The 576,716-nt window shown below is 38.1% G+C and overlaps 1 protein-coding gene, 2 long non-coding RNA genes and 1 other non-coding gene across 8 annotated transcripts; 2 read left to right on the forward strand and 2 right to left on the reverse strand.

Annotated features, from left to right (window-relative positions):
• Positions 1-487: 487 nt before the first annotated feature.
• Positions 488-373,545, reverse strand: NFIA (nuclear factor I A). 4 transcript variants are annotated; one of them, XM_077149470.1, is made up of 11 exons: positions 373,176-373,545; positions 362,173-362,704; positions 177,701-177,766; positions 128,600-128,674; positions 109,648-109,765; positions 103,753-103,880; positions 75,870-75,998; positions 60,981-61,159; positions 58,560-58,725; positions 34,775-34,866; positions 488-6,414 (listed from the first exon to the last, which is right to left on the reverse strand). In XM_077149470.1, the coding sequence occupies exons 1-11, from the start codon at positions 373,176-373,178 to the stop codon at positions 6,397-6,399; spliced, it is 1,506 nt and encodes a 501-aa protein (XP_077005585.1). In that variant the 5' UTR covers positions 373,179-373,545; the 3' UTR covers positions 488-6,396. The 4 variants fall into 4 exon arrangements, 3 of the variants coding, with proteins under 3 accessions (XP_077005585.1, XP_077005584.1, XP_077005586.1); XM_077149469.1 differs by lacking the exon at positions 373,176-373,545 and adding an exon at positions 368,057-368,430; XM_077149471.1 differs by lacking the exons at positions 34,775-34,866; positions 373,176-373,545 and adding an exon at positions 368,057-368,430.
• LOC143674144 (uncharacterized) lies at positions 34,311-74,284 on the forward strand. Its single transcript, XR_013170883.1, has 3 exons — positions 34,311-34,478; positions 70,015-70,125; positions 73,963-74,284. It is a non-coding gene; the product is annotated as an uncharacterized LOC143674144 (long non-coding RNA).
• LOC143675221 (U6 spliceosomal RNA) lies at positions 127,887-127,992 on the reverse strand. The gene has a single exon (XR_013171463.1). It is a non-coding gene; the product is annotated as a U6 spliceosomal RNA (small nuclear RNA).
• A 164,731-nt stretch (positions 373,546-538,276) lies between the features above and the next one.
• LOC143662858 (uncharacterized) lies at positions 538,277-566,073 on the forward strand. Of its 2 annotated transcripts, none has more exons than XR_013165630.1 (4): positions 538,277-538,363; positions 552,669-552,881; positions 553,749-554,023; positions 565,946-566,073. It is a non-coding gene; the product is annotated as an uncharacterized LOC143662858 (long non-coding RNA). The 2 variants fall into 2 exon arrangements; XR_013165635.1 differs by lacking the exon at positions 538,277-538,363 and adding an exon at positions 551,245-551,338.
• Positions 566,074-576,716: the final 10,643 nt, after the last annotated feature.

The following is a 576,716-nucleotide window of genomic DNA, read 5'->3' on the forward strand; positions in this document are numbered from 1 at the left end:
AGGTAGCACTTCTACCATACACTCTCATGGTACAGACACATATTGGAAATTTTTGTTTTTTTTTATTTTTTAATCAAATAGCATAATGAATCCACATGTGAAAAACTCACGGGATGCCCTGGCACACAGGCGAGGCCCTGCCCCCACATGCTGTCTCCCATCCCGATGCCAAGCTGTGGGTGGTCTCCCTTATCTTTCTGGGCATTTCTGGTATCTGCTCCCCATTTCCCCTTCCGTCTAATCTGGGTAATGCAACCCTTTGGGATACAAAAGGCATATGGGTGCTGGCTTAAGGGGAAAAAAATTGTAATAACACTTGTTTAATTTGGGAAGCAAGTAGTTGCAAATTTAGACCCAAAAAAGTATATTAAAAAATCCCGTGTTAATAGCAAACACCTTTTTTCTTATGAATCAGGCCCAAAGTTTGTACAGAGTTTTACTTTTGAAGAAAATATTGTAACTGTGCATGAAACTAAATAGCCACGTGATTTCTTAAAGTTTTTTTTTTTTCTTTTTTTTTCTTTTACTATGAGGAAGTCTGGTGTGAAGACGGATCAAGCATGGGTACCTAGCTGAACATCGTCCATTAAGAAACCGCCTCCGTATCAGCATAGCTTCCGTGGAGGGTCAGAGAAAATGTCCCTCATTTTGAAATGTTCTTAGACTGTCTTCGTGGCAGACTTCATGAAATTCAAATGGTAGTTTTGAGACAAAAATCTCGCCAGGCACTGATTTCTGAAATCAAGCACCCATGCTTGTCCCCTAGGAAAAAAGAAAACAAAAACAAAAACAAAAACAAAACACAAGTAATACTGAATTTAAGTAAATGTATACCTCCAAAATACTGAAAACTGCTGAAATCAAGAAAAGACAGAATTTGCGTTCTCAGTGAAATACCTTTAAACCTAGCTGACAAGAACCAAGTCAGAAAAAAAGACTAACGTAACTTTGAGTAATATTCATACAGCTCACTAAGCATTATGGAATAGCATGCATTAATATTGTACGGTTATTTTACATCACCTATACCAGAAGGTCCTGACTGACAGACAGCGAAGGCTACCGGTGTAGAAAAATCTTACTTCAGAAGAGCAATATAATACAGATTTCACAGGCACTACATTTTAATATATCAGGTATTATGCTGGTTTTCTTATAATTCTTTCTGTCCTAAAGCTGGCATTATAACAATGACCAAAAAGGCAAGGATTGAAGTAAACGGAAAGTAGATACCAAAGTTGATATAGTTTTTCTTCAGATAGATTAGTGCATAGTTCTCATGCAGATAAACACTGCTATGCATTTACACTGTTGGAAAGCAGAATGAATTGAGCCCAAGTTGTCACATTTGTGTAAATCATTTTGTCAGCCTGTAATAGCACCATGTAATGGATTTGCATTAAACATTAAATTGATTTCAGAACTGGTGACACAGGATTCACTACAGTTAAGTGCTATGGAATAGCTTCAATGTTACCTGCTATATATCAAAGCTATTTTCATCCCACTGCTTTTTTTATTGGAAAAAATAAAAGGAAAACATACACGACACTAATTAGACAAATGCACAGCCTTGGATGTGGAGAAGGCAGAGCGGGTTTACTGTCAAACAGTAAATACATGCATTGACTTCAAGACAAAATTGGCCTTGGGAGCTAGTTTGAATGAAAGCCCCGCCCAGGAGGCAGTGCAGCTTTGTGAGACTGTCTTATCACAGGTCCCTGGAGGGTGGGTTGAGAGGTGCCACTGAAGCTCTCCTTACGTGACCATGCCAGTGGTGTTCTAAATTTGTTCTATGGAGGCTTCTACCAAATGAACAAACAAAAAAGAAAACAAAGAAAAATGAGAGAAACAAATAAAAACAGAGAAAGAGACCACCACCACTACTGACAAAAAGTTACTTCCAGAGACATGATGCAAAGGTATATTAAACGACATTCTTAGAAACCCCTCCCCCCACAGAAAAAAACCCAAATCACAAGGAAAACAATTGCTTTTCTTTGTCCAGATTTTGCAAATACTTTATGACACTGTAATCACAAAATTCAAAGCACATAGGGATGGATGGGGGGTTGACAAAGTGAAAGACTAACTTTGTGAGATGGGTTTTGCATATTCCTGTGGGCTGACTGAACACCGTGACTCTCGAATGTTTGGGTTCCTTTACATTTCAACTGTTAGAAAGCGAGTAACAAGCTTCGGGAAGTGTACCTTGCCTGCCGGCTGACAGCCCACACCTGACCGTGGGAATGGGGGTGGGGTGAGTGGACAATAACTGTCATGCCTGGGTGTGAAGAAACAAAAAGTTAATTCCAATCTCAAAGGAAGGAAACTGGCTCTGGGATGAAGCGAGTGGCATTACTAGAGAGAGGGCCTCGGCCTGCGGATGAGCGGAAAGGAACGTTTTGGTGGCCGGGAGAAGAGCCAGAAGAAAAAGTTCTATAGAAAAATGATAAAAGTTAGTGTTTGTGCCTCAGACTTTAGTTCCCAGACAAAGAAAGAATACAGAGAGTTATTTGAAGGACTTATCTTTGTTAATATTGTTAATGCCATTTGACAGGAAAGAAGAAATTCAAATATGTCTCAAAATCTAGGGCTGGGCCTTCAAATGCTGATAGCTCTTAATCTCTGTCTGCACCCCCAGGTAGCAAAGTCTTCCTCAAACATCTCTGCTTGGCTTTTAAGCTAAAAAATAAAATACGCTCGTTTGGTGGTGTTTCTTTTTTCCTGCTTGATCACAACTGAACTATAGTTTCCTGCTGCTTTCTGGACTATGAAACATGAACAAAAATGTAACTTAGTGTATTTAATACTTAACCCCTGTTTGTTATCACCCTAGACTGCCTCCCTAATGTTTTAAAGCCTTTAAAACATTTTTCTTTTCCTGCAAATCTGTTCAGAGTTCCCTAATTTTAGCTTCATCAAACTTAATACAACAAAATACCTTCAAAAATACAGCATACCTGTAACGTCCATTTACAATGGTTTTTCAGTAGACCTATACTTCTCAAGCATAGGAATATGCTATACCATTGAGAGAAAAAAAATAACTGTATTTAAATACTTACAAAAAAAAAAAAAGGAAACAGGAAAGTTTTAAACTTAAATCCAGTTCCCAGAGGGGGTAAAAGAAGAAAAGCAATTCTATGAATGCTGCCTTTATAATGAACAATCAGAAATTTCACTAGGCTAAATTGACAGAAATTTTTCCTCATTTAAACAACATTACAAAAGTCCTGCATTATAAAATAGGGTAGAATAAATCAGTGTAATCAATAAAACTATACAACATACAAATTACATATCTTCTGAGTGGGCAGTTTATTCTCTCTCTTTGCAGTCATGACTACAACATGCTCACTAAAAACAACTAAAACTGCCCAAACTATTGCTTAGTTTGTTTTGTTTAAAAAAAGGGTGCAATTTTATTGTATGTACAACCAATTTACTGGTAATACCTTGGCTTATCGCAAGGTTCTGACAAAATGTTTGTCTAGGCTTTTTTCCCTTCACTGTGAAGCACTGAAAGCTGCTATTTTTCTTTTTTTTTTTCTTTTTTTCTTTTTTTTAGTGCACATATGTCATAATAAAGTAATGCCCAGCTAAGTGCTATAGGGGAAGGCAAAGTATGCTGGCTGGCTATAAGAAGTGACACCATACACTGACAATCACACCATACAACAGCGCCAAACGACTATTCAACCACTTATCAGACACATATGAAAATCCAAAATGTTTTATTTTATTTTTTTTTCCTTAAATAGAGATAACCAGTAAACAATTTTCAGAACTTGGAAGTTTAAAAACGTGCATATAAAAATGGGCATTATATACTTTTTATTGAATGTGGATTGACTGCAGTCTGCTAAGAAAAATGGGGTGTGGGAGCTGAAGAAAAAGGAAGTTGTCTTTTTTTTTTTTAAGGCTTGCTTGTGAAAGGAACAGTTGTAAAAACAAAATTGCTTGAAGCAGGGTCAGCTTAGTGCTTCACAGTTTGACTGCTTCTCTAAGAGGAGCCCTTCCTGCGCACGTGCATTCAAAAAGCACAAAAAAAGTACAAAGACAAACACCGAAAACACACTGCGTCAAGTGCAGCACCGACTTTGGTCAAATAAAAAAAACAAAAGAAAAATTAATAATCACTAAGCTTTTCTACATGATATAAGCAGGTATTGCATATTTTCATATATCTGGGGGTGGGGGGGATAAAGGAAGACTCCAAATAAATTGTAAAATGCAGCAACATCCAAAATACTGATATTCTAAGCATCTACAGATCTCAGAATAGCACTGCCACTGACCATACAGGACAATAAAGACTACTCCTATCTGCGGAACAACTAAGTTTCTAATTAGTTCTAGATGTCGAAACTGACAATGGCTGACATAAAAGTCACATTTACAAAAAGTGTCTCCAAATGCTTGACTAGGGAAAAACCCCTTTCAATAGAGGAGCATGTGCAACAATTCCACAAATAATCGCTATCCAGGGCAAGGCACATTGATATGGAATTTTTGTTTTCGTGCAAATTAAGGAAAAAAAACAAAACAAAACAACATTGTCTGGGGTGGGGAAAGATGAGGAGCAAAGTGTCTTCCCAAGAATTTCAGTTACTTGATTGTATAGGACAGTAGTAGAACCCTTCTGAAGGGCTGAAAAACATAGTTTAAAGGCAAGTGCCTAGAGTAGGGATTACAATATTGTGTCTTAATGCACTCTACTTTATCCTACATTAACTATATAAAAATTAGTTACTAACACTAGAACATGCAGAGACTTTCTCTGATCAGCGGGGCTTGCCAACCAGAACGTATATATATGTATAGCATAGGAAACCTTCTTGAAGTTGCATGGGAAGCAAAGGGGTGCTTCGCTGTCTGGTAGAAAAATCACTTGCACTTTTTTTTTTTTTTTTTTTTTTTTTTTTTTTTTTTTTTTTACTTAAGATACAGGACATTTGGGGGTGCAAACTTTTTTCTTCCCCGAACAAGTACCCTTGATCTGAACGGGCACCAGCATTTGTGTCAGTATTGGTTTCATTATTATTATTTTTTCCCATAGCCCAGTTCAGGGACGCAAAGATCTTTAAAATTTCTGGACAATCTCTGGAACAATGAGGTGTCTGATAACTGATAAATCCTATGTTGCTGGAAACATGTAAAAATTTTCAGAATTGGCATAATCCGTTATAGTGACTTCTAGTTTATAAAATTAACAGATACCATGATTTCATTTTAGTTATGTGCTTTGATAACAGAAAATAATTAATTAGCATTTAATGTAGTTAACATATTGTGGTAAAAGCACCATTAGATTTGTTTTTTTTTTTGTTTTTTTTTTTAATTTTCCTTCAGTTTTTAAAGGGATACAAGTTTAACAATAAAAAACATAAAAAGCAAAAATAGCTCCCCTTTTTCTTGCAAGGCTGTTTTTTACCCCAATAATTTAGAGTCCTGGGGTGGAAGGACTTGAAAAACAAAAATAGAATTTTCAACAATCTCTATCTTACAAAGATATTTAGCTATCCAATGAAATTGCACTTTACTCAATTCAAAATTCGATTGTTTTGATTGATTCCTGTCAGTTTCTGTCAAAACAGACCATCTTCCCCATTTCCGTGTGAATTTTGTGTCATTGTTGAAATTGTTGAAAAAAATGTTTTTTTTTTAATGTAAGTGCAGCATTTCAAAACTTTTAAAAAACTGAATAGTAGTAGTAGTAGTTTGCCATTTTCAGAATTGTTCTGCAACATGAGCGGATTCCTTGTCCTGCGGGCCAAGTTATGTACTTAACTGCTGACTGCTGAACCAAACCAAACTAAAAGGAAAAACTTAGAAAAAGGACTATAACTGCATTTTCTTTTTCCAATATGTTACAGAAAAAACATTGCCCTTTGACTGTCCCATAAGTTATATATTGCAGATCTCAGCTACTACAAAAGATTTAGTTCTCCATGCACCTCCTGATTGCTCAAGGAGGAGCACACCTGTGTGGGTAAATTCATGAAATACTGTGAAACAGCCAGGCTCAGTAAGGGAAGTGTGTTACAACGGGGAGTCAGTGAGCAAAGGGTAGACCTCCTCTAGCCACATCACCTAATGCTCACGCTACCACGTAAACACTTCAAATGTTACAAAGCCCAACCATTTCCAGCACCATATGAGAAAATTACAACAGTTCCTAAAGTATTAAAAAAAAAAAATCCCGAAAGGTTATGGCCTTTGCTGTTTGACCATAATGCTTGCTGTTTCCATGTACAAGTTGATTCAAATCGGTTTTTCTCCCCTTCCACTGACAGTGAAGTTGTAACCGCGCTGGGTTGAGGTTGCGTCCATGTTACAGAGTTGAGAAGGGGTCAGGTGGTCTGTCTGCTGGATGGTGGGATGCTGCGACTTTTATCCCAGGTACCAGGACTGGAAGACAGAAAAAAAAGTACAATTAGTAGTGCAGTTTGTAAAATAACATATTTTAGACGTTGTCCTTCCAACAATGAAATCAGTATCTACATGAGGGATGAAGGGGAAATTTACTGGGAAAAGTAAAGGAATGACAAACAATAGTAATACTTGAGACACTGAAATTTATCTCACTTCTCTGAAATTAAACGTAGGTGTCTCCTTTGGGGCTTGTCAACATTCGGAGTGTCTTAGGCAATAAAATATTTATAGCCACTTGAAAGACAAATACAGGTTTCATAGTTTCACAGGGGGCAGCTATAGCAGGGCAGGGAACGCCACCATTTTGTTTATCATCACCCCATATAGCACACAGAAGGTTCTTAATGTAGAAGAGTTAAATGAATGAAGAATGAGTTAGGGGAGAGTTTTCAAGTGGTGATGAATGGCTACCCTGATAATTTTCACATCTCCTTTCAAATGAGATGCAAGCACTGAAGACGTTATTGAGACATTCTCTTAACCGGCACAGATGGTTGACAACGGTAAAAGGAGTGGAGGTAAAGTGGAAAAAGCGCCAAGCCTGGAGTCCTGGGTGATCTTGTACAAGTCACAGCACTTCTCTTGGCCTTGATTTCCTTATATGTGCATGAGATAGATTTTGTGATGTAAAATGCTCCTTTCAGCTCCGTATTTCTAAAATAATATTTTAATGACATAATAACCAAATGGAATAAAAATTTCACCCTATTAGCTGCCACAATGTCTGAAGGGAAAATGAGGCCATTTGTTGCATAGCTTTTGTTCATCTAGCATTTTTTTTTAGAGCCTACCCTATGCCTGCCAGGATCAGTTGCCAGTTAACTTTTCCTTTCATAAAAATTCTTAGGTGACTGTCTTTTGAGCAATAATCTAGCGATAGGACACTTCATCCGCTGCCATTCCTTTCTCTGTTAACTAAACAAAGTGACCAATTATTAACCAATACCAGAGTTAGTTTAAAAGTATATGGCTTCTTTTTGCCAGAGACCCGGGTTCGATTCCTGGTGCTTGCCCATGCAAAAAAAAAAAAAAGAGTATGGCTTTTTGACAGCTTTTCTCTACAGATACCCTGCCAACTTTACTACATTTATGTTTCTTCACATAACATAAAGTTCTAGCAAAAGTGAATGCTTCTGAATTCTCTGAGTTGATACTATCAGAAAGGGTCATATTTGGTTAATTTAGTCAGTGAAGGCTCATCCTTGTTCAAGAGATACAATTAGGTAAACTAAGGACTCATTGGTCCCAGAGACAAATGGCTAAATGATAGCTACGTGGAGGTTGGTATAAGATTTCCTGGTCACACAAGCAACCTTTGATTTCCATGGGCGTTTTAAAAACCTAAGCCCAAACTGGAAAACTACTCATCCTGTATACTTCTAGATGTTATTCTTTGGCCACATACTTTAAGGAACACAATAAAGTCCCTTGTGTCCTGAAAGGAAATCATCCTGGCAAATAAAAATGGCCTAAATCTAAAACTGGACAAAAGAAATAAGAGGAGGACACATAGGAGATGGGAGGCAAACTCCAAGTTGTATTTTTGGTAGTCTTCTCCTAACAGTGGACTCTGAGCCGCTTCAGATTAGTGCTCTCTCTTTAATAATAAAGTCTCAAACTTTGGGTGTGACTAATAATGCTTAAAATTTCTGTTCACACGCTTTCTAAGTCAGTTGTGAAATCCCTGACTTCAGTCTGACACTTCGTGGTAGTTACTGAAGCAAACATTTGGGACCCAGTGAGTCAGCAGGGGGAGCAGTTTTCCATACCACAGTTTCTGGACGCGACCTCAATGCACTACAAAAATCTGCAGTGCCTCTGCACTCCTCTTAAAAAGCAAAGAAAAAAAAAAGTTTCTTCACACATCTTACTATTCAGTATGTGCCTTGCAGACAAGGTTACCCCAGAGCAGCTCTGTAATCCTTCACTGAAATAGGCTTTATTGATTGCTCTGGTCTATTGTTCTCTTTTCAAGTCCCCCAAGTTCAAGTTCATCCTGGTGTTACATCATGTCTGGTTGCTAAGAGCAACCAGACAGACCCAGACGTGACTATCATTAGCAAGAAACCCTCCGCTCTCCTCCCACCAACCTTCCAGTGGTTCTGACGTAGCAGGCCCACTGCAAACACATTGAAGTATTTATTCTGCCTAATTTATGACCTACACAGCAAGCAAGACCCCCACTCCAAAAACCAACACTGTTGTATATTTAATTAATCTGTCTTTCTCTGGCACTTGGGAAAGTTAGACAAAGGACTAATTATTGTGTTTCACTCTCCACACTTTTCTTTTGGGGGGTGAATATTTGCATGGGAAAGAAAACTACAAGGCCTGGCATCAGCCCCCCCCCCCCCCTTTTTCTTTCTGCCCTATTGACATTTCATGAAATACTTTAGCTGCTTAAGGGAATTAGAAAAAAAAAATGCAATGTGAATGTTACTCCTTCTGAGTTGGTATTCAGTAACACAAATCAACTCATGACATGTTTAAATTTAAATGCTAACCACACACTCTCAGAGTTACTTTAAAGGTTAGTTTTTAATCAATAGAAGTTGCTGACTCCGGGTTTTTGAGCTGCGCACTGCAGCTCTTGGGCTTTTGTCTAACGTTAAAGCTTTCAAACTTTTTTTTCCTTGAGATGATTTTAGCAATGATTTGCAGACAGAGAAGGCTATTGTGCTCTGACCAGAAACATGTCAATAGAGGAGCTGAGTTGCCCTGTGGTGGGGTGTCAATATGACTCCTGAAGGCATGGGTTGGGGGTCTTTAATAACCCGTGAAAAAACTTAATTAACCCTTTCAGGACCAAACCAAAACCTATTCTTAAACTTTTTTCACTCCTGTAATTTGACTATTAGTACTTATTTCAACATCACACTAATCTTCATGACAATTAACCTGGCTACTTGACCAAGGGTTTCCAAACTGAAAGTTGGTTAAGGGAACCAACCACACAGGGATCTTTTTATTTTTTTTGAATGAGGACCCTGCTTAAATAATTTATTTGCGGAGATGGCAGGTGAACAGTTATAGTAATAATAAAAAAACATATTTCATGAGTTGTCTCATGATTCGTTTATAGCTGAAGACACTCATATTACCACTGTAATCAGGATTTACTATTGTGATCAGGATGATATTCACACATGTGTAAGGCTCTCGATTTCTATAAACTTCCATGAACTATTCACAACATCAAAAGGACAAGCTAAAGTTTGGAAATTCTCACTTTTCTCTAGCAATATTTTCTTATAATGTCTATTATGCAAGATGTGCACATTTTAAAACATTAATTGAAGAACGATTCTAAGTATTTTCTTCTTGGGCCCCACAAGAAAAATATTAAAGAAACTTGAGACTGTTAAGTTGCTGGGGTTAGATAGCAAATCACTCTGGAAAATGTTGACACATTATACAAAATTCATTTACGGAGAGTTAAAACATTGTTTTCATTTACTGATATAAGCTTACATTTCATATAGTTTCTGCCTTCATACTTTACAGCCCCTTCATCTAAGGAAGGTATCCAGATGGACTACAAAGGAATCTCTGTCCCTTATCTACAGTGAGTACCGATATTACAATACAATGTAAGATGATGTTATCTTGATATATTTACATTAAGGAAGTAAACACAAAGCTTTGATCTATTTTTTCCTCAGGAACTTTCAGCTATAGATGTTTCCTTGGAGTTCCATAAATCCACACTCCCACAAAGGCTTTAGTTAAGTAAAATTACTCGTTAATTCACAATTTCTACAGTTTGGGCTGTGCTGGGGGAGACAGACAGGGGGTGGTGGTGATTGTCCTCTTTCAGTGTTCAAGGTGAAACATCAAAAGAAATCTGCAGCCAGGACAAGAGCTCAGCTTTCCTTTTCTCCAGTCAAATGAAGAAGTAATCTCATCAGGTTGGAAAGTGCTGAGTAAGGATTTAATAAAGTGCCTGCAGATGTGGCGTCTCTAAGGTATTCAACTCATGTAATGCAAAACAGCTCCACACTGAATGTGCTTATAAAATTTCATTTAACCATTGCAGTGCGATCCCCCACCCCGCCCTGCACCGTTCTCTAAGGAGTTTTATCACACTTCCCGCCCCTTAATTTATAGCTCCATGAAAGTTCGAATCCCATTCTACCAGGACTCTGGAATACTCACAGTAGTCAGGTTTTATGAACCATAAACAATATCTATCCGACTGCATCCTACAGAGGAAGGCTGAAATAGTAGCTACCTCTGACGGCATCAAGTCTGTACATTTCTTATGCTACAAGGAGCAATTAGAAATCTAAGGCCATTTTCCAAAAGAGGTCATGAGGCTGCTGAAGACAGGTTTCTGAAGGCAAAGGACTCAACTCCTTAGTTAATAACGAACAGACCAGTGTGCATAATGACTTCTTAAAAGGGAGGGCAGGATGTATATTTTAGAAACAAAAAGAAATATGAATCTGTTCAGGATAGTTATATCTTTACTTTAACTAACAAAAGGGTGGGGGCGGGGCGGAGGGACAGGGAGGGCAGAACAGACTGTGACGCAGCAGAATCTGTTTTTCAAATTAAAAAGTTCAACAAAAGGCCTCAAGGGCAAAGTTTAACACTGCGGAAGGAGGCTGTTAATGTGGAATCCAGAACTGGGTGTGACACTTGGCTTTCTTCTCTGGGCAAGGTGGGTTATTTAAGGACATTCACACACACAAAATGGAAACATGCATATACAGGGGGGCCTCCCCTCTGAACAGGCAGGACTTCCTATCACCCCTCAAAAAAGGACAACTCCAACTCCATGAGTTGCTGTCACCAATTTTGACTTCTACCTTGAGGACATGTTACCTGGGTTGGGTCACACTAATCCAGTTAGTCATGTTTGGCTTCATCTTCTCATTTTAATGAGCTAGAGCCCACTCTTAACCCCAAATGATCTGCTAAGAGCCTGATAGAGACACACACACACACACACACACACACACACACACACCCCGGAAATAGACAGGACCTCTGAGTGTACGCCTGGTTTCTCACATTAGAATAAACCACTTGGGAAAAATTGACTCATTCAACAAGTATTAAATGCCTATTCTGTATGCTAGGCTCTGGAGATACAATGACAAATAATAAAATATGATTTCCCTTAAGTGGAAAGAAGGGGTTGGATTTTAGACTTCTATGCCCTTCCAGATACCAGGAACCTTGCTTTTCTCACAGAAGTGTCTCTATAAACCAATGCTTATTGATGAGGCTGAATATTCAGTGTCCAAAGAACCCAGGATTTTGTTTCACTTTTGCCATTTATTAGTCGTGCACCTTTTAATAAGTTAGTACCTGTCCTCGGGGCTTCAGAGGATGGTAGTGAGAATTAGTCTGTATTTCAGGAGAGGAACACCATGATTTCCTTACATTGGTTGCTTTTGAGAAGGGTGACATACTATTCACAGGTGTTAGTTATTGGTCTTGCCAGCCTCAAGCTTTGATCTCTGCACTCATTTTTCTTGTCTGATTTTGTTAATTAAAGAAAGGCTGTTTTCAATAAGGCTAAACTAAGACTTGTTTATTGTACAGGAAACTATTAAAACATTAATGGGTCGTGACTGACCCTGCTTACCTTTGTGGCCTCATCTTTTCACCACTTGTATTTCAGCACTTCTACTGTACTGAACTTCTTCCAGATCCCCCAACGCCAATTTCCTTCTCCCTGCTGGGCCCTGGCAGAGGTTGTTGTACCCCTCTCCTTGGCTTTGCTAACACTTCCTAGTGCTTAAGTTCTTAGATTAGACGACCTTTCTTCCCAGGAGTCTTTCTTGGGTTGTTAGCCCCTGACTTCACCTCTGTCACTATCTCTAAACTATAACTAGCTGTGTTCTCCCCAAGGAAATTTCTGGAGTGGCATCTCCAGTGTCTTGCACAGAGTAGGCACTTCTGAATGAAGTACTTCTGAATGAAGGAAAGAAGAAACACCTGTATCTAAAGTTTCCAAAGCCGGATATTAGTTACCCCAGAGGAAGACAAAGCAAGGCATTTAGATGGATGACTACTTCCACATCCAAAGGATGTGGCTGTGCCACATCCACCCTGATGCCACCTGTCCACGTCTCCCCAAATGACAGGCACCTTCCCTAGAGAGAAACAAGTCTCCACAAGCAGCCCCAGGCAATTCCAACTGAAGAGCTGTTGCAACAGGGCCAAACGTGGCCAAGTGCGTCAGTAGCATGTGCAATAGTTTTGTAACATGGACTGCTGCCTACTTACTACAAGCACAGAGGAGTTGTCCAAACCACCGTTCCCTGGAGAGTGACCGTGCTGCTCCCGGCCAAGACCTCCGTTTTGGTTCAAACCTCAAGACGGGAAAACACTAATCTTTTTACCCAATGAGCCATCCAGCACCTCCAATCCTTGAGAGCACAAAGTTATCCAATTATTCCGATTGTTGTTCCAAAGCTGGAATCTTTTACCACATTCCAACTTGCCCTAGTGTCTCCCTCCTCACCATCAAGTATTTTTTTTTTTGTCTCTCTTTACATTTTCATCAAGTAATCTTTCACCTCATGAAACCTCAGACTTGTGGATTAAAGACTGCACTCTGGCCCACTTACATTTGCTCTGAAGAAGTCCTGGGGGTGAGGGAGGCATATGGGAGGAGGGGTGGCAGCTAGTGCTCTGGAATTGGAATTAAAGGAATCCTGGCACCATTATTTCCTAGATGGATGACTTTAGGCAAATTTGTTAGCACCTCTGAGACTCTATTTTAGACTCCATGAAATGGGGATAACTTTATCAGCTTTTATGAGGATTAAATGAGATAACACCCGGAAAGGGGCAAGTACTAAAAACCAGAAAGTCAGGGTAGCTCGGTTCTCTACCTATAAGATGTGTATGAGATTTAAAGGTCCATGTGAGAGCTAAAGAGGACCAGTTCCCTTGGAAAGTAATAGCTCAACAAGGCAGCTTTCTCTTATTTAATGATATAATTTTTGAGTTAAAAGTAGCAGCTGTGTTGTTTCCATTTTCCCAGTTGTGAGAGAAAGTTCTTGAGAAAATAAAAATCTGCCTTTAATTGCTGTATTAAAATCAGAGCAGTGAAACCAACCACACAAAGGGAATTGGCTCAAGTCTGTGAAAGGCATTTGGGCCTTTGCCTTGCCAGGCTAAACTGCACGGCTTGGAGGTTGGGAGTGAGGGGGACAGAGGAGGGAGGGAGGGAGTAGTCAGGCAACCAAGTGGGACAGAAACAATCCTATTTTGGTTTTTGTTAGCGAATGGCATACTACATAGATCAGAGACTTCTTATAAAATACAAACCCCCACTGTACACAAAGCACAGGAAAATGTGAGGAAAAAAGGGAAAAACTAAAAGCAGCTTAGGGTGTGTTAACGCTGCTATTCTGTCAGCTTAAAGAGTATTTTATGCTTGATCAACAGCTCTTTTTTATTGTGCTTTTCTTTCATTCATTCAAGACATCAAAGCCCGGCGCCACCAGTGTACCTGCCCTTCTGGAGAAGCTTGTGAGGAGGTTCTAATGAAGCAGGACTCTGGGAGCCGGAGACCCCCGTGGACACGGCAGTTCAAAGGGAATATTTCAACAATGATTACATTTTGTAAATCTTTTTATGAAAGAGACAGCTTATTTCCTGCTTTTTCATGAAAAATAGATTCAATCCATTGCCACGGAAGCTGCTTGAGATCTGAGGTGCAGTGTGGAGATTAAGGGGATGATGACCTGATGAAATCGTCCAGAGTTCCTATCTGTTTGGCCATGATGGCACTGCCGGATTTTCTGGGTGGAGCCCAGACAGTGTGCTGGGTGACTCTGCTGTGGTAAATACAGGGACATGGTGTTTAATGTTAATTTTTCAAGTTGGGCCCTGTGTGTATTAACCATTACTTTTTATTTTTTATTCTGCAAAGTCCAACCAAGTATCAGAATGCATCAGGCAAGATTAAAGTGAGATTAAAGATTTTTGTTACAGATTCATTAAATGCTGTATTTTAATGCCCTGAAATGGGACAAACCCTTTCCCATATGGGAAGTTAGCCATAAAAAGCTGGCTCTGGTCTGAAGACACAATACAAGGCTTTATTATTGCTGATGTCTGCCTCAAAGGCAAAAAATAAAGAAGGCAGCCTAGTGCTTTGTAATTTTTAATTTTCAACATTAAAATAATCTTCCCTGTGGCCTTTTTTTTTTTTTTTTCTGGGTGGGGGAGAATTGAGGGAGTTGGGAGGGAAGGGGATATGATTTCCCGGGGAGCTATGAAATGAAAAAAAATGTATGTTTTCTACACATCAGATCCCAATTTTAATTAAATGCCTGTTGTCTAACAAGTGCAGACAGTCACACTTGGGGTTGGCCCAATGGTGGCCCAGGGAGGTAACCTTTCTTGTTTAAAAAGAGAGGCGTGGGAGTGCAGGTCAGAGCTCAGCAGAGCGTGGCCACATTATTATAATCATTCAGCCGCCTGCTTCCCCACGCCTTCTCTTTCCCAAAGCTGAAAATCTCGTCCCAAACATGACTCAGGCTCACAATGAACCTACCAGGTAGATTTTACTGTTCTGATTGTGTGGTAGATTAATGAAAAAATAACATTGAAGTGGAGAATCCAAAGTTATTTAAAAAACTCTCCCAGAGATATCTTGCAATGGAATATCAGAAGATTTAGTATTTGGTCACAAACTAATTTCCAAGTGAATATTTTCAGCCAAGGGGTCCTTCAGGCCTTAAATGGCATCAGCCACCTCTCCAGTTTTCCACTCATTAGTGCCTCCAGCATTGCCCTGCCCATGGGTCTTTGCTTCTCACCCCTTTAATCCTCCTCTGTTCACTGTCTCCAGTCCTTACTCCTTTCCTTTCCAGTCCCTTTTCCTGCCTGCTCTCATTCTGCAAGCCGTCTCTCCCTCCTTAACCACCTGTGTTTGAACACCCCATAGGAATTAAGGTAGACACCTATAAAAACCAACCTACATTCCTTTCTACTCTACTCAGTGGATTAAGAAAGGAAGTGAAGAAGAGCACTGAAGTGCAACCACTACAACCTGGCTTAGTAGTGAGAAAGGCTTCTGTAGGAAGCCAAAGAAACAAGGTTTATGCAGACTTTGGACAGAATGAGGAGGAGGTTCTAGCATCTCAGTTTTAACGTTTAATAAAGGGTGAGAACATAGTGAGGTGCAAATAAGCAATGGATTGCAAGTCAGGGGCCCTGGTCCAAGTCCCAGGGCAGTCACTGGCATGCTGTGGGAGAGTCTAGGCACTAGACAAAACCTCTCAGTTTATACTGCAGAAATTGCCTTCCTATTACATTTTTTTTTTTTTTTACCTTCTGGGAACACCTACTTTTAGATTTTACTAGTCCCCAGAAGTCATCTTTACCTTGTCCACAGTACAGATGGGATAGTGGCAGGAGTGAAACTGTTCATGTATCTCACTGAGGTTAAAGATTAAGCTTGACCATGAAAACAGTCAGCTCATGGCATGAGAGACCCAAATTCACATCCCTAAAGGTATGTGTGACTTCAAGGGCCCAAGTAAACTTATCTGCAAAACAACCCTCAGTATGCCAGTTATCACAGCATTTTGGGGTGGAAGTAGCACACATGATAACATAGAATGACTGAAATACTGGCAGCCTCATTATGAAAGGCAACGATGTCATACAGATGATGGCCAGGGTTTAATTGGAGCCAATGACCCTAGATTAAAATGGAAAGTTTTCCCCCAGCCCAAAGCTCTCTGTACATCCCGGAAAGCACAAAAACAGGGACCGTTGAACAGTACTTTCCTTCTGAAAATGTAGTAAGGTTTAGGGCTTTGTGGTGACAAAACTTGTCTTTGTTAAGACGTGACTTGCAAAACAAACCCACATGGAGGAGTTTGCAGTTTCAAATGACAGTATTTTTTAAAATGCTGAGCCAGCAAATGTTTTCTACATTAAGATTTATTTCCCTCTAAATTTGTAGATTAAATTGATAACTAAGCAATATACTGTGAAAAAATTAGATTCTTTTGAATCTTTTGGGGAGAGGTGAAAGGAAAGCTCCTTGATGAGAATGGGGGTGGGAAGTTGTGACAAAGTGAAGATCGCCTACTAGTAACAGCTTATGTGGAGGGCCTTATCAACAATTTGGACATATAAGTAACATAAATGATTGGTTTCCCTGTCAGGGATCTATGCTTCTTTGAGAGAGGTAATGTCATTCTAACACAGAAAATTTCATTTGTTTTTACCTTTATAGTATTGACTTTAGCGATGGAATAAATCTCATAAGCAAAGACTGTTGAAGACAGTTTCAAGGAATGTGCTTTATAAAATCACGCATGCAAACAGAATCTCTCTCACTTTGTTTTCAGATAAATCCCACTTGGTTATACTCTCCCAGTAACTGAGATTTAGGAACAAAGTGGGACAGTTCCCCACTTCTACTATCACTTTATTATATTTCAATAAAACCAATTGCAGATTGGATGATTACTATATGTTTACTGGCTCTTTAAATATCCCTTTCTCTTGTTAAACCACCATATGGGAATGAGATCCCATTGCTTATTTTGCAAGAATCATAGTAAGTTCAAATGATGTATATTGACTTTCATTCTGATTCTACAGTAACAGAAACTTTGCAGACATGCCACTTTGTGCTATCCTAAAAGACAGTTCAATTCAATTTTTAAAATACTTTAAGATTCTTTTTCTTTTAAAGATGTGAATTGTTTGAGCTATAATATGGCTTCCTCTTCTACTGTATCATGCCTCTCTGTGTTGTTTTCCATGAACATGTTTACAAGTTCCAGTTCAGGTTTAAACTAAATAAAACACTTCTCAGGAGTTTATAACTGAGCCTCATTTACATGTGCTCCCTCTGAACTCTGCTGGCATCAGTATGCTAGTTTCCAAGGCTTAGTGAAAGAATGTTTTACAGTTGGAATATATACTGCTTTCTCAGGCATTTTAGACTCAGAGGCTGGGCAGCACCAAGCTTTACTTAGTATTAAAAGTTTCCTCAGATCTACTATGGAGACAAGGGAAGAGAGAGCAAAAAGATAGGGCAGGGAATGAGAGAACTGTATCATCTTAATTTTCCCTGAAGGGGAAATTAACATTACAGTTTAAAGGAGAGTAATGGATTCTAGATGTACATTCTAGAATTCCGCAGCCATGACTTTGAATTTCTCTGCAATCCTTTTCAGCTCAGTGGAAATGGTCAATGTACATTTGTTCTCTTCAAATATAAAAACCAGGCTTTGCTTAAACAGTTTTTCTGCCTTGGAAATGTGGCTAAAACATATTATGAAGAAAAATATCCACAACCCAGAAAGGATCCTGTATTATGTTTACAAAACACCTAAGGGACTTTTGAGTTTAAAAGATCTCAGACATTTGACAATAAGGTGCACCAGAAAGGAATAAATGGCTATTTTTTAAGATTGAGAACGAGGCAGAAGTGAAGTAGGGCTTCTGAGATGCTCACAGGAAACCAATATCCAATCCAGAGAAAGTGGATTTCCTAGATCATTGATATTGACTCAATCTCATTGAAGTAAGGGTCCAGGAGCTCAGAGAAAGCAGCCATGATCCTAATGGACCAAAATGGAAAGGGATTCAGAGACGCAGTTACTGGGACTATGCCAATCCTCTCTGAATATGACTTTATCTAGCATTAAAGTGGGCACAGCATACCAAAGATGCTAGCAGTAAATGTCACTTCAAGGCAAGGTCTAAGAGTTACATTACAGCATCTCTTTACACTGGAGCAGCTCTTTCTAGATAATTACTGTTAATATGCCTGGTAAATTTCCAGCTTTGTGGTATTCTCAGCGTCCAGGTTCAGCAGTGGCATTCCTTCAGAGTGACATGCTGCATGGGTTCCAAGTGAAAACTATATGGCTAAGGAGATATGGATGTGGGAGCTGGACAGAGCAGATGGCAAATCTGGGTCCCAGTTTGCACTCCTGTTAAAAAGAGATCGAGACCACCTTCCTAGTATGGTGGTTATGAATATGAAATCAAATAATACAAGAGGTGCATATAAACATGAAAATATCTACCACATAAGTTATATCTTCTAACTGGACTATTAAGTTTCAAGATGGCACACCTGATTATCTCTTTTCTCTCTCTCTCTCTTTTTGGTATTCCTCACACCAAGTAGTAGATGCCCAAGACGTCTGTGCAAATTCCACACTTGGGGAGGACAGAAATCTCATCTTTGTATCCTAGCTCACGGTCTTTTCTTGGCCTAGTGCATAATAGGCAATAGTTACTTTGCTTGAATAAGTACAATATCAGCACAAGTATGCTGGCTATACGTTGTGCTTTATTCTTTTTTTCTCAATCACTTGAATTCAGCGTGGCCCAAATGTTGAAAAACTTCAAGGGTTCTCTAAAATCAAATTAAATGAGTACATGCCATTTGCTATGAAAATAGGAAGTATCTTTTATTGGATAAGGACATGAATAAAATAAATAATGTTCTGTAGAACTGAATGGCAAACTTTTTTTCATGGGCAGCAGTTTACTTATGGCAATTGGGGGGAATCAGAGTTTATAATCCTATGAGTTTCTCGCTCTTTATCTAGGACTGATTAATTAATTCGCTGAAAGACATTAGTTTCCATATGAGATATAACAGAAAGTTGATAATTTGCATATGAGATAAACTCCACACTGGCCAGTTAACCCCTAATTACTGAGACCCTTGTGTTCTTTCTTTTTTCTGGTCCTTTTGTTTCTATTCTTTATTTTCATAAATATCTATTTAATCTTGGCTTCTTTTCTACTGTTCTTTAGACTCCTGCCTTAGGGTTGCTAGAGAACCAAATTAAACATAATTGCCCGTGTACTTTTTTTTAAAGCAACTCTGGCAAGATGGTGGTTGGGAGGAATTTGAAGCTCAAAGAGGCCTGCAGATATCCCTGAGATCTGACTCATCCATATCGATATGGTCATCCATATGGTGACAAGGGTAGACAGTTCAAAAAGTTTTACTTTGGTGATGTGTGGGTAGGTACATTCAGATCTAATTTAACTTATGCTGAATGTTACAGTAAAATCTCACGCTTCTACATCTTTCTTTAAGAAACAGACGTCACTGAATTTGTTAACACGCAAGGAACAGGACACAGAAGACAGTTATTTCCTAAAAACAAATTAGGCACATGGAGGAGTTACCATTTCTCTCTTATACCCTTAAGAGTATTCAGTGGTTGGAATCCCTCATTGAATTGTGGAGCTTGATTGTACCTGGTTCCTGCCCAAAGCAAGCAGTCAAGAGGAAGAGCAAGGGGACAGCCCAAATTCGACAGGACTGACCCCAGGGCTCAGGAGCATTAGTGAATTCCATAGGAGTTTCATTCAGCAGTTCCTGGTTTACAAAGGTCACTGTGATGCAAGGCCCAGGGGAAGAGCCAAACAAATGGCCTTCCTGGAAGATGGCAGGGGTAGGGGAAAGGGGAATAATGTTATTAGAAGGGTGGTGTGAAGAGATTTTGGTACATCTTTAGATTTTGACAGGAAAAAAATATTTGGGAAAAGGCCAGCTAAGATGTACAGTATGGCCCTAGCTGGATGGTAATGATGTAACAAAGAGCAACACTCAGTGCTATCCAGACACCAGAGAAAACAATTGGCAAATATTAAAATCATTATAAGATGTAAAATTATACCTCTCAGCTTCATTATCACTCTATTTCATAATATTTGTCTATAAAGGCACACAAAACCTATCAAGTTAAATTAATCCTAATGACCAATTTTAGCTTTATTCTAATTAAACAACTTAAATTTAATTAATGCAAGCATAGAAATTAGTCAAAATTACAAATGTAAATGTTGAACTTTAAATTAAAGGTCCTCCCTATTCCCTGCCTCATGCAGAAATACTTAAAAGTGTTTGCCTGTGGAGGTGGATGGGAATTTTAACCTTTGTCTGCACTGTGAAGGATAGAAGTTAGAAAAATATGCAACAAAAAGCAACCCACGAGCACACTCAGAAGCACAAGTTTAACACACACACACACACACACAACATCATAGCAATCTATTAACATAAATTCTGCAAGGTGAAATTTTGAATTACATGCTTTTGTTCCTCAGGATTCCAATGCACCTGGGTCAACTGTACAGATATTAGCTTTTACAAAACACTTTTGTGAAGCAGAAACCATGCACCCATTTCCTAAGCCACACATTAAACCACCAGTCTCTGTTCTCCTTGGGCTCCATCTCTGTCCTGTTCTGCGTCTGATTAGCTTCATAGCCTCTCAAGTTGTTCTACCTCCCTGGGCTTTGACTCTCTTATTTGCAGGCACTGCTTAATTCCAAAATGCACTTAAAGTGATATCTGAAGAGGGGCCTGGAGTAGTTAGTCTTCAAGGAAATTATCAACTTTGGTATTTCTATTTTCCTCTAGCTCCAAAAAATACTAGCATCTTAAAATGGATTTGAAAATGGTATGGGGTACATGTGTCTGAGTCATTCAATAAGGATATTTCAGTAACCTTTTTTCTCTCTTAATAAAAATCCAAAGTAGCTGAGATCAGAGCTCCGAATATTGAAGGAAGAAAAAACTGACAAAATTGATTTTTTTTCTGAAAAGAGAGTGAGAGAAAAAAAGAGGGGCAAGGGGCTGAAAGAGAAAAACCCACAATAAAGGGAATACATGTTCATTATTTTTTTTTTTTTTTTGTATTTAAAAAACTAGTCCTGGTGAATCACACTTAATAAAGGGCCTACAGTGCCACAAATTCTTAGTCTTTAAAGAACGTAATATGTGGTATAAGGCCCTAGGTTAACATGCTTATCCATAAAATAGTCACAAGTTTTTTCCCATAAGAAGGCCTTCATCCATGAGCTTCCATCTTGACTTGTTCTCAACCATATGATGAGAATTATTTGATAGCAATCAATTCACTATTACTGTTTGGGGATATTGTAGGAGGACAGCAGAGTAATTTAATAATGCAGTTGATTAGTATAATAATCATCATTAAATTTAGTAATGATAGCGGGATTTCCTTACCTTGGTTAATGATCATGGACAATTCATTTCTTGCCTGCCAGTGGTAGAAATGGGTTTTGAAATATTAACTTCTACCCCATGGGAATGACACTTAGCCCATCACATTTAATTTTTGACCTTCATTGAACAGCATGATCCTAATCCCTTGATTTTATAATCTTAACTAGGAAACATTAAAATATGGATTGACTCCAGTTGGCAGGAATCTTTATGTTCTTCTCACTAAAAAAGCTATAAATCCAGTGGTTGACCTTTTATTTCCAGGTCACAAATGACACCCATTCAGTTTTGTCCGTATGCATAGGATTTATGTTAGGGTCTACAGGTATAAGCCATGAAAGTTGAACTTTAATGAAATGTCTTTCAAAGATGTGCACTTAACCAAAAATTTCCCACAAAAAATTATCAGATGGCCTTTTAAAATCAGCTATTATATCCTTAGGTTCATTGCTGGCTTCAACTAAATCTATTTTTCACTTTTAATAAGTTTCTTTCTTTCTTTCATTTTTCTTTTTGGTAAAAATTCTCCTTGTGTTTGGGATGATAACACCTTAGTTTCCAATTTAGAATTCTATACTGAGATTTCTGAAATGTTCTCTTTGCCATTATCATAATTCATCTCTCTCCAGCTGAAAAATATTCCTTGTCCTTTTTCACAAAATCAATTGTATTGATGGGAGGTGTTCCGTGTTGTCAATCAGGGAAATGTGATTTGATGTTATTCCAAATCAGGGAGATAAGGGAAGGAATACCAAACCTGCCCAGGTCCACACCTTCTGAGTGAGATCAATGTTTCCCATAATACTCTTGCTATCATGTAGCACCCTGTCACAATTAATAACGTAGAAGGAGCTGATTAACTTAAGTAAAGTGCTCTCTGCTGTGTAAACATATAAAGATCTATGAAGCAAAAAAAAAAAATGTGGGGAGGGCAGAAAAGAACAAAGTGTCATTTTTATTTTTCACGTGGACTCGTTCTCACTTTTCATTCTTCTCTTGTAACAATTACTATACCAGCCACTCTGACAGAGTCAATATATTGATCTGGATCTTGACACAGCAGCAAAGCAGACTAATCCGATATACCATTATCTGCAATGGAGAGTGTTTGGGATGTGGGGGTGCAATCGGGTGGCAGAGGGCAAGAGGAAGAAATCAGTAAAGGCAAGTCAGCATTGCTCTAGATAGGTAATTAGGGCTGTACGTGGAGCTTCTGGAATAGACAGATGAATATGGGGTATCTGTGTGTGTATATATTGAGGCAGAGAAAAAGAAGCCTTCAACTTGGCTAAAGGATGCAGCCTAAGTAATACTGTATGCACCAGTTATTTAAGTCCCTGTGGAATTTCAGTCACTCACACCAATCTGCAATTCAATGAGGATCACCACCCCATTAGAACTAATCATGTCAGCTGTGTATCTGACAAAATAAACATTCAGAAACTGTGCTCCTAGGTTCATAACTTGGTTGTGCACTAGGATTTTTCTCCTTTCCCTTACCCAGTATAAAGTTTAATAGTTTTTTTAATATGAAATTATAACATACAGTGAGACTCTGCATGCATTCCTCAACATATTTTTTTCCTTACAACCAGAAACTGCAGCTGCTAGTTGAGCTTTAACTTGCTCTTTGGGAGTATGTTAGCTCTGTTTTTAATAAATATATATCATTCTACTAGCTAATGAGAGAATTAATGGCACAGCTTACGGAAAACGGATGTGGGAGGATGGGGTGAGAGGAAACTCAGCTCAGGGGGAAAATTACCAGATTACCTTTGGGTTTTTTTGCTGTATTAACATTTTCTATGTTTCTACTGCAATCACAGGTTTTACTGGTCCTAAAGATAAACAAGAAGCATCCCTGGTTATCTCTGGTACTAAAAGAGGCTCAATTCTAAGGGCTGAAAAAGTGGTAGGATTAGCTTTCTATGTGCGAGGTGCTGGGGCTTTTTAACCATATTGAACCTTTCTGAACTCTATGTGGACTTCAGGAATTAATTTAAAATTTAATAAATGTGACACATGAGGGTCAAAATTAGATATATCTGGCTCTGAAGCTTATGTCTTCCCACTATATTGTACTGACGGGTGTAGGAGGGCACCTATTGATATACTCCTCAATGCTACTACAATCTGTAAAACTCTGCGCCTAATGAGTATTAAACCAAGAATAACTGAAGGCTTCTTTCACGTACAGAGATTACATTGTTCCCTTCACCAGATTTCTATCTCACACACTATAAAATCCAAGTGTCTTGCCATTGTACAAAGGCATATATTTATTCATAACTGGACTCTAACTTCCCAGCCTCATTACTCACCATTCTCTGCCATTTACTTTATATACTTGCAGCCACACCAAACAGAAAATTCTCCAAATACACAAAACTATTTGACATTGCTGTTCCTTTGCATGTACTGTTCCCCCTCCTGGAATGGACTTCTCTATGCACTGTATGTGTCTGTCCCCTCCTTTAAAACTAGTTCATGTGTCACCTTCTCTAGGATATCTTCTATGACTCCCCCCAGTTCTCCCAACAGTTTATTATGTACTCTTCGGTACTGTCTGCAGATTGTACATATTTCAATTATTTCATTTATCACACACTTTTTATTTATTTACTTATCTCCTTAGAAGTCTGTGAACTATGTATTGTAGGGATTGCGTATCATTTATCTGTCTCTCTCATTCCAGCCTAGTGTGTTGCCAGGCATATGGTAGTTATTTATTAAATTCTGGTCCCCTTCTACTCCCTAAAATAAAATGACATTAGCTGGTAAGTGGGAGAAATGAACTAGGAATTCATGTATTCTGGCTTCTAGTCCAGTGTTCCTTTAACTCTACCAAAGTTCCTATTATAAACAGTTTCATTTTTTGGAACTTTCTATCGTATTGTACTATTCCTTCCCTAAATACCCAATCACATGACCAAGGATTCATTGAAGGGGGATTGTGCTTGATAAGGGTAGAAGGTGTGTGTCATGAGGCTGGTCTTAAATTTCCCTCCACTACTCCAGGCAACAGGAGACAGCATGATTCCTGCCTTGGAAGGAAGCAATGGACACTTCCCACATCATTAAGACAGCATGGCAGGTCCTGAGCTTGCCCTGTGGTGAGAAAGTCTATGCCTGGGTTGCAGTTGTTACCCTGATACATTCAGACTCTGGGGAGGAAGGGTGTAAGGGTAAGGAACACAAGGCCAGGACAGCTAGTCTTCACCCAGTGTCCCAGCTCCAATACAAGGGATCCAGCTTATCATAAACTCATGTGATTCATTAGTTAATGTGTAAACATTTGGAAAGTGAAAAGCCAATTAGAAGTGCTAACTTGTTTCATCTCTGCTGTAGAGGAAGCAATGTGAGGCCTTAGTTAAAAAACTCTCATGCAAATAATTTGGGGCAGTGTGTGCTGTGGAAAGTAATGCAATGAATAGACTCCATTGAAAAGATGTATCGCTAGTAGAGAGGCCACAGATAAAAGAATGTGCCTTCATCCTCAATAAACAGAGAGGAAGGTAAACAGGTGGGTGTGAGAAAACTGGACAGGAAAAATCGTTGAGAAATCACATGAGATTCAATGAAACTCACTTTATACAATGGGCTCTGTATTTGAAACTCTGTGTCAGTGGAAACTTCAAGGTCTTAAACGCGTAAGAAGCCCTGGGAAAGCCTATGTCCAAAAGGATTCCTAATGCTGAGTCCTTTCTTAAAGTGAACAGTCATTATTTAGAGTGCAAAAACATTTGGTAAAGCAAATTTCTTGGTTTGGGATTTTCACACACAGGGGCTTTGTGGAAAGTGAGAACACCACCTGTATTGCGTTCTCTCCTGGAGTTCATGTAGCAAGTCCAATCAACTCATTTTCCTGTTCTCTGAACTCTGTTGACTCAAGCTCAGCAAAACCAAGCTCTTTTCTTTTGCAAAGGAAGCATCTGGTTCCAAGTCATAAAAGAGAAAACCAGAACCTTTTGCTGACTGCTTGATAAGCACCTGGGGGGTGGGGGTGTACATGGAGGGCACAGTTTCACAGAGTTCCTCTGCAATCACAAAGGCACATGTCCTCCAACTCAGCCTTTTCAGAATCCATGTTTACCCAGAGAAGATTTACCCGGCTCAGAGGTAACTGGTCTGTACAAAACTCCAGCACTTCTGCCCAAATCCTGGGGCCCAAACAGATGACTGAAATGATATGATTAGTATACACACACACACACACACACACACACACACACAGCATGTATGTCTCCCTAAAAAACACAGAGAGTATCAGGAGGAAAGGCACTGTAAAAAGACAATCACTAAGAGAGTAAAGAGAGTCAGGTGCAATTATAGGAATTGAAATGTGCATGAAAACTACCGGAAATGGGAAACAGGAGTATGGCAGATACTGTTAATAGCCTACCCACTGTCTAATTTCCCTTCTTCCTTGCAAAAGGAATCCCAGTTTTGTTTAGGGAGGACAACGTGACCAGTCCTGGGTAATGCATCATGATCAAACCAATCAAGACAGCCCTATGCTAGCCTTTGCAGTGAAAGACGGTAATGTGATCCAGTTCTAGCTAATGAGACTAAACAGGAATTTGCTAGCAGGAAATGGGGAAGGATGTGCAAAGCCTTTGATTTCTTGATTTAAGAAGAATAATGGGGTATGATATGGGTATGATGTCTGGAGCTGCAGCAGCTGTCTTATAACCAGAGGTGCCAAGAATGGGAGGTTGGAAAGTCAACACGCTAAGGATGGGCAAAGCAGAATGTTAGAAAGAGCCTGGGTCCCTGCTGGCATTGTGGAGTAGAAGAAACTGCCAACAACTACTCATCTTCAGGTTTGTTGTGTGAGAAAAATGATTCTGACTGGCTCAAGCCCCACTTAATCATGTTTTCTGTTCCCTACAACTGAATAACTTCCAACTAATACATGAAGCAAACAATTTCTGAACTCTTAGCATATACTAAATATTATACATTCATTATCTCATTCAGTCCACACAGCTATTGTAGGAAATGCATCACCTTCATTTTATAGAAGAGGAAACTTAAATTTTAAGGGGAACACACCCAAGACCACTCACCTAAATGGCACAGGCAAGATTTGAATACAGGTCTAGACTTTTCCTCAGTATGAGACTTTTATCTCCTCCCCTCAAAGTTATGAGTATCAAACACATTTCTCTTAGTATCCTGGAGCTTCCACTGATCAGATGTATCACTGTCAAGACTATTCTGTAGGCTGTAAATCTTGATGGCAATTCTGCAGCTAATACTACGGTTTTCTGAATTCACTACAAAGTTATCATCAAACTCAGATCTAATGCCTCCCAGCTCTCTACCCTGGTTTCCTCCACTTATGGCTTCTTTTTTTCAGTCTTTTTCCCCACTTCATTTTCTGCCCCCTTTCTCTACAATCCCTAGGGCTAATTTAATGGACAACAGATTTTAATCCTTCCCCTTTCTCCAAGAAATCCCAATTTCCTGTAAAGTCTCCTTATATTTCCCTTACTCATTGCTACTGATCTTATTGTAGTAATGGAAAAGAAGGAAGCAAGAAATGAACCAATATTTACTGGGTTCCTACTATGTGCCAGATCCCACAATAGACACCTCAATTCTTTCAATTAACAATTTACTTCAACTAAGAAGTTTCCCCAATTTCCTTCGGCACAACGCATTTGGTGCAAATGAACAAATAAAAACGTAAAAGCTAAACCAAAACATATGCTTAAAGATGATAGGGTAATGAAAGTATAAGAACTGAAGGAAAAAAAAGAGACCAATACCTCGGTACTGATGGCTTAAAATGTCCAGAAGTGAGGTTCGATGCTGAGAACGTCTAAAACATGTTGCCAAATTAAAACTTGAAAGACAAAGGTTTTGTTTATTGGAAAATATATTTTAAGAGTGTCTCATAGCCTGTCAGTGAGTCAGCTGCCAGTGTATGTAAAGAAAATGTGTCAAGAACTTACAGGTTGGTGTGGGAGATGGGAAGCTGGGAGGATTCACTCCTACCCACAGTTGTATGGAGGGAGGGGAAGCAGATTGCATGAGTAACTCATCTTTCAGAGGTGTTGCTTACTATTCCACACCTAACTCCTAGAGCTGAGAACATAAGAAAAAAATGACCAGGCACCGTCTCAATTTAGGCTTCCTCCTTTCCTTTTAGATTCTGGGGAGTATATTCCCTTCCTGCAGTCTTATTGGAGATACATCTCCCCTCGGGAAGTCTCTTCTTCATTTGGACACAATTGAGTTTAAGGGAAGAAATGTTGTACTCAGGTTGCTGGCTGTACAGGGGAAGAATAGATGTGTACAATTTAATTGTGCTTTTGGGGCACCTTTGGGGAGCAGATGCTGAATAGAAAATACACAAGGTTATGATCTTGGAGTAGAGGAGGTTGCCCTAATTTGCTAGATAGTTGCTTTTAGATCCATGGTTTGGCAGCTACGTTTTGTGCATAATCACAGAACCTGAGGATGTGCTGAAAGACCTAAACTAGTTCTTATATAGAGGCATGCTGAAGGCAGGGTGGGCTTTGCAATTAGAAGTGGATTCGTATCCCGGCTCTATTGAATCATGGCTATGTGGTCCTAGGGATAGCACTTCCCCTCTCTAAACCTCAGTTTTCCTGTCTGTATAATGAAAATAACATTAATATCAGTTCTTCCTACTACAAAAGGTTGCTCTTAAGAGCAAATGAGAAAATACTTCATAATCCAGAAAATGCTGCTCAAACATAGGAGTTGAGTTAGCAATTAAATGATAAAAGCTATAATCTGTTGAGTGTTTAATATGTGTCAAGCACTTACTTTTTCTATGCTAACTGCCTTTAAGCCTCAAAACAACCCTAGGAGGTATACATAGGTATCACCATTTTACAGCTATGAAACAAGGCTAGAGAAATCGAGTTACCAAAACAAACAAAAAACAAAAAGGCACACACTCTGCTTCAAAGCAATGCAGCAAAGCTTCAATTCAGATTGGACAATAAGGTCCAGGATCCACTATATGGTTTCTTGCAGACTAGCTGTGCTCACAGATACAGACTGGACTGAGAGCATTGGTAAAGGTCTTTTTCTAAGGCAGAATAAGAGAATTGAACTTAGTCTTTATTTTAGAGACATATAAACTAATCAGAAAACTAATCAGAAGAATCAAGTGTAGAATCAGTCCTACCCCACTGAACCCAGAAATCTAACTGGGCCTAATTTCTAGGTTTCTGATTTCTTGATGTCAGAAGGATAAGTCAATCTTAGACCATCTTCAAGAGAAAATAGACAGCAACCTTTCACTGTAAACAATTAGGGATGCAGGTGGTGTCTGGGAAAGAGCAAACATTTTGGAGACAGATTGATTCAACTCACAGCAACCTCACTCACCATGGAACAAGTTTACACTGTCTTCTGAACTTCAGTTTCCTCATTAGTCAAATGGGGATAAAAACATCAACCTTAGAGAAGGTCTTGCGAGTCTTCTAGGCATGCAGCAAAGTCTGGCACACATGGGTGCTTAATACAGAGAACCAGTTTGATCAATAAGACTCTTCTCTCAAAGCCAGGAGCAAATGGGATTTTGCCTGACATTCCTCTGTAATCTTGGGAGTTTTCATTTGGGTGGGCTTGTAACTGAAATGCTCAAATTCAATTCTAACTCGAAAGGGGAGGGTACTTTTCTTCTCTAAGGAAATACGAGTTTCTTGCCTTTGGAGTTCTCCAGTTGCTCCTTCAACTTCTGTGTGGTACATAAACTCCAACAGGGAGGCAGTTCAGGTCAGGGTGGGGAGGAGGCCAGGAATGGCTTCAGCTAATTGAAGCACAATGTCATGTGAACTTGGGGCAGTGGATGAGGACATTAAACCAGGAGGGGACATTTCTTGGAAATGAGGGGTGAAGGGGCTACTGACTGATCTGCCTGCAACAGGAAAGGATTCTAATTTTATCTGCTTGATCTAGAGAAGACAAAATTGAACATATCCCTCTTAGGATGGGATAAAGCCTTATCTACCAGTTTATGGACTGATGGGTGAAAATTAAAAGGAGGGGGGGAAAAAGGTATAATGTGCCAGAACCATAGCATCAGACCAAAGTTAAACAAGGAAAGAAAAACTCTAAAGCCTTTTCTGCTCCTTCCACTTTTTGCAAAGTGATTATACTCTGGTTTCATACCCTTTTAGGCAAATTCTTACTATAACAGGTATCAGGCTCCATTATTAATATTTTTGTTGCCATTACTATTTTTTCTTTACATGTCTGTTTCCTCTACTAAACTCTGAACAACTCGACATGGGTTATTGTCCCCTGCATTTAGCAGGTTTGGAAATATAGTAAGAGATTAAGTAAATGTTAAGCCATTACAGAAAGGTACTTAGAAAGAGTTTTGCAGATTGACTAAACTTTGGTTTCTTAGGCAAGCTTCAGGAATATGACATACACAATGACAACAGATGGAAATGTTTTAACATATTCTGTACCTTACCATGCTCTTTGTGCATACCCACTCCAAAAGCAGACAATGGATGCTGTGGCCATAACTTAACTAGGCAGAGACCTCTCCAGATCAGATGATTTCCAACACAGCGGTATGTATGGCTTCTGCATACATTTGTAAATTTCACGAGGCAAATGCAGTCACAGGGCTTGAAAGTCAGACAGCTAAATGATTTATTAAGCAAAGGTTACAGCACCTGTGCCTTTTTGTCAACAAATCAGGCCTATGCCATGCCAAACCATTCGTCTAATAGCCCAAATGGTAATTTGGTTTTAAACAGCATTTCTGATGTCACATTTTTGTTGATGCAGAACAGTGATAGATTTGGGTGGTAGGGAGGAAATGCCTACTTTTAATATTGTTTTTTCTCATTTTTCATTTTAAAAAATTAATCCTCACTGGATTGTGCAGGTTAAGCATTTTATTTAACATTCTGATTAAACTAGAACCTGAATCAAAATGATTCCTTTGCTTAGTCCTCCTATGTGAGAATTGGTATTTCTATTTATTATCTGATGATGAAATATGAACTTTTTCCCTCAAAATAAATGCCTTCTCTTAATGGTTCTTGTTTTCAGGAATCAGATTAAATTATGGGATGCAATTTAAGTGGCCACTGGCTTTCTGTTATTTAAGGGTAGGCACATTCTCTATTATCAAATTATATCATTCAGTGTGTGTGCAGGGGACATTAATAGTGTTCAAAGTGAAGTAAATACTTTATTCCAATGTTAATATCAACTGTAGTGGGACAATATTGAAAAAGAAGAGATTAAGAGTAGGCAAGAGTGGTCATGGTTTCTCAGGATAGATGGGTGTTTTAAAGGTTGCTGAGAGGTGGACACCCCTCATGTTAATGATAAGTTATAATACAGAGTAGGAGGAGGAAAATGAGAGGCAAATAATGATAGTACTAGAGGTAGCAGAAAGGTGAGGCAGAAGAATTTAAACTTGGTAGGAATGTTTGAACAGAGCCAAATGCCGGGGAGGGATATATGCTGCAATAGGAAGCAGTTTGAAAGAAAACTAGCTAAAAGCAAGGCTAAAGAGAAGGTAATTCTGTTTCAGTGAAGGGTGGAATTCTCGGGAGAAAAAAAAAGGAATAGAAGGGAAAGGGGAGGAAGAATGGCTTTCAATTATCCATGTTATCTTACCCTACCAATCATTACAGATGATGAATAGGTGCAATAAAAGCCAATATTCAATTTTTCCAATTTACATGGAAAGAAGGTCATAAAATATTGTTAAGAGGAAGAAACAGCAAGTTACAAATAGTGTATAGAAGATGATCTCATTTTTGCAGTATATTTGTATTCACAGGAACAGTCTGGATGGATTTATACACAATGTTAACAGTAGGACTACAAGTGATTTTCATTATTTTTCTCAACTGTATTTTCCACAATTAACATGTATCATGACTGTAATAAGAAAAAGTAATTATTTTTAAACTTCCTTATGAATCATTTGGATTTAACCAATATATGCTGAATACCCACTATGTGCCAGGCATGAGAATTTGTGCTTTTTGAGGTGGCTTACAGTGGATTTTATTGAAAAAACAACAACAACAACAACAAAAAACAGTCCACTTTCCCTGGCTCTTTCACAGTATTTGAGACCCTTATTAGGTAAAAGAGCCTTTAGATTTTAATGCAATCTCAGGTATAAAAGCAGGGAAAATACTCCAGTAAGCATTCCTGAGAGTTGAACATCAGTCTCTGTTTGAATATCTCCAGCGAAAAGTGTTCCCCAGCTCATGAGGCAGTATGCACAGTATTTAGAGACCACGAGCCTGGGAGTCAGTCCTGGATGTAAATTCTTGCTCCACTCCTTATTGCTGTAGCCTTGGAAAAATGATCCCCTTAGGTCTCATCTTCCACATCTGTAAAGTGGAGATAATTATATCCCCATTGGGTGGTTATAAAGATTAGTTGGATAATGCACCTAAAAAGTACTCAGTACATAGAAAATGCCTAATAAGTGGAGAACATATATATATATATACATACATATATATATATAAATCAAATAACATTTTTTTTTTCTAAAGAAAGGTCTTTTGTAAGCTGAAATCCACCTTCTTATAATGTCTAGCATTAGTTCAAGATCTACCCTCTGGAAAAAAACAGGGATTATATCTAATCTGAAGTCTACAGAATGACATTTTAGGGCATTTTAAGAAATTTTCTTTGGGGACTTGTCATTGGGAGAATGGAGGCCATTTTATTTTATATTTGTTTAAGGATTTATGTGCAGGGTATCTCTTTTGCATTTAGAAAGCTCAAGTAGCTGTCTTGGGTGACTCTTTTAATTTTTACTTCTACAGAAACAGGAAGCAAAATTTTGTTTCCCCAGGAAACATTTATCGTGATTCAATTAATACAAATGTCATGCCTTTTAACAAACATATCAATATAGAAAAATGCATGTTTGCCTAGGAAATTACTGGTCCGCAGGCCATGTTCAAACTATGTCTTTAAAAGTTCCCATTTTTAAGAAATCCCTCTTCTGAACTAATGTCTTTTCAAATGGATTTTTTAATGTATATTATTATTTTTATCATCTCTCTATATATTAAATACTTTAAACAGTTCCAGAATTTAGTACTTTTAAAAAAAGGAGTTAGTATATACACCTTAAATTCCAAAATATTTAGACTATAATTTTTTTTTACATGGGCAGGCACTGGGAATTGAACCCAGGTCTTCGGCATGGCAGGCAAGAACTCTGCCTGCTGAGCCACTGTGGCCCACCCTAGACTATATAATTTTTAATTCTCAGGATATATACAGTTTTAGGGGGGACAAAAATGACAAATTCATTAGCATAGTTTCTCATAAGACAATTGGGGATGGCTTTCTTTAGCCAAATGTGGCAGGTGTCACTGTGATAAGAAACATTTAAGCTGTTGTTCCCATGAAGCCAAACATCTAATGGAAACCAAAAAAATTCAGTTCCAGATGCCCATATTGGGTCTATATGACATCATTCACTCAGATGCGTGGAAAATCTGGATTTTAAAGAATTGAATTTTTGTGGTTAACCTCATGAAGACTCAATTTCTGGGTTAAACAAGGCATTTGTGAAACAAAGTCCTATTGGAATATAACACCTTTCAATTATAGAGAGATATATTGAATGAAATACAGGGTCCAATTCCAGTGCTTCACAGCTTATGTAAAAAACACTATGTAAAATACAAACAGGACATTTCAAAGCTGCATTCAAGAGATTCTTAATGAAGTAACCTGAGCACATCAGTACTTTGAAAAAAGCAACCATTCAACATAGAGCCCTGTCCCCAGGAATCCCCATCTCATTGAGATCGAAGATGTAAGCCAAAAAAATACAAAATGAAATTATGTTATTCTATTTTAATGCTTTCGTGGTGATTATTCAGCTTCAAATTGATGAGAATAGTATTTGAATGTATGGGAAAATAAGCAATAAGCTTAAAGAATTTTATGGGAAGTACTGAATAGGAGATTTTAATCCTCGATGCTATGTGCAAGCTGGTCCAAGAAGTAATAACAGAAGTGGGAAAATCAAGAGTTAACCTTCCCCCTCCCGTGTTCCCTCCCCCTCTCCTCCCAGCTGCCTCCTCTGATGCTGTACTTTCTGTGACCCTGCTTCACTATAAGGAAGGCTTCAGATGCAATGCAGTTTAACCTGTGGTGTCGACATAGTAATAAACTAAAAAGCCCTTTACAGAGAGAGCAAATGGACCCAGGGAGGCAAATCTAACCCATTCATAAGCACCTGGTCATAGTTTTACAAACAAAGATGAATAGTTATAAATTAGGCATCTGAAGATTACACACCCAGGCATATGCACAAAATATCTCCGAGAATTTTTTCAAACACCGTGCTGAGACCCTCACAGGGAAAATACATTCCTTAAGTCAATTATTATAATATATGGTCACATTCTAATTATGAAACTAGAGCACAGTCTTTAAAAATGAATCTAATTCTATTTCACAAACCTTCAAATACCTTTACATATACTACCTTTGAACTCAAAAAATCCTTCATTGTTCTCAATTCACAGTCATTTCAAAGCTTAAAAAAAATATTTCTTCTCCTGGACCTTTACTAGCACAAAGCACAATAGTCTGTTGAAAAACAAAAGTTCCTCCTGGTATACTCTTTTCTCAGTCACCTACCTCAAAATCTGACCTTACATTCACATCTGCTTTCCCTTCTCACTGCACCTTGCCCCTGGTGGCCAGCAGTAGCCACAAACACCTCCTATTTCTGGGCCAACAACAGGAACTTAATAGGGATCAGACACCCCTTTGCTTTCCTTTAAAAAGCTTGCCCAGGTTCCTGGGGATCTGACAAGGAATACAGAAGAATGACCAGTCTCCCCCATTCCCAGCATGCACTCTGGTGCTCATTCCCAGCATGCAATCTGGTGCTCATTCCCAGCATGCACTCTGGAGCGCATTCCCAGCAGGCACTTTGATGTCACGGCAACCAGATCTTATTTTCCTGCTTCTGTAGGGGCCCACCTCTGTCTGCTTGCCCACAGGGAGCCATGAATTCCTAAAAAAGGTAATGCACACTATCTAGCACTGGGGAACTATTCTTGGCATAGCAAAAGCAGTTCTGCCACAGAAGTCCTTCTGTTTTCCTTCCATGATACAAAAAGCAAAATCACAGGCAACGTTCTCCACAATTTCTGAGAACACGTAGGAAGACGGCTGAAGGGCCAGGACGGGTGGGGTCAGGAGGAAAAGACAGGGACTGGGAAATGGGAAATGCAGCCTGTTGTGTTGAACATCAAGTTACAATGCGCCTGATAAATAAAACAAGCTGCACCACATACAGAAAAGATGAGAGTGGCCCACCTGTGTCTGTTGAGGGATATTTACAAAGCTTGGATCCCGTGGTCCAACACTGACGAATCGGTTTGCGGGGGAGGTGCTGGGTGTCGAGTAGGCTGTGAAGGGAAGGGACACATGCGTTCAGGAAGCAGCACGAGATTGCACACACAAACAACACCAAAACACACAGTCTCTGAGCCTACGCAGCTGATTAACAAGGAACTGTGCAAACACTGTAGCTAGCGAAGGGATCTGGCTCGCAAGGGCATTTTAGACAGTCAAAGGGGGCAGGAGAGATTGGTTTCCGAAGACTGTTGGGATAAAACTATATCAAATTGGTGCTCAGATGAGCTATTTTCTCCTTCTACCATACGAATTAGAACATGCAAGACAATTGCAAAGTATACTTGCTGAATTCAACATGAGCTCTAGGATCAGAAAGAGATATCCTAGTGCTTAGAGCACAGGGAGAAAGAAATTAGGAAGGAAGGGCAGGAAAGCAGTTCACTTTACAACCTTGCTTTTCACACTGTTAGACTCCTTAAAATCATGAAGCATTCATGTGCTCTACCGCTAGAGATCGAAGAGATCTTTATATAAGGAATTAATGGGTTCTCCCGGAAGGAGGAGGAAAACCATTTATAACAAACTGTCTTTATAGGCCTGGTAGAGTGTCTAGAATCTTCATGATGCAAAAAATGTGCTTAAAATATTAGCATTTGTAGACTTCCCATCTTAGAACCTTTCTGTTCAGGCACAAACTATCAACCCTCTGTAAACCAAAATATGCTGGAGCCTCAACTGCAACTATCGGTTTACTGTCCTTTTTACAGTACATGGAAGTTTTGTTGTTGGTTTTCATATTTACATTTAAGGCCTTCACTTCACATTAGAGGAAAAAAATTCAATGGCTTTTATGTTTCATTTTACTGTTCTCACTGGCACAAAAATCCAGAGCATTTTCTGTGGTTAGGTATCCTGCAATCCACTTCTTTACCATAAACTCCAAGGACTTATTCACATTCTTTTTTTATTTTTATCTTAGATGCTTTAGATTATTGCTTAAAATAATTTCAGATTTCTTTACAATAATTGTAAAAAGGTCTTAAGTTTTTTTTTGTTTTTTTAGCTTATTCTTGATGCACACCATCCAAAAGATTAAAAGGATTTGCAGGTATAAAAAACCAGATAATTGAGGGAATTTCAAAATCTTTGCCAGAATTTTTTTCCTTATTGACATCATTGTTTCTCTTTGGTTTTCGGTTTTACAAAAACTGCTCATGCATACTTCACTTGTTAGACACACCTACAGATGAAATGTTCACCCATCTGGCCTGTTAGTTGTCTTTGGTAAGGGCTAAGTCACCCAAACAGATCTGTGATGAACACATGGATGTGGCTGTGTTAAAGCAGCCCTGAACAGAGGATGAATATGAGTGTCCTCTGAAGTACATTAATAAAATACTTTTCATTGTTATGATATAGGATTTGTACAGTAATAAGTTTATCTTAAATGATTTAAACATATGATGCGTTGCACTGCCTAGCAATATGAATCAATTGATTTCTCCATGGCCCCTCTCATGTCAGACTAACTTGAACAGAAACACTTCCACATTTATGCATTCTGCATGTACCTCTCACTCATTTTTGGTATGGGGGAAATTTAATTCTTTAAAATCTTAGAAAAATGCTCTCTATTACTTGTTTCATTCAGCCTATCACTCTACTTTGATATGCTTTAAGAAATTGCAACAGAAAGTTATCCACTGAAAAATGATGGCCAATAAATACCTGGTAGTGTATTCACCTGTTCTAGGGCACAAGGTGGGTGTGGGAGTGATAAGGAGGAATCTGGTAGATGAAATAACCTGTTAAATCTGTTAGTGGTTAGAAAAATAAAAGTTGTTCTTTCACACATGAATAGGTAGGTAGTTTGAGAAGGAAAAATAAAGAATGAAGGGTATGTTAAGGTATGAGTTCTGTTTCAAAGTAAGACTAAGTGATTGATGACAGATGCCGAAACATGAGTCCTTGGCTAGGTGGTCCTACTAGAACAAGGTGCACTTGCCTGCTGTTCTTCTCAGATACGTGGCAGGACTTCGCATGAGATTTTTACCATACTGGTGATATTATAAACAAGCATGGTTACTGATCCCAGGATATGCAGCATTTTTTGTGCTTTGTGTGTGTGTTGTATGTGTGCATGTGTGTGAAGGTAGTTTTCCATCAACCACAGCAAGCTTACTAAAGCTGGGTAGGCTTGTATTACACCCCATTCTCCATTCTTGCCTAAATTTCACCATATGAAAGAAGGCTTAGCATGAAAATAATTTAGCCACACAAAATTACTTTGTGGCTAAAACTCATATGTTTTCTTTTCTTCAATAACAGGACAAGTCTTGTGGCCTTGGTTTCAGAACATCCCTGAAGGACTTTAATGCCCATAAGGGCTGCTAAAACTGCTCCAAGGCTTATTCAGGCTTTTAAAAAATATAGTGCAATGGTTACAGAGGTGGTGGCATGCTTGCATTAAAACTATATACATATGTCTACAGCTACACAAAGTCTGGGAATCTCAGATTACTAAAGCAATAGAAAAGGACAGGTAATGCTCAGGGAAATTTATTCTATCGAAAGCCAGCTTCTGGGAAAAATCAAGGACACAGGAAAAACAAGGGAAGGAAGAAAGAAATTCTGACTCATCTTCCATTATTTTAGCTTCAACAGGCAGGGAGACCACCTATAACAGGATGTAGTTCCAGAAATGATGTGACATAAGTTGAATCTGATTTTCCCAAAGCAACAGTGGAATAGGGGAGTTACACTCCTGAACAAAAACCTCAATTGAAACTTTTTATTAAAACAACAATATATACCATTGTGAATCAATTATACATGCACAGTTAAGAGCTTTCAACATGAATATAAACTCCAGTGAAGAGGCAATGCAGTAATTAATTATATTCAACTGTTTACAGTATATTATGTCACATATCTTTCTTTAAAATTTTTGCCTTATTTGTAACAAAAATAATCAAATGCTGAGGGAATAGCTTTGGGAAATTATGAAATGAAAAAAATAAATTTTATGGGGAGATTATTTTTGAGGATTCTAGAGGGGAAATTCAGAGGTACTTGATGACTTTTTGATAAAGTCAGTAGGGAAATAAATTTGGTTACATAATCTCATTGCAAAACTCCTCACGGCAAATATGAATATTAGAAATCAAATTATTGATTATTTGGCTGCCTCTGAAATAGAACTTGTTTGCTACTTTTTTTTTAGCAGCTGTTTTGCCTACATTAGCAATATCACTTTGGATCGTTTTCCTAACATTATGGAAGAACATTCCTATAAGAAGCTTTCATCAGTTCTCATTTACCCTAATCTGACCATATGTTTTCTCTCACTAATATCTTTCTTCACATTATGTAAGAATCTTAGTTTGGGCTTAAATACAGTTGTACGTATCAAAATCCCAAGCCAGAATTTGATCCCACATCCAGAAGATCACATTCCTCTGTTAACCATGTATCATACACATTGCTAGTTCTATAATTCTTCACTTTGGGAATTCAAGTCCTGCCTCGGTATGACCAGTTGTGGGAACAATTCAAGAAAAGTTCTCCCTTTATAAGCAAAAGAGTTTTATAGGTAGGGCCTCTGTGGATGCTGAAATCAATCTCTACAGGGATTGTGGGGGCAGGGCATGGACGAGCTGGGAGAGAGAGTGGTGGGGATCACCCATCGGCTAGGCTCTTTACAACTGTGTAGGTGCTCCTTGGGAGGATTAAGCAGCCTCTATGTCCTCAGAAATAGATGAGGCTGACTGCCTCCTGGCCAGAGTGTCAGTTTTTGTTTTTCCCAGGGTGTCAGTTTTGTTTTTTTCCTTTAGGAATAAGATGTACCTGGGTAAAGGAATCATGACAGCTTCGTGATGAGCTGGTTTTGAGTCTGTAATAGCCTTCACCCAATAAACTGGAACATGGTGTAAGAACAAGGTGAAGTTTTTTTGAATAAAGATGTCTGGAGCTTTCCTACCATTGGAAAAAGTATGACTGGTGAAAAAAATATTAAGAGACTAAAATATTTGTACCAAAGTCAGCTAGTGTTTCTTTAAGATAAACATTAACAATAAAATCCCCCCAAATCTGACCAACTAGAAAATCTAAGTCTGTATCTCTTGTCTTGAAAGAAGGGAAACAGACTCAAGTTCTAGTTACAATTTGGCAATCACTGGGATATATGTTATCACTGAAAGGCTGAAAAGAGAAAAAATTTAGAATTCGGTGGGGAGGATGATTCTGCAAGTACAGCTGCCTTTTGGGTGAATGCCCCTCTGCAGTCCCACATAGTGCTCACAGAGAGACTGAGGGGCTGGTTTCACCTGGAGGTGACATTGCCTGAGGAGAGTCATGGCCAGCTCCCCTTGCCATGCCTACAGGTGAGCTACCTCAGGGAAAAACAACATTTAAGAGCACAGGATAATTCTGAGGTTCTGGACTGACTTCCAGACACAGGAAGAACTGAAGTCCCACAATCCTTGGCAGCCTGACTTGCGAACTGACAAGTATGAAGAAAGATATGGGTTTTGTTTTATCAGAGACTCTGACTATATGAAAAGAGGTGAACATTCATTCACCCTCCTGTTCAACTGTTTAAACCCTACCAAATCTAAACTCGGGAGTGCATCAAAAGAGATAGACTCAATTTCACATCCTCTCTCTCTCTCTCTCTCACTCTCTTTCTTCAAAAGATAGTTATTTGTTGTTAAAATAAATTGAGTTGATTGAAATACTAGTGAACAATGAAAGGGAGTGGTAAGGGGTATAGAAAAAAATAGGGGGAACAAAGGTTAAAATATATTGAGCAGATGGAAAAACTAGTGGTAAATGAGAGGGAGGGGTAAGGGGGATGGTATGTATGAGTTTTTCTTTTTATCTCTTTTTCTGGAGTGATGCAAATGTTCTAAAAAATGATCATGGTGATGAATATAACTACTATGTGATGATATTGTGAGCCATTAATTGTACACCATGTACAGAATGTTTCTATGTTAACAATGTTCACATTTATTACTGATTATATATGTAGAATGGAATGATCAAAATAGGAATGTTTGCGTTTGTTTGGTGTTTTTTGGTATTTAAAAAAATGTTCACATTTGTATGTTGTTTTGGTTTAATAAAAACTAAATTAAAAAAAAAAGATAGTTATTTGAGCACTTGCTATGTGCCAGGCTCTCTGCTGAGCCCTATGGGGGATACAAAGGTAAGACACAATTGCTTTCCTCAGAAAGTAGAGTCTTATGGGGAGAGATAATTACAGAAGGTGAAAATATGAGTGCCTATCAGTAACATATATACAAATCTGTGATGTGTTAAAGGGTAGAAAAGTGACACTGGTCTAGAGGAACAGGAAAAAGCTTCAGGGAGGAGATGGCCTTTGAATTAGGCTGTAATAGATGTATTGGTTAACAAGTTCATGTGGACTAGCTGGTCACAGAGGAAACAGTGCAAGCAAGGAATAAAGGCAGGAAATGGAGGTATCAACGGACGAAGGAAAGGAGAAATGACAGGACATTACAAATCAGATTTTGCCATACAGGGACAAGGGAAGGTAAACTTTTAAGGATTATAGACCTGAGTCTTTGAAAACAGAGAAGAAAGCTGTTGAATTTATCTTTCTTATAAAAAGAAGAAATAATAAAATAAAAATACCAAATTTCCATTCCAAATACCGTTAGAATAACTGGACATCACACTATAACTCTTTCCCTTAGTATCTCAAATTTAATATCTACTTCACACATTTCCTGGTTTTCAGAAACTTGGATTTATTCACATGTGGGAGTTTCCCATAAAATATCTAGTCAAAATTTTAATTTCATTCAAAATGGACTCACTGAGATACTACTACCTGCCCAGGAATGTATTCTTTATTACATACAAGTAATAATAATTTCAAGAATGGAGACCTGAACAGAATCCTGTATATTCAAAGGGCAATTTAATTAAATGGTTATCAGCCACACCTGTCACTGAAGGAAAAGTACATGAAAAGGCATTCAGTTGCAAACCGAAACAAAAGTGACTACATACATAATTGCAATAGTTTCCCATATCTTTTCTTACTATACTGTAACTGCAAGTTATTAAAAAAAAACTTAAGAAAATTCTCATTGTAAAAGAATGCAGAAATTTGATAGAAAATATAGTGACTATTTTCTAAATGAAATCTATTGCAATTGAACTCATTAACAAACTTGAACAGTACTTTTGCTTGCAAGGTCACAAAAGATGCTGAAGAATATTGGAATGTTTCTTCTTCTTCAAACAGATCTACTGGTATATGCAAGTTTACTGGGTCTAGGTTAGCATATTAAAAATCATTATATGGGTTAGCAAACACATACAGGCTTTGCTTACACTAGACAAGTATTCAGGGATTTAGAAATTCCCATGTGACTGAATGAACATTGCAGTTTTCATACAGATGTTTGGAATCTAGAAGATAACCACACTGAGTTTCCATCATTTTGATCACATCTGTGCAGTCAGTTTCTTCCTTCTGTTATCTCTACAAATCTTTTGTATTTACAAACAAGTTACCAAAGGGGGGGAAAGACACAACCTTCAGGGCATGAAATTAAAGCCTACTTATCACTAGTAAATTATTACAGAATGACATACCATAAACTTCTTTCTTGAAAAGCTAATGAATTCTAACTTTAATGTATTAGCATTACTTAACATGTATGGGAACAATTTGCATGACATGTGTAATGTGCCAATAGTTCACAAAAATCACAAAAAGAATCAGTTTAGCTGGATGGCTGTGCTTTGTTGGTATTTCTAACTTGTATTAGGGATTCTTATAGGAAGGTAGGAGCGCAAGCTGTATCATGACTTAGGCTAAATTGTGCAGAGTTAAGTGTAAAATATTATGGTGGGTACATACAAATATGGGGATCAGAGTAAATTTTAAATTGGGGATACTTTGACCTTATGTTATGAAAATCTATGCAATAAGGAGACCCTTTTTAATGAGTGTTTCCTATACAGAGTCTATTTAAACTGCCTACAACTTTCTTTTCCATAATATTTTAAAAGGATAATAATACAGCCTTGTTTCAGTTCATTAAATTTACCTCTGATGGTTAATCCCAATTCTCTGTCTCTTATTTTTATGTGTATGCTGTGTGTAGTTCAATTGATAAAACCTATTTATAGATCAGAAGCAACATACATGGGTAGGCACAGATAAAAGTTACATTAAACAGCCACAGGGAATAAAACCTGGATTCGGTTGGGATTTGCTACAAAAAGAAATTTAGATCAATATATTAGATCACATTGAAGGGCTTCTATGGCCTCTCAAAAGGCAGTGCAACTCTGGAAACCTACTTCTGGGACTTTATCGTCAACAAATACTTCAAAATATAGATTAAAAATTTATGCTCCAAGATGTTCGCTACAGCATTACTTATAAGAGCAACAAATTGGAAACTTATAAGTTAATATTTCATCCATATGTTGGAATATTTTGCAGCCATTAAAATTGTTTTAAAATAATGGTATCACATGTTTATAATATAAAATGAAAAAAAATCGTTTATAAAAACTGTGCATATGTATAAATATGGACATATAAATCATGATCAATTATGTTTAAAGTATGTACAGAAAATGACTGGACAACAGGCACAGAAGTGGAGTCTCTGAAGAGTGGGATTATGGCATGTAGTTAATAGAAGATGGATTTTAGAACCAAAAAATCTTGCTGGATTGAATACATTGGATATTTTACTAGGAATGTGACTCATAGCCCATTAACTAAGGCTTCACTGCTATGTGGACTTCTAAGGGGCTGCCCACTTCACAGGAACAGTCCAGAGAGAGTGATCTGTTTGGAGAGATTTAGCCACCTAGATAGGAAATCTCTAAAATCCTACTGTGCTCTATATTAAAATAATGGAATAAAATGCTAAAATCATCCAATCAGGGACTACTGATCTCAAAATCCAATTAATGATAATATACCTCAAGTCTGCTATCCAACAATTAAAAAAAAAATAAACATATATCTCAAGGGTTAATAGTCAGGCTCATATGTCATTTGTGAGTCTCTATAGAATCTGAAAAGCAATTTAGTACTGTGATCAAGAGGACTGTTGGCACTACTGGTACTAGTAATTCTAATTCTAGGAATCTAGCCTAAAGATACTATTAAAGCAGGGACAAAAATCTACGGCCCAGGGTGGGGGTGGCTCAGCAGGCGAAGTTCTCGCCTGCCATGCTAGAGATCTGGGTTCGATTCCCGGTGGCTGCCCAAGGGGAAAAAAAAATCTATGTCCCAGGACATGCTGGAGCAAATGTATAGGTCGGGACAAAATTTAATGTCCAAAAGTAGAGAAATAGGTAAACTTTTCAAGCTAGCACATTCCCTAACTTTTAAATGAAATAATAGAGTATATAAAATGCTAATTAAGAAAGTAGCACATAAAGTATTATATTCAGTGTGATCACAGTAATCTAATATGCATGTGTGTACATACACACACACATATCAACAGGCATTAAAATAAAAGATGCGTGAAAACAAGACTAAACTGTTAATAGTTGATTATAGGAAAACATATCTTTTCTTACACTTTTTTGTATTTTCCAGGTTTCCTACAATGTCATATATTACCTTTATAAAGAAAGTCTTAAAATTAATCTGTCATTTCTATCATCTGAAATAGTAAAAAATTGAGCTAATACAACAGTTGGATGGGTTGTGATAACCCCAGTGAATGTAATTACACATTGTTAGGTTCTCTTTTGAAATTCCTTCTTTGCAATGTTTCTCTCTCAGTCTTTTTTTCCCTGTTATTATTCCATTGCTTTTCATTCAATTTAATGTACCCAGTTTGCTAGTTATTCTTGAAATAAAATAAAAGTTCTTTATGGAATATGTTGGGATTTGCAACAAAAAGATGTAACTATTATGCCTTGAAAACAGTATGTATACTAGCAGAATAGAAAAAACACTGAGCTATGAAGTTCATCAGTCTTGGGTTCAAATATTGGCTTGGCCTCAGTTTCCTCTTCTTTAAAATAAGGGTAGCAATTGCAATTTTGCAGAATTATAGTAACTATTAAATGCAACTAAGATAATGCATATGAAAATACCTATTACAATACCTGGTTTTCATAATTAGTTGTATTTTCCCTTTGTAAATTTAAACATTAAAAACTGAGTATGCAAAATAGAAGTACCATATAAAATTTTTTAAAATTATGATTTAAGAAATATGTATATACTTATAGTCAATGTTTTCTAAAGTAGAACCTATGACCACATAATGATTTCTGAGAATGAAAATGCCAACTTTTCACTGAATTCCATGCCATCTGTGAGGGAAAAAGAATATCAGTCTTAACCAGAAAAAGCACAAGTTTTTGCTATTACATTCAAAGTTTAGGTCAGTACAGCTAAAAGCTGGAGTATACAGACTCCCAAGGATTTTATGGATTCCCTCCCTCCCCCAAGTTTGCATGTACCTTTGGTCATTGAAGTGATTGAGGTATAGTCAAGGTTTTTAGATATATTGGACAAATATTCTAAAAATAAATACCTAAATTTGATATAAAAAGGATTTAAAACTCAGTATCTTTCATTCTCACTGGGGAAAAAAATCTATGCAGTAAAAATTAAATCTCTGCCTAACTCATGTCCCTCAGAAACCTTGTTCACCGTTCTAGAGTCAACCACTATCACAGTTTCTCTTCTTCCTCGTACAATCAAATGTGTATGTATGTCCCCACCCCCACCTATGGTAGCATTCTATACATACTTCTTAGAACTTTCTTCTGGTGACTTAATATAACTCAAAGAATATTTAATGAATTCACATATACCTATTTATATAACACCTATATTGGTGGATATTTAGGTTATTGCTAATTCCAAAGCAATGTTGCAATGAATATTTTATGTACCTTTTTGATCTCATGTCCAACTATGTATACGTATGACTTGAATTAAAAAATATACATATATAAACTGTCCTCTGAAGGAGGTGAATCAATTTATAGTCCTCTCATAATATAGGGAGTGCCAGTTTCCCATACACTTACCAATATCATGCTAAGATACCCTCTGATCTTTGCTAATCTGATCAGGAAGAATATCAAGTTTTAATTTGCATTGTTTTGATGTTACAGGAATAAGACCTCTTTCAAATGTTTTCCTTTTCTCTTTGTTTACATTCTTTGTCTTTCTATTGGATTGTTGATCTATTACTGACTTTTAAAAGATTTATATATTAGATAATTTAGTCCCTTGGCATATGTGTTGCAACTATTTTTCTCCACTTTATCTTTCATCTTTTGATTTTGACTTTGTTTATGGTTTTTTTTTTTCATGGAGGAATTTTTGATACTAATAGATTTGAATTTATCAATCTTTCCTTTATAGGTTCTGGATTTTTGGTATTAATTAGGAAGACCACTCTCACTCCAATATTATTTTTAAAAATTACACTACATTTTCTTGTAGCATTTTATGGCTTACCATTTTTATGTTAATTTTTTTCCAGCTGTAATTTATTTTGGTGTAAGGAATTTTATTTTTTTTCCAGATTGCTACTCAGTTGTCTCAGCACTCTTAATTGAACAATCCCTTTCCCCCTCTAATATGAAATGCCATTATAATTAAAGATGAAAATGCTAAATTAGCACTATACCCTAATTTAGAAGAATCTGAAAAATCAAAATATAATATGGGGAAAGCCAGAGCACTGGTAGAGGAATTAAAATCAATGTAGAAAGAGATATTGAAGTAAAATAAGTTCCCTGGAAGTAGGTGAAAATGATGAAGCAGTTCTTTGGAATTGCCTTGTATCCTATCTGTGGTGGTGGTTACAAGAATCTGTGATGTGTAAAAACTCATCAGAGATCTGTACACCAAAGAGTGAATTTTATAGAATATAAATTTTAAAAGTTAAAAAAAATAATGGAATAGGCCAGGCATCAGTAATGAAAAAGTGTTTTGTTAAAGAAAGCTACTAGCTCATATTTCATTCTTTACTGTAATTATCCACTGTTCTTCTCTGAAATAGGAAACACAGTCCTTATGCCATCTAAAAATTGAATAAATATGACATATCATTCACTGACTCACTATAAATTCAATTACCGATTAAAATGTGTTGTACATGTTAAAAGAATGAAAGCTGGTAAAAATTAGATCTACCATTATTTGGATGACAAGTCAGAGTAGTTCTTCTAGGCATTCATTACTGGTTCTGGCTCTGGAGAGGCCTAGGGGTACAGAGGGAACCTGCCTTTAGCAACATCTTTATTTATTCATTTTGCCTTCTGCTGTTGTTGTAACCCCCTCCAAATCTTCTTTTTGCTCTCTTTTTCCAGGCTAGTGAGTTCTATTCTCAGTAACAAAAACTGAGCCATATAAAAGCATAAATGACTACTAATATCTTCCTCTGTATTTTCCCCATAAAGGTTTTACTGCAAAGATATGAAAGCTTTCATTAAAGCAAAGACATTCATAGGATGCTATGGCCAAGAGAATGAACTCCAGGTTCAAGGTACCTGGGTGTGAATCATGACTTCATGTCACTTGGCTGAGTGACTTCAACAAAGATACCTAATTTTTCTAGGTTTTGCTTTTCTAATGGGTAAAATTAGGATAACCAAAGTATTTCCTACATAGGGTATTGTGAAAACTGAATGAGATAAAAATAAATTGAAGAACAGTTGTAAAAGCCACTGGCACATTAACAAAAGCTCTATACATATTAATTGTATTATTAATTGTGGCTCCAAGTAACTAGAAATCATGGCACACTGCTAATTTGTTCAGTTACAATATAAGGTAGTAGAAAGAGTAGGGGAAGGTCCGTATTTAAGTCCCTACTAAGCCACTACAGGACTGTCATCTTGGGAAAGTAACCCCTACTTTCTAATCTCAGTTTCCTCATCTGTAAAATCCTACCCTCAGAGGAGTTTTAGGAAGATGAACAAGATAATATATATGTATGAAGAGTATGGTGAACAAAAAACATTAAACATATGTTAATATTATAATAGAACATTTCCATCCCAGTCACAGATTATGGTTATGTTTTTGCTTAACAGGTTCATATTCATTCATATATTCATTCTGATATAATTAATATACACGATTCATCTGAGATATAAAAATAAAGGAAAACGTTATTGCATGCTTCTTTTTAATAGAATTCTAGTATTAAATATCTATAGTTCATTGTTAAGATAGTAGGGAGAAAGATGGTTATGAGTCTTTTATGCATTTTTAAATTTTTTGTGTGTTCCTAATTAATCAGAAAGGAAAATATGCACATTTTATCTTCCATCATAATTCAAAAATGGTTTCTTTCCATTATAATTCTAGGCTATGATGCCAATTTTCTTTTTTTTTTCTGGGAAAGTCAATTTTTATAGTATGGTGTTGATTCCAATCTACTATGTAAAAACTGGATTTTACAGTACAATTAACAGAATGAATTGGATATTTTGAATGATCATACCACATATAGATTCAAACATAATGAGAGAGCTCAGGACTCTTACGAATATTCATTCATTGTATTATATATTTGAAAAGGTGTCCCTTCCAAATTAGATGCACATGGGAAAGCTCTGTAAACTACACAGAGCTACAACAGGCAGGATGTTATTATGAGTAGTTCCAGCAGTAAGACGCCCAATAAGCATCTCAAATGGAACTTGGTCAAACCAAACTTTTGCTTTCCACCTATCAACAGAATTGCTCCTCCTGTGGTCCTTCCATTTCAGTTTATGGCAACCCTGTCCTTCTAGTTATTCAGGTCAAAAACCTAGGTGTCATTGTTGATTTCTCTTATTTTTTTCTCCACCTCATATTTAATCTGTCTGCAAATCCTGTCAGCTCCATCTTTCAAATATATCTGGAATTTGGATACTTTTTTTTTTTAATTAGAGAAGTTGTAGGTTTACAGAAAAATCATGCAGAAAATATAGAGTTCCAATATATCCCACCTCACACGTGCAGTTTTCCTTTTATTAACACTTTACATTAGTGTGGTAACTTGGCCGCAAATGATGAAAGAATGTTATAATTTTATTATAGTTTACATTAGGTCTCACTGCTTAGTACAATCCCATGGTTTTTTAAAACTTTTATTCTAGTAAATATATACAAACTGAAATTTCCCCCTTTTAATTATATTCAAGTAAGTAATTCAGTGTTGTTAAAACACATTCACAATGTTGTGCTACCATCACTACTATGCATTACCAAAACATTTCCAGTCACTTGAACCAGAAACTCTATACCAATTAAGCATTAAACCCCCATTCCCTACCTCCACCTCAGTCCCTGGCAATCTGTATTATATTTCCTGACTCTGAATTTTCTTATTCTAATAATGCAATATCAGTGAGATCATTTATACTTTTGTGTCTGCCTTATTACACTCAACTGATGTCTTCAAGGTTCATCTATGTTGTAGCATTTATCAGAACTCCATTCCTTTTTACGGCTGAGCAATAATCCATTGTATGTGTATACCACAGTTTATCTATTCATCTGCTGAAGGACACTTGAGCTGCTTCCATCTTTTGGTCACTGTGAGTAAGCTGCTTATGGATACTGGTGTGCAAATAACTGTTCTAGTTGCTGATTTCAATTCTTTTGGATATATACCTAGAAGTGAAATTGCTGAGTCATATGGTAAGTCTATACTTAACTTTCCGAGGAACTGTCAGACTGTTTTCCAAGTGGAAGTCTCTTACATCCTTGGTTAAATTTATTATCAGATATTTTATTATTTTAGTTGCGTTTGTAAATGGCATTTTTTCTTGATTTCCTCTTCAGATTGTTTATTTCTAATACATAGAAACACTACATATTTATGTGTTGATCTTGTACTCCACTACTTTGCTGAATTCATTTATTAGCTCTAGTAGTTTTGTTGTCAATTTCTTTCAGGATCTTTTACATATAGGATCATGTATTCTGTAAATAGGAAAAGCTTTAATTCTTCTGCTCCAGTGTGGATGTGTTTTACTTATTTTTCTTGCCTAATTGCTCTGGCTAGAATGCCCAATACCATGTTGAATAACAGTGCTGTCAGTGAGCATCCTTGTCTTGTTCCTCCTGATCTTAGGAGGATAGCTTTCCATCTTTCACTATTGAGAATCATGTTAGCTGTGGGGTTTTTGTACATGCACTTTATCATATTGAGGAAGTTTCCTTCTATTCCTTTTTTTCTAAGTATTTTTATCAAGAAACAGTGCTGGGTTTTGTCAAATGCCTTTTCTGTATCAATCAAGATGATCATGAGGTTTTCCCCCTTCATTCTATCAATGTGATGCATTACATTGCTTTTCTTATGTTGAATCACCTTTGCATACCGGGACAAATCCCACTTTATCATGGTGAATAATTCTTTCAATGTACCCTTTGCTTAAGTTTGCTAGTATTTTGAGGATTTCTGCATGTATATTCATAAGGGATATTGGTCTGGAATTTTCTTTTCTTGTGGTATCTTTATCTGGCTTTGGTATTAGGGTGATATTGGCCCCACAGAATGGCTTAGAGAGTGTTCCCTCCTCTTCAAGTTTTTGGAAGAGTTTGAGCAGGCTTAGAGTAAATTCTTCTTGGTAAAATCCACCAGGGACAACATCTGGCCCTGGGTTTTTCTTTGGGAAGTTTTTTGATTACTGATTCAATCCCATTACTTTGTTATTAGTCTGTTGAGATTTTCTCTCTCGCGCGCGCGCGCGCTTTTTTTTTTTTTTTTTTGTCAGATAGGTAGTTTGTATGTTTCTAAGAATTTTTGCATTTCATTTAGGGTATTAAATTTGTTGGTATAGAGCTGTTCATAGTATCCTCTTATAATCCTTTTTATTTCTGTGGGATTGGTAGTTTTTTTCATTGCTATTGAAAATGAACTTTTTCTTGATTCCCTCTTCAGACTGTTCATTTCTAATATGTAGCCCCCCCACCCCCACCTTTCATTTCTGATTTTAGTTATTTGCACTCTCTTTACTTATTTCTTTGTCAGTCTGGCTAAGGGTTTGTTGATTTTATTGATCTTTTCCAAGAATCAACTTTTGGTTTTGTTGATTCTCTATCGTTTTTAAATCTCCGTTTATCTCTGCAGTAATCTTTATTTCCATCCTTTTGCTTGCTTTGCTTTTCTTTTTCTAGATCTGCCAGTTGTGAGGTTATATCTCTGATAGGAGATCTTTCTTCTTTTTTAATGTAAGCATACAGAGCTATAAATTTCCCTCTCAGCATTGCCTTTGCTGCTTCACTTAAGTTTTGAGATATTGTATTTTTGTTTTCATTCATCTCAAGATATTTCCCAATTTCATTTGTGATTTCTTCTTTGACACTTTGGTTGTTTAAGAGTTAACTTGTTTAATTTGAACCTATTTGTGAATTTTCTAGTTCTCACTTTTTATTGATTAGCTTCATTCCATTGTGGTTGGAAAAGATACATTGTATGATCTTAATATTTTGAATGTACTGATTCTTGTTTTGTGACCTAACCAATCATCCATCTAGGAGAATGAGCCTGTGTACTAGAGAAGAATGTGTGTTTCTGGTGCTGTTGGATGAAGTATTCCATAAGCTTGTTAGGTCTCATTACTTTATGGTATCATTTAAATGTTCAGTTTCCTTATCTGTCTAGATAGTATATCCATCATTGAATGTGGTCTATTGAAGTCTCCTACTATTAATGTAACACCATCTATTTCTCCCTTCAAATCTATCAATATTTGCTTCATATATTTTGGGACTCTGCATTTACATGCATATGTATTTAAAATTGTTCTGTTTTCTTATTGAATTGTTCTGTTTTCTTATACCATTTATCAGTATATGGTGACCTTCTCTATCCTTTGTAATAATTTTTGACTCAAAGTCTATATACTTTTTTTTTAATTTAACATGGGCAGGTACCAGGAATTGAACCCAGGTCTCTGGCATGGCAGGTGAGAATTCTGCCACTGAGCCACTGCCACACCGCCCTCAAAGTCTATTAATCTGCTCTTTTTGTTACTATTTGTATGCAATATTTGTTCACATACTCTCCCTTTCAACCTAGTTGTATCCTTGAATTTAAGGTGAATCTCCCATGTACAACATACAGCTTGGTCATGCTATTTAACCACTCTGCCAATACATATACCTTTTGACTGGAGAGTTTAATCCATTTAATTAAAAAATAACTACTGATAATGCAGAACTTTCTTTTGGCATTTTGATGTTTGGTTTTTGTAAGAATTACACCTTTTTTTGTCCCCCAATTGTATCATTAATGTTTACTTTCATATTTATTTCATTTTTTGAATTATTTCATTTTGAGCTCTTCTCATTCCCTTCTGTATATATTTTTCGTTTATTTTCTTTGTGGTTTCAATGGGGCTAAAATTTAATGTCCTTAATCTATAAAAAATCACATTTGATTTGATACCAACTTAACTTCAACAGCTTACACATACACTATCATTATACCATTTTATCCTCCCACTTTTTTGTTGTACTTATAACAAATTATATTTTTATACATAGAATAAAATGTATACATACATTGATTATCATTACTCCTTATGTATTTGTATTCTAGAACGTGTAAGAAGGAAAATATAGCATTACACATAAAAAAAATACAAACAGTACTGACTTTTGTCAGTACTGATTATAAACACCCATATAATTACATTTACTAGAGGTCTATATTTCTTTATGCTGCTTTAATTCTCTGTCTGGTATCTTCTTTCAGTGTGAAGAACTCACTTTAATAAAGCCTGTAGGGCTCATTAGTATTGTCGAGCTCCCTCAGCTTTGTTTTATCTGGGTGTGTCTTAATCTCCCCCTCATTTTCCAAAGACAGTCTCACAGTAGAAAATTCATGGTTGGCAACTATTTTCTTTCAACAGTTTAAATATTTTGTCCCACTGCCTTCTTGCCTCCATGGTTTCTGATGAGACATCAATTAATGTGATTGGGATTCCTTTGTACATAACCCACTGCTTTTTTTCTTGCCACTTTCAGAACTTTCTGCTTGTCTTTGGCATTACACAGCTTGATTATTATCTGTCTCGGCATGGTTCTCTTAGAGTTCATCCTACTTGGAGTTTGTTGGTTTTCTTGGATATGCATATTCATATTTTTTGTTAAGTATGGGAAGTTTTCTGCCAATTTTTCACTATTCCTGCTGTGCCTTTTTCTTTTCCTTCTTCTGGGAATCTCATAATGGATGATGGTGTCTCACAGGTGTCTTAGGCTCTGTTCACTTTTTAAAGTTCTTTTTTTCTTTCTGTTCCTCAGCCTGAATAATTTCAACTGGCTTGTCTCTGAGTTCACTGAGTCTTTCCTTTGCCAACTCCTACTGGCTATTGAAGCCCTTCAGGGAATTTTCCATTTCAGTTACTGTGGTCTTCAACACAGTATAACTGTTTAGTTTCTTTGTAAAATTTCTATCTCTTTACTGAAATTCTTATATTGTAGCTTCATTGTTTTCCTGGTATCTTTTAGTCTTTTCTCCGTTTTCTTTTATCTCTTTGAGCCTATTAAGGATCATTTTTCAAAAAGTCTTTGTCTAGCATGTCCAAAGTCTAGTCTTCTTTGTTGATGGTTTCTAGATTTATTTTCTTCTTCCTTTGGATGGGCCATAATTTCTTGTTTTTTCATTTGTCTTATAATTTTTTGTTGCATGCTGTACATTTTAATATATTAAAGTGTTGGCTCGAACTTAATTTCTGAACAGTTTGTTCCTTAAGTTTATATCTAACTAGTGAGAGAAAAGTGATTTCCTTGAATGCCAGGAGATAACATAAACAAACATACCAAAGCAAAAACAACCTTTCACAGTCTTTGCAAGTTAGCTCTGCATGGCTGGTACACTCCTTCAGGGTTTAGCCCTCCTAATCAAGAAGATCAGCCTAAGGTGAATGTGAGGTGAAGTACATGGTCATCTCCTTTTTCTCTGAATCTTATCTTATCCTGGACTTGTGCTTTCTGATGGCCTTAGAAATCCTTATTTAGGGAAATTTGAATTCCCTCTCTACTCCCTATGAAACAGACTTTCTTCTTCTCCAGGGTGCTCCACTGTAAGACTTAAAGCAGGTAATTCTTTGACCCAGTCTGCTTTGCCTTAACTGTTTCTTACACTGCTTTAGCTGCCTGTAAGCTGCTTCTGCCTGCAGGGCAAGTCCTGGGAGTAAAGCCAGAGATGAGTTTCCTGGTTCAGTCTTTTAGGTAGCCACCTGATACTGGCACTGACATACAGTTACCCCAGTATGCGTATAGGGGTTACTCTGCTCCTTAAGGAACAGGCCCAGAGACTCACAATGGGAGCACAAGCTGGCTCCACATCATATTGGGGAGAGGTAAGAGGCACTACCCAGGGTACCATGGGCTTTTCTTACCATTTTTAAAGCTTCATTTTCTTGATTCTGCACTATCCCAGTTACTGCAACCCTTTCATTCTTTTCTGGAGTTTTGAGAAAGATGGCTTTGCCAGCTTTTGCTAGTTATTCAAAGATTTTGTGGGAGAATGACACCCTGGAGAATATTATACCACCATCTTGGGCATTCAGAAACTGAAATCCAATTACTTTCAACACCTCTACTATACCCATTTTGGTGCATTTTTGCAATAGCTGCCCTTCTCTGTTTTAGTTTTCTCAAGTTCTCCATGGTTGTTCTAATTTATCAATTCATTTATATTTGCTTTATTATCTATCTCCTCCCAGTAAAATGCAAGCTCCATGACAGCAGGGGATTTTGTCTGTTTTGTTTACTTTTGTATCTCTTGTGCCTAGAACAGTGGCTGGCACATAGAAGATACTAATTATATTTATATTTTAAAATAGCCTCTCAACTGGTCTCCATACTTTAATTCTCACTCCCCTAACATGCATTTTCAACACACTTTGCCAAATGTTTCTGTACCAGCCTGGGTGGTGTCACTCCTCTAATCCTTTCTCATTCACAGTCAATGCCAAAGTCCTTACAATGGCCTGTAAGAATATATATAATTTGTCCCATAAATCCCCAAACTCATCCTCATTACTTCTCTGACCTCACCTCTACCTACTTTCACTTACCCACTCTGTTCTGACCATACTGGCTTTTGGGATGTTCCTCAAACATGCCTTTGAACTGGCTTTTCCTTCTTCCCTATATGGTGTCAGGGCTCACGCCACTTTACCTCCTTTAGGTCTTTGCTCAAATTTTCTCTTTTCAGACAGGCCTTCCCTGACTACCCTATTATAGTTGTATTCTACCCCCACTACTCTCAACCCCTTACATCCTACTTCTCATACTCATTATTTTGTTTACCATCTGTCTCTCATCTCTAGAATAAAAGCTCTATAAGGTCAGGGGTTTTTTCTCTTCCGTTCTCCACTGAATCTGAATACCTAGAAGAATGTCTGGCTCATGGCTGATGTTCAAAAAATATTTACTGAGTGAATGAATGCAGTTGTATTCCTTTTCTGGGCTAAAGCTGAGGGTAGTTCATCGGTGGGAATGGAATACATTTATAGGCAGTTCCTTCTACCTGCTACAGTATCTTAAAGAGCCCTGGCATGAGCCCTGGAATGATATATTCTTTCTCCAAACAAACCAACAGCATAAACCTTCTCAAGAGAGAATACAACTGTTATCTACCCCCATCTCACTATTTTCTAGGGCACTGGTAAGGGTTTTTCCCATTAAAATGCATTCATTTCATAGGAAAATTGTCCCCCAGATCTATCTTTCTTCTGTTGCTGGCCACAGCTGCAAAGTTTAGTATTGGTGCCCGAGGCAACTGATTAGTTAAAAAAAAATACATACTCTACTTTAGGCTGGCATCCATTTGTATTTCATTATAAGAGGGTATTAGAAATAATGCCTTGGATTTTAACAGTCTATAGCACATCTGTCACCCCAGTTTGTCTTGACAATCTGCCTATGAGAGTTGGTAGAGTAGTTAGTGTTATTCCCACTAACAATAAGGGAATTGAGGGCCATAAATGTTGGTAATATAGGAGACTATTGGCATGATTTTCTATTTTTATGTTTAAATTCTTATTTTATTACAGGTCATCTCAAACTTAACTAGAAAAGACTGTCCTAGGTTACAAAACTGGTGCTTTTGAAAAAAGCCTCAAGTTTGGACACACTGTTGAGATGCTGAACATCTGTACTTAATACCCTGTGGTGATATTTCTCCTTCCTACAGTTGAGCTCTAATAAACTTACAAAGATAAACAGGATCCAACCATCCTGTGGTTTTAATTTCTAAGACGGCACATGATTTATGAAACTATAATTTTGCTCTAAATTTTTATCCAGTGATAATCCAATTTTAGAACTCTCAGCGGGTTTCTCAAGAAAAGTTCTACCTTCTCTCTGACTTAAAATACCAGAATGTTATCCATATTAAATTGCTTAGAAGTCATCTCTTTCAGAAAATCACTTGAAGGCCCAAGCCTGAACCACAGTCCCTCACATGTACTCCAAAGTCCTCTGTTTGCCTTTGTCCCAGTGTGGTCCCACGTAAACTGCCTGTGTATCAGCTGTCTCCCTCAATGAATCCCACCTTTCCTTAGCGTGGGGATTGTAATTTAATTACCTCTGTATCCCAAGCAGCTAACACAGTGCTTGGCACTTAACAGCTTCAATATGTGATGTCTGAATAAATGAATAACAAAAGGTTGTCATCAGAGATGAATGTTAAGAGAGGGAGGAGGCAACTACACCCTTGATATTTGTTCCTTTCCAAATGCTGATGGCATCTCTTCATTCCCTCACCTATCCCATTTTAGACTGAAGAGTTTGGAAGAGGACCTGGATATGACTAGTCTGGCCCTTTCCTTGCTTCTTTTTCTTAGGGAGACAGGTTTGCCAGTAGGAAGCCTGCAGCCATCTGTACCTCCATGCCATCAGTTTTCCCCGGGTGGACAGGCCTCACATAGGAAGGCTTGAAGTGGTCCAGAACTGCCAGAGATTGGGTAGATATAAGTCTGTGTAATTGGGTAGGTATGTCTGGAATTCAGTATTAGGAAGCACAGTTGCAAACAGTTCTCTAATAGTAAAGGTGATATTTTGGTCTCCCATCTGATTTTCTCCTATGTTTTATTTATCAATTGGTTCAGAAATCAGGGCATGGAAGGGGACTTTTTTTGTGAAGGCCTCCCAATGATGCCCAATGGGCTTTCAGATTTTTAACTTGACAGGTTTCTTCTATGTTATAAATTATAGCTCTTCCAGCCTATCATTGCCTTATTAATAAAGCAAAGTAAGGGAAGGCAATATATTGCTGTGAAACAACATATTACTGTGAATTCAATACATGCCAGAAAAAAACAATAATGAGGGCATTTTATGATGATAATAAAAACTTTCTATGCCATCAGTAGAACATTTTGTTTTGTCTACTTTCTTATGATTAAAAAATAAGTGTCACGTTACTAACATCAAACTTTGGGCCTCTCTATTCTGATATCTCCTCCTTCCCAACACTTTTAAGCATTGTTCTAACTGACATACAACTATCTGCCAAAATCCACTTCCTCCTACCTTTTCTTTCCATGATGCTGGAAGATAGGTATCTCCTCATATGAGGCATTTATTCAGTCCATGGATTAGAGCCCAAAACTGTGAACCCAAAGGAATCAGCCTGATTTTGGGGTTGAATGGCTTCTATGTATCCTACAGACATAATTTATTATATGTAAGCCTGAGGCCTTCAACTAGATAAGAGTCTCATGTGTAATTTCACACAACTCTGCTAGGTAGGTAGCATGACCCACATTTTGCAGATGAGGAAACTAATTTAAGGAGAAACTAAACAAATAATTGCAAAGGTGAGTATTTGAGCCCATATTCTTCAGACTTCAATAGGTACACATGCTATTTCCACCCTTCCAGAGCATCTGAGCAGAACCCCATCCCATTACTGGAAACCCCACTATGAACATATATGACCTTAACAGTGGAAGTAAGGATATGTTTCCAAAGAATGGGCAGCATATGACTAGAACGCTTTTAAAGGACTGTGGCAATGTGTCCTCTACAGACAGGGAGAAGAAGAGGAATAGAAAAGTGGGATACAGAGTAATGTGCAGGGCATAATAAGCATGTGACTGTCAATCTCTTAACTACCATTCCACTTAGTCATAGAGTTTGGCATCAATTATTTCTCTGACTTGTTCAAAAACATTACATGAAAACACAATAAGGGCATTTCTATAAGCCCTTGTGTCTCAACACCTTTTTAAAATCTCAGCTTCCAAGGTCCACAGACCAAGCCCTGCTTGCTTCCTATATCATTGAAAACTCAAGGGTTTTCTCCTTTGTTGACAAGTGTTGAACCACCTTTTAGCAGATCCTCCCAAACTGCCATCAGATCCTCAATATTTTTGCTATAGATACAGAATCCATGTACAATGCTATTCACTTCCTTCTGCATGTACTTTCAAAATGAATAAATACTATAAAACCCAAAGCTCAGATATGTGTCCATGAGGAACTCTATACATTTTGGATTCAGGACCTCCAGAATCAATATGGTAGAGATAGAGAGGCTTATCTTTCCTCTTTGGCCATTTCCTCCTGTTGCTAATACCATTATGTCCCCAACACTGAAAGTAAGGAGAGTGAGAGGCCCAGAATCTTCTTTCACTGTACTTCTCTAAATCACTGCCTAATTCCAATGCTTATGCATTGCTCCCCATTTTCCCCTCCATTCAACTATATTGCTGGTGAAGTTCTTGATCCTAACACTTCTTTCCTAGTCTAATTTAATCTTTTCCTTAGTAGATTCCTGCCTTCAGTCTCACCCTCCTTTGAAGGCCCCCTTGAAGCCTCTTTTTAGAATCACTGCCACATTGTTTTCCTTCCCTCCATTCGGATTCTTCTCTAAAGCTTTAGGGAAGGTGCTCATCACACCATTTATCAAGTGTAGGCAGTCCATCCATCATCTGGGAACTCTGCCTCTAGTCATCACTCTTTTTGTCATTGTTCCAGGTACTATAAAAGCCACATTTATGTGTTCAAGCTATTTCTGCCCCCTCATCATCACTAAAACATCAGGAAATATCCGGAGAATCGTTGTCCCTTAAGTTCATCACATAATTATTCTCATCATCTAAAAACATTTTGAAATCCATCCTATGCTCTGATCAAATGTTCCCAGACAACTCAGAGAACCAAGAGTTCTTTTCTCTTGCTATACAATTCTATGTTCTATTTCCATCCCCAGCCACACTTATCCATACAACTGCCATGGGTACTGGCTCTGATCTTGGTGAATATTCAGTGTATATGCCTTGAATTGATACTCTGATCTAAACTTTTTTCTGATTTGATATATGAGGCGTATAATCTGTACATATCATTAAGTGCATTTCTCTTGGACTGTAAACTTCTGGAAAGCAGGGCTAGATAGAAGAGGAACATTTTTTTTAACAAGATTCCATGCAATTAAATGCCATTTGATGGTCATGAGGATAACTTTCTCACCCACTCAATAATATACAAATTTAATAGTTCGTATTTGGGCATACAGTGACACCATTTTATACACCCAAACTCACATTCATGTCTGCATTTGGTGTAGTGGATAGTATCCTCAGCTTGGTGTTCCCTTTGATCCTGGTCTCAGTTCTGCAAATTCAAGCTACCGCCATTGCTGAGGGCCGGTGCCTGTAATAGTAGGGCCTGTATGGTACAGGGCAAAGCTAAGGTGTGGACTGAAGTGACCGGAGTCCTTGTCGCAGCCATACTTACTTGGTGAGGTGGGGGAGGCTGCACCTCCTTCTGTTGACGTTGTTGGTGGCTTTGTGTCTGGCACCGGCAGAGGCACAGGCCTGGCCATCGGTGGGGGCGGCGGCGGTGGCAACATTGGGGTGGGAAGGAATGGGTTGTGCACCTTGCCTTGGCTGCTGCCATTGGGCTGTGAGGGTGGGGAAAAACAACACACACATACAAGAAAAAGAAACAGACATCAACCATTAGCTGCTTCTAACAACAAAAGATTCATCCAGTGCCTTCTATGTAAAATTCAAGTATTCTAGCTGGTTGAATTCTTCCATACGACCATTCAGAGGGAGAACTGTTAGGTTCTGTTCTCAGTGCATTCCACAAAAGTACACTCTTAGGCACAAATGCTCAATGTTTTCTAGACTTATCTCTGGAGCTACATAGTCATTCTTTTCATCTGATTCCGTGAAATGGCCTGCCAGTAATCACTCTGGGTTTGTCATCTAAGTAACTAACTTTCACTTGGAATGCTTCACTTTTATGTTAACTGCAACACTCACCACTATCAGTCTGATTATTAAATATTTATTAAAGGTATATGGGTTTTATAGACTGTGATATTATTCCCCATGTCATTTACACAAAAAGTTTACTAAATCTTCATTTGAGATAAAATAATATTTTGTTATCATTTTTCAAAGTTGACATTATATAACAATTTAATGAATTCATTAAATGAATATATATTTTTTAATATATTATAAAACAGGCTCAGAAACTTTAAAATTTGGTTAGGAGAAAACTATCACTTCTAATTTTGATTTAAATTATAGACACATATGCTATAAGAGTCATATTTATTTGGTTGCCTGATGTAAGAACAATCAAATAACAGCTCTCTAACAAAAGAAAGCTTTCCTCTGAAGATAGCAATAAAATCCCTTCTCTTTCAAGTTTTTCAAAAGAGTCCCATGAAGAGACCTGACTTAAGCCCTATAAAATGCTGATCAAAATATAAAAGTGGGCATTTGACATTTATACAGGATGATGTCAGGACTAGCAAAAATAAAAAAGGAAGAAATTTCTAAGTCAGATGCTTCATGGAGGGGATCGGCTGAGTTTTTTCATTGTTTCTCAAGTGTATTTTCTGACTATATTTCTAGATGCCAATGACACTTTGGCCAAGCTGATCTTAAGCTTGTAGTTCCAGATCAAAATGCAGATGAAGGAGATTCTGTTGCTCTAGGCTTTAATGTTTAAAGCTTAATAATTCTGCAGAAGCAGTCTCACTTCTCCATCAACATTCACTTATATATTTTAGTATTGTTCCTCAAAGCCTATCTTGTCTATCAGAATGCATACTTTCTTGCCAGCAAACTTGCCTCTGTGTTATTTCTGAGTGGGCTAAAGGTCCGTGAGTGAACATTTTAGAATAAGCCAAGCAAATGAACACACAAGCAAAACAGGAAAAAGGCACCATATTGATTTGTTGTCTAGACAGAAATGTATCTGCTAACACATCACCAGACATTAGTCAAAGCTGCCTGTTCTGGTTCACATATGCAGAATCAGGTATTTCTGCAAGGAAAGAAAATCAGTGTAGGACAGTGTGACATAGTATTCTATATCAGAAGATAATAATTATGGCTAATCTGTGGTTTCAGAAGATATTATTAGGAGAAAAAGAAAACAAAAATTGGCTTTTATGCCAATAATTATTATTGTTGCTGTTATTGATGGTAGTCTTCGGATACAGTTATTTATTGTGAATATTTAGTTTTATATTTGAAATAAAATTTGTGATTTTTCAAAATCACTTTTACATTTGGAATGTTATTTCAAATAGTTATTTTTTGGTTTACTTGAGAAAAAATGAAAACATTCATTTAAGCTATTGAATACTGTTTAACTTTATATAAAGATAAGTGGGAAAGATAACTACTTACAGAAATAACAAACCATAATAAACTGTACTTCTAGCATCTTGAGTTCAAGTACTGGTCAACTTGATCTAAAGTGTTAGAAGACCGTATTTTTAAAAAATATCAGCTTAGTTGATCTAAAACATCTGTCCCCCTATCTCCCATTATTTAAAATTATTTGCATCTTTCTATTTGGTTAACTGTACAAGGCCTAGGGTTAGAATGCATGAGGTGGAATTGTCAGCCTGCAGACCTTAGAAGGTTATGTAGTTCACCCTTGAGATGATTTATATTCATAAGCTTGACAGTTGCAAACTTAACACAAACACTGTTTTTAAACCCTGGCCAATCACTCTTAGAGCAAGTTAACTTTCCCACAATCTAGAATAAATATGACATTTGCCTGCAGTCAGTCAGCACAACATCAGAGCACAATGTCATGTGGGCATAAGGTCTCTCCCTGTTATTTTTACATTCCGTTAATGTTTCTAAAGAATTAGGGGGGAAAAAAAAGAGATTTCCTTACATTGAGGAACCCCACCTGTCCAGCTTGCTGACCAGCATCAGGGCAGACAAGTTGGACAAACTCTTTCAGCGTCTCCTGAGGGTGGTAGCGGATGGCTGGGTGTGAGAAGTAAGGCCCAGGCTGCTGGATAATGGGTGATGTCGGAAAATGAAGAGTTGATGGTGTTGCATGTGGACTTGCTGTAGGAAAAGAAAACATCGGAGTTATGAAGAGAAAGATGTGCTTTGCCATAGCTTCTAAACCTGATTTGACTTCCTTTTTCATTTCTTCTCCTCATCCAATTCATAATATTGCTCAAGCGACTACATTTGATGGAATAGGTTTGATAGATTTTCTTCCTTAAGACTCTAAGACAAACATAGAGGTTAGATTAGGATAGAGTTTCAAGCTGTCTTTCTATTTTCAGTGGACATGAGTTATAAAGTCATTAATAATCCTTGGTGAAGCTGAAGATATTTCATTACCTTAAGAGCCTTTTTAATGAAGCAAGCAATAAAAAATGTATTTGGTAGATTAGACCTGATTTAACTGACATTACATATGACAAATTCTAGTTTGCACATATGGATCCCCTTTCATGCTGAGCTATCCATAGATAATAATTCATTGTTAAAGCTCTTATACCCCTTTCAAGGAAATTTCTAGGGAGTAATTTGGTATGAAATTTTTTTGAAGTATGTAGTAAATGATCACTTAATGAACCTGTGCAATTTGGGGCCTCACTTTACATGGGAGGCTTGTATTGCCATTTATTTATTTATTTATAATTTTTTGCCATTTCAAAGCCAAACCCAGAAATGCATAAATGTTAGAGCAGAGGCACCCAGAGAATGAGTTGGCAGTGACCCCTGCTAAGATGTTGGCCTTCTGCCCATAAAAACTGATAAAAGACTTAGATAACTATTACTCCCTTAATTTGAACTCTTCTAAATTCCATTTGTACAAGAGGTTTCATTAAATTAAAAAACTCATATGAGGTGCTAAATAATTTTTCCAACAGAACTCTTGTCCTTGAATTGGAAGGGCAATTGCTAAAACAGACTGCAGAATAAAAGCAGCACATGTTTAGGGTTAAAGATACTGAAACCAAGTAATCCAAGACAGCAGCTCTCACTTCTCAATGAGGGCCAGAGAAGCATCTCCCCAAAAAGAGCATATGAGAATATTTCTCTTTTGTTACTTCTTGCAGTTTAATTCTTTAAATTCAAGGAGTCCCTGTGGAGAGAAAACATAGAGATGCCCCAATTTTTTGACTCATAATACTAGAGAGAAACCAAAGCAAGACAGGCCACCCTTTCTGTTATTATCCCACTGGCATGGGATAAGGACTGTAAAAAGAATGCTAGACATGGCTTCTTAATTCCCTACTGGTACCTTCTTACGATTGGCCATTTTCTGACTACTAATTGGAATGTCTAGAATGGTGTGGTTCAGAGGAGGTATCTGTAGTTTTTAAAAAATGGAAACGGGGGGTTTGGAGTAGAAGCAATAGTCCAGTCCATGTTTTGCATATGACTTCATGGAACCTTTTCATTCACACAACCTTTAATCTATCCAAAAAGTATTCATGGACTTCTACTATGGACTCTGGACATAATGTTGAACCAAAAAGGACAAAGTTTTGCCCTCAAGCATACAATTAACTGAGGCAGCTCGAACTTAAGCTATGCAAACCAGAATTCGTGTCACCTTTCCCCCTTGAACTTGCTCTTCTATCTTCCCATTTTAGTAAATATCTTTTTCCATTTAATTGTTCAATGTCATTATTCCTAGAACAGTGTCTGGCACTCAATAAATTTTTGTTGAATGAAGGATGGAGGATTGAATAAATCAGTAGTAGTACCTACATTAATAAAATAACCATGCAAATAAATAGAGAATAATAAAAACTTCTATTTCTCTACCTGGCAAAGAGCCAGGAAGTTTGTAGAAAAGTTGGTAAAACTTAACTCTTCTTGTAATGAATGATGAATTTTGGAATCCATTATTATCTCTGAGTTAAAACCTACAAGTTAAAAAGTTAAATGGCTCTGGTCATTTTCTTTTACTCTGGAAAGTATGCTATTGGCTTTAGAGAATCAAAGAAATTTTCTTATCTAATATGTTACGTCCAATACTCCTAGCTGGCAGCAAGAAACCTTGACCCAATACCCTGCATTTGAATGAATATTTCCTAGTTAGAGATGGAATGTGGTATTGCCTAACTAGATTGGGAATGAACTGAATATCATAAAACGTTACGCTCAACTTTGTCAGCATGGTAAACACAGAGGTGGCAATTCCACAGTGAGAGCGCTGGGAAGCAGACCTTGATGATAAAGTACATTGCCTCAGGAACTCAATGGAAAAGTGATGAGTAATTGGTATGTTATGAAATCGTGGTGACTAACAGAGGATACTGCCCAAGGTGGGGGAAAATCACTTGAGCAAAGATTGAGCAGATAAAAGAAACTGATGCTACAGAAAAGTGATAGAGGAAATAATCCAACAGGACCACGGGGTCACCCTTTTAGTTGTTAATAAAAACATTCTTGCCCTTTTTTACATTTTTAGGTAAATACTTAAAAAAATCATTAACAACTTAAATTTAGAACATAGTTTTTAAATCATAGTTTAATAAAAGCAAATTTGTTCACCTTTTCATTGTGGCACAAAGTTTATTTTACCATAGACCTAAGAACACATGGTCACAATTACTGAATTAATTCCACAATGACTGATTTGTGAGGATCAATTAATTCTTAATTAATACCAGGAAATAATTTGACCTCTAGTTTCAAATTAGAAATGTGCTGAGTCTGCATTTCAGAGGGTCCTTCTTTACAACTTCTGTTTTCTCATCCCTAAGACCCTGGGGTTTAGCCATCAGTTAATTGCGGAGCCATTAGTTAACTGTGGACGTAGATACAGGTTATTCAAAATTCTGATCTTCAATCTTTTTCAAACTGAAAATAGTTCTTTTACAGGCATGGCAATGGTCTGTTAAATATTATTAAATATATGCTATTTCTCTGGATAACCTATTATATTCCTGTTTTACCAGACAATGAGACTCATTAGGCTTCTTCTTTGCTTTGGAAACTCATACTTAAGATTTCAGTAATGTCAAAATATTTTTCTTCTTTTTTCTCTGTTTCTTCTTTTCTTTCCCTTGTCCTGTGTTAGATGTTTTTAGTATACCTATATTTTTGTTTAAATTGTCTCAATTCATTTTAGGGAGTTTCATTGCATGCAAATCAGTCAATGAGTAAAATTCATGAAATGTGCTTTGAGATCATCAGATCAGGTCTTATAGAAGAAAAACTATCCTTATGAATCTAGCATGATACTTAGCACATGATGGAATGCACAAAGAATGGTATGAGTCCAAATTTTTGACAGAGAAAACATCTCTTATGGATGTGTGTATGAGTAGTTGATATAATTAAAAATTATAGCACATTATGTAAATGCATATTTAGGTCCTTTAAAATGTGCATTATTTACTTGAGAGTCAATAAAGGCTTTTCTCAAGTGGTTACGGTTTATTGCAGTGCATCCATCTGTATCCACATTGATGTTAATACAGTTTTGTGCATTAAAAGGCACTACAAAATCGGCTGCTTCTGGGGTCTAATATTCTTAGTACCCTAGGCCAGGAGCAGCAAAAAGTGTCAAAAACACTCCACTGTGGATGAATCTCACTACTGTTTAACCTTTTAACAAGTGGCCAGACTCCTTTAAACAACTGCTTGGGCTTCTCACAAAGAATACAAACAAGATGGGAAGGAAGGAAATCTGATCAGGTTTCTTTGGCTATAATGGCACTGCCTACACATTCTGAACAAAGAAGCCACAATTAAAGAAACAGAACCAGAACTCTGAGACAGGGTGTGGTTCTCAGTTATTTATTACATAATGATCATATTATTGGGTGCCGAGTAACAAGAAAGTAGATCAGGAGGGCTGGTTTACTTGTTTGTGCTCTCCTTTCCCAATTCTTTAAATATTCTCATGGTTTAACATTGAAGGAGAAAAACACAACACAACTGAACATATAAATCTTAAACATGCTTCTTCCTTTAAAGCAGAATTGATTAAGACTGAGGAAGAGGGAAGGTCATGATCATTACTATTGATTATTAATAATAATTATTAATGATAAGATTATTATTATGCATTTTGACAAGTTTATACATCCAACTAGTTGCTCTGGGTCTGAGAATCCACTTTAAGGAGGTGGTCTTGTAGATATTAGCAGAGTGCTAAGAACGGTAGCTACAACACTTAGAACATCTAGGGGTAAACCACATAATGGAAGACCATCCCAGGGAGTTGTGACCAGAAAGGCTTGGAACGTGATATTTCATGCGTTCATAAATCTTAGGAAAGAAAAAGAGAAGAAGGCAATCTCTTCTTACCATTTCCAGCAGTTTTTCCTAAGCTTAACCTCTAAGAAGATCAATAACCTTCTCACATTTTTCTTGCAACCCAAAATTCATGGGTTGAAATATGTTCATCTGTATAACCTTGACATTCACTTAACTGCTTTATTTGTTGTCCATGAACCATTGCACACTCTCCCAGATTGGACAGAGACTTGGATTCTTTTCATGTTAGCTCTTGCATTCTGGCACCAGACCCTATATTCTAGTCTCTCTTCCATGGGAATTTCCAAAGAAAAGCTGTCAAGAAAACGGCATAAAAATCTAATCCTCCTTCAGGTGCAATGTGGTCTTAGGACAGCATCACATACAGGCTTCTTCCCTCACCAGTATAAATGATCACTCACAAGCCCTAGCATTTGCAAAACTTCACTCTTACCATTAATCAATGTAAGACAGTGGCAGCAAGTGAGATTCAAAACGGTTTCTGTTAACACTGTTTCAAGAAAAAGTGATTCATCCATTTTCAGCAATAAGATGTTCTTTAGACAAAAATAACCATTTCTATAGAGTGAAAGGTGGTATTAAGAATTCCTGAACACTCATATTTAGAAGTAAAGCTTTTTAACAAGGCAAAGCTCTAACAGGAGAAGAAAATGGAAGAAAAAATCCTACTTAAAAAACAAAAAGCCTCCTAAAAGGGCAAATGGAACATGAATTGTTTGAGTGGTCAAGTACTACGCATCTTTTTTTTCCCCGAAATTCAAAACCACACCATACAACACCATTATAGCCTATTTAAACCTGAGAAATTTACTTTAATGGTCCATAAGTATAGTTTATACATCATGCAAGAATTAAACCTGCCATTTATGAAAGCCTAGAAGTTTAGAGTTATGGTATTTATTTAATAGGGACTCAAGAAAAGAATAATTGGTGATGGTTTTCAAAACTTCAGAAGGTGGAACATTTTCTAAATAACAAATCTTTTGACTCAGGGTAAGTCACAGTTTTCAAACTTATAGCACATTTCTCTAACATCACTGACATGCCTGTGAAAGGAGCCAGATACATCAATTGAGAGAAATAGATGACATTACATGATGGTTTGCAAAACACCAATATGTTTATATTATTGTTACCAGACAAAGTGACTATGCTACAGCAGTTTCCAAGATGCTTGTTCTATTCTGTTCTGTTAGAATTAAGGGAATTGTCTGGGGGTGAATATCAAATTCCAATGTCTTTTGGAAAAAGAGACAAAGGGGTAAGTGGTGCCAGGGTCTTTTAAAATTTTTATTTTGACCGATTTTAGCTACTAAAGATCCTTCCTGCTCAAAAGCCCTGGCTTATAGTCTAGACCAGGACTGAGTAAACATGTTCTGTAAAGGCCAGATAGTTAGGCTTTGCAGGCCATGTGGCCTTGTTGCAATTACTATAGCACAAAAGCAGTCACAGACCATATATCCACAAATGAGTGTGACTGTGTTCCAATAAAACTTTATTTAAAAAAATTAGGCAGGAGGCTGGATTTGGCCGGTGGGACATAGTTTGCCAACCCCTGGTCTAGATTCATATATTTCTGTTCATTCTCCAAATACCTGTCACACTCCTTCAGTTAACGAACTGACAATTACTGCTCTTTCCTTTCTGAAGCCTTTACAAAGGAACATGCTTCCCTTTCATACCTCCACTAACTCTCCACCACAGTTCTCTGATGGTCCCTCTTCACCATTATTCAACATGCCTCGGTCTGTGCTAACTCATGTCCTTGCCCATAGCTGTGTATCATTCCAAGTTATATGTAGGAGTCCGAAAGGCAATGTAGTATAACATAAGGACCACAGGCTTTACCCATACACATGGGTTTACATTCCAGCTCTACCATGTACCAGCCATACTTCAAGTTTCTGGGCTTCTCTACAACTCAGGTTTTGTCTTCTCTATAACCATGATTTATGGTTCTGTCAATTGGGGAGGTTGAAAACCCTACACTGAAGCTTAAATGTGAGCTTCATATTTAAAGCAGCCATCGTGTGCCTTTGGGTGTGTACGTGTGTCTGATAGAAGAAAACATTCACATGAAGAGGAAATAGAAGTTCAATCTTGAATTTTATTCCACTCTTTGAAAAGAAAAATAAATAATGAATCTAAACATGGAATCAACATTAAATTATGGAAGAGCTGCTAGGGACTTATCTGATTGTGTGATTTACAATACAATGATACTCGGAAATCTTATTGATAAAGAAATTTCTAAGAAATCTTGCTCAGAACCACTGCCTTCACTACGCATCCATATGTGGGTTTATGTGTTGTGTGTACGTGTCAGAGAGAGAGAGAGAGAGAGAGAGAGAGAGAGAGAGAGAGAATGAATGTGAATGTGGCCAGGAATTTCAAGGGAGATGTGCTGTTTGTTAAGATGGGTTTAAATCTACATCCACTTGGTTAATCACCAGAGTCTTCTCTTTGGAGCTCACCCTGGGGCATTTTGCTTCTTTGAGAGATTAAGGAGCTAAGTGGTCTTCCTGCTCTACCCTGTCCTCCCTGGAACAACATATTAACATGATTCCACTGCAGAAGAGCTCTCTTTAGAAGTTTGCTGCAGGGATGACAAATTAACCCAGCAGGGTGTCCCACACATCTATCTCAGTACAAATTATTAGTGTAATAGAGCTTTTAGTTATGCATTTATCTAGTAATTATTGAACGGTTACACAAAACCAAGCTGAGCAGCCACGGCCCTTTATGAGGTTCGCTTGGTGGGTGGCCTTACAGTTAATTTAGGATAGTTCTTCACTAAGCAGTTCACTTGCAGACAAATTAGCTAAACAGCCTTCTCCTTTAAATATTTTCCATGTCACAGTGAAACTCTTTACAATACAATAAAGGTACAGTTTTAATTACACGCTTCCTGACTTTTGTTTAGTCGTAGTTTTAAAACATTTGCTGGCACTCTTTTTTCCTTTGGTTGGGCAGTAATAGCTGGTTGTAAGTATCTGGCTAATGAATTTAATAATTTCCTGAGCTGGGTCTTAAAGAGCCTTTGCAAAGAAGATGCTTTTCCTCTTTACTCTCCAGTTACTTCAAATCTCATCGGCCAAATTTCCCATTAGGCTGGGCCCTGACCCTTGAGCTAATCTTGACCCATGTTCTCAAGTCCTCTTGCCTCTCTTCTGAATGTGCCTAAAAGTGGTACTTGTTAGGTCTATGATGCCTGCATTTGAAAATCAATTCTGGCAATTCTTATCGTGGAAAGACAGTGTAATGTTTTCTCAAATGGCATACGCAGTAACAAACATACACCTTGTGTCTGTTGGCAGATTACTTCAGGCCCTTGTTAGCAACAGGTACTCAACTGCTTCTCATTTTCCTCAGATGATTCAATTGCACTAAGCCAGGAGAGACAAATTAGATTCATCACCACCAAAAGGGGTACCAGCAACTTCTACAGCTAAGTTAAGAGCTTTCCTAAGAGGTACAAAGAAGTTTGCAGATACAAGAAAGCTGAGCACATCTACACTTACCACTTTTCCTATGCCAGGGGAGGGGTGCTATGTTTACAGTAATGGTGAAACATCATGAACATTCCTTCTTCAGAAGAGGGTCCTCAGTTTGGACAGAAAACTTTACAATATTTACAAATACATAGAATACAACATATGATACAATACATGCAATGCACAGAGTATTACAGATAGTCTATCAAAAGTGGACCAGACCACTTTGAGCTCACTATTTCTCTTAATGACTATGAAGGTAGAAGCTCTGAGTTAAAACCAAACAAATATATATTGAGCACCTAACTATACTCTGTACCCTGCTAAGTGCTACCCAATGCATATGCCTTCTGTACTTCATTATATTATTATTACACATAGGAATGGAAAGAACTCACTATTATTCTTAAACTTTCTCTCCATTTGCCTTCCACTAAATCTGTGAATCTTTCACATATTCAACAAACATTTTTGGGTGGTATTTTCCATATGCCAGGTTCTAGGCCGAGGGATTTAGGGTTGTACAATAAGGATATGTTCCTTGCCCTAACAGGCCATGGCATCTAGTGATGTCTGCTGGCTTCGTATTTTACCTCCCCTTCCTTATTCCTCTGTCACTGCCTAAGAATATTATGAATCTACACTCCTCCATCCTTTCCTGGAGACCTCAACTTCTTGGAAGGTAATCTTAATTCACACTATTTTCTGCAGTATATTTTTCTTGGCCAAATTGGGAGATCCTGTTAACTTCAGACCCTCAGATGTTTCATCACTAAAAGCAGGATCCCTGTTTGGGCTTTGACAATCATGGACTTACAGAAGTTTTATAGAGCATATAAACTTCTGACTACCTCTCCACATAGAAAACGGCAGGATTCTTTGAAAGCTATGCAGTAAATCTTTGGTTTATATGGTTACTGTTTCAGTATCTCATGCATATTTTCAGAATCAGGGCAATTTTCCTTCTATATTCCTTTCACATACATTTTTTGGGACTCATAAAGAACTGGAGGTTTAGCCTCATGTTCACAATTTACATCTTAATCCCTCAGGACTTGGTTTTCTGATGGTATGATTTGTTTGCTATTGCTGTGTTTTGCGTGCTTACAATTAGAAGGTGCACTGTTTGAGACTGGGGGTTAAGTGTTATGCTTGTTTGCACTCCCACAGTGCCAAATGCCACAACAGATGTCTATCAGGACGGCTTTCCTCTTGCCCCCTGCATCTCCTGTCTCACAGTGTTACAACTGCTGGTTTTCTTGTTGTAACATCCACTAGCAGGTAAGTGTCCTGAGGACAGAATCCATATTTCTCTTTCTCAGCAACTAGTAGAACACCTTGTAGCTTGTCAGTGGTTGATAAATATTTATGGAAAAATGAATGAGTCCTTTGGGGCTAAAAGGAGTCAGCTTGCTGATTTCAATATTTTAAAAAGCCAAACATGGTCTCAAAAATACTTTGTGAAGTGACTGGTACCCAGCTGAAACCTTGCATCAGCAGTAGCAAGTGGGCTAAAGGTCAAGTGGTTTGTTTATGACCGTATTAAAAACAAAAACAAAAGCAGTGTGGTAAGAATGGTTATGTCATGCTTATCAAAAGATCTAAATGGCTACCTTATGTCTTTGACTAATAAAAAATGTGAAAACAAACTAGTTTAAATAAATGCAGTTTATTTCTCTGTGGTGGAGACCAAGGTGAAATCTACTGATTTGATAGAAAGGTTTGATTTCTAGTCTTGAAATCTGGGCTGCTCAGATTTCTCATCCATAAAATTAATGTGGAAAATGTTGCTCATTGCTAACTAGTATATTTCTTCCCTATTTGCCTAGTTATGTTATTTGTCCTGATTTTATACAAAGTAAGAACATGCCCAGCTAAAAAAAAATCTATATTTTTCAGCCTCCCTTGCAGCTAGACATGACTATGTGTCATAGTTCTGACCAATGAGATATAAACAGAAGTTGCCAGGTGACAGTCTATAACACATGCAGACTGAACCAGCAGGAGCTTTGCTCTTGACCTTTCACCTTTCCCTGCTTGGAATGCAGATGGAAGATAGGAGCGTGGTGGCCATATTGTGATCATGAAGCCACAATGTGAGGATGAGAATGATCTACTAAGCACGGCTAGGAGGAGAAATCTGAGAAACCATGGAGCCACATTAACAGTCATGAATCACATATTCGTTCTTATGTGAGAAAAACGTGACTCCTACTTTTCTTAGTCAGATAGTCTGTTACTTGCAGCCCAAATCACCCTCGGCTGATGTAGGGAACAAATTAGATCAGAAGATCCCCAGAGGGTCTTACAATTCAAATGAAGCTCAATAAGCGCTTATTTGCCAATTACTTTCAACTTCTGCTTCTCAATGTGTACCGTGCTGTCTCCACATAGCTACTTATTGCATAACATTTAAATGAAATATCATTCATTATCTTGTGTTTTTCAAAGACTTTAGGCAGAAATGTAAGCTTTAAGACAAATTTTCAAGAAAATAAAAAATATCACTGATGATTACTTCAAATAATTCTTGAAAGGCATTAGAGCCTTAAAATCATCAGGGAAACTTAAAACTGTAAAAGGATAGAAGGAAAAACAAAGTCTTTTTTTTTTAATTATCATGAATAATATCAATTGTCATGATTAAATACTTCATGGTGGTTGAAATTTTAATTACTGATAAAAGAAAGTCTTTGAAAGCTCAATCTTTTAGCTTAAAGTGCATAGCAATTGTGGTAATATATAATGATATACACACTACTTTACTGAAATTTAATTTCTTTTTTGCCTGGGGACTTTCCAAAGTCCTATATACACTTTACCTAATTCTAACTGCAGAGAAATCAGTGGTAAAGCATTAGCCCCATGATAGAGATGGCCAAGCTGAGGCCACAAATTTATTACCAAAGCCACAAAGAAACCAGTATTTCTTTACCTTTAGGATATAAATAGAGAAGTGGTTAGAATGGCAATAAACTAAGAAAATAGCTTTTAGTAACAAAGTTTGCTTAGATAATCTACAAAATTTTCCTTTGGATGAAAGGCCAAAGGACATTCTTCTGCCTTTCCCATCTAGGACATTCTGTAGAAAGAAGTACTATGCGAACTATTATATATGTATCACCCTTGATTTTTCTGAAGCAATGAGAACCCATGGGTTTTGGGGAGGGGAGGCATGTCTTTGCATATGTTCATGTGTAATATGAGTTCTTTTTATTTATTCACCCAATATTTCAGCATACAACCCACATGGGAGGCACAATAAAGATACCAAAAAATAAATTGCAGATCCTGCCTTTTGGACATTTCAGTCTAGGAGGACAATGAGATGGGCATTAATTTACAAAGCAAGTCAAAGAGCATCAAGTAAAAGTGTAGACATTAAGGGCACAGGAGCGTAAAGAGTGTGAGATGATGGCAGGCTGGGTGGATCTGAGGAGGTTTCAAATAGACAGTAGTGTTTTAGCTGGGTCTTCAGGATGGATAAAATGTTAATAGGAGAAGGCAATAGGGGCAGCTCAAGATTTTCAAAGCTCAAGGTGAAAATGGGTTTAATTTAATTGTTTGCATGCTCTGAGTAGATACTCTTTTCTAGGCACTGTGACTAATGACTACACAATCCCATTTACTCCTCACATATTAAAATTCTCATGAGGTAGAGATTCTGACCTCCAATTTATAGGTGAAGAACCTATGAGTCAGGGAAGTAATATAACGTGCCAGATTCACACAGTTGTTAAAAATGGTGGACACTGTATTCAAACATAGGTCCATGGAACCCCCAAGTATTTGTACTTAACCCCTGTAGTATCTTGCCTCCCCTCAAGGCCCTATTTTTCTGCCTTTGCTTTGTGATCTTCAAAGAGAGGTTCCATTGCAAAAGGTGGCCACCAAGTTTCCAAATATAGCTTTTGTTGCAGTAAAAAAATAGGACCATTGTTTTTTCAGTAAGGTGAACTCACTTGGCGGTAGCTCTACTGAATATGACTTCTGGCCTGGGCATTGAGATATTTTTGCACTGCTGCTTGTCAACTCAAGGTAGTCCCATGAGAAATTTCAGGGAAGGCAGCTGAAGTCTTGCAGCCTGGGTTCTGACCAAAGGTGACTATGCCATGTGACCCTGAGCAAGAGTACAGGAAACAGCTTCACCCCTTCCCCAGAAACTGGTAAAGGACGAACTTTTCTCTGAGGCCTTTTTAAAGACTGTCAGTCTGTCTTCTCACATGATTTACCTGTTGGAGTTGTGGCAACTCTACATAATCAAAGGCACATCAGAGGCTAAATTCTCCTTTACAAACATATCTCATGTTTACTCCACACTGACTCCTTAGTCAGACTCGCTCTCTTCAAATTTGGGCTCATCTTCCTAAAAGATACCAATTTTTTGATCCAGGATGTGATGTCATTCCAAGCATCAGCTTTCTGACTGGTTCAGAGAAGACTAGAAGGGAATACAGTAGGGCCTATAGCAAATACTTCTAAAGAATGAAAAGCTGAATAACAATCTTTTAAAAATGTCTTAGCCAAAAATATCTTATTTTAGCCTATCTCAACTCTATGATTCTTACCACAAAGATGCAACGGAAGAGTTTCATGCCAACTATTCCAATTCCCTTCACCAGACCACTAAGGGGGGCAGGTTACGATAAGGATGGGTACCTGAGTAGACTTTCCAGAAAGGAGACCCGAAGATGCTGGGAATCATCTTGAATTCTGGTGAAGACAAAGAATCTTTGATATTCCATAATTCTTTAACTAGGCAGCTTTCTCTTTTCCTCATGAACAATTTTATAAGTACGAATATGAACAGGAGACTAAAACACATTGTGCTGTAATTTATAGAGGTTCACTCTGGCTCAGCCCAGGGTGGATGATTTTAGCAAATGTGCTTGGCTGTCTAGCATGCAGATGCTCCCAATCACAGTACCGAAGAATAAGTGCTAGAATGGTCATAATAATTTCTACAGTTTCTATTTTTCTAATTTAACCCTTTTACTAGAGAAAATTTTCTATTTTTGCAATAGAAAACTTGAAGTTTTAGGGCAAGACACAAAGTAGATACTCTTAATATTTATTGAATAATTAATATATGCACATTGCTTTGTGTTTTTTTTGCAGAGTCTCCATATGTATTGTCTTACTGTAGTTTTTGTACAAGAATGTGATATCGGAAGGAAAGGTTAATTCAACAGCAGCATTGTCCCCCCAAACCCAGGAAGTAAGTGGAATGGCAAAGAGGCAACTTGCCAGCTCTGCTGATTCCTAGCATATTGTTCTTTCCATCCCTTATTACCTTGCTACACATGAATCTTTCCTTTGCTTGGAATGTCCTCCATTCATCTAAATAATTTTTAAGATTTGACTTCAGCGCTAACAGCACATTCTGCATCACCTTCTGACTGCTTAGTTTCTTGTGTATCTCTCTCCTGCATTAAACTCTATGCCCTATGAGGACAGGAGTTGCTGAATCCCTGGTGTCTATTTTGTGACAAGCACTTAGTAAATCTTTGCTTAAGGAATGAATGAACCTTTATGACCCCTCAGAGCTCCTGCAGGAGCTTTTGCTTTTAACATTCATTTGGCATTTAAAACATGCTAAATTGACCATAAAAAGATGAGAAACAACAGATGCTTTAACTCTGGGATCATGAATCTTTTAACTGAAAGAGTTTCATATCTCTGATTTCTCACTACATTTTAGATGCTCCTGAGTGTCAACTGTGAATATAACAGCATAATACTGGCCCATTTAAAGAGAGTTAATCCGATTCAGATGTAGGTTTTCAAGTAAAAAATATGTATATGTATAGGTATATATATATACATACATACATATATATATATATACACACACACACACACAATGGAAGATATGTATGTATGCATGTGTATGTGTATATAATAAGCCTTTCTGATTATACCATACACACAAACACAAGTAAAATATAAGAGAATTTTGAGAATGTTCCACCAATGAGCTTAAGAAGTTTATAAAATGGAGAAAGTAAATTTGTTTAACTGCTGATAGAGAAATCATTCCACACAATAGTCAGAACGTTTATTTTTTAAATGTGATTTCTCCATGTGTACATGGGACAGCCCTATAAACTGCCATATTTCCCTGAGATGCATGGAGTATTCATAAAAGGACTCAGATTCGTTGGGCTAATATTGAGATTAGTGCAAGAAATATCCACTTCCCTAGATGTAAATCAAAGTAGACAAGTGATTATAACTTTCTAGGAAATTTTATGATACCAGCTGGTAGACCACAGACCTACCTAAACGAAACTCTGATGGAAGAAAGCAAGCGTGGTTACAACTATTCATATCCCTACTGTGGGAGCTCCATAAACAAACTAATAAATATTTTTATCTTGCAATAAGACCAAGTTAAGTGATTTGCTGTCATTCTCTTGAAATTTAAAGCTTGTCTTTAATATGAAATACAAATCATATTTCCTGTGGACACATTTTAATAATAAACTGGAAAGCATATGAGACAAAAATAATGAAAACTTTGCAATGAAAACCAGACAATCTACCACTTCAAAAAGAGTGAATGAAGACTACTCGTCAACACCCTGAGATAAACAACCTCAACACAAATGCCATATATTGAAATCAGGTTTCATGGCAAGAGAATCAGCAGGGATGAGAGACTAATAAAAAGCTAATACTTGAAAACAGGTCATTGACCCATATGAAAACATACTCACCTAACACATACACATACTCCATGTAATATGTGGGATGATTTGATTTTGGTTCAATCTAAATCACCTCCCACCTCTTTGCAAAATCCCATTGACAAAGAAACAGGCTTGATCCCTTTTTGTCCTAGAGGAGGATCAAGGATTTGATGCTAAATCTCTTTGGTCCCTAAAATTTCAAGGCTGTCTCCAGAGATAAGAAACTGGAACACTCAATGACTTCACAAGGGGTCGTCGTTGTCTCTAACTTTGCTACTTTGGTCCCAAAGACATGATTTATGCATAATTGAGGATCCTCAGGAAGCGGCTTACCTCTGGGACCTGTAATGACAGGTCGGTGATGTTGTGTGAATGCCGTTCCCAGGGAAGAGGTCTGTGAAGGTGAGGGGCTGCTGAAACCAGACTTCTCCGACTTCTTCAGTGCGGTTGGAGATGGCATTCCTGGCAGGAAGGATTGATTGATAAGTATACTTTAAATCATGGAACAACAGCTTATATACCTAAATAAAGATAGAACTTAAAGAATTGGGAAAAAAAAAAAAAAGGAATCCACCTGTGACTTGGAAGATTTGCTTTTAAAATTGCTTTGTATTTGTCCCTAGAACAAATAGGGGACAGAATGGTTCCTGATAAGCCAGTCTATTGAATTGAATTGATTTCAATTTATTCTAGTAAACCACTAACCATTGGGGGTTACTGTTATCTTCCATTACATACAGTCCAACTTTTCCAGTGTTCCTGAAAGTTGTTGTACATGCCTATGACATGTGCAGCCCTTTGAAAAAGTAGCTACATAAGCACATGAAGACCTCAGATGCAATCATTTTCTCCTGCCAATTAGACAGGTCTAGTACGAAGGCATTTTCTCCATATTTTAAATATTTACCCACTTTTAACATTTTTAAAACCAACAATGGTAACTCAGTTGTTCATTCAATGCATTATTTAAAAAATATTTTTATTGATAAAACTTAACATACAAACATATATTCTTAACACACAAACATTCCACACACGGTGCACAATCATGGCTCACAACATCATCACACAGCTACGCACTTATCACCACGGTCATTTCTCAGAACATTTGCAAAGTGAAAAGAAACAAAAAAGAAAAAACTCACACCTACCACATTTCCTCCCCCTCTCCCTCTCATTTACTACCAGCATCTCCATCCACCCAAATCATCCCAATCTTTGTCCCCCTATTATCTATCCATCTTCCATCTGTATGTTTTACTCATCTGCCCACACTAGACAAAAGGAGCATCTAACACAAGGTTTTCACCATACAGTCACACTGCACAAACCTTATCATCATACAGTCATCTTCAAGAAACAAGTCAATGCATTATTTTTAATAGACAAAAAAAAGACAAGAGGAAAAAAAATCTTAAATGACCCCAAACTGGAGATTGGTTTAAAAAATATGGTATCATCAATGAAAACAATACTGTAGATGAATAATGACATGGAAAGATACAGAACAATTACAAAATAAATGTTACACTATGACACCCTTTAAAAACATATTTCTATACACAGAAAATGAACGGGAAGGAAATACATATAAACTATTAACAGTAGTAGTCCCCTCTGTGTGTTAGGTTTTGGGTGATTTTCATTGTCTTCTTGTTGCTTACTTGTATTTTCTATGATGAACATACACTACTTTTCTGTTACAATAAAATGGCAAGTGCTGGTTTTAAAAAATAATATTTTTACTATAGTATCTAAGGTTTTCAGCACATTTCCAGCATAGGAAATGCTTTGGGAAGAAAATAATGAGAAAATAGTTGGTTGTAATTAAAGGATTTGTAATGCTCTCAGCAACCATGCTGACATACACAACTGGAGGCACCTAACTGTTTGGTATGGTGCCAATTAAAAACAACGACAATTTGGGTATAAAAATAAAGGAAATGACTTTTAGCCTCCATATCACAGGAAAAATTTGGGTTCTCTAGTTCGCAGTAAAAATTGGTCTGTACTGATGTCAAAAGAACCGAATTTCATTTACTTGTGATGTTTACTTATGTTGTGTTCTTCCTATGGCTGGAGAATTATTTGGGTGAACAGGAAAATAAGTAATAAAAATAATAATGGTTTTAGCATGTAACTGTTATTGGGCAGTTGCTAACACATTGTACCATGTACTGTGCCCAAAACTTTATAGGTATAGATCTGTCCAGAAATACAGGTAGTTTTGGCCTATGTCTAAACATGTCATTATTTCTGATCACAGATTTCCTAAAGAAATTCTAACAGCCTGAACTTGGAGTATTAGTACTGAGTCTATAAGCTCAGTGACAATGTGTGATTTGTTCCTCAACCCTTCTATTTGCAGCAAGTGTCCCCAAAAGATATTTAAATTATTTCCATAAGTCTCAGCTTTATCTGTGGCTTTACAAATGGATGCTTGGATACAGCAACCTAGCAGGTTTTGATACCAAGAAAGAAAAAGATTGAAAATCGATAAGTACATTTGCACAGTCAAATGTAAGTACAATATGAAGTGGGGTGTGCTTTCATACTAACTCAACAAATTTGTATCAAATCCATTCTAGATCATTACCCATATGATTTGAGTTAAAAAGCAAAGAAAACAATCTAGTAACTTGAACTATGATTGTTTGTTGAATCAGTAACCAAAGTCACACTATAGCACAATTGTGCCCAGTGAGTTTGGCAAAAATAATTACCTGACCTAAGGTAGTCTCATTTAACTATATTAAGAAGGAGATTTCAAATAAAAAAATTAAAGGAAAGCAACCAAGATGTAAACAAATCTCCCAGTTTGTTCAAATCTTTATTGTGCAAACCAATTTTTAGGCTATTAATCAGTCTGCTGATTTAAATTCAGTCAAATGTCTGAATTATGTGTCATGAAACAAAAATAGAATAGAAAATGAAAAAATCAAAACTTTTAATGTGGTGGAATTATTTTCAGAAAAATGAATCACTCATGAAATCCAGTATTGAATTAACCTTGTTAAAAGAAGTGAATCAGGTTGTACTCAAGAAAAAGTTATCCCTTAGAAAAAGTTCATGTTTTCTAGCCCATGACATTATAAATACTGCAGAAACGATGACATGATTTAAATTCACCATAAACCTTTTAAAGGAGAAGGGAATTAAAAGTACAATTTAAGCACTGACAAGTATCAAGAATGATCAGTTTGCTAACTGGGTTCAAAAGTGGCAAAATTCACTCCTCTTTGAAAGAGTTAAAAAGGGAAGAAACACTGTGCATGCAAGAAGAACAAGCCAAACTATGTATAATCTTCTAAATTTATCCCAGTCAAGTAATATGAACCCCAAGTCTATCATGAAACTCAAAATTACTTTGTGCTTTCAATTTTTAAAGACTTGTATTGAACACATTTCCTTATTATACTTTTGTATTTTCACTATATGCATAATGTATGTTTTGGTTAATTTGCTTTGTATACTTAATTGACCAGATGAAATTTCAAAATGTTAGTGGACTGCTCTTTGTTAAAAGCTAGAGAACATTAATCTCGGTTTTTATTTTTGAAATCAAATTTTGTTTCTGTACATTACTTTAAAAATAAACTCCTTGTTAAATTTTTTACCAATTAGCTATGCACAACTGTTACACAGTTACTGTGCAGATGAATGATTGACTGGATTTCTCCTAATGGCTCAAAACTTTAATTTCAGTGTTTTAAAGAAATAACTGTTCTTTAAAAAAAGATAAAAGATAAGGAATGCCACCCATTTTTTTTCCTGGTGCAAACAGGAAATACTACTTCAAAATAAAAATAAATAAGAAATTTTACAGACAATAAGCAGAAGTCTAATATAATGTTTTGTTGATTTCATCCTTTTGATTCTCATAAAAAAAATATGCACCAATGGTCTTAAACAGAATTGGAGGTGGATTTCAAGAAGAATTTTTGCTTGTCAATTGTTTTCTAAACATCCAGAACTTCTGAATTTCCCTCCACTTTGCAATTTTTTCTAAGCTACCCGAGTTATTTCAAATTGTGTTTAGTGGATGTTATGGCTTGAACTGTGGGGCAAAGAGATATATGTTCAAGTCCTAACTTCTGGCCTTGTGAAATGTGATCCTATTGGAAAAAGGTTCTTTGAAGATGTTGTTAGTTAAGATGAGGCCAAACTGGATTAAGGTTGAGCCCAAATCGAATATGACTGATGTTCTCAAAAGGAGAGAAAATATGGGCACAGAAAGACAGAAGACACCCAAGTAACATGGAGTTAAAATAGTCATATATGAATATTTAATTCCTTTTCCATTGGGCATAACAAATGACCACAAAATCAACAACTTACAACAGCATATATTTATTATCTCACAGTTTTTGTGGGTCATGATTCTGGGCATGGCTTACCCTCTGCTCAGGGTTTCACAAGGATGCAGTCAAAGTTGCAGCTATGCTCTGTTTCTGAGACTGAGTTTGCTTCAAGCCAAAGAATTCCATGGATTACCGACAAGCCACTGCCAGAACCCTACAGATTTCAGAGGACGCATAGATCCTACAGACATCTTGATTCAGACTTCTAGTCTCCAGAACTATAAGATAATATATTTCCATTATTTTAAGCCACCCAATTAAGGCAAACATAGATGAAATTCTAGTCCTTCGGTGAATCTGACCCCTGGAGGCACTTATGACTGTGCAGCCCAACAGGAAAACCTTGAAAGTAACAGCCAAATGTAGTATTGACAAAGATTCGTTTAGATCCATCATTAACATCTGTGATAGTCAGATATCTAAGACAGCCTCCAAGATTCTCGGCTCCTGGTGTGCATGCCTTGTATAATACCTTCTGCTTGAAGGTAAGTGGCAACTGTGGATATGATGGATGACATGCCTGTGATAAGGCTATGTTATATTGCAAATGTGAAGTGATTTTTGCAGATGTAATTAAGATCCCTAAATGAGATGACTTTGAGTTAAGCAAAAGGGAGATTATCTTGGGTGGGCCTGATCTAATCAGGTGAGCCCTTTAAAAGACAGTCTGGAAGTCAGAGAGGTTCACCTGTTACTTGCGAAGAAGTAACCTGCAATGTTGTGAGAGGACCATATGGCAACGAACTCCTGAGCACAGCCCTTGGCTGGCAGCCAGTAAGAAAATGGGGAACTTAGTCCTAAGGAACTGAATTCTTCCAACAATCATACAAGCTTGGAAGAGGATCCTGAGCTCCAGAAACAGAGCATAGCTGCAACTTTGACTGCAGCCTTGTGAAACCCTGAGCAGAGAGTAAGCCATGCCCAGAATCATGACCCACAAAAACTGTGAGATAATAAATATATGTTGTTTTAAGTTGTTGATTTTGTGGTCATTTGCTATGCCCAATGGAAAAGGAATTAAATATTCATATATGACTATTAAAAATTATAGGAAATGTGTACTTCAGATACCTACTGCACACTAATTGCTTTTAAAATTCAGAAGTTTCTGTTATTTTTACCTAGAATATCCTAAATTGTGAAGTTTTCCACTAGCCTACACTCCTCCAAGAAAATGGGAAGACATCTTCTCAGGAAAGGTTTTCATTAAGTGGTTATTTTAGAGGATCTTAAACACTTTTGAAAATGTCTATTTTCTCATGATTCTTTTAAGAAACATCAATAACAAAAATAATATTGAATGATGTGAAAAAATCCAAAAGTATTTTCTCAGGGTCTCCAATAACAAATCAAGGTTTGGTTTAGGTAACCCAATGTTACAGAAAGCGAACCCAATAAATACCACAAAAAGTAAACAGAAAAAAAAATGTAATTAATTTCAACTCCCTCCCCCAATTTAGAAAATTTATCAAACACTTTGACCAAGAATTCTACAGAGACAATTCTAAAGGATATTCTATGGTAAAGGAGAAGAAAGTACATGCTGTTCCTTGCTTGGGGAAGTTTCTTAGAGGGGATATTTTTAGGAGTCAAATACACTATTAATGGGAGGGGAGAAAGGGAAGAACCAAAATAAAATATGATTATTCCATTGACAATGAAACAACATGATTAATTTTTAAAAAGGAAATCTTCAACAAGTCGGTGTTAGAGTCTACTTTGTTAGATTTATTTAAAAATGTATTCCTTTATGAAAATTACCCCTGGTAATGCTGTTCAGGATCACAGAAACTTATCTAGTCTGTTGAAGGAGTTTGGGTGATGTAATTCAAGTTGTCAGAGAAGATTTAACTGGTATATGTTTCCTTCTTCAAAGTGTCAGAGACAAGAACAGAAAAGTTTAGTTTCAATAATGTTTATTTATAGTCACAATCTGTTTGGGAAAAATTTTTACAACATGCAACCTCTGCACATTGTTTTTGAAACCCAATATATAAGCAGATTATAGAGGACCACAAAATACTCTAACTTTGGTTGCTCTTGTTTGACTTTGGACATTCTCCTGTTGTCATCATTTAATTTTCCATGACTTATCTGTTCTACTATTATTACCAGAATAACTACTATATCAATGCTAAAGTCTCCTGGAAGCCATCATTCATCTAGTGTCCTCAAGAGGAAGCTAAAGATATCATCATCAAATCTGTGCATAGTGATCCTTTCTAGAAAACGGACCAAAAATATTAACAGCTGCAAATTATGGAGTACCTACTATGTGTAATGCATTTCCAAATACCTCAAGTCCTCATATTTTATATCTCAGATAGAAGGTATAAAACAGCACACTCCTTCCTGTAGTTTTCCATAGTACACAATAAAAAAACCATACCCTATTTAAGTCAATAAAGTATATTTATAGCTGAAGTTTCTAATTTGGTTATCCAAAGAAAATAATTTTAAAAAGGAATATCAGCTGCAAAAGAACATGCAAAAAATGAAAGCAACTCTGATGTATACAAAGAATCATCTTGTTTTTTATACTAAAGACTTTCCTTGGCCTTAGTAGGGATCATACTGAATGCATTATCAGAGATTCCAACATAGAACTTCCAAGAAATAAACTTCAAGACAAAGGAAAAGATAAGGATTCAAGATGTCAAATTTTAAACTAGTATATACATCTTTAATATTTACGATAGGCCTCACGCTTATCCAATAAACTGCTTCTTCTACAAAGCCTCCTGAAAATTACATTATATCTCTATTGACAACCATAAAGGATAAAAATTCTCCTTTTCAGGCTCACTGATATATTCCAAGCCTACAGTATATGATAATGCAGTGACACTTTCCTTAACCAAAGGTTGAACTCCAGCACATAATTAAGAGTTCAACTGAATTCTTGAAATCAAGACCTCTAAGCTACGAAACTCCATTTCAAATAGTTATTCAACTAACTTGAAGCATTTAACTCACAGGAAAGTGTGGTTTTACAGAAAATGAGAAAATAATGTTTTATGGAGAAGGTTGTGATGGATGAAGCTGAATGCTACTGAGAGGTCAAGACTGACGAGGACAGGAAAGGGTCCACTGGATTTGGCAACATGGATGTTTTTGGTAGTTTTGAAAAAGGAGCTCTAGGAGAGTAAGATATATGGAGGATTTGCTAGAATGGTTTACAAAGTCAATGGGAAGTGAACAAGAGAGAAAATGCATGTGATCAATTCTTTCATGAAGAGAAGACTAGTAGAGGGGAACAGAAAAATGGAGTGGTAGCTGTAGGCAGATGGAGGGAAGCAAGGGAGAGATTTTTCAAGATGAGAGAGAGTCAAACATGCTTGTATGTTAATAGAATGGTTCAACAGATGGGAAGAAAAGTAATGACTCAGATGAGAAAGGATAATTGAAGGAAAAAATTATTTAAAAAGGTGAGAGGATACACAACTAATAACTGTAGAAGCTAGGATTTGAACTCAGCAAGGCAAAGCCTTTGTTGCTTCCACTGTACCAAACCACCAAGATGCCTATTTCTGACAAAAAAGTACCAATTGAAGCTGGTCGTATTGATGCAAACCAATCTTGAGCTGGTTTAAAAACAAGTTTATTAATGATACTTAAACACTTTTCTTCCTCCAAACCTCTTGTTCATTTCTCATTGACTAAATAACCTGCTAAGTGCTACTATGACTATTCTCTTCATATCTGGGCATTCTGATTCGACTACGTCTCCAGGTCTAAGTATGGGGAATAGATATTTCCATCTTATCTGTCAGACTAATGGTGTCGGCATAAATTTTAGTGCCCTCCTCCAGCACAGGATGGAGGTTGAACACTAGTACCATATTTTTGCAAGTCATTCACCAACAGCAGATTTATGTTTAAGCTCATCTCTCCCAGACGCAGAGTTATGCTGCATTCTCTAACAGGGCCCCGCAGGCCAGAACAGTTTCTAGGACCATTTCAGGTATGCCTTGTGATTAGGTCACCTCTAACCAGGATGCTAATAAAGGTTGTGACTGGATGGATTACTACAAAGGTCCATTCTGTTCCTGTGGGATACTGAGAAGGTAGCTGAAGATCCAGCTCACATCTTAGATTTGTGTCCTAATAATAAAATCCATTAGGGTTCATTCTAATATAATTTATTATGACTAACATGCTCAACAATAAAAAGGTAAAGCATTTAGACTATTTTGCCTTTTAACCTTTTTCAGTGAATAAAAATGTTTTAAATAATTTTTATGATGGAGAGAATAAAGTGAAGGTTAATACAGCTTCTGAGGTTTATTCTCCTTACTCTATATGCAACCATTTAAAATGAGCTAAAAAGAAACACACACTCCACCCCACCCCACCCCCAAATAATTATAACATCAAAAAAACACTTCAGGTAATTTAAAAGCCTTGGTGGCACGAAATGATTTCTTCAACTTTAAAAAAAATGGGAGTTGGAGTAAAAATTATATGGGTTATTCAGGAGGAAAGAAATAATGAGTTCTCTAATGTATTCCAAAAGACCATTTGTGAACAAAAATTTACAACCAGAGAGACAGTGAAGATAGAAGAAAAATGTCACACAAAAATCCTGTTTCTGTACCAAAAATAGACTCTTCAGGGGATCTCCTTTTCAAGGTAAACATAAATATCCCAGTGTTAGGACTAAAATTAAAAAAAAACAAAACAAAACTGCATTTCGTGCTCCAGATACTTACAAGGGATTAGAGATTCCCTACCCATTTCATTTGTCCTCTACCCATCTCAATCTATTAAAGGAAGGATTGGTTTAAGCTCAATATAGCAATCACTCACATTCATGGAAGGACTGAGGATAAAGAGGAAATTACTGACAAAATCAAATAATTGTCTTTGTGTGATAAATAAATGTAGTATAATATAGCCTAATGCTCTATTCATTCTGCCTAGAATCTAGCTGAAAAGGAAAAATCTCAGTCATACATATGCTTGGTTTATATCTGCTTTGTCCAATATGGTAGCCACTAATCACATGTAGCTGCTTCAATTTAAATGAATTAAAATTAAATAAATTTAAAAATTTAACTGTGCTCAGAGGCCACAGGGACAGCACAAATACAGAACATTCCATCATTGCTTAAAGTTCTGTTGGGCAGCTCTCATCTAAATGATACCAAAAACAGGACTGAAAGCTTGGAGGGTAAGAGTGTTACAGGTAAGATATAATTTAAAAGAGATGCGTAGTCTGTGATATTCCACATTTGGGAGGCACCCTCTCTGAGGGAGGAGCACTAGGGTGCTATTAATTCCAATGTTCCTCGGCTATAAGCCAAGCACCTATCACTTTGTTTGAAGTAAAATTTGAAACTGATTGAAACATTTCATGGGGAAACAAGAAATATAATCTTAGGCCTCCTTGAATAGCTTCAACTGTGAAATCAAGTAATGAATACTAGAAAAGGTTCTGTCAGCTAGAATCTAAGCTTAGTGGAGTCAGCATTTTCTTGCTAAACCTTATTATGGCAAAGCATTTGATTTTTCATCTCTGCACTCTGTTCATCCCCACAAATAAACTACTTTGACCTCCACCTGTTACTTAGTGAAATCTGTCTACCATCCTTCAATAACCCTATTCTTTTCCTTCAAAGGCCTTTGAGTTACTGAAAAAGTGGGAAGATAGAGTTGTGCAATGAACTGAGCTGATACCACTTTATAACTATTCAATAGTTCATAGTTCAAGCTAGAAGATACATAGCAAACAAAGATGGATTCTCTTTTTTTAAAGCAATGCCTTTAGATGTTGGCAGGGGACAATATATTTCATCATTTTAATATGAAATTTTTCACAGAAAGAGGTTCTCTCTTGAGTTCTTATTTAATGCAAAAAACTTCTGTCCCATTCCTTATAAGAAAACCTCTTTAAAAGAGTTACACTGCATTTCAGATAAATGAGCTATAAGGTCACTTCAAAACTTAAAATTACTTCAAAACAAAATGAACCACTAACCTCAAATGCAGCTCTGTGTATGTAAAGAGACCATACTATCAACAAACACTATTAAGACAAACAATCAAAAAAACAATAAAAAGGGAAATAACAACACATACTTCTGTACATACAACTTCATGAGTCATTTTCTGAAGCACAATATCTGACAAAATGGGTAATTTTTTTTTAACAATGACATCTCAGAAAAGACATTCTGTGTAAAGTTGGACTTTAGATTAATGCTACATTCAACCAATGAGATAGTGTCTATCTAATTATGTTAAATCCTTATCTGAGGGGGGTTAGCAGGGTGTTCTGCTCAGTGGCACTCTTTGTGACAATGTAATGATAGATTCATCACTTATAAAAACCACGCTGTTTTCTTAACTGTCTTCATCTCTTGGAAATATTTCATTAAAATAACTTATCTGACTCTAAGGGCAAATGCTTGGCAGAGTTTTTCATATCAATTAAGTAAACAAGTTAGTTCTATACAGTCACAATCTTTCTTGTCTGTCTCATTCAACTCTGATGAAACTTGGTCACCATAACACTTTTAGATAGGAACGAATGATTCACCTTTTTTTCTCCTTGTCTTATTTGTCCAAATCCTAAAGCATGGTTTTCACTTAAACTAAAAACTGCTCATGGCCGACATTTTCTCTGGAGTTATGATTTAGCACTTCTCTTTCACATTCACACCTCTTTTGGAACCCAACAGAAGGATCCAATTTTATACAGACAACTAACTACCCATGGGCCAATCAGAATGGGTTGCTAGCTATATACCATCTTTTGCAACTTCTTATATTTGTAATGAGCTTTATCCAGAGCCTGTGAAGAAAAGGTCTTCATACAAGATAAAGAAAAGACAAACTATGCTGGGTACTGCAATAGGTCAGCCACTCCCAAAGGTACTGTTTCAAGATGTGTCTGACTAGACAAAACCAGGATCCTCTCTGCTTCTTCCCTTTACTTACTAACCCTCAAATGACAACTGCCCCCAAGCCTGTCCTTGAATATGAAAGACAATGAAATATGGGTATTGAATGTAAGTTACTTACCGGACCACTCCCAAAAGAGAGAGTTCATTTCTCTGGCTTTAGTTAAGTTAGACAACTATCAAGTAGGGTAAGTGGCAGATAATGACATTCATAGTTAATTGTATCTCGGCAAAAGTCACAAAATGTTTGGTTAGCTCACAGTTTATGTAACCTGATAACGGTGACTATGAGTTACCAAAAAAAATTTTTTTTAACTATTGGTACGTTAGGACTTCAATGCTGATGGAAAACCTCAAGAAGAGAGAAATTACTAGTTAAGTTTTTTGAGGATAAGATTTCTTTTTTGAAGAAAAATATCATCCACTGGGAGAAAGAACTCTTAAAATTAGAAGCAGGTGCTACCACCACGAATTGATAAATTTCAAAGAATAGCTGGCCCTGAAAAGCGTTCTTAGGCATCCCTTACTACTTTTGATCTTTACATGTGTATTTTGACATTAGAACATGAATGTGCTATTGGATAAGCCTGTAAAGTATGTTAAAACTTGAGAGATATTACACAGCCATTTTGATAAATCCTCTCCAGTCAGGTTCATGAGATGGCTAAAAGGCAGATGGCAAATTCTGACTGGCATTAAGTCATAAGTAATCATGATAGCCTAAAATTCATTAATCTTGGGAGCTAATCACAGTTAAGTGATTTCTGGATTGGGTTAGCTAACACAGCAGTATAATTTGGTACTATAGAGGACACTGCATATTAGAAATGGATATTGGGTTGCCAATTTTTGAATTTTTAATAACTTGAGAATATTTCTAACTATGCAAATGAAAATTTTACCTCTCATTACATAAAAAGTGGGAGAGTCCTAGAGATTGGAATGTTTCATAAAAATGAAGAATGATAAACTATATGGACCATGACTCGAACACAGAAGTGGTGGAAGTGTTATCTGAATGAGTACTTGACATTCACAGTTTCCTGTAATGCCAATCCTCCCAGAGCTGAACGCACTAGACCACCAGCACAGAGTTTCTCACTCCAAACAGATGAGAGAACTAAGAACAAAAGTAGCCCAGTATTTAGAAATCCAAAAATTTCAGGTTTTTTAAAATTAAGAAATGGAGGTCACTGGTGGTTTGCTCTGAAGAGGCAAGCCAATGGACTCGACTGGGCTCAGACATTTTTTTCCCTCAATTTTTCATCATGTTGAAGAGATACTTGGAAATAAAATGACTTTCATTCCTGAGGTTTTCTCCCATTTGAGAGACATATTTTCTCCAGGATTCAGCTGCTGGAGAGTACCTCTCTATTTTAGTACTCGGTCACTGTTCAGGAATCCATCGGGAAACAGTCCCGGGTTTACTACGTGGATGCGAGCAGTTCTCATTATGTGCTAAGGATGTAATTCACCCATCATCTCGAAATGGGTTACTTGTCTTTGATTAATTGATGAGTTTATGATGTGTTTGAAAATCTTGGATGGACAGAGCTGGATAAATACGCATTGCTGTAATCCTCTGCTGAGCAGGAGAGCATGGGGGGTGCACAGCCCCACCAGAAACTGCCACACAGTGCCTGCCAGAAGCTCCTGACGTCTGGGATCTGCCTGGGCCTGGGGCGTCCTTCTCCCCTCTCTCCTCCATTCTCCACGTAAAAGCTTCTTATTCTGGAGTATGAATAACTGCTTTATTAAAAGCGTTGATGGCCTAAAGACAGACATTTGCTCCCATAGAAACTGGTAGCCTTCTTTTTGAATATTTAACACTTAATTGGAATCATCAGTGTGTAATAAAAATATCAAACCTTATGAGAGGGAAAAAAAGTTTGAAAATAGTATTATTCGTGATCTACATAATTTTCTTACAAATCAAACGAATATATATATGTACATACAGATATGTATATAGCATAGAACATTGTACAACCCACAAGTACTCAATGAACATTAGCTATAACTATTGCTTATAAAACCCTTACGTACTTAAAATTTCAGCATCATTCCAGTGACAAAATACAAGCAAATTTATCTTTTATTGTTAATCAAATTAACTTGTTATTTACTTGAGTCTAGGAAATATCTAAACTGTAGCAACTGCTTTATGGAATGGAGCAGAGAGAGTAAGTATACTATTTAAAGAAGTGTATTTTCTCTTTATGTCAGAGGCTAAAACTACTTTCTGTTTGAGTTCTACAAATATTTAATAATATTTATTAGATAAAGGAAAAACAACACAACAAGCCATGCTTTCTGGTTATTTTTTCCTTTGGTGTATTTAATCTCAATTCAGAAGCATCTCACTTTGTCTAAGTCAAATATTTGCTTAGCTTCTTGTCCAATTTTATTACCCACAAATTAGAAAACTGTCTGTTGCAGGCAGGGGAGATTTGGGTCTATGGGTGCAGAATGATATATGTATTACAGGAGGCATTGTTTCACCCATTTCCTGAGGGCTTCCAAGCATGTTGACTCTCTACATGCTTCTTAGAGATGAGGAAAGACAAGACTCTGATATTATGAAAGGAAGGAAATAGGGACAAGCATTCCGTGATGCTTTCAAACAGTTACAGGGGAGGATATCTGTGGTCTAAGCCATTGAATAAACTCCTAACTTGTATGACTCTGGTAAGTACTCTACACCTTGCACTATAGCCATTGTCTTGTTTAACTCCTCTTTCCTTCACTGGGCAGTAAGTTCTCTGAAGGCTAGTTCTGTCTTTATTTTTACATGCCCCCTATCTTTTTTTTTCACAAGGGCAGGCACCGGGAATTGAATCTGGGTCTCCGGCATGGCAGGCAAGAACTCTGTCACTGCGCCACCATCGTCTGCCCTGCCCCCTATCATTTTGCATAGTGCTTCGCATATAATACACACATATAATATGTTTTTAATTTAATTTTATATCTTAAAGTCATATAGCACTTTAGAGTTTTCAAGCAGTTTACCTAAAAATGATATTTGTATAAAACCGCCTGGCTTATTAAGTATACTCACATTGAATACTCTAAGTGCCATGTACAGTACCTTCCACACAGCTAGAGCTAATGAATGGTAACACCTATTTTTAATTATAATCTCATTTGATCTTTTCAAAACTATGAGTTAGGAAGGCAGGGTTGTTTTACTGAACCCAATGTTTACAGATGAGGAAATGAAATTCAGAGTAGTCTGCAAAAATCACAATCCTTTTCCTGGGAGAATACTAGAATCATACTTTTGAGTGAGTACCAGTTTGTACTTTTTCATCTTTATAATATATTTGATGTCTCTCTTATTTTTTCCCTCTTTAGCAAGCCTATGAAAACTTTTCTGGTAGGAATGGAACTTGCTTTAAAGCTCCTTATTACTGTATGCTTTAAGATACGGGTGACACGATGAGCCAGCATCGTGCTACTTACACCATTGGGGCTGTGCTGAAGATGGTGATTCAAACAGGGTGGTGGGGAATATAGATTTCCCATATATACCTGAGGCATAAGCTACACTTCTTTCTTACTTTCCTTCTTGAATATTTCACAGCTTCATTTTCAAACACAAAATTAAAAATTGGTGGATTTGGGTAATTTATTTACTCCAACAAGACCAGCTGAAGCACAGTATCTGTTTTCCAGGGAGTTTCTGTATTCATAGTATTGCGCATTTGGGTTCTCTGGTGCAAGTGGAACTACACTCATTCCACAAACGTATGCAGCACTTGGCTTCCCTAGCACTTTGCCTTACTCACAGGACGAGATAAGACATATGTGATCTCCATCTTATTACTTATTTATTCATTCAACAAATATTGACTGAATGCCTATCATGTGCCAGGTACTATAAGAGGCTTCAGGAAGAAAACAATAATTTTTTGAACATGCTTTACTATATATATGTATATGAAAAGTATATGAGAAGAATATTTCCTTTCTTCAAATAGGTAAACTTTTAGACTCCAGTTACAAATGTTGTTTTAGCCCCTTTATGGCATGGGGAAAAAACAGCTTTGATAAATACAGTAAGGGCATTTCTGAAGACTGGTTAGAGGGCTCATTTTGTTCTACAGCTTTCCTGTTAATGCTCTTATTTGGATTAAATTTCTCTGGTAAAGAAAGGTCACTAAAGAACAAGCCCCTTGTTAGGGTACCAGAGCTCCCCTGGGCACCAGTCTCTAATGAGCAAGTGCCAATACTAAAGAGGTAATGGAAGACAATGTTGTCACAGAGTGATGCTTTCCCACCGCTCCATAAACGCAGAAGAAAAAAAGCCAAGACATTGATTCTGTGGCAGTTCTGTAATAGGGATAATTCTTTTTACAGCAGGCGACTGTGGGAGATTTAATAATTTTACTTAAAAATGCCAGTGCAGCACAGTGTCCGTGATCAATGTACTATAGTTACCAGTCTGCCTTTTTCTTGGCATCAGTAACAGGTCACCTATAAGTTCATGTAAACGTACAAGTTAGTAAATATCCCCTACTCTTAAACTGATGAATGATTGTTGGCAGTCAAATTAGGGACAGCAGAACTGCCAATCCAACCGATCCTAACATGTGATAGCTAAAATTACAACAAGCCAGCATAGGTGCAAAATCCAACTGTGCGCCTAACAGCTGTGACACTGAACTCCAGTTCTAGATGCCTTGGGCTTCTGGGGGGCTAAACATTTACCCCAACGTTCCTTTATGAATGCTTTTAAGCAATAAAAAATAAGTAACCTTGATCTTTAACTTCAAAACTATGATATGCATGCTATTACAGTGTTTAATGTTGGCTTTCAAAAACTGGGACTATTTAGTCTTTGGGGAAAAAACGTATCTCTGAAAGATTTTAAGAAAATAACTACAACTAAATTTACTACTCATCAAAACTTTTCACTGAACTGTTTGGAACTTACAATATCTTAGCTAATGTAACTGTGTTTGTTAATAAAGTTTTTTTTATTAATTAAAGAAAAAAAAAGAAATTAATCCAACATTTAGAAATCATTCCATTCTACATATGCAATCAGTAATTCTTAATATCATCACAAAGATGCATGATCATCATTTCTTAGTACATTTGCATCGATTTAGAAGAACTAGCAAAACAACAGAAAAAGATATAGAATGTTAATATAGAGAAAAAATAAAAATAATAATAATAGTACAAAAAAAAAAGACAAACAGACAGACAAAAAAAAAAACCTATAGCTCAGATGCAGCTTCATTCAGTGGTTTAACATGATTACTTTACAATTAGGTATTATTGTGCTGTCCATTTTTCAGTTTTTGTATCTAGTCCTGTTGCACAGTCTGTATCCCTTCAGCTCCAATCACCCATTATCTTACCCTGTTTCTAATTCCTGCTGGACTCTGTTACCAATGACATATTCCAAGTTTATTCTCTAATGTCGGTTCACATCAGTGGGACCATACAGTATTTGTCCTTTAGTTTTTGGCTAGACTCACTCAGCATAATGTTCTCTAGGTCCATCCATGTTATTACATGCTTCATAAGTTTATTCTGTCTTAAAGCTGCATAATATTCCATCGTATGTATATACCACAGTTTGTTTAGCCACCCGTCTGTTGATGGACATTTTGGCTGTTTCCATCTCTTTGCAATTCTAAATAACGCTGCTATAAACATTGGTGTGCAAATGTCCGTTTGTGTCTTTGCCCTTAAGTTCTTTGAGTAGATACCCAGCAATGGTATTGCTGGGTCATATGGCAATTCTATATTCAGCTTTTTGAGGAACCGCCAAACTGCCTTCCACAGTGGTTGCATCATTTGACATTCCCACCAACAGTGGATAAGTGTGCCTCTTTCTCCGCATCCTCTCCAGCACTTGTCATTTTCTGTTTTGTTGATAATGGCCATTCTGGTGGGTGTGAGGTGATACCTCATTGTGGTTTTGATTTGCATTTCTCTAATGGCCAGGGACATTGAGCATCTCTTCATGTGCCTTTTGGCCATTTGTATTTCCTCTTCTGATAGGTGTCTGTTCAAGTCTTTTTCCCATTTTGTAATTGGGTTGGCTGTCTTTTTGTTGTTGATTTGGACAATCTCTTTATAAATTCTGGATACTAGACCTTTATCTGATATGTCATTTCCAAATATTGTCTCCCATTGTGTAGGCTGTCTTTCTACTTTCTTGATGAAGTTCTTTGATGCACAGAAGTGTTTAATTTTGAGGAGCTCCCATTTATTTATTTCCTTCTTCAGTGCTCTTGCTTTAGGTTTAAGGTCCATAAAACCGCCTCCAATTGTAAGTTTCATAAGACATCTCCCTACATTTTCCTCTAACTGTTTTATGGTCTTAGACCTAATGTTTAGATCTTTGATCCACTTTGAGTTAACTTTTGTATAGGGTGTGAGATACGGGTCTTCTTTCATTCTTTTGCATATGGATATCCAGTTCTCTAGGCACCATTTATTGAAGAGACTGTTCTGTCCCAGGTGACTTGGCTTGACTGCCTTATCAAAGATCAAATTTCCATAGATGAGAGGGTCTATATCTGAGCACTCTATTTGATTCCAATGGTCGATATATCTATCTTTATGCCAATACCATGCTGTTTTGACCACTGTGGCTTCATAATATGCCTTAAAGTCCAGCAGCGCGAGACCTCCAGTTTCGTTTTTTTTCCTCAAGATGTTTTTAGCAATTTGGGGCACCCTGCCCTTCCAGATAAATTTGCTTATTGGTTTTTCTATTTCTGAAAAATAAGTTGTTGGGATTTTGATTGGTATTGCATTGAATCTGTAGATCAATTTAGGTAGGATTGACATCTTAACAATATTTAGTCTTCCAATCCATGAACACGGTTTGCCCTTCCATCTATTTAGGTCTTCTGTGATTTCTTTTAGCAGTTTTTTGTAGTTTTCTTTATATAGGTTTTTTGTCTCTTTAGTTAAATTTATTCCTAGGTATTTTATTCTTTTAGTTGCAATTGTAAATGGAATTCGTTTCTTGATTTCCCCCTCAGCTTGTTCATTACTAGTGTATAGAAATGATACAGATTTTTGAATGTTGATCTTGTAACCTGCTACATTGCTGTACTCATTTATTAGCTCTAGTAGTTTTGTTGTGGAGTTTTCCGGGTTTTCGACGTATAGTATCATATCGTCTGCAAACAGTGATAGTTTTACTTCTTCCTTTCCAATTTTGATGCCTTGTATTTCTTTTTCTTGTCTAATTGCTCTGGCTAGAACCTCCAACACAATGTTGAATAATAGTGGTGATAGTGGACATCCTTGTCTTGTTCCTGATCTTAGGGGGAAAGTTTTCAATTTTTCCCCATTGAGGATGATATTAGCTGTGTGTTTTTCATATATTCCCTCTATCATTTTAAGGAAGTTCCCTTGTATTCCTATCCTTTGAAGTGTTTTCAACAGGAAAGGATGTTGGATCTTGTCAAATGCCTTCTCTGCATCAATTGAGATGATCGTGTGATTTTTCTGCTTTGATTTGTTGATATGGTGTATTACATTAATTGATTTTCTTATGCTGAACCATCCTTGCATACCTGGGATGAATCCTACTTGGTCATGATGTATAATTCTTTTAATGTGTTGTTGGATACGATTTGCTAGAATTTTATTGAGGATTTTTGCATCTATGTTCATTAGAGAGATTGGTCTGTAGTTTTCTTTTTTTGTAATATCTTTGCCTGGTTTTGGTATGAGGGTGATGTTGGCTTCATAGAATGAATTAGGTAGTTTTCCCTCCACTTCGATTTTTTTGAAGTGTTTGAGGAGAGTTGGTACTAATTCTCTCTGGAATGTTTGATAGAATTCACATGTGAAGCCGTCTGGTCCTGGACTTTTCTTTTTAGGAAGCTTTTGAATGACTGATTCAATTTCTTTACTTGTGATTGGTTTGTTGAGGTCATCTATTTCTTCTTGAGTCAAAGTTGGTTGTTCATGTCTTTCCAGGAACCCGTCCATTTCATCTAAATTGTTGCATTTATTAGCGTAAAGTTGTTCATAGTATCCTGTTATTACCTCCTATATTTCTGTGAGGTCAGTAGTTATGTCTCCTCTTCCATTTCTGATCTTATTTATTTGCATCCTCTCTCTTCTTCTTTTTGTCAATCTTGCTAAGAGCCCATCAATCTTATTGATTTTCTCATAGAACCAACTTCTGGTCTTATTGATTTTCTCTATTGTTTTCAATTTCATTTATTTCTGCTCTAATCTTTGTTATTTCTTTCCTTTTGCTTGCTTTGGGATTAGTTTGCTGTTCTTTCTTCAGTTCTTCCAAGTGGACAGTTAATTCCTGCATTTTTGCCTTTTCTTCTTTTCTGATATAGGCATTTAGGGCAATAAATTTCCCTCTTAGCACTGCCTTTGCTGCGTCCCATAAGTTTTGATATGTTGTGTTTTCGTTTTCATTCACCTCGAGGTACTTACTAATTTCTATTGCAATTTCTTCTTTGACCCACTCGTTGTTTAAGGGTGTGTTGTTGAGCCTCCACGTATTTGTGAATTTTCTGGCACTCCGCCTATTATTGATTTCCAACTTCATTCTTTAAGATCTGAGAAAGTGTTGTGTATGATTTCAATCTTTTTAAATTTGTTAAGACTTGCTTTGTGACCCAGCATATGGTCTATCTTTGAGAATGATCCATGAGCACTTGAGGAAAAGGTGTATCCTGCTGTTGTGGGATGTAATGTCCTATAAATGTCTGTTAAGTGTAGCTCATTTATAGTAATATTCAGATTCTCTATTTCTTTATTGATCCTCTGTCTAGATGTTCTGTCCATTGATGAGAGTGGGGAATTGAAGTCTCCAACTATTATGGTATATGTGTCTATTTCCCTTTTCAGTGTTTGCAGTGTATTCCTCAGGTATTTAGGGGCATTCCAGTTCAGTGCATAAATATTTATGATTGTTATGTCTTCTTGTTTAATTGTTCCTTTTATTAGTAGATAGTGTCCTTCTTTGTCTCTTTTAACTGTTTTACATTTGAAGTCTAACTTGTTGGATATTAGTATAGCTACTCCTGCTCTTTTCTGGTTGTTATTTGCATGAAATATCTTTTCCCAACCTTTCACTTTCAATCTTTGTTTATCTTTGGGTCTAAGATGTGTTTCCTGTAGACAGCATATAGAAGGATCCTGTCTTTTAATCCATTCTGCCAGTCTATGTCTTTTGATGGGGGAATTCAGTCCATTAACATTTAGTGTTATTACTGTTTGGATAATATTTTCCTCTACCATTTTGCCTTTTGTATTATATATATCATATCTGACTTTCCTTCTTTCTACACTCTTCTCCATTCCTCTCTCTTCTGTCTTTTCGTATCTGACTCTAGTGCTCCCTTTAGTATTTCTTGTAGAGCTGGTCTCTTGGTCACAAATTCTCTCAGTGACTTTTTGTCTGAGAATGTTTTAATTTCTCCCTCATTTTTGAAGGACAATTTTGCTGGATATAGGAGTCTTGGTTGGCAGTTTTTCTCTTTTAGTAATTTAAATATATCATCCCACTGTCTTCTAGCTTCCATGGTTTCTGCTGAGAAATCTACACATAGTCTTATTGAGTTTCCCTTGTATGTGATGGATTGTTTTTCTCTTGCTGCTTTCAAGATCCTCTCTTTCTCTTTGACCTCTGACATTCTAACTAGTAAGTGTCTTGGAGAACGCTTATTTGGGTCTATTCTCTTTGGGGTCTGCTGCACTTCTTGGATCTATAAATTTAGGTCTTTCATAAGAGTTGGGAAATTTTCAGTGATAATTTCTTCCATTAGTTTTTCTCCTCCTTTTCCCTTCTCTTCTCCTTCTGGGACACCCACAACACGAAATTTGTGCGCTCCATATTGTCCTTCAGTTCCCTGATCCCCTGTTCAAATTTTTCCATTCTTTTTCCTATAGTTTTTGTTTCTTTTTCAAATTCAGATGTTCCATCCTCCAAATCACTAATTCTATCTTCTGTCTCTTTAAATCTATCATTGTATGTATCCATTGTTTTTTCCATCTTTTCTATTTTATCCTTCACTTCCATAAGTTCTGTGATTTGTTTTTTCAGTTTTTCTATTTCTTCTTTTTGTTCAGCCCATGTCTTCTTCATGTCCTCCCTCAATTTATCGATTTCATTTTTGAAGAGGTTTTCCATTTCTGTTCCTATATTCAGCGCTAGTTGTCTCAGCTCCTGTATCTCATTTGAACTATTGGTTTGTTCTTTTGACTGGGCCATATTTTCAATTTTCTGAGCATAATCCGTTATCTTCTGCTGGCGTCTGGGAATTTGGTCAGATTTCCCTGGGTGTTGGACCCAACAGGTTGAAAGATTTTTCTGTGAAATCTCTGGGTTCTGTTTTTCTTATCCTGCCCAGTAGGTGGCGCTCGTGGCACACGTTTGTCTGCGGGTCCCACCAGTAAAAGTTGCTGTGGGTCCTTTAACTTTGGAAAACTCTCGCCCTGGGGGAGGTTCGCCAGCCGAAGCGGCTTGGAAGGGTGCCAGCTGGCCCGGGGATCAGAACGCGGGGAGGCTCACTGGCCGCCGCAGCCCGGGAGAGCGCCCGTCCGAATCTCCTAGTCGGCCTGGGGCGCCAGGCATGGCGGGAAGGCGCCAGCCACCGCGGCCCGGGAGAGTGCACCATTCCCAGCCGGACCAGGAAGTCATGTGTTTGGAAGGGACCCCGGTCACCGTTCTCCGCGGCCTGGGGATCTCCAATCCAATTCTCCCAGTTGGTCCACGGGGCCACGCGTGGGGGGGGACGCCAGCCGCCGTGGCTTGAGGGGGCCGCTTGTCCAATTGTCCCAGCTGGCCCGGGAAGGAGGAAGGAATGGACTCTGGCCGCTTGCCGCCCGCGCCCCTCGGCAATCTCTCCGGAGCGGGTTCTCTCAGCCAGTCAGCCGTTCCAGGATGGGGTACGCTGTCTTTTTGATCTCTGTCGTGGCTCCAGGAGCTGTTCTGTATCGTTTCTACTCCCCTAGTAGCTGTTCTGGAGGAGGAACTAAGATCCGCGCGTCTTACTAAGCCACCATCTTCTCCGGAAAGCAACAAAGTTTTATAAGCACAGTGTAACTGAATTCTTTCTTCAGGAAAGAATTTAAGTAGACTTAATTTATGCCTTAAAAGAACTATGCTTTCTTATTTTTTCACAATAAAAATTAACTTTACTTCAGTTCTATTGAAATTGACCAATCTATGCGGCTGCAAATGCTGGAAGTGGTGCAACCCAGTAATTTGTGAAGCTGCTAGACCCTTAGTATAGTTGCCAATTTTGAAGACACAGAGAACCTGCAAAAGGGTTCAGAGGACTACCATAGAGTTTCTTTGCAATTTAGGAAGAAAGATACATGAAGAAAATGTAAATTTATCTATCCTAATGATTAAAAGGCTAAGGGAGTTCCATTCTCACTTTCGACTAGTGGACATTTCTCATTTGGGATGCTCCACCCTCTGTTCCCTCCAACTGAAACCCAGTTTCATCGTTGCCTTCTGAGGAAAGTGTCTAATTCTTTAGGCAGATTTAACAGCTCTCTTCTCGTCATTCCTCCAGCACTTAACCATGACTGACTCTAACAGGAGTCAGCTGAGTAAGGTCTGCCCTCCTCAATAATATAATGATGAATAAAGAACACTGCCTATTAAAAAAGATTTTGGTGTTCATTGCCTCATTTCATTGTCATAATTTTGTGACATAGATGGGGTAGAAAATTGGTTCCCATCTTACATGGAATACATTATAGTGACTTATAATTAAGGAAATTAAGAAGTCTGCCCTTAAAGACAGGAACTTGGATTTAGTTTAGTGTCTAATCTAGTAGTGCACACAGGTGGCATGTAACAAAGATTCGATGACTTGGCTTGACTTGAACTGTAACGATAAGATGACCAGACGTTCTTCGCGTAGCAGACACTTAAACTGGAGGAAGGTAGGTTTGAGTAAGATAGGAGAAAACTTTCTTTCTTATAGTGAGGTATCTAAATGCTGTGTGACTCACCAAGAGGACAATCTTCTCCGATCTGTTTGAAAATAGGGCAGATTTTTCTCATTCTATAAGAGTTTTAAAGACGTTCCTAAAATAGGGAGGATGGGTGTGGAGCAAAACATTTAACATTAAGTTTACTTTTCTGACAAGGATTTAGTGGTCAGAGCCACCAAAAAAGAACAAAGTTAGCCTCAAGCTACACCTTTTAAAGCCTAAAGTGCATTAGAATCACCAGGAGGTGTGGTTAAAATTCAGGCTGGGTAGGCCCTGAGATTCAGCATTTCTAATAAACTCTCAGGTGATGCAACGTTTCTGGTCCTGGGACCACACTGAATGGCAAGGGTCTAAACTCCCTTACATGAGTTTAAGTGAATATTTTATATGGAAATCTGAAAAATTATAGACAGAGAAATGAGGGAGGTTATCTATACTACAAAAAAAAACTCTATAAAAGATTCACTACTGGGTTTATTGATGTAAGAGCTTTTAAAAAAGAATTTTCTTAAAAAAAAAAGTTTGACTCATATAAAGGAACACCCTTTATGGTGAGAGATACTTGTAATAAATTCCTGATGCACTTGTAAGCTGGACCCTTGGCTGAGTCTTAGCATTTTTTAAATTAATATTTGTTCATAATTGGGTTTGACTGAATAACAGCCTGCAGACTGAACATATAATAAATATCAATTTTGAAAGCATTACTGGTAGCAAATTCTGCTTTCAGGTTTATCGTGATCATCTAAAATTCTCTGCTTTTATTGCTTCATTCATCCATTTAATCAGTCAATATTAGTTGGGTATCTATTATATGACAGACACTGTTATACCTGTAACAGTGGAAAGACAACAGTGCAAAAGTCAGACTAAGTCCCAGCGCTCGTGGAGCTTATATACTAGAGTGAGAGGACAGACAATAAACAGTAGACAGCGGTGTGGAGAAAGTAAAGAAGAATTATGGATTGTAGGATGATGGAGGTAGAGTTGGCAGATATTTTAGATTGGTCATTACTGGAATTCTCTCTGATGAAGTATTATTTGAACAAAAACCTGAATGCTAACCATTACTTAATTTTATGGGCAAAAAAAGATAGACTTTTCATTTTGTTAATAGTTTATGCTATTTGTTACATATCGTGTCCTATGTGTATTTAATAAACCAAATTCCTACTCCGGATTAGGAGGTTGCTAAAGTGTTACAAGGGATTGGGATGGGAAAACTGAGGAATTTCCCAGGTCTCTCTGATGAGTTCTTTTTTATTTTTATTTTTTAATATTCTTTTTAACATTTAAATATAAGCCCAGGATTTAAGACCTTAAAATGCAAGTGTAAGCATTTGAAGCAAAAAGGCTAATAAACACAGAAGACAAAATTTAAACTCTACAATCAGATTTGGGTTGAAATTTGGATTCAGAGCCATTAATTTTACTATCTGTACGATATGTATGACTTGAGCAAGTCATACAACATTTCTGTCTCAAATTCATCTCTACAAAGGCAGGATCATTTTATATTGCATGTTTTAAATGAGGATAATAAAAATCTCCTTGTACCGTAAACAACTGTAGTTATAATTTTTGCCATATATATTAAAGCACCATACAGTGTCTGACTGAATGTGGGTACTTGCCTGTCAATTTCCTTCCTATTTATTTCCATTATCAGTTTCTCTGCAGTTCTTCATTTGTACAGATAAACAAGAGTTGGTGGTATGTGCATTTTTGCTTGATAGAATTTCATAGGTCTCATTTCATCAGAGCCCGATTAGCTTCAAAGCTTCAAATCTAACTCAGTTTTGAGATAACTAGAAAACGAAACTAAGTGGAGGGAACAAATGGAGCATTGTAAGAATCAAAAGTCAGTTTGAGGTTGTCTGATTTTTTTTTTTTTTAAAACTAACATCATCTTTAATCAACTATGCCCTTCTTCCCAGATAATAAGTGCTGTGCACTGAAAGTACTGAGATAAACTAATGGGGAACAGGATACTACAGAAGACATTTGAAAGAGCCCATGTAATTTACTGCATGTCTGGTTTGTTTTACTTTCCAAAGTCTTCCTGTTGCTCAAGGAAATTTGTCTCTTCTGGCAACCTTCGGCCGTCTTTTGGCTGGGGAGTCCTGAAAAAGCATCTGAGGGCAGGTAAACAGATGCAAGGCTCTGTGAGTGAAGAGTAAGTACAGGCCTTGCTTCCTGTGTCACATCTGAGGGATAAACAAAGTATCCTTTAGTACTTGAGAAAATTATCCCAAATGTAGGCAACCCAGAGGCTGCCTGTGCATTCAGATACACATAACTCCAAACATATTTCTGAAGGTAATTTACATGAGTGAACCACTAAAAGCCTCCTGCTCAATTAACTGTACCCCTGGGGAAAAGCTATGCAGGCCCGGATAAGTGTGGGAACAACATAAAGGTGTTCTCTGTGCCAAAAAGGGGATTGGGCTTGATGGAAAATCCCCAAAAAGGACCATCTGGCAGCATAAATTATCCATTTAAAATGGCTGGTGTGAGTCAATGACACCAAAGTTACCATGGACATGTGCAACATCCTTCAGTCGGGTTTTAATGTCCCCTTAGGCCCTATTTCAATTATGACTTTCTATGCTGAATATAGCCAAATGTAAATTTATCCTCTGCCCTCCCACTCTCTTCACACACATATACCATGAAACTGCATTTTTCTCTAATAAAATAGGGATCGACAATGGACAATCTAGGAATATAACTATAGAAGACTATATAGATATGTATCTATATCTATCTAAATCATCTCTTCTCCCCCAAAATACAGTCATGAAACTTGAGCTATTTAAGGACAGCAAAGAATATAGGCATTTAGATGTTAACATTTATGATCATTTGAATCATAATGTCTGGATAGGAATATGAAGATTTTATTCTGAATAAAAGAGTCACTAGGCCAAAGTACTTTACTTCAACCAAACCCTACCTCTGCAAACACACTCAAAACTCTACTCAAGGGCCCAGAAAAACAGTGTAGGGTTAGAGAAGCTTCATTTCCATCAACATAATAAAGCAACTTCAATATGCATAATAATCCACCAGTATGAGACTCACAGACAAATGTACCAAACCTATATATTTTCATTTTGATTTCACCAAAGCAGGTAAACTGGCCAGGACTCTAATAAGCATTCTGAAAAGGGTTCAAAGAAGTTTTATATCTTTTAATTTCTTAATAGCACATAAACTTTTCACTGGTACTATAATGAGGTTATGCTGATGATGCAGTTAGTGACAAAGAGTAGTCAGCATTTTCATCTAGGTTCAAGTTTATTTCTTAACCACTTTCAGCTACCTGGCATGCATGTAAATGTTGAGTGAAGCTGATGGGTGACTTTGTTAGAAGAACCTTGGGCTGTGCTGATATTGGCAATAATTAGGAAAAACGGTGCTAGAGCCTAATATTGCCATTTCTGCACTTCCCGTACAGTGATCTGTATCCCACACATGACTGTGAGCTCTTTGAAATCAATGGTCATCACCTTCCTATTTACCTTTGCATTCCAAGAACCTAGCAAAGGGCCTCAAACAGAGAAAGTGCCCAATGGAGACTGTGGATGAATGAATGATTTGGATAAGATAAGTGATGGGATTAGGTAGAAGCAATAGAAAGAGAAATTTTTGCATTTTGGTGAAGGGAACAAGACAAAGGAACCAGTCAACGGAGCTTGAGATTTTGTTGTTGTTATTTGATTACTATATAGTACAACTGACAGTTTTTATAGTGGGGGATGCACACTTCTCTGAATTTTAACATTTCGTATCGGTTCGTGTAACTACCACCGCAATCAGGATACAGAACAATTCCATCAATTCAAAAAACTCCCTTGCGCTGTTCCTTTATATTCCCACTCTTTGAGGGGTGCCTCTGATACGCTAGGGAGGAAAAGAGGGAGCTAAGATGTGAAGATGAAGGGATTAGTTCAGAGATTTTCTTGGTGCTTATCCATTCTTGTAGGGAATTACTCAAAGATGTGACTGGGAAAGGAAAGTTAGAAAACATTTTTTTCTCATATTTACTCTGTGTTAGGTGTAATTCTTTGATGCGTTATGCATGCTACCTCAGTTAATCCTCAAGAATATTTAAGTAGCTATTATTATCATCAGATTATAAATATGGGAACACTTAGGCCCAGAGAGGTTAGGTAAATTGTGTACAATCACATGGGCAGTGGGAGCTGCAGCCAAGATTCCACTCTGTCCATCTGATTCCAAAACTCACCTCTATCCTCCTTACCCCCTTGACTTTCCTTGTTGGGGAAGACACTGGAAAAGATTCCACCTCACCCTGGGGAACTTATGCATTGATAAAGATTTTTTAAAAAAATTTCTGCCACCAGAATTATTCACATTAGCCTCAAAACTCCAGACCCAAGACTAGATTATCCCAGGAAGTTAGAATAGCAGTCATCATTTGCTTAGTTCAGTAAAGATAAATGAAGATAGTTGTTCCATTAAAAAAGGGGAAAAAAATCATGACAGTGTCCAGTAACAGGAAAATAGATTGCAAGGCATGTTCATTTTATAAAAATCCAGGCATAAGCTATAGCACAGGGAGCCCATTCTTCTCTTTTCTCACACTGTCAATCCAGTTGAACAATTTGATATATTTTTATGGTGATTATTAAAAGATAATTCAAACACCAAACTAAAAGCCAGGTAGTATAAAACAAAATAAATAAATAAAAGCAAAAGCAATGCTGCTTTGTAGCATAGGTGAAAATACACAGAAGTAGAAAATCATACACCATTCCTACCAGTATTTCATCTCAGTTGACCTGCTACTTTGCACTGCCGCCTTTTTATAAAGGCGGCCTCCAGACTACAATACAAACAAGTGTTCAGGAAGAGAACGTAAACTACCTCCAGCAAGCTGTCTTAGTTTTTATGCACCACATGGGAGCCCATTCCCATTTTTGACTGGACAACGTCAGCCACGTGGCCATTCACTGCCCTGCTTACCTGGCTCCACTTCATGCCATCCGCTTGACTGACTGCCGCTTCCTGGGGACCGCCCTTGGCCTGTGTAAAATGGCTCTTCACCAGGACTGTCCATTTCATCCTCCACAGACTTGAGGCGCTTCGTGGAGCTGGAATAACAAACGAGTACGTGTTTAAAAGCAATCCAAGGCACCTTTCTCTCGGACGTTGCACCTCTGGCTGAATGAAAGCCAAGGGAGGAAGCAATTGGCCTGCTCAGTGTGGTTCCAGGACTCTTTTGGGCTCTTGCTCAGGTTAGTGAATCACTGGATGTGGAACAAAGTCTTGGGTATATGTTGCTCCAAGTGTCTGGGTTTGACTTTTATTGTCACTCCAGCTGCCGTTGCTACTGCCACAACCTGTTGTTCCCTTTTCCTCTGAGAAACTGGTGTCTGGCCCCTGTTCCAGCCTCCACCTGGAAGTGCCAGTAGTAAGCCCACATTTCCTATGGCCTCAGGCAGTGGCTGGAACCTGGCCATCAGCCTTGTACCCAGACACCAATTCAATCCCTGCTGGCAACCCAGAAAGAATAGAAACCAGGGCTCATGAGACTTAAAGAAGAGCTTGGAATCTTTTTTTTTTTTGGCCACATCTTTTACTTGGATTTGTTCATTCAACAAGTATTTACTGCACAACTGCAATAGGCCAGTATTGCTATAGCCAGAAGAGATAAAACTATGAATAGTTTTTAGATGAAAATAGAAGGAAGGAGTGCTTTGCCCTGTGCGAAGTAGGGACATTGAAATAGACTGGCCCAATGATTTGTGTGCCCTTTTCCTACCCAGAAACTACTAAATGAAGTCTATTCTATTGAGCACAGATCTTTGTTTTTTGGAGAGGTATGGCTGAGAAAATTCCAGAACATTTCTTCCTATTGACTGACTCAATTTTCTAGTTTTGAGACTTTAGAAATGAAAAGGTAAAGAAATGTTGCATGTTTTCATTCTTGTTCTAGCTTTCTTAACTGATAGTATCACCAACATACTATCAGAATGGGTAGAGTTATCTAGTGCAAATGCTTGTTGAAAACTCTCCTCATGCCAGGGTTTGGAATTTTTAATACATTTTCATTCAATGAACACTAACTGTGTACAATCTACATGCCAGGTGCTGTGCTAAGTGCTGAGATAGGAGATGACTCAGAAATGGCCCCCACTACATGGAATTCACAGTTAGCAGATGGAGATAGAGAGGTAAACAAAATTGTACAAAAGAGATAGAGGTATTACTAAGGAGCCATACAGAAGATATAATGGGTCATGCAATGGAAGAAGGAAACAATGATATACCTGGGAGGTAAGGAAAGGCTTCCTAGGAGATGGATGGTTCCTGCACTGGGTCTTTAGATGGAGTGTCAGAGAAAAGGAAAGAAAGAGGGAAAGGACAGAGACTGGACTCTCCTTGTTCAGGTTATTCAGCTGATGCATCGCTCAGGCAGCCATTTTGGTTTTTAAAATATTGAAATACTTCTTTATCAATTGGCAAAACTCTACTGTCAAAAGTCCCCTAAGTTTTACCCCAGCTTTGCCAGCCAACTTTGTCCCAGGACATTCTCATGGGCAGATGCCTGGCACATCTGGGGGCCTTCCAGAACCTTGCCAAGCAGGGCAGCATCTGCTGACTGGTACTGCCCATGTCATGCAGGTTATCAGCTATTCTGAACATCAGGAAAGAGGGACATTTTAGGCAAAGGCAACATCAATGATTAATGTGTGATATATTCAAGGAACTGCCTGGTGTTTAGTACAGCTGAAGTTGAAGGAGGGATGCAGCGAAAGATGAGGGTGGAAGTAACAGAAAGATATTGTATGCCTGGACTTCATTCTACAAGCAACGGGGAGTCCCTAAAACACTCTAAAGAGCGGAGTGACATCAGAGTTATAGTTTAGAAATGTCACTCTAGTTTTGGGAAGAAAATAGGGAAAATCTAAAGGCAAGGAGACAGTTAAGTGGCTATTGTAGTAACCAAATAAAAAATACAGAGGGCTCGATTTAAGGCAATGTATTCTGATGATTAACATTGGTATTCCGGTATACTTAGTCATTAGTTTGATTCTCATTAAAGCTGGACCATAGGAAAGGCCACATATCTGGAGCACACTAGCTTAGCACCCAAAATAAATGCCTTTAACGGCCTACTTTATGTTCTTTCTTGGGCTTTTCTTGAAGTTCAATTAAAAATAACCACTTGAAGAACTTTTCTATGTATTTTATAAGCCTGCATCTAAAGGAAGTCCTTTATAAAAAAGGTACACACACACACACAAATGCTTCTAAAAAATAGAACCAGATGGCCTCTTTGAATGAATTTCTATTGTGTCTACTTATTAGAAAACGCAAATTTTAGAGCCTATTGTTTCTTCCCTTTTTGCTTTAGTAACCAGGAAGCTCAGGGTTAAATTTAAAGCATAATTTTGTTCAGGTGCCACACAGAACAATATATTCCACCTTTCCATGTGGTTTCTGTTTCTCTCTATATTTAACATTACCTGTTTTGTTTTAAAATTAAAAGCCACTTAAAATCATTGTGGAAGAAGGAAGAAACCAAATTGGAAAAAAAAAAAAAAAGCATTTCCCTTAAGTACATGGCAAATGAAAACAAGACCATGCTCTGACTGAACTGTGAAATCTGCACTGGAGGGAGCTGGTTTAGGTTTTTGTTTTGTTTTGTTTTTATCTCTAGTACCCCTACTGCAGGCTTTGACTCCTAACAGGTGCTCAAAACTGCTAAATTGGGCTACTAAGAAACAGTCACATGAGTATGTGACGAGGATTCATCCAAGTTCCATGATTCAAGGACATGCCAGTGAGAGGCCCACTCCATGTCCATAATTCTCCCGTTATTATTTTTCTGAGTTTTTAAAGTTTTTTATTTTCTTGGTGTTTTCTAATAAAATGCAAATACTCTTGCAGATATTAAATCTTAAAGGTGACGGCTTAGCATGAATGCAAGGACTTTCAGGGCTTGGCATAGGATAAGTGTCTGGAGGGAAGGTGCAGGACGGAGGAGGGAAAAAAGTCCAGGACTGAAGAAAGGTTGCCAAGAAGGTCAGGTGGAGAGTTTCCAAGACATAGTTTACTGACTTCACAAATCTGAAAGGTGGTTTATCCTGATGAAGTTTTGGGGGACAAAAAAAATTGTATTTTATCCCAATCTTTATACTATCCTTTCTGTGATTTTGGAGATGTTCATCCTGACGGAATTCAAAACCTACAGTTAATACCTATCAATGTTCTTTATTTTTAGAAAGGAATCAGTTATTGATTTTTAGTTTCTTATTCTTGATTTCCCAACACACTGAGGAAAACAGGAAAGTATCAGTAAAAGCCATACTTAAAAGGGAGGAGAAATAGTCTTCTAAGGAGTGATGTACCATGTCTCTTTCCTGCGTGTAGAATTTCACCTTGTGTTCCTAGCAATTCCACCTAAAAATTAAGCTAAGATTATTATCCAAATTGCAAATGTCTGTTAATCCCTTCTGTGTGCAACACCTAGATGCCTTACCTTGCATCCATAAGACTATAAAATGCCTCTTCCTTGAGAGTTCATAATACCCTTCCTTGAACTGAGATTTCCATTTACTCATCAGTCTGTAACACCAGACTGTAAAGCTCCTCTTATTTGACTTTATATCTACAGTACCTAGGACAAAATCCTCAGTGCTTAATAAATGTCTGCTGCTGAACTGGGAGAGTGAGACACTGTCCTTCAAGGGACTTAGCCCAGATGGGGAGATAGGCACAGGTAAGTACCTCAAAGGTGGTAACAATAATTCAAGACAGCAAATGCTAAGTATCAAGGAAAAGTAGAGAGCCTAGATAGTCCTTCTCTAAGACTTAATATTCTATTGTTCCTTACTGAGTCAGCCCCATGTGTAAGAAGACGATTTAGTGTGGAAACAATACTTTTTTTTACCTTTCAAAAGACCTGAGTGTGACCTTGGGCAAATTACTTAACTTCACCGAGCTCGGGATTTCTTCAACTGTGAGCTGTCTATGTTGCAAAACTATCGTGTGTGCTAAATAAGATCATGTATGTAAGCCCACAGAGCAGGTGACCAGTTAATATTGGCATAGCATAAACAATTCTTGATTAATCAATTGATGGACTTTTCTATGTTAATCTGGGATGTTCTTCTCAGCACATTTTTTAATCTGTACACAAATGATTCTGCTGAGTCTGTGTATTTAAAGAATATATATTTTAAAAAATCAACTTCGGAAGGGTCTAATGAGAGAAAAACAAACATATTACTAAGTTATTAACGACTGATGCTGTTTATAATTAGCTCCTTATCAGGGTTAGTTATTTGCAGACTACTAGAACGACACTAGCTTTTTAAATGACATTAATAACTGGCTTTCTGCTCAGGCAGTCACAACAAAAGACAACAAAACATAGCTGGAGAAGTGTGCGAAAGGGTGTGGGTGAGAAGCACTTGTTAGGGATGTGTGTGGCACATGTGCAGCACACATATGAAAAACAAACAGCATATCAACTTTTAAATTTATCACTGCCCACAAGGATTTGCAAAGCTTTTCATATTGACTGAGCGCAGTTACACAAAATGTCCTTTCTATCTGCAAACATGAAATCCTCAAAATTTATTAATACCCAAACGTGTTCACAATCTCACTGTTATATTATAAATGTACTTTGGATTTGAGATTTTTTTTCCTGAGGAGCTGGTACTATCGTAAAGTAAAAGAAACATTTAAACAACATGAAAGATGATGGTAGGATTTGGTTTTTATATTTAGGGAATGATACTGCTTTCTAGGTCATTCATTTTCAAGTGAATGACTTAGAAATAGCTAAGCTGTTTTTTTTTTTAAGTTACGGCAGTTAAAGTATTTAAAGACAAGGTAAGAATGAGGAAAATCTCTATAATCTGGCAATTGTTTTTAAACATAAAACTTCGGTACTTGTTTTAGAAGGACTATATCTTCGTCAAACGTTTTCCCACAAAGTACACAAACATTAAAGATCGTTCTGCACCATTCTTTCTTTGTTGTCACAGTCCAATGCTAAAGCCAATTTGTAGAAGAATACTGTTGTTTTAATACCTAATCCCTTTCCCTTTGGTACAGGTTATCTAGAGACAACAGGATCATGCAAAATGCCTTGTTTTTTTTATTTTGGCTTCATGACCTCACAGGGATCAGGAACCCTGGAATCATTATCAGGTTGTGCTTTTCCAGTTTTATTTTTTTTAAGGTCTCCAATAAATGGAGTTTATGATCTGGCCCCACCCTGCTATCAGACTACATTCATTTTATAACCTTACACCAGAATATCAAATAGGTTTTATCTCTTTGACCAACTCCAATTGACTGAATTTTAAGACCTCTGGGGACTTAGTAGGAAAAGAGCTAGGACTGATCTACTTTGTCTGCTGTGGGCATGGGGACTGGGCTGGGTGTCACCAGTGCCAAGTTTTTGCCAAACAAGTCAAAATACACGCCCTCTTCCCTAGTCAAGCTTTGTCCTTACTTTTCTAAGATCATACTATGTTTATTATCCATCTTTTCTTCATGCCCTCATTCATGTTTTCACCCCCATTCTTTTTCCTTTCCACTTTATTAACCCTAACCAACATTTACAGCCAAGCACAATTCACTCTTTCATGACAAAGCCTTCTGGAATGATTTTTAGCTGATATCACGTAAATGAGTTTTTTTTTTTTTATTGGCTGGTATGTATATATTTTTCTACTTCATATGCATTTGCCTTTTCTCCCCAGTGAGGCAAAGTCTTTTGGGCCTAAACTCACTTCTTTGGTATCTTCCACTACTATGGGCACATTACTACATGCCTAGTAGTCCCAGAGTTAAAATCAAAGTAGGTAAACTTTAGGGAACCAATAATCAAATTACCTGGTAGAGGACGTGCTGGGTAAAGACCTCCTCATTGCTCCTGGACTCATGCTGTAGTAAGAAGAACTTTCCAAATCTGAGAGAGAAAAATTTGGGCCGGTTCCTGCAGCTATTGGTGCTAGAATTAAAAAAAATAAACATTTCAGTTATAAATAAATATGTTGACTAGAAGACCAATGAGAGCATATTTCCAGGTTGCATTTAATACATTTTTACTTTGCATTTGCTGTTAAGCTTATCTAAAATAACCAGTATTGAACTCTGACCTCAGAAGAACATTGACTATAAAAATAGTCAATATCAGAAAGACATAGTTTTTCTCTAATATACCTTTCATTTTTTCCCTTTTTGTAACAGTAAATTGTTAGCAAGGTTACAACATATCTAGATGTTTTAAACAAAAATATCTTCATGTTTTGTTCTTAAACTTTTTATGAATGAACAACCAAAACATTTCCTAGGCTCTTCTAAGTTTTGTCTGATCTTGATAGCTTTCACTCATCTGCATTTTTGAATTTTGTTCTGAATACTCGTGAGAACAAATTCAGTTTTCTAGGGTACGCATCCTCAAATCTTTGCAATAAGAAATGTATGATTTCTCCATACACTGAATCATTCTAGCATCCTGCATACACCTTTGCTTTAATATTTGTCCTACCTTATAACTTTGCCCTCAAGCCAAAGTTTTTGTAAATAAAGTTTCATTGGAACACAGATACATCATTTACATATTGTTGATGACCACTTTCATACCACAATAGCAGAGACGAGTAGCTGCAACAGAAACCACAGGGCTCATAGAGCTAAAAATATTTACTATCTGGCCCTGTACAGAAAAAGTTTGAAGACCTTTGATTTAAGGGATTATCAAAGGTATTCTGAGTATGTGTGATTTTCAGAGATGACCTTTATAAAGTGAGATGAGGTGCCTTGTATTTTTTATGTCCTGGAACCTCTAGATGCCCTTTTTTGAGAGTTGCTTAATAAACATTTTTGAATGAATAAATACCATATATCAACCTCACAAAGTGAACCGTATTAAAATTAGTGGTACAATTATATTAATGCAAATATTCTTTGAAAAATTATGCAACAGTAGGAATAATAGATGCATCTGTTATATTGAGACACTGTTTTGAGAGTTAAACCCACATAAGTAGATACAAAAATAAATAAATAAAATAAATCTATTTCAAGATTAATTAACAATATCCTGAACCAGGGGCTTTATTCATTCAACAAATGATTACTCAAAGTTTATTACTTCCAAGAACCGTGCTGAGTGAAGGAGGCACTTGGACATGGCCCCTGGCCTTAAACAGCTCACAGTCCAGAGGGGAAGGCCAGAAGGCTGACCAGTCAACCTCACCAGGTCCAAATTTGACTGAGTTATTCCTAAATTGTTATGGCTGCACAGAAGTGGGGAATCTAACGCAATTTGGGGATGAGAGGTTCAAGGGAGTAAAGGGCCCTCAGACAATGTGATGCCTGGTAAGAATGTTAAAAGACAAGCAAATTACCCTGCTGAGAGCTACGGAGGCATGTATGCAGGTAAAAGAACATAAAATGTTTACTGAATTTTTGACAGCTTGGTATGATATAGAGTACAACACATGGGGAAAAGAGGGAAAAGGTAAGGTCAGTTAATGGAGGGCCAGGTAGGTTTCCTTAAAGAACATGAATTTAAATTCAGCAGGTTCACAAGTTTGTAAGCTATTAAAGCACTTGTCAAAACTCCACTGTAACCGGGAACTGCTGGGGTTCTATCACCAGCATCTAACATAATCCCTGACACCAGGAGGCAGTCACTAAGCATTAGTAAAATGGAACTGATTGTTGCATTGAGTTTTATTTGCTGGTTAAAGGAGAAACAACAAAGTATGGGAATGCCAGGATCAGATGTGTATTTACAGCTCAGAAAGCTCACTGTCTTTAGAGTATGCCTGGGGAGTGGTAGTTGATGAATATAATCCATAAAAGCAGAGAGGCCACTGAGTCATTGGGATGGGATAGGATGGGAGTGGGGTCCAAACTTAAGCGATGGAAAGGAGGAGCCTGGTGTAATTTATTTAGGGGTTAGAATCAAGAAAATGTGTTGACTGCTTGAATGTGGTATAAGGGAGGAAGGGGATCTAAGATGACTTCCAGGCCTATTGCTTTGGAAACTGGATGAAGTTTGGTGCTATAATAAAACTACAGAATCAAAGAAGGCATGAAGGGATGCAACAACTTGCTAAGAATACTTGATTGTTTGATTAATAACAATGGTTATACCTTAATCCTAACTGTCATTGTGCAAAAACAGTCACCGCTCAGAAAACCTGAAACTCACATATGCTTTTTAAAATTCAATCAAGTCTCTCAATGACAGGCACAAATAGAGGGAGGACCTTTAGCTCAAAAGCAAATGGTTAGGCTTAACAAGTTTAAGTAGGGTTCTAATTAATAATTTTGAAAGTCAATCCTTAATTTTCTTTTTATATTAAATTTATTTACCTAATTTCCTCTTTTTTCCCAAGACCATGGAGGAGGGGGGAAGATGAGATTACTCAAACATGGGGCTTGATCACCCATCATCAGCTGCAGCAGGCTAAAATGATTTCACTGGCCCCTCTGGCATGTAAAAGGTATTTATTAATGCTTTGTGTGTTAATGGAGCTTCAATTTCACATTTCTCATTAACTAAAGAAGAGTGAGAAGGCTGGTCAGCATCAAAGGTCTGGATTTAGATTTTCTTTTGAAGTTCAAAATGGGGTTGAGGTTTCAGCTGGACCCAGTAGCTGCCTCATTCCTGAGCACCAAGAAACATCATAAACCTCATCCTCCCACTCTAGGAAGGACAGAGAGATAGAGGAAGGTGTGTGTAAGAGGGACTTCCTCTTGACTGGGAAAAATTCTGAAGCACGTCACACCTCCTTCTACCCAGTGGTGAGCATCCAGTTGCACTTGTGTTTAACATTTTATCTGTCCTGGAAAAAATGTTGTGTGTGTGTGTGTGTGTGTGTGTGTGTGTGTGTGTGTGTGTTTAAAATTTAAAAAAATAATAATTTGAATGCTTTATAAAGTTTTAAAAAGAGAGAGAAAGACCTAAAAAGAGGAGCTTGGGGAAAAAATAGGTATAAAACATCTGTCTTAACTTTCTTAAATGTCAAGGGAGGCAAAATATGTGAAGGAAGAAAAATACATGCATAAATGTGGTATGCCATCGCTTAAGTTCAAAAAATTATTAAGCCTATGCAAAGTCCCTTGAAGAATGGGAAAAAAATATATGGAACTATTAAACTTTACCATGGAGGAAATCCCTGGTACTGCCTCAAACATTAGGGACTTCCAAGTCAATAGGCCAAGCCCTTGATCTTGAGGCTTGCTCTTGTGAAATTTATTTATGAAGCGGAGAAGCTAAGCCTACCTAGAGTTATGCCTAAGAGTTACTTCCAGAGGACCTCTTTTGTTGCTCAGATGTGGCCTTTCTTTCTCTCTAAGGCCAACTCTGCAAGTAAAATCATTGCCCTTCCCTGTACATGGGGTATGATATCCAGGGGTGAAGATATCCCTGGCATTGTGGGATATGACTCCTAGGGAGGAGCCTGGCCTTGTCACTGTTGGATCAACAATGCCTTCCTGACCAAAAAAGGGAGGAAAGAGTTGTGGCAAAATGAGTATCAGTGGCTGAGAGAGTTCAAACAGAGTCAAAAGGCTATTCAGGAGGCTACAAGCTTCAGCTAGTTTCAGCTAGATATTGCCAGATATTGCTATTTACCATGGTTTGCCAAATCCCAATAAAGCCATTCCTGCTAACCCTAAAGAACACCTAGGGCTCTATCTAACATTCTACAAAGGTTCCATGCACTAATACTACTTTCCAGAAACCTACAATCTCCAGATGGGTTCCTAGGCCAGATGAGTCCCAAAACCCAGAGGGGCCAACCTCTCCAGAACATCAACTAGTTCCATTCTCCTACCCCACATTATTAACAGCCCTTTCCATGGAAAAGTTAGAATGGGTATGGCCCAAATACCTGTAAAGATTGGGAGAAAGATCAAAGGAGAAGGTAGAGTTAAAGAAGATAGGATTTAACAAACATGTATGACTACTGTATTATTATATTGATATTTCTTTCAATCTCCTGTGTCTTGGAGCAACTAGAAGGAAAAACCTAAAATTGTGGAACTGTAACCCATACCAAACTCTGAAATCTGTTCTATAACTAATTGTTCAAGTGTGCTTTGAAATTTATTGCTTTTTTGGATATGTTATTTTTCACAGTAAAAAAGTGATAATTAGCCTATGGTAATATTTCTTAATTTGCCCATATTTACTTTCTGTTAATCACTTAGCACACTGTCGTCATGATCTACCTAATGGCCCCAAGCGGCCAGGCAGCACTGTGCTACCACCCCAATTATCTATGGACTTCTGGTGAGAAACTTTAGGATCTGAAAAGCTGGTTATGTGTGTCCTGAATTTTAAAGCACCACTAAATTTTTGAAATGAGAATAACCTTCACAACCTGAGTTATAGAATCCTAATAATGCACAGACCCAAACTCTACCTCCATAATAACAGTCTTGTAAGGAAACCTCCCACTGCTACAGTCTATGTATATCTATTACATGGAGGATCTGCTTATTGGAATGGATTCTAATTCAGTGATGCTGTTATGGCCAAATAAAGCTTCATACCAGAGGATTTGGTTCATTGTCAAAATGTCCCTGCAATGAGTTTGGCATTTTTAGGGTCTGTAGTCTGGAGAACAGGAAGGTACATTGATAAGGAACTAAGAAGTCAGGAGGTGAGACTTTAGGCAATGTGTCTTAATAAGCACTTTATTTATTGTACTTAATGTAATCCTCAAAAAACACCTTCTCAGGAAAGTACATTTTTTAGATGAGAACTTTGCACTGGAATGAGGCTAAATAACTTGACTTGGATTACAGAAAGGCAAGAAAGAGGCAGAGCTGGGATTAAAATTCAAGGAAGTTTGATCCTGAGACCTGTGCCTTTTCTACTGTACCACACGGACTTCCATGTACAGTGTTTGCCTAACTTAAGATATTATTAAAAAGTACAGGGCGGGCCGCGGTGGCTCAGCGGGCAAGGTGCTTGCCTGCTATGCCGGAGGACCTCGGTTCGATTCCCGGCCCCAGCCCATGTAACAAGAACGGAAAAACAAAATACAATAAAACAAGAAAATGTTTAAAGATGTTTCCCTTTCTTCCTTCCTTCCTTCCTTCTATCCTTCCTTCCTTCTCTCTGTCTTTAAAAAAAAAAAAAAAAAAAAAAAAAAAAAAGTACATAGTGTCTTTGTCTCCAAAAGGTTTACAACCTACTGGAATGAGAAAAAAATATATCTGAATACTATATCTAATGCAATATTTAATGTATTAGGAAAATAAAATAATGAGTTAAGAGGAAAAATGAAAATAATGTATTAGGAAAGTTCAAAGGAATAACAGATCACATTGGCTTGAGGAATCTGAAAAAGGTTTGATGCCAACAAGAGTTAGCACTTAAGCTGAGCCCTTAAGGATGGTTAGCATTAAAGAGGCAGAAAAGGAAATAAAAGAAGGTTTCTAGGCAACAAGGCATATACAAAAGTTTGGAGGTAGGAAGTAAAGTGATGGATCTGCTGGAACTATGACAGTTTTGGAGTAGAGAAGTGATATAATTGTTCAATTTGAAAACATTAATATGGCAACAGTAAACAAAATGCACTAAAGGGGGCAAGGACCCTGGAGGTGGGAAGATCAGTTGGAAGGCTGATGTAGGAGTCTAGGCCGGAGGAGATGGAAGCCTGAATGATACAGTAAGAAAGAATATAGAATTTTTACAATGGATAATCTGTCAACTCTTTCCAGATAGTAAACAGGGGTACTACTAAGAAAGGGCATAAAATGGGAAAATTATCATATCCTTCTAACAGATAAAATAAAAACAGATAAAAGATGTATATATCACAATGTCCTTCTTCATTAATAATGGTATTAAGCCCTTTTTTGCACATTAGGGGACTAAAAGTTGGCAAGAATTAAATGACTTGTTCAATGTCATGTAAGTTCTGGTCTTCCCAGCATGTCATGTTGGGCTTCTGAGTCTAAAGACCAGCCTTCTGGTGTATTGCAGAGATGATGTTGCCTCTGCTAATCAAACATGGGGATGTTAAGGAAGAACTGGACTAACCATAACCCCTCCTGTCTTCCATATATACAGAAATCTGACTTCAATCCACTTGTACTTCACCATTGGCTTTATCATTCGTTAACTGTTTTACAGGTAGTAAAACACCTGTAAGTCCTGCACAAGGACTGAAAAGATAGACACCATGGGGGATAGAAAAGTCCTGATCTGGGACTAGGAGAGACTGTTTGGAATCCCAGCCCTGCCACTAATCCTGGTTAAGTCATTTAAACTCTTTGGACCTCATAATTCTAGTAAAAATTATGATAATAAATGTGATAAGGGTTTAATTTCCAGAATAAATAAAGAACTCCTACAACTCAATAACAAAAAGACAATGAAATTTAAAAATGGGCAAAGGACTTGAATAAATATTTCTCCGAAGATATAAAATGGCAAATAAACACATGAAAAGATGTTCAACATCATTATTCATTAGGGAAGGGATAACCAAAACCACAGTCAGATATCTCTTCATTCCCACTAGGACGGCTATTAAAAAAAAAGTAACAAGTGTTGACAAGAATGTGTAGAAGTGTGAATGCTTGCACATCACTGGTAAGAATGTAAAATGGCGCATTGCTGTAAAAAACAGCTTGTGGTTCCTTAGAAAGTAAAGTATAGAATTACCATATGACATAGCAATTCCACTTCCAGATATATTATCTAGATAATAACTGAAAACAGTAGCACAAATTGGTATTTGTACACTAATGTTCATAGCAGCATGATTCACAATAGCCAAAAGGTGGGACCAATTCAAGCGTCCATCAACAGATGAAATGAATAAGTAAAATGTGTCGTAGACATACTATGGAATATTACTCAGCTATAAAAAGGAATAGCACCATCCATGCTGCAACCTGGTTGAACCCTAAAGATACCATGTTAAGTGAAGTAAACCACACATAAAAGGACAAATACTGTATGATTTCACTAATATGAAATACCTAGAATAAGCAAATTCACAGAATTACAGTAGATAACAGGTTTCTAGGGGATGGGGTGGGAAGTGGATAAGGAGGTACTGACTAATGGCTACAAAGGTTCTGTTGAGGATGATGAGAAAGTTTTGATAATGAATAGTGGTGATGGTAGCACAATATTGTGAATGTAATTATGTCACTGGATTGCACACATGAAAGTGGTTAAAATAGGGAATTTTGTGTTGTATATACACTAAAATTTATTTTAAAAACACTAACATTGCCACGACCATCCACCAGTGCTGCCAACACCACAATTACCCTCACCCTCACAATAGCAAGGACGATCATTTATTAAGCATTGTTCATGGGACACTTTGGGCTCAGTGCTTTAAGCACAACATCCCATTCAAGCCTCACAAACCCACAAGGAGGGAACTGAAGCACAAAGAGGTTAAGTAACTGTCCCAGGTCATGGAGTCAGAGGATTAATCCAGAAAACCTTTCATCCCACCAAGCCTAGACTTCGTATGTGCTCTTAAATAGCTCTACCACCATTTTAGGTACACAGATGATGACTCAGTAAATGTTTTGAATTAAGGTGTGTAAATAATTACCCTTCCCATTTGCCCACTAAACTTTAAGCAATGGAAATAATAATATTTAGAAATTTGGTATTATATGCATAAGTAGAGAGAACAGGCTCCTCAACTTTCTTCAGCAATATTGGAATTACAGTTAGTGTCTGAAGTATATGTAGATTTTTGTTCCACCCAGGAGTTTTTCTCAAAAGGTTAACTTTTGGAAATTGTCTCTTCAGATGTTATTTCTAAGTCATTCATGGCCCACCCCCTTCTTTCCTGAGATGAGTAGAATGTAGTCTTTGTGTCATCTCTTAATAAATGGTTTGCTATTAAGGAATCATTATAGTAGTGCGGGCTACTGGAAGAAAGAGGTTACTTTAGTAGCCAACCCTCTTAATGACCTGCTCTTCTGTACACATTAGTAGTTGGATAAGATTGTGGTTATTGAACTTCTGCCATCCACCAGAGACAATCTGCTAAGGCGTACTTTATTGGAAAGAGAGATGATGGAAAAAAAAGTTTATCCAAATTTTCAAGCTATCTTTCCTTGGAGATTACCACGCACTGAGTTTACAATGTGTTCTAAATCAGTGGGGAGTATTAATTAAATGACAAGTGTGTTCAACCTATTGCTAATTCTGAGAGGCTGTATTCAATGGAATTCAAATATTTATTGAGCATGTTCAATGTGCCAGGCACTGTTCTAGATCTCTGAGCTATATAAGTGGACAAGATAGACAAAATCCCTGCCTTTGTGAGGTTTCTGTTATAGAAATTAACCATCATAGCTGTTCCTTCCTCAAATTTACTTGGTAACTAAAGAATATGGAATAATGGCCAATATATCCCCTCCAAAAGGCTACCAGGGTTTAGCACTTAATTTCCAACACATAACTATAGAAAAAAGACAGGTATCTATGGAAAAAAAGAGAGGAATATTTCTCTCCAGATTAAATGATCTAGTACATTAAGCCTCCGGGCACTTGTACTTTAAGGCGGGCAATGGGGGTGGGGCCGGGGAGCCAACAACACACACAGTTCCAAGGGCCCAGTACAATTTAGTGTTGTTTTGCATTCTAGTGGCAAAGTTCTTGTAAGAAAGTCCATGTCACTGGCACAAAAGGAACGAACATGGGAAAATACTTGTTCTTCTTTCTATCAAAGGCACAGTTGTAAAACGTACAATGCTATGAAAACTCAAGCAAATCTGGAATCATCGTTAAAGGAAATTAACTTGGAAAGTAATTTATGGCAAGAAAATTCTACTCTTTTGTTATCTTCCTTTTACCGTAATATGCTTCCTGAACACTGCCTATGAGAGAGGGCTTTTAGACAGAAAAAATAAGTACAGTAAAATTAACTCATTTTATCAATTTGTGCTCTCTGCCAGAGTTTCCTGACTGTGGCTATGAGGGGCTGTAAAACTGATGAATTTGCATGGAAAAAGAAACCAGTGTAAGTAATTTGTGTAAAAGGTAACACGGACATAGACCGCTATAATTCAGACACCCTGCAGAGAGCAGACTGCTGCAGTGTGAGCAGTTATGGGTTAGAAAAATGACCACGCTGCAGTCAGTCTGACTTGAATGGAAATCAATCATAAAGGTACTTTCTCTGCAGCTTCTATGCCACTGTCTTCAGCAACTCCTTTGCCAAGCAGATTTCTGGTCTGCAAACCCTATGCTGATCTCCTTTTTCTACGCTTCACTCTAAAAGGTCTAACTAAAGGCATGCTAAGAGGATGGCTTTCCCAACAGGAACACAGAAGAAAGGCACTGAACTCAAACGAGGATTTCCCCTATAGGAAAATGAACTTCCCTGCTATTAAAAGATTTAAGCAATGCTTTTTATGAAATTACCTATTAGGTGTCAAAAACCAGTAGAATGTTTTTAACTCCATCTAAGGCATTTGCTAACATAGAAAGAGTCCCGTTTTCATATATCCACATTTAGTGGATACAGGTTAAGGAATATGTGTGTTTGTTGTGGTAAAAGTAATAGAGGAGGCAAATAAAGGAATTTTTATTTCCGAAAAAAATATTTCCCTTTTATTAAAATAGGAAGAATTCATTGATACCCTCATCCACCCCACTCTAAATCATGACACTAGATTATTTTGGACAGATAATCATTGTGAGCTAAATTTGTAAATTAAGTGTATTCATAACTTTTACTACCTTATAAAGAAAGCCTCGGATCTCAAGAAACTTAGATAGACACTGCTATATAGGAAGGAATTGTTTCCTGTTTATTTTTGTATTCCTCTCAGTACACAGTACAGGACCCTTCATATATTACTACATGCAATAAGTGTTACTGAAATTAACTGAAACTGTAAGAGCATGTTAATGAAAAATAGCTAAGAACTAATATTTATTGAGCAATTATTATGAGCCAAGCCATGCACTAGGTTTTATTTGAATTATCTCACTTAATCCTCACAGTATCCCTATGAAATATGTACTTGTATCACACACTTACAAATGAGAAAACTTAAAACACTTTAAGATTACACAACATGATTGAGCTAAATAAATGACAGGGCAGGGCTTGAACCTAGATATTTCTAGAAATCTACCCAAAGAAACAGAATTAAAACCCTTATTTCTATACACACTGTCTTTCCTCCGTACCATTCTCTGCCCCAAGAGATGTCCCTCATTAATGGGGAGGAGAATTCAGCAAGACTTTAAATAGAAAAATAACTATTGCCTACACCCTAACTGGCAAACTTCTATCTCATTGTTCCTCTTCTCACTTCTCTGTTTTTACAGGTCTTTAGTGTTAAGAGTGTGGGCAGGTATTTCATTGGCTGCAAGGCCCTGACACTTGGTCTAACAGCAGTCCGTGGAGGGGTTAGCAATGCAGACAGATCTCCTGCATTAGTGGCTTCTGCCTTTGGGACTGAAATTGATTTTCTGCATTTTACAGTATCATCTTGTCTTAGCTTTTGGTTGAGGTCAAATGTGGTACCCGTTTAGTATCTGAAACAGCCTTAGCCATGGGATTAAGTCTTCCCTGATAGAGGATGATTTGACGGCCTCAGAGATCTTTTCAACATGATGATCTATAAACCTGAGAAGGGTTTCTAAACATAAGCCCCTTAACCAAGAGTGCACATGGACTATCTGACCATTAGCTTTTAGGAAACCAACCTACATCAACATAGTCCCATCCCAGCAACCTGCTAATCCATAGCTGTCTATAACAATAGTTCTCAATATTTTCACTTAAAACTGTTTAATTTCCCCCCTCCATCTATTGCGAAATCCCTGATTCCAGTAATCGACCTAATGTGTGGCTTTGCTGCATGCCAACTCCATCAATTTCATCCTAGACATGCTTATAGAGTCACTGACAATCCTTCCATTCATCAAGAGTTAGCTATCATTACCACAACAGATAATATAAAATATATTCCAGCCAAAATCTCAATAATATTGTGGCATCATCGTAGGGGTAATACAGGGGTTCTCTCAGGACTTGGGAAATCCCCAAATGTCCTTTCTCCATCCATTGGGTGTGAATATCTTCTCTAAAAACATGAGGCTTATGAGTGTATAACTTAAGGTTTACAAAAAGCCACCTTGTCACCAATAGCCCCAGCATGCTGCTGTTACTTGCAGGGAGTTTTTTATCATAATATAAGTGAGAGGGAATTTTTCAAATAGTATATAAATAAGTACTCTTTTCAAAAACTCTGTTATAAATAGCCCAGGCGTGTCTGGTCACTTAAAAAGTTGTTAGTTTGCCAGTGTTAGATTGAGAACTTTAGAACATCCTGTTATCCATAAGATAACTTAGGATAGCAATTTCCAGAATAAAACAGAAACACAGGCTTTGCCTGAAAACTTGAGGAACAAGAATTTTCTGGCTTCCCAAAGTGGATGAATTTGATCTATTATTGGCATGCTTCTAATTTCATTAGTATTATTAGCTCTGAAGGGGTCACTGGATTTGCTCTCTTAATAAACTGAATTTCAGAACATAAATTCTAAAATTGGTCCTTATTTAATCTCTCTCTATATATAAATGTATCTATGTATGCATATAAAATAAGCTTTGTTAGTATGGTCAGCTCAAGGGTCAGCTCTGAGGATGCAGTTAAAGATCAGGGACAGAGGCTTTGTTCAATAATAAGGTTGGTAGCTATCATTATTGAGCATCAACTCTACATTAGCACTTGATATTCTCTAACTTAATCTTCATAACACTCCTTAGAGATACGATTATTCCCAGCATTTTGGACTTAGGTCCAGCACACAGTTGTTACTAAATAAATATTTTTTGAGTGAATAAATGATTGTTACCTATGAAGAAAACACAGCTGAGAGGGGTTAAATATTGCTTAAAATCATATAGGTAATAAGTAGCAAAGTCTGACCCCCTCCCCCAACTCTATATCCTGGACTACTTTATGAAACCATGCTGCCATCTAGAATATAGATTTTATGTAATATATTATAAATAGGAAGCATAACAAACGAGTTTATCTAGAAAATACTAGAAACAGGCAAGCATACGAATAGAAATCAAGAACTTAGCATGTACATCAAGGTATTATATGTTCTGGGTATAATAATTTTTATTATAAGAGTGTTCATAGGTTGGTAAATGTAGCAGGCACTTCAGCTGCAATTGGAGAACAAAAGGTACCCAAGTCCTGCAGTGTAACAGAAAGGACCAAACCATCATACAGAGTATTGACTGATAGATCTGTTGATGTCATAAGCTTGCTCTTGCCATATTTCTATATCAACCAACAAGGTGATCCACGACACAACCATCAGGGCACACCTCAAACTCAAAGTACACGTACATCTCAATTTATAAGGCTGAGTCAGCTAAGGCCCGAGTTAGCCAGAGGGTGGGGACACCTTTTACCTTATGCAGCTCACCGGGTAAGGTGGTGGGTAGGATAGGAAGAGTCATGTTTGGCAACCCATACGGTGACCTTGGATTCAGAAGAAAGCACAGTTTGAAGAAAATTTCTATTACTTTCCACTTGCTGCCAGCTTTACTGTCCAAATATTCCCCAAATATGTCAGGAAAATTAAAAGAAAAAATTATACAACAAAATATCCCTTGGAACTAATTCAATTTCAATATTTATTTTGAAAATTTACTGAATTATAGTAAAGGAAATTCACTAAATTAAGCAAGCCAGACTGATATTCTTCTTACGTATGGCAATACTTATAATTTTATCTTTCTAAGGGGGATTGATTAAAACTAGAAAGTGAAATATTTGCAATGGTAGGATGTATTAAAAATAAGGTAGATGTAGAATGGCATGATATCTTAAATGTTTTGTTTGTTGTTTTTTATTAATAAAAAAATAAGGTAGATTTGACAGGCAAAATGAAAAAATAAACAGGGCCAATCAACATTTTCTATTTCATAACTTAGATTTTCTTTAACCACTGCATTTTGGAGATAGATACTATTTTTTTTTTTTTAAAAGGATTCCCATTCTTTTGTCTGCTACATACCATACCCTAACTCTAGAAGAGGTTCCATTGACTTCTACAGATATAAAATGTGTGATGTTCATTTTAAAATTACTAGTAGGGCCTGCTATTGACCATCTAATTATGCCGAGTTCCATTTATAAACATAGCTAACCACTAAGTTTATGGAGACTTTTTGTGCTGCTTTAATAGGATATTGATCGAGAGCATAGTTTGAGTGGACTGCCATTGAATTGTGTAATGGCAAACAAAAGGCAAGGTCACACCAACTGTTCATGCTAGGACTGCAGTCTATTTTTTATTATAATCTTTTTGTTTCTTAATGATCAAGCCCAAATGGTTTCTTTCAAAAGAAGGGCCTGCTTAAGAATATAACCTATTTTTTAAAATTAATTTCCATGCAATAATTGTAGCAGAAGTGTTTCTTAACAGATGAGAACCAAGTGGTCGTTTGTTCAGAAAACAAAGTTTCAAACCCAAATATTCATCCCAAATATACTTTAATAAAGTTCTAAATTCCTGTAAATACTTAAATGGCACCCCCCAAAACCTAAACATTTGGAATCTCTTATCCTATACCAATTTTCTCTTTAGTTCTTCTTTGTAAGAATATTTTGTATATTTAAGTTTCCGCTTATTCCTCTAAAGGAGCTTCATTTTCCTATTTGTACCATGTAGCTGAGTTAATTTTGTAACTACTAAAGTTCCATCAGATCAGTTTAGAATACTGTCAATAGTTCTTACTAAATTGCTGGCTAGAAAATACAACTGTATGAATATGGGTGCTCAAGTATACACAAAAGGCCTAAAGACAAAAAAAAAAGTTTGAACATGAACTGCTATTTGGCTTTTAATGACAATTCCTGTGTGAGAATATAGAAGTGCACATTTCTAAGGCAGCAAACAACCACTAGGGTGCCACCTCATGCCAGGCTGAGGCAGAAGCCAGGCTCATTCACTTCCACTCTCCATTGACAAACAGCTCGGGAATCCTGTAGCCAACCCAGCAGCCCAGCTTTGTGGCAGAGCCAGGACAATTCAGCTGCTGGATTTTAATAGATTCTGCAGCAGTGCAACAGGAACCAAAATCAGTCTGGGTAACTGAGAGTGGTTTTCACACCCAAAGACTCTAAGGCTGGCCACAGTATACTGAGAACCCTGGCTTTTCAAAATTCCAGGGTCATGAAGTCATTCCTAGCCACTAAGTTTACTTAACCCTTGCAGTCGGCTGGGGTGTACAAACCACCAGTAGAAAATTAGAACCCACCAGGCCAGAGTCACAATGGTTTGTGTATATTTGTGGTTTTCCTCTTTCCCAGTTAAGTATTTAAGGTTTCAGAGTCACTCCACCAACTTCAAGTAAAATAGAGTCAGCACTTTAGAAGGAAATGGGCAGAAGTAGAGGATTTTTAGGGAGAACTTTCTGGGTTCCTACCAGGAAGTATATTTGACAGCCTCAAAGCACACACTTTGAGGAAAATACTGAGCAAAATAAACAAAGGAGTGGGTGTCGACAGCAAGAGCTATCTAGGCAGCATTTTTTAGCAGCCAGTAGAGTGGGTTCTCTTTGTAGCAACTTCATGGGAAGGAGACCAATCTGAAAATGCCTCTAGAAGTCTTTGTTTGAAAATGTAGCATCATGTAAGAGCCATTTCAACAGATGGTGGCTGTCTCTTTCCTCATAGTATTATGCAAAAACAACTTTAGTGATTCTGAACCACATTGTTAGCACTACTAAACTCTCTCCCTCAAAGCAGAGAATACTTCTCTCTTTTGAAATCTCTCCAGTGTCTTGTGTCTGTGTTCACCTTCCCCTGCAACAAAGTAACAAATAAGTAGATCTACCTTCAGAGGGTCCTCTATGTCAGGAGAGGTGGGAAGAGAACAAATACATACTTTTTTTTTTTTTAACTACAGTATCTCCCTGCTGCTGAAACAGTATCTTCTTTCTTGAACTTTAGATGATAATGCAAAATACAAAAGGGTGGGTGAGAGGGGAAACAGTGGGAGACTGCGGGTTCAGTCAGCCAGCAACAGCTCCTGATTCCAACTGCTCCGTGATTCAGATCAGTATAATTTTAATCTCAAGCAACCTTGTCGCCTGATCCCTTCACCTCTGTATTTGTGAAGCTAAGCCAGCAGCTTTCTCTTGAGTTTCTCTGCCATTGTCACCTTTTTCTCTGGAGGGAAAATTGAAATAGCACTCTCCCTCCCCGACTAAATTTAGAAAGAGAAAAGCTAAAACAGAGACTACTCGAACCAGGGTAAAGCAAATCTTTATATTAGCAAATTTAAAAATTGAATACTAAAGATCCAGAAAGAGGGAACAATTTCAAGTAAGGTCACCATTAGTGTAAAATTTCCAGGCCATATATATGATTAATTAGGTATGACTGGGGGACCAGATAGGACTGGGTTAAATAAGGTGAAGTTAAGGAGGCATCTGCAATACAGTGGAAGATTTTCTAAGAAACCAAGACTATTAAAAATACTCAGGAGGGCGGGCCACGGTGGCTCAGCAGGTAAGAGTGCTTGCCTGCCATGCCCGAGGACCCGGGTTCGATTTCTGGTACCTGCCCATATTAAAAAAAAAAAAAATACTCAGGAAAAAAATTTAATGAAGTATTTTTACTTGTTTTGTTTACATGAACATATTTTTAATTATTAAAATATTTTAAATTATTTTTTAAAAGCCCAAATAAATAAGCCATAATTTTATCAACTTTAACAAGAAATGATTAGTCATTAAAAGCACAGAATCCTTGGGTGCTATTTAATTCTGTAATGGAGATAAAGGAGAGGTCCTGAAATGAATGTCTGCAGCCAGAGGCTGCAGGTAAAGGAAGCTTAACCTCTTTGAGCCACATAGTCTCCTTCAAACTGTAAAAACAGACAATAACACCAACCATGAGAGGATTAAATGAGACAATGTTTAAAAAGTACCTAGCATAATGTCTGGTACATGGTATATGCTTAATAAATGCTAGATGTTATCATTTTTCATATTATTATTGCATCATATTACTAACAGGGCTAAACATCATGAGCATAATCAACTTATATGCCAGTTAGCTTATTTCTATTTCAAGGATGCAGAATGTACCCCAGCACCACTCAAGAATAGAGAGTTCCTACTGCAACTCTAAAATGCGCTCTTAGCTCTTCCAACACAGGGAAGGTGGCAGCATTCTCAGAAGGGGTTAAGGATTTCAACTCCATTGTGTCGCTTCTCTAAATGTTAAGTCTCTCAGAGAGGCGTGTGGGTGAGGAAACCTGAGCTGGATGGATCTTTATCCCAGTGGCCAAAACAATCCTGTGAAATATACCCTGACAAACCTTTAAGATTAAAGATCTCCAAGAGAGGGGTTACTTTGGACCGTGGTGGACCAGTCTGGCCTGGGGCCATGATTTCACTGACCCAGTCCAGTCCCACTCTTGCCAAATGGTTTCAGTCAGCATGAAGTGCGTGGGAGGGAGTCCTAGAGCGATTACACAGCAGTGCACAGAATCAACGAGCATTCAAGAGCCGAAGGGCGCTTACGAGATGCCCAGGCGTCGGGGACAGGAAACAAAACCAGGTCCCTCTGCAATTAATTCCTGGTCCAGCCATACCCTCTGGCAGTCTTGAAGGCGGGTTTAGAATTCACTTTGCAGCCATGCTGTCTTAGACTGAATGGAGAGCTAATCAAGCTTGGGGTTGGTAAATCCCAGGACACAAGACCTTAAAGGGAAGTACAGGAAGTGGGAGAAGGGACGTGACATGCCGGATGGGGATGGTTCTGACCGGTGTGGGCCATTTCATCCAGCCCCCCGACCCTGGAGACGCTGTGGTGATGAGGACCAAATGTGAGCATTACCACAGCCAGGGTAGAATAAAATGGTCTAGTACTTCAATCTTAGAAATAAAAGGATTTCTTTTTTTCACTTTTCACTCTTTAAGGATATGCCTAGATTGCAGTAAGAGCTCAATAGTAATGGTGCTATGGCAGGTATATGGTGGTATTTATTCTCTCTGTTATTATTACAATTACAAGAAAAATGTGGGATAGTGGCCACTTTCAAAAATCTTAAAAAGCAAAATACACACACAACTCACAGATATAAACTGTTATTTGTCTGTGGCAAATAACTGGCCAGCTGGCTGTGCTATAACAAGGACAGCATATATCCTCCAGGATAACAAGGCAACCCAACCTTTACTTAACTGGGTGCCCCTTTAAGCATACTTCAGTGTTACGGCAGTGATTTCTCCATTCTGAGTCACCACCTAATGCCTCATTCCTTAGAGTGCCAAGTACCCCACACTGGAACAACCCAGCATCAACCAAGGGTCACCAACTCCCAGAACTTTACCACTCGCAGTTACCTGCTAGCTATTTTCCCTAAAACACTGGTAGTTTCGAGTTCCCTCCAGCCAGTCTAAAGTATGGATTCTAGCATTACACAGACGCTAGTGCAACCATTTACCCACTGTTTGACTTCAGGTGACCAACTTAAATAAAGTCTCATTTTAACTCATCTGTAAAATGGGTGTAATTTGTTAACTGACTTGTTTATTGTAAGGATTAACTTATGTGACACACACAAAATCCTAGCACAGTGCCTGGCAGATGGTAAATGCTCAAAAGTCATTAGATTCTCTTTCTATCTACCACACTACCCCCAGATTCCCTGCCCCCACCTTCTATCCCACTTTCTAGACTCCTGAGAGTCTTACAGCCTAAGAATGACTGTAATAAGAACAGAGAGGATGAGAGGCTGTGGATCAGGGATGGTGTGGCTTGCTTGACCCAACATCTTGACCTATGACTGACTAGCTTATGTGTCAGGCTCACAAGACCATAATACAATGAATGGTGGGTATGAACTTGAAATGAAAAAAATTATTTTTTACTCCACCTCATTCTGCAAGAGATTTGATGCAGTTTGAAACCAACTCTGACAATGTAAACTTTATCTACAAGTGGTTTCTGAAGGAGGTAGAGGGGTAAAAACTAAAATTTTAATAATTAGCATCTATTTTTCTTCTTTTTATTGGGACATAAAATATCATAGCCACTGTAGATATACTTTTTTTTTTTTAAATATGGAACACTTCACGAATTTGCATGTCATCTTGCACAGGGACCATGCTAATCTTCTCTGTATCGCTCCAATTTTAGTATATGTGCTGCCGAAGTGAGCACAGTAAGTATACTTTTAAATAAAAACAAAGAGATGTACTTTTAGGGAAGACAAGATGTGTGTGTGTGTGTGTGTGTGAGAGAGAGAGAGAGAGAGAGAGAGAGTCCTATACTTTCTCCTTGGACTGTCTGGATTATGTCATAGCAAAATATAATCAATGACCCTTTGATCAATGGAACAGGATGGTGACAGGTACTCTTAATTCACTGTTGCCAGTGAGTATTGACAAGCTGGTAAGAATCATGCTGTACTGTGTCACTTATGCTGAAGGCATTAGCATTTTTTAAAGGTCAAAAGCAAATTCTTTAAAAATGCAGAACTTCTTAGAATCAGGGAAACCTCCAAATTTTTTTTAACCGAGTTCACACTGTAAACTAGGGAATCTGTGAGATGTTCAGGATTTCAGTTCTTTCCCCATGCCTCCTATGAAAATGATATTTAATTTTTCCTGATTTAAATTCTTGGCTGTCAAACTTCATGGCAAAATTCTTCCAATGGGTGAATGAAAAGGGAATTCTGAAAGCTATTTATGTCTCTAAAAAGCATAAGAAGAAAGTAAGCACAAACCCAAGGCAAATCTGTACTAAATCAAAGCAACATTATACTTACTCTGTGACACTCTTACTAGCTCAGTCACACTAAAAACACCTGATGTGACAAAACTGTCCTGGAAGCCCAAATGTCCTGGGGAAACAAAAACAAAAGAAAACAAAGTGTCATAAATAGTAGACATTTGACAACAGAATTCTAAATATTCATTTCATTATGATTAAAAAAGTGATGCCTAATTTCATACTCAGCTCTAGGCAGAGTTTATGTGGGAGGACACAGTCATTTAGTTATGTATGGGTTTTTGGTTTGAATCTGGAGGTTATGAAAAGCAATAACACAACCCCTGGGTGATTTTCGAAATGGTTAAAAAAAAATCAACAGGAAATCTGAAACAAAAGACGACTGAAAATAAATGGTTACCTTGAGTGACCTCTGAGATCCTAACAATTGGGATGAAAACAGTATACTTAGTAATCAGCCAGGCTAGCTAAATTCCATAATAGTTTTTAAACATTATGCTCTAAAGAAACATCTGATCAGGATTAACTATCCATTTATTCAAATAAACAAGATTTAAACACGTTCCCTTCATTTCTAGATGCACCACAGGGGAAATCTTAAAAAAGCCAGTATAGAAAACGCAAGCTTGAACCTTCGAAACATGAAAATGAGTTCTTTGAACATAAATAAAAATTCAGATCTGTTTAGAAAACAAGAGCTTTTTTTGGGTGTTGGTTTAATTTTTTTTTTTTTTTTTTGAGAAAAGAGAATATATAAATGGTTCAAAAAACTGCTTAAGCTTTGAATTTTGTATCTGTTTCATTTCTACTGGATATAGTTAATTTCGTTTAAGGTAGCCAATATTACATTTACCACCAATTGCTCATTTTATTTTATGGTATATTCAGAACATAAGACTTATAAATGGCAAGGAATATATAATTACAGATGTATAGCTTCCCAGTCTGCCTCTAAATCTTTCTGATTTTATGAGTCTCACGTAGGTAGACTCTGGTTAAGAGATCTGTCTTTAGGGTCAGCTTAATTGCCTGCTTTCAAATTAGGGTTACAAGAGAAGCTGTTGGCTGAAAGGATTCTTAAAATAACTGTTTTTTTTTTTTTTAATTGTTCTTTGAAATGCCCTTAAGAAATACAACATAAGAAAACAGGCCAATTTGAATATATAACAATCCAGAAATAAAATTTATGTTATTGATAAGATAGCAGTAGATTTTATCCACTATTAGGGTGAAGAAAGTTTACTTATGGCACAGTATATGCACTAATAAACTTGTTAAATGTCATGCACATAAACACATGCACATGTGGCCATTTTTTAGAGCATTATATATAGGCTTACAAAAATTAATTATTCTTTTACTTTTCATTATATTGGACTTTCTCATCAGAAATATTTTCACTGAAATTTAACAGGAAAAAACTTAACTTTTACATCAGACACATCGAGCTATGATATTTTAGAATAAACAGCTCTAATTTTTTAATATATGCAATAATTAAGAATTGTTTTTAAAAATAAAATGGCAAAATTTCATTGGAAGAAGTGCTTAAGAAATTTCACCTCTCAACCCAAACCCACACCCAGGTATTTATCTAACTTTTATAAGTGCCTGAGGTGTCTTTCTCTGGGTAGAACTGAAAAATAAAAAAAACAAAGTAAAATAAAACTCTCTAATGAGGTCTTGGCAAAACAGACATGGCATCTCCTTCCCTTGTGACACCACTAACATTACATTTATCCATACTAAAGGAAATGCAACCACAATGTACATTAAGTTTGACTTAAAACAAAAATACAACAATATAAAGGAAATTCACAATTGAATAAGAAAATCTGGGTTGATCTCCAGCTTTGCTCCACCTCTCTCTTGCTTGCAGGCTGATACTTGTTTCAGTTCCAATCTTTGAAATTCCTTATTTTAAGGACGATCTAACATGTATTTATGTACAGAGTGAATGACAATACAAACACTTTAATCCTGCCACAAGAAAAGCAAACAATATATTTTTAAAACTAAGTTTAGTTTGGCCCAAGGATTTCAAGGGGAAATTTTTCCATTCAAACTACCATCCCCTCCTGGTTGCTCCTTTTCTTTCTTTTAGATGTTGGTGTTCTCTGTGGTCTGTGCTCTCTCTCTCATTCCAATTTTATTTCATCTATTTTTTACAACATCAGCTACCATTTTAGACTCTGATATTTGTGAAAGTGAGAATAATGTTTGGTTTGCTCACCACTGTATCCTCAAAGCCTTGGACAAAGCACATGGGAAGTGATTATCTGCTGAATGAGTGAATGAATGACTCTATAGGCCAATGTGAGGAGAGGCTGCCATGTGTCTTGCCAAGTGACAAGCTAAGGACTAAGAATCCCAGCAGCAAGCCCCAGAATGCCACAGTTTTCAGGAAGAAAGCATTGACTTGATGACACATTGCTTTGGACTTTTTCCCAGCCTCAAACCATGGAGCAAATAAATTCCCATTGTTTAACTCAACCCATTTCATGGTATTTGCTAAGGAAACAAAACAACCTCTTTCCTGGGTTCCAAACCCAGGAATCTAAACACTTATTGGATAATAACTACCCAGATAGTCCAGGGGTACCTCACGTTCAATATGACCAAAGCTGAACTCATCTTCTTCTCTTCCCCCAAACCTTCTGTTACTCTGTTACGCTTTTGAACCATCCATCGATCATCCAATCTTCCACGTTTTTTGGTGTCACCGATTTCTGTTCTTAGAAGCACACACAACAAACTAATCCCCACTGATTCCATTTTCTTACTATGTCCTGACCCTCTGTATATTTGGCCTTCTGCCATTTTCCACCAAGCATGATGGGACAGCCTCCTAACCATGTTCTCCATCATCTGCCTTGGCCCACCCTCCAATGTACTCCCCACTTTGCCTTTGCACTAATAGGCAAATATGGTGATTCATTCATTTATTTAAAAAGTATTTATTGCGCACCACCATGAGCCAAGCATTGTATTAGGAGCTCAAGATGCAGTCCTTGCCTTCAGGGAGTTTACAGTCTATGATTAGAGACAGCTAAAAATGTGTAAAACAAATTACTTTAAAAGTCATAAATGGGACAAGTGATCTGAAGGCAACAAATAGCATTGTATGGAAGAGAATCACAGGGAAGGTTTCTCTTAAGAGCTGATACCTAAAAGATACTAAAGAGCCAGCCAGGAAAAAAAGGGGGTCAAGTTTTTTGGCATGTGCAAAGGCTCTGAGGTAGGAAAGAACAAGGTGTTGGGGAAATTGAAATAAATCCAATGTGTCCTGAGCCCACTGCCTTGTCAGTCTTATGAGAGAGAGCTCCACAGGGCTTTCAGGGTACAGAATAGTGTCTTTAGCATGGTATATGATGCCTTCCACTTTTCTCTTCAAGCTCATTTCTAATGCTTGTCTTCTGCTTTCCACCCACCCCTTGGCCTAAAGGGCATGCTTCTCCTTGGCCCTGGCTTATCACCACCCCTCCCCCATTCTGTTCCTTCTTCCTGAACTGCCTGTCCTTTCTACTTTTTGCCTCAGCAACTCCTACAAGTCCTTCAGGACTCAGCTGCTGTCTGTCACCTCTATCAAAAGCCTCTCCCGATTGCCCCCACTGCTAGGAAAGACTCCTTATCTCAGTATTGACCTGGTGTACCATATAATGCTCTATCCATGGACTTAGCAAACTGAACTGTATTTTGTCTTTTCCTCATATTATACTGTAAACCCTTTGATAGCAGAGATACTATCTTCTATGTCTCTGGCCCTCCAGATCTTGACACAGTGCCCAGCACACAATAAGTACTCCAGAGATGTTCCTGAATGAAGAAAGCTCAAACTGAGGTCAAGGATGTTTGTTTTCCTTTTATAAAAACTCTGACAGACTCTCTGCACCTCATTTCTAGCAATTTAGCTTGAAACAAATTTGAGTTGATTTGTATTTGAAAACTATCGAAATGAGCTGTCCAAATAGTCCCTCCAAACTAAGCGATACCCAGGATAGGGTGGGCAATCCATTTTAGATTAAGCCTCCAGACAAGAAGGTACCGTCGAGGTCTCTAACAAGAAATGTCTGGGGATCATCCTGTTATGGTTAGGGCTCATATTTTGAGAGACCAAGTAAAAACAGAGTCAAGTGCAGCATTATTTAATGGATATAATAGCCAAAACAAAACAAAACAAAAAAAGATCTCACCCCAAGCTCAAATTAGGATCTCATGTGACTCTGAGAAAGTCACTGGAAAAATAACAATTTGATCCTCCTTCTTCCACCAGCAACCTGCTTCTTATGTTTTTTCTTAGTGGAATGTAATTTAGAAGTTAAAATATAAGTGAATGTACAATAATCAGATCAGAAAAATAAAAATAAAGAGTATAATTATTTCACGAGTCCTCCACAACCCTCTCTTCACTGTATTATCAAATAGCCTTTGTTAGTTTATGTTTATGATGTGACCCTAAGGAAAGTTCTGTGTAAACACTCCATGTAACTTTAAATGGCTATGAAACTGGGTTTGTCCCTCCACCAATTATTTGGAAACCCGCTGATGAACTCTATAAGAAAATAGCAATGAGAAATGAAACCTAAGAAATGATGGAAAAAGTGATATGGCTAACGCAATTACTACGCGAATCGGAGTAGATTGCTATTTCATTCTCACTAACAAAAACCAAATCATAAAAATGACTTTCAGGGAAATTACACTAATCTGGTTGTTCCACTTTATTGCAGAATGAGAGAAAAATGAAAAAGAAAATAGAAAGATACTTTTAAGCAATTTTGAATTCAGATGTTAGCATTAAAAGATCCTCAGTTGGAAAGCTGATTAAACATTCCCAAAAGGTCTCAAGATTTACATTTTGAATAGGGCTTCTCAGAAATGAGTGCAAAACATATACTTTTTGTTAAGTATGTCTTAGGTGAAAAGCCAGATTGCTCAATGATATGGCTATCTCTCCAATTCTGAACCATTGTTCAGGAGCAATTGTATAGGAGATTGAAATGAGGATCAGATCCTTTTTCATTTTATATAAAATGGCTAAAAAAGTTCATTCACTGAAGTCTTGTTCAATGAATTCCCAATTAGAGTACAAATTTCAATACCTTGGAGTCAGTCATACTCACAGTGGGGACAGATTAGACCTTCTGGGAGAGGTAGGAATATAAAAAACTAAATACTTTTATGGGTGGTTAGGAAAAGCAGCTCTTTACCTTGATGATATCAGCAGTTATTATGGAAAATGCCATTATATGGGAACCAAATCTCATTTCACGAAGGAACTGAACATCTACCTTTTAACAGGCAGAACAGGAAAAAAAGTTAGATTTGCAGGGAGACAGGTAACCTTGCAGAACTGTTCAAAGGTCAGAGGAAGAAACCGTGTGAAACAAAGCATTCGGAGAACTGGCCTTTAAAGACAAGTTGAATATCCCAAAAGAAATTTAATTTCATATTTGAGGAAGAACGTTTATATATACCACAAGATGGTATATATTTTTTCCCCAGTTGGTATGTCAAGGGGCTAAATTATCAAATCTCCTTTAGCTAATGGAAGCCAGAAAAGTGCAATATACAGCTAAATTCATCAAAAAGAACACTCCATTCTCATGTCCTCATGGTCAATAAGGTTCCATCATTCAAAAACAGGACTGAGCCTTTCCATGTTGGTGTGCTGGTGTCACTCAAAGGGAAAAGAGCTCCCTCCTTCTCACTTCATTTATATGCAGCAAACATTTATAGATCGCCTGTGCTGTCCGGGACCTGTGCTGGACCCTGAGCCCACTGCTCTCACAGAACTCACATTCTAGTCCTTCTAAAGAAAGCCTTACCTCACTCACGCCCTCTCTGGAAATTTAAATTCTCCTGAGAACTCCCCACTTTCCTTAGGCGGCTCCTTGCTCCTTCCCCTTCCCCGTGCCTTAGTATATTTTAGGGGTACAACAATAAATACTGTTAAATTGAGTAGAACTTCTGCTCTACTTGTTTCACGTCTCTAGCTTCTTTCTCCCTTATTTGACAGACACTTGCTTAACATGTCTTATCTCTGCTCTCCTACAGCAAACTGGGGAAGGGCAGGGCTGTGTTTTACTATCTTACGTTGACCACAGAGCCCAGCACAATCTCATGTCCTTAGTAGGTGTGTGATAAATATTTATTCAGGGATTAAGATGAGAGACTTGAGACAGCCTTGTTTGTAACCCTCTAAAGCACAATGTAAGTTACTATTAACTTACAAACAGTGATTTGTTACTTCTGTACTCTGAATTTGGTATATTTTAGAAAACAGGTATTTTGGGGGGGGCATGGGGTGGGGTGGGGTATGTTCCTGCTAATCCATCAAGACCAAACGCTAAAATTTTGGACTGGTTGGTGACTATGCATTGGCTATTGTTTTTTTTTTTTTTAACATGGGCAGGCACCAGGAATCGAACCCAGGTCTCCAGCATGGCAGGTGAGAATTCTGCCACTGAGCCATCACTGCTGTGCCCATATATTGACTATTTAAATTATTCTACCACTCACTGGTGACATTTGAGATTTTTAAAAAATTTTTTGAATAACTCCTTACACTGAATCAAAAGCAAAAAATTTGGTTATCCACTAAAAAGAACATATTAGCAATAAAAACTATATACAGTCTGTTTGTGTGATTAATCTTTATCATAGTGGGGAAAAAATCATTTGGTAGTCTGCTTACAGTAGACTTTAAAAGATTGACATATGGTGTTGTATTGATAATAAAACTGACATACTTCTATATCTAGAAAGTTGTGCCTGAGAATTTGTAAAGCAAGAAAATGATACTTGTCAACTGATAATATGGATGAAGTGTTTGGAGATTCTCAGATTAAAGGAATGGTTATAAATGCATTTGTAATATGACTATGATTGTCATTCTGGTATATCATAATACATGAAGAAATTGTCACAAGTATGGGGAAAAAATGGAGTTTTAACTGAAAATAAGATGAGGCAAAAAGATGTTTTAGAATACGTGTACTGGGACCTGTACACTGTTGATTTGTTTTTGTACATCCTCCAAATTTACCTCCCCTGCTCATTCACTCACTGTTATTCAAAAAAGACACCTAATCTGCCATCTTTTTTTTTTTTTTGCCACTGTTGTTCATACAAAGATTTCCACATTGATAGAATCCATATTTCGGTTTATTGTTTTCATTCAGCAGGTATTTATTAAGCCTGTTACTAGCAAGCACTTAAACTCTGAGGATACAGCAGGAAATAGCACAAGTCCTTACTCTTGGGGGGGCTTGCATTCTCAGTCAAGGCAGATATTTGCAAGATTTCCAGTAATGTATTTACCTAAAATTGGGTCCTTTTATAAGAACTTTTCTAGGAAAAGTTAAGAACTAGCAAAAACTATTGTACTATCCTCCTGTTGTCGATTCAGTTGGGTGCCCGCTTGTATCCCGGGCTGACAGCTAGAGACTGTCTTACAGTTAGGAACGACCACTAACTGCAAAGTGAATGGAAGTGATACAAGCCACTTTTACGCTCACACCCACCCTTAGAGAATAACAAAGCACGTTTACATGTTAAAGCTTCTGAGAATTTCTGCAATAAGCTTTGTAATTATTATTTATCTCACTCTATCCCAAATAATTTGACAAGGCCATCTTTTTTTTTTGGCAAATATTCTGCAGACATTCTTTATGTTGTTCCCTTTCCACTCTTCCCATTTAAATTAAGCAGCAAATGTGCGGAGCATAACCTGGAATCTGAGCCCTTTGATCTAATTAACACTTTTAAAGTAAGGCCCAAGGGGACATCTTCAATTGCAATCACTTTAACCTATCTACATTAGGAAAATGGATCAAACCAAGTGACAGATATCATAAAGTTAGGCTACCTATCTGAAAAATTTTTCCCTAGAACCTCAATAGGTAGTATTAATTATCATAAAATTATACCTTTCAATTATCCAGTATTTACTATGTGTTTGGCACTCTTGCTAAGCACTTCAGCTTTATTACCTCAAATCTCCAAAGCAACTCTGTGAGATTGGCAATATTATTCCAATTTTACAAAGCAGGAAGCTTAAACTCAGAGAGATTAAGTGATTTGACTAAAGTCACACAGTTAGTGGCAGAATTAGACTGGAACATAGGTTTGTTTCCTTTTCCTTATATAACAAGTTCTAGTCCATCTTAAATCTATCATATATAACAACAGAGACTTGATTATACAGCTTAATCCAAAGGCCTAGTCACATCATTGCACCAAGAGTGAAATTTTATTAAATTAAATTTGACAACTCAATGGCTTCACAAAGAGGGTTTATGAGTCATAAATGATTGAGCAATAAAGGACTATGTATACTAGATATCAAAATATACAAATTGTGAAAAATAGTTTTTCTTATTTATATTTTGCAGATATTGGATACATATCATCATGGAAGGTTTTGGAACTGGAAGGGACCTTAAAGATCACCTAGTAATGGAGTAATCATCATTGTGTTGTAACAAAATATTTGCTACTAATAAAATAACATGAGGGTTTTCTTTTCTTAATAATTCATTGAATATGTCTGCCTTCCTATTACTTCTCCTTATTTACCACAAATTTGCCCTCTTGAGTAAGTAGAATAAATTTACTCTCTCTTCCATGTTGCTAACTGTCAAATATTTTAAGACAGCCTCTCAATCCCTAATTTTCTCTCCTCCAGGCTAAATATCTTTTCTTTCATTGTTTTATAATGTCAACAAATTGATTTCCCCATTTCCTCTAAACATTTAGAATTGTGCATATATTAGGCCTTTAAACGGAAACCATTCTTTTGCAAGTGGGCCCAAATACAAATTAGTCCTGTACAAAAATAGAGGAACAACTGCTTTAGGGAATTTTTTTTTTTATATACAATAATACAAAAAACAGAGAAAAGTTTGTATTGTGTTAGAAAAGGTAATTTCCAGTATAATTCACATCAGATTAGTATTTTAAAATTAAGTTTTTGATGCACAATAAATTTAAAATTATTTTTTAATCCACCTGGCTTTGAATAAAAAGGGATTTTTAAGAAACTTGTTTTTATGTTCTGAAAAAGATTTTTTTTCTAAACTTGGACAGGAAACAACTGACAATCTGTAAATGGATCAAACTATCTGTAAAAATTTCAGTCTCTGCTTATGAAACCTTACATATACAAGAGAAAAAACAAGGAAATTTATTCCCTGAATACATCAGAAACTGATTATCTTAAATGAAGCAGACATGAAACTGGATCACCTGAGGGCTACCCTGATTTCTGGATGTAAAACAGCCTGAAACCTTAATGCCCATCGCCCAGCCCCTCCTCTTCAGGCTTCACACACAGGGCTGTGAAACCACTCACTGAGAGCCATGCTTGCTAAAACACCTCAGGACACAGGCAATGACAACAAAAGGACCAGGGCCGTGTTGCTAATTTAATGAGACTCAACACGGACTTGGGTTCACTGGCTTTGGAAAGAAAATAATTGATTAACTGAAGCAACAGAGTTGAAAAACATCCTACAGTTACTTTTCCAAGTCTACATAAGAGAAAATATATACATAGAGGTTCAGATGATTTTCCAAATATATAATAAAATCAGTTAATGTTTAGAACCATAAATATGTGCTTTCATCTTTGTTACAATCATTCACTTTGTGACATTCTTGCTCATTTACCCAGCAATTATATAGTTACTGCTGTCATCATGTACAGTGTTTATTACATTTAGAATCTACATGATACATGTCTTCAGATACCTTGGTATGCCACAAATCACATGGGTTGCTATACTTTGAAGTTTGCTGCCTGGTACAAACACAGAGTATTTTAAAAGTACCAGAAAATTCTTCGTAAAATGTAACAGAATGAATTAGACTGCCCTGGCTATGTCATGTTAACACAATGGAGGAAGACTTTTAAGACTTTAAAGTCATGTAATACAATTGTAGGCTGGATTTTTCTTGTTAAAAATAAGTAGAATGGGAATGATTGGAAGAGAAGAGGGCCAATATTTGACAACAGAAATCAGCATAACCTTTTAACTGCAGCAGCCATGGGTGACTGCCCTTTGACCTTGGAAGATTATATGGGACTTCAATGACAACAGCTGGAAGTGAGCGTGCCTGAATAGAGAACACAGATCCGAGGCCTGGTACAAAAGATTGCACAATCTCTGCCCAGATCAGAGTGCTGATTAGAAATTGTTTCCTGGTCCTGGCTTAATAGAGTGTAATAATGAACTTTTTTTTTTTTAATTCATCCCCTAAGAAATCATTGGTGGATTCTTTCCAAACTTATTCTCCCCTCAGCCCTTTGAATCTTCTATTTTCACTATGTATTTTCATAAATATCAGGTTCATCTTTCTTAAGCTCTATGGTTAGGAAGAAAATTTTGTTTGCATGCTATTTTTCATAGACAGAATTTCTTTAAGTTTTTAACTCCCTCCTCTGTGTTTTAAAATAACCCTTACTGTGGCATTTCACATAGGAAGTATCATTACTTTCTGTTTGAGGCTCTGCCACATACATTCAAAGACCCCAGTAGCTAGAATAAGCGCTCAATGAAAATGGAAACCATCTCTCTCACATCTTTCTAGCCCTGCCATTTGTACCATGTCTAACACATGATAGCTCTTGATACATGTATGGTGAATGAATACAGAAATGAAACATCTACTCTTATCCATTCATTCATTTTATTTTTCTTGAAATATAAAGATAGATCCTTTCTTTGGTTCCCTTCTACCACAAAAACATTCAGTAATTTCAACTTTTTCTTCTATCCATTTCATATGTACATTAACAATTTTTAGAGTAACCAAAACAGGAACATATGAAAAAGATGAGTAATTACTTCCTTTCAAAGATAAGGCACCTTACCGTAGTAGATAGAGATTTGACTACTTGGTAAATGTGGTCATTTCAATCCATAAAACCCTCAATGAATTACATTCACTGAGCTGAAACACACATACATTGATTGACGCAGGTAGACTCAGATTCCTCTGTAGGACTCCCATACTTGCTGACATGGCTCCGAAACCACAAGCATGACACCACATGATTACTGAAAGGACGTCAGGTTATGACTCATTTATGTTGCTTTGGTTTTACCATACACTCTATCTCACCTCCCATTGCTCTGGATTTTGCTAACTACTCTTTGGATTTTGCTAACTACTCTAGTTTCTATATCAAATTAGCAGCTCCTTCACCTCAGTAGAAGGTGACCTTTCTTCATATGCAAATAATACCCTGAGTTGGGCAAAAACCAACCTGACTATGTGGTATGGGACAAGTAGTGGCTGGTACAAATGCCTTCCAAATCAGACATAGGTCATCTTCCTACGTTCTTCTATAGCAATTCTAGATGCTATTTCAAGTTAGCCATGGCACAGACTGTTTTTCAGGACAGACCTTAACCCATTGGCTGTTTCAAAATTCTATAAACAGAATTCAATTCCCAGAGCAACTGTAAGGGCGCTGGCTTTGGTTTAAAGGAAGCTTTGGTTAAGCTTGTATTTTTTTAGAGCTACTGGTTTAGAGTATCCTTTGCAGATCAGAGCAGGAGGACCATCACCTATGCACGCAGTTCTTGAAGGACCAGGGCTTGCTGGTGACAGGTACACATGATAAATGCTCCAGAAGGCTGACCTAATTTCTCTTGAAGTGAATGTTTTGCTAAGAATGTCCCCTCAAAGTGTCAGCTTGCAACCAAAGAGTCAAACCTGCCAGTGTCCATTCTCCTTAGTGAGTTATTATTATTGTTTATGAAAGTTCACCTAAAATGAAGTTAATTCTGTCTCATTTATCAAACTTCTCCAGACTTATTTTTTAACTTAAGTTATATAACCACTTTAAAATATGTACTTAGCAAACAATTTATGTTTCACAGTTTTCAGCTGCTTGTGATCAGAAGATACAAACTAAATATAAATATTTAATTATATTTAGTATATATTTAAATATAAATCAAGGTGACTCTGCAATGTGTTATTTCTCTTGCAAAGGAAATAATATGGCAATAAGTTCTTTCATTTTTCCCTTCAAAAATTGTACATGTAAGGTATTATTTACATATAATATAGTAGATGGAGCAGTATTTTCATAAGCCTTAGTTATCCATCTGTAAAATGACATACATGTTAGTATATTGCTGAGAATCATGACACAATGCATTTAAAGTGCTTAGTAGGGAACACAATGTGTTCAAAATATGACAGTTATCATTATAAATAACAAATATATTTTTTACACTGTTGATCTGGGGTTAAATTGAGAAATTTTTAATGGAAGAAACATATAGAAATAATATTCATTCTTTCAACCTGGAATGGTAAATAATATAGGTATTCCTAGAAAAGCTACATATAAAAACCAAAGTGTTGACAATATAATTTTGAGTAAATCTTGGGTAAAATAAAAATTATTTCCTAAAGCAAGTAACACAAAACTTATCATTAAACAAACCCTCTAGTCTTTGTCACGTTTTTCTAAAGTGAGATATAACAGTACTTACTCCTCTAAATTGTTTTAAATAAAATGGATGAAAATTTTAGGAATCTAATTACTAAATATAATATTGTTTATTTATAAATAGCAACTTATAAATACTTACAAAAACATAATTATTTACAACTCCTTAAATAATTTTAAATATCTTACCTATTCACTAAATGCATATTGACCATCTATGTAGGTCAAGCATCATCCTAGATATGGGGAAACAAACTTTGGCCTTATATTTTTGGGTGGTAACCACTATACTCAATCTAGAAATGGGCCAGAGATAAATTTTTCTTGCAGCAGATCAAGTTTTACCTACTTCGGCAATAAACAACGTAGAGGAATATTTAGAGAAATCGTATAAAAAGGCTTTTGGTTGCCAGTTACACTTTATTTTTTTTAAGAATTTAGTTTGTTGAAAATTCCTGCTTTAGAAAGCAGGTATTTACAAATTCAGTTTTGTTTTTTCAGATAAAAGCTATTTAATTTGTTTCAATGTGAGGATACTTCAACTGGTATAAAAGGGCATACAAAATAAGCAATTGATGTTAACATTAAGCATATTTACTTATTTATTTATACAGTCATGAAATGAACTATTCTCTACTCCAGAGCCTTCACACCTTAGTCCCTTCCTCCAGTTAAACAGAAAGCCATCAGAAGGCAGCATTAAAGGAAGGGTCTTGATTCCTTACAGCTTTAAATCAATGCTAAAAGACTTTGGCCTTTCAGGCAAGAGAATGAGCGACATGTTTCACTTTACTGACTTTGATCAGTGAAGCCCTTTGTGGTGCAGGCCGGTTCCCTGGTTTCAGAGGACAGAAGCTTTGACTTACAGAAACAGACCCAGTCCGCCTCAGACTCAGCTCTAAAGGAGAGCGCTCTTGTTCTTGAATTACTGCAGAGTTTCTCACCAGGGCTATTATCAACGTTTTGAGGGGGACTGTTTCTGATATTCAGAACTATCCTGTACTGCAGACACTTAATATGACCCCTACCCACTACAGGCCAGCAACACCTCCTTCCTTGTGACAACCCAGAATGGCCTTATACGTTTTTTTGTTTGTTTGGTACACTGTATGGTAGGGGTCACACTTCATTCTTTGTCTATGTGACTATTCCATTATTGTAGCACCGTTTGTTGAAATTTTTCTTTGGGGTGGGGCATGCATGGGCTGGGAATCGAACACAGGTCTCCTGCATGGCAGGCAGGAATTCTGCCACTGAACTACCCTTGCTCCCCATCTTATACATTTTCTTTATACCCTCACAGGAGGCCATATTTTTCTTTGGTGAAAAACACTCTCTCTATATAAACAGGGGTTTATCGATCTCATTAGGTATTTAATACTGTATTATCTTGCCCAATTGCAGAACTGTTTGACTTACTGTCTCTATAATCAGAATGAAAACTCTTGGAAGCCAGGAACCGAGTCTTATAGTTCTTTTGAAATTCCCCCTCCTCCTCAGCCATACCCTTTCATCCATCATCACGAAGTATCTAGTTAGAATTTTATTTAAAAACAACAACGTAACACCCATGTTGATTATATTTGAATTACAATGTGGTTTTGGGGGGAGGGTGCTCAGATATACAGCCCATAAATGTAAAGCGTTTGGATCTTCTGGGAGAGTCCTGATTTCAGATACTGGCTCATTGGGCTGTACATGTACCTGGACAAGCCTCTCTGGTCTCCACGTGTTGTTGCTGAGAAGCTATGTTCACTGTACCAGTAAGCTTCCAGGAATCACACTGATAGCACTCTGCTTGTTCAAGATAGCACATTGTACCGCAAAGGCTACAAACTTTACAAAATATAAAATAACATGTAAAAACTGAAAATAAGCGTGCATTCTATTCTCAATGCAAGGATGGAGGGGAATTAAAAGGAGACATGGAGCCAAAATAATGATCCACAACCCTATTGTTAAAAAAGACCACTGACAGCATCCTGAAAATAGGCAGAAAACAAAACCTAATGACAGGTTACATATTTTCAACCAACCAATATTCTGAAGAGTACCTTTGTCTCACTGCTTATTCAAAACAGGGCAACTCCTCTAGTTTTCTTTGATTTTTTTTTCTCTAATCTTCTGGATACTTTATTGAATACTTTCCATTTTTCCAAAAGTAGGAGCCAAGGGCAGCCACCTTTGCCAGGTTGCATGGAAAGCCTTCTACTTCCTAATCACCAAAGGATGCTTCCTTGGTTTAGTTTTCATCTCTAACACCAGGAAATCCATGAAATCTCCTGAGATTGTAGGATAGTTACAGACCAGGCCGGAAGATCTGTGTTCATGCCTTCATATATGTACATATATAGTTGTGTATTTAATTTAGTTTGGTCCCTCAAAAATCCATACACAGAAAAGCATTTTCTCATCAGGTATAAACTTGAAATAAAATATTTTTCACAACCATAGGCATTTCTGAACTGCAGTGTCATTATTGGCAACAATGCCAAAAAGCACACAATTGCTAATTTGAACATGGAGCCCTCCTGGCTGCAGCTGGTGAAGCCAACAGCATTCTGCTCTTATATAAAAGTTGTTTGAACTAAGAGTCAATAGGGTCAGTGGTTAACTTCTGAGGTTTCAAATACAATAAAAGTCTTAGGGAGACGCTAAATGCAGGTTTTTCTTTTTTAAAAAAGGTACTTCCATTGTAAACTTAAAAGTATCTCTACAGCCTGATTCATTCACTCCATAAACATCTATGGATACCAATCTATGAGCCAAGTACAGATGAGGAGCTTGTAACAAATCTCAACATATTCTCTGGGTCAAGGGCTCATCCTTCAGTGAGAAGACCTTATTCACCTGTGCAAGATCAGGTTCAAATGTTACCATCCTAATGTTATATTTGTATCTTTTGAGTGTGATAGGCCTCTACATTGTTGCCTCAATAAATACTGATGACTTCCTGAAAGAAGAAGGGGAAAGTGCTAAATTAAATTTATAGGAAGCAACAAGGATAACCCTATGGATAGGGAGTTAAATGTGTGTGTTGATGGGGAGAGGGGCAAACAGAGCACCGTTGCTATAAGGTTGGAAAGGTTAACAGAGCCAACATTTAGAAGGTTTCAAGTAATCTGAACAGTATTCTATAAAAAATAATCAGATGTGAAACATTATTTAGAGCATTTATAGTATTATTATTTTCAAGAGAATATTTTCTATCATTATAAAGTATTTATATTTATAAGTCAGACATGGTCTCACTTAATTACTAGCTTTCTGACTTTGAGTAAGCTAACTGGACTTTCATTAATTCATCCAAAAACATTTATCGAATACCTATTTTGTGGCAGATACTATGGTGGGAATTGGGGTGCATGGTTTTGCTCTTTGTGTACTCCCAGCATAGTTGGGAAAGCAGGAAAATAGAGGGATGTTACAATACAACATGATGAGGGCTCTGGTGGACATAATGGAAGCAGGTGCTGAATGCACAAAGGAGGGCACCAAACTAGTCTGAAAGGGTTAGGGAAAGCTTCATGGAAATTTCTATACGGTCCCCAAAGACCAAAAGAATTAGCAATGTGAACTGGAAGAAAGTGGCAGTTTCTTGGTGGGTATAAGAAAAATAATAAAATGAGGATAGCTATGTTTTCTGAGGGCTCACTCCATGCTAGATATGTTCTTCAGTCTTGGCATGCATTATTTCATTTAATCATCAAAGTTATATGAGGTTGGTACTATTATATCCTCATTTTACAGATGAGACAACCAAGACACAAGTCTAAGCAAATTTGGTCAAGGCCACACAGATAGTAACTGGCAGAGTTGGAATTTCAACTCAGGCTATCTAACGCAAGAAGCCATGTTCTTCACTATGGCACTTTCTCCAATTTCATAGACAAGAATTCCTACTATAGAGGTCCTGGTGTTTTAGGGGGCTCACTAGATAGCGATATGATTATAACGACCATTATTGTCAGTGTGAACATAGAAATCCTTGATCTGCAGATCTGACTACACTAGATTTTTCCCACCAGATGGTAGACTCAATGGATTCTACCCAAACTTGTTCTCCAGGCTTAAAGTCAAAGGAAAGCATCCCTCACCAGACGATCCCATGGAGAAGTTATCTTCTACTGCAACACCACTAAAACCATGCTCTCTCAAAACAGTTTGTATCCTTTAACACCACTTCCCTCCTACTTATTCCCTCATATATGTTTTTTTTCCTTCCTTGTCTAATACTTAGTTTACTGTATGTGTCTATATGTGCAAGCTTAAAGCTATTCTATCTTAATAGTGGAAACTTGGAGAGTACTCTTAGAGGACAGAATTACTTAAAGTTTTGTGGGGCTTTTGGGGTGTGTATCAAATGAGACTCTTAATAGACAGATCCTTGTTGTAAAGAAGTCCTAATCTGAATTCTTTTCAAGTCAAAATATCAGGAAGGATTCAGCAGTAAATTATAGAATGCCACTAAGAACCATGATTTGGGAGCTCATCCAGCTTCACCCATAGAAGTTAGGCAATAAGAATCCTCATACAAAACAATACTGAAGCATTGGTCACACCTATGGTTTCCTCTACAGGCCCATTTCACAGAGGTCTTGAGTAAACAATGGAGGGAGATTATAAATCTCTTGCTTAGCCATGGTTCACCTCCATGAACTCTGCATCTCAAAACCCAAAACACAGGCCAATTGTTCTGCCATTGTGTACCCGAAAGTCTAAGTAGTCAGCCTTATTCTTATCAGATATTTACTAGGTTCCCAGTAATATGAAGAGTGCAGGTGTTACTCCACAGATTAGGTAACATATGACTGGCTGCTCACACACTGATGGCTGCCAAACTCTAGGCAGAAGTGGGCAACCTTTATTCCCCACTAGGGCAAAGGATTCATCTGAGTGGCAAGCAGCATAGGACAGAATCTAGGCTTTGCTGCCAAGCAGAAATGCACTCAGATCTCAGTTTTTTTTTCCACTTGTGCAAGCTATGTAATCACATTGGGCCTCAATTTCCTATCCTATTGCTTCAGTGAGGATTAAGTGAAATAACACACAGACCACAGTGCAGTACCTAACAAAGATTAAAGTTGTAGACACGGGAGACCAATGAAGTGGGCACCATTTGCTAATATTCTGATGCCATTTTTAGGCACCTAGGACTTCAATGGTGATTCCCAAGGGCTTCTCAACATGTGTGGAGATACTTCAGCATCAGAGAGGTGGCTGGATAACTTTATAAATCTGAAATTCTGCTGGTAGAAAGAACTTGTATCATACTCAAGCATTAACCATTAAGAATGCATAGACCAATAATTTGAAGAAAGCTCTAAACATGTAAGTGTTCACTAAATGTAGAAATTAACTATTGATTCTGTGCCATGAATGCACCTTGCTTATTAAATGGTATTCAACCCATGTTAGTTCTTCCTTTACCTTAATTCAGCAGTTCTCATTCAGGGACAATTGTGTTCCCAGGGGATATTTGGCAATATCTGGAGACATTTTTGGTTGTCACAACTAGTGGGGACTTGCTCCTGGCATCTAGTGTTTAGAAGCCAGGAATGCTTCTAAACACCCTGCAATGCATAGGACAGCCCCCCAAAGCAAAGAAGTACCCTGCCCAAACGGTCAATAGCGCTGAGGTTACGAAACACTGCCTTAATATTTACTCAACTCCAGCATGGTATATATATATATTTCCTTTCAGAATGCAGTACAATACCAGTTTAACACCTACTATTCATTAATTTATTCCACTAAAACTTACTAAGAACCTACAATTTGGCAGGATTATGTTAAGTACTGGGAATACAGAGATGGGCAGGACTGGGCACTTGCCCTCCCCGAGGTTATATAGATGGATAACAATGAACTATCATGCAGACAGACAGCCACCATGATGGACAAAGGGTAATTGGAGCATGGAGCAAGTGGCACCTAAGAGTACACAGGGAGTCGGGAAGGCTCACAGAGGCAGAGACACCTGGTATGTCTTTTGAAGGAGGTACAGGAGAATCGGAAAGAAAAAGGAAGGGAGGCAGAGACGGCAGGAGGGAAGGAAGCAGGAGGGAGGAAGAAAGAGAGAAAAGGAGAAACAGAGAGCAGGTGACATATTGGTTTGTGATGGCTGAAGTTGGAACTTCTGGGAACGCTGATGAGTGTGAACAGTCTGGCAGACCCTTTCTTAAGAGAGACTATTGGCAGTTGAGGCGGGACAATCTAAAACATTATAAGATATTAAGGGAAATGTCTCTACTAATTTCTAAATACCCTATAAGCACTACCTCCTCCATTTGTTATTGAAGAGTTCTTGCATAGTATTAAGCTCGCAGAAATGTGAACAGATAGAAGGCAAAATGGCAGACTTAACTGGAAAGAGGGTTGATGACACTGCCCCCCTGCCCCACGCATCTATGCTTTCCAGTGTTTTTTCCTCCTGCTGCAACACTATGACCTTATCTTTGCTGGGATAGACTTGTTAAAGTCTGATACCACCTCTATGCTACCAGAAAATGTGGCCACCAGCCCAGCACACTAAAGAGATTTCCAAAACACAAAGGAACTCTGAATTGATTAACATGTCACCTGAGATACATCTTGACTGAGAAACTCCAACTGGGTTGTACTCGTAAAACATCTCTGTCACAGTAAGACTCTCTATGTATTCTTCTGTATTCAAAGAAAATGATTTCAAAAGGAGACTTCTACATTTCTTTCCACATTTTTAAAAATAAAAAAGAAATTACTTCTATTTCAAGCAATCATTCTATAAAAAAGAAAATTTAAGGAAGAAGAAAACATTCACCTAATTTCTACGCTTTGTGAGTTTTTGTTTTCACTCCTGAACGGATGAGAACTTGTAACTTCTGTGTGAATATGCCTGCCTCTCTCTCTCACATTTAAGAGTAAGGGAAAAAAAAATGGACAAGAAAAGGAGAGAGAACATAATCAGAAACATGAAAAGATTTAAGTAAGGAAGAATCATGTACATAATTGTGGGCCTGGAGGGGAGAAGGGAGACTCATATCTTGCACCAAATTAAAGGTAATAGGTATTGATATTGAAGGACACCAAGATTCCGAGATGCACAGGTGTAGCATTTAGGTCCCAGAGTTAGCAGTCCCTTTATATTCAACTCTGACAAGACCCCGCTACAGAAACTGGCTCTGGGAGCTACATAATTAACATGTTGTACAGAGAGAGCATCAGAGCTCAGATGAAAGAAGTAAAGGCTTTGTAAGGGAAAGTTACAGGAAAGAAGAAGAGGATGGGGGAAACACTATAGGGAGTATTCACGAAGATAAACTGAACGGTTGGTCTCTATCTCTTCTAATGATGGTGCAAATGAAAACTATTTGAGAGTTTGGCCCCTGCAGTGTAGGCTACTAAACAATGGAATGGGTTTCTTCCAGCTCCTGTAGAAATGCTGTGTTTGAGGAACTTCAGATCAACATTGACCCTCCATCACTAGAAACAAGTAGACATGATCCTGCTTGGAATACAGCACAGGGTATCACCCCCAGGGCTCCCGAATCAAGGCAGTACAATGGTAGTAAAACAGCAGGAAACACATAGGATGATCATGTACAAGACTTACGAGGTACTTGAGGTATATAAAAACATTCACCACAGGGTGTGGATTTCTTTGCTTCCTAACTGAGATAACTAAAGCAGAAGGTTTAAGTGATTTGTTTGAGGCTACACTTAATTAATAAAAGACAAAGCCAGGATATAAGCATAAATTTCTCTTGATTCCAAACCCATCTTCTTTCCATGGGGACATCTACTCATTAACACCACAGCTTGCTTCTATCCAAAACTACAATGTACATACCCCAAACAATTCACTAACAGAAAAAAACTCGTTCCATTTTACATACAGCCTTTAAAGCATGAGTTCAATACACATACCTAGGAGGAAAGTCTTAAACCATTCATTTGAAAACTAAGTCTTTGCTCTTTCTAATAATATAACATTCAATGATCTCAAGTATTTTTGTTATTAACAGTGATGATGTTGATGTCCTATGGATTTTTTCCACCTATTAATTTTTTATTGATATATTCACATACCATGTATTCATCCACAGTGTACGATCAATGGTTCAAAATATTACCATATAGCTCTGCATTTATCATCAAAATTGACTTGTTTTCTTTTTTTGTGAAAAATAACATATTAATATTTTCTGTGGTTTTTGTTTTTTTTTTCTGGGTCTCCAGCATGGCAGGTGAGAATTATGCCACTGAGCCGCTATCACACCACCCGAAAAATAACATAAAAAAATAAATAAATAAATAAAATTCAAAGCACATCGCAACAATTAGGTATAGAACAAATTTCAAAGTTTGGTATGGATTACAGTTCTACAATTTTACGTTTTTCTTTTAGCTGCTCTAAGATACTGGAGACTAAAAGAAATATCAATGTAATGATTTAGCACTCAGACTCTTGTTAAACCCGAACTTATTTGTATAACTCCACCATCACCTTTGACCTTTCTCCCACTCTTTAGAGGTATTTGGGCTACGCTCATTCTAGGTTTTTCATGTTAGAAGGGGTTGTTGATAATATAGGATAGGGGGATGGAAATAGCTGATGATCTGGAGAGGTTGGCCCCTCTGCATTTCAGGACTTACCTGGTCCAGGGACACATCTGGAGGGTTTCTAGAAAGTAACCCTAGTGCATGGAACATTTATAGAATCTTATATATTGCCCTAGGTGCTCTTTAGGATCGGCAGGAGTGGTTTTGGTTGGCACTTGGCAAGCTATAATAGGTAGCAATGTCTAACTGAAGCTTGTGTAAGAGTGATCTCCAGAGTAGCCTCTCAAATCTATTTGAACTCTCTTAGCCTCTAATACCTTATTTGTTACACTTCTTTTCCCCTTTTGGTGAGGATGGCATTGTTGATCCAACAGTGCTAGGGCCAGGCTCATCCCTGGGAGTCATCTTTCACATCACAAGGAGACATTTACCCCTGGATGTCATGTCCCATGTATCAGGAAGGGCAATGATTTCACTTGCAGAGTTGGGCTTAGGGAGAGTGAAGCCACATCTGAGCAACAAAAGAGGTCCTCTGGAAGTACTCTTAGGCATATCTACAGGTAGGCTAAGTTTCTCTGCTACATACATAACCTTCACAAGAGCAAGCATCAAATTCAAAGGCTTGGCTTATTCATCTGGGTGTTCCTAATGATTGGCAAAGTATCAGGTGGTACTTTTTATCCCTGGTGGTAAAGTTTAGTAGTTTCATATTTTTTCTCCATCCCTCAAGGGATTTTGCCAATACTTTTTTATTATCTGTCTAATATACTCTGGGATGTATCCAAGCATAACATTAAGCTATACAGGATTAATTCTTATTCTGGACTCCTGCGTTTGGATTGTTTAAATGATCTATCCAGACAGGTTGAGTTAGATTATGTGCTATAGAAAATCTAGGTTCTGGACAAAATAAACTTTTCTTCCTTTGGTCTCAAAGCGTAGATGAAGTTCTAAAACACAGACGTCTTCCTCACCCCTGTGTTCTGAATTACCTTAATCCTGACCTGACTGGCTTCGTTCCTATCTCTAAATACCAGGTTGTACCTATATAAAACAGCCTCTCAAAACCCAAAAATATCAATTACTGCTCCAGACTAAATATGACTGTTATTAAGAGCTTACAATCTAGGCCCCTATTTTCTTATAAGTATTTTCTAAATGAGACCATACAGTATTTTTCTTTTGCTTCTGACTTATTTTGCCTTTTCAAATGTCCCATAGATTCATTTGCAACACTGCATGCATCAGAACTTCATTCCTTTTTTGTAGTAGCACAGTATTTGATCATATGCATATGCCATCATTCACCAATCTACTCCTCAGTCAGTGCATCCTTCAGCCATCTCCGTTCACTGGGCACCATGCATGATGTCCAAAGTCAACAATCCATCAAAACTCTCTATTTCAGATCATTTCATTGTTCCCAACAGAAAGATAACCAATAAACACACCCTCACCAAACAGAAATTTCAAACCTCGCCTTAACTCTTTTCCTTCCCCTATTATTTACCCGTGGTGGTGGTGTTGATGTTTTCCTCTTAAACATAGTCCATAGCATGCAGTAGCAATTTTCCCTCTATACCCCGAATTTATACCCTCTTTGCACAAGACTCATACCTTTTCAGTAGGTTATGCAAGAACTTATTTATATTTGTAGTATTAATCTGTGGGACACATGGCTCTATATAACCCCTTTCAATCATGTTCACCTTCAATATGGTAATATTACTTATAAACCCAGCAGTGAACTGCCTTCACTTTTATCTATTTCCTTGCATTTAAGTTCAACCTCGTTAGCTAACCATTCACCCATCTCTAGTTTCCATGTATCTCTAGGTCCCCTATATTCTGTATTATAAGCCTCTGATTTTACCTTTACCATGGTCATAAAACTGGAGTCATATAGTATCTATCCTTTTGTGTCTGGCTTATTTTACTCTGCATTATATCCTCAAGGCTCATCCATCTTGTCATGTGCTTCAGGACATCATTTTGCCTTATGACTGCATAATATTCCATTGTATGTATATACCACATTTTGTTAATCCACTTGTCTGTTGATGAGCACTTGCATTGTTCCCATCTTTTGGCGATTGTGAATAATGCTGCTATGAACATCGATCGGGTGTGCAAATGTTTGCTTATGTCACTGCTTTCAGCTCTCCTGGATATATATTGAGTAGTGGAATTGCCGGGTCATAGGGTAACTCAACATTTAGCTTTCTGATGAACTGCCAGAATGTCTTCTGTAGCAGCTGTGCCATTACACATTTCCACCAGCAGTGCATAAGTGTCCAATTTCTCCATATCATCTTCAACTTTTACAGTTTCCTGTTTGTTTAATAGCAGCCATTCTTAGAGGTGTGAGCTGATATTTCATTGTAGTCTTGATCTGCATTTCCCTTATAGCTGATGAAAATGAGCATCTCTTCATGTGCTTTTTAGCCATCTGTATTTGCTCTACAGAAAAATGTCTATTCATAACTTTAGCCCATTTTATAATTGGTTTGTTTGTTCTTTTGTTGTTGATTGTATGATTTCTTTACGTATACAGGATATCAAACCTTTATCTGATGTGTGATTTCCAAATATTTTCTCCCGTTGAGTTGGCTGCTTCTTCACTTTCTGACAGTCTTTTGAGGCACAAAAGCATTTGATTTTGAGGAGTTTCCATTTATCTATTTTGTCTTTTGTTGCTTGTGCTTTGGGTATAAAGTTTAGGAAGCTACCTCCTATTACTAGGTCTTGAAGATGTTTCCCTAACTTTTTCTAGGAGCTTTATGGTACTGGTTCTTATATTTAGGCGTTGGAGCTTTTTCCATTTATTTTAATCCTTTGACTTGAGCACTAAAATGGCGAAGCACATACTGCATTCACTGTTTTGCTAAACTGTTACTATCACCTGCTTTCTACCATTACCAGAAAGAAACTGTGACTTCCTTCATCTTTGTCCCCCTCCTCAACATTCATATACAGATAACCCGGCTGCTATTGTAGCTTTCCACTTAAAACATTTAAAGTGAATAAATCCCAAGTACCACTAGTTTATTCTGCTAGACTTGTCCTTCATCTAGTTCAGCTACAGAAGGGGACAATGACTCATCATAAAGGTAAATTCACTACCACAAGATAATATCGTCCTACTCCCACTGCCCATTTTCACAGCGAGGTGCACTCTGTCTGTGATGTTCTCCTGGGAGCGGTTTATAGCTGACATAATAATAATAACAACTTACATTTATAGGGAAGAGAAGACGGCTTGTATTTCCTACCTCTTGACAAAGCATAGCTCCCAGCTCTACTCTACAGATGCATCAGTTATCATGGCAAAAGACTCAGGAAAATGTGAAGTCTTTAAATGGTGCCTGGAAATGGATCTGCTAAAGGCTTATAAAAGTTTAGCTATCAAAAAAATTAAATTTTAGCCATCACAAGTAGGTGACTCAATTGCCAACCTCATTGTGCTGAGGAAATACGCCCAGTGGTGTTACTCCAGAGAAACTTAATGAAAAAACAAAAAAGGAACACACAGTCGTATTTGGGTACTGGAAATGATTCTTTATGGATTGCTGGCTGATTCACTTGATCACTCAACACACTTATCCACATGACTGATTCTCATGGCTTAAAAATTTTTTTTCAAAAAAAATTTTTTTTCAGTGTTGGGTTCACACTTGTTTATTGTAGAAAGCATAAATTTTTCCAGGCTTATTCCACTCACCAGTTTTTTCTAAAGACACTGTATTAATCTAAAATGGGTAACTTATGCTCTATTAATGGATCCAATACTTTCTAAACTACTCCTGTGTTCACAGTACTGTGTTAGATGTGGTAGACAAAGGCAAGATGAATGAGAAAAGGATGGCCCTCAGAAAGACATAAACTTTGTCTTCAACTTTAGCATAAGAGTTTCATATAACTTGATGAAGCAGCACAGGCAATGCTTGGCTGTGCATGGTTTCGCTGACCTTTTGGAATAACTGCTCCAGGATTCCCTGCAGCAGTTGTACTGATGAAGAGACTTCTAAAGGTACAACTTTGTTTTGCAGAGAACCAAATACCAATGGCAACTGGTTGAGAAGAGGTAGGTGAGAGAGACTGAAAGCATTTCAGGAACAACCGAGGAGGGAAAAAGTATACTAAATCCTACAGTTACCACCCAAGAACAAAATAGATATGTTTGAAAGTAATAGGTTAAATGGCCAGAAAGCAGGCAGACAGAGCTAGAGAACTGAGAGAAGCAAACGGCTGAATATCAATCCCTGAAAACAATCAGAAGACAGTTTCTTTCTAATGGAAAAACAATACTTTGAGCCAGGCTCCAGATTTGAATTCCAGCCCTAGCCTTTTACTGAGCCTCAAGAGTCTTCCATCTGTTCAATGGGACTCGTACTATCCAACTGAGGATTAACTAAGGGGGAAGGCACTGAATAGATGATTGTTTTCCTTTCTGTTTCTATCACATTGGAGGGGTAGGTCATATAGGGTTTGACCCCAGGTTGTGCACAGAAGAATCCTAGTCCATAAAGTCTTACACGGGGAAGGGAAAAAGCTGTCTGGGCTCTCAGACAGATTATCTGCCTAAAAGGCCTGCATGAATATCAGATTTCACAAGTTCACAGTTCACAGATACCTTTACAGGCCTGTAAAGGCTCTGAAGTCTCACTTGCAACCTCTCTGATACATCAGTTGTTGTTGTTTTCTGCAGCTTCTCAGAAATACAAAGATTCTGGAGGGTCAGCCAATGGCATCTTGTGTTTCATAGATGCTCAGTGAGGTTTACCTGGCCTCATGCAGTTTGGGGCATTGGTTATACCCTAAACTTATGGTTAACCTCTGCCCTGCTAAGTCGATTCCAAGGACTTCTGCCACTCCTTCTCACCCCACCCCAAAATCCCTTTTCTGTGTTGCCTTATTATGTGAATAGCTCTCCTTCTCCTCCTTTATTATATCTCAGTTTTCAACCTGCCTTCTTTCACTCCTCTCTCCTTCAAAGGGGTTAGTCATCCTCATACATCCCCAGGCATTTTAACTTCCACAGTGTTTATACTCTTTCTCGTTTTGCCACTACACCTTACTTTGCACTAAAATTTTTGTGTACAGGGAAATTCTTGGAGGGAAACATCAAGGGTCAGTCATGAAAAGCCATTAAAAATCAACTCAAATTTCATTGTGATTATGACAGTCACAACTAACATTTGATTAGTATACCCACTTGACCCCTGCTTTAAGACAAGCACTACTATTATTCCCACTTTCAGATCAAATTAAGAGACTTGGGCAAGGTTACACTGTTATTAATTGAAGACTTATAACTCCAAGTTCAACTTTTTCCCCCCTTTCACTGTTTCCCTGTTTTTGCTTATCAAGAAAAAGGTGAAGGAGGTACCACATTACAGTCTCTCCTTTCTTATTTATTCCTCACAGTCTTGCATGTCTCAGGGAGCATTTATATACACTACAATCAATATTTCTTGAAACTTGGGAGCATTTACCTCTCCAGTCTTACCCAGGACCAAATCTTAGATCAAATGTCAGGACACTGAAGGTCAACTTTGGGTTCTGTCCAAATGACCATCTCAGTTCCTCCTCAACACCTGCCCAAGGATCGCTCCAGAAACGCTCCATTCTTATACAGATCCTGGGCAGCCAAACTGGAGAAGTATCCCAACTCTGAATTCCCCATATTTTCCAGCCTTCTCTCAAACTTGTAGAGAAGAAGCTCTCTGAAAGGGAAATAATATATTTACTCAAGCTAAAGATTTAAACAAAGAAATTTTAGATTAAACATGACTAATACTTAGTATGTTTTTGCTTTAGAGGACCATCTTAAATAACTCGGAGATAATGTATCTTAATGAGACCAATAGCATCTCTTATCTAGATTACTATAGCAGTGTCCTCATTAGTTTCCCCTCCTCTGCTTTGTCTCTTGTAGTCTGTTCTCAATAGTGCATCAGAGATTACATCCTGCCCATGGCTTCCATGCTGTTCGAGTGAAGCCAAAGTCGTATAAAGGCTTCAGTGTTTCTCAAAGTGTGGTCTCTTGTCCAGCAGCTTCAGTATCACCTGGGTACTTGTTAGAAATGCAAATTTTTGAATCAGAAACTCTGGAGATGGTGCTGAACCATCTGTTGTTTTAACAAGTCTTCCAAGTGATTCGTGATGATGCTAAAGTTTGTGACCACAATTCTGCATGAACTGCCCCTCATCTCCACAGCACCAGCCTCTTTACCCAAGTTCCTCTCCTACTATTCTCCCTTTTTCTTACTTCACTCCATCCACACTGTTCTTCCACTAGATATCTGCATGCCCCACTCCCTCAACTACTTCAGGGTCTTTGTTCAAATGTCAGCTTCCCAGTAATGTCTCTTTGACCATCTTCTTTAAAACCAAAACTCTCAAATTCCTATTCTTTTCATAATTTTTCTCCATAACACTTAACACCACCTGGCATACTATACATTTTTCATTTATTTTTAAATTCTCTTTCTATCTATTCACATGTTTGAGATACTTTGTTCTCTGATACGTCCTGTCCAACTATAACTACTACAGTGCCTGGTACCCAGTAGGTGCTCAACAAATATTTGTTGAATGTTGACGGTATGAATAAATGCGTTCTACCATTTAGAAGCCACGTGACTTGTGGAAGGCAATTGACCTGTCTGAGCCTCAGCTTCCTCATCAATAAAAAGGATTAAGTAGGATGAAAAGTAGACACAGGGCTCAGTTCATTTTATAGTCACTCGATTAGCAGTAGCCATTGAGGTCATCAGAGTAGACATTGTGATTGTCATTTCAATATCATTATAACCAAAGAGAAATGCTTTGAACTTTTAAAAATATTTTTAAACTTGGAGAAAAAAAGATTTTTTTTTTTTGCATAGGAACAGGTTGATGGACAAAGGAATACTCCTCCTATGCTAAAATTATTTTTCCCAAAACAGCATTTTGATGAATCAAGAACAAAGGAATAATAAACATACAATTCAATTACCCTTTAAAAACAAAATTCAGTAGAATAGGAAACACATTGAAAACTTAAGTTTATTTGTGGATGTTCTGTCCAAAATACCGAAATAAAATGTTTGGGAACATCTAATAAAACTAATATGCAGCTGGATTTTACTGCCTTAAAAGTAATTAGTGCTGATTACAAGATAGGTCACGGGGTCTGCATGCTTTATTTTTGATGCATTCAATTTAATTGTTACTATGGATGAAGACTAAACACAAAAAATAAAACATCCTGTTGGGGAATGATCTACTCAACACACACCACATGTTTTCTCTTCTATCATTAGTCTAAAGGGGATTTCCACACACAAAAAAGATTCTTAAAAAATAAGCTTTCACTCATCTTTGCTGCATATTCCTACTTAGTCACTGTCCTGGGACCTCCCTGTTGCTCTATGATGAAATAAATCTGAAATTCTACACTAAGAAAATAACGCAGCTAGGAATTAGGTATTTGGAAAACAAACGCTCTCTTCCTACTGTTACGCTTAACAGCATAATATCAGGATAAACAGCTTGACAATTTGTTAACATTACCACAATCCATAAGGTTTCTTCTACGAAACTAGAACTCCTCTTGTGAGCGTATCAATGCGGACACAGGTACCAGCGCGCACACTCTACCATGAACTAACAAAGTCAGAAGAGAAACTCTGATCACTGATCACTGGATAGGGAAAATGGCAGTTGTCAAAACATATACCTTCACACCTACTACTTTCTCTCATGTGTAAATGACCCTTTTGGTCCTGAACAATAGTAGTGTTGTGTCTAAGTAATATTACAAATGGGAAAGTTCTCACTCAGAGGAGCGCTGCAGATGAAACTCAAAGGGAAGATCACCAGGTCAGGAGTAGTTGAGTGCTGCCAACAAGCACCTTAGGAAACAGCACTGCTCGCTTTTGTAGGTGGCCTGGCTGGCCCACAACCTACTCCTTCACTCCCCTCGAAGAACCCAAAGTTCTTTCCACTAAGACAAACTGCTTTTAAACAAGAATCTGATTTCAATAATTTATATTTGGAGAATTAAATCAGCATGTTCTCAAACTCTCTCACAAGGCTCTGCATTCTAAATCTCACTTCTTTTTAGGGACGATATACATTATCCACTGTTAAAGGGACTGTCAAGCAATTGAGAAGATAGACTGGTGAGGCCAAGTCTGCTTGCTTACTCTGTAAAGCATATGAATCCAATCCTTAAGCAAATATCAGTTCTTTAAAAGCATCAGTAGGAACTGTCTGTGGCCCAGCATTAATAAAAAGATTGGCTGTGAGAAATATTTAAAATCATGCAAAGACTATGAAATCTACCTACTTCTCTAGATTTTGTAAATTTCATAATATAAATTTCTCTAGATTGTATACATTTCCTGATGTAGTATAAGCAAGTTACTTTTATTGATCACCCAGAATTATTTTCATTGAGTTATATATTTCCATTAGGTTTTCAGCTCGTAGTCAGGGGATCCTAAAAGAAGCTATCTCACCACATCTTCTATGGCATTTACTTCAATAACATTAAATGCCACCCTATCCTTTAGTGTCTCCTGTTGAAGTGCTACATGAGAAATTAATATCAGAGTTAAGTTCCAGGAAGTGCTTTTTTTGCCTTGAGGAATTAATACGCTCTTCTCATGGGTAATAAGAATCATATAACTCATCATGTATGTTTTCCATTTTCCTTTGGCTGTCAGGAAATTTAGAACCAACTTACGTCTCAATGCTATTAACTATGTAGAACCATATGTTCAAATATGTTCAAATTTCTCCTCTGATTTTGCCTTTCTTTTTTATATATTTCTCAATCCTCATTTCCTCATTTATTCATTTGTTTATATGTTCCATTATACTTACCATTTCTTGTAAGACACACAATTTTTATAAAAATGGGTTTATACACACACACACACACACATACACACAAACATGCACATATATACACCTGCATATAAGCTTGGTAATTCAAGTGATTACAATTCTAGTAGTATATTGTCATGGTAAAGAACTGTTACATAAACCAGAAATAAAATTGATTGTACTAGATTCTTCATTGTAGAGAATTATTTTAATGAGTTCAATAAAATCCCTGTGGGCTACTACTGATATAAATAGCCTTGTTATGCGATACTCTAAAAGCATTTGCTATACTATTATTTTATTTAATACAAATGAGCATTTAGAGTTCATAGGCTCTAGTTCTTAAATGGCCTTGTTCTAAAATATTTTAGACAGTGCAATTTTTAAAAAAACATTCAGTATGCCTATTAATAATTTTCCAGTAAAGTGAGATATAGATCTGCTTGAATATCAAGTCGTTTTACTTAGAAGTAGATTTGTAAGGTTCCCTATGAGATAAATCACAGGGGAGTGTTTTGTAAAACTCCAGAGAATAATACAAACGTTAGCTATTATTGCTATCACCTATAGCATATAAAATAGGACCATCAGAGATGAACTGTATTTTACCAGCAAGCCAGCTAATAACTGGGGAAATGGCTTTAAAAAGTAGAAAAAAAAAATTGTAAATGTCATCCTTAGTTCATTTGCTCTTTTGAGAGGCCTGGGACTGCTTATGGAGCTAAGTTTTCTGTGTGTTCCAGAGACCTCTTTCTGTGAATACACTCAAGAACACTCAGATATTTAAAAACTCTTTGATTCCTTGAGCACGGGACTCAACATCCACTTTTTAAATATTCTTCAGAGGAGACTGAAGTAAAAACTTAAGAGATGAGAAATATTCTTAGTGATTTTTCAGTTTGTTCCTTTCTTTCTGGTTATTAAATACAACTGAGCTATTCACTAATAATCCAGGAAGCACAGAACTGAGACATTAACCAGCTTGTGTTCCAAATTAAATGGAGGTTAAAAACACAGCATTGTAATACAAACACAGCTTATAAGTACGGAGTGTGTACCTACTGTTCTGCCATTTAAACTTTGAGTAGCTGTACAAACAAATCTATCTTGAGGAAACAGACTGGGTATTTTTCCATTTGGGCTGTTTGAGATTTCACCAAGGGCTTCAAACTTGCAGAAGTTTGTACTGCCAGACATTTTCCTCAAATTCGTTATCGACAGTTCTTCCCATTAAGATTTCCTTTTAACAAAAATGTTTTTCTTAAAGGTTGCACTTTAAGTGAAAACTTTTTTTCTACAGAGATCAAATTAAAAAGAAAAAGGAGGTAGTCGTTTCATTTTTGAAAGGTAAGTGAAAACCTCCTCTCTATAACTTAGACCCAAATCAAGCTTTGTGTCTTTTCAAAGTTCAGAGAAGAGTTCAAAAGATCAAAAAGGAATGAAAAAATACTAATCAATGAAAAGATCAAGACGCAAAACTGCTGTAACTGCAGCAAATGCAAATAGTGATTTGAGGGATCTTTAGAGCCTTTTGATACAGGATGGGAAGCTGTAACGGAAGGAAAAATTGAACACTTAGAATTTAACTAGAGAACAAACTTTCTTAGCTTCCATAAAGTTTCTAGAGCAGCAACAGAAAAGAACCCTATTATACAATTATTTTAAATATGCATGAAAGTACAGTTTCACAAGTTTCACAACCCCAAATTTTCAAAGTAGCTGTACAACAAACACAAGTAAATACTATTTTAGAGTGATTTTTATTGGGAAGAAATAAAACCAGGATCTTAGTTCCAAATTAATGCAACCTTTGAGCTGAGGGATTTTTTTCCCTGTATGTTATACAATCTATTAATAATTAGAATGTCATCTGAAATCAGTAGTTTCCCTTTTATTTTTTTTTTTGAGCACTAGCTATATACTGTGCTGAACATTTTCATGCATTATTTCACTTAAAACCCTCAACAACCACTTGGGAGGTATTATCATGTCCATTTTATAGAAAAGATAATCAAGGATCAGAGAGGAACAGTCACTTATCCAGGATCACAGTCAGCTAATGAGCCAGGAATGGAACCTGCATCTTTGGGTTCCTAATTCAATGTCTTTTCCATCAAAATACTGATTGGATGAATGATAGGGTGGGTTTAAAATTAAAACTTTGATGACGGAGCCCATAGCCATGAGTGAACTGGTAGTATCTTTGATTTACACTGCAAGGAGTCTCTAAAAGGGAAAATGAAAAACCTGAAAGCCATACTTGAATACACTGTCCTCCTGTCATCCCCTCATTTTACCTTGCAAGTAGTCACCCCACACTACTTGGCTATTTTCTAAGCTCACCATAATCTTTCAGACCACGCTGCGCCTTTGGTGCTATTATTTCATTATTCGGAACATGCTTCTCCCTCTGCCCTCCTCACCCGTTTTCATTGTTGTCTGAAATCTAACTTACCATCTCCTCTTTCCATTCCCTGTCATTAAAGTTCTGAATTAAAGTGTACCCTAGTCTGTGTTCTCAGAGCACGTTGTCTATTTTACTCTTACGACATTTAACGTTTGCCCTGTATTATTAGACACATACATGTTCATCACCTGCAAAAAAAATATGCATCTTAAAGGACGACACCTGAATCATCTTTGTAACACCCCCGTGTCTTAACACACACAGCATGCGCTCAATTGATGTTCCACGTACACTTAAAATGGGAAACCCAAGAATTACTGCTACAATATTTATTTCAAAGAAAAGGCATTCTCAAAGGAACTAGTGAGTACTTTTGCTCACTCTCTTCTTTTTGAAAGGATTTTTCAGACAGCCTATTGCCATTCCAAGGAATGGGGCAATTTTTCTGTTTAGGAACCAGTGGTTTAAGTAATATAAGCTACGGATCAGTGATTTGCAACGATGGGGCTGATCGAAAGACAATCACACTAAGCACTGCTAAGGTTAATGGCACTGCCTCTTATAGAGGAAATATAAAAGTGGAAGATAGGGAAGAAACCAATAAAAACATTTACACATACTTTTAGTGGTATGCAGAGTATAACCCACTTAAGTGAATCCCAACTAATGAAAACATCTTGAAAAGAGAGTGATTTTTAGAGAAACCTTTTATCTACAGGTCCTATATTTATAAAGCAAACCTTTTAAATGATTACAGGGTAAAAAAAAGAATTAAACTGGGTAACCGGTGTGATTCACTGTGGTTCATATAACTTTCATCAGGCCAATGAAATGAACGAACCATTTAACAAAAGGAGGCTTCTCTCCACCAATTTAAGTCATGTACATCAGATTATTAAAGACTCCTTGATAGGTACCATAGAGAAAAAAAAAAACCTTGGCTTGAAAATGACCGAGTCATGGCCATTTTGTTGCACGTCTTGGCAGGCGCAGTAGAAGTCTTTTTTGAGAATGGGAGGGAAAAGAATTCTGCTCAACCAGAAAAATTCATGGAAAGGCAAGTGTACCATCAGCCTCACAACACAGAGCACCCCTCCCTCCTTCCCTTCCTCCCTTTCTTCCTTCATTTCCTTCCTTCCTCTTCTCTCTCTCATGAGATTAATGTCTTAAAGAGCAGATATCTAGTGGACAGGGACTAGGGTGAGGTGTACAACTGGAGGCCAAAAGCAGAGGTGAATAGGAACCAGAAGGTCCTCACATCCTCTTTCTAAAATCCTAGAATTCATCAAGGATTTAAATTCTATGCCTGTCCTATCTTTCAGACCAGCGACTGAAGAAAGAGGATACTAATATATCCCTTTAACCATCAAATACAACCAGAAACTACTAGAGACAATTATACTCCTATAACCCTCACATCTAATGAACAAACAAACATGGGTAGTTTGAGCTCATTTGTCTCTGGGCTGATCTTTCCAGAAAAAGAAGGGTTAAGTAAAAGCCAATTGAATGTGGGTCTATATGCCACTGGGGTAAGTGTACTTAATGCAAAGAAAATGACTGGAGATTCAAGGAATTTAAGAATGAATAAGTCTGAGTTAGTCTGAAATCAAAGACTGATATTCTGATATATTGTAAAAATTCTTTAAATATATTCTGGATCAACTGGAATATTATTAGATATTGTGCACTTTATTTAACTGTTTGTTTTGGATATTCGAGGTTATTTGATGCCTACATTAAAAAATTATCTTCAAAAAATTAAAAATACCTGATTAATTTTGGAGAGAGAGAGTTAAAGTGGTGCAAGGGTAAAGGCAAAAAGAATGCTTTTCAGCATCCTTTAGCCTTTGTAGGCATGGGGTGAAACTGCTTGAAAACAATAAAATATGTTGTTGACCTTAAGAAAAATGATTTATTTTCCATGCAACAGTTTTGTATCTACATTCAGTCTGAAATTGAGTACAAGTGGATCAAAAGAAAAAAAAATGTTGAGTAGACTTATTCACCTTCTACTGATTTTGAGGAACCAGGGATAGAAGTCAAGGAATTCCTGAAGACCAGAAATTATTACAATAGCTCATGAACTATTTCCAAGCTAAGAGAATGATGTTAATCATTTTGAGGCCTTGAGCAACTTTTCAATGTCAATTTGTTTTTTCAGGAGGAACAGCAAGTCTAAGAAAGGCAGAGTAATAATGCGGTAAAAAGAACACTGGACAGGGGAGCAGATGTCAAGGGCCTCGGTTCTACTACTAATCCCTTGTGTTATTTAAGGCATATCACTTTACTTCTCTGGGCTTCATCAGCCCGGTAACTAATGCCTGGAAAAGTGTCTGCATAAATAAATACCGGTTGAATGAATGAATATAAAATGTTAAGATTTAGTGTGAAGAATTCTGTACGTCACTGTAAACATCAAGAAACTGGAAATGAAAACAGTCAAGTAACAAAGATACAAGTAATGTGCTCATAACCCATAAAGAAAGTAAATAAGTGATACTAGTAAATTAGTGTCAAAGTGACCTAGAGGTCAGCAGGAAAATGTGGGACACTGGCTTCTTGTAATACCTTTTCTTTGCATCCCTCAGGCTTGAATTTTATGATAATTACAATCTCAACAAATGGACTTTTTCTGACCCTGACCCAAAAGGCTAGTCCCTTGGCTATCAAATTCACTGGTGCAATGCTGAGCCTTCCCTTCAATATTTTCAGAATAAAAGGCAATTTTTGTTTTAGCTTTGAGCACATCAGATTTTGACAGATTGGAAATGTCATTCTCAGAGCAAGGACTTTCCCCCGCTCCCCCCACCGCACAGAATTCTGGCTCTAACTATTCTATAAATGCAAATGCAAATATCCTTGACCAGAAAACCTTGAGCATCATGTTCTAAGAATGTTAGTGAGATTACATGAAGTTCTTTTTAACTGTATTAGTTTCCATCCAACATCTACTAAATTGAATTAAAGTGGGGAAGGCCTAGGTTCGAAAGGTGGATGCCAAAGAAGTCACATTTTAATTTCATTTCTGTCTCACATTTATGGATGCTTTCTATCTGTCAGCCAGTCAGTCAGCAAGCTTCACTCGGAGTGAAACACACTGGAGGACTGGCCATCTAAGAATTAAATACGATAAAACTGGTATATTAGCAACTATTCAGAAATGCTATGCCTTAATCAAACCAAGCTATTTGTTATATACTATATACGCTAGATCCTTTCTTCCCCTGCACCTCTACTTATGATCCTTATACTTAACAAGGACCTCACACCTTCCCTTTCCCACACAGAGAAACTGCAAATTCCATTTATTATTTTAACAAGAGCACCAGAATACACTGATGAGGAAAATTCTTATTAATAACAGCAAAAAAGAGATCCCCCAAGAAGATAAGCTGCAAAACTCGGGAAGTAAGAAAGAACCAAACTCCTCTGCATTTAGAAGTGAGAGTGAACAGGGAGAGTTTAAGAGAAGGGAGGAAAAGAGAAGAGAAGACGTGGCCAACTGTCCTCATTGCCTTTAAGACCAGGATTGTCTGAAATCAATGTGAAGTGGCTGCTGTGTTCTAAGACACAACTTAGTATGGCCTCCTCAACCCCATTTCTCACAGTTTCATTAAGGTCTGCTACTTACATCATTTCTGGGTGGGCATGGTATAGAAATATAGAGAAGGGGCTGAACCCAACAAATGGGACACAAGACATGAAACACAGCATTGTATAGCTTGGGAGAAGTTCTCTAACATCAACTGACCGAGCGGGTCCAGGAGTGACAAATCAGCAGATAATCTCAACCTAAAAGAATTTCCAGGAATATGCAGAAATTCTGTGGTGGACATTAGATTTCCTCATGGTACAGAACAGTGGTTTTGAGCTAATTCTAAGGGCCAAGGAGGCCCTAGGTAATGTTTAGAAACAACACTTACTTCAATATTCACATCAAATATCTAATAAAGCTATTCTATGAACACTTATAACTTAACTATTGTTGCCTCTTTCACAACTTTTTATCCTTGTATCTACCACAACCCTGTGTCCCAAATACTTCAAATACCTTCAGAAGATCACAATCACATTTTATGGCAAATATAAAAATCTGTCTCCCTCACTAGAATAAGTACTCAATGAGCATTAGGTCTACACTTATCTGTATATCTATATATATATAGGTATATGTATATGTAATATACCTATATATGTATATGTATGATTACGGAAGGATGAACTAGAAGGAGGGAGAATAACTTATGATTGTGCATTATTTTCCCTCTAAAAAACTATAAACCCTTGACAATAAGGTTCACTCATTCACTCATTTACTCACTCATGCATTCACTCTAAAAATAAATATCTGCCGAGTGTGACACTGTATTTGGAATATAACAACAAACAACAGTCTCTTCTTTTAAGGAGAGTACAGTGGTCTCCTCAAACATACGTTAGGGATGCCCAAAGAAAACATAAAGACTTCTATTGATAATTATTCAGTATCTTCTAAAAAATTATAATGAATTAAGTATGAATAATGCTGTCGTCCTCATTTGGAACCTATGTCGGTGGTTCACACATCACTCACAGTATACGAGGAATCTCAAGGGAAATGTGGAATTCTGAAGATCTAGGGACTGAAAGAGGCAACCTCTCTTATTTGTTCCACTTTCAACATATTGTGACAAATTGCTATTTTCATTTGCTCATGTCCAATTAGAAGGACTGATGGATTATCTAGTTCTAACTAATTCAGCACCACCACTATCACCATGATAATTACCGTTACCATTGCCAATCTCAGACCTCAAGTTTAAAATTTCTCTGGAGAAGGGGGGCACGATATATAGAAAATACATTGAAAACCTCATAATAAAGACAGATTATTTGAGATTATTACAGTTATCGAGTATAAAAATATAAAAACATTTCAAACACTTCACTATCCATCAGCTCTGTTTAGTCTTAGGACTCGCCCAAAGGGGTTGAAGCAGTATTTATTCCACCACTTAATTCACTGTTGACCATGGAGCTGTGCCTCAATGTCCCTGAGCCTCATTTTCTTCATCTTCTACCTCAAAGAATTTTTATGCCAAATTAAGATAACATACTCAAACTTTATAAATTTCTAATATATGGTATTATTCAACCATGGTCAATTTTCTTGTCTCTCCTATTAATGTACAGAAAAAAATCCATAGAGAAAGAGACGTGAGCCCAGAATGCAAATATTTTGCACAACTACGTGTGATTAACCTACCAAGCTTTATTAAAACCTTCTGTTCCAAAATATGTTCCCTGATCTATTTATGGGGAGAACTGCTGCCTTAATCCCCTACTTTGAGCTGTTTTCCACATTGACCCTCACTATGAATTCTACTCAGAATTGAATTCAACAGTATCTGTGGAAAGAATGAATGGAAGGGATACTAGGTTAGGGAAATGATGGGGAGCCCTTGCACACAACCAGTCTTTATTTGCTCTGATTGGCACCTGCTTTTCTCTTCCTTCCTATTCCTAAGAGACAGTTAAAGGTTATTAACTACTGGTTCACAACAGAGGCTTCCACAATTCTTCACCATTAAGAATCTCTTGGAATACTTTTACTGTTCTCAAACTATTTGATTTACCAAACTGTCTCTATTAAATAATGTATAATTCATTTCTCCCTCACCTTTCATTAAATGCATCCAAAATGTAGCTAACTGCCAAACAGAGCCTCTGTAAGTATAAGATAGCCAGTGAGTTCCAGGTATACAGTCAAAAGTAAAAATTTTGATTAATTTCAGCTTGTGCAGGTTTATCCAGGGGTAAAAAATATATGCTGTCTTTAATATTTTCCCTTTGGCTCCCTTCAAGAATCACAAGTTGGCAGCCAATGGTCAAGGCTGTATCTCAGAGTGTACTAAGTTTACTTATATGCATTTCATGACATTGGTTTGCATATCCAGTAGAACTCAAAGGGCAGTCATGTTCTATGTAGTTTGACCTTTAGAAATATGTAATGCTCTGACATCAAGGTACCTTATTTTCCCTTCCCTACAGTTAAGGATTTTACTTGTAGTTCAAAGAATGCATTGGATTGAAGAAACTTCAGTTTGGATGGCATTTGCAATTTTAAAATAAATAAATCTCTCTATGGACTTAACATGATCTTTGAAAGTGGAGCATGCTAGGAATCATATATTCTAATGAACTTCGTCTTGCTCACTTGGAATGGAAAATTAATTCTTCTAAATAATTCAGAAATTTAAAATGAAGAGGATGAGGTACAAACTTCTACTGTACTGCAACAAAAAAAAACAGCAGAGGAATGGGTAGAAATAAACATTTTATATTTTTCGATTGAATTACATTCTTACAACTTTAACAATGTGAAATACTTTCAAATGTACTGGCAATCATAAGTGTTTTATGTCACCCAACGAACATAATGGCATGTGATATAAATACAACTAAATTCATTTTATATTCCCCACCTCCTACATAAAAATCAAATGAAAATTTAGCTAATCGTTAAAAGATACTCATTAAAGAATCATATATTCACAATACTTGAGATGTAGAAAAGAGTAAAGAACATTTAAAAGAAAAATTGTATTTCGTATTTGGAAAAATGTAATATATGGTTCCAAATTATAAAACCAAAAAAATTAAAAACAAAAAATTGACATGCTCTAGATTGTTCTCTAGCAAATGGATCATGCTAATAAGGCAATGCGGTAGATGAGAGAGAAGATGGCTACACTTTACTGTCTTCTACAGACTGTGCAAGTACTGGGAACTTTATCCATACATCCATACATCCATCTATCCATCCATCCATCCACCCACCCACCCATCCATCCATACTACATACATATAACTGCCACAGAACTAGTCCCATTAGTTCTGAGGAAATACTTAAGCCAGCAGGTGCTCTACACAAGGTTGAGGCAGAAACCTAGGGAGGACAGGATTTGAATAAAGGAAGAGATGACAATCGTAGTTGAGAGAAAAACACTGAGCTCAAAACAAAGCAAAACCACCATAAAAACACATTTTCTGTGAAGATGAGGACATCCCACCTTATAAATGAGGAAACACAAGCCAAGAGTTTACAAAATTTGCTCAAGTTTATGTAATCAATAAATCAGAGAACCAGAATTCAAATTCCATTCTTTCTATAATGCAATGTCATGATTACACAATTAAGGCTCTGCAGTTAGATTAAGTTTGAATCCTCTTCTGCCTGCTTGACCTTAGGCAAGCTACTTAAATTTTTTTTTCAGTTTCTTCATCTATATAATGGGCACACTAACAGTGCCTATCTCCATAGGGTTGATTTTAGGACTAAATAAAATCATGACTATAGAGCTCTTAGTATAGTGCCTGGCTCAGACCTCCTTCTGCAAGGAGCCTTGCTGACCGACAGCCCCAGCTGCCACCCCTCCGGGTCAACCACATTTGTTCAAAGGTCCTCCAGACTGCTCCCAGCCCAAGACAATGGGAGGATGCCAACACTGGCCCATTCCTTTGAAACACAAAATTCTTTCAGCAGGCAAGTTTGGCTCAAGGTCTCTCCATGTGCCTTGGTGAAACTTTTCAAGAACCTTGCTGCAATCTGGGGCTCTTCAACCCAATCTTCCCTTCTCTGCCCCTCTTTTCACAGGTGTCAGACCTGCATCACTACCTGAAGGATTTCCCTGACCTTCCTGACTTCTGTTTACCCCATGTTGCCCCAATTAATCTCTTGCATGTGTAATCCTGTCCTGGTATACGTTTTTTGGAGGACCCAAATTAAGTCCTCAGTTACAGAAGAAAATCATATATATATATATAATTATAATACATATATATCTTCCCATATAGTACATGAAAAATGTAGCACCTTCTACTTTCAAGTTTTAATGGAAATGTCTTAATATGTAGAATGTCCTGGTGTTCTATTATTTGAATGATTTTCTATTTTTACCTTGTTTCATAGCAAAATAGGACACTAGTAACTAAACCTTGTGACTTCTTGCTTTGAAGAAGTAACTCACCTATTGTCCCAATGCTTATTTGATTAATATCCCCACTAATTAGTATTATTTCCTTACTTGCATAGGTTGAGTGACTCTCAACTACTGCATTGTATCTATTGACTGCTGCTTACAAGTGATTCATTGTTCCAAAATAACGGCTGGACTAGGTATCAGCAAATGCAGAAGGGATGGAATTTAAGCAGTGAATCATTAGAACTTTGTGGTACCCTTCCCCTGTTTCATTTTGAGTGGGTTAAATTCCAGTGGTTTCACATCTGTCATCAGTGAAATCATCACAGACTAATCAAATCTTTTCATATGCTGCTGTCACTATTGCCCATTTAATCTCCATGGAGAGTGTGTGAATGGGGACTGATCGTCAGACAAAATACAGGACATTGTTTAGGTATGCAATATATTTTTGTGTGTGTGTAAGTATATACCACGCAATACTAAAAACTTATTGTTTATCTGAAATACATCATTTAACTTGGCATCTTGCATCTTCGTTAAAACTGGCAACTATTATGGCACAAAATCAACCTTCACGGTAAATGTACGTGAGATCTGTGGACTTAAAATCCAGTGGAGTCGAAGATAATGGGTTAAGCTTACACCTCACATAAAATTTAGGCCTCCTTTATATGAATAAGAATAGCTTGCAAGAGTGAGAGGCTATGTGAAGCCAAATATTCCATTCAAGCTCCTAGTAATATAGGAATAAGGAAACCTTTTGAGATAATAAAAGCTATGGCCTCAGCAGATGAGAAAGTCTCATTCCTTGAGAATGCTATGAATTGGGCCTTTGTCTATGATTCCACATGAAGCGCAATGCCTGCTATGCTCACCAGTGAACACTCAGTATCTAGAGCAGTGACTAGATTGTGGGGGCTCAGGAAAGATACACTATACAAATGAAGGGGTTTTCTGGGCACATTCCTCTTTAGAGCCTAACATGGCCAACAGTAATCGTTTACCAAGGCCCTACCTCCACCTACAAGTTTCCATGTGATTTTTGGTTTCCTGCTACACCCATTATTTCTTATTGCTCTCTCCCTCACTCCTACCCCTCAAGCTAAAGGAGCCCTTTACTGCTATTCCAACATACCTCAGGGCCTTTACACTTACTGTTCCATCCTCCCAGAACAAAATTCTCTTATATTCATATAGCTTTCTTCTTCACCTTCTTCAGATCTCTGTTCAAATGTCAACAGATCAGAAAGGCCACTTCCTACATAACATAGCACTCCCACCTGCCACTGTTTATCCCATTATCTTGCTTTACTTTTCTTCATAACATCTGAATACCACTTGGCATATTACATATATTTTAGTTACATAATAGTCCAGTTCCTCCCACCAGAAGATAAGCTCCATAAGAACAGAGATTTCATCTGTTTTATTCAGTGCAGTGCCTAGAACAATGACTGGTTCTTACAATGCACTTGATAAATATTTGTTGAATGAATGAGTGGCTCATGCCTTTACTAGGCTATCAGGTCCTCCAAAGCAGGATGTCTGATCCATCTCTGTATTCCCTCAACACCTCCAGTACCCTGTCCAAATGTACCCAGCAGATTCTTAATAACTGTCTGCTGGATTACTTCTGAGAAAACTGAGGTACATATCTTTAAATGACTTAGACAAACAATTTTTTCTTAACAGATGCTCAGTGTCAGGCTTTAAATGGCAACTCTCCTTTGCTAATTTGACCTATTTGGAAGCTGTGATTTGGCTTCTCCTTGTTCTTCATCTCTTAGTTTACAAGTGCTGCTTGCTGAGAAGCTCTCTGGTTGCAAACTACCTACAGAGATCTAAGAAAACACTGATTTTCCTTCATGGAGAGATTGTTGGAAGGCTATTCCCATTTTGCTGGGCCTTGCCACAACATCTTTTACACTTCTCATTTTGGATACTTGCCATATGATGCCTGCGGATAAGGCATATGAGACTTCCTCATTCCCTTTGGGTTAAAGTAAACCAAGTATAGAAATTAACAACTGAGATGGTGGGCAAAATAATCTGCAGTAAATACTACCCCTCCTCCCCACTCTATTTGAGATATCCTAGTGGATTTCCTTAATGACAAGTTAATGCCAGGGGAACAGAGTTGCCTGGAGCTGAGTAAAACCTAAAGAAGAGAAAAAGAATGAGGAAGCTGTAGGGAGAAAAGGTGCCAAAAATCCTTGTGGCCACATGAATTTTTCTAGCAGACACCTAATCAATCTGGATTAGTGACTCTAAATCCCCAAATAAATTATTTATATTACATTCGGTTTACTAATATTATCCACAAACAGCTAATTCCTTTCAAAAAATAATAGCCTTGAAAACAACACATTCATGCACAAGTGTAAAATCAGAAATGACCCTATTATTTTGGCAAAGAAGGCTCACACACTATTCTTGACCTAAACTAGCCTCTTGCATTTCATGATACCGAGTTTTATTTGATGGGGAGGTATGTGAAAGTGACCCTTAGAAATACACTGCATCCTTCTAAGGATAGCTCCGACCTACTAGTTCTTGGCATATCTCAGGGAAAATGAAACAGTAGCAAAACGAGCTGCAGCCGGAGACAATACACAGCATGTACCTACCATACTACGATGTGATAATGGTTCCTCATTTGCTTTCTTTTCTGAGCCCAATTTAAATACTACATGAAATGTATTGCATCACATTTTAAAAATAGAGACTAATAGGTATATTTACACAGTCCTACATAAATTACAAATGAACACTTCAAAATCCCTTTCTACTTCAAATGTTTCTTCCTGTGGGCACCCAAGGAGTTGGCTCTCCTGGGACAAGAGAAGTTGTCCCAGGCACAACTGAAGTGGAGGACCAGAAAGAAATCTCTTTTTCCTTCTTTTCTCTCAAACTATTTGCGTGGGAAGGGGTGGGAAGGAGGGGAATGGGGAGCATCTTGAATAGACCACCCACCCTGCCCATGTTAGAATTTGGAAATCGGGAGAATGAGGGGTCTAAAACATTCTTTTTGGCTACTAGCCAACCACCCAAAGTCTGTTCAGTTAGTTCATCTTCTGTTTTGTAGGACCATAATGTGAGGTAAAACTAAGTCTTTAAAGTTACTACAAATTTCCTCCTTAATTTTCAATTGAAAAGACCCCTTAACTATATCAGATCCTTCGAGTTAAACTCAGCACATCCTAAATGTAAGATGTACATGGGGAAGGCTCCAGCCTCATCTGGTACCTCATCTTTTACAAGGCAAGACACAAGAATTTTCTTTGTCTGGAGGTATTTTGAAAGAGTCTCTGCAAACAACGATGGGTCACATCTGCTAACAATATTTCAAAAAGCCAAATTCACCTGGTCTCAGGCTGAAATTTTAGAGCAAACCAAACTCTAGTTCCCTGGTCTTTTAAAACAAGAAAAACTACCTCCATTTCTGAAAATTCATCAGTCAAAACTTAATTATACAGAGCTGGAAACCAGAAGGCATTTAGGTTTTAATGTCTCCCTGAATTGGGATCTTTACATATTTTAGAATATTGATCATCACTGTTATTGATGCTGTTTGGAGGTCACTCTACTGTGTCTTTCCCTGCAGGGTTTTTTTTTAAAGAACACCACAGAGAATATTCCTAGGTAATTGTAAAAGAAAATCACTCAAATTATGAAATATTGATAAATTGTATTTACAAGTCAATGGCACTAGAATGAGCCTGCTTTCTCAATAAAATGCAATCTGCAAGGCTGCTTTGCTTCCAAAATTCCTAAAATGACCCAATGAAACTGAAACATTAATCAAAACAATTCCTAAAACAAGCAGTCCATCTAAAAGTGACAATTCTTAAGGCCTGGAATTATCCATTCTGGCTTGCCTTTCCACTGTTTATTATTATAATATATTAATCTACTATATTTGAGGAAGTAGTGAAAAAAATTAAAATATTAAGCAAAGGGGCTGCAATTTAAAATATATATATTTATCAATAAAATAAATAAAAATTTATTTTCCCTTACTCCAAAACTGCAAAGTGAATCTTACATATAAATCCTAAGCAGGATGCCTTGGAAATTATTCATATACATTAAAATAGTCAGAACACAAAAATGATTTAAATAATAACCAACAAACTAATGAGAATTTTGATTCAAGGCTATTATATTTCTCATTCATCTAACAACATTTACCAACGATACCTAGTTTAGCAACACCAAATAGGAATTACGTAAATGAAGAAGGTACACAACAAGGCTATATCCAACTAATACTCCAGGGTGATTTTCAAATTGGCAGGTAGAGCTGGAAATTTTCAAAATCTGGGGAGAGGATCATGATTAATTGCCTTCCACTGATTCCAAAGGCCTCATCTGAATGTTGATGCTACCAACATATGTGCTTCTACCAAATAAATGAGGAAGAACAAATATGATTAAACCTAAAGAAAATAATCTAAAAACCAACTTTCATTTCTTATTATAAATATCACAGTTTTAAAACCACTAACATGGGGTTATTATTAGCAGGCTGGATAGGTAATGGGAGATAGCAAATTTTAAAAATGTGAACACAGCTTTTTCTCTTTCTGGCAAGGGAACCCTACGTTTCCTTTTTAGTTAAGGGTGCTTTCACTGATAACAGTGAGTCCCAGCAGGGAGTGTGTTTTCAAAGTGCCAATGTTGGACTATACTGTTGCCTCAGACACTGAGTCAATGTGGCCCTACTGAAACGTGCCTTGAATGAAGCAGGAGGGTTATCACATGAGCTTTTCCCTCATTAATGACTGATCCCATGCAGCAAAGAATGCAAGCTTTGGAGGGCTGTTCATAGACCCTGTAAATATCGAGAAGACTCTTCAGATGTTCTGTTCCATAAAAAATTTTAACAATAACCAGAGTACATCACGGGAACACACAAAGGTGGTCGAATAGAAGTTTTAAGTAAAAGCCCAACAAATAAAATTTTCAGAACTCTTAAAAGGCCAACCAGACGGTTGCAGCATACGCAAACAGAGTAAATGAACGACAGAGCTGAGAACTTTAGCTGGATAGCATTCTTTAAAGAAATCAAGCATAAATGAGCATGATGGGTATTTTGTACCTTTATTGGGGAAAATAAATACAAACAAAACCCTTGAGCTACTAAGGCAAATAATACCTCGCCTCTAGCTGTGGATTACTAGCCTGATGAGCCATATCAATACATTTAAGTCCTTTTGTCTGTAAACAACCCTCATACCCGCCCCAACCAAATTAGACTTTTAGCTTTTTCAAGTTTTTTTCCCCCTTAAGAAGGTCTTGTTCAGCAGTGAGCAGACATTTAAGAACATTTGAGAATAATGACAAAATATTCTTCTATTTATTAATATTGTTAATTAAACAAATACATACCTGCTACCTATGAAGTTCAAGGCACAGATATATTTTTAAAGGAATGTGTCATATATCCTTAATCAAATGATAACTTTTAATAAGTCAGGCTCCATTTGGTTTGTGCCTAGGAAGCTCAGCTAAGATGAAAGATGTCTAGGAGGAGTGCCTTCTTATTATTTAAAAATTTTTTTTCTGATATCCATGTTTAAGAAACCCACATAATAGAAGATTTTTTTATTTGGAAGGGACTAAAGAATCCATTCGATAAATAAATTCATTCAATTTCAACCTCTCAAAAAAGTACACTTATTATAGATTTAACTACAGAAGGTAGTAATAGTCACCTTTCTTTGAGTCCTTGCTATGAATCAGGCATTATAATATTTTACATGCATATCTCATTTCAATACTCATGAAATAGGCACTTTTTATATTCCTGTTTTACGGATGAAATTGAGATTATGGACAACAGCTTATTCAAAGTCACCCAGCTATCACTCAGTTTGAATCCAGGTCTGTTTGACAATAAAGGCAGAGTTTTAAACCATTATATTATAGCAACTTTGAGTTTTGAAGATTCCAATAATTTATGTCTGGCCTTTATATAATTCTTTCAAAATCCCCATCTAATGCTCTAACTGCACAATGATTTGTTTTCTTTTAAAGTCGAATATTAAGGGAATAGGAGAAAAGAAAACAAAAATTCCACAGGAAAATAGACTTGTTGGACAGGGGGAAGAATCAGCTACATCCACTTTAGGTAAAGTTATACAGTATAGTTTATGGGTTTTGGATGAAACAGCATGTTACCATTTGTCTATTCATTCTCCATGGTTTACTAGGGAAATACCACTAATTTCCCGTTACCTCTCTCCTCAAGAAGTGGGATAAAAAGAATGCTTCCTCTCCCATACATATAAAGAAGGAGTAATATGTTCCCACTTGATCTAAAGACCAAAGTCTATCACTTCTTCACCCATCAAGTTTCCAAAAGTTCTTTGCATTTTTGATAGGTCTATGAAACTTCTCGCCTTAAACCAAAACCAAAACCCAAACCAAAAACCTTTCAGGAACTCATCTTCATTATCTGGGATAATGAAAATGAGAGAATAATCACTTGATCAAAGTAATGCCAGAAAGTGGAAAGTTGTCTAATGCATACATACCAAGTCCTAAAATCTTCAATTATTTCCCTTTAGGGATTATATGCTTTTAGAGAAGGGATACAATCATTTCCTCCCCAATAGCTTAATCTGAGATTGACAAAAGGCAGGTAGAAGAAACTGAGCAAGCTTATGAGACTCTAGTCCGATCTTTAACTGGGGTTGTCTAAGATAAAGTAGGCTCTACTTCTTTTTCTTTGAAATAAATGGAAATTTGAAATGGAGGAATTTATAACTTTCTCTCCTAGATAGTAATAATTCTTTCTTGGAACTTGTGTGTCCCTCCAAAATGCTACTGAGAGCCCTTAAGGAAGCACCAAGTAAAACTAAATTTGGCTAGTATCTTCGTGCCTTCAGCTGAAAAATCCAAGCTCAATGCCGATTGCTTTTAGAAATGGGAAACACACAATATCAGTACCACAGGCAGCTCCAGAAAGCAAGCCAGGCCTCTCTTGCTCTCAATTTATATTTGCATGTGAACAGCTTGTCGGCCATTTTATGAAGACAGATGAATCGCAAGCCTGCTAGAGTGGCAGGAGACCTAAGGACGTGAACTACATACCTCTATAGCCCACACATTTTTAGAAATGAAAATAAAATGAATACCTCGGGACAGATCTTCAGGGAGATTATATAAATATATGAGAAAACAAAACATCATCTATACAGGCCCGGTGGAAAATAAAGAATGAAACTGGTGTATAAAAATATCAGTGTGTCTTTAAAAATGCCAGCCAAAAGTAAGATGTGGCTGCTTATGTCACTATAAGCAAAACCTTCAGAGGTCGGTTCTTTTTCGTAATGACTCCCTTAAAAAGACAACTTTGATAAAGAAAATATCACCAAAATTCCAGTATGAAGAGAGGAATAGCCAGACAGTTCATATTTGATGCTAGAGCCGAAAAATGTAATAAAGAAGTTCCTGGGGTAGGGAAATGAGACAAATTCTAAAACATTAGTAATAGAATATTTAATATTCTACTAAATTCTATTAAGGTATGCCCCAACCTCCCATCTCACAATACTGACACAACTGACTTATCGATGGGTTCCAAAAGGTCAGATGAAGACCAAAATGGAAAAAAATCCAAAACAATAAAAGGAAAAGACACCTGAGGAAGGAGATCTTTCAAAGGAGTTGAAAACCAAGTCCAGTAGGATTACACTGACAAGAAAAACAATAGGAGTAATATTAAACAACAGCCAACAATATATTTTTGTGTAAGTGATATGAAAGATATTATGGTAAACACATTGTATAGTTTATCTCATTTAATTCTCCAACTGGTAGGTAATATTAGTACTCCATTTTTAAGATGAATAATAAATCAATGCCCCGAAAGGTTAAATAGCCTATCTAATATCACACAGGTAAGAAGTAGTAGAAGCAGAATTTGAAAGCTCTCCGACACCACAGCCTGAGCTTTTAACTATAATGCCATATTCCCCTCGCAAGCACCTCAAGGTCAAGAATTTCCATTAGAGCATTCAGTTATATCGCCAAAGAAGAGTATACCGGAATTTTAAGAGATGGTATCTGTGAAAGTATCGAACACAATGTTAAGCATATGACAGGTACTGCTAGTTCCCTTTCTAATTTAATTGAAACTAATGATTTTATTCAATTTAAAAATTCTATGACAAGCTTTTCCTACTTGATGTGCCTACCACAAAATGAATATCTTACCAGATACTATTATATTCATATATAAAATATGCATTCTATTTTAATAGAATTTCTGTAAGAAAGTTTATATATATTTATGCAATTGAGAAATATCACCATGTGCCCTCACTTTTATTTTAGACCATTGAAAGTAGGCAGAAATGGTTTTCTTAAAGCAATCAGCACAGGGGTGAGTTCCTAAAAGGCCTCAAAAATACTTGTTAGTGAATGAACTTAAATTATCTGTGAAGAAGACTACGGGGCATTTGCCATTTTAAAAGGGACTAAAAAGAAATGAAAAATGCCATGGCTCCTCACTTATGTTGTAAAAGATTCGATTTGGTAAATCAACCCGACCTCTCACAGTTTTAAGTACATAATCAACTTTCTAGGGAGCTAAGGGCTCTCATAAGTACCCTGATGTTACTGGGATAGGGATAGGGGATACTATTGAAGATAGGGGTTGGGAAGAACTTGGAGCTTCTGGAATGATACAGAAAATGGACAGTTTGCCCTCAAAAAAGAAATCTACTTGAGTTTTCTCCTGGAGTCTTCAAATGTTGTTCCTAGTCGGCGGTCCATAGGACAGACTCCAAACCCTGGTACAGGGTTGGCTGCTGGCTGCTGTGTGCGCTAAATGAAATTGCTCGAGTCCCAGGCTAAACTTACCATTTTCTGGCTGGTCCTTAATGTCAGCATCACTTGGCTGGCTGGGACTTTCAGATTGACTTGAATCTGAAAAACATAAAAATACAGCCAAAAATTACAGGGTCTGTGAACGAAAGTGGATCAGAGGTGCCAAACTTTCGAAAAGATTCAACAACTAGGAATGAGAATGTTACCAAAAATGACATGATCAACGAAAAAAGAAAAGATGGAAAGAGAAAAGAAAGGGGAGAGGAAAAAGAAACAGCAGCAGCCAATGCCCTTAAAGAGTACGTTTGATTTTGTTTACACCTCCAGCAGCAGTTGGTTTGTGCCAGGTCATAACGAGAAACCCTTTAGAAACCATTCTTTTATAAAAAGACCATTCCAAACTGCTCTTCTCCATTATTTATATACTAGAGTCTGATAAAGACTTCATCCTTCATTACACACATCTGAGGCTTGATTCAGAACATAATAAAGTGTCAAAACATATTTTGAAGCTGGTATATAAAAGCAACCCAAACAACAGTAACAAGTTCTGTTGATATTTAGCTATGCATTCCAGCAACAGACTCTGCAAACTAACACCATTAAATACTAGAGTTCTAATATCCTATTGCATTTGGTTGAAATAAAGGGATAACTTATAGAAGAAGACTTTCTAAAGGTACAAGTTTCTCCCACCCTATAAGTACTATTTTCTCTTTGACTGATGCATTGGGGAGTTCTGAAAGGAGTTTGTTAGCAAAACAGCAGCAGTGTACCCTATAGAATTTAAATCTTTTTCATTTTGAAAAATCAGATATTCAAGCTAAACCATTAATTTAATTTCTAAATGCAATAATTTAGAATTAAGTAACATTTAATTTTAAAATTAGAAAAAATTAAATTAGATAAAAAGAAATGTCAGAGCTAGAAGCAAGCATATTTATGATACATTATTTGGGAGAGAAGAGAAAAATCAGGCAAAATATTTCAAAGAGATAATTTCTGACATAAACATTTTCTGAGATTTGAAACCATTTACAACATTATTTAAATACAAACGAAAACCAACAAAAGAAGTACGGGATGGGTGGGGGAACTCTATATCTGTTGAAAGCCTGGACCCTGACTTTACCTTGACTTTCCAGGGTTAGAATTAGCTGTCTGAAATTTGACCACATTTCAGCAAGAAGTTCACTGCAAGATCAGAAGGTCATGACACTTAACTGTGATTAAATTGAAAATATTACTTCAATTGCAACAGAGTTATAACATTACCATTCTCCCTCTTGGAGATACTGCAGAAAGAAGTAGCACTACTAGTGACCTTAGGTCTAGAAATGCTAATTTATTACTTTAGGGAGGCTCCATGCTTTTAAGCAAATGAAGATTTTAATTATGGGGAAGTACTTTTAAGCAAATGCCTGCTTCTAAATATTCAGATAATCCTAGCCTGGTGACTATAGCAAAAATTCTATGTGAAGTGAAAGGTTCAAATAACAAAAGACGCGAAAAAGGTGAATTTTTATTTAAGTCTGGCAAAGAGATAGCTTTTATCATCTTGTCACAATTGCCATAACTAAGACATAAACACGAAGCACTGTATATCAAAAACCTTTAAGGAAATCTTTCAGAATGGGACCATAACATTAAATACAAAGCCTGCATTAAAAATTGAAAATGCAAATAAATTTATATTGGATACTATTTGAAATTTTAACTCCATATACTATTACTTTTATAGCAAACAATTTTTAAAATAACATGACTAACTTCTCCTTTTCTAAGGAAAGAACCTGTAATTTTGCCACTAAAAATCATAAATACTCTGAGAAGTAATTCAACATGTTTTAGAAGGGCACAGCTCCTTTATTGTTGTTCTTGAAATTTTTAAAACTTCAGTTTCTACATCTAAAATTAAAGCAATATATGATCTAATTTTGTTTTAGGAAAAGTCAAAATTCTTTCTGATGAAGTCCCAAAACAGATACATAAAATCTTGCCAAGAGAACATTTTATTTGGAATAATACTAGCAAACCTAAATTTCTACATGATTACTTAGCCACTGTTCTACTTCTTCTAGGTGTGCTATCTTTACAAATAATCACCTTTCCACAAATAAATGGAAACACAGGTTTTTTACCTCACTTAATTTAGATACACAATGGCCAATTATTTTTTCTGATATTTAATCATTAAGGCAAAAAAGGATAATGAGAGATCCAAATATATACATATATATATATTTTAGAATATGAGAATGGACTTTGTTAGTCTTTTTACTCTTCTTTAACATTTGCTTCGCCACCCTACCTTTACATAAATATAAAATGATTATGGAAAATATGAAGGGCTACAAAAGACAGCTATCTTCAAAGAAAATTTAAAATGTCAAGTTAGAAAGAAATACACAAAAAGCAAACAACAGAATGGCAGAAAAATGCTCAGAGTTGGTATGCCAGGGGGGTGTGGCCCTCTTGTGAAAGCTCAAACACAAACACTGGAGGAGGCATCTAGCCAAACTGAAAATGGAATTAATTTCTCTAGTTTTATTCAAGAGCTTGAGACATTGTTCTCCATCAGAGGACTGAATACTAAAATACACCATTCTGGCAAAGGACAGGCAAAGCCAAAGATCTCAAGAAAATTTAAATGATATAAAAAGTTGAATGATTATTTACTATCCTGGATCATTTAATACTGCCTCCTTTTTGGAACCAGAAGGAACATAACTACCCAGTTCCAGCACTATTCCATGCTGAGAATTCATGGACACTTTCTCTGGTATTGCAAAAAAGGTCATCAATGCTGTTAAGTATGGAGTCAAGTGACCAGAATTACAAATTAATTTCTACCCATACATAATTGATATAAATGAAGGATCTCTTAAGCATTTGCATTAATACACTACCACAAAGGTTAACAATTCATTTACTTTTCTCTCTTATATATCTTGACAGAAACTTTTCAAATCAAAAGGTAACTTTATGTTTTAATTTTGTAAAATTATCACCTTGTCAGTTGATTCCTACCACCTGAAATAATGACAGGGTCCAAAAAATAAATCCAACCGAATAAAATTGGGAGAGATTCTTGCATCTGAGCCCCGAAAGCAATGTGTTTTCCTGGTTCCCTAGTGGAGAGTCAGAAGATTTTACATTAATACAAAGAGTAAGTGTAAGTAAATAAAAATTTACTTATAGTAAATTTAAATGATGGAGTTGGAAATGCAATTGTAAGGAAGTATATTAGAGTTATCTTTTTTTTTTTCCTATCTGAGAATCTTCTTTTTTGTTTTAACGAACCTTACACTTCAACCTGGAGAAACAATGTTTCCTTCTGTTTTTAAAAAATTTATGAGCAGAAACTTAAACCTAAAATAGAGAGGGTTTGCATATGGGAGGCTGGGTTAAGGCCTCTTAATTGAACTGGTAGCCATCTATCTATGCATTTTTATGGCGCCTACAGTTATGTCACTGAAGTACTCAGACAAAGATATTTTACTATCAGTATAATCACTGGGGAAAGGAATAAAATACATTCTAATGCCTATATATTAGTCTTTACTTCCATAAGCTCGCACAATGTTGGAAGAGAAACCATGCACAGGATTTGCTACTTATACACATATTCAGTCTCCTCAACCTCAATTCTGTTCTCCTGCAGAGTGGAAACTCAAAGAACACCCTTTTTTGAAATAGAAGGAATGAGAAAAACAAGTCAATATGGTAAATCTGATCAGGAAAAAATATAGACATTGCCTCCAAGTGTTGTATGTTCTTAAGTCACAAAGCAGAGACGGAATATTGCTAAGTCTTCCCTGCCCTCAATCTAAGGTTAAATACTTTCTCTTACCCGGTCCTTCCCTTACTGTATATCCATTCCTTATGGTGTGATTAACATTATGTTGTACTAAATTACTTTAAATGATCTCTGAGAATTTGAGCTCCTGAAATAAAGAGTTTCTGTTTTACTCGTTCTTCTCTTATCCCTAGTACCTTCCACAGGGTACCTTGTCCTGCCAAAGAGCTCAATAACCGCTGAGCTGAAAAGGGGAATTTTCATGTGTAGTTTAGCTTTCTAAAACTGAAAAAGACTGACAGTGATTGAAAAGTACAGTAAACCCACATCTTAAAGGGTAATAGGACTTTAATAAAATGAAAAAGGAGGGCATAAAAGTCCATTATCTCTGTTTGATGTCTCTGTTTTGGGCGTCTGGCAAAAGAAAATGAGGAACACCCCTCTGGTTTCTGGGTAGGAAATCTTCCTCAGTGCTTAGAAGACACAATTGTCCACTCTGAGCCACTGGTCCACACACCACATAAGAATCCTCAGGATAGCAAAAGATGAGGGTGGAGTCCGACACTTTGGAAGCCCTCCCAAAATATGTGCATGCTAAAATAATGAATGACACAGGAATATTTTCCATATTTAAAAAAATACCAAGATAAAAATTCACAACCGTCCTCTGATGTCTGCAGAGTACCTCAAGACCCTACAACTACTGTGGAAAGCTGATGAAGGAAGAGCAGACCTGTAGCTTGGAAGAAGACTTTCCACCTCAAACAAACCAATGGAATTCCCATTCAGTCAACATGATAAGCCACAAAAGTTTATGGTGCATCAAAGTACAAGTTCTGGCTCCAATAGAAAAATAGTTTAGCCTAAGTTTCAACCTTGCTTGATGCATAATTAATTTGTTAGAATTTATGTCCAGTTTCAAATCTCCTAAATTAAAAGGGAATATGAAGAAGCCAGAATACATTCAGAAACAAAAAAGGAGTAAGTCAAGTAAAAGAAATAAAATGAAAGTCCACCCAAAAGATTTGAAGCTGTTCATAGTATGAAAAAAAAAAAAGGCAGAGACAGCAATGAATACTTCCCATCAGATAAATGAAGGGTTAGGCACATACCTGAGGTAAAAGAAAATAAGGAACAACAGTGATTATACTTTGAATATAACAAACATTTACTCTCTGCAATGGTAGCCCTCAAAGATCTTCAAATTGTGTTTCTCATGGTTTGAGAAAATGAGTACTTTGTAAAAGTGTTAGGTCAAAAAGTGACAAGATTCGATTTTCTGCTTTGATGATATTATAACAGAAAAATAATTCTATTTCTGATTGACTTTTAGAATTACTCATTTCGATCATCAGTATCCCAGTATGTTAACATATTCCTGTAGCAAGGAAATCCAGAGTATCAAATGACTATAGTAGTCATTTTATTGTGACTACTATAGTAGTAGTGATCTTATTGTGATTTTATAGTAGTCACATTTTGCTCATTCGTCTCACAACTACAGTTGAAAAGAAATGCCATGGTACTTTATAATATTTAGGAATATCGTCTAATTTTTTCCAACATCACAGTGAAATGCGAAGAAATATTTGAAAAACCTCTATTCGAGAACATAGAATATCAGAGTACAGATATACTGATATATGTACATATTTGTGGCTTCAGTGTAAACATTGATGAATGTACTACCCTCCACTAAATATAACATCATCCATTATAATCTGGCAAAGGACAAACAGGAATTTTTAATACTATCACTAAATCTGGACCACTAAAAATATGCAATTATTATTAGCATTTTCAGAGAATGGGTAAAATCCTTTAGGCTCAGTGAATAACCAAACCCTCTTCATACCTTCTCCAAAAGATTTAACAGTAATTAATGTGCACAACTGGGGCTTGCTTAGTGAGAAATTAACATATAATAATCTAATTTTTAAAAAAATAAATAATGAGAAGAATCACACCATAAAAGTTTGTTGGCTTTAACAATGGAAGCACTCCACGGGGTCATTAAATAGGAACCCTTGTCTTTAGGGTTTTTATAGTACAAGATGTAGCTGTGTAACATTCCCAGTAAAGGAGAACTAAGTGTTTATATGAATGTGTGTGCATGATGACTCGCTTGCTATGCACGGCAAGTCCTTCCTTAGGGGAAGGGAGCTGGGAGATTTAGCAAAGAGAAAGCCCTAGCTTCAAAAGGACCAAGCTAGTTTGTACATGTTGGTCAAGCCTCCACTAGTCTTAATTTGGAGGGAGAGGGATGGCTGTGTTCACACAGCAGTGACCCAGAGGGGCTCTACCAGACCACCCCAGGACTGCCGGCTGCTCGAGAGAGCCACCCCTTAGCCACTCCCGAAGGAACATGGTTATAGAATCCCTGTTACTACCATTTTCTTTCTCAAAACTTTAAACACACAAACACACACACACACACACAAAAAAAAACTTTCTGAACAAGAATTTGTGAAATATTAAATTTGCAGGAATAAGATTTCTCCATTTTTTTCTTCTTCTTTTTTTGGCATTAATGCTGATATTCAAGACCCATCTGTTTAGTCGGGATTATGTATGATGATAAGACTGTTTAGGTTGAAGAGTGATTCAAATGTCTTATCACCTACTCATAAATGTGTTATTTTTCTATGTGCACAAGGAGGTTGCGGAATGATACACAGTTTTAACACGTTGAGGGGAAAAAATGGCTTAACTATTGTTGTGTTATGACAGTGAGCGGGAATCATTTCTAAGCTTTAAAAATGACAAATTCAGTCACTCTGAAAGTAATAACAAAATGACTCAATCTTTAAATGTTCAATCTTTGCCTAAGACTGATTTTAAGTAATGATCAGCTTTTTCAGTGAAGTGATAAATGAAGTCAGTGGTAAGAAGTTGTGATTTTAAAAGATATATACACATGATACTTCCAAATATATAATTTTTCTCATTTTTTTGACAAGGTTTTAAGATTAAAATAAATTAAAGCATTTAGGTAAGCATTTTGAATTTTGTTTTTTCCACAGCAGGAGTTGTGTCAACATGTGATGGGACCTGTTGATAATTCAGAACTCAGGTCACTGAGGCAACCTGGTCACATATTCAGACCTGCGTAACTAAAGACATACTTAAAAAGCTATCACGGTCGCACAACACTGTAAATGTAAAATTATGCCACTGAATTGCATACATAAAAATGGCTATAATGACACATTTTATGTTACCTATATATGGTAACAATGAAAAACAAAGCTAGCACTACAAAATTATTGAATATAAGAATTATGCTCAATTTCCCCCTTTTTAGTCACTTTTTCACAATAAAATTATGCTATTTATAAGCCAGGTTCTTGGAATTTTTAAAAAGAATAATATATACAATTATCCATACATTTACACAATTTAAAGTAGAAAATTTTCCTGTATACTTGTATTTCCTGTATACTTGTAAAATTTTCCTGTATATATAAAAAATACGAGTCAGAATGAAAATAATGCATAACTGAGTTGTACTGACTATCATGTATCTGTATATTGATAAAGAACCATACTAAAATAAGAAAAAGCCCCTATTGAGTGTCACCATACTACTTCTGCTCAGGGGGCATCCTACATATTAACTTCCATTGCATTCATATTTTATTATTGAGAGATGCATGGAATGGCTATAAATTGGTATTCTAAGAATTTCAGATATATAATTTAATTTCTCTGAATATGAGCTTCTTCATCTGTAAAACAGGGATACTAATGACTTTTGCCAGCTTAACAGGATTGTTGCATGGATCAAATAAAATAATGCAAAAAAACCTGGTTTTGAAACTATAAAGTATCAAATAGATGTACGTTTACCTCTGCCATACAAATCTTCCCATCCAGACAAGTTTTTTGTTTCCTTTTAAAAATCTATACCAACCCATACATCATGTGATTCTGGTATAAAACATCAATTTGACAGACCTGGTGTTAAAGAAAAGATTCGTAATTCCCATATACTGGGAAAGAGATTATCTCTGATAATGGAAATGGAAATCTCAGCTTGCCTTGTTTATTCCAGACAGACATTTGTGTGTTAAGTCTGTTTATCAGGCAACACTTTGTCTAAGCCAGGAAGTAGTCAGTCTTTGTAACAAGATGTATGCAAATGAATCTCCCATGAGTCTCTGCAACAAATTGTAGCAGAAAAAAAAAATTCCTTGTTACTTTACCAGCAAGAAGCTACCTCAAATTAGACTAGAGACAGAGAACTATGAGCTAGACTATGCTGATGAGTTTATATGAGTCCTAAACATGTGCCCACAGTCTGTTGCTCTTTATTCTAAGCAGACTTTGTGCATTACATCTGTTTATCAGACAACACTGTCTGGGTCTTCAGTCTTTGTAACCTGTGTGAAAATGAGCAGTGACCATAATCCCATGGAATAACCTGACACCCAACTCCAAACTTCCTGCTGCTGTATGAATCCACACCAACAGAGGCCTCCACGAAACTGTGGAAACTTAAAAAAATATATACATCAAGCTCGAACTTGTGTCTACCATCTATCTTAAATCATTTCTTTTTTACATTCATTGGATTCCCTAATGGTGTCATAGATTCATGACAGAATGGTTACTTTTATCATGTAAAATGGACTGATACAGTATTTGCTAAAAGCATCTGATCTAATTATCAAAAACATGGAATTTTTTTAAAGAAAATACTATCATAATATAAAATTATTTATTCTTTAATTCCATTATTAAAGTATCCATTCTACAATCCTCACTTTCTTCTCACACTGATATAACTCTTTAAAAAAATTTATACATGAAAAGTTGATCATGTATTTCTTTTCTTTTCTTTCTATAAGGTTTGAAAATCTTAGCAAAGGAATCAAATTGGTTTAGCCTGTCTTCTTAGACAAAATAAACACTTTAGGACTCTACTTGTTTGTATTCTCCTCAGTGGCGCTGTATGCATCAGCAGCTAAAAACAAAGAAACTTTTTAGCTGCTCAGACAAAATGCAGAAGCTTCCCAAACAACGAGGCAAGGGAGGGGGGCATGAGATGAGGGAGGGTGGAGGGGGTAGGGGAGGAGTGTTCAGAAAGTCTGACAGTCCATTCAATATAGGGATGATGGCTATAATGCATCCAGGGTCCCCTTGCTAATTAAATATGCATTGGCACTGTTTTGATCGATGCAAGCCATGGATCAGATGACACACCTGCAAAATCTTGAGCCCAGAGCTCCCAGGAAAAGGGAAAATACAGTCTTGTCTCCTTATCTTTGCTTTCAAAGGTTCTCAATTTCTGTGCTTAGATATCTAATTTAATTCTCTCACCCCTCAGCAAACTGGATTAGGGAAGTCAATACTGCCTTTGTGCATCGACAGGAAAACATAGCTTTCCTTTTATTCAATTTAGCTATGACCTTTAGACAAAGATAATGACAACTGTCTAAAATTGAGGTTAAGGCCTCAAGAAGGAGACCCCCAGAGCTAAGGCTCCCCTAGGAATTTTGGGTGACAAGGTGGTGGGGTTTACTGTGACATTTTCCTGCCCGGTAAGGAAAAAAGGAGGAAAGGGAAATAAGAATTGATGGTAGCAGTGGTATAGGGATGGAACATCATGGAAGACATTTAAAACCACCAAACTCTCAAAAATCATCAGGGCCCTATCATATCACATAACCAGAAAATAATTCTGTGAAAGAACAGGAATGAGAATGGCACGGTAACAAGTGCTTAAAAAATGCAGCTGCCTTAATGTGAAGGTTGGAGATTCTGTAAATGGATAAATCAGGAGGTATCTTCTTTTTTCTTTTTCAGAGGATTTTGAGAAAACAAGACTGCTGGTGTGTTCATGAGTTACACCACTGGCAAAAGATATGACAACTTGAGATTTTAGATAAGTCTTGGGTTCTGCAATGTCAGTCATGTTGACACCACTACTCTTAACTAAGGAGGGTGGGGGAAGGAATGATACTGGGGCATTCTCTTAACACAGCACTGGTCCCTTTTTAACTTCCATGTTGTTGGGCCTTTTCATTTCATTTATTAGTGGAAAATGAGAGAAGACAAGGTCATTGTCTTCAAATAGTTCTCAATCAGAATACTGATCATAAAATCAAGATTTTATGACATTCCCTTCTTGATGAAATTTTGTCTCTTGGTGAAATTAAGGTAGAGTGACACGTTATTGCATACATTTGTAATTGCTTTTGGTCTTTTACAATTAGCAGCAATCGGTAATACCAAGTGTAGCCTTATAACCGATTCTATAGTAGCCTGGATAATAACTGTTAGTGGAAATGGTTGGGGTAAACATTTCTACTAAGCTATAGGAAGTTTAGGCTGACCTTTCCAGTAAGATACGGAGATAGCACCACATTGGTGCTGCTGGAAATGGCATTAAAAAATCAAAACAACTTTTAAAAATCAGATTTTACGCCTAGAAACAATGTCATAGTACTGAACTGTTTTTTTAGTCAGGCTGGTGCCTTCCCCTTTAACAGAAATGACATTTCTAACAGAGGTAACTGTGAGACAGTGACAAAGGGAAAGGATCTGGTATTAGAAAACTTAAGTATGAGTACCTTCTTGATCATTTATTTATATTAACTGTGTGGAATCGAGCAAGCCCCTTTCCTCTCTGAGCCTATTTTAGTCATCTTCCAAATATTTCAACTTGATGAGGACTGAATGGCATAATTTAAAGTCCTTTGTAAATTAGGACGCATTATAATTCTCTAACTGTACCCTGCATGGAAACAGGTTTTCTAAAATATATAAACTGGTTAAATCATCACATTCATTATTTACTTCAATTTCCTGCCTCATTTTTACTTTCCAATAGCACAATATCTAGAATATTCAGATACTAATGCTTGATACTCAATTAAAATCAGAAGGTAAAAAAATAGCTCTTCCAGGCCATGAAATACAACAGGGCCTGTCTTAGGAGATATCAAGAGTTGTCTTTTGGTAGATTTTTCTGGCTTTGGGGAGTCTGTTTGCCTGGAAGGTGGTATATTCCACGTGGTGAGGACAGACCCTACAAGAGTGAGGAGGTCTGCTTTTTCTGGTCCTGAATCATCCATTTTTCCTTGTGTACATAAATTCTTACTTTTACATGCCATACAAGCTATGAATATGAAGGAGGAATGTAAGTGTCCTGCAAAGTTTCTTTTCGGCCCTAGGGTCCTACATCTGAAACAGATCCTTAGCCCGTCGAGTACTGGTCTTCTGGCTGCAGGTCAGACTGAGAACTCCATGGGACTGGGTGATATTTTACTGTTGACTGTAAGTACAATTACAAATAACATGGGTGTCATAATAATTATAAGCCCAACAATCTCTTCTTTACCTTATAAATGACTGTGAAGAACTCATTAAGAGTTGTATATGTTTTCTTTAGCAACTTTGCCAACTGACCACAGAAGTCATAAACAGTGTTCTCTTGATCTACAATGTCATCAAGAAAACAAGAGAACTTTGTTTTACAGGAACAAGTGAATAAGGTGCCCTCAAATAATTTAGTCTTGGTCCTAGGTTCTAGATTTTAGAAAAATACTTTTTAAAATATTTCAGATACATCTTCTCCAGCACATGTCTTTAAAATAATGTGCTTTCAATTTTGACACTGACAATAATTTTCCTCCAATAACTTGATTTCCAAACCTATAACAAATGTATAAGACTATAGGAAGCTAATATTCATTAGGTCAACCAAAAATGGTCCTCACACTTCCCATTATAAAGTTCAAGTATTCATATTATAACTTATTCTTTCCTAATTCACTCATGCCTTTGCAAATGGAAATAGTCATGTACTTTTTTTGCTTCTATGTCTTCATGTTATATAGAATCATCTACTGAATCATTTCACTTTTAAGAATTTCTGTTTGAATTTTATCATGGCTTTCGTCCTGACATATGCAGTGCTAAGTTATTTAAAATTAATTGCAGTACAATATTTTTAAATTTCTTCACATGGTGCTAATCTCAAGTGCTTTGGATGTTTGAACCACATTTGGAAGCCATCAAGTATCTTTATACTATGGAGCAGTTGAACATGCTAAAAAGATTAGTCAGTGATTCGCCAGTGAACTTTAATCTATAACCAAAGCTATATTGGATTATAAAACTTCAAAAATGTGCGAGTTGATACAAATGAGAAAACTGAAAAGATCCTTTGAAATGCTTTTAGAAATCTACCACAGACCATGGGGTCCTGACCCTCTCAAATCCATTTCAGTACCAGTTGAGCTTATGCATTCTCACCTTCATATAAAGTTCATTTTACAAGTCATTTTTGTTTTCAGTTGAAGAAGGAACCTCCATTCTTTTCTATGGTTATGCAGGGGGGAGATAATTATCTTCCATCTCAGTAACTCAGTATGGGATGAGTAATTTGCTTTGTAATAATGCTAAAATTAAATTGTCTTCCGTACAATGCCTAGTAATAGTTTGTGAAGGATTGATAAGCCAAACGAAGTGCTTTTCAAAAAAAAAAAGAAAAGAAAAAGCTTCTTAGTCATCATCTGCATTTATTTTTAGTTAAAAAGCCATATTTGCTGGAAGGTCTCTTGGTAATGTAGGTGCTATTTCAAGAGCTTCTCCTCATCAAAAAAAATCTAAACAGGTGATCAGAATTGTACTCACTTTTCAAAAATCAATACAGATCCTTTACTCCATGAATGGCTAATAAATAACTTTTTTTCAAGAGGAGGAAGTTTTCTCAGTCCTTCAAACATTTATTAATCTCATACTGTGTGCAAAGCATTGTGAGATTGTATTCAGTCCCAAGGCAGCTTATAATGTTTACTTACAATTCTACCTATTTACCTCTATAACCCTTACAAAATTATACATGATTTGTTTTCTAGGAGTAGTTACTTATCCCCATCTCTACTGGGGGTAGTAACATGGACCTTCTCTAGGTTTGAACTCTTTCCAAAATCTACCAGAGGAGAAAGAAAGTAGATATTTCTTCAAATAAGAAGTGGCTTATCTGTTTGTTTTATATTCAACACAAATGAGAATGTTTTTCAAACATTTTGGTCATGGTGGAACCCATGTGTGCCAGCAGAAGCTTGCAGGGAAACCGCGTAAAACAAAAGTAAGCAGTTCTACCTGCCAATCACACCTGCATTTTCACACACCCTCACCCCCATGCCCTACTCCTGTTGTGCTCCATGGAACAGTGTTGAAGCCACTGCTCCTGCCTCTGCAGCATCCATCACTTCGGTCAAAGCACTAACGTAGGGTTCTGAGTGATCTGAATATCCTCTCTGTCTTTCCAGATTTACAATCTTAACTATTTTAGCTATCTCAGTTAGCTAATTATCAAAGACTAAACAGTCACTCAGTCATTTTGGCTGAAATATATGAACATCTTTCTTGAACTCTGTCCAGCTCTATATTCTTTTTCAGTCACTTTAAAAGAAGATAAAAAATTATGAGTGGGAAAAACAAAGTCAAAGGAGAAACAGTAAAAACAAAACAAAGCAAAGGTAATAACAAAAGAAGTGCTATCTCTTGGATGGGGGATAGAAATAGCAACTTTTCAAATGAGATGAGAAATTTTATTTCAGACAGACATGGGAAAAATTATAAGTAAAAAAATCAGAATTTATTCAGAGATTAAAGGTGAGTGATACCCTGCACGGTATCTCTGAACGCAGCAGGTTAGTGTTTGGGGGTGGAGGGGGGGCAACAATAGCAGCTCAACATGCAACGCTGTGAAGGAAAACTATGAAGGTCCTTCTTTCATTTCCTTTGACGCTGGTTACCATCTCCAAATACAGTACATAATTCCATATGGAAACTTTTCTATTTATTTACTTTGGGACAATTCTTTCTTGCTACTTCTATGCAAACAGTTTCCAAAAATATATTGAGTTGGTTTTCATTTCCCATTTTTCTTTCTTTCTTTTTTAAATTTTATTATTATTATTTTTCATGGGCAGGCACCAGGAAATGAACCCGGGTCTCTGGCATGGCAGACAAGAACTCTGCCTGCTGAGCCACTGTGGCCCACCCTCCATTTTTATTTTATACTTTAACACCTCATCTAATTATTTCATGATTTCTGTTTCTGTTCTATATGAAAATCCTATAGAAAAGGAAAAAAATTCTAAAGACTTAGCCAACAAAGCCGTAAGTCTTTACCATGCCAAACAGTCTCATCTACACCACTGCAGACACTTAACCTCCCAAATAGGCTTAAAATCAGAATGCATTCTGTTTTAATATCGCCATGCTGGTTACCGTACAGACATGCTTGGACCTAAAAGGAAAAGACTCTGAACAAACATATTTGTATAAAACTTCATTAAAAACATGAGCCAAAAAGAAGCTTTTAAATTAGCAGAAAGAGCAGTAATATCTCACCAGTAGTAGGTATAGGAATAAACTATTTAAACTGTACACAAACACTGACTTCATCGTGAATAGAGGTATGCTCCTAGGAACCTTATGGAGAAAAGCTGGTGTTCACAGAGTAATTGGAGGCAAAACAAAACAAAAAGATTTCCATATGAGGAAATTATTATTGCACTGCTTTTCATAAACCAATCAAAACTTTTCAGAAACTCGTCAAGGCACTCTTAAGGCATAAACTTGATTTTGATAAACAAAGATGGTAGAGAACATTAAAAAAATAAAAGTTCCAAGACTCTTAGAGAAGAAATTTATGCATAACATCAAATGTTACTCAACATTTTTCAAGTAACCATGATATGTCATACAGACCACATGATGCAAGTGCATTTAAATATAAATTTCTATTTCTGTTTTAAAATAAAAAAGATCAGAAATCTGAATCTGGAAAAGCAAAATCTCTTGCAGGTTTAGAAAGCATATACAAAACCTGGCAAAAGAAAACACTGTTCACTGCCACCATCTGCTTTCTGGCACAATGAGGAAACTTTTACTAACAGCAACATTTTCTTACATTAGAAAATCCACTAATTAGTTTTGTTGTAATAAGAAAAATAACCTTTGCATGGAAGGCAGATGGCCAACTTTCTTTTTTTGTTGGCTGTACCTTACAGGAGGCCTGTAACATTTCCACATAAAGTTAACCTCTGAATTCTCCTCTACTAAAGTACTTTGTTATTCTCTGTTTAGGCTTAAGAAAGTATTCAGAAATTAGAGATCAAAACTGAGTGCATTCGGTTCCCGGTGCCTGCCCATGCTAAAAAAAAAAAAAAAAAAAAAAAAAAAAGTGAGTGCAACCAAGAGAAAAAGTTTTAAAGGTATTTGGGTTTAGTTTCCAGTAACGAACATCAGAATCAGGAAATCTGGGATCCAGTATCAACTGTTAGAAGCTGCGTAAACTTGCATATTGCTTACCTCATCTCTAAGGCGATTAAACTAAATGAGCTCTAGATTTCCCTTAAAATTCTTAAATTCTTTGAGTCTTAAATCATGTTTTGCTAAAAACTACATGTCCCAAGAAAGACATGGGACTACTGATTGCGAAAGAGTTCTTGGAGTTTTAGATATTGTTGACAAACCTGAAATTTGGCGTAGATATACTGATTAAGATATACAAATAATTTAACAATCAAGGAAATAAAAATTCAACTAAAATTCCTTGGTAATGGCGGGCCGCGGTGGCTCAGCGGGCAAGAGTGCTTGCCTGCCATGCCGGAGGACCCCGGTTCGATTCCCGGCCCCAGCCCATGTAAAAAACAAACAAACAAACAAAATATAATAAAACAAGAAAATGTTTAAAGATGTTTCCCTTTCTTCCTCCCTTCCTTCCTTCCATCCTTCCTTCCTTCTCTCTGTCTTTCCTTCCCTTCCTCCCTCTCTCTTTAAAAAAAAAAGAAAAAAAAAAAATTCCTTGGTAATATACTCTATTAATCAATTAGTCATCATATCACTCAACAAATAAAATCAACAAATATTTAATGAGCATCGACTACGTGCCAAGCACTGGAGGAAGAGCCATGAACAAAAAGCTTGCAAAACTTTACTCTTACAACATCAACACGGCATAAGCTCCCAATCTAAGGAACTGACGTTCATCCTCCAAAGAATTCACCAACTGCAAATCACCTTGCTGCGCAGAACGGGATAGTTCTTGGTGCTCACCAAATTTAAAAATCTGCTTGAAAGTTCCTCGACAAAATAAAATAAATAGGTCTAAATTTTTTTTTCTGAAAAATTACGTGGAAGATAGATATCAAGTCCCTAGAAGCTAAGCAAAGAACAGTGAGGTGATTGCTGTGAAAGTTCAGACGTATATCTCCTCTTGAAGATGTTGTAGGTCTAAATTATTCAAACTGGCCCTGTGCCTTGACTGAACAAATTCACTAGTTCAAAATCTCACCTCTTCCATTCTTGGGATTTTTTTCTATTGGCACAAAGTTAGCTAAATTTTAAAACAAAATGACAACACAGGATGACCTACTGGGAACTTAAAAGTCCCTTTGCTTAAAGAATGAATGATGAGCTATTGCAAAGTTTAATTAACCCACTGGTATTGCACAAGCCCATACTACTGGTCTCATACTCTCAACTGCACAGCAACAACCCTGCAGCTATATTCACTCACTGCTAGGACAAAATGCCCATTGACCTTATTAACCCTAAATTCTCATTAAAATACATTAATTAAAATGTTACTCAATGCTTTCTGTCAAATATTTGAAAATATTTTGGTCAATCTGTACAGCTCTGGCTTTGCTTTTACCCTCTGTTTATGCCAACGCCCTTCCTAGGCACAAAAAGTAATTACATTCTTCCCAGGTCCCTATCTGTCACATTTTAACAGCACAGAATCCTATCCTGAATTTAGGTTGTCCAGTGTAGAAAAGGATGAAGACAGAATCATTTCCTTTCCTCTTGGTAGAATTAATCACTCCTTCCTCTGGGCTCCCTACAGCCTGAGAACCGAGCACAGGTCTTAATTCATTTCTCCATGTATATAACTCCTATCTGCCTTCTCAACAAATTATAGGTCCTTAATGGGCACCAGTCTCCTATCTGCACATAGTAAATGCTCAGTAAGTGAGCCTTGAATGAAGGAACAGAGAGGGGAGATGCCTGTTCTGGGCAAGATTTTTAAGCAAGGACCATTCCAGACATGGTTTACAAATTTTTCTATCTCCTAGTGGAAACAAAACCCAGTTCAAAAAAACAGCTGGATTTCTCAATTAGGGCTCAAATTCCTAAAACTGCTACACATAAGAGAGGAACTTTCATCTGGCTATTAAAGATGGGCAAATGTCTTTAGTCCTTACAACCCCTATGATTAATGTAATATTTGAAACAAATAAACAAATAGAATCTAAAACACAAGTGGGTTACTCAAATGATAAGACAATTCTAACGATTCTTTATAAATTTGGGAGTCTAGAGTCTTTAAGAACATTTCCTGTTATCTATATCAGAAAGAATAAGATTAAGATCAGAGAAGGAAAGTTTTGCAGTTAAATTTTACTTAATGTAAATCATTTTTTGTCCTCAATACAGAAAATCACAACAGGATTGTGATTTCTCATTTCATAATTTCTGTAGTTCCATTGCATTTATCAGAGGGCAAGAACACTTTACTAAGTATGCAGAGGAGTGACACAGCCAAACTGTGTTTGGACAAGTGTATAAACAAGGCTGTTCTCACAAGAAAAGAATAACAACAAAAATAAAGATATCAGAGGTTAATATTAGATCACTGAAGATATGATATGAAATATTCCCTTTTGGTTGTCATTCTAGCATGCATTCAAGAAGACGGCTATCAAAACTGTGTTGAAAATGTTGTCAGACCAATCCGACATGTAGCCTGTATGCCACACCCTATTTCACTCAACTGAATAGCTTTTATTTTTGGCTTTATATAGGCACAATCTCAGAAACTCTTAAACACTTTTTTTATAAGCCTAACCTAAGGTTGAGAATGTCCTTTCCAAAATTAGCCAACAGTTTTGAAGATAGCTTATTTTTTATTTATATATTAAATATATTTTTATATTTTATGTATTATATATATTTGTATATATTTATATAGCCACATTTTATTAGATGCCATTTATTAGCAAACTATATTTAGAGTATCTATGAAGTGATACTTCACATATGATAAAATGATATAATACATATTTACAAGGCAAGTAAATACATAGGATACAGGATGATGAACTAAGAATAAAGATTACAGAAATGTATTCAGATAACATAAGAGAAAGAGAAAAAACTGAGAGCTAAGTAAAAGATGGAAAATCCGTGATCTGGGACAATTTTCTACTGCTGAACTCGTTACTTACACTGTTAAAGAAACTGATGAATAGTTACCAACCTTATGCAGCACAGACAGACAAATTTCATCAGTCATGTCCCTCTATCCTATTATTCCCTCCCTATTCCAGTAAGGATACTAGTTTCCCTCTAGTTGAGTAAAGGAACTGACCTTGTAAAGCATAAATAATAAAAATAAAATAATTATTTGCACATTTTCTAAAATAGCTATACTATAATAAAAACCACTAGTTGTCCTTAAATCATGACATCTGAATGCAGCTGCAAAGTTGGATGGTTTTAATTTATTTACCAAATTAATAAAAAAAAAAAAAGGCACTTCTTTCACTCAAGTCATAGAATTCTCTTCCCAGGCTTGCACAGATAAACACACAAACATACAAATTGCAACTGTTAACTCTCCTTTCGGTATTTCCCTCTTGACCAAAAAAAAACGTGGAGTCCATGGGATCAGAGAATTTTTACTTTCTGATTTAAATCTAAATGCATATGAACTACAAGGTATGCTAGTGATATGTGGGGCTTGAAAGACCTCCTTTTGGGATTGCATTTGGCTCCCTCATCAGTTGATGTAGGAAGTTTGAGTCCCAAGTTCAAAATCAGCTACTGAAAGATATGTATTATCAAAAGAAAGCTGTAAAGTTCCAAAGTTTCCATTTCTCTAACAGAAACTCCATGACAGTAAGAAGCCTACAGTCTAATGTGAGATAGGAAAAAAAATGAATAACATCAATTCAATCCAGCAACTAACTGCCAGTCGGTTCCCAGGATCAATTATACACCAAACCTTCTAACTAAACCAAAACCTTAGCGTCTATTCTCACCACACATATAATAAAAACCTACTCCTGAAAGGTTTTGAAAATCCTAAGTGGCATAGTTTTAATATGACCACATTTCAAATGGTTTATTCAATTAGAATCAGATTTGAAATCCTTGGTCTATTTCCTTTATTACTTATGTGGTTTTATCTTTCTAAATTCAGACCTCTACTACATTTTAGAAGGTGAAGAGAACGTAATACATAACACAAAAGCATTTAAAGCAAATCATATGATATCTGTACTCGATAATTTCTCATGGTCTTATACTAAAGGAATTACTGCATGTTGAAGAATAAACATTTTTAAAATGCTAGAACACTGAGCCTTCCCTTTCAAACAATCCAAAGCAAAGGGCATACTGCTGACACGGCAACACTGCGGTCTCCGGGAAACTGTGGGAAATGTTAAATTTATGGTTCTGGGGGTGATTGGTGGATGGTTTTGTGGTATGTATGGTGTTTTGTTTTGTTTTGTGTGTGCTTTTTCTTTTCTCTTATGAGCCTCTGACAGAAACAGAGCTCTGCAAACTTTCTGGCGACCTCCCAGGAAAACAGAAGGAAGCTGTATACTGTACTTCCCCTGGGATCCAGTGAAATATACAGCCTCTGGGCTTCTTTCAATTTGGACTTTCAGATTACCAAGCCAGTGAAAAGGGGATCCTAGCTGTCACAAACGTCACATGCTCGGGGTCACCTGCTGCTTGGGGGTTCTCATGCCAGTTGTTGACATAATAAGCACCCCTTACACTTTAATTACAATTCACAGTGTGCAAACTATGCAATCTGCTTTAAGGCAGACTGCCTCTTAAACCAGCACTAAAATTCTATTACTAATATGGCAATGAAATGTAGCAGGGAAGGGTGTGTCCAGATCACTAACTATACACGGATATTTGCCTTTTGGGGGAGATATGGGCAACATTTGCCAAAAGATAAAATGGCACTGCTGTCTTTAATTCTGGAAAATGGGATTTTAACTCGGCTCTGAGTCTTCTAAACACTGTTTCACAAAAATAAAATACCATACACTACACATGTTATATATGTGTAACTACTATGCATTTTTTTTTCACATGGAGCCTTAGTTATTCTATGTACTACCTTACCTACCCAGTGAAACTGTTTAAGTGTTAAAGGGCAGGTAATTTCTGTTTCCCCCACTCTTTCCTGCTAAACCAAGGGCAGTGGTAGAGACGTTTAACAAATGCTTTCAGAGCTGCACTGACACTCTTATCATTTACTGTACCCTTGTATTTTGCTAATTACAGACCTGTGTAGGCTATATTCTTGCAATCAAAACATGAAAGGTCATTCTAAAACAGTGCCCATTTAAAATAATATGACAATGAAGGGAGTTGTTTTAAAAGTGCTAATGCAAAATTATAATCTACACTTTTGTCTAAAAGAATCTATGGAAATTAGTTAAGACTATCACATGACAGAGAACTATTATAAACGTTGGTGGGCTAACCTTTGAATGAACTATCCCAATACCCTGGGAGCTGCGCTCTCACTTTCAGTGCTGAGGTGCATAAGATGAAATACATGACATAAACTTATACACCTAAGTTGAGCTACAGGTATGATCCACTTTAAAATACCACCAATGCTGCCATCAGTAAAAACAAAATAAACGAACAGAAGAAATCCAAATTTATGAAAACAGTAAATAGATACATTTAAAAAAAAATAACAACATCTATACTTTCTTTAACTTAGGATATGCCTAAATTTCAAATGCCAGCAAGACCGGTCAACCTAGTCCATAATTATTCAGTTCTTTTTTTTGGTGCCAGGCACAGTGGTTGATGCCAGGACAAAAACAACAACAACAATAAAGACGAAAAGTTTATCTTTTTTATCTTATTTAGAAACAGGTTCTCTAAAAAGGGGAGCAGATACATCTTCTACAGTTCTTTGAAAAAGAGCAGTTTCTTTGTCAAAACTCCGAGTCCTCTGGCTAATGGGCTCTCTTTTCATGAAGATCCTGAGCAGCTTTCCTCCCTTCCTTCCTTAAGCAGTCAGTCCTCACTGGCTCTCTGCCATCCCAGCTAAATCACTTGACCTCCTATTGCATAACAGTCCCATTCTCTGAGCTTCCCATCATCAGACAGGAGGGGCCATGACAAGCTCAAGTTCACAGTGGGCCACAGCATTAGGTCATCCCCCAGTCTTTGACCGCATCCTCCAAGCTTGCTTGTAGTGATTTGTGCCATTTCTCCAACAGATAAACTCCATTCTAAGTGCTAACTCTTGTACCTGTGTGGTTGGTGAACTACCCTGGCTCATCTGCAACTGGAGACGCTGGCTTGGTCTTCCCTAGGGGCCTCCTATGACCTGGAATCCTTTCACTGAACCCACCTTGGCACTGGGAGACCTGCTACCTGCTGACAGAACTCCATGATGTTAACAACCCCTGGATTACTTTCAGCTTCCCATACACCACTCTGTTTCTTAGGTCTGTTCAACTTTCAGGGCATTGACCTTCTGCCTGTTGGACCTCTAGGTTGTCCACTGCTCCAAGTGGACAATTAGACCATTTAGACTCTCTTCTGGGCAGACTGAACTTCTTAATGGAACAAAATACTAGATCAACTTCAGAATATCAACCCCCACATAATAATTTCAAGTTTGGGTCTTTTAGAATTCTCACTTCCTAAGATATGAACCCTGCCTGCCAACTCTAACTCCTTTCCCTTGGTAAGAAAAAAACAGAATATCTCTAAAACTCTGTAAAGAATATGAATAAGAGATTAAATGGAAGCTCTCATATCCAATACCATTGAGGCTAGAAGTTGATTGGTTAATTTTAAAAATTGGATAAAGAAGAGAATTTTTTTTACATGGGACACATATACCTTAAACATTTTAACTTTAAACACATACATGTATATTTCCTGGACAACCTTTTTATTTAGAGGCAAGGTCTTAATTTTAATTATGGTCTGTTAATTAGAGTTATGGTAGCACCTTTCTTAAATTCTGCATCAGGTAAGAGATCCAGTCATTTTTTTTAAAGTAAGGGAGAATTAAAGATACCTTTGAAGTAATCTGAGCAGCTAGTCTTTTAGATTTTGATAAAAATCCCCAATCTCTTACTGTTGTCTTTCCTACACTTAACTTGAACTCATCTTTACTGAGTCTTCCCAAAACTTTGGCTTAATTTCATAGAAAGAACACTCCCTTTTTCATTTTGAACTTGTATGTCATCAGTTGACATTTATTTAATTAAACCACATAATCACAATAAAATAAGACTGTTATTAACAGGTCTGAGAATAACTGACTTGATAAGCACACAAATGGAAACAACAAAAGTTCTAGGATATATTAATAGATACTTGTAGGCCATGAGCATTCAGCATGCTATAGGTACAAGTTAGCATGTTACTGAAAAAAAAAAAGAAGAAGAATGTAGTTAATTTTGCAAGTTGGTTTATATGGAACTTCTACTTTGAGAATAAGTCTTCTCAAAGAAAACATAATTAACCAAAGGAATAATCACTTGGTGGACATAATAAGCAGGCACTGATGCTTGATGCTTGGATGCTGGGAAACAATATTGAAAAAGATCTTACTCAACTTTCTGGGATAGTTCTAATAATATCAAGAAATAGAAGTGCTTCTGATTGGAGTTACTGTATTTAAAATGGCAGCTGAATTGATAACTCTATCCATTTGCCACAAAATATTTAAACTAATTCAAATGTATTTAAAGAGAAAGAAGAATAATTGGACTGCTTAGCTCCTAATAATGCATTTTTAAATTCTAAACTATATGTATATTTTGCTATTTTGTACCACTATCAGAAAATTATAACTATTATTTTTGTTTAAATTTGTGATTGGGGAAACATTTTTAAAAATTAGTGATACTGCTAATGGAAAATTAATCCTATTTTAATATCAGTTGGTTTGACAACTAAAAACAGTCATAAAGAAAATCATTTTTTAAATATTTTATGATTTTCAGATTGATTATAACTTTTTCACATGATCGTACTTAAAATCAATCTTTTAGCAATGGAAAGCCTAATTTCAATCTTGTTTATTATCAGTTAACTTATTATCAGCTTCAAAATAAATACATCACATAATTATGTACATATATGATGATAACAATGGCAAGATAGCAACTTTTGCAAAGTATATATTATTATCCTTTTTCAGGTTGAGAAAAATGAGACAGCAAGAAGAGGAAAATCTCGAATTCAAAAGCAGATTGACTCCAAACTTAGGTTCTCCCACTTCAAGAAGTTCTGCATATACATATATATATTTAAAATAAGCGAGAGCTCACAGACTTTCCTTTCCAGTGAAATTTTTATTTGTACAGATGTATGTGCACGTAGACACACACACAAACATACACTTTAGTTAAATCAATTTCACATGCAAAGGAAAAGTGAGCCAGCGCTAAGTTATTAAAAGAAGCCTTTGAAGCAAGGAGCGATGATGTGTGAAAGACATACCACAAGAGTTTATTTAGACAAAGAACAAGCACAGAGGGATGGAACAAAAGTGAAAATAGGGGAAATGAAACGATCTCCATCCTTTCCATCTTTTCCCTGTGTGTGTGGGTTTCTCATAAATAGAAAAGACTGAAAAAGAGGTCTGGAATTTATGGATATCCAAATGTAAAATGAGTTAAATCAAGCTAGAGTTCAGGAGAACCAAATCCACATTGATTTTCATCAAGTTTTCCTATGTTACACACAACTATATTGTCCTATAGTATAGCCCTTAATTTCAACTATAATTCCTTACTTTCAAGAAAACAAAAACCTCAAACTAAGATTTTTTAAAATACTGCTATAGTATCTATTTCAATGGCATGCTATGAAGGCAAAATTTTTTACTTGGCTTCAGAAAAGAGATAAAGAGAGCTTATTCACTTATAATGCTCTGCAGAACACTTCAATATTCTAATGTTTGTTTCAAAAGGCATTTAAGTGGCCCGTGGTTTTCTTACAATTTAAATTTTGCCAGACCATGTACAACACTCCAAAAGTTTAAATTCAAATCATAAAAAGAAACATTATGTGGAGTAGGGCATTTAATTTCAAAACCTGCTTCATGTAATTCACCTATTCATACAGATCCCGGAACTTCATATTTCAGCTATTAAATCCATATTATCAGTGGTGCTATAAAAGTAACATAATAACATCTAAGTTATCTCTCAACAGAAACATCCTCAAGTTTTAGGCTACAGCAGACATCTTAATACAAAGTGAAAATTCAGCCAATCATATAGAAATAATATTTATGACACACACCATCCATTTATATGGAACCGACATAATACTTTTAAATTGTACTTGAGAGCAGAATCAGAAAGAGGCGCCAAAAAGTTGCAAAGGAGAAATATGGCATTGGTTCTTTAATCTAAAGTTAAAAATAAGTTTTGTCTGCTTGCATTTAAATAGGCAATATTATAAAAGTCTTATAGAGACTTTATGCTTACAGAAGGCATTATTGCTTTTGCATGTAAATGGAAGCACATTTCTAGCACTTAAATTATAACAAATATTGAAAATGGCCTCCAGAAGCTTTTAGCAATGTAATCTTTGTCTTACTTCCAAAGAAGCAATCCAATTAAAACGATCATTTTCAGCACAGACGAACAGGACAAGGAACTGTACTTTGTACACAGCATCTCACAAACACTATGAGAAGAAAATCTATGGAAAACGGATAAAAAATTTCTATATGCTTCCTGTGTACTAGTACTATCCAACCATAATTTACAAATATTTTCCTAGAAAAGAAATTGTATGTTTGTTTTTTTTTCCCATATCTTCCAGGAAGTATTCATCCATGATGACTCCATATACTGCACTAGCCTCCTGGAATTCACTTTTTCTCTAGTGTACCTTGTATATTGAAACTTTTCAAAAGGAATGTAATAATGAATACTATTCATTTTGAGACATTGCCTCACCTTTTCCATTCTACAGCAAATACTACAGAGTCAGGAATACAGAAGACACTTTTAAAATGTCCTGGCTAAGTTAATTTTCTTACAATGGGATTATTTCATTGTTTATCCTAATTAAACCATTTGGTTAGTAAATCTTTCAGTTATAGAAATTTTTATTTCTAAAAAGAAATTATTAGTTTATTTCTTATGTTCTCATGTTCTAAATTAATTTTCTTCGTTTAGTTTCATAAATTTAATTCTAGCAGCCATTCTTTCAATCAATAAATATTTATTGAGCATTAGGTAAATTATATACTTCTAAATGGTTTGTACTTATAAACAATAATTAAAGTGTAAAATAAAAGGCATTATTTGATATCTTTCAGAATGTAAGTAACAAAAGATAGATGGCTCTGTTTTCAGATATTTGAATGGATCACCAAACGATTACCTATTTATTTCTTACTACTAAGATAAATAATTAAAAGGAGATATGCACATTGGTTGCATACCCTAGTCAGAATCAATTAAAACAAATTTGTATGCATACTACTCCAATAATACATCACTTCAGGGACCATGAAACTCTTCTGTTACTTTTGTAAAATCACTACGGTCAGTTTAGAGCAATAATACTATTTCTCTACAAGCATTCTGAAGTGAGTATGTACAGAGGGACATGGAATTTCTGGGGGATTTAATTACCAAGTTTTTAGTTACTAATATATTTATAATTAAGTGGTTTGAAAGTTTTTGTAATCCCAGAAATGATTATTGAGTATTCATTGAGCATGCCTAAAGTGGGAGTTTCTTTTTTTTTAATATATATTTTATTATCAAACCAAAACACACAAACATGAACATTCTTAACATACATACATTCCATGCATGGTGTGCAATCAACGGCTCACAATATCATCACATAGTAGTACACTCATCACCATGATCATTTGTTTAGAACATTTGCATCACTCCAGAAAAAGAGGTAAAAAGAAAAAAGAAAAAACACATACATCCCATACTCCTTACCTCCGTCTCATTGACCACTAGTATTTCCATCTACTCAATATATTTCAACTTTTGTTCCCCCTATTTTTTTTATATACCCCTTACCACTCCCTCTCATTGTTCACTAGTATTACAATCTACTCAATTTATTTTAACATTTGTTCCCCTATTATTTATTTTTAATCCATATTTTTTACTCATCTATCAGTATCATAGATAAAAGGAGCACCAGGCACAAGATTTTCACACTCTCATAGTCACATTGTGAAAACTATATCATTATACATTCATCATCAAGAAACATGGCTACTGGAAGGCAGCTCTGCAGTTTCAGGCACTTCCTTCTAGCCTCTCCAATACATCTTATACTAAAAAGGGGATATCTATAAAATGCGTAAGAATAACTTCCAGGGCTACCTCTTGACCTTGTTTGAAATCCCTTAGCCATTGACATCTTATTTTGTCTCATTTCTCTCTTTCTCCTTTCAGTTGAGAAGGTTTTCTCAATCCCTTGATACTGAGTCCCAGCTCATTCTAGGATTTCTGTCCCACATTGTCAGGGAAGTTTACACCCCTGGGAGTCATGTCCCATGGAGAGAGGGGAAGAGCAGTGAGTTTGTTTGCTGTCTTGGCTGAGAGAGAAAAGCCACATCTGAGCAACAAAAGAGGTTCTCTGGGGGTGACTCTTAGGCTAATTTTAAGTAGGCTAACTATCCTTTGCAGGGGTAAGTTTCATATGAACAAACCCCAAGACTGAGGGCTTGGCCTATAGATGTGACTGTCACCAGTGCTTGTGAGAATATCAGGAATTCTCCAAATGGGGGCATTGAATTTTCCCCATTTCTCGCGTTTCTCCAAGAGGATTCTGCAAACACCTTCTTATTCACTGTTCAAATCAATCGTCTAACTTTCCTTCTGGTTTCATTTGTGCCCCAGCCCTCCTCCCTCTATACTTCTCACATTCAGCTTCATTCAGTGTACTTACATTATTGTGCTACAATCGGGTAGTATTCTGCTATCCATTTCTGAATTTTTACAATCAGTCCTGTTGCACAGTCTGTATGCCTGCAGCTCAAATTACCCAAAATCTACCCTATTTCTACCTCCTGAAGGCCTCTATTCTTAAGAAAATTCTCTAAGTTCATTCACTAATGTTAGTTCACATCACTGAGACCATACAGTACTTGTCCTTTTGTTTCTGGCTAATCTCACTCAGCATAATGTCTTCAAGATCCATCGATGTTTGACATGCATCATGACTTTATTCTGTCTTACAGCTGTGTAATTTTCCATCATATGTATATACCACAGCTTGTTTAGCTACTCGTCATTGATGGACATTTGGGCTGTTTCCATCTCCTGGCAATTGTAAATAATTTTGCTATAATGCTGTTCTTGGTGTGCAAATGTCAGTTTGTATTCTTGCCCTCATGTTCTCTGAATAGATACCTAGCAATGGTATTGCCGGATCTTATGGCAATTCTTTACTTAGCTTCCTGAAGAATGGCTAAACTGCTTTCCACAGCGGTTGTACCACTTTACATTCCCACCAACAGTGGATAAGTGTGCCTCTTTCTCCAGATCCTCTCCAGCACTTGTGATTTTCTGTTTTATTGATAATGGCCATTCTGGTGGGTGTCAGATATCTCATTGTGGTTTTGATTTGCATTTCTCTAATAGCCAGGGAAGTTGAGCATCTTTTCATGTGCCTCTGAGCCACTTGTATTTCCTCTTCTGAGAAGTGTCTCTTCATGTCTTTTGCCCATTTTGTAATTGGATCGTTTGTCTTTTTGTTGTTTAGCTGAACAACCTCTTTATATTTTCTGGACACTAGACCCTTATCTGATATATCATTTCCAAATACTGTCTCCAATTGTGTAGGCTGTCTTCTTACTTTCTTGACAAAATTCTTTGATGCACAGAAGTGTTTAATTATGTGGAGTTCCCATTTATCTATTTCTTTCTTCAATGCTCACACTTTGGGTGTAAGATTTAGGAAACCATCTCCTACTATAAGATTTATATGTCCCTACATTTTCTACTGAAAGTTTTATGGTCCTAGACCTAATGCTTAGGTTTTTGATTCATTTTGAATTAATATTTGTATAGGGGGTGATATATGGGTCCTCTTTCATTCTTTTGCAAGTGGATATCCAGTTCTCCATGCCCCATTTATTGAAGAGCCTGTGCTGTCCCCGGTGAGTTGGCATGACTGTCTTATCAAAGATCAATTGTCCATAGATGAGAGCAGCTATATCTGAACACTCTATTTGATTCCATTGGTCAGTATATCTATCTTTATGCCAGTACCATGCTGTTTGACCACTGTAGCTTCATACTATGCCTTATAGTCAGGTAGTGTGAGACTTACAACTTCATTTTTCTCTCTCAGGATATTTTTACCTATTCAGGGCACCCTGCTCTTCCAGATAAATTTGATTATTGATTTTACTATTTCTGAAAAGTAAGTTTTTGGGATTTTAATTGGTATTGCATTCAATCTATAAATGAATTTAGGTTGAATACACATCTTAACTGTAGTTTTCCAATCCATGAATACAGTATGTCCTTCCATTTTATTTAGGTCTACTGTGATTTCTTTTAGCAATTTCTCATAGTTTTCTTTGTATAGGTCTTTTGTATGCTTAGTTAAATTTATTCCTAAATATTTTATTCTTCTAGTTGCAATTGTAAACGGAAGTTTTTTCTTGATTTCCCCCTCAGATCGCTCATTACTAGTGTATAGAAACACTACAGATTTTTGAGTGTTGATCTTGTAACCAGCCACTTTGCTATACTCATCTATTAGCTCTAGTAGCTTTGCTGTGGATTTTTCGGGGTGTTTGACATATAGAATCATATCATCTGTGAACAGTGAGACTTTTACTTCTACCTTTCCAATTTGGAAGCCTTGTATTTCTTTTTCTTATCTAATTGTTCTGGCTAGAACTTCCAACACAATGTTGAATAACAATGGTGATAGTGGACATCCTTGTCTTGTTCCTGATCTTAGGGGGAAAGTTTTCAGTTTTTCCCCATTGAGGATGATGCTAGCTGTGGGTTTTTCTATATATTCCCTTTATTATGTTGATGAAGTTCCCGTCTATTCTTATTCTTTGAAGTGTTTTCAGCAAGAAAGGAAGTTGAATTTTGTCAAATGCCTTTCCTGCATCAATCAAGATGATCATGTGGTTTTTCTGTATTGATCTGTTGGTATGTTGAATCACATTAATTGATTTTCTTATGTTGAAACATCCTTGCATACCTGGGATGAATCCCACTTGGTCATGCTGTATAATTCTTCTAATGTGCTGCCAGATTTGATTTGCAAGAATCTTGTTGAGGAGTTTTGCATCTATAAGCATTAGAAAGATTGGTCTGTAATTTTTTTTTCTTGTAATATCTTTGTTTGACTTTCATATGAGGGTGATGTTGGCTTCACAGAATGAGTTAGGTAGCCCTTATCTTCATTTTTTTTTTGAAGAGTTTGAGCAGGATTGGTACTTATTCTTTCTTGAATGTTTGATAGAATTCACATGTGAAGCCATCTGGTCCTGGACTTTTCTTTTTGGGGAGCTTTTTAATGATTAATTCAATTTCTTTACTTAAGATTGGTTTGTTGAGGTCGTCTATTTCTTCTCGAGTCAATGTTGGTTGTTCATGTCTTTCTAGGAATTTGTCCATTTCATCTACGCTGCCTAGTTTATCAGCATAAAATTGTTCACAGTATCCTCTCATTACTTCCTTTATTTCTGTAGGGTCAGTGGTTATGTCTCTTTTTCCATTTCTGATTTTATGTATTTGCATCCTCTCTCTTCTTATTTTTGTCAACCTTGCTAAGGGTCCATCAATCTTATTGATCTTCTCATAACCAACTTCTGGTTTTGTTGATTTTCTTGCTTGTTTTCATGTTCTCAATTTCATTTATCTAATTTTCGTTGTTTCTTTCCTTTTCCTTGCTCTGGGGTTAGTTTGCTGTTCTTTCTCTAGTTCTTTAAGTGAATAGTTAATTCCTCAATTTTTGCTCTTTCTTCTTTTTTGATAGACATTTAAGGCAATAAATTTCCCCTTTGGCACTGCCTTTGCTATATCCCATAAATTTTGATATGCAGTGTTTTCATTTTCATTTGCCTCGAGATATTTACTGATTTTTCTTGTGATTTCTTCTTTGACCCATTGGTTGTTTAAGAGTGTGTTATTGAGCCTCCACATATTTGTGAATTTTCTGGCACTCTGCCTAGTATTGATTTCCAACTTCATTCCTTTATGATCTGAGAAAGTGTTTAAATTTATTGAGACTTGCTTTGTGACCCAGCATATGGTCTATCCTTGATAATGATCCATGAGAACTTGAGAAAAAGGTGTATCCTGCTGTTGTGGGGTGTAATGTTCTATAAATGTCTGTTAAGTCTAGTTTGTTTATTTTATTATCCAAATTCTCTGTTTCTTTACTGATCCTCTGTCTAGCTGTTCTGTCCATTGATGAAAGCGGGAAATTTAAGTCTCCAATTATTATGGTAGATGCACCTATTTCTCTTTTCAGTGTTTGTCTCATGTACTTTGGAGCACTCTGGTTTGGTGTATAAATATTTATGATTGTTATGTCTTGTTGAATTGTTCCTTTTATCAATACATAGTGTCCTTCTTTGTCTCTTTTGTTTTACATATGAAGCCTAATTTGTTGGATATTAGTATAGCTACTCCTGTACTTTTCTGATTGTTGTTTCCATGAAATATCTCTTCCCAACTTTTCATTTTCAACTTATGTTTGTCCTTGGGTCTAAAATGCATCTCCTATAGACAACATAGACATGGGTCCTGTTTATTAATCCATTCTGCCAATCTATGTCTTCTGATTGGGGAGTTTAATCCATTAACATTTACTGTTATTACTATAAGGGCAGTACTTTCTTCTGCCATTTTGCCTTTTGGATTTTATATGTCATAACTAATTTTTCTTCTTTTTACCTTTACTGATAGTCTTCATTTCTATACTCTTCTCAAGACCTCTCTCTCCTGACTTTCCCTATCTGTCTCTAGCGCTCCCTTTAGTATTTCTTGCAGAGCTGGTCTCTTGGTCACAAATTCTCTCAGCGATTTTTTGTCTGAAAATGTTTTAATTTCCCCCTCTTGTTTTTTCTTTTGGGGGGGGGGGGTGTTATACATGATCCAGGAATCAAACCCGGGTCTCCTGCATGAAAGATGATTTCCCCCTCATTTTTGAAAGATACAGAATTTTGCTGGATATAGAATTCTTGATTGGCTGTTTTTCTTTTTCAGTATCTTAAATATATCATACCACTGTCTTCTCACCTCCACGGTTTCTGCTGAGAAATCTACACATTGTCTTATCAGGCTTCCCTTGAATGTGATGGATTGCTTTTCTCTTGCTGCTTTCAAAATTCTCTCTTTCTCTTTGACATCTGACATTCTGATTAGTAAGTATCTTGGAGTACATCTATTTGGATCTATTCTGTTTTGGGTATGCCACACTTCTTGGATCTCTAATTTTAAGTCTTTCATAAGAGTTGGGAAATATTTGCAATAATTTCCACCATTAGGAAATTGGTTTTTCTCCTCCTTTTCCTTTCTCTTCTCCTTCTGGGACACCCATAACATGTATATTCATGCGCCTCATGTTGTCATTCCATTCCCTGAGTCCCTTCTCATATTTTTCCATTCATTTTCCTATATTTTCTTTTGCTTGTCAGAATTCAGATGTCTCATGCTCCAGTTCACTAATCCTATCTTCTGCCTCTTGAAATCTGACATTGTAGGTTTCCATTGTTTTTTTCATCTCTTCTACTGTGCCTTTTATTCCCATAAGTTCTATAATTTGTTCTTCAGATATCTTCTTTTTGTTCATTCCTTGCCATCTTTATATCGTCCCTCAATTCATTGATTTGATTTTTGATGAGGTTTTCCATGTCTGTTCAAACACTGTGAATTAATTGTTTCAACTCCTGTATCTCATTTGAATTGTTGGTTTGTTCCTTTGACTGGGTCATATCTTCAATTTTCCTAGTATGATTTGTTATTTTTGCTGGTGTCTAGACATTTAATTTCCTTAATTAATCTATTCTGGAGATTGCTTTTACTTTTTTACCTAGGATTTTCTTGCTGGATGACTTTGTTGTCTATCTGTTCTTTGACATTCAGTTCAGCTTATTCTAGACCTCTAGCTTAGGTTTTGTTTAACAGATCAGAATTTTTCAGTTCTTGTTTTCTTGTTTCTTGCACTGCCTGTATGGTGCCTTTTTTTTTTCTCCCCTTCAGAAGGTCTAATTAGGTATTATAGACCCCAGACAGATTCTCCCAGACCAGACTGGCCTCCTCTCAGGAGGAGTCACCTGTACCAGTTTTCCCTGAGGGTGAGACCCAACAGGTTGAAAGATTTTCCTATGAAGCCTCAAGACTCTGTTTTTTCTTATCCTGCCCAGTATGTGGGCTTGTTTGCCTGCAGGTCCCACCAGCACAAGGTGATGTGGTACCTTTAACTTCAACAGACTCTCCCTGCTGGGGGTGTGGCTGTGACAGAGGAGAAGTTGTAGGCTGATTTTAATCGCTTCAGTTTTCCAGACCCGGGGGTCTGAATTCCTTGAGGGACGAATTCCACCTGAGCTGGGGAAGGCACAGCCTCCAGGCAATCACTTCCTTTCACCTGACCAGCCTCTCTGCCTCTCAGAGAAGCTTAATTCAGCTCTTGCCTTGGTCAGTTGGAGCCAGAGAAGCCTGGCAGCTGTATCCAAAGAGCAGTCAAGCCATAGAAACACATCCACAAAAAAGAAATGGAAAAAAAATCCTTTTCAGAGCAGGACCCCTTTTCGTTGGGTTTGCTAATCAAGAGCTTAAGTTGGTACACTGCTCTGTGTATCTCCAGCTTCTCTGTGCCCCCCTCCTTTTCTTCAAGGCCCAGATCCTTTCAAGTATTTTGTGCTGTCCAATCCCAAAAAATCTGTTTTCTTTTTCCATCAGCCCTGCCCCCTCTGCACAGTGGCAAAAAACAGCAACTTCAGCTTTAAACTCAGGGTTCATCTGAGCTGGGGGTCTATTTTTAGTAGTCAGAATTTGCTAATTAATTCCACAATTGGAGGTTGGTTGAGCTCAGCCTTTTGCTGTTAGTAAAGTCTCTTTCCTTTCCCCTCTGGGAACCAGTCTGTGGGAGAGGGGTGTCAGCCTCTGGGACTTGGGGGACTCACGGTTCTGGGTAGGATCACAGCTGATTGAACTTGTCCAGACCGATGTACGCTGTGTGTCCAGTCACTGGTGTGGTCCCAGCAGTTGTTCTGTACTGTTCCTGGCTATTTTAGTAGCTGCTCTGCAGGACCAACTAAATTCCACACCTCACTAAGCTGCCATCTTGGACCCTCGGAAGTTTCTTATTTAAGGTAGTTTTTAGGTTAAGACTGTAATATGGGCATCTTACACAAAAACTTCCTGAATGGTTTTAAATAACTCTTTAAATCCCTTTCATTAATTATCTCAGAACTTGCTTATGCAATTCAATATCATGCAAAAGCTCTGCTGCAACCAAAAGAGCACCGAGTCTTCGGAAGGTACCACTGTTGGAGAAACAAAAGATCCTAAGGAGAGGTAGGTGTTTTTATTTTAGTTCTGTGGGCAAATTCAAATGTGGGGATTCCAGACAGCCTGAAACCCTCTCTCTGTGCTTTAACCTTAGGAAACTGTCTGAGTTGTGCATCAAAAAGTTTTGTGCATGGAGTTTTATAACTCGCCCAAGCCTTTTAGCTTAAAGCGCTAACTGTGCACCCAGATCATAATTGGGCTCACATTTTGCTTCTTTCTCACATAAATAACAGTTTGTCAGTGGATTTGTCTCTCCAGTTAGAGTGAGGGGTAGTTAAGGTCAAGACTTTATTTTCTCTGCACTTATTTCAGTGGCTGAATCAAATAAGATATTTCAGAACTTCCTTAGACCAATGTTTGCTTATCACCCTAAATATGTGTAAAAATATTTAAAACTCTGAAAGAGGAAATTTAGTCCTTTAAGGTTCAGAAATAATGATAAAAGATAACTTTGTCACTAAGGAACAAAAAGTTCAAACCAGGAAACCCCTAATAAAAGAGGTCATGTGGATACTTATTCTATCATTTAATAAAACAAGAAAGTTCTCAAGGTCATGTTGGCAAGAAATGTTTCTGGCCCTGAGATGAATGTTCCTTCTCCAAGTTAAAACCATTGCCCAGCTGTGAAATAATTATAGCTGCAAGGAATCCAATGGCGGCAGCAAACTCAGCTCAAAGGCCCAATATTTTAAGGCACCAAATCCATTTAGCAAAGCAGCAGAGGTGCCCAGATGTCTGTAATGACCTGAGGCCATTCCTTTTGCCCCACCCCCCCATCCATGATGCCATTTTCCTCCCCCACTCTTTAAAGGTGTCATCAAGTGCAATGCCAATGTGCCCCCAACAGACTGTGTCAGGCTGGCACCTGTCATACGCCTGTATGACATTAACAAGGACCTGCAGAAGAGCTGTAACGAGCTAATTCTACAACAGATAATATCTAGTGTGGTGTTTTGTATATAGTAATTGCTCGAAATTGAATTCAACAACTATTTACTTTAACACCTAGAACTGGACTAAACATGCAGAAAAGCTCAGCTCTTCAGAGCACCACCTCTTATCTGAGAGTGAAACATGAAAGTGCGTGAAGAACACACTTTATTTAGGGTCATCTTTTTTTGTCTATCTGAAAAATGCTATTTAAGTGATGACTTTATTATGTATTTAGAAGACAAACTTAAAGTGGGTTTTGGCACTCTTGCATGATGTGCTTGTAACTTTAGGAGTTGTAAGTTCCTTGAAGACAAGTGTTTCTTACTCATCTAGTTCTCCCCAGTGCCCAAAAAACTATTATACCCAGCGGATGGGGAGATAGATAGATGGATGGATGGATAGACAGATGATGGACGGACGGATGGACAAATGGATGGATGATAGATGGGCAGATAGACTTACAAATGGAAATCACTTAATCCTATAAACTGTATCATGACACAAAGAGGCAAAAGCAAGACGATTAAGAGATTGAAAGATAAGCCACATTTTGGTTAACTTTCAACAGTGACAGGAAGGGGAATGATTTCAGAGTTCTTGACCATTCCAGGGCACTGGCCTATAAAAATAATCATGCAATATGCTTACACAACTTAATAAAATAGTTTAAGACACTAAGACCTAAGAAACTAAGGCTACTGAAGAACAACAGAAGAACCAGTAAGCTTATTTATGTAAAAAGTCCACCACACTATGTTTAAGACAGAGTAAGCACTCATTAAGTGGTAACTGTGATTATACTTGGTGATTAATAAGGGAAGTTAAGTTTGTGATTTATATATATTTTCAATGGGTCAGTCACTCCATCTTCCAAAGGAATAAAATGAACACTGGCACAAAGACTGTTGCTTCTGGTTCTGGAAATGGCTTTCTAAACCTATAGCAAAATGTTTCCAGATATTTATTATAGAGTTGGATAGAATCTTAGAAGTCATTTTAGTCCATCGCCCTCAATTTTCAGAAAAGGAGGCTAAAGCTGCAAAAGATTAATATAGCAGTATCTGAAGTCATGCAACTAGTTAGAAGCCAAGTGATTTGTAACTCTGTTTCTCTTTTTGCATAAAGGGAAAAAATAAGCTTCTCTCAACTCATACTGTCTTAGTAAATGATATAGAAAATGTATTATTTTAAACATTTGGCATAAAGTTTCAGTATAAACACTAGACAACATTATCATTTCAAAATAATGTTGATAAAGGTATTCACTATTAATACCACCATTAAAACAGCAAGCATTACTACTACTATATTTACGTCTTACCTACCTTCCAAGAGATCCTAGGAATATTAATACTTGTAAAGAGGTCCCAGTTCTTCTAAACAACATTATTATTAGATCTTCACAACAGGATAACTATATTTAAATACTAAGTAGCTTATGATTCATGCCTTCCAAAATAAAACAGCTCAGTTCCAAATGCAAAGTTTGTCTTCAAATTTTGGATACACAAAGCAGCCACTAGAAAATGGTGGTTTTAATTAAATGTATCAGGTTAAGTTATTTTGATTCTTTGGGGGTTCACACAGGGTTTACAGTATTTCCGTTCAGTTTATAAGATTCAGACTGGGCTCAAATTGAACTTCACCTGGAACTTTTCACATGGTTTAAGCATTAACCAGGGATTGAGTGGTTTATAGATCATTCAAAAGAATTTCTGACTTGGAAACTTGCCGTGAATTCTAAGTAACTAAATTCCAAATTAATTTATATATATGTCATACAGTGACCACAGACTTTTAGTAACTGTTTCTGTTTTCTTATTTTTGCTATTTTAAATGAAAACTATAGAATAGATACATGGAGAAGAAAGTTTGATAATAGGAAGTCTAAGATAATAAAAAGGAAATCAAAACAAACTTGTTGATATATGATATTTTACTATTTACAAAGGACTTTCATATACACTAACTTATTTGGGTGCTAATGACTGACAGTTTTAGGCAAACGATCCAGAACAGTAATTATTCTAATATTATCTGACTCTTCACCTATGTGATTATATATATATTTTTTTTTTTTTTTTTTTTTTTTTAAAGGAAAGACAGAGAGAAGGAAGGAAGGATAGAAGGAAGGAAGGAAGGAAGAAAGGGAAACATCTTTAAACATTTTCTTGTTTTATTGTATTTTGTTTTTCCGTTTTTTGTTACATGGGCTGGGGCCGGGAATCGAACCGAGGTCCTCCGGCATAGCAGGCAAGCACTTTGCCCGCTGAGCCACCGCGGCCCGCCCTGATTATATATTTTTAACTGAAATACTTGTAAATAATAATAAATCATTAATAGTATTCATTTTATAAATAAAGTATTAATTAACATAATTTTTATACTTTTTCCCCAAGGAGCAAAAGCTTGGACCATAATACATGGAAAATATTTGGTGCCTACAGTTAAGACTTTCAACACTGAAAATTGTACTTTACATTTATGGAAATGTTTTCAGAGGATGTTATAAAGATATTTTACCGTGAATATCATGTTTAAAGACTTAACACAATAAACAGGTACTTAAAAACAAATATATCCCTCAATTTAGTTCGACCTACATATTTCATTAGATTTTAGGATGGTATAATAACTTTAGTCAATACAAAACCATCTGATTTTCTGGGTTAGAAATCATCAAACTAACTAAGTTCTTCTCATATTAATATACACCATGCCATTCTTGCTTACATTTTAAAGAGTCAATTTTTGTCCCAATCATCTTTTTATTCATAGTATATTTCTGATACAGAAAAAATTACAAGAGGTTGTTTAATCTTCTTTATATCAGTATATTGAAAGTATTTAATGAAGAAGAAAGTTTTTAAATCTCTAATATAATCTAGACAATAAACTAGCAATTTATATCCCTACGTCCACTTAAGGGTGACATTTTAAAGCTAGACAGGTAGAAATAAAATCTAGGATTACTTCTTGAAGTCTATTAACAGTGTGTAGAAAATACATTTATGTGAAGCAAAATACTTGGCCACTTAAAAGGAAGGGGATGGTACTCTTTTGTTTGAGAGAAAATTCAAGATTTGGGCCTATAGCCAGAGCTCATGAATAATCTAGGGTTTTGAAACAATTATGCAAACCACCAAAATACTGTCACATTATTTGAATGCCATTTAAAAATAAAAAATAACTCTTCTGAGAATTTCTTAGCCAAATCCAGGTGACTAGATTAGGTGATCTAAGTTCATTAATTTACTTACCATTCATAACTGTATAATTAAACTCACATGTCTATTCAAGGTACACAACAACAGCTAAACTCCTAGCCCTTCAGTTCCACTGCAAACTGGCACTTTAGTAAAGGGTAGCCAGCTTCCCTCACCTATCCTGGCAGACCCAGGCTTCTGGCTGTGAAGAAACCACAATGTGGGGAGGAAAGCCTACAAAAGAATGAAAACAGAAAGTGTCTAAGGCCTTGGCAGAAGGACACTAAATAAAATAGAGAGTGGTGACTCATTTTGGCAGTGAATCCACCTCAACCCCTTCAAAGCCTTTGGCAAGAGTCCTCAGAGGAGACCCCAGCCTTTTGCCAAGCCACAAAACACCACAATTATTATCGCAGCAGTCATCAACAAAACAGATTTTGTAAACTGACTTGTTGGCACATAGATTAAAGAAGCTATAAAAAGGAATAACAGCTGTTTGGGTTGCCCTATGCAGAAAGCTACTATATAGAATGTAAAATTTATATCTCTATACCCACTTGGATAGACACAAGCATACACATATACCCCATGCACTAATTATACATGTATACTATGCAGAAAAGGACAAAATACCAAACACGCCGCTATATAAGTTTAAAACACAAACAACTTTTTAAAATTAAAATATTAAAATTTTTTCAAAGAAAAGATTTTGTCATTCATTTCTTTAAAATTTGAAATAACTATACAATGGCAAAATGAAAAGAATTTTTCTTAAATTACTACTAAAAATACTGTGCTTCTTATATAAGCAAGAATGCTGATGAATTATTTGAGAATTTGGAAAAAAAAATCCTTACTCTACTGACCTAAAAATTGCCCAACCATTGATGTTTTATATTATAAAATTTAGAATTATCTCAAGCTCTAGGTAATTTATAAAAAACGTATACATGGGCATAATCCATTATAAAAAAGGTAAAAATTACATGTTCTTAAATGACATAATTTTACCTTTGCTGCAATATTATTCACCTATACAAAACACTTATTAATACATAACAGAAAAAATAACACAGGTAATAACAGTACTGCATACACATTTCTAATCTGATGATTAAAAATGTACCAGGATTTACTATGAAGAGACATAGACTCCTGACTTTTAATTAAAATAAAAAAGCTTTTATTCTGATTCTCTATAAATAACTTACAGTATGATATATAAGAATTAACAAAAATGAGTTTTAACGAAACTATTTTAGCTCTACTTTTTTTTTTTTTTTTTTTGCATGGGCAGACTCAGGAATCGAACCTGGGTCTCCAGCATGGCAGGTGAGAATTCTGCCACTGAGCCACCATTGCACCACCCTAATGAAGCTATTTTAAATCTGTAATATCATATAGCATTACAAATGCACTCTGCAAATATGTACTATGGGATCTACTAGGCAACTTTTACATAAGTTTGCCCAACTAATCCCTAAATGCCTCTATAGCTGTATGTCGAAATGTCCAGAGCCGAAATATCCTAATTGGGCATTGATCTTTTATAATGAAGGATGAAAGTTTAAATCTCAGCACTGCCATTAACATTTGGTTTCACCTACTGGATGACGTGATTAACAATTGCCTACTATCAGAGAGAAGACTGGAAAAGATACAACAGGCTTTAGATGGCTATAAATATTGCTGACTAAACAGAAAGAGAAAATCTGTTAAAAAAAATGACTGAAAAGTCACCTCTTTTAGCAACTTCTTGAAATAAAGGATACACAAAGTATATACCTTATCTAAGGGTTCCATGAGTGAACAAATCACAAAGCTGTAAAATTTCCAAAATCTCAAATTATTTAAATTATGTTACCATAATATTATGACTAGCTAACTCCACTTCTGACATTAAAAAAATAATAACACTACCACATTCACAACAACCAGCTTTTTTTGAATAGTTATTTAAGTATTAAATAAAGTGCTATATCAATTTTCAGTTATGTTTAGGAATTCAAGTCTCGATCAGAATATAAAACCTAGTCTCGAAGACCAACTTAAGGAATTCAATGACTAACTGTTCAGAGAAATTAATTCATCTGTATATTTTTAAAAGTTCCACACAGAGAACATTTTAACAAGCTGTAGAAATATATTTGCTATGAGATCATTCTTCAAAACACCACACATCCTACAGTTAGTTCTTCAACTTAGTTTAATGCTAGTTATTTATATCATTAACCAAAACTCAGTAAAAACTGCACAAGGTTTAAGTAAAATCTTTTTTTCCCAGTTTTTTTTTTCTTTTTGAAGTTTACAACTACTGTTTGCTTCTATCATTTCCCCAGCTTCTTCTATCTACCTTGGAACTCAAGCACATTATACAGCCAGCACAATGCACTAATATGCCAGCAAAAGTAGTAATGCTCCACCTACCCAAGGATTTTAAAAGCATCCAAGTACATACACACTGTCTCCTGTGTAGCCGGGAGATCCCTATTGAGCTTATGCCAAGTGTCTGAAAAGTTGGACCCTGCATCCGGTATTTACACTAAGCTAAAATTCTAATCAGCACTAACAGCAGTATGTTTTAATTCACCCTTATGATTTTATTTCAATCTGCTAAGTAGCACAACTGCCAGAAAGCAATTGCTATAAACTTAAGTAAACAAATGCAAAACTAAAATAAATCTTAAACCTGTTGTGTATAAAGTTTGTGCCACTTTAGGCAAGCAGTACAAAAAAGGCGCAGGCTGAAGTCTTGGTGAACGCTCTTCGAGCTCATGTAGTGAGCCCTTTTGAAAGTACTGCCTTGTTTAGTCTTTTTTTTTTCTTTCCCTTCTAAAGAAGTATTTGGTGCCTACTAGATAAGGTAAAGAAAACGGCCACGTTATTTTACAGTGTTGGTTGTTTTGTTTTTTCTTTTTTCACTTCACGTATATTCTCCTGAATCATCTTCTGCCAAGCTTGTGAGACACGTAGTCCACGGTAACTCCTTGAATGTCTGGATGACACTATATCCAACCGTGCCAAGGAGTTGGTGCCAAGTCTTCTATCTTCGGGTCCCCCCCCCCTTCCTTTTTGGGTAGTAGTTGCAGGAGGGAGGTGGCGGTGGGGGGCTCTACCCCACCAAGCCTGGAAGTTGCGCCCCATTTTGAACCTGCCCGGTGCGCGCAGCCTTGGCAGCCATCTTACAGCTTTTGGCAACCATTTTGCGCATTTGTCTGGCAAGCTCTCAGAATTCGTTGACACTGTTTAAATAGAATGCTGGTTTAAAATAGTCCACGTTAAACAATACAGTGTGGTATCAGGTAAAATAACCCTCAATAAATCTTGCCAACAAAACAATTTAAAACATCTTCACTGAGGTAATGACAACCCAATTTCCTTAACTGAAGCACATTGCGCTAAAGCAGCTGAAACTCTGACTCCTTTAACCCTTTAGCAGACACAGGCTCTGAAAGGAAACAGTGCTGGAGGGGCAGGGCTGTGCAGGTCGGAAAGTGAAGCTACAAAGAAAGGAGGGAAGAGCCAAAACATACCAGCACAATTGCATTAAGACATTTTCCAAGCCCATTCGACTTCAAGTTGTAAAATAAAAGAGAGCAGTGCTGTCATCAAACGCCACTGGGTGTAATTCAGGAAAAGATGAGGTACCACCTTAATGTACTATGAGCTCATAGAAACTAACTCAAAGGGCCATAGAAGAAAGCACAAAACTCTTCCCTAGGTAAAGAAATTATAAGCCAAAAAGACAATCTTAAGAACTAGTTTAAAAAGAAAACAAAAAGGGAAAACCTGTATAAAGTTGATTTCTTTCCCAAACCAAAAGCAACGTGTTTCCTCCCTAAACTGTTATATACAACCTCATTCTTTCTCCTTAAATTTCATTCAGTATTTCGAACACAACCAAGGTAAATTCTGGCCTTAAATGTATCCTCACGGTCTACGAGGTCATTTGGAATTTGAAAGATAATTTTGCATTGGTGTGACTCTGGCATTATTATCAGACCTGTATAATGTTGTCGAAAGTTTCATTAATTAAAATGACACTGGATGATTTTACCACTCTATGAAAAATAATTTGAAAAAATTTTTTTCCATACTGAAATAACTAATACTTTGATGTGGAATCTGGTATCTTCTTTCCAATATTATGAATACACAACAGCATATCAGTTGGGGGGGTAGTTAATGGTAAAAATATCATATTGCATATGGTTTTATGAAAAAAATCTAAATGAACTAATCATTCTTGGAGTCTGCTATTTTATTTAAGTAGTAAATATGGTGGTAAAACAAAAAACTACTGAATTTTGTGATGTTAAAGAAGCAAAATTTTGGAGTCATTAAATAATATCCCCAGCCAAATATTTGTTAGTTGAATTTTAATGTTTCTTTGGGCATGATAGATATCTGGCCTGCATTCTGGTTCCAGTTCTTATATAATTTATAATGGCACAGAAAAAGTGTTAAGTTCATGTACTAGTAACTCTTTTTACTATTTTGCAGGGCTCTTTTAAACCTGAAGACTGAATTTAAAAGTTTTTACTGAAATTCAATATTTCAGTAAAGCTGAAGGTAATATTTTTACTTCACATGACTTCGTATGTGGTGAAACAATTCAAAATTATGACATTCCATAGGAAAGTGTTATGCTGAAATGGATCAGTCTAAAATCTTGTTATTATTAGATGCCTCTTTATTGTATGACAGTATCTGCAGTAGCATGACGTAAACAGTACTAGAATAGTTCGGAATGCATTGATAAATTGCTCTATTGATTCCATTCTGCTTCACTTCCCATAATTATAGCACAGTAATGGAAGACATGAATGATAAATTTTTTACTAGGGAGGAAAGCCCAGAGTTTGCCTGTTTCTTTATGAGATTATATCAAAACCTTACAATTACTACAGCATGACTGTTATCTAACACTGTCTGACGCTAAGAGCCTGATTCTTGTGTACTTACTTAAATATTATTGCTCAAATATTTAATAATTATTTCAAGTAAATGTATTCAGGGTTTTAAAGATTGCTATTCTGCAAGATGCTGCTTAAACACCATTTTACAAAACCTTTTCAATCCATATAGTAATCTCTTTTGAAACATAAAGACATCTTACAAACACTTCTCTATCATCTTTGTATTCAATGAACATATTAGTGGTTACTCCTAAAGTTTTCCAAGGGTAATTCTTAAAAGAGTTACAGTGTTGAAGAAGATTAAGTATTACAATGAAAGATAAAATAGGTAAACAATTTAAAATATTTTTGAAGGGAAAATTAATGATTTACTAATCAAGGCAGCAAGGGATTTAATAAAAAAAGAGTTAAATGAAAATTAAAAATTTTAATAGGCATCATTTATTATTATTATTCATTACCCATAATGATTGAATATCCATAAAAACAACCATATAGTTTCAAAGAAACCAAATTCTGCATTAAAACCACACAACCATTATAGCTGACATCGTGCCGCTCTCTTTCCTCATTTTACCGTTCCAGATTATTACTAAGAAAGGACTCCAGGTTTTCCCAAATTCATACATTCAAAATTAAAAGTATCATTCCTATTCATGTGAAAGGAATTCGAAAAATTCTAAACAGGATACAACCATGTCTTAATGATTTAGAGCATGGCTTGAACTGCTTTTTATTTAAAAATATTCTTTAATGAAGAGGGCTCATTTTATTAGTCTTTGCTGTTTAGAAGAAAATACATAAATAATGGCAGAATTTTAAAAGAACAATCAATTCCTGGAAAAAAATTTCCCCCAACAACCTAAATGGCGTAAAAATTGATCTGTACTTCTCCTCTCACATTACAAGGGCTGTCGTTGGGAATAAAAGGTAACCTAGGATGGCCGTGGCAGCTATCAAACCTTCCCTGACACATTATAACATCTGAAGCCCAGACACCAAAGGTTTACATCAGAAAAACTCCAGCACGTAGTGAACAACTCAAAACCAACTATCGACCACACTATTGATTTTTAGTGGGGAAACCAAGAAGGGAAAAGCACCAGAAAAGATAGAATTTCCCCTTTCTTTTCTCATCTTCAACTTAGTGGGCTGCCAAACTTAAGTCTCCTCAGGCTTGAGCCTTGCGAGTTCTGCGTTGTAGCTAGCCAGGATGTCTGCCTGAGATAATTCAAGCAGAAGGCAGATGAGCTGCAGTGGGAGCTGAGTCTCCATTGACTTGTAACATAACCTAACTTGCACCTAAAAGCAGTTTCTCAGCGGAAGAGTACAAGAGCAGATATGGAAACAACTGGAAGAATAATATACATGGCTGTATTTGCAGATGCCATTTGAAGATATCTGACTTCCAGCATTCATAAATTCTGCTTGACGCTTCAAATGATAGGAAGCTAAACCAATTATATTTGGAATGGACAAAGTGTCACAGCCAGATTAATTTGGAAATAAGATAGTGACCCACTCACCCTCAAATGCCACATAAATTAGCACAAAAAAGGGTTATTTAAGAAGCTGGAAGGTAACAAAGCAAAGTGCTTGCTTTAGCTCCTTGGGGTCTTAATCACATAATTTTGAATTGGTTGAGGATCATTTGCTAGGATCATTATAATCATATTCTACAAGTATTCTGCCATTTAATTTGTGAAATGCATGACCACAGATGATGTACATGGAAAGAATTATTAGAGACATTCATTTTACTACTAAATCCAGAGATGCCGCTGGGCCATTTAAAAATAATAACAATAATAATAATAATGATTAATAACAATGCACTTCCATTCTGACTCACAGAATTATCTCAAGGGGGTTTACAGATGTTCACTAATTAAGTCTCATACTCCCCTTGCTAGGTAGATGAATATTGTTATGCCAATTTTACACGTGGGAAAGCTGAGGCACAGCAAGGTGGAAAGGATAAATCAAGCACAGCAGACACAAGAATGAAAAGAAAGTGGAAAGCTTGATCCTTTTTTCACATACAGAATATTCCGCCTTTTGAAATTCCTATCTGAAAATAGCGCTAGGAAAGAAATCTGGCTTATCTCCTGGTAATTTTATTTAAAAAAAAAAATCAAACAATGGGTCTTATTTGTCTGCTTGTGTGTTATCTGTTCTGTCCGTGGGGGTGGTGGGGGGTGGTAGCTAATTTGTGAATTTTCTGAATTTCAGTTCTAATTTACTTAAGCACAGTATTTTGCCCACAACAGAGACAAATACTTTTGTATCAGTTAATTGTCAAAATAGTTAATTCCTCTATTAATAATGTAGTCCAACAAGTTGAGGTTCTCATCTTTGGCTTAATAAAACTACTTGAAAACTGAAATTACAAGTATATATTTTGCAGTGGTGTGGGAATGCTTTTACTTAAAATATGACTATGTAAACCTGAGGTTCTCAAGAATATGAATTAGAAATTACCATATTATTAACTATTTTATGATTAAGGAATGCTTCAAACATATTCATTCATTCACATTGGGATGGGGAAGAGAGTCATATCTACCAAGTTCCATGCAGTATTTTCAGTGGTAGGGATATAGCAGTGAATAAAAGACAAAAATCCCTGTCCTCCCAAACTTACATTTAGTACAGCTGCAAAGAAAAATTCTAGATACATATTAATTCACTCATTCAACAATGACTAAACACTTTAGACACAAGAATAAAAACATGAAAAAAATCACTGGCCAAGGCTTCAAGAGTTTATTTGTTTTGTATTTCCAAAGTTTAATTTTCATAAAGTTTTCTCCCTGATGACAAGCAAAAAGAGTGATTACCATAGCTTTTTGGGCTGGCCATAATTAAAGAAATGGAGCATTTCTGCCTGTGGACTAAAACACAACATACACACACACACACAGGGGATTATGCTCTTCCCAGATTAATATAACCACCGAATACTCTGAGCCATTTTAAACTAAATGACATCAGGAAAGAGTAAAAATACACACAAATAAAGTAATTGAAAGATCAAAAACAAGAAAGAGGCCCCATAATTAGGTTAAAAAGTAAAAGAAAAATCCTTTCTAATAGCAGTTAAAAATGTATCCAAGTAATTAGGTTAAAAAGTAAAAGAAAAATCCTTTCTAATAACAGTTAAAAATGTATCCAAGTAAGATTTTGCATGTTATTTTGTTCAAGGATATCTCCCGCCATATGTTTTGGGACCCTAAAACATCTTGTGTTCTCAAGACACATCCCTCACATCACAGGCATTTAGCTAAAGAGCTCTCTCAAACGACTCTTTTGTTAGGCCCCAATAACTCTTTTTTTTTTTATCAGTTCCCAATATAATAGCCATTCCCATGTTGACACAGACCTAGAGAAAGTTACTTTTCCTTGCCTGCCTTTCCACCTTTTTTCTAAGCAAAAAAGAAATTTTCTAAAATTATAAATATACTCTAAATTAGATGCAGCTTAACTACCCAATTTCAGGCTGTTTTTAATGTGTTCGCATCATCTACCATAAGAGGCAGCTCCAAAGTTCTATCACAAGGTGGGTGACAAGGGCAAGGAAGGGAAGGGAAGCTCAGGAAAAATAGGAATAAGGGTACATCAATCTCTACTGATCTCTAATCCACATTGTCAAAAAATAATGAGTTTATATAACAACAAAGCAAACTTCTACTGAACGGGTGGAAACTCAATCTTCTTACTTTCTTACAAATGAAATAATGAGCTAATAAGACTATTTTCCCCCCTACTTCTGTCTGGACTGCTTGTGATGGAATAGTTTCATTCTGTTATTCACTCAACAAACATTCCTACCATGCACTCTCTCACAAGTTGCCACTTCCTTTTTTTCTTTTTGGAGTGCATGGTCCGGGAATTGAACCTGGGTCTCCCGCATGGAACATGGGCATTCTAACCACTGAGCTACCTGTGCAACTGCCACCTCCTTTTGTATGAGTAAATTCTTTATTGAGAGTGTTCTAGCAGTAGCATAAAGGCTTCAACAGGATGAGGAAAGAAACTACCAAAGGGCAGGAAAGTGCTAAACAGGAAGCCAAGGGTACCAAAGCAGATGTCATAGCCTTCACAAGTTTGTAGCTACTGTTGTATTTCAGGAAATGACCCAGTGTAGCCATCTTTAAATCAAAGAAAGTAAAAACAATGTTACCAAAATTGTGCTTCTTTCTTGCCTTTAATAAAAGTCCCATTCAGTAATTCTTAGAAGTCAAAATTTACATTCAGCCTTCAGCTCTCAGACTGTTAAAGCATCACTACTGGAAAGGAAACCAGAATTAGGCTCATTTGCCTAATGTGGTTAGATATTACATCTGTTGCCAGAGGTCTCTTAAGGGATTTTTTTCCTTTTATTTTCCAGTATTTATAGAGGGATTATAAAGGATAAAGTAGCATGGTACATGGGTAGAAACAAGTAAGAGAGCAGACATCCCAGCTCACAGAAGATTTGGGAATGAGAAGAGAAGAGGCAGACACGTACCTGCATAATACAAGGATGGGTCACCACTGAGGGCTCAAATTTGCAAAACCTGGGCTACAATCTTTACAACTACACATGACACCCCTGTGAAGCAGGTCCTTGGAAAGGCTGGGAATGGGAGGCCAATTCTTCTTCTCATCTCTTCAGATTGTTTAAAACAAGAAATATTAAGATTTCAAAAGTTACTTCACAGCCTGCTATACATCTACCTAAAGATTATTGGGAGAAGAGCATACATTACTCCAATCAACTACTGAAACCAATTTAATGGAACTACCACTGATGGTATTACTGACCCACGGCCACACTCCCAAGTACACACCACAGTAGGCATAAGGAAAGGCATAAAGGAAAAAGTGTATTTATCAATTGAGTACTTTTGTGTGTTAGCACTGTGCTTTCTTTACATCCATGAATTTCATTTTCAAAAGACCACTTCAGTTCAATTCTAAAGTTAAACATTCATTCTTTTATTCACCAAGCAGGTATTAAGCCCCAACTATGAAACTGCTCATATTTCTGCAATTTCAGCAGGTGATCTTCCACTGGATTCCTTGAACACCTGACCATGTTGTGAACATATGTCATTTTAAATAGCATTGCATCATGATGATCTGCTCATAGAACTTTCTCTTCTTGCCTACCTAACAAACTGGAGTTTGAATCTCAAGGTATGGTCAAGTAGGATCCCTGTATCTCAAGTACCCTATGTTTAGAAATACAGATCTTTGGTTTCCAACCCAGAATCTCTGAGTGGAAGGCCTAGGAATATACTTCTTAACAATTTTCCCAAGGCAATTTTATGCACACAAAAGTTCAGAGAATCATTTCTAATAAATCCTTTTTAGGCAGCCTTTCAACCCTATTATCTCCAATGCATATTTAGACAAAATCAGCATTGGAGGCACCCAATCACTGTCTGTGGAAGGACAGAAGGAAGGGGAGAAATAAAAAAAAGAAAGTAAGTAAAAAAAAAAAAAAAAAAAGCAGTCAGAAACCAAGGGCAATTTTAAGGCACTGAATACACTCTCTAGAAGCTTAGAATTTATTTGGTAAAAACAATGTCATCAATTAAAAGTTTAGTAATGACCAATTTTAAATAAAAGTTGAATACTATACCAGCCCTAAAAGAGCTAAATAAAAATAAATTTTAAAAAATACTCTGCCAAATGAATTAATGGGCAACAAGTGAAAGAAAGAATATGGAAAAATGAGGTCTAGCTTGGAATGTCCAAAGTACCCATGAACAGCTTCCTGGAGGCTTCTTTTTTTTTTGCATGGGCAGGCACTGGGAATTGAACCTGGGTCTCTGGCATGGCAGGTGAGAAGTCTACCATTGAGCCACCCTACTCTGCCCTGAAGATGGTTTTCAAAAAGGAAAAAGGATTTATATAAAAAGGGAAGAGAGAAGAAAGTATTTATAACTAGATCAGGAAAATCTAAAAAAAAAGTTGAAAGAAACGTCTTTTAAGAAAAGACTCGGTCACAAGTAGGTTTTTTTTTCTTTCTTTTTAATCTCTGTGCATTAGTTTTTACCACGATTAATGGAACTAATGTTTACAGGCCAGCAAGTTTGAAATATACTGCCAATAAAAACTTTTACAACTCTGGAAATTTCTAAAATTGGTTCTCTGTAAATTTGTAGCATAGGCACAATACTGGATGATGTGATACAGTAAAAACATTTTATTGGCATTTAGTTGAGATGACCTGCTTAATTCACTTGTGGCTTTACCACTTATGTCATACCAAATTTGTGGCAATAAAAATTTTATGTAATATTGCTCTACTATGCTTTACATAAATATGTACATGTATAATATATATGGTTTAATTTTCCTCTTGAGTTAAAATGGGTCTGAGGAATATTTGTGGGCTTAAATTAATTAGTGTTTGTGGAATGTCTACAAAATATAAGAGCCACCCAAAGTCATGCTTTATTATTCAGATATAACCTACTCAATATTTGCTTCCATAAATGTGTAAGTCAAGTAGGAGGAAACAATTAGAAAAATCATGAACCACAGTTCTTTTTCTTGATCTTTGTGGACTTCATATTTTCCCAACTTCATTAAATCCTTTTAGCACATTAAACTTTGTTCTGAACCCTTGATCAGGAACAGAAGATCTAGGTTCCAGCCTCAATCACACCATTAAGAGCTGGGTAATCCAATAAAGTCACTGAATTTCTTTGGAAGTCAGCTTCTTTATCTATAAAATGGGTATGACTATACATACCTTCTCAGGTTGCCATACTGTTGTTTTTAATCTTGGTCTGCCTATTACGTAAGCAAGTTTTATCTTCCTTACAATCACACTAAAGTTTGAGGTGTTTTTATACCTTTCTGAAATGCCACAGAACCAAGTTCCATCTTAAACACATAAAAGAACTGAATAAATACTTGTTGAATGATCTGAATTTTATGTCTTTGATTTACCATTATTTATCAGTTGAAATAAGACATTGTCATGTGACTGCAGATGTCAGCAAATAAGCTAATGACCTTAACCAATGCATGCTATCTAATAAAAAAATGATTAGTACTGATAACATGAACAAAAATTATAGCCTAACTCATAAAATTTTATTATTATTTATTCCTGAAAAAGCATTAAATGTTTGTCAAACTTCAGCTGTGACATAAAATATGTGCTTACTTATGCTTTATGTCCAGTCATTGTTTAGTTACAATATGCCAAAATAAACTAAGAAAAATTTAAATGATTATCTCACAAAACAGCTATATAACTGCATAGACCTTGATGAATTTCAAATGCCTTTCCTTATTAAAAGGGAAAAGTTTCTGATATTCATTTCAACAATTATGGAACACCTACTATATTCCAGGCACTGCCTTAGATGCTATGGATACTTCATCATCTCAAGGGGGTTACTAATGGCTATAGCATTGTGCAGAAGGGCTACGGCAGAAGTATATAAAGGGTACTATAAGAACAAAGAAAGTAAGTTCCTAATTTTGCAAAGTGTCTGGAATGGTTTTCTAGAAATACAAGTTTCCATGTTACATGATGTGTTAGAGTTTCTCAATATAGTAGATTTGTAGCCATTTGGATGACGAGCATCCTAAGTAGAGGAACTAGATAGAATGTGTAATGGCACCACACAGATGTTGCAGTACTGCAAGCATTTCAACAGAGGTGGATCAGTGACCTGGAGCATGTATGCTGTGCCCAGTGCGAGAGATGGGATGGGTGGGTCATGATGCCAGAGGAGTGAGGAGGGCCTAAATCATAAAGAACCTGGTAAAGAATGCTGAGGAATGTGGACTTTACCCAGCAGATGATGAGTAGCCATTGAAGGGATATCAACAAAGGAGTGATAATTCCTTTTTTTTTGGGGGGGGGGGGGGGGGATGTATGTGCCAGTCATGTAAAGAATGGATGGAAGGAATGGATAACAGGAAAAGAATGAGAGCAAAGACAATTAGGAGGCTAGAGAGAGATTGTCCAGGCTAGAAATAAAGGTCTAAAACCATGGTATCAAAATGGAAAATTGATTTGCTCAGTAATAAGAATGGATACTTAGCAGAACTTTGCATAAGTTCTGGTGGGTGATTGGATGTTAAGTATCAAAGAGGAGTAAGAGATAACTTCCAGGTTGCAGCTTGAGAGAAATGGAGAAGGGGTGATGCTAATAGACCCATTCTTTTCTATTCCTATTCCTCTCATAACTCAGAACATCATTTCACAGTAGCCTTTTCATCAAATTATTATCAGATTATTTTAAGGTTTAATATTTTGTGGTTTTTGCTGTTTTCCTGAACAAGATCTTTTTCCCACTGTAGCTTCTTATTAGATACAGAACTTTATTGCTTTGGGGTATGTATCTTTCATATTTTTCTTATTAATATCAATTGTTGCTGGTTGAATCATTTGAGTCTGTCTTAGTAGATGATCCTGTCATTTGCAAATAGTGATAATTTTGTCTCCTCCTTTCTAACAGCTGTAATGCTTATTTCTGATTCATGTATTATTACATTGGCCAAAATTTCTAGAACACTAAGTAATAATGGTAATGACAGCCATCTATGGTTTGTTCCTCATTTAAATGGGGATGACTCCAATATTATATTCATAATTCAGGATGATTCTTTCTGTTGATATAATTATCTCATCATGTTAAGGATAGTGTTCTCCTTTGCTATGTGTTTTACAAAAAGCATTTAAAAGTTTGGAATCAGTATTGAATTCGATCAAATCTTTCCCAAAAGAGATTTTTGACAAGTTTTTCATAACCATATCCTGTATTTTAGAAGAAAATCCAACACTGAAGCATTCTCTCAGGAAATTGTATTGAAAAGCTAATATTAATAAATGAATGTTGGGAAGAAAGGAAAGACACGTGGCTCCCGACTCAATCAAATTTCGGTTGTTTGTTTGTTTGTTTTGTGGGGGAGTGCACGGTCCAGGAATTGAACCTTCTCCTGCATGGAAGGTGGCTGAACCAACCACCCGTGCACCTTCAATCAAAGTCAATCAGACTTTGTCCTCTGTAGGCAAAGATGTGGTTTTAGCATCTAAAATAGTCGACTCTGAATAAATGATTTCTCATTGAGATAACATCTGGATTGGAGCTCCATTTTTTTTTTTTTGCTTGATAAGCTCATCTAGCTTAGTGAAATCAAATAAAGGAAATTTAAAAAACAAAAATGAAAAAACACATTTCCCAAGGATCTTGCCTAGGGCAGCAATGCTGCTTTAGGGCATCTGTGTACAGAAAAATATTTAAGAGATGGAATAAGGATTTCACTGTATTGTAAATACAACACAATTTTCAAGTAGAAATACAAAAGATTTCTTTTCTTAATATATGGTTGGGTAATTGGTTTGGGAATTGTAATGGGGAAAATGACAGACTAATTTTTTGTTCCAAGAATTTATTTTAAGCAATATGCATTTCAGTTCATCAGTGATCAAGCTGATTTGTACAGAGGAATTATGAAATTTAGGATCCAATAAAGGAGAGAATCTTGTTGGGGGTTTTTGCTTTTGTTTTTGCTTTACTTTTACACCATTATTGACTTATTTAGGATAATTCAAAAGAATTGTGTTCATTTCTTCACCTATCTTTTTAAAAAAAGGATAATTTTTGTATTATTTTGGGGAATGTATGTATTCTTGGTAATTAATGGGTTTTTAAAAGGTACAAACAATTAATAGCTTTTTCTGAAGGCTACAGAAACATTGAGCTTATTGTTTAACACAAATGTTTTCAAAAGAAAAATGTACACCCCAAAATGAAAGAGGAGATAATAGATGCTCAGGAACAAAGATAGATCAGACGGCTACCTTATGTAGAAAGCCTAACTTCACAGGATAAAAACATGAGTCAGAGAAGACACTATTAATATGGTCTTCAGGATTCTTTTAGATTTAACATTATGCTGAAAATCTTCATGTACATGTGAAAAAAATAAACTGAAAGCTTAGTATTTCCTTCCAGCAGGATCCAGAAAAATAAGCAAGGACGTGACTACAGCAGAAATTTTAGGATTTTTAGGCATGGCAAAAGGCTAAAACTTATGGTTTGTGAACAAAATATTTTTTTCTTGTCAAATGTCAGCCCAGTAATGTTTCTGGCCATGATTATTTAACCATGTCATCCATTTCTTTTGAACATCTTTCTTCAGGATAACTGTTCAATACCAAAGCCCAGTCCAAGCCAGGATGCACAGATGGGTGGGCACAGCTGCAGCTCCTCTGACAGACTGCAAAAACCCGCTGGGACACTTCCCCCAGCTCTGTCTATCCATCTTGTGATTGTGCAACTCCACCTTGCTCAGGGCTTTGTTGAGTGTGTCACAGGACTTTGGCCAAAATGTTACCATCCGAACGAGTCCTATTAATGGAATGAAAAATGGGCTCCCAAAATACACACACAAAGGTCACGTGTTTTTCATGAAATGACTGACAATTCTGGCCTAAAAGAACATTGTAATAGTGTTTTTTTAACACTCAGAAATAGTGTATTCAGACTCTCTTCAGCAGGATGAATGAGTCAAGTTACTCAATAGGATCCATTCAGACTGATTAAATTGAAACCAAGCCATAACAGATCTTCAAGATCCAAGAGATAATGGTCATTGAGCTAGGAAGAGGAAAACAGATCTCCAAGATCTGAGAGATAATGGTCATTGAGCTAGGAAGAGGAAAACAACATAAAGTAAGAACGTACAGACCATTTTACTGGAGGGATATAATAAACTGGCCAGACAAAATACTAGCACAGAAATATATAATAATGAAAGCTCTATGTCTAATTCACCACAGCTTCCCTAATCTAAAACATGGGATAATTAATCTGAGACACCTGTGTAATATACCAGAAAAATCCATTTAAAGACTTTAATTAGGACAAAAGTTTCAACTCTGAAGTTTTATTTATTTACCAGTTAACCTGCCTGCTTTCCAAAAAGTGGTTTTATATGGCTCACAGACATATATTAAACACACACATACACATGCAAATACACATGCAAATATAAGGTCATAAAAGAATAAAAATAGGAACAAAAACTGCAGGGATTTTTTTTTTTTTTTTTTTTTTGCAGTGGTGGAGCTAAAACCCTAGGTCGATATATTTACTGAAGATACGAATGAAATTTAACTCTGAGTTTCTTAGGAACCATGGCAAAAAGGGAAATAAGACATTATCTATTTCTTGTGATCTGATAAAAAAAAAGAATACAACTTGCAAAAGTAAAATATCATCTTTTGTGACTTTTTAAAAGAACAAGTCGGTCTTCAGGGTCACATCAACAATTTTAAGGTTGCCTGTTCCACACTATTCCTGACCTAGATTGCCAAAGATTATGTAATCAGGCTTGATAAATAAATTATGAAACAGTACAACCAATTTCTTAACTAAACAAAAAGGAAAACTAAATGAACAAACGTTTTCAAACATTTAAAAGTTAGAACCACCCAAAATAAAAATTTAAACCAGCAGCAAATAAAGCCAACGCAAATCTCAGCAAACCAGAATCACAAAACCCTGTCGCTGCAGGCTTGGGAATAAAAGTCTGCTTGTCAGTCAAAGTGTCTGTCTACAGCATATGGGTAAAGGTTTCAGTCTGCTATCTCCAGACTCATCTTATGGCCCTAGTTCAACACCACTGAATAGTGCTTTAAACAAAAGGAGCGCTCATTCAAAATGGGTGTTTGTGAGTTACCGGTCAGGGTAGCTGTACAGTTTGTCTGACAGAGTGAAAACTATTGGCATGGGAGAAATGATGTGCAGCTCCCAGGCCTTTGGAGTTTCCTAAGCACTGAAAAGCAAACGGGAGGTTAAAGCTGGCTGGTCGGAATGGCATACTTGGCTGAATGCACAGCCAGGTGGCTTGGGCATATTGGCAAACAACTGGCAACCTGCCCAATACATATGGCTTAGATTTCTTTGCTCTTCCCATGAAGCCTTCTTAGACTCTTGAGCAAGCTTTCGTTTTAGAACAAAATGCATCTGAATGTTAAATAAAATATTTTAATAAAATCTGTCGAATGTAAAATCCATTTTTACCAAAAACAAAAACAAAGGTGGGGGTGGGGTGTTGTCAAATCTACAAACTAAAGGATTTTTTTATTTGGGAGACTTTGCAGATACCTTCTCAACTTTCTTCGGACTTAATTATTTGAACCTTTCAGTTTCACAAAAGTTGAAATGACCCCTGCAAACCCTGGAAAGCAGAGTTAATGTGAAGTTTAGGGAAGGCTGCCAAGAGGTCAGGTGACCATGAATTCTTAATGAATACATAAAAATACAAAATAAGTTGAGTAACTTAATGGAAATGAACTACCAGATACATTTTTCAAGGAACATTATTAAAGCTTGATTGACAGATAACACTAAAAGGTGTTAGTATGGTCTATCATGTAAATACATATCTGGAGACTTGTTAAAACACATTCTTTAAGCGCTAACTGTTGAGGCACATGTTATTTCCCAGGCTTTACCAAACAAGCGACTGACTAACGTCAATGGCATGAGGCAAAACTTTAGGTTTAATAATCTAGCTGGTCACTAATCTCTTGTATGCTACTACAGTACCAGATTAAATATTCCATAAATACTATTTTCCTGTTAGAACCAGATTTTCTTCTGGTATACTTGTTTGCTGGGTATCCAACATTTCATTTTTGTTTACTGGGAATTTTTAAAGCATTAACAGCTGATACATTAGCTAATTAGAGTTTATGAATTATTGTCAGGATCCTATTTCACTTATAATAATTTAAAAATATATGTTTATGACCTCTTGAAATTGCAAGCCATTTATCTAATAAACTGTGTTAAATCCTCCAGAATTACTATAGTCTACTTGGTAGGAAGATTATAGAACTGATGTATTATATGGACCTATTTTGATGTCTAATTATTTTTAAAGATTTTTAGTTTGAGAACAGCTCAAACACTGAAATAATTAATTTCTCATACTAAGGAGGGCTTCATATACTAACAGGCCTAAAATCTCTTGCATAGATGCAAAAACATATATATTATGATATAAAAACCATTTGTGCTTACTCAGAAGCACAATAAGCAAATTTCCTTTGGGTGACAAAAAAGTAAAATATCCTGCTACAGTTGCTCTGTCTTCCCCCCACAAAAAGATACTAAATATATAAACATTCATGTAATTATTTTACATTGAGATATTTATTGAGTTTTAAGTTGAAACCTTCAATCCTGGTGGATTTTTTTGGGGGGGTGCATGGTCCGGGAATTGAAACCGGATCTTCCGCATGGAAGGCAAGCATTCTACCACTGAACCACCTATGCACCCCAATGGATATTTTTTAATAGAAGCGATAAAAATAATTTAATGAAGAATGAGGCAAACAAAGCAGAAGTCTTCAATAGATTCCTATGTCATGAATCTTGAAAATAATCTTTTTTAAAAAGTCTGTTTCTTGGTAGAGATTACAGAATTTAAAAAGTATCATTTACAAATTTTTCTAATACTCAAAATTATGGAATGAAACAAAAGACTCTTTTTAAAAATGGAATTTAGAGCCATTTGAGATGACCTTTGCAGCATCACATTTTCACCACCCTTATCGTCTCCTCTTCATCGGCTAGTAGTACCACTTAGAGCTTTATTAGAACATTCCTTTGCCAACTTGGAATAGCTCCAGGCAACTCTGTCTTCCAAGGACACAGTTTGAAGTACTTTGAGTAAATTGCAATGGACTGGATGGATGAGTAGAGGAGGTGAGACAACTAAATCAAGTAGCATGGCTTCTGAGACAAAGCATCCCACCAGTGGGCACTTGGTACCCAAACAGGGACTTGGAACACATTAATTTTTAAGGGCTCCAGCTGAGCAGAAGGGTCAACAGGAGGACAATTTTTACACTAAAAGGGAATGAAACAAAATAAGATCCGTAAATGTGGAAAAAAGACTGACTAAGGGCATAATTTCTCAAAGCATGTTTTGGAAGGTTAATGGGGGTTACAAGTTTTTAAAAAAAGCGTTCCATTGACAAAAAAAAAAAAAACTTGGAAACTGTTGAGTTAAAAAAAGTTCTCATACCCTTTAATATACTGTACATTATATCTCTCCAAGAGGGATAACAGTATGCATATATTTAAATTTATTTCAACAACAACAGAAAATCTTTTTTCCACTGAGCATATTATAAAATGCATGTTTTGAGAAACATATTTTGGGTAGTATTAATTTGGGGCTTTAAGTAAACTTTTTCAAAATTAAATTAAAAAGCTGAGTTCAAGACAGTAAACTAATTTAAACATCTTGAAAAAAATAATCGAAACTCTTTGTCATTTACCTATTTTAAACACGCTGACCTCAATAAGTAAAATGCTTCTCTATCGTCATTAAGTCTTTCTCCATATCCCAGAAATCCCTAATTCAAACTTTTCTCTTTACATACTAGGGAATAACCATCTGGTAATTTGTAAGTGGAGAGGCCAGTTTTCAAATAAGCTGATTTCTGAATATGAGCTTTAAATTATTTAACACAAAATTTAAGATTAATGATGACACTTTAGTTGATATACCCAGAAAACCCCAAAGTATTTATAGTATAGCATCCTTATTTCTCTTGATTTTGGTCACAGATTGCCTGAGTAGAAAATGTGAATTTGAATAGTAGAAATATATGGGGCAGGGAACAATAACTACCATTCAAAATAAAATTACTGCTTACCATCAAATGAGAAATCCCACACAGACAAAAAAAAAATCGGAACAAACTTGAAATTATGTGGACTCTTTAAAAGTGATACAAGAGTGTACTTGGATCATGGTACATTTTCCTGATAAACATTTGTTCTGTTTTATTTTTGCTTCTGGACTCTGCCTCTTTCCTGCCCAAGCCCAATCTCACCTAATGGTAATAAAGGCTTTATTTCTTGGTTCAAACTCTTGAGGAAAATGTCCTTTAAATAGTGTAATTTTATTTAACTTAATTTAAAAAAACGGCTGTTAAAAAATTCCAATTGAAAAGAAAAATTAAACAGTTCTAAAAATAAACAATATTTGGTTAAACAAATACACAGATTTAAAGCATATGGGTAAAAATGAATGTTAGTGTAAACATACTGCAACTTTTTTTCCCTTCAAAAATCTTCTCAAAAGCAGAAAGCAAAGAAAAAAAGTTATTTTGCTTTAAATTGTGAAACCATTTTTAATAAGTAATCATTTTTTATTCAAGGAAAAAAGCATATGTATAGTCTCATAAATCTGTTTCATTTCAGTTTTTAAGTAAAAGTGTACCTGAAAAGTATGTTTATAAAAGAAATATCAGACTTGGAATTATTTATGTCATTGAAATGTATACATAATAAATGAGAGCTCAATGGATATATATATATATATACATAAAGAGATTAAAGATATTAAAAAGAAAGGTTAAATTCTGTCCTAAAACCCATTCTAAAATGGTTTCTTTTCTAATTGAATCACATTTTAAAGTTTAAAAAGCATTATTTTACAAAACTGTGTGTTACTTATACTTTGGCAAAAAAAAGATCTGGCTTTTCACCAGGTGTGCTACTGAATGCAAATACCCAATATTAAAGTTAATAAGTTTGAAAAATACTGTTGTTGGCTCAGTATTCAGTTCTCATCTCTTTTTAAGCTAAACGAAGGCTACAAGGACTCAAACCTTAAGCTCCTGGTTACATTCACTGCAAAATTGGAAACCATAGCTGTCTAAATCTACATTTAATAGATGTTGTAAGAACGAAAACAGATTGAAAACATACTTAAGAGTATAAAAGACAAGGTACATAGAATCCCAGCTGCAAGACTCTTTGCAATGTAACAGAAACCTTAGAAACAAAATGCAAATTACTTCACTTTCTTTGCAATCTGACACTCTCAGTTTTATATTAAATATTTTACATGATTGCTATGAGAATGTTCTTTGAAGGTATTGCTTCTGCCAACTAAATTAAAAAGACATACTAGAAGAAACACTTGAAACTTAAAAATTTTTCCCAACAAAAAAAGAACCCACACTACCAATTTCTAGAGTAAAAATTAAATAGGCAGATCATTTTAAAACTTCTTATAGTGATGAAGCTTGACATAACTTTCAAAAAGGAATCTTGTTTTAGGAAAAAATTTTGAATAAAAATGGTGCGCTGAGTTCAGAGTGGTTTTGAAGCCAAAAGACCAACTACTCAGTTTTAACAAACCAACAATGTCTGTTCATTTTGCCCAAATCTTTTCAGCTTAAATATTCACAATGTGCCATTATTACCGAATCATTATCTGCCTTTAGCTCTGACAACAGCATCATATGCGTTATGAAAGGCTCCTTTCTTTTCATTAGTCCCTAAAACATTTCCTCATCTTACAATGCTTGTCAACTTCCCAGAATGCATTGCTCAATTACAGTGCTGAAATGAACTGTATGCCACTCTTATTTATTGAGAAAAGAATAATCAAGTACTCCAAATCATGTCATGGATTGCCCACAATTTTATATCAAATTTCAAGTAATAAAAATATTAACCCTTTCAGGATGCCAATTTTTTTTTAATCTACCATTTCTTTATCTTGACTTTCAGGGTTGCATATTGCAAAAATTTAACATTTGAATTTTGATGTTCTTTATAATGTACAGTTTTAAAAAATGAATTCTAAGTGTCTGTGGAAATTCTATTTATTCTTAAAATAAAGACCCATATGACATTAAAAAGCAAATTTTTATTAAAGCCCTTTTTAAACTTAAATTCCTTCTTTCTTTTTAGAAATGTACAATTTCCTTCCATTTTTATAAATACACAGTGTGGAACTGCTGCAAATTATCTTTCTGAAAGCAGGAAACAGAAGTGAAAACCCTGAGACTAAAGTACAGAAATTTTCAATTCCACAGTAATTTTGTTTATACCACTAGATAGCACCTCTTCCTCAGTAATAATAGCAATCATATTAAATTAAAAATGTGGGTAATTTTTGTTACATTTATTCCAGATAAGTGTGATTCTTGTAGATATTATTTGACTTCAACATTATAAATTAAATTTGCCAATCTTCAAATATTATCAAATTGATTCTTTCTCTATTTTGGGAGAAGTTGTATTCAAAGTACTTAGTGAATTGAAAAATGAGTGACATATCAAACATTACAGTTGGAATATATTTAAAGAATATGTTTTGGTTAAACGACAGAAAAAAGGCACAGAAAACAATGAATTAACGCTATGATTTTACTTACACTGCAAAACACTTGTATGAAAATGGATGGAAATATTTAACACTATGTGGACTTGTATTTACTTATGTCGTATCTTCAGCCAACAGAAGAATGTAAATAAAAACACTTTTTAAACCTCAAAGATACTTACTAACTAACCCATGCATACATTAATCATTCATACTGCATGATTATTGTTCAGTATTTTCTGCAATAACAAATTGGAGGGTGTGGGGGTTATTGTGGGTTTCAGCAAACCACATTCTATTTAGGCAAAGCCAAGTATTAAAGAAAGGCCTAACTTGCCAAACCAAGATAAATACATGCCATTATTATGATTACATAAAAGCCACTGTTCTCCATCGTTACAATTTCTCTTATAATTGGCACTATTATAATTAAATGGATTCATATGTTTACAATTCTTCTTTGAATTGTAAAGTGATTTAGCAATGATAGTGTCTCTAATTTCTTTTAACTATACTGACAGACTTCACTTAATCAGTGGTCTAAATACCGCATTGCCACATTAAATTAGGTAAATACCCAGTAAGGACTGAATTGCTATTGAGTTGAAGTATGTTATAATAAGGTAGCAAGTTCCTTCTCCAAAGCCTGTTGCTGGACTAGCCCGCAAACCCACAAATTGGAGGGAACAGAGTAAAGAATTTAAGATATTCTGTGATAGATACAGAAACACTATGTCCAGAGAAAAATACACACGTGCTCATGCACACACACACACACACACACACACACACACACACACACACGGACACACACAGAGGTAGGACCCCATGGGTTTTGAAAACAAACAGTGACAGAATATTAAAGAAAATATAAAGACTGGTGGTGTGGATTTTATTCTCTTTTTTCCTCCTTCAGACTCAAGGGATCCTTCTCTTCTCATCCTCATGGAGATAATGGCATAAAACATGGCCCCATATTATATAGGTGGAAAATGCCAATAGAACATGCCCAAGTCATCTGCCACCCTAAAAGGAAGCCAATATAATCTGCTCTCTTATTTACAATAATGTGAGAAAGTTGGTATTTCCTTCAATATAAGATAGCTATAAGCTTAATAAAAAGACTACTCGTGCAACATATAAAAACTGTATAACTACTAAATGCTAAATATTACTTTAAAATACGTTAAATCAGTAGTTATAAAAATAATTCTTTTATAGAGTTTGCAAATAATAAGAACAGATACAAAGGAGAGGTCTTGACCAATTCTACTTCACTTAGTCTTGTTTTAAAATTACAACTTAAATTAAAAAAAAAGATCTGCAAAGGCAGTCATAGTTGTACTATATAGATATTGTCACATAAATTATAATAGTAAAAAACCTGCAAACAAACTCAATATACAACACAGAATTGATTTTACAAATAATGATCTATCCATATTATAAAATACAATGCAATCATTAAAATGATTCTGTAGAAGAATATGTGACAAAAAAAGAATATATGGCACGAAAAGGTACTTATTAATTTTTTAAAAGGATTTCAAAGACATATACAGGCATTTGGAAAGCTTAACACCAACATAAAATTTTAAAGATTATTCTCCATGAGTGATTTTTCTTTTCTTCTCATTACTAGGATATATTTTGCAAATTTTTATGATTATGAGGAGGACAGAAATTGTTATAATAAACAGAGGTGACTTTTTATTGTTTTAAAAAAAGATATTATAACACAAGATACTTACACTCTAGGTATTTAGATCGTGGCTATGAAATTTAAATCTACTTGGAAATACATTTTAGAAAAATTAGCAAGGTTTTTGTTACTGCCAATCATCACTTACTAAATTCCTAATTATTACAAGGAAGAGAAGTTCAGAAACACATTGAATACACACTATAATATTACTACCACTAATATAATAATAATGACCATTGAATTCTCTTAGGGAAAAACAAAGTAAAAAAAGACTTAAAATTTTAAAACTGTCAAAAAGTACAATGAGAGCTAGAGGATTAGTACGGCTAAAAAATATAATTATGGGACTGGAGTTTGTTCTTTCCTCAACGATTTTCTAAGTAACTTATTTGTAACAGAGTTCATAGGAAGCAAGTAAAATCAGTCTTAGCGGTAGAAATTTAAAACCAACAAAGTATTGAATATTCAGAATTAGAGTAGAACTAACTTTTCATTTTTATGTTCTTTGACATACTAAATGATGAATGAGAACCCAAAGCTGTCTGGTTTAGTTTCCAAGCTTCAATGGAGGCACCAAATTTTCAGCCAAAATGAAACAAAGTCCTTCTAAATTCTAAAAATTAAAAATCGTTCTGAAAATTTAAAGATAGCGTTAGGTAAACAGAAGATCTATTACAGACACTTTACAATGCATGTTACATGTAAAACTGTGGGGGATCATGTGGTCTAGATAAACAAACCCCAGACTTTTGCATATGTATTTGCTATTAACCATCTTTGATACCTGAACACTGACAAAATTGCTGAATTTCCTTTTTCTCTTTCATCCATTTTTCTGGATAAAGCACAGCTAATAATTATTTTTAAATGTCCAGATGTGCAACTCTTAAAAGCAATGAAATAATAATTGCACATAATAGTTGTTCAATACTTATAAAATAAATGAAGTAAATGAATGAAGTTTGACAGCATCTCTACAGAAAACATCAGAACTGCGCATAATAGATGCAAAAATTCTACTGGGTATCTGATTTGCATTCAGAACAAAAGTGACCATCTGGCTGAGGTGGCAAACACCACTAAAACTGGCTTTTCAGTGGTGCTGTGACTGTGTTATTAGCAATGTTTAAAGCGTAATAGACATGAACATGCCCAAGGTATAAAAGGGATATTCCAGGAGACATTTATTAAAGAAAAACACCTCTCCAGTGGGGCTGGACAACAACTGTAATTAAGGTAAATCCTATTCTACCCCCATGCACAAGGTTTGGTCATTTCAAGCTACATGCCATGATGGGTCAATTCAACAACAAACTAAGAGTTTGCTGGGACCTCACATTTAAGATTTCCTCAAACTGACTAGTGCCCAGATATTTGGCAATGTGTGTTTTCCTAATTGTCCCAGGTGTAACTGGGACACTTTAAAGTAAAAGGCTACCTACTGTGGGTTTTACGATCAATCTGAATATTCCATGGAAAACAGAATCCCTCCCCACAGAGCAAATGAAGAACAGGTAGAGCTAATCTTTCTGACAATGGTAGAGTCTTTGTGCCCATTAAAAAAATAAATAAAATAAAAACCCTGAAGTTATGGTATAAAGTATATTCCACACGCTATGTTTCATGAAATGATTATTTTTAACACCCTTTTTATGCTTTAAAAAAATCCCCATACTACCTTTTATACGTGGTAATTGCTGACAGGTAATTATTTAGTTCATAATATTCACATATTTTAGGAGTTAAGGGTAAAGTGAAAAGCAGAATTAATTTTCCATCATTAGTTTTGGTCTTTTATGGTGTTAAAGGTATCCATTTATCCACTGGAATAAAACATAATGAACTTGGCAAAACATATAGTAAATGTTCAAAGGGGGAAGCATCAATGGCAACATTTATATTCTTGGACAAAAAAAAAAAAAACCCACCACAAATAGAAGTATAACTTTGGGATTAATATTAAGCTTGTGGGGTGCCCTATCCTTTTGGAAATTACACAAGTTATATCCCCTCTCCCCAAGAAGATACATATGCTAAGAAACGTACACCATTTTGGGTGTCAATTCAGGAGATTCTCAATACTCCTGGAGTCAATAAATGAACACCAGTTGAAGTACTCCCATTTCTACAAGAAGACTCTCCTGATGAGCTGACAGCCACATTTTACAATGGTAGTTTTTGAAGATACAGTGGCCAAGTGAGAAGCAGCAATGCATTCCAAAAAAAATAGTACCTCAATCACAAAATATCTCTTGGCATATTTAGATATGTGTTCTTCTGTTTTAATGATTTAACAACAATGTGGTAAATACGCTTGGCAAATGCTAATGAAATACATAAACACTCCCCACATGCTTTCCGCCTTAAGTCTTTGCTCAGCAAGATGGAAACCAACATTATTAAGCATCTTCTACATGCTAATGGATGACACTTTCAGACATTAACTTATTTTGCCTTTAATAATTATAGATAGGTATCATAATTATCATTTTTTAAGTGGAGGAAACTGAGACCAATAAGCAACAGGCCTGACATAAAGTTCTTAAGTGGCAGAGTTCAGACTGAACACAACGTCTGATCTTTGGCCTATCTTCTTGGCACTACACTGTTTCCACTACATTTAAGAGTTTATAAACCACTGAAGTGAGCTTTATTCTAATTGTGAAGTACGATTGTGAAAAGCCTTTCCCCTCCAAAATAAAGGTTAAATATGTATGGGGCTGTGGGGCAAATATTTCATAGCCTCTGTTGACCTGTGCCTGCCAAAGTCCCATTTCCCAATCTTGAACTTTTCCCAATAAGATCCAACTCAGATCCTGTGGGACATTCCCCTCCTGACTTGAGCTCTGTTGCAGATTATTAACCAAAACCTGTACTCCTGACTAGCTCTTACAACACAGTTAAAGGAAAGCTAAAATATATATATATATATACATATATATATATCACCTATTCTAGCCGTAAGTTCTATAATTACTTGTAGTTCTCTTCCAGGTATAATTATGTCCATTAATAGAGTTCATACAAAAGATGCAAACTATTTCAAAGTTAATCAACCCCATTCCTAGAGAATATATACACAGATAGTTAAACAGAAAAGGACAATAAAGATTACTGATGCACACTGACACCAGGGACAGAACATGAATAAGTATTCTAAACACTTGCCTCTGAGGCAATTAATTTTGTTGAATCGATCAGTTTTTTTTTAAAACTACACTGACTTTTCGATTCAGCTGAAACAACGAAACTTATTCAAGTAAAGACCCAACTGGGCAAACTTCTGTGTTCCACCATAAAACTCACCCAAGACAAGAAAAAGCAGATGCCTTTTTCTGAAAGGCCTATATTCATTGCATATTCTCCATATATATATATATATTTTATTTATAGTTTTGTGGGATTGGGAGGCAAAAACTGGAACCTACAATACTGAATTGGGCATCCCATGTAATGAAAATCTACTGAAGCAAAGCAGATGCATCTTCCAGGAGATTATATGATGACAGCACCAGATTATTACACAAACCTCACAGCCCTTCTAGAAATGTGGGTAATATACATGTCATTACACACTGCACACAGTGGTGCTCAATAAAGGTCCAAACCATCTGATGCAGTGAATAGATAAATGAACTAAAAAGTCCCTATAACAAGTTTTATTGTGCCAAGGTACCACTCTGAGGATGCATTAGCACCATGTGAAGTACATAACCACTCAGAAACATCAGTAATTGGGGGAATTATCGAGTTCTTTGGCAAATAAGCCATCAAGCATATCAAAGTTATTCAACCAAAGCATGAGTACTGACCACAGGTACCAAAGTTTGTGTCTCCATGCCCTCTTGTTCAGTTTACCTATGTAGGTCAGAATGACCTCAGCTGAGCACAGGGCAGAATCTGACGCCAAATCACGTGGAAAAGGGATGAACAAGTCTTGAAATACTGCTGACCATCATGCTACTGAAATAAATTAATAAGCAGCTAAAAAAGTTTAAGAATATTAGTTACCTGATTTGCACAGGCAATACAAGAAAGAAGCAATAGAGAGTTTAAATGTTATAATCCTTGTATAATGATAGCTTGATAGGTAAGAAGTTGATTTATCTTACCTACTTGAATAAATTACACTTCTACAAAGATGGTAAGGTTTACTTGAAAAGTTTTTTATATTCAGCAGTCCTCGGTGGAAAGAACCTATGGTAATCAGCTATAAAGGACCTGAATTTTTATCAGTAGGGTTAATGTTCTGATTTTTTATCTTCTGAATTTTTAATCTAGCTCTAAACATATCTAATGGTGATTCCAAATAAAGTTATGGTGTTTTGTCATCAACAGTGGGTGACTTGAATGCTTTTGTTTTCAGAACAGGAAAACCTGGAACACGCTTATCAAAAATTTAGAGCATTACACAATCAGTAATTGCGTGGACACAGCACAGCATTAGAATTTTCCAGCTGCACTGCATATCACAGAAAAATTCCTCTAAGTGGTATAAAAGATTTTATAGCTCAAATAACAGTATAATCATTTTTAGCAGTTTGGCAATGTTTAAGAATCCATTGAATACATTTTTTAAATCTCTTCATTAAAAACACATTGTAAAGTAATGCTAAAAATTTTGATTAGATATCCTTATTTTCAGTTTTAAAAGATACATATGTACTGAGAAACATCTGCATTTTAATAAATATTTCACTGTAGACAATTTCTTCTGTTGAAAAATTCAGATATTATAGTACTGTCTTGTATCAGGGAAAGGGGGAAAAGTATCTTGATCTTTGCAGTGTGTTGCAAACTTTATTACTATAGTTCAGGAGCGAAGTTTCAGCGTAACCCAGAGCTGAAGGCTATTGCACAAATGGTGCAAATTTTAGCAAGCAAAGTATATAACTTCAATGCCATTTGCTACAGTGGTTATTGAGCTGTTAAACAAAATATGCATTCATAAAATATCTTCAGTTCTGCCAGAAAGCCAAATATGAAATAAAACAAGACAGGGAAGTCCTTAGAAAGCTAGGCTTAGCTACAATATACTAAAGAGATGAAAGCACAGGATTTGGGAATAGAGATCTTGTTCTATACCCAGATTCAGAAATCACAGTTTAATAATTTTGGAAAATATCTTAAATTCTCAGAGTCTCAATTTTCTCATCTATAAAATGGAAGGTGATAATAATAATAATAGCAATATCAGACATTGTTCCTCACATGAGCAATTACAAAATTCAAGATAAAATATGTGAGACACTATGCAAGCTATTAACTGCTATGAAAATACAATATATTATTAGCTAAACTTTTATCTTCCATAAGCCACACACCCCTTTCCTGCTTCTATTCCCAATTCCCATTATTGATACCCTAACACAAAGATATCAGCAAAACTTTGCTTTTCATGATTTTCTTTTTTAACCAAAACCAGCAAAGGATAGGCTGCAACTCCATTTAAATTAAGTAGTTCAACCCAACCTGGAAAAGCAACTTCCAGTAGGAAATATTCTGATGAACTCTTAGTAGAACACACAAATCAGCCCCCTGCTGATCACTCTCCCTCCACAAATTTACATGTTTTGATCAACTGTCTGCTCAGACCTAGGTGCAGTCATGAATGGTGGGTGGCCTCTACACACCTGTAAGAAGAAAGCACTTTAGCCATGCCTGACCCCTGAAGGCTTGAGCTGGATTGGGGGGGGGGGGGGGCCTTTCCAAACTTCCATATTACCATGAAATTCAATGAAGCTTTTTAAGTCATGCAGGTCAGTAGTTTGGTTTCTCACTTTCTTGGCACACATCCTTCTCTGCTGGAGTCATGAAAGGTACAACCAAGTCTCTACACATGCCTGGTGCATCAGCAAGGTATACACTGATTGGAAGGTGGGGGGACATCTTATTTGCATGCAATGTGACTGTGCAGAAGCAGCCAGAAGAAGTTGAGTAACATGCACTCTGACCATTATTTGAAGTCACCAGGAACTGCAAGGTTGTTGGAAAATGCTAAAAGGAAAAGTGGATTTACTAATGCTTTATGAACCCCTACGTTCCTTGCAAAGAACCATGCTAAAGTAATAATAAATATTCAACATACAAGGACATTTTAACCAGTAAAAACAGTAAACTATAGAATTGAGGCTCTTCTAACTGAGAAGAATTAAACCTCAATCCAAACTGAGGTTTAATTTGGATCAGAAACCACAAGAGTGCAAATTTAAAAGACATATCACCAACGTGAGATGAAAAGAGAAAAAGAAAAGGACACAGTCCCCATCATAAACCAGATTGGATAGAGTAAATCATCCTTAGAGATTTAAATCTGCACCCTGTGTCACGTACATATGTATCTTCACAGCCTTGCTGCTTGCTGCCATTTGAACACGTGCATATGACATATATCGGGTATACCACACTACTAACCTAAATGGTAGTCAAGTCTGGAACATCAAGGCTGACACATTAGGAAACTCAGACACCAACTGCCCACCAGAATTTTTAAGGGTCTGCATCAAAATATATGAACACACTGAAGTCACAGCATTTCAAATGCTGTGAATACCTACATATAGGCAAACAGGTCATTTTTTATTTAAACTATCATTATGTCTATCCTTAGGGTTATACTTTCTCAACTTTTCTTTTTTTTTCCTTTCTATGCATTCACTGCAATTGATCCAACTCCCTGATACTGGAGAACATGGCCAAGGCAGGGAAAATACTGGAACAGGCAAAGGAACATTCAAAGGAGAGCAATGGTGAGCCTCCTCTGATGTCTGTGCCAGACCACGAATGGGTCAGCAAGCCACAGTGTGAAGACAACATGAGTAGAACCAAGGAAAACTGCACACTTGAGGAGAAAGCTAATGCAGCTGCCAAATTGAAAATAAGTATGGTCTACTTTCGATTATCCACAAGTGGTTTAACCACATGGCTTCCTCTTGACTACTGCTCAACCTCAATCTGGGCTACAACCCAGAAACTGAACACTGAGCAGGGTGGGGGTCTCCAAGTCTGAATGCAGTGTCTGTGACTGAAGGTGTGGTCCCAACTATCATGGGAAAGCCAAATATAAAAGATATTTGAATTGTAAATTTTCTTTCATGACCAAGCCACAAAGTTCTCTTTCACCAATACAGATACTTGCACTAAATATGAATGGTCATCACTAGAGTTATGCTGCATTCTCTTTTCAGTGTTATAGAATGAACCTTTTAAAATTCACAGATATTTAGTAGCTGAAGAAGAAAACTTCATAAATTTTATTCATTCATTCCTTCCCTCATTCATTTATTCAAGAAACTTTATTGAGTTTTTACCATATTAACTGCTGGACACTGTCCCAGGCACTCTGAATATGATTATGAAGATAATACAGTATTAACTTCATCCAATCTACCCTGGGTAACAAACACTTAGAATTAAAAGGCATATTTTCTAAAACCAAAAATATCCTAGTAGCTTTATACTGTACTGTCCTCAAAGTACGTGCAATTTATTTGCTCACTCTATACAAGGTTTTCAGTGTCCATCCCAAAGGTGACTATAAGAAAATTGTCAATGGAGTAAAAGGTGAAATTTAAGCAATAAGTAGAATCTGTCTTTGATGTTCTACCCATATCCTTGAGTGCTGAAAGCCAACTTGCTTGCTTGTCTTCCTTTAAAAAGCAGAGTTCCATGTCAAAAATCATCCCTCCTTTAAATACACAGCTCTATTTTCCTACACAAACAACTCCATTTTACTACAACTGCAAATCCAACAACCCATTTGCTCAATTCACACCATAAGTACATAGAGCTAATGAGGACTAAAACTTCAAAGAGGAATTTCTCATTCTCTAAAAACCAGGTCCTTTCCCCACAAATTTCTAATTGATGGAATACAAAGGAAAAAATATCTTTAGTTAGAAGGAAGCCCTCCTGATATCCTTATTTAGTCTAGGCTATCTGTGATCTACATTCTAAAGTAGGGCATTTAAACCCTCAAAAACTGAGTTTCTTAATTTATAAAATGGGAATAATGATATAAAACTTAAAAGGCTGCAAGAGAATTAAATGAGAAAATGCATGTAAAGCATTCAGCTTAGTACATACCTTTTAAAATTAAACTGTTACTATTGATCATCATTTAATTATTATTTTTATTAAATAATTGGTAATTTGGCAATTCATTTCTGAATTGTGGCCAACTACTATACAAAGTGAGGCAAACACGGAAAAATTTTTATCAGTATTATAAATTCTTTATAAGCTCCTCAATATTGTGAAATATAACCTCATTGTGTCATTGTAATTTTCCCATCAAAAAATGGATAATGTTTGTTTTTTAGGTTAATGTATACAGTTCATCACAAAGCCCCTAGAATGTAGTAGCAAAGGAGACAACAGTCATTAGAGGGTACCTACCAGCTCTTAGAATAATCATGTATATGTTGGAGGGGAAGGGATAGTTAAAATGAAGAATGTTAGAAATAACCAAATGATGGAAATTCTGGGAGAGCAATTTAGAAAGTGCAAAAACCTATCCTTTCACTGGTCAAGCACATGTACAACAACCAGAAAGACCTTCAGCTTATCCGTTTCAGTTTACTCAACAAGAGAAGTAAGTAGAAGTTTATACTAAAATACCCATAAGCCACTAAAGTGTATAAACTACCTTCCTAATACAGCATACTCCTTGCAGTCTATTTCCTTGCTTGAAATTTATTGCTATAAATACAGAGCATGAAAAATGTGAAATGATGCTAGTTCAGCCATCACTTTGGCCCTGATCCTTTGCTAAATTTATGCACTTCTCTAGCCTGTTCAAATGCCAAAGATCTACACAAACTAGACTAATATTATGGTCTTCTCTTCTGTAAAGAAGCCCACCTGAGCAGACCATACAGATGGAGACAAGGGCATCAAGGGAAAAGGGATAAAAATGCTCAATATGCAGATGAGAATAACAGGTCTTAGAGGTCCAATCAGGAAGGGCTATAATTAAGTCATTTCTCTATACAACTGATCTTTGGATCTTGTACATTTCTCAATGCCATATCTAGTCTTCCAATCTTTGTCCAATAATGGATAAATATAACAAAACAAGACATGACTCAGCATGAGAAAAGTCAGAGATGCATGAGCCATACTAGAAGGAATCTATAAATAAAGATGTAACTCAACAGAAATAGTCTTTCAGGATTCAGGATTGCGATACATGATGTAAAAATTTGTTCATGCTTAAAAATCCTCAATCCTCTCCTCTCATGTTTATATCTCCCTGTCCATATGTCAAGTTTAGTGATAATAATAAGCCCTAATGAGAAATATTCAGGAAAAAAAGTAACATTCAAAAGGCTTGGACCTGTTACTGAATTGTATTCTTGGGAGTGGTTGAAATGGGAACTTTTAGGCTGTATGTATGTTACCACAATTAAAAGAGAGAGAAAGAGTAAAGAGACAATGGCATTTAAATGCAATACATTATTCTGGTCTTAACATAATGGAGGGGAAAAGGCCCAAAAGGACATTATTTGAGACAACTGAAAAGAACTGGAATATAGACGTATGCTTTACATCAAAGTTAATTTCTTGAACTTGATAACTGTACTTAATGTGGTTACATAAATGAAAATCCTTGTTCTTAGGAAATATACACAAAAGTACTAAGAGCTAAAGGAATGATGAATGCAGGTGGCTGAAGGATGCACTGACAGAGAAGTAGATTGGCGAACAATGGTGTATACTTATGAACGAAGATTGTGCTGCTACAAAAAGAACAATGTCGTGAGGCATGCAATGATGTGAATGAACATGTGGGACATTTGGTGAGACAAAATAAGCCAGAAACAAAAAAAAAACAATGGTATGGTCACCTTTAGAAAATGCTTATAAGAAAACAGGGGTCTAGATTGTAAGCTTTTAGAGCAGGCACGTTAAGTCCGGAGTGGTGATTACTATTTCTGGATTTTGAGAGGTTGTTTTATATATATAAACTGACATTTAAAGATAAGAATGAAGCCAAACAGGTTGGGGTTAAAGTAATTCACAACATAGGGGTAAGGGAGACAGTGCCTATGTTTTAGAACCACACGTACTCTTTGAGACCACTGGAAGAAAGGTTTATTTGGTCTGGAATTGAATTTTCCTGTACTGCATAATCTAATTCAACCTATCTGTATAGCTCATTTGAACAATTAAAACACAGGAAGCACAGAATAAGAAAGAGGTCCTTTAATCCTGTATAGATTACTGTAATGCCTGGAAACATCCTAGAGTATAGTAAGCAGATAATCAAAAAGTATAGGCAGGGCAGGCCACAGTGGCTCAGCAGGCAAGAATGCTTGCCTGCCATGCCCAAGGACCTGGGTTCGATTCCCGGTGCCTGCCCATGTTAAAAAAAAAAAAAGTATTGGCAAAGTCCTCTGAGGGAGGGGAGAAAGACTATGGAACTACTAACCCTTATCATCAGGGAATCCCCTGATACTGTGTCAAACTTTAGGGACACCCAAATCAATAGGCCATGACCTTGATCATGAATCTTACTCTTGTGAAGCGTATGTAGGTAGAGGAGAAGCTTAGACTACCAATGGGCATGCCTAAAAGTTACTTCTGGAGGACCTCTGTTGTTGCTCAGATGTGGCCTCAGTCTCTCTAAGTCCAACTCTGCAAGTGAAATCATTGCCTTCCCCCCTACGTGGGACATGACATCCAGGGGTGAAAGTCTCCCTGACAATGTGGGAGATGACACCCAGGGATGAATCCAGACCTGGCACCATAGGATCAACAATTCCATCCTGATCAAAAGGGGGGAAAGAAGTGTAATTAATAAAGTATCAGTGGCAGAGAGAGTTCAAATAGAGTCGAGAGGCTACTCTGGAGGTTGCTCTTACACAAGCTTCAGGTAGACCCTGCTACCTATCATAACCTGTCAACCCCCAACGGACCATTCCAGCCAATCCTAAAGAACACCTAGGGCAATATATAAGAGTCCACAAGGGTTTCATGCACTAGAGTAACTTTCCAGAAACCTACAACCTCCTGATGGGTCCCTGGTCCAGATAAGTCCTGAAACCTAGCCCAGCCTCTCCAGAACATGAGATAGTTCCATCTCCCTACCCCATATTAGTAACAGACCCTTCCATTAGCAAAAATTGAGAATTTCCATAGCCCAAACAACCCTATAGAGAGGTATGGAAAGATCAAAGGTGATGGTGGAGTTAAACATAGAAGATAGGATTTAACAAATGAATATGAATGCTGAATCATTAAATATCTTTTGGTCTCTGGTATTTTAGAGCAGCTAGAAGTTAAAACCTAAAATTGTGAAATTGTAACCCCTGTCAAACTCTGAAATATGTTCTCCAACTAATTGTGGTGCTGTGCTTTGAAATTTATAGCTTTTTGTATATGTTATTTTTCACACACAAAAAAGAAGGGAACAAGTAGATTGTGATAAAAAATATTGAAGCCCTATAGCCTCCTATATTCTGGAGCAGCTAGAAGGAAAAATACGAGAAGATCCTATGGTAGGCCATGACAAACTCTGGGATCTGTCCTGTAACCACTTGTTGAAGAGTGCTTTGAAACTATTGCTTTTTAATTTCTTTGCTTTGTAAATATATTATACTATACAATAAAAAAAGTTGGTAAATCTGGATATCTGGGTGGGGGGCATAATGGAGTTCTCTGTATTGTTTTTGTATCATTTTATAACTACCTGTAAGCCTGAAATCATTTTAAAATTAAAAAGTATTTTTTAAAAAGGAAACAAAAAAAAGGGTTGGGCTTGTTGAAATGGATGATTTTGTACTGAAAACAGGAGGCCTGCCACAGGACAACAAAACTGGGTAATTTTATTGCCCTTGGTACCTACCATAGGGGCAACGTGAAGAGTTCTTTTGAGCTACCTCCCCTTTACAACCTTATTCCACTTGAAGAACATTGTGCTTCCCAGGGCAGAAATGAGAGAGCACTGGGCTGAGGAGCCCACAGGCATTCTCTCCTCCGTCATCCTGCCACCCTTAGTGTCCCTGTACTTTGCAGGCCTGCCATGTCTCCATCATCTGCCTGCAGCACGAGAAGACCTGAGGCTGACACAGTCATTCATATTTAGTGTTAGTAATGGAAAAAGCCTGAAAGGAAATACACCACCATGTTAATGTTAATTATTTGGGGATGTGGAAGTGTGAATGACTTCTTTCTACTTTTCAGAGTTTTCCAAATGATCTATAATGACCTAGTATTACATTTTATATTAAAAAAAAAAGTCTTTGAAATATGTATTTCTTTTGAGCCTCTATGCATACTGTGATGTGTACCTTGAGGGCAATAGGATCCTTTGCCTGGAAAGAGATTATGTTGGAAAATGAAAGGAAAAGAAAAAACAAATAAAATAAACTATATACAAAAAAAAGGTTGAGGGAAGAGAAAACCATTTGACACTGGATGGTCAACGCTGGCTTCCAGAAATCACATCCGTACATTAATCACTGCTTTTACAGAATGAACAGGTTTTGGTTTCCTTCAAGTGAAATATGTACAAACAATGCAACTTTCAAATATTTCTTTTCCTCTGAAAAACCAACTTCTAATTATTATCAGTGGAATGCAATAGACCAATCTTACAGAAAAAAAAATTACATTATTTAGTTTTCAAGCTCCCTTAATTCAGCAATTCTTTGGGGTCACTTCCCCAGGATTACTTTGATGCTGCAGGAAATTCATGTCCCTCCCAGGCAGCACCGGAAGGACTGCTCTGTCAAGTCACCTAATTAAAGGGGTGTTACCATTATGAGCTCCATTCAGTACTTTCTCCTAAACACGTCAGAAAATAAGTATCTTCAGCTGCCCGCTAGTTAATCACCAAGAAACCAATCATGCCAAAGCTCTTTTTTAAAGTCTTAAATCTGAGACCTCCAGCATGTTTATTAAAAATTTTAAACCATGTTCAATATTGAAGCCTAATACATACTTTATGAAAACTAAAAACAGGAAGGACTATTGGGAAAGGCTCATTATACAAGGATAAATCAAGTCACCTGTTATGTACAAAGCCCTGTGCTATCTAGACAACTTCTTATTTAATCCTTATAACAACCCTATGACATACTATTATTATTCCTAATTTATAAACAGCAAACTGAAGTCTGGAAAGATTAATTTGCTTTCACAGTCACAGAGCACATATTCGAACTCAGATCTTTGTGACTCCCAAGACTATATGCTTCTTCTACTACATCAAACTGCTTCCCTCTGAATAAAAAAATCAGAGTTTGTGTCTTTTCAAAACTAAATAATAAACCCAAAGACAGAAAAACCACCAGACCAATCTTTTCGTCTTTATGCTTTTAAACCTATATGTTTCTCCTTCCTCTGCTGAGCTCACTCTGGGTTGGGTATGAACCATAGTTTTCAGAGCTAGATGGAATATGGCAGAAAGAACGATAAATTATTCAGAACTTATATCCAGTAAAATTTTTAGAGGCAAGATCTTACTGGTACATAAGGATAAGAATTTGATTATAATGTTGTGAGCTGGGCCGGGGGGTGGGGGGGGGAATGATCATTTAAAGGCAGGGGTCCAGAGGAACTAAGTGGTCTCGCTCGGCTAAATATTAAAGAAAGAATGCACTTGAACTGTTTCTTCGGTCTACTGGAAGTTCTCACTTTTTAGAAACTGCTTCACACACTGCAGAAAGCACCTTAACTTCACCACTTGTAGAAAAGCTGAATCCAAAAAAAAGGACAAGAAAGAAAAATTCAGTTCATTAAAAAGGCGTACCATCAATCCTTGCTGAGTGAGATTCTGTTCAACTGCTCTTTTTCCTCTGCAAAACCCCACAAACACCAAAGCAAAATGTGCACTAAATGATAACACATAGGATGTTATTAACATGGAACTATATCCTAATATTTTTTAAAAAGTGTGTCTGAATAAATAAAGGCCTTGGCCTAACAAAAGCAAAGGGAGGCAGAGGCAGTGAATGCAATGGCAACTCCAGAGAAGGCTTTTCATTCATGAATTGCTTTGCTGTTAGTGCCACAAAAGTCCCACTTCACAGAAGAGAGATTCACAGGAATTCCATCTGGGCACATCTGAACAGTGCCTCTGTAGTCAAAGATGAGTGCTCACAGCTACATATTTTCCTGGACTTCTCTCACACTTCCGAACTATCGACTGAACTCTAGATGTTCTAAGAGCACCCAGGTTTGTTTTTAAGGGCAGCTACAAAGATGGGGGAGGGAGAGACAACAATGTAAGTGGAATTAGTAAACTTTCTGGGATAAAGCCAGCAGGTTCAAAACAGAAAAGAAAGATAATCATATGCTTCTCAGTTTCTGGTTAAAAAGTTTAAAGTTGCCTTGTGGTCTTATTTTTAAATTTAAAAAACATGGGGGTGGGATGGAGAGAACAAACATGGATATATATGAAATAGGCCTATTATTACTCATGAATAATTTCCCAGTAACTGTCTATTTACATCTGAATAAATTAAATGATCAAATAAAACTATCAGTTCTTCCCCAAACAATTCGCCCAAATTGTTTCAAAATCAGAAAAAGTGAACAAAATTTTAAAGCTCTTATCCAATTTTTCAACCCTCCCTGATACAAAACCTCTGAACAACTGCAGAACCACTTTCTCCCAGATGTGGAATACCCAGTGTCTTCACAAGTCCAATCAGTCCATTGTTGGCCTTCATCAATTATTACGGTGGCCTGTAACTCCCACCTATTACTCCTAAATATATACCTGAAAATATGGAGAGTTCATTTACTCATTCTCTGAGTTTTCAGAACAGGAATGTGAGTCCTACCAAGTGCTCTTGTTTTCAAACTACTTCTCAGTGCAAAAGTTTGCAACCTACATTAAGATGGTGTGTGTGTGTGTGTGTGTGCGCACACGTGTGTGTGTGTGGCGAGGGAAAGTAATGGTTGATAGAAAATAAGTTCTGAAAGACACAAAGGAAAAGAATGGCTCTGTGATTATCTTTGGTTCTCATCCAAAGCCAATACCTTATGAATTTACATTTACATTATGGCATACCTTGCATTTTAAAAATATTTTTTAGTAACATTCAAAGTAGGATAGATTTCATCTGGTCAGAGTATAATGAAAAGGAGAAAAATGTGTGTCTCTGAGGTCACTTTGAAAGAATCATCAGGGCAAAAGTTCTTCAGATTGACCTCCAATCATGCTTATTTGACTGCAAGATGGATAATGATCCAGTTCGTAGATTCTGTTTAAAACCCTTAGAAGGTCAACCAGTTTTTGTCCTGGTCAACACAAAGAAATTGATCTGATATAAAGCCTTGCTAGCTGCCAAGGCAGTATCTGTAGTTTTTCTTCCTAGCAATAGTGTTACCAAAGCTTGAAAGCGTCTCAGCAAGAAAACACTGTATTTAGTCTAAGATTCAGTGTGTTGGCAAAAAAGAATGGTTTCAAATGGTAGAAAATACAGAAAAACTAAAACACTTTCACCTATGAAAAGGCTTATATAAATGAATTTTGTGTTTAAAAACTTGCTGCAAAACACAGAGTAAACTCTCATTGTAGAATAACTGTTGAATATTGTAAAATTGTGAATCTATGTAAAATATTATGACCTATGCCAAAATGAAACACTGGAATAAACACCAGACCACTGATACTCTCCTCAGCTCAATTCAACAAATCTCTTGCCGCTGCCTCTTTTGCTAACCAATTGTTTGGACTCTGCCCAGTCTCACTATTTTCTGATCTTTTTTCACATTTTTTAAATGAAGACAATGAATCCAGTGACTAGGTCATCTCCAGAGGCTCTACATTTGTATGATTCTAAACTTTTATATAGTTTGATATCATCACTACAATACCTATGAGAAAATCTCAACTCTGAGAGCTAACTCTTAAAATAAGTGCTAAGACAATTGCATATTACAATGAAAGATCTCTTGAACCAAGAAAACCTGTTAAATGAGCCTCCAGAGAAACTGAAATGCTATGCATCGGTTAGGCCAAGCATTGCTAAAATTCTTAGGCAACTTAGTTAAGAGACAGACTCAGGAGTTCTGACTACCTGGGTTTAAATCCCAGTTCTACAACTAAACGAGGAGCATGACCTTGGGTAAATTATTTCACTTCTTTGTGCTTCAGGTTCCTCACCTGTAAAATGGGGATAATTATAGTATTACCTCATAGGGTAGTCATTAAGAACCTAACAGAATGGGCAGCAAAATAAGTTTATAATTAGCAATGGATTTTAAATCAATCAATGATTCTTATAATTTGCCTGGCATCATGCTAAGCTTTTTCAAAAAGAAAGTATGTTTAGGCCCCCACCCCCCCCCAAAAATACTGAGGTAGCTTGAAGGATGGACAGGGTTTCAAAAGGCAGAGGAACTGGGCAACCCAGGCAGAACAAGGCATAGACAAAGGGAAAGGGGCCATGTCATGCACAAAAGACACCTCTGTTTTATAAGGAGTCCCATGTAACTGTGCTTCAATTCTGACATGTACACTTCAGCACTTGAAGCGTTAGCATTTATACTTTTTTCCAATTCATAATGTTATTGATATGTAGAACATATCTTTGAACTTATTCCAGTATAAAATTTACCCGCCTGCAAGGTCTTTTCCACTGCTTGACTCCTTCATTTAGACAGGACAGGCTTTAACATGTGGCACATGGGGAAAAGTGAAACCATAGACAAAACGGAACTCAGGATGAAAAACACATTTTGAAATAAAAGAGAGGTTAAGCTCTCATACCAATAGACCTTGCTTGATCAGCAAAAATGTAGGTGTTAACAGGAAATCACTATATTGTGTAACCCCCATTTCGTCCTCCACAAAATTGCACTATAATTCAAAGTAAGTGAAGCAACAATTGGATGGATGACCAGTTTTTGCTGTTTACATAGTTTAATGCACAAATGTGCAGTTTCCATGACTTTCAGAAATGACGTGATTTACATGAGGCTTTAACAATAAATAAACTTGAAGTGCTGTATATAGTTAGCATATGGTGAAATTTTTAAGCAAAGCTCTTTCTTCTACTCCCTCCAAGACATGAAAAATACTCTTTACTATTGGGGTTTTTAGTTTTTATTTTACATCCAACTAATTCCCCTCCTGTGAAAATATAAAATTGTTTTGTAAATAAAACCTTAGGATAGAAAATAAAACAAAACAAAAAAACATAGTCTTTACACATTAATACCACAATATCGGTAACAACTGCACACAGACTCCATGGATATTTATAACTCGGCCATTTTGAAAGCTAGTCATGGATACTATAAATACTTATATTGCTGTGTAATAATTTATGGCATTTCCATAAACCTGGTATGTGTCATCCTTTTTCAGCCACCTGGCAAGTCAGAATATCTAGGAAACGTAACAGAATTATTTGCAATAAACCCTAAATACATACCTTCTGAGGAACACACACAAAGAAATCTTTAAACAACACAATAGCCTCATCAAAAATTTCAAAACCCTTCCATGCAAATCATTTATATATAAGATTTCCTGCTGTCTTAGGGGATGTATTTAGACCAGGGTTAAGGTCAGGCATTTATTGCACCTTCTTTGCCCAGGTTTCAGGAGAGTATTTTCCTTCCCTTTCCCCTATTTGTATTATATTTAAAAGAACACTGATAAAACTTATGACCACAATTACACTCAGGAAGATAACAACCTAATACCCTCTGATAAGAAGTAGGAAACAAATAATAAAGGCCAACTTTAGGATTAAGGTCAACCTTGGCTCCTATCCTTCTAGAATATCAGAGCAATTGATGAGTTTGCAATGCTTCATCAGGTGTGATCCAACACCTGCTCAAGACAGGTGTCAACTGAGGAGAGGACTACAATTCGATTTTTACTGAAAAACTAAAGAACACACTGGAATTTGACTAAAAATCCAGAATCAGAAAAAAAAAAAAGATAATCTTACATTTGACAGTTGTTCATTTAAAAAATCATTGTTAAGAAATACCAATATCCAGGAATTTTACTGAATCCTCTTAACCAGCAGAAATTGCCCCTCAAGCCTCTTGACAGTTTTTGTTTTGAGCTACATTTCTATTCACACCTGCTACAAATCTTTTACCTGAAATACCTTGTGTGGAAACTCATTAAAATGCTCTTGTGAAAGGAGAGCACAACACCCACTGCCTTCCCTTTGTCTAATGGCACAAGACCTCTCTCTCATAAATTCATTCTAATTAAATTATGCTTCTCAAGGTGCTCCCTCTCATGCAATCCTTATGTAATTGTACCTAATATTTTCTCCACAATTGATGTTACATTAAACAGGCTTTTACTACCTGCTGCCCTCCTAATGGCCCTCACCCCTTTTCTTATTTTTTTTCTCAGCTCAAAGGAGACAGAAGTCTTCCCGGACAAACATTATTTTAAGAGTTTGACTTAAGCTTTCATAAAGTTTTAAAAATTTTTTTCCTTAATAAAATGATACATAATACAAAGAACCAGACTAATTTATCTATTTGAGCACCAGAAACAGCATTACATTTTAAAGTCCAATGAGAAGAAGAACACAGGTCGATTAATGGGTCATCAGTCACTTTTATATCAAGGCAGTGATGCTATAGAGTAGAGGATATGTTGATTAAAATTAGCACAATGAAGCTTAACATAATTATTAACAATTACTGTATGTTCCACAAGTATAGTAAGGGACTCTGATTCTTCAAGCTATTGGGACATCTTTTCATATGATACTTGGGGTAAAGAAAAAACAAAGCCAAATCTGAGAAAGTATGTGAAATCTTAATACATATCTTGGCTGGTGTTGCAGATTCTCATCAGAATTTTCTATTTTTAAATAAAATGCAGAGGGAATAGTTGTTTTTTGTTTCACACTTTTCTGTGTTTCAGCAACCCTAAAGAATAAATGGGAATTTTACAGGAAATGAATAGTTTGTGGATAAAGATTATCGATGACAGAATTTCATAATTTTGCTAAGTATATAAGTAACTTGTTGATAGTCATAAGAGAAGTCATTCAAACATGTTCTCTGGCTTTCACTACTATTGCTATCATTGCTAGCAATATTACTATTAACATTACATAAATTAGTAAAATTTCTTGGGACTTCTTTGGTTGGGTTAGCTTTTTTTCATTCTTTCTGCCATTGCTTGGAGTTGAGTATACATTTAACAATGTGGCTGTCACAATTCACTGTACTGAATATGTAAATACTCAAGAGCACTTACAGGGGTAAGTGGATATGTTTTGTCTACCCAATATGACTGCTATCTCTTGACACAGGTTATTTTGTTTTGTTTGGCGATTTCTTATACCATTTCACAGTAGAAGCTCCATCAATGATTGTTGATTGACAGATCAAATAAAGAAGGTGACCCGTTTTATTTAGTCACATGCTTAGACAGGGTCAATGTATTAATATCTGTATTTACTCTGAATTTTCTGCAGAGTAAATTAATTAATCTTCCTGAAAAGTAACTTCCTTTTCTGCATGAAGTGTTAAATTCATGACAGTAAATTTTAGCTACCATTTATTGAATGTGCCCCATGTTCCAGGAAGAACCTAAGTGTTTTACATGAATTAGCTCATAATATTACTATTCCTCTTATACAAATCAGGAAACTGAGGCAAGGAGACATCAAGTGGCTTGCTCAAGAACACAATGCTAACAAAAGGCAGTCCTGGGATCTGACTTGGCAAATTGGACTCCAGAGTCCACATTACTAAGCATCATACTGCCTGCCCTAGCTAATCACCAGTCTCCTTGGTAGTGAAATGAAAACCACATGTACTTCTATTCCTCTAGATGAGTGGCCTAGTCATTAACCATAAGATAATAAGTCGATACATACATTTCTACGGCATGTAGTAGATCAGCCACAAAAGCCTGAGCAATGACATCTTTAGCAATAATATACTCAGAACTCAGTGCCAGAGTTCACTGGAGATTGAAAAATAAACCGTAAGTATTATTTCACCATAAGACTGTATACTCCGAACCCGCTGTAGTTGAAAATTCCTCTACTTGTTACCACTGCAAATGATAACTAGAGGTCAATACAAAATGAAGTGCATTATTCCAGCTTAACTTTTGAATACCTCACCAAAACTTACTAAGAGTATGTACAAAAGTATTTACTTGGAGGTACACGTATCAAATACCTAGAAAGCTAACATTAGAATGAATCAGGAAAAAAAAAAACAAACTTGAATTGTCTTCAGAGAGAGAAAGCAGTATAATATTCATGGCCTCTAGTCAAATATACTTGGGTTCATATGTCATTTCGATTACATACTGGATATGTTTCCTTGGAAAATTAAGCCACAATACATTCATTTCTGAACTAGATATGCAAACAGTTGCTATATAATAGGAATGGTACAAAAATTAAACGAGGTGTCACGTATAAACCAATTAACATTTTCCTTAGCATGTTGTAAATGATCAATATGGTAGCTAAAATTGATATGTCTTCCTTGCTTTAGATAGAGGCACCTAATTCTATAGAATTTTGTTACTGTTTTCTAGGAGGGCTTGGTCTAATCCATTTTCAAATTTCAAATGTAAACACATAAAGAACTATACTTATGCACAAAAGAGAAGACAACACAAAGGAAGTAGATATTATTTATTAATACAACCTTACATTGTCCATATCCTAGTATGAATACTTTTCTTAATAAATGAGCTTCATTAAAAAAATCTTATACTATGTTTATGGAATATTCTAATATTTACTTTTTTTCAATTGAGAAAAGAGAGGTATAGACTGAAAAGTAATCTGTATAAGTCACTAGTAAAACAGAGATCACATTCTTGGTCTTTAGAATTCTAGTCAAGAGCACCAACCATGCTTTCTAACACCACTCCTTCTCCCTTTAAAATAGAGATAATTCTTACTTCAAAGAAAGAGAGAATTAGAGAGTGATGGTTTTTTAGTGGGGAAAGGTCGTTTTCCAACCCATTCCTGAGGATGGCAAACATAATACTTCCGAGTGATGATGGAGGGGGGTGCAAGCTGGGGTGGTGAGGTCTCTGCCTTTTAAGTAAGCCAGCCAGCAAACACAAATGCATGCAATTTGAAATTTTAATTAGGGTGCCATGTGCTGGTGACATATGGCAACACACTGACAGCTGGGCGTCCCAGGTTCAGGAACAGACCTGGGTTCTGAAGTCACAGTTGGCAGAAGCAAAGTTCTCCGCTTGTGCGCTAGGTGCTAGCATGCCTGGAAAGTGCTCTGCCAACATTACCCTACTCTACAGCACTGTCTTGGGACCACTTATAGATGCTGCTGGCCAGAGGACCACTACTGCAAACCAGAGAGAAAGTGAAGAACAAGTGAAAAGAAATTTTAAAATAAAATAAAATAAGATTAAAACTCCCAGACCCTCTGAGCAGAAAATATTCTAAACAGCATAGCCCTTGGTTTTTTGTGACTTCTCAGTGTAAGACCCTAAGACTTTTACGCTACATCTTCTTTGCAGGGGGCACTCTTCCTTCTGTTGCATAGGACACACATCAGGGCATTGTGGATCAAGAACTCAGAATTACTTGCTCTAAAGTCCATAAGAATTAAGCCCTTACAAAAAAAAAAAAAAAAACAAATGAGATTTAAAAGTCACATTTACATAGATAAGAAGATGAATCATGTTAGCAAAGTATCAAGATTGAATAAAAACATTTTTAGACAACTTGTTAAGCATTAAAGGTCAAGTCGGCTAGCTTTTTCCTTCTACCAGAATTTTTTTCCATGATGAATTAAATGTTGGTCAGTTTGACCTTTGAAGCTTAACAAGTTGCCTGAACATGTCTTAAAATGGGTTAATGAATTGTCTTGTGGCTTCTTCATCTCCTTTTCCTTGCCTTACTCTGCCTATTTATTTTATTTGAAGTGGGAATAGTCTAAGTCTGCTGCTGCTGGGCAAGTCCAAGACCCCAAATAAACAGAATAATAAAGAGGTTTCTTGACTAAATCATGCAACATTAAGAGAACCATTCTTTGGAATCTTCTCTACCTACTTTCTCTTTCTAAGATATAAATCTTTCACTGCAAAGAACTAGAGTAGTAAGTGAACAGGACAAATTGCACCCTCTACAACTCTGTGGGAAATCTGAGTTTCTGGCCAATAAGCAATCAAATCTCCTGGGATTTTATAAATACCAGGTCCAAATCCTTATCTCTTCCTTGCATTCTAAGCACTGCTATCAAATCAGCTATGTGAATTCAAGATATAACTATCATGGTGTTGGAAATTCAAAATGAATTAATTTGATTAAAAGCCAGCAATTTACTGTTTCCCCTGCTTAACCGGATACGCAACACACATACACACACGTTCACAGAGCTTTAAAGTTTTTACATACCGTGACATGTAAGAAATTTCACTTTGTTTTCCTAGCATTGATATTGCTACCGTTATGGAGAGGAATAGATTTACATCACTTTTTTTTTCTACTTCCAGCTAATTTTTGGAAAGCAGCAAAAGAGCTGAAGATTAACATCAGCCGTTCCAGGCCTCAGACAACACTGCTGCAAGCTGGAGAATATAGATACTAGAATTTACACTCTCCAGTTGTAAGCCCATTAACAAGTCTGGACAGCAAATATGCATTCTGCACACAGCTACCCTTAAAAAATACAGCATGCTGATAAAATTAAAAAATGCTATAGTCTACCAAATACAATAGCATGAGCTCTTTAAAATAAAATACCACTGGACAGTCCTATATCGCCTGCAAAATTTGCTCTATACTAAGAAATATACTAAAATGTATCTTTAGGGCAAACAGAAAATCTAGAAAATAGAGAATATAATTCTAGATATTTTCCAAATTTATCTTAAACCAGCTTATTGGTTCAAGTGAAGATTTATTTAGCTTCCACAAGGGCCTCTATAGCCATGACCTGGGTGTTTACAGAGTAGTACTAAAAACTGCCTTCGGGAAAGCAAATTTTCTGTACTGCTTAAACCCTTTATAAAGTTAATACAAATTTCTTACCCAAATTGTCATATTTTAATTCCCAATCCTAGTTTTTCAATCACACACAATATTTATCTTTCTCAAAAGTTATCACTAAATTCTATTTTAAACTATACACAAAATAAGAACAAGCAAACCTAACAAAGCAATGTATTTTTAAATTTCTTTATAAAAGTTAAAACTTACAAATACGTTACAGAGTTTGAAATACACTTTGCATCAATATTAGCAGAATCTGAATGCATTGTGAGGATACACTGCAAATTCTAACCAAATTGATCGAGTCTCTGTTACAGAAAAATTCAGTTACCCCCTGAGAAAAAAAGGCTCACTCTTAAATACAGTATTTTATTCTGCTTTATTTATATATGAATTTTTTTCTGATGCCACAATTAGGCTAATAAAAACTGAAATTGAATTTCTAGTCTCTGAAATAATATAAAGAAGCAGCATTTAAGAGAGATATTTCTTGTGCTTCTAAAAAAAAATCAACTGTTAATTAAAAGTTTTCACTGAGTATTTCAGAGAATGGCATATTTATTACAAAACATTTACAAAAATTAACAAACATTTTTTTTTTTTTTTTTAAAGGAAAGACAGAGAGAAGGAAGGAAGGATAGAAGGAAGGAAGGAAGGAAGAAAGGGAAACATTTTTAAACATTTTCTTGTTTTATTGTATTCTGTTTCTCCGTTTTTGTTACATGGGCTGGGGCCGGGAATCGAACCGAGGTCCTCCGGCATAGCAGGCAAGCACTTTGCCCGCTGAGCCACCGCGGCCCGCCAAACAAACATTTTTGATGGGCTAAAACTGTCAGACGATAAAAGAATTCATAAATCTAATAAATGCTAAAATAAGTGTTTCAATATAATTTCCACACAGATAGAATGACTATCTAAAATTATATATAAAATTCTTTAATATTTACTAACACAATATAACAAAAAATCAGAAAAAGGCTGATGTACAGAGCAAGGTACAGAAGAAAGGTTGGGAAAACAACATTGTTTATGGGAGTAAATTACAGACTAGACCCTAAAATACAAAAGATTAAGGAAATTAAGGTTTACGTGAAAGACCCATGGCCCTTGAGGTTGTATTTCATACACAAGTTACATGTACTGGATGTTTTCTTATGTAATTAAGATAATATAACTAACAGCATATATTTATGATTGCATAAGACCCTGTGATCAGAGCAGTTTTGACAAAGAAATATCAGCTGAGCAAAATTAACATTCCATAAAATAGACTGTGAAAGGAAAATTTGTAAATGCGCACCTATCAATCCTGCAAATGTCCATACTGCAGAATAAGTAAGAACTAATTGAAAATATTTCAGTATGGATTCCTGGTTATCATTATTTAAAATGTGGCAGCTAAAGTCATAGGGACATATGCGATGAGAGGTGGTGATAGAAAGCAGCAGAGAGAGGTTGACAGAATTGATTTCTCAGAGGCCTACAGAAAAAAGAGCCAAGATTTTCAAAGAGGAAATAGATAGCTACTTGTAATGGATTCTGTGCTTTACTTACTTAGATATCTTTGAGACTGAATGGAGCTTTATATAGTCAGAGTACCTGGATTAAATCCAGATACATTCATTAAACAGTTTTGAGAACCCCAGAAATTAAGAGCTATAAGTAATATGTCAATAAGAGGCCAGGAACAGGGAATTTTTAATGAAAAAGAAAAGTGATCGGTATGGTTAGTGGAAAGAGTTCTGAACTGGAAAAGCAGATCTGAGTTCAGATCTATTTTACCAGCTTTGCAGTGACTACTCAGAGAACTTTGAACATAGTCACCATCTCTGCAGACCTGTGATTCCTCCCCTGTAAAACCAATGAGGCGGAGTCAAGGCTACCACATATACTTGCAGCACTAAAATTCTTTATCTCTATGACAAAATAGCTACCTTGCCTACCTCACAATGTTTCTGTGAAAATTAAATAAGATAAGCTCATGCGGTAATTACAAAGTGTTATTTCTTAAAATAGAGGAATTATCATTGTAACCTAAGGTTGATGTGACTATGGGAAGGAGGAATGCCTCGTTTGCAAAAAGTGGACAACATATAGAGACAATATGATGCTTGAACTACTGAAATCTTCAGAAAGAGAAGTTACAACTCAGAAATCAGCAATCTGAGACATGTGTCTATCAGAGGACACATACTTTAAAATCTTACAACATAAAAGTTACTTTCAAGCATGACTATGGGCCAAGCCATGTTCCAAGCCTTTTATATGACTTATTGAAACAATTCTCTCAGCAGTCTTCGGAGGTAGGTGCTATCATACCATTTTAATGAATGGAAAAAAGAGAGCAAGAGAGATAAAGAGTTTAATGCCAAAGTCACCATCTAGAAAGGATTTGAACCTAGGTCTCAGTCTGACGCTAAATTATTTCGTTAATAAAATAATCAAATTAATCTTATTAATCTTAACTACCACATTACACTAATGCTCTTCCTCCCTGCATGAGATTTTCCACTATTTTAATTAAATTCATCAAGCCAATCAGTTAATTGGGTCAAAAAGTTAAGGTGACTTTCGGCATATGTAGACAAACCCCCAATAAAAATATAAGCATAAGGGGATACACTCTTTAAGAATCCGCACCAGAATCATCCATCTTATTAAAGTATGATGTCCGTCTTTTGAAATTTCTAATAAAGTCAAGGAAGAATTAATGGGGAAAATTTATAGGGAAAAACAGGCAGATTATAAAATAAATGCATTAACCAAAAGACTATCTTTCTGGGATATAGTGGGTTTGCTGTTTGTCAGTAAATATATCATGTCTGTGTATCATTCTTGGTAGAAGCAAAACATGAGTTAATGTAGATAACAATTCCTCATCTCTTTTCTACTTCAACTAACAAACAAAATATTTGCAGAATAAAGTTGAAAACATCCATCTGCATTTTGCCAAAAGAGAAATTATTATTTATCTTGACTATATATTAGAAACCACTTGTTTCAGTAACACCTAATTCAGGAGATACTCTTTTTTTCTTGAGTGGGAGGAGAGTAGAGCACAGAGGAGATAAAGAACACCAGAGTTAAGTTCTAGTTATAACTAATTATAATTTCACCTAAGAAACCTCTATAAATGGAAAAGCTGGAAATGAGAAAGGCCTTTCTCACAGAACTCATTTGTTTAAAGAGAAACACTGGAAGTCACAGAAAAGCCTCAATTTTATACTCAACTGTTTTGAATAGCAGAGATACATATCTTCTGAATATCACCTGAATATTTTATAAATTCGTCCAAACCAAACCATGGCTATCTGCTCATACTGGTAGGTTTGGGAGGCATATTCAGCAGTAATAGCCAGGTTTTTTCCCCCATATCAAAGGAATCTACAAGGCCTGCCGATTTGAACTCTTTACTAGGTTAATACGAAAAATATTTAACAGACGATTTTAAGAACCTGTGTATAAAAGTCTTCAAGAGTTGGGCGGGCCGCGGTGGCTCAGCGGGCAAAGTGCTTGCCTGCTATGCCGGAGGACCTCGGTTCGATTCCCGGCCCCAGCCCATGTAACAAAAAACGGAAAAACAAAATACAATAAAACAAGAAAATGTTTAAAAGATGTTTCCCTTTCTTCCTTCCTTCTATCCTTCCTTCCTTCTCTCTGTCTTTCCTTTAAAAAAAAAAAAAAAAAAAAGTCTTCAAGAGTGGGAAACAGAGATGTTCAAATTTAAAAATCCATGTTAGGGCCAGCTATGGAGCTAAAGGCCAAGATTCATGATGAAAATGGCTGATGCCTTCTTGGAATACCAAATGAGACTTAATACCATGGGTGATTTATGGAATTTCCTCTTTTGATCAGAAATGCCTCTGAAATTACCTCCCGCATGGTACTTCAGCACTTACAGTAAATGAAGTCAAAAGTGAAAATATACTCAAATCCCTTCTTATTTTGACATTTCAAACCTCAATAGAGGCTCAGTTGCACATGGTGGCCTAAAATTAGACAAAGTTTGGTAGACTAAAGAAAGAGAAGGAAGTTTTTTTTGTTAGGTTATTTTTAATATGCTTCAAAGCTTATTCAGACTTTTTTTTTGTAAAATTTGAGACCCAGTTAGAAAAAGAAAACAGGTTTTTGGAGGGTCAACGTGAACTACAAACACACATGCTCAGAACATTGCCATTATTAGCATCCAGAAGAAAATTTATGATTGCCTAGTGATTTACCAATTTTTGTGATCAAGGGCAATCGCCCCCATTTTGTACGACTGATAGGGTTGGGGGGGAACTAAATCGAGGGCGAATGTCTCATGAGGTTGAGAACAGAACAGAACCCAGAAAGACGTCACAACGCCCTCATAAAGGTTTTCAAAACAGAGCTGATGTCTACACACCAGAAGCTGATGGGAACAAAAACCTTTAGCACTATCTACTGCCTAATTGAACTGGTGCGTGTAATGGGAGGAAGCTGTTTCTCAGTACCAAAATAAGTGGTGCTGGGAAAAGTAGGAGGCCAGAGACAAAGAGAACTGGTGGAACAGGCATCCAGATTCTCAAGAAAGCAAATCCTGTTTAGCACTTATCCACCCAGGTCACAGTGAAGTCTGTATCACAGCAACTTGCGATTTTGAACACTACTATTCATTTAGTCATTGGTTTCTCTTAGTTCCTTTCACTAACTCATATTTTTGATAGCCAAATTCTTCAAAGAAAACAAAGACGATGAGATTGTCAAATTTCAATAACTCTCAAGGGAAAAAATTTGCCCATCTCTTGACGGTTTGGTCTAACATTCTTTCTGGAGTTACCCAGTAACAGATTAATGTAGCTAAGCATTGTAACACTAGGCTGAAATACTGAGAAAACATGCCTGAATTTTACGAGGAGGCCCCATTGCTTGTTGAAAAAAAATGAATAAAAATAAAATTTCCCTCATTTTCTCTGCCATGTTTCTTATTTATTTATCTTTAATTTACAGTAGTGTCAAAATCCATGTCTGGTGGGGGAAAATTCTGGCACAAAGTTAGCTTTTTGTAGTACCAGACCATTAAAATGATAAAACCACTATTTAAAAACTGCCAGGAGAGTTTTGTGCTTATACTGAAACCTATATAAAGCCTATGATGGAGAAGAGAAGAAAAAGAGTTGCAAGTGCACAAAATCCAAGTCTAATCAATGTCACTAAAATTCTTAACGCTAAGGCAATAAATACAGTCTACATTTCAGCTATGCCATTCAACTCATATTCCTGGGTCATGCTTTCCCACATATTCTGATTCCAAATTTTGTAACTCTCTAAAAGGTCAGATAATGTTATTCATTTCAGTTAATGCCTCAAATTGGTACAAACCAGTTAAATCATAAGATCTGTAACTGATAAAATCTGCAACAAACATTGAGAAATTAGCTACCACTCTGCCCTACTTGTATCTGATTAAATGTAAATCCTTCTTGTAATGTAACCAATAACATGGGATAAGGTATGCATGTCTATTTTATAAGACCTTGGAACTTTAAAATCCCAATTCTGGCCACAGCCCTACTCAGGAAAACGACCTGACCTTTCGGGGCTATTAGTCCACATTTCCAATCCATATCTAGAACTCTATTAGTAGGCTGTGGCCTCTGGAGTCACCTATCTGGAGCCAATTTCCTCCTCAGAATTAAGGGAATAGGAATACCTGACTTGGATAGGTATTGTGAGGATTAAATGATCAGATAATGGATGTAGAGGCTTAGAACACTGACTGCCACACACTAGCATTCAATAAATTCTAAACTATTAACTAAATAACATTATCATCGGAAATAGCAACCTTATCCAAAAGCTATGACTGTGAAGAGAGTTCCCCAAAGCCAAGATGTCATCTTCCCTCAATCAATCCACCAGCAAGTATTTAATGATTCAACATTCCTAGCATTCCTGTTGGCCAGTCTTTCCATATATGTAAGAAAACAAGGAAGCTTTTTCAAGACATACAAATAAAGTCTGTTTTAAAAAACATTAACAGTGAACTTAATGTTTCATTGCTCTATTTACTTGAAAACTGGGGAAGTGACCTACATCATAACTTTTAACCACATTTTAGAACCTTCTCCCCATACCTGTCCTCCAGGTTCTGAAGTCTGTAGCTACCCAGGCAGAAAGAAGGCAAGGAAGAAGGACAAGAGCTGATGCCCTAAGATCAGGCCCAAACACCACACACTCACCTTCGGGATTCTTGGTCCTTGCCTATCTTGGCTTCTGAAACTGCCTGCCTTCATCTTGTCACCCCTAACCTATTAAGACCATGGTCTGCTCTCTGCCACAGAAGTCAGTGGCATGCTTGACCCTCTCACCTTGCCTGCATATCTTGATTCCCAGATTTTGACTTGAAAACAGATATCCCTTTGGCCCTTGACTATCCTGACAGCCTCACCAAGCATGATGCTCCCAAATTTTAAAAAGGCAATAAACTGGCCATTTCTTACATACCTCATGTGTCATCTTCACAATTAACCTGTTAAGTAGGTATTACTGTCCTTATTTTACAGATAAAGAAATTAAATTCCAAAGTCACCTACTATACCTGTGTTGAGTAACTGGCCCTGGATGGAATCAGACACACACACTGGGGCTGTGAATACCAGCTCAGGCACCAGTTATGACCTTAAGCAAGTTATTTAACTAGGAGAAAACACAAATTAGGTATGGCCTGATAGTGCCACATTTTACTATTAACTAGTAAAATAATCACTAAAAGTGGTCCTAACTGTTGAAGAAAGGAATTGTCAGGCAGACTGAAATGATTTACTAACTTAGATGAACAGATCTCTTTCTAACATGCCCTAGAGGATTAATATACAAAATTCATTAAAATAATAATATATAACAAAAGCACAGAGAGTTAAAGAGTCTACCTAAAATCTAACAGCAGCCAAGAGGCAGTGCTAAGATTTGAACCCAGATTATTAAATTATCCTCTTTAAAGACCCAAGAGTGAATGTGTGACACATATGGGATGACAAAATTTTCAAGTAAAATAGAAAAGAGAAAGAACTCCCCAGTATCTTGTTCTTAGTTTCCAGTACATATCTTGCTTTGCTGTACACCACACAATAGAGGCTTTTGTTCAGCTCAGCAGAGCTATTTATATGTTTTAACTCTGAGTGCCTTGGGGGAGTGTCTTCTTCCTTCTCTGATATTTACAGACGTTCATGTAAGAAAACTTCAACGATAAACTAATTCTGCTTCAATTCAACAACTGGCCAAACCAGGCTCACCACCTCTGGGAATACAGAACCCATCTCCACCGGGACAGCTGCCCTGCCTCCCCACTGCAGGTCTGACTTTTCCCAATCACACAGAAAAGACAGGGCACAGCCCATTCTCTCAGAGATCTACTTTAACCAAAGAAAAATGGAAATCAGCCTACAATGAGTCCTTCCTGGTTTTTAGCAGGCACAGGACAGGAGCTCTCTAAAACATGGGCCTCCATTCAGCACTGAAAACAGGAGATGTATTTAAATATTTCTGCATCAAAGGAACAAGGATCAGACGCAAATTGTGGGAAATCAATACTCCTCTACTCTTACAGATAGGCAAAGTCACAGAGGATAGGCCAGTCTGTGGTACTGAATCTGTAAAGGGAAGGAACAGATCTTTCTGAGACTGTTCTCTGACACTGCGGAGGGAGTGGGTGGCAATATTGAGTCTAAACGGAGCACGTCTCTGTACCAGCACCATAACTCCTTACACTTCCCCAGGAAAACAAACTGCCTCACAGATGCATCGATCTCTAAGTTGAAATATAAAATAGAAAGAGTAATTTTTAAATTATGAAGGTAGTTATGGCAGTTGGAGAGGCAGCTGAGGGATAATGCTAGCAGCCTGGGTAGAATGCCATTTCAACTGCCAGGAACTCACTCTCTTTGGAAGTGGATATCCCAATACGGAGCTCACATAAGAAGGCAAGGTCTGGATGGATCACAATACTTTACCTTAATTTTCCCTTTTAAGCCTCACAATCACCCAATAAGGTCTGTGGATACTAATTACAGTTAACATTTCACCAACGAGACGATAAGGGCTAACAGGGTGAAACTGACTTTTTACAGAATCCTTTTAGGGCTTCCATATATTATGAAAGCAAAGTGAGCATCATTGGAATGCCAATGTGACTGAGCAGAGGGAGCACATGTTATAACCACAACAACATCTGAGACCCAGCACTGTCATTTAACATCCATGTGGACTTGGACATGCCTCTTACCCTCATTTTGTCTCAGTTTCCTCCTCTGTAAAATGGGAATGATCCTAGTACTGACTTCATAAGGTTGCTGTGAGAATTAAATAAATATGTAAAATGCTTACAGTCTGGTGCATTTATAAAATAATTACATAAGCATTAGCTGCTATTACTTTATCATTATGTCCAAGGAACATATTTTACCTAGAAGACAATTTCATCTGGCTAAAATACAACTTTCCCTAAGGAGTCCACTTTTGCTCTCTACTAAGAGAAGTAGTACTCCCTCTTCTGTGTCCTTTAATACTTTGCTCATACCATTGTTAGAGCTCTTGGTACAATACGTTGTAAGTAATTCAACTACTTACGTATGTCTCTTCCACTGACTGAACTATTTAATGGAAAGGACTGTTTCTTACCAAAGTTGCACTCCCAAAGCCTAATACAGAGACTGTCGCACTGCTATTAAATAATGAATAGCAGTGGAAACAACAATAATAGCCATAGTTGACATCTTTGTTCTAAGAACTTCACATATGCCATCACATTTAATCCTCACTTCACATTTAATCATCCAATGATGAAGGAACTATTTTTAATTCCCACTTTATAGATGGGGAACCTGAGTTTCAGAGTGGCTGAATCAACTGATTAATAATTTCACAAGTCTATAAAACGGCACAGCCAAGATTCATGTACCAACAGACTGACAGTCCTGAGCTTTGTCCTCTCTGAACCAATGGGCTCTACTGACTCACTCAGTGGAGAACTGAAATCATTAGTCTAACAAAACATTTTCTAATAAAAATTCCTGAAGATCAGTAATAGAATATGGAATTCTTCCATGAAATACAAGGTAAATGAAGTATGTATTCTAATTTGTCCAACATTTAATTCCCAATGTACAGTACAGGAAGCAGAATACAGGATGGTAAAACATGATTCCAATCCTCCTGCAGCTGACATTATAGTGGAAAAGAGGTAGTAAATGAATAATAAAATAAATCAAGTGCTTTTCAGATTCCTATAAGTGCTATGAAAGATATAAACAGGGAAGCCAATTTTAGATAGAATGCTCCTCTACCAAGACATCATATGGGCTGAGAGCTGAAGGGTGAGAACAAGCCAGCCACAGGAGCTGGGAAAAATGTATTCTAAGAAGACAAGTAGCAAAGGAGTTGGCAGTTTCTGAAAATCAAAAGGAGACCAGTAAGGCTGGAGCATCTAAGGAGTCAATGATACAAAGTTAGGATGGAGAAATAGATGCAGAAGCCAGATCATGCAGTGCCTTTATAGGCAGGCCATGGCAACAAGCTGGATTTTAGTCTAACTTCATGGGAAGCCAGTGAAAGTATTTAAACAGAGAAGAGATATAAACTAATTTACTTTGAAAAATCACCAGGGCAGCTGTGGGAAGAAGCGAGAATGGAAGGGAAACACAAGGATTACTGAAGTAGTTTGAGTAAGGATGATGGGAGCTTTAACTAGGGTATTCATTTTTCCCCTTTTTAGATATCAAATCTCCATTCAAAAACTGGAAGTAGGCTTTATACTTATTCCAGTTGTTTATACAAATTCGATTACTCGTGTCTTTAGAGCTCAGAGGAATTTTATCTACATTAATCCCTTTGTGGTAAATATGTGGAAACTGAGGTTTAAAGAGCTTGTACGATTTGTTATGTCACAGAAGTAATCAATAGCAGACTTCAATCACTCAGCTATAGGTCAGATGCTACGGGGCAACAGCACAAAATATGCAATTAACAAAGTTTTCTGTTATTCCTAAAAGAATATCTAAATGTCCTATTTAGAATTTGTAGCTATCCTTAGATTTAAAAACCCCTTTGAAGTGTTTAAGTCTCACATTAATTCTTGTTTTAATATGTAGTCCAGCACTCAGCTCAGACGCATGGATGGAGCTTATAGGGTTAAAAGAATATAAGTTAAAACATGACGGAACAGCGTGCCATGTCTGGGAAAAGTTCAGAAAAGCCATGTAAAACAGAAACTTTGTTTCTTACTTCGTGTTTATGTGCAAATTATACCTTACTTTTCAGACTGTATTTTGCCATTTTCCTCCCGTTTTCCTAAGAAAGCTCTCCAAAGTGAAAAAGCTTTTTAAAAAGGGCCAGTATGAAGTTCCTCTGAGTTCTTGCTCTCTTCGAGAACAGCTCCTATCACACAATAATGTGTTATTTTGTTGAATTTTGGCATCCATCTAGCTTGTTTGGTCAGAAGCCAAAAAATTAGAGTGTGTCGGTCCACCAGTTTCTTAGCAGAGGAGCTCTCTTCTCACCCAGCGAGTGTGCTGTACCTTTGGCCTCTGGCCAAGAGGGGAAATCCATTTTACATAAAGAATGCACAAAGCTCAAGTGCTCAGAGACTTTTTACCTACTAAAATAACTTCATGGACAAATGCCAGTCTGCTAGACACATTCTGCAGGAACATTTGGCATGCAAAACAAGGTAAAGTACTCTGGAGGTAGCAAGTTTTTTTAGAAACAAGGAAATGGCTGTGCGTGCCCTCGTGGCACGTCACGTGGCCTGGCACGGCCAGCGTGATTGGCTGCGGCCGAGTAAATACAGCCGCCATGTAAGGAGCGGAACGCAGCCCCTCGCTGGCTCCTTAAAATGGCGGATGAGGCCGCACCAGGAGAAGCGAGCCGAGTCCCATTCTAATTACCCCCCCCGAAGTTTTCTGGTTTTGTTTTTGTTTTTTGGGTTTTTTTTTTTCCTTTTTCTTTTTTTAATAAACCTTACGGATTTGAGTAGAAACAGATTTCTCACAACTTGCTTCTCCGGCTCAATTTCACAGTTCGGCATATACTCAGGCTCTGTCAAAAGCTTGACAGCATTCCAGGGAAAATATTAACTGTAGACTTTCCAAGAGGAATTAAAGGAGCAGGCAGAAATGTCAGGACTGCCTCCCTTTGGAAAGCACGTCCCGAGTTTGCTCATGTATACGTTTTGGAAGGAAGCACGTGCAGCCCCAGCCCAGGTGACCTCCAATATGGTCCGACTTCATCATGTCTCGGTGCGAAGTTAAAAAAAAAAAAAAAAAAGACACATCCTTTCTGGCTAAAAGGCATGGAGGTCTCTCACTCTCTCTCCCAGGCCTGACCAGTTGAACACTGCACACTCTGATGTATAAATATTTGCCTCTGGCTAAAGTTCAAGCAGCCCTGTGTGGCTGCCAGACACAACAGAAAACCAACATCCAAGGGAAAGTGTTTACTGCAGTGGTGGCCAAAGGAGCAACTGCCAGCAAAAGATCACATCTGATTGGCCAGACCTGCCTCTGGTGTTATCATAAAGCATCTGGCCACTTGCCACTGGCCACTGGGTGTTCCCACCCTTTTAGAAATGGTTAAGTTCTTTAAAGCACAGCCTTGCCATGGTTAATACAAAACCAGTAGGCATGCTGATGGTTTCACATGTGTTCCTCCAGAGCAAGGGGCCTGAAGGAGCCAAGCCACACTGTGTAACTGTTACCACTACTGCAAAATAATTGTTTGCTGATTGAAACAACCTACTAGGATCTGTGATCTTCTGCATAGTCTCACCTCACTGCACTACTGGCCCTTCCTCAGGTTCAGGGTCTCCTGCACACCTCCCAAATCTATACCTGTGGACTCTAAAATTGCTCAACAATCATCATTTCATGAAGCTAAGCATCTTTAAAATATCTGCAAGAAAATAAATTATGAGAGATCTCTGATAGATGGCTGCAACAAAATACTTAAAGTAGCATATTTTCAAAATCTCTGTCCAAAAGACAAAATATACATTGTGTGATTGTACCAGTGCTATAGTGCTGAAAACAGGTAGAAATAAGAGAAGCTGCCCATCAAAAGATTAAGATCTCTAGTTGAAATAAAGAAACTTAATTTGAAAAAGATCTTGAAGAAAATATTTTTCAGAAAAGTTGTGAATCTGTAGTGAATGCTAAGCATGAAGCTAGAAGGGCACCCACCCCCTCTTCCACGATATTCAGTACTCAGGGCAAAATTTGAATACAATCAAGATAAATCATAATATTTTTTAATCATTGTCATCCAGATAACATTTCTATGTTTATAAACAATAATGCACAGAGAAAACTTTTCCTTAATGCTGTCACATATTCCGGTTCAGCAGAACTGAAAAGTTACAGAAAATGCAACAAGAAAAATTAAGGAATATGGAGATAAGAATTTCTTTTAAGTAAATTTTTTAATATTATGGAACAACTTAAGTAAAGCAAGCCCAGCTGCTATGATTTCATACACTTCAAATAAAATACACATTTTGCTTAATTGAAACATTTGTTGTTTGTTGAAATTAGAGAAGTTTTTAGAGTTCTAACATTGAAAATTATTCAAAGTCCTGAATCTTGAATATTCTTAGGCTTAACGAAATTTCTGGAATTGAATTTGTTGCAAAATTAATGTATTCAATAATCCCATTTTCAATTATTCGTGAAACTTAACCCCACTGGTCTTGTCTAATCTAATTCTTAACCAAATGTGTCACTAAGGTTGATCTGTATTCGACCTCGGAAGTCCAGGACTTAAAGTATCAAGTCCAGCTTCCAGGAGATCTCGGTGAATCATGTGCAAGCGGATCACAGAGGAATGTTCTGTTCCCAGCTGTGAACAAGAGAGAATTAACTCTGAGACGCTTCCTTCTGCTGCCCTGGTGGACAGAAAGGTCAAGATGGTTAGGTCTTGTAGTCTCAGTACCAACCGTCAAAACAATATGCATGTTAAAAATAGATTGTCTGTAGGCAACCAAAATACAAATACAGAAAGTATCTGAAGTAAACATAGTTTTAATATATTTAAATTTCACCTTCAAAGTGAAATTTAAAGTGAGTACTTTCAAAGACTGTAACATGAAACCAATGAGAAAAAGTACAGAAGGATGATGTTCCCAAGTGCATTAACTTAACAAACTTTTAAATCTTAACATTTTAAAAACAACCATTCTGACCCAGGGATGACACTTTTCTTAGGAAATTCCTTGGATCCACAAGTAATTCATTGGGAATTAAAGCACAAGAGGCAAATTTACCACTCTGTTTGTTTATACTTTGATAAGTGCATTTTTCTCAGCCCAATTTCTGTGGAAATAAAAATACAGTTTACTGTCAGAGAAATTTTCTTTATGTATCAGTTGGGAATAGAAGGAAATATTATGAGTTTTTTTTTTAATGCAATGAGATAATCAAGACATTCCAAGGTGTTATGATACATCAATTCTCTATCACCACCATGTAGAAAACCAGGGGCAACTGCTGTTTTATATATACGTAGATACTTATGACTTATCACCAAGCAGCATGTTTAGCAAAGTTGGTGGCATCTGTATGATAAAATGTTAAAACAGTAATAAAACTAAACTGGTGATAAAAGCAATTCCAACTTATATAGACTTTCACACTGAACAAAACCATACATTCTAAATAAAAATAATGTTAAAATGTAAATATTCCTTTTAAAGCTGCTGAATGCATCACTTTACTAGGAAAGGCTTAGCTATGTTATCTGCAATTCCCTCATTGCACAACAATGTACATTACCGTCTGTAAGCTCTAATTTGGCATGGCGCATCATTAATGACCTGAGTGGTGGCTGTTTCACACATACATATTTAATTACAACAGCTGAACAAATTACATATTTATGCTTTATAAAGGGGATTGCCAGTCTAATTCATTTGCTATGCATGCAGGTACAGGACTCCATCTGCAACAGCATCTGCACAACAAGAGCTAACAATTATCCATTGTACAGCGAGTAAGCATATCTGGTGAAACCTGTAAGGGAGGCAGCCATATTAACCATCTCACTGCCTCAGGCCCTGTATTTTTTCCATGGGTCAAAATCTTTTAAAACCTTGAGCAGTGACTCATTTAATAATAAAAACTGTAGCGCTTATATACCAACCCAGAGATTTAATAGGATCCACCACCCCCCCTGATCTTCAATCAATAATGCCAACTTCCAACAGATTTTGCTATGATAGCAAGGAAAAAAGATTGGAATCTTATATTACAATGACATTGTACTTCACATGGCTTCTTATAGTAAGGAGGATTTTTTATATATATATAAGAATGAGTTGGTTTTGCAGAACCAGAACTCAAGCATTAGTTCTTAATCATATGCCTAATAAAAAATAACAGTCTTGCCAAGATGTCAATGGGGCTTTCCTCATCCAGATTAGAAGTATTTGTTACCATAACACACACACACACACACACACACACACACACACACACACACACCACACCACCACGACCATACCGTATACCTGAGTGTTTTATAGAGGACAGGCCTGAAGAACTTTCTTAAAGGAAAGCACACTCTGAGCCCCTTTTGAGACTCCTAAGACCTCTGCTGAGCCATGCATATCACCATTATACTTTCCAGCTAAGCCACAACTAAAAGCTACTATCTATCTCTTGGTAATAAAGTCCTATTCACCAGAGCTGCAATTTCATCTTAAATGGCTGCAGGACTTTCATATGTTTAATTTAATATATCCAATGAGTAATATAAATATTCTGGACCATCACTTCTATTTCAAAACCCAAAGAGGAAGAATTAAGAGTCAGCCAATCAATAATGAGGTTTCCCATTATCATTTAAGGCTCTTGCTAGGCAATAAAGAGGCTCCATGGTGATGGCCCCTAAAAGCTCCTTACTGCATCTTTGCCTCTTTAAGCCACAAAATCAAAGCATGAGTCAGAGGTGTGGGTTTTTTTAATGTTCCCTCTTGAGCGTTGGAGTTCAAGCCAGGGGCTAACTGGGGTGGGCCGGGTGAAGTAAGAGCAGTTCTGGCCATGGCTCTGGATGTCAGGAGATACAATCCGTCAGGGGCAACTACCCTCCATGAAATGCAACTCCTCCGAAGGGGTCAAGAAGTACTAAAGAGGGGACACCAAAAAAACCCTCCTAGTTATTCATGCAGTTCTTGGCTGCATTTAGACCGAATTACTTGTAAAGCCCTGATTCACCTGATATCAGCCACCTGTGGAAGAACTGTCCTTTGGCCAGGGACCAAACTGAGAGTAGAGTGATGAATGCCTCCAAGATATCTTCTAAAGGCTGCTGGGCTTGTGTCTAAGGACCAGTGCATGATTTATGGGATGGACTGCAAGTCCAAATCAACTCTCGCCAGAAAAATTCTGCACAATACAGGGACCTACCAGAAATATGATCTCACTTTGGAGCAGGAACAGGGTTACCAACTCTCAGTAGGCCAGAAACCAGACTGAGATGGAGGTGCCTAGATAAGGTTTGAATTCTCTTACCCTTGACTTCCAAAGTGTGAGGATATTTGAGAATATGCTTCCTGAGGTGTTAAAATAGCACTCTTCCGCACCTCACATAAAACCAACAGCTGTTCTCAAAGTTCTAACAGCACCTAGGACCCCCACCAGATGCTCCAATGTGAATGACACAAAGGCTGCATATTGTTTTATAATTTACAAAAGTAATATGCACATGGTTGCATTTGAACCTTATGAGGCAGTTATGCCCATTTTATAAAGAGAGAAAACTGAGGCTGCGAGAAATTTAAAAACTTGCCCAAGGTCACACTTAGGTAACAAGCAGAACTGAGACCAAAGCCCCAGATTGCCTGACTACAAATCCTGTGTTCCTTTCTTAAGACTAGCCCTCACTTTACCTACTCCCCTGCTGCCTTACTTTGCCTACACAAGGTTGTCAATCCTCAAAACAAGTCATCATTCTAGATGAACCCTGATTTATCAGCACTGGAGCTGGCTTCAAAAGCACATGTAACCCATGGACTATAGTTAATAGTAGGATTATGAAGATGTGCTTTCATCTATTGTAACAAATGTTTCACACCTTTGAAAGGTGTTAATAATAGTGTAGTATGCGGGAATCCTGTACTTTATACATGATTGCTCTGTAAACACAAAACTTCTCTGATAAAGAAGAAAACAAGCAGATGTATGAGAAAATACTGATGCCATTCCTACATATTGCTCATCCCATGATGGAGATCACCTGCAGCTTCAGTGGACATGCCATCCAATCTTACCCTCAAACACCCCAGTCTCTCTGCCTCAGGGCAGAGAGCGGCAGGCTGGAAGTAAGGGAAAGAGAGGATATCCCCAGGAGCAAACCTCAACCAATGAACGATAAAACTGCCCTTTGATAAAACAATTATATGACGTAAGTTTTACAACATCTCGGTGGGGTAACCAGAGGGACTGAGTCCCACATTCTCACAATGAGAACCTGCTCGTCAAGGCATTCTTTACTGGGCTTATTCCCTCACATGCTTCTGAGATCTCTCCTAAATAAACACTTGTACCCAAGCTTTTGTCTCAAGGTCTGCTTGTGAGGAAACCCAAATGATGACAAGGAGAGTTGGCTCTTCTGGTAATATAAGCCTGGCATCAGGGTCCACTGGTAACTATTACCTCAAACATGTAACATCAAACTATGATTCTGCCTCAAATAATTTGTTACCGGAATTTTATATAAATAGTTTGCATTATCCTTCTAAACAAGTGGATGAGTCCAATAAAGCTGCAACCCTGCCAGAAGATGGTCACAAAGGCAAATGTTGGAAGAGACCAGGATTTGAATCCTGATTGCTGCCACTTCTAGTTTGGGAAGTTATGCAACCTCAGTGTTAATCAGTTCCTTATATGTGAAATGAGGAACATGGTAGATAATAAGAAAAAAATAGGGCATGTGTAAAAAGCACCTAGCATAGCCTGGGTACTTAGAAGATCATGATTAACACTAATAGAGGGTTAATTATAAAGTCAAATGATGTCAATATGATTTGGACAAACATTAAAGAGGAAAAATTCTCTTAATAGCAGGATACAAGTAAGGAACTTCTTCTACTGTTTTGTCTACTTTTAGTCACTCTTAATTAACCAAGAGTAATTCAAATGCTTTAGCAAACTAGCTCCTTTGCCGGTGTGAGTGATATCACCTAAATGTTGTGGTTGATACTCAGTACCAATCCTCTGTAAGCTGATGCCACAGCCACCTCAGCTGACCTTGGCAACTCCAAAAGCACAAAGCTATACTCTACTGCACTTCAGCCTGATCTCTGGTGATCTAGGGGAAGTGGGCAGAGGAAATAACGAGGGTCCCACGTAAGGTAAATGAGCTCTTGTAAGGTGCCACATACCAATCCACGTGCTTGAAAAAGTAGATGAATGGTGACTTGACAGAGCTGATTTACTGTCTGAGGATAAAGTCTCCCATAGATCTTCATTAAGAATGCTAACTTCCCAAGGTTGATTTGCAAGAGTGGCTACTATGTGGGATGAAATACAAAAAATAAAGTTTGAAAATGTCAAGGTCTTATAGAACCAGTAACAGAGATGGTTTACTAAAATTCCTGTTTATACAGGATGGCTGCAAATTGAGGAGAGTTATGGAAAGGGGGTTTGGTATAGCTGAAAATTAAAAGAAACTTATTTTATATATATATATATATATATATATATATATATATATATATATAGAGAGAGAGAGAGAGAGAGAGAGAGAGAGAGAGAGAGAGAGAGCATAGTTTTCCAAAACACATTCATACACACAGAACAGAAAATATTCTTACTACAAGCATTAGACTAAATATAACTTTTTTTTATAATATAACTTTTTGTGGTCAGAATAGACTTCAAGATTTTAAGCACACCTTGGGTGAATTTGTCCATGCTTCAATTTTCTTTCCTTTACAATAGGGAAAACAATAGCAAGTTGTAAAATTGACATGATGTCTGTAAGATCAGCAGCTAAAAATGTGTAAGATCACCAGGTAAATGATAAAATGTTATATAAATATTACTTTTTATCAGGATTATCATTATGAATCTCATCATAAATTCACTAAATAGTATTTACATTGTATGTAAAGATTGGAATAACTTGACTATAACATATTTTTTTAACTAACTCATGATAAGATTCTTATGAATTTTTTTCACAAATAGAACTAAGTGTGGGGAGAAGAAGATAAATACAGTTATTTCTACTTTCCTTTTTCTGGTATTCCCAATAATATTCAGAGTTCCCTATACAGGATTTAAAAAGTCTGATAAGCAAATGAATGAACATAAAGCATGGAAACAGCATAACTATTTTTTCTTGAATAAATGGATTTTTAAAATCAGTATATGGCAGTATGATCCTATATTTTTTTAAAAATGTATATATGCATAGAAAAAAAAGGAAGGGAAAAAAGAAGAATATACACCTGCAATTTTATTGTAGTGCTTTGAGGAGTACAATCAGGGTTAATATTCATATTCATCTACATGGTTTTTTTTTTTCTTTGTCCAACTTTTCTATATTGGAGATACCACCTTTCTACAATAAGAAAGCAACTATTTTTAATATTAATATAGTTTACTTGAAATAAATTTTAAGTGGAAGCACATAGAGGGGAGAAAATCTACTCAGTTGATTAGTTTATCTTTTCTAAAAATCAGACTTTACATCATAAAAAATATCCACTGAAATGAAAGGAGGAACCTGACACAACTTACTTTTTAGGAGATTAAAAAGACATTTACCATTCATTAATTCATGCCTGCCCTCATCCTACAAAGTTTACAACCCAATTTAAAACACTAACATTTGCAATGAAAACAATGACAAAAGAAAAAAAAATAATAGCACCTGAGAAAATGTAAGTTATGGTCCTTCTAGCAACCCTGCCCAGCTGCCATGTAATTTTGCACTCTTGGTGTCACAGAAGTTAGCTGCAGGCCTTAAAGAGGTGTATAAGACTTTTATAAGTGGACTCTTGCCTTCTTCTCCAGTCTCAAGATGAACTAGGCACAGCTGCTGGAACATACCCTGTTCTCCCCAACCACTGTTTGTCTTTACATGTATTTCTACTTCTGTTTTCTCCCTGCCCCAACCCCATTGCCTTTAATTCCTCCTCATCCTCTAAAATTCAGCTTAGATGAAACGCCTTCCAGGACAATAACCACGAATGCCCTGCATTTAATTCCATCACAAATCAAGCTTTATTACATTTGCTTTTCTGTCTCTCCGTTGGACTGTGCACTCCTTGATGAAAACAGAGTGCCTAAGACAGTACATGGCACACAGATGTCATTAAATTGTTGAATGAGCAAGTGAATAAATGACTGAATGTATAACTGTAACACAAGAAGGAAACAGGGACATCTGACAAAAGACAATCATCTGAAGAAGTAATTAACAATGAAATAATTGTCTTGCATAGAATGATAGGTAACAATAAATAAAAGTCAAAATCCTCTGCATAAATTCAGAGTCAGAAACTAGAATACAGGTTACTAGGGGCTAGAGTAGGGGTAAGGAATGGGAAGTAAATGCTTAATGGGTACAGAGTTTCTGTGGTGGTGATGAAAAACTTTCAGTAATAGGTGGTGGTGATGGTAGTACAACACTGTGACTGTAACTAACAACCTAAATTGTGTATTTTTGAGAGCAGTTAAAATTGGAAATTTTAGGTTGTATGTATATACATTTTACCAGAATAAATTTCTTTTTAAAGTTATAAAAACCGATGAAAAAGAAACCCTCTGCATAAATGATGACCTGCTAGAATTAGGCTTTCTATGGTGTAGGCACATTTTAAATACTGCCTTTTTTGGGAGGAGACTTAGGTGTCACATGGATTTAGAAAAACTATGAATAAACACTATCTGGTGCTCTCCCCTAACAGTTATATGTTAGAATAAAGATTCAATAAGAATTTTTTCCATCTGTATTTTATACAACATTTCTCACAATCTTGAAATAACAACAAACAATACAGAAAGGCTTACTTTAAAAGTCGAATGAATAATGTTTGGTAACTAGTCTGCTAATGCCCACTAAATGTCAAGGCTTGAGATATATTTTTGAATATTGGCATTGGTTAGGAGGCCAAGCTTTCAAGAATACAAAAATTTAAACAGGTTCTAGCTAAAGAGGGTGCTCTTCACTGCATGTTTTGGGTGCTCCCCAAAAGAACAAGTCCACTCTTATTGATGCCCTGTCAAAGGTTCAAATAAAAAAAAATCCTACCTTCATTTCAAAGTGTGACTTAAGCCCCAGGAACTCGGTTCAAACTAACCTTCTCAAAGACGAGAGCTACATCTTCCCCTCCTCATACCTTGGTACCTCTCACAGCACCTGACATACCATAGATGCTCAAAGTTTACCAAATGGAACCAAACTAATGTGCCCTTCCATGTGGGCTTGAGGATTCAGAGACAGGAAATACGGTCCTTTCTTTCTTCCCAGCTTTCAGTGCAAATGGGAGAAGACTGGCAACTCACCAGTTGGGACCATGGTTTAGCAAATCCATTCACCCTCCCCCACTCACTCACCTCCCCACCGTACTGCCATTTGAAACCAGGAGGGTTCTGTGGTATACCTTTTCTTTGCCTTTGCCCCAGATTCATAATTGAGTGTGGAATTCCCCAATCTATTCCATTAAAAGTTCACTTCATTTTTAGACCACATGGGAAGCAAAAGAAACCATCTGTTTTGTGAAGTGTGTGTAGGCATGCACTTAGCTTTCAGGGCAGGTAATGCTGCTTAAGAAAAGCCTCCACAACAGCTCTGAAAAGTAGCCTGGCTTCTTGAGAGTGCTTGTGTTTCAAAATTGAGGAAAGCTGGGAACAGACTCAGGTCAGGACTTCTGTAACTACATTTACCCATGGATGGCTCCATCTGCATAATCTCCTTCACCTCCCAGGTGGTATTTTCTTTTAAAACCCCTCATATCTGAGAGGGGAAAAAAGATGAGAGACAAAATGAATTTTTTAGAAAACTAAAAAAAATTTAAATGGTGCTTGAAGTAGAGAAAAAAATCCAAACCCCAAAGCCGATCTTTTCTTCTATTTTTCTCATCAACTTTGCCCTTATCATCTCTCTGTAGTTAGCTTTTCCCTAACATGGAATAATATTTGTTGAGAGATAACTGAGAACCTGTCACTATGCTAAGGACGTCAAATCCATCATCTCACTTAATCCCCTTAGGTATCACCCTTATCCCTGCTCTACAGAATAGAAACTAAGATTTAGGGAGGTTAAGTTACTTGCCCAAAGTCACACAGCTAGAAAGTGGCAGGACTGGGCCCTTACACGCAAGTCTCTCTGACTATATAGCCAATGCTGTTTCCTTGCCACATCCTCATTCTCTTAGGAAATGCTCAGGAATCTCTTCACAGATCTGTCCAGAGAGGTGAGAGAAAAAATATAAAAAGGAACTGGGAAAAATAAGAGATTGACTGGGAGCAAGTCAAGCATGAAAGGATAGATTTAAGCCCTTTATAAAGAGAAGATAATTGCTTTTGCAACTCACGCTCCAAACTAAAATACTAAAACCATACACAGTAATATACTTTCATTTGTATAATGTTTATCTTCCAAAGAACTTTCACATAAATTACTTCTCTTTCATCTTCACCATAGCTCTGTGAGACAGCTAGGGTATAGACGAGATGATCAACCTTGGAGAAATCTAAGGAACAGAGATGTTAAATGACTTGTCCATGATCACACAGAGAATGAGCAACGGAACCAGAGCAGGAGGCCAGGTCCCTTGATCCCCTTGATCTTTTCTCACTTTATTGACTAGCCAATGTAATTCTTTAAGAGCTGACTCTCTCCCAGCAGACTTTCATGTTCCTCAGCAAGAGCTGACAATTTTTCTCTCCTAGATGAGTCATCAATCTTCCAAGGGTATCAAAACCAAAGGATGGGTAAAGCACTGGCTTTTGAGCCGGAATAAAATGTAGGGGGCTCAAGTCCCTGTCACTTACTGGTTTGAAGATTTGGGCAATGGTTCATAAGCACTTACATTCTGGGTTCCCTGTCTACAATACAGAGGTAACAATACCTGCCTTCTCTACTCACGGAGCTGTCAGAAAACTCAAAGGAGAAAATGGATATGAAGAGTTCTTTATAAAACTGCAAATACTGTTCACATATAAAGGATTATTATTTTTGGATTCAATAGACTCTCAATTGAACGAAGCTGGATGGTCAAGTTATGTTATAAATAACCAAGGAAAATGTTCTGGTTCTCGAAATAATTTTACCAGCCTGCTCTCTCCCATGAAAGGACACTGGTTGTAAAATGAATTAAATCAGCACTCTTTGCTATCTTCAGGACATAAATTGTTACTAGTTGAGGAGAGGTAGGTGAACAGCTATTTTCAAAGGCATACAGACCTCTGGCTATAAGAAGTCGACCTTCCTTAGTCTAGAATACAGGGCATGGGGAAAGATAGAAAAACAAAGGGTCACCTGCTGAGTTGTTTTTTTTTTTTAATTTTAATGCAACGTTATTGATATATATCATATATTCACATACTAGTTTTATGAGAAGAATTACCCAACATGAGCTACCTTATCTCCAACAATGTTTGAAAGAGCTCATATGCTAAACTCAGCTTCTTGTTAAATATTTCAAGGATGCTAATGGAAACCAAAAGATCAGCTCTGTTATGCATCAACAGGCTGGCTTTACCCTAAAACCAATTATAAATAAATGCCCAAATGCAGCCTCGTTTAAATATGCATTTAAAATATATATCCAACCTTCATGCCATCCGTCACCAGCACATCTCTGACTCACATAAAACCTACTTTCTCCAGAGATTCATTCCTGTACCTCTGTGCCCATTCGCTTTCAGAATTAGGGCTACTGCAGCATTATTTCTAATAACTTCTAAAGGTTCCTTTTTCTTTAGGAAGCAGAAATTCACTGCCCAACACACTGCTTCCATTCACAAGATTATTTATGGCACTGATAATTGAATTCTGGTCACATGACTAAGGAAGACTGAGTTCAGAGGGAAAAGAACCCAACCATAATTTCTAGAGAGATCTATAAATTACTCTCCCCTGGAGGATGAAGTCCTTGAAGCTCTATGGATTCTTCCCTATCGTTCATTCTAAGTCTGGACGCACAGAAATTCCTCTCTCTGTACTAAGTGTCAAAGCTCCTAAGGTAAACCCTTTGCAATTACCCTTTACAACAGCCACTGAAAACCCCTAAGAGTTGCATAGGAAAATCCCCCTTTTTACAAGGACCAAATGTTGCTATCCCCATGACAAGACACAGTTCCTCAAGTTATAGCAGCTCAGAAGTCAGGTATAACCCAATTCTAGAGCTCTCTTTCCCCCCAAAACAGCATGCACAGTCATATCCACACCACACAACCAGAGTACCATAGGCATGGTATCACAAGGAAGGGTTCCTTTTATTCCTTCTCAAATTAGAGCAGCAGGGCATTTCTTTCATTTAAGGTAGACCTACCAGAAACCTTTCCTAAATGAGGAACTCCTTCCCCACCCTACTGCACCCCTCCTACATTCAATATTTCAACAAAGATGGGGCTTTGATGATTCAACGCAGCCTGCATTACGGATAACGTTTATTTCTTATTATCCCTTGGTTCAACCAGAGAAATGTCACCACAGCTACTTGGTTACTTTCAAAATATTTCCTAATTATGCTTAAAATAAAAACACAGTGATAATGTTAGTCTAGTAGGAACATCAAACATTTTTTTTTCCTCCAAGAAATGCCTTCTTAAATATACCATATTTCCATTTGCTTGGTCTCTTCTTTCAAGTAGATGGGTTAAATATCATCACCTTACTATAATACATTTTAGCCTGGAATAATTTTAGCATTTAAAATTTTTCCATAGTCCCTTTTACTTAATGGTTTCATAACTGTTAAATAATAAGTATTATTTGATAAAAGAATAAGCACAAAAGAAACAGAGAGAGTAAATAAATCTTCCAAGGTTACACAGGAAATCTGGTATCCATTCTAAGGCCTTACATTAAATATGAACATAAGAAGCAGTCATGGATGCACGCCTGACACACAAACATAAACACACACACTAGAACAGTGCCAAACACTGCCATAGCAACTTGGGTATTATTTTCTATAAACTTTTTGTCCTTTCTATTAGGAAAGAAAATCTCTCTCTCTCTCTCTCTCTCTCTCTCTCTCTCTCTCTCTCTCTCTCTCTCTAATGAAACTGAAACAGAGTCCAGTAGCTCTTTAAAAAATAAAAGAAAAAGAACATAAAGTCTGCCTCTTCAGAAGCTTATCAAAACCAAACACCTTTGCGGGTATGCCATCACTGATGTCAGCACAGCTTTGTGATAAGTGTCCAGCCGTTAAAAAGTCAGTGACACCAATTTTTGCTCAGCTAAGACTGTCTTCTAAAGTTTCAAAGTAAAGAAATAACTTCCTACTCCACTCCATAAAGAACAGTTCCGCAGGACAAAATGTTACTGATAGTTATCCTTGTCATTTAGATGGCAAAAAACAGGTTGGGGCAGCACACACCCAGCCAAGAGTTCAAGTTTAGTTACAGTCCTAAACACCCAGAAACCCTGCAAGGGCTAGAGGACAGGGAAACCACCGGACGTTATGATCAGGCCATTTACCGACCCTCAGGCCTGTTTACCTGGAGGCTCGGCCCCTGGCCTAACTTATGAGTGTAATTCAGTCTAGGACAGCCAAGGCTTCTTGAAGGTCTGCTCGAGTTTTCTCTACATCTGCATTCAGAGGCATTCTTCTTCTATCACTGAAGTAAAAGGAAGTTGTGGATCAGAGGAGCAGTAAACCATGTCCAAATGCCACCAACATTTTAGAAATCCTTTTGCGAATCAAGCTCAACTGACCCACTCACTTATCCTTGCTTGGGTCATGGATGCCTCTGGAAACTTGATGAAAGCTTCAGTTTACAGTGTCCAGAGGTTGCAGACAGTTGTCTGTGTATGAGGATACCCAGCACAGCTCTATGGGGCCAGACAAGGAGACTAACACACAGAACCTATTGGTATTTAATACAAATCCTGATTGCCTGACATATGCTAATTGTTATGATGCCTTCATAGACAAGAAAAACAAATACCCAGAGTATCTGTCAGGGTAGTTGGAAATTTTCCCCTTATATATCACATAAAATCCCATGGATAAATAAGACTATATTTATTTAAACCCCAAAGAAGCAAGCCAATCTTTGCTGTTCAAATTCAATTAAAGAAAATTGGTTTAGACAAACTAATTTAACTCAATGAACATTTATTGAACATCTACTATATGCATGAAGCCAGGCTTTGCAGAGGATATCAAAGAATCCTGAGACTGTGTCTATCCTTTGGGAATTCAGGCAAGCGGGGCAGGGAAAAGAACAACAAAAGAATGCACATCACGGGCCACGTTTAAACCTTTTGGGTTTCTCCACTAAGTAATACAGCCTCTGGCACAAAACACATTCAGTAAATGTCTGTTTATCACTGAACACTATTAAGTACACAAATAACTAAAACACAAGGCAGAATAAGAATAATACAGAGCACAAACCACAAATTAGGTAAGGTAATTACATTGAAAGGAGTGAACCTCTTCCCAAAATGATCATATTTGAAGAGTCAATAAGACTTAAGAAAGAGCTGGCATCTGAAATGCAGACTGAAGGACAGATAGGATTTCCGTGGACAGAGATGTGGCGGTAGAAAGAGGGTCATTTCTGAGGAACAGACTGAGAAAGCAGTGAGAAGTGTCCTGGAAACAAACAGCAAGCAATCAAGCTCGACTGGAACACAGAGTAGTGGGGAGGTGGATGGGAAAGAGAAGTAAATATTTAGAATCCTCTGTTCTGTGCTTGTTACACAGCTGGAAAAACCAGGCTTCAGACCTTCTCTGCTGCTTTTTAAGCTTACAGAAGCAAGGGGGGAAAAAAACGGGTGGACTTATCTGAAGGCTTTCAAAATTCACTAAAATTATTTTTTTTTATTTATATTTTTTTGCTTCAGGGAGGAATTCACTCAGTTTTGTAAATAAAAGATCCTCTCAGAGTCTGGACTAAGTTTAACAAGTTGCTGTTTGATTCATTTAGGCTTCCCACAAACAGAAGCCTGATATGAAGAGCAAAAGTTTCACAGGTTTGTTCTTTGTTTTATGTAGCTGCATCTTCTCCCTAACAAAATTATGATAAGACCAACTTAAACATAATTTTGTTTTCTAAATAAACTTGGAGCCTTCCATAAACAAAGGAAGCAAGTCTTGCTGCAGAAAATAAATTCCTGATAAGTGGGTAAAAGAGAAATACTTAACAATCATTCATAAATTAAGCTTTAAAATATATATGATGAAAACTATGGGCTTTAGAAAACACTTTAAAATTGCTATAGCCATGGCTTAGTTTTTCAACCCCTAGTAAAGAGATACATAATCTCCATCTCAGAGAAATGAGAACAGTCCTAGGGTATCTGAAATACAATGTAATTTTTAAGAAATATTATAGGAGAACTTTTCCTTGAACATCTTCAATAACCACAGCTGCAAGAATATATATGGGTGTACATAATCTCCATATAGCTCCAGTTTAGAAAACTAAAACCATTCCTTAAAGGGATCTCAAAAAAAAAAAAAAAAAAGGCTCAAAAAGCTGAATACCCGGTTTGAGTTAACAGTATAAATAATGCCCTTTTATTTTACTTCGTCTTTCCCCATTATAAAAATAAGAGGCCAACTTAACCACGGCATTTTTCATGTCAAAAACTGTTACCTTTTCAACTATATCTCTCAGCTGCTATTTTTCAACCAATCTAAATATGCTTGCGCACACAGAGACCACATAAGCAGAAGTAGAAGTACCTGAAATCAGTTGTTTCAGAAAAATAACTTATATATAATCAATGTTAACACTTCCACAAAAGTACTAGTTGTTAAAGGTCCTATAATTAGTATTTGTACTATTGGTTGTAGACTTTCCTTTTCTCTATCAATATATACTACTTCCACAAGCTTGTATTACTGTTAGTGCCCCAATATCTAACATGAATGTAGCTTTCAAACTTCGCTTTAAAATATCATAAAGTAACACGGAAGTCGTTTACTAAAAAGCCCAATATTCCCCACTACCTGCAATCAAAGCTCAGACCCATTAGCCCTCTGATTGGCCTTTATCTGGTCCATCATGTAAATGCAAGGTATCAATTGGCATAAAATCTTTGTAACCTTATTACATTTACATCAAAATCCATATATGTGGAGAGCATCCAATACTGGAATTTTAGGGTTTGAGCCATGGGGTTTACGAAGCACATCCAGAAATCTAAGAGAGAAAAGGATAAGCTGTGACATGCTTTCAAAATCTTGTAGATAGACAAAATGAAATTTAAAGAAAACTAAAGGGGCCATAACACCTAAAATTTGCAAACGCTTTCATGGGAAATAACACCATTTCAGTTCAAAGAAATAACAAGAGGACTAATAACCGCAAATACGTTGCTTTTCAAAGTATTTCAAATGAATATGTGAGGAGCCGATTTTTAAACCCACATAAATTCTTCCAATGCAGACTAACAATTAGAATCAATAAAATCTACAGACATTGATATGACCCAGCAGAAACACAGCTACCAAAAACTACAGCATAAAAATCAGTGCATGGCTGCCTTTGTACACAACACTGATATGACCTTAATAAATATTTCATTCATTTCATTCCTAACTAAGCATCAAGAGAGCAAATTTTTTTTTTTTTTTGAAAGACAGAGAGAAGGAAGGAAGGATAGAAGGAAGGAAAGGAGGAAGAAAGGGAAACATCTTTAAACATTTTCTTGTTTTATTGTATTTTGTTTGTTTGTTTGTTGTTTACATGGGCTGGGGCCGGGAATCGAACCGAGGTCCTCCCGCATGGCAGGCAAGCACTTTGCCCGCTGAGCCACCGCGGCCCAAGAGAGCAAATTTTAATAGCTAGGAAATAATATCATAATGACTCTACTAAGAAAGTGCCTCCTTTAGAGAAAAGTAAACTTACTCTAAACTTTAAATTCTAGTCTTCATTTCCAAAATATACTCAGTACAAAATCCTAAATAAGGACTTATCTATCCCTTCCATATACAGATTGATTTATCACATAATGAGGTTTTCCCAAGAACTCTTCTCACTACAGCAACGTCAGAAAAGTCATATGGGAAAAGATAGAAGGTCTTCAAGTACAAGACCACTATCTTTCCATCCCCACACAACGAAAGAGCTCAATAAATATTCTTGGTCTTCATTGGATAGTCAAGAGTCAGGTCCAGGGGACAGACCATATAGCAACTCCTAGGTTTCTTTCACAAGCAGTAATTAAAAGTTAAGAGTCCATATCCTATAAGCAGTTTGGACTTTTGCTTCACTAAGTACAATACCTTAATTTTACCCACACTGAAGTCCATCTCATATTTTTCTTCTGACTTGTCCAATCTGGGTGGATCTTCTGGGGCAGAGGAAAGAAAATGAATATGAAACAGAGACAGACCTGAGTTGAAAACTCAGCTCCAAATGTAATGACTGTGAACCTTAGGGAAGTCACTTGGCTGACCTACAGCCTTGGTGTCATCATCAGTGAAATAGGCTAATAATATCTACTTTATAGGATTATTTTAGGGATTACAGGCAATAATTTTAATATATCTGGCACAGTAGCCCTTGCAGTACAAATTACACTAAATGGAAACACACTATATTTTCCCATACAAACAAGGCCCTATTCCTTTTTCCTTGTCTCTAAAACAATTCCCTATAAAAAAATAATAATAATAATCATTACAACCCCATTATTAAGTAGATTTTGATACAGAATCTGGGCAATATTTTTTATTTTTAATCCTGAATAAATTATTTAGAGTAGTAGACTGATTTATAGATCTACTTACCCACTCAAGTAATTCTAATAGATTCTCTAAGTACAGTTTCCCTTACAAAAATTTTGCCTTTATCTTATAGCTATTGTTACTTAAATCTTTAATTAAACTCATATAATATGAGAGTTTTCACTAGCTTGCAGTGTCAGAGAAAGATATTATATACTGAAAATATATGAACACTGAAAATGTTTCCATGTTCCTAACTAACAGATCCTAAACTCTCAAGTACTCTTCTGTATTGAGGATTGACCTTTCAGATTTTCTGGTAGTATTTTTGTTTGTTTTATTCTTTTTAACACCTAGATCAAGAAAATCCGAATTTATAACCCTAAAAAGAAATGATCAGGATCAAATTGACAAATATTTCCTCTCAATTTATCTACAAATGGTGGCTTGCTGAATTTGTCAAAGGCATTAAAGAATAGAGCTAACTCAGCAAAGGTTGTAAGCAAAAATATTACAGATGAGTCTATTTGCTAGAGTTGAATAGATATGGTTTTCCTTTAATGCATGCTTAGCTGTGATTAAGAGTACCTTAAACTTCCATAAGTTGTGAATTTCATTAACTAAATATGTACCTGGTTTGGTAGCAGTGCAAGTACATACATACATACAAAACATACTTTTAATCAGTTTAAAATGTTTGCTTTTGTAAAGTATTTTGGAAACGTTTTTCAGTATTTGAGTTAAAAATTCAAATAAATAAAAAGATGGGAAATATTTCTTTCCAATAAATTTATCAAAATCAGATGAGAATGATTTACAAAAAATAAATTTTAGAACAAAAATAACTAAAGGAAAATATAGTTTATACATGAATCAAAGAAAACGTACAGGACAATTTAGATACTTAATTATAATAAATGTTTATTGTATGTATTTACTGTATATAAATAATATTAAGGATAGTTTCTTTTCACACTTGTCCTCTAAAATTTTAAACGCTTCCAAAAACTAAATAAATTCATATAATACCCTCTCAACATTTGTTCACTGTTGGCAATGACCTATATAATGCAAAAACCATTCAATCTGAAATTAAGCACTGCTCTCTCCAAAAATAATATTTTTTACTCTGTAATGTTCAAATTGGGAGATTACTGCTATGTATCAGAGGTCCCAGGGTGTTCAGTCCCTGTACTGTTTTCTATATTGAAATTAGTCACTAGGCAAGCACTGTTCATGGCAAACACAATAGCCATTTACAACCTCCTCTGCCAGAGACTGGGAAGCTGGGAACTCATTTTCCTAAACTTCCTCGCAGCCAGAGAGATTCAGTTTTTAACTAGTGAATCATAAGGTAAAGTCTCCCCTGTAGTTCTGAGAAAGTTTTTTACTTTCCTGATCAATGGGACAAAAAGGCTAGTACAACCCATCTCACCCATCATCCTGCCTTGAACATAAATATAGCAACCACAACATAATGAGCATTCAAAAAAAAAGTCAACCTATAAAGTATGGTAGGTTTGAATAATGGAAAGACCCTGGGTCCTTGTTGATCTTTGTGAGCAAAAAAACCAACACTATTACATCCCTCTGGACTTCTCATTACGTAAGAAAAACAAATTTCTATTTATTTAAGAGACTGTCAGGTTTTTGTTTCTTGCAGCCATAAGTATACCCAAAATACGGTTGCTATTATTTAAAACATACTATGATTTATACAAAAATCTGAACTTGCAAAGTCTCAAAAAAAAAAAAAAGGCACTGGGATCACTGGGTTCCATACAAGTGGCTTAAGCCAATACCCTTCAATGGGACATGGATTCTCCATTTCCACAGCCTACCTCACTCCTTTAGTTGTCCCTCTGGCTCCTTCAGGTACTTGAATGTGAGACGCCTGGTATTCAAAAACACGTACTATGTACAATAATCAACAGTGCCATCCTGACCAAAACAGGGAAAAGTGTATCAAATAAGATATCAGTGGCTGAGAGAGTTCAAAGAGTTGAGAGGCTAATCTGGAGGTCACTCTTATGCAAGCTTCAGTTAGACATTGCTACCTCTCATAGCCTGCCAAACGCCAACCCAAACCATTTCTACCATCCTAAAGAACACCGAGGGCATCATATAAGATTCTACAAAGGGTCCATGCACTGGGGTAACTTTCCAGAAACCTACAACCTCCAGATGGGTCCCTGGACCAGATAAGTTCTGAAAGACAGAGGGGTCAGCCTCTCCAGAACATCAGCTAGTTCCATCTCCCTATCCTATATCACTGACAGCCTCTTCCAATATGAAAAAAGCTAGAATGGGATAGCCCAAATATCCCTAAAGGGTGGGAGAAGATCAAAGGGGCTGGTGGAATTATATAGAAAAGACAGGGTTTAACAAACGAGTATGATTGCTGAATCATTATACTGATATTTCCTTCCGTCTCCAGTATCTTAGAGCAGCTCAAAGTAAAAACCTAAAATTGTGGAATTGTAACCCATACCAAACTCTGAAATCTGTTCTACAAGTAATTGCTGTGATACGCTTTGAAATTTATTGCTTTTTTGTATATATGTTATTTTTCACAAAAAAAAGAAGAAAAAATCCTGTTGTGATAAAAAAAAACACTAGAAAAAAAAACCCAAAAAATTTATAACGAAAAAATATACATATATATAATAAAAACAAAGTATCATTATAACCAACAAAAATACTTTTTTTTCTGCTGCTTAATATCCAGACATCTGGTACAGATAGTCATGGTCTCATTTACGAAAACATATTTTCTTTCTCTGAATACTAACTTTTTCAAAGGGCACATCAATTTTGGTTTGGCTTTCATAGCACATGTATACAGAGAGAACGAAGATAACGTCACCAAAGAACAATATAATAGCAGTTTACGCTGAAGATGATATGACGATGATGATGGTGGTAGAGGCAGTGGTAGTAATATCTACTATTTACTAAGACTTTATGAAATGTTAGGCAGTGTGCTAAGTGCTTTACAAATTACACCACTTTAGCCTTAGAAAAACCAACAATTTAGGTAATTACTATTACCTATATTTTAAAACTGAAGAAAGTGAGCCTCAGAGAAAGCAAGTGCTTCAAAAATCACATAGTTTAGTAAGCAGTGGCAGAAAATTTGAATCAAAGGCTTTCTGACTTTGATTCAAATTCAAGACACATACTCAACCCCAGGCCATACTGCTTTACAAAGAGACCAAAAATATCTTTTTTTTTTTGAGAACGATCAGGTAGTATTTCATAGATCCTACATTTTTTTCCTATGTAACTACGTTCGAACACAAACGTTAAGTCCAATATTTGATTGTTAATACCCATTAGTACTGATTCCGGTATAGGATTTTATCAAAAGGCACTTCCTTCTTAAGTATAACTGACCTGGTACAGTAAATTCTCAAGGTTTGAAAGTGACTCATTTCCAAAGCTCCACACATTAGCAGCTGGTATTATTCAATCTGAGATTTAAATTTATAATGTACTCTTGATAATGTACTCCCAATACATTTTTCACTTCTCTATCTCTTGAATGACACAAGATAAAAGATCTTTAAGGTATAAATATTTTATATAAACTTTCACTCTGTTTTTCCTCAGCCATTTTCCATTTGCAAACAGTAGACATCATGCAAAAAAAAAAAAAAAAGTTGAAAGAGTTTTATGGATTATGGGGGGGGGGTGGCAGGCGGAGGCTGAAAACTGCTTATCCATTCTGCTGTGGCAGCAGGCACCACAGCTACTGGCCTAACGGCCCTTGCTAACTAATCAGAATGTTCCACCCTAAATGGGGTCTGATTCAAAGTACTGTTCTTCCCTGTGCCACATAGAAAATGATGCAAGAGAACTAACCCCCAACCTCATCCATCATGATTAACTTTGTGCAGGGCACTTCGTGGCCATGGATCCCTGGTACTGGGACAGCTTGTTCAGCTCGAATGGAAAGGACACAGCCATCCTACCCAGCTCTGGTTTAAAAGAACAAAGACTTACTAGGAATCAGGGGTCGGTAACTAGACATGTGACTTTTGGAAAGTCATTTTAATCCTCTGAGTTTTTCTCTTCACATTTACAAAATAAAGAGGTTGACCATAGGTTTTCAAACTAGGGTACACAGCTGTCCCAGAACCTTGCTACTCGAAATGTGGTCAGCTCCTGTTGAACACCTCAGGCAGTTTATTACAAATGCAGAGTCTAGGCTCTGAATCAGAGAACTGGAGTCTGCAGGTAACAAGATTTCCACGTGATTCTTTGCCCGAGGGGTCGAGTCCAACTGGAGCTGCTTCGGGGAGACAGACCTGGAGCACCAAAGCTCACAAGTATCTAGTACCTCCATATTTCTTCAACTTTAAAATTTTGTATATCTATTCAGCTTCTCCATAAATTTGGTTCTGAAGAAAGATTTCTGTTTAAAGAAAATTTGAGACCACTGGATAAAATGACCTATAACACCCTTTAAAACCGCAGATGTCCATGATTCTATAGTTTGCAAAACTGCATCCATTTATCACTTTAAGGGCTACTTATTTTCTACGTTAACTCATCTTGCAGAAAAATCTTCTATAATTTGTTACTAATATCCTTATACTGGAAACATAATTTAACACTTTCCGGAAGATAATATTACAAATTACTGTAAAGTACACCAAATAAGTGAACACCCAAAGAACTACTAAAGAATATAAAAATATAGGAGATAGGTGTGTGCATATATAAAAATAGATAAATTTTATACATGGGTGTGTGCATGCACGCACGTGTGTAGGATTCTCAAACTACTATACATCTCCACCTTGCATCTGCTTTACTTCTGACAGTTTCTAGATGTCTTCCCTCGCTGTTCAGCTGCCAGCTAACACCTCTTATTTGTTTCCAGTTTCTAAACTCAAGCAGCTGTCCGCTCTGAATTTATTTGCTGCTATGAAATGAAAAATGAGACAACCAATGGTTAGGCTTGTGTCTAGAATAGACATTGGTAGGTCTCCCTGAGGGGTTCCTCTGGGTGTAAAGATCATGAGCTTTAAGAGCTTTGAACCTGACAAAAATCTAATTTGGACAACTGGAGGCTGCTGGTACTTTTCATAGTTTTCAGATATATTCCCAGATGTAAAAACAAAAAAACAAAACTACAGGTTCACGATGTTTTACTGTAAATGACCTTAAGAAAACACTTTCACTTTCTCAGTTCTCCTCATTTCACACTAATCTACCCTATGTGAACAGATTGTGATTCAATTTTGTAAAAGCAATTGAAAGTTTGAAAAATGTTAGTTGGTACTGTATCATGATGACACCCATTAGAGGAACAGAAGGAGAGTAAAGAGACGAAAAGAAGAGCCTCTCTACAGTATACATTCTCTGCTCTGCCTTAATCAGGTTTAGTGGATCACTATTGCAGTTCCAAAGCTGGGATAAGCTGGAAACAAGCAGATCAGGGCAGCTATAATCTGTTTGGAGTCCCAGAAACGTGAGGCTTAAACCTCCAGGTGTGCAGTTCACCTTACCGTGTACTCAGTGACACACCATCAAGAGAATGCTCAACACCCAGTTCTCCTCTCCTGATGAGAGAGGGGAGCCTCTCTCTAGATCGCACAAATAGGTATTCCCATGCTAAATAAACCTATAAGCAAAATGCTTAAATATCCAATTTCACTTCAGAGTGGTTCTCAAAATTTAGCATGCATCAGAATCACTTGGAGGGCTTATTAAAAAATGGACTGCTGGGCCCACCTCCAAAATTTCTGATTCACTAGATCTAGGTTGGGACCACAAATCTGCATCTCTAACAAGTTTCTCCGTGATGCTGATGCTGCTGGTCCTGTGACCACACTTTGTGAACCTCTGATCTAGGTCAAGCCCTTATTTTAAAGTTGAGACAATGAAGGACCAGAAGGGTGAAGTGATTTGGCCAAAGGCAAAAAGCATATTCTAAGGAAGCAGGGATTATAACCCCTTCTCCTGCCTCAGAGTTCATGGTGCGTCCCATCACAGAGCAGCTCACACTGATGGGATGAAAGGTATTCAAAGAATGTCTTTATCTACAAACAAAGATCCTTGGTGTTTTATACTTACATAGTATTTAAAAATTTCATCTCCATAATCTCATTTGATTCTCATAACAACCTGATGAGGTAGGCAAAGATTGGCATTCCTATTTTAAAAATTAGAAAACTGAAATACAAGGTTGTTAAATAGTATATCCAAAGCTACCAAATTAGGAAGTAGACCCTTACGTTCCAGGGTGAGGTCCCAGGACCTTCATCCTCTGGAAGCCTGTGAGAAATGCGGAATCTCAGGCCCACCCTGGCACTATTGAATCAGAATGCTGAGTTTAATAAGCTCCCTAGGTTGATTCATATGTACATTAAAATTTGAAAAGCATTGGTATTGACAGGCCTAGAAAACAGATGATCTGATTCCAAGATCAATGCTTTTTCTCCTGTTCTATACTCTTCCTCTTTGAAACTACTGGTTAGCATTAAATTTTGATTTGTTTTCCAACTTGGCCTAATTAAGAAGTTAACTCTCAAAAAATAAAGAACACTTACAGTGTTTTGCCCTTAAAAAAATATTAAACTAGGTTAAATTACCTTTATTACCAGTCTTGGCAATTCCACTGTAGCCATTTTCCTGACTGAGGTATAGACCCCTATTGAAATGAAACCTCCAAGAAGACGGAAAAAAAAAAAAAAAGAAAAGAAAGACAGTGATCAATGGATTCAATTAGTTACAGTATAATTCCACCAAGATGAAAAAAGATCAAGATGCAATGCAACTACTCCAGGGTGGCTAAAATACTTTACCCAGAAAGTTCACCATTTCTTTCCCACATTCTTCAACTACTAAGTTCAGGAAAGCACAAAACAGCTGCTCCTAAGACACCTGGGAAAATAACCACAATAAATGCAAGGCTCCTCACAACTGGAAGTATTTAAATACTGTTTTAATGGTCTAGGCAAGATGACAACTACATTTCTTCACATACAGGAAGTGTTATACAGACCAATTTTTCTAATGACGGCAAATAAACCCCTCTCCCGACATGCAGTCGACCAAGAATTAACTCTGTGGTTACTGTGAGACCACAGTATGCAGGTTTTTTCCTTCAACTTATCAAATCAATTCTGTCAGTGGAGATTCTTCGTAGAACAGAAACCAGAATGCTAAAACAGTGCACCTGTGACAAGCTATTTACTTCGGCATGGTAAAATGTAAATTCAAACGATTTCTTTTAAAATATATTAATCCTAGGAGTTAGAATGAGTAAATATAAATACAAAGACATAGGTTTTTTGTTGTTGTTCTTTCTTTTTCTGCTTTTGCCTTTTGTTTTGTTTTTGGTAATTTCAGAGTTGCATTCTGCAAGCACATGATTAGTTAGTTAGGTTAGCAAAATTCTGATCATTAAAATTAATACTCAGGACACAGAAACAACTATACCAAAGTAGAACAGTCAGTGAGTATACTAAATTAAGTCCTCTATAATGCAGATATTATTATTTAAGATAGATGCACACCTATTGAAAGAAGTGTTTTTTCCTAGTTTTAAAAGAGTACAGTGAATTAATCAAGCTGATCGAGTGATTAATAGAATCTCTAATCTTACTCTTATTATTTTTCAAAGATGAAAAGGCTTTTCTGCCAAGAGCCAATTGTCTCTATTTGCTTAAGAACAATAAAATCTGATTGACTATCATCTACCTACTTATTGTGAGATAATTTGGCATAGGCATACCTTTAATTCTCCTTTATCAAGATACACAAAGCTGTTAGTGGTTTATCCCTCTGAAACCTGGGGATTCATGTAAATAACTTTTAACAGTGGGATCGCACATAACAATTTACAGAGCACTGTGGCATAATGCAATTCTAAGTTGTGCTTGATTTAAAATGTTTAAAGTCCAACCACAGTGTCAGTCTGCCCAGAGAAATCTCTTATAAAAGTTTTCACACTCTGTTGGGTTAAGAGACAGTGGGTATTAATCCTATGGCTTCTACGCCAAGCTTCCTTTTTGTGGTCAGCAGAGAAGCTATGTGGTTGGTCTGAAGGAGTCCAAAGTCATTTTTCTGTGTTAAAACAAGGGAAAGTGGGCCGGTTACAGAGTAAAAGAAAAACCACAGCCAGTTCACTCCGTTGTAGCTTTTCCCTTAAATGTGGCCTAGAGCTATTCTGCTTTCCAAAAAAAGGTTTAATTTAAACCATACACAGTGCTACAGGCTGCCACGTTTCCAAACTCAACATTCCTTTCTAATCTGTGCACTTCAGAACCAACAGGCTCTGTTTCCAATGGTACTCAGACTAGCTTTAATAAATAAAATATCACTGCCCATCCATTACTTAATTTGATAATAATACGCCCTTTTTTTCCCTTCCTCTATTGACATTATTCTAAGTGCTTATTCGAGTGTGTTGAGCTGTTGTAAACATCACCTCTAAAAAGTCAGTTCTGTTCTCTTTTGGGAAGTGGAGAGAAGGAACGAGGGAGCGACAACATGAGGAATCTATGAACCTTACCCAGTGGTCCAGAGCCCAAAAAAAACACCACTTCGTGAAGAAGTTAAATGTGTCGAAAACAGCTTATTATCTTTACTTAAAAAAACAAACTGCTAATTCCTTGAATATGATACCAGAATCTAAGCTGTAATTCAAAATTGTTATTCAAAATGTCACCAGGAGAGACAATCACCATAACACACGGCGACACAACGGCCGCGGCACCGACACGAGTTTCTCTGGCCATCAGCGTGACGCTGATCGCCAACCCCACTGGCCAGAGTGAACAGAATGAATACTCCACAGCTGGGGCGCTTTAATTTTTTTGCCTCAGTGTATTCACGTGTATGTTCATTAAGAACTCCAACCCCAGCGGGAAGTCCAACGTGAGGTTTTCTACACGAGCTGCCGTGCTCTATTATACATGGCACTTGTCAATTAAGGGGGAAACGCTTTTAAAAGCAAACGGAAGTTAAGCTGGTACTTTCTTCAACATCTGATTTACCGCTGCTGTTAGCGTCCAAAAGGAAGTTTGTTGGAGAACAATGATAGCACTAGTAATCCTCCTATTTCAGCAGTGAGGGATGTAAGCACATTCAGGGCACTGGGGACCAGTCAAACAGTTTCTTTCAACAGAACTATGTATTTTCAGTTTTAAAAGGAAGGTCATACTGATGGGATAACTGCCAAGTTGGAAAAATTTTCAGCCTAACAGTTCAGAGAAGATCATTTTAAAACTATCTGGTATAACACAAATGTGGCAAAATAGATCAATGCAATGAATTCTCTATAGTCGGTAAAACGCTCTACCAAATAATGGAACCCATTAATAATGATTACTGCCCTCATGCTTTTGCCACAAAAAGTAATGCCCAGTGATGTATCTCAAGGGTCTCTAATAAATACATACAATTAGAACACAGTCATGCCAAATGAATACAGATTCTAGCAAGATACAAATTAAAAAGCCATTATAGAGAGGATTGTATACGAGCCCATGACAAACTCTGGGATCTGTCCTGTAACCACTTGTTGAAGAGTGCTTTGAAAACTACTGCTTTTGTATTTCTTTGCCTTGCATATATGTTATACTATACAACAAAAAAAGTTTTAAAAAAAAAGCCACTATAAAGCCAATCTGGCTGGGAATAAGGTAAATCAGAATACAGGGTAAGCATGATAGTATACCTATTTCAGACCATCACCTGCTGTATGAGACCAAAGGCAGAGAGGTTTATTATGTCTAGTTTCTGTAACACACACACTATATCAACCTGTCTGGAGCTCATTTAAACAACCCAAACTCCTGGAGTCCAGAATTGAACAAGTCCTTGTAATTCTGTACAGCTTAATGTAATACCCAGATACATCTCAGACTATGGCTGGCTGATAATTAACAGTTACTGGTAGAGTCCCTTTAGGGTCTGAAGGAAAAAAAAATATGGAACTATTAAACTCTTCCATCTGGGAAACCTCAGGTACCCTCTCAATGACTGGAGACTCCCAGGAAAATAGGCAAACCACTGATGTTGAGGTTTGTGCTTATGAAACTTAGCTCTGTAGTGTAGAAGCTAAGACTACCTGTAAGGAGGCCTAAGAGCTGGTTCCAAGAAACGTCTTTTATTGCTCAGATGTGGCCTCTCTCTCTCTCTAAACCCAACTCTGCAAGGAAAATCATTATTCTCCTCATACACGGGACACGACATCCAGGGGTGAAAGTCTCTCTGACAATATGGGACATGACTCCCACGAATGAGTCTGGCCCTGGTACAATAGGATCAACAACGCCTTCCTGACCAAAAGGGAGAAAAGAAGTATAAAAAAATAAGAGATTAGTGGCTAAGAGAGACCAAACAGGGTCAAGACTATTCTGAAGGTTACTCTTACATAAGCTTCAGTTAGATGGTGATAATTGTCATGATTTGCTAAACCCCAACCAAGATTCACTCCTGTTAACTCTTAAGAATACTGAGGGCACTAAGTTTGCTTTCCTGGAATCTACAGTTTCCAAAGGTCTCCTAGACCAGAAAAATCCTGAAACCCAGAGGGACCAGCATCTCCAAGATTATTAACTAATTACATCCCCCTACCTGTCCTTTAGTGTTAAGACCCAATTTCATCATTGGGAGAGGGCTCTAGGAGGAGGAGAAGTTGTAACAGAGAAAATAGGATTTAACAAATGAGTATGCCTGCTGAATCACTGAGCTGATATTTCTTTTACCCTCCAGTGTTTTGGAGCAGCTAGAAGGAAAACTCTGAAACAGTGAAATGGTAACTCATAACAAACTCTGAAATCTGTTCTGTAACTACTTGTTGTTGTATACTTTGAAAATTACTGATTTTTCTTTTTTTCTTTGTATATATGCTATATTTTACAATTAAAAAAATTTTTTAAAAAGACATTATATAGGATAGTGACTGTTCAAATTTATTTTACGTTGTCAAATACATTTGCCTTATCTGTAAAATGGGGCTAAAAGAAGGTGCTCTCATAAGGCCCACCCTGCTGAAGGAGTCCATGAATGTTTAAAATTTCCCAACGGTTTTAAATGCTTAATGAACTCACTTGAGGACTTGTAGCATTACCCCAAAATAATTAATGTTATAAAAGTCCAAGAGACCTTTGCAATGAAACTTTAATTTCCACCTGGAGGTGGAAAAAAACAGCGTAAGAGAGATTTCAACTATGGAAATCTATGGAATTTTAAAGTTGGACATTATTTCCTAAAAAACTGAAGGCAGTACATCTGAACTGCTGATATGCACAATTTCCTAGATATGCAGGTGTTTAACCTAGCATGTAGGAACACTCTTTTAAAGGTATGCATTTAAACTCTTCTTTAAAAAAAACTCAACTTAGAAATATATTTCAATTACATTCTAATAATAATAATTAACATCAATTGCTTATTCTATGACCAACATGATAAAAAATCCTCTCCCTGAATTACTCTCCTTGACTCATTGCAACAAGCTATGATTATCCCCATTTTACAATCTTACAAAGGAGGAAAGTGGAGCATATAGAGATTAAATAATCTCGCTAAGGTGATAGAGTTGATAGGGAAATGAGGCAAAATTAAACCCAGATTAGTCAGACCCCAGAGCCTATGCTCTTAGCCACCATGCAGACACTGCCTCTTCCTGATATACTGTATCCATGTGGCAATTTGTTTAAATAAGGCTGCCATCTTCAAAAGTCCTTCACTTTTTGTATTACATTGACTAGGTTAAGTACCACAACTCAGGTTTCAAGTAAAGATTTGTTTACATACAGATGATTTCTATATTATAGATTTTTAGTTTGCTGTATTTAAGTGGGTGCTTTTAAATTCTCAATGTACAGTATTCTCCAGCAGCCTGAGATAAAAGAAGGGAAACTCCTTAACTTGGGAGCCAAGTATCAAATTGTCTCCTACTGCTTTTAACAAACCTTCCAAAATGCTCTTGACTAAAAGGGAAAATCTAAAAGGCTTTTGAGGCCTTGGGGTCAACTGCTATTAGGAAGCTCTTTTCTTCTCATTGAATAAAAGTCAGATTTTATAAAGACTGCCCTAAACTGACCACTAAGACAAATTATTTGGAGCACTGAGGACAAGGATAGGCCAGTAACTCATAAAAATAAACTAGGTGCTCACTTAGGGTCCTTGGACCATTCCATGTCTAAATAGGTAAGCAGATCAATGAGGTATTTGATCTCAGAAACTACGCTTACTCATGCAACAACTATACAAACTAGCTAAAACATCAACCAACTCATTACACAAAACTACTTCATATTCTTTTACTACAAATGGCTGGCTTGTATTGCATGATCAGTTATAACTGCTTAAAAATGGGAAAATGAATTAATTATTAACAAATGCAGTGTGGAAGACAAAAGTCCAAAACATGGAATAAAAAATAATAGCTGAGGTTCTTGACGATAAAATGATTGGAAGTTAAAGGATTAAAGTATAGCCAAAGGCATCACTAGCTATCCTGAATCTCAGATTTGGAATTTTACTATAACAACAAAAGATCACATTATAAAGAAATAACTACAAGGAAGCAAAAACTCCAATGCTTATGGACCATTCAGGGAAACAGATGCGGTAGGCTGCTGGTGTGACATAATAGGGAATGGGGTGGGGAGTGGGAGGGCTATGGCAAACTAGAAAGCACAGACCCATTTAAAGGCATTCAAATTTAAGCATATTAAAACACTGTGATGTAGCTATATGATATTGTGAACCACTGATTGGACACTTCGTATGATTACATGGTATGTGAATACATAATATATATCAATAAAAAATAAATAATTAAAAAATAAAACAAAACACTGTGATGAAGAGGTGCACAGTAGCATTCTCGCCTGCTATGTGAGACTGGGGGCAATTCTCAACCCATGCAACCCCACTCACCCCCCCCAAAAAAAAACCACTGTGAACAAAATTCCCTATGATATACATCACATATATGTCTCTGTGTGTATGTATACGAAGATACAGAAATACATATATAAGTAAAGAGACATATTAAAAACAAAAAACACTGATGGCAAATTCAACCCACAGAATGTGGATTTATCAGCCCTGAATTGGAACACCTTATTTCATTAATCAGGAAACCTGTTCTCAGGGAGATAAAGCAACTACCTTAAATTCATTGCATGAATTCAAATCCACCTTTAATGATTGTGTCAGGACCAGAAAGAAAGTTTCTTTTCTTGGGCTCATTTACTGAGCCCACTTGGGTACATTTACTGAAAAAATCCAGTGCTTATTGTAAGCCAGGCCCTCTAGTAAAAGCAGGGCTAGAAAGACAATGATTTAAGATCCTGCCCTCAATCTTCTTAGAGTAGCGTAGGAGACACGGACAAGGAAATAAACATTACAATACAGCATTAACACTACAACAATTCTCTTTTCTCATAAACTGCAAAGGGAACACAGAGAAGGTGAACAGAAGCCGCGTTAGGGAATGGAGTGCTCAAATTTTAAAGTATCCAACCTTTGTATGTATATACAAAAGTGTGATAATGCATTGGGGCTTTATTTTTTATAAGTTTAGAGAAGCACATTCCACAAAAGGAAAAAAAAAAAAGAAGTCTCATATTATGACACTCTTAGAAAGTCTTAGCTAGAGAAAATGCTAATGGCCCAGGTATAAATCTTCCAAAATGAGAATTTATAATAGAAATACTGACAGACCTTTAATTATGGCAGCAGTATGGAACTTTGTATAATAAAGCCCACATATTTTCAGCTTAGATCATTATTTATAGGATGCCTTGGAAAGGATTTTATTTACAAGTGCTTGCCTGAATCAAAGAGATGAAGTTTTACACAAGGAAAGGAAGTGCAAAGTACACTGTTTGAAAAAGCAAGGGATTTACCTCCTGGGGTTCAGGAGGCCCAGGGACCAGGGGCTTCAGGCAATGAATGATGATTTTGACTCCTCCAGTTTGTATAAAAGGTTGAAGTTCAGTCTGGTGCAGTGCAGCATTCCACAAGACCTGCTGCCTCTTTGGGCAGGCGATTAATCTCATGATCGATAGACCATATGATTAGGCACTAATAGCTGATAGGAGGAGAGAATAAACAACCATAAATTTGCTTTGTACTGAGTAATCCAAGTGTAAGCAGGGTCATTTAATGGCCACATTGGGTCATGTTACCTAAGGGGCCCATATGAAGTAAAAATGGAAGATACATACATTTTTAAAGATCTGCAATTATTATCTCAGGGTTATGCTACCAGAGTTGGACTATCTAAGCAATACCTAATAGTTCAGTGTTCTTGGTTGACAGATACAAAGATTTCTACATCGTGAGTGTAGAGGGCTGTGGCAGAGTGATGGCAAAGTCCTATTGTTGAAATAATTCCTCTATAAGCATCATCATCAACCACCCTCCGCATAACAGAAGTGGTCCTGGGTGGTCTTTCTCATCACTCTGTGAAACACTGGAATTTGTGCGGGGAGGAGAAGCTAAAGAGAAGCCACACTCAGCACCCAGAACAGTGCTGTGTGTGTGTCACTTAAGCAAAGTGGATGCTGGACAGTTTAATTTCGCTTGTGCACATGGGTCTCTGTTCTGAGCTCCAGGGCTGTTTCTCAGGGTGTCATGAGCTTCCAGTATCCGCAGTGGTTACACGACATAAAAGCTGGGATCCAGAAGGTCATAAATCTCATTCTTTCTTTCCTCCTTTTCCCTGGCTTCTAAGACTCTGACCTCCTCTATCAGCCCCTTGAAAAAAGAAATCAATCACCCCCAGACTAAAACGAAAACTTAAGCCTTCTCTACACATTAGATGATTTTCCCTTGTCTGTGACAAAACTCAAGAAAATGTGCAAAATGTCAATTCCCTCTTCTGTGTGTCCTTCTCCCCACCCCCCACCTCGATGCCTGGGAAGCAAAAAGCCCTTAAGCTCTTGCTATCAAGGACCACAAGGCAAAAAAAAGGAAGACACTTTGTTAGCCTAACAGGAATGTGCCAGAGAAAGTAATTGTTGGATAAAAAAGAACATCAACTGGTCTTGTTACTGCATTCTTAGCCCCACCGCAAACTACACAAATCTCTTTTCTTTGAAAACTATCTGGGAAACAAACCCCTCCAATCACCCTCTCAACTTCTGAATTGTTCCTCCAGAGCCCCATCCTCTTCATCCCCCTCCATCCCCATTCTCACTAATGTGGTCTTTGTTCATTTCCAAGCCTTGAGGGAACAACTGTTCACAACCCTTCCTTCTAGTCTAATTGTTCAATACTGCTGATAGCTCTTGAGCTGACAGAAGAGTATTCGATCTGCTCTTTGAGAAGAAAGCAGGCGCTTAGAACACCCTGGGGTTTGTTGGGGGAATTTTTTGTTGTTGTTCCCTGGAAGCTGGGAAATTCATTCTCCATTCAAAGACAAGCATTATCAATACCTCCAAGGAAGTCCAGTGTTATAAGCAGTTGCTATAGACAAGCTAGATGAGAATTTTTTTAATTTGCTCTGAAAATCCCTTCTTAGTTTACATTTATTCAAAGGGTTTCCACTCACAGAATTTCTGAGCTGTAAGATTTCTTGGCAAAGGAAGGATGCCCCAAAATGTCAAATCACCAGGGACTCTCCAGTGTTCAGCCATTTCTTTCCTAACACTTTTTGGAACAGCAAGTCCAGCCCTGCTGGGGCCACCCATACTAACTCCCAGTCAGCAAAACATACTTGCCTGGGAAGGAAACAAACTACCCAGCCAGGATAATGCTCTGGTCCACATTTCTGACTCACAGGGGAGGGAATGAAGAACACAGTGATGGAGAGGGAGTTGGCAGAGAACACAGAGCTGAGCGGGGCCTGATCCCTGAGAACATGATTTGTGGTCAATGCTCCTTCCTCGACACCACTCTGCCTCCTAACGTGCATTTTTTAAAGCTCTTTCTCAGTATCTAGTTTCCATTTCTGGCCATCTGTAAAACACCCAGAATGTAAGGAAGGGGCTTAGTTCACTACTTAAACTGATCTGAATCCTTCCCAGAAGAAAAGAGAAAATATCTCCTTTGCAGACATACAGAAACTTTAGGTCTAAATCATCTTTCCCAGCCCTGGTGCTGGTGATTTCTTGTAACCCTGTCCTCTCTGAAACTGTGGGGGACCTACTGTCAGCGTGGTTCACAGTAGTCAACAGTAATTTTAATAATAACTACCCTTTACTGAACATCTCATACAGACTAGGACACTTGCAAACTCATATCTGATTGACAAATAACACTACCAGTTAATGTTGTTCCCAGTTTACAAATGAAAAGACTGAGATAAAGATTCCCAGAGAGGTTTATGTCACACAACAGCAACAGAGAAGATCTGAATTCACATCTATCTGATTGGTTTTCCATTAAATTACACTATCTTGTACACTGGTCTTAAAACTTTGAGCAGGGTATATTGCCCTATGGCTCTCGGGAATTAATCAGTACTAGAATCAATACATGGATCTCCTGGTTTACATTTTCCCGAGCATGAAAGTAACAGAGTCTCACACCATTCCCATGGATACCAGAGTTTTATATCACTAAGGCAATCAGAAACAAGATGAGTCAGTCTTAGCAGAAGCACTAAGTATAGACTGAGGCTAGGGCTATGTGAGCAAAGAAAAGTGGAGTGAAAGAGACTATCTAAGGATTTTAAATCTTATTATAAAGCAAAAAAAATAAAAAATAAATAAAAGGAAAAAGAAAGAAAACTGGATTCACTTATTCTTTCTTCACCACAAATGTGACTGAGCATCTACTATGCACCAAAATTTTCTAAGATTTTTCTAAATTGAATTAGAAAGAGAACAGTTCAATTTCCAACTTCTCTTTGTTTATTTAGACCCTTTGGTATATAATTTATCAACGGTCCTACATCATCATCTCATTTACTCTGGTACAGATACTGTGTAATGAGAACCTGCTGCTGATTTGACTATTTCTGTTCCAGTTATAAAGACATGTTTTGCCCATTTCTAGATGGGAAGTACCAATAAAGTACAGTTTGGGAGATGGATATCCAAGCAATGTGGGCATCTGACAATGATCCACATTTTCCTGTAAAGAAGGTCCAGACAGAGTTCAGCAGTTCTTCTAGTCCACAGCTTCCTGTTCATCCATGAAGATAAGAAAAACAAGCCAAACCAGGCCTTCAAACAAATACAACAATGATGTTCCTGAAAAGTCTTCTAACAGATAAGCCATAAAGAACTGGCAGTAATTGGCCGTAGAGGATAAGGGAGTGTTTTGGGAAATGCAGAGGAAGTGACAAATACAGAGGTCCAGAAGCAATAAAGAATGTGGGCTATTAACAGCTACAACTAGTATATTACAGCTAGAAAGTAAGAGGTGGTAAGAAGGTCAGAGAGTTAAACAGAGGTTGGCATTTTTAAGTAGCCTTGCAATAGTGAGCATTTATTCACGCTCCTATTCATTTTACAAATTTACTGAGCACCTAGTACATGCCAGGCATGATACTGGATATACCAGAATGTGTTAGCAATGTCTCAGGATACCTGTTACCACCACTGCTCAATAACGGGCTCTACCTAAGTAGCTGGTTAATGTTCCATGTATAATGTAAAGTGGAACCCAAGAAAATACATCTTTGCTTTTCCTAATTCACCAAAAGAATTTAACAATTCACACCTAAAGGGGAAAAACTCACCTGCATTAGTTTACAATGAACATTAGCCAACCCACTAAAATTGGCTGGACTTTTGCTCATTCATCAATATTAATTGCAAGATATATGGATGCAACTCTCTCTTCTCCCATTCCTCCAATTTTAGCCTTCATACCAACGTACGTTCTTAATCCAACTGAAGTTTCAGGTACACACTGAAGTGTGGAGCTGGGACTATGAAAATTCACCATATCACTAAGCACCACCAGATGAAAAATCAAATGAAAATTACATACTTTCCAACAACATGGAAAGGCCAAGGTCTATTTCCAAAGAAAAAAATCAACCTGGATGCTGTAAAGAAGGCAAAATGATTTTCAAACAACTCTCATAGAGGACTCAGAGATTTTTCTAGAGTAAAATTCTTCTTTCAAAAATTAAAATAAAACAAAATGCCCCAATCACCGGAGACTTGACTCCCTTACAGTAATTTTAAAAATTATTAAGCTACAGAATCCCTTCTGTGGTGACTGCAACTAATTTTAGAAATTAAAGATTCGCTCAGTCTTCCCTTGATTTCTATGCTATTTCCAAATATTTAGAACTTACCTGGCTTACGATAAGTTTATGGTGACACTGAGAAAAGAATGCCCATATCTTCAGGATTATTTTCACTTGAGAAGAACCATCCACAGACTCACAGCTCTGTCAGGTGTTCTAACAATATTAAATATAACTTGGGCAAGTTATGCAAGTTCAGCCAAGTCACACTCCACTCTAAACTTCTAGTAAAAACCTTGTTAAGGGAAATTAAGTTAAACACAAAAAAAACTATTCAAAAAAAAACTCCACCAGAAAAAAGAATCCATTAATTCATACAGAAGCATTTATCAAATACCCACCTTCTGTATGCCCAGCAGAAACATCTTTTCCCACTTGGGCAGTGGACAAAAAGTATATCCACACAATTGTAACAGGAAAGGGACAGTCATGGAGCCCATTATACACAGAGTGCTTACAGAAGCACAACTGAGGGGTAGCAAACAAGCCTAGGGCAACCTGGAAAGGCTTCTGGGAGGAGGGATTTTTGAGTTGTCTTGTAGAACGAAAAGCGATTTTTAAGGAAGCGACCAAATAGTTCTACACACATAATTAAACTCTCCCTAGACAACACTATCTGCATTTTAGCGCGCGCATAGTTGGACTGGATTTCGAATGGGAAATTCTACAAAGCCTCCTTAGCCTCTGAACCCAGGAATGCTGGAATCTCCAACAGGATATGGTAAGCCAAGTGATGACACACACACCCCCAACACACACACACACACACACACACACACACACACACACACACACACACACACACACACACACACACCATCCACATCTTCGTCCCCTAAACTGGTGAATGTTATCTTACATGGCAAAAGGTACTTTGCAGATGTGATGAAGTTAAGCATCTTGAGATGGGGAGATTATCCTGGACCATGTGAGTGAGCCTAATGATGTAATCACAAGGGTCCTTATAAGAAGGAGGCAAGAAGATCAAAGACACAAGAGAAGGTGCTATGAAGACTGAAGCAGAGATTGCAATGATTCAGCCAAGCAATGCGAAGGCAGCCTCTAGAAACTGGAGGAGGCAAAGAGTAGGTTCTCCCCTGATACCTCTGAAAGGAACCAGCCCTGTTCACACCTTGATTTTTAGCTCTGTAAGACTAATTTCAGACTTCTCACCTCCAGAATTGTAAGAGAATATAGTTGCTGCTTTAAAAGACTAAATTTGTGGTCACAGTAGCAAAAGGAAACCAAAACACATGGCTTAGGTTAATAGAAAGGAGAGTTGAATTAAATAAATAGGAGAGTTGAGACATGAGTTAATATGAAGGAGAGTTGAGCTGACTTGATCCCACAGGCCTGGACCTCAGGATGTGTCAGAGAAGAGAGACTGTATGACAGCATTTACCACTGAAGAGCTAAACAACACAGGCAAAACTTAAAGCAGATGCAAAATGGTTCTAATTGCTTATATTGCTGATTGAGCACTGTATCTATTTTCCAGGGAATTAATATTAAAGTGCCTATGATGCGTCCAGCATCACTCTAGGCTTAGTTTCTCCTGGGCATAACTCACTACTCCAGAGACACCTAAACCCAATCCCACATGTGAAAAAGAAAGTAAATAGGGCAGGGATCTGAGTCTCTTTTGTTCACTGCTGTTCCCAAGTACCTAGAACACTGCCTGGCATACAGTAGGTGCTCAATAATATTTATTGAACTCATAGAAATCTGAAGATAAAATTTAGATAATCTAGTACATTTTTAAGTAACTACTAAATCATCAAATGGATAAGGTTTCTTCTGAAAGGTTATCTAATCAGCCAGATCCTGCAGATTTTGAGGAAACATGCTCCTTATAACTGAAGTTCTGGTTTTAGGTACATGATATGATGTGTAATAAAAATGGCAAAACAAAAATTCAAAGAAAAAAGTCAGTGAAATCAGGTTATACAGCAATATGTTAGGCTCCACTCCTACCGTGCTTGAGGGAAGCATTAATTTCCCTAGGAGTTTTTCTCCTTGACTTAGTGCTGAAATAGCACAAAACAAGGAGAGGTTTGATTCTCTTAGATTTACTATTAATGCCACAAGCATTTCAAAAATAAAATATCTACAAGCAGAACTGGAAGCTCTGTAATTAAATGAAATTTAATAGGCATTTGCAATGTTTCAAAGTTAACGGCTAAAAGGGAAGGCAATATTACACTTACATTGGTGAAGATCAAGTGACAGTAGCAGCTAAACTGAGGCAGGTCAGCACACATTTCCAAGAGGCCTACTTATCACATACACTCTGCAGCTGAGTCTCGTGATTTTGCTAAAGATGGACCCAGGATATAAATTAAATAGCTGCAAGCCATAGGTTAACAGCTAACACAAAGGAAAACAAACATGCATTCATTCTCCTGGTCACTGAACATTCCCCGAGCTCAGATGCTGTGCCAGGCCTGGTGCTATATCCCAGGGAAGAAAAAGAACTATAACTAGAAATGGAATGCTTTCTTTTTCCAAGCAGATGTGCAACAATCGTGGTATGGTCCTATTACTATTATCCTCCTTTTTACAATGAGGACAGTAAGGTTTAGTGGGGTTTCATAACCCTCCCAACTTCATGGAGTGAGTGCCTGGCAAAATAAGAACCTGAATCCAGGTACATGCAACCCCAGAGCCCATATCTGCACGTACAAATGGTTGAGTGCCTTCTTTCTGCAAGGGCCCAGGATCTGAGCTGACCTATCACTAAATGCCATCACGAGGTCAAACCTCAACACTCTCTCCTCCACACACATACACTCCCCCTCCCCAAGTCTGAGAACAAATCTAGAGAGAAAAAAAGTTGACCATAGAATTGACCTGCCCTAGGAAAACAAAAGTGTTTTTTTTAAAAAACCTTCTACAACAGTGATTCTCAAGTTTTAGGTTATATCAGAATTACCTAGAAGCCTTGTTTAAAGCAGATTACTGGGCCCCACCTTAAGAGTGTCTGGGTCAATAGATCTGGAGAGGGGACAAAGGATTTGCATTTCTAAAAAGTCTCCATGTGGTACTGATACTGGTGGTAAAAGGACACACATTGGAAACCACTGCTCTAAAGATCTACAATATAATCTCTGTAAGGGCTAGAATTTTGCCTGTATCTATACTAATGCTGCCACAAAATGGGTATTCAGAAAATATTTATTGAATACACGAATCTGCCATGTACTTGAAAAACAGATAATCAAATTTATTAGAATTGTGAAAAACTAAGCATAAACAGGTTCTGACTGAGGTCTGTGAGATTATTCCGTGATTGAGGTGCCTGAGTATTTTAATGAATGTTGTGGCCCTCCCTTCCGCGGCTGCTCAGAGGCAAGGTGTCAATACATGGGTGCTGGTATCACCACTTTCTTAATCCTGATGATATGGCTACCGGAAAGAACATGGTATCAGCGCTAATTCTACACTTATTGTGTGTACAGTCTACACAGCCAAGTCTGTGTGTCCTGGGGGCAAGCCCCTCACCTACTGAAGCTTAATTTTCTTTTCTATAAAACGAGTTATTGGCAAGATAATGTAGGAATTGTTCAGCTGTGTGTCTAGCATACAGTAATGATTCTTAAATGGTAGCTATAATTAACTTAGTCTTACACAAGTTTGCCAGGGTCATCATAAATTTTGATCTTCTGTAAATATTCAATCATTCAAATATTGCAAATATTTGCTGAACATGCCACTGATTCTGCGTGGCACGTTTGGTTCTCAGATGCCACAATGAATAATGGGTTAAAAAAATCCTACCTCTCTCATCCCCCAAATTTCTTGCCGTCCCAAAGGGCTTATTCTTCTCTATCCCCAGTGAGCAAAGACCCAGAAAAATACTCTGGAAGAGCTCAAGGACAAGAATCAACAAGAGTTATGTAAAGAGGTGAAACCAGGTGTTCCTTCTCTCTGTGGAGGCATGAAGAGGGTTGAGTCAACACTCCTACTTGCTTTGGGGCCAAACAGTCACTATACAAGCGGTTTCCCTGGCAGGTGCGAATGTATCAAAAGAGAAGCTGCTCTGTCCGGTGGCTAGAGGTTCTGTGCCAGGCTCTCTTTTAAGTTCTTGGCACAGGAGGAGACACCTTCAATATGCCCTAAGAATCTCTGTCTCCGCCTTCCAGTCTCAGTACCTGAAAAACTAGAGGCAACACATCTTGTAAATCCCTCCAGAAAACACTTTTGTGGAAGTTAGTATGTGATCTGTACATACGTGCCAATATATACTGTTAAGGAAACTAAAATTAAGTAAAGAACCAAATAGCAGAAAATCTCCCTTATAATTTCATATTCCTGTGTTCATTCATAATATAAGACTTAGAAAGGTACCCATTTGGACTCCTGGGAATAGGAAAATCCCAAAACCATAGTTTACTATTTTCAAAAGAGTTTCAATATGGGCAGAAAGCAAGAATACTGTTCTTCAGGCTAAGTTTATATCCTGAAATATGCTTCTTGTAAGAAATAATTTTAAAATGTGGAATCTAAAATTAAGCAAAAATAACATACAGTATGTTCAGCTTTGAAATTTGCCGAGATTCAGCCAAGTTTACCATAAACAGAAGGCAGAATTATCTATTTTTAACTTTACAGCCCTTGGGTGATTAAAATTTTGAGCCATAATAAACAACTTTTTTTCTTCTTTGCAACATAATTCATCATTTGAAATTGCAGTCTTTTTAGTTGTTTAGGAGATATGGATTGAGCACTTCATGTTTTTAAATTCTTTCTTAAACGGAAATTTGGTGCAGAGACTAAACGCATGCATTAACATGCCAAGAGCACATTATAAAAAAAAAAAGAAAAAAACCCCACCAAGGCCCAAAATTAAATAGCCTTCATCTTCTTTCTGTTTTAACTGCTTAACAATTACACCTTTGTTAAGTCGCATTTTAGGAAAACACAGGAACAGATCCCATCATTTTACCTGCATATACTTCACAACACCTCAACAACACCCAGCAGATTATTTGGCAATTTGGCATGTTTGCATACCTATCATGTCAGCAGAAAGTGTATTTTACCACCAGGAAAGACAGTTGCAGAAGCAATAAACCAATAGCCTTGGACATGCCAGTTAATTAGATCAGCTATGATCTCCTGTGCATGATTGCAGTGTTACTGAGACAATTTTAGGATGGAAACGAAACAGATCAAGACAAGCAGATCAGGATACAGAAGAGATTTAGCATCATACAGAATTACAATGTGCTGAGTCATACAGAACTTAACCTTGGTCCCCCAAAAGGCTATAAAATCCTTCCCCTTTGCTGTGAGCAAAGTTAGTGTGCTTTCTTTCCCTTTGGCATCATCTAGCGCTCAACAGCTCAAAACTCTTTAGAAATAACCAAATTTAACACTTTTGACTCCCCATCAAAACTTATTAGCAACCGAGTTATTACAGATAAACTGAAACCCAGTACCACAGGCACTGACTTTACATGTGATCATTTTTCCCTGAGGGAAAGGGACAAGGGAAACATGATGCCCGATTTCTGGTTTGGAAGATGTGGTGAAGAACGGTGATAGTTCTGTTATGAAAATCAAAGGAAGATATGCAGATTTGTTGGGAAAAAATGGGTCAGGCAGGGTAAGCAGGTGTTAATTAAGGTTTTTGCTTTTGCTTTTATATGTCAAGCATGAGTTTAAGCCTTCAGAGAAGGGCTTAAAACTCATCAGAGAAAGACTACTTCTGTCTTTCAGAGCAACAGAGAATATATCCACCCAACTTTCACCAGACTCTTAAATACTTAAAACGATTATTCCGGTTCATCCTTAGGAATCCTCTGCAACCATGGTTTCCTCAACTGCTCCTCCAGGCCATGATTTCCTGACCCATTAGTATCTGGGTCTCCATTTTGTTGGTGTTTCTCTTAGCATTTTGTACCCAAAACTGGGCACAAAATTCTAGCTGTGGTCAGGCCACAGCCCAACACGGGATTAGCTTTTTAAACAGCAGTGTCACACTACTAGCCCATGTTAATTTTGTGGTCAACTTACACTCTGGGGTTGTCTTCGTATGAACTGCTGTCAAGTTAGGTTTCCTCCACCCTTTGTGATTTTAAATGCAGGGTGCCCCATTACTAGCCTGTCTATGTTTAACAGAAAATGGGGAATTTCACCCCCTCAGGAACACTCATTCTTACTAATTCTGCCTCAGCTTTGCCAGAAAGCCCAGAGTCATAGCCTTCCAGAATGAGCTTTTCCCATACTACATTCCAAAAGAGTAAAACAGTTTGAAAATGTTCTTACCCCTTTTATCACTGGATTCTCCATATTCCAGACTACTTTATAAATAGCATTTTCCCTACAGAAAATATGTAAAACCACTGAGAAGGAAGGGGCGGAAACCTACATATAGAGAACAAGATAATTTCTCATTAGTTTTGGAAAAATACAGGTTTATTATATGTTGTTTCTTTATTATTCTGGAGTACAGGGCATATAACGCCAATTCAGATAACTGCACGCTGGCTTTCCTCCCGACCCCAGCCCCCAGCCCCCAAATCAACCAGATATTTATCAGTTCCTGGAGGCCAGTAAACAATTTAGTTTGTTTTTTTTCTGTAGAAAAGAGTAGTAAAGAATGTTGATTGCATTTACTTAGCTATCAGTATGTAACAAGCTGTGTAGCCTTCAGGGCAGGGGTACAGAAAAGTGTAAAAGAAGGAGCTAGGTATAAAAAAAAATGTACACTGGCCAATTTTCAGTACTTATCTCAGTCTTGCAGCCCACTGCCTGGCTGTCTCACGGTCATGTAAGGATCCAGAGCTTAGGGAGTGAATAGTCTCAAGGCTTCTACCTCCCTAGATATTCCTATCATCACCTATTGGGTATCGTTCTGGTCTGGAGGAGTCTAATGCCTGGATTTCCACCAGGTCATGGAGCTGCAGGCAAAGCAACTCCTAAGTTTCCAAAATATTCTGCAAATTCAACCCCTGAGTAGATACCAAAACTTATAGTAGAAATCCCTATGTAAAGAAAGAATTTTTGCCTCTATGGAATACAGCTGGAGTAGAAATATGCTCAATCTGATGCTTATCAATGTTTGAAATTAGAATGAACTTCTTAATAGGTAAGCTCATTTAATAGCCTTTTAAGGAAAAACAGGAATACATCCGTCTGGGATAATTTAGATGTAGCTGTTCCCGAAGGCAGGAGGAAAGACAAGATCACATCCCAATAACCAAACAAGCTCATTAGCAACTGCCACCACAACAGGCACCCATGGTTCAGAATTGAGTGGAGAGAGAATATTATGAAAGTTCATAGTTAGGATCTGTGCCAGCTACCAGCTCCCCAGATTGACTTTCAGTTGTTACCTGAAATCCTTTCCCTACCTTCTGGCCCCTAAAACAGATCTTCATGAGTCTTTTAGATGAAATAAAAAGGCCTCTTTGAATAGCAGCATCTGGATTAAGAGAGTCAACTGCAGGTCCACTTGCTGTGCAAGACCACCAAGCCACAAAGAGTCCTTGCCAAAAATGCCCAGCCTAACCACTTCAAAGACACCAGTACCTCAGTGACCTAAATGCAGGAGCTCCATGGCTCCAATTCTGTGCTCTATACTTTGTATATTTATTTCATATTATCCTCAGAGCAATCAAACAAGAATTATTTCTATTTTACTGATTAGGAAAAGACTGAGAGAATTTAAATGACTAATTATTTATTAGAAAGCAACAGAGCCAGGATTCAACCACAGATTTGTCGGATGAAAAAGACTCTTTCCACCTTTAAGAGAGCTGAGGTAAAAATAATGCACTTTGCAAATAATTTTTGTTTTACTAAAAGTGAATGAAAGAATGCTTGAGCTCTTTACTTCTCTAAGGGAAAAAGCTTCCATAATCACTTTTCTCATGTCTCCACCTAAATCTGCCTCTTTCAACAGGAAAAAAGAAAATGGGCTGACATGAAGACTAGAGAGCATTTAAGTTTTACATGCTAATTAATACATAAACATCTATCACAACTGGTTAAGAATTCACTGCTTCCATATTTCTTTCTCCAAACAAGCAAGAGAATCATAACCACCTCTGCCAAATCACTCCTGAGATTCAGGATTAAAGCTGTGGGCAACCCAAACACTTAACACCTGAGGGTAGATACAGTTTGCAGGTTCTCAGCCCTCACTGCACACCTGGAATCACCAGGGAATTTTAAAATATATACTAATGTCTAGATCCCACTGCCAGTAATTCTAAATGTGCAGCCAAGTTTACAAACCAAAGTCCTAAAGCAATGGAACAGAGGGTTAAAACAACCCAAAATACATTAATTTAGAATTTCATCCAAGAATGAAAAGGCCCAGCAGGGAGAGAGAATTGTGCATCCAAGTAATTTATCTGACAAATCTGAGTTTTAAAATTGATACACACATCTGCACTGGTTTTCCACTGGAATACCTACAGTGCAGGCACGGCGGAGCCAGGGAGACCCTAAGTTCCAATTCTGACTCCTCTGTGTTAAAGGATAACTTAGTCTTTTAAAATCTCATTTTCCTTGTCTGTATAATTAGGCCAATAATACCTACCTTGCAGAATTATTAATATTAAGTGATACAATAAGAGATACAAGATACTTAACACTCAGTACTTAATAAATATTTCAATCTCCTGGAACCGCCTTCCAATTCGCAGCTCTAAGTTCCAAATAGTTCCTTACTATGCTCCAGTTGCCTTTCTTTCAGGAAACGATATATAAACCTCTGTCTTCTGGCATTTTCACTTAAAAGTATCTTGATATATAAGATTATGCATACAATATTTACATGCATAAACCAACTTCTACATTTTTATAGGGTATTTCAGTTCAAACCACTCTTTACTAAGGGGAAGTTTCTTTTTAATATGAATACCTATTTTCTGATCCAAGAATTCTACACTTCCAATCTAATTTCACTTCATTTGATTCTAAATAAAGCTACTTCAGGTCAAGAATTATTTCTATTATTTTACAGATAATGAAATTTCATTTCACAGAGGTGAAATAACTTGCCCCAAATTTTAAAGAGCTAGTAAGAGAAGCTGTCATAATTTGAACCCAGATCAATAAAAACTCCAGTCAAACCACAATGTGTCTCCCAATGTAAAGACCCATAAAACAACCTGTGTGCATATGTGTTTATACCCCAAACTTTAGAAGATTTAAGTATAATTTTAATTTTTATACTTAGAACAGGATTGTGGAATTAATTTCTAAATCAATACTGAAATTCATCCAATTTCTACGTTTAGCAGTGGTGTTAATTTACCTCGCGTAAGTGTTAGAAAAGTTCTACAGCACCTCCCCCAGCCCTTTTATACTACTCAAGCTTTTTATTAGCCCTAATGTTGATTGCCTTCCCAGGGCATCTACTGGTTTGCATATAATTTGTCTAATTAAATTTAAAGAAGAGATGTTTCAGGGAGCACCGTTTCATCATTTCCTCTTATACTCCATGCTGTGGACTTTAATGAGTACCTAAACCCCATTTTAACTCAGGCATAGTTTCAGCACAGATGAGTCGCGCTTGTTAAGACAGTCTTCAGTTGTCAGGAAAAATAGCTTTATTAAGGTCATGGAATGCAGAGGGTTTGATTAAAGCTAATCAAGGAAGAAAGCCAGGCTACAGTACAGTGAATCAAGCTTCAGCACAATATGTTTAACATAACTTAACCTAGACTATCTGTTAAAAGCAGACATAAATAAGATCAGGTTTCCAAAAAGAATGCATGGACAAACGCAGGCATATTACATGGTGTAATATATCTCTCAAGTTTAAATGGAACAGCTCTTTCAATAAGCAACATTTATTTTAAGCCACATGGATGCAAGTGACAGTGGAAGGTTGTGATTTTTTCAATAGCCTCTGTCATTAAGAAAAGGGGGGGGTGAGAAAGCATTACTTATATTCTTTCAGATTTAAAATGTATGATTTATGGATATGCCCAGCCAATGATAGTTCATAGCTATCACTGTTTTGTTAATCTGAAAGTTAGGTTTCCTCCTAAGTAAATCTGTATGGCTGTCATCAGCAAATGTAATGCTAAGGCAGTCAACACTAACAATAGTTTGCAAAGCTCTTCTGAGTGGGGTTTATAACATTTTACATATACATATATATATATATATATATATATATATATATATATATATATAAAATATGTAATTTTGGTTTTAAGTAAATTATACAGTCGGGCAACAGAAAGGGATAGAAGGAATCAGGAAATCTGAAGACCTAGGCTAATAGTCCTGACCCCAACTATCGCCGCGAATTCCAAAAGATCTTCGGCGTGGACTTTCTGAACCTTACTTCTCCCAAGAGCCAAATGAGAGCAGTTAAGTTAAACTGTCTCTTAAATTCCTTCCAAATCTAAAGTTCCACAATGCTATTAAAGTTTACTGCAGTTTTCACCCCATTTTCTTCCTAACTTAAGGCAATACATGGATATAAAAGACCAACATACTTTGTTACTTGATAGTTAAGCTTAAGAATTTCAATTCAAATATAACTGATGATGAGTGGGTATAAAAGCTTGAAGAGTTTCAAAAATGAAAACAATCGACTTGGTGGTGTTTTCTTTTCTCTTTGTCAATACCATTCCACTTTTATTTTCTCTTTTCCCTTCCAGATATGCAGCTTCAGGTCATATTATTTTTTTTAAATAGCCTTAAAGCTTATCCTGTGACACTGATTTCAACTAGGCTCTATGCTAAATGCATGACAGATTATCATTATGGCTGTATTAACAACCAAGAAATAATTTAAATTGGTCAACAAAGAAGCTTGAAGTAGTCATATCTAAGAAATTCCAAGTCATATGTTTTGTCTTGTATACTTGAAACAGTAAGAAACTTCCTGAGACACATGCACCCCTGAGACTGTTGAGTTCCACTGAGTAAAAAGGACATGAGAAAACAGCAGACTCCGCCTGCCACTACAGCCTGACTCACCACCTTTTTCTGATTTACTGGAGGTAATGGAATACAGGGGCTTAGGAAGAACAGAGGAGAGCTGTGCATAATGGGATTTAAATAATCTGATTTTCCTAAGAAAAGAAATTGAGAAGCAAAGAGATAAAGGATTTTCTGTACATACACACACGCACACACTTTACTTTAAAACACCCTGTAGTTTCCAAAGCACTTTTGTATCCCTTAGAAATCATTTAATTGTTATTAAAAAACACGAAAGCAGGTGCTATTATTTCCAATTTTTAAGAAACCAAGAAGTAAAGTTGCTAAGTGACTTTGGCAACTTTACAAACCTAATTCTTGGCAGTGCTGGAACTAGACACCAAGTCTTCTGAATTCTTGTTTAAGAGTATCCCCACTGTACAAGACTGCCGATTTAGGCTCTTTTTTTTTTCATTGACGCATTTACTTAATGCCAGTATAGGTCAGACACGGTTCCTAGATACCAGAAATACAACAGTGACCAAGACCAGTAAGTTCCCTGCCCTCATAAAACATTCTAGTGTACATATGCATGTACTTACAATATGTATCATTTCATATATATGGCATTTATACACTTTTTTTTTTCACATGGGCAGGTACCAGGAATTGAACCTGGGTCTCTGGCATGGCAGGTAAGAACTCTGCCTGCTGAGCCACCGTGGCCCGCCCTATACACTTTTTTATACCAACCAGTTTATGAGACTCATTAAAAATTAAGATCACATATAAATATTTATTCTTTTTTAAGAACTGTACTCATTAGGTCAACATAGAATTAAACCCCAGCCACTCCTACCTCCTTTTCTTCCTCATTCTTACTCTCAGCTATCCTTTTAAAACAATCTATGTAAATAACAAAGTAATATCTGAGTTATACATTTGTCCACGTGCTGGGAAGGCAGAAAATGACTACAATAGTCTTAAGAAAAATGGAGATGTTCAAAATTATGGAGAGGGCCTTTTTAAAGGATCATCTTAAGTGCACACAGGAGCTTAAAGATTATACATGGACATCTTGTTTGGGAAAAGTTTGTTCTTATTTCTCTCTACTTTTATTCTACACAAAGGACAGCCTTTAAAGGCAGAGTGGGGGGGGGGGGTGTCTGCTCCCCATCTCTAGTTTTGTTGCTGAATGAAAGATCGACAGGAAATTAACAGCAGTGGTAGAGAGTTTGTTGCCAAGAGTGAACTCTGAAACAAAAGACCCTCTATTGTGTAAGAAAATCTGACATCTATACCCTCAGCCATGTTTTAAACGTCAGTAATCCTTTAGCATGATCTATGATTTGTTATGTTTTTAACATGTACATCTACAGTTATACGCCTCCTCATCTTCCACCTCCTCCTAAAAAAAAAAAAGCGATTTTAGTCCCTTTGTACCTTCCTTCCTCTTCCTCTCCTTGTTTGTCTTTTTAGCAACCAACAGGATTAGTCAATGAATTCAAATAGCATCCTTCTTTTACCATCCATACCAAAAGCACAATTATCTTTACCACTTAAAGGATTTCAATTACTACTAAGTTACCTGAGATAACGGTACGAATCTTCATTGTTTTGAGCTGATGATTTCTTGATAAATTACTGAGCTGACATTGTTGATATTTCTTCATTTTCTAATAGCCTTTACAGCGCTAACACCGTGGAAAGAATACCAAAACATCTGTCTAAAAGTGGAAGCCAGTGATCTAAGAATTTAAAATCAAACCAAGTACTCCTGAAGTAGATACACTGACCATGATCCATTTATTGGATGAAGTAAAACAATGAGATCTCTTTTAGTAATAGTAATGGATTGCATTGTTTGACATTAAACACTAATCTTTCAGAGAAACTCTTAGATTTTTTTCCTGTTTTGTTTTGTTTTTTGCCCAAAATGATATAACCAAAAAGCTTGGCATATCTTCACAACTATTCTTGAAAAACAAATCAGGTTTACTTCATGTATAATGATCAATTGGCTTAACTACATTTTTAATTGCTTTTAAAATGCATAAAATTGCGACCTACAAACATAAAAATTACGTTTCTCTGCTATTTACATAGGTGCCGGTAAAGGCAGAGAAGTAGAAACGAATCACCAAAGTATCAGCTGTAGAAGTTTTCTGGGCACATTCCAAAAGTCTACATCTGCTTGGCAACAACTCCGAAAAGAGATATGGTTACTCTTTTAACAGTAACAGAGCTTTCCCAGGCTTCAATGTATGAAAAACAGCTTGCTCTGTATCAGAAGAAAATCCAAGCAGATCTGAAAAAAATCACATACTTGCTATTCTGCCTCCCCTTAACTTAAAAAATTATTGCCATAAATGGAACCAAAATCATCAATGACATGGTTATCATATATTGTCCTGTTCATGTTGTCTGACAGTCTGAGTGGGAATCTTTTTTTCTTTTCTTTCTGCAACATAAACACTTAAGCATTTAGTGATAAAATATTAAAAGCTTGAGGCTCCAGATCCAGTGAGTACAAGTTGCTGATATAGCACCATGTACCAAGGAAAGGTGTCAAGTATGTTAAAATACGGCTCTAGCTTAGACATTAGGGGCCCTATTCTTTCCCTAATATGCTCGCCTGGTTCCTACTGTCCAGAGTTAAATGTGCACATCAGCACTAAAATGCATTCCCTTAAAATCCAGGGAGGAAATTCAACAAATCTATGTCAACGAACAAAGCAATTGTCACATTTGTTCACCACAAACAACAGATCTAGACACTGTTTTTAATTATAACATTAATTGATCTTTTGTCACCACTAATTAGAGTGATAACATCACATTTAGTTATTTTACTAACAGGAGTCAACTTTGAGCTGTTGGAAAATGCATCAGTGGGAAAAAGAGTGAAATGGACAGAGAAAGAAGGATTTAGTAAAAACAGTCATATTATTTTTTAAAACAAAATGCTTTTACCACAGTTGGGTGCATTTTTATATTTTAATTAATCTTGTTTCTTGTGAAAACTTAACTTGGTCTCTTTGCAATTAGATTCATACTGGTATTCTATGAAATATTCCCCCATTGTTGGGAAATTACAGACAAGGAAGGATAGGTTGATGACTGGAAAAGCTACCTTTTGTGCCTTGGGGAGAAAAAGTCACATGAACCTGTCATAGCCCTAGTCTGTGAGAAATGTAAGGGACTTTAATGGGTATTTTAGTAGAACCACTTAAAATTAAGTGATGAATTGGAATGGGAAAAGTTATTCCAATAAAAGCAAACAAATTAACTAACTTGACCTTGGTCCACATAAAAGATTCATTTTCTTAATGGAAATAAACTCTTTGAGTCTAGCTCACTTTTAACCACTGAAGTGTATGTGGAAGCCAAATTAAGCTATAGAAATGTACGCCCCCAGAAATTCAGGTGTACATGCACAACTAGGTAAGAACAGTTCTCATAGCTGCGGGATATGCCACTGGCATGGTCTAGTATGACCCACTTCTACAATGATTACCACATGAGTCAGAAACCTGTTAAGACCCAATTAACAAAAATGTTATGCATCACTGATGCATGCTTTGTCCAGAGCTTAATTCCACTGTTTTCCTAAGTAAATTCTGTCTTTTCTATTCATTAACTTTCTCTTCCCTTGGGTCCAAGTAGTAACTTCTCCCATTTCATTTAAAAAGGTTACAGAACATCCAAAAGTTACAGGGCAATGGGTAGGTCTTTTTGTCCATTATTCTAAAAGTGTAAGATAACATGTCTTCATCATACACTTGGCATCTCTGATGCTATAAAAAACATGAATCTTTATTTCACTAGCAGTCTTGACGATAACATCAATGTAAGCCAAAGCAAGTTGGAAATGGGTTGGTCTTTCCTCTTCTTCATACCTCAACAACCAACATTGTTTTAATACAAAGTAGAAGTAATTACTGAATGATTACTGAATTCTGGGAGCATAAGAAAAGTTTAGAATCTAGGCTGGTGAGGAAAGACCAACTAGACAAGACAAGCAACTTGGTGCCTGAAGCAATCAATCGCATTGCCATCGGCTATTTGGAGGGGAAAAAAAAGGCAAGGAAGGCTCTTTATGACTATGTTAAGAACCACCAAACTGTGTCAACTCCTTTGTCGATCCAGCCATGACTCTGACTCTACTGAGGTCCATCAAAGGATAGATGGTAGGAAAATTCGGCTGTCCTCTCTGGGATTAAGGATGTCTACCCAAATTCCTAGTTTTACTTGATTTTCATATATTCATTATTTCCAAACTGCCCTTGGAAAACATCCCTAATGTGAAATACAGCTAAGAACTGAAAGTATGTCTGTTTTCTTCCTGTGGGTATATTTCACTTGCATGAAACTGTCTTTAAAAACCAAGTTGCATGGGGGGGTGCAAGAATAGCTCAGTGGCAGAACTCTTTTCTGCCACGAGGATACCCGGGTTTGATTCTCAGTCCACTAAATCCTCAAAATCATACAAAACAACAACAACAAAAATTCAACAAATGGTGCTTCAATAACAAAATACTTACAAGGAAAAATAATGAAATGTGACCGTGCCATCCAGCGAATGTTGTATAACAACAAAAAAATTGCATGGATTTATGCTAAATTATCCTGTGAAATAATGGCTGATGTACAAATAATAAACTAATCCTGGGACAACTGAGTTACTTTACCTGGTCTAGAAATGACCTCTACCTTAATCATATACTTTTAACATTTAGATGATTCAAGGGAAAAAAAAAAAGTATGAGGTAGGCAACACTATTCGTTGGAAAGAGCACTTCTGGTCTGAATCCTAATGCAACTCTATTATATAACCTTAGGAAAGTCACTTCATTATCATGACCTCTGTTTCTTTATAGATAAAGTATAGAGGACTGTATCCACTGATCTCCCTAAGTCTCAAGATCTAAAATTCTCTTTCTATGTAGGTAAAATCTTCAATTTTCATTTCATACAGACCAATGGCCATTTTAAACAACAATATGAGAGAGTTATATAAATTAACACTACCCACTTGGGTTACATATCTTTCATTTCACACATAATAAAGCTCATCATTTTTGACTGAGCTTTTCATTTCCCCTGTAGACCACATCACATTATGGCCCATTATTCTTCCTTATTATTTAAAACACAGTAAAAAGAAAAACAAATGCAAACTCTTTAACACTGATATTTTTACTTGTTCTAAAATTTTAAGGACTCTCTTTTTAAAGCTCACTTCCTACTTAAGAATATTGTACTCTTTTCCATTTATTAAGGACATTATCATTCTTTCACGAAGTCTAGAAATATCAAGAGAATGAAGAAAATACTACAAATTTTAATTTTAGACAGGCATTTCCCAAGGCCATTTACCATGTTTTCTGGACAGCACTGAATAACATGATCTCAATGACAGCTGTGTTATATAAATTTCTGGTCACTACAGAAGCCCTCCTGAAAGAGGTCAGTTCATTCAATCTGGAGGGAGTTATCCACTCAGAGTACTTTCTTAACTTTCTTAGAATTCTACAATAGTTACTGACCCTCCTCTCAGAAAAATTCAAAGGTAGGCTAAATTTTATGTGCAAAATCAGGAACAAATACAAATCCAGATGACAACGTGTAACATATTCTGTTTATCCTGTTCATTAGGAGGACAAACTGACAACTGGTTGATGAAACAAGCGGAGAGGGATGAAACTAAGAGATCTTCTAATACTCATGTTCTTTGATTCTAGAATTCCATGATTCAAAAAATATTCCATATATTGAAAGGTGAATGCAGTCAAGAAGAGACATTTGTATTTTCAAAAAAGTCGACTTAGTACAAGACAGCAGAGACCACATTGGCAGCAATGGTTGTAAACATACCTGCATAAGGAAGATAATTCCAACAACTCTGTGATGCTCCTGGAATCGGAACCAGTGACAAATGTTAAAGGAAAGCAGATTTCAGCTAAATACAAGAGAACATTTTCAAATACGCTGTATTATTAGTATAAAATTAAAAGCTGCCTTATGAATAAGTGAGCTCTCCAACCTGAGAACGGTTTTGTGTAGTACAAGAAGATGGAACCTGAACGTACTTTCAGTCTTGCCTCAAGCTAGACAAATGAGCTGGGGCAAGTTTTGTTACATTTATATAACTTAGTTTCCTCATCTATAAAATGGAGGCTATAAAAGCCACACTCATAAGTCAAATGTGTTAGAGATAAAGTGCCTACTCTAGTATCTTGCCGATATCAGGCATTCAATGAGAGTTTCTCCTAACCCCCACCCTCACCTTCCACTCCCTCATTTTTCACTGGAAGTGGTTAAGAGAGGTTGCTGGGGGTACCACACAGGAGGTTTCTGCAGAGGAAGACAGTCAAACAAGATGACCTCTCATGTTCTTTTAATTCTAGGGTTTACTTAGCACAATTATTCTTTGGTGGTATCTCTTCTACATTGGGTGTACAAAGTAGAAAATTATTTACTTTCCTTCATCTCCCTTATTTGAGCAGCCACTTTAAAATCAGAATGAATGCTCTTATTTTTTCTTCTTAGGTATAATACGCTTGCTAGCTCATTCCACTTTATTTCAAAGAATTTTCCATAAGCTCTTAAGTGTTTCCATATGACACCATATTCCACAGGTAACTTGAGTTCATACCATTTGCAAAACACAAGTCCCTATAAAATGTTCCAGGATCTCTTTGTGTGCTCTGAATAGAATTTGTTAGGCTGCCAAATCATTTGGTCTTCTCCAGATAGCCCGGTCGTTCCTAACTTGGTTATCAAATTATTTTATCAGCATATTTTAATTGAAGCCTTTCAAAACAGTCTGAGGGTTAGGAAATAATACCATAAGGTCTAAATGAAAAAGGCAAGAGGGCAAAATAGAATACCCAATCGGGACAAAAGCAAAGGGTATTCTGACTTTGCTTTGGAATACAACAACAGCGGAAGCTACTGTCATCTTCAGAGGAAAAAATGCCAGCTCAAATGTCACATGTGAATAAATTATTGGCCGTTCATAAACAACAACAAAAAAGGAAGAATTCTAGTTTTATTTCTGATAAGTCTCCTCAAGATTCTTTAGTTAGACTAGTTTCAAAAAAAAAAAATCTCTCTTTTGTCAAGAGACCGTGGCCCACCATCCAAAAATTTTTAGAAATGAACTGAAAAATTTGCCTTCTAAGGCAGCACAGATTCACTCCTCTAACAGTGAGAAGCCGAGATGGTGGGCGCGATCCAGCGTCACAGCTGCTTTGGAAGCTGCCAGGCTCTCCTGTCATTTCAGAAGCCTTACTGCACACAGACACATTTGAACACGGCCACCTGGATTCCCTCCTCTCATGGAGGAAGGCCAGGTTACAGTGGTTCCATCCGCTGCCACTCCTGGAACTAAAAAGGAAGGCCTTGACACATAATGTTTGCCACTCTCTACGCAGGTTGATTTTTCAAACAGGACAAAAATGAAGAAAAAAAAAACAGAACAGAACTACCTCACTCTCCCAGTTGGAATTTTATAACTAAAGGTAACCATTGTTGCTTTCGTGTTTATTTTCTTTCTACCACGGCAATAAATGCTTTTCAGCAAATAACTCCTCAGTGAAAAGATATTCAAAGATTTTTACACTACTGATAAAACTAGAAAAGTGGAACAAGAACTTGGTTGATAATTTGTTCTGAACCTCTTGCTATTCAGTGACCTGGAATGCCTGCTCCTCTGCCTGTCCAAATACCAAATCCTTATCAGGGATTCATAACCCCAATCTTTCTGCCTACTTCAGGCAGAATTAATCTTCCCTTTCTTTGAAAGCCCAGATTTCTTATACATCATTCACTACATTGTTCAATTATGATGTCTGTTTCCATTGCAAGATCTTGAGATTAGGATCAAATCTTATTCATCTATGGATCTATAACGTCCAGCATAAAGGTTGGCTCACAGAAAATTCTCACAGTTGTCTCAATAAATGGTTGCTGAACTGACTTGGATCAAAGGACACTGAAGGTCAAGAAGTTAAAAAGGACTGGTTCATGATCACACACAGCTAGAACAAGAACTCAAGTCTATGCAATTCTCCTCTGGCACTCCCTGATTCTGCCATACAAAAAGGAGAAGAAAAAAAAGAGAGAATCATAACGATTTATGATTTTATATTCCCTGAAACCTCAATTTTCTTCTTTCAACGTTGAAGCAACTCTTCTTCCAACAGGGCACTCAGATTCAGGAAAAAGTAATCTGTTTTGTGTAGTATTAAATAATTTGAGAAAAAAAAAAAACCCTGGTAAAACAGAAAGGATTTACACATGCAAATCTACCCTTGCACCCAATTTCAATTCTCTTATTTTCCTGATCTATATTCCTGCTCTCCAGATGGACCATCAGCTTTATACCAATGCCAGCAACAGCTTGTGTATTGTTTGTTTAAAACAAAGATGATGGATTAAATATCATATGCAATGTGAGGAAAGAGGTTAAGGCTAATATTCCTGTTCCAAAATATATCATAAACTAGGTCCATGTAGCTTTTTTATTCCAGGGGATTCATATAGATGAAGATTTAATTTTATTTTTCAGAGTCATAGAGGAGGCATGCATTCATCTAGTATATGGAGTCTTTCCATCGCTCCAGATTTATTCTTATTCTAAGGCATCATTACCCTCCAAATTATACAGACTTATGTCATTTCATTGAAACACTCATTCACCCATCACATGCCCAGATCCAACAGTAACACTTTTGTTTCAAAATTATGCCAAAATGAGCAAACTTGAAATTCTTTCACCTATATTTGAATACTCTGCAAAATGTCTTTAATCATCTCAAATCCCAACAAAAATCTGCAACTTCTCTACAAAATATATAAACCAAAGAAATCACACCAAAGGTCTTTTTTTATATATCCTCTGCATTGTTCTAGGAAGCTGTGTATCAAAACCAGTCACAAAATGTAGATTTCCTGCCATGACTATGGATTTTGTCCTGCATATTTATATGTCCTCTCCATTAGGAGAATGATTTAAAGGGGTGGTGGACATATTTAGTAGCCAGGATGGAAGAACTTGTGTAAAATGCAAAGATAATTCCATAAAGGGATTCTGATGATAGGATGTAATTTAAATAGATTATCATCAACAGAAGAATACTGATTAGGGTCTAGGAGTCCCATAGGGAATATCTCTAGAAGAAGAAGCCAAAGGTGGAATTCTCCATTTCCTCCTGGCTACAAAGGTTTGTATACCAAGTAGAGAAGAGGAGCCCATCTGGGAAAGTCACAGATGCATGGCCTAAATCTCAGACACAGTCCAGGCACTGGTTTCTTAACTGAAAGTTCTATTACTCTGCCATTTCCATCAACCAGTCAGGTTGAAACTTTTAAGGCTGGAATTTGGCCTTCCCTGGTTGCACCATGAAGAGAAAATATTTAAAGAAAGGTATTTTGCAATTCCTATGTTTGGAGTAAGTGATAAAATCTGTAGTGCTACCAACGCTTTCTAGATGCCAGTTCAATGACATCCATTTTATATGTCAAGATAGAATAGCAGGCAGATTGTATGTCTAATGAGCCACTCAACAACCCTGTGCAAACTCTGGGATATATGCAACTAAGTCTAAAACTTTAAAATATGACCCTTATGGCATACTTGACTGCCAAAAGCACAATTAATTCAGTCTTATTGGACTATAACTCCTGCATTTTATAACGCTGGATTGCCATTTTCTCTTGTATGTTTGCACATGTGGACATATTAGTAGATTAACAGGCATATACTAGCATCCAGACAAATAAAATGAAGCTATAATACAGAATGTTCCCATTAGTAATATAAAAAAATAACCACAAATATATCATGGGTAAACGAGAGGGCACGTTAATAAATTTAACTTTTAAGTAAGGAAAAATCTTCATCACAATCATAGCATATACATTTTAGCTACAACCCTGAAACTAAAATTCGGGTTACATGAAAACCAAGGTTCCTTACAGCTGTAACTTGCTATGATTCTTTGAGCCTTTGTTCACTTGAATTCTTTCTTATCAAGGAAGGTAGCTCCAGCCTCTCTTTATAATATCTTTCCACCTATGCATCTTCCTACTGCAAGACAGGCTGAGCTGAATGCACAATTATGTAACTTTAGGACCAAGAGAAAACGGAAGAGAGAACTCTATCCTACTTTCATAAACTATCACACCAAGGCCTAGCTAGTGAATATTTCATTTTACCAAAATACGAGAGGAGATCCTAAAATGTTTCACTACAGGTTAGGTTAAAAATTATTTTTTCTTGGATTTACGAAAACAAATAATCACACCATTGAAAGCTGCCTGAGCCTGTCATGCCGGAAACCTGGGTTCGATTTCAGTGCCTGCCCATGCAAAAAAAAAAAAAAGAAGCTGCCTGAATGATTGTGCCTACTGCTATAATGAGATCCTCAACCCTATTTAAGGACAGCAGAAGCATCTCTGTTACATACATGGGGTGAAAATTATTTGTCTCATAAAGCAAGCTCTATTTATATTGGATGTATAGTCACCATTTCCTGCTAATGAGGTAAAAGCTGGTTCCAGATGATTAGAAAAACATCTTAATTTTTATTTTAAATTAATTTCAGTGGAAAAAAGTACATTTTTAAAAATGAAAAACTGGTTGATCAATTGCTTGTGTATTTCACTCCCCTGAATTTTACCAGGAGGGGAATCAGTTTGTGATAATGCAGTATCCTCTGACATTCTGAGCATTAACAGTGCTGATTTCTATCCAGAATCTAAAGATAATGTACATGTTTTCTTGCACAAATGAGAAAAATGCCTAAAAGAGCAATAAAACACAGCATGGAATACCACCTGAAAAATAAGAGTTCAAAAAGTACTGGGAAAAGCAGAGTTAAAGATGATCATTTAATTAACCTTAACTCACACTAGAATATTTAGCTATTGCATCATTTGCAGTACACAAGTCACACGCTGTCCTCTGCTCACTCCATTGAGTAACAGACAATGCAATGCTTTAAATTTGATTTCCTAATGTCCTAGGGGTCAATTTAAGCCCTCACAATTTTTTTAATACATTTATTGTATATTTATTCAAGATTTTTAAAACTATTTCTGGTTTTATGGCTAACAGATATCATTAAGAAAATATATTACAAGGCACTAATTAGACATAAAATGCAAAGATTACTCTATTTAAGTTATAAAACTGATTTTAAGAACTTGCAAACATAACAGCGTCTTATGCCCTAGAACTTTCTTTGACTATTAATTTGCAACATTTTCACTTTTCTAAAATTTAGATGAGCTAAGTGTTTAAAAAGCAGTTTTTTGTGTAATAACCACTTTTCAGCTCAAAATGTGGACTTAACAACAGGTTGTTAGTAACTTCGAAAAATCAGACTGTAAAGAGCCAAGTATGTGCTACCTCAATCCATTTTAGACGTTCTAATAATGTTCTTTGAGATGGGACCAGCATTTACTTTATAGCTTTCCAAAGGCTTCATTTACAAGATTATCACTCTTTTGATGGCAGCTCTGTGTTACTGAAAACTGTCACTGCTGTGGCAGGCATGAAATAAGTGGACATAGGAATAATACCATTAAAAACGAACAGAGCTTGCCTGGAATACCCAACCTTGTATAGCAACAAATTTTGATGTTTGATTCTAACAATATTTCCAAACAATCCTTAAATCTGGCAGACAGAAAGAATACTAATCACCTAGATAAATGTGTTTCTTCTACATTCTGGAGAAGTGCCATAAGAATACATCAAGTTTAGTAAGCTTATGTGAGTGGAGCACTGTCCCACTTGGCATCACTTATTGAATTTCACATTATTTTATTAGAATGTTGGTACAGACACTATGTAAAGTCCTATGATTAAGTTAATCCAATCTTGTCATCTCACATAATTACAAATAAATACAGAGTCCAAACCAAACCTATGGCCTAGTACAAACACATGATTTAGGCCAAACAGGTCTGGGTTTACCTATATGAACCATAAAATTAAGGTAGGGATCCCTTTTCCCTGGCCTTGATGATTGAGATCTGCCATCCACACAGCCCAGGTTCCCTCTGAGATGTGCGTATACTCTACGAGGAAGGAATGCACTAGCAATCTTTTCAATATACAAACTTTTCCTTCAAATGTTTATTTTTTTAAATAATGTCAGTTGACAGGTTAACAGATAAGACGAGCAAAGGCAAAGCTTTCAGAATCCAACGGCAATAAATGTAAACATCTATTCACCAGGTACAGACCTGTGACGCGATTACTACTTTTCCTTTCAAAATTTACATAATCTCATAATATAAATTTCTTCCCTAACAACAAAGCAAGCAAACATTATAATGACTATACAAAAAGATCTACAGTTATAATAGTCCAAACTTTGAAACCTAAAAACTGTTTTTTCAAAGTTGATTTGACTAAGTAGATATAAAAATTGAACATGAATTATCACGAGTTATTTGGGCCATACAAATTATTTATTGAGCACCCATGCAATCTATGCCAAATAAAAATTAAGAACACCGTATAATGCCAACTTCTCTGATTAATGCACCCTTCGCTTACATTTCCATGCAATTTCTCTTAATTAAAGACAAACAGAAATTTCCTCTCACTAAACACTTTTAGGTTCACGTTTACTTTCTAGAGCTATTTCAAAAACTGTATATCATTTGTTTTGCTGAGTAACTGAATTACCTCATAAGAAAAAGCCCCTAATTATGTGGACCTGGTAACAAAAGAAGAATCCCTGGCAAAACAGAACAGAGACTAGAGAGTTTACTAGTAGTGTGGACTTTGGGACTTGGGTAAGCAAGATTTTGTAAGTGTTGTGAGGGGAAAAATACCTAAATGAAAGCAAAAATGACCAGACTATATGCACAAATATTTAAGATTTCAGGGAAAAAGATTACCTAATAAAAATGCTTGTATACATTATCTCTTTCAATTGGAAGTCATACTAATTTATTTGAAAATTAGCCTGAATAATTTCCTGCTTCTATTCAAGGAGGAAAAGACCTACATTTTTTGTACTTTGCACATCTTTTCAATGAATACCGAAATGTCTTCTGTACCAAAGTGATTTTCCTCCCCTCTGGATGACTGTAGCAGTTACTTCCTCTAATACTCTTTGGCAGGTATTATCTGGTGCCTTAGATCATGTGGTACTACAGCAGCATAGTGACTCTTGAGTAAGTCAGACCTGGGTTCAAATCCTACTTCAACACCGCTGACCAGCTGTGTGGCCTTGCAGCAAGCTGCTCTTCCTTCCTGAATGACCTCACTTATAGCCCCTCTCCCCTAAACGACCTTACTTACATCTAGTTGCAGTGGCCTCCTCTACTTCCTGGAGACAGAAAAACCCGCACGCTCACACACATGCGCCACGCGCTTCTTCCACCTCAGAGTCTTTGCATTTGATCTACTCAGCCTGAACACTCAGGGTGAACACGGTCTTATTCTTCATACCCCCATCTAAAGTACGTCCCCTCAGTTATTCCCTCTCACCCTGTTTCCTTTGGAGATTTATCATGTTTAGGATTATTTTATTTGTTTACTTATTTGTCTGTTGCCCACCTTCTCCCATCTCCCAACTGTAAAGCTCCATGAGAACAGGGCCTTACCTGCCATGTACACTGCTGCACCGCATTCCCAACACCCAGCACAGTGCCAGGCACAGAGCAAGCAGCCAGTAAAAACTGACTGAAAAATGAGCTACCTAAAATACTATTGACTAAAAACATCATTACATATAGCATTATTTCCTTAAATCAGCTACTCAGAAGTGATATTCCTGATTCTCCAACAGGGGCAGTTTCATAGTTTGTGCCCCACCAGAAAATGCCTTATACACTGCTATCTACTTTCACCATAAGATCATAGGCAATTTGAGTGCAGATACTATGTCATATGCTTCCAAGATTTCCCATCACTTAGCTCAGTGCCTTGTATACAGTAGGTATTCAAAAAATATATTTGAGAGCTTTAGTATCTAAATGATAAACTGCAGTCTATTAAGCACCATTATTAGTGAAGAGTAATATATTCTACGAAACCATTCAAATTATGCTTACCAAAAAAATTAAGTAAAAGAAAAACTCAAAATGGTATATTAAGCTATAGAATTACATAAATACAAAAATAAGACTACTCATGTATGCTTATTTTTTCTATTCTTAACATTATCGTAGACTTAATAACAAAGAACTAGGGTAGAAAGTTACTATTCCTAAATGAAAAACCTTAACTTTTAGGAAGAAAAAGTGGCATTAAGGAAACCAGTGAATCCTCTATCACTAACCCAGTCATTTGTTACAAACACTCTTCTACCCGAGGCTCACTCTTCCATCACTCAATAGGAATTTATATCTATATTCTTCATCAACATTAATGGAACTACCTACATAATTCCACCATAAGTCCACGAGAGAATCAGTTCTGCGAGAGAAAAGGCTTTCATTTATTAAGTTTACTAAAAATTCCTAATATAACGCAAAATTGTGGTGCCTCTGTTAACTGTCACGATGGTGTAATCATGCTATAAAGGGTGAAATAAAACAAACTAATTCTGCTACGTTCACAGAAAATGCAGTTAATAAAGCTACATGGTTCTAAGGCCTATCAACCTACACTACGGCAATAAGAGACTATTCTCTGATACCCTACTGTAATTCAGGAAGCAAGTAGAATTCTAAAAGTACTTCTTGTTATAAAAAAGCAGGCTTTCAAATGGAATGTTTTAACAAAATACACTCACATTTTTGGAAATAAGGAATTTACAAGCCAACACAAGGTCATTATTTAATTCTTAATTAGGTTCTACCTAACAGTGGAAAACTAAATCTTCCATTCATCCATTTAACACAATGCTCATTTAGAATACTCCATGGCTTAGAAAGCTTCCGAACAGATGTCTAAAATGAGAATTCAAGATTCAGGAAAATATGAAACTCACTTTACTCTGCTCTCAAGTGATCTGAAAAACAAACAGCCTCACCCACTGCAGTCATCATTGATAATTTATTTCTAGAGTCTGATGACTATATGGCAATTCACTTTGCTGATGAAACATTCTTTATTTGGGTGGGATACACAGAGATACCAAGTTAAATGTCATTCCCACAAGATAACAGACCATAGAAAAGATGCATGCCAGGCAGTACTGCATCAAAAAACCACTTTTCACCTATCAGAAGATGCCTTAACAACTGACATTTTTTATCAAATTCACAAAACCTCATTCTTGCTAGGCAAAGTTCCAGAACCAACCTTGTTTCTTCAGTAAGGTCATCTAAACTTTCTAATAACCATGTTTTCTGCAAACTTACCATTACTGAAAATCCTTAACCTTTGCAATTATCCATAGCAGCACTGGCAGTAGCAGATACATACTTGTGAAATTATTTTGTTAATTAACTCAGAGCCTCACTTTCACTGTTTACCAGGGCTTTGTCAAATTCATAAGTTAATTCTACTGATAAATGGAGAATTCTCCTTCTCTGACATTATTTTGGGATCTTAAATTTGGGCCTTGCAAAGTACCCTAAGGGATGGGGAAAAAAATAAGGACTATTAATTAAACTTTACCACTGGGGATACCCCTGTCTCAAACATTAAGGACTCCCAAATCTACTGGTCAAGTCCTTGATCTTGAATGCTCTTGTGAAGCTTATTCACGTAACAAAGAAGCTAAGCCTACCTATAGTTATACCTAAGAGTTACTTCCAGAGGAAGTTGTTGCTCAAATGTGGCCTCTCTTTAAGCCCAACTCTGCAAGTAAAATCATTACCCTCCCCCCTACATGGGACATGTCATCCAGGGGTGAAAGTCTCCCTGGCAACGTGGGATCGATAGTGCCTGCTTGACCAAATGGGGGAAAAAAACTGTAACAAAATAAGGTATCAGTGGCTGAGAAAGTTCAAATAGATTTGAACATCATGGTTTGCCAAACCCCAACCAAAACCATTCTTGCCAACCCTAAAGAACACCTAGGGCTCTCTCTGAGATTCTACCAAAGTTCTAAGTAGTATGATCACTTTCCAGAAACCTACAACCTCCAGATGGGTTCCTAAGCCAGATAACAGAAACCTAGAGGAGCAGCCTCTCCAGAATATCAACTAGTTTCATGTCCCTATTCCATATTATTGACAGCCCTTTCCAATATGAAAAGTTAAAATGGGCATAATCCAAATATCCCTAAAGACTGGGAGAAAGATCAAAGGAGAAGGTGGAGTTGTAACAGAGAAAATAGAATTTAACAAATGAGTATGACTGCTGAAATCATTACATCGATATTTAAGTCTCTAGTGTCTTAGAGCAGCTGGAAGGAAAAACCTAAAATTGTGAAACGGTAACCCATACCAAACTCTGAAATCTGTTCTTTACTTGTTACAAAGTACTTTGAAATTTATTGCTTTTTTTGTATAGGTGTTATATTTCACAATTGAAAAAAATTGGGCCTTGCTTTCATATTACTTAACTTTGTTATACCTGTACAGCCCGAGAATGACTAGAATTGGAGTTAAACACTTCTCGGGGGAAAAGAGAGGTGGCTAGGAGAGGAGAACTCTCAAGAATAAGAAAAAGACAGAAGATATGGCAGTTACTCTGAGATCATGCCCAGAAGTAAGGAAGACTCTGACTTCCTTGATACTGTCTCAAACATTAAGGACTCCCAAATCTATTGGTCAAGTCCTTGATCTTGAGTGGTGCTCTTGTGAAGCTTATTTATGTAACAAAGAAGCTAAGCCTACCTACAGTTATACCTAAGAGTTACTTCCAGCCTAGTGAAGGAAGGGAGGGAGTAGAAAGAACTCTGGTCTTCACTCTATTTTAATACCTTCAGATGTTTCACACTTTAGTTAAGGGAATGCAAAAGTTTAAACTTACACTGAGCCAAATTCTTCAACTATGACAAGGGATAATATGTAAAAGGTATCAGATATGGACCTTCACCTTCTTTAGAGCAAAAGCAATTGGACAAACGCTACCAACTTTGTCCATGAAGGGTTCAGTGAGTTCCTCATGGATAACCTCGTTCAATGGCTGACACAAGCTAAAGCGGTGGGTATTTGCTGAACGAATGAGTGAAGAAGGAAATAAATGCATTACATATGCCATACTCCCTGTGCACCACTTCAAACATATGCTGTTTCCAGAACACATGCTATACATTCCTATCTCCATGCTCTGTCCCTTTGTTTCCTTTGCTAGTCTTCAAGGCCCTGCTTTATATTATTTCCTTCACAGAAGTCTTTCTCATTCTAGTCAATGCAGAATCCTGTACCTTGTGGGTCTTTTGCATTCTATATAAAACACAGAGCGTAACAAATTGTGTCTCTTCCTTTACCAATCTATAGGTATCTGGAAGAGGACAGCTTCTCATTTTTTCCTATTATTTTTCTATTAACTTGTACCATGTTATCTTATTTCAAGTAAGTGATTATTACATACCTCCAGAACGTTTAGACGAATATATTTGTGCCTATGCAAGCACCTTTCAACTTACTGTCTGAAACCAATACCCAAGTTTCTCTTAACTATATTAAAATACCAAAAATGAGGTGATTGAGTCCAAATCTTCTTAAATCTCTCTAAGGTACTCTTAAACTACATACCATGAACAAGGTAAATACAGAAAAATGACAAGAAAAGTGAATAAAAGTCACCATATACACCATGTCCAACCTTATCAAACATAAGTCTTTAACAGACAGGAAGAAAAGTCCGGGACTTTCTCCTGAGTAACTCTGGCCTGACTTCGGCTTCCAATAAAGATCAAATACTGACAATGAAATAATTTCGCCATACTCAAAAGACACAGAAATGTGCTCTCATGAAATCAACTTTTTTAACAGTATGAGGGGAAATCAACTGGAATTCATTTTTCTGTGAAAGATCATTTTTTTCATACAGATCTTTCTAACTATACACAGAATTAATCACTATAAAAAAACAAATGTTTCATATGCAGTAATAATTCTTTTAAGTTTTCTTTAAATGCCACTCAAAATCAGAAAACACTTTTTTTTTTCAAAAGTGCCTTCGCAATATTTAGTTCATCATTTACTCAAGGCATGGGAACTAAAAACAACCACAATTTATAATCCCGTGCCAAGATGACTACAAAAGCAACTGTTCCTTAATTCCATTCGATTATCTTTTTCATTCGATTATATTCTCATAGTTAATCGTGCCAAAACAATGCTTGAAATATGTCATATCATGTTCAAAAACCCTACGTGACTCCCTATTGCCTAAATCTTTTAAACTGGCAGTCAATATCAGCTTACCTCCCTACATTTAATGCCTCTCCTACGTGAATCCCCCATTGTAATCAGACTTGCCGACTTACCTGATCTGGAACAAATCTTGCATATTCCTCTTTCTGAACTCTCAGTCATGTATTCCCCTTGCTATCTAGATCTTTCTATTGATCCACCAGTGCTCCTCCTAACCATTCAAATAATCCTTCAATCATCAACTCAATTCAGTTTTATCCATAAAGCTCTCTGGATTGTTCCAATTCATCATTAATTCTCCTTTGAGTTTCTACAAAATGTGTTCTCATTTGGCATTTATATATCCCCAAGAAGAATTTAAGTGCTATGAAAGCAAGGACTATGTAAGATTACATCCTCCACAAACCGAACACAATGGTTCACAAGTAGTTCATACTCAATACATATTTGTAAACTAATTATGTAAATGACAGCAATTTATAAATCTTACATCATAAAATCAAATGAAAGAATATATTTAAAGTAAGACCATAAAAATTAAATTAGGACAAACTATATACTATAAACAAATGCAATGATATCAAAAGACACATTTTAAAGTGAAATTTTCATTCCAATTTTGTTCCTGATCTTGTCACATTTTTAGGGCTAATAAAACATAGGAAATACTATTATCAACTAGCAGGTTTATTTTAATTCCTGAATTCAAAATTGCTGTAACAATTACCAAGAACAATCCTAAACTCTGTAAGTTACACTTTATTTCATATATGCACAACGTAATTAATACAAGAGTGATGGTTACAATGATTGCATATAAAATGAATGAATATTAGATCGATAAAGGAGAGTGCAATAGCGTTTTATCGGTTAGTAAGTATGAATGCTTCATTAATCCACTGTATGCAAACACATCCCTAACTTTAAGTGGGTCTTAAAGAAGATGATTTACTCTATGAAATTACCCCCCATGAAGCTAACTGCATTTGGGTGGCAATTAAAAAGGAAGTTATCTGACTAGAGACGCAAACAATCACATATATAAAAAAACCTGAATAAAAACTATCTTTAATATAGCTTTAATCTACAAAAACAAAAGCAAACATACAAATAAAACCAAGACACTGAAAATACCTGGACAATCTGAAAGAGACTAGTCTACACTTAAAAACTGTGTAACTGACCACTGATAAAATATAGAGAGGCTCTTTACAAAAACCCCTACATGCACACACACACACCTTCTTCACCACAACAGTAGCAAGTCATGATTAGTCAGCACAACTATACATAAATAATACTGTACCTTGTTATCACTGATTTAGGAAACAGAAATACAATGCATTAGTTTTAATTTCAAAAGCAACCTAAAAATGTAGAGTTCTAAGAAGAATAGAGAAATATATTCTTAAATTAAAAGCATTTATTTTTTTTAATGGCTCAGCTCAATATACTAAAGACATACTCAAACTGCCAATTTTTAGAGCATGGTTTTAGAAAAAAAAATTTCCTATTTTGGACAAATAGGATTAAGCTTCTTAGACAATTCTTTGTTGTTTTGACTTCAACAATTTATGCAAATGAGATGTTAATTAGTGTAATTGTAACTTAAATTATGCTTCTGTAAACCTCTCCATTGGTAGAAAAGTGTGGGAATCTACGCAACTGGTATTTAAAGTAGCTGTACTAACTCACTTCTGAAAGCCCAGCATAGCAAGATCACTTTCATGTCTTTACAATTTGTTTTTATGAGGTGATAACATTTTTACAAATACCATCATTTTTGGTTTTTTATATTGTAAGTGACAGTCTGACATTTTACAACTGGCTTATTGAAAACAAGAATTGAGCACTCTAGCAGTAACGGACATTAACTGCTGAATAGAGATTCAGATGCTAATGAGGTGAGAGGGGCTCCAGAAAGTTTTGATAAATGCTACACACACTCTAACTAGCTGTGAATGTGGGTTGACAAAGAACATCTACACCAGGGTTCAATAAAATGTAACCCTTTAAATTAATCATACTGGCAGTATTTAATAGAATGCACAACAATCTCCTTTTCTGTTGGCCATAAAGCTAGAGAAATGCAAAGTCTTCACAAATGAATGTTCCCACATTTCCCACTCCACATTGCTACTTTCATTTGAGCATCTACAGTTGTTTCAAAAGTACTTACTGTAAATAGCAAAGTATAAGCAGATTTTAGAGTCTGACTCTTTCACAACATGGGATATAAGTTTTTCCTTCATTTTTAAGCCTGGATTTTGGCAAAAACTCCTAAGTAAGAAAAATAAACACTGGAGATTTGAGTGTCGGCTATAGAACCAAGCACACAGTAGGTTCTCAATAATGACAGTTATTTGTATAGGGAGGACCTGGCAACTTATAAAAAGAAAAGCCATCTGCTCACACAGGAAAAAATAAGAAAATTAAGGAAGTAAGGCAAGCAAGTACTCTGTCTTCAAATCTACAAACTTAAAAGTAGGTCTTTGTTCTTCAGGGGCTGTTAAGAAATCTATTTTATAGCTTTCATGAAGAATTTTTCTTAAACAGAGGAAAATAATAATGTTCTATGAAGTGAAACTATATTCTCCCAAATAAGTAGGGTACATCCTCTACCTATTTTTGTTAATTTTTGATGCTCATATTCATCGATTTGCTACTGATTGCAAACACAGATTTCAACAGATTACAGGCCAAGAGATGACCCTTATATTTCTTAAGCAAATGAAGAACATTAACATGTTATTTCTTCTTAAAGTGACAATCCCTAATACCCTTTTTTGGTTTTTGCCAATTTTAGTCTTGGCAGGAAGTGGAAATCTGTGCACTCAGCAACACTGCAAGCTTGCTGGCTGTCAAAATTATGTCTCAGCCAATGCCTGAGTGGTATTCTTGTCATTTCACCATGGTAAGAAACTTATCAGTCTGACATATAAAGCCTATAAAGTAGTGATTTATGCCAAAATGTAGATGCACTTACCCACTACCTAAATTTCATTTTTATAACTCCCACAATTATTATAACCTCCCCCAAATATAAATTTGGAGAGTATTTATAACTTTTAGGGTGCTTTTTAAAATCTAAATAATAATTGTGACTCAGCTTCAAACTAGAAGACACTTGAATTTTTTAAAGTATATATCTGTCTATATTAATGTATCTGTACACATTTTATAAATATACTTGCAGGGAGGTATTACATATACATATGCATGGGAGTGGTGCATGGGCAGGGAATGCATATATTTGAAAAATAATTTTCTCCCAAATAGTTTCCTTCTGAACTATACATTTCCAAGCCAAAAAACTAATCACCTTTCAATAGACTGCATAAAAATGATACCTTTACCCTTCATCAAGCACTGGTTACTCTTTGACTTTTCAAGAGTATAAACTCTCATTTAAAAAAAAAAGTGAACAAGTAGAGGAATGTGTGCTATGGTTTAGAAATGGCCATTTAGCCAAATTGCATACCTGTGCTGTGTCAGCGCCCGGCAGAGTCATCTCATTCCACTGGTCTAATGGATGGCAATTGAATTTAATTAACAAAACTCCTTTGACTCAGTTTCATACTGTGCTGAATGTAATGGAATCCTTCCTTCTCTCCCTCTCTCTTGCATTCAGCTAAAGAATGTCCTTAACTGCCATCCGCTTCAAGAATATTAAAAGCTATACATTATACTTAAAAGATATAATACAGTCATCCCCTTACCCCTGACTTAAATTTAGTTACTGAATTATATAACATAAAATAATTAAAAGATACTTTGATAGCGATACACAGTATAGATTCAATTACCACAATGTCTCCTCTTAAAGGCACTTTTATAGTATGAATAAAATGCAAATCCTCTTTATGGAGCAATATCAGAACATAATTCTATTCTTCTTGCTTAAAAAAAGGAAGTTAACCATTATAAATCATCTTCACATGAAAATGGTAAAAAGATATTCCATTGAAAATGTCCTGTTAACATCACAATATTCGGAATGTTACTTTCAGTATTGCACCCATTTTTAAACTATATATCTATATTCCAGCAATACTGGATAAACTGATAAACGGAAGTCTTGTTTACCATTATTTTTCCTTATTTATTTAAATGCCTGACACTAAATTCAGAGAGGCATTCCAATTAATGAAATAATCTTTCACAAATAAATTCAAGAACAGACCAAAAAAAACGTTTTGAGAAAATAACTCTACTCTCCTAACTTCTGCCTGGCTGGGCACACTGAGACAAGTTTCTATGATTGATTATTGTGGTATCTCTGAATCTTTGACTTTGAACCATAACCTTTTTTGCGAACAATGACAGTTGGGACCTACCATTTACCATCTGTAGAGATGGAGGGGGAAAGGACTTTGTGTACATTAATCAACCAATTAAGAACAGACTTAAACAAAAACTAAAGCATAATAAACCCCTGACTGCTTAATAGGTTTCTACTTTTAATAGTTGTCTTCCTGCAGTCTGCTCACCAGATTAGGAGTAATCTATTCAAGTCTTAACAAAAATTGCAAGAGAAAAGAGGAAAAAAAATAAAACCATCCAAACCACACATTTTAAATTGTGAAAAATGATACTTAAGGATTCTATCGGTCAAATCAAAACCTAAGAGACTGATCCACACACCAGAGTTATGAAAGAATCTCAAATCAATACAATATATGATGCTTCTCTTCACTGAAATACCTAAAATGATTAGTCTATACATAGGAGATAACCACATTCTGAAAAAGACAACTCATCAAATAACTGACATATACCATAGCACTGCATAAAGTAATTTTCCAGGAGAATTTGACGTTTCAAGTATTGGTAACATAGAACAAACTGGTAAGAAAAATGGGATGGGGGGGCAGAGCGGAATTAACCAAAGCAGGCCTTGCCTTTTCTCTGATTAAACTACGAAAAGCAAATGTGACATTTAAATATAGTAAGACTGGTCCTCATTCATGAGAGAAAATTAAACAGGAAATCATGGGGGAAAAGTCAGGGATTCCTCTACCACAAGTTAATTCAATAATGAATCAGAGGTCCTGTTCATTGCAATGAAAAGAGCAAGAAAAATAAGGACATAAGAATTGGAATAGCAGAAATAAATATGGCTGCATTTGATATGATTATCTATATAGTAAACCCCAAACAATTTATAAACAAATTATTGGGTATAAATATGTCATTATGGCTAGTATAAGATCACTATTCAAAAAATTAACAGTATTTCTATTCAAGAAAAAATAGTTAGAAAATATACTTTTAAAAACATAACCTACAGGGCGGGCCACGGTGGCTCAGCAGGCAAGAATGCTCGCCTGCCATGCCAGAGGACCTGGGTTCGATTCCCGGTGCCTGCCCATGTAAAAAAAAAAAAAAACATAACCTACAAAAGCAGCTTTGCAAAAAGTGTTCCAAGACCTGGGTGAAAAATGATTCAATTTACTTAAAGATAAGTTCTAAATAAATGGAGAGACATACCATGCTCACAGATACAAGAATTTATACTAAAAATGTCAACTCTCCAGAAACAGAACAGAGAAAGACCCATGCAAATACGTAAACTTCATAAATGGCAGAGGTGCCAATGAAAACCACTGGAGAAAAAAGAAACTATTCAGTAAATGATGCAATGATAAGTGTTTACTCAGAAAAAAAAAAAGTTGGATTCCTACCTCACACCATACACAAAAACAAATCCAGATGGGATACGAATTTAAACGTGAGATGAACACTTCAAAAATGCATAAAAAATATAAAACAAAAATATATTTTTAAACTTGGGATAGAGAATATATCTTAAAGAACACAAAAGCACTAACTATAAAACAAAGGACTGATAAATTTTACTATATTAAAATGAACTTTTTCATCAAGATACTATAAAGAAAATGAAAAGACTGCTATTTCTTTATAGACTGCTACTTGCAAACATATAACTGGCAAAGAATTAGAATCGAGAATATATAAAAAACTGCTCTAAATCAATAAGAAAAAGACAAGCAACAAAATGGGGGGGAAATGAGTAAAAGACACAAACATTTATTTCACAGAAAAGGGAAGTTAATGGCTCATAAATATATGAGAAGATATTCAATCACACTGTATTCTAATTAAAGAAGCAAACTAAGGCCACAGTGAAATACCACTTTATAACCACTAGATTAATAAAAAGTAAATGTCTGGAAATGGTAACTGTGAGAAAGGATATAGCTCAACAGACTCTTTTATACACTACTTCTTGTACTTTCAATAAAAGTGTAAATAGATACAACTACTTAATAAAATAAAGTACCATTGCCTTTTTTCAGAAATCTAACACTTACATGCCCTATGATTCTGCAAGTCCACTCCTAAGTATATACCCTAAAGGAACTCTTACCCACTGCTCTAGTAGATATATTACAGTTCATAAACACTATTTCCAAATATCATCAAACTACAAACATCCCACCGGTCCATCACACAAGGAAATATACAAGAGAAACAAGAATAATTTATACTACATGTGGTAACATCAGAAACATGTTGAATGAAAAAAGCAATTCCCAGAAGCATATATGTGTGTGTGTGCGTGTGTGTGTATATATACATATATGTGTGTACATATTTATATACATATATGTGTGTGTACATATTTATATATGTATAAATATATATCATGTTTATAAAACTGAAAAACAAGTAAAACTAAGCAATTTATGCAATATATATATAATAAAATATTTATTTTATAGGAGGTGAAGAATAATATAACTTACTAGGAGAACCAAGTTGATGGACGAGGACAGAAACATAAAGGTAAATGCAAACATATTGGTTATGTTCTCATTCTTGGGTGGAGTGGTAGGTTCGTGGGTGTCTACTTCATTATGTATAATAACTTACATACATTCTTACACTTAAAAATTAAATAAAACTAAGAAATCAAATCAGTAACATTAAAATAAAAGAATTTTTCATAATATCTTAGAACCTTTCAGCAACAGGCTTGAAAAGGTTTAGAAGAAATACATTTGGATTTCTCGTTTAATTTATTTCATTTAAATAATGCTGTCCCATTTCCCCAAGAAAATATAAGAATATACAAATGAGGGGGAAAAAACCTTCACTCTTTCTTACTTGTGTGATGGGGATAATTTGCATTTTAAATTGAATCCTGGCTCTCCAGGCAAATAGGGAGTATGTAGTGATAAAGGAAGTGACAACAGCATGGACCAACCCAAGCACCATTAGGGACCCCAAATGCCCTTTCCAGTCTTTTAACATTCCATTTCACATCCTGATGATGCTTGGTTTAAAATAAACTTCTATTCCTTGGAAGTGGCTAATGATGGATGATCCAGGTTTTGGGTACATAGCTGGACAGTTATCTGTTTTTACATATGTATGTCCGTGTATGCAGGTATGTGTGTGCAGTGTCAGAAGATACCGATATCAACAAAGTTGGAATTTTTGTAATTTAGCAGAATAGGGGAGGCTAGATGAGTTCAAAGCTTCCTTCAAGTGGTAAAAATCAATAATCTGTTTATGGAACCAAGTTTCTATGAATAATCTCCAAAAGAAATTTTAAAATATACCTAACTGAACTTGAGTGGAATATGGTACTCAAAGATGAGTTTAACTGAATTAGGGAGGTCCCTATCTCATCAAAAGCCCAGTGAGAATTTTTCTACAACCAGTTTTGGAGGTGCTAGATACACAGTTCTTTAAAAAAGGTATTTGACCCAAAAATGCCTTCCAGCTGTGCTGAACAGCGAAACAGAAAAAAAAAATGTTTGTTCAGCTACACTTCGCCAGAATGGTGATCATCTTTTCTCAGATAAAAAAAATATAATCAGAGAATTAAATGAGTTAGGATTTCACTGATAAGCATTATAGTGGCTGATATAAAGTTACTCTCCACCAGTCAAGGTCTCTCCACTATACTATATGACCAACTAAACACATCCTCCTCACAACCTGAGATGTTTCACCAATTCTACCGAACAAAAAAAAGACGACTGCTATAAGAATAGCTGGATTCACTGTTAGAGCATCGACTATGTCATAAAGTTAGAAGATAACCAATTTTATCTAAGATGATAAAATTTTACTAATAAATAGCTTGTTTGAAGATCAGTAATACTCTAAGGAGCAAAAAATTTAAAGTACTTCCTCATTCAAATTCATAGTAATAAACAAATCTTTAGTATATTTTTAACTTATTATTGTAACCTATATACAATTCAAAATCTCCAATTTGAACCACTTTCAAGTGTACAATTCACTTGAGTGTGAGTGTAAGAAAGGAAAAATGATGATATTAACTCTTCAATACTTGACTAGTTTTGAGTTATTATATAAAAACCTAAACCAACAGCTAAACAGATATTTCTCCTCTAGATACCTTTTCCTTATAAGCAACTAGTCATACTTTGACTTTGGCCTGCATCTTATTCTTCAGAAGGAAGCATGGAAATGCAAGAAGATATATTAAAAACTGAAAATGGTCCCCAGCCTTATCATTTTAAACCATTATAATAAGATGCCCCAATCCTAGCAAGGACCCTGGGAAAATCCCATGCCTTGGGCCACTCTGCAAAGTGCAGGCCAGTTCACTATCCTCTGTAGCTTTGAAATCCAATTAAAATGTAAGCGAAAAAAAAATCCATCCTTTCATTCCTGTTGCAATAGTTTTGGTGACTGTTCACCAAAGATGGCCAGAATTTTATCCCTTTTAGTATTCCATGAAAGTACAAAAGAAAACTTTTCTGTTTCTTTAAAGCAAATTAAGTTTTTCATATGACTAATTATTTTTAAAGTTTTAATATTTTAAAAACGGAAATGCAGCGTCTGTCAAAATCCTTCCATTACTCTTTACTGAAACCAGTAGACGCTTTTAGATATGAAAACGGGGCCAGACGGAAACACTTTATGGGAAAGTCTGCAGTGGAATGGTTTTGATAATGAACATGCCTAGAGAAATGAAATCATGAATGCTGTATGTGTTGGGGGAAGAAAGTCTTATCTTCTGTTGGGTTCTGTTTCCCTTAGAGAGGCTTATGTTACCTACAATCAATAGGTCTCCAATTAAACAAAGAAGATTTACATATGCTGGTGCATTTTGTAGCTAACGAAATTGACCTAACATTTTTAATGAGAGTAAAGCTTCAGACAGGAGGAGTAACTTACGAATACCACCATACACAATTGGGCCCAATACCTCCTTAATCCTGCTCTTTAACTTCTCTGCTACTACTTGCCTTTGGCCTCTTTCCAACTTAGGATAAATAGCCATGTCAAAATATTTCCTATTTTGGGTACAGACATACAAACCTGAAAATGTTCACTAGTGATAACATATGACCGACAGACCTTTCCCTGCAGAGCAGGATGGCATGAGATTCAAATTCAACACAAAACATGAGCACCTACTCTGAAGGTAAAGGCTCCATTCTTAATCCAGATCTTGCTTTTTAAAAATAGCCAGATTCTTTAAATTCAAACAGCGTGCAATTAAAACTTTTTGTTTCCCCCACCAAGTAAGGTACCTAGCATGAATAGATGCTTGATAAAAGGCTGTTGGTGTAAAGATGAATTCTTCACATATAAGCTGAAACAATGGCTACATTATCCCATCACTCTCCAATTACCTCTTCTAGGTAAACAGTTCAGATTAAAGTCAACACCAGAACCTTAGAGGGAAAAATAAATAGCCTGCATAGTTTTCTATGAATAAGTCTAGTATCACCAAACCTTTATTTTCAGCATTATAACTATTCACATGCCAATAACTCCTTTGGTTTAACATAAAACGGTTGTTTTTTTTTTATAAATAAGAAATCAGATAACGGCATGATGAAAACAGAAAATCATTCTGACAAGAAAAAATTCAGGTTTAAATTCAGTCCTGAGGTAAAACACCCCAAATTACTTTATGCTACCTATTTTGTTCATTAATATTTTAAGTTTTTGCTTTGTTCATCACAGATCATCCAGCTAGGAGCCAGCACAACAGAGATACTGAGCACAAACTAAGCACCAGGACCATTACACTAAGACGTAACCCTATGTGGGGCACACAAAATAGAATCCGGCCCAGAACTTTGTGATTTCACAAAGAAATCACACTCTCATTTGGACAGATGTAGACAGATAATTTCGTTATGACCCAGGAATTGCTAATGACACTACTAATATAGTGCTAATAAGATGCTGTGGGAACACAGAGAAGGAGGCCGTACCCCAACCTTGGGGTCAAAAGAAGGGTTCCTGGAGGAAATGATGTTACTGCTGAGTCTTAAAGTAAAAGTTAGATTAGTCAAGTAAAAGGTGGGTGACTATGTTCCCCGTAGAAACAAATAACACGAGGAAAGAAACAAAAATATACATGTATGTACTACAGCATAAAATGTGGGTAGACACTTATAGGAGGTAGGCAGGCAAGAGAGAGTACCCCTGAATGCTACAAGCACCAAAATTTTCATTTATGTCTTTGCATATACTGTCTCCACTTTTAAGGTTAGTTGTGTTCCCTGCTTAACTCAACCCAGGAAAATAATTTTCCTCCTTAATCATCCAACATTTGCCTAAATATACCTTCCTCTTATTTTAAAATTTTATCTATTATCTTGATTATAAACAAAAACATCCAATAACATGTTGGAAGCACAAGTGGTACCACAATACTAAGTTACCAAAATCCTGAAAATCTTTCTCCGACTTCAGCTTATACTGGTAAAAGTTCAAGAAATCAAAGATAGAAGGCTGATGCATTTTGAGTTTATTGAAAAGTCACCCTGGTGGGAATACGCAATTGGGGATTAATTCCAAATTTAAAGACAAGAGATCCTTTTCCCAGAAACCAGTCAAAGAGAGAATAAGAATTCTCTGAAACAATTTCCTTTTAAATAATAGGGAAAAAAATAGAAAAATCTGTAATTGGCATTATTAAAGACTCACCATTCTAACCTGGAAATCTATATTTAAAAATAAATAGTAAATAGTACTAGGGTGGGCCACGGTGGATCAGCAAGAAGAGTTCTCACCTGCCATGCTGGAAACCCAGGTTCGATTTCGGGTGCCTGCCCATGCGAAAAAAAAGGCACGAAAAATAAATAAATAAATAAATAGCACTGCTGAAGGCCATTTATCTTTAAAGTGTTTGGTTTTATTCATATCACAAAAAGAAATGGGACATTTATGAAAACAGGGTAAGGCCAGAACTGTAAAAATGCCATTCAAGATTATAAGAAAATAAGGTAAGAAGGTAGGGGCAACTCTGCAGATTCTTACCAAAAACAGAGAGATTTTTTTGAACTTTTTTTAGACTTTTATTATTTGGAAGTACTAAACATCAATTACAGAGAAATAAGACACTCTTAGAATAAGTGAAACTTCAGATATTGCTAAATTCTATTATCAGTATACATATGTCTTATTTAACCTACAGGCAACCTGCTTACCCTGGAGGAACTGAACTGGTCTCATCCCATGAACTATAACAAGTTTGCTTCACTTTTCTTACTGACTCTAAAACAAAGAAATCTGTCTTGAGTTTCATGATGTCCCACATGTTACTGTGACTAATGCCCAACCATTTTTATTTACAGTGTTCAGAATGAGTTTCTATGACAATCTCATGCCATTCTAAATGCTACACACACATTTTCTGCTTTTTGAAAATAATTACAGAACAAATCATTTGTTCTGCACTTTATACAAAGAAAAGCACAGATATTAATGACTGCAGAACAGATTTCACTTTCAGATTAAATAACAAGCAGCTATTAACAGAGAACAAAAAATTCTAATATACACTGTTAGGGACCACCAGATTTTTATTGTTGTTGTTTTTGCATTTCATTTATCAGACAAGCAAGAGTTCTTCTCTTTCCTATCATCAACTGCACACACTTTCCCCAAAGACCCTCACAGCTGTCCCATTAACACACTAACACAAACACGCACACACACTCACACACACAACCTCTTACATAATTGCTGACTGAATGGAATACGTCTGTTTTCTTTTAATGAGAGAAAGAAAGGCAAAGCAGCTTGAGATTTCAGACACCTTAAAATCCATTTCAGTGTAAAAGTCTCAAGACTGCTAACTTTCTTCCAAGAGGGAGTAAAATAGGGAATTTAGGTGGCTATGCTACTGGGAGTTGGCTGTGATTTAGGAACTATTACCAACTGCCAAATGAATTCACCACGGCTTGCTCTCCAAGGCTTTCCCTTCCTTTCTGTTTTTTCATGCCTTCATTTTCCTGCTGCTTAGTTTCTCCTATAATTCTATTGGTTTTATACTTCAGCATTACTAGAAGAATGTCCTTAAAAAAGAAATAGAACTTTTCTGTGCACCACCAGCTTTCTTTAGAGAAAACAAGCTACGTGTGAAGTATTAAATAATAGAAACCACCTGTACCCTATTCTGTGTCCTCTTGGATTTTCATTACATTGACAGATACTTTTGATATAACAAAGCACAAAGTTTAACAGCTAATACAAATATAATTTAAGTGATAGAATTCCTCAACGTATGCCAACAGGATCGTTAAAAAGCAACATTCTAGCAGCTGGTTTTGTAAATATTTAAGGCTTCATACAGGTTATCAGTTGGAAGGACCTTGCTTTTTAAAACATCAAAAGTCTACAACCTTAACTTCTGTGGAAATCACAGCTAAGACGGTATCAACTCATCTCACAGTCCTTTCTTCATTTCTGTGTCTTCTAAATCTAGCGCAGTGCCTAATACACAGCAATGCTCAAAACACGTCTGCTGAACTAAGCTGCCGATGATATGGTTGAATTTGTCAATAAAGGCAACCAAAACAACTCTTCTGTGGCGACACCGACCAAACAACATCTACTTTAAGGCAAATAATGACAGGCTTCTACTGTTCTCCAATCTGTGCCAGAATTTTCTACCTCCATAGCTCTGGAAACATCTAGGCTCAGTCTCCTCACCTGTAAAACGGAAATCTGAGCTTCCAACGTCCCTTCAAGGTAGGAAATTCTGAATCTAATATCAGAACGGTTCAGGCTCTAGTTTCTCACAACTCTACGCTTCAGAAAAAGCAGTGGTTTTTAACATAATTATGTCCTTACAGAGAACACTTTTTCCACCATCCATAACCTCAGAAGCAAAGCTTAGATATATTGGGGGAACCTCTTAGAGACAGAAAAAAAAAAAAAAACAGGTCATAGAAGGATCCAACCGAGGTACTAATTCCTGTCATCTTGGACAAGTTACCCAGCTTCTCTTTGTTTCCTCACATGCATAAAAGCAATAATAAAAGTTCCCCTACCTAAAATCAAAGTTTATTATTATGAAGACTTAATAAAATAATGTGTAAGAAAAGATCATTTAAGTGCTGTTGAGGTTAAGAGCACAAATCTGGGGGCTGATGGATTTGGCTTGAATCCTGGCTTTCCCACTATCGTTGGCAACCGTGGGTGAGTTACTAACACTCTCTAAACCTGTTTCCTGAGTAACAGGAGTAACCTGCAAGAAAAGTCATCCACAATCTACTCTCCCACCCCCAACAAAAAATTATCTGAAACTTGGAGAAGTCCAAAAGGAAACAAAAACAAAGAAGCCACGAAACGAAAGAAACCCATACCCACAATTCAGAAACCCTATTAAGTCAATCCTAAGGAAGTGCCTTGAATTGTCCAAAACATTTAAAGGGTTTATAAAAAATTTGTCCATTTTTAGAAAACCTCTTTGAAGTTACCTTTAAAATACATATCTTACTCCTAGGGACTATCATTCCTAATTTACAATATGGACAGAATGAAAATTTAGCAAGTATAAATGATATCATGGAACTGCTTATTAAGATGGAAATTTGTTGTTTGTTTCCTTTTTTTTCAAAATGAGGGAAATATGTCCTATGAAGAGTGGCAAATGCGCCACTTTTGATGGCTTATTTCAAACAGGTAAAGGTTCCAAGGGAAAATGAGCAAAAGTTCTGGGAAAGAAGTCTGGAAAAGAAAGTAATATTCCAAAGTGCAGAAATAATGCTGGACCCACACTCTGTTACAAAGCAAAATGAGTTGTTAATGCTGCTCTGTCCTCCTTTTTAAACAAGGTGATTTGGTAGTAATGGTTCAAAAATGTGAATCTATGTTTCTCTTCAACCTATCTGTTTCCCTCCAATTTTACTGCCTCAAGACATGGCTTCACTATTCAGCACCGCCTCCCCCCCGCCCCGCCCCAATCACCACTTCCAAGGCTCACTTGTAAATAAAGTAAAAAGCTATGCATAGTAGTCTTTATATAGAAAAATAGAAAATGTCTCTCTTTGAAGAATTACAAAGCTTTCTGTCTGAAACCCCTGACCTTTCTAGAGAAATCAGAGTCACTGTAGTTTTAAAATGTAGGTGGTAAAAGTACAAAGGAATACATTTATCCATTTTGCATGTTCGTCATCTTTTTCTCCAACTAGGAGCAAATATCTTTAGAACAATTAGTTTTTCAAGCCTAACATTTAAGACTGTAATATTCTCCAAAGAACTGTATATATCTGGGACCAATCAGATGGCACTTTTTTCTTTATTTCTGCATTTCTATTCCCACTTCACTTTATGGGAAATCTAAAATATATGAATTCCAAAAATTTTTTTAAAAGATAACTTTTAGCCATACAGTTAGTGAGGTGAAAGAATAATCAAAATCCATTTAATTCTTTTTAAAAAACACTGCATTTCCAAGCTGGGGAGGGGCAGGGAGGGTCTTACAAAGTACATTTAAAAGAAAAAAGGAAAAAGAATTCTTAATAAAAGTATGTGTCACACATTAACAGACCGTACAATAAAAGTATTGCAATGCCTATCTTTCCCGGATAAATAAAACAATAGTTACGCTGTTGAACAGCAGGTTACTAAGACTTCATTCTCAGAAGTTACTTGAAACTACTCTCCAAAAGAGGACCTCTACCATTTATAAGGGAAAAAATTTAAAAAGCCAACCAAATGAATAAATCAGAAACTTTAGTAATGCAGTAATATTTATTAAGGACGCATAGGTGCAAAAATCTTGCTATAGTCGTACAAAAATGAAAATATTTCTTACGCAATTAAGCTTTTGCAAATTCTTATCCAGAACTCTTGCTTCACCTTAAATTTTGTAACCCAATTATCTTTACCTTTCAATTACTTAATGTTAAAAATACATTGTCAGGTATACATTGTTTTTCATCAACAATGTTTTAATATTTAATATTATTAATTGAATTTGGTATAAAAGACACAATTTTCATTGCCAATCTGCTATTACATCTGAGCCCATAAGACTCTATTTAACAGTATGGTAAAGGGTTTACACGCAGATATACAATACCTTAATCACTCATTTTATAGTAAGATCTTTTAGCATCTCAACCCTCATCCTTTGGAATGTTAAAAAAATGCCGTGAAGGGCTTTTTGATGTCATCTTAACACTGAAATCCATCTGTCTACTGCTCTCCTCTGACTCTACTCTTTCCATAGCCAAAATTTTCACAAAAGTTGATGAGAATTTGTCCTCTGAAAGGCAGTAGGATCTCTGAAAGTGATAATGATGGAATCCTGTCCATACAATATTCATTTTATGTAGGATCTTAAAATTAAATAACTAACCCCTTTAAGTCTAAAATACAGGGAACTGTAAATGCTTTCAATAGTGAACGGAAGGAAAGAAAAGGCAAGCACATAACACAGAAGGGATAGTTCTGAATTTCTAATACATTTCTAATTTTGGCAATTAAATGAAAATTGATATTTAATACCACAATTCCTGTATTATCAATGACAATTACCTTTTCTTAATAAAAATTAACACTCAGAAAAATCCAAATGATTCACCACAGATACATCTTCCCCAACAGCATGAACATGTTGCACTACCCAATCACAGACTGGCAAAATTACAGAAAGAAACAAAATCACCCAAACCATAGCAACAAAGACAACCACCTGACAACTGCAGAAGCTACACAGACATACATACAAATGTTTAAATAGTTTCCATTTTTTTAATGCTTTATTGTCACTTTTGCTTCACTTGACTTATTTTTAACCCATAGAGCATTTCAAAAATAGCCATTATATTTTTTATAGCCTCATTAATTATTTGGGACTACCATAAGCACTCACCAGAGGCATAAAAAGATAGTCACTATGGAACTGGATGCAGAGGAAAGTGGGGTATGCATCCTGTTATTTTCTATTCTAATCTTTTTTTCTCTCCAATTTAATCCTTTTATTGATACACCTTTGGTCTTCCCGTTCCAGTACAACTAATATTTCACACTAACCTTAAGATTCATTACTATTTCTAAAAAAGGAAACTTTAAAAGAAAGTTACATTTCTCTTTTATTAAATATAAATTCAGTTCAGCTGCTTATTTGTAAAATAACCCTAAGAAAAATAAATGTAACACATCATAATATAAAATGTATTTATTGGTCATTTTTCCTATTTATAATATAAAACTCATGTTGCGTGGGGCTTTGAATTTTTGCACTGAAGTCATTAAGAATCTTGATAAGTTTTAAAAAATGAAAATAAGGCTGTCAGTTAAGGGAAATTCTCCTTTCTATTTTAGATTTTTAAATATTTTTTTTAAACTAATAAAATTCCATTCTTTTTTCAAAAACTTGAGTTTTGCTCTATTTTTAAAAATCATCCATAAGACCATAATCAAAGGATCTTTTTTAGAACAAAGTGAATTTTAAAATTTAAAATCTAATCTTTAAGAGCAGTTAGAAATATGTCTCTTGTGTACCTAAGAAAATAAATTAAAATATTATATGCAATTCTGATTTTTAAAATAATGCTTGTTTTAATTCTCACTGACTTTTCAAGGCCTCTAGACCCAATTAATCTAACATTACTTACCAAAAAAAAAAAAAAAAAAAAAAATCCTAACCTTGCATCATATGTTTCTGTTCACTAAACTTCAACATTCTAAAACCAAGAAAGAACGAGTCATCCCCGATCTGGGATTTTAACTGACAAGTGTAAGACCATTTCTCTGTCTCTTACACAAACGAGGCCTAAGATCCGAACTGGACAGTAAAATACTTCCATTGGAAGGATTTGGATTTTGACTTCTTATTTCCCCTTTGATTCAAGGTGTGTGTGTGTAATGCCATTTAAATGTCCCCTACCTTATATAACAGAATGTAAAGAGGGATATAAAAACGAACCAAATTTCTATTAAAGAGCAAAGGTCTGGAATCCGAAGGCCTGGATTTGACTCTTGCTCTGCACAGTCACCTGATCATGCTGAGACTCCACCCTCACTGGTACAAACGATGGGGAGTGCACTACGTATCACAGACTGGTGCAAAGTGGGAAGAAAAAAAAAGAAGAACGAGAGAAAGAAAAATGAAATTACTAAATATGGCAGCACTTAGCACAGTGCCTGCCACTGAATAGACACTCAAAAAAAGTTAGTTTCCTTCCTTCCTTCCATTTTCCTTTTCTCTACTCTCAATTGATCTAGGTCCAAAATAACTACCCATAGGAAGGAGTATCTGAAAGAAAGTATTTGAAAGACATCAAGAGGAATAAGTTTGAAGTTCTCTGAAAAAGAACATCCAGCTCTTTCACTTCAATCTCCGGTTATCATAACCAATCTATTCATTTTTGGGTTCGGGATTATTAACAATAAAGAAAAAAATAAGAAGAAGAGGACCAACATTTGGCAAAAAAAAAAAAGCTAATACAAATGAACTTCTTTCTTTAAATTTTATCTTATTTAAGGTGCTTGTTCTACAAACAGAGCAGCAAGAATGTCCTCTGCTTTAGGGCTGCTGTGATTTGTATTTACTGGACTTATTTCTTTGCCTCCTAAGCCATGTTTATTTAAAGAAAACATTTATAGGAGGACTAATTCCTCAGATAACATAGACTATTCTACGCCGTGGAATTACTGTAATAGAACATGAGTTATTGTTCTCCAATATTTTGGGAAAGACCCAGGGAAAAGTCATTTCCATTTATGCAGCAGCTAGAGAAAGTTCGGGGACACTCGAGCTTAGATCAATAATTCGCATCTTCCAGTTGTCTTAGGGGGACAGAGCCAGAAAGTTGTCACTGCAGATAATAACTTTAAAAGCAATATGGCAAAAAGAGTAAACACTATCAGAGCCCTTTTTCCAGGCAGATGAGTGCTACAGTACCCCTATCTGGACTTTTGAATGCTAAAAAAGAATTTCTGTGAAACTTCTCTTTCTAAAACTTTAGACAGAAACCCCCAAAGCCTCAACTCCTCTTTTAGTCTAAAGCAAACGTTGCAAAAAAAAAAAAAAAAAAACTTGTGGGTAAGTAGATTATAAAATTCCCCACTTGATATCTCACTGCACAGGATCCCTTTACAGCCATTACTTAAACTGAAACACTTTTTAGAGCATCTCCGTTTGCGATCAAGTTTGCCGTTTTATGTTTCTTTTAACAAAGCATGCTAGTTCACTCATTCTCTTCCTCCTCCACCTGACTTTTTCCTTCCCCTACCACACACCCAGAGGATTTACAATTTATAATTTATTTAAAAACAATAGCTACCTCTAAATAATCATGGAGAAATTACTGCTGAAATGACAGTGAACCAGTGTGTAGCACATTCACCAAACTCACACTGTATGTTATGTTTTTCTCCTATTCTAATTCTCAAAATTGTTTTCAATAATCTATATTGACATTTGTGAGCAATTAAAATTGTTACTGCTTTTGTGCAAGACTTAAAAAGCTGACAGTTTGTTCTATGTCCTCTGGAAGCAGCTTGAGGCCTTAACCAAGTGAAACACCCAGTCCTACTGTGTACAGCAGTGACCACAACAAAGGCTGTGGTTTCTCCCACACTAGCCTTAAATAGGTTTAAATTAATGCTATTCATCACTGGGTGGAAAAGACTACAAGGCAAATCCAAGCCAGCAGCACTGGGTAATTTTCTTACCAACACTCAAACCTCATAGGCATAAATGAACTGAACTCCATTCAAAGGTTTACTCCAGAACAGCTATTTCTCCCTATTCCTATATACTGTCTGCCTTTGAATTTCCTTCTTTTTCAGTGCATCCTAGATAAAGGATATTGTTACTTTCCTCAAGTCACACAGAAAACAATCAAGGATGTAAAAGCCATCCTTATCTTAAATTTGTTGACCACTAGTGCGAACTCCTTTGAAGAATTAAAAAAACATAAATAAAAATGCATATTTGAACATATACCAGGAACTTACAGTGGACCCATCAGCTACAAAATCCACCTCGAATATAGTTCAAAGTTGGAGTTAGAACGTGAGATAGGGCAGCACATGTTCTATCTTAACTATCACCATATCTCTGTTTCACTCCTTTTTCCAAACATTCCTTATTCTTACAAATCACAGAACTACCCACACAACTTTCTATTAAAGACTTTATTAAAATACTGAAAAAGTTTACATAATGCATCGTCCCAGACATAAGCATGCATACACACACTTACACACACATGCACACACACTGCTAATGTAATATTTTGAATCTATTTTAGATATACAATGCTGCCTTGAGCTAAAGGAACTTACCTTAAATAAAAAAAATAAGAAGAAATGAAAAGTAAATGATTTGGTATAACAATTTATAACAATCCACTATTATTCATTATGTTTTTATTAAATAATTATTCTATATGCACTGATAATCTTATCCATATAGTTATACTGTACTTAAGATATTAGCTTTAAAAAAAATCATTCCCCCTGCTCTGAACAGCACTCTCTGTGCAGCCTGGATGTGCACACACATGCACACGAAGCACACACATGCTTATACACAGACACTCCTGATCTTACACCTGCTCTAAAGCAGTAGGAAGTGAATTCTCAATCTGTCAACATGACCATCTGGTCTATCTGCATATCATGGCTTTCTCTATTACTATATGAAGGAATGGCAATCACAAAGCCAAAATAAAATGAAAACGCACCTGAATGGGTGTATCTCTCTTTTTATTTAAATGAAATAATACGTGACATATCAGAACAAAACTAGAGTAATCTAAATAATTTAAAATGAGAATTCACGACAGCATAATTAGGCGAACAATATGGTACAAGTAATGTGGTAATCAGTAATTCTGTCATTCAGGTTTACAGTACAGGTACCAGCTTCCAAGACGCTGCAACAGCTTTCACAAGTGACTGGAACTTTGCTGTTTGCTGTCTGTGGTCAAAGGAGAACTAGTAAGTAATGGGGGTGGTATGGAAACAATCAGTAACAACTGTACTCCAAGATTACTGGGGCAAAAGTGTTCACGCTCTACCTGAAAACTAACAAGTATGTGTGCCACCATTAGGACAAATTTAATTCACCCCAACACTGGTTAATTAAAAATTACAGCAATTACCTGACAAAGCCTGGTCATTTGTTAGTCTTTCAAAGTGAATTGAAACACTACTAAAAAATATTTCAATCTCAGAAAATTTCTCAACTGCAAAATGTGAAGATGTTCATTGTGATTTAGCTTTTGAGCCTCCTCATGTTACTTGAAAATTAGCAAAAGCCTTAGTTAATTAAACATAACTCCATTCATTACATTTTAGCTTTTAAATGTCTCCAAACAGTTGCTGCAGCACTTTTTTCTACCCTACAGCACTTTTCTCAACCAAAATAAATTGTGACACTGTCATTCTACGACCTAGATAAAGTCATCTACCACTGTCTAGGTGGTGAGCCCCTTAAAAGTCAAACTTCTTACAAAATTTAACAAACTTGACTGAGAATCTTTCTAGAATCTGATTACCTTACCAGAAGTTATACAGAAGCAGTTTTAAAAAAAAAAAACTCTCCAGAAAGTTCTCGGTTGAGTGCCTACTAATGAACAAAGGTTAACTTTATCTAAAAGGTCAAATGCCTGGTGGCTAAGGTTATGACCTTAACAACTTAAATTGTGACCTTGGCACGTGCCGGGTATATTGTAGATTCTGATACAGATCATCTGGTAAAGACTGGTCATAAATTAGCTTTACTGTTAGACTCCCACAAAGAAAACCATTTGCCACAATACCATAATACTTTCAACTTGTCATATGATACATTGGGAAGGACAACTCAAAAAGAGACCAAATTAAAGGCATAAAATGGTCTTACTCTTTTGTACTTTTAACGAGATGAAATTCTCAGGCTTGCAGAATCACTCAGATTTCAGTACACTTGTTACTGTTTATCAGCCAAAAAATTCACAGTTCTTATGCTACTTGATTTAGAGAGAAAAATTGGGATGTAGCTTTGTATTATAACTCAGCACCTCAATAATTCTTAGAATAAATCACCACTGCTTGAAAATAAAAGATTGCATCTGCATCAGCTTCCAGTATTTTCATGTGCATTCTCTCTAAGATTTCTACTTCCTACCAAAGAAGAGGCCTAGGCTTTAAACAATAATCATTGTCTATATTATTCAAAGCAAAAGAAGATCTCATTTTGGGGGCCATCTGGGGGGGAAAAGGCATTTTGGAAGGAAAAAAATGACAATATTTTAAAACAGAAAGAAAAAAAAAACGCACTACAGGTGAAAAGGCCACAATGGTTTTGGCATGTATCTTGAAGCACGTTTCAGAGTCTCTGCCTCCTGCCAATACTGGCAAGTTCTCAAAACTTTTAAAGAGGTAAAAACATTGTTTAGTGTTTACAAAGCTTCAGTATTATAACAGATGCTTGTCAAATCAGTTGTATGTAAGTTGACCGATCTACCTCATATTTGTATTGGCTGCTTCTCTCCCACAAATAACAGGTCTCTAAATCTCTTTAATCAAATTTTAAATACTTTCAGACAAAAGGCCCTTAATATAATTTTTTTTTCAATCTTCCTGTTGAAGCCGCCATTACTGCTGTCCTGCGAAAACCAATGGCCTAACACTTGGCTGGCGCTCAGGAGTAACGGGATTCTGGGATACACCAGGAAAACCAAACCAAAAGGTAGTCTGATCCATGCTGCTGTCAATAAATCTTTCATAAGCAATACGGATGCTAACTCTCCTAAGCAACCTCCTAAATGTCATCATAACAACATAACCCTTCAGGTACTGAAACCACCAGCAACTGTATGAGCGCAAGGATGTCGTGCAACAGCCTAATAACAAACTATCAACAATGAAAGAGAATACGCAGTAACGAGAATAGCTAGAAAAGCTGTTCATCTTTAAATCTGAAGGAAATGCTTACGCCTAAAATTTAGAATGAATACTGCTCACACTGATAAAAACTTAACAGGCATTTCATTTCAATGTTACCTTGCAAGGAAGCACACACCATGACCTTCACCACCTGAGGGCTCGCTCAAATTTCTATGTTGGTCAATTAAAGCATTTATTATAGTTTATAAAGTGCTTACTTTTCTAAACATCTAAAAGATAAACGAAAGATTTTAAGGAGTTTTCCCTGAAAGAACTTGTAACACCCAGACTTTTTTTTTGCACCAGGCTTTTCCCAGTCAGAATCTCCACCTATAAATAAATTTAAAAATTTTAACTTTGCTTTTCCCATAGACAAAACAAACGACCAAGAATAGGGTTAAAAAAGGGGCTAATTGGTTCCTAGTTAGAGGACATTTGAGAGGTACTGTCTTTTAATTTATGTGAACTAGAGCTGGCTAAAGCAACAAGCACTTCTTATAATTAAGTATACATTTTCAAAAATCCCAAATATTTGAAAAACTTACAGATCACATCTTCTAAAATACTCGTCTATCCCCTGCCAACAGAATGCAAATGATGATCTGACATGCTTGCAAAGTTAATTTCTCCAGTTTCTTACGTAAGGACAGATGGATAACAAAAGTTCTCTTTCTAAAACACATATTGAAAAAAATAATAGAGAATAGGATATCAGCTGACTTATTTTAGAAATATCTAATATTTTTATAATTAATAACGTTTTACAGAACAATGCGATGTTGATTTTATAGGTATCATCTTCTCTCTCCTTTGTGAAAAAATAAATAAATATGTGAACCCCCAAACAACCTACTGGTAGGATTCCACAACCTTCTTTCTTCCATTTGGCTCAAGTAACTGCCATGAAGGTAATCTAGCAAGACCGATAATACACATAAACAGTCAACAAGTTACACAAGACCTGAGCTTTCCCACAACACAATGGGTCTTTTGTCTAAGACAAGACTAAAGAACAAAGTAGAAATGCATTATTTTATCCAGTTCTCAATTCTTTTATCCTGAACGCTATTCTAAATAACATGCACAGGTAAAACATTCCTTGATATTAGCCTTCAAACAATATATAATTTTTTAAGAAATCAAAGCAATTCACTAAATCAATTATCAATATTGATTTCTTAATGTGTTCATGAGCTAGACACGTTGTTGCTTGTATAAGTAGCCTCTTCATCCTTACTTAAATAATCAATTGCTTTCCTTTATCTATCTTAGACAATATTAAGAATTCCTAAACACAAATCTACTAAGTTTGTATATTAACATGATTATTTTTCCTTCATAAATGATCAGCAGTTTGATAGTAACCTTACCTCTGACTTCTTTTTAATTGGCAGGGGGTTTCAAACAGCCCCAGTAGGTTAAAAACACTCCCAGAAGAAAAGCAACTAAAAATATTGCCTTGCTACCAAACTAAATACTTTTTAACTAGCTCACTTGCCAGTTAAAATATACTCTTTATTACAAGGGCGTTCACAAGGCCATCTCTCCCTTTCACAAGGGTTTCTCTCACCCATCATCAAAAACTTTGGTTTAAACATATCACATTCTGATCAGCCTAGCTAAGTGAACACCTCTGATAATACCACTTAGCAAAAAAACTCAACCTAGCGAGAATTTTCTCAAAGCTACTGCTTTCCTACCTGAATGAAGGTGGCACCTTAAACACTGGGCTCTGGCTATTCTGACTCTGGTCTGTATTTGAAACCACAGTCTTTATGTATGCAGCCTGCAATTTATGGAGTTCAGGAATGGTCTGGCATAAGTAGAGGTCATCAGGAAAGATAAACATACAAGAAAGCGGAACGGCTTCTCACCATCGCACTTACCTGCAGCATGCACAAAGTATGCCAAATATAAATCGAGTTCCTTAACAGAAACCCCTATGTGATGGGGCTGGACACAGAGCCCTGGATTCGAACACTGTGGGGACTTTACAAGGCGCTCGCCATCAGTACTTTCAAGCGGAATACCTTTAAATAAAATCACCATAACAAGGTCCAACCTCCAGACTTTATCTGCCTGGCGGAGGCAGTCAATTCTTCGCATCTTGCCTTTCTGGTCTGGGTTGGAAAGAACACAACATGGAGGTTTTTTTCCTGTAACTGTAAGAACAAAATCCTCTCGATACTCAGGTCGGATATCTTTCCGTAACTTTGCCAGCAGTCTGGATGCCCACTTCTGCTTGACCTCTGGTTTTTCACTTAGCAATTCATCCTTCACTGCTCTCTCTTCTTCTTTTGACATACGCTTTTCATGTTTTTTGAAGTATTTTCGTTTTCGGGCCTGCAGGTTGAACCATGTGTAGGCGAAGGCTCGGACGTGAGGCAGAAGTGCTTCGATGAAAGGATGAAATTCATCCTAAGGAAATGAATTTTTTAAAAATTGAATATAGTTAAAGCAAAAGGAAATGACATTTGTTTCAGATGCTCACCCTAAGAAAATTATCATTTCACTTGAAATTTGATTCAAGCATTACATTAACAAAACCATACACAGGATCTTCATAGGGAGTCAGAGGGCCGGGTTAGAGAAAAAGAAAACTATCAGTATCATTACTCACGATCGGAAAGAAGAAAATTGCTAAACAGTTTTTTAATGTTTTCCTGTGTTCACCGAAGTACATCAGGTTCTATTATCGGCTCTAATTCCTAAATCCTTTAGATAATAAGTGAAGTTTAGCTAAACACTTATAACAATATATAATTTTAACCCAATTTCAAGGGAGAATATCTAATTTTGCTCCAGCCTTGACCCCACTACTTGTAGTACAGCCAGGGCCCGGCCGCCAGATTGGCAAATCCTAAACATTTAGATGCCAGTCAAGGTTTACGGGAGCCTAACAGCAAAAATCAGCTCTGCAATCAATGAAAACAAAGACTTTCCTTCTAAAAATAACGCATATAGACTCAGATCTGCTTCTTAATCATCTTGGTAATATCTTAATTCTCTTTTTAACTATTACAGTTACACATAATTTTTTTTAAATAAAAACTTAGAAAATTTTGGTAGGTCCATATACAAAAGAAGAAAAGCATTTGATGTTTATTAAACTAAAAAAAAGATATATATTAAGACATAATTGCAGACACTATGGGAATGCATCAAAAAGAAAAAAAAGGAAAAAAACAAAGAAATGCATATATGTCAGCAAATAAAATGCATCATTGTGACAACGCTGACACAAATAAATACCTTTACTTTACTAAGAGTGTTCTGAAAAGTCCTCAGTAATAATCATACCTAAATTATGAAATAATTTAAAAATATATGTATTTCAGTCTTTTTCTCACAGGGAAACAAACAGAGAACCTGGTATATTCAATGTTTACAAGTCTCCAGTAAAATCTTCATGGTTGCCTCTTAAAATTCAAGTAATGTGAAAATAAAACTGAATTTAAAACATTTAAATTATTCTTCCTGCTTTACTCAAAATATTTGATTGTCATACCTCACATTTTCTTAGGAAATATAAATATAAAATTAAAGAAAAAAAATTAAACAGTAATCTCCAGAAGGTCGTCTGAGTGCATTCAACTTTTGATTAACTAACCCTCGCTAATCTTACATAACTTGCTGGGCTGTGCAAACCCCTCCCCCCAAAAAAAGATAAATTATTTACTTTCAAATAAATGAGGGTAAGAAAACCAAAGAGATAGTTGCTAACTTTTTTAAGGATGTAGGATAGACAGATATTACAAAATGTCTTCTTTTTCAGTCTGTAACATCCATCTAAATATATACATTGGAGGCACAAGTAATTTCTGTCCAAAATATTATTACTATTAAAGCGAGTATTAAATTTTCAAATGTTCAAATGTAATCTAAAATGAGTTAAAATTGGTAAAGTATTTTAACAGTCGTCACGACTGTTAAAATACTGTAAGTTATAATCAATCATTTAAACACTAAATATAACTTTTTAAAAGTATGCATTAATATAAAACATAATAAATCATTTCAACAATTGACATTTCATTTTTTTCTTCTTTGCACACGTTCAGGCTCTGTTTATCCAGTTTAGTTTTGAAACTTGCTCTTTTTCAATAAAAGTGTCCAAAAGAAGTTAGCTTTCATTACATGTGTGAATTCTTTAAGTAGAAGTAGAATAGAGAAAAATGCAAGAATTATATTATTCCTTACCATAAACCATTAGCATTTCTAAAATTCTGATGTTTGAGAATCTTTCTTACCCATATTTTAGAAGACAGAAATGGGAGGGGGGGTATTTTTCAAGTCATAGTTTATCTGCTAAACTATACGCCAGACGGCATTTAAACATTACTAAATTCTGAGCTCATCCTTGAAATGTTCTAAAATACATAAATTTAATGGTTGAAATAGTCCTTCACACTGACTGATATTCTTATATGGACAGGACATGCTGGGGACCAAGGCTTACTAGTATTTTGCAAAGAACTCCTGGAGACCACCTTAAACTACAAAGTAAGCTTTCACCAAAAGGAAGATTTCATTTTCAAGTCTCAGACCATTTTACAATGCAAAGAATAACTTGGCTCTAAGCAATTCATATTTGTGTTAAAACTTAACCTTATCAAAAACCTTTATTAATGATAAACATTTCAAATAAACATTCTAGCATGGCATTTTAAGTGTTCAAAAATACTCCAATATGTGTTTCAAAAATTTGCAAACTGTCTTCATTTGTGTTCATAATGTTCATTTTGTGTTTACCTGCCAACCAAATGCCCATATCTCATCATAAAGAACTTTAAAACGAGGCCAACTATTCAATTAGCCATGAAGAATAATCTAAGTCTCCAATTTTGCATCAAAAGTACTTACAACTGATTACTCCCAAAAGGTTGCAAGGATGTGCAAATAAAAGTACACAGTATTTTGTATAACTTTACTTACATGTGCTCGATTAAAGTGCCAGTTAATTTTTTAAAGTGTACCTTTCTAAGCTCCAGAATATCAAAACTAAAGAATATCACTAGCTTACAGAAGTTGTCTAGGCATAACATAAATGATTGGATTAAAAAATAGTATACCCTTATAAATCATGTACATATCGCCATAAGCTCCATAATATTTCAAAATATTCAAGAGAAAACAAAGACTATTTTACATATGTATTTGTAAACTGTGAGAAAGTTACAGGCCACCAATAAAAACAAATCTGAAAACCTGTTTCAAAAGTGGTAGGATTTTGAATCAGCATCTTAAATGTTGATCTGTTTGAAAGCCAGCCAAGTTTAAGAACCACTGAATGCTGATATTTCTGGAAACTACTTCTTTTAAAGGTTCACCTATAAATTTCTGCTATCACACTATAGCCAAGTACCTGATTTGGTTATGATTTACCCATATGGATTAAAGTAAGAGGTCTGGTGTTTTCCTAGTAAAGCTTTTCAAGATTCGTATACAAGTAAATGGAGCTTATCCTTTCATTTTGAATATTTTTTCACTGTGCTTCCTGGACATTTTTTTTTTAATGAGTAATAAACTACCTAAGTTTTTCTTTCTAAAACAGCCCTTAAAGTTTTATAAATGTTCCCACAAGCTAAATAAATTGTAAATCAATTTTTGAAAGAAGAACTCATAAAATATATGGGACCTCATTCACCATTTGGTGTACAATTTCTTCACAAACTGATAAACTTCAGTAAATGTTCCTCTTAGAGGTGTATCCACTAGAAGGCCTAGTGAATGTATCAATCAAATTGCCAAATATGTAAGAGAAAAATAACCATTTTTACGTGAGAACAGCCCATGAACCAAGAGAAACCAACCTGACTATGCTCTAAGCTTTCACAAATCCATAGGTATCCTCATATATGCACAAGCCCAAAGTATAAGTTTATCTTACAGAGTTCACCTCAGAAGATGCTAATGTATCCGTCAGGGTCCTTTCCCTCTATTGCAGCATACTGGTATTATTTACAAGTTCTATGTGTAGCAAACTTTTGCCAGCTAGAACTTCAGCCTTCCAATCTCAGCATTTTCACTGTAGTGGGTAACTCATTCAAATTATCTTACACTTTGCATCTTATCCATATGCAATTATGAACCTTGCCAGAAGTGGTTGGAAAAGTTTCATTCCATACTTCCACAAGGTATCAAAATATGAACTTTGAAAGTTTGCTAGGTAGAAAAAAAAAAAACTTTCACAATAACTAAAAGCAACTGCGATCCATTATTAATGCTAGGCCTAAATCCCAAACAGACCATTTCAACATAAAAGATGCATTTAAGAGTCTTCTGAGATCAAATAACCGGTATTATTACTGTCAGATATTCCAATAAGAAGGGATGTCATGTGGGAAATAAATCCAGAACCCAGAGAAGAGAGGAAAAACTACTGACACTCTTTACCCTTCCAGAAAGTATTCCGGTTAAACCGTTATCTCCTGCTAAAAGAAGGCAAGAAATGGAAGCAGGTTTTTTAAGGGAGTGGTGAATAAAGGTTTTACTTGAAGCATACAACTTCATCTAGGTGATTAATGGTCAAATTGCAATGTATCAAAGCAGCATGAAGGTGCACACTTGTTTTCAAGAAAGAAATTTTAGCGCAAAATCCTTTCGACTTCACGTCTTTCAGTCAAAGAAAATAAATAATATATTCTGAAGGGACCAGATTTGGAGCCGCAAAATAGCGGACCAGGGAAGGATGGGAAGGGAGGGGGTGGGAGCCAGGGGTTGTAGGGCGAGAAAGACCCACGCTCCGAGTTGAGTCGGAGGGAAAAAGTTGTCCCCCGTCCTGCGCGCAGAGCTGCCGGAGTCGCGCGGAGGCGGCGGGAGGAGGCGGCGGCGGCCTGCGGGGGGAGCCGCGTCCGGCCCGGGCCGCCGCTGGGGCTCGCGCCCGGGAGCCCAACTCCGTCCAGCTCTTCCCGGTGCGCGGCCCACGGCCTCCGCCACTCGCTGCTCTACGCAGCGTGGGCTCGTTCGAGCACCGAAACTTTCACTCGGGAAAAGCGAGCGAGCGAGCTGGGACGCAGGCTCCACCCGGCCGGCGCGAGGGGACGCGCGTCCACGCAGTCCCGCTTCGCCGAGCCGAGGGGCCCGGTCGCCGCAGCCGGCCCGCGTCCGAGGGGCGCTGTCAGGGCCAGGGCCCGGGACGCCGGCCCCCGTCCCTCCCGCGGCCAGACCACGAACGCTGACAAACAATAAACAAAAGTAAGAGTTTGGGGACGCGCCGCGGCGCGGACTCCGGTGACCCGGCCGTAAGCGCAGAGACCCGAGTTCTTCCCGCACACGAACGTTTCAATTGCCGAGAGTGTGCAGAGTGCGGTGGGTTCCGTACGCGGCCCCCTCCCCCTGGCGCCGCGGAACTACAGGAATCCTGCTCTCGGAAGCAGAAACGCTGAGTCCAGATTTCAGCGTGTCATGGGCTGCAACCCCGCCGAAACACGTGCGGGGCGACTGAATACACCGCCTTTCCGCATTAAATCGCCCCGATATTAATTAAATCGTTAATAAGAGGGCGCCATTAGCCATGTGCCCACACAAATGGCCGTGCAAGAGGAATGCACCCGCATGGAAACAAAGTTACTTTCTTAAAGCTGTATTTCTCCGCCACACGGGCACACGCGCGCACACACAGAGAAACACGCGCAGACACGGGCACACACGGAGACACATGCCCCGGGCCCAGCAGGCGCAGCGGTCACCGGTACCCCTTGCCCAGCCCCAAATCTGCCCCCGCAACCTCTATCCCCCTCCACCCTCCGCATCCAAACAGCTGCTTACCTGGGTGAGACAGAGCGGAGAATACATAACTGCTGTGCGGTGGGGTGTGTGTGTGTGTGTGTGTGTGCGTCTGAGTGTGTGGTTTGGAGGTGTGCGTGAGTGTGGGTGAAAAAGGAGAAAGAGAGGGAGAGAGGAGGAGAGAGAGAAGGGGGGGAGAAAAAAAAAATCAAGCCTGCTTCTTGCGTTCACATTTCCAACTCGGCTCAACTGCAGCCAGCCAGCGCTATTGCCGCTCCATGAGCTGAACTTTAACCCCGCCTAGAGTTTCCCTACACTCCACTATACATGTCTACTGTACGCGGGCGTTAAAGGCATAGCGCACCCTTTCCCGCTCCCGCGCCAGCCGGGCCGGGTGCCCGCGAGCTGCCCGCGCGCCCGCCTCCGCCTCCGCTCTGCACCGCACCGCACAGCCGCCGCCCGCTCGCGCCGCCGCCGCCGGGGTGGGGGGGGGCGTGGGGGAGGGGGCGGCTGCGGCGCCGCGCGGCCAGCCGGGTCCCGAGCCTCCGCGGCCGCTCGCGCTCGCTCACACGGTCGCTCTCTCGCTTGCTCGCTCGCTCGCTCTCCTCTCCCCCGCCCCCCCCACCCCAGCGCATTACTGGGTAACGCAGTGAGGAGCAGTTACAGTCTGTACTCCCGGGCAGCTATAGGCTGCCACAGGATGTGCTTAAGCAAACAAAACTACTTTTCCTCATCCCCATCCCCCAACCCCCGCCGCAGACCTTCGCGGACCTCATTTAAGGACTTGGGCAACTTTGCCAGGTTGCCCTGCACCCCCGAGCTACTGTGTGGGCAAGTATAGAACCGGAGAGAAGGCCAGGGGCAAATTTGCATGTATGCAAATTTTTTTCAAAAAATCAGCCCTCCTAGGTAACTTTTTTCCTCCTCTGAAATGCGGTATGGCTCAAAGCATTGTAATCTCTCCAATGAAGCTTTGTGGGAATAGATTCGTCGGCAGAGGTAATTATGCACAAAATCCTGAAAACTTTGTGCAGCTTCAGTCCTGTGGCAGTTAGAAGCGGGGGCGGTGGGGAATAATTTCACCCAGAAGATTCACCGGATTTGGGGGGTAGGGATGCCTGGAGAAAGGGAGGCGGAGATTAATGAGCGTTTTCCTTCCCAACACTGTGAAACTAGTGGGTTTGCACACAGACGCCAGACAAAAAGTTCTATCACGTTCAGAAACAACGATGACTTATCTGTGACATCGTTTTCTTTTTAAGAGGAAAAATTGTGAAAGGGATGTCCCCTTAGGGAAGGAAGATTTTTTGGTTCACAAGCGTGTGCCCAAAACTGGACATAGTCTATCATTACCGTCCCTATATCTGGGGCACCTCTGGAAGGGTGTCTTTTAAGAATCCCCTCTTTTCCCTCCCCCAGGTAATAGTTTTTAAAATGGAAAAGGGCTTCCTGCAATTATTTTAGGTTTGCTAGAGTATTGTTTTGGCAGAAAAGGGGGGTGGTTTTTAGGGTTTGGCAACTTGCCAATAAGCCTGCTTTTCCAGTTTTTTTAACCTCATATTTTCTCTTTAGGTTCTCCTCTCCCCTGGGAAAAAAAAAGTACACCTCCTTCCTCCAACCTCCACCCCACCTCTTCCTCCTCCTCTCCCTCACTCGGGTTTGCATTCTGCCACATATGCAAACCTTACTCAGAATTCCGAAAGGAAGGGAGTTCACGTTGAAAGACACTGGCACACAGAGGAATCTGCACCTCAGTGGAAGTTATGTAGAGAGTCTCTGAAAAGAGGAAATTCCTATAGGAATGCCCACTGTGCAAGCCAAGGTGAAGTGATGTGTTAAGGCCACTCTCATTCAGACCTGTTAAAGAAAGAAAAAGTAAGGGGCAAGAAATATGCTACCAGAGAAAGAACAAAGTCCTCTGAAATATTCTGTATCTGTCTAAAACGTTTTATGTTTGCTCTCCATTTATTACTAAAATGATTCCCGAATGTTCAACCCCCCCCCCCCATCTTGAATATCCTTGGGAATCTTTCAGATCATGTATCAGGGGTGAGGATAAATAAGGATAAACTTTTAATGAAGAGTCCCATTTTTATCCTACCCAAAGCAACTGTTTCCTTGGTTCCTCTTGGATTTCAGTAAGGGGGAAATGTCCTTAAAAAGCTAAGCCGAGTTACCGAGACAAGATCCCTGGCTACGAAAACCTTTGCTGGGATCTATAACTTCAACGCGCTCCAAGTTTCCTCGACAGAAGTTTCTGGCTGACGGTCCTAACATTTAACTGAGGCACAGTGAGAAGTTATTGTTCCGAGGGTGTACTCATGAGAAACTTCCAGGGGCAGATTAAAATCTTACTTTTGGTGCATTAAAAATACACTTCACATCTGCCTCTTTCCCAATCAGCAAAGATTCTTACTTCTAAATGAACTCAAGAAAAAGAAAAAAAGGATTTTAAAAAAACTGGCTTGTTTTCTGTTTTTCTGTGTGTGAAATAAATAGGAAAAAGAGTAATTTAATACTAATATTTCTACTTTTAAAAACTTCTTTTGTTGTAGCAGACGATATGCCCGCGATTTCCAGCTTTCTGTGGTTAGCAATATTATCTTAAGTAACTTTTGGCGCCCTTCGTAAGACTTTTGGATATGGGACGATTGTTTGCGCCCTCTAGGCAAGGGCTGGATCCAAGTTCAGCACCAAAACCCTTCACATCCGCTCCTGCATTCTCTCCTATCTCCGCCAGCTCCCGCTCCCCTCCCCCGCGGAGGAGGGGAGGCGGGGGAAACACACTACCAAGCCCAGTTCCAACTACAGCCTTTGGAAACAAGACTGAGAAAAATACAGTAGAAGAGTTACAGTTACAGAAAGGCTTCTGGTAACTTTCTCTCCAACAGGCATAAATTTAAACACACACACAAAGAAACAGATGTTCCTCAAAGGGCAGTCTGGGGGTAAAAAACATTTTCGACTCTCTCCCCTCTTCCCAAGTTGCAACAGTAAATCCTTGCTCAAGAGTTCACAAAGATACTAAGACATTTGAGAGCGAGCAGAAATGGAGGGAGGAGGGAAGAAAGAAAGAATAGTAGAAAGAGCAGCTTAGGAAACGCAGGTGAAGTATGAAAACTAGTTGGAAACTAGCAATCATACAAATGACCCGTTGTTAGGAAGGATAAACCCCTTATTGGAAATAACCGCTCCAGTCATTTATTTTGCAAGTGCTGGGAGGCTGCCTTGAAATGGGATTGTCTCTGCGCAAAGGAGCCTCCTGTCATGCTCTCTGCTATCCATATTCTTCCTGGCACAGAGCCCAGTCTTGCATTTACTGTGTTTTATTTGCAGAAACGTTACCTTGCCAGCTTTAGTGAAATCTTCTTAGATATATAAATTACGTCAATAAGGTTTCACTTATATGTACATCTCAAATACCTCTTATTTTGGAGGTTACTTAATAGGAAGATCTTATTAATATGATTTAGATTTTTAATGCCCAAAGCAGTGAAGATACAACTGGGGTTCATAAGTGACAGCACCATTAACTCCGTACTTCTTACCAAGACTAACTTTATTAACTAGCATTTTCCAAACTTTTCCTTCTCTATTTTTTGACCTATTGGTCACTTGTGTGCAGATTGTTCTTATATGTATATAATCCTAAATTGAATCATGTTGCTGAACTGAGCATCCAAGTGGCTTTTTACATTAAATTTCTAAACCAGATTTGATGGAAGGCCTAAAGCTTTGGGAAATAGCTTGATGGGAATTTAATCCAAAGATGGGAAAGAGCCCAGATTATTTTCCATTCACTTCCCAACAGAATTAGGTGTCTACACTGCTCATAGAGCAGGAGGAGACGGATATATTTTAGTCAGAGGCTGCCAGTAACTGTCTCCAAGACAAGCTACTGGCTTTGGTTTCCACTGGATTAGTGTCAAAAGACTTGTCCAAGAGGCCATCTAAGAGTTAGCAAATCAACAATCTTCCACACTCCACTCTTCCACAGGGGTTGTTGTGGTAACAAGTAGAACTGTGAAGTTTGCCAGTCCTCATGCCCTATTTACTACTAACCATATACCTAAACAGCAGAATTCAAGAAAACCTACTCCTTTCTCTTTCTTTCACATGTACAAGGCAGTTGTCAGTCCACCTGTGAAACACTTTCTCTCTCTCTTAAAACTGTTGTTTAGAGTTCAAGAGAGGCTTGCACATTCCTTCAAAGTACTCGAAAGGCCAAAGTTTCTAAGACAATCAGAGTGAGGACTTTCCCACCTAAAGCTGAGCATGCGATATATTACTTCCCAAAGCTCACTACAGCCCCACAGCCCAATCAAGTTTTTAAGCCACACATTTTTTTCCTAAAGAAGTTGAACCTCATCTGCCAAAATAGCAACTTTCTCCAGTTTAAAAATAATAACTAATATAAGGTTAAATATTTTTCTAGCAGAACTTTTCTTTTTCCAAAGAGCAATGAAGAAAGCATAAGATTCATGCAAAAATCTCCTAATCAGCCTTTTTTTCTCTTAAACTCTAAAACTCTTTCCTATTGTGCTTGCTAAATCCGGAAGAGCTTATAGCTTTGACAGCTTGAACCACACCATCCCCTTCAGAGCCGCAGAGAACTTCAGATCTACTCTACTCCGCCTCCTCTGGCTATGGCAAACCATTGTACACCTAAGCTTCCTAGTGATTGGATAAAGCTTTTGTCAATCTCCCATGTTTGTCCCATTGATTAGAGCATCGAATCGTCAATTATTCTCCGGGTCCAGACATTTCTTTTCGGGTTAGGTTGACTGCTGAGACCAGACGTCTTTTTACAGAACCGAGCACGTACAGGATTCCCCCCACCACCCGCCCCTTTCTGGAACCAAGCAAGCGCTAGAAGGGAGGGGAAAAAAAAAAACTGTCAAGCTCAGCAATTTTTTCAAATCCCGAAAAAAAAAAGGAAACCCGGTCTCTGATGCACATAGCAAAAAAGCCATCCACAAAGCTACATCTTTAAAACAAAACCATCACAATAGACATTTATCCAGCAATCACTTAAATGCATATGCAAGCTAAAGAAATGTTAACGTACTACCCATTAAACAAAATCATTCAATCAGTATTGTTTTTTATAAAACGCATATCGTATAAATGCAAAATAGAAAGTTTAAGATGTACCACGTACCATTGCAATGTAAAAAGAGTACGTGAGAAACTTTAAAATGCTCAGACGAATTGCTTCATTTGTTGTCACCTTTTTTTTGCATTAAAAAATATCTAAATAAACTTGGAATCGTTGAAAACCCGGAAGAGATTTTTTTAAAAAGCTGTTGGCCAACTGCAGGCTTCTTGGATATATATATATATATATTATTATTATTGTTTTAACTCCAAATCAGAAGGCTTTTGCAATTGCAATGCGTACTCTCTCCCTCTCTCACTGTTTCTCTCTCCTCTTTTGAAAGCGATCCAACCCAGGCTGGCTGGTTTTCAGATTCTCTCTGGTTTTGCCTTGTGTGCTTTGGATTGTACGAGACTTTGCAGAAGTTGCAATCGATTCGGCAATCCCTCTCTCCTCTCCCTACCCTCTTGTTTATTTCCGCAATCGCTGCAATTTGCATAGTAACCACGCACAAGGCGGCGGCGGCTGCCTGCGGAGGGGGCCCGGGAGGGGGTAGGGAAAGGCCTTGCCCCCTTCTCCCCTCCTCCTGTTTCTCTCCCCGTCAGTCTCCTCCTCCCCAGGCGCTTGGCCAATAGGAGCCCCGGCATTCGGCGCAAGCTCCGGTCGGAACACAGTTCTGAAGAAAAGCCCCAGTGTTAGTAGGCCCGGCTCCCCGGACCGTGTTTTTGGCGCAGAAGTTCCCTTGCAGGCGGACCGCTCAGCCAGTACTGGGGAGACGTGACGATATAGTACTTCTGCCTGCTGTTGTGCTGGGTTTGCACGTTTTAATCATGTCTGCACACCTGCTTTCTCGGTTTCTTTTTCCAGAGCCTCTTGTGAGTTATTAGGCTAGTTCATGATGGTTAGTGAGAGATTTAACCTTTATTTGCACTTGTGTAGACCAAGAGTTAAAGATCCTCTTCGGTGCATTAAATCAAAAGAGTGCAAAATGTCAGAGAGAAATAAAACAGTAAAATAAAACTGCTACTTAGGTTTGGAGAGGAAAAGACAGTGGTTCTGTTCTCTGCGGATGATTGAGTATAAAATTGTTAGGTGGCCTCGCTCAAGAATAAAGCTGTGCCTTTAGGGTAGGGGATAAAGCGAAATTCTGATTTAATTGCCCAAGGATCTAATTTGCCTTTATCTTGGGTTCTTCCAAGTGTACCAGGACCCCATCCTTTCTCAATTCCTCAAGAAAAGGGCTGTGAGGGTTTTGACACTTAAAAGGAGGCTTCTAAATGATAGCTATTGGAACTTTAAGCCCTTCCTCTTGCTGAATCATTTCATCAACCCAGATTCTTTAAGATCATGTACTCTGAATATTTTAATGTCAACGTTTTATGTGTTTGTTTTAAACAACAGAATTGGTGCAGGAGAGGGAAAAGACAACCCTAAAGGAAGGGAGTATTCCTTTAACTGGAAAGCACCATCACCAGGCTATTGCGTTTTTTAATGTGTTTGCTTTGCGTCAGTTAAGTGGCTTAGGACATTTTGCTGAATAACTGAGTTACAGGAAAATGTGTGCTTAGCTCACTTGATAAAAATTATCCATAAGAGGTTGAGAGGAATAGGAAGCAACCTGGCAGTTGTCTGATGTTCGTAACTGTCCTTGGTGAAGGTACCTAATTAATTAATAACTGGACTTTGCACAGTTAAATTAGAGGTTGAGAAACCTATCATATTTTATTTTTAATCACATTTTGGCCCTAGTCTTGTGCTTGACAGCTAGCGCACTGATGCAGCATTACTGGGAGTTGCTAACTGTGGCTGTCCTTGGCACAAGCTTTGTTGTTCCAGTCTACCCCTTATAGACTGAGATAAAGCGTGTGGCGTTTAATCCAGGGCTCCTCCATTGAGCCCTTCATTGGTTCCACTTGACATCCTAGAAATAAACTTAATGGGATATGTGGCTTAAGTAAAATCAAAGAAAAAAATTTTTAAGTAGACAAAAAGTTCTAGGCCTAGTTCAGCTGGGACTACACTGTGTGATCCTGAGACGGTTATGTAACATCTGTAAAATAGGACATCAACCTATTACGATGATGGAAAGTTGTCTTGCCAAGAGCTAGGAGACTTTGAAATGTGTGAGAGGTAGAAACTGGTATTGCATTGCTTTGTAGATTCTATGGTTTTCAATAATCTCCAAAGCTGAGTAAGCCAGGCCTTGTCAGTAGGTGGTAATGGTGAGTTTTGTGTGCCTTGTCTGTAGTTTATTAACTTAGTTTAATGTGGCAGGTTAGCGTTTCCAAAGTGACCTTAAATCTCCAACAATTTAGCATCGGCTTTAGAGTCTAACTTAGTTTTTAATGTTGGCCCTGCCGTGCGACTTCTGACAAATTATTTAACCTCAGCAAGCTTTAGATTGCTCATCTGGAAAAGGGAGCAAATTCATATAACATATGTAAATTACCTAGTACATTATGTGTGTTTAGAACACAGTAGCCTTAATATTAATACTATTTTAAATTAATGTCTTCCGTGTGCTAAGCTCATTGCATGTGCTAGAGTTGGGGATACAAAGAAGAGTAAGCATTATCCCTTCCGTCAAGAAGTTTATAGTCCAGTGGGAGAGACAAGGCAAAACAAAATAATGCAATGTGATAAGTGCCATATCCAATAGGTATGGACAGTGGGAACACTGACTGATTTTGCCTTGGTGTGAAGATAGAGTCGTAGAAAGCCAAAATGAAAAAAGAGAGAGAGGGAGAGAAAATGAGCATGTGTGTTTGGCTAGAAGTATGTATTTGCGAGGGGGAAAAGGAGGAAGCAGGACATTCCTGTCCAGGAAGACATAGTGAGCACAGTGATATTCAGGTAAGCGATGGGCCCAAAGAATGGTGACGTATTTCGGTGTGGCTAGTTGTTCTAACTAGCTTATATTGTAGTAGCTAGAGATGAAGTTAGGAAGGCAGGTGGAAACTTTGAACTTTTGCTTATGGGTTTGGAGAGACACAAAAGGTATTCAAGCAAGAGATTTATAAGCTAAAAGTTGCAAACTAGATAATCCAATCACTGGGCTTGTAAAGAGACTGGTTAGAAAGAGGGGAAAAAAGATGAAGTTCTAAACTATAGCAGCAACAAAAATTAATGAGTAAGAGAAAGGAAATAGAGTGTGGAAAAGAGGGGAGAAAACAAGGGAGACCCACTACTGACATTACTTTTCAGGGACTTTGATCAGCAGGGACAATTTAGGAGTGAAGTTTTCCCAGACTCTCCTCAAATTCCAAACATACAGAAGATCTATACCCAGACCTATTAGTGAAAGAGGCTGCCCTTACCTCACAAATTACCACTTCCATATTCTTAAACCTGTCAAGATAAAATAATACCATTAACAATAGGTTACAAAGGTTGAATGTTTATACTGGGTCTTCTTACCCCTGAAGATTTGCACTCCAGTACCTTCAACTCCACCTTGCCACTGAAAGTCAGCTGCACCTTGACAAGGGTGACTTTGGATTACCAACCCCAATGAGAACCTCATGTTTCCACGTAGCTTGGCTTTATGCCTTGAAAATAGTTGACCCTTCCAGGAATTCTGCTTTGTTGACCCAAATAAAAACTTAATCCCCTTGGAAGGCACTGATGTAGAGACTAGAACAGTAGAGTCTTACAGAATTAGAACATAATTCAAAATTGTATTTATTTATGTTTCTAATAAGCAATTTAAGTTTTAATTTGTAAATTGAGTTGAATGTTGACACACGGAGATATATCTTATTTCACATTTTCTTGATTTACCTGTGTAAATCCTAGATTATGCTAAGTACCCCTATACAAAGTAATCAATACTGACATTCAAATGACCAACATTGCCGTGTAAATAATAAACACTAGAAGCAAAATTAAATCTAAATAATAACATGGGGGCAGTATATGGGAACTCCTGGATATTCTGCATAATTTTTCTGTAAACCAAGAGCTTCTCTAATAAAAAAAATTTTTAATTTAATCTAGCATGCTGTAGCAGACTGTTAGTTTACCCCCAAAATCTGTTCTCTCTCTTGTCTTAGATACCTAGATGAACATTTAGAACCAGTGTTTCCAACCTTGCTTACAGTTAGGTATGGCTTGTGGTTAAGTTCTTCTCAATGGAATGTGGGCAGAATTATTGAATCAACTTCTGTGTAACTGTCTTAAAAGAACTTTGTCCTAAGCTTGCAGCCCTTTCCAAAGCCTGCAGTGAGGCCATGTTAGAGACCCAACTTAAGTTACGTAGGCCAGGGCAATGCTCTTCAACTATATAGACCAGAGCAACAAGATGGCAGGAACCTGGGTCCCTAAATGACCTCATGGAGCTGAGCTGCTACTCCAACCAAAACTGTACTGAAGTCATTGCATTTTGGAGTCTCTTATACTGCAGCCTAGCTTTTACTGTAACTATTAATCAAGCATATAAGACTCCCATATTGCCTTTCAATTGTTTTCTCTTTAAAATCTTGTGCTTTCTTATCAACATGGTACAGAATAAATTTGCTTTAATCAGCCTCCTTTTCTAGACTTCCTTCCTACCTAATTTCTCCCTGCCATTCCCTGCCCAGAAGTCCATTCACTCCTTTTGCTATTCCACTTATTTTGCAAGAACCAGCTTCATGCTACTTCCCAACTCCCCTGGGCAGAATTGGTCATTCCCTCCTCTGTGTTCCCTAACATATTACACTCTCTCTAAGACAGCTTTTTTCATAACATATATAAGTTTTTTTATTTGTGTCTCTGTCTACTCTTCTAGACAATGGACTCCTTGAAAATGCAGTGATTTCATTCATATTTGTCTCCCTATAAGCAAAGTGCCTAGATCTTCAATAAATGTTTGATGAATTAGTACATGAATGATTTTATGAAAAAAATCCTTATCTTTACCAGCCTTGCACTCTGATAGACTATAGCAACTGAGTAAGGCTGAGGCAAGACATGACATTATTGCTAAAGGAAAAATTTAAGTCTAAATAATAGGATATTAAGGTTGCTTCTTACAGGCCCTCCATACATTTTATTATATTTAACCTTCTGTGCTGGTTTGAAATGATGTATGGACCCTAGAAAAGCCATGTTTTAATCCTAATCCCATTTTGTAAAGGCAGCCGTTTCTTCTAATCCCTGTTCTGTATTGTATGTTTGAAACTGTAATTAGATCATCTCTCTAGAGATGTGATTTAATCAAGAGTGGTTGCTAAACTGGATTAGGTAGAGGCGTGTCTACACCTATTTGGGTGGGTCTTGATTAGTTTCTGGAGTCCTATAAAAGAGGAAACACTTTGGAGAAAGCAAGAGATTCAAAGAGGGCAGAAAATGCTGTGGCACCACAAAGCAGAGTCCACCAGCCAGTGACCTCTGGAAATGAAGAAGGAAAACGCCTCCCGGGGAGCTTCATGAAAGGAAGCCAGGAGAGAAAGCTAGGAGATGACACCGTGTTCGCCATGTGCCTTTCCAGATGAGAGAGAGAAACCCTGACTGTGTTTGACTGTGTTCACCTTCTCACTTGAGAGAGAAATCCTGAGCTTCATTGGCCTTCCTCAACCAAGGTATCTTTCTCTGGATGCTTTTGATAGGATATTTCTATAGAATTGTTTTAATTGGGACATTTTCTCGACCTTAAAACTGTAAACTAGCAACTCATTGAATTCCCCTTTTTAAAAACCATTCCATTTCTGGTATATTGCATTCCAGCAGCTAGGAAACTAGAACACCTTCCTACAGAGTAGTTGAATAAGCCATTGTCATTCCTCCCAAGCAAATGAGGAAACTAAGGTTCAAAAAGCTGTAGGGAATTATTCAAAGTCATTTACTTAGTGGTTAAATAGAATTCAATTCATTTAAAATTCTTCTCCAAAGCTGTAAGTACAATTTTAGTGGCTAGCTGGCTGTAATAGTATTGACAGGTAAATGCATAGACCCATCCTTCCTGTCTTGGACATACCACAATGACATGCAGAAGTTCCTGAAGACCAAAAATGATGTCAGACAACTAAGCTGCTAGGGTGACCAGAGAAAGAATTCTGTCACAACTAAAGTGAAGGTAGCATGAATTTAAAATTCACAGGACAGCCAAAAAGAGCTCATAAGTCTCTAACCACCACATCTTACCGATGATAAAACTGAAACTAGCAGAGTTAAGTAGCTAGCTCATGGCCACACAGCTGGTAAAGAGTTAGACCTCAGTCCAGTGCCAGTTTCATTACATCATGCAAAGGATATTCTGTGGGAATAGGAAAGGAGTGAATAAGTATCTCTGATATCATAGCAGAAAAGAGACTTGGGAAAGAAGAAATATCATTAGTGAATCAGAGAGGAGAAATAAAATGGTTGATTGCCTAAACTGAAAGCAAAGCTATAATATCCAGGCTGATACCTAAAATATTTATCCAAACATATGTTCAGATAGTTATAGGATAATTTTCAGGGAAAATAAATGAGAATGGGATTGAGGGCAACAATCTAGAGCTATAACTTAAAAAGCAACAACTTGTTTTTTTTTACTATAATTTTTGTTACTGTCGAAATTGTGGGTTTACAGGAAAATCATGCAGAAAATAGAGTTCTCATATACTTTCCCTATAATTAACACTGATGCATTAGTGTGGCACATTTGTTATAACTGATAAATGAATACTATTCTAATTGTACTATTAACTGTAGTCCATGGTTTAATACTGTTTATGTTTTATAGCCCTATTTTTTTATGTTTATACTAGTAACATATATACAACCTAAAACTTCCCCTTTTAACCACATTCAAATATATAATTCAGAGTTGTTAATTACGTTCACAATGTTGTGTTACCATCACCACCATCCATTACCAAAACTTTTTCATCACCCCAAATAGAAATTCTATACCATTTAAGCATTAAGTGCCCATTCCCTACCCAACTCCAGCCCCTGGTAAGTTTCTTACAACTTGGTTTTAAAAATTCGGGGCTGATATGATTTTCTAGTCTCTGCTCTTGTTAACTTTGGGCAGTTCAACCTCTCTGATCTCTGGTTTCCTCCTATATAAATGTAAATAGCATCAGTCTTGCCTATTTCATGGGGTTTTGTGAAGATTTAATGAATCCTACTATGAAGGCCTATGCCACCAATAGTTTTGGCTATAATACAAGACAAAATAAAGAGTATGCACAATTTATTAGTTATATCTATACCACCTCTTTTCAAAAGGGTTTTGGGGTTGGTATAAATGTGTATGTGTATTTGTGCATATTTCTATTAAGATAGAAATAAGATGAAATCAAGGACAAGATTAATATCCCAAATAGTATGCAATAAGATCCTGTATACATTTCTAGAGGTAAATTACAGTTTTGACTTTCAGCTTCCTAGTAATTAATTTAAAGAGTAATATGCAAAAACGTGTGATATAAAATCATAAATGTCTATATGATTACAAAATTCAGAAGAAGTTGTTCAGGATCAGCACAAGTTTTCTGAGGTCTGAGAAAATTTAACACATAACGCTCTACCCCATCCCTATCACCACTGCTGCAATTGCACACATACAGACTCAAGTTGTCATGAAGAGGAGTCTTCACTGTGATGCACTGAAAACTGTACTCATGAGTTTCCAGCCAGCATGAGGACTGGGGTATTGGAAAGGCAGGGAAATTCCCAATGAGTGTTTTTAAAAAACCCTACCTATGGTTTTAGTACCCTGGCCTGAGATGTACTCATGCTACAGCTTCCTCCAATTTAGAATTTACCTGGTTTGACATTAGTATCTGTAGGCACAGACAATCAGGGAAGGAGAGAACCAGTTGAGATTGACCCTTCTGACCTTGTGATTTTGCACACTCATGCTAATATTCCTAGGATCACATCTCACACCCCAAAATACTGTCTGGAGGAAAACGGGAAATGGACAACCGAGTTTACATGGTACACTCATTTCAAACTTTCTTTTTTTATTCCTATCTTTTCTCTCTCCAGCCTCTCCTGATTTCTGCTTTTGTTAAGTTGGGGTCAGCAAAGGCAACTCTAGCCAAGAAAGTTGTAGAATTGGAGTGGTGATTGTTGTTTGATCCAGCAAGTGGGTGATTTGCCTCAAAGCCCAGTTAACTGGCAAAAGAATAAGGGTTACAAGTCAATTATAGGCATCACAGAAAAAAAATGCCCATGTGAGTCAGGGTAGTAAGATAAGGAAGATAAGGATATTATAATGGTATACCCCTTAAGGAAACGCTGTTCTTAATTTATCTTTGGAGAAAAATTGAACACTTTCTCTAATGCTTTACATTTCATGAGCATGAGAAATCTTGGATTCTAGTCCCAGTTGTCCCATCAACTGTGTGATCTTTGCAAGTCTTTTAAATTATCTGAATCACTCTCGGTTTCCTCATCTGAAAATATGGTATCTTTTTATTTTATTTTATTTATTTATTTATTTATTTTTAACATGGGCAGGCAGCGGGAAATGAACCCGGGTCCTCTGGCATGGCAGGCAAGCGTTCTTGCTGCTGAACCACCGTGGCCCGCCCAAAATATGGTATCTTTGAGCTAGCTGATATCCAAGGTCCTTTGAAATTTTAAAGGTCTTTAACTCTGCATATTGCCTTTGGTATAAGGGTTTGTCCATTCATTTCTTCATCCATTTAGGAAAATTTAAATACCACAGCAGGTTTTATCACAAAGATAAGTATGAATTATCCAGGGGGAAAGGGAATGGGGAGGAGAAAGACTAGAGAGATGGTTGAAGGAAGAAATAAAGTGGACAGCAAGTCAGTGGGGAGAAGGTTTCAAGATAAGACTGAGGCTGAAGGGGTAGATATGGGCCAGAACAGTTTGGACCTAGTGGTCAATTTTAAGAATTTAGAACCATCAAAGATTTTAAAGAAAGGGTGACAAGTTCAGGTTTTTTTTTGTTTATAAGATTTACTCTGGCTGCATTGTGGAGCATGTATTGCAGGGGTTCAAAAACAATTTATCCTTTCTCTACTGCATCACTTCATTTTTATCCTTCCTTTTAGAAAATCGGGATAAGTAAAAATATTCCAGAGCCTAACCCAGAACAAGAGATATTTAGATTAAACTTATTTCATCTTGGTAAACCTACTATATATACTAGATTTTTCCTTACAACCAAAATGTTTGATCACAATTTTTCCCTAACTATTGTTACTTAATCACTTCTAGTTTCAGTAATAACACTACTTATGAACTACTCACCATAGTTGGCAATATATTAACACCTTCAGGTAATTAATTTGCCAATTAATATTTTAGGATTATAATGAGTTATTTTTTTAAATTTATTTTTTATTTATATATATATATTTTTAACATGGACAAGCACTGGAAATCAAACCCGGGTCCTCTGGCATCGCAGGCAAGCATTCCTGCCTGCTGAGCCACCGTGGCCTGCCCATGAGTTATTTTTTTAAAGAATTTCTGATAGATTATTATCCCTTTTTCTGTAATGTTAAAAAATTAAACATCACATATATGCAATAAAATTAAATATGCAATATATAATGTTGAAATAATACCTTATATTTTATGGGAAAATTTTAGAAAATACATGTTTAAGTAGAGTTTTTTTTTAATTGGATATGAATAGTCCAGTTCTGGCTTTAAATTTCATTTTTTATAAAATTAATGCAGTATTATAAAATCATTAAGTTTAGTGGTGCTGTTTGCCTTTTTTATATCTTTTATTTTCTTTGCTATGAAAGTTATGAGTTGTGCTGCATCTGCAGAATTGTGAACTATGGAAACGATGAATGATCCCTAATGGCCATTAATTTTAAAGGAACAAGAAAAGAAGTTGGTTTCTATCTTAGATCACATGAATGTACAAAGGAATTGTTTGGAAAAATACTCTGGGTTTTAATATGCAGGAATAATGCTTAGGTTTACTTCAGATATTAAAATTCTTTCAATCACTAATGCCTTGTTCAGTAAAATAATGCTGGAAAGAGTGACATTTGCCTTCAATAAATTTTGGCAGTTTGGCAGAGCTCTTACTTTGTGTTTACCATGGAAAGAAAACCAAAATGAGAGCAAGGAGAACCAATTATAAAGAGTGCTTTAGCTTGGCAAGAAAGTGGCCAGTTTTTGCATGCAGGGCCAGGCTGAGAGCTGAAAAATTAAAGTTCGTAGGATACTTGGTATGTTTGTAATATATTGAAAAAAGAAAGTGCCTTTTCAAGAAATAGGCCAAAGTATGGGAAATGTTTCTCATTTTAACATAATTCCTATTAGTTTGCTAGTCCTTGCAAACACTAAGTTGACAATAAATCATATATACTTTAATTTGTCATGATATTAGAAGGAAACAGAATTTTCCGAAGTATTTCTATTAGCCCCATCCACTATCAAAATCTATACCCACTATCAAAAATTAAGAAAAAAAAAGAACTGTCAAATAAATTCAAGTTATTATCAAATAAATTCTCATTCTATCATTTAAATTCAAGTTTTGAAAACATTTTCTGAATGTCCCTGGTGTGCCAGATACTACAATAGGTTCTGACAAGTAAGGAGTGATCTGTTCTTCAAAGAGGCAAGTGATGCTAGGCAAGGCTGTGTTACCTCATTTGCTATAAGGCCAAAGTAGAATAGCATTCTCCAAGTCAGTAACAACATATGACAAATGACATTACACCAAATAATGAGTCACATCCAACCTCTCTGTTCTGCCTTCAAATCCAGTGTCTTGTATTAGTAGAGCTATCTTTTGAAAGTCTCTATCAGATTGCAGTAAATACTATTCCTTGATGTGACAGCATAATATTTGAGTGACTTCTGAAAATATAATATGTATGATATTTGCTTCAAAGTGTTGAAAAATATATAGTCAACGATGTTCAATTTAGTTTAGGTGAAAATTTGATAAGTGCTATATAAAATACCATATGAATCCTTTTTTTAATTTTTAATTTTTTTGTAGCATGGACAATTGTTCTTAGTAGATAATCATATTGATACAGACACCTGTTATTTCCCAAATTAAATGTTGTTAATTGGAAAGATATTGAAGGGCATATAAAATTCACCCCCTTCATCTTCTATTTCTTTTATAAATTTGAATGTGAATAATGACTCAAATTCATCGTTTTAAAAGTGTCTACGTTGTTTTGACATTGTTACTTTATCACTCCTAGTTTCAATTTGGTCATGGCCTTTTAATTTTTTAATTTGTAGAGTAATATTACTTACTATTTGGGTTGTGTGTATAGTAGGTACAATAGTAACAGACTTCCATGATCTGCAGACAAAAAATAAATTAACTTTGAAATGTCAAAAAATACAAACCCTAAGTTTTCACAGTATGTGATATGAAAGTTTATTCTAACTTGAAAATTCAGAAGTGTTTTCACTGATAGAGCAATCAAAGAATGAGGAAATCTGACGTTTTTTACTGTGATATTTTATGTTACTTAAAAATAAAAATATGATCAATTAACTAGGAAAACAGCCTAGTACTAAATTTATAGTACTCTGATATTTATTGATATCTAAATGAAATGCCTGCTTATTTTAACAAAATGGCTCTAAAGCAGCAACACATTTAGAATTTTGCTAAGCTTTTCATATAATAACAAAGCTTGGTTTATGATTTTTTTTCACTTATAAAACTCTGATGTCAATAGAGTTCTGAAAAGCTAACTCTTCTGCCTAAGAGGGCTTCCATAAATGGCAAGTCACGGTTTTACAGAAGATATGACAAAAAGCAATAATTCAGATAAACTTTAGAGGAGGATTTCAGGAGTTTAGACCTCTGCTTAATGGCCAACAAAGAACTCTGTTAGTTTTCATATGTTCTTCTGTGATATATCACTTTTATAGCTATAAATGAGATTCATGCCCAACTCTAAGGCATTGGAACCTGGTCTTGAAGAAAAAAGAACAGTGGAGGTATTGCTACCTATGATAGCCTAGGGCCTGTTCTGCTGGTAGGCCACCTTTCTGTGGATGTAGATGTTAACCTACTTTCATTTGTCTCTTCTCTAATGTCTGAATTAAAATACCCATCTAACTCCAAGTCACATTAACATGGAAATTGTGCACTGTCTGTAAACCCTAGATTGTGAAACAACAACCCAAACACATGACCAATTTAGTATGTTTTCAATGCTGGAGTAAATGGGGAGAGTTGGTTTTGGATTCATTTGCACTCATTTTTACTACTTGAGACATACTCATTAAAAAGTTATATTTCAACTACATTGTCATATCTTATTCCACTAGGTATATGTTTAATTAAGATGGGTTTTCACTGTGCTTCTGTATCTGGCTTTTTAATTTGCCATTTCATGGACAATCTAGGCAGGCTTTATCAAGCAAATTAAAGTCATCAGCTTGGTCTCTTCCTTCCTTCCAAGAAAGATGAGGTCCTCTCCCAGCCTGCCCCTGCTCCCTCCAGATTGTCACTGTATATCAAGAGAGGTACTGCAGAACCCAAGCACAAGAGCTGGATGGCCTTAGCTTTCTTCACAGCAGCTACTCATTTCCAATAAGCTATGCACTTACACCCTTTAAAGCTACAAACAAACTTTGGGAAAGTTACATTAGGTGAACAAAGATGCATTGCTTAAATTATTATATACTAGGCTATATCATTACTCGCACACTGACACAGCAATTATCTTCTGAATTTGGCAAATACCACTATAGTTTTGTAAGTAGCTTTAAGAGAAGTAAAACCCTAGGATAACAATGTCACTACCACCTTTATGAATGGAAAAGCCTTCCCACCTCCTCCCAAAAACACTCAGGTTTTGTCCTGCTAACAAAGTCGGGGCTCCAAAGCTATCCCCTTAATCTTTGGAATCCCACTTTTTAAAAATGTAAATTTTCAATCTGGTATGATCCATATGTTCCACAATAGAGAACAGCAATACAATAATAAATATGTGAAAATAAAATCATGGATGTGTTTTTTTAAACTTGCAGGCTTCAATACACATCTGGCAAATACATTTGTTAATTAGCCGCCTAAAAAAAAAAAGAGGAAGAAGAAGACGAAGAAGAAAAAAAAGAAAAGGGTGACTTGTGGTAACCATTGGATTGTGTCTACCCCAGGTGATCTCTGCCTGATCTCGGATCAACGAGATTGACCCCCCCCCCCCCGCCTCGCTTCTCTCGAACCACTGCATCGCTCGGTATTTAAGCAGAAGACCAATCGAACATTTTCTGGACACATTTTTATTAAAAATTTGTTAACCAGACAAAAAGAATCACTTTGTAAAAGGAAAAAAAGGTAGCCTTTTGTCAGAAGAAACAATCAAGTGAAGATAAATGACCCGCAAAAGTGCCCATGACCATTTCTCTCCCGCGGCTGTCGCATAGCTGACAAGGAGAAGGCGGGGTTGTGGCGAGGGAGGGAGGGATAGAGGGAAGAAACAGGATTATAATCATCATCTCCCCATCTGCAAAGGTCAGCAAGCGGTGGTAGTCACTTTCATTTTTTCTTTGAGGAAGTAAAAGGAAAATAGAACAGAAAAGGTGTCTCGCCCTTCCTTCACCATCAACGCAGCTCCTCCCACCAAGGAAAAAAATATTTTTTAAATTACAGGTACAAAACCCTGTCCACCGGCATCCAGTGAGGCTTCTGCAGTCAACTCGTTTCGATTTGGCGAGTTGCACTGAAGCAGATGCGATCTTGAAAAATCAATCCGTGCTCCTGCCACCGCGTTGCCGCCGCCGCTGCCGCCGCAGTGGCCACAAAATTAGCGGCTCCGAGGACATTTTTGCCGCAGTGCACGTCCGCCGTAACCACCAAGCATTCGGGTGAATAATGGAAGTACAGTGTGGAGACAATCAAGTTGATTTATCACGCAAAATAATTCACTGCTTCAGTCCAGCTCTTGATCCTGTCACTTTAAATCACAAACGCGCACATACACAGATCCATAGGCGCCCACACATGCATGGCACACGTGTGTGTGTTTGTGTGTGTGCGTGTGAGAGAGCGCGCGCGCGCCAGAGCCAAGTGGACTGATTCCAGATTGCTTCACGTATATGAAAGGGAAAAAAAGAGCATAGGAGCCCGCCACCCCAATCCCCTTCCCCCCGCCTTTTTGCAGCGTGGACAAGTGGCTTGTAATGCAGCTTGGAGCAAAATAAAGTCTGAACAAAACTAGACTGTGAGACTAGCACGTCCCAGAGAAACTGACTGACGTTAACGCAGACTCCGTAAAGACTCCGATCACTTACAGGCAATACTAAAATTCTCTTTTTATAAAGAAAGAAAGGAAAAATCGTTCATTGGGTTCAGGTCTAAAATGCTGCTCTTAAAGTTGCACGCACATGTTGAAGACTCTGCGATTGCAGTTCCTTGGGTAAACATCTGGTGAAGCCATTCCAGGAACACATCTGAAAGGAAGAAAGGCGTAAGACAGCCCCTTCTTTATTTATCTTGGGCCAAAAAAGGTTGTTAAACTTTTTAAAAAGTTTCCTCGTAGTCTAAATACCTTTATTAACTTTAAGGGGCAATCTGCTTTGGGGGAAGATGATTGAACTGGGAGTGAAGAGTCCTAGGTTCTAGCTACCAGATGCAGTGTAACTTTGGGCAGGTCCCTGGCTTTCTATGGTCCTCTTTCCTCACCTGTAAAATGGAAGAGGGTAAATGACATGTTTCTAACTTTCCTTTTTTCTATTGAATTTGACATTCCATGATTCTGTTAATGAGGGAATAATGATGTGGGGGAGGTGTTTGAATGTAGAAAGAAAAAGAGGTCACACACATCAGATGATATCTGCCTAAACTGATGGTGATGAAGGTGGTGAGTCCAAGTCTGCCTGAGTCCTCAAAAATAAAGATTAGGTTTATATTAGCTATTATTGTCCTAGCTTTGAAGTATGTATAGCATATAATGGATGCTCTTTGAGAATGATAATCTTGTAATTTTCCATTTTTAGGGGGAGAGGGGAAAACTTCCTTAAAACTCTTTTCAGGGATCAGGCAAAAGGATTTGGGGATTGGAACAATTTTCAATATAATTGTTTATAATCTGTATTCACAATGCATTGAATCACTTGGATAAATCAGGGAAGGAAAATTTTAAAATGGGCAAGTGCTCTTTTGTGCCAAATCAGCTGTCTTGATTAACCACATTAATGGGATAACTCCCTGACTACTTGTTTGGAAAACAACTCAGAACAGGGTCACAGACAGGAACCACCAGTTGACACCTCTCTCCTCTATATAGTAATGGTTGAGAACATGGTGCCATATCCAAACCATTAGCTAAGTCTAACATGTACTAGCTGAGTAACCATAGGCAAATTATTTGGTATAGTTATGCCTCAGTTTCTCATGTTTATAAAATGGGCATTATAACAGCAACTAATTCAAAAGGTTGTTATCAAAGTTAAGTGAGTTATATTAAAATGCTTAAACAGAGAATGGCATATATAACAAACAGCTCAATAAATGTTAGATATTATTTTTACTCCTGTAAACACAGGGAAAGCAGGGTCTGATATAATACAGGGATTTTTTTTTTTTTTTTAGTGCTCCTGGAACATAGCTAAGGCCTGTAAGCAGTTTATTTTATCTGCTTTTTCTGATGTCAGCATGAAGCAAGCTCAGTCGTCTTTATTATTATTATTAAGGCTAGAACTTTCTCAACCAAAACTCCCTTCTCATACATGTAATACTTATGAAACTGAAGAATTCTCACCTTGACCAGATCAGTAAAAATATGTAGTATTGGCTCTATATGTTGAATGCTTGCTTATTAATGTGTACTGACTATCCAGGTGGGAGGAAGCTATGGTTTTCTTTGGAGAAAAGTTTCCAAGGCATCACTACCTGCCTGTTCCCGTTGTGATACTTTCCTACAGATCTTATGATCTCAGGCCTAGTCTCTGTCATTGAATTATGAAGTTAAAACAAGCCCAAATCTTGGGTGTGGGGCATGCTCCCTTTGTGTGGTTATTAGTTTAAAGGGAAAAAGCGACACCATTAATTTCTCTCCTCTCTTAAGGACCCCCAGAGTGCAGACTTGAAGGAGGGTTTAGAAAGGGTCACAGGAATGGAATGCTTAAGGGAGCAATTCTGCTAGTGTTTGCAATTTGGTATTGGAGGCGAGCTGCAGTTAAGCTTTATAGAGGAAGTGGAGATTAGGTATTTCCAGAACAAGGTAGGCACTGGCACGTTTAGGTCACTGCCTGTGGAAAAGTAATGCCCCACTTCTTTCCTCCTTTGGCACCCGAAGCCCCGGGTGCACTACTTGTTCTCCCAGGGGCCGGTAGAGAAACCGCTGCACCCAGGGCTGGCAGGCCTCGAGAGCCTGGGGTGGTGTCCGACTCCTAGTTTAGGCGGGCTACAGGGTCGGGGTGAAGTTCTCCGTTAGCCAGAAAGCGTCTGGCTGGGGAGCCGGGAGCAAAGTTCTTCGTTCCAAGTGCTAGAGTGAGCGCGCGCCTCCACTTCGTCAATCTGATTAATACAATTTACACACACACGCAAAATAATAATAAAAGAAGGTGCGCTGCCTTCTACTCCACCTACTTGCCATCCTCCTTCCATTTGGTGGGGCCGGACTGAGAACTTGAGCCGAAGAGGACAATTCCCTTCCTTACTATCACACCCGCACACGCCGTCTTCTAAAGAGGCGCTGAAAGTGCCAAATAGGAAATCCAAGGTACCCATCCTTTACATTTTTTCTAGAGCCCTAGATGGGCGATCTGGCGAGTTCCATCCCGCCCGGCCCGGAACACACTTGGCTCCCCCGAGCCACAGGCGGTCGGCCCTCGAGAGCATCCCGAGACCTGCAGCGTCCGGGTGTTAACTTCACTGACCGCGGTCTCTGGCGGCCCGCAGACCTTCCCAGTCTGGGGAAATTTGAGCGTAAATAAATAAGATTCCGTCCCCCGACAACACCGACCCAGGCGACGGGAACCTCCCACTCCAGGCCCTGAGAGGAGTTGGGGTAGGGAAGGGTGGAGGGACAGAAAGGGAGGCGCGGGAGCTGACCGGTAAGGTCATGACCGCGAGGCGGGGGGAGCAGGCCGCGGTGTGCAGCGGCCAGGCGTCGCCCTCTGGCCCTGAAGTTGACCCTGCGCCGCGCGCCCCTGTCCGCCACCCTCCCGGCGCATCCCTCGGGGAAGATGGGGACCACGCGGCAGAACCGACCCTTACTTTCATGGTGGAAGCTGAAACCTGCGGGTCTCCGGGGCGAGCTGTCCTGGAATGATCAGATGCCCAGCACAACTGAACTTTAAAAGGGTCTCCCTGCACTGCCCCCCTTCCCTTACAGCGACCTGTGAGAAACTTTTGTCCCCTCCCCTCCGAGTCTTCGAGCTGCGGGAACTTGGCCGAGACGGCCCGAGTTCTCCACATTAATTCATGTTTCCACCAATTCAGCAGCTTGTTCTCTCAGACGGACTTCTAACTGTCTTGTAATGAAGGGGAGAAATTCGGTGCTTTTTTTTTTTCTTTTGGAGGGAGGATGTGTGAGAATTTAAAATCTCTCACAGGCGTTAAAAAAAACAAAAGAAAGAAAAAAAGCCGCTGCCTTCATTGGAGATGACTGGAGAGGATAGCGGAGTCAGTACAAACCTTCCTTGGGCCAGTACTTTGCTTAGATAAAGTTCCTGAATCTTTCAGGAAAACAGAGCCCCTTTCACACACTTCTCGTGGGGGACTTAAGGCTGCAATAGTTTACCACGCTTTAAAGCGTTTTTGCAGAGGCAAGATTTCCTAAAAGCGACTTCGCAGCGATGCATGGAAAAGCAAATCCGCTTACCGAGAGGGCCGGCTGAAGAGGAAGGGGGGAAAAGCAAGACACAGCCCCAATTAAAAACCGCAGGTTCCCACTTTTGAACCGCAGCACTCGATATTGCGGGGCTGTGGGGCTGGTGGGATGGAGTTCCGCCCCTGGAGCTGACAGGTTGCAGAGAACAGACCTCCGGGGCTGTAGGAAGTCCCAGCCTTTTTTGAGTAGTCCCTCCCTCCCAATACTCAGCGTTAACCCCCCGCGTTTTGTGTTCATAGGCGTGTGCTTGTAATCTGGGTCAAGTCTTGGTCCTCACATACTTGGATACCTGGCCCCGAAGTGGATCAGTCTTTTTCTTTAACTGGCTGTGTATGGACTTATGACGGAATGTGGGTGCCAGCGCAGAGGAAGGCTATCTGTCTATGCCTGGCTCCTACTTTGACATCCATTCCCACCTCCACCCCACCCCCACCCCACCCCCACACCTAAGGAATGGGCTCTAACACAACCCTCATCTCTCACTGGAGAGTTTCTCACATTGGATCTTCTTTCTGGTAGGACCAGCCACCCCAATTATTTTTGTGCTCAGATCTTTGTTAAAAGAACTCAAGAGGAAAGGTGTAGTTTGCTAATTTTATGATTTCTCAGAAAGTCAGAATTTCTGAAGGTCTTATTCTCCATGGCTTTGGAAAAGAAAAATCTGGAGGAGTACTTTGCACCCACTGAAAGATAGCCTTCTAGTCTGACGAGGATTAGGACTGCTTTCGGTAAATCTTAAAATATTCAAACAGGAGTGCACCAAGCACTCCTCCCCTTCACAAACACAAATGCACCCAAAGTATTCCTGGCCCTCTCTTGTGGTTATTATACTATTATGCAGCACCTTCTTGAACTCTTTGAAGGGTGATCCAAGTTTTACAAAGTTTCTTCTCTTTTGCAGGCTGAATTCCACTTACCCTATAGGCAATTTACACTTGTCTTTGAGCCCTTCACATACTCGCTCTCAACCCCCGGAACTGCGGGTGTTCTAAAGGCTACATTTCAGTCTTAAGGGATAAAAATATTGCTTTCATGCTGCATACCAAGGGTATGGGAGCGCAAACTGGGCAAGTCTGTAGGAAACGCTATCTCTTAGCTTGGCTAACATTAGGAGGATAGTTTCAATATGCCAGTCCTTGCTGCTAAAATGCCAAGGAGTGCCCACGGGTTTCCCTTTCTCTCGCCCAGTAGGTCCCGACTCCGGCCCTGGGACGCTGGGCGCCGGGGATGCTGGGCTCACCCGCCGATTTTAAAGCAACGAAGTCGCTTAGGCCGCCGAGAACGGGAGGGCTCCCTTTTCCACTGGGGCTACTGCATAAAGCTAGTGCTAAAATCTCGCAAAAGGGAAAACATTTTGCTTAAGTCTGTTGTTTCTTAGGGAGCGCTTTGGAATGAGGCCCACCAATATTTCGGATAAAGTTAACGTTACCAGAAATGTGCGGTGAATTAGGAATGCGCTTTGGGACTCATTAAAGACCAGGCTGTTACAGTTAACCTCGCCTCCTTTCTCTTTTTGTTTCTATCGCTCTATTTTCCCCTTAGTTTCTTACCTCCTGAAGCACAAGAGATCAATGCAAATACACCTGTTTTTTAGTTTGTTTGTTTTAGGAGAAGTTGACACTAAATTTGAGTACTAACTTTGCAACTAAACTCTTCCGGCATGTGCTGACCTGTCCCCCACATCTTTGCTGCCTGCAATTTTAAGCAAGCACTCTTGATTAAAATTCATTAAAATTATTTTCCCAAAGCCATTGAGAAAGTGAATAAAAACTAATTGGAATAAACCGATCAACTTTCATATGTACTACTTCCTTAGATAAAGGAAAATGACTCCAAGCAAAATAGCAAACTTTAGGTAGTTTTATTTAACTACTTTATTCTCGGTAGCTGTTTTTCTTCCTTAACTAAATTAAGCAGTTCCATTCAATTCCACGTCTTCCTCTTCCCAAGTGTCCTCACTAATCCACTCAGAATTCCCACCCAGTGAGACCTCAGGTAGTGGAGACCCTCCCAGGGGAGCTTCCAGATATTTGCTCCGCGGACAAAGCGCTCAATTTCAGTTCTGAGAAAATGTCTTTTTCAGAAACTAAAAATGGAACAAGTCATTTACGTAATTAATTCAAGAGCCCCTATAGGAAGGTCTTTGGAGGCCGATGATCCTCATAATGCGATACTAATGAAAATCCCCTTAGCCTGTTTCTGTCCGCCGCGCGCGGGACGACATCCTCTTGCTTCCTGTAGCCAAGCGGCCCAAGCTAGGGTCGCGGCCGGGCTCCTCTCCGCATTTGCCCCCCCACCCCCAGATGGCACAACCGGAGCCAAAGAGACAGCGGCGACTTCTGACGCCGCCAGGGCCATTATCCCATCCGACACCTTGAGGTCCTCCCTACCTTCTCTCCCTCCATCCCACGCAGGTTCATCTTGCTTGCCTTTCTTTCTTCTCAACAGCCCCCCACCTCCCCGCCCCCGCAGTTTTTTTTTTAATGGGACTAGATAGTGAATTGGGGACACATCCTGCATCATGATGTCCGTTTTCTTAGCTGTTTCCCACGTGGGTGGGTTGGAGTTAAAATCTAGGAATTCGATTTTGCTGCGAAATCCCGTGCTTCTGGGGAGGGGCCGGAGGGAAGGAAGACCCTGGGGGGAACATGCGGGCAAATGAAGCTCCCACCACGCCCTGCTGCCGTCTCGTGGGGAGGATGAAAGTGAAGTGCCCCGGTAGGTGTCGCCAGGCTCCCCCACCCCACCCCAAGGAGGTGAGGATTTCGGGGAGTGGGAGTACAAGGCCGAAGCTAGGTGAGGAGTGCGGGGCGGGGGCTCCAGCTCCAGCGGGTAACCGGACCCAGCTTCCCAGTTAGCGCGCTTCTGGCCCCCCAGGTGCGCTCCCGCACCCCCTTTTAGGCCCTTCCCTGGAAACCCGCTTCCGGCCCAAGTTCTGTCTTTTTTGAGACTTTGGGTAAAGGTTTCATAAGTTTTTAAAGCTGCCCCGCCCATTACACACGGGTCACGCACCGTTCCATCCCTCCATCTCGGCTACAGCTGCGGGCCAAAGAGGGTACTGGGAGGAAGCGGGGGAGGGGGTTAGAAGCGCCGCCCAGGAGTGCCAGACTCGGCCTAGAGCGCTTGGAGTTCTCGCTGCTGAGCCCTTCCTCATCGAGGAAGCGCAGTCTCACCGCTTCCCCTCCCAGAGTAGGGTGGGAGTAGGAAGAGGAAGAGAGACCGGGAAGGGAGGGGGGCACATTCACTTAACCAAAGTTCCTGTGCGGAGCCAAAGCCAAGGGAGTATTTAAATTGGCCTTTAGGGGAGACAGCTGGTGACCTCTGTTCTCATCCACCAACTTCCCCTGAGCGAATCAGGGCGCCACCTACAGGCGAGTTCCTGATAAGAGGTGGGGAGAAAAGGACACGCGCCTCAAATTAATGTGGCCCTTTGAAGCAAGGACCTGTTGTTGGTTTGTCCTAAGCCATCTCTCACTTCCTGAATCTTTCCGAAGTTATTAGTCTGTTGCAGCAGCTAGAGTCCTCAGGAAACTGAGAATGTACTTGTGGGAAATTGAGGGTTAAACGAATTGGGGCGTTTGAGAACCAAACAAGTAGCAGTTCTGATTGGGCTGGAAAGGTTTACAGTCTGAAAATTTTGACTGGACTTAAATTCCAATATCTCCTCCAGGATTCTCGTGGGGTGCACCATGTTTCATTGCGAAGAGCAGCTGTGTGGCCTTGGAGAGTTACTTAATCTCTCTGAGTCCCAGTTTCCTCATTCTTTAAAAGAAAGTGGTACTGTCTGACAAGATTGTTGGAGAATTAAATGAAATAATGTAGGTGAGGAACTGTACATGCTTTTTAGAGAACTTTTACTTTTTTCTAATATGAAAAACTGTCCTTGATCCTAAGAAATCTGACTTATAAGATTTTGTCGAGCTGTTTTCTGTTCCTTAAAGATTAGGACCTCAGAAGGGGAAAGAGAGCCAAGTGTTGTCTTGGTCTGATTAGGCTACAGGGATGGGTAATGGAAATTATAACTACTCTCTTTAGCTAATGCCCTTCTCATAGGCAAATAATAATATCTTATTCCATTCTTATTTATGGATCACTTACTTTTACTACCTCATTTATTTTTCATAACCTTATATGGTATATATTATCCCCATTTTAGATGTAAGGGAATAAAGGCATGGAGATACAAGTCATGCTTTTGCCTACATTAAAAACTTTCTTGCCTGCCTATGCCACCCCCCCCCCCAAAAAAAAAACCTTTCTTATACCCTCAGCCTTGGATCTATATTTCAGAATCACCATTTCATGTAAAGTTATTAAGTACCTAACATGTGCTTCTTTCCTATATTCAGAATTTTACATATGAGGTCTCACATAAATACCACCACCCCTTTATGAAGTAGGACTTAAAACTTTTCTCACAGAAAGGGGGAAAATTCAACTTCCCCAAGTGGAAAATTCCTGATACTCTCACAAGCAGTGGGGACAACCAAAGCAACAGGCTGAGCCCTCAATCTTGGGGCTTATTCATATGAAACTTAAAGGAAAGGCTAAGTGTACTTAAAATTAGGCCTAAGACTCACCCCTCGAGAATCTCTTTTGTTGCTCAGATGTGGCCTCTCTCTGTCAGCCAATACAACAAGCAAACTCACGGCCCTCCCCCTCTCTATGTGGGACATGACTCCTAGGGGTGTGAACCTTCCTGGCAATGTGGGACAGAAATCCTAAAATTAGCTGGGTCTCAGCATTAAGGAATTGAGAAAATCTTCTTGATCGAAAGGGGGAAGAGCGAAATGAGACAAAGTAAAGTGTCAATTGCTGAGAGATTCCAAACAGAGTTGAGAGGTTATCCTGGAAGTTATTCTTACGCATTATATAGATATCACCTTTTTAGTTAAAGTGTAATGGAGAGGCTGGAGGGAACTGCCTGAGAACGTAGAGCTGTGTTCCACTAGCCATGTTTCTTGAAGATGACTGTATAATGATACAGTTTTTGCAATGTGATTGTGAAAACCTAGTGTCTGATGCTCCTTTTGTCTACCTTATCAACAGACAAGTAAAACATATGAATTAAAAATAAATAAATAATAGGGGGAACAAATGTTGAAATACATTTAGTAGATTGAAATGCTGGTGATCAGTGAGGGGTAGGAGGAGGGGGTATGGTGTGTTTGAATTTTTTTCTTTTTTTCTTTTTATTTCTTTTTCTGGATTGATGCAAATGTTCTGAGAGGTGATCGTGGTGATGAGTATACAACTATGTGATGATATTGTGAGTTATTGTTTATATACCAAGAATGGAATGATCATATGGTAAGAATGTTCGTGTTTGTATGTTATGTTTAAAAAAAAAATTAATAAAATAAAAATTAAAAAAAAACTTTTCTCATAGAAGAAATGGGGGTTCAGAGAGATGAAGGGAGCCACTTGAGGCCCCACAGAGAAGTGGCACAGCCAGGTCAAGGAGAGGGCAGATCTTCTGACCCCACATTGCGTTGCCTTCCAATGCACCACAACTAAGGATGGCACCACCTGCCTTTGAGGGCTTTAAAAAAAAAGCTATTGAGAGAGAACAGGAGGGGATTTTGCTGTGCTGAAGGTGTGGTAAAGGACGATGTTTTTCAGCCTCAAGTAACAGTAGATTACTAAAGAAATATTGATGGTAGAAGAAGGGAGCCAGGAATGCAGTGGGAGAAACCAAAGAATGAGTTGATTTAGACTTTTATAAATAGAAATAACATTTATTTAATAGCCATACTAACCAAATCCCATTATAGCAAATCCATTTCAATGAAAAGTTTGGTATAATGTAGTTATTACCAAATCTTGGTGTCTAGCCTTTATTGATAGTGCTTTGTTGATTTCACTATAAAAAAAATTATCTGCAATAGGTATAAAAATACCTGCAATACCTACAAAAGTACATCAAATATTTTTCCTGGTCTGTGTCTATATAATAGTAACATTTTATGAGGAACAACCTGGACTGTGCAGGGAAACAGATTATATTCCTTTTGGCTCTTTTGTTTTGCTATTGTGTAACTACTCATTGGTTCCCTTTCTTACCTACTTAAGCACCAAACCAAACCATCATTCCTACTCAGAACACCTTCCTTTCACTCCTGGAAATACTAAATTTATCAAAAACTTTGGAAGTTAAGTGATGGAAAGGTTTGAGTTGTGGCATTGGATGTGAATATATATTCCACTTTCTTCTTTCTCCTACCGGCTTCAGCATGATGCTTTTTCTTGCCAATACATTATCAAGAGCAGTTCACCTCCAGCTTCTATGTGCAGAGTGTTTCTAATAACATGATAGATTTTCACTTTGAAACAGATGCCACAAGAGATTCATTAGCAGGAAAAGCTTACCGTATAGCTAACACTATAAAATTATCAAATTTAAGGTCAGGTGACTTTAGATCATCAGCTTTAGGGAACCAGTTGGTAATTAGATAGGAGGCTTTGTGAAGAAGACCAGTTGAAACCAACACATGTTTGTTGAATGTATTTTATGTGCTCCACACTGCTCACTGCCCTTGGTGCTAGAAATACAAGTGTATTTTCCTGGCATTAACATTCTAACCTGTAAGGTAGAAACTTTTCCCTCTCTCCCAAGTCCATGCCTTAGTTTGCTTTTGTTTCTGTTTGTAATAAGCAACGGTGTTCAAGTTCAAAGAACATATATCCTAGCTCAAACATTGAGCTGGCATATTTCATTTCTGAAATTACTATCTTCATACTAGAATTTTAATGTTATGTATTTCCTCATCCTCAGGTGCAGTTATGTAAACCAATGCCTTGAGAACAGATGTTAGGAAAGTTGAGAACTCTAGATTATGGGCTCATTTTACACGCACGAATAAAAGACACTGTACTTTGGAGACACCAGTTTTATTTATTGATGTATAGTTGTGCTTCTATATTATAGAAACACATATTGGTCCATGTATGTGTGTGGATGAATGTGGGCATCTCAACTACTTCTTTTTGGTCTTTTTTCTCCAACAGTAAACAATCCCAGAGCTGGGCTCCAATCTGTAGACCAACTCTGAACTTGTTAGTGTTCATAATTTCATCTAGGTTGAATTAGAGCGTTGGCTTTCCTGATTACCAGTCTCAGAAGTTCTGAATGTGGATTTCTCCCCAAGTCAATTGTAAGTCAGGAGTTGTTCTCTGTAGGCTCAGCTCTGGGAAAGCAGATATTTAATAAAATGAAATGGCTTTTTACGATAGACAGGTGTGGACTCTGAGAAGCTGAACTGCTGCTCCTGATCATGGGGGCTCAAATTTTCAGCCAAAGCTACTGGTGAAAGTCTAATAAATTGATGTTAACTATTACTGACATTTGATAGACCAATCTGATGGATTGTTACTCAGAAAGTCAGTTCCTAGAAACTATAGTACAAATCCAGTGTTTTCAAAGAACTTAAATGCTACAAAGATATCAAGATAGCAAGGATTCTTGCATGTATGGAGGCAATGGAACTGACTGAAATTAAACAAGATGGGAGTAAACCCATGTTTATTCCAGCAACCCCTTAAGAAACATCTATGAAGCAGAGATTATGTGACTCACTTTGAAAATAGTTGAAAAAGAAGAAATGGGTATATTAATAGTGATTGTATTTAGGGCCAATAGCACTGTCTCATTTAACCCTGTGTAATCCTTGCAACATCTATCATTATTATCCTCATTTCACAAAGGGGAAACAGAGGCTTATAGTCACAACTGGTAAGAAGCTTAGATGGGTTTAGACCAAGGTCAGTGTCACCCCAAAGCACATGCTTTTCTTACTTTATCCATTTGATTACAGGTCCCTCAATGTTTTCAACCAGGGCTTGATTTGCTCATCCAGCTTTCTGACCTAACATGAATGATTGACTCTTTCTTTTGGCCTTTTCACTATCACTACAAACTTTATTAAGTATCTGTGTCTTGAATTAAGTCTACATAGAACAAAATCTGACCTGCAACTGACTTGCAGGATGCCCACATTTAGACATTTTTGAGACTCCAGTGGCCATTTTTTAAAACTCTGCCCAGATTTTACCCATCCTTTATTTGTACATCCACCCTGGCTGTTAACTATTTGGATGCTTAATAAATTTATCCCACATTTGAGATTTACTCTCTCCAATCATCTTGCAAATTCCTATTTTCATTCTCAATAATTGCCTGTGCCTAGTTCAGGGCTTCACACATTCCGGTCTTTCCAAAATTATTAGCTGATTGATCACAAGGCATCCAACCTGGCTTCACTTCCTTTCCTCAAACAAAGGCTGGTGCAGGGACGAAGCGGAAGGGTCAGGTTCAGTGTGCTTGCTTCCCTCCTCCAGACACTTTGCTGTTGCCCGCCATGTCCCAAATGTAAAGGTCATTGAAATCAGAGCTCCAGACAGGAAGGTTCAAGGGACTACCTTCTTGCCTCAGTCCCAACAAACTCACACTTCTCTATTCTCAGAGGTTCTTTCCCATCACAACCCTGTCTTCTTATTGCTTGAAAGTCTCAGCAAGCAGACTGGCATTCAGTTTGGAAAAGAGGGACCATTTTGCAGCTGTGGGTGTTGGAGAAGGAGTGGGGAGCCGGAGGCTGGAGATGGTGGCCTTAGAGCTAAAGGTGGGAACAGGGTATTTGATGGGATGGGGGTGGGGGACGGGGCTTGGGGGCAGGTAGAACGATTTCTCAGGGAACCCGGGAAACCCAGGTCACGAGACTGGCGACTCCCAGTTCACCTAAAGAAAGCTTCGGGCCTAGCTCTTTGGTCAGTGTCACATTTCAGTTGCAACATCCCACCGGCCTCGGCCTCGGCTTAGCGCGGGTTGGAGATCCACGTGCTTTTCCGGGACAGCTCGGCTAGTCCGAGATTCAGACAGACAGTGCCAACCAAGAAAAGTCCCAACGGGAGGCCCGGAGCAAGGGGGACTCAGAAACACCTCTCTGCCTCTCTCTCCACTCCCAGGAACTTCTCTGAGGCCGTCCCTCTGGCAGGTGCCCGGCCGAGTTCGGGCTGCAGTGGCCTCAGTACATCGCCGCTCCGCACGCGTCCTGCCCCGCAATTTTTGGGCACCTCGCTGCCAACTTGGTTTGCCTTTCCTTTCTTTCCCTGCCATTGGATACCAGAGCCACTCCTTGCCCTTCAACCTTGTTCCGCCCTGAGGCACCCGCACCTGTGTCCTGCAGGACCGAGGTCTCCGGGCTCCTAGGAGACAAATGCGAGGGGCTGAGGTCTTATCCGTACCCCAGCCTTGTTTGACAGCGAGGTCCGCCGACAGAACGTCAGCAGAATTGCGAAGCACTTTTAAAAAGAGTTGGTTAGTCTTTCAGTTTGTGAACGGGGTGAAAAGTTTATCCGGCCCCTGATCATTTCTCCTTTTTACCCGGAGGATACGAGTGGACGCCAGAGGGCGCCGTTTTAAAGCGCTTCAGTCCGGGATCGCAGTGTAGGGAGCGCAGAGGTCGCGCCGGGAGGCCGTTTCTCCGCTGGGGAGCTGCGATGTCCGGGAGAGGCCGCTGCGCCCCATTCCCTCTGCGCGCTCACTCCTGGAAAGCGGGTCCGGGAGAGGGCTGACCCGCACTTCGCAGAACGCCCTAAGGCGGCCCTCCCCCGCCCTTTCCCTGTCTTGAGGGTAGGTTTACTGTAGTGGTTCACGCTCTTGCTTTTTTTTTTTCACCAAATGGGGATTCCTTACAGACAGCCGGGCGAGGAGGAGGAGTGGCCCCTAAGTGAAGCCAGGCCTCCTCTAACTGCTAAGGAACACGTCTGCAGGCGTTGTTCAATTGCGAACAACTAATTAATTTTCCAGCACTTGTGCAGAATACTTTAAAATGGAAAAATGAAGGTCTTCGATGAAAATGAAGCTTGATAGTGTGCACCTGCCACTAATGTACAGTGCACGGTAACTTCCCCTCATTAGAGAGATGACTTGGGTTGAGAACAAGTCATATAGTGAAAATCACTTCAACACGTGCCTGTTCATATGCATAAACTCCTGTGTACCAGATGGCAAAATATAATGACATCTTAAACAGCTAATTGCATAAACCTTGTAATGCAGATAATTGCTGTACCAAAGTAGGAGTTAATAATTTCCCACTGTATTGCCTGGCTTCAGAGTAATCCTTAAGGAAAGTTGTGACAATTCTAACGTACTAAAGTTCACCAAGCGGTAATTAAAACTAGCACTTAAATCATTTGACTTTCAAACCCTTAATTACGAGTCAAAGAAGAATTGCTTTATGGAAATTCAGAATTTATGGATGGGTACATGATAACATTTAATGCCTATATTTCATCAAGTTTTCTTTCACAGATCTCATGTGGCATAATATCATAGAGAGTCAATGGGGATATCTTTCATTCTTTAAAATTATTCTGGTAGTAGGAACTTTGCATTTTGGGCCTGAGTGGACAACCCCTATGCCCAGAATGGATTTGATGATCATCTTCACTATACCTTTTCTTTTCTTTTTAAAATTAGAGTCCCTATTATAATACCTAATGCTAACCCTTATCTTGTGCCAGGCATTGTTCTATTATCTCATTTAATCCTCAAAATAATTTAGTCTGAAGTATGTACTATTATCCCCATTCACCAGATGGGGAGGCCCAGGCACAGAGATGCTAATAATTTGTTCAGAATTAGCTAGAAGTCACTGATCCAAATTACACAGTCTGATATCAGAACCCATGATATATACCACTGTACTAGCCCATCGGCTAAACTGGGATTTCAGTGGTACAATATTTCTAAATATTTTATTTTCTAATATTTAGAAATAAAACTAAAATAGCATAATGGGAGTTGGGGACTGTCTTACTTCTTCTTACACTGTAAGCACAGCAAGTTGATTTTAAAATTTATTATCAGCTTATGTCATGATACATTCCAGAAGCAAATATCTGTTACTCTTTTGTGGAGTAGTTCTACAACAGTAAATGAGTCGGGAAAAGTAAGTATTTGAAACTTAGTTTGATTACATCTGTACCCACTTTAGAAAGCATGTGTTCCTTAGTGTTTCCCTTTTTCCATCTTCTAAAAGACCAAAACCAGGTTTCACCACCTTAAAGAGGATGTATAATAATGAATTGGAACCAATCCCCCTTTACAAAAAATATAGAGAATCGTAGTCTTTCTTATCCATGTTGATATTGTAGTATCCCTTTCCTCAGTTTGGGTAGGCATAAGTTGAGAGATGCCAGCTATCTCTCTAGCACTGGGCCATAGCGCCTGGGATTCCACCGTTAGGGATTCTTTACTGTGAGTTAAGCACTATCTCCTCTGGGCTGCTGCCCCTAAGAAGCACGTTGGCCTAGATATCAGAAGACCTATATTCGTATTCTAGTTCTACCATGAACTTGCAGTATGACCTTGGACAAGTCACTCTTCTTGAAATTCAGTTTCTTCACCATAAAAATAAAGGACTTAAAAAAAAAAAACAAGAATAAAAAAAATAAAGGACTTGGCCTGTGATTAACATCCTTCCCACTTTTATTGTAGAATATTATACTACTATATCCCACTATTACCTTAGTGGGAACAAGATTTTTCAGTTGTATTTTCTTTGTTAAAAAGAAAGGCCTGGATTTGGGAGAATGAAATGAAAGAATGGCTATGGAGAGTAAGGAGTTTAATTTAACAAGCATTATCCCTGTTATTTCCCAGGTGCAGCACTCAGGTTATGGGGGAAATAAGACATAGCCCCTGACACCACAGAGTTCTTAACATAGTGTGGGACAACAGAGGAGTACAGCATAGAATGATAGGTGCTGTGATAGTGATTAACAGGAAGTGTTTTAAGATAGGAGTTTACTCCTTGCTGGATTGAAGGAGTCATGGAAGATTTCCTCCTAGTGGAGGTGACACCTGGACTGAATTTTGAAGGATAAATGGGAGTTGCCAGTGAATAGTAGAAGAAGGATATTGTATGCAAAGAACACTAAGTATCCACATAGAGGAGAAGGAGAGAAAAAGCATAGCTTTATACTGAAACTGAGAGAAGTTCAGTTAAAACTGTAAGCATGGACAAGGAGAAAGTCTGGGCAGGAGAAGTAGGCACAGAATCAGATTTCAAAAGCCCTTGAAAGCCTTTACTCTGCATGTAATGGGAAATTCAAACCAAGCTTGCTTAGTTAGGTCTTATACCAACTTCTGGGATACCCAGATCCCAGAAAGCAGTTTTCTACTCATTTATTTTCTGTCTTTGAATAGAGGTTATACGTGGTCACCCACCAGAAGGAGGAGCCCGACTTTGACCGCTGGAGGGCTGGAAGTCAGTCATCATCCCTGGAGATCCTCAATAAGCCAGCTTTTGTACAGACACCCCAAGAAAGGAAATGGTTGGTTTCCAATTGCTAAGCCCCTAAATCCCTCCAATCCCCAAGCTTGTGGCTTATCTTACATACCAGGAGAGAAATCAAAGTCACGGTCATGGCAAAAGGCAGAACAAAGAACTTGCAAGTTAGAATGCTTTTTAGATTATTTTAAAATATTAACTCTCATCTATGTCGGTATGGGACTAATTGCTCAGAAATTCTAATCTGGTTTAATACAGCTCTCAAAACTATCGGTAGAAGTGAAAATTTATAATGCTTTTCTGGAGGAAAACTTGGCAACATAGATAATACCTTTATCTTCTGACCAGTTATTTTACTTTAAGAAATTTATCCTAAGCAGACAATCATGAATTGTTCAAATATTTGACTAAATAATGTTTGTGACAGTGGTTTTATAATGTTAAATAATTTGAAAATTTTTGCTCTCCAATTCTAGAGAATTGTTTACATGAATTATGGCACCGGTATACACTAGTATACCATGCAGCTATCAAAATGTTTGTGATATACAAATGAATAAATTCTATTATAAAATAATAAGCACAGTGTGATTTAATTTTTGTCAAAAAGGCACAGTTAAAGACAAACAGGAAATACATTTTAGAATGGGGAAATTATAAGTCAGTTTTAGTTTTTTACTTTCCATGTTCATATTAAAAATTTTTTGACAGTGAAAATCTTTAACTTTCATAATGAGAAAGCAATATAATTTTATTTAATTTTTAAAAAATGAGTGAAAAAACTTGTCCATCTATCCAGCAATGGTAGATAAGATAATTTAGACTAATCATCCCACTGAGGACAACTAGAACAGCTGATGACAATAAAAGAATATCTGCTTTGAGGCATGGCAGAATTAACACAGTAGGGAAGAACCATCTGACCAGGATCTGGAAAAGGGTGAAGCCCAGGGAGGTAAATCCAGCATTTGGGCCCCCTTTTCCCTGGGGTTACTTGCCTATTCTAGAGAGGTTGAAAAGTGGGGGTTGGGAAGAGACACTGGAGAGCAGGGTCTGCCCAGGAACCCGGGGCTAAACGCAGAAAGGCACCCTGGGATTACTGGTGAGTGGGAAATAGAGAAGCCCTGCAGGGACCAAGACCATTTTGAATCATCTTTAAATTGGACTGAAGTGATTATGGCTCGAGGGCAGAAGCAAATACAAATTCTCTCTGGGGAAGATAGCGTCATCCTAGGCTTCAAATTAATTCTACAAATAAATTCGCAAATACAAAGACTGTCATGTAATAAAAGAAAATGACTTGGCACGTGAGGCGACAAGATGACAGGAAAGAGAACAAACAAAACCAACATGCGATGGAAACAGACCCATAGAGACTCCAGATACAGAAATTATGAGATATGAATGTCAAAATTACTATGCTTATGATGTTTATAAGAGACATACTTAAGGTATAAGAATATAAAACAGTTGACAGGAAAAGAGAGGGAAAATATACAAATAAAAATATTAAGTAAAAAAAACGGGTATGCTTACAAACCTTATAAAGAATTACTAGAGCAGGTGCATGGGTGGTTCAGTGGTGGAATGCTCCCCTTCCATGCGAGAGACCCGGGTTAGATTCCTGGGCCACACCCCACCCCCACCAAAAAGAAAAGAATTGCTAGAGATGAAGAGTGAAAACTCTGTATTAATAAAATATTTAATTCACAGAAAAATTGTATGTATCTAATAACAAAGCTCCAAGATAGATGCCAAAAATAAAAGAAGAAATTGGCCAACTCGTAACTATAGATTAGTAATTTTCTTAGTATCAGAAGACCAAAATCAGTAAGAATGTAGAGAATTTGAACATTATGATCATAGTAGACTTAATAGACATGTATAGAATAAAGCTCGCCAAAACAGCAAAATAGACATTTTTTCCCTAAGCATGGGCAAAACTTACTAGACCATAAAGGAAGTTTAAAAAAATTTCCCAACATGCAATTAAGTTAGAAATCAATAACAAAAAATAAGTAGAGAATCCTCAAATATTTGGAAATTAAGAAATATGGTTCTAGCGCAGGCCATGGTGGATCAGTGGTAGAGTTCTTGCCTGCCATGCCGGAGACCCCAGTTCAATTCCTGGTGCCTGCCCATGCAAAAAAAAAAAAAAAAAAGGAAATATAGTTCTATAAATCTATAATTAAAAGAAGAAATCACAATGGAAGTTAGAAAAGAATTTAAACTGAAAAAAAAATGAAAAACTATGGATCAAATTGTGATGTACAGCTAAAGCCATGCTAAGAGGAAAAGTTGTAGCCTTAAAAGCATATAGTAGGAAAGTGGAAAGGCTGAACATCAATGAGCTTATCATTCATCTCAAGAATTTAGAGAAAGCACTGCAAATTAAACTCATATAAAATAGAAGGCAGGAAATAATAAAGATAAGCCTAGCACTTAATAAAACAGAAAGCAAGCAGAGAAGAGGGAGGTTTGACAAACCCAAGGGTTTATTTGTAGAGGTAATAAAACTGATAAGCCCTTATGAGACTGATCAAGAAAAAAAGAGTGAAAACACAAATAATCAGTGTAAGGAATTAAAAAAGGAACATAATTAGAGATATTGTACATTAAAACTTTTTAATAAAAGGGTATTATGAATAACTTTATGCAAACAATTTGAAAATTTATATAAAATAGACAAACTCCCTGAAAAACAAAATTCATCGAAGTGGACAAAATTAGAAAGAAAAACTGTGAATATATTGATAATTATTAGAGAAATTGAATCTAAAACTAAAAACCTTCTCACAAAGAAAACCTAAACCTAAAGACTTCTCCAATGAATTCTACCTATTATTTAAAGAAGAAATAATGTCAATCTTCAAAAACTCTTCCAGAAAATAGAGAAAGGGGAAATATTGTCATTTTGATTTATGAGACCAGTACACCTCAATACCAAAACCTGGTAAATTTAAGAAAAGAACATTACATGCCAATCTCACATATGAATATAGATGCAAAACTGTAGACAAAATATTAGTGAAGAAAATTCAGTGACATACAAAAGGAAATTAATTATGACCAATTTGGTTTATTCCAGAAAATTTGGTTTAACATTCAAAACTCAACCTAGAAATATAGCTAGAAATAACCGGATATAGGACACAAGTCATAGGATCTCCTAAAAAATACAGTAAAAGCGTGTGATAAAATTCAACATCCATTCAAGATGAAAAAAAATCCTAACAAACTAGGAATACAAAAACTTCCTTAAAGAGAAAAAGAGTAGCTACAAAACAGCAACAGAAAACAGTAAACAGCAAACACTAAGAAAAGCAAACATTTTACTTGGTAAAATGTGAAAAGCTTTACTTTTGCCCTAGGAAGCACCCGCACAAGAATGTCTACTATCACCACTTCTATTCACTATTGTACTGATCCAAACTGGTTTGGTATAGAACGCAAGGAAAGAAACAAAGTGTTTATGGGTTGGAAAGGAAAAAATGAACTCTCATTATTTTTTGATGATATGATTGGGCATGTAGGAAATCCAAAAATAATCTACATATGAATAATTAGAATTAGAAAGAGAGTTTAGCAGATCACTGAATACAAGGGCAATATATAAAAATATTGCATTTCTATATACCAGCCTCAAACAATTATAAAATTAAATTTAAAAATATATTATTTATATAACATCACAATGCTCAAATATGCAGGAATGAATCTCAAAAAAGATGTGCATGAAAATAACAATATTGTCTAGAAGAATGCCTAAGTAAATGGAGGGATGTATCATATTCATAATTGGACAATTCGATTTTGTCATTTTTTATAGCTTTCCAAAGTGATCTCTAGATTCTATGCATTTCCATTTAAAATCCCAATTGGATTTTTTTAATGGAATCTGAAAAGATTATTCAGAAAGAATATGTAAAAGCAAATGATCAAGAATAATCAAAATATTGTTGATGAAGAAGAATCGTGGGAGAATTTTCTCCATTGGATACAAAGGCTATAGAAGTTAGTGTATATTGGAACCAGAATACAAAGTCTCTGAGAAAAAAAAAGGAAGCCGAGAAAGAGACTCATGCATATATGGACTCTTGCTTTAAAGCAAAGATGTCACTTAAGAACAGTATTTTTCAAAACTGATTCAGTTGGCTCTTTTTATGGAAAAAAAAATGAAATGATTATTGCTTCATATCACACCAAAAAACAAATCCCAGGTCATTGTAGATATGAAAGTAAAAGCTAAAATAATGAAACTTCTAGGGTGGGCCACGGTGGCTCAGCAGGCAGAGTTCTCCTTTGCCATGACGGAGACCTGGGTTCGATTCCTGATGCCTGCCCACACACACACACACACAAAAATTAATGAAACCTCTGGAAGATAGCATAAGATAATACTTTCAAAACCTTGAAATAGGGGGAATTTTCTTAAACAAGACAGAATAAAGCACATCAAAGGAAAATATTGATATAATGGATAAAAGAATCAGGAGCTTCTTTTCCTCTAACAATACCATTTAAAGAGTGGAAAGAAATCACCAAATGGGAGAAGATATTTGTAACATATATATTTGATAAAGTCTTCTGTTTAGAGTAGATTAAACATTATTGCTATGGACTTCAACTAGAGAAATGAATGAAGATGATCTGGACTAAGGCAAATTAGAATTAGGGTAAAGGGTGATATGGTCTATATTTTAAAACTTCAATTTCTGTATGAGACCAAAGGAAGAGCTGTTTGGTTGGTACATTTTTGGAAGCACACTGTCTAATATAACTTGTATAGTCAGTTCATTCTAAAACCATAATTACATGGAATCTTGAATAGGGAGTGAGGTCACTGTGATGCCTTGATACATCCTAGAGTAACTTGAGTAGAGAATAAAAAAGTATTTGCAAAGCCCCACGGAGTGACTGGGGAGAAAGGAGAAAATATTAAACTTCCCCACTTGGGGAATTCCTGATATTCTCACAAAATAGAGGACAACCAATTTAATGGGCCGAGCTCTCAATCTTGGGACTCGCCTCTATTAAACTTATTCCTGCAAAGGAGAAGCTAAGACTACTTATAATTATGCCTAAGAGTCACCCCCAGAGAACTTCTTTTGTTGCTCATATGTGGCCCCCCTCTCTAAGCCAACTTGGCAGCTGAACTCACTGCCCTTCCCCTACATGGGACATGACTCCCAGGGAGTACATCTCCCTGGCAATGTGGGACATGACTCCTGGGGATGAGCCAGGATCCAGCATTATGGGATTGAGAAAGCCTGCTTGAAAAAAGGGGGAAGAGAGAAAAGAGGCAAAATAAAGTTTCAGTGGCTGAGAGATTTCAGAGTCGAGAGGTTATCTTGGAGATTATTCTTATGCATTATATAGATACACATTTTTAGTTTATGGTATATTGTAGTGGCTACAGGGAAGTACCTGAAACTGTTGAGCTGCGTTCCAATAGCTTTGATTCTTGAAGATGATTGTATAACTAAATAGTTTTTACAATGTGACTACGTGATTGTGGAAACCTAGTTTCTGACATTCCCCTTATCCAGGGTCTGGACAAATGAGTAAAAACACAAGGACAATAAATAAATAAATAATGGGGGGAAATAAGGGATAAAAAGTTGGGTAGATTACAATACTCGTGGTCAATGAGAGGGAGGGGTAAGGGGTATGGGATGTATTTTTTTTCTTAGAAAAGAAAATACGGGTTTTTTCTTTTTTACTTTTTATTTCTTTATCTGGAGTGATGCAAATGGTCTAAAAATGATCATGGTGATGAATATACAACTTTTTACTATTTGTGAGCTATTGGTTGCATATTTTAGATGGATTGTATAGTGTTTGAAGATATCTCAATAAAAAATTAAAATAAAAATAAATTTAAAAAGCCATTATTTGCTTAATGGCAGATCCAGGAAGGCAGCATCTGCATCTTGCCATATTTGTATTTTCCAGGAATCTTTGCCTTAGTTGGGTGCTTAACAAATACTAGTGGAATAAAAAACATTACAGCTATGATTTTAGAAAGAAAATGACAGATTCAGTAGAAAATGGGCTAGAGACAGGCACTTCACAGAAGTGGGTATTCAAATAATCGATAAATATATAAAAGAATGCTCCATTTCATTGGTCATCAAGGAATGAAACTTGAAACCACAATAAAATATCACACACTTTGCCAGAGGGTTGAAATTTAAAAAGGCTAACAGAACCAAGTGTTGATGAGAATGTGGAGAAATGGACCTTCTCATACATTGCTGGTAGAAGCAAAACTGATGCAACTACTATACAAGACAGTTTGATATTATTTACGAATGCTGAACATAAGAATACCTATGACACAGCAATTTCTCTCAAGGTAAAATCCAGCAGAAATGTGTGTTCCATGAACTATGTATAAGAAAGTTCATAGAAGCATTATACAAAATAGTTTAAATCTGGTAACAATCCAAATATTCATCACTTGTGGATTGCATAAATTATCATATATTCACAAGGTAGAATACTATATAGCAGTGAAAATGAATGAACTATAACTACCTGCAGCAAAATGAATCAATCTCACAAATGTAAGATTGATAAAAAGAAGTCAAACACAAAAGAATGTATACCATATAATCCAATTTATATAAAGTAGTCCTGCTCACCACCATCACCCCCACCCCAAAAATAGGCAAAAGCAGACTACGGTGCTTAGGGATGAATACTTTAGTGATAGAACTATAACGGCAAGTCAAGAAGTGATATCAGTGAAACTCAGGGTAATGCTACATAGTGTCTGGGAGGGGACAGAAGGGATGAGTTTCTAAGATATGGATCAGATTCTATTTCTTGAGCCAGGTGGTGGCATCACGCATGTCCACTTTGGGCAAATTGTTGAACTGTGTATTTAGTAAACATTTTATATATGTTTTATTTTGTAATAAAAAAGATTAGAAAAAGAGAAAATGATAGATACGCCTACAGTTTATAAGGTGAAGGATGATGTTGAGCCTTCAGACTGTGTCAAAAATCTTTCAGAAACTGACATTGAAGGCAATGTCCATCAGGGATGGCATATGCATGGTCCTTGTGTTTTCCCATCACCACTCCCTTCACTTGTGGTCGATAGACATCACTGACAGATGGCGGCATGCTTTCCCACAGAGCCCAGGCAGCCATTTTCAATCACCCTGACTCATTCATGAAAGTTCTCATTTGTTTGCTGTCCCTTGTTTATATATTCTGACTGGTTAGAGAAGGTAAAATAATCAGCCTGGTTTGTGTGATGGTCCAGCTCTGCATTCCCTTAGAAGCTCACTGTATCTTGACATGAATAGGAAATTATGCATAAAGTCAGTTTTAAATCATAGACTCAGAAACTTAAACAAAGAACTCTAAAGGCATATTCCATACTTGGAAATGGGCAGACAAATATTGCACATGGCCTACAGTTTTTCTGAGAAAAGTGGAACACATTTTATTTAATTTTTTTATTTTATCAAATGATAGAACTAGGCATCTGGGGTGGCTCAGCGGCAGAATGCTAGCCTGCCATGCCGGAGACCCGGGTTTGATTCCTGGTGCCTGCCCATGTAAAAACAAACAAACAAACAAACAAAAAACCAGCAAAAAAAGCCAAAACAAAAACACTAGGCATCTGGCTGTTCACTTGGGACAAAGAGGGGAACAGCACAGGTAAGATCCCTGCCCTCCGGGGGTTGCTTCCTACTTTTCTAGTCCTCTTCAGGCACTGTGTGTCATTTTTCCTGGTTATCCTCTTCCCTCTGGCCTCCCGCTCTACTGCCTGTCATCTTTTGCCATTGCCTCCTTTCCATTCATCGAGAATTTACATACTACCATCTTGGTGCCCTGCACTATGCAAGATGGTGTGTGAGAATACAATGAGGAGGTAAGCCATAGTTCCCATTTTTAAGGCCCTTCCATGAAATTGGGGGTATAAGTGGCACATACACATCAACGACGTAAAAACATAAGTATATGATTAAGCAGCAAACTGAATGGAATGGAGAAAAACCGCTGGATTTGTAAGGCAGGAGAGATTGGTCAAAGTTGAAGTGAAGTGGAAGACTTCATGGACAGAGTCTTCACTTAAAAGTCTTAATGTTATTAATATAAAACCTAATCATCTAACATGGTTTATGAGCCCTTTGGAAGCTTAGCTCATGACAACCTCTCCAGCTTCTACTTTAGGTCCGGCCGATTCACCCTTGACCTTCAAATTTAACCCAGGAACCACCTCATTCATGAAGCCTTTCTTGATCTGTTATCCAGCGTAGTTATGATTTCCTCCTGCAGTCTTCCGTATCATCTCTCCACAAGTAGCACTTATTGCATCTTGATGGCTAATTTAATTGTTCATTTCTCTATTTCTGTAATCCCAGTACATAATGACTGTGATTTTTATGTAATAAGTAATTGATAAATGTTTGTCGCTTATTGAGGCAATAAGTTATAGAGGGTTAGGAAGGGTTAACGACACTTGTGCATCTGTCTATACATGGCACTGTGAAGAATATCGGGAGTAGGGTGGAAGGACACCCTTTTCAGGAGTGCATCTGGGGTATATTTTTGCAGTTTAATTCTCATCTTCATGCTTAGTCCAGTATTATATATACATATATATATATATATATATTTTCATTTCCTCCTATCAGCTTATAATACAGAATATAGGAGACCTTGAGATACGTGGAAGCTAAAGATGGGTGAACAATTAACTAATGACATTGAACTTAAATTGTAAGGGAATGGACAGAAGCGAAGGCAGTTCATTAGTGGATGTATAAGTAATATAGCCATATTGAAGGTGAACATGATTAAAAGGGATTATATATCTCACTGATTAACACTCAAATACAAACAAGTTCATACATGAACTACTTCAAAAGTATGAATCTTGTACACCGTGTTTAGAATATCAGGATATAGGAGGGAAACTATGGGCTTCCCCATAGTTGCATGCTATGGGCTATGTTTAATAGGAAGACATCAACAGTACCACAGCAACACCAGGGGACAAGAGTTAAGGGGAGGTTTGGATTCTCTATTTGATGAGGGTGTGTTCATCCGTTATTTTTCTCTTAGGAGCAATGGACATTGTCTAAAATTGAGAGTGTTGATTATACCACTAAGTGATGATAATGTGAGACTTGGTTTTGGACATTATACATGATGCCCAATGAATGGAGGCAGCTGAAGGATACACTGACTGAGAAATAGAATGGCAAACTGTGGTGTGTACATATGATTGAATATTGTGCTGCTACAGAAAGGAATGAAGTTGTGAGGCATGTAATATTGTGGATGAACTTGTGGGACATTATGTGATGCCAATTAAGCCAGAAACAAAAGGGAAAATATTATATTGTCTCATTTAGAAAATACCTATAAGAAAATTGGGGCCTAAATTGTAAGCTCTTACAGCAGTTATATTTAGTCCAGAGCTGTAATTGTGGGTACCTGTGTGACACCTAAGGCCCAAAGTAGGAGTTCTGTAGGTCTGAAAGTCAGCACTGCCATGCACACAACTGTTAAAGAAATTGTAAAAGAGATCAGGTTTCAATTAGGGATAAGAATGAAGCCAGTTGGGTTGGTATTAAGGTAAATCAGAATCCAAGGGTAAGGAGGACATTGCCTGTATTTTAGAACTTATTTTGTTGCAAACCTAAATTTTCTGTAGCACATAATCTAACTCAACCTGTTTGGATAGATCATGTAAGCAACCCAAACATATGGCATCCAAAAGGGGATGAGGGCTTGTAATTCTGTATAGCTTAATATAAGGCTCAAATACATCCCAGAGTATGTTGAGCAGATAATTAAAAAGTATTGGCCAAGTCCCTTGAGGGAGAAAAAATATGGAACTATTAAACTTTACCGTTGAGTAACCCCCGATACTGTCTCAAACATTAGGGACTCCCAAGTCAGTAGGCCAACCCCTTGATCTTGAGGATTGTTCTTGTGACGCTAAGCCTACCTATAGTTATGCCTAAGAGTCAGGCCTTTTGTTGCTCAGATATGGCCTCTTTCCCTCTAAGCCCTACTCTGCAAGTAAAATCATTACTTTCCCCCTTACATGGGGTATGACATCTGGGGGTGAAAGTCTCCCTGGCAATGTGGTATATCCTGGCTCTGATACTGTGGGATGGACAAGGCCTTCCTGACCAAATGGGGGAAAAGAATTGTAGCAAATAAAGAATCAGTGGCTGAGAGAGTTCCAATAGAGTGGAGAAGCTACTCTGGAGGCTACTCATACACAAGCTTCAGTTAGATATTGCTATTTATCATGGTTTCCCAAAACCATTTCTGTCAATTCTAAAGAACATATAGGACTTTATCTGAGATTCTACAAAGGTTCCATGCAGTATGATTACTTTCCAGAAACCTACAATCTCCAGATGGGTTCCTGGGCCAGATAAGTCCTGAAACCCAGAGGAGTCAGTCTCTCCAGAGCATCACCTAATTTCATCCCCCTACTCCATATTATTGACAGCCCTTTCCAACATGAAAAAGTTAGAATGATCATAGCCCAAACACCCCTCAAGATTGAGAGAAAAATTAAAAGAGAAGGTGGAATTATAAAAGAGGAGATAGGATTTAACAAATGAGTATGACTGCTGAATCATTATATTGAATTTCTTTTAGTCTCCAGTGTCTTGGGGCAGCTAGAAGAAAAAACCTAAAATATGGGAGCTATAACCCATACCGAACTCTGAAATCTGTTCTGTAACTAGTCATTGCAATGTTTTTATTTTTATTTTTTGAAATTTACTGCTTTTCTCTATATATGCTATTTTTCATAATAAAATTGCTCCTGTCGTACTATCCATACTTGGCTTTATGCAGTTCAATATTTCTATCAATTATTTGAATGAGGAATGGATGTTTCGCTTAATAGAATCTACAGAAGACAGAAGGCTGGGAGGAATAGCTAATACCACAGATGGTAGAATCAAAATTTAAAACAATGTTTACAAGTTAGAACATTTGTCCAAAACCACAAGATTAAATCACATGGGTATACATGCAAAGTTCTGTGCTTAATTTTGAAAAATCAATGGCACAAGTATACAAGCCTAGCTTTATGTCAGTGAAATTGAAAAAAATTTAGGTGTTTTAGTTGATCATGAAGGGAAGTTTACCGGCATCAGCAAGGAACTTCTCCAAAACCCAAAGATTTAAATTATGAAATCAGCACATAATGGATGGAACTAGATATATGCAAAGGCACCTTCAAGACCAGAAGCTAGAAAGGCAAGCTGGTGGCACAATCAATGGTATTCAGACATCTAAAGAGAGGAGAGTCAGTCAGAAGGGGAATGGATGGTGTGATGGTTAGGGTCAGGTGTCAACTTGAACAGGTGATAGTTCTTAGTTGTCTGGTCAGGCAAGCACTGGCCTAACCATAACTGCAAGAATACTTCATGGCTGGTTGATAAACCAGAAGGCTGGTTTATTAAATTATCAGTTCTTTGATTGCATCTGTGGCTGATTACATCTACCAAAAACTAAGGGGTGCTTTCCTCAATGAGAAATTCAATCAGTTGAAGACTTTTAAGGGAGAAGAGAGAATTTTCACTTCTTTTTCAGCCAGCCAGCCCTTCCTGTGGGGTTCATCAAGGACCTTCACTGGAGTTGCTAGCGTCATGGAGTGCCCTATGGATTTTGAACTCTTGCATTCCCATGGTTGCATGAGACATTTTTATAAATCTCATATACACAGATATCTTCTGTAGGTTCTGTTTCTCTAGAGAACCCTGACTACAGAAGGTTAGCATAAAATGTAGAAAATGAACAGTCAGAGAAGACCCTATGTCAGGAGTATGAATGCATTTTAGAATGGTGTAATCAATGAATAAGCACATGGACTTGATATCAGACAGTTCCTTATAAAGTACTAACTGTGAGTTTGGACAAGTCACTAATGTTATGGCAATTCTTATCTACAAAATGAGGAGACCCATGACACTTACTGATGGAATCACAAGTATTAAATGAAAACATGTGTTATGGTGTTTGGTCCTTAGTCAGGGTTCAATACATGTTAATTATTATGATTATCCTCATCGCAGATTTTAGTTTTGGCATTGTCTTTTTAGTTTTGACATCAGTCTTTTGTGAGTTTTCTCAGATGATTTTCTCCACTAAAATCTGCTTCATTTTAAAAAAAAAAATATTTTCATTGATAAATCTTCACACATATACATTCCATACATGGTGTTCAATCAGTGGCTCACAATATCATCACATAGTTGTGTATTCATCACCATGATAATTTTTTAGAACATTTGCATCACTCCAGAAAAAGAAATGAAAAGAAAAGGAAAAAGCTCATACATACCATACTCCATACCCCTCCCTTTCATTGACCTCTAGTATTTCCATCTACCGAATTTATTTTACCCTTTGTCCCCCCTATTATTTGTTTATTTTTGTCCATATTTTTTACTCATATGTCTATACCCTGGATGAAAGGAACAACAGACACAGGGTTTTCACAATCCCACAGCCACACTGTAAAAGTTATAGCTGCTTCGTTTTTGATGAGCTGAAAAGTAAATCAGATTCCTGCATGTTGTTTGACCCTGGAACTGCAGTCAGAGTTGCTTTTCCTCCCCCCCCCCCCTTTTTTTTTTTGTATTATGCAGTGATACCTTGGTAGCTACACTAAACAGATCATAATGGAATATCTCATTAAATTATAAAAATCCATACTATAAAAATGGCATGGACAAACTGAAATAGATCTAGGGTACCATGGCCTAAGAGCCTTGAAAATGACTGATGCGGACGGGCGACCAGATTTTTCAGTGCCGTGAATGGAAGGCCTCTACTGAAACAGAGCTGCCTCAGGGCACAGGAGCCTCCTGGCCCTAAACAGCGGTGTTGTCGCTTTGACAGGGAAACTTGGAAGAATTGCTATTTGGGTCTGTATTTGTGTACATTTGGGCGTAAGCAGCCATTAATTGTTTTCAATTCTCACAAAACCTTGTGAAATAAATAGGATTTAGAACTCAGTTTTTGGCCCCCAAATCCAGTGTTTTAAAGAAGTGAGTTCTTCTTTTGCGTATATATAGGTACTTATATGATATACTGTAGTCACCGTTTGGTTCCTCAGAGGTCTTGCTGCTGTCAGGCATTATGCACTACACCTCCTCCTAACTGTATTAAACACATTTTAGATGTACATAACTGTGGGATATTTGAGAAAAAAAAAGTGAGTTCTTAGACCTCCTGCATCAGAATGCTATAAAAACCTGAGGTGGACTGAAAATCAAGGTAACGTTCCTAGGAATTCTGATTCAGTAAACCTGAAGCGGGGCTCAGAAAGCTGCATTGATCCCAGTCTAATGCTATTTCTACTACTTTACCAAACTTTCTATTATCATACCTTTTTTATTTGTTTCTTTTTTTGCATGAAATATCTTTTCCATTTATTTTTTTAAAATATTTTTTTTGCGATATCTTCACACACCATACAGTTCTTCCATAGTATACAATCAATGGCTCACAATATCATCACATAGTTGTGTATTCATCATCATGATAATTTTTAAAACATTTGCATCACTTCAGAAAAAGAAATAAAGAGAAAAACGAAAAACCCCATACATCCCATACCCCTTAAACCTTCCCTCTCATTGACCACTAGTATTACAATCTATGCAATTGTTTTACCTCTCCCCCCACCACCATTATTTCTTTATTTATTTTGTCATTTTTTACTCATCTGTCCATGCCCTGGATAAAGGGAGCATCAGCCACAAGGTTTTCACAATCACACGGTCACATTGTAAAAATTATATAGTTATACAATCATCTTCAAGAATCAAGGCTACCGGAATACAGTTCAACTTTCAGGTACTTCCCTCTAGCCACTCCAATACACTGTAAACTAAAGAGGTATATCTATATAATGCATAAGAATAACCTCCAGGATAACATCTTGACTCTGTTTGAAATCTCTCAGCCACTGAAACTTTATTTTGTCTCATTTCTCTCTTTCCCCTTTTAGTCAAGAAAGTTTTCTCAATCCCTTAATGCCAGGTCCCAACTCATCCCCAGGAATCATGTTCTGTATTGCCAGGGAGATTTACACCCCTGGGAGTCATGTCCCATGTAGGAGGTAGGACAGTGAGTTCACCTGCCAAGTTGGCTTAGAGAGACAGGCCACATCTGAGCAACAAAAGAGGTTCTCTGGGGTGACCCTTAGGCAGAGTTATAAGTAGGCTTAGCTTCTCCTTTGCAGGAATAAGTTTTGTAGAGGTGAGCCCCAAGATTGAGAGCTCACCCTATTAAATTGGCTGTTCCTAATGCTTGTGAGAATATTAGGAATTCCCCGGGTGGGGAAGCTGAATATTTTCTCCTTTCTTCCCAGCCCCTCCAGGGTACTTTGCAAATACTTTTTTATTCTTTGCCCAAATTACTCTGGGATATTTTAGGGCATCACACTGACCTGTACAAACAAACAAGATCTCACCCCCTAGTCAAGATTCCGTGTAATTATGGTATTCAAATACACTGACCAATAAGTTACATTAGATAGTACGCTACCAAAAATATAAATTTTGTACCAACTAAACATCTCTTCCTTTGGTCTCCAACAGAAGTTGAAGTTTTAAGATATAGACCATATCACCCTTTACTCTGTATTCAAATTTACCTTAGTCCTATCCAGATCAGCTTCATTCATATTTCTAGGTGAAGTCTGATAACTTTTTAAACAATAGCTTCAGGGCTCTAACTATGAATCTTAGGTATCACACAAATACCTGTAGTTCCAGGGAATGACCAGATTATACACAAATAGTTCAGCATCTCAGAATTTAGAAATAGCAGTTACAGCTCTGGAATAGATCTGAATGCTTTAAGAGTTTACAATTTAGGAAACTTTACAATAGAACTTTGTATTATAACCCATGCTCTCAACTTCAATTCTCTGCATTTGTATATTATAGTTCGACTTTTGAGTGGGGCGTGATAATATTTGTCCTTTTGGTTTCTGATATTTCATTTAACATACTGTCCTTAAGCTTCATTCACATAGTTGCATGCCTTACAACTTCATTCCTTCTTGCAGCCACTCAATAGTCTGTTGCATGTATATACCACACAGCTCCTCCTTCCATTCCTCAGCTGATGTACCCTTAGGCCACTTCCTTCCACTGCAATTTGCAAATACTACTACCATAAACCCCAGTGTGCAAAAGTCCTTTTAGGTCCCTACTCTCAGTTCTTTCAAGTATACACCTAGTAATGAGGTTGCAGGATCATATATCATATTGATTTTAAGACTCGATTCTTTCAGAGAATATTATAAGTCCCAACTATGTACTCGGCTCTGTTTTGGAGGCTGGAAGATACAGTGGTTAATAAGATAGTATAAGTCCCTGCTTATTGGAGCTCATATCTAGTGGGAGACATGTTTGTTAAATAAGCAAACCAATAAAAATCAAGAACCATATCAAACAGTGAGAAGGGCTATGCCAAGAATTTTAAAAGATGCTGTAATTGAGAGTGATACGGGGGTTCTTTTGGGTTGGGGGTATCTCTCTCAGAAGGTGATGCTAAGCCACGATCTCAATGATAGGAATGAGACCACCATGCCAAAGTTTGGGGCAGAGCATTCTAGCCAGGGAGCTGTATAGTGTCAAAGCCTAAAAGGAGAACTATTTTGTTGTGTTGAAGGAATTGAAGGTTATTGAAGGTCAGAGCGTCTGCAGGGTCCTAAGTGAGGGGAGGTGGGGGATTAGGCCAGACAGATTGACAGGACCCAGATCTATACTGCTTTGGATGTCAGGGGAACGTTTTGATTTTACTTTAAGTGAGATGGGAAGCCCTGAGAGTGTTTTAAGCTGGGAAGAATTCAATCTAATTTACATTTTAAAACAGATCCCTTTAGCTGCTGCTGGATTCTGTTGGGGCGTGACTCCCAGCTCTCAAATAAGTACCGCTCGAGATAATTTACTTTTTATGGTCTTCTTTTTTAACACTTATGTAGTACTTTATAGTTTACAAAATTTTTATAGACCTTACTTCATTTGATTTTCTCAAAAATCCTGTGAGACTCATATTACTATAATCCTCACTTTGACAAAGAGAAAGGATGATAGTTTCCGAGGGCAGATATTTGAAAATGTGGAGCTTAGCCTAATGCAAACTGGGCAACACGGAAGCTTCTTTAAAGTATGTGCTTTAGCTTAGAAATTTACACAGAACTTGCCTCACACTAATGTATCTTCATTCTACAATGTATTTGAGATGCTGATGTTTCAAGAAAAAAGTCCGTGTTCGTCCAGTGATCCTGCATTATTTCATAGTCCAGAGGACTGATAAGCTCCCTAAAATTATGTGCAAAATGTTGTTTTTGTGTGTATTTTTTTTGGTAGTAAAAGTGTTCATGGCTTTATTCAGATTCTCAGAGGGAGTCATGACCCAAATAGGGTTAAAAACTGGCATAGAGACTAAGACTGACCAGAATCAGGTCCTGGCTCTGACACTAATATCTGAAGTTCTCTAGATCTTTGCACCTTGGTTTCCTCATTTAGCAATGGGTTTCCTAATACTGACTCTGTGGAGCCAGGATGCATGGTATGACATCCATGAAGTGTTTAGCCCCTTGTCTGGCACATAGTAGCCTTCACTAAGCAGCAGGGATTTCTATAGTCCAGGTGAGTCCTAGATGCCCACGACACCTACATGCCCAGCTCCATTCTCTTTTGAACCAGTCCTTTCTAGAGGAGGAACAGTGGTAAGATCTCCTATTCCATTCTCAGGTGTAGGTCAGTCTGGGGTTGGTCTTGCTGCTATAAGTTCTGGGATTCATTTTGCCTGCCGTGTTCTGGAAAACCAGGAAGCAATTTTCTTTTAATTGCAGCATACACCTGATCTTCTGTCTTTCCTATTGAGTGCACCCTTCTCCTGTTGACTAGAGTCCTACCCTAATCATCAGCCTCCTGAGGAAGCAATATGGTTTAATGCTTAAAGATGTGGATTCTAGAGCCACCTAGTGCAGCCACTCACTAGCTATGTGACCTTGGACACATTACTGTTAACCGGTCTGTGCTTTCGTGTCCTCATATGTAAATAATGCCCCTGCGAAGGGATTGCTATCAAGATTGAATGACTTAATACATGGAAAGTGTTTAGGACACTGTGTGGCATAAGCCTTATAAAAGAGTTTGCTGTTATTACAACTTCTCAACTTAGACTCCACTCTCACCTAATGTTGGTCAGCTCCATCCTCTGAGTGACTTGAACTTCTTGCTCCATATTAGGACAGTTTCTTCCTGGAAATACTGGGTGGGACAAGGCAGACATGTGCTTGACTATTACCTTCAGCTGCTATAGACAACGTACTAGATTTGAACTCTGGATTCTAAGTTGGGTGTTGAATTCCTCTTCCTTGTAATGCAATGTGCTTACCCAGATAATAAAATGAAGATGTGAAAGTAATGTTGGTGACTTGAGGCCCTTTTCTGGTTCTAAGTGATATTTTTAAAAAGGTGACTATCTCTTGCTTCTCTATATAAGGGCTCACCTGCCAGGATAGTTTATGTATCATGCTGATGGGGGTGGGGGTGAAGGTGATTCTCCAATTTGGTCAAGGATCAAAAACACTTAAGAAATTTGTTAACATTGATCCCTGAAGTTCATAGCCACAGTTTGTTTCAGTAGATCTGAGGTGGGGTCTGAAAAATAGTATGTTTAATAAGCATCTCACGTAGTTCTAATGAAGCTATTTACCTGAACTGTATTTGAGAATTACTTGGATAGATGCTTTCAAAGTCTCTTTTAGTCTTTGGAATATAAGATTTCAGAGTGACTAATAAAGGCCAGGGAATGTAAGGAAATATCTTAGAGCAAGGTTCTATTCCATCAGAGTATTTTCCAGGTCAATGCCTGGCTGGCAAAACCACATCCAGGCATGCTTATTGCAGATTTTGTCTAGATTTTAATCTAAATGGGGAGCTAGATAGCTTTAGTTTACAGGAACCAAAGAATTGGCTGTGCCCATGTCAGAAATTGGAATCACATTGTAAGTTGTCATAGCTCATTTTTCAATAGCTACCCACCAAAGGTTTTCAGCCATTCATTCCGGGAAGAGCTTCTGGAATGTTGGTTTCATTTATTTTATTATAAATGACCTTTTGGGAAAGATAGGTAGCTGACATTTATGGCAACTTTTTGAAGTAGGTAAGATCTTCCATGTACTAACTAGAATTTCAGAGTAGCTGGAACAAGAAACATGCTTTTAAGAAGATCTAAATCTTGGAAACAACTGCCTAGGAGATAAAATGCCATCCTCATGTATTTGGTGAGGACGGTATGGGATTTGTTGAGAAAGCCAGCTAGTGTCAAGGAGGCTGCAGGCATTGAGCATTAAAAGGCATTTGCCCTTTAATGAGTGTTTAATTTGGCCTTGTAAAGTATATGAAGTGCAGGCATTTAATTTGTTTGACAGAAGCAAACCCAAAGCACCTTCTGTAATACTGCACCATACAGCTTCATGACTCTCACCACATGTTAGGAATAGTCTGGGAGTCTGTGTTAAATGAGCTCTGTTTGACAAAGTTCTTTTTTAATTTAAAGGTACAAACCTCTATTTTTTGAGCCCAGTGGAAGGATGGAAAGGAATGGACACCATCTCTGCCCTGTTTTAAGAACCACTTTGCTTTTTCCTTAAAGAGGATAAAGATGCTTTGGGGTAGGCAGGTAGGAATCTATCTGTGAGTTCTAGAATGTCAAGTAACGCTGGCCCCCGTAACACTCTCTTTTTCTCCAACAATGCTGGCTATATGCCACAATATCAATTATCTCTGGCTGAGGCACTAATGATCTTGGATACCTCTTTTTCAATATCACATTTTAACAAACTAGAATTAGGAAACCCTACAAAATTTATGCACTTTGACATTGCATGCATTAATATCCAGCTGCTCATAAATCAACAGTATCCATCACACTTTTCTGCCCCAAGACATGTTAAGTGACCATTTTTACATATGATTTTTTTATTAGAGATGTTATAGGTTCACAGAAAAATTATGCAGAAAATACAGTTTCTATATATCCCCCTCCCATTTTCCCTATTAACACTTCACAGTAGTGTGGTACTTACGATACAATTGTTGAAAGAATAGTATTACAGTATTATAATTGCGCTTTTAACTATGGAAAATAGTTGACATTAGGACTCAGTCCTAACGTTTTTTAAAGAATTTTTATTCTAGTAACATTATACATCCTAAATTTTCCCCTTTTAACTACATTCAGATTTGTAATTCAATGATATTAATTTCATCCACAATGTTATGTTACCATCGCTATCATCTGCTACTAAAACTTTTTCATCATCCCTCAAAGAAATTCTGTACCAATTAAGCATTAACTACCCATTCTCTGTCCCCACCCCAAAACCTGGTAACCTGTTTTCTAGTTTCTGGCTGCTATGGATTTACTTGTTCTGATGATTTCACATCAGTGAGATCATACAACATTTGTTGTTTGCGTCTGGCTTTTCCACTCAGTAGGATGTCTTTAAGGTTCTTGAAGACATATTATTCATGATGTCTGAATAATATTCCATTACATATAAGTACCACATTTTATTTATCCATTCATCTACTGATGAACATGTGGGTTGCTTCCATCTTTTGGCAATTGTGAATAATGCTGTTATTAACATTGCTGTCACATAGTTGTTGCAGTCTCTGTTTTCAATTCTCTTGGATATATATCTAGAAGTAGAATTGCCAGATCATTTGGTAATTCTATACTATGTTCTGAGAAACCACCAAACAGTTTTCCACAGCAGCCAAACCATTTTACAGTGCCAGCAACAATGAACAAGTCTTCCTATTTCTCTCCATCCTCTCCAACACTTGTGATTTTTTGTTTTTAGATGGTAGCAATTCTGGTGGATGAAAAATGGCATCTGTTCTAGTCTGCTAACTGCCGGAATGCAATATAAAGAAACAGAATGGCTTTTAAAAAGGGGAAGTTAATAAGTTTGCTAGTTTACAGTTCTAATGCCGAGAAAATGTCCCAATTAAAACAAGTCTATAGAAATGTCCAATCAAAGGCATCCAGAGAAAGATACCTTGGTTCAAAAAGGCCAAAGAAGTTCAGGGCTTCTCTCTCAAGTGGAAAGGCACATGGCAACACAGTTAGGGTTTCTCTTTCATCTGGAAAGGCATGTGGTGAACATGGTGTCATTTGCCAGCTTTCTTTCCTGGCTTCCTGTTTCATGAAGCTCCCTGGGAGGCGTTTTCCTTCTTCATCTCCAAAGCACTTGCTGATGAACTCTCTGTTTCGTGGTGCTGCAGCATTCTCTGTTCTCTCTGAATCTCTTTCATTCTCCAAAATGTCTCCTCTTTTATTATAGGACTTCAGAAACTAGTCAAGACCCACCCAAATGGGTTGGAGACATGCCTCTACCTAATCCAGTTTAACAACCACTCTTGATTAAATCACATCTCCAGGGAGATGATCTAATTACATTTTCAAACATGTAATAATACATAGGGATTAGAAGAAATGGCTGCCTTTGTGAAATGGGATTAGTATTAAAATATGGCTTTTCTAGGGTGCACACATCCTTTCAAACCAGCACAGTAGCTCACTGTAGTTTTGATTTGCATTTCTCTAATGGCTAACAGACAGTGTTGAGTGTCTTTTCATGTGCTAATTGGTCAATTGTATACCTTTGGAGAAATGTCTGTTCAAGTCTTTTGCCCATTTTTAAATTGGGATGTTTTATCTTTTTGTTGTTGGGTTGTGGAATTTCTTTATTTAAGTATTTAAGTATTAAATCCTTATCAGATATGTGGTTTCCGAATGTTTTTTTCCACACAGTAGATTGTCCTTTTATTTTCATGATGAGTTTCTTCTGATGAACCCCCTACAATTGGATTTTGATGAAGTCATATTTAACTATGTTTTTTTAATATTTATTTTTAATTTTGTTGCTTGTGCTTTGGGTGTAAAGTCTAAGAAGCCATTTGGGTGTAAAGTCTAAAACAAGGTCCTGAAGATGCTTCCCTATGTTTTTCTAACTATATTATAAAGAATATTGGCCTCAGGTTTTCTTTTCTTGGGGTATGTTTATTTGGTTTTGATAGCAGGATGATGTTGGCCTCATAGAATGAATTAGGGCATATTCCCTCCTCTTCAATTTACATAGAAATGTTTGTACAGGATTAATATTAACTCTTGGACTGTTTGGCTAAATTCACTAGTGAAGCCATCTGTCTGGGGCTTCTGTTTTTGGAAGATTTTTGATTACTAATTCAATCTCCTTACTTGTTATTGGTTGTGCCAGTTTGAAACTGCTGTGTACCCCAGAAAAGCCATATTCTTTAATCCTGATTCAATATTGTTGTGTAGGATCTTTACAATTAAGTTGCTTCCATGGAGATGTGACCCACCCAATTGTGGGTGGGAGCTTTTGATTAGAAGATTTTCATGGAGATGTACCTTCACCCATTCAAGATGAGTCTTAATCCATTTATTGGAGTCCTTTTAGAGGTAACTATTTTGGAAAAAGCTCAGACCATCACAGAGACATTTGGAGATGCGGAAAGCAAACACCCCCAGGGAAGCCGTTTGAGATGAGAAACTTGAAGAGAAAGCTAGCAGACATCCTCATGTGCCTTCCCAGCTGACAGAGAAACCCTGAATTGCATCAACATTTTCTTGAGTCAAGATATCTTTCTCTGGAGGACTTAGTTTGGAGATTTTTTCTGACTTTTAAACTGCAAACTTCTAAGAATAGATTCCCTTTACAAAAGCTAAACAATTTTTGGTATATTGCATTTCTTTCAGGATTAACAAACTAAAACATTGGTTTATTGAGATCTTTTATTTCTTCTTGAGTCAATATATGTAGTTTGTGTGCTTCCAGAAATTTGTCCAATTCATTTCTAATTTGTTGGTGTACAGTTGTTCATAGTATCCTCATGATCTTTTTTATTTCTGTGGGATTGGTAGTAATGCCCACCCTTTCATTTCTGATCTTAGTTTTTGCATACTTTCTCTTTTTTTCTTTGTCAGTCTAGCTAAAGATTTGTTGATTTTGTTGATTTTTTTCAAAGGGCTAATTTTTGGTTTCGTTGATTTTCCCTATTGTTTTTTTTTATTCTCTATTTCATTTATCTCCCCTCTAATTTTTGCTGTTTCCTTCCTCTGCTCTAGTTGGGTTTAATTTGGTGTTCTTTTCTAGTTGTGAGGTTAGGTCTCTGATTTGTGACCTTTCTCCTTTTAAATTTCCTATTTGAGACCTTACTTCTTTTAAATATAAGCATCTAGTGCTGTAAATTTCTCTTTCAGTGTTGCTTTTGCTACATTCTAAAATTTCAATACATTGTGTTTTCATTTGCCTCAAGTTATTTCATAATTTCCCTTGTGCTTTCTTCTTTGGCCTATTGGTTAAGAGTGCATTGATTAGTTTCCACATATTTGTGAATTTTGCAGTTCTCTCTCCCTTATAAATTTCTAGTTTCATTCCACTGAGGCTAGAGAAGATAAATTATATATTTTTGAAGGTAAAGAGACTTTTTTTAGAGATATTTGCTTTATGTCCTAAAATATGGCCTATTCTGGAGAATGGTCCCTGTGCACTAGTGAGGAATGTGCATTCTGCTGCTGTGTGTGAAGTGTTCTAGATCTGTTAGATCTAATTGGTTTAAAGTATTGTTCTATTTCTTTATTGATCTCTGTCTAGAGATTATTTCCATTATTAATACTTTCCATTATTGTAAGTAGTATTATTGAAATTTCCTGCGATTAATGTGGAAACATCAATTTTTCCCTTCAAACCTGTCAATACTCACTTCATAAAGTTTAGGACTCTGACATTAGGTTATATAGTTATAGTTGTTATGTTTTCTTATCGAATTGAACCCTTGATCAATATACAGCAATCTTCTGTGTCTCTTTTTAACAGTTTTTGACTTAAAGTCTATTTTATCTGATATTGGCATAGATACCCTAGACTTCTTTTGGTTGATGTTTTCATGGTATATTTTTTTCATCCTTTCATTTTCAACCCACTTGTGTCTTTGAATTTATGCTGAGTTTCTTGCAAACAACATATAACCAAGTCATGCTCTTTTATCCATCTGCCAATCTATGCCTTTTAACTGGAGAGTTTAATCCATTTATATTGATAATGCAAGACTTTCTCTTGCCATCTTGCTATTTGGTCTCTGTAAGTCTTATACCTTTTCTTGTCCCTCAATTCTATTAATGAATACTTTCATATTTGTTTGATTTTTTTGAATTGTATCCTTTTGATTCACTTCTCATTTCTACGTGTATATATTTTTCATATATTTTCTGATTAACTTGGGGCTTAAATTTACAACTTAAATCTTAAAATCATGTTTGCTTTGATACCAGCTTAATTTCAATAGTATACACATACACACCTCTATATCCCTTGATTCCCCCGCATTTTTGTTGTACTTGTTACAAATTATATCTTTGTACATTGTATGCCCCAAACCTTACATATATTATTACTTTTTATCATTTGCTTTTTAGAAACTGTAAGAAGTAATAACTGGAGTTTCATACCAAGAAATAAAATACTCAATATAGGGGTTTATAATTACTCATATGGTTATTTTTACCGGACGTCTTTATTTCTTTATATTGCTTTGAAAACATTGTCTGGTATCCTTTCCTGTTAGTCTGAAGCCTTCCCTTTAGTATTGCTTGTAGGGCAGGTCTAATGGCTTCAAAATCCCTCAGCTTTTGTTTATCTGGGAGTGTCTTAATTTCTCTCTCATTTTTTAAAGACAGTCCTGATGAATAAAAATTCTTGGGTGGCAATTATTTGGTTTTAGCACTTTAAATATTTTGTCCCTTTGAGTTCTTGCTTCCATGGTTTCTGATGAGAGATTAGCACTTAATCTTATTGGGACTCTCCTGTAGATAACCCATTGCTTTTCTCTTGCCGCTTTCAGATCTCTCTTCTTTTCCTTGGTATTGTACAGTTTGACTATCCTGTGTCTGGGTGTGATTCTCTTTGAGTTTATCTTTCTCAAATGGGCATATTCTTGCCTTTTGTTTTTAATTTGGGAAATTTTTTGCCATTCTTTCTTTGACTATTCTTTCTGCCCATTTCTCTTTTTCTTCTCTTTCTGGCATGCTGATATTGCATATGTTCATATACTTGATGGTGTTCCATAGGTCTCTTAGGTTTGGGGGCTTTTTCCTTTTTTCTTTCTTTCTTTCTTTTTTTTTTTTTTTTGCCTGGGCAGGCACCAGGAATCAAACTCGGATCTCCTGCATGGCAGGTGAGAACTCTGCCTGCTGAGCCACGATGGCCTATACTTGGGGAGGCGTTTTAGAATTCTATTTTCTTTCTGTTTCTCAGCCTGAATCATTTCAATTGTGCTGTCTTTGAATTCATTGATTCCTTCTTCTGCCAGCTCTACTCTTTTGTTGAAAACATCTAGGGATTTTTCATTTCAGTTATTGTGGTTTTCAACTCCAATATTTCTGTTTGTTTCCTTTTTAAAATTTGTATCTCTTTATTGAAAGTATTAACATTGTTCCTTCATTGTTTTCCTGACATCCTTTTGTTCTTTCTTTCTCCGTATTTTCCTTGATCTCCTTGTACATGTTGAGAATCACTTTTTAAATGTTTTTTTTTCCTGTTATGTCCAAAGTCCTGTCTTCTTCGTTGATCTTTTCTGGATTTTTTTTTCTTGTTCTTTTGGATAGGCTGTTATTTCCTGTTTCTTTGTTTTATAATCTTTTGTTGTACACTGTGCATTTTAACAGTTATAGCATTAACTCTGGGATTTAACCCCTGAGCTCTCTGTTACTTGTTTGTATCCAACTAGTGATATGACAGAGATTTCCTTGAGTGCCAGGAGCTAACAAAAACAAACCAGGATACAAACACCTTCCATAGTCTCTGAAAATTGGGTCTGCATTGTCTGGTATTCTACTTTCTTTCAGAGTTTAGCTCTCGTATCAGGAAGATCAGCTTGAGGTGAATATGAAGTTTAAGGTTCTCTTCAGTTTTCCTGCAGCTTGGCCTGGGTTTGTGCTTGCCATGACCCTAAGAATTCCCCCATCTACAGAAATTTGAATGCCTCTCCTACTTCCTATGAAAAAGGATACATGACTTAAATCAGATAATCTTTTGCCCCAGGCCACTTGGCCTTAATTATTTCTTACACTATTTTAGCTGTCTGCAAGCCACTTCTACCTGTGGGGCAAGCATTGGAAGTGTGAGATTGAGAAGAATACCTTGTTAAATTTTCAGGCTGCTGTTACCTGATAGAAAAGCACGTGTATACAAGCATCCCTGTATCCAATAGGGATTGCTCTGCTCCCTCCAGACCAGGGTCAGGGACCCTAATGGGAGTCAGTTTGGCTCCACAGACAGCCAGGAAGGGACTTGGGAAACAGGCCAGCAAGTGTGCCTGGAGCTTTTCCTACTGCTTTTGAAGCTGCATTTTCTTGATTTGGAACTTGCCCATTTACTGCAACCCTTCAACTGTTTTCTGAGATTTTGAGGAAACTGAGTGGCCATCTTTTAGCAACATGTTAAGTATTACCCATTTTTGAGGATAATACTGCTCCCTCTCATTTGCTAAAGCTAGGCCATTTTTCCATGAAGAGAAAGCTTTATTCCTTTGCAGAGGTATTAGAGTTGAGTAAGTAGCTTAATCTAACTTGAAATCAGAATCTTAGATCCCTTTTCTGAACTTCTATTTCCTCATAACAGGACCCATTCTTTACTTTCATCCTCATCCTATGCCACTTACTCCCTTGTTCTGTACTCTATATTCCAGATATGCCTGCCCTCTTGTATTCCTTCAAAAACTCCATGTACTTTCCTGCCCTAAGGCCTTTGAAAGGAGGATCTCTCTGTGGTTAATCTCTTCCTTATTTGTGGTTCCTTTACCCCCAAAATCCTTCTATCATTTCCTTTGCTTATTTATTCATTTAACATATATAATTTTTTTTTGCCAAAAGTTTGAGTGAATGAAACTTATTTAAAAACCTCATAGAGCTTATATTCTAATTGAGAAATACAGACTTAAAATAAGCATAATATATAAGTAAATTACATGGTATGTTATAAGATGATAATTGGTATGGAAAAATAGATAAGGAAAAGGAGTATAAAAGTGCTGGGACAGAGCATGATTTGTATTTTATGTGGGCTGATAAGGAAGACCTTACTGATATGGTGACATTTGAATTAATTTTCAATTGTCCTTAGAATTCATCTCAAATTAGTTTCCTCTGGGATGTTTCCCAGACTAGATTTATTAATGAGTCCTAGAATATCTGACTAGGTCATTCCTTACCATTTGTTCTCGTAATTCCCAATACTTTTCATTCATAGTTATTAGCACCACTTGTAATTATTTACTAATGAATGTCCTGTCCACCCTATTGTAAGTTCTGTGAAGGCAATGAAGACATCATTTTTGATTACTTCTCTATCTCCAATGCTGGCTGGGCAAGTGATCAATATTTATTTGCTGAATGAATGAAAGAACCAGTAGAGTATAGATAAACAATGTACATGCAGGCTCTATTAAGATAATCGATTGAGATAATGAATGTGCAAGTTATTGTTATAAACTTCAAAGTTGTATAAACATGTCAGGCATTAATATTTCTGTGGTTAAAAAACCCTCTTATATTAATGTGGTTCTGTATTCACTGATACTGTAAGAGCCTGAATCCCCTTTATGGAGGTAGTATGGTTTAGTAAGAGAATGGGTGCTGAAGCCAGACTATCTAGACTGACTCTTGGGCTCTGCCGCTTACCCTGTGACCTCATTGTGCCTCTATTTCCTCATCTGTAAAATTGAGGTGATAACGATATTATGAACTTCACAGAGATCTTGTGAGGATTCAAAGTGTTAATATATCTAAAGTGCTTAGTGGAAGCCCTAGTATAAAGCAGATACTCAAATAATACTATTATTATGGTTGTTATCTACCATGCTTTCATCTGCAATCAGTGATTTTATTTATTGACTAAAACCCTTCTTGGTTTCTTATTAGAGATGGATAAATTCGTACTTCTTATTTCAGTGATGTTTTCTTTAATATAAGTCAAAAAGTAAGGATGACTCTCTTTCAGGCCATGTCCTATAGGTTTTAGCATCTGTTCCAGCTCATAAATGACTTTTGTTTATCTCTGTGGTCCTTTTCCAATGGTTTTAGCAGCTGTAAGTTAAGACAAAGTTATTGATGGCTCAGAAAACTGGTCCCAAGTCCTGGTTCTGCCACGTACTAGTTGAAAGACCTTTGACAAGGTATTAAGTGTTTGAAGTTCACACTTCCATTTATAAATGAAATGGAACTCATAATTGCTCCCTTAGAGTCTCTGAAAGGATTGAGAGACATAACGTCCATGGAAGGCCAGCTCACAGAGGTACTCTACAAATGTTAGTTCTGCCTTTGTTGCCCTTTGCCCAGGATCAAATCTCCATTTCAAAATGACTCTTCTGGAGCCACAGTGACATTGTGGCCAGTGATGAAGGCTCTCATAAGCATTCTAAATTAGGAAGTCAAAGTTAACACATTTGGAACTCACTGCACATGTCCTAAAATAGCTCATATTATTGGCAGAGATCAGTGCAATAATCACAGTGTTCACTTGTTGTCAGATAATCAAGGGGAAGCAGTTATTTTTAAAATATCCTTTAAAAAATCAATTTATACAGAACTCAATAATCAAGCAACTACATAACTAATTAGCTAGACATGCCATACCAAACATATTTTTTGTGGACTGCAGAAACAATTTAAAACCAACCTTGTATTGTCCACCAAATATTAGTTAGGAATATTTGATGGTATAATAGTCTTTGGAACTAAGAGAATCCTTCTGAATGTTCAAAGTTATTGCTTAACATTGTATTAGGAATTGCTCCAGGTTGTGTGTATGTGTGTGTGCATATGTGTATGTGATGGTGACAAAAATTAAAATCAGCCCAAAACATTTCCTTCACATGAACAAAGATTCTAGGCTTTCCTTTTTTCCCCTTGGATGTTTTGCTAACCTTAGCTTATGATTTCCACCAACTGTTCACTTGCAAAATATGCTTTTCAATATGTCACAGTAAAACCGTTCAAATTATGTTCCATTTCCCAAGACCTGGTTTCAGTTTCTACATCTTCTCTTTTCCCATGATTGGGGTTTTCGATCAACAAATGTTCACTGAGGCCTCACTGTGTAAGTGGCAGGCTCTCAGAATAGCTTTTCCAATGCTCTTGGTGTTCCAGATGTTGGGTAAATTGGAAATCTATGAATCTGAACTTAAAACAGAATTAAAATTATGTGTGAAAATGAACTGAGTTCTCATAGGGCAACATGCTATTCACCATAAGCAGCAACAGAATTGTAGGATTTATTTTCTACTCATTGGCTTAAAATGTGAAATATAGCCATGAAGGGGCCTAGCCTACCTGTCTCTGGGGAATCTTCATGCCAAATTCATGCATTCTAGTCCATCTGACATTCTTCTTTGCATGGTGAATGCTAAAGCCACTTGTTTTTGTTCTAAACAAGTGCCTATGATAGCACTTCATGATCTATAAAATAAAATTTCACATTCAAGGCTCTTTGTGGTATGGATTCTGCTCACCTTTCCAGCCCTATTTCTTTTTGCACCTTTCCCGGCTCCCAGTGCTCCAGCCAAAATCAACTGTTGCAGTTTCTCCTCATTTACTGAATACCTAATCTTGGCTAAAGGCTTTGTTGTTAACTTAAAAAATTATCCTCTCAATATTTCTGGGAAATAGTTATTGTTCTCCCACTTTACAAATGAAGATATTGAGGCTCAAAGATGTTGTGGTGATTTGAAGCTGTATGCATCCCAGAAAAACATGTTCTTAAATTTAATCCATTCCTGTGGGTGTGAACTCATGGTAAGTAGGAACTTTGGATGCCATTACCTCAGTTATGGTGTGTCCCAACTCAGTAAGGATGGGTCTTAATCCTATTACTGGAATCCTTTATAAGTGGAATGAAATGCACACAGGAAGAGAAAAAGCCATGGAGGAGCAGTCAGAAGCTGAACATCAATGGAACCCAGAAGAGAAGGGAAAGACTGGGTATGCCGGTTTTAAAGTATTATATACCCCCCAAAAGCCGTGCTTTAATCCTAATCCGTCGTGTGGGGGTGGCCATTTCTTTTAATCCTGATTCAATACTGTAGGGTGGAAACTTTTGGCTAGATTAACCCCACGTAGATGTGACACACCCAATTGTGGGTGTGACATTTTGATGAGATGGAGATGTGATGCCACCCATTTTGGGTGCATCTTGATTAGTTACTAAAGTCTTTAAAAGAGAAAATATTTTGGAGAAACTTCAGAAACAAGGAAAACTCAGAGCTGACAGAGAGAGTTGACAGAAACTTCAGAGTAGAGCTGACACAGATGCCGACACTTGGAGAACAGGACATGGATGTTTGGAGATGCTTGGAGCCCAGTAGACAGTGCCATGAGATGTTAAGCAACCCAGAACCTGGAGACAGCCAAGTGAAGCCAAGAGATGAAAGTCAGCCCTGGAGAAGTAAAGTGACGAACCCCCATAGGAATGGAGGCTGAAAGCAATGGAGCCCAGGAGCAAGGGGCCAGCAGATGCCAGCCATGTGACTTCTCAGCTAGCAGAGGTGTTCCAGACTCATTGGCCTTTCTTGAGTGAAGGTCACCTCTTCGTGCCTTAATGTGGACACTTTCACTTCCTTAGAACTGTAAACTTGTAAGTTATTAAATTCCCTTTTTAAAAGCCTCTCCATTTCTAGTTTATCCCATTCTGGCAACTTACAAAGTAATACACCAGAAGATGCTGCCATGTGCCTTGCCATGTGACAAGCTAAGAACCAAGGATTGCCAGCAGCCAGCCCCAGAATATCAGTCTTTGGGAAGAAAGCATCGCCTGGATGATGCCTTGATTTGGACATTTTTCCTAACCTCAGAACCACAAGCCAATAAATTCCCATTGTTCAACCCAATCCATTTCATGGTTTTTTACTTGAGTAGCCTAGAAACTAAAGCAGATGTCAAGTGACTTGTCCAAATTCATGGAGTAGTATAAAGAGCTGTTACTTGAACATAAGTCTTTAACACCAAAATGCAGTGGAAAGGGCTCTTTCCATTATATTATGATGCCTACTCCTCAAAATAACTCAATACAGGCTCCTTCTGCACCATTCCTCCATGTAGTAGTAGAATAATGGCTCCCCAAAGATGTACACATTCCAATCTCTGGATCTTGTGAATATGTTACCTTACATGGCAAATGAGAATTAAGGTTACAGGTAGACTTCAGGTTGCTAATCAGCTGCTTTTAATATAGATTGAATTATCCAGGTGGATCCAGTGTAATCACGAGATATTGAAAGTGGAAGGAGAAATAGAAGTGGACAGTCAGTGAGGGAGGTATACATTTGGAAGTATGGTCAGAGAGGTGCAACATTGATGGCTTTAAATAGGGATGAATATGGGCAGCCTCTAGAAGCTGGGAAAGACAAAGAAACAGATTTTCCCCTAGAGCCACCATAAAGCAATGCAGCCCTGCCAACACCTTGTATTTTTTTAGCCCATTGAGACCTGTGAAAGACCTCTAACCATTGGAAGTATAAGATAATAAATTTGTGTTATTTTAAGTCATCAAATTTGGGGTAATTTGTTACAGCCCCAGTGGGAAACTAGCACATTCCCAAGCTGTGTTCCTTCTCTACATACATCGTATAACTGCATGTCAAGTCCAGGGTTGAGTCCTACCATTCCTGCCACTGCTCGCACCATCAAAGCCTACTCTCAGGAAGGACCTGAGGCTGACCTTGTCAAGTACAGCATCCTACACATAGCTGGCAGAAGTTGTCCAAACCAACACCTTCATTCCAGAGAAATTGACTTACTTGTCTAAGGTCTTATAAGCAGTGATAAGGTGAGAACTAGAAACCAGAACTCTTGTTACACGTAATACCTTACAGGGAAAACATTCAAAAGCATTAGCATTTTTCAGGGATCAATACTTTGGGATTTAAGTATTAGTGTTCCATATCAGAATTTCCAGAACCAGAAAATGGGGTAGGGGAGCATTTTTGTGATTGGAAATAACACTAAATAGCTCTGTAAAAAAGACCTGTGACTGATTGAAATTCACCCATTCACCATCATCTTGTTCATTTAAGCAATAATATATGTCCAGTAGTATGCTAAGTCCCAAGAACTAAAAGTGAATGCCCTTCAGAAGCTCGTGGTTTATTAGAGTTGAGGGAATGGGCAGGGGTGAGAGGATAACAGACATAATAAACAGACATTTCAATGCCTTGTGATAAGGGATATGATAAAATGAGGAAGCATAGAGTCACAAGGAAACCCAGAGCAAAGGGATTCAACCAAGTCAGACCCAGAGCAAAAGACTTATGGAAGAGATGATGTCTTGGCCAGAGTTTAAAGCAGGAGTAGAAGCTAACTGATGAAGAAACAAGGTATTAGATGGAGGAGTAGTAAGGTTGGACTGGCCAAGTCAATTAAAAAATCATAGATGGTTGCTATTCTCTATCCCCTCCGTCAAAGCCCCAGAGTCAACTCAAACAGTTGTTTTGTTATGCATTCAATTTCAGAACACTACAGCTTCACAGAGACCCAGCCTCAAATGGTCACTGTGCTGCATAGGGGAGTGGAGGGAACAACTAGACATGGATAGGTATTTTGGCTCTGCCTTTTCCTTGCTGTGTGGATTTTAAGCACATCCTTTATGCCTTAATTTTTTTTTCTCCCTCAAATGGGAAAACAAATTGATCCTTTGCAGGATTGTTGTGAAAACTAGAGGTAATGCATGCAAAAGCACTGGGCATCAAATGTTATGTGAATGGGAACTGTTATTCTCAGAATTAAGGATAGGGCTCAGACACTCTCTCCCTCTGGCTTTGTCCTATTTTATTGTAAGCCCTGTGTTGCTCAACAGTTCTTCCAAGTCTAGAGATAATTCTAATCTGATTCCAGGACGTTCTCACTGCTGACCCATAGCAGGATAACACAGGTAGGGGATGGCGTAGTAGATAGTCTGGCTTCAGCTGGAAAACTGAACTCTGCTTTCCCGTAGTTCATTTTCCACACGGCTGTTAGAATCATCTTTCTGTAAAGTTGAATATCCTTAAAGTCCTTAGAACGCCTTTCTTTCATTGTTCCTGGCTCCCTCTGTAGCATGAACATGGGCTCTTCCTCTACCTCAGAAACTCAGTGGTTTAGCTATTCCTTACATCTTCTTGTAGATATATCTGTCCCGGTGGTTAAATGATTTGGAATGTTCTTATTCCCCATTATTCGTCTAGGGCCCTACTATTCTCCTTTAAATCCCAGCTCCAATATTACTCTCTCTGAAGCCTTCTCTGACTTCTGCCCCATGTGTCAGCCACGTCCTCCTCTGGGATACCATGTTTTTTTGGTTGTTGTTGTTTGTTTTTGCCAGTTTCATAGTACGTTGTCTACTTAACTGTTTATTCATTTACCTCCCCCATCAGACTGGATGTTTCTGGAGAGTTGGTTTTGTGAATTATTCATCTTTATATTTCTAGCACGTAATAGAGACTCAATAAAATGCTTGTTGAGTGAATGACTGACTGATCAGATGAATGAAAGGCAGACTGGTCTTCAGAATTTTCGAGTAGCTAGCGCTTATAAAAAAGTGGTTTGGTCCTCTGAGTAATTACACTATCACATTCTGTAACAGATTAGTGCTAGCCAGGGAATGACAGGATGTCTAAAAAATAATGAATTAAAACCTTTCTTTGACATATCCTCTTTCAAAAATGGGAACAGTCTTTCAAATGACTTGAAAAATAGCCTTCAGTAAAAGTGTAAGAAAATATATGCAATTAGTCTCAATCAATAAGGTTGTCCTTGACTAATGTCTACATTTAAGGGAGTTTAATTAAATTATAAAAAAGGCCTTACTGATTGTAACTGTCAGTCTGGTTTATCATGTATGTACATGAGCTCCACATAGGCTGTTTTTTTTCTTTCAAGATTTCCAACCCTCAACCAACACAAAGAAAGATACAGAAAAGTGCCAATCCATTGCTTAAGAGTGGAGAGTGCTGTAGGTGAATTTGAGAACACAGAGAAGATAAAAACAATATGTCCAGGTAGCCCAACAGAAATCAAAACCTTGCAAAATGTTCTTTCTTCCCTCATTCATTTAGAAAATATTTATTCAGGACCTCCTATATGTCAGGGGCTGCACTAGGTGTTATCAGTTCACTGGAGTATAAAAGATTGAGCTTAAACAAAATATATATAAATATAAAATATGTTTATTGTGCTTATGCTTTCTCCCAAACCCAGAATGCCCTGTCTTGTTTCTTTCATTTACACAAACTCAACCTATCCTTGTAATAAACGAGAGATGGGTGAAACATTTAATCATGAGACATATTTTGAGTCTCCTGTGTCAGACTTGTACTAGGTACTGGGGATACAAAAATACTTTCAACTTGCTTACAGTTTTAGTGGGAAAACAGACATACAAACAACAGAACAATAAGTGAGACCAGAGAGGCAAGCACAAGGGGTGCTACAGGGACAGAGTCATGGAGCTCCTCACCTGGTCAGGGAAAACTTCCTGCAAACCCCCTGCCCCCTCCCATCTCCTTTTGAGCACCTCCCTTCTCCTATACACAAAGGCTGGGCACAGGATTGGAAGAAAAATTAGAATAAAATCACCAATCATTTTTATTAAAGAGAGCCAGCTTTGGATGGAACTCAGCAGTTCTGCCTACCTCCTGTCCCTACATGAGACAGTGGAAGGGTGAAGCTGCAAGCAGGGCCATCCCTCCTGAACAGGTGGGAGAGAAATAGAAGCTCCCCTAGTTAGGAGCGGCTGGATAGAGAGGAGGAGCTGCCCGAGGTGGGGGTTCTGAAAGCTGCATTTAGGGGAAAAACTTGCAGGAAAGTTCAGAGCCTCCCTGGATGGACTCTATCACACACTATCACTCTAATGTTCCCCTGGCAGAAGGGCCTGATATTAAAACTGCAAAAGAACCAGTAATGGCCAAAGGATGCTCCGCAAAGTTTTCATATTTAAAATATAAGATATATTCTAATTTCACTGATTTCATTTGATACATTCTGCATACTTTTGAAATCAAAGACCATCATTTTTTCTATACTTTAGTGTTATGCAAAATAAATATTGAAATGCAATAATATAATTCTGCTTTGACATTGAAATCAGTAGCCAGGTCTCAGCAGTCACTTCTAAATTGCAGATGAATTTAGATTGTAAACACAGTTGGCTATTCAAGCACATTAAAAATTTTAGAATAAAAATAAATGCCTGCAGGCTGGGTAGGATTTCATCTTTTCACTACAGCTCCCAGTGGTCCCTATTGGTTGCTTATGTCATCTATGTTACCTGGCTGGTCCATGAGGTTTGCAAGGTCTAATCTTGACTAATGCTTTCATTTTGTAGACAAGGAAGCTAAGGCTTGCCAAAGTAAAATGACTGTAATATAGAAAACTTGGGACTAGAATCTTGGGGCTCCCTTGCTTCCCCAGGCTCTTCCTATGATGAGGCAGTCTTTCAGAGATGCATTCTGTGAATGCAATGTGCCTGGGCTGCAGGAAGCAGCCATTCAGAGATGCCCTCTACAAGGGAAGAGTCCCCTTTAAGTACAAATACATGTAGGCAATGGGGTTCAGTTGCAATTTAAGCAACAGTTTGGCCTTGGACCCAGAGATAAGAGACAGATTTCTCTGCATGGGATGAACACATGCTCTGCCTCCTTTTAGGGTGCCTGTGTAAGTGAGAGATAATTGAGTGTCTATGGAATGTGGGGCAGGGTTTGGCTGGGGAGAGCATATCACTTTGAAAACGCTTTGAACCAGGGTTACGTCAGAATTTGTGTTTGCTAACTCACATGTGCATGGGCGGGGAAGTTATGCATTAGGGCTTATCTCTCCCTCTTAGCTGGGTTTCTGTTATCACTAGGTGGGGGCTGGCAAAGGCGTTGACCTTTTCATATGGCAAGTTTCATCTGCCCATGTCCATCTTCATCACATCTTCATCGCTTTCAAGGAGAAGGACTGGAGTGGGGAATGAGAGAGTGGGTGATATGAAAAATAAATGAAATCACCTAATCTAAACACAAATTTAGAAAACTACAGAATGACTAGGTGGTCCAAAGCATCCAAAGAAACGAGACTGACCCTAATGGGAAGAATATGCTTCTGGGAAGAAGGCTGGGCATAGAAGCAGACTTTTCCCCAAAACATGCCCTGCCCTTGGAACTTTTAGGTTCAATCAACAAACATTTCTCTCAACTCACCCATTTGTTGCCATTAACTATGGTGGTGATGAGCATTTCCCTGGATGGGCTTCACAGGGGTTGCGAGTAGCTGAAATTGTGTGCAAAACTGAGATTTCCCACCTATGTTGATATGCTGAAAGGTGACAGGAAATCAGCCCATCTGTTGCAGAGAAGCCTATCATTTTTTTCAAAGAGTCCAGAGCAGAATTGTCACCTACGTTGCAGAGACCTTGGAAGTCACTGTTGGTCTTCTCCTTTGGTCCGACCATCTCTATTCAAGGGCAGCTGGAGGAAAGTATCACCTCCCCCTTTGAAAAAAAGTGTGGATGGCTGTTTTCTGCTCCCTCACCCTTGCACTTATGGGTGGCTTCTTAGGCACTCTCTGCCTTAAAGATCTTGGGTCCTGGAGTTCAGAGATCTGGATTCTATTCTAGTTACATAGTGCTTTTTTCTGCAGAGAACAGTCTCAAAGCTTTTACCTGAGCAGATTAACAAAGGACCTTGTGACTCCAAAAAGGTAAAGACCGCTTGTCGTCAATTATGAACTTTTTAAGGGAAGATGATGACTTACATAAATCTTTGTTTCATAGGACCTAGTGCTGTGCCTGGCATGTGGTTAAATTTACAGAATGCTGATCACATGCTCCTTCCTGTGCTACTAACACATCGAGAGCTTAACACTTACTATGGGAAAAAGATGCAAATGAAGAATTACGTATACAGAAAAAGAGAAGAGAAGAGCCTGGGCATGGAGACAGACCATGCTTCCAGACGCAGCTCTTCTGCATCATAAGTTATGAAGAAATAGCACATGTGCTTGCACCCTGAGTTTTCCAGCAGGAACATGTTGGCTCAGGTCGTGGGTGACATACAAGGATGACTTTTCTACCTGGTAGCCCACTTCACCAGGGGTCAGGGTGCATGGTAGTAGGGCTTAGGCAGACTTGTTCTGCTTCCTGCAGGTAGCAAGTCAGCCACTTGACCTGCTCCTGCCATCACGTTCACTTGGAAAGAAAAGTTTCAGATGTCTTTTATAACTCATTTTTGAAAGATGGTCCACCTGGTGCCTGCTTCCAGGCGCTGGATGAAGGCCAGGGGATGACAGCAACATGAACTCACTGTGGATAACAAGTCCTCTGTTATGACTGGGAACGTTTGCAATGCTATAAATAACTCTATCAATATTGTGATAATGGCACTTTAAAGAGGTCTATTTTACAAGTACCGAATGTAAGAGAGACCGCAGCTGTGCTCATTAATTCTGAAGTATGCCTCCCTCTATGTATAACTTGCAGGTGTAACAATAGGCGTGTGATTCAATGAAAGTCTAGATAATGTTTAGATTAAGAAAAAGGTTAGAGTAACATTGTTATTTTCTCCTTTGTGCTCGGCATAATGAAAACAAATTATGATAGCTTAATTGGAAATAAAAAAAAAGACAAAACATAACTTTGTTACAGATTTCAGATGCTTACGAATAGCTCCCCCCCTTCAAGAGCAAGTATCATAATTGACAGCAGTAGATCTTTTGATAATTAATTGCAGTAAATTATCACTTGGCACAAAGAAGGCATAATTGTAATTAATTTGCAACCTTCCCAGCATAACACTGAATTAGAAATGGCACCGCTGTGATTTTTCCAAGTAGAGGAAATGGAGGGTAAAAAACAGTGCACCCCTTTCCTCTGACGCACATTCAGAGTTTCGAGGCAAGCCCTGTTTTTTATTTTTCTGGTAGGATTGTGGCATCTCTGCAATTCTCTTGGGTTAGGGGTGTTTAATTTAGATTGTGATGGTTGGCTCTGGGCTAAGCTAGCAAGAGGGGTCCCCTGCTGAGCTCTACCGTGGCCTCCCCATCACTCTAGCCTCTAGTTAGTCATTTAACCTCACGTCTTTCTGTATTTGTCTAATTTACTGGGGGGGGGGGTGAGGGGAGGGGGGTTTGGGGGGTTGGAAGACCTAATTAATTCAAGTCTACCCTGTACTTCAGTATTCTCAGATCCTAGCACCATTTCAGTACGAAATATTATTCTCTTTTTAATTGAACAATTTGAGAAAGATGTGTCCTCAAAATGTTTTACTCTTTTCCAGTGTATCCTATTTCTGGGGTCATGAAGAACATTATTAATTGTCTTTGCCACAGTACAACTGTATAGTGATTGCAATAGATCAAGTTTCAATCTAATTGTTGAACAATCAATTAGAAACAGAAATGAGGAATAAATACTATTTTCACAGAATTCCAGGGAACTGTTTTTATTTCATCAGAGTGCCTGGGAGAACAAATCATTAAACTATAAAAGATTACATCTGGGGTAGAATTAAAGTCAAGCAGATTCATTAAGCCAAACGGTGGCACAGAGATTACTGCTATGGCATTGCCATGCTGTTGATCAAAGAATCAAATGGTCACGGGCCCTTCATTCTCTTGCTACATTTGTCCACTTGCAAGAATGAGGAGAATCCCACTTTTGGCAATAAGGGCAAGAAATTGGGTATCAGAATTCTGCCTAGTGTTTGGTCACAAACAAATAGAAATAAAAGATAAAGATCGTGGCACTATTTCAAGCTGACTCATAACAAAAATAAACTTTATTAAGTTGTTTTGGATACATTTTGAAGTTCTTCTTAGCCCCATTGTTATAAATGCTGAAATAGGTAAATTTATAGCCAGAGCCCTTCACCACTGCTGCCCTGCCAATGAACTCAGGTTTGACCTGTGTGTAACGCCTTCTCTGGGGGTTAACAAATCATTCAATCTCCATGTTCTTCTCTCTGAAAGAAACTCCTCACATAACCTCTGCCACCCTGCACTTCCCAAATAACCCCTCCAGTTGGGTTGAATTAGGAATGATAATTTTACTATGTGAGCTACTATTCACAAATATCTGTGTTCAATCAACTCAACATATTTCATAGGAGACTTCAAACTGAATTCAAACTTTCACCCTAGTCTCCAAAGGTACTGATTTTTAAAAAATTTGTTATTTTTACTGAGCTCCCTAAGTGAAGATCTAAAGCCCATAGCAAGTAAAGGTAGACACCATCTACATCTATAAATGTTGGGTTTAGTACCTATGAACATGGGATGCTTGAATCTTCACTGGAAACAGAGCCCTGATTTTCCAATCTAAAACTGAAATATGACTTCCACGGAGCAAATGAAGGTAAGAGCCTGGCAGCCTCTCATTTGCAGGAGAAAATAGACTTAATCTATATATCCTCAAAAGGGTAGAACTAGGATTTGTGAGTGGCTGTTTCAGAGAGGTAGATTTTGGCATAAGGTGGAATCATATTAACATTTAGAGTGGTCTGAAAGGCAGAAAGATGCCCATTACGGGAGGAAATATGCATGGAGAGTGGAAAGCAGTAGGCAGGAGGCATAAGAAATTGAAATATGGGACTTCTGGGGGAAGGTGGTTTAAAAGTTTTAGTCTTTTAAGGCTTTTAAAGACGACTTCAAAATTTTGAAATTCTTATGGGTGTCTGATTACATGAAATGTGAAAGCAGAATTCTGTGGGGAATTTGGAAGCGACAAAGCCCAAAGCCCAGGAATCTAGTCTCTCCTTTGGAGGCATGAGTGGATGGACTGTCAGTGTGTAGAGGACTAGCCCAGTGTCCTCAACAATGTCCAAAGGACTTTCTGAATTAGTTTCCAATTCTTTGAAAGAATCACTGATAAACTATTGATCAAGTTGAAGTGCATTCATTTATTCTTTCATAATGCTTCCCGAGCACTCACGTGCTCCCTGTGCTGTAGTCCTTGTGCTCAGAATTACTCAGCTATGGTCCCTGTCCTGGGGCTGTTCTTAGGCTCCTCAGTGTACCTCAATGCTTGGGCATTTTAATTTCTGATTCTGTCTACAGTCCAAAGGAATGGAAATATATTAGCTACTAAGAAAAAGCCAAGAAACAAATTTTTCTGAATCCTGCAGAAGATTTAGCTTTGTCATAAATGCTCTGCCTGGCTCTTGCCTGCCTCCCTTACTTGCCTCATCTCAGTTCACTCACTTTTGCTCTTTTCCTCCAGCCACACCAGTCTACTTTATTCTACTTAAACATTCCATGGTTTTTCCTATCTTATGGTCTCTGCCCATGTTCTTTCTTTGGTTTTCATCTCCTCTCCTTTAGCTCTCAAGCATAATTTCCTCAAGGAAGTCTTCTTTGTTCCCCCAATCTAAGGCAGCTCCTCCCACCACTGGAAGTTCTCCAGGCATCCTGCAATTTTCTCTTATAGCATTAAATGGTCATTTAAAAATATCAAATTTATTAATAAATTAAAATTTGGATCAAATATTTGCAGAATTCCTGAAATATCAATGGAATCTCAGTTGATATTCAAAGGTGTAACAGATGGGGCTGAATCCATAGCACTAACAGGAAGATGTCAGGTCACTACTACTGATATAATACTACTAATATTTTCTTAAGATATATAACATTTTATGTTTTTCATGTATTTTACCATGTATATATTTGTCTTTTGTTCCTCAAAACAGGCCTGTACAGCAGGCAATTATTTCTCTTCCATTTCTCAGACGAATTGTCCAAGTTTGCATAGCTTATAAGTGGCAGAACAGGCTAAAGAAATCTGACTTCCTGACTGCTGGTTCAGGATTCATTCTCTTCTGCAGTTATATTCTCTTTCAGTGTTTTACATTTAAATCAAAGTATACACCAACCAAGCACTTGTATTGACACTGTTATTTTTTTCCCTCCCCTTTTAGTCCTCTCTTTGTCCTCTTTATCCTCATTTCCTTACTCTCCAGTCTCCTGCAATATAGCCAGGCAAAGTTGGGGCAAAAGAGAGGAGGAATTGGGGTTAGCCCCATGACGAGGCTACTTTGGAGTAAGCATATTCTCATAGTCTTGGGACTAGAAGGGGATTATTTTGTCTGGTAATTTTTTGACCCATGCTCTGTGGAGCTCTAAAGTTAGTACTGCTACACTGTGCATCTCCAGGGGTACCACTGACAAGGCATTTTAGGTGACTCGGTGGGTCTGACATAGGGGCTGCCCGGGGTAGGGGGCATGAGGCCCAAAGGGCAGGGCTTTAAGCTCCAAACATCCTGCTTTTGTCTCTTCTGAATAGAATTCCACTTTAAGGAAGAGTCCTGCTACTGAACAAATGCACAAAAACTATATTAAACTTCATTATTTTATTAATGTACGAGCTGAGGCCTGTAGAATTGATGCCGTATTTGTGGTCATCCAACCAGAGAAGTTAAGACTTGAGCCTTTGCCTTTCGATTCAAGGGTAGCACTCTGATTTCTACCCTAGTACCCTCTTACAGGAAATTTGGGAAACTAGAGAGGTGATGTAGTGGGGTGTGAAACTGGGATGCATATTGGAAGAAGGAGGTAAAATGGAAGGATGAAGGTTGGGGTACTCCAAGCTAATCATCCTTCAGAGCCCTTTCTTCCTGGTTAGTCAGGCATGCTCTTTCCTTTGATCTTTCCTGGAAACATGCTGCATCCTTTCCCTCATTCCAGCCACTTGTCCCCCTCCCCCCATGCCCATCTCTACCTAGAGAAGCATTTTTCCTCTCTCAACTATTATGACATTGGAGATGAATAAGAAATGACTGCCAGGAGTCAGATCCTCTATCTGCTTCCCCAAATTGCTGGGTATGCAAATTCTTCATATTCGACCTTCCTCCTCCAGATTGGACCTAATGTAGACCTCCCACTCGCTAGTGGCTGGGGTCAGTCTCTAAGACTTTTCAACACCTCAGGAAAAAGAATTTTAATGGGAATGTTTGTTATGGCTGTTATTCTGATCACCACTCATAGCAAAAAAGGCTATATGTGCCAAGAGCCTCTTTTGTGCTTTTTGGTTTGGCGTGAAACAATCATTCTCCCACGACCTCAAGGCTTCACTAATTGTGTGAGGTCCTGTGAGAGTTTGTGGTGTTCAAGCTGAAGATGAAAGATTCCTAGTTGTTCAAACCCAGGCAAGCACAAATATACCAAGTAGAAAGAAACAGTTGCTCTCAATGTGTCTGTTTTGCAGTCAGAGTCAGCAAATGTTACCAGCCGAATTAATGACAGTTACTATATCTTAACTCACAGAGTCTCCTGACAGTGTGGGCAAAACCTGGGTTATCTTTAGTGCTAGATGCTCTCTGGCTAGGGGATATGTGAACTGGATATCAGATTGTGTCTCACTGCTCATTAAAACGGAATAAGCAGACTCAAGCCTTCATCTCATGGAGTGTGGAAGTATGAAACCTTCTCCAAGATTATGAAGCCAGAGTCTTTTGTTCTCAGAGCCACCTCTGGCTTTGAGCTCTGGGTTTAGCATTATCATCTCACTTCACGGATTTTCTCACTGCTCTGCCTGGATTGCCTGGCTCAACACCACACCAACTAAAATGGGAACTCAGCCCTTGTTCCTAATTTCCACCCATGGACAAAGCATTTGGTTTATAGAAATCTTCCCCCAAAGTGGAGAGACGGGAGAGCTTTTCACCACAGCAACACAGAAAACTTAAAAAAAAATTTTTCACATTAGGCATTTTTGTTCCTAAAATCCCTTTACACAATTTGCCCCCCGTCCTGTGTTCTCTCTAACGTCTCTCCTATCTCCTCCGTCATCCTTGACAAAAACAAAAACAAAAACCATCAAATTCTTCCTATTTTCCCATGCAATGAAGTTGTGCTATCTTAAGGCTTCATCCCCCAAATTCAGACGTACACCCGTCAAGGCCCTCAGCAGAACAAAAGGCCTTTCATGAAACAAGATGCTCCTTTTCTTAGTAATAGAAAGCACTAAAACAAACAAAAATTGCGCGAAGTGACATGCGGAATTAGCATGGGGTGTGGGATGTGAGAAAAGGTCTGTGGTGGGTGTTGGCTGGAACCGCGTACCCGGTTCCCAGGAAAACAGCCTGGGATTCCAGGCATGATGGGGAGGGGCAGGTGGGGTGAGGTCTCTGCAGGGCCTTTGCAGGCACAGTGGCTTTCCTTTTGCTGACTCTGCATTCCAGGCTGCTGTCACCATTTGCTCTGTGGAAAGGGACTGCAGAAGAACGTGCCCTGCTTAGAAATGACAAGCTCACCAAGCACCGCTCGAGGCTGAGCGTGGCAACGGGGAGATAGGCGCATCCTGGCCAGACCGGGACCGGTACCTGTGGCCTGGGTCACACGTCGTTATCACCACTAACATGAGTGTGTCTGATTTTGTGCTTTACTCGTGGACTGGGCCACTTCTTTGCACTGTCCCATGAGATGGAAATTTGAAAGATGGTTGATAGATCTATGTTCATAGGGGAATGTACATGGGTTCAGAGTCAAGAGATGAGGCTCTAGTCCTAAATTCTGCCTCATTCTTGCTGTGCGGCCTTAGGTAAATCATTCCTCATCCTCTAGGTAGGCTCAGTTCTTTTACTGTAAAATGAGGAGTCTGGTCTGCAAGGTGTGATTCTGAAGGGTTTTATAGGCTTTGCATGCTGGTGGAAAGGTGGGGGGAGAAGGAGACCCATGACAGCAGCTCTGTTTTGCCCTGTTTTACTGGTAGAAACTCAAAGATTTTCTTTGCTTAAAGAAGTCTGAAAACTGCTGGCTCTAAGGGATGACTGTCTACGTTCTCTTCTAGCACTGACACGACATGATTCTGGGTTGAGGCGTGAAAGAAGAATGGGTACTGGGAAAGACGCAAGCATAAGAGAAAGAAATTCCTGCTACAAATAAATCCCTGGCTGATCACTCTTAATCTCCAAAAGTTTGAAGATTTAAAACCTACTTTAAAAAACGAAACAAAACAAAACTGCAGTTCTCAGCAAATAAAGACAACTTTAAATTATTCAGGTTTGTTACACCCACAAATCACCCATACAGTACATTCTAAATAAAAGGCTAATAACTCTCTTTGCAAAGAGGGTCCCTTCCAGAGGCCATGGATAAAGCATTAACCTACACTGGGAGCAAATAATGCCAGTGACTTCCAATTTACACTCATTTCAGCAAATAACTTAAATAAATGAATCTGGCCAAATGTAGCTCGCTTATTTCCTCTGCATTGAAGTGCAGTGATAATATTTTTCGGCCAGCAAGTATTGTAAACAAAATCACTTAGTGCCGTACTTATACAGCATTTGAAATCTTTCATGAAATTTGTTTAGTTAACATTTCCAAATTAGGTGAGCTGGGGGAGGGGCAGAGGAAAGGAGAGTGAGAGAAAGTGGGACCCGAGGGCCATGGGCTCAGGGCTCCGAATTCAGAGATCTTAGCAGTCATCTAAGACCACACCTCATCAGATGCTTTTGTTTCCCCTTGCAACCTTCCTGCTAGATGCTCATCCTGCCTCTGGCTGACCCCCTTCAGGAGTGGCCAACAGTCTATATTCTCTTTGTTTTTTTTTCCAGATCGTTCTAGTCATTAGGATATGCCTGTCACAGAGTAAGACTCAATGCTTATAAATTAATGCAAATATTCCGCCCTCTGGTTTTTATGGATTGGTCCTGGTCAGCCCTCTGAGGGTTGCACAGGTGCAATATCCCTTCAAGGGTGGTGACCCAGATGGGTCTTTCCTTGATGAATGGTTGGGGTGTGCTGGCTGGAGATGGGGAGAAGCCTAGGACATACTCTGCTGCTTTCTCCCTCTGCCTTGGGTGGTCCTGAACGGCAGGGCTAGTTCAGTGACTAGAACCTGTCTAGGGCTTGAGGTGTTTGGGAAGCAGAGGTCAAATGAAACACCCACAAGTGAATAAAACAGGAAGGTGGGGGGTACGATGGCAGGACAGCAACAGGAAGCGCAAGCTCCAGTCCTAACAGGACCTTTCTCAAGGACTGATGGCGAATCGTTTATTTAGTGTGTCTGAGCTCCCCCTTTCTCATTTATGAAATGAGCATAACATTATTTACTGCATAGGGTGGTAATGAGGAGTCAGTCCTAGAATGTTTACTGAGCATATACAGTTTTACCAAGAATGATGCTACACCCCTGCCTTTAAGGAGTTTAGTCTTAAAAAGGAAACAGACAAGTAAATGGCCACAGCAGTGAAGGGAGGAAGGGATGGGCTAAGGGAAAGTATGGAATAGTGCTGTAGTAGACAGAGAGGCGCACAGCAGCAGACTTCCTGGAGGAGGGAGGGATGAAGTGAGGGGTTTTGATCTGCAGTGGGAGGTGATGAAGCCAATGAGTTGGGCAGGGCCAATATCATGAAGCTCCTTTTATATTATGCAAAGAACTTGGGTTTCATTCTAGGTGATGGGAAGCCACCGAAAGGTTTAATGCAGGGATAAAATCCACTGATGTAGTGGAAAGCACTTGGCACATAGCAGACTCTCAATCAATGTTCATTAAAAAATTTTGAGCTGAGACCACTTTTTTTCCAGGAGTGTCCCTGCACATTCTTTGTTTTATGCATATGATTAGATTCATGGGAAGAGATACAGTGCCTTAAAAGGGACACTGGACCAGAAGCTAGATGTCATGGGTTAGTTCTGTTTTCTCTAGCTAAATAGATCTTGGGAAATTTACTTAACATCTCTGATATTCAGTTTTATGATCTCTAAACCACAATGAACAATACCTACCCCATCTGCTCAGAGTTCTGTAAAGGGCAGCTAGCTGTAACATCAGATGTCCCTGTTGTACCTTTTGTGACTCCCCAGGATGCCGGGAATCTAAGTTCATAGGATAGGAAAAAAGCAAAACAGGGTCCTGTGAACAGAGTTTTGGGAAGGGGTAGATATGCATCTTTATTTCCTGAACCTGTACCTCCCAAGTGAGTGAATGGTATGCTGTGTGCATCTCTAGATAGCTGAGCAGAGTAGATGAGGATGGAAATAGTCCTGCTGATTTATGAGCAGGAGGCAGATTTGCTTTAATATCGCAACACAGGAAAGTCAGGTCTCTTAAATAATATGGCTCTCAGATTTACGGCTGTGCTGCGTGCTCGCCTCGGTGCTGTCTCTGACCAGGGACAGTTCTTTACTCAGGAAAGGCTGAAGTCAGCAGCTTCAGAGATGCTGGGAAATAGATGCAGTGGCAGCAGCCAGTCCACTGGGTCAGCTGTTTTCACCGAGGGTCCCACTCCATCCCACCCATCTATTATATATTGTCAAGACCCTGGGGCTGGTTTGGGTCATTTGAAGCCAAGAATGCAGCAGAGAAAAGGGTTGTCACTTATAGGGTGGCATTTGGGAGACACCAAGAAACTCCAAACATCACCTTTGTCCTGTCCATTAGTGTGATGCCACTGGGTAAGAATTGTTCTTCGCTTGGGACTTTAAAAATTTTGCAGGTATCTCAGGAAGAGGGACACAATAAATCACTGATTGCTTTAATAGTAATAACAACAGTAGTAGTAGTAATAATAATAATGTATTCATTGCTTATATATTTATATAGCATTTATATCCCAGGCAGTTAACGAAGAGCTTTGCAATTATTGACCATTTTAATTCTCCTAACAACCCTCTGAAGTGAATCTGTTATCCTCTCCATTTTATAGATGAGGAAATTGAGATATAAGTATTTGTTCAAGGTCATAAGGCTAGGGAGAGGTGGAAACAGAATTTGAGCCTGAGGGTCTGGATCCACTATCTGTATTCATAACTACTATGTCATAAATAATAATAGTACACCACTAATTACAAAAGAAACCAACATTCACTGAGAACTTTATGCCAGGCATTGGGCTAAGTCCTCTTCATGCCTGTTCTCATTTCATCCTCACCACAATCCTGTGATGTGGGTAGTATTATTATTCTGATATTATAGCTGAGAAAGCCAAGGCTTAACAAGAGTTCCCTAACTTGTCAAAGGTCATGTAGGTGACACAGCTGGGATTTGAACTCAAGTAATCTCACTCAAGAGCTGTCTGCTAAATGTGAATGTGGTGATTGAATCTCTTTCCTTGGACATCTTGGAAACAGAGTGCTAAAACCTGTTAGAGGGAAATGTGAGAGCAAAACTGTACCTATTTTATTTCCTAACACCAGCAGGCCTTTTCCAGGTCTAGGAGAAGAAAGCTGAGCAAGATACCAAAGACACTGGACAATGTAATGAGTGGCCAGTCTCCTTGAACCCCATTTTTTTTCTTCAGTAGTATCAATTTGGCCTCCTCTCCCTTCACCATCTCTCCTCCTAGGTCAGTAGCTCCATCAGCTATCAGGAGCCATCCCCATCTTGAAATCTTCTGCCTTGTTCTCGAGACCAATTGTATCCCTTATCCTCCAGTTTTGGTCCATGGAAACCTATTTCTTTCCAGTATTTATCATCTGCTTTGATAAACTGTCCATGTTCCACTTCCTCTGCTTTGCATTCTTCAGGCTCCCTAACGCTGGAGGTTTTGTTCAGACTCCCAGGCCTGGGAATGTGACTTGCTCTATAACTGCCATCAAACCTGCCCAGTACTCATGAGCACTGCTTTCCTTCTTTCATTCGCTCAATGCATGCATAGGGACACGAGAGAGCACCTACTATGTGCCAGGCACTGTGTGGATGGGAAAACGGAACATACAAAAATTGGTCCCTGCTAACAGAGAATTCACAGTCCAATGGGGATGAAACAAATCAGCCATTGCAATGGATCAAGTGATATGATAGCTGTGAGCATGAGGCATCACAGGGTCAGACAGCAGAGTATCTTAACTCCAATGGGGTGTGTATATGTTTGTGCACGTTGGTGTGTATTGGAGAGTGAGGGATGTATGTCAGATGGGGAGAGATTTGGCCTTGACACAGGCTACTTTTGAGTGTCAAGAGAGTGGTGTCAAGGGGGTGGGAGTGGGGGGAGAAGTGTTTTGAACACAGGAAATAGCAAATGGGAAGGCTTGGAAAAGCATGACCAGTTTAGATAACTCCTAGCAGCTTGGTATATCTGGAGTAAGGGGACTGAGGTGAGGGAAGTTGTCAGAGCTGGAGATAGATGAGATAGCAGGCTAGTCCTTGTGCACTGAGCTAGGGAAGAGGAATTTTATTTTGTAGGTGATGGAGAACCAAAAGGAGATTTAAAACAATGGTCTTTCAACATTGCCCACTCAGATTGTTCATGGCTTGCTAAGACCTGCAAACTGAGTTCGGCTTCCATGCCCTCCTAAAATGCCCCATATTCTCCAAGTAGCCCAGGCAGACTGGGTTTCACCCACTAGGCTGAACTTTCTGCAGGTGGGTGTGATGCCCTGTACCCTCACTGCCATTCTCCCACCTGGCATTCTCCACGGGACTCTCCTTCTGTGGCTTAAACCACTACTTTTGGCCTGTCCAAGGCACCCCAAGGAAGCCAACAGGGCTGGTGCAGAGAGGCAAGGGGGAAGATTTAAGATAGGAGGGAAAGAAAGCAACCAAGGATACGCTCTGGAGAGCATTGTGGGCCTGTGTAAAGACTTCACGTGTGCTTCTCATGAGATGGAGAGCCACTGTAGAGTCTAAGCACGGCCATGGCAATCGGATCAATGTTTCAATAGGATCCCTTCATTCTGCAGCATTGAGAAAAAACTGTAGGGTGGCTAGAATGAAAGCGGAGGGACTAGTTAGGAGGCTATTGGCTAATCTCATTGACAGATGATGGCGGCTTGGGTCAAGGTAGAAGCAGTGGAAGTGGTTGGATTTTGGATATCTGTAGGCAGTAGAGTCAACAAAATGTCCTGCTGTGTTGGATTAGTGTTGTGAGAAAAGAGAGGGGTCAAGGGCAACTCCAAGGTTTAGGGCCTGCACAAGGGGAATGACGGGGTTGCCGTTAACTGAGCTGGGAAAGACACTTGAATTTAAAAACTGTCATTCAGCGTCCCCGACAGCGGGTGGTGACCAGGGGACCAGAGGAGAGGCCAGGATATTACAGGGAACAGCAGCGTGCCTTGTTGTACCCACTCTAGGTATGGACGTTTGAAATTTCATTACAGGAAACATTCATTTCTGGAAAATGCAAGTAGCTTCATACGGTCACTTCAGACTGTTTTCCATATTTAGACATTTCTGGGCACCCACCTGCTGCATCTGCAGCCTCATTATATCTTTCAGAAGATGCGGTTTCCCCTGCCTATTGCTAAGTGACAGGGTTTACTGTGGCCTTTTGTGTCAGGCCTAAAGCAGGAGCTGTGATGTCGATGTTTTGCTAAGCACAGACCCTGGGGCAGGGCCTCGGTAATGAATGGGCATCTCCACGAGCCTGGTGCATTTAATAACTGCCAAGTTATCCCCGAGTGATTTCCATGGGAGTGGACCAAAAATTGCTTATCAGTCCAGATGAAGTATGCCACAATTTTTCTTGCTTTCCAGATACTTTTTAATTTCAGCACCACCTGCTTTTTAGCTCCACCAAGACTAACTCTGCCAGCTGTGTCATGCAGGACTTTGTCTTCTGTGATGTTCACTCATCCTGTCAGTTACCTGCCTCTGCCCACGGGCAAAGAGAAGTATTTGCCCCGAAACAGCATCTCTAACCCAAGAGACATAAAGGGTGCTGCCCCTCTTATACGAGATGAGAATTTGGACCCACTCTGCCAAATAATTACCTTGAGTGAGTATATTATTCCTGGTATCAGGATAAATTGTGCCTAGGCGTGTTTTGTGGAAAGAGCAGAGTCTTTGGTGTCAAAAAGAACTGGGCTCAAATCCTAGCTTTATTACTTACGATGCTGGTGATTTTAGGTAAGCTTCTTATGTTAAAAATGGACATGATACTGACCTCACAGGATTATCATGAGGAACAAGAGGGCATAACGGAAGCAACAGGAATAGCTTGGCCCATGGGTGGGCTCCTCATACTTGCTAATTGCCTCCCTCTGCCTAGTACATGGGGTCTCATGAGTTTCCACATCTGTAAAATGGGGGCTCACTGAGCACTGCTGGGGACCCAGTGCAGGATACTGGTTAAGAGTGCGTGGCTTTGGTGCCAGAGCTACTTGAGTCCCAGTTCTGCCTCTCACACTTGGGAAATTACTTATCTTCATTGTATTCCCTTCCTCACTTGAAAAGCAGATAATAATCACACCTGCTTCATAAGATGGTTGCAGAGATTAGATTAGTCAAGGTATTCATGGGAAAGCCATAAAAAACAGTGCTGTGCACAGAGTAAGCACTCTTCACATCTCAGCTATCGTTATTCTTTCTAAGTCTCTTTTCCATCAGGAGGTATTTAGTGTACAGTTAATAAGCCCCTGCATTAGCTCTGCAAAATCAACTCATGTACTTGAACTCACTTGATTCTCCTAATCTTGGGAGGTAGGAGAACAATATTTTTAACTACCATTTCACATGGGTAATCAAGACACAGAGCAATGAGATAACTCATTCAAGGTCACTGACTAAATTAGTGGCAAAGTCCAAGTTAGAACCTGTCTCCTCAGCCCCAATTCCCAGTTCTTCCCGCTGTATGATACCAATTCCCATCACCAGCTGTGCTCAGGAGATGGGCCAAGTCCGTGAAGCAGGCAAGACCCCCGTGGCCCACGTAACTCTTGAATCTATGACTTTATTGTCATTTGGAGTACAAAGCTGTTACACATTTATTGATCATCTACCTGTGTCATGTGTTATATATATATTATCTTGTTCAATAACCCCAGATCCTTCAAGATAATTAAGTTCCAGCATTCCTATTTTATAGATGAAGAAGCTGAGGTCCAAGGAAAGTTAGTAACTAGCCCGAGGCTAAGCAAATGCAAAGTGGTGGATATGGAATTTGATCCTGGGTTTGTTAGATGCTAGAGCCCGTGCTTTTTCCAACGTGCCATGCTGTGTTCCTTAGTGGTCTAACCAAGAGCCTCAGTGGGTTCATAAACCCAACCCATATTAGAAAGAGTTCCAGCTCTACCTCATATTAGCTACATGACTTTGGGTAAGTCATGTAACCTCTCTAAACCTGCGTTTCTTTAAGTCTAGAGTAAGTATTACACATGTCATTCCTGATCTATGAGAGCAAATGTTCTCTGACTTTCAGTTTACATTTCTCAGGGTTATTGGGAGAGGACTAAGTATGACAATGATATGAAACAGACTTTATAAATAGGGACATGGTTAGCAATTCTAAGGTATTAATTTGTTTTTGAAATAACTTCGCATCCCAGAACACTGAACATTTAAAGTATGTAATTCAGTGGCTTTTAGCATATTCAAGGGTTGTGCAACTCTCACTTCTATCTAATTCCAGAATATTTTCATCATCCTCCAAAGAAACCCCATATCTATTAGCAGTCATCCCCCATTGTTTCCTTCCCTCCAACTCTGGCAGCCATTAAACTACGTTCTGTCTGTGGATTTGCCTACTTTGCATTCCATATAAATGGAATCATACTAGTTGTGGCCTTTTGTGACTGGCCTCCTTCACGTAACATAATGTTTTCAAGGGTCATCCACAATGTAGTATATATCAGTTCTTCGTTTCTTTTTATGGCTGAATAATATTCCACTGTATGGGTATACTGACTTTTGTTCATTCATTCATCAGTTGATGGACAATTCAGTTATTTCCATGTTTTGGCTATTATGGTAATGCTGATATGAACATGAGTGTATACATTTTTATATGAACATGGGTTTTCAATTCTTTTGGGCATATACTTATGAGTGGAACTTCTGAGTCATACGGTGATTTTATGTTAAGTTTTTGAGGACCTGTGAAACTATTTACCAAAAGGGATATACGATTTTTACATTCCTGTCAGCATTGACAGGATTCCAGCATTTTTACAACCTCTCTAACATTTGTCGTTGTCTATAAAGTATTGATTATATGAGGTCACATTTTATTCTGAAAAGTACCCATCCTGTTAAAAGGACCACACATTAAAAAAAAATGTCGCATTGCTCTGCCAACTAGATCAAATAGATACGAGAGAATTTTTAAAGTTTGTGGGTACAAGAGGCGAAAGTATGTTTGCTTCCTAAGATTTTTCCAATTAATGGAGAAGAATATATAATTATTGATTTCTAGCTTATTTTTCACTTATTCTTAACCCTGCTCTTTTATACCTTCTCTATCTAAGAAATCATTTTCAATAATGTGCTCCTTGGGACAAATCACACGATGTGACCTTCAGGTCTATAAAACTTGCTGCTGCCGCTGCGGTACTAGTAATGATACTAGTCACCAGAATAAGGACAGGTTGTCAATAGTATTATGACTCTACAGTATGCTTGACGTTGTTCTAGGGGCTTTATACATGTTAACACATTTAATCTTTCCACCAACCCTATAATATACTAACCATTATTATCTCCATTATGCAGGTGAGGAAACTGAACTACAGAGAGGTTAAGTAAGTTGTCTAGGGACACACAGCTAGCAGTGGTGGAGCAGAGACCCACACTTACTGTCCAGGTACTTAATCACTTTCTGCGGTGTTACTGTTTTTTTTAAAAAACGTCGTCTGGGATCACAACACCCAGCTATCTCAACATCTCAGATTCCACAATCATTGGGTCGAGTTTGGACCTGTTGAATTAGGTCTTCACAGAACCATAATACTACTTCTGCACATTTGAGTAATGCTATGAATGGAAATAGTGAACTTACAGAAAATTCCAGATTAAAACTCTGAATCTTCCTTTGCAAGATTTCCTTGATCTCCTCATTCAGAACTTTACAACTCATTCATATTTTGAATGACAATTCAGTCTAACAACGATTTTTGTGCCAGGCACAGTGAAAGAGACTGGGATGCAAAGATAAATAAGACAGGTTTCCTTCTAGCCCTTATTTGGCTTGCATTAGTTATTTACATGTATCACTTTCTCCTCCTTACCCTCTCTCCCCTTTCCATACCCAAGGTGAATTAAACTGAAAATAAAATTTAAATTTTAGGGTGAGACTTTATAACTCCTTCTTACATTTTGATGATGAAATTTCCCCTCATCTCTTTAGGGAGAGAAAGACTTCTTGTCTTGCCATTCATCCTCCATTACTTCCCAAGGAGTGTCCTAACCTATCCATCAGGAGAATAAAGGGAGCAGGTGGGTCTCAGCTGCCTTCTTTTCACCAAATGTAATGTGCTGTCCTTCAAATGCTTGGCCTTTGAAAGTCTTTCCTGTGTAAGGAAATGATGCTACCATCTACCGCTGATCAGCTTAAGACCTAGTAGTTTCTATCTAGTCAACCTTTCTCCTTAACCCCTCCCCATCATACTCTGTCTTTTTAATTCCATTTATTCATAGTATCTATCACCATCTAGCATGTTACTTGTTTAGTTCTTATCTCTGTCTCTTTCGTTAGAATACCTGCTGCATAAAGGCCAGTACTTTACTTTGCTCATAGCCCTAGGGCCTAAAGCAGCCTGGCACACAGTAAATGCTCAATAAATTTTCCTTGAATGAAATAAGACTGTGTGGTTCCGTTCCAATCCCCCTGCCAATTTTCTCTTTCTGGATGGCTTGTTTTCAGGGTGCACACAATCTCTGCTCCTGTACATGGTGAACTTACAGGGAGCTCTTAGTTAACTCTGTCCTATCACAGATATTCATCAGGAAGCAAATAGTCATTCGTTAAATCATGGTTTAAATGTGACAACTTCCCTGGCCACTTTATCCAAAATATGTCAGCCTCATCTAAGCTATTCTCTTTTCCAGCACCCTGACAATTTCTTTCTTCATAGGGGTTATATTTAATCAGCTATTTGTTTATTTACTTCTTTTGGTAGCCCCTGATGCTGTTGCAAAACTCCCTGTGCCAAGAATCGTGTTATGACATGGTCATTGCACTCAGGTAACTTTCGCTTTAATTGGTGAGCCAAGGAAGCAAGATAAACACCATTGCAGCAGGAATCCTAAGCTCATTTCATCAGGCAGAGAACTCTTTTTCTTGTTGTTCACACCAGCTTGCTAAGCTAAATTCACATATGCCTGAGAGAAGGTATAAACTGTGTTTCTGCCAAGGATTCACCACGTAGTCTATTCCCTTATCTATTGAATAAGGATAATAATACCAACCCTATTGGTTTTAGGATGAAATGTAACTGTGCATGAGAAAACACTGCAAAGTGCTGTGACTATGTTACAGTACTTACTGCTGAAGACAAAGTGAAGACCATTTGATTCCTTTCCTTTCTGTTATTGCTGCTGACAGCTTAATATGTATTTGTGGCATGTCCTTGTGGGTTTAAGGCCAGGGTGGTTATGAAGGCACAGAAGTGCAAAGGTTTCTTTCCTTCTCTATGGAGCTACCCTTGTTTCTGTGGCTTGCCCTGGTTTCTTGGACAGCTGTTTCAGATGTGTCCCTTGGCATAGCTCAAAATGCTCGAAATGCTGACCTTAGGAAGGGCCAATAGAATCACAAATTTGGTCTTTCAGGCACTCTGCTAGGAATTAGGGATATAGTAAACAAAGCAGACCGAAATGCTCGTCCTAACAGAGTATATATTCTAGTGGGGGGGAGGTGGCAGGCACAAATATAGGTTAACGGAGTGGTAGAAGGTGAACTATGGAGAAAAACAAAGCTGGAGTGGAGGGGGGTTGGTGGTTATGATGCAACTTTAAATAGGGCAGAGTAAGTGACATCTGAGCAAAGAGTAGATGAAGGAGTGAGCACTGCATGTATCTGAGCAAAAAGCCTTGTAGTTGGGGGAAGTGTCAGAGTAGGATGCTGGGGTAGGAAGGTGCCTGGGGGTTTGATGAGCAGCGAAGAGTCTGGTATGGTGGGACAGAGCGAGGGAGGGGAAGAGCGATGGGAGACGTGGTCAGGGAGGGAATGCGCACCAGATCCGGCAAGGCCATAGGTCATCTTGAGACTCCGGCCTTTACCCTTGTGAAGTGAGGAACCATCGGAGGGTTTTGCTAGTTAAAAGGATCAAGTCTAGATGTCAGGTTAGAGAATGAATTATTGGGGACAAGGGGCAAGTGTGGAAATAGGAGGGCGAATTTGATGACTACTCCAATAATCCAGGTGGGGAGGATGCTGGGTTGGACTGAGGTGGGAGCGGTGGAGCTGGAGGGAAGTAGACAAGTTCTGTGTTTGGCGTATAAAGCCAATGGATTTTCTCTGAATTGTTGTTGATTACTTGAACTGAGTTAACGCACTTAAGAATACTTTCTTTTTCTATGACTTGTAAAAATGTTCAGTACATTATCTCACGTGATCCTTATGACAATCTTGTAATGTAGGAGAGACAGGTGGCCCCGTTCCCCAACATTGAGAGGGTAAATGGTTCTACTGCCACAAAGTGCAGTAATGGGCTGGACAGGGACTCTCAGCACGTCAGATCCTGACTTCTCTTCTGGTGTTTCTCTCTTCTGCTGGCTGCCTTGGGCTCTGAGCTCTTATTTAGATCTCTCCCTCTGTTTTCCAAAGTATCCACTGGACCATCACCATCTTTACTGCCTCATTCCTTTCCCTCCGAGCCTCAAAGGGCAGCAATTTGACAAGGACACACAGGAGAATCAGCAGCACTTGACGGAAGGCGTGTGACTCCCAGGTCCTGAACCCCCTCCCTTCGTCTTTCACCTACCCCTTCAGTCCTTTCCTTCCTCTGACACTGTTAGTCTGAGCTGAATTCAATTATTCCTCACACTCTCATTACAGTCTGACCAAGATTTATGAGTTGATAATTGTCTGAAAGTAAGACCACAAAGTATCATTTGTGTTTGGGGCTAACCTTCCCTGTGACCTTTAGGATTAAAGGCAAAATGAAAAGTGTGATTTCTGCAGAGCCGAACAGGGTAACGTGATCCAACCCAGCTAATAATCCAAAGCCTCAAATTTCCCTGGTTGACGACATACTCAAGTCGGGCACAAAAGGGGACAGTGAATCCTGCAGGTTCATTTCACAAATTATGTTTTTAAGGAGTCACAGCCTCCCTTTTTCTCTTTTGGGTGCATGTTGAGTGACGCTTTCCAAACAGGATGATGACAACAGCTCACACCTCTAAGGCCTTTATTGGATTATTTTTACAGACCATTGAAAACACTTTTTTTGAGAAGCCCTAATTGAAAACAGACCTCTCCCCTCAACTGAGTTAGCAAACGGAGCATCACTGGGGGCGAGAGGAAAATGAATTCATGGAAACTTTCCCAGGTCGGTTGGTGAGACCTGAGCACTCATTTCCCCGAAGTACAATGCGATAATGGCCCTTCCTGTTAGCTCTTCCTCATATGCACTCACTATTCAAAGACAAAAATGCAAAGAAAACACTACTTGAGGCTCGACAAAAAGCTTCCAGCAAGCCTGAAGTATTTTTGAGGCATTTGTGGTTCCCTGTTGGGAATGTGTGAGACTCTGTCACTCCGAGTTAGAAGGCCACTCCCTAAGGGAAGAGGGACTGCTGGCCGGTGTCCCATGTAGTGATTCATAAAGTGAGAAGGTCCAATACATATTAAACTGTGGATAATGCCTTCCCCCTGCTCTGGCTTCAATTTTCCATTCTACACATATCTATTGTGCCAGGTGCTCAGCCAGGTCCGCTGAGAAGGACACATTTTTTTCCTTGCCTCAGGTTCTTCACAGGCTAGAACCTCCCCTCCTAGGTAAGCAGTGCTGGGCTGGGGTTGAGGGTGTCATGGGCTGCGGCTGACTTGCTGTGGTTGGCCTTGGAGCGAGGAAACCAAAGCAGATGTGTTTGGAGAAAAGAGATTCATGAAGCAGGGGGCAGCCCACAGTGTCAGACCCAAGGGGTTCTTTGTGGGAGATGAGAAATGAGGACTGAAGTTCCATTTGGGCTGGGACTTTATTTGCATTTCCTAACTATTGGGAAAGTCTCTTGTTCACTGAAAGTTTGCAATTACCATCACTTCATATAATAATCGTCTCTCTCCCTCCATCAGCAACGTGTGATGATATATCTAAATGCGTATATTGTTTTGGATTATCTATTTGAAAACTGTTGGGCAAATATCTATTATTCCAGCTTGAAGGGTCTTCTTCTGTGTATTGTTTGCCTGGTTTATAACATTGCATATCAGCTCAACAGGCACATGCACCTGTGCGGCGTAGTGGGTACAAACCCAGATTCTATAATTCGGCTGCCCACCTGCATCTATAAAACTGGCTATTCATAGTGAGATAAAACATGGAAAACCCTTGAAACAGTATCTTGTCCGTGTTAAGTGCTCAATAAACTCAAGCAATTATCATGATTGTTCACTGATAAATGGGAGCCATGCAGGCAGGTCTCACAGACATCTGTAGTGCCTTCCAAAACCTCCTCTTTCGTGCCTGACCTGTTCTCTTCCTGACCAATGCTTTGTCCCAAATTAGCTTCACTCTGACCCATTTTTGGAGTCGACCTCTGGCTCTTTTGGTCTGGGGTTAGTGTTTTGTCTCCTATATGTTTTGCTTTCAGCTCCCAGGAAATATTGGCTTGGCCTACCCCTCTCTGCTACTCCAGATGATTCCAGACAAGCTCTCAGCTCACACCTGGCCTTGAATCTCTGGTCAGCTCTCTGTTCAAAAGAGGTCCATTCTGCACTGCATTGATTGGAACGGGTTGTCACTGCCTCCGAGAGCCAATTGTTAACATTTCAGAAATGTTGCAAGCCAGTTGTTAAAACACAACCGTTATTAAAATTAATTTATAAGATTGCAACTGAATAGTTATATCAAAACAAGTATAATTAATACTCAAAACTCATTGCTTCCGAATTATTTTATTACATTTTGCTAATGTCTTTTCTCTTGATGTTATTACATCTGTTGTGTTCATATGGTGGAAATACGATATATTGGTTTGCTGCTGCACATCCCTTCCCATCTCCGCGTTCAGTGACATCAGATTGGTAGCTTAAAATTGGCCATGGTGGGAAATTGGTGAAAGCTACAAATTAGGACTTCTTCTTTTCCCTGGAGAGTTGGTTATTAAACATTGTCCAGCACGCCACTATCCAATTCTCCTTGTAAGGAAGTCTGTGTGGCATATTGAGGCTGCTCAGATTTCTGATACAACCCTTACCACACTGTTTGCAATTACTAGTATATCAGTTGTCTCCCTTACTGACTGTGACAGGTTGAGAGTGAGGACCACCATTTATTCATCTTTGGTGCACATTCTCCCTTTCCCCATGCTGCCTCCCACCCCCCAACATCTCTATTTGTAGAATGAAATGAATGCACGTTTACCAAAAGGTAACCTCTGGCAACATCTATTCATTTATCTGGTTCTTTCCCATAGTCTCACATAGTGAAAGGTGGAGAAAGGGTGAGTGGCAGCACAGTCTATAATTCCATGCCACTATTGGAATGGGAGGGAGCTGGGGTTTCAATGGGGTGGAGCTCCTCAGGATACCTAGTGGCTAATCTTATGCGCCGACACATCTTGTGCAAGGAATTTCCATCAGCAATAATTATCATTTCAAAATGCAATCTTTTTTTTTTTGATGGTGGGGCAGTTTGGTGGCAGTTGCGTTGATCGGAAGAAAGTTCACATTGTTGGACTGTTGAACTGTTGGAAGGAGAAGGTGAGAGGTAAGAGGGGTGGTTGTTTAAACATTATTTAAGGAAGGTAAAATATCTCAAGGTTAGAAGCTGTTTTGCTGATCAGACTATTGGTATAAATGCTTGCATTCAAGACCTTCCTCTGATGCCTGCCATGAAATATCTAAATAGTGAATACCAACTCCTTGTAACTGGAGATTGTTGAGGAGCTAGGAAATAATATACAACCGTAGGCTTGGTACATTTATAAATTTCATGTAACGATAACTAGTTAACACTTTTCCAAGGGGCCAAGGAAACAGCCAGTGTGAACCTTCACATTTAAACTCAGCTTCACACATTTTATAATTAAACTGCCTTCCAAGTGACTTATAAGCTGGGATTTTTCTCTTTTCCTAATAGACTGCCTTGGCACCTTTTAGGACTTGGCTGTTAACCTGAGTGTCTGTCTTTTGGAGAATAGTCCCCAGAGTTCTGGTGAATAAAAAGCCATTGCTTGTGCCTATGCAAACACCTGAGTTCTAGCAGGAGCCATGGCTGCCTGACTCCCCAGTAACCTCAATCACACTGCTGAGTAAATCTCAGTTAGGAATGTCTAAGGCTTAAGTTTCTGATTCTAGGCACATTAAAACATCACCAGAGATGAAACTGTTCTTCAGTTGAAAAGTTGTCTTCTAATATGCCATTTGGGACAACTGGGTTCTGTGGGACATCTGAATTTGTTTTAAAAATGGTCTCAAACTACAGGCTGTGGCCTTCTAAAATAGTCATTTTAACCATGTTGCTACATGTCAAGATCGTGGACACATAGACTATGTCTTTACATCTCCAATGGACCTTAATGAAAATCAATGTACATTTATTATTATTTCTTCTCAAAAATAATAACAGTGCTTGCTAACATTTCTTGGAGTGTTGCTAGAAGCACGTATACTCTAAAAAATTTATGTCTGATTTTCTTTAGTGTTCTATTAGCTGGGTGTTATTATTATCCTCCCCGTTTTTTCATCTAGGAGGAAAATCAAGGCCAGAGGTTAAGTAATTTGCCAAAGGTCACACAGCTACTAAGTAGCTGAGGCAGACTTTGAATCCAGAGCAGGAGAGAGTTGGAGATGGTGGAGATGCTCAGCACAAACATTGCCCATAGGAGAGGCAGGTATTATTTTATGAAACTCTTATTAAAGTTTTATTTATATACATTTGCATGTACCAAGTGACCAGGTGAAAAGTTTTTCTCACTGTGAATAACAGTAAAATAATAATAATAATAAAAATGATTGAAGAACACTTTCTGTGACTGGTTTTTCAGCAGAGAGGTGACCAGATGACCAGATCAGATCTGCAGGTTAGTGCGATCAGCTCCGGCTGCCGCAAGTGGATTGGAAAAGACGATGGGCTGTGGCCAAGACCAGGCAGGTGAGTTAGGGGGCGGCTGCCGTTGCCCAAGTGCCGGCTGATTTCTTACTGGGTGTGGAAAGTTTGTGCATTGTGAATTTTTTTTTTTTTAACCCAGCTTGTTCTGTGGAGGGACTGAGAGGAGGGAGAACGTGGGCATGAACTCTGGCTAGGCGGCCCTGTGTAAGTCTTTAACTGCAGCCTGCTTTGGTTTCCTCATCTGTACAATGGGAACAAGAATATAAGCTGCCATGGGGATCTGCTGTGATGATTAAATGAGTCTGAATGCTTAACCCCCTAGACCAGTGCTAAACACAGTTGTCTAATCTAATGTTGTGACTGATAAAACTATGGCAATGTTACAATTAGGGATTCATTCATTCACTGTCCATTCAAAAGCGGTTTACTGAATATCCATTGTGTGCCTGCAACTTTCCTAGGCCTGGGGATATAGGCTAAAAGGGGAGACAAACAGAAATAATGAAAACAAAAAAATAATAAAAACCACTAATATTTGTTTAGGGAGAAGCCACCTCTTGCTAAACTGTAAGCTCCATGGGGACATGGACTTTTTTGTTTGCTGTTTTTGCTCACTGCTGCATTACTAGCAATTAGAACAATGCCTGGCACATGGTAGACAGAAATAAATATTTATGGTTAAATAAACATGCCAGACACTATTCTAAATAGATTTATGTATAATAAGATCTCCTAATTTCATTAAAACTGTATGAGGTAGAGACTATTCATGTCCCATTTTAGAAATAAGGCACAGAAGCCCCAAAGCCACTCAGCTGTAGGAGGTGAGGCTTGGATTTGAACTGCAGCAGCCGATGCCACAGTCCCTGATGTTAGCCACTGTGCAATGCAAAGTTGACCGATGTTACCATGGCATCCTGTGGGGGGCGGAGCCAATGCACGGAGGAGACCCACCAAGTGCCCCCATGCTTGGATCTGAGCCACAGTAGTGGGGGAGGATCCTGAAACTATCGCACTCTGGATTGCCAATCTTACACAAAGCTTTACAGAGTAAACATCCTATGGACATCTTTTTGCATACACTTCCTCTCCATTTGCCATGTGACTAAATCTGTGCTAGGAGCTGTAGGGAAGAACAGGTCTGAGCTTATGCTCTCAAGTTCCATAGAATCTATCGGAGGAGAAAGGATCTGCTCACATGGGAAGACCATTAAAGACGGCAGGTATTTGTGATAAACTGGAGGAGCTCTCTCAGGTGGCGAGGCCCCTACCATGTGGGTGGCTGGTGAAGGCCTGAGATGGAGCTGGGAATCATAAATCTCCAAAGGGCTGTGAGATGTGTGAAGCCCCTCTCCACATCAGCCCCTCAAGGTGTGACCCAGTCTTCTCCTTGGCTATTGGCTCTAATGTTCCAGGAACCCTATATCTTTTCTGGACAATTTGCCTTCTCAAAAGTTCTTCCATCTTACCAGCTGAAGTCTGCCTTCCTTTGGTAGGATTGGCTAATGGGTTTGGCTGATGGGAAGACTAAGATGGGAAGGCTTCAGGGAGGGAGAAGGCTGGAGGAGGGGGCAGCATGGGGCCCATGGCTATGAATGCTCGTTGATTGAGGAGTGGATTTGCTGTATGGTAGTAAATGTGAGCTAATGTCTCTGCTAAGCTGTGTGCCTTTGAAAAAGAACTGTTATAGATATTTTCCCTTCTTATCACACACACTAATTTCCCCACCAAAATAATAAGTCCTGAAAGCTGACGTCTGTTGGGGAGCTGTATCCTTTGGGACCATTTTCTGTGTGTAAGTTCATTTGGAATTTGCCCTGCGTTGCATGGAGGGCTGGGGAATCCTGCCTCCCCCTGAGTCCTTGTGCTCTCCTGAACAAAGGAGAGAGTTATTGTTTGCTCTTTTATAAATTTGAGACCCCTCCACCCTCATGTCCCTGGCTCCAGCTCTACTCTGCCTTTGGTGGGGTTCTCACACCTGAGATGCCTTACCCCCTCATCAACCCTAGGAACTCCTGCTGGGGCTGAAAACAAGCTGCTGAGTGGCTTGTTTTGGTTCGTGGAGCTGACCCACCAATCATCAGGCCCCGTGATTGATGCAGGGCCCCTGCTCTGGGTTATGTGAACGCGGGGTATTTTCAAGGGAAAATTTTGGTCATAAGGCAAAACCTAGCCAGGTTTGAGATAAGTGTGAAAAACACATTACAAAAGGAAACAGAACCAAAGTTTCCTAAGTAGGGAAACATTTAACCCTATGTTTAAGGAGTGTGAGACGCACACACAAGCACTCATAGAAACTGTGTGAGCATAGGCTCCGGCCGGAAAATGACAGAGTATGTGTAACAGAAAGCGTGCGTGGGAGCATGTGAGTGTGTGGTGTGGGTGTGGATATGTGCTAGAGTGGGAGGGAAAAAGAGAGGAAAAACGAACATGCCTCGGGGAAGGCAGGGATATTAATCATGCTAAAAGCAATCTGGCCCCATGGGAATTTATAAGGATCCAACTAAAATCAATGGGAAGTTTTATGAGACAATTTTCTTCTCGCTGGCTCTGGGGGTTGTTTGAACTCTCCTTGAGTTTAAGGCATGCTGGCTCAGAGCTTCTTTGATTCTCACACCTGTGCGTAAGACAATGTGCATTTTTCCACGTTAGTTAGCAGCTCTGAGCTGACTCATCTCAGAGGGCTGCCATTGGGGTGGGGGTGGGGCGCGTGCCTCCCAACCCCAGGCTCTCTAGCTCAGGTCTGCAGCATCTTACTAGAGGTCAGGAGGTCTTGCAGGAGAAGGGAGGAGGGGGTGGGCGGTCGGTGCGCTTTGTCTCGGGGGTCCTGATGAATGTGAGAGGCGGGTAAGATGCACCGAGGCCTAGCGGCCTGACTGCAGAGGAAGAGGCTTCTGCAGGGCAGAGAGGCCAAGTGGGAGGAAGCCCTTGTCCATGGGCCGGGCTCTAAGAGGGCCTTTCCGAAGTTTGAGGGTCCAGTATCTGAACGTTTGGTCCTTTGAAACAAAATGACATTTCTTCCTATGATATCCGTACAGCAGCCTCCTAATGCATGTGTCTCTGCTTCTCACCTCCCACCTTTTTCTGGCCCCACTGACTCCTGGGCTATCTGTTATTAGCAGATCTGTGTTGGATTCGGAGTGATTATCTTGGAGCAAATTTGATCACGATATATCCCCTGCTAGTGGTTTACCACTAGTTGCAGACTACAGTCTAGGTACCTGGGTATGGTTGGCTCCCAGTTACCTTCTGCATTCGGTTTCCCACCAGGCATCTCGCATTCCAGTCAAAGCAGTGCCACATGCCCTGTGTGCTTTCAGGACTCTGGGTGCCTGCTGATGCTGTTCCCTCACCTGGAATGCCTGCTCCCTGCGTTTCTCAGCCTGATATGATTTTCAAATTAAACAGGATTATTTATTAGCTATTTCAAGCTTCCATCCAGAAATGTACAGAAAACATTTAGCAGAAACTCATGTACCCACGATCCAGCTTTAAGAGATGCTGGCATTTTGCCGCATCACTAAGGACATTTTCCCTTCTCCTTCCCCAGAAGTAAGCACCATAGTGATGCTGGTGTGTATCATTCCCAAGGTACTTGTACTATATTTAAATGCATCTACAAATAATACATGCCATTGCTTATTTAGGTGCTGTTATATTTTGCCTAATAGTATAAATCTGCCTATGTTTTTTGGAGAGCTATGTGGCAATATCTGGTATGGCACATAAGCCAGGAATCCCACTTGTGCTTGTCCACGCTAGGGAGCTATTTCACAAGCGTCTGCAGTTTGTGCAGGGACAGTCAATCTAATCATGCAGAAGTGGAAATAACAATGGCCCCACAGTTGGTAAACAAAAATGAACTGTGATTTCTGAATAGAATGAGACGCTATATAGTCGTTAAAATGAATAAGATAACATGCATTATAAACATAATGTTAGGTTAAAAAAAGCAAGTTGCAAATTGTCTATTCATTTTTTGTGGCTAAGTTAAAAGTGCAATCCTTTCCTTTAATGAAGCCTCTTGTGAAAAATCCCATCTATATTAAATTAATTGCTCTTTTTTCTCCATAGAACTTAGTAACTTTACTTATATGTTTAAACATTATTTCTCACCCTTCACTTTTCACATACATTATGAGCTTCTTAACTTCAGAAGCTGAGTCTTAGTCATCTTTGTAGCCTGAGAGCTTGCTTGTAGGTGGTGCTCAGTAAACAGTTGTGCCGAAGGAAAAAAATACATCTCTGTGGTTTAAATACTTCCAACACATCATCTCACAGGCTCTTTATTATGTCCGTGTTTCTGATGAAGAAACCACCGTAGTACATTACGTCTAGTGACATGCCCTTGGTCACTGTGGGCAGCGATGGATGAGAGTCCAGGTGTCTGGATCTTGGGCCATTTCTCTTGCCCTAACCTTACTTTTACTAGACTTGAAGAATAAGTGGGATGATTTCAATTTTATGTAGCTGATCTGATAAATTTGGAAGGAATGGTGGAAGGCATTCTGGGAATCAGCACAGTAATATTACAAGAATCTTAGAAATCAAGGGAGAAAACTGAGTCCTAGAGAGGGAGACTGATTTCATTTTAACTCACTGTGTATGAATACATATATTCTTTATGTGCCAGGCAATTGCCCAAGGTCACTCAGGTCGAGCAAATGGAGAAAGCATTGGGGGAAAGTGCCTAGCGAAGTACTGGTACATAGTAGGCTTCAATAAATGTCCATTACCTATCCTTCTTGAAAGGCAGAGTCAGGACTGGAATTCAGATTTCTGGATTCCAAGTCCAGCATCCTTTCAACCCTGTTGTGATCCTCCAGCGGTACAGCCAGGAAAACGAGCCTGTAGGTAGATTGTGTCTGTCATACTCTTGCTAGTAAAAATGATACTGCAGATTTTCTGACAGCTCTTTTGCTCCACCACTTCAACCCCCATCTCATTTTACGCTCACATGGCCATTACTCTCTATTAGCATACTAATAAATGTTTATGAGATTATACTGTATAAACTATAAACTTTTACATATTATTAATTAACCTCATGCATTGGATTGGGAGCTCCTGAACGTTTATTGACTTGTAAAGCAGGATAGTGGTGTATGGGGAGCAGTGCCTATGGACTGGTCCTATCAGCTCTATCCAGAGGAAATGATGCCTTCTCATTTGTTGTCTCTTAAGTGCAATCTACAGACAGCACTGGAGTTAAAATCAGCAGACCTAGTCCTGCCTCTTCCTAGCTGTGTCCTTGGATAAGTTGTCTAACCTCTCAAAGGCCAAGTTTCTTTGTTTACAAAATGGGCATAATAATAGTACCTACCAGTAGGGCACCTGGTATATTGCAGGTACACGAGTGAACCTGAGCCCAATGCAGGACCAGTGAATGAAAGTGATAGACACTTAGCATTCTACTAGCTAATGAGACAAAGACTTATTATAGTTAGGAAATTGGAAAGTATTGCTTTTTACTAGTGGGTTCCCAAGAAGAAGCTTGACAGGACATTTCTGCATCGGGTGGGAGGGTAAACTACGTGACCATCATAAAGCTTCTTCCATTTCTGTAATCCACGGTTTCTCTGGTTCTGAATTTATAAGGCTAGGGAGAAGACAAAAGGGGGAACAGTAACTCAGGAGCCTTATATTCGAGGTTCCACTTAGTTGCTTACCAGCTTTACAACTTAGTCTCTTCTCTAGATACTTAAATACTCTCTCTGTTCTATCTATAAAATAGCCACAACATGTGGAGATTAGAAGAGTGAATGTAAAAGTGACTTTGAATAATATAAAGTTTATCTTTGCAAAAATATTAAGTTTAACAAATAAGTCTGTCCCACTGTGTTATGTTCAAAGTTGAACATCCTTGCATTCAACCTTCTGTGATGCAGCAGAGGCGTTATGGGTAGAATCCAGAGCTGGGAGTCAAGGTACCTGGTGTCTGACCCAGACTCTGTCACTGATAATAAGTTGTGTGACTTTGGCCAAGTATTTCTGTTCTTTGCATCCCAGGTAACTAATCTCATGTCTGCAAAATGAGGCTAACATTATCTGCAATGCCATCATCTCTGGGGTGTCCTGAGAATCAAATAAGATAATGGATGTGTTTTAGTGCTTTGTAGATAGAAAAGGGCCATGCATATGGAAAGGTGCACTTAGAGGACCTTGCGTTATTTCGAATCATTTATGTTTCTCATTTAAAGGCTGTGAGCTCTTTAAATGTCTTAGAGATCTATCTGCCAAGGCCTAGTAAAATGAATTCATTGATTCAGCAGACATTTTCGCAATGCCTCTTGTGGTCCCGGCAGAGTGGTAAGTGTTGGGGTTAGAGATGAAAAAGACATGGCTTCTGTCCTCAAAGAGCTTGCTTTCTCATAGAGCATGAAACTATCGATGTGTCCAGGTTTAAATTGAAAGGAAACTGATCCTGAGATCTAGCCTTCAACGGGGCATCCTGTTGTGAATGTTGCCAACTCCTTGGCAGACGCATTTCATCTCCCCTCTGCCTTCCTGGAGTCAAAGCAGTGATGGGAGCCAACGTGCGTGTTGTCCTCATAGTTGTTGGCTCTGTGTGTTTCGCTGCCCTTGGACACATCCTGATGGTGTATGCAAAGATACATAGCTAACTCCTGGGTGCTGCTTACAAGGTGGCTGCCTGTATAAGATTGGTGAAATCATTTAAAGCTTATAGACATGGGTAAGTCCCCAGGGGCTAGAAGGTGCTTTCCAAGGAGGAAGAAGATGCCTCTTATAAATTCAATCCCAACTGTCAGATTCTTCTATCTGATTTTTACTCAATAGTCCCTCTCTATGTTACCCGAAGCTCCCCCTTGCCCTCTGCCTCATATGGCCTTGAGAAGTGCTTTTACAATGAGTCTTGTGGAATCCTGGTGGTCCCTGAATAGTTTGTAGGTGCTGTGAGAGCCTTTGGAAGAATACTTCAAAGCTTGACGATAAATAACCATTTTACGATTATAACTTAAGTGGAAAGAAGGGCCACATCTCTTTAGTGCTACATCTCACAACAGTGGCAACAACAGCCCATTCAGTCGATTGCTTAGCAACCAGAGGCTCTGAGCGTTGTCCTGACTGCGGAGTGTGTATAAGGGACACCTGTAGCATTTGCAGCCAGCATATCTCCCTGATTCTCAGTCCTATGGTTTGGGATGTCCTAGGGGTGGGGCGCCTGACCTAGGAATGTGAATTCCATCTTCCTGTCGTAGGGATGGATGCATGGCCCAGTAGAAACAGGATTGGGTGGTGTGCTGTGTGCCCGAAGCTGCTGGAGGGGAGGCTATAGCGTGAGCCGCAGAAAGGAGCCATCACAGGAGAAACAGAGCCAAGATTTGGATCCTGGTGACATCATCTGGGTCTGAGTCAAGCTGTGTTTGAAGCCAAATCTCATCACAGACTTTTCAGGGCAGTCCCTTTTCAAGTTTGAGCCAATTTAGGTTGGATTTTCTATCACTTGCGTCCGAAATATTCCTAATGTGGCAAGGTATGTGATAATTTACAGAGTCTTTGCAACTTATTTGGCTACACATTAATATATTACTTTAATCATCACACAGGGCCTCCTGTGATCATGGTAAGTCCATGATCTTATTTAATAAATAAGGGTGCTGAGTCTTAGCGAGAACAGGTGACTTACCTGAAGAAACACAGCTAGGTGACTGGGATAGGACAAGAACGCAGGGCTTCTGACTACAATGATTGCTAAAGACATGTTTTCCCCAAACCAGATATTCATCAGAAACACATATAAGAGAGTATAAAGGAAACCACAGGAAAAGCTGATTGGTAGGAGGTTTCACCCGGAAGTCCATGGGCTCATCCAAAGTTAAGAGACCCTCAGGCACTTCTCCTATAGCCATTGCCTTTGTCTGTCAGGACCTTATTGTTTCTTAGTAAGATTTCTCCACTGTTTTTTCTAAGAAGTCTTTCTGCCTCACAGTCTCATTTCCGTACTATCCATGCTCCACACTATGACCAAGTCATTTTTCTAAATGCAAACCAGATTATGGCATCCCTGGCTAACAACCTTCCAAAAGCTGCTGTAGCTTTTAGGATAAAGTCAGCTCTGCACTCAAGATATTTTATGATCTGACTACTGTGTATCTTTTTGGCTTCATCTACTCCCTTTCTCTAGTCATAATGAATGACCTGTGGTTTTGCAAATGCTGATTCATTCCTCGGCCTTTATGCTCACCATTTTAGCTGCATGGAACCCTTCTCCTTGTCTGCCTAGTATATATGCCTACTTATCCTTAAAATCACTATGTTTCAGATGATGCTTCCTCTGGGCATCTTGTGTGATCCATCAGACAGATTTGGCTGTTTCTCCTCTGTGCTCCCACTGCACCCTGGACACAGCTTCCTCACTGCACTTCTCATACTGTGTCGTAACTGTATATTACATGCCAACCTTTCCCCTAGATTGTGGGGAAAATTGTACACTCTTCAGTTTTATATCAAGGGGTCTAGGAGACTTCCTGGCACATAAAGGTCAATAAATATTTTTTGCATAAATGAAGAAGGAAGGAACAAAGGAATGAAATTTGGAAAAAGAGAGCCACAATTTCTCTTTTGTTTGACACTTTTACTAAACATATCATATACCAGCAATATACACTATCTTTTATTAAATTCAGGTACTAAGGGCTTCTGCATGACTTTAATATCTGATTAAGTTGCTTTGTTTTATTTTTGTTGTATGCGTTTTTAAGAAGAAAATGCTCATGGTGTTCCAAATTAAATAAACAATGCTTGCTTTTCGGTGATTTCAAAACACGTAGGAAATATTGCATGATGAGGTGAGGAGGGTTTTGAGCATGGTGAGAGAGAAAGTGGACACTGGGAAGCTGAGAACTGGGGTCTCCTGGTCCCATTGCTAGCTGATGTCTTTGGCAGGATGAAAATGATTTATGAGGAACACAGTTAGGGATCTCAGAGCAACTATCCTCAATCTCCATGGACAATCTCCCTGTCAAGTTTGGGGCCTTCTGCTTACTGTGCAAACATTCTGAAGCCTGACAGTTGGTAAAGAATTTCACCTCTAAGGACTTTGTTTCAAATTTTCCCCTGAAAACTTTTAGTAGGAATGTTTTTTTTTTTTTTTTTTTTTGTTCCTTGGGTTTATGCATCTCCTTCTAATAATGTTGCTTACCTACCAATGAGTATTAAGTGTGTATGTGATGAGCAGGAATTTTCCATGTTAAGGCTGTTATTTTTTGAGATTGAAGCTATAGTCATCAGCTTTCACCTATATGTAGAAAGTTTAGCTTCCATCTCTTGTTTGAGAAATTCATGTCTCATATGAGACACTTTATACTTGAGCAAAAGTATGAAATGAAGTTTTGGCAGATTGATTTTTGATGGGGATACCACAGTAAATTATCCTTTCATCCCTCTAATCCTCTACCATCCATCCATCCATCCATCCATCCATCCATCCATCCATCCATCCATCTATCCATCTATCCATCCATCCATCCCATAAACATTTTCTGAAGTCCTATTCTGTTCTACATACCAGTGTAGGAGCAACAAGGAGGGAGAACTAGGTGGGGGTGGTTGGAAAGTAGGGGCAGGGAAAATTACTAAGTTTGGGTGATTTGTCAGGCAGCAAAAGCTAACTGATACACTATCTCATTTAATCATCACGCTTCACTTATAAGGTACATGTTATCTCTGCTTTATTGATAAGGTCACATAACTGTCTAAGGGACATATATCACTCTGACTAGAAAGTCTGTAATTTTCTATTACATTATGCTGCTTCCTCTCTCTAATCTGTAAGAATTTTAACTTGGGCTGTAGCTCTATCTGGTTAAATGTTCCTGTGCACACTTGCTAGGACGTCAGTTATAATCAAGTGATGCTTTGTATTAAAGAGGAGTTGGAGCAAAGAGATTTAGAATGATTGTAATTAGAGTCTTTAAGTGCTATCATGAGTTAGTATCCTTTAGCAGATGCTACCTGGAAAGGGAAAGACATTAGGTGGCACGTGTCTCAGCAGGAATCAGCCTGTCTTATGGGAGGCAACAAAGGAGGGTTTGTTGGCAGAAGTTATGAAAGATTCAGACCAAGGGCAGGTGCCTATGGTGGGGTGAAGGAAAAGACAAGGCAGTGCTTGAGGACTCTTCCGTCCCTGTGTTCAGTATGCAATGATGTAGACTGGGAGGTTCTGAAAAGGGAAATGATAGTAACAAAGACTATTAAATTCAATGAACATCCCTTACATGCCAGAGACTGTGCTAAAACTCTAATCCTCACAACTATCCTAGGTGAGGCTAAGAGAGATTAAACAGGTCACAGAGCTTGTAAATTATTGAAGTGGCATTGAGCTTAGATGTGCCTAGCTTTAAAGGAAAGTAACAATTTAAAAATTTACTTCTTTCATAATATTGTCTGTTCTGCCTATGTCAATTTTTCCTAACTTCCAGCAAATTTAATGAGTACCTGTACATAACTGCAGACAAAATTCTCTGAACACTTTGGAACACAGACTTATACAACTGAAATCTTATTATGCTCCATATTAGACACAGAGCAGTGATTGCTCTAGTTTGATATAATCAGGAGGGGCTCTTTTGCAGCAGGTTTTTATGCTGCATTTACTGATTTAGCAAGAGTTTTAGTAACAGATCTCTTTCGGAGATAACTGTGCCCTCTGCTTTTGCAGTAGTGTATGAGAATGACCTTTAAGAATTCAGAGACCCTCAGGGGGAGGTGACTTCATCAAGAATAATCTAATTACAATTCCTTTCATTTATTAATAGTTTGCAAAATGGGTTTATAAATGAGTGGGGTGAAGGAAAAGACAAGGCAGAGCTTGCGGACTCCTTGTGAGATTCACAGGGCAGCATATATGATTCCCATTTTTTAAATTGACACTCAGAGAGGTTCATCAATATGCTCAAGGTCACAAAACTAGTTTGTGGTTGAACCAGGACTAGACCAGATAAGTTTTTACTCCTAGTCCTATGTTTGTGAGCTAGTCTGTTAAATCAATAAGCCAACACAAAGACACCTGCTAATAGTAGACCCCTCAGGAAGTATAAAAATATCTCAGATTGGGTTCCTGTGCAGAATAACAGTAAACATCTATGAGCACGTACTATGGGTCTGACCCTGACCCAAATGCTTTAAGTAGAATAACTCATTTAATTCTTACAACAACCTTATGAGGTAGGGACACTCACTACCCTCATTTTATGGATGGGAAATGGAGGCACAAAGCTATTAAATAACATGTACAATGCCACAGAGCTAATCCTTAACAGAGATGGAATTCAAATCTAGGCCATCTAGATTAGAAAACTTTCACTTAGCACCACACTGCCCCTGAGCTCAGGGAGGCTGTTACCTCACTGGGTAGAGGAGTGCAAAGCTAAATAATAAGGAATGCTAGTAGTGTCTCATGACAGGAGGTGCTAGACTACCTGGGTTCAAATTCAGGCCTCAGCACCTGAAATTCTTTGACCTTGGGTGAGTTACTTTGTGTGTGTATTGCCGCAGTTTTTCATTTGGAAAACAGGATTTGGATCTCACCTTTCTCATAGAGTTGTGAGAATTTAATGGTTATATTTGTGCATGTGTTTGTGCATATCTTAGAACAATACCTGGTCTCTAGTTAGTGAGATTTGAGTGTTTGACATCATCATTATTATAAGGTGGCTAATTTCCAGGTGCCTATCACCGACATGTGTTACAGATTCGCAGAAGAGGGAAAATTCATTTTCAGTGGAAATGGTCAGGATAGGTGGCAATGAGCAGGCAAGAAGATCAAATCGGATCTTGAAGGATTGGGTGTTGAATGGATTCAACGTTCATGCAATCTAATGGCGTTATTTCATAGGAGAAGAAATTGAGGGTTACTGGGGAGAGGTGGCCTTTTCTTGGCTATCCAGCTAGTTGGGGCAGGGCAGGACTGGATCTGAGGCCTCTCAACTTTCAGATCTATTTTCTTTACTGTTTTCTGTACTGCATCTCATGTCTAGCTGCTAAGATTGCATTGCTGTGCCTCCTCAATTCATCTTGTGGCACTAACGCCGATTTGAGTTTTATATACTGCCTTTCTCTGCCATCCCTTTGGGAGAGATGCAACTGAACAATTTGACAATGATAAGAAAGAACTTCCACAGAAACAAGGGAATGGGATAATATAGTCAGTCTCTGGGTAATAGCAGTTAATATTTATTGAGTACCTACCAGGTCAAGTGCTTTCTAAATTCTCTTATTAACAGTCACAACCCAGAGGTTCTGTTATCCTCCTTTTTACAGATTGAAAAACTAAAGACTTCATTTCTTGGTCTTAGGTTTTTAGCTCTCCCAAAGTCTTACAGTAAGAAAACAGTTGAACCATACTTTAAATGATAGTTTATCGGACTCAAAGGCACATATTCTTATCCTGGTACAGAAAATTGGTTGCATCCTTTTTACAAATACTGATAGATTATTAATGCCTGCTTAGAGTACAGTTGAAAGAGATTTTGAGGACAGTTCTCAGATCTGTTGTTAAGTATATTGTGGTCAGTTGGCATTGTCTGCCATGGGTGAGAAAGCAAGGCTCAGCAGTACTACAAGTACATTTTCTGGCTCTGCTGACACCAGCTTGTATTATCTTTCGGGATATCAGGGGTCTAGATAGCGGCTGTCAGTGAAAGGACCCACTGTTTTTAGACTGTGATAAAAAGATCTTGGTTTGCTTTATTCTTCCATAAGTACTCCCTTTCTTTCCTCCTTTCTTTCTGCCTGCCTGCCATCCATCTATTCATCAACCAGTCTCCATCCTCCATCATCCATCTATCTCTCCATTCAACAAACCTTTATGGAGTGTGCTGTTTATAAGGCAGTGTTTGGTGGTGTGGTGCTAAAGAGATACCTAAGTCCCCAGGCCCCTTACAGTTGAGCAGGGGTGGGGGTGGGAGATGCAGGGTCCTTGAAGGGCACTATGGGACACTGTCAGGGAGGAGAGTGATCAGGAGATGATTTACGCAGAGACTGGACTTGGGAAGACCATGCAAAAAGAATCAGGCAGGCTGTTCCTGCACTCCTGGCTCCTGTAACTGCAGATGAGTGCCCAGCCGTCTGGCCACTGGCACAGTCTGCCTCTTTGTGTGAAAACCGGTGGAATCACATATGTGCTGTTCCCAGATGCGGCCTCGGCACTAGCACCTTCCAAGCAGGAGGCTCTATCACGGTGTTGGCTGCCAAGCCTTGTCCAGAGGACTGAGGCCACTTAGCCAGCTGAATTGGGCCCTGTGCCTGCACAGAAGTCTGTCTGGACTCAGAGGATCCAGGCTTAGGGCAGCAGGGCAGGGCAAGAGCTTCCTGTCTGTATGTTTTCTTTTTCTTTCTTCCTTTTTTTTTTTTTAATGTTCAAAGCTGGAATGAAGCCCTTTCTTTTTGCGCTCTGTACTGGAGATATGTCACTGGGTGGGAGACAAAGAGGCTTTGTGTGCCTTTCAATGAGCTCTCTGCTGACAGTGATATACCTCCAGGAAAACCCCAGCCCAGTGCCCTGAAGTTGCCCCATGCTCAAACCCAAAGTGCAATTTACAATGGTTTGAAATGACAAAGCATGGATGGTAGGACTCAGAGGAAAAACTGTGACACCCAATGGGCCCTCAATACAATGGAGGGCAATTATTTGATTTCTCAGGTGAGCTCTGTAAGGAAGTCTTGTCAGATTCTTCACATCTGCACATACAGGAAAATTGATAGAGTATGCATTTCATTACCTGCCTAACAAAGGTAAGGCCCACCTTAACTTTTGCTTGAAGATCAGTGCTATTTTTGTACTTGGGGTGTGTGCAGGGAGAGGAACTGGTGGCAGTTTGTCAGATGTTTTCCTTTCCTTTTTAAGCCTCACCTGATCTGAAGAGCAACTTGCACTATGTCAGACCCAGAATAGTGCCTGGCGTTCAGGCTAGTGTTTTATATATAATTGAGTTGCTGGGGTATGTTAAACATTGCAGGATTTTAAGCTGAGAAATAATTTAATGATGTGTGGCTTTAGGGTTGTTAATTAGCACTGTCTGTATGAACATGTAACAATAACACCACCTACTGTAAAAGCGAATGTTCTACACTTCAGAACACTCATTTCTTTAGGGCTTCCGGCAGAGCAGTCATTAACTCTTTTTCTGACAAATGCTTTTAGACAAGATCTGTAGGGGCATGAAATCACCCCTCCCTCAAATCCTGGTTCCTTCTCTATGTTTATTCATGAGGCAAGCTGGCAAACAGGGAAACATCCAGAACTGTTAGCTCAGTCCTTCACAGTTGCACTGAGAGCTGAGGAGGTGATGGACCTTCCCTGAGAAACTCCTGACACCCTCTCACTCTATCTCAGGAAGACACTGGAAGGCAAGTGAGTCACTGTTCTTGGAGTGGGTCACTGGAGGAGAGTTGGCAGCAAGCTGGCTCCCTGTCCATCCTGCTGTTAGGGAGTGGTCAGTAGCTGCTTCCTCCCCTGGGGTTCAGGTGGGTCTGTCTGAGCCCTGAGGTTGGAGGAGGACCATGCACGCAGCCCCCTCACGACCTTTTTTGGCTTATTGAGAATGGAGGGTGCTGCTGATGGAGGAATGAAGGTTTCCTGCTATTCTATTTAAATTACCATGGCCAATGTCTTTTTCGATCGTCGATTCTTCTTTTAAATCCAAAGTCTCCTTTTCTTCTGAAGATACTTTTCTTCTTCAGGGAGACAAACACAGCAACACACAGGTATTTGATTGCTAGCTTGTGCCTTGTCTTCTGTTCAGCTAAACACTCCCAAGGCTATGTTGTAGGCCTTGACATCTCCAAGGAGAATTCCACCTTGGCCATCTCAACTTCTAATGTCTTACTCTCTGATCACAACCTCTCTCCTTCCAGCTCTCTTACCCCTTTACTCTCACAACCTCATCTGGCCCCCTGTCCAGAGATGGCAAATACCTGGCATGGGTCTTGTCCCTCTTTCAGTACCCAGGGAGAAGATTGCTAATTGATTGAACCTGGATGGGACTTTGGAATCCTTTCCACACAGGATTCTGTCAACTGAAGTTGACATGAGACAAAAACTATTTACCATTCCAGCTCCAATCCCTTGATCCATTTTCTTTCAACCCTTCAGGTCAGATTCTGTGAATAGTCATCTGAAATATTCATAGCACTCCCAGTTCCCTTGCACATGTACATTCTGTGTCTCTCCAATGATCTGTTCCCTCCACTCTTATGCCCAGACTACTCAGATTTGTTTGAATGTTTTGCATCACTATGTGGATTTGTGCCACAACAAATTTGTGGTTTCCTACTTCAGAACTGCCTTTTGCTTATTCTTTATTAGTGTCCTCTTACATTTCCCAAAGCAGCCTTCCAGAACTTAACCTGCCATTTCAGGCTTCCTACACCAATCTACCTCCATCCCACAGCTGTTAACTTCTCTTCCTATTTCACTGAGAAAATAGAAGCAATCAGATCGAGATTCCCCTGCTTCCTCTTTATCTCCTCCCCTGCTTCCTACGTGCACCCTGAACTCCCTTATGTCTATCAGTTTGCAGGTCCCTTCAAGCTCACTTCAAAGTGCCAGAGTGCTGGGTCCCCACTCTGCTCTTTCTCCTGGGATGTTTGCTGTTCTTTCTCACTCAGCTCAAAGGGTATCTTCCTGGTTAAAATCTTCCTTTGCTAACTGTCATTTTCCATAAGCAGACTTAGGAGTCTCCTCCTTTGTTTCCCCACTGTATCTTCTACGTACCTGGATTAGGGTATTTCTCCCAGTGAATTCTCTCTCCTTTCTAGTCTTGTTTTCACTTCATACCCTAACAATATCTGGTATATAACAAGAATTCAAGTTACATTTGTTGCATAAATAAATGAGTGAATTAAGAAATTGAGTTATCACTCCCTTCCTCTTTCCGTTCAACGTCTTTATCGGCACTTCTCCTTTTTTATGATATTTATCATTTTCTATGTTTGGTTTTATTCATCTGTATAAAGTCTTATTGTCCAGACCATGCTGCAGATTCCTCGAGACAGATGTCTAAATCATCATCTGCGTGTCTCCCCAGTATTGTGTGTCACACATATTGTCTCATTAACATTTGTTGAATGAATAATTCTTGAGTTGCACTTATATTGTTTTAAAGTAAGAACTCACTATACGTTTGTGGAATTACACTAAATTCTATGCTTCATCACATATATGCTAAATATCTAAAAAGGTTTAAAAACTGAGTAGATTGTAAAGCCCATGAGGACAGTAGATTGTAAAGTCCTTGTTTTATTTTGCTCCTAGCAGAATAATGGACAAATGATAGCTACTAAATACATCTGTGTGGATGAAACAATGAACTTACTTTACTCTGCCCTTAGGAACAAAGCAAACTCAAGTAAATGAGGACAATTCTTGTTCAAGTTTTTGTGACGGTCCTCAGAATGGATAGCATTTTTTCCTCCCAATACAATTATAACCAACCAAAAGTCAGGAGGGACAGTTGTCATAAATCACTCACTCCCTTGTTTCATTTCTGAATAAAATTCCTATTGATTTCAGCTGGAGTTAGATTTTTTTTTTTAATCCTGTGGCTCTGACATGGTGTTTGGGTTCCCAGAATCACTAGCTTGGACTGACAGACACGTTCTATTTCCTGTTTAAACACTTTTCTTAATAGACAGAGTCTGCTGCCCTTAAATGCAAAATGCATTCTCACTTGGGAGAGGGGCCGTATTTCTGCCACAGTGATGGAGTGGGCAGTGGTTTGTCAGATCAATTATGCACCAGACCCATCTTCTCCAGGATTCCTTTGATTCTTTTTCTCCTGACAGTTCACCTTGTGCCCAACCTTCTGTCTCCTGGAGTCACACCTGCAGACAATTGCATGCCACCAGCTGTCTTCCCTCCTGAAAGCATGACACAAAGGAACACATCCCCATCAAATTCTTCATTATTTTCCGATGACTTTTCCCTCGTTCTGGGAATGGGCATGTGAACCTGTTTGGTGATAGACAACTTCCTCATGTTTTCAGTGACACGACATAAGGAAATCAGCCTTCCTTGGTCACTTTTAAATATAGGAGTTGGTAGCTCATGGTGACCCAAAGTTTCTTCTGTTTCACCTTACTTTCTGTTTCTTTTGAAGTGGTTTCCCTTCTAAAGTAGCTGCCACTTTAACCACAGTAAACAGGACAAACCATCATTGGGGCTGTTCTAGAAAAACAAGGAATTCCCTGCCAAGGGCTTTTTCCTTCTGTTTGGGCCATAGTGGGTCGTGCTCAGAGGGGGTGTTTGGCTTCCTGGCAGGCATTGTTTTTTATGAGACTTGGTGAAACTCCCTCCTGGGGTGAGCAGAGGGGATGACAGCATTGGATTCTATTATTTTGGTTTATTATTTCATTGTCTAACTAGGTAGAAGCCAATTAAAACCTAACGAGTGTGGCACCATCCGGGGGGTTCAAAAAAGCAGAGGCACTTGTCATCTAGTAAATTAGCTACTGCCCAGTGGCAAATGAGGGCAGCTCTCCCCTCAAAATAATTTCAGCCTGTGTCTACTTCTCTATATCTCCTGCTTCTACCTAATCCCAGCCAACACCACCACTGCGGCTGGAATCCTACAATGGCCTCTTAACTTGTCTCCCTGCATCTTCTCCTGTTCCCTCCAAAAAGCAGCCAAAATTATGTTTTAAAAATACAAATCAGATCATGACACTTCTTGGCTTAGAATTCCTCCATGGCTTCCTCTAACACTTAGGATAAAATCCAAATTCCTTATGCTGGCCTGTCAGGCCCCCTAAGAGCTGGCTCTCCCTCTTTTCAGACTTCATCTGTGTCACTCCCCCCTCCCCTGGACTCCTGCCTCCCCCTACCTCCCCCCTCCCCCTGCCTCCCCCCGAGCCCCCCTCCCCCTGACTCCCCCTCCCCCTCCCCTCTGACTCCCCCCTCCCCCTGACTCCCCCCTCCCCCTGACTAGCTCTATTCTAATCAGAGTAACCTTCTCCTCTTCCTTGGCTGTACCAAGTTCTTTCCTGTCTTATGGCTTTTGCACTCGCCATTTCTCCTGCCTAGAATGCTTTCAAAAAGACCTTCACATGATTAGACTCTTCTTGCCATTGAAGTCTCAACTTACATGCAACTTTCTCAGGTGAAACCTGCCTGGGTACCCAATGCTAAGTACCCACCTTGTGCTGTTTTATTTCTTTTTATTGCATGTATCCCTCTTAGTAGTTATCTTATTTATCTTATTTATTCCCTGTTAATTGTCTGCTGTCCCCCAAAGTTTATTATTTCCATGAGAGCCTTTCTTGATCATCATTCTATCTCTAAGGCTTAGAAAAGTACCTGAGATAAAGTAGGAGCACAATAACTATTTGTTGAGTATTTAAATGAATGACTGCATTCCCTGCATCCTTTCTATGTCTACTTAGACAACCCAGCTATACCTTTCATTTCCTCTTTCTTCAAGAGGCACTAGGATAGAGATGATAAAAGTGTGGGTATCAGTTCTTGGGAATCAGACAGTTCTGGGTGCAGGATCTGATTTCGTCACATGCTAGCTGAGCTGAGTAACATTTGGGAAAGTTAACTTTCCAAGCCTCAGTTAACTCATCTCTATAATGGGGATAGTAACAGTAGGTCAACCTCTTAGGCTGGTTGTGAAGATCAAATGGCACAAAGTTTGACACATAGCACCACACATATAGTAATTGCTCAACAAAGATTAGAATTTGGCAAAGTTATGCAGGGTAAAATACTCTCAAAGCCCTGAGAGGAAAAAGAGATGTCCAAAAGCTTTGTTTTCCAGAGGAAACTTTTAAGCACAGGCCTTAGTGCCAGAGACACCTGGGTCCTAACCTTTGCCCCACCATTTAAGAGTTACTGCATTTGTTTCAGCTTCCTTCTTTGTCAAGTGAAATAAATTATACACACCTTGTAAGCTTGAGGTAAGGAGTAAAGATAATGCCTAAAAGTGCAAAGCCATAGCTGGTTCTGGGCTCGAGAATGTCAGCTACTTTGCTGATGTTCTAGTTTCCTGGGTGGTGGGGTTTGCAGTGTTGGGGAGGAAGAGGAGAAGGGAAGCAGGCAATCTGGCCAGCTGTAGCAATTATTTCTAACACTTTCGATAAGTGCCAGTCCAGGGGCTGTCTCATTTGACTTCCTCTTACTCACTTTCCTGTCTGGTTGGCAGTCATCAGGCTGGAAGCCATGCAGTGGCCCCTGACTGGTGGGTCAGGATGTTTTATTTCCTCTCAGTTCTCTCTAATGAAAAGCACTCGCATCCAGTAAATCTTTCCTTTCCTTTTATTAAAGCACTTGATGTTGGTTATTGAGGTCTGTTCCAAGCTAGGTGAGAATCAATAAGGTGATCCACTTAATCACTTCAGCAATCAACAAGCTATTTTCTTAGTTTGCACTCTAGCAGCACCCACAGAAATCCAAAGGCTTATCAGGCCCTTGTAACACATGGAGCAGCACGGTAGCTCTTCCTTTAATTTCCTCTATCCCTGTTGACTGCAGGGGGTTCGAAATCCTCTGAGCCAGCCTTACACTTGGCTTAGTCTCAGGGCTGTGTTTGGCAAGATGGTGGCCGACCCTTTGCTTCTAGAAAGTAGCCCTTGACATTAAGGGCTCCTACTCTGTCCAGGCTTTGTTTCTGTCTGAGTTGTGCTCAGTCAATACCCTCTTATGGTGGTCCCTTTTGGGCCAGCGTGTATTTGTACACTCTGGACAGGTGCTTAGAATGAGAATTAACCTCTCCCTGCAGAGCAAAGCCTTCTCCTACCTCAAGATTCAAATTCCACCTTTTCTGGCAGGGCTTCTTCAGCTCCCGAAGGCAGGGTCAGCCATTTGGTCCTTGTTATGCTTGGACATAGATCTACTCTCAGGCAAGTTGCATGGTCGTCCATGTATCTGGGTTCTTCCCTGTTTTCTGGTAGTCTGTGGCCTCCTTAAGAGCAGGGACTGTGTTTTAGTCATCTCGGCATCATCAGGACACCCCTCCCCCCCCAATACCTAACACACAGTGAGAGCACAGTCTTGTTTGTTGGAAAGAAGGAAAGAAAGAAAAAAAGAAAAGAAGGAAGGAATTGCACGAACGAAAGAAGGTAGGAAGCAAGTAATTACTTTATATAGTCCTGGAAATAAGTCATGGGTTCAAGTCCTGGCTTTACCAATACTTGCTGAAGGATCTTAAGCAAGATAAATAATCGGTTTCAGCCTCAATTTCCTTATCTGTCAATGAAGTAGATAATCCCCCAAAGGCCTTCCAGCTCAAATATTTTGTAATTTCATGCCTCTAAGCCTGTGGTTCTCAACTCTTTCAGACCCAAAGCCCTTTGATGTAACAAATATTTTGAAATCCCCTTTTGCCAACATGAAATAAAATGTTTCAATATTTATAACTTACTTTCATCCAATTAGATAAAGAAGAATGCTCCGATTATCATATAAAGGGGAGATAAATGAAAATGATTTGAGACAAAATAATGCGCATTTCTTTGTGTAAAAGCATGGCTAGGACTCCACTAGAAAACATAATGAAGGAGTCAGATGCTTGCACTTCTACACAGAGTCATTCTAAATGATGTGTCAGCTACAAAAGCAGGCTGATGGAGGCGATTACATTGGTGCTTCAAATATCAAGAGAAGTGTTGCCATCCTTGACGTAACTGATTTTAATTGTAAAGTTCTAACAAGCTGCATGCAGCCTTCCTAGAGTTGACATAGTAGTCACATTCCGGGAAAATTTAATGATATATAAAACAAAGGTAGATCTTAAGTTCTGATAATGATAAGCAGGCATGTGAATATGTGAATATCTGATGGGACATTTAAAAGTTCTCTGGGGAGTAGGAAGACTCTTCAGTGAGGAGCTGTCCAGGGAATTGAGGAGCTCTAGAATTCTGTGCCCCTGTGCACTACATCCCAACAAGGTCTTCAATCACTGTACCGATGAGAACCTCCCCACCCACCAAATATCCAAAATGCTGGCTAGAGGAGGGTACTATTCTTCTCAAGGACCAATATTCTAAGCTTTAAAGTGCTATTTGTAGGGCAGCTTCACAGCGACTTCTTGAAATTCTTAATGATTTTTGAACAGAGGACCATGCATTTTCAGTTTGCACTGGGCTGAGCAAAATATACGAACCCTCCTGGCTTTATATAATGATAAGATTTCTGCATTCTAGCATTGCTTTGCCTACAGTGTTTTCTTTTAATTACCTTTATTGATTGACTCCTTATTGATTGATTAACTTGTTCATTCATTCAACCAATACATATTGAGCATCTATCGTTTGCTTGGTAGACTCTGGAGTCAGAGGACCTGAATTTTAATCCTAAAAGAGTCCACAGACCCTCAGTTTCTTTTTCTTTTCTTTAAAATTATATTATAATAATAAGTACCCTTACTTATCATGCAAAATAACTGTAAACACAAAAAATACAGTATTTGGGCATAAAAACAAATGTAAATTGCTAATTCTAGTATTGTGCTCGTCTGCATCTGTGGAGTGAAATTTTCTCCATTTTTCCAATTAGATGTTATGTAACATGTTGCTCTTAAAAGGGCACCAAGTATTAATTTCCTAATGAAAATCAGGAAACATGTAGAGTAATTGGATTCAGCAAAGTCTATCAATTTGGGCTGCACTAATTTGGTATTTATAGTATAAGAATTTTACCAGATTTTCCAAAGAGATATGTTTGAATCAATCAGAGAACCAGGGAAGTTTGGGTCTAAAATGAAGTTCACAAAGTTATCTAGTCTGCTCTAACACCTTTATCAAGTATTCCTAGAACCTGCTTTGAATAACTCTTCTGAGGACAGATATGGGATACCTGTGCATGTGGGGTCTACCCAGGAACATTTAAAAAAGCAATTTAGCAGCCATCATATGCTAATTACAAATGATCATATCTACTCATTAATGCTAGGCTAAGTACCACACCTACTACTTGGCAATAGTATTTTAATCTATTTGTATTTTGGTAACAAAACTGCTCTGAAAATATATATTTTATAAATCACACTTTTCATTGTTTCATCTCAGCCTTAATTTTTTATTAGTAAGGTTTTGCTATCTTAAGAAGAAATGAAAAAACGAGGACTAACTATTTAAAGTATTATGCTTAAAATCCAGTGGGATATAGTTAATTGTTTCTGACATTATTGTGCAGCCACCATTATCACTTGGGAGGATGATAAAAGCTGGTCTTGCCTTAATATGTTGGAGCTATGGGGTGGGCCACAGTATGGCTCAGTCATGGTCTTAGGTCAAGTTTGATCATGACACTTTTATCTATGGGAAGAGAAAGGGCCATTGTGTTTTGAGGCTGGGGTTCTTCACTTTATGGTGTCTTTATGAAAATGGAATTTGATGGAAATCTATTCTAGACTGGATTACTAGCTATGGCTGTGTAGGGCTTATACCTACACAGTTTGGAAATTAATACTTTTGATAACGTGAAGTTAATGGCAGATTTTTAAAGCTAGGTCTTATATGCAAATCTGTTTTTATATACCTGTGTATATTTATGTGTGTTCATGTTTATGTACTTATGAGGAATGAAGATGTTAGTCTTTCTCTTTGATACTATGGGGGTGGTGGTGGTGCAGTGGGGGTTGGGAGCATCTTGTAAGCAGAATGTGACTCCTCTTGCCCAAAGGGGTGAAACCCTCCTTCCACTGCTTATGCTCACAGACGATGGAATCAGTGTAGCTGCTTAAAAACATGGAGGAAAAGTGGGTGCAAGGGTAGTTCAGTGGTAGAATTCTCATCTGCCATACAGGAGACCTGGGTTCAATTCCCGGTCCATGCACTTCCCCCCAAACTAAACAAACAAACAAAAATTCAACAAGTGGTTCTGCAATAATGGGATGATCACATGGAAAAATAATGAAATGTGACCCTGCCATGTAGCATACAAACAAAAAACAAAAAACAGAAAAAACATGGAGGAGATTGTTCAGGTCAGAGAGACAGGGAGCTGCAGCAAAGTACAGAAGGCAATTTCAGAGTATGTTGGAAGGAATCAGACTTTTCCCTAGAAATACATTATTTAACACTTACAACTTAGTAAGTGTAAGTTACTAAGATTGAGCTTTAAGAAAGTGTGCCGGCAAAGGCTAAGACTCAGTAGAAAAGTCTCTGAAGCAAGAATGGGTATTCCGGTGTGGAGAGCATGGGACACGGGAAAGACAGAGACACTGTTACAAAGCGTCATTAGTTGTAGCATTCTTCCACGCCTGCTCTGCCAGTCACGTGCATCAGAAACATGGAGCTCATTAAAAATGCTCATTCCCTGGCCCCTTCTCAGGATTGCTGCATCAGGAATGTATTTTTCAATTTTATTTTTAACAGCTACCTGGGTGAGCCTTAGTCTCACTGAAGACTAAGAATCAGTTCTTTTGGGAGGAACTGTATAATTCTGGAATATGTATCTCACAAGGTCAAGGACAATGTCTTGTCCCTCATTGTCTCTCTGGCACCTTATTCAGTACATTGTCCATAAAAGCCATTCAATACATATTTGCTGAATAAATAAGGGAATGAATGAGTAAGAGGAACCCTTCATTGATATCACAGCCTATCTTCTATCTTCTATAATTCTTTGCATTTTGATAGTAGAGACCACAGAGTCTAGTTCTCACTTCAGAAAGGAGTTAGATATGTTCAATAAAACACATTTAATGTTCTTTAAAAAATCTTGACTTAAAAATACATTTATGCATCTTTATGTACTAATATCTGGAGTGGGTGGATTCTTCCTCATTTTTACAGTGAAGATTCTGGCTCTTAGAATAGGGAATACAGGTGTGTGTAGCATCCCTTATAGAATTCTTCCTTAAGTTTGTTTCTGTCTCTGCTGTGTGTTTTATACCTAGTGGGAGGCATTTCAGGGGAAAACCTCTGACCTTACAGTTAAAACCAGGAAGAAAGAGTTCAAAGGCAGAACACATCATATTGTGGTTGTTTGAACATCTTTCAACTCTATCCCTGTTAGGTAACCTAAGGATACAGTTGAGCTGCAACCTAACCCCAACCCCTTCTTCCTGAGACAGAGGTTTTTTTCATAAAAGCCACTCAGGCCCTTCTTCTCAAATTCTTCATACACTTTTCACCAGAAAAAAGAAATCATTCATATCTAACAAAGGGTCTTGGATTCTTTAGATAGTTTCCATTATAAGTTTTTGGCACTGTTATTGCCCTCAGCTCAAGTTACCTTTCTGATCCCCCTTCTTTCATCTGCTGAAAATGGATTATTTCCTTATTAGCTTGAAACCGTTACTATTCACGGGGATCAGGCTTATGTATGAACAGTGCTACCTCTGGAATCCTCCTGAAAAAACTGTGGTTGATCAGAAACTTTTTCCTTAAAGCAAGCTCTCCTGAGAGTGAGAGGGCAGTGCGTTTTTCTGGAAAGGGCTCTTGTCGCCAGGAAAATTTCCAGGTCTCTGCCATGAGAAGGCTCAACATAGCCTACAATTGCAGTTTTTGGAAAGCCCTGGGATTCTCTGCAGGTACCTCAGGGGCTTGCTTCAGTGGGGGTGCCTTGACAGAAGGGTCATGGAGGAGAGACCTAGGGAGTGGGCCTCCAAGTTCCTCGTGTTCTGATTTGATTAGAGTCCCTCGACTTTGCACCATTTCATCACTGATATTCTGCTTCTTATTTCATTTGAGAAAAGGACCCCATTTCTGAAAGTTTTCAAAATCACTGTCATATATTAGTTCAAAATTGAGACATTTCTCAGGATTCTTAGCCAGAGTCCGTGCATATTGTTTAGAGATCTATACGTCTGAGTGGGGGAAAAAGTTACACCTTAACGCTTACTAACACTACCTAGAATTTAACATTTCTTTTAATAGGAAAATATCAGCAGTATTAGCAAAACCCATGACTTTGCCATTAGTAGAAATCACAGATATTTTGATATCTCATTGCAGTTGTTGCAGATGTCTGGAAGACAGTAATTACACCTATAACTATTTTAAACTCTGATTGTTCTTAGCCCCCCCAGCAGAACCTGTGCTTTGATGCGTTACTAAAGAAGCACACATAATATTAAAACATGTTTTAAATATATTGATAACTATGTTTCAATATAACTGATGTTTTTAGTAGTTTTATGCATTTAAAAAAACATATTTGAAACCATTATTCTGAGAAGAGGTTCCTATCTGTCACTGGACTGCTAAATGGGTCCACAGCACACACACACACAAAGTTAATAACCCAAGTCTTGGCAAGGGGATGAGATTTGGCAGAGATCTTTCCATGTCCCGGTGCTTTCTCAGGAAAATGATGTGCTGTTCATTGTTCGTGTTGGCAAGGTTATCTCGCTTGACTGCAGGCTGGAATGGACATGGTTCTTTCATTGGAGAAAATATGCCCTGACTCAAACCACCTCAACATCAGCTGAGAGCCAACTCGGAAAGCAACTTGGGGTCTGTCTTTTGTGGTCATAGTATAGCTAAAGGGTTAGAGTGAGAAGAGGAAAGAGCCCTAGAACTGAAGTCAGACAGCCTGGTTTTGAGCCCCAGCTCTGCCACTTGTCAGCTAAAGAGCTTGGGCAAGTCATAAGCTCCTTTGAATCTCAATTTCCTTACCTTAATAGAGAAATACAGACAAATAATACTACCCAATCTGGTTATTGTGAGGCTTAAATAAGGGGCATATGGTCTCTCTATCGTATGTCTACCTAACTTAATTCTTTTATCATGCATTTGCATGCATTTTCCTTGTAAAATATTATCCTGATGCTGTCATTCCACCCCTGCCTAAAGGATTTCATCCAGCTCCTTAGCATGACATAAGGGGTCCTAACCTCCTAACGTACCTCACCAAGGCTCCACAATCAACCATTTCAGCTACAAGGAACTTTTCTGCCATTTCCTTGCACATCATCTTTTTTCCTTCCTTCAAATCTTTGCCCATGCCGCTTAGGCTTGCAATGCCTGTTCCATCTTTTCCCTCCAGAAAAAGCCTTCTTACTTTCAAATCATTACTTCTTCTGTGCAGTGTTTCCTGTTATCCCAGTAGAATACCTCTTCCTCGGTATTCCCACTGGACTTGCTATGTTCCACTATTATAACAATTGTCACAGGCTATGTTAATTGGTTTTTTTTCCATGTTTGGCTCTCTTCTTCCTATTATATTATGACCTTTTTAAATCATAGGAGATGAAGTTGTATTAGGGAGGAAGCTTTAAAAAAACACATTAATGCTATAATCGCATTGGTCTGATTTTAATCATTATTATGGTAGGTTGAATTGTAGTCCCTAAAAAGATGTGACCAGATCCTGTGGCTCTGACCTTATTTGGAAATAGAGTTTTGCAAGATGTAGTTAAGTTAAGTATCTTGAGATGAGATCATCCTGGATTAAAAGTGCCTCTTACATCCAATGATAGGTGTCCTTAGAAAAGAAAGGCAGAGGGAGATTTGAGACATAGAGATATGCAGAGGGGAAAGTTTATCAAGACAGAGGCAGAGATTGGATTGATGTGTCTACAAGCCAAGGAATGCCAAGGATTGCTGGCAGTCACCAAAAGCCAGGAGTGAGACCTGGAACAGATTCTCTCTTAGAGCCTGCAGAGGAAACCAATCCTGCTGACACCTGTGAGAGAATGAATTTCTATTGTTTTAAGCCACCACATTTGTGATAATTTGTTACTGCAGCCTCAGGAAACTAATCCAATGGTATTTCTTTCATTTTGAAATTTCAGATACTATTAAAGGAGGATTTGGCAGTTTTACATGAATCCAAAGGTGGGATTTAAAATAGATTGAGAAACATTTTAATGAGGGACATGGTTACAAAAAATCAAGGATGGGGGAATGCAAAGATAGTTTACTGGTAGAATTCTCACTTGCTATGTGGGAGACCTGAGTTTGATTCCCAGTCCATGCACTTCCCTCAAAACAAACAAACAAACAAAACAAACAAACAAAATTCAACAAGTGGTGCTGCAATATTGGGATACTTACATGGAAACATAATGAAATGTGATCCCGCCATACAGCATACAAAAAAAGAAAATCAAGAATGACGATACAATGTGGTAAGTTTTGGGGAAGCACAGAGGAAGGGACTTGGACAGGTTGGACATCTTCCTTGAGAAGTTTTAGTTTATTTCTTCATCCTGGAATAAACTTTCAATGGCACCATTCTTTTCTTTTCTCCTTTCCTTCAAACTCCATAGAGCTCTCAAGGAAAGAATGAGGCTGCCAGGCCAGTATAAAAACCAAGGAGAGGTAGAATCCTCTCTTCCACATGCCCTTGGTTTCAGATTCTTGACTTGTAGAGGTTGTATCCTGACTTGAGAAGTCATTGAGTGCCAGTGGTGCCCTTTGTCCATCTACCCAGCTGCTGGCTCTGAGATCTCACAACTGCAAGCACAGGGCCCATGGAAGATATTTGTGTGTGGGGTTGTGGTGGTGTTGAGTTGCAAACTGTGATCCTGTGACTGTATGGGAGAAGGAAACCACATCTGTTGGGTATCTATGTCATGCTGGTCATTGTGTGTACTATCTAACAGCGTCTTGGACCTTGTGACAAAGTTTGAGTTGGATTTTCTTATTTACATTTTACAAATGAAGGAACAGAAGCTTAGAAAATCAAAGTGATTTGTTCAAATTTCAGCAGTAACCCTGGGATTTGAACCCAGGCCAATCTAACTCCGCAACCCATGCTCTTTCTACTACACCAAACTGCAACCCCCCACCTACACCCCTATCCATATAATATCCCCACATTCTTGTTCACACTGTAACTCTCACTGGTTTAGGTGAAATTGTTTCTCACAAAAAGACTAGAAAAGTATGTTAATTTCTCTTTAGCTTTATGCTTTATGACTAATTAAAAAAAACCTTCTTTGGATAAGTTAAGGACTGCAGGAATGTATTTATAATATGTTATTATCTTTTGTGGTTTACAAAATACTTTCACATAGTCTTCTCATTTGACACGTTTTAAAACACCCCACCAATGTATAAATGGGAAATTGAGGTACAAAGTAGTTAAGTGACTTGCCCAAGGGGGAGATTTGTTTAATCATAAAGATGATCGTTGAACTCTTTCTGCTTTGCAATTCTGACTTGAAAAGTGGAAAACATATGCTCAAGAGGGAGATCTCACTAAATTTCCTGTCAGACCTTCCTCTTGCTAATTTAATCCTGTCAGTCCTAGTTATATCCCTCTGGAAAACTATTGCCAATCCTTTCTCTTTTGATGTTTTGATGTTTTTCTACTCAAAATATTCCTTATACAAACCTCCTCACTCTTTCACAGTCAACCAACTCATCAATACCCCCCCCAAAGTGTATTTTGTACCTTGCACCAGCACACCATCCTCCAGATTGCCCTAGCTTCCCTTCAAGCTGGAATTTATTCAGAATTTTCCTTTAAAGGAGGGAGGAAGAAGAAAGGCAGATATCTTTGTGAATTTGGGCTCTCCTCCCGGGTTCTCTGTCCACGTGGTCAAGTCCCAGTCAGAATGAAGGGCTCCCCCAAGGGGGAAGATTATTTAAGTTTTGTAAATGCTGCCCTCCAAAAGCCATCAACATGAATGTTTCATGGCTAGCCTCTGTGAGGCCAGGGCTGGAATATTCAGCTATGAGGGTGTTTATATTTGTGGAACTCTCTTGAACATTTGCTGCAGGTTTCAAACAGCTGCTATGCTGAAGCTCTGGGGACAGGAATATCATGAATATTCAGGTGAAGCTACCAGAATGAACAGCCGTTAATAGAATAAATGCCTAAACAGTTGTGTAAGGCTTATTAAGACCTATTGGGGCTGAGATAATAAATTCCCACTCTGACATGTTGCAACCACTGTCGCTTAAACACTTTGGACCACCTCTTCCAAACTGAAGGAAAAAATGATGTTAGTTCTCTGTGCGAACACAAAGAAACACCTGGAAGTCTTGGCAAGGGGATGAGATTTGGCAGAGATCTTTCCATGTACCGGTGCATTCTCAGGAAAATGATGTGCTGTTCATTGTTCGTGTTGGCAAGGTTATCTTGATTGACTGCAGGCTGGAATGGACATAGTTCTTTCATTGGAGAAAATATGCCCTGACTCTCTCAAACCACCTCAACATCAGTTGAGAGCCAACTCGGAGCTCTGGAGGCACTGTGCCCAGCCACCAGCACCCTTGCTCCATCCCCTGTGTCCTGGGGTACTTTCTCGGCAAGCCCCTTCCAACTGGGCATTGGATGGATCAAATGCAAATGAACACTGGACTCTATTCTCTTCTGCTTCATAAATCCATAGCAGGGAACATGATGAAAAGATGGCAAATTGAAAAGTGACCTTTCCAAGTGGCAACACCTGGTGTGCTAAAAGTCCATTGCAGACTGGATTTGAAATCTGCATGCTGTAAATATATGGAGAATGTGAGAGATGGTGAAGAGGGGCTATTCTCTCCTTTGGATTTTAGCTGTCACGTTGTGTTAGATTGAGCTGAACTGCTCTGTTCTGGCACCCAGAGTCAAGGAGCACTAACCAAGGGGATACAGGGGAACTCACCCGGGTTTGCACTTAGAGGCAGACTCGGTAATATTTGATCATATCCCTGCTGTCAATTCAGATAAAGGGCATTTGACTTCAAACAAAGCTGACTAACTTAATGAAGGAAGACTTTACGTGGAAGGAAACATTTGCTTCTCCAAAAGGCCAAGGAGAGCTCATCCACACTTGTCAGATTCACTGATTTTTCCTACCTTCAAAGACATTATGGGGCCCTATTAATAAACTTTGAGTTATCAGAATTTTGGAAAACACACACATAGACACACACACACACACACACATACATACACATATGCACAGAAATGCACATTTTCCTATATGGCTTGGCAGGAGTGGTAGAGTTGAGGTGATGCAGACCTGAGTTTACATTGTGCTCGAGCTGTTAGTGATCTAAGACAAGTTATTTGACATCTCTGAGGTGCAGATTTCTCATCTCTGACACGGGTATTAGTCTACCTATCTTAAAAAGGTTATTTTAAGGATTAAAAATATGTAAACCACCTGGTAAAGGAGCTGGCTCAGGGTGGGTGCTCAATTAGTGTTATTCAATTTATTGAACAATTATTCATTTGTTTGTTTCCTTTATTTCCTCCCCAGTCCTCCTACCAATGACTTGAACAGGGGTTAGGTTTTTAAGTTTCCCTTGCAATGCAGAAATCAGCTTCTTTCTCATGCAGTTTCCAGTGTCTCCATGACTTTAACATACCGAATAAACCAGTAATTTGCATAAAAGCCAGGCAAACAAAAGTGATGGTGGTGGGGAGAACTTATGTTTCCTTTTCCTTCAGCTCTCCACAATCTAACCCCCGTCAATTATAGGTGACCTGGTTATCAATATAAGAACCAAATCTGTTTCGGAACCTTTTGTGTTATGGTCAGAGTTCCGGAGGAAGGAACAGATGGAATAAATTAATTAGCCAAAGCATGCTTAACTGGAAGGACATTTCTTTCCAGGAGTGGCCAAAGGGTAGGGGGAACATGCAAGGGACAAGGTAGCAGAAGTGCCTCAGAAAGCCCGAGGGCTAGGACAGCGTAATGTTCTATATTTTGAATGAGGATGTATGGTTTTAGTTTCCATTAAAAAATAAATCAGGAGGGGTCTGACAGTCCTTGTTTTCCCAGAGATGGGTCAGAAAGTGACCCTGAAAATCTGTACAAATGGCGAAACTCCTTCAGAAGAGGGAGTAGGAAAATCTTTCCTTTCATGTGTTCTCAATAGAGTTGAAGCAGACACTTGTCTTTAATGAGGCTTCCTGGCAGGGGTTTGGATGGGGTTGGTTGGACAGCCTGCCTTTAGGAAGCTGCCTTCAAAGCCTGCTTGCTTTTGGCCAGCAGCAGGGGCCTGGTTGATTTGAGAGCAGATTCTCACACCATTTCTCTTTCTCTCTCTCTTTTCCCTCCCCTATATCATGGATTCATTGTTATTTCATCACCTCCCTGTTGTCCCTACTTGGTATCCCTCTAATATTGACTGCCTGTCACTCCTTGGGTTCTGATTTTAAAGAGCTCTACTCCTGGGTGGAAGCTTCTGGAATATATTCTTGTCATTTTCATCACACAACAGGTGTGTACTCTGGGAAAACCCCATTCAGAGAAGAAGATCCTCTGAAGCTCTGGACTGTTGGTTTGATTTGCTGAATATGCGCCTTCTCCCAAGCCTCTAACAGATCCCTTCAGCTGAAGTTCAGGTGGTCTCTGTCACGCGAAGCTGCTCTACCATTTCTCTTTCCCCCTGAACTTGGATAAAGAGCACACAATGCATACTTTTTAATTCTAATTCTGGAAAAGAAAAGCTGTTTCCAATGAAAGCCTATGCCAAAAGAAGTCCCTCTTTTTCTAAGAGGTTTTGGGAATGAGTAATTTTATTTTTATTGAACAAGCAAGACATTAAATGTAAAACGGAGTTTGCTTCACAGATAATCAATGCAGGAAGGGATCTGAGAGACAGTTAGTCCAACCTGCAATGCACCAAGATGAAATGGCTACCCCAGTGTTGGGGAGGCCAGGAGAGAGTTGAGGCTGGTATCTGAAATAATAAGGACCCGCTACTTTTATTGAGGACTTAATTTTGTGTTAGGCGTGTGCGTTAGCTCATTCACTTCTTAACGTTCCTCTCTTATTCAGATGAGGAGACTAAGCCATGGGGGCAGTTGAGTAACTCAGCCAAGGTCACACAGCTAGTAAGTGGGTGACCGAGACGCTTAGGTCAGTTTGCTTCTGAAGCTGCGTTCTTCACCATTACTCGTCTTTGATCACTTCGTACTGTGCCCCACTTGCAAGAAGAGTCTAGAAAAGAACTGAAGGTTCTCAAGCCTCAGTAGGCATATCAAACTTTCCATGCTATGTTGCCAAGTTTTCTTGGTCAATACCACTGAGAGTCAGAAAAGAGGTGGGGGTGGGGACATAGATCATCTATGCTGAGCTTTTGTAAATGAGCCTGAGCTACTAGCTTAATCTTCTGCAATCTTTGACTCAAAAAACTTATTCTGCAGTTGTGGTTAGAGGTAGTTTTAAATGTGTTCCAGATGGAAATAGAGGCCAATGAGCAGGTCTTTAGGTGGTAGAGAGTTGGGTCTTGTGTGCACTAGCAGCTAAGGCTGGCTCGGGAAGTGGGTCTATCAGGTGAAAAAGTAACTAGCTTCCTTTTTTTTTTTTTGCATGGTTGGGCACCGGGAATCGGGTCTCCAAACTAGCTACCTTTTGCCTCTGGCCAGAGGAAATAGGGTGGATTGGGGGTGGGGCACTGCAGCTGTCTTGAGCTGGGTGGCTGGGGAGGAGAGGGCAGCTCCCAAAGGGAAATCAGCTCATTCTTTCTCTTTTGTGCAACGTTAGGTACATTTGGTTCTGCTCCTTTATCAGCTGTAGCTGGTAGGTGGCTTAGTCCCTCCAAGCCTCAATAGCTTCATCTATAAAATGGGTATCACTACCTGCCTTATAAGAATTAGAGTATGAAAAGATTCTAGAAAAATGAGAGAAATGTTGACAATTATGTTATTATTTTGGGGGCAGAAACAATAATTAGAAGAATAGTTTTTAGATGTTTTTCTCAGCACCCTCTCTTCCAGCCCAAACAGTTTCTGGGTTTATAAGGAGAATGGATACTTAAGAATATTCTTAGGTTTTCTGAGTGGAATTGATGGATGGAGATGCCAACAGCTCTACACAAAAAGAGATACAAGACCAGGTAGGAGTGGTTATAGGAGGGGAAGGAGTCTAGAGAAGTTGCAGGAAAGAGAAGAGAGGTAGCAGCAGCTAGAAGGAAAGAAACTTTAGGAAACTAGACAGATTTCCTAGGATGGGTTAGAAGAGGTTTTGCTTTGTCATAAGAAATGCAAACTTCATTCTTTGGTAAAAATCTCAATTATACTACAAAGCTTTTGGAGTATGTTTTGTAACACCCCATTGATCAAGGTCCTCAGATAAGAATGGCTGAAAAGGGCTCGGTTATGTACTTTCCAGAATCTATGGGTTGGGGCAGGATTACTTTGTGTTCTCAGGTATTATCCATTGAGCCTGGCTACGTGGATGTGTAGGGGGTGGTCATTGGATGCTGGATTGGCTTGCTTGGGAGTTCTCTCAGTACCTCCACGAATGGGATGAGCTTGAATGTCATATGGGTGATGGTGATGTCCATTTGGGGCATGCAGATCTGAAATGTTTAAAAATTTCAAGAAAGGGGAAGCAGTTTTTAGATATCTTCCTTATTGACTGTATAGGGTTAGGAATCAATGTTGAGTCCACTGAGCCGTTCTGAGGATTAGGAGAAGTAATACGGGTGACAGGAAGAAGAACTCATGGAGCTTACTTAGTTGTGTAGAATATGACAGCTAGAAGTCCTAGTTGTGGACAGTGGTCATAGTCAATTGACCTTGCTGTAGGGTGTTTTAGAAGGAACCGTGCACAGGATAGGGCAGTGGGTGGAGTGGGCCCAGGCCTGGAGAGTCAGCTCTGCCCCTCTTCTTGTGATGCCAGGCACTCAGCCTCTTGGCCCCCCTTTCTTAAAAAGAGTCAACAGCAGCCACTTAACCGGGCCCTTGGGAAGACATAATAGGTTATCATGAAAGTGCATTGTAAACAATCAAATGTAGCACCATTTATAATGACAAGATCTGGACTCAAGTCTTGGCTTTTTCTAGCTAGGTGACCCTGGGTACCTCCTGTGACCTCTTTGAGCCTCAGTTTCTCTGAAGGAAAAGAGGGGTGGCAATACTGATTCCTCTGAGTCGTTCTGAGGATTAAAAGAAGTAATATGGGCGAAAGTGTTTCATAAACGATATAGTGCTATAAATATAAAGGTTAACTGCAACTACTTTTTACTACTTATGAATTTCAGCATCAGTCTCGTAGATTAGAGGAAAAATGGAGCCTTTATATTAAACACAGTATAGGACATAGAACCTTTTAATGTTTTGCAGTACTCATTTCCACTAAGGGGAAGAATGTAAGCCTTTCTGAAATGAAACACTCTTCCAAACCATTTTATTTGAACTTAATTTTACTATGTGCCTAGCATGGGCAGAGTCCTTCTGTGGGTAATACATGACTCACCCCTCAAGCTTTTCCAACATCGGCAGAAAGTTACAGCTATTTGATTTCTCCAATAAAGAGTTATTAGCAGTAATATTCCCAGAGACTATTAGGTTAGGTGCCGAGATCCCTTTTCTCAGGGGAAGCCCAGGCTTGAGTATATGACATACTTTATAATAAGCACCGGCTAAACAAAACAGATGTAGAGACCCCAGGGCTCTGAGCCCTGTTTGTGGCAGCCTCGTTGAGGCTGCTGAGCCTCTCACTAGGCCATCCCAATTGGGGAGCTCCAGACTTGAACTTGCTGGACAGGCGGCCCTGAACACCTCCCAAATTCAGCGTGTCCCAAACCAAAGCATCATTTCCTCAGAATTGGCTTCTTTTTGCTTATTTCCTGTCTCGTTGGGTTATGGCAACATCTCACCAGTCCCTAAGTATCAAGATATCACAACTGACGTCACCCTTTCACTTCCCAAGGCTAGTCAGGACTGGATTCACCTTGCCAAAGTTTTCCATCTCTGTCACCTTCTCCCGTTACTGTACTGATTGCGCCGTTTCAGAACCTCTTTATTCTTATGTGGCCCACAGTAGTTTTGCCTGCCTTCATTAGTCTCATCTAGGTCTGGTTGTTTTGCCCACCTTCACTGTGTTCTTACATAGGATTCATTCTCCACTCATCTGCCATGCGGAATTTCTTAAAGCCAGGTCTGAGGATCCCACTCCCCAGCTCACAAACCTCCTTTGGCTCCCCACTACCTATAGAATAATGTTTAAGTTCCTTGGCCAGGCATTCAAGGCTCTGCATAATCTGATCCCTTTTTATCATTCCTCACACCTCGTCCTCTAGTTACACCCAACAGCTTGCCATTTCCTGGATATACTTTGCTGTCTTTCCTCCCTGCCTTTGTTCATGAAGTTTTCTCCACATTTCAAATCTCCATCCATCCTTCCTTGAGATCCCGAAACGATGTCTCTTCTACGTAAAGCCCGTCAGCTGGAGGTAAGTGTCTTTCTAACCTACAGGCCCATAGAATTTGCTGCAGCATTTTTATTCTGGCCCTTACTATGCACACCATGCTATGAAGTGTAGGGTCATGGGAGGGGGCAGCATATATAACACCTTTTCAGAGAGGGACTCTCTAAATAACCTTTTCCAAGTAGAGTATCCCTGTTATTCTCTTTCGTAGAATCCCATTCTTTTCCTATAAAACATGCAGCATTTATAGTTTTGCATGCGTGTGTATGTTTAGTGCTCACTATTTGCCTCCGTACGACACCGGAGACTCCCTGTCGGAACAGACCGTGCCTGTTTTGTTTATGTCTATTGCTGGGGCTTAGCAAAATGCCTGGCTCCTGGTATATGTTAAATAAATGGCAGTTAAGTAAGTAAAAAAAAAATTAATGGAGTGTCTCCACCCCTTCCAGATTGTCAGCTTCCTGAGGATGTCTTTGTACCTCGCCACTGCATCTGTCATGGCCCTTCTGCTAGTAGGTGACCACACAACAATAACGGGATTAGATGTTAATGTTAGGTCTGCAGTTCTTCCTCTGTTGAGTGAGGAAACTACGGTGGCAGCTATTGGCATTTGGGTTTGTCTGTGAAGGGAAAATGCTGGAACGTACTTTGATGACCTTTGAATGAATTCTAGCAGATTTCCATGTGAGAGGCCCCCCGACATGCCTCCCCATAAAAAGTCTTCCCATGATAAACATATCAACAAAGCGGATGTTAGCTACAGAAAGATAATTAACAAAATTTCTGACGGGTTTGTTTATACTGCTACTGTCAAGGATAATCATGTTAGTTTAAGAAAGACCTTTTGCCTTGATTCTAAATGTTCACACATGAAAATGTTATTTCTGCTTGTGAAAGAGACATGGATTCTGACTGTGAAATTAACATGTGTAGAAATTTACGTACGTGTTAATCTTTTGGATGACCCATAATTAATTTTAATGAGGGCAGAACATAATTTATTTGCGAATTAATTGATCGGTCAAATTGTTCAGTCATTCATCTATTTGCTTATTACTTTGTTCATTCATTTTTCCTCCATTCATTTGTTTTCTCACTTGACAAGTGTGGGAGCGGTGACTGTGCTTAGTAAAGCGAGGGCTGTAAGCAAAAACACAACAGGGGCATCAGATCTCAGGGAATGTTTAGTGTGTGTAAAATGATCACAAAAGTTTCAAGAAGTCAATATGGAAAAAAAAGATTCTTCCCTTTGACAAAGGCAAAATGGTTTTCTCATTCAGTAATTCAATATTGTTCTTTCTTGCTAGGTTTATTTGGTCTTTAGTCACATTCTGTACGTGTGTGTATGAATACATGTTTATGTACGGATGTGTATATATCTACTTCTATATAGCTATATATTCACGTATCTCTATATATGAATATATACTGTATTTATTTTTTGATAGTGGACAGCCATGCCTAAATTCTGGTTGTGAAAGAGACATGGAAGAAATTCAAATTTCTAGTTTTCAAGAATCTATTGATTACTAAATTTCATTCTTTTAAACTGTGGGACTCCTCATTCAAATGACCTCCTCTGTGGAAGCCCAGTATGTAGTTAGGTAAAAATGCTGATAGAAGCTGGGATGGGAGGCCCAGCACGGACCATTCTACCTTCACCTAAGAGAACTCCAGTGAGTATCTAGGACTCCGAGTTATATAATATGAAAGCCATGGCTTAAATCATCTTTTTTTAAAATTTGTCTTTACTTTCCTCTTATCCTTTAATTTTCTAAATTTTGTTTACTAGATACATGTTTAATAAATCAAGAAGCAGTTAAAATACAAAGAGCTGTGGACATTTATCTCCAGGTATAAGTGCCTTCAGATATGCCAGAATCTACCAATATCCAGGTAAAGAATTGGCACATGCCCCAAAAGGTCCTAAACATGCAAGTGGAGTCATCCAAAGGGTCTCCTGGAAAATTTGCTCCAGCTCATAGAACTCCTGAGCAAAGCCCTGATGTGATTCCAGATATGTTGGGCCCTTCGAATGTATAACAGGATGGCTTGAAAACTCATGGAGCTGCCATCTGCATAAGAAGGAAATGCTGCAACTACACAGGAAGGCTCCTGTTTACCCCTTCTTTAATTGCCTTTCCCTTGGTCTCACCACCTCCCCTCCCTGGTCCCCCCCCACCCCTACCCTCAGGTAATCACTGTACTGAATCTGCAGCAATTACCTTTAGCCTATCATTTCTAAATGCCAAAAGGGTGCAATTTGAATTTGTATGAACTTTAGATTCAGTTACTCAGTAAGGAGATTTCCCAATCTTATGGATTTTCTGCCTTGGATTATCACCAAGTTCCTTTTTCATTAGTTGATTTGACTTTCCAAAGATAATTTAAATTCGACTGGGTGGTTTTGACTTGAGTATGTTGTTCCACAGAGACCATGGTCAGCTCCCCATTAATTCAGTCCACTTATGGTGAAGAGTGATAAGATCGGGAAGAACCAGGGTGATATAAAAATTGAAAACAGGGTTATTGGTCATGGGGGAACGCTAACGAAAAGAAAATTGAGGAGGGGAATGTAATTGTCATCCAACTATTTTAAGGGCTCTCCTGCCTACTCCTGACATCTAATTGGTCTTCAAGTATTCTCAATTTACTTCTTAAATATCTTTCAAATCTGTCCCCCTCTCTTTATTACCATAGACAGCGCTTCCTACTTTAGAGCATTTACCACTTCTGGCTTGTTCTAGCCCAATAAGTTCTCAATTTACTTCCTGACTCTACTTTCTCCCCTCTAATTTGTCCCTTTTACTGAACACAGAGAGGTCTTTCCAAACACAATCAGAGAAGATTACCCCATTTTGCTTAAAACATTTCAATGGCTCTCTATGGCTTTCAGGATAAAATCCAATCTTCATAGCCAGGCATCTCGGCTACCCTTGTAGCTTTCTCAGTGTTTGCACCTCACATTCTTGTTTTGATCATTCTGAGCTCCGTTTATTTCCTCTCTCTCATGTAGGTGTCTCTGGTTGCAGGTAATCTTTATGCTCCCTCACAGCTTTGTTCCAATGTCCCTTCTGGGAATCTTCATTCAACTGCCCTATTATGAATTCTTATAACCCTCGCAGAGTCTTCCATCTCTGCATTCAATAAATTTCCCTACAGGCTTTTAGATATCTGTCCCTCTCTTGACCGCAGGCTCCTTAAAGGTGGGGACTGTGTTTATTTCTGGACCATATCATCCACTCCAATGCTGAGTCCAATCTGTGTTTGTGAAATGGGAAAATGAATGCATCTATGAATGAAACTATAGGAGGATTATTGAAGATTATCTCTCCGCTTGAATGTAAACCACAAAGGGTAGGGTTTTGACTGTTTCATTCTTTGCTGCAGCCTCTGCCCCCAAGAACTGTGTGTGACTCTCTATGAAGAATTGACTAGTGAATGAGCTAAGTCTTCTTCTGTGTGGCTCCAAAGGGTAGGACTTGGATGGTGGGTGGTAGTGCCAGGGAGATTGTCCGAGGCACTCATTCTAGCTCTGTGACTTGCCACACAAGGGTCTCAAACCTGCATATGCCTTGAGCCAACAGAAATCAAATCTGGCTGCATGAATGGCACTCCCTTCATGCTGGAGAACTGGTTTTTAAAACATGGTCTGTGGGTCACCTGGGAGGCCCCTGCACCAGAATCTTTTGAGGTGTGTGTTAATATCACAGGTCCCGGAATCTCACTGCAGACCAGCTGAATCAGAATTTCTCAGGTGGCTCCAGGAATCTGCATCAACACCAGTTTCCCCCTTTTTTCCTATGGACACTAGGAAGGTTTATAACACTGTAGGCTACTTCAGAGGGTAATAGATACTCCTTTGCTGTAGGAGATCTAGAAGATGTTATGCAACCACAGAGCTGGCATCTCATGTTCTTACTGCACCCCTAAATATTAAGTAAACAGCATAGTCCCCAGCGTAGAGAAGGCACTCAGTAAAATTTGCTGAAAAATGAATGGGTTCAAAAATTTGTGCATATGAAATTAGATAAACAAATGTAAGTGATGTTGGCATTTGTTTTTATTTATGCACTTAGGAAAGTCTGAATGTTTTATATGAACTAACAATCAGAGATAGTTCCTTTTTTTTTTTTTTGGATTTATATCCTCAAATAATACCGCAAATACTAATTCATTGCATTTCTCATCTATCATTTTCAGAAAAGTCACATTTTCTAGGAATAAAAAATCCCAATATAGTGCAATCTTTTAAAGTTCACTTGGAAGTTGATCTGAGAAGGGAAAATGGAGCTTGAAATTGAGGAACCACAGTCGTAACTACCTTAATCAATTTGCAAAACACTCACCAGGAAGGAGGAGGTAAAGAAATATAAACATGGTGCAACAACATAAATAATTTATTTCATTTGGCAGAAGGTACTTTCAGGGAGGGGCAGGGAGACGGGTTATTCCTGTCTATATTTGGCACATTTTGTCTTAAGCATTTACAAAGCATCGCCATTTTCAAGAATTCGATTCAGATTGTCTTACCACCTTCCTGCTCCAGGCCTTCCTTCCCAATCAATAGAAATACCCGCAGAAAGAGTCAAGAATCATTGTCAAGCTGGGAATGACTTTTAAGAATAAGGTGAAACAATTTCTGGACTCTTTTATATTCAGAATTTTCAGCATGGGACCATGAATTCCTCAAAGGATGTCCTTTCTGATCTAGCATCCGGGCAAACATTTTTACCCTTCTGGTTTTAATACATTTCAGTTATTTGCATTTTTTATTGATTTAGAAGTTTAAAGGAGATGATTAGAATGCTGGAACCAAGCTAATGATCATTTAATCAAGGATGTAGTTTGAGGTATTGCTGAATAATTCCTGCCTGTATGTTGTCTCTTCCACTGAAATGGAAGCACTATTAGGCTTTGGAACCAGTATCTCCAGCTTTGTACCACACAAGTCTGCTTTGAAGCGAGAATTATTCCAAAGTTTGAGACCTCCTGCTACAGTGTTTGGAGAGATTTTCCTCCACAGTCTATACTGGGCATCAGGGTTTTTGAGGACAACCAGTTGTCTTCATCTAGGGGAGAAAACAGAAAACTGGCATTTATGAGTCACTTATTGGCCAGGTCTTGTGCTAAGTGATTTAGGTGCATTATCTTATTCATTCTTCTCGGTAGATCTGTCATGTGGTTTATATTATCCATTTTCTAAATAAGGAAACACAGGCTCAGATGATTGACTTTATACACATTTAACCAACTGTATGTTTAGGGCAGGGCCGAGCTTTGTAATTGGGTCAGCCTCACTCTAAAGCTGTTTTCCTAAACTGGGGAAAACAGAGAGCATCTATTTGGGTCAAAGCCATGCGAAAGAGATCTTTGAGGTTTGTGAGGGCAACCGTGGAGCTGTGTGCTTTCTTAGAGTTTATAAATTTCTCTACTGTGAGGAGGGGATGGTGGACTGACTCACAGAAGGACTCCCAGGATGATTGACAGAGATCTGGTTCTTATTTACCCCCCAAACAGCTCTAGCAGAAAAAGATTAACTCTATTATAAATTACTATGTGTCTTAGGATATTGAAGTTGCTTGTGAATAGAAGAAACCTCCTATATTAAATTTCAGAATGTACTTAATTTGGAAACTGCTTTACATTTTAAAATATATCTTTACACTAGGACAAAATATTGATGACTAGCCCTCTAATCTCTGTGTAGGAAGGATTTTATTTTTAAGCTTCAATTTAATGGAAGGAATCACAAAGGAAAATTTAGATAGGTTTGATGGCATAAAAATAAACTAACACCTGCACACCAAAAAGTATTTTAAACATAATTAAAGGGCATACAAACATCTGGGAAAACACTTGCAGCAAATATAAACAAAGACTTAATGTCCTATAATAAATTGATAGGGCAAATAATAATGTTCCCCAATAAATAAATGAAGCAATGGCATATCAAGTTGAATTATAATTTTATTTTGTGATGAAATATTAAATAACCATCTAAAGGCTTTTAGAAAAGGGTATTCAACACCAGCAAAATTCTCATCATAAAATGTTAAGTCAAAAAAAGCAAGTTATGAAATCACGTTCGATATTATAATGAAAGGCAGCAGTTATTGAGGGCTCATCATGTACCAAGCACAGCCCTGAGTGTTTTCTGTGACTTTTCTCCCTGAGTCCTCATCACAACCTAAGAGGTATGTTCTATTCCCATTTCCATTTTATATTTGAGGAACCTCAGACCCAGAGAGGTTGTGTAACTTGTTCAACAAATTCAGAATGCAGCTGGGATTCAGATTCAGGTCTGCCTGTCTTCAAAGTTATAATTCTTTCTGTTTCTAACAGTTACTATGTCCTCTGTGAGTTGGTGCTGGAGCCCTACCTTTTTGTCTTTGTACCTTTCACAGCACTTTGTAAATAATTAATGCTTGCTGGATTGTGGGAGGCAGAACAACTTAATGATTAAAAAAACAGGACTTATAATCAGGCAGATCTGGGTGACTGGGGGCTATATAACTGCTGCCAGCTTTAGTTTCTTCACCACAGTAAATTGTAGTGAGATTTAAATAAATTAGTATGTTTGGATAGTTTAGCACAGTGCCTAGAATATAGAAGGTGTTCATAAAATGGCAGGTATGACTGAATTGAATAGTATCGCATCTTTTTGTAAAATAAAGCAAAATGTTTATTATCTTAGCAGTTGTCACTGAAATTTCTTTTATGGATGGAATTGTCTTTCCTTGGGAAAATAACCTTGAATAGTTCACTAAGGGTAGATGAGATTTGAGGGTATAAATATTGTAAGCCCAACTTCCTGTCCCCCAAGATTCCTTTTTTTAGTTGCATCTGAGAAAATAAGATTTTTTTTTCAGTCCTGGAGTACAAAAGGGTAAGGAGTAATGAAGCACAGGGCTGGGCTGGTGGGAAGGGGGTGAGTGAATACGGAAAGGTTGAGTGAAACATCATTTGAAATCCTGTCCTAGTAGAGATGCTCCCAACTTTTATGCTTAATGCTTAGCATGAAGTCATTTGTATGGCTGTGACATTACTCCATCCTCTTCCCTTCACATTGCAGAGATAGTTTCCAAAAATCTACTGTCCTCACAAATGCTTTGCATGGCCTTTTAAAAATAAATGGATATTTAATGATGAGGTGGACATGGGCTGAGGCAAAGGCGGTTCTTACAGAAGGAGTCTGGAGCCCTGGATGATGATTCCTCCAAGAATTCTCAGAAATCTTTGGACTTTAACAGGGTGAGGGGCATGGGTTCACACTGATTATAGAGAGCTGGGGGACCCCATCAATATTTATTTTATTTACCTCTCTAGCCTGACTGCCCTTTGCACATAAAAATGCTCAGCAAGAATTTATTGAATAAGCGAAGAGAATAATTAAAAGCTCACATTACAATTACTTAAGAATTCACAGAAGGGAGAGACCCATGTACTAAGATAAAGCAGGGATACTTCTGCCACCTTCAAGAGCCGACTCAATGATGAGTTTTGCTACTGTTGTGGGTGGATAGGAGCACATGAATGGACAGTATAGGTGAAGCAAGCCAGCTTTGTCCCCATTAGAAAATAACATTTGCTGTTTGGACACCTCTAGAGAATACTTGGATATAATCACAGTGTGGTTAGAAAAGCATCATACTGTTGCCATCACAAAGAAAAGAGTATCAATGGATTCATTTTGGATGGGAGAAAATTACTTTAGGATCCAGGTGCAGGTGGTCTGGGTATGAAAGAAGAGGAGGGGATTGCTGAGAGCCCGTGTGTACTAATAGGATGGGATTTATCCACAGAATGGTCAACTTGCCCGTTGCCTAGGAAAGGGCACCTTGGATGCCTCTCAGTTGGAAGATATTATCTCCAGATGGAATCCTCTGCCTGCTGGCAAAGTCAACAGCATCATTTGGTAATATTTTGATGTGCTATTTATGTGAAAAGGGGGTTTATTGACATATCATTCATGTCATGCATAAATAGTTCTAACTTTTCCTTCTGAAAGAGGCTGCATTGATGAAGATGGCAAATCTTGGAAAGGTATTAGGGGGCAAAGACTGGGCTGAGAATGGGCTTGTGCCCAACACCATGTGTGCCCAGCCAGAGCATCCAGACCTAGACTTGATTTGCATTCAGCCTGCATCCCTGGTTGGTGGAGCTGGACTCGCTTGTTGTGCTGACAAATCTGGCAAAAGCTCCAGACGAGGGGTGACAATGAACGGGAAAACACTTCAGAGGGCAGGAGTGGGAGGGAAGGGCCTGGGGGAATTACCCTGTGGTTTCATGGCATGCATCTGCCTGTTTTCCATCTCCATTTGAGAAACAACAGCTTAAGAATAGCAAGCAGTTTTTTAGTGACCCCTGAAAAAACTCACACATCTCTGCTTGGAAATGTGTGCCTTCCTTCCATGCAGTATTTGTTTTAAGCATTTAGCTGCCCCACACAGTTGAGAGTTCACTTACCCATTCTCTTTCTCTCTCTCTTTCTCTCTCTCTCTCTCTCTCTCTCTCTCTCTCTCTCTCTCTCTCTCCCCCTCTCTCTCTGTTCTCATGAAATCACTTTAGTCAGCACAAATTTGGAGGCAGGACCAAACCCAGTAATAGCATATCTCATGGTGCTATCAATTTTCCGCCAGAAGAACATTTCGGGACACAAAGTCCTTTGTCTATTTCCAGAAGCTCGATTCAATGACATTACATGAATGACTACAACACTATAGCATGTTCTGCACCGTTTCAAATTGTAACCGAAAAAAGGGAAGAACTTGGATCCCAGCCAGAGTGTAATGATTTCAGTTCTTAAGAAAATCCAGCAACCATTACGCTACATTCAATATTTTCTTGCTGTGGAAATTTAAGAATCAACTCTAATCTAATAGCGACCACCTCCACCCCATCCTCCATTTTGCTATGGTTCGAGTTACTAGTAGGCCGCCCACGTCTGTTTTGTCTTTAAAAAAAAATAAGTTTACAATATGTTTTTAAAAATTGGGCTGAATCAGACAATTGTATATTTTAGAAAACGAAGGCAAAATGTAAAACAGGCTAATCATGATTCCAAATTCAATCTTCAGGGCCCTAATTGATCCCATCCCAAAGGTAACATTCTATTTTAATTGACATGCCGAGATGGTTACAATTATGTAAAATAAAACTGGGCCTATTGGAAACTCCGTGTCTTCTTGTTGAACAGGAGATGGCCAGCTTTTATAATAGTTGATTGCAAAAGGATGCAACCACTTTGCTCATATTTCCTATTTCACTTTGGCCCTTGTACATGTGCAATGAGGCTCCCCCTTCCCTCCTTTAAATAAAGTATGGCCCTCTAGGGCAGTTCCATGCCATGATATTTTTCTTGAAGTTGAGGGAGGCATATTCGACAGGCTCCATATTTTCAATGTCCATTTTGTAAGTCAGTTCAAAAAAAAGAGAGAGAGAGGCTGAAATCTAACATTTTCATATTTGTTGGCAGAGCAACTTTTCTGTATGGTTGTGACCACACGCACGCGCTTGTGCTCAGCCTCGATGGGAAACAGATGGCGGTGAGTGGGGGCAGAGCATGTGGAGATCACATGATGCCGGGCCCACAAGATGTACCCACAGATCTTTCACTACCCAGTGGGGTCTGGACAACTCATCAGTAATGCCCATGATGAGCTCCTTCCCTCACTCAGACCCCTTCAAGCTCTCTGCCTGTCTGCAGAGAGTGCCCTGAATGTGAGGCCAGGACTGACTCCCTGAGTTGAGGTTAGATGACTTTATGCAATCAGGAGAGGTAGGAGCATTCTCTGATGGTATGCAACACCTGTGCCTCTTGGCATCTTGCTTCCCTGGATGGGTGCACTAAGTCAGCCATGTGATGGCAATTACATTAGACTCCTCTTGCTCAGCAATGCCAGCCATAGGGGCCCAGTTAATATAGCATCTCAGCCTCATCACTCCTCTAACTTCCAAGAATCTCAATGTGTTTCTCAACCCACCCTTCCCACTACCTAACTTTGTTCAGAGTTGCACCAAGTCTCTCCTGGATTGCTGCAGTGCATTTTCTAACTGGTTTCTCTACCTCCCATCTTGTCTTGTCCAATTCAAGTAGGAGCCAGGATAATGGAAACCTTATAACATGACTTTTCCTGCCTAAAGCCCTTCTATGTCTCACCAAGTGTGATGGCATGGAACCCACCTATTTTTAGTTACTTATATGTGTAATTATTTGTTCAATGCCTATTTTGGTTTCCCTGTTTACTCCTGTAGCTATAGCATCTAGCACAGTGCCAGGCACTGGATGTAGAGGCTCAGTTAAAAATCTGTTGACTGAATGAAAAAGTCTTCCTTAGGCACCGAGGCAGAATCCCCCATTCCACAAAGCACTGCACAAATGTGCTCATATATTTTTTACCTTAGCAAAATATCTAGGCATTAATCAATATTCATCACTTACTTTAGGCCCATACAGACAAATAACAATGAAAGACTAGAAGAATCCCTGTTTGGGCCCATTATGCAGTCTGGATATGCTTAGCTCTTTAGAAAGGACCTTGGACAGTAACTGACTCATAAGCAGAGAATGTTATATTTTGCCCTTACTTTTTGTACACCCTCAGGTCCTCAGAGCTGCGTGGGTCTTAGATTACTTTGTTCAACAAACTAATATTCTAGAAGAGGGTACTAAACACCAGAGAGGTTAAGTGGCTTCTTGTAAGACCAGTATTCAGTTACAGGCAAGGCTGTGTGTGACAGGTAGCAGGGCCTTCTAACCAAAGGCTGTGGAACCATGTTGGGCAAGAGTCCTGGGTTAATTTGGGAAATAAACAGAATCTCTCTGTGGCACCTTCTTTAATTCCCTTGCCCCTTTCATTTCCTACTTTTACATTACTTGTGCTCAAGGCCCCATGGAGAGCCCTGCTACATGAGAAGCAGTATGGGGAAAGAGAAGAACAGTCAGAAAGTTCTGAGCTCAAATCCAAGCTCACTGATTTCCTTGCTTTATGGACTTGAGTGATTTAGCTCTCTGAGCCTCAATTTCTTTGTGATAACTTCACAGGGTTGTTATAGGGATTAAATAAGAAAACATATGAAATGCCCCTGCCACATCATAGAAATGTAGTAAGTATTAAATGTCTTTTGCTCCCACTTTTCTTCTACTCATCAAAACTCACCCAACCTGAGTTTCAGTGCCACACTCTCCACCATATTAGTTATGCATTTTTCCTCATTCAGTTTTACCTCTTTACAAATATTCTGAGATGACATGAGCATTTAATTCGATCTTTCTGGAGTAAGCTACTTTTTGTAGAAATTATAAAAAGGTGAGTAAAACACTGGGGCCAATGGAAAATTATAGTCTTGGAATCAGACACATGTTGAATCCCATGTCCCAAATGACATGTCCACAAACCTCTGCAAACTTTAGTTTTCTCTCCTGTAAAATTGGCTTGATAAATTTGATAAATTCCACCTCCCAAACTTGGTGGGAGAATTAAATAGGATGATGGTCCATGCCTGGTGCAGAGGAGGTCAGGAATTGCTAGTTCCCTCCAACCACACATGACAATTTCTGGGACCCATCAGATATAATACCAACAATTAGTTGTCAAAGTAAATTGAATTTCTAAACAAAGGTTTGATGGCAATGATGGTGGTGAGGGAGCAGAGGAGAAGAGTGGAATTCACCAATAGACAGATACTGAATCACGTTATGCACTAAGAAGTGGAGAGTCTGGTTGCTTTCTGTGGATCACTTCCTTAGGGAATTTCACTGTGTCAGCAGAACATACACATTTTATGGTAGACAAGACAAGGCCAAGGCTAAACAACAGGTCTTAGCTAAAAGCCACAAGAATGCTTTCTACCTAAAGGCTTTTGAGATGGAGAAGAGTGAGCAGGGCTGATAGGACATTGTTTCTAGGGAGCATTAGAATGGGAGGTAAGACTTGAAGGGAAGGCAACCAATCAAAGTGTGCCGGTTTGAAAGGACGTAAATCCCCTAGAAAAGTCATGTTTTAATCTAAATCCCATTTTGTAAAGGCAGAATAATCCCTATTCAATACTGTAGGTTTGAATCTGTAGTTAGATCATCTCCCTGGAGATGTGATTTAATCAAGAGTGGTTGTTAAGCTGGATTAGGTGACGACATGTCTCCTAATGGAGGGTCTTGATAAGTTTCTGGTATCTTATAAAAGAGGAAACATTTTGGAGAATGAAGGAGATTCAGAGAGAGCAGAGGATGCTGCAGCACCACAAAGCAGAGAGTCCACTAGCCAGCACTTTGGAGGTGAAGAAGGAAAACACCTCCTGGAGAGCTTCATGAAACCAGAAGCCAGGAGAGAAAGCTAGCAGATGACGCTGTGTTTGCCACGTGCCCTTCCAGCCAAAAGAGAAACCCTGACCATGTTCGCCATGTGCCTTCTCACTTGAGAGAGAAACCCTGAACTTCATCAGCCTTCTTGAATCAAGGTATCTTTCTCAGGATGCCTGTGATTGGAAATTTCTATAGACTTGTTTAATTGGGACATTTTCTTGGCCTTAGAACTATACACTAGCAACTTATTAAATTCCCTTTTAAAAAAGCCATTCTGTTTCTGGTATATTGCATTCCAGCAGCTAGCAAACTAGAACACAGAGTTTAGAGAAGACTGTGTTGATAAGAAGGCAGAAAGCATTGGCTCACTCATGGTATCCATTACAGTTTATATAGGAAGGCAGAATTGTTAGGTTAGAAACTGATGGAGTACTGCTGGTTGGAAATTGTCCATGAAATGGACTGCAACCTTATAGATAACCAATATTCACCAAGACATTAATTCCTAATCCCAAAAATCTTGGATATCCTTTTTCTAATTCTACCATATTGGTCATAGCACAGTGCTGCTTGGGGATCAGTCACTGATGAGCATCAAAGTAGAAAAGGCATCAATGGTGGACCCATCATCTCCAGCACTTATTTCATTCATTAAGTCATTTTTAAAATTTGTATTTTAAGGTTATTATATGCTCAGTATTGACTTTGGACAGTGGCACAGCAGAGGCAAGTGGCATCGTGGCCCTTTCCATTGTGGCCAAGGAAATGTATTTGGGTTCTTTCTCCCTCCAACATTAGGCTCATGCTGTCTTAGAATTTTCAAAGAGTAGCCTCTTTGTGGTGGCTCCATATACTGGTTTATAGAGACATATGTCCCCCTCTGACTCCCACCCATGCATGTGTATTTGGATATCATGGTGTGATGGTTAGAGTCATGTATCAGCTTGGCCAGGTGATGGTTTCCGATTGTCTGGTCAAGCAACCACTGGCCTATCTGTTCTGTGTGGACATTCTGTGAACTTAAACTATCAGCATGTTGGTTGCATCTATCACTGATTACATCTGCAGTCGGCTAAGGGGAGTGGTTTCTGCAATGAGGCACAATTAATTTAATCACCTCGAGGCTTTTAAGGAGAATTCAGAAGAGAGAATCTCTCTCCTACTTTTAGCCAGCCAGCCTTTCCTGGGGAGTTTGCTGAGCCCCTTCAATGGACTTGCAAGCTTGCAGCCTGTCCTACAGATTTTGGACTCTTTCATCCCCACAGTTGTGTGAGACACTTTTATAAATCTCATATTTACAGATACCTCCTGTTGGTTCTGTTTCCCTGAGAACCTAATACACGTGGTGATAGACAAGATAGAGCCATGCCCTTGAGTTTACTGTCTAGTGCATAAGTCAGGTGAGTACAGAGAAAATTACAATAGAATCTGATCAATGCTATCATAGACATAAGCATGAAGTCATCTGAGAAAACAGCAAGGTGGAATCAAAACTGATAGTGATATCAGGAAGACTTCTTGGAGGAAGTGACACTTGAGATGGGCCCAGGAGGATAAGCCTGAGCGACTCATTCAGGTGGAGTAGGATGAAGAGACATCAATTCAACAAATATTTATTGAAGACTTACTATGTGTGTTAGGCACTGCTCTAGATATTAAGGTGACAGCAGTGATGAGCAAAACAAAGTTCCTTCTCTCAAAGATCTTTTCTTCCATTGGGAAGAAAATCACAGGCAGAGGAAACAACTTATACAAAGAACTGGAGGTGTGTTAGGGAACAGCATATACTTTACTATGGTTAGAACCTAAAGTCTGAGGGAATGGAGGCAAAGAGGTGTTTTGGACAAAGAACTGAAAGCTAAACAGGTAATGAGGGCAAGAGGGGAGTATTAGATCATGAACAGTCTTATGTGCCAGAGCAAGGATGATAATCATCTACCTGAGGAAAATAGGGAGCCATGGAAGAGTTTTAAATAAGGGAGTGACATGACCACATTGCCTTTTTAAAATAATCACTCTGGATACAGGAATAAAGAATCTCACTGCGTGCAAAGATGAAAATGGATTGGAGGGAAGAAAACTGTGTGACTTTGGGAAAGTGACTTAACCTCTCTAAACCTCAGTTTCTTTATCTATAAAAGGGGTTACTGCAACTTTTAATAAGATGAAGTAAAGCAAATGCCTCTTGATGTTACCTGGACCTGTGTTCCTTTCACATTTCAAGAGATTAGCCTTAAAAAGCCCAAGTGCAAAATGAATTACAGGGAGCAACTCTCAGAAAGGGGCCAGGGAGCACTGGACCGGGTCAGGGTTATAGATCAAGATCAGGAGCATAGGCATTCAATGTTGATTCAGAGGAAAGTTAACGGCTACTGAGGTGTCTAAAGATTATTATTGGAATAGAAGTGAGGTGGTGAAAGGGAGGGGGAGGAAAATTACTTCTTTGAGACAAATGGCAGAATTCCTACAAAGAGAGAAAGGCCTTTGTCTAGGAACACACCTTTATGGGTGTATTTGATCCCAAAGAGCCTCTGTGGGGCCAGCCAGGAAGAGCTGCAGGGGAGATATCCAAACGGATAAGAAGCAAATGGGAATTTGGGGGGTTGAGAGTAGACAGAGAAGAAAGATTGGAGAACAATCTAAGAAGAGGGAGAAAACAGTGGCAGTAGGCCTGGAGATTTTGAGGAGACTGTAAACAAGTGAGAAATTCCCTAGTGCAGCTATGGCCAAGGGATTTTAAGAACAGGAATTTCTCATTGTCTAATAGCGACGCTGAGGTTATCTGGGGTGCTGTTCTATATTGTAACAGCCCTTCACGGTTCTCCTCAATAAAATTCCTCTATATACAACTGCTTGGTGCAGTGATGTATTGGGTAAATTAAGGAAAAAGGTGGAGTTTTTGAAGTCAGCATGGAACAGAAGAGGACAGATAGAAGAGGGGAAGCAAGAATCTACATTTAGCACGAACAGAAAATCTGAATACCAGGAGCTAAAGAGCATATAAATCCCAGATTCTAAAGAAATCTTGGGGAGAGCATTAGATTTGAAGTAGGATATGAGTTGGGTAGCATCTGAGCAATCTTATTAGAGTTTCAAAGGACAGAGGACCCCAGTTGACATTTGAGTTGCATATGGAACCTGTCCTGACCATCCCCAAAAGCATGTGTGACTTTTGGGGGTAAAGCACCAAGTCAATGTCTGAGCTAGAACTTTATTCTAGAACTTTATTTTTATTCACATTTCAAAAATGCTTCCTTCTTTCGTCCTTCCTTTGTTCCTTCCCTCTTCTTGTCTCTCTCTCTCTCTCTTTCAGGAGCCCAAACTAATAAAGTAAAAAGTAGTAAATCCTCTCTTTCCCTTAGAATTTCTATTGAAAAATGTGGAAGTTTGGACCTTGTAGGCCTCTTCCCTTGCTTTGTTGAAAAGTTTCCAGACAACCACCTGAAAGAAGCAGGATCATCCTGAGCTAATGCAGTTGGCTTCTCCCTTCACAGTGTGTGAACTAGATATGAATTTAGGACTCTAGGACATAGTCAGAATCTATTTTTTCCCTTATTTTTAGAAGCTATTACATAACACAAACTACATTTAAGATGTTAACTTGATCTGAATCCCTTATGTTTTTCTCTTAACTATTCAGATTGGTTTAGATTATTTGGGAGATTATGTCTCCAGTCCTTAAAAAAGTGTTTTATCCTTGAAAGAATTGAACTCTACTTTCTTATCTTTCCCATCTTCATGTCATTCAGATGGATAACCTTTATCTTTTTATTTGTGAGTTACAGATACTCTCAACCTGGGTTTGAACAGATTGTGCTGAACGGATCTTTGGATTACAACTCTCTGAGTCTGATTCTGGAATTTTAACTCTAGGGTGTAAATAATCTTGAAAATGAATTGAGACCCAGTTTTGGACTGAGGTTCTGTATGTAGCAATCCACAGTGTAGGTGAGCCTGAGGATACATTACAAAGACAGAGAAACTTTAGCAAGGCCGTGTAGGCAGAAGCATCTGGAAGCCTTAATGACCATCTTGGCTTCCTGTTCCCATAGTCCTCTAATCTCCCAGGTGTAGTTACTTAATCAGCACCTGTGAACACGGCTTTGCCCCAGAATCTGGATTCAATCTGCTCCTTATTTAGGGGAGTTTAAGGAACTCTGGGCCATCAGTTCAATCAGTACAGTGACTAGCTCCAGTCTGATTTGCATTCTGGTTCCTTTGGTCTTCCTAGGGTCTACCCTGATCTGACCTCTCGGGGCTGGAGCTGACAAACAGTTCCCTGGGAAGCTGTTCTCTGATTATCCCCATATGGACCACATACATGTCTGAATATTGCGGATGCTTTTGAGAGTCACTAATAAAACCAGAATGTCACTCACAGATGAACCTCCCAAATGCCAGTTACTTCTCTGATGACATTTTCCCTAACCCAGGCATCTTCATAATTGGCCCCCTTATTTGGGGGTTGCCGGATCTCTAGATCCTGGTTCATTTTGCCTCTCTGTTTGGAAACTTCTGCAAATCAGTCACAATACTAAGTCTATAAATACAAAGATGAATAAGGCACAGTCTCTGTATGTTTTGGAGTGTCCAACCTGTCAGAAAAGACAGACAAGGGAGCAAACATCCTACCCAGGGGCTGAATGTCACACACAAATATATATAAAATACCCAGGAAAAACAGGAGGGGAATCCTACTCCTGTGAGGCTCAGGGATGGCTCTGCAGAGGAGGAAAACTAGAGTTTTTAAGGATGGATAGGAACTGGCTGCACAGATAAGTGAGAGGAGCATTTTGGGCAGAGGGGTGCAGTAAAAGCCCATGTTGTGTTTGGGGGCATTGCAAGTAATCTAGGAAGGCTGAAGGGTGAGATGGGTGGAAAATGAGGCTAGTGAGCTGGGCAGGGGCCAAACCAGTGATGACCTTGTGTACAATAATAATGATTTTGGCAGTGATAAGAGTAAAGAAGAATGTTGCTAATAATATCAACTCTGATGTTTCTCTTTAATAATATTAATATGATATCAACATGAATAGCTAATGCAATAAGAAGAACTAACATTTGTTTCTCAAAAATGAATGTCCAAGGATGTTGCTGAGTGTTTCTAATGCCCAAAAGTGTTCTGTGGTCAAATGTTTGTGATTGGCTGGGTTAAACTGAGTTTACCTGGCTTCTCTGATATGTTAATGAGCATTGTGACTAGGGTGTGGCCAGTTTCATTTCCAGAACTTTTTGCCTACACCCTTCCTCTCCTCCACTATTGCAAGAGATTACAATTTTGAGTGACAGGCTCTAGGGACAGTCCTGTTCAATTCAGAATGTTTGTGAACGTACTATCCTGGGCTATAAGAAGATATCAGTTGTAGGAGACATATAAAAGTAGGACATTGCTTATCCTTCATTCTGCTTTGTTCTATCATTCATTTCCTGTCCAAGACGTTACTGCCTACCTCTCTGATATTGAAGAGAGCGAAGTGTGCCAAGTGTTCACAATCTGAAAGTGAAAGACTGGGAAGAGAGTCAAGGTGAAAAGGGGCGAACAACGGTAGGGGCAAAGTACTAATAGTGAGAAGAGTACAATGGGGAATGAACTTTGGAATGGGTAAAACACACCCATTGAAAACTGGACTTGGAGCCCTTTACCATATACTATTCTGGGTTTAGAAATTTTTGCATGGATTAAAAATGTTTGGGCAAAGATGTCTAGTAAATCAGAGTTGCCCAAGCCCTAGAAAAGCAAGACTGTACCTTACTAATTTTTTTTGTAACTCATTGCCCATAATGGTCCTTGGTATAAGGTATATGCTTAATAAATGTGTTAAACTAAATTTCTGTTTTCACTTTGAGACACAGCCTTCTGCTGGTGAGCTTGCTGGTTTCTGTTGTTATTTAAAATAATGTTCCTTCTAAAACAGTGGTTATCTTTGGTAGGTAGGATTGGGACTGGTTTACATTTTTTTTGTTTGATTTGCACTTTAAAATTTGTTATAATTAAGTATGTTACTTTTTCCCCCTGTTTTTGGACACTTGATTATCTCCACCGTCTGTATATTGTGAATAGTGATGCTGTAGACATTGGTGTACAAGCATCTGTTTGAGTGTCTGTTTTCAATTCTTTTGGGTATATACCTCAGAGGGGAATTGATGGGTCATATGGTAATTCTCCATTTAATTTTTTGAGAAAAATGCATTACTTTTATAATTGGGAAACAATTTTTTGCTAGTTCTCTCTTCAAACAATTTTTTTCTGTCATAGTTTAATTGGAAATGTTTTCTTTCTAAGAGTTCTAAAAAATAAACATGGATTAAGGTAATGAAGGAAAAGGAAAGACTGAGAAGCTGTTAAAGGCTGGAAGCAACTAAGGAGAAATATCAACTAAATGCAAAGTGGATCTTGGATCAGAAAAAGGATATTTCTGGAAAAAAAATTCTGAGTTTTCAATTTTTCAAAGTCTGGAGTATTATATTCATAATATTGTACCAGTGCTAATTTCCTGTACCTGTAGTGAAGGTAAGTTAGGTAAGATATTCCCTTTAGACAAAGGAGGTTTCTCAAAGATTTTTTTTTTTTTTGGCATGGGCAAAGAAATTTTTTTTTTTTTTTTTTTTTTTTAAAGGAAGGACAGAGAGAAGGAAGGAAGGATAGAAGGAAGGAAGGAAGGAAGAAAGGGAAACATCTTTAAACACTTTCTTGTTTTATTGTATTTTGTTTCTCCGTTTTTGTTACATGGGCTGGGGCCGGGAATCGAACCGAGGTCCTCCGGCATAGCAGGCAAGCACTTTGCCCGCTGAGCCACCGCGGCCCACCCCAAAGAAATTTTTTATAGGTGGAAAAAATAGAAGGATGAGGGGAGAGGCTCAGGTCTTTGGATCCAACATTTCTAAATATGTAGGCTAGCACACGTCCTGGAATACAGTAAGCATCCCATAAATACCCGTTAAGTCAATGAACATCCTTGAAGTCAATGAAGTTGGTGAACCTTATTATGTCGTTCATTCAGTTTGTCCTCCTAAAGATCTTTGCATTAGAGGATTTCTCTTCTAGCCTGTGGCTGAGGGGTGGATGAGTCAGAAAGAGGGGCGTAACGGGTGGAGCGATCTGCCCAGGTTGCTCCATTGGTGAAGAGGCCAGGAGGCAGAGGCAGAGGCAGCGCTTAATCCAGAGAGGTGGACACAACCGCCAGGCCAGGGCCTTGCGAGAAGTGTCGGATCCTCAGCCAATCAGGGCCTCGCAGGCCCGGATCCTCAGCCAATCAGGGCGAGTATGACTCACATCGCTTTTGGTGTTGCTAGTTAGAGCATAACGCCGCGGTGCAACAACAGATCTCAACTACACACTCCATGGAACAAAAGTAACTTTGGAAAAAATCCTCACACGCTAGCACCCTTCCTGCCGGCCCCGTTGTGATTTTGCACCAAGGGTGCATTTTAATTGATGAAATGTGCTACACAGCCCAACCAAGTGAAGGTAACAACCTTCACTTACCATTTGGAGATGTGACGAAAGTGCCAGAAGTTAAACTCTGAGGACTAAATGAAATAACAGAAGCTCCCTATTCTCTCTTGAAAAAGCTCATTAGTTTTTGCTTTCTCACATTCTGTTTGCCATGGCCCGCAGCCAAAAATGGCGGTGGCAAAGATAATAAGTGAGTGAGAGTTAAAAATATGTGAAGAGTGGCCGTGCTGTGTGGGACCCCAGACAGCTGGAAGAGGAGCTCAGGTAGAGAGAATCTGGGAGGGAGGCGGTGAAAGGGGAATGGAAGAGAGGGAAGGAGGGTGGATACAGACACAGAGAGACAGAGAGATGCAGAGACCCATGCAGGGAGACAGGAAGATGGAGGCAGGAAGCAGAGAGAAAAGAAGAGTGGCAGAGAGAGAGAGACACGTGGACAGAGAGACATAAGAGTGTGTGAGAGACAGTGTACACACTCTCACACACTCAGAGTGAGAAACATACAGAAGCAGATGGGTGTGGGGTGGGGAGGGAGGATGCTGAGTTAATGTCTACAGCAATTGGGACAGGTTCATAGCAGGTTAGAGGACAAAGGTCAGGGTCAGTGGGGATGAGGGCCAGAGTCTTGGCCAGTCTACACTGTGTGCAGCATTTAGACTCATGGAAAATTGAGCAGCCAAGAGAATGACAATCAGGAGAGAGGTTGTCTGAAATATGGCCAGCAGCCAGCCAACCTGGCAGTCCTGGTACTCCAGTCTATGGTTACAGTTAGAAAGAGTGATCCTGCCCTGTACCAGCCCCACTCCCCAGGTGAGCTGAGGGGTTCCTGCAGATCACTCAATCTTATCAACGACTCTCTGTGTCCCCAAGTCCTAGCTTAGGACTTGGCCCAGAACAGAAGCACATTAAGTGCTTGTTGATATATCAAAGAGTGGCACCATTTCCTTCTTCCTGCTGCTTCTTGGCACCATAGAGTTCACCCCTGTATTCAAAAGATTCTTGAGCAGCTATTATGTGCCAGCCATTGGTGAACAGGCACAGTCTCTTCTCCCAAAGTAGAGAGATGCAGATGAGAACACCAATGGATCTACCCCAAGCAGCAGTAGATGGGTGCCCCAGTTAGCAGCAATCAGAGCCAAGCTTTGAAAGAGTGTTCCATGTCACAAGTCTTTGACAAGCGCCATAGGGTTCAAGGCAGACTTGGGTCTGAAAGGAAATGTCAGGGAACAATAAAGGGAAAGGAAAAGAGAGGACTAAGAGGCTAGCACTTACTCTTGTGCCAGGCACTGCCACATATGTTATTTCATTGAATCCACACAGCAACCTGGGTAGGTGACTATTTTTATCCTCTTTTTTTTGGTAGATAAGGAAATGGAAGTTCAGAGAGGTTAAGGAACCAGGCCCAGGTACCTCAGCTAGTTAGTGACAGAGCCACTAACCTGTATCTGTTTTTCTACTGCCCCAGATTTCTCCCAAGGCCTTGTGAAATTCATCATGCACTGAGGAGACAAAGGGCTGCCATTAACATCGAGGCAAGCCCGGAACACAGACAGGCTCCGGCTGCCACCCACCCTTCCATAAATGTATTTTTCAACAATAAGGTTTTCTTTGCAAGTTAGTGATTTTATGGCTCTCAGCAAAAATCTGTGACACCAGATGTTAAATGCAGCAGGAGGAAGTTATTTTCATCGCTGGTGAAATCTTGCACAGTGCACCGAGTCTGGTCACATATCTGACTTCAGGCAACGTGTGATCTGATTTCTGTTCATATAAAGAGGCCTGGCAAGGGCTGACGGAGACATTTGCGCCTCTGGGTGCTGGAGAAAGGGCAGCTCAGACTGTGACTCCTCCTGTGACTTGACTGCTGAATGACATCTGGCTTCATCTGTGGGTCCAGGCCCCTTGGCCAGAACCCCACAATTCCTGGCAGACAGCGTGACAGTTGCACTCCTGGAATGTGTCCACATCGTGGCCATCGTTCTTTCAAGTCATTGCTTTCAGAGTCAGACTGACCCTTCCTCTAATTCACTTCTGTCTTCTCTGTTCATTCCCACCAACAGGTTCAGCCCTGTCTAGGTTCCTGGGCCAGGAACTATCAGGTTTAAGATATAGCCCCTTTTGTAAGTAAACAACAGTCAAATACTTACAACTGTATATCCTTCATACTAATATATTGACTATTGCAGGATCACATCCAGGCTGGTTTCCTAATTGTTAATTGGGATGCTGTTGGTACCTGGATCATGGGGTTGTTAGAAAGTTAAATTAGATGATGTTTATGAAGACACTAAGCATATTGCTTGGACCGTTCTCAGTGCTCAATAAATGGCAGCCAGTATTAGGATAGGATTACTCTTGTTTCAGTCTCCTTATCCTGTCTGCCCCCAAATGGAGCCTCGTTCCAAACTCCTTCTCAATGCTTCCTTGTCACATTCTCCAGAACTTGAGTCTGTCTAGTACCCCTTCCCACCTGCCAAATTCCTACCACCAGAGGCTGTATCTCAGGCCCTGCCTGACACCCCTGAATCCCTTGCCTGCCCAGCCATTGTTTGGGTCAAGGCCATGACCTCTTTGTCTGATGCCCCAGCACAGCCAGCCTTTGTGTTCACTGAGTTATGCAGGTCTTGGGTTTCCTTTCCATTGTAGCTAAAAGACACGAGACAGTGAAGTCTTGTAAGGTGACCAGGGACCTCTCAGTATGGGCCTTATAAGGCAGTGTGCTCTGAAGAGTTCAAAGGTCTGGTTCTCAGCTGTGAAAATTTAGAAACATATTTGTCCTCAAATTTAGAACTGAGTGGCTTTTAAGATAGATTCATTTTCACCCAGCTTCTAAAGAGCCTGGCAAGTAAGCTGGGCCAATGTATTGGTCTCCGTACTTTGGGAAAAGTGAGAAACAGAGCTGCTGAGGGGATATGAATTTTTGCGTCAGCACGTGGTCTCTCCACAGGAAATCTGTAGGGGAAGTTTGCAGGATTCTTGGAGAAAAGTGAATCTGAGAAAAGGAGGCACAATGTCTGGAGGAATAATGGGCCTGATGATGTCCCCTGCCCACAGCAGAGCGCCCTCTCCAGTGGCCGGGCTTCTCTGACTTTACCTTGGGCAGGCCTAGGCAAAAACAGGAAGTTCTTCCTTTTGGCCCTTTTTCCCCCTTCCTGTTCCATGGTATCTCCTCCTCTTTGGCCATCATCCAGGGCAAAATTATTTGATCCTATTAACCAGCTACCAGCCTTCGACATTGCAGTTAAATCGTTTTTGCCTTCCTGAGAGTATTCAAGTCATTCAATTCCGTTCAATTCAATATGAAAAAATCTTTATTGTGCAACTGCTGTATACTAAGCCTGCCTAAGATTTTCCATGTCATATTAAATTAAGCTTAATTTAACTAAAGCTTAAATTTAGTTTGTCAACTAAATTTAATTTGACAAATATTTGTTGAGTTAGGCCTTATCCTAGCCCCCTGGTGATACAATGGTGAAGGGTGACCAATATATTCACAGTACATAGTCCTTATCCAGTAGTCTAACTAAGGAACTAGGTAGGTAGCAAGCAATTACAAAATAATGAATAAAGGTTACCATAAAGGAAGTACAAAGTGCCATGGGTACTCAATAAGAAATGCTTTTAATCTAGACTTCAGGTATAAAGGAGGCTTCCTGGAAGAAGTGACATGTGTTCTGGGTACTGCAGGATGAGTAGGAACCGAGGGAATAAGGGAATAGGGGACACAGCTGAGATGAGATAGGATTAAGGGAGTTACCAGAGGTAGGGTCAAGAAGGTTGGCAGGGACCAGAGATTGTAAGGTCTTATAACCTATGTCACAGAATTTGGGCTTTGATAGCGGTGGGAAGCTATTGAAAAGTTTCAGACAGGTAATACAGTCATCATATTTGAGGTTTAGGAAAATTGCTCTGACTATAGTGAGGGGTTTAGGGGATTTCCGACAAGCTCTACTAATACTTTTACTGATACACATCTGGATTCCTGTTAAAGATGATGATTCTTCCCTTATGGTTCGTGGATTTTCTAGATGAGCCATTATTTTCAAGGATTTGATGGGTAAGGGGCTAGAGACTGGGCAACATTTTTATCAACCCATGAATGGACTGATGTTCCTCTTTCTTCCCTCTCGTCCTGCCTGGTGTTGTTGGGAGTGACCTATAAGGCCTCACACTGAGACTAGTTATAAAACATTAGAATGATGCTCACACAGAGAAAGAGATATTTCTGTTCTGCCTAAATTTTTTTTTTGCAGGGAACAAAATGGTAAGATTAAAACTAAGAATAATTAACTCTGCATTTGGTTGTTTTGGTGACGAAATGATTTCTGTGTTATAGAAGAGTTCAATGGGTGAATGACAGAAACATTTCTAGATGAAAGGTCATTGATTACTTCATTAATGGAAAAGACTCTGGGGAAGGACAGAGATAATCCTGTTAAGGAAGTCAGCATGTCTTAATTGACTATAAGTAGCGGGAGGAGAGTGCCCTATTTCTTCTCCTTGACTTACTATCAGCAGACTGAGAGAAAGCAAAGCTCAGCAGCCCTCACCTGGAACTAGGCTTTCCTTCACCCAGAGTAAGAGGGACCTGATCCCACCCCATCCTGTGCCATTACCTACCTATTTTGGGTTTCTACAATGAGGTATGGGTAAAGGCACAAAACAGAACTTCTTAATCCTTATGGAATTACTTCACTGCAATCCCAGTTTTAGAATATGGAGGAAAGCTTTGCCGAAATCTCTCTTCTTTTGAAACTTAACTAGCCATTACAAAAGTGATCGTGTGTTTGGTTCTTGACAACTCTGGAAATCAGGTGACCTTACTCCTGTGATTTCTCAGCCTCTTTGTTTACGTGGGCTTCCATCTGTCAGCTTCTTGTCCTTCCACCTATTGCCTTTATGGGATTTCCTTTCTTTTACTTATTAAAACTTCCTCACAGGAAAGGTTAATAACTTGCAATGTAAACTGGTTTTATAAACATTTGTAGAGCACCTACTATGTGCTCTTACTGTGGGGGCTATCAAATTAATAAGACATAGACCACACCTTCAAAGTAATACACGCATAGTTCTTCCGTGAGGCAAGATGTACTGAGGGTCAAAAGAGGGTTGGAGAATGTACTGGCATTTAATGAGCACCTACTATTGGCCAGCTACTTTCCACATGTCATTTCTTTTGATCATTATGAAAACCATCCTTGTGAGATAGGGATTTCATCCTTTCTATATTCATAAGCTGCTGAGATTCAGGAGGTAAGTAAACTTGCTTAGGCCACCAAGCTAGGAAGAAACAAAGCTGGGATGTGACCATTTGATCCATTTGACTCCAAAGCTTACTAATGTGCAATGTGAAAGCTACTGTGGGGTTTGCAAATATAGAGAGAATACATCCAAATATTATTGTGGGGAAGGGGCTATCATGAAAGCTTCATGGAAGAATGATACCGGAGATGGTCATCAAAGAGGAGGTTTATGATTTTAAGACTTAAATTGGAGTTTAACAATGGGATAAGCTTTTTATTCTGAGAGAGGAAACATACAAAGACATTCTTCACATGAATATTAAGTAAGAGACATAGTGAACTAGGCTCTGCAAATTGAATTTCTGGGCACCAGCAAGGTGTATTGGGGGATAATAAAACAGACTTTGAAGTCACACAAAATTGGGTCTAAATTCCACCTCCACTCATTATCTTTCTATATGATCTTTGACAAAAAAATAACCTTTCTGAAACTCAGTTTATGCATCTGTAAAATGGGAACAGTAATATCTACCTCAAAGATTGGCTGTGAAGATTAATTGAACAAATGTTTTGAATTTGCTTGGCACATGGTGGACCCTAAATGGATGTTATTATTTCTAAAGATAAACAGCTACACCTTGGGGTCCAAGTCACCAAATTCAATCAGGAGAAGGCAGTGCAGGAGTTCTCACACTCACCATGGTTGTACGTGAGGCTCTCAGAAACAAATGTGTCCCCTTGAATGGCACATCCCTTGGCCATGTTTAGCAATAGAGCTATTTGCATCATTTGTTGTATAGTTAGTAAAAGCTTTCATAGGCTTCTGTTTCCTAAGAAGGCAATTTTAGAAGTACTCTTTATCTCTGGTGATTGTTCAGTGACTTACTTACTCCTCTTTTGTATCAGGGGCATGCTGTGGATATAAGAACTCAAGAGAGCCCCAGGATGGAGAAGGTTAAAATACTTTGGTCCATTATGACCAATTTGGTATGTGCACCAGAAAGCTTGTGACAGTCACCATCTGAGAAGTTTGAGCGAATGGGCATGCAGGAAGATCCAGCCTAAGAAAGATAATAGACCAGATACAGGATCTTGGTCCAAAGAGTTGATGGGGAGAAAGATGGAGCAAGCATTGTGCATGCTGCAGAAATGAAACTTAATGCCAAAGATCAATTTCTTAACCCCAAAGCCAAAATTTATACACAACAACTCTTAAAATAGTATATCCAGAGCATGCCCTTCTCAAAACCTTGCATTGACTTTCCTTTTTACTCAGAGTAAAAGCCAAAGTTCATACTACAGCTGGAGTGCATGATTTGCATCCTCCCACTCACCCATCTAACTTCATCTCCTGCAAGCCTCCCTCTCCTTCCTGCTTGCCTAGAGTATTCCAGGCCTGCCTGAGGGCTTTGGGCTGGTTTTTCCCTCTGCCTGGAATTTTCTTTCCTGACTGTGTAATAGTGCACCCCCCTTACCTGGGACTCCTATCTCCCTTGAGCTGCTTTATTTTTTCCATAGCACTTACTACCCCTAAATTCATTATCTATCTCCTCTCCACGCCCTAGAATAGAAGCCCCAAGAAGGCACAGATTTTTTTTCTGTTTGGTTCATTGCTATAACACCAGTATTAGAACAATGCCTGACATACATTTGCTATCTGATAAATACTTACCGAGTGAATTCATCAGAAGCCAAAGCATTAATAAATCAATTCTCAAGGTGCCCAATTAAGAACAAGACGAGGGAGGGCAGGTCCCCACCATTATTTGCTTGGTTTTGTGTAAGGATGAGGAGCCTGCGGCTGTGGGTGCTCCCTTTACTTCCAGCAGGTTTTGAAACCTGAGCCATTCTTTAGAAGCCCTTTAAGGAGGAAGCTGCCCTCATCAGTGTGCAGAGAGAGGAGCTCCAGATGGAGCATTTAGCACAGGGCTCTGCATCCAGTTACACTCGACCGCGCTGCCACTAGCACTAATAAGGCTCAACGGCCTAATAGGCTGTCCTGTGGCGAGGCTGTGTTGGGAAGAGGTTACCAATAATACGATTATTCTCTTGACAGTTAGTTTGGCAGGGGTGGGCAGGGTTCGAAGAAGTGTTGGGTCAAGGTGTGCTGGGCAGGGGCTTGTGTGGAAATTCTGGGCTCCCAAGCCGGTTTCAAAAGCAGAACCACTTTCTGTTTTCTGCTAGCTTCAGCATGAAACCTATTTCCAGAGGCACAAAGCGTCTCTTTCCTTCATTTGGCTCTCCTCTCATACCCAAGAGAAGAATCGAACAACTGAAGTTATGACCATAGTGGAGCAGCTTTTATTGAGCACCTACCACGTGCCATCTGCTGTACTAGACACTTAAAGCAGGGGGAGACACAGAGGCTAGTGACATACCTTAGAGACGTGTCAAGAGGATGGGATTAAACTAAAATAAATTAAATGATAAGGAAAGTAAAGTGCCGAGCACAGGGTCTGGCTTAGAGTGAGCATGGCTTTTAATGGGGTTGTTTTTGGTGGCAAAAGCAATTATGTATTACAAAGTTTCAGAGGGGGTGATGCCACATGGACTGGAGTGGTCCATGGGACAAGAAGAGGCCTTGAAGGAAGAGGGGAGATGGAAGGGAGATTTCAGTTTAAGGCTGAAGCCTAGGTATGTTGTAAGGACAAGGCACAGCAGTGGGAAGGAGTTTGTGAGTTTGGGAGGCCCCAAGGTCAAGTAAGGGATCAGTAAGGAGGAGTTGTAGTGGGGCAGGCCCTGTGCAAAGAAGTACTTTGTGTGCATAATTTTTTTTTTCCTTCCTCAGAGAATTTACTCTAACCCAAGGGACAGATACTTATACGCACAACAGTTAGATTTCAATTAGGGGCTATACTGAAAATATTAAAGAAGAGGGAAGGAGGGCAATAAGTTGGAGCAGTCATGGAGGGCTTTCTGGAGGAGGATGCAGATGATTTGCAGAAGTGGAGAACATAAGTGCAGATTTGCTGTCCATCTCATCATTTGTCCATCCATTCAGCAAACTTTCATTCTGATGCACTGTGATAAGTGCTTTGCCAGCAGCATGGCCAGAGAACTACGCTTTTGGGAACCAAGAGGAAAATGCCTTTTTCCATCCAGAAGATCCAGGACAGCTTCACAAGAGGAGGTGACTTTTGAGCTGAGCCTTCATAGACAGGTATCCATCAGAAATTTAGGAGTTGGAGAGAAAAGAAATAAGGATCCCAGGCAAAGAGAACAGCACAAGCAGAGACTTGGAGGCACAGAAGGAAGGGGCAGCCTCTAGTGTGGCAGGAATGATTGCAGAGAGGGTTGTGAGTGCCAGAGCACGGAGATGAGTTCAGTCTCTCCATCCCTGGCTCCCTGCACTTTACCCCACACTAACTCCATTCGGACCCTATTAACAGTATCTCAGGATGTTCCAGAAGTCTTCTTAGAGAATGTCTAAACTAAGATCTGAAGAATGAATTGAAGTTGGCCATGAAAGATGGGCTGAAAGGGCAAGGAGGGTGTTTCAATAGAGGGAACAGCATGTACAAAGGCCTAGAAGGGAGATGTCAAGGCCTGAGATGGCAGCTATGTTTTGTCTGGCTGGAACAGAGCTTCCTAGGCAAAGAGTGGTCAGAGAGGAGGCTTTCAAGGCCAACATTGGCCAGCTCATGTCACGTTCCCATCACAAATCCCTTCTAAAGCCTTGCTCAGAAAGCAAGACCTTCAGTATTCTGTCTGCTCTGCATTCCAAACTCCAGTACTTTTGCTTATGCAGTTCTGAATGCTTAGAATGATTACAATGCTGATATAATAATATTTGTTGGGCCCTTAGAATGTTTTAGGTGCCATATCAAGCATGATTTCATCCAACTTCTTGACAATGCCATGAAATAGTACTTGAAATTTTTTTTCTTTTAAATTGACTTAATTTTTTAGACCAGTTTTAGATTTCCAGAAAAAATTGAGACGATAGTATAAAGAATACTCACATACCCTGGTCAGTTTTCTTATTATTAACACCTCACGTTAGTATGTTACATTTGTTACTATCAGTCAACAAATATCGATACATTATTTTTTTTCATTCTTATACTTATACGTTTAATTACCATCGTTGTCCACTCTAAGCATTGCTAAGTTACACATCTCAGTCTTTATCCTCTGTCTTTCCTTCTGGTGTCATACATGCCCCAGCCCGCCTCCTTCAACCATACTCACATGCAACTTTGTTCAGTGTACTTACAATATTGTGCTATCATCACATAGTATTGTGCTGTCCATTTCTGGATCTTTACAATCAGTCCTGTTGAACATTCTGTACTCCTTTAGCATCAAATGCCCAATCTCTACCCACTTTCTATCTCCTGTTAACCTTAACTTTAGCTCTCAGAGTTCACTTAATAATTAATATTAGTTCATATTTGTGAGACCAGATAGTATTTGTCCTTTTGTTTCTGCATCGCTTGTTTTTAAAGTCACTCTCCTCCATGAGGTAAATTCGGTTATTTCCATTTTACAGCTGAGAAGAGGGCAGTCCAGAGAAGGTGTGCAATTTAACCAAGATAACACAGGCAGAGTGGGGGTGCAGACCTGGGCCGTTTGACTCCAGAGTTCACACTTTTGCCCCCATATTGAATTGTCCCCTCTATTCTAATTCATTGTCAGTTGCCACTTTCTTTATACACAACATTTTCCCAGGGTGCGAAAATACAATTATTTTACCTGACAACATAATTCCTTGCTTTTACTGATCTAATTCTCTACTTAGATTATCCTCTTCCTTCCTTTGTGCTGGAGTCCTTCTGCTTCTTTAAAAAGTTCCACCACCTCTGTAAATTGTCTTCCTCAATCCCAGTCCACTCCCCCTGCTCTTTTCTCTAACCCATTAAAGCATCGTAACATAGTTATACTGTCTGTTTTACAGTTCACTAATTCCTTCCTGCACTTGGTTTTATTTGACTAACCAAATTATAAGCTCCTGATTCTGAGAGATAGACGGTAATCATGACTTTGTTTGGTGCTCCACTGCTTAGCGTAGGGTTAGCATATTTTAACTTTCAATAAAGACTCTCTGGGTGAATGATATTGGGTTGTTCTGACTCTACTACGTCAGGGTCCCTTGGAGCAATGTGACTGCCCAGGCTGGTACGCCAGCCCCTCATTCAGTGTTCTTTCTCCTTTTGTATGAGTTGACTCATCTAGTTAATTGCCTTAACTTTTCACCTGACTCAGTCTGTGCAGATTCAGCCAAAATCACTCAAGGTTGGGCTAACCTAAGGACTGGTAGATGGAAGCTAAGCTGATCACAGAGCAGAGCAGGCCCAAGAGGAAACTCTAAAAGCCCCTTTGTTCCAGGTGTCCTCGGAGAGGCTCGGCCCCTGAGGGATCACACTGCCTGCTTGTCTCTCCTTCCCCAAGGCTGATGGGAGCCCAAATACTGTTATTTGGCAGTATTTCAGTTCTGCCAGCTGTTTGCCTTACTGACAGCACGTCCTTTGTGGGCCCCTGATGTTTCCTTCTCCTTCCTAAGTACATCTCTGGAGACTTTCTAGTGATGGCAGTGGGGCAGGGTTGAGCAGAGGGGACAGAACCCTCTCTTTGTCAGAAGTGATTGTTTCAATGTTCACGACACCCAAGGAAGCAGACAAGAAATTGAAACTTGGAATCTGAGAATTTTAAGTTGGAAAAAAATGACAAGAAATTGAAACTTGGAATCTGAGAATTTTAAGTTGGAAGACATCTTTGAGACGATCTTATGCAAACACATCCTATTTTGGGGGAGGAAACTGAGGTACAAAGAAACAAAGCTTTGTGCTGAAGATGTATCTGAGATTAGGGTCCAAATCTTCTGTCAACCAGACCCCGCTTTTCTGTCGGCTCTTCCAGGTTGTCTTGCAGGGATGTTACCTGACAAAATGTGTATGAGAAAAGGATTCTCCCTGCACTTAGGATTAAATGCATGTCATCTGATTTCTGCTCACTTCTCTAGCCTCATCTTGCCCTCTTTTCTTCCTTGTTAACAAAACTCCGGCCATGCTGGCCTTCTCTCGTTTCTAAGCCCTTCACACATGCTGTTCCCACAATCTGGAAGACCCTTTTGCTTACATTCATCCTCTAAGTCTCAGTTAAAATGTCACTTCTGCAGAGTAAGCTTCCTCAAGCTCCCTCATCTAAATAACAAGCACCATTAATTGCTTTCAAAGGACTCTGCATCTCCTCTCATGGAAATGTCCATTTATTTCATGGCTTTTGCTCCCCTACATCAGCTAGACTATAAGGCTTATGAGGGCAGGGGCATGGCTGTTTTGCCAACTACTGAATTATCTGGGCTGGGTGCGTAAGAGGCACTCAGTAAATATTTGCTGAATAAATGAGTGAATGAAGTAAAAGACTGGCTTTTTGGATACGGTGAGACCAATCTGCCTATCTGTTATAGCTTTGGATCACGACATTTTATAGAAAATCTAGAATGTCACTTTTCAAGTAGGCTTGTGATGTAGACCTTATTATGCACAAGTTTTCATAGGGGGCAGTAGAGGCTCAGAGAGGACACGTGGCTGCCTGAGGTCACATGGGTTGTGTGTGGCTGAGCAAGACCGAAACACATTTGCCTGGCTCCAAAGCTAAATTCTTTTCATTGTTTTATGTCGCTTCCACTATATATCAGACATCTCTGCGCATCAGAAATGTCAAGATGTTCTTCTTGTGTATGAGATGGTTTTGACTTTCCCAAGATTGCATACCTAATTAGTGGAAGAGTTGGGTTTTGAACAAGCTTTGCTGGCTTTTGAATCAGGGCTTTGTATTCTAGCTTCATGCTCTAGGTACATCTCAGGGATGCAACCTACAAGAGTCCCCTGCTCCAGGCACAGATTAATAGAGCCCTGGGCCATGTGAGGTAAAAGAGAAGCCATTAAACATCCATTTACTGTAAATCCCGTTTTCTATTTTACTCTGAGTAACTGAGAACAAAGCTCATTTCACCAAAAATACTCTCCTGGTGCCAGGGTTCCCAGTGAAACTCCCGTTTTCAATCACTTGCACATAGTTAAGTGGAGACAGTTAAAACACCCTAATTACTGAGCTGGTGGGTCCCGCTGACACCTGTAAGACATTTGGTGTAGTGCAGGAAGTAATGCTTCCTTTCCAGTTTACATCACCATTTAATCTAATTATTCCTTCCAGTTTAGCTTTCACATATTCCATCAAAGAAGAGATTGCTCATTTCCTTGCGAAACTGTATACATCCACTGTAATGCTATTTTTCTCCTCTTGTAAGTAATCTGAGATTTCCTAACCTTCTCCCCCTACTGTATTCTCTGGTTAATGTATAAACTTGGAAGAAGTTTCTTGACAGAGAAGTCAAGAGGGTCTCACCTGTGGGAATAGTGTTTACATTTCAGAGAATTTGAGAGCTCAAAGGCCTTTCACATCATCTACGTTAAGTCCCTGATTTTCTTAAATCAGGAAACTGAGGCCCAGACAGGGGAAGCTGATCACTCAGCAAGTTCTTACTTGCCACGGATTGAGAAAAAGTAGCGGACAAGACCAAAAATAATCCCTGCCCTCAAGGAGTTTGTGTCCAGAGGAGAAGAGAGAAATTACTGTAGTTGAAAAGAAACCAGGAATCCCAAGTACACAAAGCAATGTGTAAAAGGAGTACAGGTTTTTTTTTTTTCATGGGCAGGCACCGGGAATTGAACCCAGGTCTCTGGCATGGCAGGCGAGATGTCTGCCTGCTGAGCCACTGTGGCCCACCCGGAGTACAGGTTTTTATATAAGATTTCCTGAGTAAGTGACACTTCCAATGAGTCATAAAAAATGAAAAAGTTTTCACTAGGTGAAGAGTGGAGAAAGAACATTTCAGATCGAACAAGCGTGTGGGTTAGAGCAATGGAGGGGCATCAGAATAGCTGGAGTAAGTGGAGTAGGAGAGAAAACAACAGAATAAGCAACAAAGAGGCAGGCAGGGTGTGGTCACCAAAGCTGTGGACCCCATGTTAAGAACATGATGGACAGGGCTGGATATTCTGTTTGACCCTCTGAAACTACTCTCTATCCTTCTCCACTCCGCTCTGCGGCCCAGGAGGCCGACCTCTGTAAGCTGCTTTGACAGGGTTCCTCTACCCTCTGACTTCTGGTTGGGTTTGGTCAGTAGGAGATGCCCATGGAGACTGGAGAGGGTGACGAGACTGGTCAGAATATTTATTCCTGGACCTCTCTAATGGGTCACTGGTGGGCAGGGTGGTGAACTATGGGAGGCCACAGCTCTTGTTAGGTGGCCTATAGGCTTTCCTTGGCTTGTCCCTTTAGGCTTATGGGTAGTATCAGCTTTCTGCTCTTGCCAGTTTCAGAATGCTTCACATCTCTTGTTGGTCTTCCCGCACCCTGATGACTCCTTTTTAGAGTCCCTTCATTGAACTCCCACCAATTACTCCATCTGAGTTCTTCATCTCTTTTCTGCAGAGCCCTTTATAAAGAAAGGGCTTCTCCTTAGGGGGCAGTCTGCAATACGGAAGTCCTCTGAGTATGAGTATGTGAGGTGCACATCAGTGGCCATAGCTGATGGAGGATCAGAAGTAGTTGGCTAAAGGAGGGATACAGAATCAAGGGAGAGGCAGCTGGGGGGCTAGCAAGGGACCTGCTGAGACCCCATGGAAGTGCACATGAGAAAAAGAGGCAGCTCTCGACATCTGCCATGCCCAGAGATCTCAGTCATCTTATGAAAATATCTGTCCAGTAAAAGCTTTCCAACACCCTCCATCTACTTCTTCTCCCTGTGCCCCGTTCTGGGGCCAGAAATCAAGATAAACAAACTCAAGGAAGAGATGCAAGGAGAGAGAGGAAAAAAGTGAGTTACATCCAATGTGTGAAGACATGCCACCTGCCTGCAGCCAGCTCAAGATAGAGGTAAGAAGACTGAAGTGTTGATTGATAGATTCTAATTTTTGAGTTAAGTTATTGTCTTAGAGTTGTCAGAATAGTTGTACAATTAGCCAAGTTTTCTTCCAAGGGCAGGAGAAGGGCTATTTATATCCATTGTACAGATAAATAGGAATTATGAAAAGTAAGACATACCAGATTGCCTTCAGGATTCCCTCCCATAAGGTCTTGCTTATTCAACTGACTCTTATAATTTAGGAAGTGCTCCAAACCCAAAATTTTTTTTGTAAATTTGCAAGTTCCCTATTATGCTTTTATTAAACCAGTGTTTCCCTAACTTACTAGACCACATAACTGTCTTCAAGTAACTTCTATGTAACCAATGTTCCTTACAATGCACTTTGGAAATGATGCTTTTGTTACCAAATACACAAGCAAATAAATAAGTAAATATTTTCTTCCTAGTGAGGACATTAGGATAGTGGGTTAAAGCTGGTCTACCCAAAAGCATAGTTTTATTCTAACAATATAGTTGTAAATAAAACGTTGATGTTTGGAACGGACCAGAAAGTTAAAAAATTATCATGGAATACTTTGCATACCTGACAGGTTATATAAATAGTAAGTTACACTAATAATGTGGAGACTTTGCATTCAATCAATGAGCTCAAGGACTCCACAGCTTCTGCAGAGTCCTAGAAGGGGCCTACTGGGCATTAAAGGGAGTGTGTTAGTAGATTAATGTGTATTTGTCTAACATGGAGTGGTTACAAAATGAAATAGTTTAATTTTTCATTTATAACGTGATGCAATAATTTTATAGCTGACTTAAAATGCTTGCTAGAATCATAGCAATAAAGCAATAAATGAAAACTCGCAGGAAAAAGCACCAGGTGAAAGCTTACCCTAGGGAGGCTTTAGAATTTGTCTTTGTCGGAGTGATGGTGGGTGGACCAAGCATCCCTGCTGAGACTCCCCTTGGAGTCCCTTAGGTTTCCTTCCTTTAACATTATTTTTACCAAAGAATCAAATATTCAGGCTTGTGGGTGCTAGTACAGCAATTGCCACAGAAGTATTCACAAAATATTTGCTGAATGAAGGAATCAGCCAATGCCTTCATTTTATAGGTGGCAAGGACACAGGTGATGACATAGGTTGCTTCCTTTCTCCATGCTTTACCTTATGCCAGGGATTTTACAGATTTTAAGTATAAACTTCACAAAATCTCTACAAGGCAGGTGTGACTGTTCTCATTTTATGGATAAGAAGACTGATGTTCAAAGAGGTCATATAGCTGATAAGTGATAGAGAAGGACTCATCACTTCAATGGAAAAGTAAAATTCAGTAAAACAGCAAACTGTTTGTGGGTTTGCTCCACTGTTGCAAAGTTTAGCATCATAACCATAGAGTGTAGAGAAGATCTTCTCTTGGTTCCTTTGTAAGAAAGCTTTGAACATGAAAGTTTGAGACTCAGTAACTCAAACCACTTTATGAAATCAAGTATAATAATAATACCTGATGGACATTTCTAAGGGTGTGAGATTAATGAGATACTGGAAAGAAGGTCTTAGAATTGAGAGAACAGAGTTAAGAGAGGATGATACATATTTCCATGGAGTTGTATGATAACATTTTGAAATAGATAGGGTTGCCTTTGGTGCCCTCCCACCTCTATTTATTGCCTTCAGAATCTAAAGGGCTAGACATTTAATGGTGGATTTCCAGGCACTGCAGCAGGTAGTGAAAGCATTATTTTGGGTAATAGAACATAAAGGAGTCCCCTACCTTCTTCTAATAAGCATAGGCTTTGGTATTCCTATGAGATTGTCAGGTTCATATTACCACCTGGTAAAAGCTTCAATTCTTATAGTCATCCTATTTTCCAAAAGGAAATCCTGAGGCTGGGAGAGCTGAGCCAAGCTGCAGCCCACCTACATTCTCCTTTGACTGCCAGGCTTGTTCATTCCTTGAGTTTTGGAGTACTACATCTGTTATGGATTGACTTGTATACCCCCAAAAATATGTTCAAATCTTAATCCCTGGTCTTGTGAATGTGATCCTACTGGAAATAAGATTAAAAAAATTATCTTTGAAGATAATATGAGGCCTACCCTAATCCAATATGGTAGCCGGTATCCTTCTTAAGAGAAATAATTTGGAAACAAATAGACAGAGGTAGAAGATAGCTAGGAGAAGGAGGTAGAGATCTGAGTTATGTCATAAGCCCAATAACACCAGGGCTAGCCTGCAGCCTCCTCCCAAACTCTATGGACTTCAGAGGAAGCATGTTACTGCCAACACCTGATTTGGACTTCAGCCTCCAGATCTGTGGGACAATACATTTCCGTTATTTAACCCACCCAGTTTGTGGTACTTTGTTAACCACAGCCTTAGGAAACCAAGGCAGCATCCTTCAAATTTTGTTCCTTTACTCAGGTTCACTGGCAATGTCTCATTAAATGAAACTTATTTGAACAGATCATGTTTACTCTTTCTCCCTCCCCCATTACCACTCTGACCTCATCTTTTACTAATTTCCCCCTCTCACTTAGTCTCCCTTCTGTTCCTGGATCACACCAGGCATGTATCACTTTAGGCATTTGCACTTGTACTCTCTCTTCCCTTAGACACCCACATGCCTTACCACTCACCCCACTCAGTTCCTTCCTCAAATGTCAATTTCTCAGGCTAGACATTCCTGACTACCTCATTTAAAACTGAAAACCTCTGCTCGCCCAGTACTCCCTTAAGCTGCCTTTCCCTACATTATTTTTCTCAACGTGACATCCTATTTATTTTCCTTAGATTGTTTATTGTTGTCCCTTCCTAACGTGGAAGTTCCATGAGGAGAGGGATCTTGGCCTGTTTTGTTTATTGCTGTATCTGCAGCATCTAGAACAATGCCTGAAACAGAAGAGGTTCTCAGTAAATATTTTGAACAAATTAATGAATTTAAGCAGCCTCTGCTTTAATTGGATTTTCTGCAGCCTCTCAAGGTCCTGCAGTGCCTGTGCTAGGTGGGGCTGCCTTTCCTGCTCAATCATCTCACATTTTTAAGTTCCTTCCTGTTGGCCACTTGAAGGTCAAACCCACTGGCCAACAGGGACAACAAGGAGGATTGGCTTCATCAAGCTTAGTAAAAATATTGGGTATGGCTCCATACTTGGAATCAACCCCATTTCCTACTAAAATACCATCCACAAATCCTCTTTCGTTCCAAAAAAAACTAAACAAAGAAGAACCGACAGTTGATAGTTAGGTTTTGTTTTCAGTATTCAGCCAAAATTTAGCCCAAGCTTCATTTCTACCAATCTTTATTTTTCTTTTATGGTATTAGTGGTTCAGAACATGGATTCTGGAGCTAGTATGTTTGGGTTTAAATTCTTGCTCCACCACATATTAGCTGGGTCACCTTGGGTAAATTGCTTCCTCTTTCAGTGCCCCAGTTCCCGTACAGTACAAAAGAGGATTGCAATAATGAGATACCACTATGCACCTATTAAAATGGCTACATTCCAGAATACCGAAAATACTAAATGCTGATGAGAATGTGGAGCAACAGGAACTCTCATTTTTTGCTGCCGTGAATGCAAAATGGTACAGCCATGCTGGAAGTCAGTCTGGCCGTTTCTTACAAAGCTAAACCTGGTCGTGTGATATGATCCAGCAATCACCCTCCTAGGTATTTATACAAATGACCTGAAAACTTATGTCTACACAAAACCTGCACATGAGTGTTTTTTTACAGCAGCTTTATTCATAATTGCCCCAAATTGTCTGTAGCAAAGATGCCCCCCAATAAGTGAATGGATAAGCAAACTGCGGTACATCCATACAATGGAATATTATTCAGTGATAAGAAGAAATGAGCCATCAAACCATGAAAATACATGGATGAATTTTAAATGGATTTATCAATGTGAAAGAAGTCAGTTTGTAAAGGCTAAATAGTGTATGATTCCAACTATGTGACATTCTATAAAAGACAAAACTATAGAGACAGGGTGGGGGTGAGTTCAGTGAACTTACTCTGTATGATATTTTATTTTATTTTATTTTATTTTATTTTTTTTTACATGGTAGGCACCAGGAATCGAACCCAGTCTCTGGCATGGCAAGTGAGGATTCTGCCACTGAGCCACTCTCGCACCACCCTCTGTATGATACTTTAATGGCAGAAATATGACATTATCATGTATCAGAATCCACAAAATTGTATAACTCAAAAGAGTTAACTGTAATGTTAACCATGGACTGTAATAACGTCTCAATATTGTTTCATCAATTTGTAACAAATGTTCTACACTAATACAAGATGGCTAATAATCTGGGAAACTGCTGGGAGGGGGAGGGGTATATGGAAACTGTACTTTCTGTGCAATTTTTCTGTAAACCTAAAACTGCTTTCTAAAATAAAGTCTACTGATAAAAAAGAGGGTAGTAGCATCTATTTCATACGGTTGTGTTGAGATTAACTAAGCTCATGTGTGCAAGCATCTACAACTGTTCTGGCTAAATGTTAGCCATTTTTCTTCTTGTTCGTCTGATGGGAATACTGCCATTTTCCCAATGACCGTTAGAGAAAGAGATACATCTTCTCCCCCAACTTGTCAGCCACCCATGTCATCTGCAGAGCTCTGCTCTGGTGGGAGTAAAGATTTCTTGGGTGCTGTATCAAGGTAGCAGGTCCAGGAGGCAAGGAGGCAACTGTGCCCAATAAATCACAATTACTCAAAACAGCCACCCCCCCCCCCCCCCTTTGGCTCCAGCTGGGTTCCTGGTGGTCATTCCTGCCCACTGGCACCCTCTCAGAAGCCACTGCCTCTGCACTCCCCTTGTCTGCTGGCTGGAGAAAAGATCACACTCCATGTTCTTGCCAACTTATGGGTGAAAGACAGGCTGGTGTCTTGCCCATCCCCATGACACGGGAGCCTGTTGCCCCAATTGAGATGATTTTCTTGTCACCAGGCCCAAAACTCCTTACCCCGAGTCATCTTCAAACTGGCATTCTGAAACAGGGCCAAATCCCGAAGCCCGAGTTTTCAGCCTGAGTGTTCCCTAAAATGCACCTTTCTGAGAAAAAGAAAAAACTTAATACAGCTTGCCAGGGGGAATTAAGTGTCAGTGTCTATTTTTTTTGAATGGCTATTTGGATGTAGGCAGGAAGCTTCAGAGTCTTTTGCAAAATAAAAAGGAAAAAAAAAAATGAAAAAGAAATCTCCCACCTCCCCGGGGAGACATTTGAGGAATAGTCAAGCCTGAGGGAAGCTTGGATGCCAAGAAAGCTGTGTTCTGAGCTAGTCAGAATGTGGACACGCTGGGCAAGATCTGGGCAGCTGCACAGCTACCGAGCAGCTTTCTATTCAAAGTCACTCTGGCAGAGGGGAAATGTTCTTTCATCAATTCTTTTTTTTTTTTTTAAAGGGCAGAAAAAAGAACTATGAAAGATCCAGAGATGACTGAAGCCACTGAGAGTGAAGACCCAGGTCATAATAAAAGTTGGTTTCAGGGAACCCCCTCCTTACCCAACAACCCTCCCCTCCCCACCCCCAAATAAAAGCTTCCTTCTAAAAGGCAGTCCAGACAATGGATCAGATGCCAAACCATGTGAAGTGCCCAGAGGCAACTCCAAAACACCCGGCCCACCAGCGGGTGGAGGCTGCCAAAGAGCCAGATGCTGCAGCTTTAAAAATATCTTCTGCTGCTTGGCATCTGCACTTGCAGGCTGCTGTCTCAGAAAAGGGGCAGGCGAGGGCTGGGACTGCCGGGCAGGCAGCAGCGACTTGAGTCTATGTAATGGAGAGCTCCTCTAACCACGGGACTGCCCATTTGGCCTTGTTAAATCACCCCCAGCATATGGCGAGAGACATCTGCCCAGAATTTGGACCTCACAGGCTGGGAGAGGAGGGCTTAACTCAAGCATGCTGAGGCCGGCCAGAGTGGAGGCAGCTGGGAAGGGATTTCTGGGGTCAAGGGCCTCATTTGACAGAAGAGTCCCAAATTCTGAGATGGAAGGGCCTGGCTCAAGGTCACCCAGCAGCTGGGGGTGCCCGTACGGCAGGAAACAAGCCATTTCATTTCTTTGAGCCTCTGTTTATTTATCTGTGAAATGGGGATAAAATGTTTCCCTTACAGTTTTGATGTGAGGATTAGAGGAAATAATTTAACGCCCCTAGCATAATGTAGGTGCTCAATGCATTTTAGTTGAATGTGATTCTCCATCTTCCAGTTATAAAAATGGAAAAGCAGCCACTGACATGTTAGGTTTTCAAGAAGCTTTGGAACAGATTGAGGACTTTCCTAAATTCTTCCCCCTCAGCCTGTTGACAATTGAAATTCACCAACAGAGGAACTGCACCCCTTTTTGATTTCTATAAAATGCAGCTTTACTTCCAAGAGTAAAATTTTGAACTGTGGACTCTTTGCCCTTGCAGTAAATTTCTTTATTTAGGAGTACTAGGGAGTTATGGTGTGTGCTTTGTGGGAGGCCTAAACAAAAAAATGAAAGGAAAAGTAGTAGGGGAGTCAAAGCCTTCTTTGGAAAACAACTTTGGGTCTCAGAGCCATTTAACTTCCCTATGTTCCAAACCCCTCGATTCCAAATATCAAAACTATGTGAATATTTTTTTTTTTGAAAGAACATCCTTCTGGATTATCTTTGTATCATGGCCCTCCCATTTTAAAGAGCAACTAGTGAGTAAATTCTTAAGTAGGGCAATGCCCAACCAGGAAGGGTGGGGGTGGAGGAGGGGGAGGTGATATACTCCCCAGATATATTAAACAAGGAGAAATTCACACAGATATCCTTGTGAAAAAGTGGCCATGCACACCTGAGAAGGCTGGAGGTGCATCATTTTTTTCCCCTGCAGGTGGATACTTCATAAATATCTCTAATGAATATAGCATGTCCTTGAAAGAATATCAAATCTTATCCAGATCAAAGACTTTCCATTACAGCAACATCACTAGTTTTTCTTCCCTATGGTGGATATTTGTGGATGCTTTTCCAGCATTCATCTTCGCCTTTCTCCAATCCCAATAGCCTCTAATTCTCTTTTGGAGAATCTGGTGATTCCAGGTTCCATTCTGGGCTAATTCAAGTAGTATCTTCCATCCTCTGGCCACAGTTTAAGGATGAGCCATTGGACCTACCTGGATTCAAACAGAGTGACTCCCAGTTTTTTTGTTTGTTTGTTTGTTTGCTGAAAGAGTTCTTCTTGTTGAATATGAATGGGGAAGTGATGTAGGAAGATTCCTGCCATAGGATGAAGCTGCTATAAGTAAGGTAAAATGGAGAAACCTACAGAAACTGGGTGACTGTGAGCTGCTGGATCAAGCCATAACTGAAGGTATCACTATCTTTGGATGTTTCAATTATAAGAGCTAATAGAATCTCATACTTTAGGCCTGTTTGAGTCATATTTTCCATATTTAGGAAGTAAAAATATTCAGATATGCTCAGGCAGGTCCTAAAGAAGTTGGATTCACAAACTTCCTTGGTTTATCTTCAGATCAATTATAAGTCTTTTTGGTGTGCCACACACATTACGTGACAAAGCCATTGGAGCTTGAGGCTGAGGATGCTGATCCTGATCTTGCTGCAGGACAAAAATGGTCCTTCTAGATTGGGAAAGAGGATGCATGGGGCAAGTCTTCATCTGTCACCAAAGGATATCTTTTTGGTGCTCCATTTCCCCACTTGGATTGACAAATGGGTTATATTAGATTAAGATTTGCCAAACTCCACTCATTTATCTATTATTGTCAACAGTTTTGTCTCTGTTTACCTGTGCTGTTAGTTACTTAACATTTTTCTTTCAATTAATTCCTTTTCTTAATCTCATAAACCATTTCTGAATAAAATAAAATAGATTTCACAACAGCAAATAGAAAAGCCAATATTTTAATTTGCATTTAAATATGTGATCATTTACATAAAAATCTTTGAATAGCACCTGAAAGTATCTTGCATATGACCCACTGGGAAAGTCTAGGATTTGATGAATGGCTTTCAAACTGTGGTTTTTATAGAAGTGCCTTGCTGTGGCAATGTTGGATTACATTTTCATTTTTTAAAAATAGTTTTCAATAGATTGGATATACTAAAGTCTCCAATATATATTTATTTTGGAGGCCACCAACTGCTAGGCTACTAATTTTTGTATGAGCTCAAAATAAAACTTCAGCTATTCTCTGGATCTATTATATTTTATTTAAAAAATAATTTTCATCAAATTTAATACAGAAAATGATAAAACAAAACTGGTCAACAATCCTACAGCATGTATACATTTGAATTTCTTAGAAATGTGTCATTGAGCAGGAAAATGGTAGCTCTGGAATAGTCTTTCACATTCAGAATTTTAATCTTAAATTGTGCTAGTGAGTCAAAGGTATCCCAAGTAAATGCCAGGCAAATATCCGGTTGGATACTTGGCCAGTTTTTTTATCAGGCTATCAGAATCTTATTCAATAACTTGTGAACTCATGACATGCTGATCTCCACGAATCGTATTATAGACAACTTCAGTGTTACTGTGAATTTTTGGTTCCTTGTGTTTGATTTTCATATTTACATCGAGGAATATAAGAACCTTCATAAGTACTGTTCCTGATACAACTTTGAAATGTCTCACTATCCTGCCTTCAAGTTTCTGGCCCAGATTAAATGAGGAGCATCATGAGATTGCCAGTCAAGCTGTTAACAAAAAAACAAACAAACAAAAAGCCCACAGATGTTACCGCTTTCACTACTTATCAGTGCAATCAGAATTTTTGTGAGGCCATGCATTCAAAACAAAATTCCGAAATAAAGAAGACTGAGACTGATAGGCTAGCAAATATCACTCATAACTCTAACGTCAAATGTTGGGGTTAACCAGAATAAAATCAATACTCTTCGTGATTGAACTTTAAGAAGTAAATGCCATAAATTTGAAATTATAAAATAAAGTATTACCAATAAAACAGCAATATATATTCAACCACAGCTGCAAGTCAGTGGACCATATAATTTCTAAGGTGTTCTTCCAGCTCTAAAAACAAAGTCCTTGTTTCTCTTGGACTGACTTAACCTCAAAATTCTGGTTGTGAATAAGGGTTCGAAAAATGACAGGTAGCATTTGTATCGTGCTTTTCAGATTCACAAAGTGTTTTTACTTGAAGCAAAAGTATGACTTTCACCTCAACCCTAACCTTACCTTTTCTGTGATGCTTTCCCTCAGTGGCCCTGGCGGGTTTAAGTACGCCACCCTCCAGTCCCCAGTGCTCTTGTTTCTCTCTCATGTACTGACCGAGCACACTCTTGTAGAATTATCAGTTTACGCGCTTGCCTCTGTACCTAGATTGTGAACTCTTCAAAGGAACATGCAGCGTCTCATTCATTTTCGTTTTCTCAGTGCCTAGCATGGTGCCTGGTGCAGAATATTTGCTTAATAACTGCTTGAATGCTTAAATGAATGAGTGAATGAATGCACGGTTTCTTGGGAGCCAAGAGAAAAACTGAGCACTGGGTGATTCAATTGTTTTTCATCAGCTCAGCACGTGTCTTTCTCATCAGGAATATTTATTAGGTAACAGCATATGCTGTCCTTATCAAGGAATATTTATTAAGCAACGAATTTGCGCGTAAAATTTGGCAAGGTACAGCTGCCTCTGACATCTATCCTCTCCTCGCAGGCAGTCCTGACTGATACTATCCAAGTTTTCGTCCTAGCTGCTTTTCCTGGGACTATTGTAAGGGCCCTTGAATCCCTATCAGCAGACACCTGACCTGTCCCTACCTTTGGGCCTCTGCTCGTATGTTTCCCTTCACCTGGAACACCTTTCCTTATCATTGCTGCACGGTGGATGTCACCTGTACTTTAAGCCTATTCTAATAGTCTCTTTTGGCCTATTCCTAGCTGAAGGTAATGGGGTTCAGAAATGCCATTTCCTGAAACTCTCCAATAAGCATATCACTCTTTTCCTGTGTATTATGGTTACTTACAAATGAGCCACTTTTGCTCTATTAGACTGTCTTCTACTTGAGGGAAGAATCTGTGTTGAATCATTTTTGTCTCTCAGAGCACCCAAAGCATATGGTAGATGCTAGAAAAATATTTGGTGAAAGAACAATTTTTATAGCTTCTATGGCTCATTCTGCCTGTTTCCTGAAACAACGTGTAAGCTAACTGCCAGAATTGGAATAGAATCCTAGAATCTTGAATCAAGTTCACCCCTCCAACCAAAAAAAAAAAAAAAAAAAAGCAGGTAGGGAATTATTCCTGCTTTTCATTGATTCTTATACATCATCAGCTCTGCGATTGTGTGCAGGTTACTTAGTATCTTTCGAAAGCAGCCTTTCATTTATAATCATGGTTAATAGCATATACCTGAAGAACTAAACAAGGTACTAGATGTAAAGATGTTATCCCAGGGCCTGGTTCCTGGCCAAGGTTCAGTAAATGGTCGCTCTTATTGCACTTGTGGTTCTTGTTATTGCCAAAAGATGCCACAGAAATATCTTATAAAAACTGGAAGTTAAAAGGCATGTGAGCAGCAGAAGAAAGTTATAGCTATTTTATAGTAGAGCCAGTCTCTCTTGAAGGAGAAATCCCTGAGGGTAGTCCTGGGTCTTATCTATCTCTGCATCCCAGCACTTGAGACAATACTTGGTTCAACAAACAGTTGTAGCAAAGGTGCTGGGCTGGACCAGTAGAGATTCATTGATGATGATGACAAGAACATTAGTCCATCGAGAGCTCACTAGATGGCCAGTGGTACCCTTAGACGCTTCACAAACTGTCTCATGCACCCCATGCAACGTTCCTGTTGGAAATAAACTCCTTTGCTATTTTGTGGCACAGGCTGTGTAACTTGTCCACGCTCACACCGCTAGTGGGTGGCAAAGCCATGATTAGAATGCAGGTCTATCTGATTGTGAAGTCCTTGATCTTAACCTGTGCTTTGCTACAGAATGTTGGAAGGTTAGTGAAGTATTCCGGGCCCTGAAATACAGTGGGAGAAGAGAAGGAAACAGCAGTCCCCTGGGAAGGAAGAATTGTTTAACTTGGTGACAAATTCTTTGGAGAGAGAAATCAAGGTGTGGGGCAACAAGAGGAAAACTGAGACTCAGAAAGGGGAATTAATGATAGGGTCAGGCTAGGGAGCCGGATTGTCCTATTTCTCACGCTAAGCACTTCCCCACCTCAGACCCAGGGTGGATTCCGTGGTAGGTTTTCGAACAGTCTCTGCCTCCAGCAGCCCTGGCCCACTGCAAGACAGGCTGGAGCTGTAACGGAGTGCTAATGGGAAATTGGCCCTGCCCCAGGTGGGTATGGAAAGCGTCTGTTGGCTCTCGTAAAAAACCTTTGGTCCAGGCTGTTTTTCCACAAAGAGAAATTCACCACCCCAAAGAAACGCCATCGCCTGTTCTTTCCCATGCCAAACTCGAGGAAAATCAGGTTGTGGGACTCTCTCTTCTGTGCCTGGTTGAAAAGACAGATAGCAAAAGAGCTTTCAGTTTCCTCTACCCCAAAAGAGTCTGCCAGAGATATAAATATTTAAAAACAGGAGCTAGACTGAGAGGGTTAGCTTTCACTGTGTCTTCTTTGGCAAGCTTTAGATCCACCCACCAGATATCATTTTATTCCGTGTAATGGAATGGCAGTTCTGGGTCGCATATCCCAACTTCTGACACACTGGGTGGAAAAAAAAATGACTGTGACCCTTGTAAACTATTTTTGTAGTTAGAAACAGATACAAACCCAGGTTGTGAATGCTAGACAGAATGTAGCTATGAGAGGTTTAAGTGTTTTTAAAAAAATTTCCTTTTTTTCTGCTGTGTCCTTATTTTTTATCTCCTGCTAAGAAGTCCTCTCTGATTTCTCTCCAGTAGCATAACTCCTTGTCCTTGTTATACAGGGTTTTTTTTTAAAAAAAATTTTTCATCTCAAATCGGTGACGCAAATACAGATCCATAAAACTATACAATTTGCATTATTTTGCTTCTCTCACATGGAAGTCCCTGAAATTAGAGATAAAGAAGACAATTCAAACATATTCTCTTTTTCATATAGAGAAGTAGGTGCAAACTTCCATGAAATTAAATAGTTTTGAATCATCACAGACAGCCTTCACAATCTAGGTCTTAATAATTTTAGGTGGATTAGAGGAAACTAATGAGGATTTTGAAACATGCTTTGCGCTAAACGCTTATCATGGCAAATCCTCCAAAAACCATCATAACTTTAAAGCACAATTAACCTGATGCCCAGAATCCCACCCTCCGGTATCTAACTCATTTTAATTTCACTTATCCCACTTTCATTATAAAAACAACAATGACAATGCAGTGGATATTTTAGTCTATTTTTTCATCTGATTCTTCAGTGCTTTTACTGTGTTTCTGTTTTGCTTTTTTTCTTTTCTTTTCTTTTTTAAATTGCTCAGTCCTCAGAGTGTTTTCTAATATGGTTTAGGACTCACAAGAGTTAATAGGCGAGGGAAGGGGGGAGGAACCCACTTGTTTTAAGCCTGGAGCCTGTCACCTTTTCTTGGCAATTACACTGCTAATGGCTGGGTCCCAAGCAAAGTGGCAAAGAATATCTCTTCTCACGTTCCCAACTCACAGTGCATTCCCAAATACCAGATGGTGTTTTTGGAATCCATTTCACTATGTTTGATATGACAATACTTTTGTATAATGTTAAATTATATATAACTATTGCAAATAGCTGAGATCAGAACAACCAAGAAGCGGAAAATTAGACACAAGAAGGAAAGATAGAAACTAAAGACTGTGGACTTTCATCTGCCCCCATTGTGTCCTGTTTCCCTTGGATTTTCTTTTAATCTGAAGAGGATTGGCAGGAAGGGTGTGTGGGTGGCAGGGAGTGTGTGGGGGGGTAGTGTAGAGAAATATGGGGGATGGGGAGGAGCGAAAAGTAGTGCTGCTGTGTTGTTGCAATGAAATTACATCAAATTGGGATCCTCTCCCTGCTAGAATTTGGTACACATTGTGAAAAACTTGCCAGACATTTCAAGAGCAGCGTCATCTCATTTCAATGGCCAAAAACCTCTAAATAAGCCCAGGAAGACGGATAAACCCCCATGCCCAACCCTTTTGGAAACTGTGCAGTGTTTTTATTCTTTGTTGAGGGACAAGCAAATAAATGACCAGACCTCAAAACCTCAGTCATTGCCTTAGAAGGCGTCAGAAGGAGAGAAAACAAATGCTGACTCAAAACAGTACAAAGGAATTCAACAGAAACAGTCAAGAGGCTCTCCCTTGCTTGGGGGCACAAGGATATACTGCTTTGGTCTCCAAAACAGGGAAAGGACCTGGACATTTGCAGTAAAAATATCTCAAAGAATCTACCCTTGAAAAACATGGGCAACCTCAATGCAGCCACATTTCTACCCCAGATGGTCAAGTGGGGTAAACACATCACTTTGATTTTAATTTTCTGGCTCTTTGACAATAGACAACCTCTGGTCTTCTTTTCCCCACCTTCAAACAGGCCTTATCTCCGCATTGCAGGACTTATTGATTTCAGCCCAGAGCAAATGTATTATAGCCAAGTGATAAACTGCTTAAAATGATTTTTAAATGAAAATGCTGGAAACCTCTGATGTGGCATTTTGAATGGAGGGTGGGCAGGACAATTTCCACGCTGCATATATCAGAGATTCTTTCAGCCGATTGAGTTCTTCTTCATCAGCCTCATTACTGACCTTTGGAGCTGATCATCGGAACCAAGTCCTGCCACTATTCATGCCACTCAGGTTTTATGTGGCTGATGAGTTGTTTCCTACCACAAACCTTGTTCCATGCTACCCCTTCTCTCAACAACTACCCCCCTCTCCTGTATCCTTCTTCTTCCAGCATATAGCCAAACCACCCTTCCCTGAAAACTCCTACAGCTCCAGTGACTACTACATAATTAACAATGACTTGCAGTAATGCAAGTTAAGAGTTCTTTTAATGTGCAGCGATGGTCGGATGAATGTATAGCCCATCTTTCTTTGTCATCTGAGAAAAGCGGCCCCATGCAGAGCTGCTGGTTGCTGAGTGACGCTTTGTTGTCTGCACCAGACACAGTACCAGCTGCACTGGCAGGTAGCCGAAGTGCAAGGAGATAGCTGCCAAACTATGCTATACAAAGGAAGCTGTGCCAGAGAGAAAGGGACCTTTGCATGCAATGATCTTTGACCCTCAAGCCAGCATGGATCCCATATTCATCCTTTCCAGACAATTGCATCTTTCATTCCACCACAAACTATGATTAGAAGAGGGCCATTTGGTGTTGGGGTTGGTTGCCTTATAAGTTCCCAAGCAATTTGAGTTATTCCATTTTTTTCCCTTTTAACAGTGACAATATTTCCCTAAATCTAGGGTACGAAAAGATAAGCAATCAAACATGGAAAAATTATAAAAGCACAAGGGTAATAACCCAGCCCATGGTGTGGGGCAGGGATTCAGGGAAAGTGAAAAGGGTTTAGATAATGACCATATGGCATTTAAAAAGTCAAACGGAAATTGAACTCTCACCTGCTCCTGAGGGAAGTTTCCCATAAGGAGACCAATAGAAATGTGCATTTTAAAGGAAACTGCTAACTTACTCAACAACTGCTATATAGTACTGCTTTCATTCCACCAGCAAAGCTTTTGTTTGGCCAACTTAGATTAATGAGAAACTAACAGCTTGTATTTGAATATGTCCTAGCAAGCTCACTTTTTGTTCTTTGTGAAAAATATCAGCGACCTTTGGAAAGTCGCTTTTATGCTGCATTCTAAAGACATTCTACACTGGACTTGTGTAAAGAAGCCCAAAGGCTCAAAGGAGGACCACCTCAAAATCAGGGTCTGCCTTTTTGAGCTTAACTCTTCACCATCTTGTCTAGTGGGCAGAGAACTCAGTCGACAGCATTGCATACCCACCACAGCTACATACCAAAGAGCACCTAGGAAACGTTCTTACCCAGCCAGAATTTAATCAAATGAAGTGTCAAATGCTACTTCTGTCTAGAAAAAAGAAAAAAGTCTGTGGTGTAGGTGGGTAATGTGGATCCCGGGAGCTTTCCGGCAGCAGAGGCATTTCTTGAATAGCCCTTCTTTGATCTGTCTCGCTATTGAAGGCAATGTTCCTTTGAGGCACGAAAAACAAAACAGAACAAAACAAAAAAACCCTGATACCTGCAGACCGGCCTGGAGGAACTGCACCTGACTTCAGGCTCCCATATAAAGCCACCTGTTCCTTATTTTCACTCTGGATGAAGCTCGAGGAATTTGCCATTGATTAACCTCTGATCTGGAGAAGTGATCCAGTCTGGGATTGCAGCTGGTAGGGAGAAGGATACTAGTACTTCTTAATTGAGTCAGACAGCAACAAGTGTTCGCCTGCAAAGCCAGAGGCTCTGAGAAATGGGTACGAAGGGGAGCCACCCAGGGGTGCAGAGACAGCCGCCAGGAATTCAGGCAGTTTCTAGAATCTGAGCTCCAAAACTAAAATGTGGTGTCTAGATAACAAATTCTACCAAGAGTCTGAGATCTTCTAATGATATCCATAATAAATGGAGGCTCTGCTATGTGGAAAGGCTGTGGCATAGTGATTCAAAAGTAGATGCTGGACCTAGACAGGCTGGCTTGGAATCCTGGCTCCACTACTTCACGATGCTGAACAAGTTACTGTGCCTTGATTTCCTCATCCATTAAGTGGGAATAGTCACACAGGCATTGTAACGAGGGCTAATTGAAGCAATATTTGTAAAGTGCTTAAAACAGCAGCTGACCCCTAGTAAGCTTATATAAGTATTTCCTTTAGGATATATGGATTTTTTTTCTCCAGGAAAATGCACAAATATGTTTTTATCTATCAGAGTCATTACTCTCAAATTGCATTAAGAGAAAGTAGGTATTTCTCCATCAGTTCCTAAACAAAAAGACAATAACATCACAGATATCCTGATATTGTTTGGCTAAAAAAAAAAATTACATAACTAACTCTTATGCTGGAAACGGCTGAATGAGCAAGCAAAAGACATAGACCTTTTCCCCATTGTTCTGTCAGACGGGAAAGGTTGCTGTAGAATTTCTGAGGGGAAGCTTCCACATATGGTATATTTAGTGCATGAAATGTGGCAGTTGGATTCCTGTGTGTTTTTTTAAAAATTGTCATATAAACAAATAATTCCAAACATATTTCTTCTTCATGGATTTGTTTCTATTTTGCAAATTGTTTCAGGCATCAATAAACAGGATTACACAAATGTGCATACAACTGCAAAACTCATTTAGTTTAGCAAGTGCTTCTCACATGTTCATTTGCTCAACAATGCTACTTTCAAGTCATGTCAACATTACTCCATTTCTGCCTCATGACTAATACAGTGTTACTTCAACCCATTTCACGTCTTACTTCCAAGGAGCACCATCAACCTTTTAGGTTTGTACCACCTGGTTTCTAATTAAATTCAAATTGAGAAAAGCCTTCCGCCGTGGTGTAGATTCTTCCCTGGTATACTGATGGCGCAAGTTTCCTTAGCAAAGATTTAAAATATAAGACACACTGACACAAAAGCTCATTATAGGAAAAGAGAAAAAAGTGAAAAGCACATTAGACCAATTAAGGGGCTGTGAGTGAGAGGCATATGGGTAACCGATGGTGTGATCTAGTCCATTGTCCGCTAGTTTTATCAAGAGGGGGGAAAAGAAGTTTTCATTTGGAAAATGCTACTTTGCCCATTTCAAAATTGGATCCCTAATACCCATGGATGATAGAACAGAGAGAAGCAGAAACTGAAGCCCTCATCCTTAGCGTGATAATAAGAGCATCCACTATTTTTGTGTGTCAAGCCAGAGATTTCTAAACACACAACCACTCTAACCATGGCAAATAGGAAAACAATACCCGTTATTCACTCAATTTTCTTGAGCTAAAAAAAGGCGAATGATAACAACATATGCTCTAAATGTGACCCATGCAGTTTAGCTTAAAGGCAAAATAAGATAAAAGTCAGCGTTGCACACGGAGTTGAAACAGAAACATACGTATCTATACACTTTCTTTCCCTCTCCATATGTTACCCTGCGGTGGGAATTATAATACTGTGCATCACACCTTTCACTCAAGGACTTCAAGCCCCTCTCAGAAACGAACACAAACCCGTCCACCAGCCCTGGGAAGCAGGTGGTGACTATTATTATTACCATTTTACAAATGGAGACACTTCGTGTTCCCGACTTCCAGTTGACTGAACTCAAGGCTCTGCCCCTCCTCCTGCAGGAGTTGGGGTGGGGGGTGCTGTGGAGGAGGTGTCCTTTTTTTTGGTGACAATACAAGTGAATTGTAGCACTTAAATGTGGTCTTGTTCAATGGCGGTATTGTAACAGGATTTGCTTCCCTTCCATTTACTTTCCTTCACTGCTGAAACTGTCAAATATACCCGTCAACTCTAAGAATAATGACCTCAAACTTTCTTCAGTGTACCTCTTTCAGATAAAGTTTGGAACACTAACAAATGAAAGTCCCTCACAATCCAGGGAAGTGGGTTCCTAAATAGGATGCATTTTAAATCGAGAGTTAAAGCTTGGGCAGCTTAGAATTGAAATGTTTGCATAGCACCTTCTGGGATCCAAACTCCTGAACTGTGTGAGAGGAAGGCGACTTGGACAGTTTTCCAAGCAGCCCAAACTCTAAATCTAGTACAGGTAAGTGTGTTACACAGAATGTCACCCAGGAAAAACTTTCTGAGTTCTCAGATGCTAAATTTTAACCCAAGAGGTCCAGAGAGCATGCCAGGCCTCCATTGAGATTATAAAGTCAGAAACTCATCCCAGCTTGGGGGTTTTCTTAAGAATCATGTTTCACGTCCTCTGAAGAAGGGCTTCAATTTGTTACAACTAGTGTTGTGTGAGTGACACCCTTTCTGAATTTGACATGATGGATTATTGGGAAACAATAAGCTTTTAGAAATGAAAATTGCTTCCATTTCAGGTCCAGGTATGTTATGGAGATGTACTTATTTTGCTGAGATCACATTTATAAAAATATGTGTCTGGGGTCAGACTGTTATATTCCCAATGAGACCTAGCAGAGTGTGAAATACACAAACACACCACTTAATGAGGACTCAGGAAGTCCTTGATTTCTCATTTTTGCAAGGACCTCATAGAGCCTTGGAGGGGAAAAAAATTACATGAATTGGAGTCCCACTCCCCTCCCCTGTCAAAAAATTTGAAGGAACAAGAGGAAGAATTTATCTTATAGTGATAATAATAGCTAACATTTTTGTTTATTATGCATCAGACACAGGGCTAAGCAGCTAATAAACTCACACCCTTGAGAAATTATGAGAAAACTGAGGCTAAGAGAATTTAAGCAAAGCTACTATGGTCACATAGAAATGCTTTTGGGCAATGAATGTGTTTGTTTCCAGAGTCCACGCTCTTAACCACTGCTTAGACTGCCCAAGGATAACATGCTATTTACATGGACAACTGTGGCCTAATTAAAATAGGAAGAGAATGAGGTAGCAAATGAAAGACTTACATGTAAAGTCATTTCTTCATGAAGAACTGCTGTATCAGGGATTATGCACAATGCACAGCAGTCCCAGGCTGCTCTTGTTTCTCTGGATTGATTTCATCTGACCCAAATTTTATCAGATCTCCAAAGGGCTAAGGGAGTACATCATAATTGTCTTTGTCTTCTCAGTAACTAGGACAGTGCCAGTCACAAGTACACACTACACACTTAAAGTATATTCATTGAATGAATGAATAAATGAAACTATGCTTGGCTGTCTGAAAACACATTGAACCACCAATGGATTATTGGGGGTAACTTTTTAAATTGGGGTTAGTTTTCCTGGACATTGAACAAGCCTCCTCTTTCTCTCATCAATATGTACTCAGGAAAAGTTAACTCGTTCTATCACCCTGAGGAAAACATGATTACATCCTGGGATAATGGACCATCGTGAGATGTGACACGGGGGGAAGGCCTGCTGTTAGCAGCTAGAGGAGGAACTCAAGAGAAACCTCCTGCTCATTTAAGAGAGGTAGTGGGGAGTGATGGAAATTCTGGGGAAGAAGCAAAGTTCTGATTCAAAACTATCCTCAAAGTCAGTGGTCAGCGGGCTGGCAGTGCGTAATTAGGATTGTAAGGTTGGGGCAGGCATAATCTCAAGACACTTTAAAACATTCCCAGCACCCACCATCGTAGTGAAAGCATGCTTGGTGAGGGTGTCGACTGCCTTTTGGCTGGCGCCCATGGAATGGGAAGTGGATGGCAGGTGCACAGTCCCAAGGGTGTGGTGTTTCCGGAGCCTCTTGGTGAGTCCCACCATCTGGCAGACAGGGCCAAGAGTTCCCAATCTCTGCTCTGAGCACCTTTTGAATTTGAGTGGGACTGAGGATGCCAAGCATGAAATCTCAGGATTTAAGATCTGGTTCCCTTACACCATTGCCTTTGGTTTTTAACTTGATTTCTCTACCAGACAAAGCAGTACCTTCCTCTCTAGACTGACTTAAAGGACATCCCCTTTAGGCTAGCACTTCTCTAGTTACAATAAAGGCTGTGGGCATTAACTCGATCTCAATTTAAGAAAGACTGTCCAAATCAGATGCCAAAGACTTTTTGTGGACTAATTGGTTTCATGCTAAGGAATACTTGATATGCTTGTTTAGAAATCTGACAAACTTTATAAAGATGAAGGGTAAAGGTGCAGAACTGAATTTTGTTACTTCAAATTAAAAGTATCAGGACTTAAAATAAATTATATGGATAATGGTATTGATAATTTCTTTTGTATTGTTCTCAATATTTTAGACCATTTCTCTATATCCACTGTTGCCACTAATCCTCAGGCAAAGCAGAAATTTTGTTCAGTCTACCCATGAAAAATGCTAAAAGTTCCTGAGGCAGGGCCCGTAGCTTGTTCTCCATTGAATCTCCAATGTCTGGTTTCCTTACCAAGACTTGGATCATAACGGGTTTCTCTAAATGCTCATTGATTGACTCAATGAATGTTCAGAAAACTTTCAGTTCATTGTACAAGGTCTATAATGATTTACAGTGGGGTCTGGAATGCCTTCTGACTTTTTTTCTATAACAAAACCTTGACATAAACTGCAATTTTTCCTGCCAAATTCCTTCTGGAGAATCTGTTCACCTATACAGTTAAATATATTTTAGCCAGCCAGTCACTAGCTTGGTGGGCTGAGTGCCTCAGTGGTTTCCCTTGAATGAAAGATGCACATCTCAGACTGAAGGCTGGCAGGGTGACGGAGCACCCATCTGAGCCTTCCACACTGCCTCCCAACCCGTTCTACCACCAAGGTGAGCTCTCTCTGGTTGGTGAACTTCTGTCCCATTTTGTTGCCCATGTCTGGTGATTCCTTCCTTTGTCTGCCTTCTGGACTAGCTACTGGAGGCCAGACTTCCTTATCACATGGTTTTCTATGACTAGTTTATCAGGTAATCCCACTCCTGTTGCATCCTTCCAGCCTCTCTGCTATGTTCAGCACCTTGGGTATCTGGGCTCCCCACCTCATATACCTCCTGCCCCGTCCCCAGGACTCCCCGCCCCCTCTGTTCACAGAGAGCTGCTTGTCCCATTCCTTTTCTCTCTATCACCGTCTGCTGTTTCCTATTAGGGGAGCATGCATTTTAAATGTCTCAACAGCGTCTGTATCTGCAGACACAGCACCTCTGCTCTCTCCATACCCCTGTCCCCTTTCCCAAGTCAGACACTAGAGTGGGTAGAATCAGTTTACAGTTTCTGGCCAGATACCAGATGTTCTGGGTAGAAGCAAATTGTCATAGCAAATGTTTGTAATTTCAGATAAAGATCAATGCTAAGAGTGGTAAGGATGGAGGTGGGGGCAATTTATTTATCACAATAATATTCCCAAATAGTCCCTCTTTTTTTCCTTCTCCTTTGGTTGCAAATGATTATAAAGTTTCTCTCTGAAGCTGCCCCAGTAGACAGCTTCCATGGTGTCCTGATGTACCATAGTAACACAGGAAAGCTGGGTAGGATTTTTATTAGCTAATGGTGAAAGTAGATAGGTAATATTTTCAGGAAAATCCTTTGTTTTATTGAAAAATCACAATAGCTTCTTAGGGATGAAAGCTACCACTGAAATGACCTAGTCTAACTTCCTAATTTTGGAGGTGATGAAACTGAGGCTCAGAGAGTAACTTGCTCGAGGTCACAGAGCAAAATTGAGAAACATTGCTTATTAAAAATACTTCTTGCAGTATCACAAAGTACAATAAGTTATTAAAGATAACAAGAGTTTCTGCAGTCAATAAGTCAGTTTAACTCTGGTTGGCCCAGCATATTCTTAATCTATTTAACCACAGAAGCTTTTATTTTTCTCCAGGTAATTAGTAATTAGTGTTCTGCAGAATATACTTTCGGGAAACCTGACAACATGACAGGGGCCAGCACTATCTCTAGTCATGTAGAGTTCTTAAATGGTGTATTTGCATGCAAAGAATGATCCTCCTAAAATTACCGAAATTATTCTTGAAATAAGTTTAGAAAACTTATAGAAGATGATTATGCCACATTATTATGTTGTTTGGAAATGGTTGCTGGTGACATGAAATACTCACACTGGACTGGGTATTTATGTGATCTGTATTAATTTCATCTCCACAGGGAGAAAGCAACTCTTGTTATGGCTTATCCAATAAATGCCACCTTAAAGAGTCAGAGAGAAGGCCTAGGAGGAACATTTCAAGTGAAGATTAAGCAAAATATAAAAATCACCAGAATTAGCATTCCCCGGATTTGAAAACTGCTTCTTGGTCACTATGCACATTTATCACGGACTGGAAATAAGAACAAATATTCTGCAAAAGTGTTTTAGAGGTGAGATAAAATCAGTAGGTGGGACTTTGAAAAAATGAAGTGAGTGATAGCTGTCTGTGGAGTCTTATGCCTCTGTTTTGTGATTGTTTCTTTCCCTTTCTTTTAATCTGTTCTCCCTTTTCATGATGGGTGGATAGAGGGTGGACCTCCCCAAACATTCACATGTGCTTTAGATAGCCTGGGACTGGACAGGACCCAAGAAAGGAGTGTGATGATCCAGTAAACTAATTCACTTTAAGGTAAGGGACATGCTGTGTCCACAGGCAGGATTTCAGCCAGGTGTAAGCTTGTTATAGAAAGAACTGCAGCCTGCGCTTTGAATTACATAGTGTAGGTGGCCACCTACCCACCTATCTATGATTGAGAAAATAATGCACAAGTTAAGATGGCAGATTACTTTAGTTTTCACTGCCATGGACTCAAGGGAAAAAACCGGGCAAGGAAGCATTAGAATAGAGTAATTGCCGTCATTTTCAGGAGGGAGAATATAGGCGACTTCAACCAGGCTGAATCTAGATCCAGGACCACAACTCTCAGGCCCCATGGACAATGGCGGAGTGAGAGAACAGAAAGCTTTCAAACAGGACAACAAGATTTGTAGCCCTCACTTACTTCAAAGCCCATTCTAAGCACTCAATACATGAATGAATGAATGAATGAATGAATGAATGGATAAATGAATAGCCGCTCAGCTCACCTCTATATGAAGTAGAGCATAGTGGAGTTAGAGAGGAGTTTGATCAGCAACCTGAGCAGATGAGATTACAAATCTTGTAATAAGCTTATATAGATATGGTTTTAAGCTTAAATTCATATTTATGAATCTTATTCCGAATTAACTCACTGCAGACCCAATTTAATCCACAGGACCTGTTAATACATTCAAAACCGAAATAAAGCAAAGCACCTTGGTTATTCTGAACTAAAGAAAGTGGAAATATACATTTTTTCCTCTCGCTTTCGAATTCTTGTAATAGGATAAAAGGCAATCATAAGGACACAACTTGAAAGTAGAATTTTTCTCAAAAATGTTATTTACCATATCAAAATTAACTTGGAAGACATTTTGGAAGTTACCTGCTTGCTTCCTGTTGCAAATGGCATATCAGAATCTCTGGGCAAGGGAAATCCTCAACTCTCAGGTATGCTGATACCACCCCGACCTAGAATCACTTTTAGGGGATCTGTCCCCAGTTTACATAAAAATGAAAGACCATGGGATTTGGGACCACCTTAGATTAATTTTAACATGGGGCACTTTACTTAACACTCTGAGCCTCAGTTCTTTAGTCTGCAAAGTGGGGAGAACGATGTCTACGTTCGAAGGCATACAGATCCACGTGCTTGAAAATGTCAGGCTGCTGCCAGCACATTGTACAGTGCTCAATGAATGTTAACTTCCTAGTTACTAAGTATAAAGTCATGTATAGTCATAATGATGCTCAGAACAGGCACTAAAGTTTCCACATAATGGCCTAGCTGAGGCAGAAAACAATGCAATTAAATCTTGCAAGGAATCTTAACTTCGAGAGTGGAAACCAAAGTGGTGTTTGGATTAACTCTCAACTAACTAGAAAGTAAATCATGTAGGTGTACTTTAACTTCTTGAAACTACTGATCTTAATCTCTGAAAATAATAATTGAGACATTTTGTAAGCATTGACCAGAAAATCAATCTAAGGGAGCAATTTGGTCCAGGTAAGGCAAAAGGTGTATACAAAATATTAACGTGCCATAGAATTAACCCTTTCCACACCAGACCAGACAGAGAAGTTGATATTTTAAGAGTTGAACTTTCAAAGCAAATACAGTTCTATTTGAAAAGTGTGAGTGGGGAAGGATGTTCACTCACAAAGAAATGCAAATGCACCTCCTTAGAGATTTGATAATTGACTAGTTGACTTAAAGGTTTTGAGTAGCAGAAGTGGGTGGAGCACTGAAATTTACAATGAAACTACCATTAATTAAGTGCTAATTGGAAAAAAGAGGAAGAGTATTTCTGTAAAATGTTGTATGTCCTGCCTACCTGGTCAGCTCATCTCCTGTCATGCTCTTGGACTCTTGCTCCAATCACATTGGTTGCTTGCTTTGGTGTCAATATTCTACTGCTTTTTCATTTCAATGCTTTTATAGGTTCTGTTTACTTTTCTGAGATGTTCTCACGTCTACCTCATGAATTCCCATTTGGTCTTTTAGACTCAGTTCAGATCCCACTCTTCTTGGAGTGTCTTCTGATGGTTCCCAGTCCAGGGTTTTGGTCTCTTTTTTAGCTCTCTGGACAAATCTCTATTCTGCAGTTATCATATTGTATGGTAAATAAGTTGTTCTTTTGTCAGTGTCTCCCACTAGAAGGGAACTGGCATATCACAGTCTTTCAAAAAATATTTGAAAAATTCAAATAATGTATAAATATTTATTAAACATCCACTATGTGCCAGATACTTTTGTAGGTATAGGATATATAGCAGTGAAGGAGACAATGTTCCTGTCTTCATAAGCTTATATTTAACTAGGGATAGACAGATACCAAAGAAATGGCAATGAATGCAAGGGAGAGAGAAAGAAAACTGGGTAAGGAGAATAAGAAATATGTGTTTGTGTGTGGGGTAGCTAATTTAGCTAGGGTAGTCAGTGGTCATGGAAAGCACTTATAAGATGATATTTGAGCAAACCTTTCAAGGAATTAAGGGAACAAACTCTGTGGATATCTGGGAAAACATTCCAAGAAGAGGGCCTGAGGCAAGTGCATATTTGTCTTGATGGTAGGACAGCAAGAAGACCAGTAGGCTGTAGAGAGGTGAGTAAGAAATAAAACAGTAAAACATGAGGTCAGAAAGGGGATGTGACATGTCCAACTGGCCTCTGTGCCTCCAATCTCTGTTCCTCCCATCCCAGTTGCCAGAGTGATTGTTTAAAATGAGAACCACATCTCTACACTTACCTTTATACTACTTGTACCTAAACCTAAATTTGAACCTAATTCTAATCCCAATTCTAGCCTAACCCAATCCTAGCTGCAATTCTTACCCTAATGCTAACTCCCCCCTAATTAGAACCCTAGCTCTAACCCCAGCCCTAACCTTAATCCTGACCCCAACCTTGACTCTACCAAGGATACATTTATTGTGAAGTATGTGACTCTCAGTAAGGTAGTGTGTAAAGTCCAACATTGTAGCATAAACCTCACTTCCAGTGAGGAAGTGCTGCTGCACATGCCGTCTACACAGGGTTCCTTAAAGTGGGCAGCGTCTGCTGAATTATCATGCTGCAAGTTCTCTAGTTTGAGAGAAACCCATCTATGCCTCTGTTTGTTATCTATGTACACCAGAGAAGTTGCTAAATCACTTCGAGTCTCAATAAGCCCTCCACAAAACGAGGAAAATGAAATTTATATCATAAGTTTCCAGAGTATGGCATAATCAAAGAACCAAGAACACAGTGGGCTGTTGGAATGTTAGCTGAGTGCACCTCCCTGCTGAACTTGGCTTCTCTCTGAAGCCTTGATCTTTTCTTGTACCTCTCAGGGGTCCCATTTTCAGTGAACAAGTGTCTTCCATATTAGAAACCCAATGCATTTGACTGACTGACAACGTTATCCTTGAAACTTGGTGTAATGATACTTCACTCTAATGAGAGGATTGCACTCATCATCTCCTATATTATAGAGAATTTTGCAAAAAAGTTTATTCTCTATTATTTAAATGCCAGTAAGCCCCAACCAAATAATAAAACAAATATGTCAATACATTAGGATTTTGACATGAATGACATTGAACCTATAAATGAATTTGGGGGAAGTCTGTTGTCTTTACAATATTTAGAACATGAGGCATATATCCCTGCTTATTGAAATGTTTTCAGTAATGATTTACAGTTTATTCATTGAGGTTGCACACATATCTTCTTGGGATTATTTATAGGGATTTCATGATTTTGTTTTTTTTTGTTTTTTTGTTTTATTATTGTGAATGGAATCATTTCCCCATTATGCCTTTTAACTCTCACTGTTTGGCGTGATTAGGCATCACTTTAATATCTATCTTATTAATTTTGACAGCATTTCATTTGGTTCATTTGGATTTTCCAAGTATTTAATCAGGTCATTAAAAATAGCGGTACTTTTGATTCCCTTCAAGAATTATGCCTTGTATTTCTGTACCCCTCTAATACTGTGAACACCTTGTGTTTAATATCTCTTAAGTTGGCCCAAACTTCCAGGGAACTGTTAAATAATAATGGTAATTGTGGGTACCCTGACATTGTTGCTGATTTTAATGTGGGTGCTCCTTTGCTTTGTCATTAAGTATGGTGCTGGCTATTCCTTGTAATTGTTTTCTTGCATGTGGCCAGACAAGCAAGACTGTACAACTTCTACCGCTGGAATCTACTGTTTTTTGTGTGTGTACTTTTTGTCCATGTGTCTGCATGGCAGACTACATTTTTGTAGATGCTCAATGGATGCTTGTAAAGTTGACATATTCTCTGTTTATAGATATCAACAATTGTTTAGTAGTTTTATAATTAATTATATTATTCAAACTCTCCACGTCATTATTTGTGGCTTGTCTAATTGAACTATCAAAAGTGGACAAATCTGTTTTAACATTACACACACAAATTGTGGTCTTGTCAGTTTCTTCCTGCTTTTCTAACAGCTTTTGCTTTAAATATTTTGATATTAAGTTAATTGATGCAGAAAGGGATTAATTGGTACTGTGACTTCATTATGACACTCTGTAGTTTATCAACGTAAATAATATAAATAATCTATTTTTCCTATTTAATTGCTTTTGCCTTGAAACATGCTTTGCCAGGAATTAATATTGCCATTCCTGTTTTTCATTTCATTCTATTTAATAACTTGTTGCCCTTCCTTTTATGTTTAATTGAACTCTTTTGTTTTAGGCATGTCTCTTAGAGGCAGCAAATATTTGGATCCGTTTTTAACTTCTGTTTGAGAATCTTGGTTTCCTAAAAGAGGGCTTTAAATCATTTAGGTTTATTGTCATACAGGTTGTTTTGCTAACATCTGTCATTCTGTTGTATGTTTTATTTTCTTTTAGATGTTCTGTTATTTCTTTTGCTTGGAGTTTGAATATGTGGGATGCTGTATGTACTTTTTAAACTTCCTTAGTAATTAGGACGGTGTACCTCTCTTTTAAATTCTATTAGTGCTTAACTTAAAGTTCCCCAAAGACAGTCTTTGATCTATATTTTTCTAATTATCAGAGTCAACAATTAAATGGAATTTTAGAATCCCTCTATTCAAGACATGGTATTTAGCAGATTTTACTCCCTCTCCCACCCAATTATGTAGATAATCTTTTTTTCCTCTGCCAGGAAAGCTGGCTGAGTCTAGATGTGGTTCTCAATGATTTTTGCCTGGTATATAGTAAACTTGACTTTGTCTTTTAATATCTAGTACACACTCTATTTTTCTTCTAGTTCAAGAAGTTGTTGTTGTTGTTGTTTTTGGTTGTGTCTTTTGTTATTGCTTCCTGTTCAATTGCTCTGATTTTCTTTGGAAAAGTCTTTGTAATCCTTGGGTATATCTTCACTTTCTGGGATAGTTTCTTCATTTCTTGTATGATTTTATGCTTTGTGTCTGGGAGAATTATTGAAAGTATGACATCCAAACTCCTGGATCAGTTTCCACAGTGTGGGTTCTGTTCTGTAGCAGTTTTAGTTCTGCTAATGCATTATTAGTTTTCTTGAATTTCTACATTATGTCATTTAAAAATTTATCCTCTAATTATCATTTCATCTTATCTATTTTTACTTCCAATGGATTTTTGCCCTGTTTTTTAAAGAACATGAATTGTCTATCTTTTTCTTATTGTTTCTTTACTTTATGATTTTCAGATTTTTTTCCCTCTGAGTTGCCCTTTACTTTTGTTCAGCAGCATCAGATACTTTCTATTTTTTGTATGCTCTTTCTTTTCTCTATTTTCAAATGAAGGGAGAATTATTTAGCTCTGGTTTTTGCTTGTAGATAGGGTATGTGGGTTGCTTCTGTCCTCACTTGCTTCTCAGGTGGTTTCCTGTGGGATCCTTTTCTCAGATCTATAATCTGATATATAATCTATATCAAATTGCTGTCCTGTCTTGATTTTCAGTGTTTTATGGTCTTTCTGGTTTTCTGCTGATCGGTGATAAGGATTTTTTCTAATCCTAATACCTGCCTCCTTAATATTCAGAAGAGATAGAATGCATGAAAAACTATAATTTGCAGCATATAGGGAGACTAGGTCTCTCTCCATTTCTTCTCCCACCCCCTGTATTTTACTAGTGGGGCCACACTTCAGAGGATGCCATGGGTTACCACCAGCATCTCACACCCTTACTCAGTTACTTTGTGGGATTTACATTATTTGAATGAATGTAGAAATACTAGTGCCAAAGGCGGAATGACTCTTCCTTTGTGTGTTATAGAATTTGTGTTTTGACTTAGTAGAAAGAAGTGTAGCCATAACAGGAGATCTTTACATCTATTAAATTAAATTCAATTTTTGGAGCATAACAGACATGGGGAATTAATTGTATGTTTCTATTCAATATCACAGACTGGCAGTTAGTAGAACAAGTCAATGTTTAGAATGATTTGTCAATATTTTTAAGAAGTCTTATCTTTGGCATCTTAAGTACTGGGACAATGGAAAGGGCTGTAATGGGGACTCCTAGTTAAAAGTTGCTTTAAATCAGATCTCCCATTCATTTCATTGACTCAGCACAGAGAGGGTGACTAGATCATTTCAGTTTCCCAGAGGGTGTTTAGTACTATAACCTTGTGCCCTGGCTCTCAAGTACAAATTTGTGGTTATTATACTCCACTTGGAAAATATTAATAACATTAATAATTGATACAAATTTTAAATACAAAGCATTACTATATCAACATTAAATTAGGCAATATAGCCAGGTGATTTAGAGCACGAGTTTTAGACCAGGGATCAAATCTCAGATCAATCACTTGCTAATTTTTTGAATCAAGGTTAGGCAAGTTACTTATCATCACAGTTTCTAATCTGTAAAATGGAAGCATGTCGTAGGGACAGTGTGAGAGTAAAATGATATACAGCAAGTAAAGTTGTCAGTAGAGGACTTGGCCCATGGATGTGCTAAATACGTACTATTATTGTCATCATTTTTATTATTGAAAGCACTCCTATTATAGTTTCCTCATGTAGTTTTATTGAAAGAGAGATATTGTTATTATTATTGGTTTTCACTGTTGTCTGAAGTAATAAAGAAAACTCAAGTTAGTTGTACACGTCGTAGTTCTATCTCTTAAATGAACAACATTGCTAATGTTTCAAGAAACATGTTGAACGAAGGTTGTTGAGCTGAATTGAACATGAGACAATTCCAAATGTAGAAACTATATTTGTAATTCAGCATGAATTCTTCCACAGGCCTCTCCCACCGGGTAATTACCTTATGAAATGGAATATGCATCTAGAAAAGGGATCACATTTATGTGAATGAAATTTTATCACAAAATTTCACGGCATGGGATAAGGCTATCCTTAGTTGGATGGCCTTTCATAAATTCCCTCTGTTTCTGGGAAGGCATTGTTAGCCACATGGCCCTTGTGGTTCCTAAGCCGAGTTGATAGAGCAGGTTAATCTAACACATAAAGGAAGCAATTCTTTTTGCACTAAACTCTATATATACCATCTTAGAGTTTTTAGGTAGTCTTTAACCAGCTTGCTATCTTCCTAGATGCCTGAATATTGATCTTGTAAAAAGCATTAGCTAACATAACAAAAACGATGGTAGCAACACCACCAGCAAAAAATAATTACAACCTTAATAATGACTTTCTTATATTAATAGATGTTAAACACCGTTCTTGAGTTAGACACATTACGAAATTTAATCTTCGCAGCACTTCAAGAGGCGGTTACTGTCATTTGTCCCATTTTACAGATGAGGAGATCAAGCCACTGCCTGAGGCCACTGGTGGGGAAGGGATTTGATACAGGGAGTCTAAACCTAGAAAGTATGTTTTTCATGACACTTTCTCTATCAGTCTATCACCCCCTAGCCTCTGCTGCCCCTACACCTGCTACTGCACTCTTGCACTTCCCTTCAATTATCAAACACTTGAAGTCATTGTGGACCGGGTGCTTTGAACCATACTTTCATTCACTCCATATGGTCTATCGTTGAACGAAAGATAAAGAAAGGCCCTGAGAATTATTTGTTGTGTGTGTTTAATTGGAGCTGTTTTTCTTAGGGAAGTCAATAGTGGTCCTTGACTTTCATACTGCACTTTGCAATTTTCAGGGAGACTTTCCCACCTGCTGATTTATTTGATTCTCAAAACTATATAGCTAGCCATATGAGGGAGCTGACTATTATTTTAAAGATGATGAAAATGACAAGCAGAGAGGTTAAGGGGCCTTTTAAAGACCATGTAGATTATTAGGGGAAGATTTGGGACTATTTATAAACATGACCATAATAGTAAAACACACACTAAATGTTTTCTGTGTGCCAAGCACCATGCTAACCAAGTTAATGACATTATCTCACTTAACACTCAATGCTCAATGATGTCAAATCATTTGGACAAGACATACTCTCAGTACATGGCAGAATCAGGACCCAAACCCAGGTTGGGGCTGCCAGCTCTTAATTTTAGTCTCTAATTGTCTCTCTCTCTCTCTCTCTTTTTAAAAAGGGAGAAATGAGTTTTTTTTTTTTTTAAAGGACATACAAGGGAACTTTACTCACTTATAAATACCTTTCTGTATGTGGAAAATGCTAATTATGATGTAATAATAATTAGCAGTAATTCAACATTCACTAAGACAGACACTATAGCACCCATTTGTTCATTGGATCAATATGTATTTATTTACCACGTATTCTGTGCCAGGCACTATGCCAGGCACAAGAAATCACATGTGAGCAAAATAGACAGTGTCTTTCATGGAGTTTGGAGTCTTTGGGTGGTGGTGGTTGTGACAGAAAGTAAACAAATAATCATATAAGTGTATAAATAGAAGCAATGCTAATTGCCAGGCAGGAAAATTCTGGAATGCTCTGAAAGTCCATTAATAGGGTCCTCTGATGTAGTCAGAGAGATCAGAGGACAAAGGACAGGGAAGGCTACCTGCGAAAGTCATATTTGTGCTGAGAACGTCAGTGCGTGGAAGTGTTAACTATGACAAGAGAGCAATGTTCTTCAAGGGAAAGAGAAGGACACATGTAGGACTTGAGATTTTTGAGGGTTTTGCAGAACTAAAAGAAGGCTAACTGGCCTGAATATGTTCAGGGAGGAGAAATATAGTTCAAGGCAGGTCTGGAGAGGCAACACCAGGCAGGCCACATTAAGATCAAGGGCAACCCATTGAAAACGACAGAACTCATGCCAAAGAGTAGCCCATTGAAATGACCTGTATTTGAAAGATCATCTAGTCTCAAGTGTGCAAAATAGTTTTCAGAGGTAAAGATGGATGTAGTGAGACCACGTGGGAAAGTTGGTCATTTGGACTGGGCATGGTGGGAGAGATGGAGAAAAGTAGATGGGTTTAGGAATTATTTTAGGAGGTACATTTGACAGGATTTATCTTGTATTAGATACGGGGAGTAAGTAAGAGGAAGGTATCATGAGTGCTTCCCAATCTTCTGGGTTGTACAATATGCATTGTTTCATTATCCTGACAACAGAGCTATGGTTATTATACTTCCAATTTTAAGATGAGAAAACAGATTCAAAATGTTTTTAGACACTGTCCATGGTCATACAGCTTGTCTGAGACAGAGCCAAGATTCCCCAAGATTCACACAGAATCTGAAATCTGTGCTTGTGACTGCTGTGCTGCTCTGGGAAATGGGAAGAACTACATGAGTCATTACTGAAATGGAAGGGACATCTTAAAAACAGCAGGCACATGCAGAATTTAATGAAGAAGGGGAGCATATTTTGACTTTGGGAAAATAAAAGCACACCCTCAAAGCTCCAGCTCTCATGATGTCTGTACATGTTTGCAACTGTGCAGTGTTGACATTTTTGAGATCACTAACATTTTCAATGAGGATTTCGTTCAATATAATTTTTTATTAAATAAATGCATATTCACTGTAGAAAAATGAAAACACACAATCTGAAAGAAAAAAAATGAAAATCTCCTGTATTTAGAGGAAAAAAAGTGTTTGATTTTTATTAAACAAAGCCATACTCTATAATTAAATGCCATGGACATTTATTAGAAATATCACTGGAGACCGTAGATTAAGACCCTGACTTTGTGATGATTTTTGACTTTGGGTGAATTTTAGCCTCTTGGGCTCTAATCATCTCTTCTGTGAAACGGGATGAAACTTTGCCCTTAATGAAGCACCAGTCTTTTTTTTTTTTGAGTCCAGCTGAGAGAATGAGTACTGGACATATTGGTTTTGCAATGTAGGAATGAGAATCACAGCTTCAGAGTTTCTTGAGCTATTTTCTAGCCCCTTTGCCTTTACTGGACTTGATTTCCTTATCTGTGGAATGGGGGTGCTGGTACTGCTTTCACAGGGATATTTTGAGGATGAGTTCACATGGGTGTCAAATGCTTCTGCACTCAGAGCCTGCATAAGGTAAGCAGCCAACACACAGTGGTAAAAAAATATCTCCATAAATACATGACAGGCAGCAGTTTTCTCAATGATCTCCTGTGACCCTAAAAGTTCATATCCTTGGGGGAAGCAGAGTTGCACAAGGCTGATTAGTTCCTCCTGCCCCCACATCTTCATGCTCTACTTCTGCTAACCTGCACACGACCATCTTTTTGGGTGTCTGTCATGGGCTAGACAGACATGAAGACATGAAGGCATGTCACGGACCATTCTTCAGGAGCACGCAAATCTAGTGGGGCCAGAGAGTAAACAGAGAAACTCCAGCACAATGTAATCAGTATTGCGGTACTATGAGCAAAAGGTTGTGGAGCCCAGGGAAGATATGACTCATTTCTAAAAGAACCTGAGCTGTCACAGAGAAGGCTTCATTTGTACTGGACCTGCCAGGAAGGGTAGAGTTGCTAGGAGGAGAAATTTGGTATGAGTACCAGCCTGTGTGCTGGAGAAGAATCCTTTTCCAGAACTCACAGTCCATCAGAACCTAGAGATGCCAAGGATACTTTGAGCAATCTGGGGCCAGAGTGGAGGGAATTGGGGTAGGTAGGTGTGGCTTGGTAGGGCACGTCTCTGCAATCACCAGGCTCCCTTTTCTGTATCCTTTCTGCATCGCACAATATTTCCCAGCTTCCCTTTTCTAATTGCTTTCCCTACTCTATGGCCTCTTTTCCTATTTTAGATACCACGTGGTCCGCTGCCTCCCTTCTTACACAAAATAACCTGCCAGGAGAGAAAGATCAGATGTGAATGGTTTAAGCCTCAGCACCATTTACATGGTTTAGGTGCATGTGATCCTCTCCAAGGGGTATTTGCCTATAAGTTTCTTCCCTGATGTGGAATGAAACATTTTGATGCTGGAATCCCATTCTATCTTCCCATCCATGATGTATGCTCAATAGCTTCTGGCCCAAGATAGTAGGAAACTTTTATTTGGTTAGTATGGTTGTGTTGGTACCACTGCTCTCGTTTAGTGGTGAGTAGATATCACTCTCCAGTTCATCACTGGCTTCTCCATTACCAATTGTACTTATTTTATCCTCACTATCTCACATTTAGGTGACTTGTTTGGTCTGAAGATATTTGAGTTTCTGCACTCCTGTATTAGGCTTTGGTACCTCTTCATTTTTCAATTGAAAAATTATATTCACACTTTTTTTTTTGCTTAGATAGTTTCACCAACACTACTGTATACATTTGGAACTCAGCATTGAACAACGTATTAAAAGTGTTCAAGGAATCCCCCACTATACATTCGGAGGGACTCCCGACCTTAGCACCTGTCAATAGGTCGCTTTTCGCATGCTTGCAAAAATAAGTGGGGTATTGTAGTTGCTATTTTTCTTAAAACGATATGTGACAAAACAATTTATAATGATTTTGACACTTAAATGAATGGGTAAAAACCAATTATGCAGCTGACAATGTTTATTTTTTCAACATTTGAGAGGATTTTTCAAAGTCAGCTGCTAAAGCACTTCATGAGAAAGACCAAATGTCATGTACCTATGGGGGGGTGGGGGTTAAAAGAATATTTGGGTTTAGAGGGAGGCAGATGGGACCATCCTGGGGAAGGAAGTATTCTCCTCCACTAGGTGTGCATGTGATCCTAGGTGTGCATATGTGGGGAGATTGTGTGCAAAATGTGATATCTGCAGAGGTGAGATGGCCAGCTGCATTTATTGAGTGTTCTATTCAGCTTCCAGGAACTGGCTCCCCTTAAGAAACTCCCATCCGCTGTGTTTGCATGAAGGGCTGCTCTGCCCAGAATCATGCTTTCCCACCTCTGACCTGGTCATTATTCCTAATTATCATTCATATAAAATAGTCAGCAGGGTAATAGTAGGTGCACCTCAATAGTCACAAAAGAAGGCTGGATTATCAGAAATAAAAATTCTGCCCATTTTCCCTTAGAATGTACTAAAAGAATCAATTCTTTTAAGGCAAATTTGGTCTAATAACTAAGGGGAATGGACTCTGGAGTTTGAGTACCTCATCCAAGGTGTGTGCATATCCTTGGGCAGTGTGCAATCTTTCCTAAGTCTTGGTCCCTTTACGTGGAAAGTAGGGGAACTAATGCTTACCTCATAGGTGTGTGGTGAGGACTGACTCAAAACAATATAGGCAAAACAACTAGGAGAATTCTGGGCAGGTAGTTGGTGCTCAGCCAATGTTATATGTGAGGATAAGATATTCAGTTAGGCACCGCAGAGGTGTTCCCCAGTGCCTTCAAAGTTTGAGTGATGGCAGCTGGCAGAAGCAATAGCACCTAGCCCACCCTCCCTCTGCCCCTCCATGGGCCTTATAAATGTTTGGTGACTATATGGGGGAATGAAGGCTATCCAGAACAATCTTTTCAATTTTAGCTCCTTACCCTACCAGTCTAACTCATTTTGGAAGATTATACACTTCACCTGTCTTCATCTTCTATTTTTCTCAGGAGAAATCACCATTGCAAGGAGGAACAATTGTCACATATTCTTCTAGAGTTCTCTCAAGTCAAATCAACAAATACTTATTGAGGGCAAGAAAAGGAAGAAAAGAGAATTCTCAGCATGGTTTCTAGAACACAGCTCTGCAAATACTTTTAGCACAGTATAAATCTAGATAGTGGTTTTGTTTTTATTATTTATTTTTCATTTTATACAATCTAATGGGATAAGATGACTCCTTAACTGCTTGTCCTATGTGCTATTTCATTCCCTGACAAGTACCCATTTCATAATCTGTACTCACCTGGAACATCTGAACCTGTTGTCACAGTAAGAAAGATTGCTTTCTCAGGTGATGTCAGGAGGATCTCAAAATGGTTTTGGAAACCTTGTTAGATTAACATCCTCACTCTGTTTAAAGTCCTATGCCACTCAATCAATTTGTGGGTGTCTGGAATTTCAACTAGAAATGAGGAGAGGTGGACAGCAGAGGACGATTGCAGTTTATTTTTCATTTCCAAAATAGTGCATCTTCCTTTCTCCCTTATACTATTTCAATATTTGCTTGGTTTCGCAGAACTGTTTTAATAAGAAAGTTTTCAGAATATCCCAGGATTATAGTCTTTGAATGGACTTTCATGCTTATAGTATAAACTCCTTTGGTTTAAAACTATTCCACTTAAAAGCACTTCCTTATAACTACCAGCTGCTGGTTCTTTTCTCTTCATACTCATGAATGTACAGACACACTGACATATACAGATGCAAGTGCATACACACCAACCCCCCCCACAGCCTCCCTCACATGCACTGCATATACATAAATATCCAGAAGGAACAATGCTTTGTAAAAATTGTCCTGTTCAGTTTGTAATCCAGTGTGAGTTACTGAGTGCTGATAAGTAAAGGAAGTTCAACCAGACAGTTTAATCCTCCAATTTCCTGTCTTCTAATCAGCCCCTGATTTTTTTTTTTTTTGTTTCAAATTAGAAACATTCCTGACAATATTCAGGACAGGTGAGGGAAAATCAACTAGAAAATAAGTCAGGACAAAGCATTTATTTTACTGTCTAAAGTTCATAGGAGAAATATGAGCATAATAACAGGAAATAAAGATTTTTTAAAAAGATAGAAGTACATAGAGTAGCTCTAAATAGCCAATCACATTTCTGAATGAATTAAATTTGGATTATAATTTGATTTAAAGGAAAAAAAAAAGGAACACAGCTTAATATATGTTTCTTCAAAATTATAGTAAATGGTACTCTGAAAGATGTTGTGTAAGGCTAACCTAAAAGAAAATAAAGATAACTTCTTAACATATGTGGGAGGAAAAACAACCTGCCTTATTCAGACTTTACTTGCAACTGATTGTTGCCAGTACCACAAGAAAATATAATTTTGCAGTATAATATACAGAAATCTTTGAAATAATGCATATTTTCAGAAATTAATAGTTGCACATCTAAAATGGTAGCTAAAATTTAAAAAATTTACATTAAAAATATGCTCAAGTAGAGCCATTGCACTTGGCAAAAACATTCAAAAATAGGGCGCACAAATGCCTCAAATAAAATGTTTATAAATTTGTTCATCCTGGATACTTTCTTTTGAAAATATACTGAAGGTTGAGAAAATAATATGCTTTATTATTTAATGAGCAGCCTTCATTTTTATTCTTTTAATTTATAGCCATTGTAGCTATTTCCGAGTTATTCTAATCATTATTCTGAAAGACCTAATGTAAATTCATCGAAAAATCTTCATTAGGCAATGTCTTCAATGGAAAATAGAAAGTAAACATTAACAAAAGTCATTCAGTTGAGAATTAATTTCAAAAATGAAAATGGTAGGTCAAACGTAAGATGTGAATCCCAGCAAATAACAACAACAAAAGCTTTCAATGAAATATGAGTGCTTAGTGCTATGTCTGCAGTGGTAAGGCTGCCAATCATTCTCAAAGTAGGCTGGAGTTGAAGGATTTTTAAATAATTGTAGAACACAATAAGACTATTTCACACAAGTGCTTCGCTCTTATACATATACTTTAAAAAGTAGGAATTCACATTACAAAGCATAGCATATTCTTCCTACATAAGTACTTTCTTGGTACACAAAGTTGGTATTGTAAAAATTTGGATTAAGTGAAGGACAACTCTTGACTGAAAATTTCTATGGCAATTTCTGAACAAAGTGCTTCCAAAATAGATGTTTGTGAACTGAGCTTGGGGTAAGGAGAGATGCAGGATGATTCAATAGCCTTCATTTCAGTCACCATGATTTTTTAAATTGGATGGCAGAAACAAGACAAGTGTATTTTGTAATTCACATAAAAATAGTCCCATACATCTTGCTATGGCTGATGTGGTTACAGAGAGGGGAAAGTTTATTCTGTCCTCATTTTAAAGTCATGTGGATTGAATGGAGGTAATTCCTCTACTCAGAATTATATTTTTGTAGCATATATATGCATCCAGGCTGCTTCCATTTCATTTGGAGTGGAGGGAAATTTCATGAGGGTTTTCTTTAGTCTTATGTCGGAAGATTTCAACTAGAGATGTCACAACATAGCTAGATTCAGTTGATACGTAATATCTATTTCCTGATTTGCATGATTAAAGCATTAGAAAAGTGGCTCAGATATCAAAGATTTCTCATAAGTGACAGCGCCAAACGTAATTATTGTTAAAATGTACATGCTTGAACCCTGGCCGCTTGCTAAATTCTAAGTTTGTTTACAACACCTTGGGCTGGAATAAAAGTTTTCATTTGACTTTTGGATATCAAAACCCCTTTCTTGCTCCATTTTGATATCAAAAGGTATATTAAACATTCATTATATTGTATGTCCCTCAAGACAACATTAGCTTTAACAACAAAATAATAAGAAAAGAAAAGAAAAAGAAAAAAGCAATAGAAGATAGAGATGGCCTTTCTCAGTTCCTCAGAGTTTAAAATAATTGTTTCTTTAGCAAAAGTAGCCCTTTTAAGACACAGCAAAAATTTACGCTTCAAAAAAAAAAAAAGATTAATCTAGTCAAGTGACTTTTAGTTTGTTATCAAAAAGTGCAGTTAAAAGCCTACTATTAGTCGGAGTGAACCGTGAGGGGGGTGGGGACAGAGAGGAAAGAGGGGAGAGAGGGGGAAGAGAAGAGAGGTTGTTATTCTGCCTCTTTTATTAACCAGTTCTTTCATTCTGATGTGTCTTTATTATTTAGAAAAATAAAAATGATCCGGGGCTCTATCCATTCCCACCTAAAATTCTGGAGTAGGTAATGGCTGCCTACAACCTGGTCCCACATATGCCCCAAAACTAAAACAAACAAACCCATTTGCCATACAAATTGTTTACGATTCATTAAAAAGCAAAATTGCATATCGCGAAGCTGGCAGCTGAGGCCGAGTCTCCACGGGCGGAGGGGCATTCAACGCGTTGCCTTTGTATGCTGGGGCGGCCAAGCCGGAGGTTCCCACTAAGCAGAGAGACTCTGTGCATCCAGATGACGCATGAGGTAATTTTAAAGCTTTATTTGCCTTTAGTGTGAAACTCGGATCTTGTACTGCCTTTTTGGTTAAAGAACCATCTCAGCCAGAGGCAAGTTAATTTTTTTTTTTAATTGGGGAAAATTGCGTGTATATCTAGGTGTGGGTAAGCAGAAAGAGGGAGTGAATGCTGTTGAAGGAGAAAATGTGAAATTTGTCTTATTTTAATGAGTCCTCTCCCCCTTCATCAAAGTCCTCAATTTTCCATCAATAAAGGGAATTTACATTAGAATTATCTGTAACCGACAGATCTGCAATGTATGTGGTCACCTTCGAGGGAAATAAAACCAATTTATTCTCTGTGCTAACTTCTGCAACTTTTTTGAGCGCTCTGACTTCTCACCCCTTTTCAAGGTAAAGATCTAAAAGCAGTGAAGTTGAGAGAAATATGCAGCCTAAACAGCAGCATCTGAACTTACAGTATTGTTTATTTTTAGTCAACTGCACTGCTAAATGTTTCCATCACTTTTATATTTTATATTCCCGGCGGTAAAACATCTGTAAAGTAATTTTAAATGAAAAGCAACTTCCAAGTAAACTTTACGAAAATAAAGTACAGTTTTCCAAGTTAAAAAAAAGAGCATTTGGTGGTCTTTGCAAGAAAAAAATGACATGCTTTGCCATAAAAAGCAACAGTCTATAAAATATGTGAGTTCCTGAAATACAATGAAGTAGAATGCTTCATCCAGAATATGACATCAGCACACGCATTTTTTTAAGCTTACAACTTAACTTAGAAAATAATAGCTAAACCAATCAGTATATTTCATTTCTAGTGTTTAACAAGCCGCATAAGGCAAAGCAATAGGCAACATCATAGCATACAAGTAAACCTTGTTCTTGCTGGCAGAAACTCTAATGGGAAAATAAGTGCCCTGAATAAAAGTTCAGGGTTTAAGTGGATCGCCTTCTGCCAGTCTAATTAACCAAAAGCTGCATGTAACATTGTCCTGAAACCACTGACAAAGTTTCTAATCTCTAGTTAAGAAATTGCAAGTTAAAATATACATATACACACATACCCACAACCACTTTAACTCAAGTCCTTAGGACGGACACACTGTACCCCAAGAAGCAGCCGATTAGAATCCTTTGGTAGTTCACTTTTAATAGTCTCTCAGTCCTCAGAACTCCTAAAGCTTGCCAAAATGATACCACCATTGGTCCAGGAAGGGGAAAGGAGAACTCTTCCCGCAGATTCTACAATGAAACTGAACATGCCTTGTTTTGAATTCCATTTGCCAGCCTCCCCCTTCAACACCACTCTCTTTCTCTTGCTCTCTCTCTTGTTTCTTAAACTGATATCTATGTGAAATGAGCTGAAGTTCACGGTCCAGTTAGGAACGGATAATACAGTCATTGTCCTGGCAGCAAACTTTTTTTTTCATTCCCTGGAAGAATTCACGCTTGCAGCAAGAATAATAATTACAGAAAACTAGAAATGCACTGCTAACGAATTAATTCTTAACGGACACCACCTAACGAGGGCAGTCATGATTTGAGGACTCTCTTCCTCACAAACTTGCGTCTCCCGTGACAATGAGCTATTGTGCATCCTCCCACCTCTCTCTACCTCTTATGGATCCAAGATGTCAAAGGTTGTCTGGCCTGGTTGACCATGACATGTGAGTTAACTCGTTCTATAGCTGCATGGTAGAACTTTATTAAAACTTCATTCATATGCAGAGTAACTTTAAAAAACTAGTTTGTGGGGGTGTTTTCCACTCAGAGCTAGAGTTCCTAAGAGACGGAAGACCTGCTCTGACATAAACAAATGGGGAAAAGTTAGATGAGAGCTATGGGTCCCCTGATGTAAGGCAGGGAGTGGGGACCCAGAGTTCTCTCACAGGTGACGCCAGGCAATCCAATTAATGGGGCAGAACTGGAATTACCCAGGGCTTGCTGCTCCCCAGCGCCCAACATGCGTCCTCAGAAAATAATACAGCCACGGAAAAACCAAGCATCCAATAGTCTCTGAAAACAAAAGTAAAGAGGATGTGAAGCTAGAAAGTGGGAGCAAAACCTGAGGGCCAGGGCAAATGTTCCATATTCTAATCTAAGATCGGCTTGACTGAAATATCCACTTCCACCTTAAAACTTCAGATACTCTTGAAACAACAGGAATAATAAAAAAAATAAAATAAACAAACTCTTAGACACTGTCCCATGGAAAACCAGGGCAAGCATTCCTGGGAACTCAAGTCACAGAGTGGCAGAGAGAGGATGGCAAGAGGAAACAGTGTGAGGCTGCTTCACTGAAGAGTGTGAAAAAAATCAAATGTGAATTTGATGAATGTGAGGTCTGGGACATTTTGTCAAAGAGGGAGGGAAAGTAGAAAAGGAAAAAAAAAAAAAAAAAAAAAAACAGCCTCGGCTGCCAACTCACCATCCACCAAGTTCTGGCCGAGATGTCGTAGCAGAGCTGCCATTTGATGGAGCCGTCGGAAGCTTTCCCTGCCATTACGCTGTCAGCAAGCTTCATCGGATGCTAACTCACGGGAGATAAGACACCTAATTGAGAAAACATTTGCAGTGGCATGTGGGGCAACATGTAGTCCGGTCCATACCATATGGAATCATGGGTAAAAAAAAAAAATCTCCTTGACAATGAACCAATCTCTCCCAGACCCAGTGGCAAGGTGAAGTGGAGATGAAAAGTCTTCTGCTCCTAACACTGTCTTCTTCTCTCTCCTTTTTAAAAAATAAGAGCCACTGCTACACATCAAAGGGAGGCGGTTAAAATTAGGGCTTCATCACTCAGATGATTTTAGTCTGCAAGGTTTTTCTTTTCCTTCCAACAACCAATCCCCCTCTTTTTTTTTTTTTTTTTTTTTTTTTTTAGGAGAATAAAGAGATTTAATAGGACAAAGGCAGGTAGTGGACTGCGGAGAGAGATCGCCACAGGCTATTAGCCTAAAATTTCTGCTTGACAGATGGAACTGCTTAGAGACTATCATGCAATGTTTTGAGCTTTTTTTTTCCCCCTTACCCCCCTTCTTCGACTTTAAGTCTGATTCAGTATCTGTTTTTCACAGCCACTTTTCTCAAGAACGTGAGCTGCGCATTTTAAAAAACATTTAGTTCAGTTTTACTGTCTTACATGTTGCATTTGAAGCAAAGCGGACATTCTAGAACTAAATCTGGATATAGCTGGACAGGTTTTCTAAGGAGTAAAAAAATATATATATGGTAAAAATATTTCCTGTTCCTTACTTTATTTTTTAAAAATTAATCCATCAGCTAATTTGGTTGTGAAGGAGCATGAACATGAGACAACAATGTTCAAGTTACTTGGTTTTTGGTTCGACTGGCATTGTGATTAGACTTACATGTTTTCATGTGAATAAATATATTATTGACATTTTATAAGTTCTAACCTAGCCTAGGCTAGGGACCGCCTATATTTCTTGCTTTTGTTATCTTTTTTTAAAAATTAATTTTGGTCTTTTCATTCTTGGCAAATAAAGTGATCAGTCATTATTAATTCAGTTTAATACAATTCAGACTAAACTTGAAATGAGAACTTCCTTATTCAGGGGAAATCACATCTGATTTCCTTACTGTCACCAAGCCATCTTCTTCACAGGGCTTTTAACCAGGCACCCTCTCTTTAGCAAGAAAAAATAAATCACAACATGGATGTACCAATAAGAATGTCTGTAAAAATGATTTTTTTTTTTTTTACTGAGAAAGAGAAGTACAGGCAACTGCTGAGTTTCAAGTCATTTCACTTTTCCACTAAGAGGGGAGAAAGAAGTAGAGAGAATGACTTATGGTTGTTATATTTATTCTTTCAAACGGCATGAAATTAGGAAATGCAGGAATACCTTTATAAGAGCTGTGTATCAGATACATTTTATTTTTTTTTTTCTGAATATAAGTGAGTCCTTAATCATCAATTACCTAGCAATGATAGTCTTCAGTTTTCTACTCAACGAGCCCACTCTATTGACACTCCTGGGCATGGGGGAATATATCTACTGTTATTTCTTGGGCAAGTGAACTGTGAGTTTTTAAAAAGTTGTGTATTTACAGCCAGCTAATCAGTGGATTTCTTTTCTAGCCATGTTTTTGACTGAGTAATATTTAGATGAACTTTTTCAAGACATATTTTAAGTCTCAAAGGGTTGGTGGCTTTTGCTTTCCTGTTTTGGATCCCTTAGCTTAGTTTCTTAGTTGGTGTCTTTTTAACCATTTATCATTAGGGAAATAGCTGTTTTAACCAAATAATTTCATTAAAGCAAATGTTACTCAGTTGCACCTGAAATGTCTCATAATTTAAAATGTAGTGTACAGACTGCTGCATGGAATGAACCATAAATACAATAAATAAGATATTTTTTCTTTCCCATCTCTCATTGGTAAATGTTTTATTATGATAATTGGGGGGTAGGAGGTGATATTGGGGGGAATGACCATCAAATGTGGATATTCACATTGCTCTTAAGAATTACTCTTGCATTCTTTATTATCCTGGCATTACTTCTCTTTTAAAAAGAGTCTGCACCAGCACAGGAAATGTTTAGTTACCTTCAGTGTCCACAGGAAACGTTTTACTGTCCACAAGAAAATAGACCTTCTGCCAAGAGCTAGCCCTGAGCTCAACAGCCAAAACATTTGTTTCCTTGTGTCCCTGCAGTGTTATTAAAATTACCTGATCTTTCATCAGTTTATCACTTAGAAAAAGACGGGAAAAATTTGGAAACACCGTATGCAATTTAAAACAACACAAATCCCCCAAAAAAGGAAAAAAAAAAGAAGAAATGAAATTTTGTGTTCTGCCTTAGAATCAACATCCTATTCTACTTCACCTTTTTCTACTTTTCTCTGAAAAGCAGACAAAACCAAAGCATCTTTGCTTTAGCATCTCCTCTGCTCTCTCCTAGGACATGAAGTTACATAGATATTTTGGGCTCATGGGCCACAGCCTTACATTAGGGATTCTACAGTAATCCCTAAAGTTGGAAGCGTCTCTTGTCCAAGCTGCTGCATTTCTGAGTCTCAAAAATGCCCTAGGCATGTTCATTATTTATGAATGAGTAGTGCACAAGGTAAACTGGAGTCTAGATTTCACTTTGCGAATGATAGAATACTTGGGAAGACTTTGCTGGAGATGGCACAGTAGTTTTGAACAAAGAAATGATAAATATTATTGGATAATAGTGTTTTAAATCCAGAACAATTAGTTGCATTTAACTTTATTATTGTTCTCTAAGAGGCTGGTGGAAGCTGTCTTTTTCCATATTGCAATCACTCCTTTCATATTGTGGCCCGTCGTTAATAGCCTTAAAACAAGATTAAATAAAACATGTTAAATATTGCAATTATTGTGGGAAATATAATTATTTGGTGAGCATAATGGGGAGCAATTCAAGCATTTAACATGATCCAGGAAATGCTACTCCAAACAATTGCATTTGCTTTATGCATTTTTCCCCTTTGATTGCTGACAGATGCCTTTTTGGAAACAAACATCTAAATGGTTTGCCTTCAGTCAGAAAAAAAAAAAAAGTAACAGAAAGTGGCTACATGTTTTGAATTTAACTCTTGTCATTTGAATACTTCTTCCTGCTGCACGTGAAAGAATCCAAGGCATAAACAGCACCCTCGCCTAGAAACAAGAATGTGGACTTTCTTACTACTTTGAATGTGTCTGATAAGAAGTAGGAACCCCTTTTGCAGTGGAGTTAAGTGATGAGTTAAACTGCTGGGGGCAATATGAGAAGGATAGTTCAGGTGTCTATGGAGGAGCATTAGAAAGGGACTTGTCTTATAACATGAGTTCTCAAGCAAAGTATCTGTCACTTTCCAGTCTCGTTCTGTCCCTTCGGTTGAATGGGAAGAACTTGGGGGAGCTCAGAGAATGGAGAATTTCCTTGTTTCTTCGTTGCAATGCATTTGGCTAAGTGCCTGAAGACCTTGCTGCCAACAGGTGTACATACCAAGAGCAGCTTCAGTTTTTGTCGTATATTGTTAAAAGGCAATATAAAATGGGATATTAATAATATTTGAAGGTTAGATCATGAACTGCTTGAGAGAACGGTTTCTGAGTCTGATTGCCCAGGTTAATATGCTGGATTCATTGGTTACTAACTGTGTTACTCCTTCCCATGTCATTAAGCCTCTCTGATTCTCTCCTAATCAGTGCAATGACGATAACAATATTAATTAAAATGCTTGCATTTTATAATATATATTATATTGTTAGGAGTAAAAGATGTGCATAAAGTGAATAGTCCCTGATATGTAATGCGTGCTCAGAGTTCTTGTTTAAGTATTGGTATTTTGTTATTACTCTGCCTCTGTTGAGTGAAACTTTCTTTACGCTGTTAGCCCTGTCTCTGCCATGCTGGGATATGTCCCTTCTGTCTCTGCTCCCATCACTACCTGCCCCTTTCTCCGTTGAAGCTCTTAGCATCCCCTCCTGCAATTATCTGTCCCCCTCTCTTCCTTTCTGACTTTGACATTCTTGAGGTCAGGGACTGTACCGTGTTCATGTTGGTTGCCATGAGGTGGGGCACAGTATTGAGAAAATAGCAGAGACTCTCTAAATAATTAGAGGGACAATAAGAGGCTCAGAACCCCAGCATATTTGAAATTCGATTGCATTCTTCTCATGTTTCCTTTTACCTTGGCTCAGGCTGTTGCCCTCCTAGTACTTGCCTTTCCAAGTTAAGCCCCCTCTTGAAGCCCCTGTAGACAGTGATCTCTGGCTCCTTTGAATTCCTGTCACCTCTCTTATCTGTTTCGTCCATTGGTGCATCACATAGGTTGTATTATTATCTATCTTTATATGTACATATAACTTTCATTCATCCATTCACTTATTTAATAGCCTCTTCGGCAATACATGGGATTGATTTTTCTCCTCCTTTTCTAGCTTTAGTTCCAGGATCGTTGGATATTTGTATCTCTAAGAGAAGAGTAACTTGGTTTTGAATGCAGCAAATAGCAACAGCTAACATTTACTGGGTCCTTCTTCTTTGCCAGATATTTTGATGCAGTTTTTTTCCAGGTAGGTCCTGATGAGGTAGAGTCTGTTTTATCCCCATTTTACATGCAAGAAAACAGATGCCCTGTGAAGTGAAGCAAACCCACTCAGGGTCCCAGAGTTAGGGACAGAAGTCAGGTTCAAGCCCAGTCATTATGACTCCAGATCGTTGCTACTCTGGCTGGCTCTTAAATCATAAATGGAGGTAAATAAAGGGCTTTGCATCCACTATGTGAGAGGCACTT

Source organism: Tamandua tetradactyla, chromosome 2, assembly GCF_023851605.1.
Source record: "Tamandua tetradactyla isolate mTamTet1 chromosome 2, mTamTet1.pri, whole genome shotgun sequence".
Classification (NCBI taxonomy): Eukaryota; Metazoa; Chordata; class Mammalia; order Pilosa; family Myrmecophagidae; genus Tamandua; species Tamandua tetradactyla.

Excerpts from the sequence above, each read along its gene's own strand:
- NFIA (XM_077149469.1), bottom strand. The coding sequence starts at position 368,083 with ATGTATTCTCCGCTCTGTCTCACCCAG. Across the intron at positions 177,767-362,172 it reads ATACTTTGTGCATGCTGCAG|ATTCAAGTCAATCTGAAAGT; the intron begins GTAAGTGCGATG and ends TATGTTTTTCAG. Across the intron at positions 34,867-58,559 it reads AGCCTCCCCCACCTCACCAA|CCTACTCGACACCCAGCACC; the intron begins GTAAGTATGGCT and ends TTCCCTTCACAG.